This window comes from Chlorocebus sabaeus, chromosome 21, assembly GCF_047675955.1.
Source record: "Chlorocebus sabaeus isolate Y175 chromosome 21, mChlSab1.0.hap1, whole genome shotgun sequence".
Lineage (NCBI taxonomy): Eukaryota > Metazoa > Chordata > Mammalia > Primates > Cercopithecidae > Chlorocebus > Chlorocebus sabaeus.
In genome coordinates, this window is record NC_132924.1 from 60336276 (window position 1) to 60912991 (window position 576716).

Consider the following 576716-nt stretch of genomic DNA (forward strand, 5'->3'; position numbering starts at 1 on the left):
CTATAGATCACTTGCTCAATCTATCAAGACCCTTTCACATGGACCCCCTTAAAGAGTTGTAAGCCCTTAAAAGGGCCAGAACTTTTTCTTCAGGGAGCTTGGCTCTTGAGACGCAAGTCTGCCAACACTCCCGGCCAAATAAAGCCTCTTCCTTCTATAACCCAGTGTCTAAGGGGTTTTGTCTGCGGCTTGTCCTGCTACAAGTAAATTATAGCTGAAACTGAACCTTATTAACTGGTATGTTCAAATTCAATCCACTAGGCAAGAGGCCATTAAAGATAGGGAGAAATGAAAACAACATGCCATGGTATGGACCTTCTCAAGTTATTTTTACCAGTAAAGAAAATGGCCAGGCGTAGTGGGTCACACCTGTAATCCTAGTACTTTGGGAGGCCAAGGTGAGTGGATCACTTGAGCCCAGGAGTTGAGTACCTGCCTGGGCAACACAATGGGACCCTGTCTCTACTAAAAAGAAAAATGGAGACAGCCTAGATGCACTGAAATTTCCAATTATGTGACCCACTGACAGAAAAAAGTATGGATATGCCAGAAGCAGTAACAGAAGTCTAGAATTTATAAATACTGATTTATTTTTGGATTGCCACAGGTCAAGCAAATTCTTCTTAAAAGTTAATTAAAGCATATAAGATTCTAATTTCAGCTTTGTTCTAATAGTTAATCTACTTTTTACCTCACAGAATTGTCTTGATTTTGAAACCCTGGCATTCGGAAACACCCTGACCTCTAGTGTTTCAATGGCTCATTCAATACTTGTATTATAATCAGAAACAGATGCTGGTTGCCTATCTTTATTGTAGTTTCCATATTTGCTTCAATTAATTTACATATAATTACTGTACATGAGAGGTAATGTTATGACAAGAGTAGTTTCTGCAACATTAAGTATGGGTCGAAAAAAAAAGAAATGGGCCAGGCATGGTGGCTCATGCCTGTAATCCCAGCACTTTGGGAGGCCGAGGTGGGAGGATCACGAGGTCAGGAGTTTGAGACCAGCCTGACCAATATAGTGAAACCCCATCTCTACTAAAAAAGCACAAAACTTGGCCAGGAATGGTGGTGTACGCCTGTAATCCCAGCTACTCAGGAGAGGCTGAGGCAGGAGAATTGCTTGGACCCGGGAGGTGGAGGTTGCGGCAAGCTGAGATCATGCCATTGCATTCCAGCCTGGGCAAAAGAGCAAGACTCCATCTCCCCCCAAAAAAAAAGAAATGACTTTAGATAAATAGCTTGAATGAAATTATAAAGAGGAGTGCATTAAAAAATACCAGCAGTAAAATCTCTAGAAGAATTAAAATGACAGGCTAAAAATAAATAATAAATGTTCTTTTCAGGAAGTACTAATTTGCTGCTGGCACTCTATATTCTTCTTCTTTGTTTTAATGGATGACTTGTATGTACATCTTCCGGCTTGTCCTCCGGACGCTTTGGCACAGATGAAATTACCTAATTAAAAAAAAAGAACCATTAAAATTTAGTTTTTATAGCACAGGAGTAAAGCTATTAGAAGAGGTAAGACTACATCCAATAGTTCAATCCTTGATGTGGCTTTTGAGGCAGAGTTGGCTTAAGTTCAAGGTACAGCCTATGACCTAGGCACAGAGTGAAGTTTTCTGTTCAAACACTGATGAGAGTAAAATTTCTAAAGCTACTTAAAAAGAAAAAAAATTTGGAGGAAGAAAAGTGAACATATGCTCCACTTTAACATTCCTTTATAGATCTAAAGTCACTTGTTATATTACAGATTCAGATAGATATCCTGGTTTTGCATTCTTGAAACACTGATAATGTCTGATAGATTTGGGGGGATGAAAACATTTGGAGAAATGAACAGGAAGCAGTATAATCCTCAATTTCCTAGGAGAAAAAGGAAAGGCAAACACACTATCAGAGAGAGTGTACAATAAACCAAAGCAAAGAAAGAGTCTTCATTTGAAATGGAAAATTATTAGAAACTATAGTAAACTGTATTTAACATTTTTTTTTGTTGTTCTACTATTTCTGGACCTAGAATTTGGACTTCACACGTTTTTCTTTAAAATGTAATCAGCTCTGGCTGAGACAGCTGCGTATCTATGTCTATGCCTCAGTTCAGCTGCAACTGAAGGAAGGAAGGAAGGGTGGAAGCACAAACTGAAAACCTTTTTTGCTTTTTTTTTTTTTTTTTTGAGACAGGGTCTCACACTGTCACCCAGGCTGGAGTGCAGTGGTATGATCTTGGCTCACTGCAACCTCCGCCTCCTAGATTCAAGTGATCCTTCCACCTTAGCCTCCCAAGTAGCTACAAGAGTGCACCACCACGCCTGGCTAATTTTTGTATATTTATGGTAAAGATGGGGTTTCATCACATTGGTCAGGCTGGTCTCAGACTCCTGGGCTCAAGCAGTCTGCTCACCTCAGCCTCCCACCTCAGCCTCCCAAAGTGCTGAGATTATTGGTGTGAGCCACTGTCCCCAGCCTAAACTGAAAAACTAAAGGCGGCTTCAAAACTGTGCCCACGGATTTTAATTATTATTAAATAATGTCTCTTTAATCAGATGTTTTCAGGTAAAAAATGTACATATAAGAAATTAAGCTACCTGAGCCTCCCTTAATCACATTGTAAAATACGAGTAAAACTATGTAAAAAGCACTTTCTGCATCTTGGAGTAAGAATAAGAGAATGTCATAACCCTCAGTTTATGATTTGTAACAGTAGCCCCTACGCCTATCCCACAAAAAGGTGTCTTTCGAAAGCTAACTCAGATGTTAACTTTACTTGTGCTTAGGAAATGGAAAATGATTATATAAATGACATAAAAAAAAAAGACTACCTAGGCAGCACAGTCTGATCCTGATCATTTAAGAAGTCTACATTTGAGGCCGGGCGCGGTGGCTTATGCCTGTAATCCCTGTAATCCCAGCACTTTGGGAGGCTGAAGCAGGTGGATCACGAGATCAGGAGATCGAGACCATCCTGGCTAATATGGTGAAACCTCGTCTCTACTAAAAAATACAAAACACTTGCCCTGGCATGGCGGCGGGCACCTGTAGTCCCAGCTACTTGGGAGGCTGAGGCAGAAGAATGGTGTGAACCCAGGAGGCAGAGCTTGCGGCGACTGTAGATCCTGAGCAACAGAGACTCTGTCTCCAATAAATAAATAAATAAATAAAATAAAATAAAGTCTACATTTGAAATGCATACCTAGAGGCCCAATTTTTAGAAATCTCACCTTCTATTGCTCTTTATCACAAAAGCAAATTAAGCATTTTAATTTGATATAAACTGTAATAACTCTAAATTTGAGAGAAATGGAATTTTCCTTCTCAACTTTGGCTCATATTAGAACTACCTGGGGAGCTTTTAACAAAAATGGCAGGCCTGGGCACCACTCTCACAGATTGATTTAATTGGCTGAAACCACTGCTTTAATATTTTGTATCTACAGTGATATAAAATGTTTGTTCATTGTTTAAAGCAAGTATTAACAGTTCAAAGCAAATAAAATGTTAGCCAAATTCAGTTATTTCAACAGAGAACTATAGAAAAACACATCAAAAAACTAAGAAGTGAAAAAAATTACAATACTGTTGTTCCCACAAATAATTCCCCATTTAGTCCTATAACCAAATCGTCTCTTAGAACAGTTTTTAAAAATAACCTTACCTCTTTAAGTTTATTCCGAATTAAATTCGCAGTCGTATTCAATGAGTCATCGTGCATATCCACTTTAGACATGTCTGGTAACAGAGGTCCAATCATAACCTCATTACTACCTGAGTTTGTTTCAAGAAAAGTTCCAAGTTTACGATCATCTTCTCTTCTTCTTTTGCGCTCCTGCAGTTGTGTTGTCCTAGGCATAAATCTGTCAACTGCCTCTGAAGACGTAATAGCCTTTTGCGCACCAGGGTAGGCCACTGAGTTCTTAAAAGTGTTTATCTGTGTTTTCTGCAAAGAGTCATTGTGGTTATAATGCCCTATTGTTTTATGATGATTTCTACCATCCTTAGAGGAGTTTGATGCTCTGTCCACATGTCCGCCGGATGAACACATACATTTTGAGGAGAAATAACATAAAGGCAATTCACAGGAATACGGAAGATAAGGATTTGAGTTCCCTGCAGAAGTGTTCAAAGCAGCTTTACAAAATCCAGACATCTCTGAGTGGAAGTCTTGTCTAAAATCCTCTCTGTCTTTATGCTCTGTAACCAATTTCTTCTTTGTCATGTAATGGTCTTTATATTACAATTTAAAAGTTGAGGGAAAGAGAAACATAAGTGGTTAATTTATTGTTTTCATCATTGAGAATCATATAATTTTTAAAAATCACTTAAAAATGTTAACAAATTATACTCCAAAAAAATTGTTTCTTGAGAAGGGAATATATTCACATGGTTTAAAATGGATAAAAAGATATACAGCATCAAGTGTCACCCTTTCCTTGCTCTCCATGGGTCTGGTTTCATCCCCATAAGTAATCACTATTGTTTTTTATTTATCTGTTCAGTAAGTTTTACTTTGCCACCTCCTTTCTCCCATTCTTTTTCTCCCCACTAAAAAAGGTAAATGTAATATCCATTTCTCTGCACCTCTGCATTTTCCATTTCACTGTAGATCTTATATAGGTTTTCCATCATTATACAGAAAGGTTTTTTTTTGTTTGTTTTTTTGTTTTTTTTTAACGATTTCAGAGTATTCCACTATCTGGATGTATCATGCTCCTTAGCTTGTGTTTGTTAGTTACTAAAGAAAGCACTATGCTTGTCCCACTTCTAGGGCTGGCAAGGGCCTCTTCCCTGGTTTACTCTCCCAAAAGCAGTCTACAACATGGAGTGTGGAAGATGTGGTAAAGATGAAATTGGCTATGTGTTGATGATTGCTAATGTTAATATTAATACATGGGAGATGTGTTAACTTCGTCTTTCTGCCTTTGTGTTTTGAAATTTCCAAGCTGGGCACAGTGCCTCACGCCTGTAATCCCAGCACTTTGGGAGGCTGAGGCAGGTGGATCACGAGGTCAGAAGATCAAGACCATCCTGGCTAACACGGCGAAACCCTGTCTTTACTAAATATACAAGAAATTAGCTGGGCATGGTGGCAGGCGCCTGTAGTCCCAGCTACTGGGGAGGCTGAGGTAGGAGAATGGCGTGAACCTGGGAGGCGGAGCTTGCAGTGAGCAGAGATCCCGCCACTGCCCTCCAGCCTGGGGGACAGAGCTAGACTCCGTTTCAAAATAATAATAATAATAATAACAATAACTTCCATAATAAGAGTTTTTGAAAAGTAAGACCAAGTATACAAACGCATCACACAGATGCTAAAATGCTGATGAAAGAGAGCTTAACTGAAGTGTCCAAGGCCAAACAAGTCAGGTTTAATTCTGAGGTCAGCAGCACGGCAAAAAGATCTTAAGAGGAAGGGGAGCAAATAATGAAGATAACCCTAGGCTGTCACACCAACACTGAGATGATTAAAGCAGTTAAAAAGTAAGCTCTGGAGAAAGAGTCCAAAGCTTGGGTTTTAATCCTTATTTTTGTCCTTAATTCATCTCTAATAATATAGGCCGGTCACAAACTTTCTGAGACTTCGTTTCCTCACCAAGAAAAATTAGGACACAGGTCAGATAATGTCAAAGGTCTTTCTCCACATTAATATTTTATAATTTCCTTTGTCATACAAACACATTAAGTTTTCCTGGTGCTATTTATTTACTTATCTTACAAGTTAGAGTTCAATGGATACAGATGACTGGGGATTCTCAACAGCTCTCTTGCCAGATTTCTGAGTAAGTTTTCCAAGAGTTTTCCCACTTTATTTCTCTCTACCACTATCTGGTAGAAGGGGCATATGGGGGCATTTAGTCAATTGCTGGTCAAAAGTAGAACTTCTCCATGATTAGCAGTGACAACTAGTCTGCAAATCATAACTGCTTCTCACTGCATTCTGGTCAAAGCCTTAATTCCTTAGCATGGGACACAAGGCCCTTCATGATTCACTTCTTATCCACTTTTCTAAACTTATCTCTCACTAAAACCTTTGAGCTTTGGTTATACTGTATTAACTAAATTTCCTTAAATGCATGATGCTCATTTATTCCTCTAAACACTTAAACATCCTGCCTGGCTTGCCTTTCCATCTTTTCCTCTCCCTTTTAATGTCTACTTATCCTTCAAATTTCAGCCACTTGTCACACACTGTAGGAAGTCTTCCATGAACCAACATTTCTCCCTTCTCAACCCAGATTATGTAGTGTGCTGCAGAGAACCCTTACAGTTACTGAATACTGTGATGCTTTACTTGCCTCTCCTCCCACTAGACTAGGAATTGCGTGATGACACACCTGGCAGAGTACCTGACATACAGGAGGCATTTAGCAATATGCTTTCCATACCTTTATTTTCAGTAGTTTTTACTACATATGCCTTCCGTACTTGTAGTTTTTTTCTAGTTTCTTCAACTGTTTCAAATTCTGGCGCATAGCACACATGAAGCAATCCACCGAAGAAACTCTGTTCATCCATTTTTCTCTTGGCTGTCCTGAATGGCAATACAAGATAGCATGGTTTTTTAATCTAGATTTACTTGGGATGAAAGCTTAACTAGTATACAATATCTGGATCTAAAGAGCAAAGTCCAACTTTTGCTATGTGTATATATATCCTGTGGATTGGGAATTAAGATGCTCTGCTTGTGGACGGTATTCATCCCATTGTTCCAGTATGTACTTAGAGCCTCCCCTTTTCTTCCCTTCGAGCCTCTTTGTTCCCTAGTCTTTAAACAACTAAGGACCCAGCTGGTTGGCCTGAAGTATGTAAACTGTGGTCATAAAATAGAGCTTTTCTCTGTGGCCCTGAAGAGTTACTTCATACCCAATTAAGCTTTTTCAGTACAATGTATTTCTGTAATGGGATTCTTGCCTTAAAAATCAGATGAAAAATACTATAATCATAAAACGTTCAATAACTGAGGAACTATTAAACATATAACAATGAGAAAATGAGAAGAATGTTATTCAGTCAATAAATACTTACTAAACATCTATGATTGGCCAGGTACTACAATAAATTTAACTACTTCTGTATCCAGGGATAATGATAAATACTTGCTCAGATTTTACCATATGCCAGGCAATGTCGTAAGTGCTTCACTTGAATTAACACCTAACAACAACCCTGTAATGAAACGGAAGCACTGGGACATTACATAACTTAGCCATGCTCATACTCTGGTTTGAGGAGCAAGGATTCAAATCCAGATGTCTTACTTCAGAGCCTACTAGACTACATACTTTGGAAAACAGAAAAGCTCGAGAAAATATTTCTCTAACCATGGGAGCTGGCAGATTGGTTAAGAAAGTGAGATTACATATAACAGCAGCCTGAGAAAACCACACGTGACCCAGTAAAATCAAGTGCTTTTGTGGTAGATTATGAGTTCTACTGATAGCACATGAAAGAAAATATGAATTGTAACAGCCAGAAAAGGATGAGTCTCAGAGCAGATTAGTGAGGAGAACAGAGATCAACATAAAAATAGATAAGGCATTGCATACTTCAGCCTTTTTGGAGCAGAGGGTTTATGTCACATAGAAGGCCAGAAAACACTGAGTCAATCTGCAGAAAGGAGTAGCAGTAGAAACCACAATAGCTAATGCTTACTGTATTCTGACCAGGAGGCACTCTGCTAAACCCTTTATGTGGATTATCTCATTTCACCCTCATACAACCTCAAGAAGTAGATAGGTCCCTTTACCATATAGATTTTACGGAACAGGAAAAACTTAAACAGGTTAAATAACTTGTCCAAGATCACAAAACTAATAAGCAGTGGAAATGGAAAACTTACTCCAAACCCAACATTTTTTTTTCTTTTGAGACACAGTCTCACTCCATCACCCAGGATGGAGTGCAGTGGTCCATAAATGACTCACTGCAACCTCCACCTCCTGGGCTCAACTGGTTCTCCCACCTCAGCCTCCCAAGTAGCTGGGACTATAGGAATGCACTACCACGCCCACCTTGATTTTTGTATTTTTAGCAGAGATAGGGTTTTGCCATGTTGGCCAGTCGGGTCTCGAACTCCTGGGCTCAAGCTGTCTGCCCACCTTGGCCTTCCATAGTGCTGGGATCAAATTCAACTTTTTTTTCTTTTCTTTTTTTTTTTCTAGGACAGTCTCACTCTTCCCAGGCTGGAGTGCAATGGCATGATCTTGGCTCACTGCAACCTCTACTTTCTGGGTTCAAGTGATCCTTGTGCCTCAGCCTCCCCAAGAGCTGGGATTAAAGGCTTGCACCAACACAGCTGGCTAATTTTTGTATTTAGTAGAGTCAGGGTTTCACCATGTTGGCCAGACTGGTCTTGAACTCCTGACCTCAGGTGATCCGCCTACCTCCACCTCCCAAAGTGCTGGGATTACAGGTGTGAGCCACGTGCCTGGCGCCAAACCCAAATTTTTTCTGTTTTTTTTTTTTTTTTTTGAGACGGAGCCTCGCTCTGTCATCCAGGCTGGAGTGCAGTGGTGTGATTTCTGCTCACTGCAATCTCCACCTCCCGGGTTCAAGCGATTCCCATGCCTCAGCCACCTGAGTAGCTGGGACTACAGGTCCACACCACCACACCCGGCTAATTTTTGTATTTCTAGTAGAGCTGGGGTTTCCATCATGTTGGCCAGGCTGGTCTTGAACCCCTGACCTCAAGTGATCTGCCTGCCTCGGTCTCCCAAAGTGCTCTGATTACAGGCGTGAGGCGTGAGTTATTGGTGCCCAGCCCTCAACCCCATTTTTTTTTTTTCTTTGAGGCAGAGATCCCCTCTTGTTGCCCTGGCTGGAGTGCAATGGCGCAATCTCGGCTCACTGCAACCTCTGCCTCCTGGGTTCAAGCAATTCTCCTGCCTCTGCCTCCTGAGTAGCTGGGATTACAGGTATGCGCCACTAGACCCGGCTAATTTTGTATTTTTAGTAGAGACGGGGTTTCACCATGTTGGCCAGGCTGGTCTCAAACTCCTCACCTCGTGATCCGCCCGCCTCGGCCTCCCAGAGTGCTGTGATTGCAGGCGTAAGCCACCGCACCTGGCCAAACCCAACTTTTACTCTACCATGCTACAGGACATTAAATTGTTAAGCATGGGAATGATGTGATGGATACAGTGTTTCAGTAAAGTTAACCTGTAAAAAGGCTGTAGGAAGATACGCTAGATTACATTTTGGGGTAATTCAGATATGAATGAGGGAAACTTGGGGCCAAAATGACAGAAATATGAATGGAGGAAATGAAACCAGTCATTGCTTAACTTGCACCTTACCTTGCACTTTGTAAGTTCATAAATTTAATAAGATAAACTTCAGTAAAGTCTTCTGCTGGGTATTCATCTAGAGCATTGTACTGTTCAATTGCACCATATAAAGCGAATCGCTCAACTAATTCCTTCATGACTCCCACAGCAGGAACTCCTTGTATTAATAAGTACTGAGATTCCAAATTGATTGTATATACCTGAAAGAAATGCATAGTTATTAAACGTATTTCGCAAATAAGCCTAGGACGAATCTGCCTCTTTTTTTTTAAACAGAACTTTGAAAACAAGAAATAATCTGTTCAACCCAGTCAGCAAAAAACACAAAATAAAATTTCTGCCATTCCCCCTGCATAAAGAGTAACAGTCCATGTGAGAGGCTACCTAAGGCATATAACAGACTACCTTCAGTCGACATTTTTTTTCAGAAATTGAGTCGGCAGAAGTCACTGGGAACAATCACTCAACGAATATTCACTGAGCGCTTACCTGTGCCAAGTAGTACTGTAAACACTGAAGATCCAATGACTAAAACCAAGCCCTATTCTCGTGGAGTTGATGTTCTAATAGTTGACCAAAAGGGTCGTGAGAATTTTTGGTACCTGGCCCAGGGTTCTTCACGCCAGCTCTAACGAGCGACAGATCTGACGGAAGCCTTGTCGTGCCTTTATTTCCGTAGGTTAGCCATATGGCGCTAGCGCGCACAAAAAGCTACCGAGGAGAGCGAATGAAACCAAAAATCACTTTACCTTGACAGCACGAGGCCGTCGTCCCTCCCGATATTTGGCCCGCGTGTCGCACACCGCCCTCTGGACGTGGTGGTCAAATAAACTCCCTAACTCCGCACCGCTGGACGCCATCTTGCCTACTTTGATCCTCGCAGGGAGGACAACATCCGCCCTGCTGACCTCCCTTTTATCCAATAAGAGAGCGGGATGAGTTAAGGAGTGTCAGGATTGGCTGGAGAATCGACAGCGTCGGCCATCGTTTCCTGCGTGCGAGGATTTGATGAACGAGGTGCCGCCCCCGAGCGGCTTGGCGGAGAGGCGCGGTGGGTGACAGAAGCTTTCTTGTCCCACCCCACTACAGGCTTACGGCGAGACGCGCAGCGGGGAGAGGGGGCGGGGCCTCAGGGGGCGGGGCCGATCGATCTCCTCCGGTTCCGACGTCCTCGGCCTGCCGGGTCCCGTGTCCTTTGCGGCGCTAGGGTGGGCAAACCCAGAGCGACGCTTCGGGACGATGTGGGGCAGCGATCGCCTGGCGGGTGCTGGGGGAGGCGGGGCGGCAGTGACTGTGGCCTTCACCAACGCTCGCGACTGCTTCCTCCACCTGCCGCGGCGTCTCGTGGCCCAGCTGCACCTGCTGCAGGTAACGTGCTGGCCCCGGGCCACCTGATCTTCAGCCTGGGGTCGGACAAGGCCGAAGCCTCTCAGGGACGCGGCGGGACACCGGCTGCCACCCGGGCGCCCCCGAAGCGCACAGAGATCAGGGTCCCTCGACGGCAGGGCCCTTCTGGGTAGTCTCTGCATCCCGCAAGTCCAGTGCAGCCCTGGGCTCGTCTTATCCCAGGTCTTTTCACTTGGTGAAACTGGGCCTAGAAATGTCCTAATATTCTACCACTGTTTTTATAAATATTCCTCATTCCAGGCTGGAAAAGTTCCTGAGAAGTGGTTTGTTTTTATTATTTTAAAAGGTGTTTTTCTTGCCAGTCATTTCCAGTTACCTGCGCTGCTGCCGTCCGGGCCGCGAGAGGGAGGCGCAGAGTTGTTGGTGGAGCCCCTGTCGGTCCCCGGGGACTGAGCACCGCGTCCCATGAGCGGGAAAGCTTAATACAGTAATGGTTCTGCCCTGCGTCCCAGACCCTCGGAACACAGCTGTAGTGTGTCAGGAACACATAACGTAGTTAAGATCACTTGAAGCTCTGCGATCAGTCGCCCTTCTGGACGTTGTGGTTGGGATGTTTCGCAGTTCTAACCACCGGTGGAGATACAGCGTCCATATTTTCATAATTAAAAATAGAGGCACATGGTCTCACGAGTTTGAGTGTGGTTATGGGAGCAAAAGGACGGCGTATTTGAAATCTTCGTAAATCCTGGATGCATGGTACCCACCAGTGGCTAATCTATGTAATGAATAAAGAGTTTGCAATAATTTCAAGCATCCCTTTTTCCACTTGAGTTACTTCTCCATACCTAGGGGAAGATTTTTTTGGTCCATTGAAAACATGAGTTCAGCAGAATCCTCCTGTCATCGTCGTTATTATTTTTTACTACTAAGTAGACAATCTTGGTTTTTGATGGGCTTTATGGTTAGAGACAAATCAGTCACTGTCACCAAGTTCCAGGTAGAAGTTGGTTCAGTGCTCTGTCAGCTTCGATGGGATTTTTCAACATGTTTTCAAATCCGCTCATGATAGTAGGAATGCTTTCTTACAGTAACTCTAATTTGATCCTAAGATGTAGTTGTTACCTTACATTCATCACTGTTTAAGAATTTAGTGGTCTTGATCTTTGTTTTAAATTTTGAGCCTTCGAGAAGTATTTATAAGAATTAATTCATGTTACCTTACATTCGTCACTATTTAAGAATTTAGTGGTCTTGATCTTGTTTTAAATTTTGAGCCTTCAAGAAGTACTTATAAGAACTAATTCATGCATATCTTTTTGAAATGTAAATGTCTTTAGCCCCGGAACAAATTGCTGTTTCTGTTCAGCCCATATTAGAATAGGTCAACTTTGCTTTCTAATTATCAATGTAATAAGTTTATGACTTTATAGATTCTATAAATCTATACATTTATTTCTTGATGAATTATATAAATTTATATAATTTATGTTTTGTAGAAAATTTGGAAAGCATGGAAAATTGTTAACAGGAAAATAAATTACCCATAATCCCAGAACTTAGAGGTGACTAATATTGACAGTTTGGATCAAATCTTCCAGTTTTGTTTCTAATCTTCATTTTTAACAGAAATGAAGTCCTATATACACACATACAGTTTTGTGTCCTAGTGTTTTTATTTAATGTTATTATGAGTGTTTTATTTTGTTAAAAGGTCATCATTTTAAGTTGTTAATTAGTATTCTAGCACAAATTTGCCATAATTTATTTAACTGTTCACTATGATTGACTATTTAGATTGTACTTAATTTTTAGGCATTAGAAGTGATAAACTGTATTTTAATTAAACGTTGAAAATAACACATCTTTGTTTAGAAAACATCATTTTTATTTCTTGTTGTCTAGGATAGATTCCCAGAATTCTTGGGTTAGAGGCCATAGATAATTATGAAAGCCGAAAGGTTCACAAATTGGGAGTTAATACTTGAATTACTTTATTTGGGGTGAAACATTGAGTACATAATACAGATCATGCAGTAATGGGAAGAGGAGTTGGAACAATGGTTTTCTGGCCTATGTAAGACTTACCTTGAAGCTTTTAAGAATACAGATGTTCTGTTGGGAGGCCGAGACGTGCGGATCACGAGCTCAGGAGATCGAGACCATCCTGGCTAACACGGTGAAACCCCGTCTCTACTAAAACTACAAAAAAAAAAAATTAGCTGGGCGTGGTGGCGAGCGCCTCTAGTCCCAGCTACACGGGAGGCTGAGGCAGGAGAATGGCGTGAACCCAGGGGGCGGAGCTTGCAGTGAACCGAGATCCCGCCCCTGCACTCCAGCCTGGGCGACAGAGTGAGACTCCGTCTCAAAAAAAAAAAAAAAAAAAAAAAAAAAAAAGAATACAGATGTTCTGATCAACCCTCTGACCTATTATATCAAAATCTTAGGGAATAGACTTTAGGCATCTCTAATTTTAAAAAATTTATTCAGGCTACTTGGATGCACAAAAGAGTTGAGACCTACTATCCTAGAATCATAGAATGTTAATGACCATAGAGACCTTAAGCATCTAGGTTATTTCTGTACGTTTACACGTAAGGAAAATGGCATTCCTAGGCCAGTACCATTGCCATGCAGCTAATTTGCCCTCTTGTCTATAGCTCACTCTGCGTCACCCAACCTACCCTTCTCACTGTTTCTTCTATAACCAATCTCCTTCCCACTTCTGTTCTCTTACTCATGCCATTCTTCCCTCAGTCGTTTTTCTTCCTTCCATACAAATTCCATGTCTTTGAAAAGAGCATAATCCTACCTCCTCCACATAGCTTTCCAGTTCTCTGTTGCCCACGTTTGTCTCCCTTTAAATACTTCTCTGTTGTGTTACGTGACACATCACATTTGATATACTTTGTTCTGTTTCAAGTATTGTATTCTCTTGTTTACTCAAGTCATTATTTCAGGACTGACTCCCCAGTAGATGCTTTAAGTCAGGATTTCTCAACCTTGGCACTGTTGACATTTTGAGCTGGATAATTTTTTGTTTTGGGGGCTCTCCTGTACATTTTAAATGTTTAACAGCACCCTTGGTCTCTATCCAGTAGATGCCTGTACTGCCTCCCCCTATTTGTGACAACCAGAAAGGTCTTCAGACATTGTCAGATGTCTACTAAAGGACAAAATCACCTCTGGTTGAGACCACTGCTTCAGCTAAGTTACCTTCTCTGTACTCAGAACTTGATGTGATTGCAACAGAGAAAGAGGATTCATATACACAGTGAATGCAAATGAACCTAAATCACCGTTCGGATATGGCCACACAATTTTCATTTCCCTTGTGTTAGCAAGAGATACCCCAGGCTTTGGACCTGGACATTCCTAAGGCATTCTGATGGATGGTTTTACCTGCAGATTTCCTGGTAATACTGATACCTCAGTTTGGGTCAAAGAAGGTCAGTTAATTGATTGATTTGATTTGACTCCTGGAGAAGAGGCTCCTTTCTAGCTGTCTCTTTCTTCTCTTTACCTGAATAGCCAGGGCTCTGTGGTTCCAGTGAAGTATTTTGACATAAAAATTAGAACATTGGTCTGCAAAGTTTGCTAAATCTAACTGAGCACATATTATGACTTTATGGAGCTGGTTACTCCTTTTTGACCAAATAAATAATTAGAAGTATTTTTCCTCCTCAATAATGTTCATTTCTCTGTTTTTTCAGTGAGCTGGTAGAGTTTCCTTTTTTTTGATATTTCAGGGCATCTCTCATATTTCCATCTCTTAAGTTTCTTCATATGAAGTAGAATTGATCTGGATTATGTATTGCTGACTCTGATGAAAACCCACAGAAAGTATCTGGGACTTGATCACCTTCATTCTTGTAATAGCTTACACGGTTACAGCTGACATAGTAACTGAAGACTTTTGACTCCAAGGCTAGGCAAAATACACTCAGTTGAAAGAATTTGTCAGCCAGAACAGTTGGACTGTTTTGTGAAAATTGTGCGAAAAATTACACAACTAAGTGATACATGATGATGGCTTTCTTAAATATAAAACTGTAATAATGTGTTTAATTTCCAGTACGTGATATTGTCCCAGAAGTGACTCCAACATTGTTTGAAATTTGTCTCATATAAAGAAACATAAACTGGCTGCGGTGGCTCATATCTGTAATCCCAGTACTTTAGGAGGCAGAGGTGGGCAGATCACCTGAGGTCAGGAGTTTGAGACCAGCCTGGCCAACATGGTGAAACCCCGTCTACTAAAAATACAAAAATTAGTTGGGCATGGTGGTGGGGGCCTGTAATCCCAGCTACTTGGGAGGCTGAGGCAGGAGAATTGCTTAAATCTGGAAGGTGGAGGTTGCAGTGAGCCGAGATTGCACCACTGCCTTCCAGCCTGGGTGACACAGCGAGACTCCGTCTCAAAAAAGAAAACGCAAGAAACATAAAGACTGGGCGTGTTGGCTCATGCCTGTAATCCCAGCACTTTGAGAGATTGAGGACTGAGGTGGGAAGATCACTTGAGCCCAGGAGGTTGAGGCTGCAGTGAGCTGTGATTGTGCCACTGCACTCGAGCCTGGGCAACACAGTGAGATCCTGTCTCAGGAAAAAAAATTCCATGTAAATGAATGAATTTGATATTTAATATTTTAAATTAATGAAAAATGTTCTGTAGAGATGTAGATCTTGCCATGTTGCCCAGGCTGGCTTTGAACTTCTGGGGTCAAACAGTCCTCCTGTCTTAGCCTCCCAAAGTATAAAGATTACACATGTGAGCCACTGCGCCTGGCCTAATATTTTTAACTTAATGAATTTATTTTGATATAAATAAATTAATAACACTGAAGCTTCCTGATATAATAAGTCTTTTTGTGTGTGTGATGGGTTCTTACTCTGTTGCCCACGCTGGAGTGTAATGGCACTATCATGACTCACTGTAGCCTCAACCTTCCTGACTCAAGTGATCCTCCCACCTTGGCTTCCCGAGTAGATGGGACCACAGGTGTATGCCACCACACCTGGCTGGTTTTTAAAATTTATTATTGATACATATTAATAAAATTCTTTTTATTTTATAAATGATGTATGTGGCTGGGCATGGTGGCTCAAGCCCCCGACAGTTTGGGAGGCCGAGGTGGGAGGATCACTTGAGGCCAGGAGCTTAAGACCAGCCTAAGCAACATAGTGAGATCCCATCTCTATAGAAAAAAAAAATTAGCTAGGTGTGGTGGTGTATGCCTGTATTCCTAGCTACTCAGGAGCCTGAGGTGAGAGGATTGCTAGAGCCCAGGAGTTTCAAGTTACAGTGACCTATGATTGTGCCACTGCACTCCAGCCTGGGCAACAGAGCAAAATCCTGTCTCAAAAAAAAAAAAAAAAAAAAAAAAAGTTTGAAAATGCTTATGATGCAATATAAGTAGGGGGAAAGGATATTAAATTGTGCCTATATGAACACAACTATATGAAAAACTTGCACATAGAAAAAAGGATTAACAAGAAATAGACCAAATTGTTCACATGGTTGTCTTTTTTGTGGAGAGAATATCAGTAGTTCATTTGTTTCCTTCCAAGTTTATGTATTTTCCAAAGTCTCTATAATGAGTTTGTAATTGTTTAATCATAGAAAACCCTTTTTTGGTCCTTGGCCACAAACACATGTTTTATGTAATTGCTCTTTTAATGAGAATAAATGTTATATTTTGCTTTGTTTAAAACCTATATTCCCATAGTTATATGAGCCCTTATAATTATTAAGAGGCTGCATAATATAATGTTTCTGGAAGGGTACAGAAGAAACAGCAGTAATTACCTCTGAGAACAGGGACATGGCTTCACATTTTACCCTTTTGTACATTTTGTGCTTTTGCCACATGCATTTATTGTTATTCCAATAAATAAGTAAATATGGATTGCATACTCCATCTGGTTGGTGTTTCATAATTCTAAAACTATATTGCTACATTTTTAAAGATGATATATGTTTCTACTTATTAACTTATGTTAAACTAGTAAATTTATAGCTTATTTGTTTCCCTATTGATAGACATTTAAGACAGTCTCAAGTGTTTACTATTATAGAAAATACTGCACAGATAGCTTTTGCTATAGTTTCTTTTTTCTTTGAATAATTAATTGGGAATAAGTGCTCAAATAATTATATGTGGCTCAACTGCTATGTAAGTGTATTGACTGACTGCTGCCATTTTGAATTCTGAAAGGGTTGATTAAATTTATAACACTGCCATAAGAATATAAGGGTATTGGCTTCATTAGCATCACCAGCATTGGATGTTGGAAATGATTATAGATTTTTAAATGCTACAACAAATGTAGATAACAGAGAACTATCTATAGAACTCTTTTTGTATGTGTGAATTGAAATAATAGTTTATTTTCATGTGAATCCAGAAAAATGTATATGAAAACCTTTTTTCCTCTCATTTCTTATATGAATAGAATCAAGCTATAGAAGTGGTCTGGAGTCAGCAGCCTGCATTCTTGAGCTGGGTGGAAGGCAGGCATTTTAGTGATCAAGGTGAAAATGTGGCTGAAATTAACAGACAAGTTGGTCAAAAACTTGGACTCTCAAATGGGGGACAGGTAAGCACATGTGATGGCAATAACTTTCTTCTAATGTTACATAATACAGCAATAGAAATAAAATTAAAAGTTTACATTTTTTGTTAAAGGAGGTGAGATGACACCTAATTTGTATGCTATTATGTAACTAGTCTAGGCTATTGAAGTTGACTAGACTGTTTTTAGGTCATTATCTTGTATTTTACCATACTCCCTACTTCTTATTCTACTATTTAACTCATTTTCCACATTCCCTAATTTTGGTTTCATGAAATTATTTTTCCTTTTGAATTACTAGGTTCTGCTTACTATTATTGAACTTCGTTTCTGATATATTTTATAAACTTCCATGGTCTCACTTGATTAAAAAATTCAGCTGGGTGCAGTGGCGCACACCTATAATTCCAGCACTTTGGGAGGCCGAGGTGGGCGGATAACTTGAGGTCAGGAGTTGGAGACTAGCCTGGCCAACATGGTGAAGCCCCCCATCTCTACTAAAAATTCAAAAATTAGCTGGGCATGGTAGCAGGCACCTGTAGTCCCAGCTACTTGGGAGGCTGAGGCAGGAGAATTGCTTGAACCTGGGAGGCGTAGGTTGCAGTGAACTGAGATTGCACTGCTGCACTTCAGCTGAGTGACAAGAGTGAAACAATGTCTTGAAAAATAAAAATAAAAAATTCTACAACAGAGGGTTATTATTTTTCCATTTTTGTCTTCCCTTATGAGTTTAATATGCTTAGATTATAAACCTGAAAGCTTAAAACATGTCTATTTTTTGTTTTCTTATGTTTATCAAGTTATTCCTTTAAACATTTTCTAAACTGTAGGAATAATATGAGGCTGGGCTCAGTGGCTTATACCTGTAATCCCAGTGCTTTGGAAGGCCAAGGTGGGAGGACCACTTGAGGCCACGAGTTCAAGATTAGCCTGGCTAGGCAACAGAGCAAGACCCTATCTCTACAAAAAAATTAAAAAATTAGCTGGGCATGGTAGCGCATGCTTGTAGTCCCAGCTACTCAGCAGACTGAGGTAGGAGGAATGCTTGAGCCCAGGAATTTGAGTGACCTATGATTATGCACTCCAGCTGGGGGCAACAGCAAGACCCTGTCTCTTAAAAGAAGAAGATGTAGTAATAATATGTATTCATTATAACTATTTTACCATTGAAAGTAAAAAATAAGTTTTTACCTTTCTCTAGTCCCATCCTCAGAATGAATGTCTGCTGTTTTGGGGGATCTCAGTAGACCTTTAGGATTGGAAGAATGAGATCATTCATATTTTCTGCAATTATTATCCCACAAAATATTTCAGATACCTTTCCATGTATTACAAACAATGTGCATTTAACATGTCTCTCTTTGTCTCTCACTCTCTGTGTCTTTATGATCCTCTGCTGCAGCCCTGCCACTAAGACACTATCTCCTGAAGAATCACTGATAGGAACAGAAAGTGGACTGACTAGCCCAGGAGTCCTTAGCTTCTTAGGGGGCAGGACCTGCTTTGTGCTTTCTCAGAATCAGATATATATGTGGACTGAAACATTTAAAAACAGAATAGCTAAGGGTGCTATACATTTAAAACTTATATAGATGGGGCTACACTGCTCTCTATTACCAATTTCCCATGACAATACATGAGAGTGCCGTGTCTTTTTAACTTGTTTTAAGCACAGACTAATCTTGTTTATGCATGTTTTTGATGAGAAGAGACTACTCATGAGAAATCTATAAACCTAGCACTAGTCCCTTGCATACTCTAAATTGTTGCTAGAATCTTAAAATTTTAGCACCAGATGGACCTTAGAAATCATTAACGTTGGTGCTTTGTTCTACAATACAAGGAGATGGAATATTTCACCCAGGATTGCTTAGCAAGTTACAGTTCTGCCCTCTGAATACCCGGCACTTCCCTGTGGGCATCAATTTCCTGATTTTCAAGTCTTAATTAGTCTCTGAAGAATCCTACTTGTTTTTAACTCCCATTTGCTTTGAAGTGACTTTACCTGATTTTTTTAGATCCCTTATTGCAGCAATGCCACTAAGAAACTGAGTCTCTAGCTTCTTGGTGGGCAGGAGCTGCTTTGTGCTTGCTCAGAATCATCCTTTTCAGTAAGGGAGATATTGTAGAGAAATTTACTGAGGAGTGGGGGGGTGAGGCACTCAGGGAAATTCTGCTCCAGTCCACAAAAGGAGAGAGGAAGAGTTGGTTACATAGAGTATTTAACATGCAGAGGCTTTGGATTTTACTCCTTTAATCCTTGGAAATGCCTATAGAAGGGGAAAGGAAGTAAGATGGTGGCTCCAGCTTATAGACATACTAGTGTTTTATATATTTAAACTATAATGAGAGGGTATTATTTGTTTTACTTAACTTTTAGCTGTGAAGGATTATACTTCTAAATATTTGTCTCCAATGTCTATTTCAGTGTGTTTTTCACTTTTCTTGAAGCAGCATGGCTGTTGCAAGACTTCTAGAAATAATGAGAATATTTACATATTAGATCAAGCCATAACTTGATGATATAGTCATTTCTTCTTATATTTTTTACTTACATTTTTACATTTTAGTGATTACTTTCATTTTTGAAAAATGTGTCGTGCTGAGATGTATTTTTCTTCATTCTGTAATTAGTTATGAAACAGTTTTTCCTAAAATGCTGAGTATATCAAGTCCTGGATAAGAATAAGTACTCAATAAATATTTGTCACATGAAAGACTACACATATAGCCAGGCATAGTGGCTTGCACCTGTTTTCCCAGCTACTCAGGAGGCTGAGGCGGGAGGATTGCTTGAGCCCAGGGTTTCCAGGCTGCAGTGAGCTCTGATTGTACCACTGCACTCTAACATGGGTGACAGAGCCAGTCCCCATCTCAAAACAGAAAGACTACATAGACTACATACACACCCCCCTCCAAAACACACACACACATCTACTTACCTAAAATGGTAAGATGATAGCTTCTTATTTTCTAGTATATGACACAGAAAAGTTTTTTTAAAGTAGTTTTAAATTTTTAATTTTTTCTAGGTATTTCTCAAGCCATGTTCCCATGTGGTATCTTGTCAACAAGTTGAGGTGGAACCCCTCTCGGCAGATGATTGGGAGATACTGGTAAAGAAAACCAAATAAGAACTCTCTCATTTAAGGTTAAATTACTTCACAATATCAATGTCTTTAGATTTCTCTTCTCTAAGCTTTATTATATATTCTGAGTTGGTTTTGAATTATAAGAATGAATTGGGGCCAGGCACAGTAGCTCATGCCTATAATCCCAGGACTTTGGGAGGCCAGGGCAGGTGGATTGCTTGAGACCAGGAGTTCAAGACCAGGCTGGGCAACATGGTGAAACCCCATCTCTACTAAAAATACAAAAATTAGCTGGGCATGGTAGTGCGTGCCTTTAGTCCCAGCTGCTTGGGAGGCTGAGGCAGGAGGATTGCTTGAGCCCAAAAAGTCAAGGCTGCAGTGAGTCAAGATCATGCCATTGTACTCCAATTTGGACAACAGAGTGAGACCTTGTCTCAAATAAAAAAAAAATAAATTGATAGAGATCTAATGTACAACCTGACGACTATAGGTAATAAAATTGTATTGGGTATTCATGTTAAATGAGTAGATTTTAACTACTCTTACCACAAAAACAAAAAAGTGGGTAACTGTGAGATGATGTATATGTTAATTTACTTCACTATAGTAACCATTTTACTATCTATATGTAGCTCATAACATCATGTTGTATATATTAAATATGCACATTAAAATTTGTTTTTTAAAAATGAATTGAGATTTTTCCTACTAGACATGGAATGGACAAAATGTAAAGTGAGTTGATCTTTTTGTCTATTGATTCTAGGAGCTGCATGCTGTTTCCCTTGAACAGCATCTTCTAGATCAAATTCGAATAGTTTTTCCAAAAGCCATTTTTCCTGTTTGGGTTGATCAACAAACGTACATATTTATCCAAATCGGTAGGTGCTATTGTAATATTTGCTGTCATATTCTACACTATAGCATTGAGTCCAAAGTAGAAATGAATGTCCACTAATAAGCTTTATTTTCTACACAGTTGCACTAATACCAACTGTCTCTTATGGAAGGCTGGAAACTGACACCAAACTCCTTATTCAGCCAAAGACACGCCAAACCAAAGAGAATACATTTTCAAAAGCTGATGCTGAATATAAAACACTTCCTAGTTATGGAAGAGACCAGAAAGGCATGATGAAAGAGCTTGAAACCAAGCAACCTCAGTCAAATGCTGTGGGAATCACTGAATCTAACGAAAACGAGTCAGAGATTCCAGTTGACTCATCATCAATAGCAAGTTTATGGACTATGATAGGAAACATTTTTTCCTTTCGATCTGAGAAGAAACAAGAGACATCCTGGGGTTTAACTGAAATCAATGCGTTCAAAAATATGCAGTCAAAGGTTGTTCCTCTAGACAATATTTTCAGAGTATGCAAATCTCAACCTCCTAGTATATATAATGCGTCAGCAACCTCTGTTTTTCATAAACACTGTGCCATTCATGTATTTCCTTGGGACCAGGAATATTTTGATGTAGAGCCCAGCTTTACTGTGACATATGGAAAGCTAGTTAAGCTACTTTCTCCAAAGCAACAGCACAGTAAAACAAAACAAAATGTCTTATCACCTGAAAAAGAGAAGCAGATGTCAGAGCCACTAGATCCAAAAAAAACTAGGTCAGATCATAGTGAAGAAGATGAGAAGGCCTGTGTGCTACAAGTAGTCTGGAATGGACTTGAAGAATTGAAGAATGCCATCAAATACACCCAAAATGTAGAAGTTCTTCATCTTGGGAAAGTCTGGGTTAGTATACATTTTATAACTTGGGAGATATTTTATGTGGCTTAAACATCCCCAAATTATGAATTAGAATAGTATTTCATATATAAATTGAAAATCAATTAAAAAGAAACACAGTGCCTAAAGCTTTGGGGGACACATTTACACTTTGCAGTAAAGTCCTTGTATGGATAAAGATTGTGTATTTTCTGGCCAAGTAAGCTTGAATAGGTACAAGCTTAGGTAGGTTCAGGCTGAGAGGTCAAAATTACTTGCCTGAGATTGCATAGTTAGTAAGTGTCGATTCAAACCTAGGCAGATTGACTTGGGGGTTCATCAGCATGGAGTGCCCTACAAAGCCTCCCACCTTTAATGCTTGCAGATTTGTTCCCCAGTTACCAAAAGCAACTTGTTAATACTTAGGGAAAAGGGCCAGTATAGGGAGAAATCCATGGCATGAGGTAACCTTCCTGCTGCATGTGGTGGCACCTGGATTGGAATGCATCCAGAAGCTGCTTACCCTGCTGGTGTCTGCTCTTTAATTTGTGTATAACACAGAGGAAGTAGACAGGGCAACTAGTGTTCCAGCTCCTCATCCTGGCCACAAATATTAATGGTACTTTTATATGACGTAAGTCACTAGTCCATTTATTTGAACCTAAATTTGAACCATTGTAAAGTAAGACTTCATAGAGATAAAGAGAGGAACCTGTTAGGAAAGGGAATAAAATAGAAAGGGAAGGTTGTCTCCTTTTGTAGATTTTTTTTTTTTCTCCAACAGTTTTACCTGTGACCTTTATGCAAATAACTGACAAAGCATTAATCTCTTTGGCCTACATCATTTTTCTTTTCTTTTCTTTTTTTTTTTTTTTCCTTAGATGGAGTTTCATTCTTGTTGCCCAAGCTGGAGTGCAGTGGCGTGATCTGGCTCACTGCAGCCTCCGCCTCCCGGGTTCAAGTGGTTCTCCTGCCTCAGCCTCCTGAGTAGCTGGGACTACAGGCATGCACCACCATGCCTGGCTAATTTTTTGTATTTTTAGTAGAAACAGGGTTTCACCATATTAGCCAGGCTGGTCTCGAACTCTTGACCTCAGGTGATCTGCCTGCCTCAGCCTCCCAAAGTGCTGGGATTACAGGCTTGAGCCACTGCTCCTGGCCAGCCTACATCATTTTCTAAAGCTCCAGGCCATTCTTTTCTTTTCTTTTCTAGTCAGAGGCTTACTTTGTTGCCCTGGCTGGAGTACAGTGGCATCGTCTCCACTCACTGCAACCTCTACCTCCCAGGTTCAAGTGATTCTCCTGCCTCAGCCTCCGGAGTAGCTGGGACTACAAGTGTGCGCCACCACTCCTGGCTAATTTTTGTATTTTTAGTAGGGATGAGGTTTCACCGTGTTGGCCAGGCTGGTCTTGAACTCCTGGTCTCAAGTGATCCACCTGCCTCAGTCTCCCAAAGTGCTGGGATTACAGGCGTGAGCCACTGTGCCTGGCCTCAGATCATTATTTTCTGTTAGCTTTAAACTGTCCATTCAGGAGATCCCACTGCATTCTCAAATTCAAAATGTCTAACACTGAGCTTATGATTTAGCTGGTTCTGTCCTTAGATGGGAATATCCTTTTATTTCCTTGAAATTATATGGTGAGAACAGGGAGAAGTGCTGATGGTAAACTCCTGTGATTAAGATAGCAGTAAGGACTCAGCCCTTCCCGGTTCACTGAAGTTGAAGAGCCAGGGACAATGAGAAGTCACAGTAGGTGAAATCAGATACTAAAACGGACTTGGCTTGAGAGATCAAAATTGATCACTTGGTGATACAACTAACAAATTCCTGTTAACTTGAACCTTTATTACCCTGTGAAGCATAGTGATTTAAAAAAACAAAAACAGGAAACTTGATTGTTAAATTCTTTTTAAGTCAGAATATGTACCTTAGAGTTTTTATTTATGCTTTTGTCTACCATTAATATGTCTGCACATGCTCTTTAGAAGTTAATAAAGTCGTTTTTATGTCTTTCAGTGCTTACATATATTTGAGAAGTTGAGAGAAATTTTTAACATCATTATTGAGAGAGATATATATATGGGTTTTTTTTTTGTTTTGTTTTGTTTTTTGTTTTTGAGATGGAGTCTCGCTCTGTCGCCCAGGCTGGAGTGTGGTGGCGCGATCTCCACTCACTGCAAGCCCCACCTTCTAGGTTCAAGTGATTCTCCTGCCTCAGCCTCCCGAGTAGCTGGGATACAGGCTCCCACCACCACGCCCGGCTAATTTTTGTAGTTTTAGTAGAGACGAGGTCTCACCATGTTGGCCATGCTGGTCTCAAACTCCTGACCTTGTGATCCGCCCACTTCAGCCTCCCAAAGTGCTGGAATTACAGGCATGAGCCACCGTGCCCAGCTGAGATAAAATTTAAAGTGTACAATTCAGTCATTTTTAGTATATTTATGCTAGTTGTACAACCATCACCACAATCTAAGTTTAGAACATTTTCGTTAGGGGGTGGGAGAAATTTTACTCCTTGCTTTTTAGATTAAGTTTCTGTCTGGATTTAATAATTTAATCAGACAATCAGGCAGATCGTCTGTGATTAGTTTTGGCCATTCCAGCTTCTTCACTGGTTGTCAGCTTTCACAAATAAAGGCTTCTCCAAGATTAGAAATAACATTTAATTTGAATGTAAATGTAGCATAGTTTAAAAGATGGGTTTGGTGGTTACAGTCAAATACATTCATTTAAAGCTCTAATTCTGAAGATTATGTAAAGAAAAGGAAAGAAATGTAGGGAGAAGATTGAAATGTTCATGGTATGACAATATCTGAACATCCATCTGGTTACACTGTTGATATCTGAATGTTTGTGTCCTCCTCAAATTCGTATGTTTAAATCCCAACTCCCAAGGTGATGGTATTAGGAGGTGTGGTCTTTGGGAAGTGATTAGGTCATGAAGGTGAAGCCTTCATGAATGGGATTAGTGCTGTTATAAAAGAGAACTGTGAGAAATAAGTTTCTGTCATTTATTAACCACCCAGTTTAGGATATTTTGATATAGCAGCCTGCATGGACTGAGACAACTATGAGTTATTATGATAGCTTCTGTTATGTCACCTAAATTCATAGAAACTAATATATCAATATTTATGCTATGAAATATTTCTTAACCAAGCTTTGAATATATTTATATTTTTGTTTATTTTTAAATTTCAGATTCCAGATGACCTGAGGAAGAGACTAAATATAGAAATGCATGCCGTAGTCAGGATAACTCCAGTGGAAGTTACCCCTAAAATTCCAAGATCTCTAAAGTTACAACCTAGAGAGAATTTAGTGAGTTCAAATATATATGTTACATCAAAATTCTTTTACATGTTTTGTAAGATTTCTGTTTGCTTTAGCTAAGTAATAAGAATGTTGTATTCCTTTTTGATACAAGTCTTTTTTTATTATGTTAAACTATATATAACATAAAATATGCCATGTTAGCCATTTTTACGTGTATAATTCAGAGACATTAATTACATTCATAATATTGTACAACCATCATCACTATCTGTATCCAGAACTTTTCCATCACCCCAAATAGAAACTTGGTACTCATTAAACAATAATTCCCCATCCACTCCTTTCCCCAGTCCCTGGTAATCTCTAATGTATATTGTGTCTCTATGAATTTACTTATTCTAGATATTTCATATATAAGTGGAAGTATGCATTTGTCTTATGTATCTGACTTATTTCATTTAACATAATTATATTTTCAAGACTCATCTGTGTTGTATGTATCAGAACGTTATTCCTTTTCATGGCTGAATACTATTCCATTGAATGCATATACCACATTTGTTTATCCATTCATCTGTTGATGGACACTTGGGTTGTTTCCACATTTTTGGCTGCTGTGAATAATGCTACAGTGAACACTGGTGTACAAATATCTGTTTGAGTTCCTCTTTTCAGCTCCTTTGGGATATACCTAGGAATTATGTTTAACTTTTTGAGAAGCTGAGAAATCTTTAATAAATGATAACACAAATATGTATATTTGCCAGTGCAAATATGAATATTTTTTGCTTTCTTAAGAGGTTGATAATTTTGCCACATGGTCGTAATTAAAAAAAAATTGTCCCATGTTGTTTCAGTATTAATATTGTAGCCTAAAACAGTGCTAGACTGTTTTACTTTCCTGCTCAGTTAATTCTTCAGATACTGGTAGAGTCAGGAAATGAAATATTGAACTTAAAGATCTTTGTAGGTGGGGTCCAGTGGCTCACACCTGTAATCGTAGCACTTTGGGAAGCTGAGGTGGGAGGATTGCTTGAGGCCAAGAGTTTGAGAACAGCCTGGGAAACATAGCAAGACCCTATCTCTACAAAAAAATGTAAAAAAAAAATTAAGCCAGGCATGGTAGCTCACACCTGTAATCCCAGCACTTTGGGAGGCTGAGATGGGTGGATCACTTGAGGTCGGGAGTTGGAGAGCAGCCTGGCCAACATGGTGAAACCCCATCTCTACTAAAAAGATAAAAATTAGCCGGGTGTGGTGCTAATCCTGTAATCTCAGCTACTCAGGAGGCTGAGGCAGGAGAATCACTTGAACTGAGGTGGTGGAAGTTACAGTGAGCCTAGATCTCACCACTGCACTCCAGCCTGGGCGACAGAACAAGACTCTATCTCAAAAAAAGTAAAAATAAAAATTAGACACATGTGGTGGCACATGCCTGTAGTCCTAGGTACTCAGGAGGCTGACTGAGGTGGGAGGATATCTTGAGCCCAGGAGTTCAACACTGCAGTAAGCTATGATTGTGCCACTGCACTCCAGCCTACGCAATATCTCAAAACAAAATTTTTTAAAATAGATTATTAGGCCAGACGTGGCAGCTCATGCCAGTAATTCCAGCACTTTCGGAGGCCAAGGCAGGCAGATAACCTGAGACCAGGAGTTTGAGAGCAGCCTGGCCAACATGGTGAAACCCCATGTCTACTAAAAATACAAAAATTAGCTGGCAATGCCTGTAATCCCAGCTACTTGGGAGCCTGAGGCAAGAGAATCGCTTGAACCTGGGAGGCAGAGGTTGCAATGAGTGGAGACTGCGCCACTGCCCTCCAGTCTGGGCGATACAGTGAGATTCTGTCTCAAAGAAAAAGGAATTTGTTTTCCTGTCTTTATAGTAGAGGGAGGAAAGGGAGAATGGGGTTGGAATGGTTACTGAGTGAGCCGAATTATGGTAGGTGTATCACTGGGCATAGAGAAAATGAGCATTTAAAACTTTTCCACCTAGCAGATGTTTCTTCAGGCTACACTGCACTCATTGTGCTAACTGTAATGTCAAATCCCAAACCTGTGCCTATAGAATATGAACATCCTTCAGTGGATTTGTTTGGTAAGGCTTACACTTTATTAGGAAGATAAGATGTTAAAATAAGGGTGTTAAAGTTAAGTTCAGTTATGAGGATAATTCATTACTATTCCTTTTTTGGCAGCCTAAAGACGTAAGTGAAGAAGACATAAAAATTGTATTTTATTCATGGCTACAGCAGTCTACTACCACCATGCTTCCTTTGGTAATATCAGAGGAAGAATTTATTAAGCTGGAAACTAAAGATGGTGAGTACATTTGTTATTTTGACTTTTTTTTCTATTTAAATAGTTGTACATTTTTAATTGTTCTTGCAACCTGTCATACATGTGAATAGTATGTGAATAGTGAAATGTAATTATGATAATTAAACAGTAGATTTTATGTATTGAAAAATATATTTGGCTGAGTGCAGTGGCTCACACCTGTAATCCCAGCACTTTGGGAGGCCGAGGCAGGCAGATCACTTGAGGCCAGGCGTTCGAGAGCAGCCTGCCAACATGGCACAACCCCATCTATACAAAAAAATACAAAAATTAGCCAGGCGTGGTGGTGTATGCCTGTAGTCCCAGCTACTTGGGAGGCTGAGGCGGAAGGATTACTTGAGCCCAGGAGGTCCGTGTTCATGCCACTGCACTCCAGCCTGGGCAACAGAGCGAGACCCTGTTGCAAAAAAAAAAAGCCTTTAACTTAAATAAATTTGACATTTAAAATCTTAAATTATTTCATCTCTGTGTCAATACTAACTCTGTATTTATTACTTTCTTTTTAATAGGGCTGAAGGAATTTTCTCTGAGCATAGTTCATTCTTGGGAAAAAGAAAAAGATAAAAATATTTTTCTGTTGAGTCCCAATTTGCTGCAGAAGACTACAATACAAGTAATAGCATATTATTGAATATTTAATAAAATACTGTTTGTTACATATGATCGATAATAAAGTATGAATTTCCTTGTAACATCTTGCATTGTGAAGTGTATTAAAAACCAGGTAGGAGTAAGGAATAACTTGATTTAAAATATTTTATTTTATTCTGTAATCTCTTTAAAGTATCTGTACAAATTATTGACTTATCCTAAATTTAAAAATGAATGCCTTAGCACAGTTAACTTCCAAGAATAGAGTTGATCGTGTTAACTGGTAAATGGGTCATGATGTAAAATTCTTCTAGGATTGAAACAAATGAGAACGTAGTTTTAAGGGTTTGATTTTTTAAATTCCTATTTTTACATGCACTTTTATTGTACAACCCATCATATTTTGACAGTTCTTAAATTTGCAACTCTTCATAAATATTATCAGATCACTTTTCTTTGCTTCCATAAGTTTTTTTTTTGTTTTTTTGGTTTTTTTTAAAGACAGTGTCTCGCTTTGTCGCCCAGGCTGGAATGCAGTGGCACGATCATGGCTCACTGCGGCCTTGACCTCCCAGGCTCAGGTGATCCTCCCACCTCAGCATCCCAAGTAGCTAGGATCACAGGCACATGCCATAATGCCTGGCTAATTTTTGTATGTTTTGTAGAGAGAGGGTTTCACCATGTTGCCCAGACTTGTCTTGAACTGCTGGGTTCAAGCAATTGTTCTGCCTTGCCCACCCAAAGTGGTGGGATTACAAGTGTGAGCCACTGCGCCTAGCTCTTCTAGAAGTATTTTAAGAGTGGTCTTTTTTTTTGAGACGGAGTCTTGCTCTGTCACCCAGGCTGGAGTGCAGTGGCACCATCTCGCCTCACTGCAACCTCCACCGCCCGGGTTCAAGTGATTCTCCTGCCTCAGCTTCCCTAGTAGCTAGGATTATAGGCAAATGCCACCACGCCCTGCTATTTTTTGTATTTTTAGTAGAGACCAGGTTTCACCATATTGGCCAGGCTGGTCTTGAACTCCTGACCTCAAATGATCTGCCCTCCTTGGCCTCCAAAAGTGTGAGCCACCACGCCCAGCCAAGAGTGGTCTTTTTACAATATTATGTTTTGATTAGGACATTCATTCTTGTCATTATAAAACTGAAGATACTCTAGTTATTTAGAATTTCAGTGTTTTAGAACTAGACATTGTTTCTGTATTTTTGAAATATTATTGAAGGAATACCATTTGGAGAAGATACAAATGTAAGAATTGTGAAAGGATAATTGTGACACAAATCAAAATTATAAATAAAAATATATCTGTAAAATGTATTAAGGCAGTAACATTCTTTCTGCTTGTTGACCATAAATATTTATGTTCTCTGGATGGGTACATTGTTATTGTCAAGGGTGTTTAAATAATGATCTTGCATGCATAATTTATCTATTCTCTCTGGTATAACAGAATCAGCAATTTAGTTTTCTGGGACCCGAGAAAAACATGCAAAAGACATACTTTGAAATGTAAAACTGATTTTTCCTTGCAACTATAGGTCCTTCTAGATCCTATGGTAAAAGAAGAAAACAGTGAGGAAATTGACTTTATTCTTCCTTTTTTAAAGCTGAGCTCTTTGGGGTAAGAAGTTATGGCCAAACTAGCATGTTTAGAGACGTGTTTTAATATTATATCTGGCAGAGTTTTCAATGTAAATATTAAAATAGATGTTAATATCAATAAGTGATCTTACTAATGCATTAAGTAGATATTTTTTCAAGGATTGTCTCTATCTTCACGCCTAGCTTAAATTTGCCTTGTCTTCTTTTCTTTTTTCTTTATTTTTATGTTTTTATCCATCCCTGGTGGTAGGGGATAACCTTGTCTTCTTCAATAACTAGAAGTCTGAAGCTTGTTAGAAATTTTACTTTGAGAATTGATCAATGAGAAGAAAGCAACTAGATATCACCTGGATCATATATGCTTGAATAAAACAATAATTCTTAGAACAAATAAATACATTTTAAAAGTTAAAGCCAAAAACATTAGTTAAATGTTTAAAAATATTTCAAATTAAGTTATTCCTTCACTGTCTTGTATTACTGTAATAATTTGGATTATTTGTGTTTTTCTCAACTTTTAAAACAAATATTTAACAAATTCCTCTTTTGATTCAGTAGGGCTAGATTAAAATATAAAAAATATTTTAACTCCTCTTAATTTCCATATTTCTTATATGAGAATCTCTTATAAGCATTACCTCTTAGAAGTCTTCACAGAAGCTTTGGTAGATGTAATAGTAGTGCTTTGATTTCCTAGAATGGTATAATCTGTAAATGTTTTAGTAAAAGGATTAAACCATAAAGTCAAAATATTTAAATATAGCACAGTGTTTGCTAATATAAAATAAAATCTCTCTTTTTTTTTTTTTTTTGAGATGGACTCTTACTTGGTCACCCAGGCTGGAGTGCAGTGTTGCAATCTCAGCTCATTGCAACCTCCCGCCTCTTGGGTTCAAGCAATGCTTCCTCATCAGCCTCCTAAGTAGCTGGGATTACAAGCATGCACCACCACACCTGCCTAATTTTTTGTATTTTTAGTAGAGATGAGGTTTCACCATGTTGGCCAGGCTGGTCTCAAGTGATCCGCCTGCCTCAGCCTCCCAGTGTGCTGGGATTACAGGCATGAACCACTGCATCCTGCATAAAGTAAAATCTCTTCAGACTCTTGTGTGATCATATAAAGTGGCAGGCAGTCACAGTCCAGAAGTAGTTTAAAGTTCATGTTTGTATAATGTAATCTACAGATTGATACTGGATTTCATAGGTAATGTTTAAGAGGAAATAAGTTTTTAGTTATCCTCAGTACTTCAAAAGCACCCATTTATGATTATGTTGATTACTAAATTAAATCATTTGAAGGTTAGAGGTGTTTGTGTGTGTGTGTTAAGATTCCTTAAGGAGTTCTATTAGGGCACAACTTTTAGTAACTGTACATTTTTAAAGTAATAAAACTAATTTTAAGAGCTTGGAGGGTGGGCTCACACCTGTAATCCCAGCACTTTGGGAGGCCGAGGCGGGTGGATCACCTGAGGTCAGGAGTTTGAGAGCAGCCTGGCCAACATGGTGAAACCCTGTCTCTACTAAAAGTACAGAAATTAGCCAGGTGTGGTGGAGGGCAGCTGTAATCCCAGTTACTTGGGAGGCTGAGGCAGGAGAATCGGTTGAACCTGGGAGGCGGAGGTTGCAGTGAGTTGAGATCATGCCACTGTACTCCAGCCTGGGCGACAGAGCAAGACTCCGTCTCAGAAAAAAAAAAAAAAGGCCTGGATTCAGTTTCGACATTAATCAGTATACTTTCTCTCAAGTAGGGGACAATTTCTAAGATTTTAGTCTTTTAAAATTTATTAACTAGTCTGAGCATGGTGGCTCATGCCTATAATCCCAGCACTTTGTGGGGCAGAGGCAGATGGATCCCTTGAACCCAGGAGTTGGAGACTAGCCTGGACAACATGGCAAAACCCCGTCTCTACAACAAATGCACACACAAGAAAACCAATCAGCTGGGTGTGGTGTTACACGCCTGAAGTCCCAGCTCCTCGGGAGACTGAGGCAGGAGAATCACCTTTGCCAGGGAGTTTGAGGCTGCAGGGAGCTGGGTTCACGCCCCTGCACTCCAGCCTGGATGACCCAGCAAGCCCCTTTCTCAAAAAAAAAAAAAAAAAAAGATATAAAATAAATTAATTAACTATACCGGGAAGGCAAAATTCAGCATTTTTTGTAGCTAAATTTTATCCTGCTTCAGTCTTTTATCATGTAACCATGTATATCTTTTACAGAGGAGTGAATTCCTTAGGTGTATCTTCCTTGGAGCACATCACTCATAGCCTCCTGGGACGCCCTTTGTCTCGGCAGCTGATGTCTCTTGTTGCAGGACTTAGGAATGGAGCTCTTTTACTCACAGGAGGAAAGGTAAGTGGTTAAGGTGTGTTCATTTTTCTGTAACATTTAATAACTTTTCATTTACCTTTCTTTGGGTTTTGACCAGGTATTATATAGGGTTTATACAACATATGGAAAGCATTCATTTATTCACTAATATTTCTGTGTGTCTGCTTTTAGGTGTTGGGGGAGTGATGACGAATAAGAGTGATGTTCTCCATGCCCTTTTTCTGTGTCAGTTGATACAATTATATGGGTTTTCTTTTTTAGGCTATAAAGTGCTGATAGGGTTGAGTAACTTACAAATGTTGAACCAGCCTTGCATACCTGTGATAAATACCATGTAGTTGTGGTGTATCATTCTTTCTACATTGCTGAGTTTTATCTGCTAATGTTCTGCTGAGCTTTTGTCCATTTAAGTTTGAAAGTGATTAGTTTGCAGTTTTCTGTTTTTGTATTGTCTTTGTCTGGTTTTGCTATCAGTGTAAATCTGGCCTCATAAAATGAGTTGGGAAGTATTCCCTCTTCTTCTTTTATTTTTTTGGAAGAGACTGTATAAAATTGAGGCTGATAGAAACTATTTCTGTGACTGAATATATTGGGAATTCTTACAAAGCAATTATTTTCTAGGGAAGTGGAAAATCAACTTTAGCCAAAGCAATCTGTAAAGAAGCATTTGACAAACTGGATGCCCATGTGGAGAGAGTTGACTGTAAAACTTTACGAGGTATGAGTATGGTAACACTCTACATAAATCCCTTTTTCATTAGAAAGACAGGAATGTTATAATTAATGCTATCAATCTAAAAAATACACGTATCATCTAGTCTTTAACTTTTTTGTTTATCATTTAGTCATTGAAGTTTCTTAGAAATTTTAAGTCTTTGGCTTTCTAATGTTTTTGATAAAATTTCTAAAACTCTCCATATTTGATGGAGGCCTATTTTTTTTTCTAGCCAGAACTCTTTGTAGACTACATTCCTGGAAGTGCTCACTGACACCACTCTGAAAAATTAGTACTTAGAATATACTCTAATTGGTATAAATGATCTCTGAATTGCTATGGGAAACTGGGAGAATGGTTGCTTCAGGAGAGAGAAAGTAGGAGGCTGTGGACAGCAATGAGGAGAATTACAGTTTACCATAGAACACTTTTGTGCTTTTAAAGTCCTTAACATTTACATTATCTATTCAATTAAATTTTTTTTTTTTTTTTTACTTTGAACAGTCAGTTTTTCCCCCTTGGGTACCTCTGTCATATAGTTCCAACTAATCATGAACTTGTGTGTTTCCTGTTCTTTGTAAATTTAAACTTTGTAACTCACCAGGAAGTTTGAAGCCAAATTTGTGATTCAAATATAGCAACTCCAGGATCTCTAGACAGATGCATTTGCATTCGATTTTACATGAATCTTGATCCCTTACTCTCACTTATGTTTTCCCACATCCTACTTTTTTTATTTTGTTGTAGGCCATCTAAAATTTTCAATGGAGTGAAACTGGGTATAAATGAATACATGCATACAGAAATTATAGTAGCATATTCCTTTTCTTTTTTTCTTTTTTTTTTTTTCTTTTTTGAGACAGTCTTGCTCTGTCGCCCAGGCTGAAGTGCAGTGGTGTGATCTTGGCTCACTATAGCCTCCATCTCCCAGGTTCAAGCAATTCTCGTGCCTCAACCTCCTGAGTAATTGGGACTACAGGTACATGCCACCACACCTGGCTAATTTTTGTATTTTCAGTAGAGATGGGGTTTCACCATGTTGGCCAGGCTGGTCTCAAACTCCTGAGCTCAAAGTGATCTGTCCGCCTTGGCCTCCCAAAGTGCTGGGATTCCAGCATAAGCCACTGCACCTGGCCTCCTTTTCTGAGTTTTATAAAAGTTGATACTTTATTGCACCCTTTGAGACTGTATTAATTGAACCATGTTAATGATGAACACGTTTTTGTGATTGGTATATTAATAAAATATAGATCAAATTTTTATAGTTAAATCAGTATTGAGCTTTTCTAGTGCTTTCAAAAGGACAACCTGAACTTTCCCAGCACTGAAATAATATTGAAACCATTTCATATCTTCTGTATTAAGGAAAAAGGCTTGAAAACATACAAAAAACCCTAGAGGTGGCTTTCTCAGAGGCAGTGTGGATGCAGCCATCTGTTGTTCTTCTGGATGACCTTGACCACATTGCTGGACTGCCTGCTGTTCCGGAACATGAGCACAGTCCTGAGGCGGCACAGAGCCAGCGGCTTGCTCATGGTAAATGCATCCACCACTGGGTTAAGGTCTTATTCTTTTGTCAGTCAGCATTTTTAGTCTTAACAATAAATCTACTCTCTTCAGAGAATAATATATGTGTTATGTTAAGTGTTGTGTTTGACGCCCCTGATAGCATTCTACAGTTGTCCTATAGACTGTATTAGTAAATTGGTAGAGTAAAAACAGTATGAAAATTCTGCAACTTCATGCTTAGTCCTTTAGGGTTTTTCATTCTCTTTTATTTACAGATTCACTCTTTTGTTCATTTGACAAATATTTGACAAACGCTCGTGCACAGTCTGTATTCTCAAAGTCTAGGAGAAAAAGAAGGGTGAACAGTGTTAGTACAGAACAATACTAATAATGATGGCTACTGTGTATGAGTAGCCATCCCTTTCTTGGCTTTCTTGGATTGCTTTGTATTCTGCATGAAGATATTCCCTGGACTTTACAGGTCAATAAATGGAAATTCAGAGAGATTAACTTGACCAGGGTGACCAACAAGGAGGTGACAGAATACACTATGCAAGAAGTATACACAGAGTAGTGTAGGAGCATATAACCTATACTGGGGTTGAGGTGGGATAAGGAGTTATCAGGGAAAGCTTTTTAGAGGAGTTGATAACTGAGCTGAGTTTTGATGGAAGAGTAGAAATTAGCGTGAACCAATTTCATGCTAATAAAGAAGCAAAGGAAGCGGGGTCTACAGGCAAAAGCACAGAGGTGTAGGAAGTAATGATACTTTGGGGAATACCCTGTTGACTGGAGCTTAGAATGCAAGGAGAGGAGTGCTAGGGAGGTGAGGTTGGAGGGTTTGGTAGCACTGACTTGCTTCAAGGTTCTTAAGAACTGAAATAGATATAAAATGCAACCAAGAGTGGCTTGGATTATATTACCTAGTGTGTTAATCTCAAATTTTGAAATCTATAGCATCTATAGGACTGGTGTTACTAATCTTACACTCGATCTGTTACTGTTCTTATACTAGATCTATTAGTCCAGAGTTTAAGGGAGTGCTGCAAATTTCTAGGTCAGGACAGGACTCAGATGTACATTATTAATGCCGATTTCAGTTCTGACCTTCTCATATGAAACCTTACAAGACCTGGGGTAGGAAGAGATTGTTCTGGAAGTCGTAGGAATATGAACTGTATTTTAACAAACAGAATACAGTATGGAAATTTATCACCCTTCTAGAATATTTATTTCAGACAAATTTTTATCATTTGTTCATTTATTTCATAAGATCCACGAGTAGGGAACCTCATTAGACATTGCTCTGAGTATATGGTCTGAGTTTGCAGTACCTCTTGTGCCTCCATTAGATTTATTAGGTCCTTGATAGATAAATCAGGGAATAACTAGATGGATTCATTTTTTAAAGACATGAAAGAGTGATACTATACATACTCCACCTTAAAGGTCAACCTAGAGTATCATTATTTTTAATGAATGTATAATTTTTAAATTTCATGTTTATTTTTCCTAAGCTTTTACACTATATTGCTTAATTTCAGCTTTGAATGATATGATAAAAGAGTTTATCTCCATGGGAAGTTTGGTTGCACTGATTGCCACAAGTCAGTCTCAACAATCTCTACATCCTTTACTTGTTTCTGCTCAAGGAGTTCACATATTTCAGTGCATCCAACACATTCAGCCTCCTAATCAGGTAATACACTACTTGTAAGGATTATTGAATTAGGTCCCTTTTCTAGAAATTATTTTTCAATTTTATTAGTAATTTGTGGCTTTAAACTTATGCTTCTATTAATGATCTTAAGGATATGTAAGTCAACATTTGGTGCATGTTGTGCTAGAGGCATAATTATAATTTATAGCCACCTGAAATGTTAGTATGCACTTTCCAAGAAAATGACTTTTTTGAAAATGGTATTTCTTTGAATGAGAAAAAACAGAGAGAAATAGATAGATGGCTTTTAAACACTTCATTAATTAAATTTTTTTTTTCCACCATCACATAATGGCACTTAGTCCCCTTTGGGAACTCATGAGGGTTTTAGTAGCACTGAGCTGAAAGAAGTATGTTCCAGGACTGGCAAACATATTTTAAATTCTTAAAAAATTTCACCTAGCATCTACCCTAAATATTCAGACCCTATGCAAGTTAACTGCTATTGAAGAACAAAGGTATTATATCTATTATTAAGGATAATAGAATGGTATTTGAGATATTGGTCACTGAATATGTTTTTAGAAATAAGTTTTATAGGAACCAAAAAAAAATTATTAAAGGAACCATGTATTACTAAAAATGCTTCTTATTGGAGAAAGAAATGACAATCATTTATTAATGTGATTTTTTTACAACCTTATTGAGATATAATTTAAGTACAACAAATTCACATAAAGTGTATAATTTGATCAGTTTTAACATATGTAGATGCCATGAAACCATCACCACAATTAAGGAAACAAACATTTTCATCACTCCAGGCCTTTTTACTACCCATCCCTCCCCCACTCCATCCCCAGACAACTACCAATGTACTTTCTGTCACTATAGATTTGTCAACTTGATTTTCTCCAAATATACGTTCTAAAATATACAGTTGAATAAAATTGGAAATTTGAATTTTGTGCTTTTCTTTAGGAACAAAGATGTGAAATTCTGTGTAATGTAATAAAAAATAAACTGGACTGTGATATAAACAAGTTCACCGATCTTGACCTGCAGCATGTAGCTAAAGAAACTGGAGGGTTTGTGGCTAGAGATTTTACGGTACTTGTGGATCGAGCCATACATTCTCGACTCTCTCGTCAGAGTATATCCACCAGAGAAAGTATGTTTTACTATTAAAACCTGAACTTGGAATCTTCTTTCTATTATGGAGAAATGTAATTGTAGTAAGACAAGAATTAAATATATTCCATTGTAGTATTTGAATAAGCAGTTGAGTAGAAAATTAGTGTTTCCAGCTAAAATGATGGCATATTTTGAAAATTCATATAGTGAAATATAACAACTAAAAGAAATTTTGTTTATTTTTAAACAGAATTAGTTTTAACAACATTGGACTTCCAAAAGGCTCTCCATGGATTTATTCCTGCGTCTTTGCGAAGTGTCAACCTGCATAAACCTAGAGACCTGGGTTGGGACAAGATTGGTGGGTTACATGAAGTTAGGCAGATACTCATGGATACTATCCAGTTACCTGCCAAGGTATGTTTAAAAAAAAAAGAAGAAAAAGTGAATACTTACTCCCAGAAGAACCACTGTATTATTGGCTTTGGCTTTATGTGTTAGCTTGCCCAATCTCCATGTGAGTCAACAAGTGTTTACTGACACTATTTAGGTATCTAAATAAATAAATATCTGATACTATTTTAGGTACTTTAACAAATTTTTATTTTATTAATTAATTTTTTATTAGAGTTGAGACCTCACTGTCATTTAGGCTGGAGTGCAGGGGCACACTCACAGCTCACTGCAACCTTGAACTCCTGGGCTCAAGCAATCCTCCTGCCTCAGCCTGCCCAGTAGCTAGAACTACAGGCATGAACCAACATGCCCGGCTAACTCTTTAATTTTTGTAGAGGCAGAGTCTCGCTATGTTGCCCAGGCTGACAGATTTTAATGTGTATGATGCAGTCTTTGACCATAAGAAACTTATAGAAAGCTGAGGTGATAGTTACAGTAAATACATTTTGATGTATAATTCTGTTTGCTTTAATCATTCAAATTGTAGTAAAACAAGATGAACTGTCTGCTGCGATTTGAGCAGAAATGGATAGGAATAAACTAGGAGGTAGAAGAGTTATCAAGGTTAACAGGACTGATGGGCGAAGCTAGATTTCCAGACCTGGGATGAAAAGCAGAGTTGGCAGGTATAGACGAGGCAGATAGCAGGATAAAGGAGACAAATGTAGATTGTTCTTCAGAAGATCAGATGGTAGAGTCTAGGAGGTAGTGTGTTTTAATCAGAAATCTGAGAGGCAAAGATCATTGCATAAGATCAGGGACCCGTGCAAAGGAGTGAGAAAAAAAATATGGGTAAGGACCCTGGGTTTCATGTAACTGCATGGCAACTCCTGGGAACAGTGGCCACTGGAGCCTGGGACATGCTGATTGCAGCCCAGGACTATTAAAACCAGTGTGAGAGAACATGGGCATGGAAGTACTAGCTAGCAGGATCATGATCCCAATGCTGGGATTGGGTGGGCATCGAGCATTAGTACATGGAGATTCAGTACATCCAGATACAGTACATGGAGACTATATGCGTAACTGCTGTCTGGGCTTCTTTCAGATTAGAGCAGAAGTAGAGGTGAGTGGGAATATTCTCAATAGAGGGAACTAAATAGGCATACCTAATAAAGGAGACCAGGATATTGCTGACAGTAGCCTCATGTTTGGCTCACCTGTTCAAAAAGTCTCTTGTTCTCGAGCAGTGGTGCTTTAAAAGGTAATTTGAGAAGCAGTCGATTATTTGTTCAGCCTGGAGACTCTTGGGATATTTTACTATCTTTGATTGAAGAGATTTGAATGTACACAGCCCTCATAACTTGCCCCATGAAGCATATCTGTGAAAGGCACTATACTTGTTAAAAGATTGGTTTGTACTTTTAAAATGCAGTACTTTTAATAAAACAGGAAAAATAGAAAGAAGTTCTGATGCAGTTATATGCATTTTATATAGAATGTGTTCTTAATTGGAAAAAATTTGTAGTAGTTCCTTTGAGTTCATTTATAGTTTTTAGTAGGAATTTTATTTTCTACTGTTGTACTTGCTGTTACTGAAGAAAGGTGGTGGTGATTACTATCTGAATATTTTTTTCTATACATTGATCTTTAGCTGCTACTTAGTCATTTCTGTTTAGACTTGGGCTCTTTTTCATTTTTTTTTTTTGTTTTGTTTCTCAGTATCCAGAATTATTTGCAAACTTGCCCATACGACAAAGAACAGGAATACTGTTGTACGGTCCGCCTGGAACAGGAAAAACTTTACTAGCTGGGGTAATTGCACGAGAGAGTAGAATGAATTTTATAAGTGTCAAGGTATGTTGTCCACTTCTTTTTTCATTGAGGCAAAATTTACATAAATGCAGTTAGCCATTTTAAAGTGTACAATTCACTGACATTTAGTGCATTCACAATGCTATGCAACCACCACCTCTTTCTAATTTCAAAACCTTTTCATTCCATTCCTTCTTCCGCTCATCCCCTGGCAACCATTAATCTGCTTTTTGTCTCTGTGGATTTGCCTTTTCTGTATATTTCATATAAAAGGAATCATGCAGTATGTCACCTTTTGTGTCTGGCTTCTTTCACTTATGTAAAGTTTTCATGGTTCATCCAGGTAATAGCATGTATCAGTACTTCATTCCTTTGCATGACTGAATAATGTTACCATACTTTGTTTATCCACTTATCAGTGGTGAACATTTGAATTGTTTCTACCTTTTGACTATTATGAATAATGTTGCTGTAAGTATTCATGTACAGATTTCTCCATGGACATGTTTTTATTTCTCTTGGGCATAAACTGAGGAGTGGAATTGTTGGGTCTTAGGGTAATTCTCTAACTTTTCAAAGAGCCACCAAACTGTCTTTCACACCAACTGCATCATTCCCACTAGCAATGTGGGGGGTTCCTGATTCTCCACATCTTTACCAACACCATTATGTTTGTCGATTGTGGGCTAGTCTCACGTTTGGAAAGCTGGAACAGCGATCCATCTATTAAAAGTTGTGTGCGACTGGGTGTGGTGGCTCACACCTGTAATCCCAGCACTTTGGGAGGCCGAGGCGGGCGGATCACAAGGTCAGGAGATCGAGACCATCTTGGCTAACACGGTGAAACCCCGTCTCTACTAAAAATACAAAAACTTAGCCAGGCGTGGTAGCGGGTGCCTGTAGTCCCCACTACTCGGGAGGCTGAGGCAGGAGAATAGCGCGTGAACCCGGGAGGCGGAGCTTGCAGTGAGCCGAGATCGCGCCACTGTACTCCAGCCTGGGCAACAGGGCGTGACTCCGTCTCAAAAAAAAAAAAAAAAAAAAGTTGTGTGACATTGAGTAATGAGCCACCTCTCTCGTAGGGCTTATTATGGTCTTGCTTAAGGCAAATCTTCATGCATTGTAAACAGAATTATACATAAATACTCAGATAAAAGGGCAAACTATTCTTAAAGGGAGTAGACAACTAGAGGCTGGAGACCATACTGAGGTTTTCGTGGTTCTGTTACTTTTGACTATATCTCACCCTTGCTTGTGTCAAAGTGAGACTAGGTCTAAGTTTTTTTCAGGTATAAGGTGAGTGTGGTAATTAAGAGGCATGCTAGCAGATCATTTTGGGTAATGCTTCACAGTTCACCACGGGTGTGTCATTGTGGTCGCAGATCCAGTATCTTAGCTGTATAGTTTCAGTACATCAGCAATATTAGTTTAACAAAGGGCAATTAGATTCCAAGACAAAGGAATCATGTATTATTCTAGCCTTACTCAAACTTGATTTATAAATCAGTTTAGTAATTTATTTATTTTTTTCTATATTTATTTTCATTTTTTTGAGATGGAGTCTCACTCTATTGACCAGGCTGGAGTGTACTGATGCAATCTTGGCTTACTGCAACCTCCGCCTCCTGGGTTCAAGCTATTCTCCTGCCTCAGCCTCCCGAGTAGCTGGGGTTACAGGCTAATTTTTGTATTTTTAGTAGAGACAGGATTTCACCATGTTGGCCAGGCTGGTTTTGAACTCCTGACCTCAAGTGATCTGCCCGCCTTGGCCTCCCAAAGTGCTGGGATTACAGGTGTGAGTCACAGCGCCCAGCTCAGTTTTGTAATGTATAACTGGGTTTTACCCAGTTGTAAATTACTCTTTTATCATGTTTTTTTGTGAACTGGCAATGATGGAGAAACACTAAAAGTGCCAGGCTGTTGCCTTGTTCCTGTTATTTGCCTTAGTTCTTTTTTTTTTTTTTTTCTGAGACTGAGTCTTGCTGTGTTACCAGGCTGGAGTGGGGTGGCGTGATCTCGGCTCACTGCCACCTCCGCCTCCTGGGTTCAAGTGATTCCTGCCTCAGCCTCCCGACTAGCTGGGATTACAGGCTCCTGCCACCGCACCTGGTGAATTTTTTTTGTATTTTTAGTAGAGACGGGATTTTACCATGTTGGCCAGGCTGGTCTTGACCTCCTGACCTCGTGATCCACCCGCCTCGGCTTCCCAAAGTGCTGGGATTACAGGTGAGAGCCACCATACCCGGCCTTGCTTTAGTTATTTCTTGTTGCCTCCTCTAGTCCTATAGTTCTCTGACTGTACTGAGGAAATGTAATTAAATATTATTACGTTAATAGATATCTATGTGGTTGAATATTAGAAATTCCTTATTTTGGTCACATATCCTGATCAGTAGTTGGTCTTTTGGAGATAGTGATTTTTCACTACAGATTTCTTTAGGACCTATTCAGTTTTTTTTAAAAGATTCCAATTTAAGGAAAGACTATTCTTATTATTGATTTTGCTATATGCAGGGAAGTTTATTTCGAAAGGTTTTTCAGTTGGCTTTTAGGGAAGATTATATATTCTCTTTTTTTTTTTTTTTGGCCTTTTCCCACGTTCTAAAAATGATATATTCTTTAAATCCTGTGCAAATACATTGTTTCAGTAATTGAAGATGCTGATTAAAGTCATATCTCTACACATTTTTTAAATTTTAGATGGAACTTTGTCCCTTCTTCAACCATTCACTTATTCACTTGAAAAAAATTATTTATCTAATACTTACGTGGCAGACACTGTTTCTGGCACAAGGGATTCAGCAGTGAACAAAACTGCCTTTTTGGAGTTTACATTCTACTAGTGGAGAGTGACAATAAGCAGATAGACACATTCAGTATATAATCCACTGTCAGATGGTGATGGTAAGTCCTATGTAGGAAGAAAAGCAGGGTAAGGAAGCTTAGAGTAAACTGGAGTGAGTCATAGATGGACTTGTCAGAAAAGGGTTTCTGAAGAGGTGGTATTTGAGCAGAGATCTAAATAAAATGAAGCAACAAGCCATGAGAATATCTGGGGGAAAATGTTCTGGGCAGAAGAAACACCAAGCATAGAACTTGTGGTATGTTATTTATTCTAGCACACATTAATTTTAAAAATGTATAAAAGACATCTATTTAATCATATGAAAGATTTCCATGATTCATTTAGTCAGAAACCAAATTTGTATTTTCTTTTTAAATAATTTTATCTCAACTCTAATTTTATTTTACCCATAGGGGCCAGAGTTACTCAGCAAATATATTGGAGCAAGTGAACAAGCTGTTCGGGATATTTTTATTAGGTTGGTTCCCTATTAATGTTTTTAAAGTAACTGACTCTGTTATTATTTATCAATCAATGCTTTTTTTGGTCTTGTTTTTTGAAGAACTGATATTTGAAACCTGTGGTTTATGTGAATTATTAATAAGCTAGAGAACATGGATTCTCTATTTCACCAAATACTACAAAATATTTTAGATATTAAATTTTGGAAATCATTTGGTTTTGTATTTACAATAGAAATACTCCTCAAAGTGGAATCGAAATGGTTATTCAAAGAAATCTCAGAGTAGATTCTTATATGAAGCAAATAATTGCCCCTAATTTATCTCTAAATTTTCTAAGTTCTAAATTCTTTTTTCCCCCAGTCTCTAATTTATCTCTTATAAATCAAGATTCCATCTGGCCAATTTAATTTCAGTGAATGTAACTATTTTGCATATATTAAAAAAACTGCATATGAATATAGAAGATGGTATGTAAGGATTAAAATAATTATTCAAATGTGATAGCATTATGGGGAGTTTTAAAATAAAAGTTACTGTTTTATTCTTCCAAAAATTTTATTATAAAATGTACAGTTAAGAGTATATAAAATACTTATGCATCTTAAGGAAGGATAATAAAATGAATACTTCATGTATTCACCACCCAGTTTACCAGGAAAAAGCATAAACAAAATAAACCTCTTCTACGTAATTCCTGGGTTAAAGAGAGGTTATAGTGGAAAATATTTGGGAGCAAATGATAATGAAAATACTATCCATTAAAATTGTTAGTTGTTGCAAAACTGATTTCAAGGAAAATTTATAGCCTTAAATGTTTAGAAAAGAAAAAAGGTTGAAAGTTAACCACTTATGTATCTATCTCATGAAATTAGGAAAATTATAGATATACACTAAAAAATAGGTTAAAAGGGAAATAATAAAGATAAGAATGAAGTTTAATGAAACACAAAACAGAGAAGCTCACAAAGCCAAAATTTATTTTTTGAACACTGAGTACAATTGACAAATCTCTAGCAAGTTTGATTAAGAAAAAAAAAAAAGCATGAATAAGCAATTTTAGGGATAAAAAGGGAACCATAACTAAAGATATCCCAGAAATGTAAAAGATAATAAGGGAATATTATGAAAATATTTATGACAATACATTTGAAAACTTAGGTGACATAGACAAAAATAAAATTGACCAAAATTGAACCAAAAAGAAATAAAATCTGAGTAGTCCTATAACTTAGTAAAAAAATTGAGTTAGAAAAGTTAAAAAAATCTTTACACAAATCAAACATCAGACTCAGTTTTCTAGGAGAGTTCTGCCAAACATGCAAATAGCAGATAATTCTGGTCTATTTTTGGCCCCAGAAGATATATTTTACTTGCCGTGCGTTTAATGAGATAGCTGTTGGGTTTTTTAATCACCATGACAGGTGTTTTATATTAGGTGTTATTCTCCAGACATCTAGTCCACCTGTTGCCAGAGAGGGAATTAATATTCACTTCTTTAGAATTAAAATTTGTTAATAAATTAATAAAACTAAAAGTCAAAGTTCAAATTATTAGAAAAGTAAAAGAAAATATATTTTTTGGAGGCCGAGACGGGCGGATCACGAGGTCAGGAGATCGAGACCATCCTGACTAACACAGTGAAACCCTGTCTCTACTAAAAATACAAAAAAAATTACCCAGGCGCTGTGGCAGGCACCTGTAGTCCCAGCTACACGGGAGGCTGAGGCAGGAGAATGGCATGAACCCGGGAGGCGGAGCTTGCAGTGAGTGGAGATCGCGCCACTGCACTCCAGCCTGGGCGACAGAGAGACTCCGTCTCAAAGACTAAATAAATAAATAAATAAATAAATAAATAAATAAATAAGAAAATATATTTTTTTAATAGAGAGCCCTTACAAAACAGTACCAGCATAATGAGCTTTCCAAATTTTGAATGGGTAAAAGAAATGAATAGGCATTTCACAAAAGAAGTAAGGGTGGCCAATAAGTATATATTAATATAAAAATGGTTACTTGTAATAGAAATCAAACAAGTGTTTGACTTATTGACCAAGAGTCAGATTCTTGTTTTGATCCCCGTTAGTCTATCCAGAAGGCATGGGTCTTAATAAACACCTTGACCTCAGCAGTTTACTGAATACGAGGGCAATTTCATATACCTTGCCTTCTTTAAGGGTTTGTTGTAAAGATTAAAATAAGTACATAAATATATATAAATACATTTATATGTGTTTATATGTAAATACATACAACTTGCCTTCTTTAAGGGTTTGTTGTAAACATTAAAAGAAGTACATAAATATATAAATGCATAAATTCATTCATATATATATATGAAATCACTTTGCAAACTATGAAGCCTGATTCAAATATGAAATGTTGTTTGTTTTTCCCAGAGCACAGGCTGCAAAGCCCTGCATTCTTTTCTTTGATGAATTTGAATCCATTGCTCCTCGGCGGGGTCATGATAATACAGGAGTTACAGACCGAGTCGTTAACCAGTTGCTGACTCAGTTGGATGGAGTAGAAGGCTTACAGGGTAATAATTATAAATACAGAAATAGAATGTTATAACAAAATGTCATCATGTCATCAGATTTTAGTAAAAAAATGTTCTTTTTTCCTCTAGGTGTTTATGTATTGGCTGCGACTAGTCGCCCTGACTTGATTGACCCTGCCCTGCTTAGGCCTGGTCGACTAGATAAATGTGTATACTGTCCTCCTCCTGATCAGGTGACAATTTCATATTTAGAGTCCAAAACCCAACAAATGCTACACTCTTTCCTTGTGAGCTTTACTTCTGCCAGGTAATGGCAATTGTCCTTAGAAGATCAGCTTTCTTAGGGAAAAGCTTTAGCCACTGTTTGCTCAAAGCATAAAAAGATTCTGAATTAGATGCAAAGCCTTTCTTTGGCCCAGTGCAAGTCTGAAAACTTTGTAATCCTTCTGTGTTAGCTGATTGGGGGAAAAAAATGCAAGAAACCTAAAGTATTATATTTTCACATTCTCTTCTGTTCAATGATTACATCCATTATCCTGTCAAAAAAAACTCTGATACAGAATCAAGCATGTGAATCATAAGCATGTAAGCAGGTTTCATAGAGATAATTTTTCAACTCTTCCTAGTCCTGTGTTGTTCCAACTGCTATTCTCCAATTTAGAAGCAAGCAAATAAATGAATGAAAGAACAGATAGACAAATAAATAGTCAAAGGTATAAAGTATCTGAATATATGTTACATGTAGGTATTATTGAAATTATTTAGATTTTCCTTTTGAAATCCCTTCTTGGCACACTTGCCTAAATCTAGAAAATAACCACTGTGTGAATAAGAAATTACTTACACTGAATATTTTGTAGGTTTTTGCTTTTTTCTTTTTCAGACAAGGTCTCACTTTGTCACCCAGGCTGGAGTGCGGTGGTACGATCACAACTCACTGCAGCCTCTGTGTCCCAGGCTCAAGCAATCTTCCTACCTCAGCTTCCCGAGTAGCTGGGACCACAGGCGCACGCTACCATGCCCAGATAATTTTATTTTTAATTTTTGTGTAGAGATGGGGTCTCCCTGTGTTGCCCAGGCTGTTCTTGAACTCCAGGGCTCAAGTGATCCTCCCATCTCAACCTCCCAAAGTATTGGGATTACAGGTGTGAGCCACCATGCCCAGCCTTAAGAGTGGTGATTTTCATTCATTTTCCTACATACATTATTTCTGTTGGGGAAAAAGTTCCAAGGAAGATAAATAGTAGGCTGTTGGTACATTTCGCAACTTATTTATAAAGCTTTTTTAGATATAAGGTTAATTTATGAAGAAAATCATAAGACACACAATTTAATATAATATTTTTAATATTTTTTATTTGTTAAATAAATTTTTCTCCCTTCAGGTGTCACGTCTCGAAATTTTAAATGTCCTCAGTGACTCTCTACCTCTGGCAGATGATGTTGACCTTCAGCATGTAGCATCTGTAACCGACTCCTTTACTGGAGCTGATCTGAAAGCTTTACTTTACAATGCCCAATTGGAGGCCTTACATGGAATGCTGCTCTCAAGTGGACTCCAGGCAAGTTATATGAGGAAGTTGTTATGACATTTTGAGTGGTAAGAGAAGTACAATGTCAAAATTTCAACCTTAAAAAAATGCTATTTTTTAAACAACTTTGGTAAAACTGTATAGAAGTGTAAGTTTACCTTTAGTTGAATGTTCCATAGTTGGAATATGGGTTTTGCAGAGAATTTATAATTATGAAGAGTTTGGTGTCTGTTTCTTTAACATTACCTTAATATTGGCAAAAACATGTTGGTGTTTGCAAGGATATTATTTAAATTAGGATACCATGAATTAAATACTACAAACTGAAAAATAATTAGAGTTTTTAGTTTTTTTGTACTTTAACTTCTAAAAAATAATTAGTTAAAGCTGTTGTTTTGAAGCTCAAATTGTCCCAATCTGGCCAATAGGAGCCCCTTTTGTATGGCTCCTATATCTTTATGACATGTCCTCATCATTCTTGAATCACTTCCTCACTTCCAGATACAGTAAGTTATTCTTGGCCAGGTGCAGTGGCTCACATCTGTAATCCCAGCACTTTGGCAGGCCAAGGCAGGAGGATCATTTGAGCCTAGTTTGAGACCAAACTATGGTTACACAAACTACACCCATTATGGACAACAGAATGGGACTTGTCTCTATGAAAAATTTAAAAATCAGCTGGCCATGGTGGTGCACACCTGTAGTCCTAGCTACTCGGGAAAGGCTGAGGCAGGAGGATCACTTGAGGAAGTCCAGGATGCAGTGAGCCATGATTGTGCCACTACACTCCAGCATGGATGACAGAGTGAGACCCTGCCCCCCAAAAAGAAAAATATTCTTGGTTTATCTTGTGCTTTCTGTATCCCAACCTTAGCATCAGCCTTTTCTCTAAAGATAGTATTATGATTTTAATATTTACAGTAGACATTTGAACTGTTACATTATAGACTTTACCATATATTTTCTAGGAAGGATTATTCTATTACTCTTCTTTACCACATTTGGTTGGAATGTCTACAGAGCCTACAGTTTCTAAATCAGATACTCCCTAAGTTTTTGCTATTTTGGCAAGCCATTGAAGTTCTCCCCTCTCCCTTTACTACCAGAAAGGTGTGTATTTGTAGAGCTCTCTATAATGAGAAAGCACTCTATAACATGTTGATTCATCATTTTGGAGTAGAAAAGTATGAATGGAATGTCAGAGACATAAAAATAAAGCCCAGAGGTCTGAGTCTTAGCTCCATTACAGACTTTCTTGGGGGATGGTTGGTAAATTATCTCCACATTCTATGTTATCTTTATATTTTAAGAGTTAAATTTTTACCATGTGCCTCAAAACCATTAGAGAATTAATGAGTTTTTTGAAAAATGCTTCTAAGTTTCTTGTATTGCTCTGATAGAATGCTATGTTATTATTTATTTCTGAGACTAAAATTGTTTACATCTTTAAACTGGTTGTCCTTTTGTGTATTTTAGGATGGAAGTTCCAGCTCTGATAGTGACCTAAGTCTGTCTTCAATGGTCTTTCTTAACCATAGCAGTGGCTCTGACGATTCAGCTGGAGATGGAGAATGTGGCTTAGATCAGTCCCTTGTTTCCTTAGAGATGTCCGAGATCCTTCCAGATGAATCAAAATTCAATATGTACCGGCTCTACTTTGGAAGCTCTTATGAATCAGAACTTGGAAATGGAACCTCTTCTGATTTGGTATCTTGTGCAGTCGTCATTATGCAGTTCTGAAATATAAAGCTACATGTTGGTGTAAAGTTGGAGTGATTTCTCTCCTAACCAGCCCCACATATTCTTCCTGGTTGGTTGGTTCTTCAGTAAAATAGTTTTGTTTCTTGCTTACACTAATTGGTAATTTGCATTCCTTGTTAAGATTTTTAAGACAGGGCTGGGAGCAAGGAACCAAAGTCATGCGTGGTTGTGATTACCTTTGGTTTCTTTGAGGTTTCTCTCTCTTACCTAGTGATTTTAAAATATCTTTAGGAGCAGTTCCATTTTATAGTAAACTTAAATTCTATTATCATGAACAGTTGAGGATAATGAATAATTTGATACAGTAATGTAAGAAATTCCTGAAATCAAAATATTATCTGTGATACTTTTGCTGCAAAGTGTAAGCACAGTGAAGGGTGCTAATAATGTTTCAACAGGAAAGTGTTTTGATTAAATGTAGGCAGTATCACTGTTCTTCTACTAGCATTCAACATCTCTTCTCAAAAATAGTGGTTCACTGTAATTTTATTGGTACATGTAACATTTGTACATGTATTTGGTTATATGTTTCCTGGTTTTTTGTACACTTACTTTATTAATTTAGGCTTTTTTTTTTTTTTTTTTTTTTTTGAGACAGTCTCACTCTATCACCCAGACTAGAGTGCAGTGGCACAATTATGGGTCACTGCAGCCTTGACCTCCTGGGCTTAGGTGATTCTCCCACCTCAGCCCCCTGAGTAGCTGAGTATGCCACCATGCCCAGCTAATTTTTGTACTTTTTGTAGAGACGAGGTTTCACCATGTTGCCCAGGCTGGTCTCAAACTCCTGGGCTCAAGCGATCTGCCTGCCTTGACTTCCCAAAGTGCTAGGATTACAGGTGTGAGCCACTATACCTAGCCTAACTCAGACTTTAAAAATATAAAAGCAATTCATTTGTATTCCCAAGAATAGTAAAGTGGTGGTTTAATTTTAGTCTTTAATTCTGTTTATTTATTTATTCTATCTAGAAATGTCCCAGAAACTTAGTATAAATTTACTTTCTGAAAACAAAGAAACCTGTCCTTGGGCATTAGTGTGTTGGATTTAAGCAACAAAGTTAAAAAAAACCTACCCTGTGTTATGGCAATTTTCGCTCGATGGTGGTTCTATAACACAGGTATCAGTGAACCTTTATAGAAGAGGAACAACTTTTCAACTTGCTTAACTTCAGTTAATTAACATGTATACTTATCTATGTTAATGTCTTATTGCTTAAAATGTTTAATTTTTATCTTTGGTAAACACATAGTTTCTTCTCTCCCCGTCTTCCTTCCATCTTTCATTACTACAATTTACCACGCAGAGCTCACAGTGTCTCTCTGCACCAAGCTCCGTGACTCAGGATTTGCCTGGAGTTCCTGGGAAAGACCAGTTGTTTTCACAGCCTCCAGTGTTAAGGACAGCTTCACAAGAGGGTTGCCAAGAACTTACACAAGAACAAAGAGATCAACTGAGGGCAGATATCAGTATTATCAAAGGCAGATACCAGAGCCAAAGTGGAGTATGACTTTTTCCCCCTCATTATAATTGTTAAAACTTCTTAAAAATTGTTTCACCCTTTTGATATGTATTTCTTTGACTTATAAATGAGCTATATTTATAAACAAGGGACCAGAACACATTAACTCAGTCATGGTTATGTGCTTCCTTGCTTTCAGTGTTTCATTATCTTATAAGGAAGAGAATGTATGGTCTCTTGAAAAAACTGACAAAAAGAAATAACAATTGGACTACCATATTTTTTTTCACATCCCTAATTTAACTCTTTGTCAATTTCTTTTTTTACTTAAGGAGGATGAATCCATTAACCAACCAGGACCAATTAAAACCAGACTGGCTATTAGTCAGTCACATTTAATGACTGCACTTGGTCACACAAGACCATCCATTAGTGAAGACGACTGGAAGAATTTTGCTGAGCTGTAAGTAACAGATTCTGTTTTGGAAGTACAGCTACAATTATAAGTGACATAGTATTACACTTAAACCTTTAAAGTTTGTGTTTAAAATAAAAAAAATATTTTGAATATGTAAAAGCCAATTCAAAAATATGTGTCGTATTTGCATTTAAAAATACCAAAATTTCAGAAGTACAGAAGTCAAAATTGAGTTTTCATTAACCAGTTCATTTGATTATATTTGAATTATTCATAATAGACTCATTTAATTTTAGTAACTTTGGGCTGAGCGCAGTGGCTCATGCCTGTAATCCCAGCACTTTGGGAGGCCAAGGCAGGTGGATCACCTGAGGTCAGGAGTTCGAGGCCAACCTGACTAACATGGGGAAATCCCATTTCTACTAAAAATACAAAAATTAGCCGGGTGTGGTGGCATGCACCTATAGTCCCAGCTACTCAGGAGGCTGAGACAGGAGAATTGCTTGAACCCAGGAGGTGGAGGTTGCAGAGAGCCGAGATCGCACCACTGCACTCCAGCCTGGGTGACAGAGCAAGACTGTCTTGCTAAAAAAAAACAATTTAGTAACTTTGAAAAAATAAGGAAAATTAAAAGTTCAAAGTGATTCTAATGTCTAGTTTATAAAATTTTGTTATTAAAAACACCTGTTTTGCCTTCAAAATAATTTATATTAATATTTTATTGATCTCAAGAACATATAAATACATTCAAATTTATTCTTTTGTGGACCACATTTGTTACACATTGGATTTAAAGGATCCTTGCAATTGAGTTTATGACCACCTATGAATCTGAGACCCATGGACTGGGAAGCATTCTAGGTCAATGATTCAGTGTAATTCAATTTAAGAGATATTTATTCCTGGTCTTTAGAAGCTGCTGTCCTTTGTTATCTAATTTTGCAGTACTTTGGAGTATGTATGTATGTGTACATAAGTTAGTGCTATGTATTTATTAAAGAAGAATCAGAAAACAGAGGTAAGGAAAAACAAGGAAACAAATTTCCCTTAACCTCACCACCTCCCAAAGCATATCTGTTTATATGCTTATATATTTTTTCCTATTCTGATACGAACAGTCTGTACATATTGCTATATAGCAGTCCCCCTTTATCCACATACATCCTGAAAATTGTTTTACATTTTAAATGTTAATTACTTTATTGCTTTTAAATGTCATTTTATAGTGTAGCTATGCCACAATATCCAATTTTTAGACATTTAAATTGCTCCCAGTCAATGTGGTAATGAACATTCTTGCAGCTGAATATATGCACATATCTAACTGTTTCACTGGGATAGAGGTGGAATTGTTGCGTAACAGGGAGTTCACAATTTTTAAGGCTTTCGAAATGTATTGCCCAATTGCCTTCCAGAAATACTGTACAATATATATTTCAACAGCATTATGTGAGAGTGCCAGATATACTGCACCATCACAAACATTGTGTGTTGCAGTATTTTTCTAAACTTAGCCCTTTTGATTTTAAAAAAATGATATCTTAATAATTTACATTTATTTGATTAAAAGTATAGAAGTTACAATTTTTCATATTATTCATTGTCATTTGTATTTTATATTTTCTAACTTGTCTCTTCATCCCCTTTGCTCTGTTTTCTATTGGAATGCAACTTTATTTGTAAGAATTCTTTTTAATTTCTGCGACTGGCATTTTTTTTTCTAGTTTGTTATTTCCCGTTCATTTCTTTTGTGTTTGCCAACAATCCATTATCTTTTGTTTTATGATGGTAGTATTTACACATATTAAATTATCTCTTTCTTTTTTCAGATATGAAAGCTTTCAAAATCCAAAGAGGAGAAAAAATCAAAGTGGAACAATGTTTCGACCTGGACAGAAAGTAACTTTAGCATAAAATATACTTCCTTTTGGTTTTGTTTTGTTTTGTTTTTTGATGGTTTGTCCATATGTTGTAACAGGAAAAAAATGGTGTCTGTAAATTTCTTCTTAATTTAACAAATGTGGTTAATTTATAAAATCACAGATTGGTAAATGCTATAATTAGGTAATGATCAGGATTGAGATTAATACTGTAGTATAAATTAGGGCATTTATAACAGATTCCATATTTTATTTCCTATAAATAATATTAGCCAAATGGTGGAACTAATTTATTTCTTTTGAGGAAAACATAATAAAGAATGTAATTAAATTTAAATTTCTTGGAATTCCCAGTTGTATATTCATCATCTTTGTAGCATTTGACAAATTTTATGCTTAGCAGCTTCTTCACTGTTTTGAAATAAAATATTCTATTACCTACTGATACAATTATATGTTCTTTATAGATCAAAAATTGTGAAATTTACACATAATTCAAATACATTTAATTATCTGCTCAACCAGAAATGAAATCACATCCCCCTAATATACTACATCCAACTCCAAGCCCAAGATATTTAAATGACATCCATTCCTCTCCTAGTTCCAGTTATAATTTTATCTTGATATTCTCTCATATATGAACTAAATTATAAAGTTAGCCACCATCAATACAATCTGTGTATCTAATATCTAACTATATAGTAATGGGGTAAGGGAACAGCAAAAAAGAGAACATTAATCAAAATATACAGATAAGCCTGGGCAACACAGTGAGACCCCATCTCTTAAAAAAAAAAAAATTAGCCATGCATGATGGTGTGCTTCTAGTCCCAGATACTTGGGAGGCTGAGGCAGGAGGATCTCTTGATCCCAAGAGGTTCTGGTTCTAAACCAGCAAAGCTCAGAATCCCAGGGGATAGAAACAAAGACTTTGTGGATCACTAGGATAAAACTGAGAAGCACCACCCCCTAATGCACTTTGTTTCTCAGTTCTTTGATGACATCACTGAGCTGACATACCTGCCTTCTTTTCACCATAAAGTGAGTTTCATGATCAGAAGCAATGTCTATGGGATAGCATAACAATGTAAAAACCATTTAGTAAGTTCATGAAAGGTGGTGGTGGTAAAAGTTTGGAGAACATACAAAACAAATACAATTCCAAGGTGTGTCCCTTCCAGGAAGGACAAATTGCTACCTGCTCTGTGATAGAAGAGGATCAGATGTAATCAGCCTGCCATCAGACTTGGGCTGGTCTCTTCTGGGTGTGGGCTTGTCTGGTTGGTCACTGCTGCTGACAAGTAGGCTGTCAGTATAGCTGGGTTGTCATGTCAGCTGTGGTGAGGGGGAGGTCCACATTGTGGAGGCCACATCCCCGCAATCTTGGCCAATTTGACCATGAATCTTAAGCACTGGGGTGGCTGGAAAAGATGGCTGATTGACATCCATACAGAGGTCATCTTTTGACCACTTGATTAGTGTAAGTACTGAAGGCTTTTAACTGAGCATTCACACAGGACACAAATATTCTGATTCTTTGGGCCCATTCCAAGAACTCTGGGCATACTTTTCCTCCAGACCTCATACCCAGTTGTGTTCTTTCCAAATTTCTGGTCATCTGGTTACGTTATCAGCCACTATCTGTGAATCAGCATAGATTTTTATATCAGACATTTCTACCTCCTGACAGAATGGAGGAGATATGTTACTTAACAATACTGTTCCCTTGGAAGATTTCCTATCTCCACTATTTGTAAGGGCTACTCCCTCAATGTAGCAGTAATGCTTTCACTCTGATGGGTAAGTCACAGTGGAATTCTGGGTCTTCAGGAATTAGTGTTAGTGCATCCCCTGTGACCTGCACGTATACATCCAGATGGCCTGAAGTAACTGAAGTAACAAGGGAAAATGGCCTGTTCCTGCCTTAACTGATGACATTCCGCCATTGTGATTTGTTCCTGCCAAACCTTAACTGAGCAATTAACCTTGTGAAATTCCTTCTCCTGGCTCAAAACCTCCCCCACTGAGCACCTTGTGACCCCTGCCCCTGCCCGTAAGAGAAAACCCCCTTTGATTGTAATTTTCCACTACCCACCCAAATCCTATAAAATGGCCCCACACCTATCTCCCTTCATTGACTCCTTTTTCAGACTCAGCCCACCTGCACCCAGGTGAAATAAACAGCTTTGTTGCTCACACGAAGCCTGTTTGGTGGACTCTCTTCACACGGACGCATGTGACATTTGGTGCTGAAACCCGGGACAGGAGGACTCCTTTGGGAGACCAGTCCCCTGTCCTTGCCCTCACTCTGTGAGGACATCCACCTATGACCTTGGGTCCTCAGACCAACCAGCCCAAGGAACATCTCACCAGTTTCAAATCAGGTAAGTGGTCTTTTCACTCTCTTCTCCAGCCTCTCTTGCTACCCTTCATCTCCCTGTCCTTCCAATTCCACTTCTTTTTCCTCTCTAGTAGAGACAAAGGAGACACATTTTATCCATGGACCCAAAACTCCAGTGCCGATCACAGACTCGGGAAGACAGTCTTCCCTTGGTATTTAATCACTGTGGGGATGCCTGCCTGATTATTCACCCACACTCCACTGGTGTCTGATCACCGTGGGGACGCCTGCCTTGGTCATTCACCCACATTCCCTTGGTGGCAAATCAACTGCAGGAACGCCTGCTTTGGCTCCTCACCTACCCCCTTCTCCGTGTCTCTACCTTTCTCTAAACTTACCTCCTTCATTATGGGCAACCTTCCACCCTCCATTCCCCCTTCTTCACCCTTAACCTGTGTTCTTAAAAACCTAAAACCTCTTCAACTCACACCTGACCTAAAACCTAAATGCTTATTTTCTTCTGCAACACCACTTGGCCCCAATACAAACTTGATAATGGCTTAAATGGCCAGAAAATGGTACTTTCAATTTCTCCATCCTACAAGATCTAGATAATTTTTGTCAAAAAATGGGCAAATGGTCTGAGATGCCTGACGTCCAGGCATTCTTTTCCACATTGGTCCCTCCCTAGTCTTTGCTCCCAATGCGACTCATCCCAAATCTTTCTTCTTTCTCTCCTATCTGTTCCTTCAGTCTCCACCCCAAGCTCTGAGTCCTCTGAATCCTCCTTTTCTACAGACCCATCTGACCTCCCTCCTCCTCCTCAGGCTACTCTGAGCCAGACTGAGCCACGTCCCAATTCTTCCTCAGCCTTTGCTCCCCGACCCTATAATCCTTTTATCACCTCCCTTCCTCACACCCAGTCCGGCTTACAGTTTCGTTCCGTGATTAGCCCTCCCCGACCTGCCCGACAATTTCCTCTTAAAGAGGTGGCTGGAGCTGAAGGCATAGTCAAGGTTAATGTTCCTTTTTCTTTATCCGACCTCTTCCAAATCAGCATTTAGGCTCTTTTTCATCAAATATAAAAACCCAGCCCAGTTCATGGCCCTTTTGGCAACAACCCTTAGATGCTTTACAGCTGTAGACCCTGGAGGGTCAGAAGGCTGTCTTATTCTCAATATGCATTTTATTACCCAATCTGCTCCCAACATTAAATAAAGCTCCAAAAATTAAATTCCGGCCCTCAAACCCCACAACAGGACTTAATTAACCTCACCTTCAAGGTGTACAATAATAGACTAAAAGCAGCCAAGTAGCAACGTATTTGAGATGCAATTCCTTGCCTCCACTGTGAGAGAAACCCCAGCCACATCTCCAGCACACAAGAACTTAAAAATGCCTGAACCGCAGTGGCCAGGCGTTCCTCCAGGACCACCTCCCCCAGGATCTTGCTTCAAGTGCTGGAAATCTGGCCATTGGGACAAGGAATGCCTGCAGCCCGGGATTCCTCCTAAGTCATGTCCCATCTGTGCAGGACCCCACTGGAAATCAGACTGTACAACTCACCCAGCAGCCACTCCCAGAGTCCCTGGAACTCTGGTCCAAGGCTCTCTGACTCCTTCCCAGATCTTCTCGGCTTAGCGACTGAAGACTGATGCTGCCCGATTGCCTCAGAAGCCCCCTGGACAATCACGGACACCGAACTTCAGGTAATTCTCACAGTGGTGGGTAAGTCTATCCCCTGTTTAATCAAAACAGGGGCTACCCACTCCACATGACCTTCTTTTCAAGGGCCTGTTTCTCTTGTCCCCATAACTATTGTGGGTATTGATGGCCAAACTTCAAAACCCCTTAAAACTCCCCCACTCTGGTGCCAACTTGGACAACATTCTTTTATGCACTCTTTTTTAGTTGTCCCCACCTGCCCAGTTCCCTTATTAGGCCGAGACATTTTAATCAAATTATCTGCTTCCCTGACTATTCCTGGGCTACAGCCACATCTCATTGCTGCCCTTCTTCCCAACCCAAAGCCTCCTTCACATCTTCCTCTCGTATCCCCCGACCTTAACCCACAAGTATGGGACACCTCCACTCCCTCCCTGACAACCAATCACATGCCCATTACCATCCCATTAAAACCTAATCACCCTTACCCTGCTCAACGCCAGTATCCCATCCCACAACAGGCTTTAAAGGGATTGAACCCTGTTATCACTCGCCTGCTACAGCATGGGCTTCTAAAACCTATGAACTCTCCATAAAATTCCCCCATTTAACCTGTCCAAAAACCAGACAAGTCCTACAGGTTAGTTCAGGATCTGCACCTTATCAACAAATTGTTTTGCCTGTCCACCCTGTGGTGCCCAACCTGTACACTCTTTTGTCCTTGATGCCTTCCTCCACAACTCACTATTCCGTCCTTGATCTTAAAGATGCTTTTTTCACTATTCCCCTGCACCCTTCATCCCAGCCTCTCTTTGCTTTTACCTGGACTGACCCTGACACCCATGAGTCCCAGCAGCTTACCTGGGCTGTGCTGCTGCAAGGCTTCAGGGACAGCCCTCATTACTTCAGCCAAGCTTTCTCTCATGATTTACTTTCTTTCCACCCCTCTGCTTCTCACCTTATTCGATATATTGATGACCTACTTTGTAGTCCCTCCTTTAAATCTTCATAACAAGACACCCTCCTGCTCTTTCAACATTTATTCTCCAAAGGATATTGGGTATCCCCCTCCAAAGCTCAAATTTCTTCTCCATCCGTTACCTATCTCGGCATAATTCTTCATGAAAACACACGTGCTCTCCCTGACGACTGTGTCCAGCTGATCTCTCAAACCCCAACCCCTTCTATAAAAACAACAACTCCTTTCCTTCCTAGGCATGGTTGGATACTTTCACCTTTGGATACCTGGTTTTGCCATCCTAACAAAACCATTATATAAACTCACAAAAGGAAACCTTGCTGACCCCATAGATCCTAAATCCTTTCCCCACTCCTCTTTCTGTTCCTTGAAGACAGCTTCAGAGACTGCCCCCACCGTAGCTCTCCCTGACTCATCCCAACCCTTTTCATTACACACAGCCAAAGTGCAGGGCTGTGCAGTTGGAATTGTTACACAAGGACCAGGACCACACCCTGTAGCCTTTTTGTCCAAACAACTTGACCTTACTGTTTTAGACTGGCCATCATGTCTCCATGCGGCCGCTACTGCTGCCCTAATACTTTTAGAGATCCTCAAAATCACAAACTATGCTCAACTCACTCTCTACAGTTCTCAAAACTTCCAAAATCTATTTTCTTCCTCACACCTGACGCATATACTTTCTGCTCCCTGGCTCGTTCAGCTGTACTCACTCTTTGTTGAGTCTCCCACAATTACCATTGTTCCTGGCCTTTACTTCAATCTGGCCTCCCACATTATTCCGGATACCACACCTGACCCCCATGATTGTATCTCTCTGACCTACCTGACATTCACCCTATTTTCCCATATTTCCTTCTTTCCTGTTCCTCACCCTGATCACATTTGGTTTATTGATGGCAGTTCCACCAGGCCTAATTGCCATGCATCAACAAAGGCAGGGTATGCTATAGAATCTTCCACATCTATCATTGAGGCTACCACTCTGCCCCCCTCCACTCCCTCTCAGCAAGCCGAACTCATTGCCTTAACTCAGGCCCTCACTCTTGCAAAGGGACTCTGTCAATATTTATACTGACTCAATATGCCTTCCATATCCTGCACCATCATGCTGTTATATGGGCTGAAAGAGTTTTCCTCACTACGCAAGGGTCCTCCATCATTAATGCCTCTTTAATAAAAACACTTCTCAAGGCTGCTTTACTTCCAAAGGAAGCTGGAGTCATTCACTGCAAGGGCCATCAAATGGCATCAGATCCCATTGCTCTAGGCAATGCTTATGCTGATAAGGTAGTTAAAGCAGCAGCTAGCATTCCAACTTCTGTCCCTCATGGCCACTTTTTCTCCTTCTCCCACCTACTCCCTGACTGAAACTTCCACCTATTGATCTCTTCCCACACAAGGCAAATGGTTCTTAGACCAAGGAAAATATCTCCTTCCAGCCTCACAGGCCCATTCTATTCTGTCATCATTTCATAACCTCTTCCATGTAGGTTACAAGCCACTAGCCCACCTCTTAGAACCTCTCATTTCCTTCCATGGTGGAAATCTGTCCTCAAGGAAATTACTCCTCAGTGATCCATCTGCTATTCTACTACCCTTCAGGGATTGTTCGGGGCCCCTCCCTTCCATACACATCAAGTTCAGGGATTTGCCCCTGCCCAGGACTGGCAAATTGACTTTACTCACATGCCCCAAGTCAGGAACTAAAATACCTCTTGGTCTGGGCAGACACTTTCACTGGATGGGTAGAGGCCTTTCCCACAGGGTCTGAGAAGGCCACCACGGTCATTTCTTCCCTTCTGTCAGACATAATTCCTTAGAGTTTGGCCTTCCCACCTCTATAGGTCCGATAAAAGACTGGCCTCTATTAGTCAAATCACCCAAGCAGTTTTTCAGGCTCTTGGTATTCAGTGGAACCTTCATACCGCTTACCATCCTCAATCTTCAGGAAAGGTAGAATGGACTAATGGTCTTTTAAAAACACACCCCACCAAGCTCAGTCACCAACATAAAAAGGAGGACTCTGTCAAGGACAGAGCCCAAAAACTCACCAACCAAGCAATTATGCTGAACCCCCTTGGGCACTCTCTGATTGGATGTCCTGGGTCCTCCCAATTCTTAGTCCTTTAATACCTGTTTTTCTCCTCTTACTAGGACCTCGTGTCTTCCGTTTAGTTTCTCACTTCATACAAAACCGCACCCAGGCCATCACCAATCATTCCATATGACAAATGCTCCTTCTAACAGCCCCACAATATCGCCCCTGACCCCAACATCCTCCTTCAGCTTCATCTCTCCCACGCTAGGTTCCCAGGTCGCCCCTAATCCCACTCGAAGCAGCCCTGAGAAACATTGCCCGTTATCTCTCCATATCACCCCCAAAATATTTGCTGCCCCAGCACTTCAACACTATTTTATTTTTCTTATTAATATAAGAAGACAGGAATGTCAGGCCTCTGAGCCCAAGCTAAGCCATCATATCCCCTGTGACCTGAACGTATATATCCAGATGGCCTGAAATAACTGAAGGATCACAAAAGAAGGGAAAATGGCCTGTTCCTGCCTTAGCTGATGACATTCCACCACTGTGATTTGTTCCTGCCCACCTTAACTGAGCAATTAACCTTGTGAAATTCCTTCTCCTGCCTCAAAACCTCCCCCACTGAGCGCCTTTTGACCCCGGCCCTCCACTACCCACCCAAATCCTATAAAACAGCCCCACCCCTATCGCCCTTCGCTGACTCCTTTTTTGGACTCAGCCCGCCTGCACCCAGGTGAAATAAACAGCCTTGTTGACACAAAGCCTGTTAGGTGGACTCTCTTCGCAGATGCGGGTGATAACAACATGGACACACATGGAGTGGTTTTAAGGAGCAGAGAGTTTAATATGCAAAAAAGAAGGAAGATGCTCCCCTATACAGACACAGAGGCAGGGGGCTCCAAGTTGAGAGAAGGAAACCACATGTGCAGTGGAAAAGTGGTTGATTATATTGGGAGGCTGGAGAAGGCAGTGTCTGATTTGCATAGGGCCCAGGGGATTGGGTTGACCAGGTGTATCGTTCATGTACCCTGCAAAAAACCTGGTCCTCCCACCTCAGTCCTTTAATATGCAAATGTGGGTTGCCATGATGTTCTGAAAACACATGAATTATCTGGAGGGGGTCATGACACTTGGTACATGTGCTGACAAGGAGAAGAGGGTGGGAATCGCCATGGTGGCCATGTTGGGTGGACCTAGTTTTTAATGGCTGGCATTTGTATATCAAAGTTTGCTGGCGCGGCTCTTTAAGCCGCCTTTTCTATTAGAAAATAAATGGTTTGGGCGGGGCGTTGCTTCTTCTTATAAGAAAATTTCCACCAAGAACCTTTATCCTTTCTAGCTGCCAAAAAATTATTTCTTAATAACTTCTGTATTACCATAGTTAGGCAGCACCAAAGATCCCTGCAGGTCAGACCACTATAATTAATATGCTGGCTTTACTGCCAATTATGATAGCTACATCCACCTAGCCTCTCACATGGCAACTGCCTGAGCTCTGCCGCCCCACGAGCCACTTATCCCCACTATAATCAGCCCATTTCGATGGCAGCATCTCCCACTTATTCCCGACGTTGTGGTGTATCCTATAGATGAATTCATTCAACATCCATTCCAACACCACCTCTCTTGCCTTCCTATACTCTCTGGAGAGTGAATTACTAAGTCACATGATCTTCATTGCAGTCATTTGTGGCTATGTGACATAGTTCTGGACAGTGAACATAGATAGAAGTCCCTGGGGCGGGCTTCCTTTCTGGAATGAGGGCACAACGCCTGGAGATACAGCAATTATCTTGCAACTGAGAGACAGGACTAGCTGGATTTCCTAGGACAACTAAGAATCCCTAAACCTCACTGGGAAGGTGACTGCATCCACCTTTAAACAGGGGGCTTGCAACTTAGCTCACACCCAACCAATCAGAGAGCTCACTAAAATGCTAATTAGGCAAAAACAGAAGGTAAAGAAATAGCCAATCATCTATTGCCTGAGAGCACAGCACGAGGGACAAGGATTGGGATATAAACCCAGGCATTCGAGCCAGCAACAGCAACTCCCTTTGGGTCCCCTCCCTTTGTATGGGAGCTCTGTTTTCACTCTATTTCACTCTAATAAATCTTACAACTGCACCCTTTTGGTCCATGTTTGTTACAGCTAGAGCTGAGCTTTCGCTCGCCATCCACCACTGCTGTTTGCCACCATTGTAGACCCACTGCTGACTCCCATCTCTCCAGATCTGGCAGGGTATCCACTGCGCTCCTGATCCAGTGAGGCGCCCATTCTTGCTCCTGATCAGGCTAAAGGCTTGCCATTGTTCCTGCAATGGCTAAGTGCCTGGGTTCATCCTAATCTAGCTGAACACTAGTCACTGGGTTGCACAGTTCTCTTCCATGACCCATGGCTTCTAATAGAGCTATAACGCTCACCGCATGGCCCAAGATTCCATTCCTTGAAATCCGTGAGGCCAAGAACCCCAGGTCAGAGAACACGAGGCTCGCCACCATCTTGGAAGCAGCTCGCCACCATCTTGGGAGCTCTGCAAGCAAGGACCCCCCCGGTAGTATTTTGGCGACCACGAAGGGACATCCAAAGCAGTGAGTAATATTGGACCACTTTTGCTTGCTATTCTGTCCTATCCTTCCTTAGAACTGGAGAAAAATATCAGCCACCTGTCGGCCAGTTAAAATGAATAGCGTGGCTGCGGAATTTAAGACTCAGGTGTGAGGTTATCTGGGGAAGGGCTTTCTAACAACCCCCAACCCTTCTGGGTTGAGGACGTTGGCCTGCCTGGAGCAAGCTTCCACTTCCAGTTCTCTTGGGGAAGCCGAGGGTCGACTAGAGGCAGAAAGCTGTCATCCCGAACTCCCAGCAGTAGCTGGTTGAGATCATGGCGCAGCCAGAAGTCTCTACTCAACAGTCGCCCATGCGTGTGCCCCTACCTTTACTTCTGACCCATACCTCCTGGGTCCCAACCATGACTTTCTTCAAAGTGTAGCCCCAAAATTCTCCTTACCTCTGAATCTACTTCCTGTGATCCCTGCCTCCTAGGTACTAATGGCTCAGACTTTTACTTCCTCTAGCAAGTTGTATCTCCAAAGGGATCTAAGGAAGCTCTACGCTGGGTCCTTAGGCACCTAGGCTATAATCCAGGGAGTCTTATCCCTGGTATCCCTCCCAATTTAGCCATACAGCTCTCGACATGGGCAGTTATGTAGGACCCGTTCCCCACCACCCTTGCCAGGGCCCCAAATTTGTAAATGGCTAAAAGAGAGAGACAGAGGAGAGAGAGATGGAAGAGAAAGACAGACAGAGATGAGACAGACGGGGGGGGGGGGGGGGAGAGAGAGAGAGAGAGAGAGAGAGAGAGAGAGAGAGAGAGAGAGAGAGAGAGAGGAGACAGAGTCAAAGAGAGAAAGAGAAAGAAATAGTAAACGGTGTGCCCTATTCCTTTAAAACCCAGGGTACATTTAAAACCTGTAATTGATAATTGAAGGTGTTCTCCGTGACCTTATAACACTCCAATTCCACTGTTGTCAGTGTAAATAAGAGCATAGCCCAAAAGCACTGAGGCCACTGACAACCCGTAGCTTTCCTATCAAAAATCCTTAACCCAGTAACCCACAGATGGGCCAAATGCATTCAGTCGGTAGCAGCAACTGCTTTGCTAAAAGTAGAAAAACAACTTTTAGAGGAAACCTCATTGTCAGCACACCTCATCTGTTCAGAATTATTCTAATCAAAAAAGCAAAAAGGTAGCTTACTAACTCAAAAATCTTAAAGTATGGGGCTATTCTGTTAGAAAAAGGTAATGTAACTCTAGCCACTGATAATTCCCTTAACCCAGCAGATTTCCTAACAGGGGATTTAAATCTTAATTACTATACAAATGTCCGACCAGACCTAGGAAGAACTCCCTTCAGGACAGGACGATAGATGGTTCCTCCCAGGTGATTGAGGAAAAAACCATAATGGGTATTCAGTAACTGATACGGAGACTCTTGTGGAAGCAGAGTTAGAAAAATTGCCTAATAATTGGTCTCCTCAAACGTCTCACCTGTTTGCACTCAGCCAAGCCTTAAAGTACTCACAGAATCAAAAGACTATCTCAATCCTGCCTCAAAAGGTTAGCTACACCCTTTCTGAAACGAATTTGCATAAGAACTGTTGTTTATGGGAATGCATCTTGATGGGGCAGCTGGGTTGGCATGAAATACTCAGGAACCCAGCCCAGCTCTAGGACTCACCCCTGAGCACAAAGGCAATGTTGGGCATGCTGGTAAAAGACCACTAGAATCCAGCAGCCTGGACCCCTTTCTTTGTGGTCAAGAGAGGTGGGAAAACAGGTGCAGGACTGCTACATCGGTAAGCGTAACTAATCCAATAAGCAGAGGTCCATGTGTGGTTATGCACCCTGGAAAGGAACAAGCATTAGGACCATAGAGGACGCTGTAGGACTAATGCTCGTCGGAAAATGACTAGGGGTGCTAGCATCCCTATGTTCTTTTTTCAGATGGGAAATGTTACCCCCAAGACAAAAACGCCCCTAAGATGTATTCTAGAGAACTGGGACCAATTTGACCCTCAGACGCTAAGAAAGAAACGACATATTCTTCTGCAGTACTGCCTGGCCACAATAGTCTCTTGAAGGAGGAGAAACCTGGCCTCCTGAGGGAAGTATAAATAATAACACCATCTTACAGCTAGACCTCTTTTGTAGAAAAGAAGGCAAATGGAGTCAAGTGCCGTATGTACAAACTTTCTTTTCATTAAGAGACAATTTGCAATTATGTAAAAAGTGTGATTTATGCCCTACAGGAAACCCTCAGAGTCTACCTCCCTACCCTGGAGTCCTGACTCCTTCCCCAACTAATAAGGACCCCCCTTCAACCCATTTGGTCCAAAAGGAGATAGACAAAGGGGAAAACGATGAACCAAAGTGTGCCAATATTCCCCAATTATGCCCCCTCCAAGCCATGGCAGTAGGAGAATTCAGCCCAACCAGAGTGCATGTACCTTTTTCTCTCTCAGACTTGAAGCAAATTAATATAGACCTAGGTAAATTGTCAGATAACCCTGATGACTATATTGATGCTTTACAAGGGGTAGGGAAATTCTTTGATCTGACATGGAGAGATATAATGTTACTGCTAGATCAGACACCCCAAATGAGAGAAGTGTCGCCATAACTGCAGCCCGAGAATTTGGCAATCTCTGGTATTTCAGTCAGGTCAATGATAGGATGACCACAGAGGAAACAGAATGATTCCCCATAGGCCAGCAGGCAGTTCCCAGTGTAGACCCTCACTGGGACATAGAATCAGAACATGGAGATTGGTGCCGCAGACATTTGCTAACTTGCATGCTAGAAGGACTAAGGAAAACTAGGAAGAAGCCTGTGAATTATTCAATGATGTCCACTATAACACAGGGAAAGGAAGAGAATCCTACTGCCTTTCTGGAGAGACTAAGGGAGGCACTGAGGAAGCATACCTCTCTGTCACCTGATTCTGTTGAAGGCCAAATAATCTTTTTTTTTTTTTTGAGACAGAGTCTTTGCTCTGTCGCCCAGGCTGGAGTGCAGTGGCACGAACTCGGCTCACTACAAGCTCTGCCTCCCGGGTGTACGCCATTCTCCTGCCTCAGCCTCCCGAGTAGCTGGGACTACAGGCGCCCGCCACCTTGCCCGGCTAGTTTTTTGTATTTTTTAGTAGAGACGGGGTTTCACCGTGTTTGCCAGGATGGTCTCGATCTTCTGACCTTGTGATCCGCCCGTCTCGGCCTCCCAAAGTGCTGGGATTACAGGCGTGAGCCAGAAGGCCAAATAATCTTAAAGGGTAAGTTTATCACTCTGTCAGCTGCAAACATTAGAAAAAAACTTCAAAAGTCCGCCTTAGGCCCAGAGCAAAACTTAGAAACCCTATTGAACTTGGCAACCTCGGCTTTTTATGATAGAGATCAGGAGGAGCAGGTGGAATGGGACAAACAGAATTAAAAAAAGGCCACCCCTTCAGTCATGGCCCTGAGGCAAGCGGACTTTGGAGGCTCTGGAAAAGGGAAAAGCTGGGCAAACTGAATGCCTAATAGGGCTTGCTTCCAGTGCGGTCTACAAGGACACTTTAAAAAAGATTGTCCAAGTAGAAATAAGCTGCCCCCTTGTCCATGCCCCTTATGTCAAGGGAATCACTGGAAGGCCCACTGCCCCCAGGGGATGAAGGTCCTCTGAGTCAGAAGCCACTAACCAGATGATCCAGCAGCAGGACTGAGAGTGACCAGGGGCAAGCGCCAGCCCATGCCATCACCCTCACAGAGCCCTGGGTATGCTTGACCATTGAGGGCCAGAAGGTTAACTGTCTCCTGGACACTGGCATGGCCTTCTCAGTCTTACTCTCCTGTCCCGGTCAACTGTCCTCCAGATCTGTCACTATCCGAGGGGTCCTAGGACAGCCAGTCACTAGATACTTCTCCCAGCTACTAAGTTGTGACTGGGGAGCTTTACTCTTTTCACATGCTTTTCTAATTATGCCTGAAAGCCCCACTCCCTTGTTAGGGAGAGACATTCTAGCAAAAGCAGGGGCCATTATACACCTGAATATAGGAGAAGGAGCACCTGTTTGCTGTCCCCTGCTTGAGGAAGGAATTAATCCTGAAGTCTGCGCAACAGAAGGACAATATGGATGAGCAAAAAATGCCCATCCTGTTCAAGTTAAACTAAAGGATTCTGCCTCCTTTCCCTATCAAAGGCAGTACCCCCTCAGACCCAAGGCCCAACAAGGACTCCAGAAGATTAAGGACCCAAAAGCCCAAGGCCTAGTAAAACCATGCAATAGCCCCTGCAATACTCCAATTTTAGGAGTACAGAAACCCAATGGACAGTGGAGGTTAGTGCAAGATCTCAGGATTATCAGTGAGGCCACTGTCCTTCTATACCCAGCTGTACCTAACCCTTATAATCTGCTTTCCCAAATACCAGAGGAAGCAGAGTGGTTTACAGTTCTGGACCTTAAGGATGCCTTTTTCTGCATCTCTGTACATCCTGTCTCTCAATTCTTGTTTTGCCTTTGAAGATCCTTCAAACCCAACATCTCAACTCACCTGGACTATTTTACCCCAAGGGTTCAGGGATAGCCCCCATCTATTTGGCCAGGCATTAGCCCAAGACTTGAGCCAGTTCTCATACTTGGACACTCTTGTCCTTCGGTACGTGGATGATTTACTTTTAGCTGCCCATTCAGAAACCTTGTGCCATCAAGCCACCCAAGCGCTCTTAAATTTAAATTTCCTCACTACCTGTGGCGACAAGGTTTCCAAACCAAAAGCTCAGCTCTGCTCACAGCAGGTTAAATACTTAGGGCTAAAATTATCCAAAGGCACCAGGGCCCTCAGTGAGGAACGTATCCAGCCTATACTGGCTTATCCTCATCCCAAAACCCTAAAGCAACTAAGAGGGTTCCTTGGCATAACAGGTTTCTGCCGAACATGGATTCACGGGTACGGCGAAATAGCCAGACCATTATATACACTAATTAAGGAAACTCAGAGAGCCAATATCCTTTTAGTAAGATGGACACCTGAAGCAGAAGCGGCTTTCCAGGCCCTAACCCAAGCCCCCGTGTTAAGCTTGCCAACGGGGCAAGACTTTTCTTTATATGTCACAGAAAAAACAGGACTAGCTCTAGGAGTCCTTACACAGGTCCGAGGGACCAGCTTGCAACCCATGGCATCCCTGAGTAAGGAAACTGATGTAGTGGCAAAGGGTCAGCCTCATTGTTTATGGGTAGTGGCAGCAATAGCCGTCTTAGTATCTATAGCGGTTAAAATAATACAGGGAAGAGATCTTACTGTGTGGACATCTCATGATGTGAACGGCATACTCACTGCTAAAGGAGACTTGTGACTGTTAGACAACTGTTTACTTAAATATTAGGCTCTATTACTTGAAAGGCCAGTGCCACGACTGCGCACTTGTGCAACTATGAACCCAGTCACATTTCCTCCAGACAATGAAGAAAAGATAGAACATAACTGCCAACAAGTAATTGCTCAAACCTATGCTGCTTGAGGGGACCTTTTAGAGGTTCCCTTGACTGATCCCAACCTCAACTTCTATACTGATGGAAGTTCCTTTGTAGAAAAAGGACTTCAAAAAGTAGGGTATGCACTGGTCAGTGATAATGGAATACTTGAAAGTAATCCCCTCACTCCAGGAACTAGTGCTCAGCTGGCAGAACTAACAGCCCTCACTCAGGCACTAGAATTAGGAGAAGGAAGAAGGGTAAATATATATACAGACTCTAAATACGTTTACCTAGTCCTCCATGCCCATGCAGCAATACGGAGAGAAAGGGAATTCCTAATTTCCGAGGGAACACCTATCAAACATCAGGAAGCCATTAGGAAATTATTGTTGGCTATATGGAAACCTAAAGAGGTGGCAGTCTTACACTGCCAGGGTCATCAGAAAGGAAAGGAAAGGGAAATAGAAGAGAAGCGCCAAGCAGGTATTAAAGCCAAAAGAGCCGCAAGGCAGGATCCTCTAATAGAAATGCTTATAGAAGGACCCCTAGTATAGGGTAATCCCCTCCGGGAAACCAAGCCCCAGTACTCACCAGGAGAAATAGAATGGGGAACCTCACGAGGACATAGTTTTCTCACCTCAGGATGGCTAGCCACCGAAGAAGGGAAAATACTTTTGCCTGCAGCTAACCAATGGAAATTACTTAAAACCCTTCAACAAACCTTTTACTTAGGCATTGATAGCACCCATCAGATGGCCAAATCATTTTTTACTGGACCAGCCCTTTTCAAAACTATCAAGCAGGTAGTCAGGGCCTGTGAAGTGTGCCAAAGAAATAATCCCCTGCCTTATTGCCAAGCTCCTTCAGGAGAACAAAGAACAGGCCATTACCCAGGAGAAGACTGGCAACTAGATTTTACCCACATGCCCAAATCTCAGGGATTTCAGTATCTACTAGTCTGGGTAGATACTTTGGTTGGGAAGAGGCCTTCCCCTGCAGGACAGAAAAAGCCCAAGAGATAATAAAGGCACTAGTTCATGAAATAATTCCCAGATTCGGACTTCCCCGTGGCTTACAGAGTGACAACAGCCCTGGTTTCAAGGCTACAGCAAGCCAGGGAGTATCCTAGGCGTTAGGTATACAATATCACTTACACTGTGCCTAGAGGCCACCGTCCTCAGGGAAGGTCGAGAAAATGAATGAAACACTCAAACAACATCTAAAAAAGCTAATCCAGGAAACTCACCTCGCATGGCCTTCTTTGTCGCCTATAGCCTTACTAAGAATCTGAAACTCTCCCCAAAAAGCAGGACTTAGCCCATACGACATGCTGTATGGACGGCCCTTCCTAACCAATGACCTTGTGCTTGACCGAGAAACGGCCAACTTAGTTGCAGACATCACTTCCTTAGCCAAATATCAACAAGTTCTTAAAACATTACAAGGAGCCTGTCCCCAAGAAGAAGGAAAGGAACTATTCCACCCTGGTGGTATGGTATTAGTCAAGTCCCTTCCCTCTAATTCCCCATCCCTAGATACATCCTGGGAAGGATCCTACCCAGTCATTTTATCTACCCCAACTGCGGTTAAAGTGGCTGGAGTGGAGTCATGGATACATCACACTCGAGTCAAACCCTGGATACAGCCAAAGGAACCTGAAAATCTAGGAGACAACGCTAGCTATTCCTGTGAACCTCTAGAGGATTTGCGCCTGCTCTTCAAACGACAACCAGGAAGAAAGTAACTAAAATCGTAAATCCCCATGGCCCTCACTTATCATATTTTTTTCTTTACTGTTCTCTTACCCCCTTTCACTCTCACTGCACCCCCTCCATGCCGCTGTACGACCAGTAGCTCCCCTTACCAAGAGTTTCTATGGAGAATGCAGCATCCTGGAAATATTGATGCCCCATTGTATAGGAGTTTATCTAAGGGAATCACCACCTTCACTGCCCACACCCATATGCCCCGCAACTGTTATAATGCTGCCACTCTTTGCATGCAATCAAATACTCACTATTGGACAGGAAAAATGATTAATCCTAGTTGTCCTGGAGGACTTGGAGCCACTGTCTGTTGGACTTACTTCACCCATACCAGTATGTCTGATGGGGGTGGAGTTCAAGATCAGGCAAGAGAGAAACACATAAAAGAAGTAATCTCCCAACTGACCCGGGTACATAGCACCTCTAGCCCCTACAAAGGACTAGATCTCTCAAAACTACATGAAACCCTCCGTACCCATACTCGCCTGGTAAGCCTATTTAATACCACCCTCATTGGGCTCCATGAGGTCTCGGCCCAAAACCCTACTAACTGTTGGATGTGCCTCCCCCTGCACTTCAGGCCATACATTTCAATCCCTGTACCTGAACAATGGAACAACTTCAGCACAGAAATAAACACCACTTCTGTTTTAGTAGGACCTCTTGTTTCCAACCTGGAAATAACCCGTACCTCAAACCTCACCTGTGTAAATTTTAGCAGTACTATAGATACAACCAACTCCCAATGCATCAGGTGGGTAACTCCTCCCACACGAATAGTCTGCCTATCCTCAGGAATATTTTTTGTCTGTGGTACCTCAGCCTATCGTTGTTTGAATGGCTCTTCAGAATCTATGTGCTTCCTCTCATTCTTAGTGCCACCTATGACCATCTACACTGAACAAGATTTATACAATTATGTCATATATAAGCCCCACAACAAAAGAGTACCCATTCTTCCTTTTGTTATCGGAGCAGGAGTGCTAGGTGGACTAGGTACTGGCATTGGCGGTATCACAACCTCTACTCAGTTCTACTACAAACTATCTCAAGAACTAAATGGTGACATGGAACGGGTCGCCGACTCCCTGGTCACCTTGCAAGATTAACTTAACTCTCTAGCAGCAGTAGTCCTTCAAAATCGAAGAGCTTTAGACTTGCTAACTGCCGAAAGAGGGGGAACCTGTTTATTTTTAGGGGAAGAATGCTGTTATTATGTTAATCAATCTGGAATCATCAGTGAGAAAGTTAAAGAAATTAAAGATCGAATACAACGTAGAGCAAAGGAGCTTCAAAACACGGGACCCTGGGGCCTCCTCAGCCAATGGATGCCACGGATTCTCCCCTTCTTAGGACTTCTAGCAGCTATAATATTGCTACTCCTCTTTGGACCCTGTATCTTTAACCTCCTTGTTAAGTTTGTCTCTTCTAGAATCAAAGCTGTAAAACTACAAATGGAGCCCCAGATGCAGTCCATGACTTAAGTTCTACCGCAGACCCCTGGACCGGCCTGCTAGCCCATGATCCGATGTTAATGACATCAAAGGCACCCCTCCTGAGGAAATCTCAACTGCACAACCCCTACTACGCCCCAATTCAGCAGGAAGCAGTTAGAGCAGTCATCGGCCAACCTCCCCAATAGCACTTAGGTTTTCCTGTTGAGAGGGGGCACTAAGAGACAGGACTAGCTGGATTTCCTAGGACAACTAAGAATCCCTAAGGCTAGCTGGGAAGGTGACCGCATCCACCTTTAAACAGGGGGCTTGCCGGGCGCGGTGGCTCAAGCCTGTAATCCCAGCACTTTGGGAGGCCGAGACGGGCAGATCACGAGGTCAAGAGATCGAGACCATCCTGGTTAACACGGTGAAACCCCGTCTCCACTAAAAAATACAAAAAACTAGCCGGGCGTGATGGCGAGCGCCTGTAGTCCCAGCTAGTCGGGAGGCTGAGGCAGGAGAATGGCGTGAACCTGGAAGGCGGAGCTTGCAGTGAGCTGAGATCTGGCCACTGCACTCCAGCCTGGGCGACAGAGCGAGACTCTGCCTCAAAAAAAAAAAAAAAAAAAAAAACAGGGGGCTTGCAACTTAGCTCACACCCGACCAATCAGAGAGCTCACTAAAATGCTAATTAGGCAAAAACAGAAGGTAAAGAAATAGCCAATCATCTATTGCCTGAGAGCACAGCGGGAGGGACAATGATCGGGATATAAACCCAGGCATTCCAGCTGGCAACAGCAACCCCCTTTGGGTCCCCTCCCTTTGTATGGGAGCTCTGTTTTCACTCTATTTCACTCTATTAAATCTTGCAACTGCACTCTTCTGGTCCGTGTTTGTTACAGCTCAAGCTGAGCTTTCGCTCACTGTCCACCACTGCTGTTTGCCGCCATCGCAGACCTACCGCTGACTCCCATCCCTCTCCCTTACAATAGTAAGCAATTAATCTGGATTTGTGAATTGATCAGTCCAAAGTGGCTGCCAGTTTGAAAATCTCAGGAAGGTACCATATATACTAAAAGAAGCCCTGACATGAGGGCCTAAGCCAAAAGTTGGCCCACATCCTTCCTCTTCCAAATTTAGGATGGGCACTGTAAGGATAAATATAAATTCAAAAGAATAAGTTTAATTCCACCTGTTGAAAATAAGGCAAGAAATTTTCCTCCCCTCCCTTTATGTCAGGTTATTACTTGAGAAAACTTGTATGTACTTTCTCAGTCTCTTTGAGATACATATATATATATATATATATATACACACACACACACACACACATTTTTTTTTTTTTTTTTTTTTTTTTGAGACGGAGTTTTGCTCGTTTCCCAGGCTGGAGTGCAGTGGTGCAATCTCGGCTCACTGCAACCTCCGCCTCCAGATTCAAGTGATTCTCCTGCCTCAGCCACCCCAGTAGCTAGGATTACAGATGCGCGTCACTATGCCTGGCTGATTTTTTGTATTTTTAGTAGAGATGGGTTTCACCATGTTGGCCAGGCTGGTTTCCAACTCCTGACCTCAGGTGATTCACCCGCCTCGGCCTCCCAAAGTGCTGGGATTACAGGTGTGAGCCACTGTGCCCAGCCTGAAATATATACAACTGAATCAGCCTTTTGTCAGCTTTATGACCAAGGAATGTCTTTCTCAAGGACCTGGGAAATGTAAACATCACCAGATAGCATACCTATCTTCCAGTTTCTGTGGGAGGGTAACAACTTAATCTTAATGAGTGACTTGCACCAAGCTGTAAAAGTAACTCCTGTTTCCACACTCCCCCAGCCCCAAAAAGTTGATTATCTTAGATAACACAAGTGGTCACATCAATTGTCAGATAAAGTTAGGATGAACTGTGTGACCAATGGTACTGTCAAATTCTCTTAGTTGAAGACTATTTATCTTGAAAACATACATGTAATGGGCTGTACCTGCTTGGCTGTATAAAAGGGTGAAATTTCCTTCTGTCTTTATGATCTCTTAGCAAAGTGCCTGTGATGTGCATCACATTCTCATTTAATGTTTATTCATTAATAAAGCTTTTCTTTCTCTACTGCCTTCATGGAGAGGATTTCTGGGTTGAGAGAAGACTTTGTTTTTTAAAGTACATTTCCCCAATAGCACCTTCACCCTTTATTCTAAAATGGCTGGCTGAGTGTGGTGGCTCACGCCTGTAATCACAACCCTTTGGGAGGCCAAGGTGGAAGGACTGTTTGAGGCCAGGAGTTTGAGAACTAGCCTAAGCAATATAGTGAGACCCCGTCTCTTAAAAAAAAAAAAAAAAAAAAAAAGCTGGGCATGGTAGTGCACAACTGTGGTCCCAGCTACTCAGGCTGAGGCAGGAGAATCGCTTGAACCTGGGCAGCTAAGGTTGCAGTGAGCAGTGATCACACCACTGCACTCCAGCCTAGGTGACAGTGCAAGAACCTGTTTCAAAAAAATATATATAATAAAATTGCTGTCTTTTTCACTCACACCTTCACTATTCATGGGGAGAAGTGTGTAAGGTATAACAGTCTTTTTGTAATAAACCTCCCCACTTCCACTCAGCTTCTGCTAACCAGGTAGCACATCGAAGTTAAGAGTAATTAGAAGTAGAGATGATGTTATGAGAAGTTGAGGTTAAGATTGTAGCTCTTCTTTTTTCTTTTTTTTTGAGACCGAGTCTCACTCTGTCGCCCAGGCTTGAGTATAATGGCACGATCTTGGCTCACTGCAACCTCCGCTGTCCAGGTTCAAGCGATTCTCCTGCCTCAGTCTCCTGAGTAGCTGCGATTACAGGGACGTGCCACCATGCCAGGCTAATTTTTATATTTTGAGTAGAGACGAGGTTTCACCACGTTGACCAGGCTGGTCTTGAACTTCAGTCCTCAGGTGATCTGCCCGCCTCTGCCTCCCAAAGTGCTGGGATGACAGGCGTGAGCCACTATGCCTGGCAGATTGTAGCTTTTTTGTTTATAATTGGGTAATTACTTCATACCAGTCTGTCATGTTTAATAAACAACACAAGTTAGTGATTGGCTTTTTTTTTTTTTTTTTGAGATGGAGTTTCCCTCTTGTCACACAGGTTAGAGTGCAATGGTGTGATCTTGGCTCACTGCAGCCTCCACCTCCCAAGTTCAAGTGATTCTCCTGCCTCAGTCTCCGGAGTAGCTGGAATTACAGGGGCCTGCCACCACACTCAGCTAATTTTTGTATTTTTAGCAGGGACGGGGTTTCACCATGTTGGTCAGGCTGGTCTTGAACTCCTGACCTCAGGTGATCCACCTGCCTCAGCCTCCCAAAGTGCTGGGATTACAGGCGTGAGCCACTGTACCCAGCCTCTTCTTCAACAGAAAAGAAAGAAAATGAAACTATGTAAGTTCAGCTATGTGCAGGGATGCTTTAGAAATAACATTTAGATTTTTAATTTGTATTAGATTCTTTGGACCTAGTACTGTATTTCTCACAGTAGCATTTACCCAATTTCTTTTGGATCTTACGTATGGCAGTTCAGCAGTGACATTTCCATGGTATTTTCTTAACTTCTTTAGGCCTCATATTTCTTATCTGTAGAATGAGGTAGTTAGATTAGATGGTCTCTAAATCCATATGTCTACAAAGAATATGAATCTTTGAAAAATTGTTTTCTTCATCTGGATCACAAGCCACTATCAATCTATGAGAATCTGCACTGGAGTTGAAGAAACTAGCTTTATTCACAAAATCAAATTTCATTTGCCTAGAAATGTTCAGCTTATAATATCTGACATGAACTCTTTGGAAGTTCCTCTACTGCATTATTCTGATGCTTAGAGCATCAACATGCTGGGACACTCCCTTGCCTAACCCCTGTGCCCAGGGGCCCTGCCTGAGGACACTGGCAGGATTCTCTAGCTTGCTCTGAAAAACAATGCCTTTGCTGTAGCCACTCTTCTGGTTGTCCTTTTTTAGCCCGTCCCCATTTCAGTGATTCCCCTGCAAGCTGAAGCATGCAGCAATTAGAGCAGTTTTTCTATTCTTTTTCATTCTCAAGGCCCTTTCCTAGACTTTCATAATGCAAGACACAAGGACAGACAATGATTATTTCTAGGCTTCGGATATCTGTGCAGAGGACCAGAGTTGAGAAAGGGAGCCTTGACTGTGGTAGGCCTGAATGTGTTCTAATTTTGGACATGACCTCAGAGTGAGCACTGAGGCTGGCCCACAGGCCAGAGACCCACAAACAACATGGCTGCCCGTCTTGCCCACCTGCCTCACACAGTTTGTCCCATAAAAGCATTTAATTAGGAGACAGAAACCAATGGTGCAGAGTTTTGTTACTGCATTGCACATCTCCTGAGTTCTCAAATCCATATTTTCAATTATCTAATGGATACTCAAGTCCAGGAGATGCCTCACAGTCCTCACATTACAAAACAGAACAAACACCTCACATCACCTGCAAATCTCAACCTGGCCTTGTTTACTAACTGGGAGATTTTTAAATCATAAGAATCAAGTGGGATCTTTGCCCATGTATTTTGTAAGATTTTTTCACCTACCACAAAGTTGTACTCACGTCTTCCTTAATTCATCCTTCTCCCTCAGTCTCTATTTACAACTGGTTATTAAATTCTGTTGACTTTATCTCCTATATATCTATTTTTTAAGATTATGGTAAAATATGCATAACAAAACTTACAATTTTAACCTTTTTTTTGAGACGAAGTCTCACTCTGCCACCCAGGCTGGAGTACAGTGGCGCAATCTCAACTCACTGCAACCTCTGCCTCCTGGGTTCAAGCAATTCCCAGGCCTCATCCTCCTGGCAGCTGGGACTACAGGCACCCACCACCACACTCAACTAATTTTTGTATTTTTACTAGAGATGGGGTTTTGCCATGTTGGCCAGGCTGGTCTTTTTAACTCCTGACCTCAACTGATCCACCTGCCTTGGCCTCCCAAAGAGCTGGGATTACAGGCGTGAGCCACCGCACCCAGGCATTAACCTTTTTTTTGTTTTGTTTTTGAGACGGATTCTCACTCTGTTGCCCAGGCTGGAGCGCAGTGGCGCGATCTCAGCTCACCGCAAGCTCCACCTCCCGGGTTCATACCATTCTCCTGCCTCAGCCTCCCGAGTAGCTGGGACTACAGGCACCCGCCACCACACCCAGCTATTTCTTTTTTTTTTTTGTATTTTTTAGTAGAGACAGGGTTTCACTGTGTTAGCCAGAATGGTCTCAATCTCTTGACCTCATGATCTGCCCGCCTTGACCTCCCAAAGTTCTGGGATTACAGGCGTGAGCCACTGTGTCAGGCCAGCATTAACCATTTTTAAGTGTACAATTTAGTGTCATTAAGTACATTCATCATGTTGACTACTCTCACTACCCATTTCCAGGATTTTTTCAAAATCACTCCAAACAGAAACTTTGTACCCACAACACCCCTCTTCCCCCAACCCTGGTAACCTCTAATGTTCTGTCGCTATGACATAATTTGCCTATTCTAGGTAACTAACTCATATAAGTGGAATTATATAATATTTTTCTTTTTAAGTTTGGCTTATTTCCCTTAGCATGTTTTCAAGGTTCACCCTTATAGCATGTATCAGAATTTCATTCCTTCTATGGCTGAATAATATCCCACTGCACGACCTCACCACGTTTTGATCATCCACTCGTCTGCTGATGGGTCCTTGTGTTGTTTCTATCCATCTCTGTCAGCTCGGGCTGCTGTGACAAAATACCGTAGCCTGAGTGGTTTAAACAACACACATTCATTTCTCACAGTTCTAGATGCTGAGAACCCAAGACCAAGGTGCTGGCAGATTTGGGTTCTGGTGAGAGCTCTCTTCCTAGCTGTGGCCACCTTCTGGCTATCTTCTTACATAGTGAGGAGAGAAAGGAAGGCTTTGGTCTGTTTTCCTCTTCCTAACAGGACACTAATTCCACTATGGGGGCTCCACCCTCATGACTTCATCGAAATCTGATTACCTCCCAAACGCCCTACTCCCCTAATACCATTGCCTTGGGGGCCAGGGATTTAACATATGAACTTGGGGCATGGTGATCAGGCACACATTCAGCCTGTAACACCCTTTAGATTACCATCTTTGGACCTAAATAAATATTTTAAAGTTGTATTTTTTTTCTGATTATATAAGTAACGGATGCTACTAATACAAACTTCAAAATTTTTAAAAGCATAAAGAATATTAAAATGACTGTAATTCCAACTATGCTTGTTGTTGACATTTTGTTTGTTCCAGTTTTCTTTATATGCATATGTATGCATGTGTATATGTGAGTGTGTGTTTTTTTTTTTTACAAAATCAGAATCATTATGTAGCTGTGTCCAGGTTTTACACTAACCATTTTATAAACTTTTTTTGCATTATTAAAAATTATTTGTAAATGGTATTTCTGATGACTGCATAAAATTCTATTAGAAAAATATCAAAATTCATTTTCCTATTGTTGGACCTTTAGACTGTTTCTGGTTTCTCACAACTTTAAATACTGGAAACAACCTCTTTTTATACTCATTTTTGGGTCCACATTTTAAATCCTCTTAGCATGGATTCTTAGAAATGAAATTACTAGATCAAGAAGTATAAATACTTTTAAGAGTACTGATACATATTGCTATTCTAAAAAGCTATGTTAATTTATATGGGCGACCAGCTGGATAGGGTGTCCCTCTGTGCCTCTGAGATGGTCCCTAGTGGTCTCTGCCCTTGGAGTTCACACCCTTGTGTGGTCCTGTGCTCACACCATACCAGGGTTGGTCTGTGTGACCCAACAGCATATGGCAGAAGTGCTGGTATGTCCCTTCTTTCAGATTAGGTTATAGAAAAGATGGTGGCTTCCATCTTGGGTACAACTGCACTTGCGTCTTTCTGTCACGAATCATTTGCTGTGAGCAAACCTGTGGAGGCCCATAGAGAGGAATGGAAGCTTCCTGCCAACAGCCACATGTGGGAGCTGTTTCTCCCGTTTTATTCTTTGCTTTTCAATTTAGTATATAAACTTTAAAATAATGCAATCTATCTTTCCCTATGTGATCTCTTTCATTACTTTTTAAACAATGTATCAAAATACTACATATTCATAGCAAAAAGAAGACAGCCAAATAATTCTAAATAGTTTATAATGAGAAACAGTAGTTCCTTGCCTTTTCTTTCAGAGTCTCAGCAACTGTTATGAGCCTGAATTTGATTAGAGAAACAGAACCACTTAGGAGTGATACAGAATAAGGAATCTATAAAGGCAACTTTACCTTATACAATTGTGGGAGCTTGCTGAACGCTCTGTGTAAAGCTGTTGCTTCTGTGTTTGGTGTCGGGGCCTTAAGTCAGCAGGGCAGGCAGTCTGGAAGGGAAGACAGATTTCAAGTGGAGGACAGGAAAGAAAAACTTGAAGCTACATTAGTCTCTTACCCTCGCCAAACCTCCAATTCAGATGACACAGGCACTCTGCAGAAGACGCTGGTGACCTTTACCACACAGCTAAGCATGCGCCTGGCCCAGGAGTGGCTGAAGCTGAAGGAAGTCACTCCCGAGTTCTTTCCTAGAATCATGATGTGAATATAGGAAAATAACGAAATCACTGACTTTATTTCCTCAGCTGGCCATTCAGCTCCCTTTCAAGGGTTTAAGAACTACTATTTATAAAATATTCCAGATATGTATAGACTAAAAGCCAGTGGTTGTTCACCACCAGGTGGGCAGTATGCAAACAAACGTGTGTGTGTGTATATGTGTGCTTATTGTGAAAAATTTGGAAAATACTGCACGTTAGAGAAAATTTGGAAAATACTGCAAAGTATAAAGCTGAAAAGAGTAGCTGTAGAAAACCTCTGTTGACATGTTAAAATTCTGGAGGCATTTCTGTCTTTGTTTTGTTTTGAGACAAGGTCTCACTTCTATCACCCAAGCTGGAGTGGTGGCACGATCATGGGTCACTGCAGCTCAAGTGATCCTCCACCTCAGTCTCCTAAAGTGCTGGGATTACAGGCATGAGCTACTGTGCCTGGGCTCCTTCCATCTTTTATAAAAGATGCTTCTTGTTTGCAGAATTGCTATCATACAGTTCTACATTCTGTCTTTTTTTCTCTTATTTATTGTGAACCTTTCTGTTATTACTAGCAATCTTCCTCGTGGGTCACCATTAAGATGTGTTTAAATAAATTACCGTGCATTTGTGCATCTGACCCAATAATTAATGGCCCACCTCTTGTGGGTCATTTGGGTTCCTTCTCCTTGGCACAGACCTTCTCCTGGCTTATGTTTCTTGGGTGTAGGAGGTACACCCTCCTACCAAAGGTATGGCTCACACACTTGGTATGAAGTAAACAGCACAGTTCTTCAAACATGTCCAGGGCAGCCAGACAAAATTCACAAAAATGCCTCTCCCTTTTCTGGGCATGACAGAAACTTCATTCTAAGCTTATGCAATGTTTATATGTAGACACAACACACATGCATGTGTATAAAGCAAATAAATACATTTCCCTCTATTGCTCATTTGATTTCACCTACTTATGACTGAAATGGAAAACTTATTAGGCCTGGAAAAGTCTTTCACAGCTGGGAACTGGAATGGTTTGGGATAATTTCTTTCAAATGTTCATGTTAAGCTTTATTTGTCTTAAGAGAACTATTTAAAACTCATCTGAAAAACAATCTAATACTAACCCAGAATATAACAATCTAAGTTTTACTTGACTATTCACAATTTAAAAGTTTTAGCCAAAGTTAATATGAATTAATAACTAAAATATCAACAAGCATTTTAGTTAACAGTATCTAATTCAGACCCTACACTCAGCATCTCCCATAAGAACCTGGGTTAGGTTATGTGGAAGTTAGAGATGAGTAAATAAAACACAGCATCCCTGCCCTACAAGGAACAAAGGGATAGGAGTGATGATGGAAGTAGAAACTTAAATGTGATGACAATAGGATAGAGATTGATTTCAAAAAGCCATGGGAATCTGACAAGGTCTCAAAGAAAGAATCTGAAGGCATTAAGAAAGGTCTTTGGAAGGTAGAATTGGACAGAACAGTACGAACAAGGGCTCAGAGCCAGAAAAATTAGGCGGGTATACGGGGGAAACATTTTAGTGGTAATGAGGAGACAGGGCTGGGAACACAGACCAGGGCCATATCAGGTTCGGCCTCAGCAGAGAAATGTAAGCAACGGGAACCATCGCACTGGGTGAAATTCCATCTTTATTTTAAAAGATGGTACACAACCATCTACCAATTTATAAACAGATGGTCAATGTATAGATTTTTAAAAGTCTACATTTTAATATTTTACCTTGTGTTCATTTTATTAGCCATTTCTGGATTTTCCCAAAATCTATTACTTATTAATGATGAATCTATCTACTCCAAATTCTTTTTTTTTTAGATGGATTCATGTCCTGTCGCCCGGGCTGGAGTGCAGTGGCACGATCTCAGCTCACTGCAGCCTCTGCCTCCCCAGTTCCAGTGATTCTCCTGCCTCAGTCTCCCAAGTAGACTAGTTGGGATTATAGGTGCACGCCACCATGCCCGGCTAATTTTTGTATTTTTAGTAGAGACGGGGTTTCACCATGTTGACCAGGCTGGTCTCAAGCTCCTGACCTCAGGCAATCCTCCTGCCTCGGCCTTCCAAAGTGCTGGGATTACAAGTGTGAGCCACTGCGCCTGGCCTCTACTCCAAATTCTAAGTACTATACTGTTTCGGTTTTAAATACCATTTTTGGTTAAATAGCCCCATTTAAATTGTTTAAATGAAATAAATACATCCAAAGTAAATACACTGTGAAAAATACATTTTAATCCAAAAGTTTTGAATATTAGCACTTAGAAAGTCATTTACAATCAATTTTACTATAACCTTTGTGAATAAAGAGATCATTATGTATGTGTAGCTACCTACAGTTGTTTCTTTCCAACTCACAAACCATAACTATGTGGGAAAAAAGAGTTAAAGCCACTACAGTTCAAAATCATTACAATCAACTTAGATTCTGCAAATTTTCCCAGGGTTGAAAAATGTTGGTTAAATCAGGACAGAAGTGGAGGCAAGTAAGTGCACCTACTCCTCCCCCATTTTACATGTTGCTCCCTTACTTAACTGGCAAAGACCTGCACCTGAATTCTAGACAATTTCATATACAACAGGCCTCTTATTACGGGTCCACAGCAGATGGTTTAGGGTAGACGTTTTAAAGATATCAATGCTAATGGCCTACCAGTGACTTTCATGACTTCCCAATCTTCATTTTAATGGTAGTCAAGAAACCATCAAGCGGGATGCCTGATCTCAACATGTTTCCTCTGTGGCTTTGGTGAAGCTGACTATCTGCAGTATAAAATCTTATGGTTTGATTGGAAGTCTTGTTTTTGACTAGAAACAGTAAAGAGCAGCTTTATTAAGATCAATGGAATGGTTCTGGATGCCTGTTTGCTACAGAAGGATTAAATGAAAGTTTTTCTTTTTTTTTTTTTTTTTTTTGGAGACAGCGCTATCACACAGGCTGGAGTGCAGTGGCGCAATCTCGGCTTACCGCAACCTCCACCTCCCGAGTTCAAGCAATTCTCCTGCCTCAGCCTCCCGAGTAGCTGGGATTACAGGCCTGCACCATAACACCCAACTAATTTTTCTATTTTTAGTAGAGACAGGGTTTCATCATGTTGGCCAGGTTGGTCCTGAACTCCTGACCTCAAGTGATCCATCCACTCAGGCCTCCCAAAGTGCTGGGATTACAGGTGTGAGCCACTGCGCCTGGCCTAGATGAAAGTTTTTAAAAGCCTGGGCTAGTAAAATCATCCACCAATCACTTTTCTTATGGTTAAAGCAGCCAAAAAACTGTCACAGCATTTTTGAGATGAGAACATAAGGCTTGTGTGGCTTTATGATAGATACTGTTAGTCATTTTATTTGATTAAGCCCTTGGTCAGTCATCTATACCTTAATTAATATTTTGTTCTTATAGAAAAATATAAAATGTCCATTTTATGAGTTTCTAGAAATAAATAATGGAGAAAAATAGATACTACCTGTTCCTAATGGTCTCTCTGGAAAATTACAGCTTTTGCCTAGGGAGATACACATATAGAATATCATTTAAGTTCAAAACATATTTCATTACATTCTATCCCTTTTAATTTTTTGTTTTTTTGAGATGGAGTCTTGCTCTGTCACCCAGGCTGGAGTGCAGTGGCACAATCTCAGCTCATTGCAACCTCCACCTCCTGGGTTCAACCAAGTCTCCTGCCTCAGCCTCCCGAGTAGCTGGGACTACAGGTGTGCACCACCATGCCTGGCTAATTTTTATATTTTTAGTAGAGACAGGGTTTCACCATGCTGGCCAGGTTGGTCTTGAACTCCCAACCTCAGGCGATCCATCTGCCTCAGCCTCCCAAAGTGCTGGGATTAAAGGCGTGAGCCACTGTGCCCAGCTATTTTTTTTTTTTTTCGAGACAAAGTCTCACTCTGTTGCCCAGGCTGGAGCACAGCAGCACAATCTTGGCTCATTGCAACCTCCGCCTCCTGGGTTTAGGTGATTCTCCTGCCTCAGCCTCCCAAAGATCTGGGATTACAGGCAAATGCCACCACATCTGGCTAATTTTTGTATTTTTAGTAGAGACGGGGTTTCGCCATGTTGCCCAGGCTGGTCTCGAACTCCTGACCTCAGGCAATCCACTTCCCGACCTCAGGTGATCTGCCTGCCTCAGCATCCCAAAGTACTGGGATTACAGGCATAAGCCACTGTGCCTGGCCCTAACCCTTTTAATTTTCTAAGTAACCAGTAATAAATAATCTAATGATTACTAGGAAGTAGAAAAAAACTTTTTAGTCATTTTTCCAGCTAAGAATTTCATTTAAAGATACCTATGACATATCCTGTGGTACTAAGAAGATCAGAGAACTGGAAATCCAGTTTTTTTGTGATATTTTTAAGAGACAGAATCTCACTCCATTGCCCAGCCTGGAGAGCAGTGGTGCAATAGCTGGGACTACAGGCGTGAGCCACCACACCAGGCCTGGAAATCCAGTTTTAATTTGTGAACTACAAATGGTTGGCAACTGTTTCCTTAATTGTTATTGCAGGAGTAGGCCCAACATGAGTCCATATGTAGCCCTTCTCTGGTCTGGTGGGAACTGTGGGAAATGGTGATGACCGTGACTTGAAATACTCAGAAGGTGCATGACAAACAAATTCCAAGTATTCCATCTTCCTTGGAAGATCTTCCTCTGGCCCTGGAAGGCAGCCAAGGGAAAGGTTAAATACATTTTTGACCATATACATCATTTTCATAAGATGTTAAAATTTCTAGACACTGGGAGAGACCACTCTGGGAGCAACCTGGCATTAGCCCTTGAAACATGCAGTACTTTGAAATTATTCATCATTTTTTCTTCTTTAATGGCTTAAAGAATATGGAATTCTCCCAAAAACAGTGATTGAACACTTGCATCATGTTTATTTTATACCCACACTGTTGTAAGTTTACACATATCAATACCTTCATTCCTCACAGCAACCTTCTGAGGTAGGCATTATTATTATTCCCATTTTACATATGAGGAAAGTGAGGCAAGAGAAACTAAGAAATTTGCCAAAGTCACATGCCTGGTAAATGGCAGGCTATGAACCCAGACACTCTGGCTCCAGAACCGGTGTTCTGACCTCACGCCATGCTTCCTTGCTGTAGGACAAGGATGCATATCAGAATCTGGGGATTAGAAAGAGGAGGCAGTAGAGGAATCCCGAAGGTGATTCTGATACATCACTGCCTCTGCTGGGATCCTGACCCATAGATACGGTAAATAAAAGTTATATGTACTTAAAAGCAGAAGGCTAGAACTGTTTGGTAATGTATCAAACTTGACATGTAGGTGAGAATAACAGTGGTACATTATTTGTCCCTGGAGTTCTCTTCAAAAAAACATTTATGCTTGTCCTCAGGATGCAAAAGTAATGATGCATGCTCATTGCAGAAAGATTAAAAAGTCTGAAGTAACTTTAAAAATCTGAAAACTTTTAAAATTGTATTAATCAGTAAATTCTTGTGAGTCTATGTCAAAACTGTTTTGGCAGCTTTGAAATTAACAAAAGCACAGCAGCTGCCATTTCAACTATCAGCCTTTATATTATAAAGGCCTAAGATGACATGTGTAGCATGCAGAGGTATGCATACTGAGAACTTGCAAGTATGGGATAACTGGGATAGTTCTTTTCTAAATTATTTTTGAACAGGTTTGTATAAATAAGTAACCTAAATAACCAAGTTCCTGAGCAATAAATTCTTGTAGTACAGTTTAACCCTGGGTCACTCTAAAAAAAACCTTATCCGTATCACTTCTTAGTAGATGCACATTGCTCTAACTTAAAATAACTGATAGCACTCAAACTCCAGCTACATAAAATGCCTCATATTTTCTATAAAGATCTAATTTTTTTGTACTTAATTATACTCATGCTTTTTTTCTTATGGACTGAACTGCATCCCCCCCATCCTCCAAATTCGTATGTTGAAGCCCTAATCCCCATGTGATGGTACTTGGAGATCAGACCTTTAGGGAGGCAATTAAGGTTAAATGAAACCATAAGGGTGGGGCCCTCATCTGACAGAAATGGTGTCCTTATAAGAAGAGACACCAAAGAGCTCTCTCTCCATGAAAGGCCATGTGAGGACACAGCAAGAAGGTGGCTATTTACAAGACAGGAAGAAAAGCCTCCCCAGAAATCCATGTTACCAGAACCTTGATGTTGGACTTCAGCCTCCAAAACTGTGAGAAAGTGACTTTCTGGTGTTTAAGCCACTCAGTCTGTGATATTTTGTCCTGACAGCCCAAGCTGACTAACACACTTTTTTACATAATATTGGAGAGTTAACTAAGTTAAAGAACCTGTGCCATATGTCAAACTTGCCTATGATATAGGAGGCGGGATCAAATTGGTCTCTGGGGCTAGAGAGGGTAGGAATGAGCCACGTCAGTGCTGCACTCTTCTCGCAATACTGGTCCTGGATAAAACCTCTGATTTGAGCGTAGTAGGGCTTTCCATCTTGTTCATCAATCACAGAAACAACATCACCAATTTGGTAATATACTCCCTGGATGAAAGAGAAGATAATCCCACATTGAAAATAAAAACAGAACACCACAGCTATGAATGAATCTTAATAGGTAAGCAAGTTTTCAAAGTGGTCAATAAAAGGTGTTCAAGATAGTCTAATGTATCAATGTTTATATGTTTGGTGCCAATTCTAAAGTTGTTTCACTTTTGAATGAAAATTATACATACACATTCGAGGGTGCATATATGACAGTTGACATCTGGAGAAAACATTTATTCATAAAGTACTTTGATTTTATATTGCTATAATACTATCCCTACTTTTTAAAAAATAGATTTTATTTTTTATAGAGGTTTTAAGTTTACAGTAAAATTGAGCAGAAGTAGAGAGATTTTCCATAGACTCCCTGCCCCCACACATGCACATCCTCCCCTATTATCAATACCCCACCCACCACTGGAGTGGTACACTTGTTACACAGATGAACCTACACTGACACAGCACCATCAAAGACCAGAGTTCACATTAGGGTTCACTCTTGGTGCTGTGTATTCTATGGGGTTGGGCAAATGAATAATGACATGTACCCACCATTATAGTATCATACAAAGACAGTATTAATAGTTTCACTGCCCTAAAAATCCTCTGTGCTCCGTACTGTCCCTACTTTGTTAGCCACAGTCATGAAGTGGTAGTAAGATTAAACGGCTTGCTGAAAGTCATAGAGACTGCAGCCGAAGCTCCTACATCAGCTCAGTAGTCTTTCTCCATACTGTGTTGAAAATCAATGCTGATTTAATAAGAATGCATTCCACATGCCACCCTCCCCAACCATCCATTCAAAGAAAATAGATACCATGAATTCAAACCAAAACAAATTCAAACCAAAAATAATCTTTGGATTATAGTCTTCAGGATATGCTTACCTCAACCTATTGTACATCTCCTAGACTCACTGCTGCCTTTCTCTTCCACTCCCAGTTGAGTTTTATATCCTTCCACAACACAACTACTAGTACTTCTGGAATTCAAGGCTTTGTGTCTCATTCATTTCTGTTCCACTTTATACCCAACTAACTAATGTGCACATGTCCTGTGTTAAATCTTCCCTATGACTCTAGTATCCATCCTATGTCCTCTTTCCTGGGTCTTGAGCTGGAAATAATCTCTCCTCTAAACACCCATAATGGTTGATCCAAATCTTTATGACATCCAGCACCTCCTTAAGTGGGTGTAGTTTTCTCGGTGGGATATACTGTCCTTGACTATGGAAACAGTGTAATTAATTGCTGCTTCCCTTCAAACAGGGACTTGGCAGCAGGTAAACCTGCAGGAATATGTACCTCAACCATAAAAACACTTCTGAGGAAATACTTCCAGTAACGGAACTGTAACATAGCACCTGATAGGCCAGGAGTTTTTTCCTGGTGGACCCTTTTTCCAAGTGTCTGACGGTGGCTGTTTTATCTGGGTCACTATGGATGGGTCTGGTCTATGCAGGCCACAGTCTGTTACTTGCTAGTTCCTACCCATCAACAGCTGGTCCTTCCTCCCAGTCATTAGTCCAAAGTTATTTATCATATCGTTTGCATTTATGGTTTGCTTTGTCCACATGTATAATCAATATTCCCAAATTCTAAATGAGAATACTTGCTTATCATAGGCTTATCATGCATATCACAGTATACTCAAATGTATGCTGAATGAATACGAATCCAAAACATCTGCTTTCATAGTGTGAAGGCAGAAATGCAAAGACAATGTCTTAATGAAAGATTCCAGTGGTAGGCAGTGTCTGGCACATAGTAGGTATTTATTAATATGTGCTGTGTTGTGTACATATATGTAACACCAAACAGGACTAAGTCACTCATCTGAGTGGTCTCCTCATTTGCTGAGAGGATTCAAGGTTTCTGGTGGAGAAAAGGGATCCACAAGAGAACAGCACTAGCTTAGGCATCACCAGACCTGAGTTCATGGAGTTGTTCTGCCGCCACCATGCTCCAAGGAGGCCACTCAGCCGTTCTGGGTCTTGGGTTGTCACACTCTTGACCGTTGACCCCAGTGGCTCCCACTCAGGCTCCTCTTGCATGCCTGATCTGGGCTCTAGCTCAGTGGCTGGCAGTGACCTCTTGAACTTGCCACCATGGTGCTGCCTGCCAGTGGCACTGCTGTGACAGCCCCCACAATACTGGGCATTTGCAACATTGCTTGACTACTTTGTAGGATTATTGTCCTTACCATTTAATAAACATGGGTGGCAGACAACAATACGAAAGTACAGTCAGTCACAATAACAGGTCCCACACGCCTTTCCGTGGAGACACACATGGAAATCATTAGCACACTAAACCCGTAGCTCAACAAGCTGCTTCTGGCCTTAATCTGTAAACTGTGAAGGTAATGCACAAATATGAAAATATGATAACTCCTACATTCATTGAGTGCTTACTCTGCTAAGTGCTTAACACATATGAATTCACTTGACTCACTGAGGTAGAAACTATTTACAATTCCTATTTTAGAGATGAGACATCAGAGAGGTTGGTCCTCGTCACATAGCTAGTCACTTGCTAAAGCTATAGAGCCAGGAACTATGCTCTAGGCTTAAGCTCTGGTATGAGACTGCCTCACTCCATGACTTGTTGGCTATGTGATCTTGGACAAGTTAATTAACCTCGCTATGCCTCAATCTTCTCATCCAGAAAATGGGGATAGTAGTATCTACCTCATAGGGTGAACTGAATGAAATAAAGCATGCAAAATGTTCAGTCACTGATACATAGCAACTGTTTGCTAAACTTTAGATATTTTATTAACAATGTATTAAATGTTGGAAAAACAAGAGACATGTTTGCCTGTATACAGACGTCTTTTGTTGTTGGTTTTTCCCAGCCCTGCTGAGGAATGCCAGTGTAACCCTGTGGGGAGGAACAGACTTCGACTATATAGATTGCGGGCTTTAAAAAAAGTATACTTAAGGGCATAATCACTTCAGTTTCTCAGTCCACCTGGGTCAAGTATAAAGCACTAACTCACACCACTGTCCCCTAAATGATAGTTCAGATCCCAAAGCACCAAATAGCCTTCATTGGTTGCTGCCTGTGCCGTGCCAGGCCTGCCGAGCCTTGGGGGAGGTCTATGTTCTAATTCCTTTCCTAAGACTTCTGGTTTAAACACAACAATCTGTCACTTCTCTCACTGAGGTATCAGACGTCCATGGACTTTGGCCCTAGGAAACCTGACCTCCTCATTCTTTTATCAAAACATCTTGGAATTCCTCTCACCATGGATTTCTAGTAGGTGTTAATCCTCACTACTGCCCTTACTCAGCTCAACTCCACTTAATGGCATTTTAGAACCTCTGGGCCTACTCTACCCATCTGACACCACAGTCTACAACCTGTACTAGTCCAAATCCTGTCTCTGTCCTTCTTGTTCTTCAATGCCATCACACTAATGGCTCACTCTTCCATGGCTCCACACTATACAATCAGCACTCTAAGAACAATTCCTATAATCTACACTAAAAAACAATACTTAAGATCCTCATATCATATGTCAGTAGGCACCTTCTCCTCCCACTTCAGCTCTAGATGAGATGTTTGAATAACAGTCACTCATGGGGGAAAATAGTTAAGAAGGGAACAAAAAGTATAATCATACCTTAAACAAATAAAGAGGAGAGACCTTTAGACTAATCCAACATTTTAGTGGCACATTACCCACTAGGCCCAACTCTTCCTTCAGTAACTCTACAAAAGCTTACCTTGTAGAAGATTGATTCTGCAGTGATTATAGTGGAAACCGACTCAGGAGCTTTGATGGGCTATGAAAATACAAAACACGTTAGCACATTCATAGTATGTATGTGTGTACAGGTATTTTCCCAGCCCTATGAGAGTTCTGTAATTTGAGAAATACTAAAATGTACTGTTTGGTGACAAGAACTGCAATAAAAAGATAAATGATTTTCTGAATGTTGTGGCAAAGCAGTCTATTTCCACTGCAGTTTCTGCTACTGTTAGTTTAAAAATTGCTGAGACAAAGAACAAGCTTCGATTATGCTGCTGAGATCTAATGCAAAGTCCTCTCAGAGCTTCACTACACATAAACATTCCAGTTATAAAAATGTACCTGCTCTAATAGCCTGAGCATGACAGAATGCAAGTAATAAAAAAGGTACAGATGAATACAAAGTGAAAAAGTGTCTCCTTGAAGACATTTTCCAACTCAACTATTTAGCCGTAATACTCAACGTCGGTTTTCTAGCAAGCTGGAACTAAGGCTTTAGAAACTTTGACAGTTCTTAGTAATTTGCTACCATCCAACCATTTTTGAAATCCCTACTAAAGCTTTAATACATACTTTTATGCCACAACATAGAAAGTAGGCCTCCCCAGATGTGTCTTGCTTAGTAACATTGAAGAAAGGGTTGCAGACAAACGATAATGAATTAATTGCTGAGAACATGGTATACTATACTTAAAAGGAAAAAAAATGTGCATATGTGATACAAATACCAATAAGATGTTTTGCATAATCAACAAATGCCTTGCTTAACTAAATTATAAAAATCTTAATAAATTAGAAGCAACTACTCTGAAAAAGAAAATACTTTGGGGAAGGGAACATCACACACTGGGGCCCATCAGAGATGGGGGGCAAGGGGAGGGAGAGCATTAGGACAAATATCTAATGCACATGGGCCTTAAAACCTAGATGATGGGTTGACAGGTGCAGCAAAATACCATGGCACATGTATACCTATGTAACAAACCTGCACGTTCTGCACATGTATCCCAGAACTTAAAGTAAAATTTTAAAAAATTAATTACATTAAATTACATTTAAAAAAAAAAGAAAATAGTCTGCCATCTGCATAAGTCTACTGCAGGGTCCCTTTGTGTTTTAGAAATATGCCCAACTTCAAAAGTGTCTTTACAGGTAAGTGAAACATTCCTGTTCTGAAAGAAAATACCATACTGAGACTTAAAAAAATAGTCCATAATGCACTGTCCATTGTGTTTGAACATTATCCCTTGTTTATAAAAACTGATAATTTAACTGCAATAAAAATATGCTTTCAATTATTTCCAGCACAGGTCTTTCAACAATGTCTTTTCTTAGAGTAGAAGAGATAAGGCTTAGCAGAATTTTTGACTCATATTCATCAAATACATCATCATCATAAGTCAATAAGATACATTTTCTGGGGCTTTAATAACAAATAAATATGCAAATGATGAGTTCTAGTGTTAATATTTACTTAATTTTTAAAGAATGAAAAAAAAGTTTTCTTAGTGTACCTGGCCATATCAAGAACCATAATCTCTCCTCTTCCTTTCCATAGAGAACCCCAAAAAATGGGCTCAAGGCTGATGTTTCTTTTAAACTCATATTTTATATTTTCCAGGGGGAAAAAATAAAAGCTAAAAAAAAAAAAAAAGGATAGAGTATTATTACCTTTAAAAATAGTGAGCCTCCTGCAACAGAGCTCATTCCCTTTTGGGGAGTCTGGACCACTCCCCAGAATACTAAGGAAGGGCTACCAAGGGCAGAGTCCAAGTTCAATGGTGGGAAATGAAGGCAGTGGCAGGATACACACAACATCATTACAGTAAAAGGCACTGTCCACAAATATCTTACATTTTTCAATTTAAATATATGTCTTCTCCCTTTTCCTTTGGTGGAAACTTTCTTCTCAGCAGCTGGAGCAGATTTGTATTTAGTATTTCTGAGCCGAGCAGACCTCCTGTGAATTTCCTGCTTACTCTGTTACACAAACAAATTAAAGAACAGAGAAAGAAGTAAAAAGTGTATAAAGGTTGCAATACAATCATCTTACAAGGATCCCAGAGTATGTACTTTATAGGAGTATTTAACAATTAAGAGTGCGCCTTCGCTTTTCAACAGAGGTAATTTCAGCAACTGGGATAAGTAAAACCGGAAGTTCAGCACCCGAATCTTGGAGCTCGCTGCACAGGCGTCTCCCAGAGCCTCCAAAAGGTGTAAGCTGCTTGTAATAGGGCAGGAGGCGGAAGTAAGAGTCAGTCTAGGCCAAGACAAACACTATTCATTTGTTGTGTCTACAATAGAGAAAAACACTTAACTTTATAAGGCCAGATAATGTATTAGGTTATGGCCCCTCCTACAACTGAATACTTAAGCTGCCATTTACAATAATGACATAATAATCTTACTTCATAACCTGATATGACAAAACCTTTAACAAGCAATGAGGTCCAGCACCTGCACTTGTGGCATGACCCTGTTTACGACTGTGTAGACGTGTGCATATTGAGATTTTCTTAAGGGCTTTACATTTTGGTTCTTATTGCTTTGAATTTCTTATAACAGGTGCTTTGGAATGGGTCAAACCAAAGATCTCAGTAGGAGGTGGGGAGGGGCGTTCCAGCCGACAGGACCACGGCGATCCGGGAAGCCCGGGCCCGCCCGCTCCCAACCCGCCCGGCCCCTGCCGCCTAGCGCCCGGTCGGCCTCCGCCGGCGGGAGGAGCCGGAGGAGCTCACCTGCTTGCCGCCCCCGCCCCCGTTGCTCTGCGGAGGAGTGGCGGAGGTGCTGGCGAAGGTCGCCGCGCCGAAGCCGCCGCCGCCGCCACTGCTGCCCCCAGTCCCTCCAGCCGCCCCCGAGCCTGCGCCCCCGCTGCCCGCGCCGCCCCGGCCAGTGCAATGATGGCAGAGGATCTCCCCCTGCGCGCCCTTCTTCCACATGGAGGACGACGTGGTCTTGCATACGCTGCAGGTGGGCTTCAGGCCCAGCGGCATGGTGGCCGGCTCGGGCGGCCCCCGCGGGCGCAGAGACACGGGAATGGCGGACGCTAGCCCGGCCGCCCCCTGGTCGGCCCACCACTCCCGGCTATAGGAAGAGCGGTGAGGGCGACGGCACCGAGCTGCCCGTGAAGGGACCAGGCCGCTAGCGCTGCCGCGTGGAGGCGGGAAGCAGGTTCCGCCGGCTCGGCGCCCAGCACCAGCCCCGGGAGGCCCGAAGCACTGGGAAGCAGGACCGGGAACGGGATATGGCCGGCGGGGACGCGGAGGCTTCCGGCGGTGAGCTGGCCCCAGGGCCGCGCAGCCCGACCGCCTGACCGGAAGTGCAGCACCCGGAATTACTGGGAGCTTGCCGTAGTTCCGCTTGCTGTCGCCTAGGGGCGCGGTTCTCAAACTTTTTGGTGTCAGGCCTAGAATTTGCGGGGTAAAATGCAGGACGCCCAATGAAATGTGACTTTCAGGTAAACGACGAACAATTGTTTTTAGCGTGAGTGTATTCCATGCAATAATGGTTTATCTGAGAGGAGTTTAACTGGGAGTCCTGTATTTTTATGTGCTAAATCTGGCAATCCAGGTCTGGAGTGGTGGCTCACGCTTGGAATCCCAGCACTTTGGGAGACCAAGGCTGGCGGATTACTTGAGCTCAGGAGTTCGAGATCAGCCTGGCCAACATGGTGAAACCCCTTCTCTACTAAAAATACAAAAGTTAGCCAGGCTCAGTAGTGGCGGGCTCCGGGGTAATCCCAGCTACTCTGGAGGCTGCGGCAGAAGAATCTCTTGAGTGCAGGAGGTAGAGCCTGCAGTGAGCCAAGATCATGCCATTGCACTTCAGCCTGGGGGATAGAGTGAGACTCTGACTCAAGGAAAAAAAAAAAAAAGTCTGGCAATCTTTCTCAGGACCCCTTTACACTCTTAAAAATTATAATTTGGACATGCCCCTACATCTCCCCCCTACCCATACTTTTGTTTAGTTGAATTCAGAGCATGCCATTTACGGACATCGACAAGGGGTTCAGAAAATGCCATCCACTGACATTTATGTTTTAGAAATTGAAATTGAGACATTTTACAGCCTAAGATGTCAAGCGCACATTCTTCAGCCATTGGGTAATATCGTTGCAAGTCCCTTGGACTCTGAAGAGTATACCGATTAGAGAATGTGGAGAAAATTGAATAACTGGCTGTTATTCAATTCAAAACTGTTGGAAAACAGTTTTGGCTCTGAGGACCCAGCAGTTGACAAACAGCGGGCCTGGGACAAGCGCAGTATGAGAAGTCAGATCGCCTCTTTTAATGTCACTAGTCAGTACAGGCCTCGCCAAATAAGTCTCTCCTCAGCCTCACTTGGAAGAGCATGTCCTCTCTTCATGATCCTGGGTTTCCTAGACTTAGTATCCTTGGAAAAGTCTTGATGAATATATTGTGGTGGGAAGCAATGGGGAGAAACAAATGCCTATTATGTCACAAAACCACATTTAGTGCTTATGACAACCTTGGAATGAGATATTATCAGATTTTACTGTTAATTGGTGATCAACAGAGGCACTTCTATGTGAACTGGCTGTCATTATAGCTACTGCCGTTGGCACCAATTTCGAGGAGGACTTTGGAACAGCCCTCTGGGGTGTGGGTTGTGGCTCAGTCATCCCCCCTCTAAATCTGTTTCCGTAACAGTAAAAATAAGTTTCCAGGACTCTTACGGGGATTCGGGCCAACTGTAAAAGTGGTTGAGGAGACTAGGTGAAGTGTTTAGAGCCTGCCATCCCAAAATATGCCACTTTGGCATATTGATTCTTCTGAGCCAGGGGCAATGGAGCAAAAACAGATGCAGGGAAGGCTCTCTGACCACCCTCTTTCTGTTTGAAGCGGAACATAAAAGTTCCCTTATGAAAGGTGCCCTTTCTGTACCAGGAAGAGGAGAATATTGCAGAGTTGTCACTGAGATGAATCTACAAATAAAACCTTACAAAAATTTGTAACCTATATTTTCCATTAACTTTCCACATACAGTTCTTAGTCACTTTCCCACAATTTGTCAGCCTTAGCCCAAGCCCCTTTGTCGTGTCACATCCCTGCAATTTATTGTTCTTTGTTTAAAAGGACATATAAGCTTTTGGGCCTAGTAACTTCTACGGGTCTTTATTTTTCTTACAAAGGCTCCTGTGCATGTATAACAACATTAAAACTTTTATGTCTTTTCCGGTAAATCTGTCTTATGTTAGTTTAATTCCCATGCCCAGCCACAGAACCAAAGAGGTGAGAAGAGGCCAGGCATGGTGGCTCATGCCTGTAATCCCAGCACTTTGGGAGGCTGAGGCAGGTGGATCACCTGAGGTCAGAGGTTCAAGACCAGTCTGGCCAACATAGTGAAACCCCATCTCTACTAAAAATACAAAAAATTAACTGTGTGTGGTGGCAGGCACCTGTAATCCCAGCTACTCGGGAGGCTGAGGTGGGATAATCACTTGAACCCGGAAGGCACCTGGGCAACAGAGTGAGGGACTCTGCCAAAAATAAATAAAAAATACATGATGGGAAAGTTTTTCCTCACCTACAGTGTGAGGAAATCTAGGCTCTTGATTTCCATGCTCCTGAATGTCTCTCCATTTGGGAACATATACCTCTCCTTGCAGTTCATCTGCAAGAGACTCCCTCTCATTCACTGAAAACTTTGGCCCATAGCTCACCAGCTTCCTCTCCAATACAGTACACTGCCATGGATCAGGTCAATATCCACATGTACAATTGTCCCTCAGTATCCATGGAGGATTGATTCCAGGACTCCTGATGATACCAAAATCCACAATCCACAGATGTTCAAGTCCCTTATATAAAATGGCATAGAATTTGCATATAACCTATGCGCACCCTCCTGTGTGCTTTAAATCATCTCTAGATTACTCATACCAAATATGAAATAAATGCTATATAAATAGTTCCTATACTGTATTGCTTTATTTTTATTGTCATATGGTTCATATTTATATTTATCTATTTTTGAGAATATTTTTGGTCTGTGGTTGGTTGAGTTTGTGGATGTGGAACCCATGGCTGTGGAGGGCCAACTGAATAACCACCCAACAACAGGCTTCTCAATTCCTCCTCATCCCACTCATCTTCATCCTTTGTCCTTGTCAGCTCCCCAGTCCCTGGCTGCTGTATCCTCTAATCTTCTTAGATGATTAGGAAGATTTACATGTTTTTCCTTGCAAGTCTTTTTTTTTTTTGAAATCGTGCTTCCTTTTGAATACTTAATTCACACTGTTTCCTCTCTTGGATGCTACTATGGTAACAATCAGGTCCCCACCTCTCAAGAACATTGCATCTGACCAGCTGAGAGCCAGCGTGAGAGCCAGCCTGAACATGGGCCCCAAGCCAGGGTTTTTGGAATAACAAGGAACAGCAAAAACCAGCCTTTCCCTTCACTTAGAAAGGAAGTATGAATAGGAGGGCCCCCATCTCCACTGTCCAAACAGAAAACCAGGAGTTCAGTGCCAACATGGAAAACAAAATGTATCAGGAATGAAGTACAGTACCCCCTCACATACTCAAGGTCAAAATGGGTTTGGGGAAATATTTATTTGACCATCTGGCTTCTTCTAATAGGCATGGCCCCATACCAGCATTCTTAAAAGAAGATATTTTCATTCTTCTTACATTTCCTAAAGGGGTATAAAATCTACTAAAAGGGATAAAATAACTCAGAGTAAATCAGCTCACTCAAAAGAATCATTCCTGGATAATCATTTTTGGTTGCTGAGATTATTCAGCACATTACTTCAAAGTGGCAAAATTCAGGGCAATCTGAGAAAAGAGAATTAAAAAGTGGTGGCCACGTTTGCTGACATGTTTATGTAGGACACACATAACACAACTCCCATTTTTTTCAGTGTGTATGTCAAGAGCCCAAGATCCCTGATCATCAAAATAAGTTATTTTGTGCATTACAGTACACAGGACAACAGAGGGAATGACACTTTCTTGGAGGGTATTGCAGGAAGTCAGGGACCCCGAACAGAGGGACCAGCTGGAGCTGTGGCAGAAGAACATAAATTGTGAAGATTTCGGCCAGGCACAGTGGCTCACACCTGTAATCTCAGCACTTTGGGAGGCCGGATCACCTGAGGTTGGGAGTTCAAGACCAGCCTGACCAACATGGAGAAACCCCATCTCTACTAAAAATACAAAAAATTAGCCAGGCGTGGTGGTGCATGCCTGTAATCCCAGCTACTAGGGAGGCTGAGGCGAGAGAATTGCTTGAACCCTGGAGGCAGAGGTTGCAGTGAGCCAAGATTGTGGCACTGCACTCCAACCTGGGCAACAAGAAAGAGACTCCGTCTCAAAAAAAGAAAAAAATTGTGAAGATTTCATGGATATTTATCAGTTCTTAAATAATACTTTTATAATTTCTTATACCTGTCTTTACTTTAATCTCTTAATCCTATTATCTTTGTAAACTAAGGATATATGTCACCTCAGGACCACTGTGATAATTGTGTTAACTGTACAAATTGATTGTAAAACATGTGTGTTTGTACAATATGAAGTCAGTGCACCTTAAAAAAGAACAGAATAAGTGATTTTTAGGGAACAAAGGAAGACAACGATAAAGTGTGACTGCCTGCGAGGTCAGGCAAAAAGAGCCACATTTTTCTTCTTGCAGAGAGCCTATAAACAGATGTGCAAGTAGGAGAGATATCGCTAAATCCTTTTCCTAGCAAGAAATATTAATATTAATACCCTGGGAAAGGAATGCATTCCTGGGGGGAGGTCTGTAAACGGCTGCTCTGGGAGTGGCTGTCTTATACAGTTGAGATGAGGACTGAGATATGCCCTGGTCTTCTGTGGTACCTTCAGGCTTACTAGGGTGGGAAAAACTCTGCCCTGGTAAATTTATGGTCAGACTGGTCCTCTGCTCTCAAACCCTGTTTTCTGTTATTTAAGATGTTTATCAAGATAATACGTGCACCACTGAACATAGACCCTTATCAGTAGTTCTGCTTTTGCCCTTTGCCTTGTGATCTCTGTTAGACCCTTATTAGTAGTTCTGCTTTTTGCCCTTTGAAGCATGTGATCTTTGTACTTACTCCCTGTTCTTACACCCCGTCCCCTTTTTAAAACCCTTAATAAAAACTTGCTGATTTGAGGCTCAGGAGGGCATCATGGTCCTATGGATATGTGATGTCACCCCCGGTGGCACAGCTGTGAAATTCGTCTCTTTGTACTCTTTATTTCTCAGCCAGCCAACATTTATGGAAAATAGAAAGAACCTATGTTCAAATATTGGGGGTGGGTTCTCCCAATAGGAGGTGACTGAAAGGCACTGTGCAAAAGGCCTATATCACTCTGTAGTGAAAGGACTGGAGCCCAGTGCCTTGTGGCCTTCATTAACTTATCTCCACCTCTTCTTTGGTTGCAGTGGCCTCAGTGGGAGCAGTTTCTTCTATGTGTTCTGCTGACTTCTCCTCTTCCTCCTCCTCATCCTCTTGGGGATACAGATGCAGGTATTTCTACATGCATTCCTGCATGACCCAGAATTGTTCTACACAGTCTTTCCCCTTGAGATCCCCTGCACTATAGTGGAAGCAGAAAAAGGCCAACTTGAACTGTTCCCCACAGGGACCACTGGCCATGCCCCCAAGGCATGGGCAGTTCCAGTTAATGTCTTCATTTGGCAGCATCAGTCCGTACTGAGTATGGATCGTTGGGGTCATCAGCCACCAGCTCTACATTGCTTGGAGTTTTATGGTCATCTTTGGTCACAAATATGATTCCATCCTTCCCTTCCTGCTGGCAGTAGGGCATGGCTGCGGCATACAGACCAGTGCTTAGACTTTGCAGAAGTGGCCACAGCAGCTGCCTCATTTTTTTTACAACCTTTTAAAATTAAGTATGATACACATACTCTAAAGTGTACAACTCATATGTGCATAGTTTAATTATCACAAAGCAATGACACCCAGGCAACCAAATCAAGAAATAACCATTACTACCAGAAGTCCCCCTCTTGTCCTTTATGGAGAATCAACCACTGTCCTGACTTCTAACACCGTAGATTTTGTAGATTCCCTTTATGAGTTAGGGAACTTCTTTTCTATTCCTGTTTTTATCATGAATGTGTTTAATTTTATCAAATGGCTTTCTCTACAAGATGATCATTTTTTTTCCCGTTTATTAATGTGTGGATTACACAGACAGATTTCTGAATGTTAAATTAACATTGCAATTCCTGGAATAAACCCAACTTGGTTGTGATGTATTTTATCCCTTTTACATATTGCTAGGTTTGGTTTACTACTATTTTGTTTAAGATTTTTACATCTATGTTCATAAGTGACACAGACTTACAATTTTTCTTTCTTGTAATATCTTTGTTGAGTTTTAGCATCAGACTGTGATAGCCAAAGTGAGAACTTTGGATTTTATTTTCAGTGTGATAGGAAACTATTTGAGGTTTTCATATAGTGCTGATAAGAAAAAAAATCTCAGATATTAAGAGGGAAAGAAAGCAATTTAGAAAACAGCACAGAATAAGATCACTTTGTGTAAATTAGAAACGTGTGTGTGTGTGTGTGTGTTGCATTTTTTAAGTTGTTAGAACTAAAACTAAGAATTATTGACAATTGATGTTAACAGGGGTGATAAGGGAGTTTTGATTTTGTGTTGTTTGACATTTTTTCACCATATATATGCATTACTTTTATTTAAAAACATAAACAAGAAGAGAAAGTATCAAATGGAAAAGAAGAAAATAAGGGCAGTTTGTTGACCCTAAAACTCTCTCACAGCCAGAGACAGTAGTGAATAGTTGACAGTACCTGGTTTGAGGGCTGGCAACTGGACCTTGTCTCTGAAGCTCAGTTCATCTGGAAAGTGAGGATGATATTGTCCACCTTAGGACTGTGTGAAGATTTCATCAGTTACTGTGCTTGGGCCATAGTTCTGATTCAAGTAATGGGGATTCTCCAAGCAGCTGTAGCTACAGTATGACAAAATTATTGTGCGTATGTATTAGAACATAGCATAACAGTAGTGTATGTGAGGACAAATGAGGACTACTAAGTAGAGAAGAAGGTGGCTGGGGGGTCAAATGGGGAAGGGAGGGAAATGGGTAGGAGAAAAGAACTTAAGAAGGCACTGTAGTGAAGGCTGTAACTCAACACCCTGCCCCCTCAGCTGGTACCTCAGGAAGAACAGGAGCCACAGTAGGCCTGGCCAGGAGAGAGTTCACAGACTGACACAATATCTTAGTCCATTTGTGTTGCTGTAACAAAATACCTGAGAATGGGTAATTTATAAAGAACAGAAATTCCTTCCTTTCTTTCCCTTCCTTTCCCTTTCCTCCCCTTCCCTCCCCTTCCCTTCCCTTCCCTTCCCCTCCCGTAACCTCCCCTTTCCTTCCCTTCCTTTCTTTTCTTTCTTTCTTTCTGAGTTTCACTCTTGTTGCCCACGCTGGAGTACAGTGGCATGATCTTGGCTCACTGCAACCTCTGCCTCCTGGATGCAAGGGATTCTCCTGCCTCAGCCTCCCGAGTAGCTGGGATTACAGGCACCTGCCACCACACCTGGCTAATTTTTGTATTTTTAGTAGAGATGGGGTTTCACCATGTTGGCCAGGCTGGTCTCAAACTCCTGACCTCAGGTGATCCGCCCACATCGACCTCTCAAAGTATTGGGATTACAGGTGTGAGCCACTGTCCCCAGGCAGAAATTTATTTCTTACAGTCCTGGAGGATGGGAAGTCCAAGATCAAGATGTTAGCAGGTCTAGTGTCTAGAGAGAGCCCATTCTTCATAGATGGCGCCGTCTAGGTGTCTTCACATGGTAGAAGGGCAGAAATGCAAAAAGGGACAATTGCTAGTTCCTCCAGCCTTTTTATAAGGTTGTTAATCCCGTTCATGGGAGTTCCACTCCCAAAGGCTCTACCTCTTAATACTATCACATTGGTAATTTAGTTTCAACACATGAAAATTTGGGGGACACAGTTAGACCATAGGATGCAATGAGAGATACTAGCCTGGACCCAGAGCTCTTGGAGACAATTTGGTACCTATGGAATGGCTGAGAAAATTCTGGTGGTGGTCATGGTGGTGTGGGTATAAGCTGTGGACACAGAAATAAATACCTCCTGTGGCCTTAAATTTCACAGTAAGGGAAAAAGAATGCTGAATTCCCCAGGGGATTGTCAGTGCCAGCATGCAGTCTATTTTGCATGATTTAAATGTTACATGGTTCATTAATTAAAACTCTTAAGAGTTAAAAAAAAAAAAAGCAGACACATACATTATGCATGCATATTTTCTATGTTTCTGTGTTTCCAAAGAGATCACGTCCACCACGTTTTGTGTCTTGATGAGTATGGGCAGATGTGGAATTCCTTGACTGTGCACCCTTCTCCTGGATATCTCTGGGGTTGGGGGAACACTGCCACTGAGCCTCTATTTATGTAACTGTTAAATGAGGAGAGCAAGAGAACATACCCCATAGGGTTGATGTGAGGATTACATAAAGTAGTTCATGTGAAGTTATCAACAACTTTTACATCTAGTAAGTGCCTTGTTAATGTCAACTATGAGGCTGATAAGAAAGAAGGAGAAGGAGGAAGCATTTCTTTTGACTGGATCTTGGTCAAGTCATTAGTTGTACCCCTCACATGTAATCATGTAAATCATGTTAATTACATTTTGGAAAAAATTAACTCAAATCCCCTATTTACATCAGCAAACTAGACAGAGATACTGAGGACTGGACAGGGAGAAAATGAGAGGGACTTGTGAAACTGCTAGAAGGTTTGAGGGAGGAGAACCAGAGCAGATATTCCTAGAAACCTTTTGTTTTTTTAATTTCAGGAGGTGCACATGACACTTGTATCTTCTACTGCAGGCACACCTTCTGTGTTATAACCTAATGGCACTACTTGCTGTGTGGAGTGTGTGCCCCCACAGTTCTCACCTTTGTGCCTTGGCTCAGGGTGTGCCTCCTTCCAACTCTTCAACCCAACCCTAACCATCTCTCAAGAATCGGCTCAGACCCGTGACGGAAGTTACATCTCCTTTCCCAACTCCCTGACTTTACATAGCTGTTTATTTCTTTTATTTCTCTCATTTTTATTTTTTCTTCAACTTTTAAGTTCCAGGGTACATGTGCAGGATGTGCAGGTTTGTTATATAGGTAAATGTATGCCACAGTGGTTTGCTGCACAGATCAACCCACCACCTAGGTATGAAGCCCAGAATCCATTATGCCATTATGTAGCTGTTCCTTTCTATTCCTCTTCTGTCTTCCTTAGGCATTCACTTTTGTATCTCCTTCAACTGACTATAAGCATCCTGAAGACAGGAAGTATGTCCTTTTCTTGTTTCTTCCACTTCTCTGCTTCTTGCGCACAGTAGACATGCACTAATTAGCAGTTTAATGAATGGTTAATGTATTCAGTTAGGCTTTTCTCAGCAGCAGCCTCTATTCAGCACGTTTCTGCTACTACTCCCCTCCCTGCCTAGAAATCCCAGGGGGAGGAGCTCATCCCAGCTGTCCCTGCCTGGTCGTCTGACTTCTCCCACCACACTGCCTGAATTGGGCCCCTCCATGACTCCTCACTGTCCTGCAGCCCATGGGTAGCCATCTCCCTGTACCAATATCATCATCATTCACCAGAAAAAACAATGCACCCTTTATCACACACAAGTCTTACTTATTTGAAATATCAGGTTAATGCAAAAGTAATTGCAGCTCTTGTCATTAACTTTTTTTTCTTTTTTGAGACGGAGTCTCGCTCTGTCACCCAGGCTGGAGTGCAGTGGCACAATCTCGGCTCACTACAACCTCTGCCTCCCGGTTTCAAGCAATTCTCTGCCTCAGCCTCCCGAGTAGCTAGGATTACAGGCACCCTCCACCACGCCCGGCTAATTTTTTTATTTTTAGTAGAGATGGGGTTTCACCATCTTGGCCAGGCTGGTCTTCAGCTCCTGACTTCAGGTGATCCACCCGCCTCGGCCTCCCAAAGTGCTGGGATTACAGGCGTGAGCCACCGTGCCTGGCCTCGCCATTACTTTTAATGGCCAAAACCACAGTTACTTTTGTGCCAACATAATAACTGTGCAGGATCTCTGGTGGGCTCCTCTGGTGGAGTTTCATAAACATCTTCCTCCTGCTTAGGAGAAAGTGATAACATGGTTGAGACAAACCACAGCCTCCAGGAGCCTCTTGTTCTCTGAAGTGGAATCGGTTTGGAGATTTGGGTGCAGTTCTGCCTAAAACAATAAGGAGTGCGTTGGCGTGGCTCTTTGACCAGAATGAGGCTTGGCAGATAGCGCTTGACTTAGGGCCCCTCCACCTAGGTCCACCCATGCTCCAACTGCCACTCTCCTAACTGTCGCTCAGAACATTACCTCTCAGTCCCAGCGCCTGCCCAGGCTTTGGATGACTTACCACTAGCTCAGGACCTGGGAGAGCTACTTGAGGGCCAAGTGAAAGCTTCATTTTGTGATTCAGGCACCAGCCAAATATAGTTTCATGAGGAAAACTCAGTTGCCTGTGGCTTTGTTCTTGTTTTTGAGTGCTTTGAAAATCTTGCTGCCTCTCCCGCTTCTGATTTGCAAGACACTGGAGAGGAAATCAACTTGGTTATCTGAGCATCCTGTAGTGCCTCTCAGCTCTGCGTGAAGACTGCTTTCCTCGGAGGAGTCCAAACTTTATCAAAAAGAGAAATATTTCCTTTTCTCTTCACGATGTAAATATCTTTTTCTGTTATTATATAAGTAATAGATGCTCATTGTAAAAAATTCATACTATTCAGAGTGTGTTTCCCGACTCTGCTGGGTCAGAGATGATCATATGAACGGTTTATAGTATATCTTTCCAGTCTCGGGAAGTGTGTGTGTGTGTGTGTGTGTGGATGTAGGTACAACATTAATGTGATCTTGCTCAATGTTATTTTCTAATGTTAGTTTTTAAATTTAAAAGTGTGTAAAAGTGAACTCTCCACATCAATCCATATATATCTGCCTTTTCCTGTGCCAAAGTTAATTTAACCATTCCCCTGCTGATGGATATTTAAACTGTTTAAAATTTTTTTGTAGTTACAAACAATGAACGGTGTAATGAACTTCCTTATGCATGTATCTTTGTCTATTTGTATGGATAGGTTTGTGGGATACATTTCTAAAAATGTAACTGTTGGGGCTAAAGTAAGACACATTTTGAATTCTGATAGACGCTGCTAAATTGCCACCGACCCGGCAAAAGTTTATGCCCCCATGAGGGTGTCCCAGGACTGATATTAGGCAAGTGGGCACAGTGCTTAGGACTCACGATAGTTTTAGGGGCCATAAACACATTTTAATTTTTTAAAGCAGGAGAAAAAAGTGAATGTAATAATGAATATGTAATAGATAATGACTCCAGAAAGGATTATATTCATCTTTGTACCAATGCACTCATAACATATAATTTTTAGTATTTTTTTGGAGGAAGGGGCCCATGAACACAAACATGTGTAGGGTCCATGCAGGTCATTCTGTGGCCCTGGATTCTCTATTACCTATCTCTTCACAGCCTTGCAATTCTTAGACTTACCTTTTTCATCTTTGCCAGTCTTTTTGGCTTTTACTTGCAGTTCTTTGGTTATTTGTGAGGTATCATCTCCTAAGTTTATTGACCATATGAATTGCCTATTGATGTTCTTTTCTGTCTCTCTCTTTGTTTTAGAGACAAGATCTTGCTCTGTTGTCCAGGCTGGAGTGTAGTGGCACAATCTAGCTCACTGCAGCCTTGAACTTTTGGGCTACAGAAATCCTCCCATTTCAGCCATCTGAGTAGCTGGGACTACAAGCACATGTCACCATGCCTGGCTATTTTTTTTTTTTTTAGAAATGGGATCTCACTATGTTGCCCAGGCTGGTCTCAGACTCCTGGACTCAAGCAATCAATCCTCCCACCTTGGTCTCCAAAAACATTGAGATTACAGTTGTAAGTCATTGTGCCTGGGCTTTTCTCATCTTCTTACTGGGTTGCCCATTTTTCTTTGTTAAATTTCTTACAGTATAGTAAATATCACAAATATTATACTTAAAATTTAGCATTTTGGCCAGGCGCAGTGGCTCACGCCTGTAATCCCAGCGCTTTGGGAGGCCAAGGTGGGAGGATCACGAGGTCAGGAGATTGAGACTATCTTGGCTAACACGGTGAAACCCCGTCTCTACTAAAAATACGAAAAAAAAAATTAGCTGGGCATGGTGGCAGGCGCCTGTAGTCCCAGCTATTTGGGAGGCTGAGGCAGGAGAATGGCATGAACCTGGGAGGCGGAGCTTGCAGTGAACTGAGATCGCGTCACTGCACTCCAGCCTGGGCGACAGAGTGAGACTCTGTCTCAAAAAAAAAAAAAATTGTGTTTAATATTTGTAGTGGTATCTAAAGTGCTCCCGTACCCCAAATCTGCCAAGCAGTTTTTGTTTTGTTTTGTTTTGTTTTTTTGAGACAGAGTTTTGCTCTTGTTGCCCAGGCTGGAGTGCAATGATGCAATCTCGGCTCACTGCAACCTCTGCCTCCTGGGTTCAAGCGATTCTCCTGCCTCAGCCTCCCAAGTAGCTGGGATTACAGGCACCCATAACCATGCCCCGGCTAATTTTTGTGTTTTTAGTAGAGATGGGGTTTTGCCATGTTGGCCAGGCTGGTCTCCCACTCCTGACTTCAGGTGATCCGCCTGCCTTGGCCTCCCAAAGTACTGAGATTTACAAGCATGAGCCACTGGGCCCGGCCAAAGCAGTTCTTATATGGTGTCATTCTTGCAAAGACTTACACAAATATTCCTGTATTTTCTTGTAGAATATCTATGGCTATTATTACTCATGATAATATCTTTAGTTCATCTGGCATACATGTTTGTATAAGATGTGAAATAGCTATTAAATTCTATTTTGTTTTCCAAGTACATAGCTAATTTTTCCCACACCATGGGACGATAATTTGAAATTTCACCTTTATCAAATATTAAATTATCCTTTGTACATCAGTCTGTTTCTTGAATCTCTTCCAACTCATTGATCTGTTTATCTATTGGCACACTATTACCACAGTTTTAATTAAAAAGCTCTATAATCTTTTGATTTCTGATAAAAGTAAATCATCCCTTCCACCATAAACCTCCTCCTTCTAATTTTTTTCTTGATTATTCTCACACCTTTACTCTTTCTGATAAACTTTGGACTTACATTTTCAAGTACTGAAAAAAAAAAAAATCCCAATGAATTTTGTAAAATTTGGAGATTAATTTGAGGAGAAAGGACATCTTTCCCACACTGCATCTGCTTCTCCAAGACCTGGCATTTTGTTCAGACCTTCTATTTATGCCTTTCCCGCTTGGCCTTCAGCTTGCCCGAGGCTTTGCTGTCTCAGCAGTGTGCTTCTCAAGCCCCTTCGTGACTCTGTGCAACAGAACGCAGCAGCAGGGGCTTGCCTGAGACTTCATGTTACCCAGAAGGTTAATAGGGGCCTTTTGCTTTGCAGTTTTTTGTCCATTTAGTAGCAGCTTTCTTTTTTTTTTGAGACAGACTTTCACTGTGTCACCCAGGCTGGAGTGCAGTGGTGCGATCTCAGCTCACTGCAACCTCCGCCTTCCGGGTTCAAGTGATTCTTCTGCCTCAGCCGCCGGAGTAGCTGGGACTACAGGTGTGCACCATCACGCCTAGCTAATTTTTGTATTTTTAGTAGAGATGGGGTTTCACTGTGTTGGCCAGGCTGGTCTCGAACTCCTGACCTCGTGATTCACCCACCTTGGCCTCTCAGAATGTTGGAATTACAGGTGTGAGCCACCGTGCCCGACCTAGTAGTAGTTTCTTAAGAACTGTGTTCAGGCTGGAAGGCACTGTGGCAAAGCCCACTGCCATCTCATATCTGGATTTCTGGTCTCTGCCTCACTTTGGCTTAGTGTGGCCCATTCTCCACACTACCTAGAGTAACCTTTCTTTCTAGGAGATCTCCATGGGTCCCTGCTGAGAAATCTTCCTTGATTCCCCATTGTATTAGTTTCCTGTTCCTGCTGTTACAGATTGCCACAAACCGAATGACTTAAAACAACACACATTTATTATCTTACAGTTCTGGAGGTCATAAGCCTAAAACCAATCTCACTAGGCTAAAATCCAGGTTCTGGCAGGGCTGGTTCCTTCCTGGAGGCTGTAGGGGAAAAGCCATTTCTTTGCCTTTTCCAGCTTCTAGAGGCCACCTGCGTTCCTTGGCTCATGGCCCCCTTCTTCCATCTTCAAAGATAACAATTGTATCGCTCTGACCTCTGCTTCTGTTGTCACATCTCCTTCTCTGACTCTGCTCCTCCTGCTGCCTTGTTATACCTATGATCATAAAAATCCTTGTGATTTGATTGGACCAACCCAGATAATCTAGGATCATCTCCCCATCCCAAAGTCCTTAATCACATCTGCAACGTTCCTTTTGACATGCAAGGTAACATAGACAAGGGTTCCAAAAATTAGGACGTGGATATCACTGGGGGACTCCTATTCTGAAAAATCATACCCATGGCTTTCAGGATGAAGTCCAGACTCCTTAACTCGGCTTGCCAGCCTCTCAGAGGCATGCCCACTACTTCTCCATGTAACCTCATTCCACTATCCCCTTCAAACTCCCTGCTCCAGGTACGTTTCTGGAACTTGCCATCCCTGCTTTCTCTAATCCTGGTCCAGGCTGGTTCCTTGTCTGGAAAACCTCTCCCCACCTCTTCACTTGACTAATCCCTACTCACTTCCAGCCATGGCTTAACCTTCAGTTTCTCTGGAAGCTTTTGACAACCTCTTCTACTCCCTGCAAGTTCCTCCAGATTTCCTTCAGGGCTCTCAAGACTTCCTCCAATGTTCCTGGTCTGCTCATATTACCCTCTTTTCTTTTTTTTTTGAGACAGAGTCTCACTTTGTTGCCCAGGCTGGAGTGCAGTGGCGCAATCTCGGCTCACTGCAAGCTCTGCCTCCCGGGTTCAAGCGATTCTCCTGCCTCAGCTTCCCTAGTAGCTGGGATTACAGGTGCCTGCCACCACGCCTGGCTAATTTTTGTATTTTTATTAGAGACAGGTTTCACCATGTTGACCAGGCTGGTCTGAACTCCCAACCTCAGGCGATCCACCTGCCTCGTCCTCCCAAAGTTTTGGGATTACAGGCGTGAGCCACCATGCCTGGCCTGCATTGCCTTTTATATGATTGCTTGATTATATTGTCTTCCAAAATGTAAGCTCTTTGAGGGCAGAGACAGCAAGGGCATCTTTATGCTTGGCACTCATTAAGTTTTTGCTGAATAAATTTTATTTAAAAATTAATTTCAGGCCGGGCACAGTGGCTCACGCCTGTAATCCCAGCACTTTGGGAGGCCGAGGCGGGCGGATCACAAGGTCAGGAGATCGAGACCATGGTGAAACCCCGTCTCTACTAAAAAAAATAGAAAAAATTAGCCGGGCGCGGTGGCGGGCGCCTGTAGTCCCAGCTACTCGGGAGGCTGAGGCAGGAGAATGGGGTGAACCCGGGAGGCAGAGCTTGCAGTGAGCCGAGATTGCGCCACTGCACTCCAGTCTGGGCGACAGAGCGAGACTCCGTCTCAAAAAAAAAAAAAACAAAAAATTAATTTCATAATACAATCAAATTATTTTACTCTATGGGTTTCATCTTAAATGTTATCATTAATTTAACAAATATTTACTGAGCACCAACTTGGTAAGTATTGAGCCAAGGCAGTTAAAATTAAGAAGAAATCGCCTAACGACTATGAGGATGCTAAGATTGTAGAGGTGTGATCATAAGGACTTGAAAAACAATTCTCCCCCTCTAGGAAATTGGACTTGGAGGTCAGCGAACCAATAGACTTTGGTTCTGGAGATCATCAACATCTGATTCGGAAAGCAGCAGATAAAAGCATCCAGTCCGAATCTGGTGAGCGCTACACACCTTCATCTTCAGCTGGGCCACAAGAAACTCGGGAGAAGCCACGGCCAAAGGGCACCGAGCAGTTGAATACCTATGTGGTAGAAATTTCAGATGACATCACCCCAGGTGATAGCAATGCAACTTTAGGCAATCCTTTCTCAGATGCATCTGTCCGCAGAGGTGAGAATAAAGAAATTACCTTTTTAGAAGAGAAGAGCACATGTTCTCTTAAAATGTATCCACAGTGTAGATTGTCAGATATAATTTTGTTTTTAGTTTTTCTGAGTCATGCTTTCTCATAAAACATGATGTAGGACTGCTATAATTGACTGCTTCCAAGTTGTCCAGGGCATTCAGAAACTCATAAGAAACATATGGTGAATAACTTTTTTTTAAAGGAAATATGAATTAGTCATGGATCATAAAATGTTTTTACTTGTATACAAGGTGATACCATAATATTGGCTTAAGTTTTAAAGCTTCCACTCTGCCACCCTTAGGCCTTCTGAGGGCCTGGACAACTTGCAGGTGGACTGCGAGCTTTGAATCCTGTTGGTCTCCCTGTGGCCCTCACCACTCCTTTCCTGTGGCTGGAAAGCTGCCTTTTGGAGCTCTAGCCTTTGAGGTAGGAGAAGGAAAAGGCAAACAGCCAAAGGCAAAGTAGAGCCAAGAGAGGGCTGCAGGTATCCTGAGAGTTGACCAAGCCAGTCTTCTTTTCAGAGGAATTTCTAGAAACCACACCCAGAGTTTTGAATGCCACATCATTGACCCACCTGTATCACATGGCCACCTCTATCTGGAGTTGTTCAGCTGAGCCCACTGGCTGTCTCTGCGATCAATGCCAGGCTGACACAGGGTGTTGTGCAAGGGCAATGTTATTGCATTTCGTCCTTACAACAACCCTACAAACACAGAAGTTGTGTTGCCATTTTACAGGTGAGAAAATGAGGCTTAAGGAGTCCAATCGAATTAGTCTTTCAGGTCTAATTGAAAAATATGTAGAGCCTCCTTGCCAGTATAAGAGTCAGTTATTTATATCTGCCTCTCCTGGAGGGTAGAGGCTGGCCTTTGTCCAATTAAAAAAAATTATATAGTATATGAAAAGACATAAGTGCTGTGGAGAAAAGGAAAAGTATAGCAGGGTAATGGATTGAGTTATGGGGTTTGTCATTTTTTAAAGCAGCATTATGGAGATCTAATTTGCAAATCATAAAAATCCCTTTTCAGTGTACAATTCACTGGTGTTTTGTATATTTAGAGTTGATAATCATCAACATGATCAATTTTAGAACATTTTCGTCACCTCAAACAGAAACCCATATCCAGACTAGGTGCAGTGGCTCATGCCTATAATCCCAGAACTTTGGGAGGCCGAGGTAGGTAGATCACTTGAGATCAGGAAGCATGAGACCAACCTGGGAAGCATGGTGAAACACCATCTTTACCAAAGGGAAAAAAAAAAAGGAAAGAAACCCATACCCATTGGCAGTTACTCCCATCCTCCCTCTCTCAAACCCCTGCCACTACTAATCTACTTTCAGACCTCTCTATGAATCCATTTTGAACATTTCATGTAAATGGAATCATACAACATGTGGTCTTTTGTGATTTCCTTTCACTTAATGTTTTCGAGGTTCTCCCATGTTGTAGCATGTGTCAGTATTTCATTCCTTTTATGAATGGGCCATATACAATTCCATTGCCTGAATAGAAAACCTTTGTTTATACATTTATCAGTTGACAGACAATTAGATTGTTTCCACCTTTGGGTTATTTTGAATAATGCTGCAGTCAACATTCATATTCAAGTTTTTGTGTAGACATATGTTTTCATTTCTCTTGGGTGGATACCCAGGAATTGCTGAACCGTAGGATAACTCTGTTTCACATTTTGATGAACTGCCAAACTTTTCCAAAGTGGCTGCACCATTTTACATTCCAAGCAGCAATGTATGAGGGCTCCTGTTTCTCTGCATCCTTGTCAACACTTGTTATTGTCTGTCTTTTTGGTTATAGCCATTCTAGTGTCCGTGAGGTGTTATCTCATTGTACTTTTGACTTACATTTCATTAGCAAATTTTCTCTTATACTTATTGGTCATTCATATATCTTCTTTGGAGAAATGTCTGTTCAAATCCTTTGTTCACTTAAAGAAAGCAACAACCATTTTATTATCTCTCATAATTCTGTGGGTTGACTCAGTTGGTCAACTCTTATATTGGTCTTGAATTGGGAGCTCTCTTTCATTTACAGTGAGATGGTAGGTGAGCTGCTATGGCCATTATGACTCCACGTTATGGCTTGCGGTTGGTGTTAGTTGGGGATCCAAATTCATCCTTTTGTAGGTGTATATCCAGCTTCCCAGCACCATTTGTCAAAATAATTATTCTTTCTTCATTGAATTTTCCTGGCATATTTGTTAAAAATCGATTGGTCATAAATAGAAAGGTTTGTTTCTGGACTGTCACCTCGATTCCATTGATCTCTATGTCTATTCTTGTGAGCCTGGGCCACATTTAATATATTCCCCCACAGTCCCTGCTACATAGCAGATGACAAATTAATGTGAGCTAAATGAATATTTTAATGTAGGCAGCATGCACTTGGGAATATATGCTCTGCTATTTTTATTAAGATAGCTTAGATCCACTGCTTTGTTGTCATACTTCCTATGCATAGAAACTGCCCAGCAAAAGGATAGTTGACAATCCTATAAGTTAATTTTAAGCAGCATTACTTCTTTTTTTTCCTTTGAAATTGGGATAAAGCCACACAAAAGGCAAATTGTCATTGCCAGTGCCATATTCAGAGGGCCCAGGATGTAAGCAGAAAGAGGTGCCCATGTGCTGTGCCTTGTATGTTGGCCTGTCATTCCTTTGGAACTCTTTGGCCTCATGTACAGTTCACCAAGTTATCTATTTATGCATCAGGAAGCAGAAGAGAAGAGAGTTACTACAGGCAGGTAGGCTGGAGAGGAAAGTGGCAGAAAAGCCCCACAAACTCTCTGCAGCCCAAATCCATCTCCAAGGAGACATCCCCTCTCCCCACAGTCCTGAAGCGCTGCTGCTGTCCGGTGCAGGGAGGTAGTTTCGCTGGATCCCTAATGATGGGCCTGTGACACGGTGAGGCTTTCAAATCATGTTTGATCCTAAGGAGGATGGGGTGTGCATGACAAGGAATTAAATTCCTGAGTTCATCTTGAAAAATCTGAACTTTGGCCAGGCGTGATGTCTCATGCCTGTAATCCCAGCATTTTGGGAGGTTGAGGCAGGTAGATCACCTGAGATCAGGAGTTTGAGACCAGCCTGAGCAACATGGCGAAACCCCATCTCTACCTAGAAAATACACACACACACACACACACACACACACACACAAATTAGCTGGGAGTGGTGGTGATCTTAGCTATTCAGGAGGCTGAGGCAAGAGAATCGCTTGAACCCGGGAGGTGGAGGTTGCAGTGAGCTGAAATCGCGCCACTCCACTCTGGCCTGGGCAACACAGTGAAACTCTGTTCCAAATAAAAAAGAAAGAAAGAAAGAAAAAAGAGAAAATTCTGGAGCTCCCATGGATAAAACCATCAGATCTCCAATAAAACACCTCTCTCCAACCATCTGGATTAAGTGTGCTCTAAAAGTTCTATAGAGCTGCATTGTTGTTGTTATTCCATTTGCTGACTGTAAACTAGCACTGCCTTTCTCATCCTAAAAAAAAAAAGCAAAAAAAAAAAAAAAAAAAGAAAATAATAATAATCCTTTCATTAAATGTCAAAAATAAGTCATTACATTTATGTAGTTACTTTTGACTATTTTGTCATAAAAATAATGTTTCTGTCTCCTCAGCTTTCATTATCAAAGTGTTCCTCCTCCTGTCAGCTCAGCTGTTGCTCACTGCAGTAATTACCAGTGTGTTTATTTTCTGGTAAGTCTTTATGACTGATGTAGAATTAAGTGTTAGGTTGTTCACATTAATTCTTATTGAATCAGCTTAATTTAATTTTGATCATTTAAAAACAGTTTGTCTCTTTTTGTTTTTCTGAGGCAACTCCTAGACCAAGGTGGTAGTAGATTTCTAGAATTTTACTTTCACTTCCTAACCGAAGCAAAAAAGCTTTTTTTAAACTATTATTTTGGACACTGCTTTCTTTTTTATTTTCTCCTGAGCTGTTTCCACAGTTAAAACTGGATAGAGAAGAAAAGGTGAGCCGGACGTGGGGGTTCATGTCTGTAATCCCAGCAATTTGGGAGTCTGAGGTTGGTGGATCACTTGAGGTCAGAAGTTCAAGACCAGACTGGCCAAAATGGCAAAACCCTGTCTTTACTAAAAATACAAAAATTAGCCAGGCATGGTGGTGGGTGCCTGTAACCCCAGCTACTCAGGAGGCTGAGTCAGGAGAATAGCTTGAACTTAGGAGGTGGAGGTTGTAATGAGCTAAGATTGAGCCACTGCACTCCAGCCTGGGCAACAGAGTGAGACTCTCTCTCAAGGAAAAAGAAAGGTGAGATTATGGAGACCTTGGAGGCTGGAACAGTGTTAAATTCAGAAATTATTTGAGGGGGCTGGGTGCAGTGATTCACACCTGTAATCCCAGCGCTTTGGGAGGCTGAGGTGGGAGGATTGCTTGAGGCCAGGAGTTTAAGACCAACCTGGGCAACATAGTGAGAACCCCATCTCTACAAAAATAAAAATAAAAATTAGCCAGATGTGGTGGCACATGCCTGTAGTCCCAGCTATTCAGGAGGCTGAGACAAGAGGAACACTTGACCATGAGTTCAAGGCTGCAGTGAGCCACGATCATGCCACTGCACTCCAGCCTGGGCAACAGAGCAAGACCCTATCTCTAAAAACAAAAGAAATAACTTATTTGAGGGACTATGATCTGTCACTGCTTAAATATATCCTATGAAAATCTATATTTATGAAACAAACAGATGAGAAGTTGATTTCTTTTGCTTTGCACACATATCAATCTCAGCATTTTAAAAATAAAAACCTTTATTAGGACATTTGCATTCATCCAAATTTTACTTATAACTTATTATGAATATATCTATTTTAAGAAAAAGAATGTTTCACTGTTTCATCCCCATCCATCATTATTCATCACTTAGGGTTTCTTCCTTTCTTCTCATGATATTGCTTTACTTCTACTTAAATACATATTAGTTAGTGAGATATTTATTGTGTAAAACTGTGTTAAATGTTTTTTTAACCAGGGAGGCTTTAAAAGTTTGGGTGCTCAAAAACCCCTGGTTCATCTTTGCAACCTTGTAAGTATCATTGGACTTAATACAATTTGTTTTTTCTACTGTCTATTGCCTGAGGTTCTTTTACTATTCAAAATGAGGTACAAAGTATAGCATTCTTGAAACGATAAAATTATAGGGATGAAAAATAAACAAATTAATGACTGTCAGGAGGTAGGGTTGAGTGTGTGGGTGTGGGTGTTACTATTGTCAGCCTAAATTAATGACAGACAGAGAGGCTTCCTGCAGAGTGTATTTGGAAGTGGCAGGGGCATTGCAAGATGGGATACACAGGCCATGATGGATGATGGAGAGGCTGGAATAAGAGGAAGTCTTTAAAAGGCAAAGAGAAGTCTATGTAAATTATTTTGAAACAAAGATCATTGGCCACAGGGGCTTGTCACGGGAGCTGGTGCTAACTCATTGGTGGAGATAGCCATTGCCAGGCAAGTGTTTTTGTCAGAGCAGCTTGGCTGGAATGCTGCGATCTTGAGGAATTTTTTATGATATACCCTGTTATAGACATGTAGGCAGGACATGTAGGGACATGTGGGGCATATAGAAATTTCTTGTGGGTTTTTAAAAGGCCTTTGGGCTAGTTCTTATCTCGGATATACAGATCCGCTCCTTCATGGCCTCTGGCTCCATTCTGGGTGTGACCTAAGTGACTCCATCTTGGCTTCGGTGACTTTCACACTCTACAGGGCTGGGGTAGTATAAGAGAGGTCTTTGTGCGTGTTTTCTCGAAGGGATAGTTCTGAGTCTTGATTGTGATAGTGGTTACATGCATCTGCACATAGATTTGTGTCATAATTCGATGATACAGAATTATATATATATATATATATATACTGTATCAATGTCAAATTACTGGTTTTGGTACTGTATTATAAATACATAAGCTGTAACCACTGGGGGAAACTAAGTGAAGATTTCATTGGACCTCTTTATCTCTTTGCAAATTCCTGTGAATCTATAATCATTTTAAAATAAAAATATTTTAATGCCCATAAGTTATCTGTGGATGGAAATGAGAAAAGTTAACTTTAAAAGCTAAGAAAGGCCGAGTGCAGTGGCTCACACCTGTAATCACAGCACTTTGGGAGGCCAAGGTGAGCGGATCACCTGAGGTCTGGAGTTTGTAGACCAGCCTGGCCAACATGGTGAAACCCCGTCTCTACTAAAAATACAAACATTAGCCGGGCTTGGCGGCAGGTGCCTATAATCCCAGCTACATGGGAGGCTGAGGCAGGAGAATCGCTTGAACCCGGGAGGTGGAGGTGCAGTGAGCCGAGATCGCGCCATTGCACTCCAGCTTCGGGGACAAGAGCGAGACTTCGTCTCCAAAAAAAAAAAAAAAAAAAAAAAAAAAAAGTTAAGAAAAGGCAAAAATAATAATTAACATTTTTGTTTATAATACTATGAGATAAGTAAGATCATAGTAATACTATGATCTATATCTACATCTATTTATCTCTGTATAATATAATATGCTATGATATAGTCACTGAAAACAAATAACACGTGGTTTTAAATTATCCTCCAGCCCAGCATTTTTTGTGGTACTGATTATACTTGCTTGCTGTGGGAATCTCCGCCGTCAGGTGCCTGCAAATTACATCCTCCTGGGATTCTTTGTAAGTAAACCTTGTCAGCACCTGTTCTAGTTCACCTCTGAAATATATTTTTGTCGCGTTATTAAATTCTTTCATTTTATTATGGAAACTCTTCCTGTGGAATAATACAGATAGAAATTATGTGTGAAACGTTCTCGACGGAATTTTGTTTGTAATGAAGTAGTAAATTTATGAGATGGTATCACACCCTTTGAGCAGATTAGGGAATCTGGGAATCTGGGCGACTTCGTGCCGGCACATTTGCCTCTGATGAGGCCACCTGGGGGCGCGCACTCCCGAGCCTGGGTTACACTTCAGGAACAGTTAACCTGGCTATTGCCGGACCCCTCTCAGGCGCAAGTACATTTTGTTATGGAGAGTGGTTTCCACGTCTAGTTCACAAAGTCATGTGCAAGAAGTTTATATTTCTTTATTCTTGTAAAATGTATTTTATTTCTTCTTCAAATCCCACTGGGAGCAGAACCCATCTCTGAGCGAGGTTCTCCCTCATTTCCACAGCTTGCATCTCAGCTCACGAGGGCTTTTGCAGCACCACAGAGTCAGGGGCTGAGAGGGCTCTCCTGATCCGGCCTGGTTCCTGGTCCCGGGTTCCCCAGCGCCTCATTGTGGTGGCTTCCACTCACAAGGCCTCGCCACACCTGCCCATTTTCTGTCGTTGGTGCCACCCTGGACCACAGAACACTGGGTGGCTCCCTTTCTTGTAGCCAATTCCTTTCTGTGCTGCCCACAGGAACCCCAGGATCGTGCCAGCTCTCAGCAGGTACCTGAAGCTCCTAGATTTTTCTAAACCTGAATAGAACTCGAATTTCCACCAGTTTCCCCGCATTCCAACTCAGGGCTTAGCTGCCCAGAGGTCACAGGGCTCCTCCCCAGTGACATGGCATCCTTCAGGAGTCAGGCGGAACAGTCAGGCCAAACCTCTTGCCTCCCGGGGGTGTGGCCTCTCTGAAGCTCACAGATAGTAACTCCCAGAGTGTTTGGGTCCTCTTATGAAAACCCAGAACCGTCTCAGTATGATTCAGGAGGGTGTCAGCAAACAATTCTTTTTTTTTTTTTTTTTTTTTTTTTTTGGAGAAGAAGTCTCTCGCCCTTGCCGCCCAGGCTGGAGTGCAATGGCACGATCTCGGCTCACTGCAACCTCCGCCTCCCGGGTTCAAGCAATTCTCCTGCCTCAGCCTCCCGAGTAGCTGGGATTATAGGTGCACGCCACCACGCCCGGCTAATTTTTGTATTTTTAGTAAAGATGGGATTTCACCATGTTTGCCAGGCTGGTCTACGAACTCCTGACCTCAGGTTATCCGCCCGCCTTGGCCTCCCAAAGTGCTGGGATTACAGATGTGAGCCACTGCGCCTGGCCAGCAAACGATTCTTTTTTTGGGAAGGTTGGCATTTCTTCCCAAGCAGTGTTGATCTTTCTTTCATGGGAAGATTTATTTGCCAATTGATTTATTCCCCATCTGATTCCAAATCAGACTTGAGGTGGCTTACAAAAATATCAATAATATAAAGATAAGATCAATTAATGGAAAAATCTGATGAAAGGAAAAATAGGGTAGAAAAAGTTAATGGTTAGATTCGTGGACAAAATGCGTCAAGTCCTATGCTCGTGTCTGGAGCCTAGGTTTGGTTCTGCGCCCCCTGGTGGTCAAAGCGAGCGGGAACACGTGACCGTCGGTGAGACTCAGCACCAGTACGGTGTAGCGACCCTGGGGATTTACACGCTGGAAGGAATAGCTGGCTCCTGAGGCTGGAGAAGACTAGCTGCCCGCTGTTCAGGTTTGGACATTTCCTCACCTGCCAGAGCATGGAGGAGCCTTCGTTAGCTGGTGTGGGTACCCTGCTCACTGCCCAGGCCAGCAGTGGGGTGTCCCAGTTTCTGCGCTGACAGCAGAGATCACACTCAGAACGGGGCGGGGCTGGAAGCCAGACGGAGGCGGGAATCTGGGAGCCGAGACGGTGGGGAAGGGCGACAGGAGGGCGTGCTGGTTTCCCAGAAATGTTTGAGTTTTTTATTTAAACATTTTAAATGGCCTTAACGTTTATTACAAGAGACAAAAGTTACTGGTCTCCAAGGAAGCTCTCATCTCTGAGGTTTTGCTGTTTATCTCAAAGCAAGTAATGGCTTAAGAGATATTATACAGGGCAAGCATTTGTTATGTCTTCCAGACTTAACGTCATGTCCAAGGGTTAGAAGATATATAGGAAAAAGCCCATTTCAGAAAAGGAGTTGAGGGAAAAAAGGAAAACACATTCACTGACAACAGCTTTTGTCCCATAGAATTTTGGCCCCTTGAGCCCATGTTCTGAGCTCTTGAAGTCTTCAGACAGTTGTGACTTCCACGGCCTCTTCCTACTCTCCCTTCCGCTCTTTCCAAAACCGAAATCCGTTTTCCAGCTTGAAACCATTTCCTCTTCTCTCTCCCTGTCTCCTCCCAGTTGCTCCCAATTACACATACAGTCACACATCTACATACACAACACACAGTCACACATTTGCACACACAACAGTCACACACGCCCCACACCGCCTCACACCATTCACACCACACACCCTCCTCACACCACATACACACACAGTCACACACACCACACATTTACACACACCACTCATAGTACATATGCAGTCACACACACCACACATTTACACACACCACTCATAGCACATACAGTCACACACACACCACACATTTACACACACCACTCATAGCACATACACACACAGTCACACACACCACACATTTACACACACCACTCAGCACATACACACACACACCACACATTTACACACACCACTCATAGCACATACACACACACCCCACACATTTACACACACCACTCAGCACATACACACACAGTCACACACACCACACATTTACACACACTACTCAGCACATACACACACACACACACCACACATTTACATACACTACTCATACCACATACACCACACACACATGCACGCTCACACACTTACACATATTACACAGATACAGAGGCACACACACCATACACACCTCACTCACAAACTCACACATACACCACCCACACCACACACATGCATACCTCCTTTATGTGCTGCTGGAGCTGGAGAAATAGGAAGCAACTGATCCAGTGTAAGAGGAAAAAAGTCATCTGGAGAGGAAGGTTGGAAGCGAGCACATTATTAAATATCATCTGTATGGAGACTAGATACACTGTTTTCCCTATAATGGAAATAGAGACAACCTACTTCATTAAGTTGTACAAAGTAGAGAATCAGGCGATTAACCACTGGGTTTGGAAATGCCAGACAGGCGACCCAGGACTTTGGGGACTCCACTTCTTTCCCAGCCTCTGCTCCCAGCCATCCTTGGCCAGCGGGAGTTCACAGCCTTCTCTCGCAGGCCTCGTACTAGGATGTGCCTTCATTTTTACCCCTGGAGACTGGAGGAGTCTTTCCTGGCTCTGCCTGTGGACCAGTGGGTCAGCCCAGTCTCTGGATTTGCCTCTGGCAGAGCAGCCTTGGGGCTGGGCATGCCTTTAGCCCTGTGGCCACTGCTCTGTCGTCCTCACGCCTTGGCAGGTCTGTGGGCCTGGGCACAACCTCAGTGCCTTTCTTGGTCTCATCCTCCAGCCTGACTGCCCGCTGGCTCTCAGCCCCTACCCTTATCTCACCTTTCCCTGGACCCCTGGCTCTATTTGCGTGATGACAGTCCTCCTAAGCCCGGGGCTGGCACCTGCAGGTGCAGCTCCACACTCTACTCTGCCAGTATCTGCCCTCCAGCCCCATCTCGGGCACTGGGAAGACCTTGGTTCTCATCCCATGTCTGAGGTTGGAAGGCTGTCCCTCAGGTGCCGTGGAAAGTGTCTGTACCCAGAGTGTTATGAAGCTTGGATATCACATATCCTATCCTGATGAAACATTGATACTGTGTGGGTGGCCCCCTTTGATGAATGACAATATGGTCTACAAATGAACCTTTTTACCTTGGTTTCTACTTTCACAATTAATACATATTTAATTCACTGAATATGTTAAAGTTACTACAGTGTTCAAAGAAATGTTTACTAATAATTTTCTCTTGTCCATCCTAGGGAGGATGTTACGGAAATACTGAATTCTGTTTATTCCCCATAGTCGCCCTGTGGCTGTGTGTACCAGGCTGTGCATATTCCCCCTTGCTCCCTAGACCCTGCTCAGAAGCACACCCCTCAAATCACCTCTTCTGAATTCTGGGCCTTGCCCCCATGCCTCGGGAAGCAGACTTCTGATTTACTGTGAATTTTGTTTTTAGACAGCTCTTGAAGGTCTGCTGCTAGGAGCCATATCAGTGTGAGTCTTTGATACACATTTCCTTTGATTTGTGTGTGCTTTTCTTGGAATGTATGTGAACAATAATCACAGTCTCTGGTTTTAGTTTCTACAAGGCCGAGGAAGTGTTATGGGCAACAGCTGCAACCACTCTGGTGACGCTAGCACTCACTTTGTTTGCTCTACAAACAAAAGTAGGTATTATTGAAGGGAGTGTGCCAGGTATGTCCCTTTGTCCCCGAAACATTTCCCTATGCCTCCCCCTGCTCTCTCAGTCCTGGAGGTCTCACCTTCAGGGCCCTCTTGCCTTTGGGCTTTCCGTGGGCTTTGGCCAATGGGGAGTCCCAGCTGGAGACAGAGGCAGGAAGGGAGAGGTACTGATTCCCATGGCTTCCTCCCAGTGACAAGTTCCTCTTCGGCTAGCGGTGTACCTTAGCAAGATTCACTGCCTATCACAAGATGGCTAACTCAACACACCTTCTGGGCTCCTGTAACTGCCCCCTCTCCTTTCCCCTTTTGGGCCTGGGACTGGTAACAGCTCTTTGGCTGGCTGCCAGCCTAGCTTACTGCACTACCCATTCTGGTTGCCTGCAGACACTTCTGTGGATAGTTCCTTTACAAACAAACCCTCCTCAGATCATTCTATTTGAGTGTGTCATCTGTTCCTTGCTAGGGTGCTGCCTGATACAGGGAATTTAAAAATTTAAAAGTTGTACAGTTTACCAGGCTCCAAAATGCCAAGATGTCCCAGAGGACATCTCATAATTCGAGATTATTTCAGTTGAACTGTGAGATGGCTCAGCCTCTGTCCAACCATAGGGTGTTCTTGAGATCTGATGCAGCATTTCCTGTGGCCCCTCCTTTCAGTCCTGGTCAGTTTCCTTTTGTAAAGAATGGGCTGGCCTTAGTCAGGTAAATAACTTACACAGAAGTGAGTGCATTTCCCAAGCTGTTTGGCAAACATCATAAGGAAGGTCTTACACACATGCTGAATTTTAGCCTTTTCCTGCTGGAAACAGAAGTGTCAGAGAGACAGAAGGATCTACTAGATATTTAGTCAAACTACATCAAAAGTTAGAGATTCAACTTTTATTGATGATGAGATCAGTATTTGCCATCTTAAAGCTGGTCATTTGTAGATACCAGCCGATTTGTACACAGATAGGCTTCCTTGCAATGAGTAAGGTGGGCCACTGTTGAATGCACAGATTTCTTAAGCCATTTAAAATACTCTAAGATGGCTGGGTGCTGTAATCCCAGCACTTTGGGAGGCTGAGGCAGGCAGATCACAAGGTCAAGAGATCGAGACCATCCTGGCCAACATGGTGAAACCCCATCTGTACTAAAAATACAAAAATTAGCTGGGTGTGGTGGCATGCGCCTGTAGTCCCAGCTACTCAGGAGTCTGAGGCAGGAGAATCACTTGAACGCGGGAGGCGGAGGTTGCAGTAAGCCGAGATCGTGCCACTGCACTCCAGCCTGGTGACAAAGCGAGACTCTATCTCAAAAAATCCTCTAAACTGCCAGAATACTTTTTTAAAAGCCCATTAGTATTTTAAGTCACAGGTAACCTATGACCTGGATTCAGGGGAGTGAATATTACATTGCAAAGTCTTTTTTTTTATTGTTTGTTTATTTATTTTTGAGACAGGGTCTTGCTCTGTCACCCAGGCTGGAGTGCAGTGGTACAGACATGGCTCATTGCAACCTCTACCTCCAGGGCTCAAGTGATCCTCCCATCTCAGCCTCCCAAGTAGCTGGGACTACAAGCATTTGCCACCACCCCCGGCTAATTTTTAAAAATTTAATAGAGTAGAGGCCTCCCTATGTTGCCCAGGCTGGTCTTGAACTCCTAGGCTCAAGCAGTGCTCCTGCCTCACCTCCAATAGTGCTAGGATTACAGGCATGAGCCACTGTGCCCGGCCAGAAAGTATTTTAAAGATGGCATGGACGTTGATGACTTTGAAAGGCAGCTGAACCCACCATGGTCAACCACATTTTTTCCCTTTGTTAAGTTATGTGTTGGGGATGGCAAAATTCAGTCCAACCACAACCCAAGGGATGCAGAGGAAATGTAGGAACACAATGAGTCTGAGTTTTTTCATGAACCCCAACTGTCGACTTAGCAGGGAGAAAATTAACTAAACGTCCATTTGGTTTAACTGTAATTGGATCTCACAGTTGAAGCAGTTCCTTTGGGCTGGGTGATAGTATCATGTGGATACAAAATGCTCAGCTGTTCAGCCTCCCTGTCTGCCTGCCTTTCTCTCTAAAGTGGGGCTTGGGAATTTGGGATGTGGCTGTGGTTTGTGTGGGCTCTTGGCACTGGCCAAGAAGGGAATGGGGTGAGGTTGGGGTGTGGACGATATGGCCTACCATTGTTCCTGGATGACGTCACCTGGATCCCAGAGTGACTGCGTGCTCTGTGGGCCTCTGAAGCTGACAGCCCACCACAGGCGTGACTTGGAACCTGTTATCTCTTGGGCTTGGTCAGAGCTGACAGGATTCCCCACCTGAATTTACCTCACCCCAGTTATCCTGCCTTAATGATGCGGGAAATGAAAGAATTAGGAAAATACTCTTGCAAGAAAATATACTGAATTAAAGGCTCTTGTTTGTCTGCATAATTTTAAGGCCAGAAGATAAACATCCTCTTTCTTAAGAAAACCTTAATCTCCTCAGGCTGATTTGGGTCACTGATTTATAAAGACAAAAACAAAAACCACATCAATGTGTTTCCAAATTACAAAAGAATCATTAGCAGTAACTTCTGAAAGTTTAGTATATACTTTTGTTAAAATATATGCATATAAATGTGAAAAAGATAGCCAGTTAACACCTTGGTATGTTTCACTCCATTAATGTTTTCTATGTACATGCTTTTGAACATATGAATGATTATGATCATCCTACACCTTCAAATATGCATCCTACTCATTCAATGTATTTTTATTATGGGAAATTTCATATAAGTACAAAAATAGAATAATATAATGAACCCCCAGGTACCCATTACCCAGTTTCCAAATATCAACTCATGGCTACTGGCATTTCACCCATACTTCTACCTTTTTCTCCCAGTCAATATAACACTTTTTATGTAGCATTTTTTAGTGGTTGGAGCTAATGTATTTTCATGGTGCTTGGAATTGATCAGGGTAAATTATCAGCAACGGGCCAGTTTCTTCTATGGGGTATAAGATGCATCTTTAAACATCCTAAAATTTCTTATAGATGATAACTGAGTTGTTTATGCTGTTTATATTTCCTCAGTGGGATTTTACCTTGCTAAATGGAGTGCTGTTCGTTTTCTGCTTCGTGCTTTTAATCTATGGAATTATCTTAATCTTCGTGCGATCATATGTGAGTGAGATCTTACTGGGAAACCTCAGAGAATTGTTAAACATATAGATGAAGTGCTGGTTATGTTAGTCTGGGTCCTCTGAGAAGCAGACGTGGAGTTGGGGATAAGCGTGCAAAGATTTTAGTAGGAGAAATGCCCACAAGAGAAAAGGGGCAGGGAGCCAACAGCTGGGGGAGCTGTCAGACCATGAAGGCGTATTGGGCCTCGAGTGAAGGAGAGGGAGGGGAGGCTGAGTGGGAGCACACGGCATGGTCTGAGGGCGGCTCAGCAAGGCCATCAGGAAGTCCCAGAGCTACAGTCAATCATCAGGGTGGTGACGTGTCTTCCAGGGAGGGCCCTGCTGCTCCCAGCAAGGACTGAGAAGGGGGAAGCATGGCCTAAGTGCAAACTGCAGTGGGTTGCACAGCACAGCAGCTGTGCTTGTGGTCAGTTCCATTCTCCTCCTGGTAAATGAAGGTCTGTGAGACGGATCCTAGTGGCCCCCACAGTGGTTGTTAGGAGGTACCATGGGCAGAAACTCTGGCATGTGAACATTGAGCCACAACCCTAGACAGTTGTTCTTCTCCAAGAGGGTCTTGAGGTGAGCCTACCCATGAGGGCAGGCCAGATTCCTTCTCCTATATTTGGGTGCTGCTTGTTTGAAGTACCAGGAGTGGAAAAGAAAGACTTGTTTGGGCCTTTCTGATAGCAGCCTAGAGGAGGCTCCTTATTTTCCAATTCTAGCTTTTTTTTTCTTTAATGTATTCATTGAATTCTTACTAGATATTGGACATAGGCCTATGTGTTTTTCACAAAACATCACATTAAATTCTGACAACATTCCTGAAAAGTACATAGCTCATCTATTTTATAGATAAGAAAACAGACTCAGAGAAATTTAATAATTCATCTATATCCCACAGGGAGTGAGTGGCCAGGGTGGCACTGAGGCCAGGTCAGGGCGACTCGAGTGACCATGCTCTTCCCACCTCATTGCACAGTCCATGGACTGACTCTGAAGGGCTGTAGAGACCGAGAGGTGTGATCTGGCCTAGTGCTGGCAATCAGTCAGTGGCTCCTGTGTGGAGGCCAGATCCACTGAGAGCTGGTCTGGGGCCTGGGACCCTTTTGACTAAAACCTTAAGGCCAACTTGGTCCCAATGCTGAACCAAGGAGTTTCTTGGGCGACAAGTGAACTAGTTACACGATCTTTAGACATACACAGAATCAACAGTTCTTGGTGTTATGAATGACCCCATAGGCTTCGAGCTAGGAAGGTGGCACCTGCACTTTAGAGATAAACTCAAAGGAATCACAAAGATGGGCCTTAAAAGGCCCCAGTTCTCCACTTATTAATGGCAGCAGAGATATTGGTAGTAATAATGCAAATATTAGGTGGGTTCCATAAGTCTTTACAGTATAACTTAGGTGCAGTTAAAAAACTCTTTCCCACTAGATAGATAGATCTTAGTTCCTATTCTAAATTTTCTGTCATGAACATCTACAGTCTTGCGTATGTGTTTAAATGGAAGGCTTTGTTGGAGCCATTCCCTACGTCTACCTGCTTGTTGGACTTTGGCAATTTTGAAACCTTTGGATTCCAGTGATCAGGTGTTCTCTTGCTATTAGCTCAGTCTGGAAATACTGTGTCTCCCAGACTGTATCACTGGCTTCTGATCGTCTTCACCAAGAACCTATCCTTGGTGAAAGCTGCCAGTGCTTTGCCCACCCCTCTCAGAACCAGCTCTCTCATCCTGAAGAACTCTTCAGGATGCTGGTGCACTCATCACCTGCGCAGTATATACTGTATCCAATATGTAGCCTTTTTTCAGATTTTGTACTCCATTTTTTAATCCTCTTCCCCAATAGAACCAAGTCGTTTGGCATTTAGACTAGTTCCATGTTCTGACTGGGGCTGTTTGTGTTGCAAGGAACAGATACCACTCGGACTAGCTTGAGGCAAAGAGCCAGAGAAACTCGTAGACCTCCTAGGTGGGAAGAAGAACTGGGATTCCGAGGAATGAAAACCCTGCCTTCCCCTCTGTGGCTGAGTTGACTAGCCACCTCTGCTTATAGCAGTAATAGTGCCAGCACGCACTACAGATACAACAGCCTCTGCTACTTGGTTCCCTCTATCCTGAGAATTGATTTCCAGCTGGCCTAGTGCATCTGTCTAAGCCCACTGACATATCAGAAGTCCCTGATCAGTCATCAGACTCACTGTTTTTGGAGCTGGGGTCTTCCACTGCTTGTCAATCAGCTCTAGCTAGGATGTGTGAAGGTCACTATGACCCCAAAGCTTCCTGTTCCTTGAACTGAGGGGAGAGGGCAGATTCTCTAGAAGGGCTATGTATGTGGATGGGGCACAAAGTGAAATACGTCTAATACATTCTACTTGCCCTACCATGCATGAGGCATTTAGCACGTACTTGGTGAATATTATTTGGCATGTGTAAGCTTAGTTTTTATTTGCTTGCTCATTGGAATTGAGTGGGTGCTGTTGACTAAGAATGCTATCATGGACTTTGGGGACTTAGGGGAAGGGTGGGAGGAGTGTGAGGGTAAAAAGGCTACATACTGGATACAGTATACACTGCTCAGGTGACGAGTGCCCCAAAATCTCAGTAATCACCACTGAGGAACTTACCCATGTAACCAAAAAGCGCCTCTTCCCCAAAAGCTATTGAAAGAAAATAAAATTTAGTTTTAAAAAAAGAAAAGATGAATTCCCCCACAGATTCAGCTTTCTTGATATTGGTTCCTTATCTAGTAGCAGTGACCTAAGTGACCCCTTTCATTATTCCAAATCTTTTTCTTCATATACAACCGTATCCTTTCACTTTGCAGTGGCTGCATCTATTGTATGCTGGACTCGGAACTGTGCTCTTCTCATTCGTAAGTCCATTGCTCCATCTCTTTGGTAAAGAATGTGATATGTGCAATGACAAGCCCTTGTGCTAGGCCTGGAGTCACGTGGGGTTAGGAATTCACTGGAAACTCTTCAGCTCCTTTTTAAAGGATCATATTTAAAACCATTACCCTCTGGAGAGCCAGATGGTCTTCCCAATCCATGAAAACATCACTTTTGTTGAAAGAGTGAATATTTCAGAAAAGAATGAAGAATTATTTATAAGCTTTGAAACTTAGTGTAGCAGGGGTGTGGTTTCTTTTTTGTTTGTCCCTCCAGACCAGTTTCTATTCTTTCACAATAGAAACTTCTCCTAGAGAACTGGTAGAGGTCACTGCTAATGTATCTAGGAATGTCTTTCCTTCCATTTAGTCCTATCTCTTGCTGTCGTATCTTTAAAACTATTTTAAGGAATGTTTTATTTAAAAAGTAATACATGCACACATTTTAAAATTCAAACAACATAGAAGATTATAAAATGAAAATTAAAGTCCCTCTCTTATCCCCTGTCCCTAGAAGGAACAACTGTTAGCAGTTTCTTGGAATCCTTTTAGAATTTCTTTACACATAGGCACCATTTCTTCTTACACAAACGTAGCTATACTATGTATAATGTTCTGCCTTTGCTTTTTCACTTAAAAATAATGGCCTCCACATATTAGCAGACCTGGGTCCAACTAATTTTTTTTCAAGGGCTGCATGGAATTCCATTTCATGCTTTTATCATATCACATCTTTCAGGGTTTTGTTGTTTTTGTTTGTTTGCGACAGGGTCTTGCTCTGTCACCCAGGCTGGTGTGCAGTGGCATGATCATGGCTCACAGTAGCCCCATCTCCTGGGTTCAAGCAATCCTCCTAGCTCAGCCTCCCCAGTAGCTGGGCCTACAGGCATATGCCACCACATCTGGCTGGTTGCATTTTTATTTTTAGTAAAGACAAGGTCCTGCTACATTGCCCAGGCTAATCTCAAACTCCTGAGCTCAAGTAATCCTATCTGCCTTGGCACCTCCCAAAGTGCCGAAATTATAGGCATGAGCCACTGTGCCCAGCTGAGATTTTATTTTTTAATATTATTTATTTTCAAAATTTCCAAACGTATCGAGAATGTATTGATACATATTCAGAAGGATCAAGAATGGTGTAATGAACCCCACATATTATCATTAGGCTTAAAAATTATCCACATTTTGCTTCATTTTTATTTTGTTGGAATTGTGTTATATCCTTCAAATGTTAGAAAAATTCACACCAGGAAGTTAAGGTTAAGCATATATATTTCAGATGAGATTGGGTGTGTTTAGGGTGGTATGGGTGGAGACAAGGTTAAGCATATACATTTCAGTTTTCTCATTTCTTTTCCTATTTAAAGGGAACTTATTTGCATTCATTTTCCTTTATTCCTACACTCTCGGACCTTTTGTGTTGATGCTTGCTGTATTGATGCTTGCAAACAATGTTTCCATGCAAAAGTATGTTGGTGTTTCTGTTTCCCGTTCGCAGGCAGAGTAAAAACGATTGTAGACTCAAAAAGGTCTACCCTATGCCAAACAAATTGCTGGAAAAGAAAATTGAATTTTGGGGGATGCTTAACTCTCAGAATTGGGGGGCATGCGGGTGAGGCAGGGTGCCTCATTCCCAAATGCTTACAGGAGTCTGAATCCTGGCTGGGGCTTCCCTGTGGGTTGGTTGTGTCCTGGGTGGTATCCTGAGCCCTGTTCCTCCTGGATGGGCGGGGCACCACTGGATCGAGCTCATCCCATGTTCCTGTCAAGCACATAACCTCTCCCGAGAAGCTGCAGTCCTAACCATCCCATGCATGTCTGTGAAATGATTGAGAGTCATTATATCCCCTCTTATAAGAAGCAATAAATTAAAGTCAGAGATTTGGGGAGGGAATGGAAAGAAAACCACTTCTGCAGAGGAACTGGGACTCCAGGGTGATAGATGGAGGCTAAGAGCAAAGCTGCAATCTCTGCCATTGGGTTTTTCCAACCCCCCTTTTTTATAAAGATGATGAATTTATACCAGTTTGCCTGGGACTGAGGACTTTCCCAGAATATCAGAGTCTTGGGCAAATTGGAATAATTTGCCACCTTAGCTTTCCTTCCAAAGGTGCTGGAATGAGACATAGGGAGAAAGGGGGGAGAAGGGATTCACAGCTGAGGTGAGGCACCTGTTTTTATAGAGTGCAAACTTGGGGACCCAGTGACCAACTGGGGCTGTAAGAATAACATATTCAGCCCAAAACAGACTTTTGACAATATTTCTCCTGATGCTAAAATATTTTTTTTCAGATCATTTGGGACACTTATTTCATAGAAATGTACAATTTAAGTAGCTAATTCTTCCTTTTCTTCAAGTACTTGGTGATGGATGTGCAGCTCATGCTGGGAGGGCACCACCATTATTCCCTGGACCCTGAAGAATATGTTTTTGCTGCCCTGAACATCTACTTGGACATCATCAACCTTTTCATTTTTATTCTGCGTCTGATTGGACTGGGACGGTAGTCACACAACCAAGGCTGGCTCATGCGGAGAAGACGAAGGAGGGATGCTGTGAAGTGTTGCCAGGCTCGGGCATGCAGAAGTCACCATTTCAGAAGCTCTTTTATTTTAAAAAAATTTAAGAATACTTATTTTTTTGTCAAATGAAACCTAGCATTGAGTAGATGATAGCTGTAGCTGTTATATTTTCAGTTCCATTGTCACGTAGCAAGACTTTCTGGGGACATTTCTAATTTGTATAGATTCAAAAGATAAGTGTCATAATTACATACTTACAAACATTTGTAAGATGCCCATTCCTTTGTTGGAGTTTTCTGGACACTGTTTAAAGCTGTAAACAACGTATCTCCACATGAATACAACTGACTACAGAAACCTACATTTACTTCTTTCTCTTCTTTTGATTTGGACATTCTGTGGGAATATTCTGGCATCTGATATTTTTAAAGCGATAAACCAAAAGATATATCAAAGAATTCTGCCTTTCTCTTGGATTCTAGAGTCAGGCTGGAGAGAGTAATAGCATCCATCTGGTGGAGTATAGAGCGCTTTAATCAAGTTCATGTACATGAAAGGCTCAGGACAGAGCGTTAGCTGCTATTGTCACCATCCCACCCATGCTTCTGGGCTTAACTCAGAGACCACTTCCTCTGACTGTTGGAAAAATTAGCCTTCTTTGGAGTCCCAAGGTATTTTTAATTTAATTTTTATTTTTAATTGTGATAAAGTACACATAGCATAAAATTTGTCATCTTAGCCTTTTTTTTTTTTTTGCCTTGAGATGGAGTCTCACTCTGTCGCTCAGACTGGAGTGCAATGGCACGATCTTGGTTCTCGAACTCCCGACCTCAAGTGATCGCCCACCTTGGCCTCCCAAAGTGCTGGGATTACAGGCATGAGCCACCGTGCCTGGCCCATCTTAATTATTTTTAAGTGTACTGTTCAAGTGTGTTAAGGGCAACCAATATCCAGAACTGTTTTTTTTTTTTTTTTTTGAGACAGGTTCTCACTCTGTCATCTAGGCCAGAGTGCAGTGGCACAATCATAACTCACTGCCTCAATCTCCTGGGCTCAAGTGATCCTCCTGCCTCAGCCTCCCAAGTAGCTGGGACTATAGGCACACACCACTGTGCCAGGCTTTGTGTGTGTGTGTGTGTGTGTGTATGTGTGTATGCGTGTGTATGTGTGCATGTGTGTGTATGTGTGTGTGTTAGAGACAGGGTCTCACTATGTTACAGTGGGTAGCTAGTGTTGTATGAGCAGGTTGGGAGAGGGCCCCCCGCCTCACACACACCAGGAGTGCTGGATGACCATCAGGTGATGGTCAGGCGGTTGTTAACTGTCTCGCTAAAGTAATAATTGGTCACAGCCGGCACCAGGGAACGGCCAGCTTCTAATAGATAGAAAACACCTGAAACTGGTGATCAGCTGCTTCCTAACAAGATCTTAGGAGATGGGAGAAGGGATGCAAGAGACTGTAAGTATGCCAGTGCATAAAACCCCAAGTTAAAAGGTCAAATTGTGCACTTGCCTTTCCAGCCGTCTGCTTGGCCCTCTTCTAAGTATACTTTCTTTCCTTCCTGCTCTAAAGCTTTTTCATCAACTTTCACTTATGCCCTAAAACTCGCCTCCATCTCTCCTTCTACCTTATGCTTCTCAGTCGAATTCTTTCTTCTGAGGAGGTAAGAATTGAGGTTGCTGTAGACCTGTATGGATACTGATATGTTCTGCTGGTAACATACTTTGCAGACCTGTGACTTGGATACTTGCAGCTGCTAACAACTATGTTGCCCAGGCTGGTCTTAAACTCCTGAACTCAAGCAATCCTCCTGCCTCGGCCTCCCAAAGTGCTGAGATTACAGGAATGAGCCACCACTCCCAGCCCAGAACTTTTTCATCTTACAAAACTGAGGCTCTGTATCTATTAAACAACAAAAAGTTCCATAACATTTTGAATTAAATTACTTATATAATATTTGATTATATTCCTGAAGGTTACAGGTTGAATAGATTTTTGTATCCCTCCTGGAGTTTCACACCTTGAGGGTGTGAGATGTTTTATGAGAAAAAAATTTACTCAGATGTGTAAAAGCTCACACTTTCAGATCTATCCAAAGAAACCAGTGTCTACATTCCTCCCTCACCTATATATTTTTTTAATACTTTAAGTTCTAGGGTACATGTGCATAATGTGCAGGTTTGTTACATATGTATACATGTGCCATGTTCGTTTGCTGCACCCATTAACTCGTCATTTACATTAGGCATTTCTCCTAATGCTCTCTCTCCCCCATCCCCCCACTGCATGACAGGTCCCGGTGTGTGATGTTCCCCGCCCTGTGTCCAGGTGTTCTCATTGTTCAATTCCCACCTATGAGTGAGAACATGCAGTGTTTGGTTTTTTGTCCTTGTGATAGTTTGCTCAGAATGATGGTTTCCAGCTTCATCCATGTCGCTACAAAGGACATGAACTCATCCTTTTTTATGGCTGCATAGTATTCCATGGTGTATATCTGCCACATTTTCTTAATCCAGTCTATCATTGATGGGCATTTGGGTTCGTTCCAAGTCTTTGCTATAGTGCTGCAATAAACATACATGTGCATGTATCTTTATAGTAGCATGATTTATAATCCTTTGGGTATATACGTAGTAACGGGATCACTGGGTCAAATGGTATTTCTAGTTCTAGATCCTTGAGAATCGCCACAGTGTCTTCCACAATGGTTAAACTAGTTTACACTCCCACCAACAGTGTAAAAGCGTTCCTGTTTCTCCACATCGTCTCCAGCACCTGTTGTTTCCTGACATTTTAATGATCGCCATTCTTAACTGGTGTGAGATGGTTTCTCATTGCCACTTCACCTATTTCTAATTCCAAGTCCTAGGCCAGCTAGTCTTTGGTGCTTGGCCCAGCAGGAAGAATATGTCACGGCTGCAGTATGAACAAAGATGCTAAGACGGCATGTTCCTGGTATGCTTAAGGTGGTCTGGGGAGAGAGTTAGAAAGATTTATGTAGAGGAATAGTTGTGCCAGATGATGGAGGACCTAAAACATCAGGTACAGGGTTTCAGTCTTTATCTTGTGTCAAATTTTGATTGCAGTATCATGATGAAGGCACTGCTTTAGGGTAACTGGTCTGGTCGATGGCGGGTGGTTTAGGGTGGAGAAGAGAGAGATTGGAGAAAGGGTCCGTGCAAGGGTTAATGCAATAACCTAGGCTTAAGGCACTAAAGGACAGAACTAGGGTGATAAATGGGGTGGAATGAACCAATCATATGATCAAGATAATGGACAAAAGGGTTAGTGGGAGTTGAGATCTAATTGGATGGTTCTGTATAGCATGGGGAAGTTGGGGATGTCCCAGGGTTTACTGTGGGTAATGTCACTTATAAAATAAGGCCATCTTGACCGGGCGCAGTGGCTCATGCCTGTAATCCCAGCACTTTGGGAGGCCAAGGTGGGCGGATCCCCTGAGGTCAGGACCAGCCTGGCCAACATGGCAAAACCCTGTCTCTACTTTAAAATACAAAAATTAGCCGGGTGTGGTGGTGAGCATCTGTAATCCCAGCTACTCAGGAGGATAAGGCATGAGGATTGCTTGAATCTAGGAGGCAGAGGTTGCAGTGAGCCAAGGTCGTGCCATTGCACTCCAGCCTGGGCAACAAGACTGAAACTCCATCTCAAACGGAAAAAGAAAAAAAAAAAAAAAAAAGAAAGGCCATCTTAAGAAAGGAGGAAATGGCTTGGGGAGCTGTGAGACAAGGTGATAATATAGGCTTAGATATTTTCTGTATGTGGAAGCAGAGCAAATACTAATTTGGCAGAATTTTGGGCACTGGAGCTCAGAGCTAGAAAGAATTGGGGACCATCAAAATTTGGTGAGAACTGAGGTTGTGAGAACAGATGAAACTGCCAGAAATGAGAGAAAAGGAAGGAGAGCCCAAGAGTCAAACTCTGGGTATGCCCATAACTAGGAGATGAAAGAAGAAGGGCATTGGTCGCCAACATATGAGAATGATGAAAGCGTGATGTTATGGAGGCTATCAGAGACTTCCAGAACTATGTTAGTGAAGCTCAGCTACAACTGATGTAGGGCTATGGTGTCCCAGGTCCTTGAGAATACACGAGGTTGTTTCACTTAACCTACTAAAAAAAGGTCAAGGCACAATAAAACTAGGAACAAGTCCAGTAGATTTGACAAGGACCAGATCACCGACTCTTAGGGGCAGGGAGGAGTGAACCTACACTTCAATGAGGCAGGAATGGTTGTTGTGGAAGCAAAGGACAGCCCCTGCAAGAGGTCTGCCAGGTTTCCCTAAAGGAAGAGGAGAAACAGCAGGGGCTGGCAAAGGTTGTGCTTTTCCTTTCTGTTTTTTCACTTTCCAGGACAGGAGGACATTTGGGCATATTTGGAGGCAGACGGAAGTGAAGGTATAAAAACCAGCGAGTAGGGACAGGAGTGAGGATGGCCTTAGTCAGGCCAAGGGCCTTTTTCTTCCAAAACTGAAGGACAGGACTGGCCTTGTCACCTGTGGCAATCTCTTTTGAGATGGAGGTGAGAAGACGGAATAGAGGAAGCAGGGAAAAGGGTTCTGCAGAGCCCGTGCTGGGGTAATTAGGGCTTAGATAATACTGGAGGAGGTTTAATTCACCTGCTTCTGGCTGTGCATGAGGGAGTCAGCCAGAGAAGACTGTGATAACTCCTTCCTCTGTTATCAAAAGTATTGGACACGGCAATTTGGTGGAATTTACAGATCTCAAGGAAGACATTTGAATGTAAGTACAGACACTATATGCAGTCCTAGACATCTGACTTTTTGATTGCCTGTTGTTACAAATTTGCCGTATCTCCATTACTTTCTGGTTATGGTAGCTCTCAGAAGGGGACTTTATTTCAGCAGAGTTTCATATTGTGTTTATAATCTCTTACTACTACTAGCAAAGTCCTGGAAGATGGGCTTAACCTCTGCAATGTGAGCACGCAGAAGAAAAATGGTCTTTAAAGTCACTCAGCAAAAACTCCAGGAGGGCTCCCTAAAGCTCCTGGGTCTGGATATTTTAACAAACATTACTGTGTATACACCTGTCAAAGTGAAGACACAGTGAATTAATTCCATACAAAAAAGTAAATTCAGCTGGGAAGCTTAAGGTTTTGCATATTCTCCTTGGCATCAAAACCTTCATGCACATACAGTAATAGGAACATGTGACAGCCCCATTGCTTTCTGAAGTTTTCCCTTTCCCAGCAGGCATTAGGCATTTTTGTTGTCTCAGCAATGTTCCTAACCACATGCAGCCTATTGTGTGAGTTTATTGTACATGCCATTACATAGCAGTGATGACTTGATTAAAAGTCCTTACACTTCTATGATGACATTTTGACTTCTGCACTTAGTAAAGGCTCTGAGAAAAATACACATCTTAGGGTCAGTCTATCCAATGAGTAGACTGATTTGTTCTCAATATTAGAAGTTTTGAAAAGAGAGCCAACAATTTGAAAATATGTCAGGAGTGGTCCAAAATCCAACAATGGGTAGCACATTTATAAGTCAACTCAAGATGAACATAAAAGGGTAATGAAAGATTACTGGCCACGAAAAGAGAGAGAAGAATCCATTCTTCAAGCTTCTGGCTACGCTTTCTATAATGCACACAAATGTAGGGACTACCTAGAATTTACTTTTAATTGTTATTCTTTATATTATTCCAAATGAGTATTCCCTTATCTAGCTCTAGGCATAGTTGGATGAGCACATCTATGTGTACACAAGTGGACCCTGGTGAAACTACTCATGTTAAAGTTAGCCATGTTCTTTTAAAAATCAGTATACCACTTGGCATTCATAGGCTCAGATAACATCAGTGGCTAAAATGTTGTGGAATATATTTGACATTGCCATCAAGAATGAATGTTAGTAGTTTCTTACCAACATTGGTAGCACCTTAATCCAAAGATACTTGGATTAAGTACATTTGCTTAATCCAAGTTTCTGAAACAAATGAATTAGCTGTTAAAGATATCTTCAATGGCTCCCAAGTTGTAGTAATATTGACAGCTCATAATGCACTAAGATAACATTTGATTTATTGAATTGTTACTCTAAAGCAGGGGTCAGCAAACCATAACCTATTTGACAACTTTGGTCTGCCATCTGTTTTTTTTTTTTTTTTAATTTTAAAATAATTCAGTAATTGAATAGAAATAATTCAATAATTCAAACAGATTCATAGGAAGTTGCTATTATAGAGAGGCGCTGTGTATGCGTTAGCCAGTTTCCTCCAATGAGTACCTTTCACATAATGTGCAATACCAAAACCAGGAAGCTGACATTGGTAAATGTCTATGTATATTTCTATATGATTTTATCACACGTAGATTCACATAGCCACCACCAATACGACTATGCCATCATCACAAAGATGTCCCTTGTGTCACTCCTTCATAGTCGCACACACACCTCCCTGCCCCCACCATCCCTAACCCCTGGCCAACACTAATTTCCTCCCAACTCTTATTGTTTTGTCATTTCAATAATGTTATATAAGTGGAATAATATAGCATGTTATATTTTTCAGACTGCCTTTCTTTTTATTCAGCATAAGGCACTTGAGATCCATCCAAGTGGTTGAATCAATAGTTTGTTCCTTATTTTATTGCTGAGTAGTATTCCACTGCATAGATGTACCATTGTTAACCTTCTATGAGAGGACATTTTGGTGGATTTCAGGTTTGGCTATTACAGATAGTTGCTATGAACAAATGTGCACAGGTTTTTGTGTGGATATAAGTTTTCATTTCTCTGCGACAAATGCCCAGGAGTGCAAGTATTGGGTCATATGATAAGTATATGCTTAAGTTTTTGAAGAAACTACCAAATTATTTTCCAGGATGGTTGTACCATTTTATATTCCCATCAGCAATGTATGAGTATTCATTTCTCCACATCCTTACCAGCATTTGGTGTTGACATTATTTTATTTTAGCCATTCTGATAGGTGTGTAGTGTCTTACTGTGATCTTAATTTGCAATTCCCAGATGGTCAGTGATGCTGAGCAAATTCCATGTGTTAGTTATTCATCTTCTTTGGTGAAATATTTTTTCATCTCTGTTGTCCATTTTGTATTGGATTATCTTTTTGCTGTTTAGTTTTGAGACTTCCTTATGCATTCTATAAGTTGTCAGATACGTGGTTTGCAAATATTTTCTCCCAGGCTTGTCTCTTCATCTTCTTTATCAGATCTTTTGTAGAGCAAAAGTTTTACATTTTGATGAAGTCCAGCTTATCGTTTCTTTCTTTTATGGATCATGCTTTTGGTGTAAAGTCTAAACATTCTTTGCTTAGCCTACATCTTAGAAGACTTTATGTTCTTTTTTTTTTTTTTTTTTTTTTTTGAGATGCAGTCTTGTTCTGTCTCCCAGGCTGGAGTGCAGTGGTGCGATCTCGGCTCACTGCAAGCTCCACCCCCCGGGTTCATGCCATTCTCCTGCCTCAGCCTCCTGAGTAGCTGGGACTACAGGCGCCCGCCACCACGCCCGGCTAATTTTTTGTATTTTTAGTAGAGATGGGGTTTCACCGTGTTAGCCAGGATGGTCTTGATCTCCTGACCTCGTGATCCGCCCGCCTTGGCCTCCCAAAGTGCTGGGATTACAGGTATGAGCCACTGCGCCTGGCTGACTTTATGTTCTTTCTAAAAGTTTCATATTTTACATTGAAATCTATGATCAATTTTAAGTTTTATATATAAAGTATGAGTTTTAAGTAGAGGTTCTTAAGTTTTGCCTGCCTTATATCATACCGATTGTTCTGGTGCCATTTATTGAAAATACTCTCTCCTTTTGCACCTTTGCTAAAACCAGTTGACAGTATTAGTGTGAGGCTATTTCTGGTTCTCTGTTCTATTCTATTGATCTATGTGTTTATCCATCCACCAGTATTGCACTGTCTTGAAAGAGGGTAGCATGGTTCCTCTCATTTTAGTTTTCTTTTTCAAAATTGTTTTAGCTACTCTAGTTCTTTTGCCTTTCCATATACATTTTAGAATTAGCCATAGCTACAAAAAATATCACTGGGATTTGGCAGAAATTGCTGCCCAGCAATTGAACTAAGTCCAGCCATTCTGGTATCAGCTAGTGGCTGTGCTATGGCAGTTAAGTTGGGCACAAAATTTCCCCCAAAGGCACAGCTATAATTTTTCAAGTAAAATTGAGATACTGCTAGGGCCAGGCTATTGCCCTCTCAAATATATCATTTCTATGTGACTAGCAAGGCCTGTTGGAGCCTTTCTATCTGGTTAATCCTCCAATTACGAGTTGACCCACCCTAAAGTCTAGATGTCAGACCAGGAAGTCCCAAGGTTTCCATGGGTTAGGTATTCAGTTTTGAGAGCTGCACATTAATAGCTGCCTGTTTTTCAAAGTGGATGCTGTTTGGTGGTTGGGTCAGGTAGGTGGCCACACTGGGTTGGAAAAGGCCTGAGTGCTCTGACTGCCATTAAGTCAGTCAGCAATTTCCCTTTCTCCTCCTGGGATTCTGTATTGTGTCTGGAGGACCACCTAGGAGGGGTCAGAGACATGTTAGGGAGCAATTTACACAACCCATTATTACCTCTGTACATGTGGGAGCCCTCAAAAGGGAGAATCCCACTGACAATCATCAGACAGGTAAGTGTGGGCATACAACACATCAATTCCATTGTACATTTAGATTCAGAAACCACTTTACATTGAATCACCCAAAAGGCCTCACCCACAAAGCTTCCCTTCCTTACCACAGAACATGTTAAAAAGCCTTTTCCATCACAGGAACACAGACCACAGACCGACGAGTTGAAAATGTATGCAAGCCAGGCGCTACATGTGGCAAATGAGTGCCAGGTCACATTATCCCCCAGCCAGGAGGGTTGCAGAAGAGGCTGTCTGTGGGCAACAAACTTAATTTTCAGCCTTTTTTCTCCTTTAGCCTCTTGCTCCAGGATCAGTGCCGAAACACCGACAACTACCTCTCCTGTGGCAGTGGTGAGCCCCTACAACATCCAGAAAGAACTGGGGCCCTGGGCTTCTATTTTCTCCCATGCATACCACCACATTTTACCCCAAAGTCTTCGGCACCTTCCGTCACTCCTGCACCCAGCATCTTGCCCTCTGAATCGGCTGTGGTCTGCTCTGCGCTTTTAGGCATGGCATTTCATTCACTTCGGCATTTGAGCAGTGTTGCAACTGCTTGCAGCTCAACCAAATAACCTTCTGTTTTCAGTCTACCCAAGGTTCTCAATCGAACAGCAAGGTTCTTATTGGTAACACCATTTATTTTACGTTTTGGGACTTGACTCAGCCACAGGAGTTGTTGACTCCTTATCTTGAAAACATCCCTTCCTCTGCCTGCCTGCAGGAGTAACAAAGCACCATTTGCACTGTTTGTTTCAATCCTACCTCTTGTTGCTAAGCCTCTAAACACTGCCTCCTGTTCATGAATAGATAGGACAGTGGGAACTCTTAATCTCCACCAACCCTCACCCTATATCCATCATTAGGGTTAGAGCATTCACTACCAGATCTCAGGGAGTCTTGCATTCCAGAACCTGGCCCATGGTTCCTTTTTCAGAGTATCATGTCTTTGTCAGCATCCCATCCTTGTTGCCAAAACTCTCAGTTCCAGGATTTCACTTTACCCTACTGACAAACGAGTAAGTTAGCCTGTTACAATCTCAAGAATGCTGACAGAAGACATGAGACTCTTGGGTTAGAGGCAAAGGACTTTATCACTCATGGCACAGCCCTCAGAACGAACCTCAGCATATTTGCATCAGTTCCCCTTGTCTCCAGTTTCACAGGGGCAATGCAATGGGCCTGGATGGATAGCAAGCACACGGTGGGGTTCATGTTGCAGTTCAGCTAACACTGAGTGTGAGGAATCCACTTCTTAAGCAGTTAAGCCTGCTCCTTGACCACAAGTTACTAGTTACGTAAGTACTGAGATGGCTCAGGCAAAATTGTCAACAGGGCCTTGCAGTCTTGGCACACCTAGTAAGATAAGAGGCCTGACTGTATCCTCAAACAATTATCCTTTTTGTGCTTTGGCTTTGTTCACTCTCATGTATTTGTCTCTCAACCTGTTGTACACTGATGGCTCACACAGGCTAGGCACTTATGCAATAAATACTTAATGAGACAGCTGGCTAAGAGATGAAGATAGCTTGATCAAGAATATTGTCAAATTGCAGTTTCAAAGAGTGCAGAAGAATAATTCCTTCAAAAGTTTGGCCACCACTCAGTCTGTCAGCTACCTAAATGGAACTGAGGTCCAAAGGAAACTTTTCCGAATCATCTTTAAGAACTAGGTCTACTGCCAGTTCCTAATGTAAAGACTATCACGTAATATAGTCTAGAAAGAGCCACTTCTTTCTAGAAAGAAATCTCTCATTCTGGTGAGAAGGTTGTAACAACTGACAAGACAATATAATGTTGCCAAGGAGAAGACCCAGTAATTATGCCTGTAGCACAATGTTGAGATGAAACAACTTCTGGGCCAGGCACAGTGGCTCTCACCTGTAATCCCAGCACTTTCGGAGGCCCAGGCAGGCGGATTTCTAAAGCCCAGGAGTTCAAGACTAGCCTGGGCAAGATGGCAAAGCCCCGTTTCTACAAAAAATACAAAAATTAGCCGGGCGTGGTGGCATGTGCCTGTAGTCCCGTAGGAACTCACCTGAGGTAGGAAAATCACCTGAGCCTGGGAGGTTGAGGCTGCAGTGAGCTATGATCACAACACTGCACTCCAGCCTGGGCGATAGAGTAAGATCCTGTCTCAGAAGAAAATTTAAAAAAAGGAAAGAGAAAAAAAACAATAAACAAAACAAAACAAAACTACTACTCAGTCCAAGAGCTGAGTGCATGAAAAATTTTTTCCTTTGGAGTTATTTCAGACTTAAAACACCCCCGAAGTTTGTATTATCACTTAATAGTTAGTTTCCAAGGTTTTACTCTTCAGAGATATACTATCACTGCTTTTAAATTATGATCAAACTTTAATAAATTCCAGATTTTAATTAATAACATGTAAATGATAAATATTTGAGGACTCAAAGGAGATAAAAAATGAGATTAGTAGCTGTGATGAATAATAATTAAGGAATAATTCAGCCTATGAACATTAGTAGTTAAGCTTCAGATCCACACAATGAAAGGCATAAATAAAATGACACCATTTTAAACGATTATCACCGGCAGACTCCATGAAGCACCAGCTGGGGCAAGGTCAAATGTCATGGGTTGTTTTGGTAACTCATAAGGGACACAGAAAGAGAAGCAGGCATTTTTATTCATATGGCATAAAACGTTTTTCTGTCCTAAGCAATTTCACAAAACATATCTTAAAGTTATTTTTCTATGTATTTCTATTAGAGTTCAAGAAAAAATAACATTTTTCTCCTGAAAGCTATAGTGATGTCAATAAAATGAGCACTGAAGTCATAATGTTTTAACACATTGTCATGCAGTGTTTTTGTATTTATAACTGGGATACAAAATGCTCAGTAAGTGGCTAGTGTAAAAATATTAGGCACTAATCAATTACATGTAAGAACCAAATTGATCCCATCACATTGGAGGGATTTAATCTGAAGAAAATCAGCTTTCTGATTTGGTTAAAACAAAGTCTACAATGTAATGAGACAAGATGGAAGTAGTTTAAGTAATAAATGTTTAATCAAAGAATTTTACATATTATTAACAGCATTCATTTGGCCAAACATCTACACGTTTGTAGAATCCTACTGTATATAAAGTGGGAATGTATCAAGTATAGACTATGAAAGTGCAAATAACAAGTCAAGGTTAGATTAACTTTTTTTTTTTTACATTATAAAATTAACTTGTTTACAAAATAGGCTTTGCCAAACTTCATTACTGAATTGTAAAGTCAATGACTGTGTTGTTTTTAAAATATGTACCAAGGAAATACAAATTGGATAATGATCATTTTTCATGCTCAGGAGAGAACAGCACAGAAATAAAGGATACTGCACAAGGAGCAAGGAAACCAGAACCCATTGTGTACACTATCTTCACACAGAGCATTCTTTCTCACCTTAACTGCAGTTGTGCAAGATGCCTCAATGTGATGCAAAGACTCTATATTGGAAAAATTACAACTTGGTCTAAAAACTTATTGGTGTTGATATTTTTAATCCAAAATAAATTTGTAAAAAAATCCTTTAATGGACTATTTCAGTTTAATATACAGTAATACACTGTAGATAAAGTTAATATTTCCCCCCACTAACTTTAAGAGGGATTGATATCAATGTTTCTGATCACCGGAGAAATAAAAACTAATGTGGACCTTTGATATCCATGGCATAAGAGGATTTCCACTACAGTTTATCCTAAGAGGATCTGGGGAATATTAAATATTCTAATACAGTGTCCTAGCAATATGAATTTTAAGTACAAGGACATTTCAAAATCAGGGTTTAGAAAAAAAAGTAATCAAAAACCACAATCACATCTCTTGTGGATAACAATACTAATATAACTTTTTACCCAGCCCAGGATTTGCCTGTACAAACTTAGAACTGAAAGTTTGGTATCTGTAGATTTCTGGTAACAATCTGGCAAAACACTAAATTGGAGGGTTGTACTTATCTATTTTGCTTATGTAATGCTAGTTTTGATAATATTTAAGTAAAACAGCCATTCCAACAGTTTACTCTAGTTTTAATTACACACTGTACCATTGTATCTTAATTACAACTAAGACCAGTATTTTCTTCACAGTAAGACACCGATAACTAGGAAGTTGATTTTTTTCAACACTAAACAGTAATCACACAGCAAATGAGTATTGCGCAATAGAACAAACACATGTCAGCATTTGCTAATTAGGCAAACAAACTGATGGAACATTTAGTTGTTATATTTAGTGTAAAAGCAAGGCCATGGGTGGTTTTATGGAGGTCTTTGCAATTCATAGCATAGTTACTTCAGAAGAGACATTGAAATTTGAATTACTCACTTATTTAACTGGCAACTATCCATTTAGGTTAGGCAAAGGCACGGTAACATGTTGCGCAGGATGTTTTATTGAATTTCTTAATAATCGTGGGATTTACTATAACTCATGAAAACTCCACTTTTTTTCTATTTTATAAAACACCATTAAAAGTAATTGCACCCATCAGTAATTAGAATGCACTGTAAAATTGTGAAAACAAATAACTATGATTGCACTTCCAATAAAGTGTCTCTTAAAATACAGCACCGCTGTTGCTAATCAACTGTATTTTAATATTAAAATAAACTGTTTTTAACAGCAGCATTAGGTTTAGTTAACTTAAGCTACAGGCTACATTTATATAAATGCAGTCTCCATGGCAACAAAACCCCATTTAATTCTGGAATATCATTGCTACCAAGTGGCACCTTTTACTCCCGAGAACGCTGACACTGCCCTGGAGCACTCTAGGATGCTGCACACCTAAATGCCTTGTTAGTCAGCGCACAAGTCAGAGTTTGGCACAGTTGGACTGTAAATAGACATGAAAGGAAATCTCTGATTCATGTGAAATTAAAACTAATCACACTTGTGGTAGATGTGGTACTAAAGAGACTTCAATTCACATTGCTCAGACAAAAAGGAAGGAAGTTACGGAAGAGCACAAAGAGATTGAAGACATATATGTTATCGGATCTATCCAAAATAAATTTCTAGAATGAAGAAAACTTTTTTTTTTTTTTTTTTTTAAAGGAAAGCCACCCAAAGATTAGGCAGTAAGCCTTTAGTTTAAATGTTCAATTAAAGTATTGTCAAGTCTAGGCTAAACAGAGGACTGCATTTTCTTGAAGAGTGTGGAATACGACTTATTTCATTTTTGTTTCTCTTTCTCTTGCTCTTCTTTTTGTCAGCAAAAAGGGGAAAAGCTATTCAATTAAATACAAAGGAAATTCCCTGTAAGGTTAAAATAAAAAACGAAGCTACCATTCAAGGGAACTCCTTTGGATTCAACCCTAATGTCAGTGGTTTATCACGGAGTTGGAATTAAGTGAATCAAAGTCTCCATCAAGCATACTCCACCTAGCATACCATCTGTAACTGTAACTCATTCAGAGCCCAGATGTGTGCAGTTCACACTAAATGTACTTGTTCAAGCCAGTCACTTGAGGTTTGAGGTGTTTGACTTGAAACATCTGAACCATCTCCTCTGTTGGCTGCCTCATTACCACTGTCACCAGCTTGAGACACTGCTTCCTCAGCCAGAATATTTTCTTCCAAAGGATTTTCTTCTATCTGGGTTCCTCTATCTTCACTGACACTGGCATCTTCAAACACTGAATCTTCTGGCAGCACCAGTTCCACATCCTTCACACCTTCTGACCCATCTTTGATACAGGGGAGCTGGGAATCTGCACTGATTTCTGTAGTTGCTGGAGGAATCAGGGCAATACTCTGAGGGTTCATGTCATGAAACCAAGCCATGATGTTGCCAAGAAGATTGTCATTGATGTTGGGGTCCTGGCCAGCTGAGTCAGGGTCACTAGCTGAGGGACAGAAATCACTTCTTGCCTCACTGAGAGGGTGTGAACTCAGGGTGTCAGTTGAAAATGGGTCACTCTCTGCTCCTAGTCTCATGAGGCTGTCACCAAGTTCCAAAAGCTCAGAGCTGCTCAATGCAGCCCGAGGGCTATCTGTATTTCTGGGGACAGAGTCCAGCCTGGAAGGTAAAGAAGTGCCTATTGCACCTAAGGATGCTTCATTACTGAGGAAGTCTCTAGTTTCTTCATCGAGGGTCAGCCCAGACTCTTGCAGTGATAACTGTATTGCAAGAAGTATATTGGGATCATCTTCATCCAAGGAACTCAGAGCCTGAAGCAACAGAAAGCAAAACTACTTTAAAATTTGACTAAAGAAAAACTAATTTAACTTAATCAGGTTTCTCATTCTTCCTTTACCAACGGATTATTAATTTTATTTATACAGAAAAATTATTTTATCTACTAAAATCTTATATTTTTCTCCATGCCCATGCTAAAGGAAAAAAAATACCTTAAAATGAATCTAAAATATAGGAAAATCTTTTCCTGCAGCACATCTTTAAAATAAAGATTTTAGAATGGAAGGAAGAAACAGGAAAGTGATGAAAGTAACAACAGGAAACCACACTCAACAGACAAACAGTAAAAGCATAGGCAATGAGGCTGCTCAGAAAGGCTACCTGAAGAGAGTCCTGGTTTTCAGAGCGACTGGCAGGGGTGTAGTCACGCAGGGAAGAGCTGTGCAGCACACTCATAGATGCAGAACTTACCACGGATGTGCCAGGCCTGCGGCTGCTGCTGCCGCCTTCTGGAATATCTGTTTCAAAGCAATTGGTACCAAAGACAATTTAGTGACAAGACAGACTCATTTAGTTTTTTCATACACCTGGTTGTTTAGATTGGCAATTTCTCTTTCAGTGCTGGGGAAAACTTGTGTTGACATGTTCACTTAATCTTTCTGGGATTTCTCATCCATATTTGTCTTAATGAGCAATAATATATATGATACTATCACTTCAAATCCATGATTTTTTACCTTTTTTTTTCTTTTTGAGATGGAGTCTTGCTTTGTCGACGACCTAGCTGGAGTGCAGTGGTGCAATCTTGGCTCACTGCAACCTCTGCCTCCTGGGTTCAAGCGATTCTCCTGCCTCAGCCTTCTGAGTGGTTGGGACTACAGACGTGCGCCACTATGCCTGGCTAATTTTTGTATTTTTAGTAGAGATGGGGTTTCATCATGTTGGTCAGGATGGTCTCCATCTCCTGACCTTGTGATGTGCACACCTTGGCCTCCCAAAGTGCTGGGATGACGGGCATGAGCCACCGGGCCTGGCTGACTTTTACATTTTTGCTTGCAGTCTATATGGTTCTTTTCATAAATGCAAGTGCTACTATCCATTTCTCTTTTTTTGTTAAGCAATAACTAGTAAAGGTTTTTCATTTTTAGATTTCTTAAAATTAAATAATTTGGGATTTACAATAGTCTGAAGAGCAAATCTTTAGTCCCATTGATCCTGACATTATAGTCAGAAGATTTTCACTTATTAAACACTTAAAAGTTGAATAATTAAAATAATTTATCTCTAATGCCAGAAATTCTCTCTTAAATAATGTCTACAGGACAACTAAGGCTAGGAGACAAATATTCCATGAACACAAAAACAGTATCAATCAATACGACAATTAACTGAGTGCTTCACTAGGTGCTTAAATGTTTTAGAAGCATTATCTAATTTAATACTCACAATGAGCCTATAAGGTGGCACTATTATTATTGTGTCTTTAGAATGTGGAAACAACCTTAGAGAGGCTGTGACCTAAGTTACACAGCTAATATGCAGCAGAGATGGGGTCATGAATCCAAGTTTGCCTGACTCCACAGACCATGCTCCTAACTCCTCTGATTTTCTGTGTCTTGTCACAACAGAAGCATCTGCATATTTATTGCATATCTAAATGACAAACTCGTTCACAAACATTTACATCAGCCAGTTTGAAGGATAAATTCAAGAGAACTATGGGATTAAACCATACTCAACCCAAGGACTTACCTAAAGTGCTTTCACTTGGCTCATCAGGGTCTGGAGGATTACTGAGTAGACTGTGAACGTCTCCTCGACGACGCTGTCTGTGCCTCCTCCGATACTGAAATTCAGCATATTCCTGCATAAACCAAAGGTTATAAAATACAAGAGAGCATGCAATTTTTAAAATGCAAATAAAATAAACTACACACTTTTTCCAGGGGAAAAAGTTTGTGATTTTATACACATCTTATAAAATCACTTGGCTGAAACATCAGGTTTTGCCATGCCAAGGAAACACAAAAGGTAAAATGGAAAAAGAAAGTTTTCAACAGTCATTACAACTGCCTAAATTAGGAATACTTGCAAGCCCCAATGCTACATTAGAACACCCCTATTTCATATGCCGGATGATTTCAAGAATCTTGTTATCTAATTAACACTACAATCATATTACTCATTTAAGTAAGGCTTTCCCTGAAGGGAGGTTTTTTATTTTTTTATTTTTAGAGTCAGGATCTTGCTATGTTGCTTAGGCTGGTCTTGAACTCCTGGCCTCAAGCAATTCCTACTACTCGGCCTCCTAAGTAGCTGGGATTACAGGTGTGAGCCATTGCACCTGGACACGAAAGTGGTTTTAAAAAAGTGACTGGGGGCAGGTGCGGTGGCTCACGCCTGTAATCCTAGTGCTGTGGGAGGCCAAAGCAGGCAGATCACCTGATGTCAGGAGTTTGAGACCAGCCTGGCCAACATGGTGAAACCCCATCTCTACTAAAAATACAAAAAATTAGCCGGGCATGGGGGTGGCCACCTGTAATCCCAGCTACTCGGGAGGCTGAGGCGGGAAAATCACTTGAACCCAGGAGGTGGAGATTGCAGTGAGCCAAGATTGTGCCACTGCACTCCAGCCTGGGCAACAAGAGCAACACTCCATCACAAACAAACGAAAACAAAAACAAAAACAAAAACAAAACAAAAAAAGTGACTGGGATACATGTAACAGAAAAAGAAAAAAGGAACAACAGTAAAAAAGAACACACACTATTAAGTAGTTGCCAGACTGTTGGATTTTCTATTCTTTGGGACTGCTACATACCATATTCACAAATCGAATAACTAGATTAAAAGACAAATATTAGGTTAGCTTTAAAATAAGATGCTTATTTAGCTTCTTTTCTATATAAGTCAATATGTGGTGCTATTTACAACACAGGTAGGGGAAACGTTTTCTATTTAGCATATGGGATGAACACAGACTTAGGCAGATGTCTTCAGTCTATTTTACATTTGTGAAAATGTTTAAAGTGAGTTTGTTATCACCAGAGGGTACAACCTGGGACCATCTGCTATTACCTGGGTATAAATGTGACAGAAGGGAAGAGAATAAAAGAGAAAGGAAGAGAAGAGAGGAGGCCAGGGTACATGATACCAACATAAAAAGGCTAATTTAGACAATCATTATGGTGTTTTTCCATGATAAACACTAAGATACTCAACTTTATGATTATCCTGGTTACCCTAGAATATTCAATATGCTTATATTGTGAAAGTACTAGGAGTAGGTGAAGACAAATTTTGTATCACAAATAAAACTTTCACATCATACCACTCTGGTGACATTTATTTAAACTTCTTCATTTATATAAGTAGTTGGACTCCTAAGAAGTGTGAGGCATCCTGTTAGGTTAGAAACTAATAAATGAAAGATACTCCAAGTGCCCTGAAGGTTTATACAGGTTCTTTAAAATGCCTTGCTGAGGTGGGGCATAATTTCCTCTTTTCCTACAGGCCCATGATCTCAAACTGATGACTTATTAAGTGTCATCAAGGCTCAACAGACCAGTGAGGAACACCAGCTACATTTCTTAGACAAAGATGGTATGAAAACTTTATCTCAATTCAAGGTTTATATTAGGGATAATTTGCTGACTTTGTAAACTTGATAATGGTACAAAGTTATGCATTAAACTATTACTGACCATAGACTATACATATTTCCAATTTAAGAAAATGAAACCGTTTAAAAGCAACTGCAAAAGAAACTTGTATATCTAATCGTCTGACAGAAAACTCTCAGATGGCATTCTCTCATGATGCAACAGGCTTAAATATATTGTTCTCATAAAATTCATCTGAAAATTTCCAAGGATTCCTAAGATCTTCAAGAATGTATATTAAAAGGGTTTAGTCAGTATACTCCAAATGGTTTGAGAATGTTAAGGATACAGAGAAGACTAAAATGTTCTAAGATTTACAGAGGGAGAGGCTGTAAGGAGCTGTTTTAAGTAATAATTGCAACAATTTTGTCAGTGGCTTAATGAGATGCTTTAATCCTAGAACTTCCATGGGGTATCACCATCCACATTGTAAAGATGAGAAATTAAGAAAGAACATAGCCTAGGATCTAATAAGTTGCACTTAGAACTTGAATTCAGGTGTTCCTCAGACTTTATGCTATTTCCACTGAGCTCCACTGCCTTTAAAGTAGCATAAAACAAACCTTTATGCTTGCCAGACTCAAGTTAAATTGAAAAGAGTACAATGAAATTAACTTCACTGAAAAAAATATAAATTCAATGTAAGTCTACTGAAGTTGGTAACCTTGTTTTTTCCCTCACTATTAAGGCAGAGAGCTATTTTTCAAAAATATAACTCTGGCAGTTACTCGATAGTCATACATATGCAGAATTTGAAAGTCTCACAATGTGTAGTAATTCTTTATATCTGCAATAAGGTTTATGCAAAAGCCTAGTGTTTCAATGTGTCAAAGACTAAAGAAAACTAAAAGTAAATAATTTCTAAAAAATTATCAATTCATAAAAAATAAAGTAACAGTCATATTAGTAGGCCCTCAATATTCAAGGAAAAATATTTCATGATTCCTTAAGTTTCTGTCAGAGCCAGAAGCTGCAAGATGATACACATACATGCTTGTGAATACACTGATGAAGGTTTTATTTATTTTTGCTAAATAGTGTTTCTACCTTAAAACACGGAAATCATTAGTATTTTTTTTCTTTTATAATTTCAGTTTGCTTATTCTTCCTTTTATGTGGAAGTTTTCCACAATATCCCCGAAGCTGTAAATGTATTAAAACATAGAAATAATAAATGCAGGATCAGATAAAGGTTCATAATTAGTTTTAAAATAAAAATTTCATTAATATATCACAATTTTTAAAATAATGTAAGTGAATTTAAAATGTCCAGATCAGGGCTCTAAGCACAATTTTTTTCACGTCAATATTTTCTTGGATGTATCTACCACTACAAAAGCCACAGGTGATTGCAAGTATCTTCAGCAGCTGAAAAGAGAAAGTATCTGATTTAAACAAGCCACAGTCATGCCTGGATAATAATCAATTTCATTGTCTTTCAATTGCAGGTAACAAATGGGTTATACATTACAAAGTTCTCCTCATTTGTTCTGTACCCTTCCAAAAATTAAGTTGAAGGGTTATCATATTACAGGCATCAAATACTGTTTACTAAAGAGCAAAGATGGAAAGAGGGAAGTAGAGAGAATTGCTAAAACCATTTTAAAATCAGACTCAACAGTGACAGTGGCAATTTAAATCTCAGAAAACAGTTATGTGATTAAGAGTTTCACTCTGTCTTATTTTTATTTGCCACAACTGCTATCTGTAGTGTTAGTAATTTAGACCTTCTGTATTTTAAAACGGTATATTAATAATGACAACAAAAAAATAAGAGTGTGAAAGTCTTGAAGATAAGCAGAAAGCAACTAAGCAAAGCATTTCTTTATGCATACACATTATTAATGTCAAGTTTTCCACTTTAGCAACTGATTATAAATCAATTCCCTCAGGTTGTTGCATTAACCTTAAAAATGGATTGTTCTTTTATATTTTTAATAGTTTCAGACTAAAACAATATTATGACTAGAAATGCATTTCTAATAAACTGTCTCTCTATTAACAAATTAGAAGATATTTTCCAAAAATGTATATTGTAAATTTGCCTTAATTCTGACTACTCAGTAATTGAAAACAATAAAAGAGTAATGCATTTAACAATGTGATGATATACCAATACCACATAAATAGCTAAATGTAGGCTCTGTCAAGGATTTTTGTTACAAAAGAAAGACAGCACTGCTGATAATCTCAGTAGGATTTAGAATAGATAAGGATGCAAATGCAAGCACAATTGTAGTAAGAAAAAATACAAAAACAAAAACCCCATAAAACAATTACCTCTGGTGATGCAAATCCTAAATATTCCCAATCCCATGTTCCACCAGCAAAGCTACAAAGAAATTAGACACACCATTTGATTTAATATCAGTACTACAAAGTATATACAATCAGATCCTTGCCCTTTGAACATTACTTTAAATTCCTCTGTTGGAACTTGCTTAACCAAAGTAGATCAACTATTAAAACAGAATTAAAATGATAATTTCATTATTTCTTTCAAATTCTAAGTTTTTATGTTTCTGTAAAATGATCAAAAAATAAAAATTACCATGTTATAACAAAGTATTTTATAACCGCTTCTATTTTTATTTTACAAGTAAATATTTACTCATAAATATTACATAAAAATAGGATCAAAGGAATTTATGTAAAATAGTGCCAAAGGAATGTTTAATGCTTATAATTATTGTAAATAGGAAAGTATGCTTCAATTTACAGAAGTAGTATGAGTATGTAAAATAAAACAACCACAACTCAAGTGATCTTTAGTGGATGAGTTTATCACTTGAATAACTACAAATATCAAATTTCTCTTTCCTTCACAATTTCTTAATACAAAAATACAAATATGACTATAACAAGCTGGCAAAGTTTCCAAATTCTACATCACGAGATGTTTATAACTATCAAATCACTATATATATTACATATTTGAAATGATACATTAGAACTTTTAATTATGAGTTCACCTGAAATGTGAAATTAACCTAGGTTAATTTAGTCTAAGGAGCTACACAATGATAAACAAAAAATAACAAGAAAAACAGAAATAGCATGGAGGAAAAAAAAAAAAAATCACCAAAAAAAGTTAACATACTTTTATGAGCTATCCATATTTTAGGTGTAAATAATTTCCAAGAATATGAACCCTAGTTGGATAAAACATAAAACTGCTGGCATTTGTGGCTGGAGCCAGGATGATTTCCACTGTACATCCTTCTTACCTGCGCCTTGGAGCTTCTGGTGAATCTGCAGGAGCTACTCCCCGAGCCACAGATGCCAGGAATTCTTGCCTCTTCTGCTGTACAAGGCATGCTGCTTTGATGATCTTGTGGCGGGGTGTGCGAAGGTAAGGCCTATTGACTTTCTGGGCAAGGTCTTCAGTGACCATTTCTAGGTCTGTCTATAGTAAGCAGAGAAAAAAAAAAGATCACAGGCTTCATAGGTTAATCAATAGCAAATCCAGAGTCTATGTGGTTTCTCAGTTAAATCTAACTCTTTTGAAGTAAGAAACTAGTTCAAATTTTGAAATAACTTCCTATGTAATGTATTTTCTATTTTGTACATGTTTTCTAGATTATGAAAGAGAAAGAAGGATTATATATAAAATCATGTGAAATTTTTAAAAAGCACTTATTTGATAGGCATTTATAGAAATGAAATTGGTATAGATTACAAAGAAGCAGTGAGTATAGCAGCTGTTTACAAGGAATTTATAACCTGTCTATGTGAAAAAAACTAATACATTTCAATGCACCATACAAGCAAATGCACGATGCCATAGTGCAGACTATATAAAAGTGCTGAAGGAATTTGAATTAAGGCAAGACGATAGTGATGGGGGCAAGTCTGGAAGGCTGTATGGAGAAAATGAGTACTGATCCTTGATGGAAATGTAGGATATAAATTAGCAAAGGACAGTTCAAAGGATGACATGAAAACTGTAACAGGAGAAAGTTTAGTGGCTTCAAAAGAAAAGAAATGTACAATGAAGTTATTTAGCTATAGTGATGCTAACTGGCTTAGGTGTTTTTGTTTTTTAAATACTGTAACTTTTTCAGTTGTATTTAAAAAATAAACTGGTAAACAGCAACTTTCTCATCTTGTAGGTAATGTGGGTTGTTTCATCTTTGATGATAAAATTCTTAATTACATAATCAGAAATATGCCTGATTTCAAACATCAACCAGTTTAAAACAAAGACAAAAATGCTATAGGAAATGTTTGCATCACTCATAACTCATTCAGACCTGCAGAGTGACAAATTTAAACAAAGAAAATTTCAATTTATTCGTGGTAACTTTTCCTTTATTTAAAAACTATTTAAAAAATGAAAAGAAAATTGTTTTACTAATCATGTCCACATGAAATAAGTGGTTTGAAAAAGGAAAAACTCTGTATTTTGTAATAACTGCTGCTATTTAAATGTAATTAAAAAATATCTTACTTGCATTAGTTCGAAAATTTCTTTCTTTGTGCTTTTAGGTTCCAAGAAAAATCCATATGGATAAGAACACTTGAGAATGCGCCGAGTTTTTAAGAGCACATGAACTGCATCTTCAATGAAAGTGGTATCTGGACAGCCTCCTTCAGCTAAAAAGTAATTGAGGCACAGTGAATTTGTTTTTGCAAATATGCCATTTGTAATATTAATTAAACAATGATTTTTCTGAAAAAAGAAAAAAGAAGGATCATTAGGACAAAAACTGTTTTAAGTAACTGTCTGAAAATACTTATTTGAACCAAACTAAAAAACCACATAAAATACTCATGTGTGACATGTATGTGTTTATAAAAGAAGTATATGCCCCAGCAGCCCAGGAGCACTGATGGTATTCATAAAGGAATGCACATACTCATCTTGGATTCTGGTCTCACTCCATTGGTAAGCAAATCTAGCTTTAGGTCAACCAAAAGGTTCTAGGCTTTACTTTTCCAGATTATCCCTGGCAGAATTTCCCTGCGTAACAATGAGAACAAATGCCTTTTCTAAGTTGCTTATAAAAAGAGCCTAATTATGTAAAATCAATACTGTAAGGAAAAAGATACAACATTCTGGCAAACAACTAGACAACTAATCCTAGTTAATAAAGAAATCCAGAGAAAGAAAGAAGGGGAGGAAGAACGAGGAAGATGGAAGACGAAATTGCCTTAACATCTGAGACTTTTTGTTCTAAGAATATCATTATAACAGTCTAGGTTTTCACTTAACTGAAAAAAAAAAAACCAAAAAATAAAAACCAGAAATTAAGCACGAGAATCTAAGTTTGCAAATACTTTAGAAAATCATATTATTTTGGATGCCTGTAGAAAGAAATTCAGTGTGTGTACACAAACTGACATACAGACTACCCTGAGATTTCTGACGTATGTGAGAAATGTGTGAAGTTTTGCTTCTTCCCTTTCAATTGCTGTACTTTCTTGTTTTTTTCCCCTAATTTGTTATGCTGCCTGGAACTTCCAGAATGCTGAATAGAAGCAATAATTCACATCTACAAATATTGAATGTTGTTAAGTGTCAGGCACAGCTGGAAGCACTAGGGATGCATTAGTGACCAGACAAAAATCCCTGCTGAAGAGCTGTATGACTTGTGAGGATTTTTTTCCTCTCAATTTATACTGTGGACAATACTTCAAGAGTTTGATATTGCCTAATACAGTTATATCTTTAATGAAGCCTAAGAACTAATAATTAACAAGCAGGCTATACTGCTATTGACATATTCTTCCCCACTCCATTTAACTTATGGTATTGTCTTGACTAGGGAATTATCCTAATGGAAAGGATTTTAATATTCATTATTTTGATAAACTGGAGCAACCCAAGTATAACATCACATTTTTCACCTTAAAATGTACTTTTCATATGTAAGCTATTATTTTTAAAAGGTGACTTTTTAAAACAAAAATAACAGAACCTGCACTCTGTAGTCATTGTGGGTTATTATATTCTAATGATGCTATCAATACTCAATTCATATTTTGGAATATTCTTATAAAACTTATAATTTAGGACCCACATGTTAGCTCCACCTCGTGGCTTTGCTTTTTGACCCCAATGTTCATTATTTACCAGTGAAATGATTTCTCTGCAAACTGTTATTGACTTCCACATCCTTAGGCACTCTGCTAAATTTTCTCAATAATTTTTGGGTATTCAGTTACTTGACAATTGGGTAGCACATGTATCTTGCTCCTCTAAGTCAGTGATGTCCTTTAGGACCCATCCACTTTTCCCAACATTGTAGAGCATCAGCAGTGACACAGAGTAAGCAAAATCATGAAGTGTTTTTATCTCATAACAGCACAGGCTGCATCAAGAGGAGGCGGCTAGGTGCTGGGTAGAAAATCCAATCACAGAGACCTCATCTGCTAAGCTGCACTCAGGGCTTCAAAGAACTCAAAACAGTACCAGAATGAGCTAATGGACATAATGTATTCCTTTCAGGGCCTAACCTAATAGTGAAGCAACAAGCATGGAAAGATATTTTATATTAATTATCACACATACAACTTATAACTTACTTTCTTTGAGAGCTCTGCTCAATTGTTCCATCTTTTCTTTGGCTGTTTTAAGAAGGCGTTGTTCTAGCTAAAAGAATAGAAATAAAGCATGTAAACCATTCTCTTTATTTATTCACAACAGTATAGGTCAGCTCATTTGAAATTATTTGGGACATACCTGATAACTATGCTCATGGTTTTTAAATCTTGTATAATAGTGCATAAATCTGTCAAGTTCCTGAAATCGTTTGTGTTTTTTCTCAGCCTAGAAAACAAAAGTCCACAAATGACTTTTATAAAAACTAGTAGCTACTAAAATAGTTTTTTGGGGGAATCATGTAAAAGTTTTATTAGTGATAGGTATAGTACATTCAGATTTGTGAATTATTTTCTTGACAGAAAACAATATTTTCTTTTTTTTTTTTTTTTTTGTGATGGAGTCTCGCTGTGTCACCCAGGCTGGAGTGCAGTGGTGCAATCTGAGCTCACACAAACCTTGCCTCCTGGGTTCAAGTGATTTTCCCGTCTCAGCCTCCTGAGTAGCTGGGATTACAGGAGCCCACCACCATGCCTGGGTAACTTTTGTAATTTTAGTACAGATGGGGTTTTACCATGTTGGCCAGGCTGGTCTTGAATTCCTGACCTCAAATGATCTGCCAACCTCGGCCTCCCAAAAGTGCTGGGATGAAAAGCATGAAACACTGTGCTCGGCCTTCAATGTTTTATTATATGGCTTTTTGCTATGGACTAATGGTATTCCCTTTAAAATTCATATTTTGAAGCCCTACCCCCAATGTGACTGTATTTGGAGATAGGACCTGTAAGAAGGTGATAAAGGTTAAATAAGGTCATCAGGGTGGGCCCTATTCTGATAGGGCTGGTACCCTTATAAGAAGAGGAAGGGGCACCTGAGGAACTAGTGAGAGGGTGGCTGTCTGCAAACAAAGAAGAGCACCCTCATCAAGAACCAAATTGGCCAGCACCTTGACCTTGGACTTCACAACCTCTAAAACCGTGAGAAATAAATTTCTGTTAAGCCACCCAGTCTTAGTATTTTCTATGGCAGCTGAGCAGACTAAGACACTTGCTCTACAGTATAATGTAATATTGTATTATTGATATTAATGTTAAAATTGTTTTTAAGTATTTACAGAGGTAGGCTGGGATATATCACTTTTCATATGTATCTTCACCAAAATTAAAAGAAGGAAAATGTAAAAGGGAAAAAGCTCTCAAGTTTACAGAGCTATTTTGTTGAAATTAAAGGCTACTATAAAGTATATTCAATTTAATACCTTATTAAGATGAAAATGGACAAAGAAATGCAAAATAACTCCAGTAGCAAAGAGCGGCTTAGAGAGATGTCTTGGCTTAATTGGTTCTCTTTACCTCCACAGTCATTTCCTTGGATTGCTCTTCCACGTGCTGAATGACTTCATAGCGAGTACATCTATAATAACCTCCAGTGGAAGAACTATGTTTTTTCCACTCTTCAAGGCAAATCCAGCAAAAGTCATATTTGCACTTCAAAAGAAAACACAGATGAAAACATCTTCCCACATTAATATGCAAATTATTTTCTGCTTTATAGCCAACCAATCTGTAAAGATTAAATAATTGTGCTTGTGTGACCAGGAACAAATCTTCTCAAAGACATGCCCTCTGTCTCCTGTTTCCTCTAGAGACATTATCTGCATTATGGAAAGATGTGGGGATACTTTAAAATTATTGTTTATAGGGATATATTAAAATGTAAAGCATAATATTATGAAGTAATCACAAGGAATCATTAAAAATATCAATAAGATACTCTTTCCAAATAATATCAGATGCAAGTGTTTCATTTTTAAGTGCATTCTAATCTGACACTGGTATACAAAGCTCCACCAGTCTATTTGAAAAACTTCTGGCAATACTGACAAATTGGTTTTGAAACCAGAACTATGCTTAAAAGACCTCTAAGTGGAACAGCTGATATAAAAACGGTTTCCCATTTTAATGTAAATTTCACTGAATTACCATAATTATCAGACAGTGCCAAAAATATGAGCATTCAGTATGAAAACACATCCTTTTTTATGCTTATGGATTTTGAGTCAGTTAAAAAGATCTTCCCATTCTGTTGTCTTCAGGTACTCTTTATGGTTTATTTATTTATTTTTTATTTTATTTTATTTTATTATACATTAAGTTCTAGGGTACATGTGCACAACGTGCAGGTTTGTCACATATGTATACATGTGCTGTGTTGGTTTGCTGCACCCATTAACTCGTCATTTACATTAGGTATTTCTCCTAATGCTATCCTTCCCCCATCCTTCTACCCCACAACAGGACCCGGTATGTGATGTTCCCCACCCTATGTCCAAGTGTTCTCATTGTTCAGTTCCCACCTATGAGTGAGAACACGCAGTGTTTGGTTTTCTGTCCTTGCGATAGTTTGCTCAGAATGATGGTTTCCAGCTTCATCCATGTGGCTACAGAGGACATGGACTCATCCTTTTTTATGGCTGTATAGTATTCCATGGTGTATATCTGCCACATTTTCTTAATCCAGTCTATCATTGATGGGCATTTGGGTTGGCTCCAAGTATTTGCTATTGTGAATAGTGCCGCAATAAACATACAAGTGCATGTGTCTTTATAGTAGTATGATTTATAATCCTTTGGGTATATACCCAGTAATGGGATCACTGGGTCAAATGGTATTTCTAGTTCTAGATCCTTGAGAATTGCCACATTGTCTCTTCCACAATGGTTGAACTAGTTTACGCTCCCACCAACAGTGTAAAAGTGTTTCTATTTTTCCGCATTGTCTCCAGCACCTGTTGTTTCCTGACTTTTTAATGATCGCCATTCTAACTGGTGTGAGATGGTATCTCATTGTGGTTTTGATTTGCATTTCTCTGATAACCAGTGATGATGAGCATTTTTTTCATGTGTCTGCTGGCTGCATAAATGTCTTTTGAGAAGTGTCTGTTCATATCCTCTGCCCACTTTTTGATGGGGTTGTTTTTTTCTTGTGAATTTGTTTAAGTTCTTTGTAGATTCTAGATATTAGTCCCTTGTCAGATGGGTAGATTGCAAAAATTTTCTCCCATTCTGAGGGTTGCCTGTTCACTCTGATGGTACTTTCTTTTGCTGTGCAGAAGCTCTTTAGTTTAATTTGATCCCATTTGACTATTTTGGCTTTTGTTGCCATTGCTTTTGGTGTTTTAGTCATGAAGTCCTTGGGCCCATGCCTATGTCCTGAATGGTACTGCCTAGGTTTTCTTTCAGGGTTTTATGGTTTTAGGTCTAACATTTAAGTCTTTAATCCATCTTGAATTAATTTTTGTATAAGGTGTAAGGAAGGGATCCAGTTTCAGCTTTCTACATACCGCTAGCCAGCTTTCCCTGCACCATTTATTAAACAAGGAGTCCTTTCCCCATTTCTTATTTTTGTCAGTTTTGTCAAAGATCAGATGGTTGTAGATGTGTGCTGTTATTTCTGAGGCCTCTGTTCTGTTCCATTGGTCTATATCTCTGTTTTGGTACCAGTACCATGCTGTTTTGGTTACTGTAGCCTTGTAGTATAGTTTGAAGTCAGGTAGTGTGATGCCTCCAGCTTTGTTCTTTTTGCTTAGGATTTCTTGGCAATGTGGGCTCTTTTTTGGTTCCATATGAACTTTAAAGTAGTTTTTTTCCAGTTCTGTGAAGAAAGTCAGTGGTAGCCTGATGGGAATGGCATTGAATTGATAAATTACCCTGGGCAGTATGGACATTTTCACAATATTCATTCTTCCTATCCATGAGCATGGAATGTTCTTCCATTTGTTTGTGTCCTCTTTTATGTGGTTGAGCAGCGGTTTGTAGTTCTCCTTGAAGAGGTCCTTCCCATCCCTTGTAAGTTGGATTCCTAGGTATTTTACTCTCTTTGAAGCAATTGTGAATGGGGGTTCACTCATGATTTGGCTGTCTGTCTGTTATTGGTGTATAGGACTGCCTGTGATTTTTGCACATTGATTTTGTATCCTGAGACTTTGCTGCAATTGCTTATCAGCTTAAGCAGATACTGGGCTGAAAAGATGGGGTTTTCTAAATATACAATCATGTCATCTGCAAACAGGGACAGTGTGACTTCCTCTTTTCCTAATTGAATCCCCTTTATTTCTTTCTCTTGCCTGATTGCTCTGGCCAGAACTTCCAACACTATGTTGAATAGGAATGGTGAGAGACGGCATCCCTGTCTTGTGCCAGTTTTCAAAGGGAATGCTTCCAGTTTTTGCCTACTCAGTATGATACTGGCTGTGGGTTTGTCATAAACAGCTCTTATGATTTTGAGATATATTCCATCAATACCTAGTTTATTGAGTTTTTAGCATGAAGGGCTGCTGAATTTTGTCAAAGTCCTTTTCTGTATCTATTGAGATAATCATGTGGTTTTTGTCTTTGGTTCTGTTTATGTGATGGTTTACGTTTATTGATTTGCGTATGTTGAACCAGCCTTGCATCCCAGGGATGAAGCCAACTTGATCTTGCTGCATAAGTTTTTTGATGTGCTGCTGGATTTGGTTTGCCAGTATTTCATTGAGGATTTTTGCATTGATGTTCATCAGGGATATTGGTCTAACATTCTCTTTGGAGATAAGATCGCAAATAGATGAAATAATTTTGGCTGGATCCTCAGCTGAACAATAAATAACACTTTTGAATATTTTGCTCACAACACTGCCCTAGGTTTTTCTTCCTGCCTCTTAGAGAATCATTATTACTGCCTCACTAAGCCAATTCATTTATGTTAATTTTACAGTAACACAGACTTATAAAAATTATTTTGTACCTGCCATTCTTTTGCAAGTATAGTAATAATCATTAAGCTTCAAAGTTAAAAATCAAGTAATACCTAGAAGATATGATTATATTTTACTGGAATCTTAACCATTTAAATTTCCTTCATGTCCTAAATTAGGAAAAAAAAAATACATTTTCCTCTCAATAACTTTAAATAATCATTTTATAAATAGATGACATTTCCAATGGTAAAGCAAAAAAAAATCAGAATATCATTATAATTTTAAACCAAAAAAATGTTCATAAATGTAGGTAGGTTATTAATAATAAAATGTTATTAATAATATACCAGCATAGTTGTTTTAAACACACTGCTGTTTCTTCCTGTACAAGTAATTAAAGAGGGTAGTTATTCTATCCAGCCTTTTGACCTCTAACATTAATCATTTATATTAAGTATTTTTCAGCCAAGTGAATCTTTGTTGGCATTTTCATTTTCAATATAATAAAGAGTTACTTATTTTATTGCTTGTTTTTTTAGCAGTCCTAAAGTCTGGCCATTGCTTTGGGTTCTTGTATTATACAGACATCTATATACAGGTGTTCCCTGGTATCCACAGAGGACTGGTTCCAGGACCTCCTGCAAACACCAAAATCTGAGAATAATCAAGTCCCCGATATAAAATGATGTATTATTTGCATACTAACCTATGCACATCCTCTAGTATACTTTAAATAATCTCTAGATTACTTATAATAGCTTACAATGTATATGCTATGTAAATAGTTGTTATATTGCATCGTTTAGGGAATAATTACAAGAAAAAAAATCTGTACATGTTCGATACAGATGCAATTTTTTTCCCTAAGTATTTTTGATCCATGGTAGGCTGAATCCATGAATGCAGAACCCAACAATATGAAACTCATCGATACAGAGGGCCAACTGTATGCAGACAGTATATGGACTGGATTTGGGCCTAGTTTGGGCCTTGAGTCTAAGCCGTATGCTCCAAAACCAGCTTCACAAGAGATCTATATAAGGCGGCACTTTGTTAATCATTGGATAACACACACACACACACACACACACATATACATACACACACACACACAAATTCTCTCAAGACTCTCACTGGGGAAGGTGACTAGCAAGGAAGGATTCATGAATTTCTGATCTTCTGGTTGAATACCACAGATTTTTACCCTTACCTTTTGTTTTTGTTTTTGTTTCTACAGAGATGGCGTTTTTGGGGTTTTGTTACTTTGCTCAGGCTGGTCTTGAACCCCTGGCCTCAAGTGATCCTCCTGCCTCAACCTCTTGAAGTACTGGGATTATAGGCAAGAGCCACTGTAACAGGCCCCCTCAAATAATTTATCCTTTGGATTGACAATCAAACTAAATTAAGATTCCAAATGCAAAGCATGAAAAATCCTCTTTAACTTCTTACCTTAGCACACTGCATGTGATTGCAGCCTTCATTCTTCTGTATTGGAGACTTACAGTTGGCACAAGGCTTGGAGTTAGTTAATAACCAGAGACAATTGGCCGCATCCTCGTAGGCTTCACTAACTCCCACAACTTTGGGATATTAAGCACAAACACAAAAATAAATGATTTATTGTACAACTTCTGGGGGAAAAAACCCTCCAGACTTTTCTTTGCAGGCTCTCAATTTTAATAAAATATTTATTTTCCGATCAGTGTCTGTGGCAACATTTTTAAACTTCTTCATTTTGAGTAGCCTAATTACAAGATAAGGAACTCTATTCCAAAAGACCTATTCATGAAACCTGGTTTAAGGGCAATTTCTACATAAACTTGTGCCCAAATAAACTGGGACCAAAAACAACATACACAAAAAAGGTTTTTTTTTAATGCAACATATTACTCCATTTAAAATAACTATTGTATCAAAGAAAATTACAGAAAGAACAGTTACTTTAGACGATAATTTACAGAACAGGCCAGACACAAATATAATTATCAGAAACTCTTTACCATAGTAAAAAGCAAAAAATATCAACATCTTTTTTATCCATGAGTATTCTGGATAAACTTAAAATTAATTCAATGTGACATGTCTAAAACTAAGCATCTCATTTATTACACCCTCTTTCTCTATCATATCTGGTTCCTCTCCATTCCCAGTTCTTATGCTTTAAGGTAGGGTCCTTCATACCTCTTGCCTAGACAACTAAAGCATAGAAAATCAACTTATCTCCCCAGTTCCTTCAAGGGCCCACCTCCAACTACACTGCTTGCACAGTGATTTTTAAAAAAATCTCTCCATGTGTTTTTCTTTTATTGACACAAAATATTTTACATATTTATGAGGTAGATGTGACTGTAACATGCACAGAATGTGTAATAAGTCAGGACATCTGAAGTACCCATCACCTTGAGTAATTATCATTTCTATGTGTTGGTATCATTTCAAGTCCTCCCTTCTAGTTATTTTGAAATATAAGAAATATTGTCTTCTATCTAACTCTATGTTTGTCCCCATTAACAAACTTTTCTTCATCCTCCAATCCCCTGCCAGCCACCCATCCCACAGTGATCTTTTTAGAATACACATTGCTTAAAATCTTTTAATTTGCTCCCCACTGACTACAAGATAAAATTCAACTGCTTTTGCAAAGAATATAAAGCCCATTATGATATGGCCCATCTGGCAAGCTCCTCTCACCCTCCATCCCTAATCAAACTTACACTCTTCACTTTCTTAAACTCAAGTTATTTTACTATAATTTGAGATCCACAATCTTAAGGAATGTCATGGTTTTTAAAGATTCTAAATTTTACATTTTATAAACTTCCCTCTCCCCTCCATGGAGAGTTAGGGGCTACAGAGTTCCAGATGCATAATTAAAAATTTTTTTGCTGCAAGAATGTCAGCAATCAAGTTGGTTTTGTTTTCTTTTCTAACTCTAAGTGCACTGAGAAGCCTTACATTTTCTTTACTCAAAGAGATGCCAGAAAATCATTTTAGAATCACTGAAAGTGGCCCATCTAATCAAAGCTTTGTTTACATGCCAACACTTTCAGAAGGGTGGAGGGGTAAATGGTTGGCTCTACTGTCAAAGCAGGGGAGAAATCAGACCCTTTGCATTTTGAAATTCAAAAAGAAGAGTTACCCAACCCCTAGATATAAGCCCCTGGGGAGGGAAGGGGGACAGAGGTTTGGGCTCACTGACCCCTGGGAAGTGGCTCTGTGTATGGATTGGAAGGGCTGAGCACCAGAAGCAGTCCTCTGATGGAGCCTAGCAATACAGAAGTGGAGCTGTCTTGCTGCAAGGAACCCCAAGAGCTTGTCTACTTAAGTTTATATTAACAACAGAACAGCAGCTACTGTTGGACTATAAAAGCATTGGTTTTTAACTCCACACAGCAAAGAGAAACAGTGGTAATGAACTGGTCAGACTTTACTCCAGTTCTGAACACACTTGGTAGAAGATGGTTTGATTAAGCTGTTGGTGGAAAGAATTATCAGATAATTTGGTGGGTGACAGGAGTTTCAGTAGGAACTTAGTATATTTAGGGCTAACAAGGTCAAGCTGTGGAGGCAATTCCACTTACAAAGGGTATTGCTATAATACCTAATCATTTAAGTACACTTCACATTTAAACATCTAATTTTTGTTAAAAGCAGTGGCCTTTTTTCTTCCTTTAGCATCAACATTATTGTTAGCTCAGAGGCACTAACATACTCTTATGACTCTTATTGTCCATTGTTATAATAAAGAAAGCACAAAGCCATTAAAACAAAGCAGCAGTGTGGCCTGCAACATAATAGTTTTTTCTTCTACCCTTGGAGAGAATGGGATCTCCTAACTGCATTTTAGTGAACTGCATGAAGTAAATCATGTTCAGGGAATAACCAACTATTACTATGATAAAAACTCGTGCTGGAAAAGAGATCTTTATTTCCAATTCTCTGAACATGCTTATTCTACACATCTATCCCTTATACATACTTTTTTTTTTTTTTTTTTTTTTTTGCGATGTACTGTTGCCCAGGCTGGAGTGCAATGGCACGATCTCAGCTCACTGCAACCTCTGCCTCCTGGGCTCAAGTGATTCTCGTGCCTCAACCTCCCAACTAGTTGCGACTAAAGGTGCCCGCCACCACACCTGGCTAATTTTTTTTTTTTTTAAATTTTTAGCAGAGACGGGGTTTCACCATGTTGACCAGGCTGGTCTCAAACTCCTGACCTGAAGTGATCTGCCTGTGTTGGCCTCTCAAAGTAGTGGGATTACAGGCATAAGCCACTGCATCCAGCTTATACATACTGTTGTTAACATCAACAACACTGTATCTACCTTCAATCTATCGGGTGAGATTTTTCACCTCTACTGACTTTCAAACTCTTCACTTCAGTTACAGCTCTTATTATATACTGATGTTCTTTCTTAATAATCTAGTGTGCTTAGATCTCTTTCTAAAATGTATTAACTTCATAATAAAGTATTAAAATATCACAAAATCTAAGATCTATTAATAGAATCAACATGTATGCATGTGAAAACAGTTGCTTTTAAAAACTGAATTTTTATTTTATTTTTTTTTAGAAATAGAGATTCACTCTATTATCCAGACTGGAATGCAGTGGTGCAATCATAGCTCACTGTAGCCTTCAACTTCTGGGCTCAAGAGATCCTCCTACCTCAGCTTCCCAAGTAGCTAGGACTACAGGCATGTGCCACTATGCCTGGCTACGTTTTTAATTTTTTGGAGAGACAGGATCTCACTGTGTTGCCCAGGCTTGTCTTGAACTCTGAGCCTCAAGTGATCCTCTTGCCTCGGCCTCCCAAAGTGCTGGGATTACAGGCATAAACCACTGCACCTAGTCAAAGACTGAATTTTTAAATAATACAATTTGAATTCAGTTTATTGAGTATGTCCCATGAAATACTGGTCTGAAAAATTTATAAATTAACCATTTCATAAAAAATATAACCATTCCTGCTTCTTGCTCTAATTAGACACAACAGAGGCAATATCAGTGCTTAACAAACACTATTTAAATCTTTATATGAAATTAATTCCTTGAATTGATTTCAGCATATTTTCAAATGCTTTTTTCTCATTAATTAGATTTTCTCATCCTGAGTCTCATAATTCAAAGACTTTGGAAAACTGGGCATAAAGAAGAAAACTATTTCATGAAACTACAAATTTGGTTAAACATGCTTATGCCTTTTTTTTTTTTTTTTTTTTGCATAAAATCCAAAGTAAAAATGCTATGATCTAAAGTAATACATAAACTTAACATAGTACCTAATCATATTTTTCCTTTTTGAAATATCATTTTTGTATATTTAATGATGAGGTTCTACTTTAGTATTATAGTTGGCCAATTATTGTTCACTTTAATCCTTGCCCCGAATTTCATAAACATTAAGTGGCCATTACTGGTCACCATCTTTCAGTGTGGAAGACACAAATCAGTAGAGGGAGAAAATTCCTAGCCTTTTCTTAACAATAACTGGGACTTTCTCTGCAGCCTTGGCTTGGTTTCCTCTCTGGTAGAACAAACCTCAGGTGTCTTCAGTCTTTTGTCTCCTATCATGTTTTCAAACATTCTTTCATCTTTCCAAATCAAAACCCCCTTTGGGATCTCCCTATCTCTGGCCATCAGAAGTAACCATGTATATGCCATGTATACCATTTTCTAGCTTTTCTATTTCTTTCCTCCTCTTAGTATCAGGATCATTATCATGTGGAAGGTCATTTTTTCACAGTCCCACCCATAATCTGTTCTCACTAGCCAGTCCATTCTCCTTCCCCCATTCCCTAGCAAAAACTTATCTGTGGGTATGGAATGATTCATCCAATTTTAATATGGTAAGAGATAACTAAAAATAGCCATCAATTTAAAAATACTTGCTTTAAAGAGTTTTTCTGTGTTCTGATACCAGATGTGAGATGGATTTGCTGTGTGGCAGGGCATTTTTGTTTCTCTTGGCCTTGGTATCTCCCTCTGTAAAATCAGGGTAATTTGTGAATTAAAGGCAAGTAGGGAGATACATTACTCTAATTAGATCACAGGCAAAACAGAAGATTATAATGAACTTGAAGAATTGTGGGAAGAAACCCCAAAGTGGGTTTTGATTTGGAAAGAGGGAAGAATATTTGAAAACATGATAGGATACAAAAGACTGAAGACACCTGAGATTTGTTCTACCAGAAAGGACTACATAAACCTAAAAGATTATACCCATAGTTTGAGACTGCCTGAGTGAATGATCAGCAGTCACCTAGTAAGTGATCTGTTCTTACAGTTGGAACCTTTAAAGACGAACAGGTCTTTCAGGGTAATAGATCAGACTTGGGGATAAAAGACTGGGAAAGTGATGTACAAAGCCATTTGAAGCCACAGGATAGTAGCACTTTGAGAAGGTCAGTGTATCACTTAGTGCCCACAAGGAGATTAGTATTTACCTCGAGCTCCCAGGACCCAGGATCTAGACAGCTGTGGAGATGCTAACTCACCTCGGAGGCTGGGGTGGGAGGTTTGGGGGAAAATAAAAGAAAAATACTTGCTTTATATTTCAAACATTGCTGGGCATTTTCTACTCAAGAATTGAATAATATGCTAGACTAATTACTTCTTATGGTGCATTAAACCTTTTAGGCAACTAGCAGGCACACAATGCTTACTACTTAAGGCTATTTAATATATCTTATAACTCTCCTGTGTATGCCCCCTCCCACCTGAATTACCCATCTTAAGCCTTCATATCCTCTCACCTGGCCATTCTGAAGTTGTCTCAGAACTAACATTCTTACCTAGTTTCTCAATAGTCTCCATTTCATCATCCATACTTCTGCCTGAGTGATCTTTGAAAGTAAGCATCTTCATTCACCACTCTCCTACTTAAAACTCCTTTTCAGTGTCTCAAGATAAGGTCAGATTTCCTAGCATTGTGCATAACCACCTCTTTGTGCCCAATGCTTGATTTGGATTCCTGTCTGCACAGTCTCATCTCTTAGTGCACCACTAAACTGACTGTAAGAATTATTTGCAGTCCTTGAATATGCCACACTACTTCACAATGCCACTTCACCCTATGCCTGGAATGTCTTTCCTATTCTGGTTTATGTGAAGAGCATCTATCAGCTTTCAACATGCAGCTTAAGCATCAATTCTTTAGAAAGTGTTTCCTAACCCTCTCCCATAGATAATTGGCCTCCTCCTCCTTTGTCCTTCCCCTCCCCTAAAAGTTATCACATACATGAACAACGTTCTCTCACATTCAAAACACATTTTTCCTTAGTTTTGTATACAGTTGCCTCTCTAATATATAAACTTCAAGAGCATAGAAGGCATCTTATTTTTGTATTCTAACATAAAACAGCACTCAATAAACGTTAATTAAAGAGCGAAGATAACATTTAAAATCAACAATTTATTCCTAAGTTTCTTAGCATCTTTTCTGAGTTTCAGACGAACACTTATAAAATTCCACAGGACATCTCCACACATATGTTCTGTAAGTACTTCAAGTTCAGAATGTCCACACTAAAACTCATTATTTTCCCAGGAAAGTTACTTGTTTATCTGAGTTTCCTGTTTCACTAATGGCCTAATTTACCCTCTGACCCAAACTAAAAATTCATCTTCCTACCTTTAGTCTATCTTTTCTTCAATTCACCCTTCATACTCAGCAGTTATCTTGACAAAAATAACTTTTCTGATACTGCCACTTCTCTACTCTACACACTTTGTGGCTTATTCAATTAGGAGGATAAATTCAAACAATTTGGCAATAACACTCACAATCTGGCAACACCTACCTTTCTAGCCTCATCTCTTTGGGAGTTTCTCCTAGGGACCTTAACCTTAAGTTCTTAAAGAAATGTATAAAAAAATGTAGGTAGGTGGCCAATAGCAAGCCATTCATAACAGAAATATAAATATTTCTAGCTGCCAGAAGCAAGAAAATAAAGCAAATTCCAATTGTTTTGTCACATCTAAAGGTGTTGCAGGGTAATGGTATGAATCTATTTATGGAAGACAAACGCACATACACACCCATACATATCAGGAGAATAGGGTAAATCGGTGGGTATGAAGAGCAATGGCTAGTACAATGAATCTGGGGAACAAACACAATCTATAAAGGCATTTTTTTTTTTTAAATGGAGTCTTGCTCTGACACCCAGGCTGGAGTGCTGTGGGGTGATTTGGCTCAATGAAACCTCCACCTCCCGGGTTCAAGCGATTCTCCTGCCTCAGCCTCCTGAGTAGCTGGTATTACAGGTGCACACCACCATGCTGGACTAATTTTTGTATTTTTAGTAGAGATGCAGTTTCACCATGTTGGCCAGGATGGTCTTGAACTCCTGACCTCAAGTGATCCACCTGCCTCGGCCTCCCAAAATGCTGGGATTACAGATGTGAGCCATTGCGCCTGGCTTAAAAAAATCTGTTGACTAAATGATGCATGAACAGGACAAGAACGTTTAATCAGGCTTCACTATAAAATATCCAAAGATTATCCACTTCTCTTTGCTCCTGATAATGGACATGAAGCCTTCTCAACAAGTGAAAGGGATATCCCTCATTATCAACTAATAAGTGGCATTTTGGTTTATACTGTAGTCTCTTCTCCATGGGTCAGAATAACCCTGAGTCAGTGGACAAAATGAACCTTGTAGATCTAAAATGCTGAGGATCAGCCCTCAGGCAGTGGTAAATTCCCTGATATAATACAAGCCTGTAAAGTACGATGGCTGTCGGGCAGTCTCTCTCAATGCCACTTCAGTTGCTGACAGTAATTACCTGCTACGAGGCAGAAATGCTAAAATCCAATTCACAGCTCACTGCCTTCAAGAAGATTCTTTGACACCCTTTCTTACCCCAACCTGAGTTTATCATTATTGTTTCTGGACTCTCATTTTTACTCAACTGTATCAGTTATCATATGATACCGTAATGTCTGACTGCTTCCCTCTAGCCTCTGCATGCCCTGAAGTCTGGCATCATCTTTATTATGTGCTTTGCTCATATAAGTGTAGATTTTCTTTTTCTTGTTTTGAGACGGAGTCAGTCTCACTCTGTCACCAGGCTGGAGTGCAGTGGCGCAATCTTGGCTCACTGCAACCTCCACCTCCCAGGTTCAAGCAATTCTCCTGCCTCAGCCTCCCAAGTAGCTGGGACTACAGGCGCACACCACCACGCCCAGATAATTTTTTTATTTTTAGTAGAGATGGGGTTTCACTATGTTGGCCAGGATGGTCTCCATCTCTTGACCTTGTAATCCGCCTGCCCTGGCCTCCCAAAGTGCTGGGATTACAGGCGTGAGCCCCTGCACCTGGCCCCTATAAGTGTGTAGATTTATTGGGTGAATTCTTGATCCTGACTTGCGACATCTCAAGCTAATACCACTATCTCAGTCTTTTTTTTTTTTTTTTTTAAAGACCAGAACTAATTAATTTTCACTTACATTTTTTGAGAGAAAACAGTTGTCATAAAACACTTTAGAAGATGGGAAATTATTGCAAAGCAGATAGATTTATCTGTTAAATGTGGGAACTGCTATTAGGAAGGCTTTAAAAAGGAGTCCCCTCAGAGATTGAAACCCATTCTGTTCACAAGGCACATGCCCTGTGTCATTCAACCCAATCTAAGCATTAGTTTTCCTCTGTAAAACAGGATTACTATCATCACCCTTGTATCATTTCTGTGATGATTAACAGGGATAATGTATTTATAGAAGTCTCAGTGACAATACTTATCTATATGGTATTTAACATCAGTAAATCTATAGAACCACACAACAACAAGAAATTAACTTGCTGTATCCTTCATTGGAAGCTTTCAGGGATATGAGAAGCTCACTCTCACTACAGATCATATACTACTTCCCACAAAGTACAGAACAACTGGTTGGCTCACCCCAGGATAAAAGAAAAGGGCTATGGAAGGAGGATTAAATGTGACCCCCATTTACCCTGTTTATCTTCAGCTGGAAAGTAAGTCTGTTAGAAACATGGAACTTGTCCCTGATTCCTCCTTGCCAAAACTCTATTATTTCCAAAAGGAAGTTAGTCAAAGGGACCGTGATGTTAAACAGGAGAGCGCTAGCATTAACAAATGTGAAAACCTCTTAAATAAAGACTAAAAAAGATATGACCACATTATCTTTTGAATGCTATCAGGAAATATGTAGCAAAGCAATCTAAAATTCCTTACGTTCTTCTGGTTTCATTTCGGTTATTTTTTGCAGCCAATTCTTCCATGTTTGGCAGTCACAAGGCTCATGTGCTTCACCAAGGCACTCCCTAAAGAAAATGAACATAGAAAAGACAATTTTAAAATATTCTGCATCAACATCAAGGCAAAAAAAAAAAAAGTGTGTAGAGGCTGGGCGTGGTGGCTCATGCCTGTAATCCCAGTACTTTGGGAGGCCAAGGTGGGTGGATCACCTGAGGTCAGGAGTCCGAGACCAGTCTGGCCAATATGGTGAAACCCCATCTCTATTAAAAATACAAAAAATTAGTAGGGCATGGTGGCACATGCCTGTAATCCCAACTACTCAAGAGGCTGACGCAGGAGAATCGCTTGAACCTGGGAGGTGGAGGTTGCAGTGAGCTGAGATCGCACCACTGCACTCCAGCCTGGGCAACAAGAGCGAAACTCTGTCTCAAAAAAAAAAAAAAAAAAAAAAAAAGTAGAAAGTATTCTTCCAATTTTAAAGTTGAAAAAACTAAGACATGGTGATTAATGAGAGATGGAGCATTTCAATGGAGGCATTGAAAATGAGATTCCAAAGCCTGATACCATTAGACCAGTTTTTTAAAAAAAATCAGTACATTCATTTACGTATTTCAAAAGTTCTAAATAGATTAATATTTATAACTTAGATTTGCAGGCCTTCAGAGCTTTAAAACATTTGATTAAATTACGTTTTATCCTCATTAATATTTTAAATTCTTGTTATTCAAAGGTGTATTCCTGGCCATTATTGAGCAACTTTTTAGACATGCAGAAGAACAGGCCCCATGAGATTTACAGATTAGAATCTATATTTTATCAAAATTACCAAATGAACCTTCTTCATTTTAAAGTTTGAAAAACACTGTTTTAAGTCAAATTATTGTAGTTACTTTTACCTCTGCATCTCCAGGTAACAGCTAGGGTAACTCAATTTACTTTTATTGGAATTTGGGAAATTTTGATTTAAATAATTAAAAACATCAATTTATCATTTGTAACTCTATTTTATATTCTTTCCATAGCTATTTAAGAAGTCAAACACTAAAACGAGCCTAAAGCCTTGATAAACTGCCATTTTAATTCAAGATGATGCTATATTGTATAGAACAAAGGTAATTATTCCAGTCAATGATAAAATATTATTCGGAGGAGGGAACAACCCAATCTGGAAGTGATATCATCACCATCAGTGCTATTTTAAAAGATTTCATTTACAAAGGTTAAGCTTGGGCAGGGAGGGGTGGCTCACGCCTGTAGTCCCAGCTACTTGGGAGGCTGAGGTAGGAGGATCACTTGAGTCTGGCAGGCAGAGGCTGCAGTGAGCTGAGATCATGCCACTGCAGTCCAGCCTAGGCGACAGAGCAAGACCCCATTTCGAGGAAAAAGAATAAAAAAAGGTTAAGTGTATTAAGATACACCAACTGACTCATGTAGTCTTACAAACTAAGAGGTAATTAAGAATGTATTGATTATACTTCATATTTGTTAAAATGGTGATTATTAAAAAAAAAAGAAGGTTTTGGTGTGGATGTACAAAGACCGGAACTCTTGTGCACTGCTGATAGAAATGTAAATGCTGATGCAAAGTTAAACTTAGAATTACCATAGGATTCAGCAATTTCATTCTAAGGTATGAAAGAATTGAAAGCAAGGATTCAAACTTGTACACCAACATTTACGGTATTATTCACAACAGCTAAAAGGGGGAAACAACCCAAGCATCTATCAGCAGATGAATGGATAAACAAATCGTGGAGTATACACACACACAAACACACACACACGTTCACACAATACAATATTCAGCCATAAAAAGGAATAATATCTGCATACATGCTACACTATGAATGAGCTTTAAAAACATTTTGTTAAGTGAAATAAGCCAGACACAAAAGTACAGATATTCTAGAATTCCACTTATATTAAATATCTAGAATAGGCAAATTCATAGAGAAAGAAGGTAGAGTGGTTGTTACCAGCCTGGGGGAGGAGAGGATGGCGAGTAACTGCTTAATGGTCATAGAGTTTCTGTTTGGGATCACGAAAAATTTCTGAAAAGGAAAAGTGGCTATGAGACGTTATAGTTGCACTCTGAATGCAATTAATGTCACTGAATTGCATACTTAAAAATGGTTAAATGGTTAAAAAAAAAATCACCAATTGCCTTGAAAGGGTAATTTAGTTTCCTTACACTCCTGACTTGTCACCTAATCTGACATTTGGGAAATCTTTTCCATAATTGTGGTTTTACAGAACTCCTAGCAACTTAGTGGTAGCTTAACAGACATTCAAAAAATACTGGGTTGATTAAAATATGGAAGTGAGCTGGGCACAATGGCTACTCGGCAGGCTGAGGCAGAAGAATCAATGGAGCCCAGGAGTTTCAGGCTGTAGTGTGCTATTACCACTCTGTGAATAGCCACGGCACTCTAGCCTGGGCAACACAACACTACTTAATTTCTTTAAAAAAGTGGATATATAAAGTCAGGAAACAACAGATGCTGTAGAGGATGTGGAAAAATTGGAATGCTTTTACACTGCTGGTGGGAGTGTAAATTAGTTCAACCATTGTGGAAGACAGTGTGGCGATTCCTCAAGGAGCTAGAACTACAAATACCATTTGATCCAGCCATCCCATTACTGGGTATATACCCAAAGGATTATAAATCATGCTACTATAAAGACACATGCACACATGTGTTTATTGTGGCACTATTCACAATAGCAAAGACTTGGAACCAACCCAAATGTCCATCAATGATATACTGGATTAAGAAAATGTGGCACATATAGAACATGGAATACTATGCAGCCATTAAAAAGGATGAGTTCATGGCCTTTGCAGGGACGTGGATGAAGCTGGAAACCATCATTCTGAGCACACTATCACAAGAACAGAAAACCAAACACTGCATGTTCTCACTCATAAGTGGGAGTTTAACAAGGAGAACACATGGACACAAGGTGGGGAACAACACACACTGGGGCCTGTCAGGGGATGGGGTGCTAGGGGAGGGATAGCATTAGGAGAAGCACCTAATGTAGGTGATGGGTTGATAGGTGCAGCAAATCACCATGGCATGTGTATGCCTATGTAACAAAACTGTACATTCTGCACATGTACCCCAGAACTTAAAGGTATGAAAAAAAAGTGGATACATTAGATTCACTTTAGTGCATACTAACATCAACTCTGCTTTCCAGAAATGTAACGGATACCTGTGATAACTGCTAATTTTAATTTGGCACACATGCTAGCAGACATTGAAGTAGGAAATGTGCCACAGATCAGGAACAGTGTTTCCATATGGTGCCTGCAAACACAGGTGGGAATGCAGAATCAACATTTCTCATGACTCATTTAAGAAAGCTTGTTTGTCATTTGCATTTCAATAAAGCTAGAAAAATTTAAAAAAAAGAGCCCTGAAGTACAAAAAGCCCTTATATATCTGCAGTAACTAAAACAAACAAATGCAATCAATGAAATAAATTATTTCTATTAAGATTTTTTTCCCTGGAGACTTTTTTCCCCTGGAGATTAAACAGCATATTCAATATCCATTTCCTGGCAGAATCAACGCTAGTAAATACTGGTTTTGCTGTCAGAACATTTTCTGAAAACGTTCTGGGAAAAAAAAAAAAAAAAGAAAGAAATCATGGGGGAACAAAGCCCAGTGTTTTCAAATAAAGTCTGAAAAAAAAAGTGCCACTTCTTCAAAAGGCCATAATTGCTTATCAATGTGCTTGGCTCTCCAAGACTGTGTTGTCCTAGACAGCAAAAGGTTTTCTTTTCTAGAACCTCACAGGAGGACAAAGACTTGCTGCTTCCTTGGTTGTGAGCCCAATCAGTAGGACCACTTCAGGGTGTTATAACTGGTTGGCATAGTTTCTGCTAGTTTCCAGTGCAATACTAAAAAAGGATTAAAAAAAAAACCAAAACAGAAAACAGTAGCTTACTAATAAAAAAAGAAGCTACAGCATGGACTGTGAATTAAAGAGGTTGAGGTTGCCTTTTTTTTTTTTTTTTTTAAGATGAAGTCTTGCTCTGTGGCCCAGGCTGGAGTGCAATAGCATGATTGCCACTCACCACAACCTCTGCCTCCTGGGTTCAAGTGATTCTCCTGCCTCCTAAGTAGCTGCGATTACAGGTGCACACCACCATGCCCAGCTAATTTTTTGTATTTTCAGTAGAGACGGGGTTTCACCATGTTGGCCAGGCTGAACTTGAACTCCTGACCTCGTGATATGCCCGCCTCGGCCTCCCAAAGTGCTGGGATTACAGGTGTGAGCCACTGCGCCTGGCCGAGGTTGCCACTTAATACTATAAAATATATTTAAAAACTAACGCATCTGGAAAAATAAACTCAGAATTCTCCAAAGTATAGTAATAACAAACTCACTAAACATAGTAGGTAATTGACATTCTAGATGATCAACATAGGGAAGAAAGGTTATTCTGAGAAAAGCAGTGAAGATGCTAGAATGCCAACTTCCTGAAGAAAGTTTATTTTTTTCTTTTTCTTTTTTTTTTTTTGAGAGTCTTGCTCTGGCACCCAGGCTGGAGTGCAGTGGCATGATCTTGGCTCGCTGCAGCTTCCACCTCCTGAGCTTAAGCCATCCTACTGCCAGCCTCCCAAGTAGCCAGGACAAGAGGTATGCACCACCATGCCCAGCTAATTTTTGTATTTTTTGTAGAGACAAGGTTTCACTGCGTTGCCCAAGTGGTCTCAAATTCCTGGGCTCAAGAGATCCGCCAATCTCAGCCCCACAAAATGCTGGGATTACAGCTGTAAGTCCCTGAGACCGGCCTATATTCCTGAAGAAAATTTTAACCAATGACTGTTGACAAGTATTCTAAAGTCCCTGGTATCTGTTGCTGAAACTGCATCTCAAAATGTCAGTAAAACAAGAGTATGGGGAGGGGAATCTCAGGACATAGCCTGCTGAATCTCAGCCAGAGACACCAATAGGGTAGGTTTATTCAGGTAAAAAAAAATTCCTGGTAAAAGATTATAAAGAAAAAAATAGTTGCCTAATCTAAATTCCTCCACCTAGTTCAAATATGATTGGTTAACCTAACATCAAGTGATCAAGGAATGGCTCTCTTCTTGAAAATGTGCCAGTATGCACAACTGGTTGCATGACTATACAGTGGTTCTAATGGGCTCTGGAAAAGGAAAAAACCTTCTACTAACGTTTTAAAATTTATTACCTGATGGAAGAAATCCCTATCCAGAAGTTGGCAATTTCAATTAAATGCCATTTTAGAATGTTTTATTAATAAGCAATTCTGACTGAATTAAGTAGAAATCCTAATTTCTATGCTTCTCCCCTGTAGCTAACATTTTTTAGTACACCAGGTAATGTTCTAAATACTCCACGTGAATGGACTCATTTAATTCTCTTAACAATTCTTTGTAACCGGTACTATTTATCCCCATTTTAAATGCACAGAGAGGTTCAGTAACCTACCAAAGGCCACACAAGTAAAGAGTGGATAAGCTAAAATCTGAAGCTAAATAGTTTGGTTCTGGAAACTTGCACTCTATGTTGACTGCATTAGATAGGAAGGCTTTATTTATCACATTATTTTAGGAGAGGATATTTATCACCAAGCCACAGAGCTAGTTAGTGGCAGAGTTGTCTCACAGGCAGGTTCTGTCCATCTCCCAGATTATTATCACTCTGTACTCTGTTGAAATTTGATAAATTGAACTATCAAGCGGTATTTATTTATGGAGATGTGTTACTCTGCAGAGAGTATACATGATATTTAAACAAGGTCTTTTGATTGAACTACCAAATAAGTAGTATCATTCTTTTTATTTCTGGGACTGTGAAGAGCTGGAAAATGTTCTGCTAGTTGGCAGGAGTCTGATACTTAAATAGCTAGATACTGCCAATATAGAAAGATCTTTTCTTCTGTAACCAGAGCTGTTAATCTAAGGGCTTAAAACTGATTTTGTAAGAAAAGATGAGACACAATTATTAGGTCTACAAATACAGACTGCTTCATCTATTTTGTCCACAGGAATCCTGGAGAGTCCCTTGGCCTGTGAGGTGTGTGGAGGGGGAGATGATGCATGCAACTATTGCTCTGAATAAAGGAGTAGGTATTGATTAAAATCCTTACTGTAAATGTTGGAGAAAAAAGATACCCACTTTAAAACTTTTCTGCAAACTTGACAGGTCTGTATATTGTACACTCTGATCCACTGGAAACTTAAGTGGACTAGAAACCTGATACTGTGGTTTCTCAAGTTGTACATCACTATGATTCAAAAATTTGTTCCTTTTAAAACTTCTTTACACAGTTTCAGTAAATAAGTGCTCAACCGCTAGGTAATATAAACTTTATTATTATTTTTCTCTTTTTTTGAGATGGAGTCTCGCTCTGTTGCCTGGACTGGAGTGCAGTGGTTTGATCTTGGTTCACTGCAACTTCCGCCTCCCGGGTTCAAGCAATTCTCCTGCCTCAGCCTCCCGAGTAGCTGGGACTACAGGAGCGTGCCACCATGCCCAGTTAATTTTTTGTATTTTTAGTAGAGACAGGGCTTCACTGTGTTACCCAGGATGGTCTCGACCTCCTGATCTCGTGATCCCCCTGCCTCGGCCTCCCAAAGTGCTGGGATTACACGTGTAAGCCACCATGCCCAGCACCATATTATTATTTAGAATATTTCCTGCCAATCAATTTCAGTGAATAAAATAGGTTTGACTGTCTATGTGTTTAGAAGACAAAATTCCAAGTAAGGTTTTCAGTTTTCAATGCACACTGGTGATTAAAAGGGACCAGAGTAAAAAGAGAGGAAAGAAATGGCCACCATACCATCTTAAGTTTGGTGGCCAGGAAGTATTTCTGACAACAAATCTGTGAAGAGTTGTCTCAGAGAAGAGAGACACTTTGTGTCAGTTCAGAAGGCACAGAAGTTACACAGTAGCATATTTTACTTAATTAAAAAGAAAAAAAAAAAAAAACAGAGGAAAAGTCATTGGTTCAAGTCAGAACCCATCTAAGTTTTGAATATTGTCTTGAGATAATTTTGCCCAGATCACACAAATTGTAATTATAAAGGCTAGTGGGAGAAACCACGCTAGCTTCAGTTACTAAGGGCATGGAATTTGGTGCACAGCTAGAGAAGGGTATCCTGTGGTGGGAAGGGGAATGCCTATTAAAACTACTTGTCTCCCAACAATGAATATATTTAGTTATATCCATGCAGGTATCTCTTGGGTATGGCTCAACTGTTTCTGTCATATACAGTTCCTGAAAAGAAGAAATTATTATTGTCTTTTGTTGTGGTTTTTGTAGTCATCTTTAGAAAATTATTTCTGAGCTTTTCAAGAAGGAAAGAAGCAAAACCAGAATCATTTGCCTTTAATTTGTGAAGATCTCTCTTGCAAAGCGTCTTTTTACATGAACAGATTTTGCTTCTCATTGAAATAAGAGATAAAGGCAACAGAAAGCATATGACAATTTCTACTAAGATTTTAAAATTATAGACAAAGCTCTTATACTATATGAATAAGGGTATAAAGCTAAGAATGCAAAAAAAAAAAACCCCAGGACCTGTAAATTAACGCCTAGAGACATGAAGTAGGCAATGCAAAAAAATCCATCCTATAACTTAATAAATACCAAAACTGAAAGGCAAAAGATTAAGTTGAAGAACCTAAATCTGAGTTTGTCCTTCACTAAAACTTATTTTTATTTCATTTAAGTCCCCTTCTTCTCTTCCTCTCTGGTGCTATGTCCAAAAAGTGATGATTCTGGTTAGGTTCTCTACTACCCTAATGAACAGGAGAAAGAGTAAATAATTACCAAGTGTGACCTTAGTCCATGTGGCCATTCACAGATCCCTTGAACTGGGATAAAACTCAAAGTAGGGCCCGTGATCTTGGTATATAGTCTCCAATGCGTCTTGAGTATAACCAGCCTGATATTTTGGGGCATGAGAAAAAGTCAGCTGATGTATTTCTTCAAATGTTATTCTAGAAATTTACAGTTTATAGCATCATCTATGTTTATAGACATATATACATAGTTTATAGAGTCTGGCCTATATTGGCAGGTTTTTCCATTAGCTTTCTTATCTTCAGTCAAACCAAACTTATTATTACTTGCAGCATACAAAGAGAATGGGGACGAACACAAGAAATTAAAAACTAAACTACACTGAAAACTGGTAAAAGCTAGATCACAGAAACCACAGTGCTTAAGAAGACACTGCCAATCAAAGTTTCTTCTTTTCCCTTCAAAACTTAACTTTTCTCTTATCTCAGCAAAAGCTAATCTTTTTATCTTTTAGACATTTTCTTAATTTATGTTTTCTTTCTTCATAGCTTCTCCAACTAATCCTCTAAATCATCCTTTTTCAACCACAATTCCTCATGTGAACCACAGAACTCAGAAAATGATTTACGGTGTACGACAATTTTTCTCAATTTTTCCGAAGGATGGTATATAATTAGTACCATTTTTAGATGCACAGGATGTATACAATGGGTGCCGCTTCAGGACACCAGAGTTTAATTATCTCTGGAAACCACACTGGCTCAGAAAAGAAAGCTCCTTTATTACTTTTATATACTTGTTTTACAGTAAAATAGGTTCATATTCATCTACATACCATTAATTTGCTACCAATTCAGCTCATGTACATTAACTTTCCTTCTCATTTCAAGCCTTGTCTCTCATGGTGGGTTAATGAGGTGAGTTAGGAACCAAACTATTGAATAATAAAAATGTAAAACTTTAATAGAAATTTGCCTTTTAAGTGTTTTGAAAAATCACTTGAAGGCATATAGATATAACCCACTGTTCAGTATTTTGTTGCTATTTTGCTTGCTTAGTTTGATTTAGCCATGAAAGCAGTATACATGGTTTTCCTTTCATTAATCACCATAGCCAAGCACCTAGTATAGGGGTCAGGAAAATTTTTCTGTAAAGGGCCAGACAGTAAATATTTTGAGTTTTGTGGGCCATGCAGTCTCTGTCTCAGCTACTCAATTCTGCTGTTATAGCCCAAAAGCAGGCACAGACAATATATAAAGTGACATGAAATGGTATGGCTGTGTTCCAACAAAATGTTACGTTTAATAATAAGTGTAGACAATAGTTTGCTGACCCCTGACTTAGAGTCAGGGGTTTGCAGTTCAATAAATACTTTGAACTAATGACAATGGCAAAGGTAAGAAGTAGACCAGGGTAGGGACAGTTCCATAACTATACCTTCCTACTATATAGCAGTGATACAATTAGTTTCTGGTTTCTGATAAGTATAAAAGTAAAGACTAGAGTTTTATATCCACCTAAAGTATATCCATGCATTTGCGGTGATTCTGGAAATAACCAAAAGGAGAATAAATACTGTTGCTTTTTTTTTTAAATCATTTAATTAGAACAGTTAACTGAACCGTCTATGAATAAGTAGAGTGCTGATGGCTGACACATATATAGTCAAAGAGTATTCAGTTACATATGCTTTCCAATACTGATTTATCATCAATTTTTACTTATTGAGTACTACCAGGCACTAGAAACTAAACAAAACACAATAAACAACGAGACTGCAGTCATTGATTCCTGACTAGAACTGTGCATTAGAATTACCTGGGAGATTTTTAATTTTCTTTTTTTAGAGCCCCACTCAAAAACCTACTAAATCAAAATCTTACTTGTTAGGGCCCAGGATAAAATTTTGTAAAAGGGACTTTAGTAATTTTGGGAGCTCCTGGTGAAGAATCATTGCTAGAGGTTTATATCTTTAATGAAAGCTTAAACTCTAAACATTTTCTAATCTATGATCAGCAATTTGATATTATAGTTTAGGTACATGGGCTTTAAAATCAAACAGCCGGGTTCTAATCCCATTTCTGCCAATTCTTAGCTGTATAACCCTGGGGAACTTCTCTGTGCCTGAATTTCCTTATCTGTAAAATGGGCATAACAACATCAACTCAACTCAGCATTGTTGGGAAAATTCAATATGTAAAAAATAGCTGGTGTAGCGCTTGGCACACACTAAGCACACAACAAATATGAACTATTACTACTTATTACACATTTCTTAAATTAAGAATACTATCAAGTATACTACAATTTAACGGCCTGACTCAAGGTGCAAAGTCTCTTTAATAACTATTGGAAAGAAAGGTGATTAGACTGATTCCAACTTATCTTATACTAACCAGCAGAAGAGGTGTCCTTTTCCACAGTCAACAGCAGGTGCTCTCAGCAATGGGAAGCTGAGTGTATCAGATCCAGATGTATTTGACCCTTGTTTTGTTAGTCTTACTGCTCTGTCACAGCCTGGAGTAGGACACCATTTAATGGCAGGATTATTTTCAACAAAGGCCTGTTTAAACAGCAATAACAAAACACAAAAGAAAATATTTTAATGCTAAATTCTAATACAGAGTGTACCTCTATGGCCATTTACTATAAAGCAAAGAAAGAAAAAGAGTGAAATAAAATGCATGGAGTTGTTAGTCTCAAGAAATTTAAACAGTACTGGAAAGTACTGAAAAAATTATTAAAGGGAAAGTGGCAATTAACTTAGTAACAAAATTATTTTTAAAATTTATGTTTTCTTTAGTCTAAAAACCATGTAAATGATGATAAAGTAAAAATGTAATTGTTCGCACAGAAAATATGTAATTTTAAAATGTTTTCTCATACAATGTGTCACTTTCCTGATGAATATAATTATTAAGTAGAAACATGCATGTAGCTGTATTAGAAGAGTAAATTTCTAAATGGTACCCAAATAATACATAATAATCAATACTATGATACTTTCTATGTTAAAGAAGAGGGGGCTGGGCACGGTGGCTCACGCCTGTAATCCCAGCACTTTGGGAGGCCGAGGCAGGCAGATCACCTAAGGTCGAGAGTTGGAGAACAGCTTGGCCAACATGGAGAAACCGAATCTCTACCAAAAATACAAAATTTACCCAGGAATAGTGGTGGGCATCTGTAATCCCAGCTACTCGCAAGGCTGAGGCATGAGAATCGCTTGAACCTTGGAGGCAGAGGTTGCAGTGAGATGAGACCACACCACTGCACTCCAGCCTGGGAGACAGAGTGAGACTCTGTCTCCAAGAAAAAAAAAAAGTAGGACTTGTCTTTTAAAAGTTCACATATTAGACTCAGTAAAATCTGCATAAAGCAGTTAAAATGTAACTTTTAAATCTCACACACACAAAAGAAACTCACTTATAACTTCTCACACACACAAAAGAAAGTAACTCACTTATAAGTAACCTACACTTAAAACTTCTGAAAAAAAAAAGACAAAAAAAGATGAAATAAACATTATAATTCATTAAATAAACCTATTACTTGGAATAAAAATAATAAACTTCCAAGTTGAGAATCTTTATTTCCAAATATTTTAGGAGCATGAAAGATAATGTCTTTTAAAAAACTTAAAGTAGGTAAAATCTAATTTGAACATTATCTTGATCAATCAGTTACTAAAGTGCAACAGGCAAATTAATAAAAAGTTCTGATAAATGGTTTTATTTTAAATTTTGTAAATTACTAGTACTTTAGCCTTTCCCCTTTCCTTTTATTATTATGAAATAATGCTTTAGCTTCAAACTTTGTCACCATTCCTTTATGCAACTTTTCTGATAAAGTATTTCTAACAAAAGACCCATTATTTTGTTTTCAAAAATAAAACAAAAAGAAAAAATAATGTTATAAAGGTTTAATAAAATCAAAATTACGGAAATTGGACAGATAATTGGCAGCATACCTTACCTTAATATCAAACTGTAGGTATCGTTTGTCCATCTCCTTTGAAACTACACTTTCTATGATATCCACAGGCACAAGTTGGAAGCAATCATATGCAGGGCAAAAAATGTTGTGAGCTTCACCTTCTTGAATTTTCAGATTCAAAAACCTATTAAAATGATCAATGGATAGCACAGGAGCAAGGATATTACATTGCACGTACATTCTAAGAATTTTCCTTTTTCTTCCCTTTTTTTTTTTTTTTTTTTTAGAGATAGGGTCTCATTCCATCACCCAGGTTGGAGTGCAGTGGCACGATCACAGATCACTGTAGCCTCATACTCTTGGGCTGAAGCAATCCTCCCACCTCAGTCTTCTGAGTAACTAGGCCTACAGGTGCATGCTGCTATGCTAGGCTAATTTTTAAATTTTTGGTAGCGATGGGTCTTGCTATGTTGTCCAGACTGGTCTCGAACCCCTGGTCTCAAGTGATTCTCCTGCCTTAGCCTCCTAAAGCTCTGGGATTATATGCATGAACCACTGTGCCTGGCCAATTTTTCTTTATGCTGAATTTTTTGTCAGAGTATAATTAAAATAATACCAACAAGTGTGAAACAGCAACTGTAATGCATATTATCTGTTAAGCCATTCATTTTATATATCAATATATACACATACACATATATACACTCGTATGTTTTATGTTTCTATTTTGCTTTATTCCCTCTAAAAATCTGAAACAATCTGAAAAAATACTTTTATTTAAAATTAAAAATTCAGAAATGAGTGGCTCAGAAAGGTCATATTCAATTCTCAATATGCTATAGCTTTAAAGAAAAGGAGGCAATGGTATAGAAATGAGCCATAGGTAATTCAAGAATATTTTGGAGTGGCATTAAAATATACCATAGATTTTTAAGAATAGGTTTATAGGTTTCCTCTTTATACTTCATTTAGACAAATATTAAAATAAGTTTTATGTCCTACTTAGGTATACTTGAGTAGTGAGGAAAAAAATGCCCTGTAAAGAAAGAAGCAGGAATCCAGCCCAAGGTTAGATTAAAAGCAGGGTTCTTTTTTTCTTTCCTTTACTTTCTTTCTTTCTTTCTTTCTTTTTAAAGGTGGGGTCTCTCTCTTTGCCCAGGTTGGTCTCAAACTCCTGGGCTTAAGTGATCCTCACACCTCAGCCTCCTGGGTGAGTAGCTGGGATTACACGCATGTACTACCATGTCCAGCTAAAAGCAGTGTTTTGAGTTAGAAAATTCCAGGTCTGTCACCAACAAGGCATATGATCTTAAGCAATTTATTTAACTGCTCTAAGCCTCTGTTTCACCATACATAAAGTGGAGATAATAATGTGAACTTCCCAGGGTTGTTATACAGATTATATATGTGAAAAATCTACATGGTGCATGACATAGAGTAAGAATTCATAAATTTTAGTAAGGATTATTATTTGTTTTGTTTTTTTTTAGATGGAGTTTCACTCTTGTTGCCCAGGCTGGAGTGCAGTGGTGCAATCTCCGGCTCACCGCAACCTCCGCCTCCTGGATTCAAGCAATTCTCCTGCCTCAGTCTCCCAAGTAGCTGGGATTGTAGGCATGTGCCACCACACCCAGCTAATTTTGTATTTTTAGTAGAGACGGGGTTTCTCCATGTTGGTCAGGGGTCTTGAACTCCCAACCTCAGGTGATCTGCCCGCCTCGGCCTCCCAAAGGGATTATTATTGTTGTTATCATTTAACACTGCCCTTAGAAAAGCAAGAAACAAACTTTTGAAGTACAGATTATTGTATATTGAATTTAACACTTAAATCTAGAGAAAACAAATGGAAAACCAGGAAATTAAATCACAACTGCTTAGTCCTCACCATCAACATTTTGTTTATTTCACCAACTATAGTATCTTTTTACTTTAGTTCTCTTATTCTCTTAATTCCACTGCACTTAACAACAACAACAACAATAACAACAACAACAACAACAACAACAACAACAACAAAAACCTTATTGAGACCTTGGCAGGCCCATTCCCTTTGCTCCATCTTCTCTTTCATATCCTCGTCTGGGCAATTCATAGAAAAGAGAGTCCCCACCAGGCAGTTCTCTCACTCCAAGTGCTCTCTACCACACCTCAAACCTAGCAGTATCTTTAGCGTTCTTTCCTTTTTATCCCACTCACTTCTGTGAAAGAGAGAGCTTTCTCTTTTACTCCCAGGCTAATCCTCAAATCCTCTGGCCAGCTCTGGGACTTGCACTATCCAATAACCTATTCTTTCTTTTACTTTCTAATGTCTCTTACCTTGGGCACAATAAACATGCTCAAGTTTTTCCCATTTTAAAAACCCTTACTAACCACACGACTCTCTTTTGTTTCATTTTCTTTTTCTTTCACATCAAAGTTTCTTGACAAAATAGTTTATGATGATCTGTTATTCCTTCCTGAAGCCCATGTCATTCACTTCTCAATCCGCAGCATCTGGCTGCTATCACCTCTTCACCGGGCCACAATGACTACCTATTAGCCTAATTTATTAAAGAATTCACAGTTTTTATCTTCCTTGATTTCTCTAGAGCATGAGACACTGTGAACACTTCCTTCTTTCAAATCCTCTTTGGCTTCCAGGAATTATTTTTTTTTTTCCCTTGGCATTCTTCCTACCTCTGGTAGATCCTTATCCATTTTTTCACAAGTAGTGTTTTCACTCCTGTGCTAAGGAGTGATATATAAGGTATATTGTGGCCTGACATGGTGGCTCACGCCTGTAATCCCAGCACTTTGGGAGGCCAAGGTAGGCAGATCACAAGGTCAGGGGTTCGAGACCACCCTGACCAACATGGTGAAACCCTGTCTCTACTAAAAATACAAAAATTAGCTGGGCGTGGTGCCAGGCGTCTGTAATCCCAGCTACTCAGGAGGCTGAGGCAGGAGATCCACTTGAACCCGGGAGGCAGAAGTTGCAGTGAGCTGAGAGGGTGCCACTGCACTCCTGCCTGGGTGACAGAGCGAGACTCCATTTCAAAAAAAAAAAAAAAGAAGTCTTAAGACTAAAAGTAGAGAACTGTTAACTGTAGAGTTCTTTTTTCACATAACAAGATTCTCTTCTTTTTAGCTATGAATAGATTCCCTGGGAAGTTGTATAGTCTCTTGTCAAAGTTCACAGTTTGCTTAGACATAGTTACTACATGATGATGTTTTGAATTTTACATATTTTAAATATATCAGAGAAGATTTCATCATCTCTGGGGAATTAAATTACAGAACTGAGAAGACCTCATTGAAGACAGGATCAGTTCTGTTGGCCATGTTATTATTTCTCATCAAGACACAATTCAATAAAAATGTATGAGCAGAACATGGAGTTGATGAGTGTCAGTAAAAGAGATAAATGTGGGGCAAACTTTACCTATATTTTTATCTTGCAGGTAAGATTCACAGATGATATCATAGGTATCTCTCTGCTTATTACAATGCTTAGGAATATCATAATAAGTAATACTTATTGAGTGATTACTACATGCAAGATCCTGTTTTAAGCACTTTACATATATTAAGAAATTTAAAAAACTGACGATAATCCTATGAAGTACATACTATCATCACCACTTTATAGATTAGGAAACTGAGGAATAGGCAGGCTACCACTTACCTAAATCAATAACTAATAAATAGCAGAGTTGGAATTCACAACCCAGTGGCCTATTGTATCTAGAACCTGAGCTCTTATATTCTCAATATTAGCAAAGAAATTCTATTCTGGCTAGAAAATAATAATTTCTATCTAATCTGCTGATTGATCGATCAATCAATTGATAGGATCTTCTTCTGTTACCCAGGCTGGAGTGCAGTGGTGTGGTCATAGCTCACTGTAGTCTTGAACTCCTGGGCTCAAGTGATCCTTCTGCCTCAGCTGCCCAAGTAGCTAGGACTACAGACATGCACCACTATGCCTGGCTATTCCCTTTTATTTCAGCCCTTGGCATCACTACTTTAAAGCAGGGGTGTCCAATGTTTTGGCTTTTCTGGGCCATACTGGAAGAAGAACTGTCTTGGGCTACACAAAAAATATACTAACAATAATGACAGCTGATGAGCTTAAAACAAAAACAGCAAAACAAACAAACAAAAAACCTCAATGTTTTAAGGAAGTTTATGAATTTGTGTTGGGCCACATTCAAAGCTGTCCTGGGCCACATGCAGCCTGTGGGCCACAGTTGGACAAGCCTGCACTAAAGCATCTAGCTGTACTAATAAAAAGGTTGGGAAGAGTAAGATAGATTGAGGGACTTTCAAACTATCTGAGGACCTATAAAAATGCTTCCTTGGTTTTAGATAGGAGTTTCTTTTCCTATATGCCTATTTAAAAAAACTGTGATAATTTAAAAATGATTTCATCAACATATGAATCACCCAACATGGACCTTCTTTTATTGGTGCTTGATTTGACAAACTTGGAAGGGATGGAAAGGAGAATCCTAGGTAGGCTAGAAGGTACTAATGAAATCAATAATTAGATCTTTCAAATTTAAATCTTACCATACATTTCTTATGGCTAGTTTGTGATGAGTTTGGGAGATAGTTCCCGTGATACAAATCAGGTGAGGAAGGTCAATGAAGCTCAAAAAAAAAAAAAAAAAAAAAATTCAAGAAAATCCCTGGGGGACTCAATTTTCATAAACATACCAAGACCAACAGCTAACTTGGTAGAGCTCAGGTAATACTTCCTAATTCAGTACAGTTAACAACTAAGATAAATAAAATTTTACCTGGGAAGTATTTTCTACCTCCACAACTGGGTTAAGGATAGCTTTGGATTGTGAGCTCTGACCTTTGTCAATTAGTTTACCTGTAACAGGTGTACTGATCTGATCCTATTTAAGTAGACTCTGAGTAGAATCTAGTCTATGTCTTAAAAGGAACAACCAGATATTCTGACTTAAAAAGCAGTAGTTTTTTTCCCCCTCCAAATGAAATCTTACTTCTGACTCCAATTTGGAAAACAGATAAAGAAATGTACTCAAAATCAAACCAGACACGTTGGGGGACTGAGGTGAGTGGACCACTTGAGGTCAGGAATTTGAGACCAGCTTGACCAACATGGCAAAACCCCATCTCTACTAAAAATACAAATATTAGCAGGGTGTGGTGGTGGGCACCTATAGTCCCAGCTCCCTGGGAAGGCAGAGGCGTGAGAATCTTTTAAACCCGGGAAGGAAGATGCTGCAGTGAGCCGAGATCACGCCACTGCACTTCAGCCTGGGTGACAGAGTGAGACCCTGTCTCAGAAAAGAAAAAAAAAAATCAGAATGACAGCTCAGTGGTTGCCTACAAATGGGGGTGATAAAAGGAAGGCAGAAAGAGAAAAGTAGCAGGGATTCAATGGGAAATGAGGAATTGGGAATAATAGATTCTAGGGGTTGTAGTGATGGTTTCAAGGTTGTATAGAGATATCAAAGCTTATCAAATTATTTATTTTAAATGTGTGGCTTTATGTATGTCAACTGTACCTCAACAAAGCTGTTTAAAAAGAAGAACTCAGAAAATCTGCTCAGGTTCTTGTCTCTCACCCACATAGTACTCCCTGGTTCCCTATATTTGCTAACTAATATTCCACAAAAAAAAAAAAAAAAGGTTAAAAACTTCTGATTTCTAAGATTTTTTTAAATACCAACGATATACCTCACTTAGGTCATCGAATAACACTTTGTCTCCAGAGATAACATGATATTACAGTGCTCATTATAGCAATCTTTGTTTAGAAACTTCTCTCGAAAAGTGCAACATGAGAGCTAAGTTAATGGATGGTGAAAAAGTACAAATCTTGAAAGGTAATGGGAAGGGTAAACAGAGATAAACACAAGAAGCAAAACAAATTTTCTACTGGTAAAACATACCCAACTATGTCTAGCTGAAACATTTAACCTTGCATTCACTAAAAAGGAATCTTAAACATCCATATTCTTACAGATTTTCAAGGCAATTTGATTGTCACAAAAAATTGAGACAGCACAAAAACAAATGCTTAAGATTCTTGGGATATAAGACAAACTGATTCTTGCCTGAAATTTACATTAGATGTAATATAAATTAAAATACTGAGAAAAATTATTTGTATAACTGCTTTGTTTCTAAAGGTACCTTACATTAAGCTAAATAGCATTAATTAAAATAGCTGGGGAAGATGTAAAAATAAAAACAAAAATATTTTTCCTTACTAGTAAAGTCTAAATTCATTTCTGTGTAACTCAGAAGTCAATATAAACAATTTGTATAATTAAATACTGAAAGTAAACAATTTTATTAACAAATCAGAACGCTATCATGCAGTAAGAAATGCTAAGGTGCTCATATACTCACGACTCCCAACATCCTCTACAAAAGTCATGTCCACAGGGCATATCCACGGGGTCTTCAAATACAGAGATACTGCACATACAAATGTCACACTGGAGATGAAGAAGAACAATGATTTAAACAGAACTATACTTTTGAAAGAGAACAATACATTCATTTTGTTCACTTTTTTAAAAGGCAAAAATACTAGTACAGTAAATAAAAGTTTTTGGAAGTTACCTTTTTCAAAGTTTTAAGGACAGTTAGTGTGCCTTTCAGTAACAAATACTATGACTACCTCACTATAAACAACAGTGGGATTTAAATTTTTAATGCAGACATCAAACCCTTAAATTCCAAATTTATGTATTAATCAGCAACTGTGCATTTGGAAAAGGAAGTACAAGAAATAAATCATTCGGGTCAACATCAAATTGCATGTTGCAAAAAACCACTTCAGTATCATGCTCTTCACATTACATTTACCCTTCAAAATCTATAAAAACAGAGTAACTTTGTATTTTTAATGCAGCAACTCAAGATATCCAGACTTTCCAGGCAGAGAACCCTGCTATAAAACTAAGTATTAGGCCGGGCGTGGTGACTCACACCTGTAATCCCAGCACTTTGGGAGGCAGAGCTGGGCAGATCACTTGAGGTCGGGACAGCCTGACCAACATGGTGAAACTCTGTCTCTATTAAAAATACAAAAATTAGCTGGGTGTGGTGGCACGTGCCTGTAATCCCAGCTACTCAGGAGGCTGAGGTAGGAGAATCACTTGAACCCGAGAGGCAGAGGTTGCAGGGAGCCGAGATTGTGCCATTACACCCCAGCCTGGGCAAGAAGAGTAAAACTTCATCTCAAAAAAACCCCAAAAAACAACAAAACTCCACCTATGTATTACAACTATGCCATTTTAACAGCCAAAGCTGCAATCACTTTTTCACCTACCTAATATCTTCTAAACAATAGCTCTCTAGAAGCAAAATTTATCATGTTACATACGCAAATTACAGGATTCTGTTTTTCAAAAAGGCACAGATAAAATGAGAAGCACTTTCATATTTATCACATATTTCGAGTGGCTGAGTCATTCAAGAAATATTAAAATCTCCTATAACAGCACACCAATGATATGCCAATTAAAAATGCTGACAATGGCAGTACTGTTTTGTAAAATAATGAAACACTTATTTTGGAAATGCATCTAGATAACAAACTACAGAAGCTTTACTGAAACAAATACATAACTATCAATATATTGTAAATGCTTAAAAATTAGCTTTCAAGAAATTATAAAAAATGTTTTTGTATTTTTGGTTTTCAGTGCCTATCACAAACTTAACTTTTTATATTTCAATATATTGTATACATGTGTGTGCATATTTTGAGATGTGGTCTTGCTATGTTGCCCAGGCTGGTCTCGAACTCCTGAGCTCAGGCAATTCACCCACCTCGGCCTTCCAAAGTGCTAGGATTACAGGCATGAGCCACCAGGCCTGGCCTGTATTTAAATCTTCAAGCAATTGAAGTTTTAAGGGAAAATAAAATAGATGGTTTCCCTAAACTGTTTTAAGTTCTCTGTTTAGAAATGAGGAAAGAAAACCTTTTTTTTTTTTTCAATCTATAATTCAGAGATCACAAAAATAGTCTGTAACAACAAATATTTACTGAAGCCATGGAAATAACTGAACCTTTCAAGAAAGGGACAGGATTCAATTATAAGAACACAACCAGACACTCCACGGAACAATATTAAATCATTTAAATGTTAAAAGACTAAAAACAAAGCTATGAGAAGTACAGTGAATACCAAACCATACCAAACTAGTGTCTAAGTCCCCAGGAGATAAGCTGATTTCATCTGGGGAGGTGACAGAAGAGCGTGTAGTCCTTGGAGTTCTTGGAGATGGGAGCGTGTCCCAGGCATTATACCCACTTGGTGGTGGAGTTGGCATTTGAACACCTGATCGTTGGCAGCAGTTCTCCGGGTTGGACATCCAAGCTTCAAGTAATTTCTCCCTGTCCCAGTCTTAAAGAAAAATGGAATGGATAGCTCTCAAAAAAGAAAATATGGTAATGTTTTAAAAGATAAATAATAACAAAAAATCTGAATGAATTACAAATTTTGGTCATCTAAAGAAAAAAGTATTTATATAAACGTAGTAACTACAAATGAATGTCTAGGTATGTTCATGTTATTAGCATTTTTACACAAAATTTAAGCTTTCATAATTGATCATGGCTTACAACCATGTCAAGATCTAGCAGTATGGTCAAAATTTCCAGTACTTTCTACTAACAATCAAAACAGGTCACTCACATATCACTCTTGGAATTCACTACATTTTCGCTGGTATAGGTTTAATTTAGCTTCTTTACTCTTCCAAATATATACATATATATATATATATATAATTTTTAAACTGTCCTCACTGGCATCAGGTTATAATATGATTTCATAGTTCACTATAGATATATCAAAATGCCAATAGCAGGTCCTAAAAACCATTTAATAAATAGCATGAAAGCAAAAGAAACTTCTGAAGACATGAGAGTTATAAACAAAGTTTTAGTGAATTAGGCATAAATTCTATATTAAGTGATCTTGAACCTGGCTTAACTAAAAAATATTATCTTCCTACTGTGAACATTTTAAAAATTGCCAAGTAAAACATATTATAATGTCTAGAGCCATAAAAACCTAACCCTTTAAAAACAACAAACTAATACATTTGATTACTTTGCTAGGTGTTTTACATAATTTCATTTATTCCTCCCAGCAAACTTTTCAATTATTATTTAGGTGAAGAAATCAAGACTGAAGGAAGTTACATAACTTGTCCAAGCTCACAAAGAGATTTGAAACCAATTTCTGTGATTCCAAAGCCTGTGTTCGTCCCGTGATCACACACTATTTCTGAGAAGACTAAAGGGTAAATTATTCACTGTAGGCACATTCCACAAAATTTTATAGCTTAAACACAAATAACTGGAAATTTTCTACATTTTTTTTTTTTTAACCGTATTAAGCCAATGGATTTGGCAGTTTAACAGGATAAATATGACTTTGACATGTAATGAAAACAGGGGTGTATTTCCAGCTAAGGAAAATAAACAAGTACATACATAAATACAGATGCTTCTTGACTTACGATGGGGTTAAGTCCTGATAAACCCATTGTAAACTGAAAATATAAGTTGAAAATGTGTGGTTGACTAGGAGCTACAGCTCACTACAGTGGCCCAGCATCTCAAGAGTAGTATGGTTTCTACTGAATGCATATTGAGTTAGCACTATTATAAGTCAAAAAATCGTAAGTCAAACCATCCTAAGTCAGGGACTATCTGTATATACAGAGTTTTTCTGGTGATTATTTTACATAAATAGAATATCATATAAACTTTATCTCCTTTTCCCATTTAATCAACCTGAAAATCTCTCCAAGTAAACTAGTTTAACATTATTTCCTTCTTTTTAATGACTACATATTAATCCACTGTGTTTCACTGTGTGAAACAATTTGTGTATCATAATTTAGTCAAATATCCCCCTACTTTGTTTACAGTTATTTTTTTGCCACAACAATGAGGCTGCAATCTACATCAGTGCAGTTAAAAGTATATATTCCTGTTTATATTGGTATTTCATTGGTAAAAATTCCCTGGAATGAGACTAATGAGTCTAAGGCCCATTGTGTTTTTAAAAGAAAATGTTAGATGGCTTTCCAAAAAGGTTATAACAATATATATATATATATATTTTTTAGAGAGTCTTGCTCTGTGACCCAGGCTGGAGTGCAACAGCACAATCTTGGCTCACTGAAGCCTCTGCCTCCCGGGTTCAAGAGATTCTCGTGCCTTAGCCTCTCAAGTAGCTGGGACTACAGGCAAGTGCCACCACTCCAGGCTAACTTTTACATATATTTTTAGTAGAGACAGGGTTTCACTGTGTTGCCCAGGCTGGTCTCAAACTCCTGACCTCAAGTGATCCGCCCACCTCGGCCTCACAAAGTGCTGGGATTACGGGCATGAGCCACCATGCCAAGGAGGTTATAACAGTTTTTACTTCTGTCAGCAATGAGGAAACTTACCAGTTTCTTCTACAGCAATGGGTGTTAACAGTTCTTTTAAACATTTATAAACTGACAGTTCACTGTTATTTTAATTTGCATTTTCTTGACAACGGATATATTCAAATATCTTTTGATGTGTTTGTTGGCCATCTGGATGTGCTCTTCTGTGAATTACCTATCCCTATCTTTTTGCCATTTTGGCACTGGGGTATTTACCAATTTCTTGTCAATTTAAAGAAGGTTTTTATATACAATAAACATTAGCTAATATTGTTTCCAAATCAAAATTATGTTTCTTGACTTTGTTTATGGTATACTTACAACAAAAATTTAAAGATTCAATATATTTTAATATGTCTATCTCTTCTTTAGCTTGTTTTCTTGTCTTAGCAACTCAGAAGTTTTCCTCTGTCCTTAGATTTACATGTAAGTCTCCTAGACAAATTGATGAACTGACTTTATAGCCCTCATCCTTTTTTTTTCTTGGTATTCCAATGGCCAGTCATATTAGGGCCATTTAATGAATTATATATCCTTTTCCCACTGATCTATAATGTCATCTTTACATAAATTATATTCCCAAATACTGTAAATTGGATTTACTATTCTGTTTCACTGGTCTATTTGTCTAGAGTTGAACAAGTGCCATACTGACTGAATTACAGTGGCTTATAGTGTGTTCTCTTTTCTGGTAAGGCTAATTCCTTTCACTGGAACCGAATGAGCACACCTGATCTCTGTGACCCTGAGGAAACTGAGGAAGAGCTGAACAGGTAGGTGGAGGCTTCTTGTTTAGACCCAAGGTTGGGCTCAGAGTTCAGAGAGACAGTTGCAGAGAGACAGCTGCATTACAGAGAATCAGGATTAGCACAAAAGATTTCTTGGGACAAAAAATGCCATCATTAAAAAAAAAAAAAATTCAGTGGCCAAATAAAGAGAATGGTCCCATTTGAGACACAAATTAATGTTAAGGCCAAGGGAGAAGAAACACTTCAAAGGAAAAGTAAAGAAAACACTTACCAAAAAAACTAGAATTTTCTGATTAAGATAATACATGTCATTGAGCCCTCATCATTAAAAAAACAAACAAAAACACCCTATAAGCAATCAAACCCAAGAAAAGTGGAAGAAGGTGATAAAGGCAAAGTAGAAATCATATGTGAGAAACTATTGATAGAAAAAATGATAGACAACCTATAAACTGCAGGAAAAAAAAGACAAACATCTAAGAACTAAAAATAAAAACTAAGGCAATCGGGAAAACTCAGCATATACACATTAAAACTGAAAATAAGATACAGCTATATGTAGAGAGAAAATTAAAAGAACTGTGACAAAATGCAATGTCTTTCAAACTGTAAACTTATTTAAGGGCAGAGCTTGTACCTATATTACAATCGATTTTATCTCCATTATTCAGCCTAGAGCCTAGTTCAAAGTGTATATTCAATAGATCTGTTGAATGAACAAATTAATGTAAAACCACATGCCCCTATTATTAAAATCTAACTGAAGAAGATAACATTCCAAGAAGTTGTAAATGATTACAGCTGAAGAACTCAAGAAAAGGTAGTAATTCTAAGCAGACTAATAACATTGGGAGAAACTGAAAAATACAGTAATTATTTATTTAAAAAGTATAGGGTTCACATGGTTTCATACGCAAATTTTTAAAAATTTTTGGCAGGTCACAGTGGCTCACGCCTGTAATCCCAGCACTTTGTGAGGCCGAGGTGGGCGGATCATGAGGTCAGATCAAGACCATCCTGGCTAACATGGTGAAACCCCATTGCTACTAAAAATACAAAAAAATTAGCCAAGTGTGGTGGCGGGCACCTGCAGTCCCAGCTACTCGGGAGGCTGAGGCAGGAGAATGGCGTGAACCCAGGAGGTGCAGCTTGCAGGAGCCGAGATCGTGCCACTGCACTGCAGCCTGGGCGACAGAGCAAGACTCAGTTTGGAAAAAAAAAAATTCAAGTAGAAATTAATTCTTGTGTCCTTGCACAAGCATAAAGAAAAAGGAAAGATTCATATATATATGTATATACACACACACACACACACACACATATATATATATTTTCTTTTTTTTGAGATGGAGTCTCACTCTGTCGCCCAGGCTTGAGTGCAGTGGTGCGATCTCAGCTCACTGCAACCTCTACCTCCCAGGTTCAAGCAATTCTCCTGCCTCAGCCTCCCAAGTAGCTGGGATTACAAGCACCCACCACCACGCCCAGCCAATTTTTGTACTTTTAGTAGAGATGGGGTTTCACCATGTTGGCCAGGCTGGTCTTGAACTCCTGACCTCAGGTGATCTGCCCGTCTTGGCCTCCCAAGTGCTGGGATTATAGGTGTGAGCCACCACGCCCGGCCAAGTCACACAGATATTTTTAAAAAGCTATTATAAAAACCTGAAATGCCAAAACCCAACCTTATTTATAAAACAAATCTTGACATTATCAGCACAAATAACTGGACATGTAAAATGCAGAATTATAAAATGTAGAATTATTAAAAACAATTATATACACATAACTCAAAAATTTAATAAAACATATATATTAACTTACTAATTTTTTAATTTTTATTTTGTTTGAGGCAAGGTCTAGCTCTGTCACCCAACCTAGAGTGCAGGGGTGCGATCATGGCTCACTGCAGCCTTGGCTTCCTGGGTTCAAGTGATCCTCCTACCTCAGACTCCTGAGTAGCTGAGACTTACAGGCATGTGCCACCAAGCCCAGATTTTTTTTTTTTTTTTTGAGACAGAGTCTTGCTCTGTCGCCCAGGCTGGAGTGCAGTGGCCGGATCTCAGCTCACTGCAAGTTCCGCCTCCCGGGTTTACGCCATTCTCCTGCCTCAGCCTCCCAAGTAGCTGGGACTACAGGCGCCTGCTACCTCGCCCGGCTAGTTTTTTGTATTTTTTTTAGTAGAGATGGGGTTTCACCGTGTTAGCCAGGATGGTCTCGATCTCCTGACCTCGTGATCCGCCCGTCTCGGCCTCCCAAACTGCTGGGATTACAGTCTTGAGTCACCACGCTCGGCCTTTTTTTTTTTTTTTTTTTTTTTAACTTTTGTAGAGACAAGGTCTCACACTGTGTTGCCCAAGTATGTCTTGAACTCCTGAGCTCAGGTGATTTTCCCGCCTTGGCTCCCCAAGTGCTAAAATTACAGACATGAGCCACTACATCTATAATCTTTTTTATGTAGGGCCAAGCCCTTTTCTTTGACTTATCACTCTCCTTCTATTTCCTATTTCTTGCCTAAACTATACCTACAAAAGATTGTCCATTTCTCATTGTTATTTTCTTAGATTAAGATTTAAAACACATTCAGATAGAAATATGAATGTAAAGGCCTAGATTTTTATGACCTCTCCCCTTTTTTTCAGTTATTTTACTAACGCGTAATTTAGAGAAATTTTAAAACGAATTTGCCTTTATCAAGGCTTTCCAAAGCCTCCAACTTAGATTTCAATAAATAAATATTTACTCATGTTTTATCAGTATCATTCCATTATATCATGTAATTACTACAACAAGGTGTACAACTGAGATAATTAAGTTTGTTACTGGCATGCAATTCAAGCCAGGTGCATGGCAATTCTGAAAAGGAGCCCCCTAGACAGAAGCATTCAGTCTATTTGACAAAGGGAATCCTGAAAGTTAAGTTGATGTGGGCTAAGACAGCATTTACTGTATTATAATGTCAAAATCTACATAAAATATTATCAATAGGAAACTAAATATGTATAACATATACCCCAAGCCCAAGTATGCCTTATTCCTGGAATATAAGAACAACTGAACATTAGGAAAGAAATTTATGATACCAATGTATCAAAGAAGAAAATCAGTATTAACATTTTTAAAAAAGATCTGGAAAAAGTAAGACAATCTGAAAAATTACTCCTGAATTTTTAAAAAGAGAGCTCTTAAATAGTAAGAAAAAGATACTGTTTTAACATGATAAGCAGAATCTCTTTCAAACCAATAGCCTAATTCTTAATTTAAAACAAAAGCCATTCTCAGAATTTCAATTATCTATTCACTGATGCATTACAAGAATCTATTTCCTGCTTAAATGATTCTGAGCTCTAGACAACTTCTTCATTTGGAATTTTCGAAGTTTACTGCCTAGTACACAGTAAAGGACAAACTGGTGACTGAATGAATTTCCACTTAAGCCAAGAAAATAATAAGCATCACTTACAATGTTACATAGGAGTGCTAGCCAATGTAATTACACCAGATAAAAGATAAGGGAAAGCTGCAGGCACAATTATCATTATTCACAAACGATAGGATAGCCCTCCTGGTAATCTTAAGAAAACCATAAGGGATACTCTGAATACAACAGAGAGAGTTCTACTTCTGGTAATGTTAAAGTAGCTACTATCAGACCAAGTCTCCTACAGATAATAGCTATAAATAGTGGACAAAATATAAACTACAACTATTTGAGGACACTAGAGAGCAACCAAAAGCAGGCAGAAATTGGAGGGGAATGAATGTCTGACAAAATGAAAAAGCACTATATGAGTTTCTATTTCTACAAGTTTTTCTCTGTGGGCAGACAACATTTGGCATGAGGACAGAAATTTGAAATTTTACTAGCTTAAAAACCTGAGATTAGATTCAGGGTGACCAGAACACTTCGGACACGAGGGAGGATATCCTAGAAAGGAGAGAGGCACAGGAAGCACAGATTTTGGATACAGACTCTCCAAATCTCAAACTGAAGCCTACAAATATAATGCCTACAGCGATATACTCTAAATGTCTAAGATACAATTCCAAATTACTAGACATGTGGAAAAACTGGAAAGTGTCAGAAAATGCAACAGTGGAAACCAACCTTGAGGTAATCCATATGTTGGAATTAGTAATCACCATGGATTTAAATAACTTTATGATCAAGAACATAAAGAAAAACAGTTTGTAAAGTACAAAAGGCCAGGAAAACTAAGTAAATAAATGAAAGCCATAAAAAAGAACTAAGTGTAAATTCTAGAACTGAAAAAAAACTCTAAAAAAAATTTTTACTGTGTTGGCTTAACAGCAGTTTAGAGGAGATAAAAAAGAGATCAGAGGGAAAATTTGGTGAACTTGGTGACAGAAATGATCCAATCTGAATAATAGAGAAAAAAAACAGATTAGTTTATTTAAAACACATATGGCTGTTTAAAGCAAAAATTATGACACTACATTGTGATATTTGTGATTATGTACTATAATAATAATAGCATAAGGGATGAGTCGATGTACCCATATATAGTTGCAAGATTCTTACATTTTGGGCAGGGCGCGGTGGCTCACGCCTGTAATCTCAGCACTTTGGGAGGCCAAAGAGGGCGGATCATCTGAGGTCTAAAGTTCGAGACCAGCCTGACCAAGATGGAGAAACCCCACCTCTACTAAAAATACAAAATTAGCCGGCATGGTGGCACATGCCTGTAATCCCAGCTACTCAGGAAGGCTGAGGCAGGAGAATCGCCTTAATTCCGGGAGGCGGAGGTTGCAGTGAGCCGAGATCACTCCATTACTCCAGCCTGGGCAACAAAAGCGAAACTCCATCTCAAGAAAAAAAAAAAAAGATTCTTACATTTTATGGGAAGTGGTACTACACTAATTCTAAATAGACTATAAAATGATAAGAATGTATACAACATCCCAGAAAGCAGTATGTTAAAGAATAAAGTGCAAAGAAGAATTAGCTAAAAATCCAACAGATAATTACAATCAAATGCCAAGATTATTCAACTAATTTAAAAGACAGCAGAACAGAAACAGAGAACAAAAAATAAGAGACAAACAGAAAACAAACAGTGAAATGGAAGACCTAAATCCAACCACAGCAATATTACATTAAATGTAAATGGACTAAACAGTCTATTAGAATGGATAAAGAAAGAACTCAACCATATGCTATTTATAAGACATGCAAATAGCATAAAAAAGTTGAAGTGCTATATTAATATAAGATAAAGAAAAAATAGTAAAAAAAGATAAGGGACATTTCATGGTGAGAAGAGTCAGAAAGACATAATTATAAATGTATATGAGCCTAATATCAGAGTTTCAAAATAGATTAAGCAAACTGATACCATTAAGGAGGAGCTATATGCAAATCCACATTCATAAACAGAAATTTTAACATCCCCCTCTCAACTGATGGAACTTTAATTTTTGTTAGTAAAAACAATGAAAATTTAGAGAACACCACTGACCTTAATTAACATTTATAGAACACTATGATGAACAACTTCACAATTACATCCTTGTCAAATGCACATGGTATAGAGTCATCAAGACAGACTGCATGCTTAAACCAGTCTCAACAAACGTCAAAACACTGAAATCTTTTTTTTTTTTTGAGATGGAGTCTCGCTCTGTCGCCGAGGCTGGAGTGCAGTGGCGCCATCTCGGCTCACTGCAAACTCCGCCTCCCGGGTTCACGCCTTTCTCCTGCCTCCGCCTCCTGAGTAGCTGGGACTACAGGCACCCGCCACCACACCTGGCTAATTTTTTTTTTTTTTTGTATTTTTTAGTAGAGACAAGGTTTCACTGTGTTAGCCAGGATGGTCTCGATCTCCTGACCTCGTGATCCGCCCCCCTCGGCCTCCCCAAGTGCTGGGATTACAGGCGTGAGTCACCGTGCCCGGCCAAAAGACTGAAAGTCTTAACCAGTAAAACTGAAGTGAAAACAATAAGACATCCAGAAAAATCTCAAATATTTGAAAATTAGACTATAATATTCTAAATAACTGATGGGGCAATGCAGAAAGGGAAATTTTGAAATATTTAAAAATGAATGATAAAGAAAATACAACATATAAATTTTTGGCCTCAACAGGAAAAAAAAGTAAAAAAGATATGAATGACAAATCACAAAAGAAATACAAATGTACAGGAACCATGAAAATACACTGGACTTTAAATGAGAAATGTACAGTTTTAATTAAGAGCTTATTGTTTGAACCTGTAATTTTATTGCTAAAAATTCATCCTAAGTAAATTAATGGATAGGCACATAAGGGCATATTTGAAGGATGCTAATCACAGCACTGTTTACAATAGCAAAAAGAAAAAAATGGTGCAAATAGCAAGAGAGTATGGTATGTTTATACAATGAGATTATGTAGTCATATATGAAAAGCTTTATATCATGCATTAATTTTAAAAAGCATATTATAAAATATATGTAGATTAAGCATACTAGTGTTATAAACATTTTCTCTGTGCCCTACTGGATTTTCATTCACATAGATGATATATTTATTACTTTTAGAGTCATATAAAAATCATGAGAGCCATTTTTGTTTTGAAAATAACAACTATAGAAAAGTTCATTTTTATTTATTTTACTTCGTTCTTCTCTTATTTTACTATTTCAAAATTATTTTCAAAAAATATTTCTTCATACCTAAATCAGGAAACAATTCTTTGTAAGATAATTTTCTAGAATCTGTCTGATAGTATACTACATCTGGAACACATGCCCCATATAGTTCCTCAGATTTTCTCATTGCTGCCATTCAAAATGTTAGCAATGGGGCATAGTACAAAGATTATCCTTTGGAACCAGGAAGTCCTGAGTTCAAATTCCAGATGTTACTTATTTAACTGAGCAAAATACAGGATAATTATACCCACTTTGATTCTAACTGTTTTAAGTCTCTGTAATGCATTACAACACACAAGGAATTCAATAATAACAGCATTAAGGACTATTACCTCTTAAAAATTTATCCTTGGAATAAAGTAATCACAAATAAATGCAAGAATGAGTGCCATCTCCCAAATTTGCTTTAGCTTAGCACATCCAAACAATTTTCTTATATACAGTCATTAAAAGTGGTCATTATAATAACTGTTGAAAAATGTTTAGGATGTTATGTGAAGACTTTTAATAAGAATAATATTGGTTACTGTGTTAAAATGTGTCACATATAAAAAATGTGAGGCATACAAAGTAAAAATAACTGTCTTAGGATAGTATTATTTTTTAAAAATTTCCATTATGTTACTTTTTAATAAAAGTAAAAACAACTAATATAACTAATACAGAGAGACATTAAATATGCTACATTTTAGTCTTTCCTACCACAAATATTTTTCAACAAAATTTGTTTGATTCTATCATATCAGACTCCTTAGCAAATATTTCTTGAATACCTTTTATGTCCCATCCACTATGTCAGGTAGTGGGGATACAATGATAGGAAAACCAGACATAATTCCTTTCCTGTCTCCATGGAACTTAACAGTCTAGTAAGGAGAAAGACATGAGTAAAATAAACACATAAACAACACCAAAAAATCACCACTGTCAGAAACACCGTAAAGAGAGGTAGAAAACTAGAGTCAGGGAGGTCAGAGAGGGCATCCCTAGGGAAATGGCATGGAGTAAACATCTAAAGATGAGCGGGAGTTAACCAGATGAAAGGGGGAGGGAAAGACATTCTAGAAAGATAGAATACAGCATGTTCAAAGGCCTGTGGCAGGAGGGAGGGTAACACCCTTGTGAAATTAAAAAGGTCAATGTAGCTAGAGCATGGGACTAGAGAAGAAGCACTGTAAGAGATAAGGGTAGAGAAACAGAGCAGGGGCTCAGTCATGCAGGATTTAAAAAAAAAAAAAACACTTCCATTTTCAGTTTAGGAATGATAGGCAGTCAATGAAAACTCAGGACTAGAGATAGGAAGAATAGGCTGTCATGATTAGATTTGATAAGATTATTTTTGACTTTCTTTTTTCTGTAATGTAGTTGAGAGATGATGGCAGTGGAAATGAAGAAAAAGGGCGAAGTTTAAAATTGGGGAGGTGAAACTGACAATTAAGTGATGACAGGATGGGAGAGGAAATGTCAAAATTGGTGTTTCAGGTTTCTGCCTAGAATACCCAGTTGGTTGGCTGATGCTGCCATCTATGGAGTTAGGGAACACTAGAGAACCAGGTTCAGTTGCAAGAACATGATCTTAGTTTTAAACACAATGAGTTTAAGGTAGCTTTGAGATAGATTGGAGGGGCTTTCATATAGGCAATTATATACAGTATGAAATATGGAGCTCAGAAGAGAGGCCTACTCCAGGGTGGAGAAATGTATTACTTCCAAAAAGTCTTGGGAAAAGGTAACATTTCCCAGGAAAAGAACAGAATGAGAAGAGAGGATGTGGGAACACAAATGTTTAATTGCTTGGAAGATGATGAACCTCCAAAGGAGTTAAAAATAAAGCTTCAATATAAATTTATTCTAAGCACAAGCAAATTAGCCTCCGTCACGTATTTTGTAAATTATATTCAATTTCTCATTAGGTAATATTCAATTACATAAGTTACTTTTATTACTGGGGAAATACTCAGAGAATGACCTTTGTATTCCTAATATAGTCCTTCTTAAAATTCAACTCCATTTAATAAATACTGCTAAATATTTATGTCGTCGGCTTAATCTACATCAACTTCATTACCTTGGGATTATATTTGACAAGATAGTATAATACTCAAAACTATTTTCCTGTATAAAAATGAATGAATGTTACCAAGGATACAATCTATATATCTTCCTAATGGTTCAGTTTAATAGCGCTAAAACACAACCTGTCCTGGCTTTAAGAGCAACTACAGTAAACTATAGTTAATATGCACTGTCTAACTCACAAGCATCACTTACCTTGGTAAATCTTATTTGCTAATCAAATGTCACTGATACTACCTAAACAACAGAGAAGAGATGCTCACTTGAAAACCTAAATTAGCCTCTATTTTATGCCCTAATAGAGGAATGAAATATAGAACAATGCTTTAGTAAGTTATCAATGCCAAGTACGAAAATTTAGTTGGGTTTCATCTTATTGTAAAACAATTAATTTAGGGAAATATCAATAGAGTAAAAATGGAGTTGATCATTTCATAATATTTAATGATACAATGTGTTAAAAAATAGGGATAAAATGTTTCTTTTAATTTTGGTGAAATTACAGGTAAAGTTAGATTCTATATGATACTATAGCTTAAGAGTTATGACACAGTATATGATTTGGCTGAATGTAGAGATCTTTGGCAAAGATGGCTATCTGTACACAAAAATGCTATGGTGTAGAAACATTTTTTTTGTTTGCAGTTAGGTATGGCCACGTGACAGTGAGGTGTGGCCACATGACCGAATTCTGCTCAATGAATGAAACATGTGCAGGAGTGACATATGTCACTTCCAGGAGTGGCTCATAAAACTTCCCACAATTGTTCCTTCATGCTCTTTTCTCTTTCTGACTAGCTGGCTGTAACTAGTAGGCCTCGATAACCCCCAGGACAACCTCAGAAGTGATGTTGTTGGCCAGGCACAGTAGCTCATGCCTGTAATCCCAACACTCTGGGAGGCTGAGGCGGGCAGATCACTTGAGGTCAGGAGTTCCAGACCAGCCTGGCCAAACCCCATCTAGTGAAACCCCATCTCTACTAAAAATATAAAAATTAGCCAGGCATTGTGGTGTGCACCTGTAGTCCCAGCTATTCGGGAGGCTGAGGCAAGAGAATCGCTTGAACCCAGGAGGCGGAGGTTGCAGTAAGCCAAGATCGCACCACTGCACTCAGCCTGGGTTGACAGAGTTAGACTGTCTCAAAAAAAAAAAAAAAAAAAAAAAAAAGAAGTGATATTGTTTAAGATGACAACGTTCCAGTCAGTCAGAGTCCCTGACCAGAGTCCACATCCTACCTAATCTAAATGAAAATGCTTTGGACTATTACATGATTAAGAAACTTTTACTGTATTTAATCCTACATTTTTGTTTCAGCAGCAGCCTACCCTAACCAGTAACTATGATGCGGTGGCTCCCCGCTGATGTACAGCTTCTAATTTTCTGCCAGCTCTACATTATATTTAAATGCATACCTTGCATTTTAAAAATTTCAAGCAAAGGACAGAGTATACCTTCTGGTGCTATGAACCCTAACATAGGTATTTTGTGTTTCTGTACAAGTTTTTTACATTATGACTATTAAGCATTATTACGGGCTAAAATGAAAATATTTTGTTTTTAAAAACTATACAGAATTTCTAAATTTAATTTTTTTACTCAGGTCTAAAATTTTTTCTATAGAATTTACTTTGAAGTTTATAAACATGGCAATAAAAACATAATTTTATAACAAAAACACTGATTTTCAAAAAATATAAAAATAACATTTTGGGCATATTATCTATTCATTCCAAAACTATTTTCTGAGTGATTAATATATATTAGGTACTATGGAAACAAAAAAAAAATTAAAAGCTGCCATTTCAAGGAGCTTCAAGGATAATATAAAAGAAGCAAATAAAGAGATTACAATATTCCATTCTAAGTGTATGACATATACATGCATGGGATAAAATGGGAATAGACCCATTATATGGGTCCCAGTTGAGACTTTGGAAGACACACTTAGGAAAGGTTTCCTAGAAGAAAAGATTTCTAAGGACAAGTTGGAGTGGGAAAGGCAAAGAAATGGGAAGACTGAGAGTCCAGGTAAAGAACTTTATATGTCATAAAGTCTACTAAAAATTTTGGATGAGTTTAAGTCTGTAGCGAGCCAGTGAAGGGTTTTCAGCAGGGGAATGACATGCTCAGGTTTCCATTTTAAAAGAACACAATAGTGGTGGTATGAGAAATCAGTTGGGTGAAAGAAGAATGGTAAAACTGGAGACTAGGACTCTGGGCACCTGAATTTAGATGAAAAGTAATGAAAGCCTTAAGTCAGCGGCAGAGGGAATTGAAAGAGCTAGGGAGGGTGAGAGAAGGCTGAAAGATATTTAGAAAGAGAAATAATGGGACTGTGGCCAAATATGATAGAGACAGAGGACTAAAATATGACTTTCAAGTTTCTGGCTAGGAAAATTAGGTGAATATTGCTGCCCACTAATCAACACAATGGGAGAAATGATGAGTCCAGCTGTGATCATCCGTAGATTGCAAGAAATAATAAATAGGCTTTTAGAAATACAGTAGAATACTTGATTAAAGTCAGATTGTAGACATAATCTTTATTGTTTAGGTGGTTTTTGAAGCCACAGATTTTATGAGATAAACGTGCACAGCAATGTTTCCACTTGGTAGGCTTGTTCACAACACATATTTTTAGGCCTTACACTAGACCTTATGACTTAGATTCTCTGGGGTTATTCCTAGGAATCTACGTTTATTTTCCCAGGCAATTCTTATTTACATTAAAATTTAAGAGCTACAGGTATGTAAGGTGGGAAAAGAATAGCAATTGTAGAACTGTGGGAAACATCAATATTGAAGGTAGGCTGGGTGTGGTGTCTCACGCCTGTAATCCCAGCACTTTGGGAGGGCGAGGCAGGTAGATCACCTGGATTGGGAGTTCAAGAGCTACAGGTATGTAAGGTGGGAAAAGAATAGCAATTGTAGAACTGTGGGAAACATCAATATTGAAGGTAGGCTGGGTGTGGTGTCTCACGCCTGTAATCCCAGTACTTTGGGAGGGCGAGGCAGGTAGATCACCTGGATTGGGAGTTCAAGACCAGCCTGGCCAACATGATGGAACCTTGTCTCTACTAAAAATACAAAAATTAGCCGGGCATGGTGGTATGCACCTGTAATCCCAGCTACTCAGGAGGCTGAGGCATGAGAATTGCTTGAACCTGGATGGCAGAGGTTGCAGTGAGCCAAGATCACATCACTGCACTCCAGCCTGGGCAACAGAGCAAGACTCTGTCTCAAAAAAAAAAAAAGTGTGTTTGTGTGTGTGTGTCTATATATACATATTATATATAAAATATATAATACATATATTCCATATTTTTTTTTGGTAGTGATTCTGGAGAGTTATATACCACATTATTAACAGTGGTGATCAATGAATGATAAAATAGGGAGTTTAAAATTTTCTTCCGATCAAAAGATTATATAAAAATTTTGGAAGGTGGCATTCTATTTTGGTATAGATGATAAAGATTTATAGTTATTTTAACTATAAATCTGTAACTATAAATCTTTAACTGTAAAGATTTATAACTATAAAGCTTTATCAGGGCCTCAAAATGACTAGAATAGAAATTTATCTAGGGCCTCAAAATGACTGGAATATAATAGCCATTTACTTTTCTTTTTAAATGTATTTTTAGTTTTTATTTTTTAAATTCTGCATTTACTTTTATCTTTTTAAGAATATTTTTAAACCAGAAAATATTTTTCTTTGAAACCAGCCAAAATGTCAAATATCATGTGGGCAATGACAGGAGCCAACCCAGCATGTGAGAGTGCCCAGAATGCCTGTCATAAAGATTACAGAGAACTTAAAACAAACTAAGTACTTAGGAAAATTTTGTTATACAAAGTTAGTTATGTCTAAAAAAAACAAAACAAAGCAAAATAAAACAAAAAACAAGAAAACCACCCTTAAAAGGGACAATATATTTTCTTTTTTTTTTTTTTTTTTTTTTTTTTTTTTTTTTTTTTTTCTTTTTTTGAGACGGAGTCTCGCTCTGTCGCCCAGGCTGGAGTACAGTGGCGCAATCTCGGCTCACTGCAAGCTCCGCCTCCTGGGTTCCCGCCATTCTCCTGGCTCAGCCTCCCGAGTAGCTGGGACTACAGGCGCCCACAACCGCGCCCGGCTAATTTTTTGTATTTTTAGTAGAGACGGGGTTTCACCGTGGTCTCGATCTCCTGACCTTGTGATCCGCCCGCCTCGGCCTCCCAAAGTGCTGGGATTACAGGCGTGAGCCACCGCGCCCGGCCTAGGGACAATATATTTTCAAGGTGACCCTTTAACTTCACTTTGTGACTTCATGGGAGAAACAGCTACTACATAAAATAAATACAACTGACAATACAAATAGCACAATTCTTAGGTATTTAATTGAACTACCATAATTTTATACTTGAATGACTTCAGCAAAAATTAATATCAAAACCAGGGCTAGGACTATGGATTTCAATGCTCAATCTCACTCAAATTAGACATATTTCTAAAATTAGACAATCTATAATTTGCTTTAGTAGCTCAATTTCTAAAAGGAATTTTCCAATTTTTCCTCTTAGATATATGCCAGTTTATACTTCAGCATACAAGATATTATGAAGAACTGAGTATAGAAGTAACAACTGCACAAAACACAACTTAGACTTTTTTAACCAACCATTTTGTTCTGTATTCATATACAAAAATAGCCCTTTTAAAAACTCAGAAGTTTCAAAAGTTACTTATGCTATCAGAAGCATAAGACATTTCTTTCATTACCATGAGCTCGAAGTAAAGCTTCAGCAGTAAAGAGAGGAGCCTGAAGCATGTCTGCAGTTTCCACAATAAGCATATCTTTTAGTCTACGAAGATCCTGAGGCCTTAATCCTTCATATGGCTTTGAAAAGAAAAAAAAATAAAGTTAAATGGGCATTATACTCATAGGAAGTATCAAAATGCCTATAAACAATATATAGTCAGTACTATGTATCCACAGTTCTGCATTCCATGGATTGGATCAACTGTGGATTGAAAACATTTGGGGGAAAAAAAAAATAAATGGTTGTGTCTATACTAAACATGCACAGACTTTTTTTTGGTCATTATTCCTTAAATAACACAGTATAACAACTAATTACATATTATTTGCATTGTATTAGTTATTATAACTAACCTAGAGATGATTTAAAGTATATGGGAGGATGGGCATACATTACATGCAAATACTACCCATTTTATATAAGGGACTTGAGTATCTGTGGGTTTTGGTATCCATGAGGGTCCTGAAACCAATCCCCACGGATACTGAGGGATGACTGTACATGACTATCATTTAAAATCTTTCTATTTAAATTTGTTTATTAAACTTCAAAAGGCTTTTTTAATGCTCCACTATCATGGACTTCAAACTGCCCTTTCACAAGTCTCTTTTATGCTATAAAACAGATGCTGGGACTCATGTACCTTATCATTCTAAAAATAAAATATCATAGTATAAGGGCAAGACCATCTTATCTTACAGTGTTAAAAAATTTTGGATTATACAAGAAGTATGAGAAATAAAACCCTACAATTCCACCATTGAGCAATAATTATTCAAGTTCTTGGGTATTATTGTCCAGTCTGTTCTTTCTGCAAATCAACTGAGTATGAATATATATGTTCATTTAGGCACAGTTTTGGGTATCCTATCAACATAAGAGAAATGGAGCAGAACTTGGCGAACGCCCACAGTCTCAGCTACTAGGGAGGCTGAGAAGTGGGAGGATCACTTGAGCCCAGGAGTTTGATGCTGTAGTGTGCTACAAGCATGCCGGTGAATAGCCACTGCAGTCTAGCCTGGGCAACATAGTAAGACCTTTTTTTTTTTTTAAAGGAAAGTTAACCAAAACTTTTCTATATAGGAATACTATTAAGTAAGAGAGAAAGAAGCACTGTAATTTCATCCAAATTATCCTTAAAAAAGCCCCAAACTATCACATACAATTCGCTTCTAAGCTAATTTATGAAACATGAGTTCCTCTACAAAAACTTAGTAAATTCTTTAATGGTTAAATTAGTACTACTCATTCCAGTACAGAAGTCATACATTGCTTCTAGAAAATGTATTCCAAATCCAGACTTGGGATTCTAGGTACCTCTCCTAGCCTCAGCAATGACAGTGAATACTTCCTGATATTCCCAATGATGGCAATTGCGTACTTCCTGGTCTTATATTGTAAATGTTCTTTTTCAGGTTAGCCATCATTCGACTTCATTTACGTTGAACCAAATAGAGAGAGAGAAAATGGTGAATTTAATCATGATTCTCCAGATCAGTGTTATCTAGAGAATGACAGTGCAAGTAACGTATAGGAGAAAAATTAGCTTTGCTTGCAGTTCTGACATAATGTATCTGAAGATTTAATTTTAGGTAAACTAAGAAAGAAGGGATAATATGAAACAATCTGCCTAGATCCAGTTTTTTAAAATGCATGTAGTTTTAAACTTCAATAGGTAACAGTGGAAGAAAAATAATTCTTAAAGGATAAAGACATACCGCCTTCATGAACATATAACATATGCACTCTGAATCTTCACAACAGAACTGTAATTAGGTCATGTGAAGCATTTCAATACATTGCTTAGTCCCAAGTGGGCACTACTTCTCTCTTCCGCAAGACAGATTAAAATGAAGGTGCCTTTCTCTTTCCTGTTGCAAAGATAAACTGCTTCTATTTTCAGACTAAACAAACCAGCAATAACCTTCAAAGCAGTCAGTACTGACATAAAGAAAAAGAAAAACTAAATTTAAAAGAAACATGAATAAAATTACCTCTTTCGCATCAGTGCATACTACTGCTACCAAAGACCACTGAAAAATTGTGAAACAGCCTATTATACAAACTGCACTACCTTCATATTATAATAGTTCTCTTCAAAAATTATTTCAGAAAGGTTGTCACGTAAAGGAGTTATGAAAGTATTTGTTCTTATTTTTTTCACAAGGAAAACAGCCTCCCCTCCCTATCGGTAAAACATGTTTATTGTTAAAAAGAAAAAAAAGAATAGGCACTTATTTACCCAAAAGTATCTGTAACTGTTAAAAATTTAAAAGATGTTTAGATGCTCAGGGAGAAAGGATATTTCTAATTCCCCTTAATAGCAATCTCTCATTAGCTGATCCATGAGCTTAACTTGGGAGGGAGGGAGGAAAAAATAGCCAGGAAAGTTTTTAGGATTATTTGACCCTTCCCTTCATTTCCGCTTCCTCTCTCCTTATTCAGCAGTTCTTGCTTGTGCATGAAGACCTAGGCTACCCTGAACCGTACTCTGAAATGACAGGAAGCCAGCAGCTTCTGCAGAGCAGAGTAGGTTAAACCTGCTAACTAATATAGTCAGCAATGTCCAGCATGAGTTTCTTGCCAGAAAAAGAACGTTGAGCCTTTTAAAGTTATATAGACTAAGAGAGGGGAAGGGAAGGATGATTCTTTAGATGGGCTTTCATAGCAGCATATTGCCCACTTTTTCCCTTCATATACTCGGATGTAGCTGCACAGTCCTACTCCTACAGAATCTGACCCCAACCTACGTCTAATACTCGCTAATTTTTCTGTTCTCCCTTTAGTGTTTAAATAAATTGAACACACTCTTCCTAGCCATCACTTAAATATCTCATGTAAGAAATCTCTTTACAGCAGTGCCCACTCTCCAAAATTACATGTTCACTTACTTTTAAACTTATTTGTGTGTTTCTCTCTCCCTGTTGGAACGTAAACACCTAGAATGTAGTCACTTATCTTTGTTCCTCCAAGCATCTAAAACAGCGTCTAGCAGTCACTCAGTTTTGTTGAATGATGGGAATAAGAAGTGGATTTTACCAATTTATAATTTAATTATTTGGAGGAAAAGACTAAATTAAGAAGTTATAGAAATATATTATACACTGTCCAGATCATTAACTAAATTAAAACTCAGCTGAAATATACATTTCACCTTCAGAACATAAATTTTTAAAAGTACCTAAATATATGACTTAATACAATCACACAGCAGGCCATGTAAAATCACTAGCATAAGCAAAATAATCCAGAAGTCAACCAAGGTCAAAGTAGAAGGTACAAATACAAGTTTTAAAGAAAGCACTGACGTTTTTAAAAATTCAAGGGGGCTTGGTGTGGTGGCTCACACCTGTAATCCCAGCACTTTGGGAGGCTGAGGTGGGTGGATCATTTGAGGTCAGGAGTTCAAGACCAGCATGGTCAACACGGTAAAACCCTGTCTCTACTAAAAATACAAAAATTACCCAGGTGTGGCAGTGGGTGCCTGTAATCCCAGCTACCTGGGAGGCTGAGGCAGGAGAATCACTTGAACCCGGGAGGCGGAGGTTGCAGTGAGCTGAGATCGCACTACTGTACTACAGCCTGGGCAACAGAGTGAGACTCTTTCTCAAACAAAAAATAATTTTAAAAAAATTCAGGTAAAACTCATAACATAAAATTAACCATTTTAAGGCGTACAATTCAGCAACATCTAGAACACTTTCAGTGTTGTACAATCACCTTTATCTAGTTTCAAAACATTTCCATCATTCCAAAAGAACATCCTATAAACATTAAGCAGTCACTCCTTATCTTCCCTGCTCCCAGTTCTTGGCATTTTAGTTTTCTCTCTCCTTATTCAGCTGTTCTTGCCTGAGCATCACAGGACGCCAGCAGCTTCTGCAGAACAGAGTAGGTTAAACCTGCTAACCAGGTAGCCAGCTAAGGCAATGTCCAGATTATGAGTTCTGTTTCTATGGCTTTTATCTGTTTGGATCTTTCATATAAATGGAATCATCCAAATGTGACCTTTTGTGTCTGGCTTCTTACACTTAGCATACTGTTTTTGAGGTTGATCTATATTATATACAGAATGTATTAATAGTTCATTCCTTTTTATGGCTGAGCTATATTCTATTGCGTGTATATCTCACATTTTGTTTACTCATTCATTAGGTGATAAACATTTGAGTTGTTTTCACCTTTTGGCTATTATAAATAGTACTGCTGTAAACATCCAGGTAATATAGGCATTTATTTGAGTATGAAAGTATTACTCTTTACATTGTGAAAATAGTAGACAAAACAAATCCAATATGCGTTGAAAAAATCTACCAAACTAGAAAAATACAGGGACATGTGATCATAGTATTAGCAAGTCACAAATTCAGAAGACAAAAAGGAAAAAAATTTATACCTCTGAATACCATGTATGTAAAAAACTTAGGATATGGAAAAATACACAAAGTTCTCTTAGAAAGCATTAAGAAAACATACTTCATAGAAAATGCACAACTGAACAGTCAATTTACACAATAATCAGAGAAATAAACAAGGTACCATTTATTTGCCCAAATTGGGTAAATAATAATAACAATGATAATATTCAATGCTAGCAAGAATGTGGAGAAAAAGATTCTCTAATATACTAATGAAATAAAAGTAAATCAATATAATCTTTCTGTAATCTTTCTGGACAGTTTAAGAGCATCTGACAAAGTTTAAAATCTTATGACCCATCAAACCAATTTCTAAAGACACATAGGAACTACACTTTTAAAATGTGTATACAATGCAATAATGATGACTATGAAGTAATAATCATGATTACAGTAGCAGACAATTAGCTAATGTTGAAAATGAGTCAGGCACTGGTCGAAGCATATACATATATTAACTCATTAAGGATCACTATAACCCTATGAGGTAGGGACTGTTAACTTCATTTTAAGAAGAGACTGAGACAGAGAGTTTAAGTAATCTGCTCAAGGTCACATAGTAAGTTAATCATCGGGCAAAGATATGAACTCAGACAGTCTGGCTCTAGAATCCGTATTTTTAACTACACTAATGGCACAACTGGATAAAGAAGATATATATCAGGCAAATATTCACTGTAGCCTTGTTTTTAAAGGTAAAAATATATAAATTAGACGTTTGGCAATAAGTAAATGTTTAAAATATGTACATTATATGTTCTGACTTAGGAGAGATGTTCATGATATATTGTTAAGTTGAAAAAATATAGAATACAATATATGACATGATCTTACTTTTGCATTAAAAATTCAATATACATATATGTTTGCTTAACTCTGGTAGTATACATAAGAAATTGTTACCACTTGGGATACAGTCAGGATGAAGAAATTATTTTACATTTTTAGCAATAAATACTCATTATAAATGTCAGGAAATGCATGAAAATAGACAAAATAATAATTGTAAAGGAGATTACCTATAATCAAAATGATCGTTTTGGTATATTTCAATATTCTTCTTGTACATAGTCATTTTTTCCCATAGAATTAGTATCAAACTATTCTGTAACTTTTTTCTTAACATAATAATAGTTATATTAAGTCCATTTAGATCTTAAATCTACTGATAATGCCTACTGTTATTCCCTGATTCAATTATAAATTAAAATAAGACGGTATTTTGGGGAAAAAACTAAATGTCTTACAATTTAATTACATCAATATTATTTCTGGAAATTACTATAATAATTTAGTCTTCTGACTAAATTACTATACTAATTATTACAGTAAAAATTTCTGTTTGACTCAAGATAATGGATTGTCAAAAAGAAGGCAATATGGCAAGTGGAAGTTGCTTGGACCTGAAGTCAGAAGAATCAAGTTCAGCTCACTTTGATTCTGGCAAGTTACTCAGTTATTTTCCAGTTTTTCTTCCTCATTAAAAAAAGGTGGGGAGGAGAGGACAACTGTCATTCAAGGTTCCCATGTGGATTAAATAACCATGTGAAGGGTCAGCAAAATGCTTAGGGCACAGGCCCTCTTTCTTTCTATATGTACTTAATATGAATAAGCTTGTCTATAAAATAACCTAACTACAGAAACAAAAGATTTTTTAAAAAGTAAATTTTAATCCTAACAAACTCAGTTCTTTTGGCCATATGGAGAGTATAAAGCTCTGAAATTGTTGGGAATCCATAGAGAAAATAAACAACACGATCATATGATTATTTTTCTAAACATGTACAAACCAATAGTTACATAATACCTTTTAGAATCAAGTTAGCACTAAAAACTGAGGAATCAGAATCCTTTTGGGAGGAAAAAATTTACTGGGTTATAATTTCTTTAAGAAATATCTATGGATGCCTATTTTGTGCAAGCAGTGTTTCAAACACTGAAAATAGTCTGCTGAATAGGCAGATATGGCTCTACCCTTCACGGAGTTGACAGTCTAATAGGAGAGAAAGGCAATAAACAAGTAAACAAATACATAAAATAACATAGCATGTGATAGGTCCTATGAAAAATAAACAGGGGGTATAAAGTTTCAGATAAGACAGCAAGAATAGGTTTTGAGATCTATTACACAATGGTGACTATAGTCAATAACAATGTATTGTATTTCAAAATAAGAGTACATTTCAAATGTCTCATCTTAAAAAATGATAGGTTAGGGATAGATATGTTAATTAGCTTGATTTAATCATTCCACATTGTATATACGTACCAAAACACAACACTGTACTCCCAAATGTATACAATTATTATTTTTCAATCAAAAATACTACTAATAAAAAAGAATTAAAAACTTAAAATAAAAAGGGCATATAGTAAAGAATATTGGGAAGAGAGGAGACCTATTTTAGAAAGAATGGCAAAAAATAGCTGGGAGATTTCAGACGCAGGAAAGAGCAACTGCAAATGCCTTGGTGTAGTCTAGGCATTACAATGAGAGCAAGGTGTTCTGGGGAAAAATTAGGTCTGAGGTAATGCTGGAAAGGTATAGTGGTCAGATCACATAAAGGCTTACATCCGAGCAAACAGTTTGGATTTTATTCTAAGTACAATGAAAAATCATTAAATGATTTAAATGATATGTATAACATTTAAAATGTCATTCTGAATCCTGTGTACAATATGGATTCTAAAGATACAAGAATAGAAAGAAGAAGACCAGTAAGGAAACTATTACAGTAGCTCAGATAAGAAGTGAAGGTGGTGAGCGCCTAGAGAGGTAGGAGTACAGGTTGGGAAGAACAAATTAATTTACGTTGCATTTTTGGAGGTAAAATTGACAGGATTCCCCAACTGTTTGGATGTGATGATTAAGAAAATGTGAGGAATCAAGAATGCTTCCCCCATTTATGCTTGAGCAACTCAGTGGACAGAGGTAATATTTATTGAGACCGGGAAGACATAAAGGAAAATCAGAAGAGAATGTTGTCCTCAAAGCCTAGAGAGAAGTGTTTCATTAAGAAGGGATTGGTCAATTGCGTCAAGTGCCACTGAGGAATTCAAGTAAGATGAAGGCAGAAAAGTAAAACTATTACATTTGGCAACATGTCACTCCATGACGGGGGGCAGTTCCATCAGAGTAGAAGGGAAGAAAGTCATACTGCAGTGGGTTAAAGAGTGAATGGAAGGTGAGGAAGCGGTTCTCTCCTAAGAAGATAAGAGATATGGGGCTACAACTAAAGGGGAAGAGAGACAGGGCTAGGGAAGGGTTGAGTCAAGGGCTGCTTTTATGTTTTTTGTTTGGTTTTTAAGATGGGATCTACCAAAGCAAATCTGTTGATATGATCAATCCAAAGGAGAAGGTGAGACTGATGAACAGGAGGACTGGAGTCTGGTAGTACGAGGAGTGAATAGGATTCATACCTCACATCAGCACCTTATTTATAAGTAAACACACTCATATATGACAGACAGACAAAAGACCCATAGCTCCAGGTTTCCTAGATGTTATTATTTATTTTTAAAGTTCGAGACAGGGTCTCACTTTGTCACCAGGCTGGAGTGCCCTGGCATGATCATAGCTCATGGCAGCCTTGAACTCTTGGGCTCAAGCGATCCTCTTGCCTCAGCCTCCGAGTAGTTAGGACAATGAGTGTTGGCCACCATTCCTGGCAAATTTTTAAGATTTTCTGTAGAGGTAAAGTCTTGCTATAGCCCAGGCTAGTCTCAGAACTCCAGTGCCTTGGCCTCCCAAAGCACTAGAACTACAGGCATGAGCCACCATGGTTGGCCTAGATGTATTTTTATACTTTATGGCTATGAAGATGACAGGATATTTAGAATACTGTAAAGAAGAACACACAAACTGAGTTTTAAAGAAGAAAAAAAATACAAAACAACATACAATCTAAAATTACATGTAATTTTTTTACTGAGAAAAAAAAAATAAACTGACCTCTCGTTTGTCTAATGCAGCATATTCAGCTTCTATTTCTTCAGCCTCAGGATCCCGTGAGAATACCATTTGAGATTCCAGATTGAGGGCCAAATCTTTGTGGTGTTGCTTTTCAGCACAATCACAAGGAGTATCTTTATTTTCATTCTCAGCAAACAAGTCTCCTCCATGTTTTACTAAAAGCTAAAAAAGTTTTTTTCAAAAACTTGCAACCACAGGTTTAAATAAGTTATTTCACGCTATTTTTAAAACATTAAAAATATAATAAAATTAACACAACAAAAATGCAACAGTATGTACAGTATGCATTTGAAATGACAAAAAAAAAAAGGTATTTAGATACCAGTGGCTTCTGATTTTAAGATGAGTAATTCTTGTTTTTCAGTAATGAGTTCCTCTCGTTAAAAAAAAATTTTTAAAAACCCAAACCCAATTTTTTAAACTTCAGAAATTCTTAAGCATTTTGCTTAGTCCAAAAATAAAATTTGAAAAAGTTTATAGTTATTCAGTACTTTAAATTTGTTAATTTCTAATTTCTATAAATCTTTCTTAAACAAGGACACTGCTGATACTGTTAATTTAACTACTAATGTCTGGATGTCCTGGCATGGCAGACAAAAGTTTCATTCATTATCCAGTGAAACACTGAAATGAAATTAGGACGAGCAAGTCACTGAGGTAAAGCTGTTTTCAATATTCTTCAAAGGGACTAGCTACTGATAGCCACATTGGGAAGCTAAGTCTATCCATCTCTCTTTGACCCAAAGAAATCCCACCTTTAAAGACACATGGAATAGTGATTTGACTTGTTTAGTAATGAGGTTTCTGCTAGCTTTGCAGAAGTTAAGTATGTTGTTATTAAGGGCTATAGGTACAAGTTTCCCATTATGTCTGCAAAGACATTAAGAAGGGCATGAATGCCAGGAGAGCCATATCTAAGACAACTCTAATGGACAGCCTGACAGTCACAGGATTATTTTTGTTTTTGTTTTTGAGACAGAGTTTCGATCTGTCACCCAGACTGGAGTGCAACGGCATGATCGCGGTTCACTGCAACCTGGGTTCAAGTGATTCTCCTGCCTCAGCCTCCCGAGTAGCAGGGATTACAGGTGCCCGCCACCACGCCCAGCTAATTTTTGTATTTTTAGTAGAGATTGGGTTTCACCATGTTGCTTAGGCTAGTCTTGAACTCTTGACCTCAGGTGATCCACCCACCTTGGCCTCTCAAAATACTAGGATTACAGGCGTGGGCCACTGTGCCCGGCCATAGGATTCTTTTATAGGATTCAGTCATACTCATAATAATATAGTAGGTCACTATTTATTGTTTTCTAAACACTTTAAAGCACACACTCTCATTTAATATTAACAACTCCATATAACAGGGGTATTATTGTATCTCAGAATAGTTAAGTAGCTTGACTAACTAAAGTTACCCAGCCAGTAAGCAGTAGAACTGGGATTTGGACATGAGTTTGATCAAGTTTTTAACCATGACTGGAAAGTATACTGACTCGTAAGTAGGTAGGCTAATCATATAAATCGAAGTTAAATGCATTCTGGGTCCATCTTGAAGTTCTGCCCAGACTCTTACTTATGATCTAAATATTAACACTTTTTAGAGATTTTCATTTTGCATGAGTTAATCAAAATGGTAGTTTCTTTTTATTTTCTTCCAAATAATTTTATCTTCTTTCCCTCTTCAACAAATACACAACCTTCCTATAAAGTTCTTTGGAACTGGAATCCTCACGGTTCTCCTACAGTCCTAAGAATCCTCACAAAACAAGGGGCTTATATCAATGCCAGATCTGGAAGCCATGGGCTAACTTGACAAGCCCCCTGGATTTGACTTTAGCTTCTTGCTCTAGCCAGAGGTATGCCTTAGAGCTAAGGTAGTTTCTAAGTTGTAAAAATAAGCAAACCACCCGAGACTATGAAATATAGACCTATGGCCACAAAGCTTAAAATATTTACGATCTGGTCCTTTACAGAAAAACGTTTGCTAAGAATGGCTCTAAATTGTCATTCTGGCAGCCACCTTCTAGATTCCAAGGGCAAGGTCTTATCAGCTGCTACTTACCACCTAGACCCTTTTTAGTGCAAGTGTGGTCTGGGGACCAGTAGTATCTCCTGGGAATTTGTTAGAAATGAAGAATCTCAGCCTCATCCCCCAAACCCCTCCAAGCCCAGGCCTCTGAATCAAAATGTCATTCTGATCTCCAAGAGATTCTTTTTGCACATAAATGTTTGAGAAGCAATGAGCCTAAAGTACAACCGTACTAACGTACCAACCGTACCAACTAAAGTTGCCGTGTAAACTGATAAATTTATATTACCTAATTTATTCAATTCTGGGAACTTGTAGTAAATCCAGAAACTTATCATATCCATAGCAGGATCTATTACTGTTTTTACCCTCTCTGTTTCACAGGTTACCAACACCTAAATACAAAATATACTATCTGTTCCTGACTGCTACAGAACTAAAGAGCTGACTTTATTCTTGAGTTCTCTATTTAGAGTCATAGAAAATTGTTTCTAAAATGCATGCTTGCATAACTTTCAAAATCAGGATTTGGTTTACTTTGCAACAGATATCACTATCACTGCACAAAAAAATAATAAATTTTAGAAAACAAGACAAATCATCTTTAACTTAATGCCCTAGTCTTCCTTAACAAAAGCAAAGACAACAAAATTTAAGAAGTTGTACCCTAACAGAATCTTGGTAAGGGGAACCTTATTAAAAGGATATGCCAGAATGTGGACTTCACTCATTGGGGGGTTAAAAAATGTGTTTGAAGAGGGGATGTGTGAGAAGTCATTGTTGAAGGTAACTGCTGACCATTCTTAGAACTTGAGTGAGAATGACTGGTAAACTATCTTTGCAAGGTGTTCCCTAATGAGTTTGACTGCAGTTGGGGTGAGGGAACCATAAAGACCTGTATCTCATTGCTGCAATTTGGCACCTGTAGAGAAACTCATAATCAATTATGAAATGGGAGGATCCATGTTTGTAGCATTAGACTTGGCTATGAAAATCCACCTGTATGTTACCTTGGCATGGAAGATAGCTGACAGCAATAATGCCCAACATTGAGGAGAATGTGTTAAAAAGTACTTCAGCTTGCTGAGTTTTAGGGCATAAAGTCAGGAACACCAGTAAGTAAAAAGATGCATTCAGGGGAGATAGCTGCCAAAGTGTTGTGGAATAAACTTAGGTGTCTTAATTTGACAAAATAGAAAGTTATGTCTGGTTCTGAAGAATACTTTTTAAATGCTTCAACCAAAGCATCCAACTAAGTATCTGCTTTCCCAGTCTCAAATTAGCTAAGGAGGACTTAATAGGAGGACTGAATGTTTTACTTAAATATGGTTGTAAGCCTATCTTGGTGCACATAAAATGTTCTACCTTAAAAGAAACCAAATTATCATGATCGCAATATATCTGTTCTTCTATTCTGCCTTTCTTTCCATTCACAGTTCCAGAGGAAGAGGGGGAGGGGGCTTTAAGAGAGGTAACCCCTACTATTCAAGACAAATCCTACCCCATCCCTTTGATCACCCTCTAAATGGGTGGTGACTCTGAATTGACTTACTCAGGATCATAACTTAATCCTGCTATCCTTCTAGTTACTTTCCTAAAAATTTTCTATCTTTCTTGGCCTACATATTTCTCAAATTACTTATTGATACCAACTGTCTCTCAATTTCCTCAGCCAATGACTCAATTATGCGCAGGAATCTGACTTCTGCCTGGATTACGTTACTGAAACAATATTCCAGAAAGTCATTAATACCTCTTAACTCTCAAACCCATCAGCGTTTCTCAGTCCCCCAATTCCTTTACTTTTCTGCAGCACATCACATGATTGACCAGCTCCTCTCCTTGAAATTCTCTTGCATCTTTGACATTGTATCATCTTGGTTCTTTTATTTCTCTATTTTTTTGTGTTTCCCTCATAGGCACTACTTCTTGTTCTCATCTCTTTGAACACGGGCATTCTTCAAATTGATGCTGTGACTTTAACTCTGTTATTTTATCTATAACCTAAAGTCTTTCCCTTGCTTCTCTCCTCTATACATTATCCTGCTTTTAATTGTTAACTTTATGTAGGTAAACTCAATTCTAAATTCTAAATGAGTGTCTATATTCTTTATTCCCTAACACTTTCATCATAATTGTCAACAGCCTGCCTATCATTTCATGTGGATAAGCTAGGATGTCAATATCCAGCCTTCTAAATGAAAACTCAATATATTCTCCCTTCCTTTCAACCAATTCCTACATTTCACCTCACTTTCCAATGTCTGTTCATTGCTAGCAGGCTTTGAGGTCGCTCGGGCTCAAAACCATGTCCATGTTATTTAAAAATAAAGTTAATTAATTTTACTCTAATTATAGATGTGACAGCAGGTATAGAGAATGTACACAAATAAAAAAGAGAATTATATCATCTAAAGAGAGCTCACTATTGTCAATATTAAACATTATAGAGCCTCCATCCTTTTTTTTTTTAACCTTTCTTTCCTTTGCTTTCTTATTATCAACTGACTGAGTCACCAAAGGCTAACAGTTTTCACAATGTCCCTGGCATCTGTCTCATTCTTTCCATCTCCAGTACCACCACACAAACCCAGATGCTTTGTCAGTTCACATCAGAATTAGCGCATTAATCTTTTAACTCCTATCACTCCTTCTAATACATTGGTTCTCAACTTACCAATGTCTGGGGTCCCCTCTCACAAATTTAAATTTTATAAGTCTGAGATTTGTGTAGTCACGCTTAGAACTACTGTTCTAGCACAAACGTTTTCAAACTGTGTAAGAATTATCTGGGTAGCCCGACAGTCACATTAGGTGGATCTGGAGAAGGGACTGTAAGATGTATGTATACTTTTTACAGGTGATTCCAAAATAGGCAGCCCACAAATTATGCCCCAAGCCAGGGTTCTCAAGCTTTAAATAAGAATCCCTTTGGGATTTTGTTAAACTAGATTCAAATTTGGTTGGTCTTGGATGGAGCTGAGATTTTTGCATTTCCAACAAGTTCCCAGGTGATTGATGCCAATGCCAGTCTGAGGACGATTCTTTTGAGTAGCAAGGCTTTAAGAAATACTGATTTGGAAGTATGCCATTCAAATCTATTGTACATTACAACCAATATGCTTTCATAATATCACTCTCCGATTAAAAATTCTTTTTTTCTTTTTTTTTTTTTGGAGACAGGATCTCGTTCTGTCACCCAGGCTGGAGTACAGTAGCATGAGCACGGCTCAATCTGCATATGTCTGAGACCTAGAACAGTGCTTCTCAAACTCTGCCATGCAAATAATCACCAGGAGAACTGGCTAAACATTTCTGCAATCTATTCCCAGAGATACAAGTTCAGAATGTGAAGGTCTGGTTGGGCCAATAATTTGTTAATTATAACAAGTTGTCAGAACTGATGCTGCAGGTCTGAGAGCCACATTTTGAATAGCCTCCTCCAAATACTTAAACTGAAATATTACCCACTCCAATCTTACTACTACCCATGAAATCTTCCAGGATATGTAAAACTAAAATTATCTCTCCTTCCCTTCAATACCTGTAACAGTCACTGCCTAGTTAATATAGGCCTTAGCATCATAACATTTGAGGGACAATAATGAGATCACAACTATCTTGATTAAAAATTCGAAAACAGAGGCCCAGACAGGCAAAGTTACTCAGCTGCTGAACCGGGAATATAATTCCTGTATTCTTTATACAGTTTTAAAACTCTAGGTGCTAAAAACACACTATAATTAGGTAATATTCTTCAGTCTGACCTGTGAATGGTTTTTATGACTTTTCAATGAAATGTGAAATGCTCTGATAGCTGCCAAACTGTCAAACAGGCCCTGTAGCTGTAAAGGAAAATGTGTGACTTACCACCTTTGGTTTTATAGTGACCTCTATTTGATCTGACATGAAGCAGCTACACTTAAAACTCTGAATAAGCAAGTAGGGCACAGGTGAGTAGGAAATATCTAAGATAACACTCATTTAAAAAAAATTCTTTTCACAAAGAGTAAAGCACCATTAAAAACAACCCCTGTCGCATTCACCATTTACTGAATCACTACTACAGGTTAAGCACTAATGGAAACATAATGAGGCCTAATGACTAGGGTTGCTCTATGGAAGTCTACCAAAGGAAGAAATATCACTGGATGTTTTACTAAGCCATGCTAATAGACCTAACCCACCACCCCTCTCAAGTCCATTCCTGTTCCCAAGTAGAAAACAAAAACTCTCAGCAACTAAGAACAGTATATTATTTATTAAATTTTTGTCAGACTTATGTTTTAATGGAGCTTTATTTTTGTGTACTGAGTATCCATTACATGGTACTTTTTAAGTCCTTCGTATAACTGAAGCTTATAGGACCTGTTAAATATTGATAATGTCATTTTATATATTTAAAATAAGCTTCAAGTATGGAGTCATCTTAGGCCAAATCAAGCCTGCTGCCTGTTTCTGTACAGCCCACAAACTAAGAACAGTTTTTACATTTTCAAATGGTTGAAAAGAACAAATAGAATTATTTCATGACATATGAAAATTATAAGCAATTCAAATGGTGATGTCCATAAATAAAGATTTATTAGAACACTGCCATTCTCTTTTGTTTCTGTATTGTCTGTGGCTGCTTTCAGGGTACAATGTCAGAGTTGCCTAAAATATTTACTTTCTGGGCTTTCACAGAAAAAAGTTTGCTGACCTGTAAATAATTTTTAGACTATTAAATAAAATTAGAATTTTAGGTGCTTTATTTATAGTCTGTCCTTAATAAATGTTTATCATATAAGCATTTCCAATTTCCAAACAATTGTAGACTATTCCTCTGTGTTATTTTTATCTCACAAATAATTTAGAATAATTAATTTATGAAACTCCAGGATTTTCTGTGTAAGGGAGTTCTGAAAAATATGCCAAAGTGAGGATTCAACACAAAGCACTTGATGTTAGAAAGTGGCCACAGAAGTAAACAGAGGAACTGGTCCAAAGAGACAGAGTCATACTACTATTGTCTCTTTGGTCATACTACTCTGCCATGGGTAGTATGAGTTTGATGTAATTAAAAAAAAAGAGGGAGACCCAAGGTAAGTGCAGGTATCAATACTGGATAAGGAGATAATGGCAGCATCATTAATAGAATCTAGAGTCAAGAATCAAGCACTAGTGAAGTCTCTACTGGGTAGAAAAGAAGATAGTACACTTTTTAAAATGCTGAATTTGACAGATTGTTGGATACCCATATGAGGAAGTCAACCAGGCAACAATACAGCATGAAGAAGTTCAGAGAAGTCAGGTCTAAGCATCAGTGACACAGATAACCAATGCAACTCTCTACATACCGTGTGATACCTTCACACCTGGAGGTTCCCTGAAGAACTCTATAATTAAGGGGTTTTAATTTTATGTTCTCTCTGTGTATGTGTGTGGGGGCACTTATTACAGAACATAATTATTACAGGGAGATGGGGAAGTTTTAAAATAAATATTTTATTTCTATGGTACAAAATAATGAGCTATAAGAAACTGTTTAAATTATTAAATGCCAATGATGACTTCATCATCTCTATCCTTAAATAAATATACCAGGGAGAAAAACATTTTCAACAACTAGAGAAGATATATTTCCACAGATGTAGTTAAGAAACAGGTTGGCCCTAACAATGGGAAAAAAGATAATCTCTTTGATCTTAAAGGCTAGACACTAAAAATGGGATATATTTTACTGCAATAACAGGCTAATAGAGAATTTGTGTTAAAAGGAATCTTCCAAATAAATCTGAGATCATCTATTCCAACCACCCAAGAGGAAACTATTACAGTAGCTGAGTGACACATGCAAGGTTCCACAGACTGTTACTCTGAGGACCAAGACTACAAATCAATGCTCCCTCCACCATATAATCTCTTAGTCTCATGAAACATTAATAAATATCTGATGACACTCTTTCATTCAACCCAAACCTTTATATCATGCTAAGTACCAATGACCACTATAAACATTAGAAAGCAGCATACAAATGTTAGTTATTATAACTATTATTCTTACAGCCAATGACTAAAAGTAATGATATAAAGAAATAAGGCTAGAAAAAAAAATTTTAAATTAACCATGATAGTAAACTTTGTAAGAGACATCTAAGCCTTTCCTGTTCATCATAGTAGTATGATACCACCTGAAAATAACTAGAGACTCATACTAAGAATTAAGTTGTACACTTAAACAGGTCACATATTTTAATGTATAGTCAGCCCTCTCTATCTGTGGTTTCCACATCCTTAGATTCCACATCCCTGGATTCAACCAAAAGCAGGTAAAAAATATTTGGAAAACAAATAGGGATGGTTGTGTCTATACTGAACATCCACCTTTTTTTCTTGTCATTATTCCCTAATGACACTTATGTTGTACTAAGTATTATACGTAATCTAGAGACAATTTAAAGTATAAGGAGGATGTGTGTAGGTTATATGCAAATACTGTGCCATTTTCTATAAGGGATTTGAGCATCTGTGGATTTTCGTATCTGCAGAGAGTCCTGGAACAAATCTCCCTTGGATACCAAGTGACAACTGTATTTATTGTATGCACTTGCACAAGAAAAAAAAATAGGGCTTCTGGAGATAGTTAATATATGCTTCCCTGAGAAACTCTTCTGGTTTAATTAGCAGTATGCATAATAAAAAATAATTAAGGGCCTAAGGCTGGACAACAGTATATATAATCAACTATATGTAAGAGATTAAAGATAAGCTTTATCTGAATAAAATATGCTAAAATGTTATAAAAACTAGAATAAATATAAGGTATTGATAGGGCTCCTTTTAGAATGTTTTATATTTAATATTAAGTCAAAGAGCTCTTCTAAATACAGAAAATGAAAACAGTCATCAAATGTTGTGGTATATGTGATGTGATATGCTGATAGGTCAAAAAGTTAAAGCACACACACACATTCACATGCTCACGCATACATAAGCAAATTGTCAGGCCTGCCAGATAGTACAGTATAAACCTGGCACTAATTTCTTTCACTGGGCAAAAAATAACGCTGGTAAAAACACCACTCTCAATTTTTTGAACAATTTAATAAGTATGTCACTGTCAACATACTTCAAAATCAACAACTACTAAAGCAATGCTTACAAAGTTGGAAGCAAGATATTAAAGAATTTAAGATGGAGTCTCGCTCTGTTGCCCAGGCTGGAGTGCAGTGGTGCCATCTTGGCTCACTGTAACCTCTGCCTCCCATGTTCAGGCAATTCTCCTGCCTCAGCCTCCCAAGCAGCTGGGACTACAGGCGCCTGCCACTACGCCTAGCTAATTTTTGTATATTTAGTAGAGATGGGGTTTCACTGCATTGGCCAGGCTGGTCTTGAACTCCTGACCTTGTGATCTGCCAGACTTGGCCTCCCAAAGTGTTGGAATTACAGGCATGAGCCACCACACCCGGCCTATTTAAAATATTTAAGAGCATTATTGCTACCATCCAGAAAAATCTACTTTCTACTCCAGTCCATTTGAGAAATATGATGCAGTCCCATCAATAATGGTGAGTCATTATAGCAGGAATTCTTCCACAATAGGTAAACATAGGACAATGTACAGAGAAGCTTGTGTAAAAAGCCTTAGGAATTCTGCTATTAGTCCCCTACCCTCCAAATCCTAGGAGATTCCTCCACCACAGTGAATCAATGTTAGAAAACATCATGGCCAGGTTTGGTGGCATGTGGGTGCCTGTAGTTCTAGCTACTCCAGAAGATGAGGCAGGGAGATCGCTGAACCCCAGGAGTTTGAGACCAGCCTGGACAACATAGAGAGACCCTGTCTCTTAAAACAAACAAACAAAAAGCATTGCTTGAAAAATAGTTTCAAGTTAATGACCATCACTAACTAAAGGGTAAAGGTTATACAAACTCAATGAAATGACTAAGACTCTAAAAGATTAACAAGTATCACAAACATTAGCAATAAACAAAAGATAAGATCACAAGCATATTAGAAATGCAAGAACTGACACTTCAGATATCCTGAAGAAAATATAAATGATGGTAATCTTCTAATATAAGAAAATGAATATTCATATTTTTGGCACACTGATCTACTTAGAAGTCTAAAGTATACATGAACAACATTAAGGAAACAAGAAATTTTCAGGTATATTTTAATCTGATTATGATAATTGCTTTTCCAATAAAGGGATATACTTTTAGTAATAAAGATACTCTGTAATCCAGTCTAATACGCTTCTCACACATACTTACACACATCTATGCAAAAGAACTTCTATGAGATATGTAAGGATGGATGGTAGCTGAGAAAAACCTATTCTGTTTTATGTATGGTAGTGACAATACTATATAATGATTTCTTAACTTAGTTAAGATCTCATAAGCGTGATTTTATCTAATTTGTTGTTAAATATTTTGTATATATAATGTTATATATTTATACACGAAATATATATGGAAAAATTACAACATAATATAGTATGTATTCAGGAGCACTTTAACGCAAATTAAACAGAAAAATACATGTTTTAAAATTCCCAGTGATTTTAAAAAGACTCCAATAAATGTATTCGTTAATATTTATCCTTTGCTTAGTGAGCTCTTCAATTCTACATAAACTATAGGTCTCACTTGCCAAAAATTTGCTATACTCAACATGTATAAATTTTATAAATTGGTGACCAAAAAAATCAGCAAAAAAGCAGAATATATTTCTACTATGACTCTCAATATGATAGTGCTTAATTGATGACCAATATCTTAAGAGATATTAACAAATTTTTAATTGCTCTTGACTCCACTTCATTACAAAGGTGATTGTTCACCTGTGGGGCTTTCTCCCTCACTAAAACGACGAAATAATTTTATTTAAAAGAGGCCCTTGGCCGGGCGCAGTGACTCCCACCTGTAATCTCAGCACTTTGGGAGGCTGAGGTGGGCGGATGATTGAGACCATCCTGGCCAACATGATGAAACCCCGTCTCTACTAAAAATACAAAAATTAGCTGGGTGTGGTGCGTGCCTGTAGTCCCAGCTACTGGGGAGGCTGAGGCAGGAGAAACTCTTGAACCGGGAGGCAGAGGTTGCAGTGAGCCAAGATCACTCCACTGCACTCCAGCCTGGCAACAGAGCAAGACTCCAACTCAAAAAAAAAAAAAAAAAAAAAGAGACCCTTTATTTAAGAGTCTTTTAGAAGACAAAAGAGAAAAAAAATGACCAAATTATTAAGACAATCAAAAAAAAAAAAAAAAATACTGACAATTACATATTACCTGGATACAAATTTTACAATGCAGAATATTAAAAAAAAAAAAAGAAAAGAAAAGGTTTACCTCTACACAGGCTTTCATCCCTGAGGCAGCAGCATAGTGCAAGGGTGTGTTTTTTTTGTTATCAACAGCATCAATAGCTGCTCTCTCATATTCACCCTGGTCAAGTTTTGCTCCTTTCCATTTTAAGATCATCTGCAGACAATCTGCTCTTCTGAAATCATCTTCTATGGGGCGTGCCAAGCGAGGATGAAGGGCTCCTTCAGATATCATAATTTGAGGTCCCATACACAACAAATGCATAGATGTTTCATTGTGCACATTCCGTTTATTTGGATTTCCATCTCTACCAAGAAAAGTCCTAAAATGGAAAGGAAGGGAAAAATAAAGGATGAAAATCACTTATTTTCTACCTTGAAATACATTGAAGATAACACATTTAAAAGATAAACTCTACTTCTAAGCTAATAATACAATTTATACTGAAGGCCTGGTTTACAACAGCTTGAATGATTAATTCTTAGTTTTAAAAAACTCTATTCTAGAACAACAATACTGAGAAAAATAAACATAAATATCTTTATACTACTTGCTAATTAAAGGGGAGGGAAAGGAAGGGAAAAGGAAGAAAAAAGGAAGATGAGAAATGTAAGGGGTGAGGAATGGACAGGAAAAGAAAACACTGGTAATTTGCAGATTAATGTCAATTATATAGATGCCTAAGGGTGTATTAAGCATTGCACACTAATTTTTAATTCTTCCTTTATTGCTCTGATCTATTTGTTGCATACATAGTTATTTAATAGTGACAACTACTATATCAGTGGCAACTAATTTAAGGACAGAAAGTAATATGTAAACCTGAGACTAAATCTAGAGAAAATTTTCTCCACCAAGGTCATCAGCTAACCTTTAAAATAATAAGGATTATATTTACAGTGTCTTAATCTGCTTGAGTTATTACAAAAATACCATAAACTGAATGGCTTATAAACAAGAAACACTTATTTCTCACAGTTCTGCACACTGCTAAGTCCAATATTAAGGTGCCAGGCGATTCAATGTCTGGTAAGGGCTCATTCCTCAGATGCCTTCTCATTGTGTTCTCTCACATGGTGGGAGGGGCAACTACTCCCACCATGTCACTGTGCACTACTCCCATTCCTGAGGGTTCCAACCTCATGATCTGATTACCCTCCAATGCCCCATTCAGACCACAGCACACAGTATAATACCTTCTGAGGGGAGTTGTGGTTAGATCTAGAAGACTAAGATCTAATTCCACGGTGAGTGTTTATCTCAAAGACAGGTCTAGGTGAGTTGCCTTTACTACTGCCAAACCCAGATCTAAGAGTTGTGCCTAGCTCCTAAAATGAGTCACAGGATTAATAGTTGAGTTAGAAAAGGCAAGGGAAGGGATTCAACCCTGGAGCCTCCAAAAATAATGCAGCCTTGCTAACACCTAGAGTAGTTCAGTAGAACGATTATAGTCTTCTGAACTCCAGAACTGTAAGAATTGTATTGTTTTAAGCCACTAATTTGTGGCATTTTGAGACAGCAGCAATAGGAAATTAACTCAGCAAGGAACCCTGAAAATATCAATCTGGGATGTTATATAGTAAGCCTTGTATTAACAGACCTCTTCCTCTCTGGACACCAGAAGGTGGGGTGGGCTGGGGCAGGGTGGTGGATGGGAGGAAGAATCTATCCCTGAATAAAAGCAAATTTTCCTAGGGAAAAGATAAGACTAGTGTGTCTGAGTTTTACAACTTAGGGAATACTTCCGTGGTCTAGAGGATCATCCACTCCTCACTCCCTTCAAATGTAAATACATATCTCATAGGCAGTAAGTCTCTCTGGAGTCCTCAACGTCTATTCAGCCATAATTTAATTTCCAGAGTTAATTTTTTAGTCCAGGTTCCAAGTTTTAGTAAACTTTGCTCAGGTTTTCTCTACATGCTTATTTTCTCTACAGCTCCACGTAGCCTTTATGGTCTTCTGATGCCGGCAGTACACTCCAATACTTGCTCAATTTGGTTTCCCAGGAACTGATTCAGGCCACTTAAGCAAACCCAACACTACTTAGAAGCCTCTTTACACTAGGCTCCCCTCATTCAGTCTGCCACTCTTTTCTTTGTCTTCATACAGCATCCTAATTCTATAACTCATTACATTTTACCATACTTTCTTACCTTTCTGTTCCCTTCTCCCAAATAGTTTATAGGCTTTTAAGGCAGGGCTTATAAATTCTGTTCTTTCTTGAATCCCCAACAGTGTCTCATACACAGCAAATTCATGCCATAATTTTGATAAATGAATTGGATGCATATTAAACTTTCATGATCCAGATCAGTGACATGGGATTGGGGATCTCTTGAGCCAGTAGTGCAGCACATTGGTTAAGAACGTGGTCCCAGACTGCTAGGTTCTAATCCTAGTTCTGTCATTTTCTAGCTGTGTCACCTTGGGCAAATTACATAATAGCTCATAACAACTAATATATGATTTCAAATCCTTTGACTGAGTAAAACTACTCCTGAGAGTTTACCTTAAGGGAAATAAATAAAAATTTATAGAAACAAAGAAAATCAATACAGTGTTACTTTGAACAGAAAAATTTGGAAATCACTTAAGCGTTTAATAATAGAAATGGGAAACATAAATCTGATATACAATAGAAAATTATGGTCATTTAAAGTCTATCCACAAGTGTTATAGCTAAGTGGAAATATAAGAACAGAATTCCCTTTCCCTTCTCAATCTTCTGAATATATATGGATAAAAACTAGAAGGGAAGATGGAATAATTCTAACATTTGTTTAGGGGAGGCAAGAATATGGGTAATTTTTTTATACAGCCATAATGTTGCTTAATAGTTAAAATATATATTTTCCCTATGTCAACTGCTGATAATAAAATTCCCAATCATATTTCCTTGTATTTATGATTGAATTACAGTGGATAGCCAAAATTAAAACCATACTCTAAAACGTATTCAAGATTAATACCTCTTCTACGAGGCATGATTGACAAAAAAAGATTTCACTTTCTTAAAAATTTAATTAAGAAAGAAATTATTAAAGTTAATTCCGATTCTGTAAATACCCTGTACATAATCACATTTATCTAGCCTTTCTTACCCCATTTCCAATATATCAATTATTCTCTTATTTAGCTCAGGAGAGTTCAGGTTCTTATCACAAAGAAATTTAAGGTAAATTGAGAGGATATCAGTTGATATGGAAGGACCAATCTCACTCTCTCTGGTATTAAATGTCTCTAGATCCTCCCCATATAGAGAAGAGAATGAGACACTCTCTTGCCAATCTGCCAGGCTCATTAATCAAACCAAACACACAGAGTGTATTATTCTGAAGTAAAAGTATTAAAATAACTTCTTTATACATATTTACTCAAGAAAGAGTCTCAAATTATTAGACACAGTAGCGTATCTGCATAAATATTTCATGCTAAAACTATTTAATAAATTGAATACTCTAATTTTATTGATTCCTCTCATCTGTTTAAATTCAAAGGAGACTCTTCTTAAATTTACATAAATGTATAAATAGAATAATGAGTACAAAATTGATATGTATGTTTTAGACCCCTTTCTGTAACTATGTTAGTAGTTAAGAATTTTTTTTTTTTAACTACTAGCATATGAAGTTAATTCTGGAACAGGGATAGGAGATAATTAACAGGAAAGTGGGGTAGGGAAAACATTAACCTGGGGAAAAAAATCCATCTCTCTCATGTGACCCTAATAACCCATCCAGGAGCCACGTGTTTTTTCTAGATTCTTTCACTATTAATTCTCAAGCAGTCAGTTTATAGCTGTTACCTCTATTTCTTCTACATTCATTCTCCACTTCAATATGACCCTATTCTTATTACTACATGGAAGTTTCACTCTCTCATGTAACCAGCAATTTCCTAAGAGCTAAATTATTCATCATTGTCCTTAATTTTTGTTCTACACTTTAAATTGTCAACTGCTTCATTTATCTCTTGACCTTTCTATTACCTTGGCTTCCATAATCACACTTTTTCAATAATCCTCTTAATTTTTTTCAGTACAACTTCTCTTTTACCCATGATGATGGCTCTAATTCCTACCCCATTACTGGAAGTAAGTTTCAGTTCTTAACCCCCATGTTCTTCTCCACACACATTCTCTTCTTTCAGAGAGTCCATCCACTCTGAAAGCCATTTCTCTTTCAATGGTTTATGTGATACACTTTGTAAATTAGGAAGTATGACCAGAACCCAAATGACAGGCAGTAGTGGCAGAATCACAGATTTCCCTCAAAGGGTTTCTACTATAGATTGAGTATCCCTAATCCAGAAATCTGAAACGCTTCAAAATCTGAAATGTTTTGAGTGCCAATGTGACTCTCAAAGAAAATGCTCATTTGAGCGTTTAGATTTCAAATTTTTGCATGTGGGATGCTCAACTAGGTAAGTGTAATGCAAATATTCAAAATCCAAAGAAATCTGAAATCTGAAACAATCTAGTCCCACTCATTTTGAATAAGAAATGCTCGATTTGTGTTACTTCCGTGATAATTCTTAATGCTCTATCATGACTTCTCATCTGACCCCATACCATATTCTCACATCTTATAGGCCTCTTTCTCTTGCACTCATACTCAACTGAACTCTCTCTGAAGTAACTGTCTATTCTCCCAGAACCTCAATTTCTTGCAATAACTCTTTTTATTCCACCAGTCATATATACTTAAACTTTCAGTTCCTCTGAAATATCCTCTTTCATGCAACATTGACTGAGCACTCATTATTTGCCAGGTACTATTCTAGAAGTTAGGGATATTGTAAAGAAAACAGATAAAATCTCTGCTCTTATGGGGTTTGCATGCAAGATAAGGGGAGTTGGGGAGAGGAGACCTGTATTTCAACTTACTGAAAATAACTTAGCTCCTAAAATATAAAACGGTCAAAAAGTAGAAATCAATAACTGGAAACTCTATGTTAACTAATCCTCAAAGCTACAGACTTTGATATTAACATGTGCTCTAATAAAGACAGGCTCTAATAAATATTTTCTATTTTATTTATACCAAAAGACAAGCCCCTTTTATTTCCAAATAAGCAAAAGAGGCTGTTTTGTAGAAGATACAACTAACGAATTATATATCCAAATTAGAACACACTAACTCCAAGTCCATGGCTTTTTTATATGTTAAGCAGTAGCTACGAGTATGGATTTAGTTTCCCGCAAAAGAGGCAGTGTGATTGTGATGTAATATAATATAAACACATAGCATGTGGGTTCAGAGAGAGAGATGCAAAGGGGCATCTATTACCATATTATTCTACCTAAGAAAGGAAGAAAGTGATGCCTGCTATTGCAGATACCATATAGCTAAAGGAAATAGGAATAAAATCAAGGTCTTACTCCAAATGGGTGCTTTGCTTTATAGCTAAAAGGTCCGTGACTAGGAATATCTACCTTTGCTTACATATATATGTCCTATATTAGGAATCTAGGCTGGATGCAGTGGCTCATGCCTGTAATCCCAACACTTTGGGAGGCTGAGGTGAGTGGATCACTTGAGGTCAGGAGTTCCAGACCAGCCTGGCCAACATAGTGAAACTCCATCTCTATTAAAAATACAAAAATTAGCCAGGCGTGGTGGCAGGCGCCTGTAATCCCAGCTACTCGGGAGGCTGGGGCAGGAGAACTGCTTGAACCTAGGAGGCAGAAGTTGCAGTGAGTCAAGATCATGCCACTGCACTCCAGCCTGGGTGACAGAGTGAGACTCCGTCTCAAAACAAAACAAAAAAGGAATCTAGCCAAGTTCAGCTAGTGTCTACACTGAAGTCTCAGAAAGGCATCCCAGATTATATGAGGCAGCATGAGAAAGTAATAGTCATCAACTTGTGAGACAGTAAAGTAGGATTAAATATAGCACCACATTTTAACCTACCTAAAACAAAAATAATTAAATAAAAGTTATTTTACTTAATGCTGATAAGTAAATGCTATTTATCCTTATTTGACATGATGTAAAAGTATAAAAGAGTTAATTTCTTATAACAAAATCAATTAATTATTTAAAATAATAATCTGGCAAAATGAAAAGGCAACCTGTAGAACTGGAGAACATATTTGCAAACCATACACCTGAAAAATGAATAAAAACTAAAGAACTCATAAAATGCAATAACACAAAACAAATAACTCAATTAAAAAATGGGCAAAGGACCTAAATAATTTTCCAAACAAGATATACAAATGACAAACAGTCATATAAAAAATGTTCAACATCACTAATAATCACGGAAATGCGAATCAAAATCACAGTGAAATATCACCTCATACCTGTTCGCATGGCAATTATCAAAAAGGCAAAAGGTAAGTGATGGCAAAATGTGCAAAGAAGGGAAACCTGGTACACTGCTCATGAAAATGTAAATTGGTACAACCATATGGAAAACAGTATGGAAGTTGAGCAAAACATTAAAAACAGAACTACCATATGATCCAGGAATCTTACTTCTGGGTATATATTCAAGAAAATAAAATCACAAACTTGGAAGAGGTATCAGTACTCCCATGTTCACTACAGCATTATTTATAATAGATAAGATACAGAAACAACCTAAATATCCATAAATGGGTGAATGGATAAAGAGTATGTGGCATATACACAATGATATATTATTCAGTCTTAAAAAAGAAGGAAATCCTGCCATTTTTGACATAGATGAACCTGGAGGACATTTTGCTAAGTGAAATGCACTATACACAGAAACACAAATGAGTGCAAGATCTCACTTCAATGCAGAATTTTAAAAAGTTGAACTCAGGAACAGCGGCTAGAATGGTGGTTGACCAGGGTCAGGGGTAAAGAAAACGGGGAGATGTTTGTCAAAGCCTACACATTTTCAGATAGAAGATGAATTAAGTTCTGGAGACCTAATAAACAGCATGGTAACTATAGTTAATAATTACATATTATACACTTGAAATTTGCTACAAAAGTATAATTTAAGTATTTTCACCACACAGAAAAACTATTTGAGATAAATATGTTAAGTAGCTTGACTGTGGTAATCAGTTCACAATGTATACATATATATTCAAAACATCATATTGTATACCTTAAATGTATCAATTATACCTAAATAAACCTGGAAAAAAATTGATTTGAGATTCTCTCTGTACTATCTAAATACATTTCCAAAGACAAAGAATATATGATTAAAGAATTAGGGTTGTTTATTCTCAGGAAATGAGAATAATAAGGTAATTTCTATTTCTAGATTAATATGTTAAAAGCTTTAATTAAAAAATTATGAGCCATTGTTCTTCAAACCAGAAAACGAAAAAGAAAATATCCGAAAACTTTTGGTAGAAGTTGTAAAAACATAAGTATAAAGTTAAGTATCATAAAAGTAACCCAAACTGGTAAGTAAAAGAGAATATACAATCGCATTTCCTGTAGGTCTTTAAATACTCATTCAATAAAATGATAACCTTATGACAGGGATAGACAGATATATTTCTGCTTGGAGGAACCAGATCAGCAGTCCTTAAAATATTTTAGGTTACAAGACCCTTATACAATTTTTAAAATTACTGGCCAGGCGTGGTGGCTCATGCCTGCAGTCCCAGCACTTTGGGAGGCCGAGGAAGGGCGGACTACTCAAGCTCAAGAGTTCAAGATCTGCCTGCCAACATGGCAAAATTCCATCTCTACAAAAAAAAAAAAAAAAAAAAAAAAATTGGCCAGACATAGTGGTACACGCCTGTAGTCCCAGCTACTTGGGAGGCTGAGGCAGGAAAATTGCTTGAGCCTGAGGTCTGGGCTGCAGTGAGCTGTGATTGTGTCACTGCACTCCAGCCTGGGCAACAGAGCAAGACCCTGTCTCAGAAAAAAAAAAAAAAAAAATTACTGTAGGTTCCTAAGAGTTTTTGTTTGTATGGGTTATACATTAATTTTAAAAATAAACCCATTACACATTAACACAACATTTTAAAATAAAAATAACTATATTTTTAAAAATTAAGTGAAAAGAGTGGCATTGTTTTACATATTTACAAATCTCTTTTAATGTCTAGTCTAATGGAAGACAGCTGGATTTTCATAGGATTCCATCTGTTGTAATGTATTGTTTTGGTTTAACTATATAAAGAAAATCCAGCCTTTATATAGTTAGGAAAGGGAGAAATGTTTTAAAATATCTGTCTCAGATAATAGTGAATATTCATATTTGATACTATATCAAAAATTCAACATCAGTAATTTCTCAAAGATTAGTTGCAATGTAGTATCTGAAATGATATCAATGTCCTTTTTGTACTGTTACATTAAAGTCCATTGGTCTATCTTACATTTTGAATGTATTTTTCAACCATACATAATTTTAAAAAATCATACACTGATCTTCTCAAAAATATTGATTCAGTGGGTTATGCAGATCTTCCAGATGTCACATTTCATTAAATAATATAAAAAGCTATAATCGTCAATTTTATCAGAAAGTCTGTGTTGAGAAGTTGTTGAGCTGAGGGTAGTGAATACAAGTTTTCCTGGATTTTAATAATCACTTGAAAGCTCAAATTTTATCATTAGCAACAAATAACGGGCAGTAGTTGTCCCTGAATTGACAGACTCAATTCATTTTCAAGAAAATGTTAGCTAAGTACCCAAGTCTGAACAACCATTGTTTTCTTGTTGTTGCTAGTTGTAAAATGGTGTTCCATTTAAAAAGTACGCTGTTCAACTCACAAATCAAACAACAGCACAGGTGCGTTTCCTCAGAGTCATTGTCGTATTTTGGTATGTAGCAGAAATGCTTTATGCATACTTTGAAGTTGTCACAGAATATTAAAAAGATGTGTTACTTAAGGATGGAGATTAATTAAAACTAATTTGACTGTTTTAATTGAAGTTTTTTTAGGGGAAACTGCCTTTTTTTTTTTTTAAACTGCAAGTGCCTAACAGTGATGAATACAATGATTACTAATACAGTTTGGCGCAACTACCTTCATTCACCTTAAAGGTGCCAGCATTTTTATCCTCTATTCTTTGCACTACCACTACAAATGCCAACACACTAAAAAAGGCAAATAATATCTTGGTATAATTATAAAAATAGTTTTGACTTCATGTACTCTTTGAAAGAATCTCAGGATCCAGGAGTCCTCAGAACATATTTTAAGAATCACTGGACTAAATGACTTTCTTATATAATGTTTTCCACTTACATAAAGTTATTTGTAAACTCTACTATAAAGGGTTAAAAAGTATTTTACTATTTGGTTTATGTTAAAATACACACATTACCTTAGTAATAACAATATTTAAATACATTTTATATTGGTATTATAAATAAGTTTTAATCAATCATATATAATATTTGATATTAAATATTACTGAAGTATCCAATATTAGGAGTTTTGTAATATATCAACAGTTTTATAATTTCACTTAAAATGTTCAACTTAAATAAAACAATACAAAAAGGTCATGTTAAAAAGCCTTAATAGATTAGTAATCCACAATCTATTGAGAACAAACTAGGTGTCTAGCACTGTATTTATAACATTTACATTCTAGCAGAGATGAGTTTAGTAATAATAATAATATGATTTTAAATGTAAATTGTAGGAATTTCAGAGAACAGAAATACTGCAGGTCAGAGTAGTTGGGGATGAATTCACAAATATGGCAGAAACTGAATGAGGACTTAAAGGACAGGTAATTAGAGAAGAGAGAAGCCATTTGAGAATCCAGAAACAACTGGAATGAAGCTAAGTGGGTAGCATTCTTAAAAAGGGGAAAAGCAAGGGGGAAGTCAATCAACCAGTTTGAATGGCAAGATCATGTTAGAAAGTAACAAGAGAACAGGCTTACTGAGTAGAATGAAGGCAGAAGTAAAGAGAGTTTTGAAAGCCAAATAGAATATAATGTAGAAAACAAGGTATTATAACTTTCTCAAGACAAAAAGAACACTGAAAGCATACGCTTTAGTAAAATTAATCTGGACATTAGACTATAAGAGGAAAAGACTTGTAAAAAATACCATTTAGAGGCCAGATACTTTTAAGTATTAGGAGCAGGGCATGATTAAGAGTGAAGTAAGTTTAGGGTAAAAGGAATGAAAAGAAGTAAATCCAAGAGTGAGACTTAGTGAACTTAGTAGCATGGTAGTAAAGGAGAAGAGTAAATCAAGGATGATTTAAAGATAGTAAGGATTATAGCGGTGAGAAGTAATAAACATTAGCAAGTATATATTGTATATTAGGCAGCATAATAGACATATAACACACTAACTGCTTAATTGTCCTGCAAGTTCTGTGAGGTAAGTATCCATTATACGGATAAGAAAACTGCAGTCCAGAGTGACTAAGTAATTTGTTTTGCTAATAAGTGACGGGCAGCCCTGACACATAGCTGATATGACTATAGAAATAAGAGGCTGACAGTACAGTGGTTAAGAGCCCAAAGCTTACAGTCGTCTACCTGGGCAACAAGCTTTGCCAGTTACAAGTTGTGAGACCTTACTGTGCTTCAGTTTTCTTACCTACAAAGTACAGACAATAAACTACCTCATAAAATTGTAATGAGGATTCAGATAATGCATGTACAGCACTGTTAATAGCTCCATTAAACAGTAAGCCCTCAATAAACATTTGCCATTATTACATCAGCATAATATGCTGGTGTCATTAACAGGGGGAAGGCCCAGTTTTGGGAGGGAAAATATAAAATTTGAAACAAGCTAAGCTGGAGGTGGCTTCTAAGTATCTATTTTTAGAGAAATAAAAATGAAAGATAAAAGCAAAAAAATGAGATAAAAGAAATACCTATAAAAATCAAGATAAACCTAATAAAGTCATAAGCCTGGATGATCTAAATTATTTATGAAATTTTTCTCATTCATAAATCCTAATAAAAATATTTCTTTGTGTAATGATTTTATAGAACTTCTATTTACTCTGTGTAAAATACTATGCTAGATGCTAGAAGTACAAAGAAGATACCTTAAAAGAAGTTGTTAATATAGGTAGGCAGAGAGAAGCTATACAAAATTGTAAAACATAATAGGTAATGTACAGCAAATATGTGAGGCAGACAAACAAATGATAAAGAGCCATAAAAGTTTTTTTAAAAAGACAGAGGTTCCTATGGGTTATGACAACCTAGGTAGATAGATGAGGCACACACAAGATCTTGAAAAGCAAAATTTAGATAAAAAAGACCCTTTGGGAGGCCAAGTGAGAGGACGGCTTGAGGCTAGGAGTACAAGACTAGACTGGGCAACACAGCAAGATCCCAGATCTACAAAAAATACACAAAATATTAGCTGGCTATGGTGGCCCATGCCTGTAGTCCTAGCTACTTGGGAAGCTGAGGTAGGAGGATAGCTTGAGTCTAGAAGTTTGAGGTTACAGCAAATTATGATCACACCACTACACTCCAGCCTGAGTGATATATAGAGCAAGACCCTGTTTCTATTACAAAAAAAAAAAAAAAAAATAGGTAAGAAAGGAAAAAGTGAGAGGAGTGAGACAGAGGGGGCTACTCCTGGCCAAGAGAGCAGTATGAACATGGCAGACAGAAACCTCATGGCATGTTTTGCAGATAGCAAAAAAAGCAGCTTAATTGGAGCAATAATTTGTACATGGAAGAAATACGAAAAAGGCTGAATATTAAGGTTTTTTTTAATTAAGTTCAAAAAAGCTTTGAATACTAGTTCTAGAATTACATTTCACTCCATAAGAAAATAAGCATTTTTTTCCGTTCCCTTCTAGCATCAGACTTCTATACCTGCATAATCTACTTCTAAAAAAATTAACCTTGCTTTGTAATTACTGTTCTATTCTTTGTTCCTTTTATTTTATAAGCTAGTAAATATCAAATGTAATTCCCATGTGATCAGGTAAGAATCTTCATATAAATAGATTTGCTATGTCACTAAAGCTTTCTTGTTGAATAGATATTTTTTAAAGTTTCTTAGTATTTTCAGTTTTAAGAAAACGTTTGGATATTAGAAACGTCTTTTCAAATAACTGAATCCCATTAAAAGAAAGGAAATTCAAACTGATCACGACTAGAAAAGGCAAATGCACCCATGTTTTTAACTAAAAATAGCTAATCAGAGTTTAGAACTTTGCCTTTGGCACCATTCCCTGCATTTCTTTGACAGCTGACAAGTACTGTTCTAGAATTGAAATGTTATAAATTAAATACATTATTACCAAGAATTCATACTATGAAACATTGAGGATCAAAATATATTTATAGTAACAAGAACACATGAACCTACCTCACTATTAAAAGCTTTGGACTAATTCAGATATAATAAAGAAAATTTTACTAAATCATAATAAAATCATATCAAACATTTAGGTATATTTGGTTTTAGAAAGTTTAATTCACTACAAGACCATATTACATGCATGTGTTTGTATATATATCATGTCTGTGTATGTCTGTATTTTCAAAAATCATAGTTCTTTTTTCTTTCACCACTTTGTTACCAATTAGTTTACGGTAATACCCTAATACCAATTAGTTTATAGTAATACTTACCCTAAAATTTTATTCATTCCATGTCTAGCAGCATAATGTAATGGAGTATTGTGCTGGTAGGGCTCCCCATAAGATGTATTTGGATCAAGAGATTCTTTTAGCTGAGGATTGTTTTCATATATTTGGCAGGCCAGGTTTTCATCACCATTGATGAGTGCTTTACGGAATTTGGTGGTTGTATTTCCCATGTTTTGTTTTGTTTTGTTTTTTCTGATAGGCAGTGGCACTTCTTTCCTTCTATCTTTAGCCACTTCTGGAACACTTCTGCAACATCTTTCACATTCTAATGAAGGAAAAGTTATTCAAATTAGATGTAAAACAATAATCACAAAAGAAACAATAACACAATTAAGAACACTAAAAAAAATCTGGGAATCATCAATAAGGGAACCAACTATATTACATTTTACCAAATTTATCTTAACAGCCAAAAAAATCTCAAAGTTTTAACACTGTCCAAATTAACTTCTTGTTAAACTGTAACACTTTCCCACACAGAGACTGTTAAGGTTTCACAGGCTGTCCTTTGAATTACAAAAATTATCCACATATGTAACTTTTCAATTTTCCTCTTCACATGGGCAGAAAATGAGCTTGACTGAATTTTATGGTTGAAAACACTTTAATTTCTGTATAAATTATGTATAAATCTTACTCAGCCAATTTGTGGGATAGTGAAAAATGTAGGAAATTTTGCCCAAACAAGAACTGCAGAAGAGGCGTTAAAATGCAGTAAAGGAAAAGTGAAAGTGCTCAGTACTTTATGAGGACATCACAGAAAAGACTTAAAATGTAAACATACAGGAATACACAATTCAATGATACTCAGATCATCACAAAAAAGTACTAAAACTGATTATACACAGAACAATACTGTGATTATTCTACCATTTAAGACCATTAAATTTATTTCTTTCTGCGATACAGAATTCAAAACAAGTATGAAAACATCAAATGTTTATGCATACTATGTTTGGAAAGAGGTTATGATAATCATCACATGGGCAATGTGATTGCTAATTTACTACTGAAGCAATGTGAAGTGGGTGGGGGAAGGCCATAGAAACAAACGTTGGACATGAAGTTCAAAATACCATATTTGCCTACAACTAGTTGTGTAATTTTAAGCAAGTTATTCATCCCCTAAAAGCCTCAGATTCCCATCTGTACAGCATGGAAAATGACCATTTCTTAGGTATGGCTATGAGGATTATAAGAGTTACTTAAAGTACCTAGTACAGTCCTTAGTTAATGAGTCCAATAAATGCTAGTTTCATTCTATTCCAATAAATGTTGTTTCTGGATCTATTCCTGAGCTATGATGAAAACGAGTGACAAAGGAAACAGCATATGCAAACGCATGTATGAAAAAAAGGAACAGAGTTCTGCATCTCTAGCATTAGACTAACAAGAGATAAAACAAAAAATAGGTTGGGACCAGATAAGGAACTTACACTTTAACCTGAAAAGAACAGATAATTAAAGGCTTTCATGCAGGGCAATGATACAATTATTTCATGCTTTAGAAAATTATTGTGACAATGTAGAAGAAAGAATAGAGGGAGGAAAACTTAGAGGCAGAGAATACAACAGTCTTTCATGTTACTCTATTAATTCAGTGGGACGCTGGACACTAAAACATAGCTTTAAAAAACAGGTGAAGGGTGTGGTGGCACATGCCTATAATCCCAGTTACTCAAGAGGGTGAGGCAGTTCGAAACCAGTTTGGGGAACATAGCGAGATCTCATCTCAAAACAAACAACAACAATAATAACAACAAACACAGGTGAAAATAACATGCACAGTGTTCAACATAGGCTTTGTATAGGGTAGTTCTCAACCTTGGTTGTATCTTATAATAACCTGGGGAACTTCAGAGTCCTACTGACCAAAACTACATCTCATAACAAAAATCAGAGTCTCTAGGGAAAGCACCCAGGCACAGGTATTTAAGCTCTTCATATGATTTTCAACATGCAGACACCACTCTATAAAAGGCTTCTGGAGCCCTGAAGCTAAATACCAGGGCAAGATGTCTGTCAAGCCTATTCTGGAGGTAGGCATTAACTACCTACTTACTAGAGCAGCACAGTTTCTGGCCCACTACTACATGTAATGAGATCACCATTTGGGTTTTTTAAGGGTTCTTTACTATTGATTTTTAAATTTTAAATATGCAAATACATACATACAGTAGAACTTTTTGAATATATGAACAAAGAATTTAAAAGCTCACGGTTTACTGCAAGAAAACCACTGGTAGCATTCTGATACACAACCACGCTATTTAAATGTGTATGTGTGTGTTTGTGTGCATAAAATACATATGCATATACACAACATAAACGTGTATACATTAATTGGATCATATGACATAATTAAGTTTTTATTTAATTTTTCAGAGGGTTGCTAAACCTTTAGCCTAAAATACTACACTTTTATTGTTTCATCTTGAATAAGAGGAGCAAATCGTTCTCTCCTACACTATACACAATATAATACAGCTACTATTTGGAAACTTTCAGTTGTTTTGGTCCTTGATAGAATACAACTCAAATTATAAACATTTTCAGAGTTCTGGATTAGATTAATAAATAGCACATTTTCTGAGATTTACATTAGCACTTTAGTGAAATATTCTATAAGAAAAATAATTTGTATTTAAGAAGTAAAAAAATAAATATCTAAGAAAGTAATGTTATGGGGTACTCATTTAAAGTAACAAGTTTTAAAAAAAATCAATAATACTCTAAATGCGCATTAAATATTACTGTTAGTTGAAAAGGATAATGGCATTGAGAAGTCATTTTGTGGCTTTCAGTTATTTTCATATCTGTTTCATTTTAAAATTTTGATCGATGAGCCTGAAAGTCACTAAGAAATGCATCATTTAAATGGTCACAGCTCAATTCCCCTCAGATTTATCTTCACAAACCTTGCCTAGAAATTTGCCACGTGTATCCTTTTCCCTAGCCACAGCTATTATTGCCTGAGGTGATTGTTCTCTCTTTGTTTGAATCAAAACCTCAAGTAATATTTCTGGAACTCCAAAATATGTCTATGTATAGAGCTTCATGAGGCAAGCATTGGAGTACCAAAGAGGCAAAAAGAATTCCTTATTTTGGGCTTCTAATTCTTTACAGGAAAACTGGGGCAAAGTTTCATCATCTTTGAGTAGTAAAGCACAGCACTTGGTAAGTATTTAATGAGAAGAAGAAAAATGTAGCCTGGGTTGGGCGGGGTGGCTCATGCCTATAATCCCAGCACTTTGGGAGCCTGAGGCAGGTGGATCACAAGGTCAAGGCATTCCAGACCAGCCTGGCCAACATAGTAAAACCCTGTCTCTACTAAAAATACAAAAATTAGCCGGGCGTGGTGGCGGGTGCCTGTAATACCCGCTACTCAGGAAGCTGCGGCAGGAGAATCAGTTGAACTTGGGAGGTGGAGCTTGCAGTGAGCTGAGATCATGCCACTGCACTCCAGCCCGGGCCACAGTGTGAGACTCAGTCTCAAAAAAAAAAAAAAAAAAGAAAAAAATGTAGCCTGTTGATGAACTCCAGAAAGTTTTACTTAATTTCTGATTAACTTTTAATTGTGAATGCCTTTATAACTCTAGCTTTCTTTTTTAAAATTTTTACTTTTGTGGATACATAGTAGGTGTATATATTTAAGGAGTACATGAGATATTTTGAAACAGGCATGCAATGCATAATAATCACACCAGGGTAAATGGGGTATCTACCACCTCAAGCATTTGTCCTTTGTGTTACAAACAAAACAAACTGATTATACTCTTTTTTTTTTTTTTTTGAGACAGGATCTTGCTCTGTTGCCCAAATTGAAATGGAGCAGTGCAATCCCAGCTCACTGCAACCTCCGCCTTCCAAGTTCAAGCGATTCTCATGCCTCAGACTCCCGAGTAGCTGGAACTACAGGCATACACCACCACAACCGACTAATTTTTGTATTTTTAGTGGAGACAGGGTTTTGCCATTTTGGCCAGGCTGGTCTTGAACTCCTGACTTCAGGTGATCTACCACCTCGGCCTCCCAAAATGCTGAGATTACAGGTGTGAGCCACTGCACCTAGCCCAATTATATTCTTACAGTTATTTTTAAATGTACAATAAATTCTATAATCACTCTACTGTGATAGCAAGATCTTAGTCACTCTATTTTTTTTTGTACCCATCAACCATCCCCAGTTCCCCTTCACCGCGCAACAACCCTTCCTAGCCTCTGGTAACCATTCTTTACTTTCTATCTCCATGGCTTCAATTATTTTGACTTTCAACTCCCACAAATAAGTGTATATTCTAGCTTCAAATCTCTGTCTCCCAACTGCACCACTGATAGGTTAATAATCTGTAACAAAAACTCAACAGTACTTAAATTAACAAACTACTTCTAGAAATCTTTTACAGAAGATGAAGTTCTTCAGAAATAACCAAATCCTAATTCAACTGTTCCCATAAAAATATTTTTAGTAAAAATAGTAACTATATAGAAGTATATAACTGACTCCCATTCTTCATTTTAACTGGATATGGGTCACACACACACTCATACTCAATTTAGTCTTCTGCAGTTATCTGCACTATTGATAATAACAACCTTAAATCTACAACTAAACTCTTTAGCCAGTAGAGAAACAAGCAGAAAGTTCATTCAGGCAGCAGGTCCCAATACACACACACACACACACACACACACACACACACTCACACACACTTTCATACACATACACAATTTAGTCTTCTGCAATTATCTGCACTACTGATAACAACAACCTTAAATCTATAACTAAACTCTTTAGCCAGTAGAGAAACAGGCAGGAAGTTCAGGCAGCAGGTCCCCACACAACCCCATCCCACTGCAGGCTGAAATCAAACAGATGAGTTTCTAAGATTCCAGGAAGCTCAAATTCCAGAGAAATGCTCTAATGGTTACTGTAATAATACTTCAAGAAAAGGAGAGGATGGGCTGGGCACAGTGGCTTACGCCTGTAATTCCAGAACTTCGGGAGGCTGAGGCAGGAGGATTGCTTGAGCCCAGGAGTTCAAGACAGCCTGGCCAACATGGCAAAACTCTGTTTCTACAAAAAATACAAAAATTAGCCAGGTGTGGTGGTGTGCCCCTGTAGCCCCAGCTACTTGAGAGGCTGAGGTGGAAGAATGGCTTGAGCCCAGGAGGCGGAAGTTGCAGTGAGCCGAGATAGTGCTACTGTACTCCAGCCTGGGTGATAGAGCCAGACTTAACTTTCAAAGGGTAAGGTAAAGAAAGAAAACAAGACAGCAGAAAAAAGAAAAGTCAGTGGACAAAAAGCATGTGGGCAGATAAAATACTAAGCTCTCAACCTGTTCATTCACCCAGTCAACATGCATTTATTGACCAATGGTAATTTTGTCACTGTGCATCAGAATCACCTGAGGAGATGATTTCAACTGGTCTTAAGGGGGACGAGGCCAGAGTGGGAAATTTAAAAGCTTCTCAGTTGATTATAATGCATGTCAGAGTTTAGAACCATGGACTAATTTTGAAACTATGCTAAGCCAAAAGTAGCAGCCAGAAATGTGATGGTGAGAAGCAGTGTGGTAGGAGTCAGCTTGTTATCTAGTTTACCAAATAACTTAACCTCTTTGAGATGTTTCCTCAAATGTAAACCAGCAGTATTAATATCTACTTTCTTCAGTCAACAAATACAAATGAACAAACGGATAAAAATCACTACATTCATGAAGTTTATATTTCAGTGGGGATACACATATGAACACTGTAAGGCTTTGATTTATTCTGTGTGCAGGTTTTTGAGCTTGATCTTTCTTGGCTCTTAATATTTTCAGCAAAAGGCATTTAAGATTTATCCATGTTGATACATAAATCAATAGTTCAACCCTTATTATTACTGAATAGTATTCCACTGTATGGGTATACCACTAGTGGTTTAATCATTCACTTATTGAAGGATAACTTGGTTGTTTCCAACTGGGGCAATTATTAAGGCTGCCATAACATTCATATATAGGCTTTAAATGAACATAAGTTTTAATTTCTCTTGAGTAAATATCCAAGAGTGGAACTGCTGGGATATGTACTAAGTCACATGTTTAACTTTATAAGAAACCGCCAAATTGGTTTTCAGAGCAAATGTACCAGGATTCAGAGCATTCAGAGTTATTCTGAACCCTGGTCAGCATTTAGAATTGTCAGTTTCTAGTTAGTGGGATTTTTTTTTCTTTTTTGGTAGCCATGACAATGGATGTGCAGCAGTATCGTACAGTGGTATCCATTTTCATTTCCCTAATGATGAATGATGTTGAACATGCTTTCATGCTTATCTGCCATGCATACATCTTGATTTGTAAAGTGTCTGTTTAAATAATCTTTTGCCCATTTTTAAGATGAAATATTATTGAATTTGAGATCCAAATAGATGCTATAAAAAGTCCTTTGTTAGAAACGTAATTTGCAAATATTTCACTTTGAGCAAATTTGTATGTAAGGTGTTTTGCATATAGACATCCAATAGTTCCAGCACCATTTGTTGAAAAGATTTTCCCTTCTCCATTGAGTTCCCTTTGTATCTTCGTAAAAAGCCAATTGACTGTGTTCTATTTTTCTGTGTGTCTCTCTTTTTAGCAATACTATATTGTCTTGATTACTGGGAGAACAAACATTTTAACAATACTAAGTCTTCTAATCCATGAACATGGTATTTCTATTTATGTCTTCTGTAATTGATTTTCAATGACAGTTCTGTAGTTTGTATCATACAAATGGTACACATATTTGTTAGACTTATACCTAAGTATTTCTTTTTTGGGGGTGCTATCATGAATAATACTTTAGAAAATGTCAAATGCCAAGAGTTCATATCTAGAACACAGAAATACAATTGAATTTGTATATTGACCCCATATTCTGAAAATGTAATAAATTCACTTATTAGTTCTAGGTTTTGTTTTTCTTTTTCACGGATTTTTTGGGATTGTCTAAAGTAGATTTGTATTATCCATGAATGGTGGCAGTTTCCCCCCCTCCCTTTTTTTTTTTTTGAGACGGAGTCTTGCTCTGTCGCCCAGTCTGGAGTGCAGTAAGGCAATCTCGGCTCACTGCAAGCTCCATCTCCCAGGTTCAGGCCATTCTCCTGCTTCAGCCTCCCGAGTAGCTGGGACTAAAGGCGCATGCCGCCACGCCTGGCTAATTTTTTTGTATTTTTCGTAGAGACGGGCTTTCACCGTGTTAGCCAGGATGGTCTCGGTCTCCTAACCTCATGATCTGCCCGCCTTGGCCTCCCAAAGTGCTGGGATTACAGGTGTGAGCCACTGCGCCTGGCCTTTTTTTTTCCTTTTATATCTGCATGTCTTCAGTTTATTTTTCTTGCCTTACTGCACTAGATGAATTTAAAAATTCGTGGACAGAAGTTTGAGAAGAAACATGATATTTGCATGGATTCAAAGCATCTCCCCCAAGATATTTCAAAATTAGAATGTAAAAAGCAGCAATTCACAGTGGAGAAGCACAGGAGATAATACTCTGACCAGAAAACACCACCTGTAACCTATTGACATCCTGTACCCCAACCTGATGCACTAAAAAAGGCACATAAGTTCCGTAGTACTCTTGTGAAAAAATTTGTAACATCCACCCAATATGAGAAAATATCACAGAAACTCAAGTTGAGAGATGTTCTACAAATAACTGGCTAGTACTCTTCAAAAGCGTCAAGGACATCAAAACACGACAGCACAACTGTTCACAGTTTAAAGGAGGCTAAGGAGAAAGAAAACTAAATGCCATATAGGGCCCCAGACTGGATTCTGAAATGGATAAAATGACATTAATGGAAAACTGGTGAAATCTAAACACAGTAAACAGTTTAGTTAGTAGTATTGTACCAATGTTAATTCCTTATTTTTGATAACTACGGTTAATGCAAGGTGTTAACATGAGGGTGAAGGGCATACAGAAACTCTCTGTACTATTTTTGCAACCTTTCCATAAGTCTAAAAGTACTTAAAAATAAAAAGGTGAAAACAATTCTAGCTCCTGTGTTTTGGGAAGAGACTGTAGGAAAGCATGAATAGAAACAGGAAGGCCAATTTGCAGGTTACTAGGGTAAACCAGGCAACAGCTGACAGGTTCTTGTACCAGGACTGTAGCAACACAGGTGTTGAGAAGTTGTTTGGACTCTGGATATATTTTAAATAGTGTTTTCTCAAAGAAACCCTTAAAGATGTACACACAGCGGTATGGGTTATTAATCACCCAAAAAAATAAAGCAACAAATGGAATAAAATAAGGATAATATCCTAAATTCACAAACCCTTGAAAGACCAGTTGTCCTGTAGAAAATAAATAGAAAGGCCACTCCAAGAAAAATCAATGTTATTTACTATGATTTTTGGCAACAAACATCGAACCTCTATGCAATCTCTTAACTCAAATTATTAAGCTGGGCCACATGTAAATCACAATGTCCACTGGTCCCTCTACACTAGATTTCCCTGATGGTGAAAAGAGACAAAGGAAGTGGAGGAAAGGTTTAAAACAGTTGCTGGAATCTAGGTACAATATGCACACCTTCTACTAAAAGGTACACATGCTGGTAATCAGGTCCAACATTAAAATATCTCATTTGGAGAGAAATAAGGCAAATGGCCTCTTTCTGTTAGGGCATGGGGTATTACAGTCAGCTTCAGGGATACCAGGGTTCAAGATTTGACCATATTTAACTTATAGGTGAAGGGGTAGTAGTAGTCATTAAATTACCTTTCTATAAAATCTCCAATGGTTTCCTATAGGTGATAGGATAAAGGCAAACTTAGGAATTGCATAACTAAGGCTATATCATCAAAGTGTTTTTAAGCACAATGAGTTTGCCTGAAGCTGGGGATTTGCACAGGGAATAAGCAGAGGTAAAGCTGTATAGCTAGGTAGGGCTGAACCCTTTGATTCCTACCCTAAGAGTTTGGCTTCAGCTTTAACATTCTCAACTTAATTTTAGGTCATCATAGTTTTTAGTGGTATTTCCTATTTCTGAAATGATAGCTCATTTATTATTTTGTCTACTCTGAACTTGGCCAGTGTAATTCAGTGTTATGTATAGATCTTGTTTCCTATGCCAGAACAATTAATGCAATATAGTTTAGTGAGTTGAAAAAGCATTTAAGATAGAGCTAGTCTAGAACTTGGCAAGTATTTTAATAACAACTGAGGGTTTCTCATCTAGAAAATAATACTCATTTTAGAAGGCTATTGTAAAGATTAAGTTTGATAATACACACAGAGCTTCACAATTCATAATAAATTATCTAACATAACTTATCTTCCATTTAAGACTACGAAGTCCACCAATATAAAAACATGCCTTATACTTTTCTATATGAAAAAGTTTATAGTATAAAATTTGTATTAATTTAAAAAATTACAGGACTAGAAAGAACTACATTTAAATCCACTCAGCCTAGGCCGGATGCAGTGGCTCACGCCTGTAATCCTAACACTTTGGGAGGCCGAGGTGGGTGGATCACTTGAGGTCAGGAGTTTGAGATCAGCCTGGCCAACATGGTGAAAGCCATCTACTAAAAATACAAAAGTTTGCGGGAAATCGCTTGAACCCGGGAGGTAGAGGTTGCAGTGAGCCGAGATAGTGCCACTGCACTCCAGTTTGGGCAACAGAGAGAGGCTCTATCTCAAAAAAAAAAAAAAAAAAAATTCTACCCAGCCTCTACTCCAAGATTTAACCATGAAAGCTCCACTCATAAAACCTCCAAACATTCACGGCTTGTTCTAAGTAAATAATTACCTTCTGCGCTAGATACCTAAAAAGCTTATCCTAAATTTGGCTACAGAATGTCACTGAATAAAATAAAAACAATGTCCTAAATTCACAAACCCTTGAAGGACCAGTTGTTCACTGGAAAATAAGTAGAAAGGCCACTCCAAGAAAAATCAATGCTATTCACTACTATTTTGGGTACCAAATATCTAATCTATATGCAATCACTTACAAATTCTTAAGCTGGGCCATGAGTAAATAACAAGTTCCATTTAGGACGATACATTACGTACTTCTCTATGTGAAAAAAGAAAAGAAAGAAAGAAGGAACAAACGAATGAATGAAGAAAGCTAAAAGAAGGAACAAATGAAAAAAGAAAAGAAAATGCTAAGAAAATATGGATTTTTAAAAATTAAAATGACTTAATGCTAATTTCCCCCATTTATTCTTTTAAGAACTGAGATGTCAAATACTGGCAAACTAGTTTTTAAGTCCATAAAGATTTAGGAAACAAACAATAACAATAAAAGCATTAGAAAGTATTACAGTAAGATGAAACTGGTGTAGTCCACTCAGAAAATGACTTGCAATAAAAAGGCTGAATCTGATTGACCAACTGAAAATAAAGAAGGCCTTTAGAAATATAACGGCAATCAGGGCAGAGTCAACTGAGAAATTTTATGTTCCCCATAGGTAACACACTATAGCCTCTGTTCCTTATGTGTCCTGACTCCCCAATATATGCCTCTTTATCTTCGTCCTATTACTAGATTGTTAAAATCTAAGGTATTCTATGCGCTGTTATAAACAAAAAAACTGTGCTGAGTGCAAACATTAATGAACATAACTTAAGGTGTAGTTTAAATGTCACAAATATTATATTGAAAAGTTAACTTGTATTCATCTAAAGTAAAGAATAAGGAAAGTGGCCGGACACAGTGGCTCATGCCTGTAATCCCAGCACTTTGGGAGGCTGAGGCGGGGGGATCACGAGGTCAGGAGATGGAGACCAGCCTGGCCAACATGATGAAACCCCGTCTCTACTAAAAATATAAAAATTAGCTGGGCCTGGTGGCACATGCCTATAGTCTCAGCTACTCAGGAAGCGGAGGCAGGAGGGTCACCTGAGCCAGGGAGACGGAGGTTGCAGTGAGCCGAGACTGCGTCACTGCACTCCAGCCTGGGAAACAGAGTGAGACCCAGTCTCAAAATAAAATAAAATAAAAATAAAATATAAACACTCTACACTTAGGCCACATTAAATTTATTTAAAAAATAAAATAATTATACAGTGATGTTACGAGGTCATTAGGAATTTTTTCAGTTCCATTTATAATCTTACGGGACCACTGTGGTAGATCAAAATATTGTTATGTGGCACATGACTGTACTAACTGAAGGGGACACAGAATTCCTAAGTACAAAACCAGGAGCAGGAAACAGACCTTATACTGGGAGTACGTGCAAAACATACACACCTTTGGCAGGGAGCAAAGAGGTCTTAGTCTGAAATGCTGCTAAAAATGAAGTCTCATTTAGGAGATTTGGGGCTTAGCTTAACAAACTGCATATTAAGTTGAAGTCCAATGTGGCTTTACTCTGGAAGAAGTTCATGAATACCCCGTTTGCAGGAAAACTTCCAAGTATTAGAGGGTACTAAAAATTACCTGAGCTGAGAAAAATCTTTAACCGAGAAAGCAACTTCCCTATAATATAAATTACAGAATTAAAATTCACTTTTCTGTTATTCCAGTATCTTAACATGGCAGCATTCCAAATAAAATGGCTACATAAACACAAAAGTATTATGAGAGTAATAAAAATATCTATGGCAGTTTGGCTGTCTGAGGTTTCTCAGTAAGCAAGGAGATAATACAACATATTCTGGCTCCTCTTAGATATCTTTTAGATCTACATAGCTTTCACAGTGTAAAAAAAGATACTGTAGTTAGAGAAGCAATGAAAATAGCTGCAAAAGCTATATTCAAAAGCCTGCATCTTTTTGCCAAACTGGCAAATGAACACTGAAAATAGCTAGCATGAGGTCTACAAGCAGAAAACTGTTGAAACTTGGAATACAACTCCTGTATGAAACATCACTCTTTTTTATTTCCCATGAAAACACAATTACCTATAATGATCACAGCTCTCTAAATAAGTAAATTTTCAGATAGCTGAAAATTTTCATAGGTAGTATTCAGCTTTTATACATTTGACTTTCTCACTACTCAAAATGTTGTGTTATACTTTAACTTTCCCTTCACAACTATTTTTCAAACTTTGAATTTAGGATTTTATACACTGACTGAAAAATAAATATTTCAAGCTCTTACACTATAGTGCTGTCGGCAAAGAGTTTAATTTTAGCAACTTCAGCATCTCTATTCAGTGTTGGCTTTCATAATTTTTGAATAATTTATTGTCCTTAATGCAAAAATACAAGTGAAAATGTTAAACTGGAATGGTTTATCTTGGAATTAGGAAGCCAAGGTCTCAAAGCTGATGCATCTAAGACAGACACAAAAATTACTTATGTTGGCCGGGTATGGTGGCTCGTGCCTGTAATCTCAGCACTTTGGGAGGCAGAGGTAGGTGGATTGCTTGGCAAGACCAGCCTGGGCAACAGGGCAAAACCCTGTCTCTACTAAAAATACAAAAAAATAGCCAAGCATGGTGGCATGTGTCCGTAATGTCAGCTACTTGGGAGGCTGAGGTGAGAGGATCACTTGAGCCTGGGGAGCAGAGGGTGTGGTGCAACGAGATGGCGCCACTGAACTCCAGCCTGGGTGACAGAGACCCTGTCTTAAAAAAGAGAGAAAGAAAAAAAATACTTATGCCCCAAAAGGTGAACTTTTAGCCTCAACTGAGGCCCCATAAACCTAAATCAATCATATTTTCTATTAAAGAAAAAAGATAAAAATTACACACAATTATGGAAGTTTAGAAATCTATAGTCAAATATCTTTTGAAGTAATTTTTACTGCTTTTAAGCAGTGTTAAATGCTTGAAATTTTTTTAAAAAGTGAATTCTATGTTTACACTTTGGGGAACTGATTTCTCTCTCATATACCTTTAATAATTATGTACATATAAAATTGGTACAAGTTCACAAAATATTAAAAGACAACAATTCCCTTTCTCAAACTAACTACAAAAAACAACTACAAATTGCTACAGTACAAAACTGTTTAGATTATATTCACTGGAAAAGAACTTGTTCCACCACCCACTGTTGCAAAGTCACTAAGTCTTCCTAATTTTGCTGTGTCCTCCACCATTAGGTACTGTTTATTACCCATTATTATCACTACAGGGGAAAATCTAGAGGTATTATATTGTGTCAGAGTACAAAACTATTTCACTCCTAGGAGCTCTCCTTTTTAATTCTTCATTGTCCTGCTGAACCTAAATGAATTTATTAAGTTAAATTTATTCAGCATTACAATTTCAGCCCCATTTGTCTGAGGACGTCCTACTTTATTATTTGGAAAAGAGTTAGCATAGCAGGCTTCAGAAGGCTATCCTTAGAAAAGCCTCTTGCCAGACCTAATAGACATCTACAGAACTCTCCACCCCAAATCAACAGAATATACATTCTTCTCAGCACCACATCACACTTATTCCAAAATTGACCACATAATTGGAAGTAAAGCACTCCTCAGCAAATGTACAAGAAGAGAAATTATAACAAACTGTCTCTCAGACCACAGTGCAATCAAACTAGAACTCAGGACTAAGAAACTCAATCAAAACTGCTCAACTACATGGAAAGTGAATAACCTGCTCCTGAATGACTACTGGGTACACAACGAAATGAAGGCAGAAATAAAGATGTTCTTTGAAACCAATGAGAACAAAGATACAACATACCAGAATCTCTGGGACACATTTAAAGCAGTGTGTAGAGGGAAATTTATAGCACTAAATGCCCACAAGAGAAAGCTGGAAAGATCTAAAATTGACACTCTAACATCACAATTAAAAGAACTAGAGAAGCAAGAGCAAACACATTCACAAGCTAGCAGAAGGCAAGAAATAACTAAGATCAGAGCAGAACTGAAGGAGATAGAGACACAAAAAACCCTCCAAAAAATCAATGAATCCAGGAGTTGGTTTTTTGAAAAGATCAACAAAATTCATAGACCACTAGCAAGACTAATAAAGAAGAAAAGAGAGAAGAATCAAATAGACGCAATAAAAAATGATAAGGGGGATATCACCAACGACCCCACAGAAATACAAACTACCATCAGAGAATACTATAAACACCTCTATGCAAATAAACTAGAAAATCTAGAAGAAATGGATAATTTCCTGGACACTTACACTCTCCCAAGACTAAACCAGGAAGAAGTTGAATCCCTGAATAGACCAAGAGCAGGCTCTGAAATTGAGGCAATAATTAATAGCCTACCAACCAAAAAAAAGTCCAGGACCAGATGGATTCACAGCTGAATTCTACCAGAAGTACAAGGAGGAGCTGGTACCATTCCTTCTGAAACTATTCCAATCAACAGAAAAAGAGGGAATCCTCCCTAACTCATTTTATGAGGCCGACATCATCCTGATACCAAAGCCTGGCAGAGACACAACAAAAAAAGAGAATTTTAGACCAACATCCCTGATGAACATCGATGCAAAAATCCTCAATAAAATACTGGCAAACCAGATCTAGCAGCACATCAAGAAGCTTATCCACCATGATCAAGTTGGCTTCATCCCTGGGAGGCAAGGCTGGTTCAACATACGCAAATCAATAAACGTAATCCAGCATATAAACAGAACCAAAGACAAAAACTACATGATTATCTCAATAGATGCAGAAAAGGACTTTGACAAAATTCAACAGCCCTTCATGCTAAAAACTCTCAATAAATTCGGTATTGATGGAACGTATCTCAAAATCATAAGAGCTATTTATGACAGACCCACAGCCAATATCATACTGAATGGGCAAAAACTGGAAAAATTCCCTTTGAAAACTGGCACAAGACAGGGATGCCCTCTCTCACCACTCCTATTCAACATAGTGTTGGAAGTTCTGGCTAGGGCAATCAGGCAAGAGAAAGAAAGGGTATTCAGTTAGGAAAAGAAGAAGTCAAATTGTTCCTGTTTGCAGATGACATGATTGTATATTTAGAAAACCCCATTGTCTCAGCCCAAAATCTCCTTAAGCTGATAAGAAACTTCAGCAAAGTCTCAGGATACAAAATTAATGTGCAAAAATCACAAACATTCTTATACACCAGTAACAGACAAACAGAGAGCCAAATCATGAGTGAACTTCCATTCACAATTGCTTCAAAGAAAATAAAATACCTAGGAATCCAACTTACAAGGGATGTAAAGGACCTCTTCAAGGAGAACTACAAACCACTGCTCAGTGAAATAAAAGAGGACATAAACAAATGGAAGAACATACCATGCTCATGGATAGGAAGAATCAATATCATGAAAATGACCATACTGCCCAAGGTAATTTATAGATTCAATGCCATCCCCATCAAGCTACTAATGACTTTCTTCACAGAATTGGAAAAAAACTGCTTTAAAGTTCATATGGAACCAAAAAAGAGCCCGCATCTCCAAGACAATCCTAAGTCAAAAGAACAGAGCTGGAGGCATCATGCTACCTGACTTCAAACTATACTACAAGGCTACAGTAACCAAAACAGCATGATACTGGTACCAAAACAGAGATATAGACCAATGGAACAGAACAGAGCTCTCAGAAATAATACCACACATCTACAGCCATCTGATCTTCGATAAACCTGAGAAAAACAAGAAATGGGGAAAGGATTCCCCATTTAATAAATGGTGCTGGGATAAGTGGCTAGCCATAAGCAGAAAGCTGAAACTGGATCCTTTCCTTACTCCTTATACGAAAATTAATTCAAGATGGATTAGAGACTTAAATGTTACACCTAATACCATAAAAACCCTAGAAGAAAACCTAGGTAATACGATTCAGGACATAGGCATGGGCAAGGACTTCATGTCTAAAACACCAAAAGCAATGGCAACAAAAGCCAAAATTGACAAATGGGATCTAATTAAACTAAAGAGCTTCTGCACAGCAAAAGAAACTACCATCAGAGTGAACAGGCAACCTAAAGAATGGGAGAAAATTTTTGCAATCTACTCATCGACAAAGGGCTAATATCCAGAACCTACAAAGAACTCAAACAAATTTACAAGAAAAAAACAAACAACCCCATCAAAAAGTGGGCAAAAGACATGAACAGACATTTCTCAAAAGAGGACATTCATACAGCCAACAGACACATGAAAAAATGCTCATCATCACTGGCCATCAGAGAAATGCAAATCAAAACCACAATGAGATACCATCTCACACCAGTTAGAATGGCAATCATTAAAAAGTCAGGAAACAACAGGTGCTGGAGAGGATGTGGAGAAATAGGAACACTTTTACACTGTTGGTAGGATTGTAAACTAGTTCAACTATTATGGAAAACAGTATGGCGATTCCTCAAGGATCTAGAACTAGAAGTACCATAAGACCCAGCCATCCCATTACTGGCTATATACCCAAAGGATTATAAATCATGCTGCTATAAAGACACATGCACACGTATGTTTATTGCGGCACTATTCACAATAGCAAAGACTTGGAATCAACCCAAATGTCCATCAGTGACAGACTGGATTAAAAAAATGTGGCACATATACACCATGGAATACTATGCAGCCATAAAAAAGGATGAGTTTGTGTCCTTTGTAGGGACATGGATGCAGCTGGAAACCATCATTCTCAGCAAACTATCACAAGAACAGAAAACCAAACACCACATGTTCTCACTCATACGTGGGAACTGAACAATGAGATGACTTGGACTCGGGAAGGGGAACATCACACACCAGGGTCTATCACGGGGAGGGGGGAGAGGGGAGGGATTGCACTGGGAGTTATACCTGATGTAAATGACGAGTTCATGGGTGCTGACGAGTTGATGGGTGCAGCACACCAACATGGCACAAGTATACATATGTAACAAACCTGCACGTTATGCACATGTACCCTAGAACTTAAAGTATAATAAAAAAATAAAATAAAATAGTCTGAGGTTAAGTTAAAAAAAAAAAAAAAAAAAGAAAAAGAAAAGTCTCTTGCAAGGTTGATCCAAGGCTGGTGTCTGGGAACTTGGATTTCAGGAGGGTTCCCACCACTCTAACTGATAGGAATCCTTCAAAGTGCCAAAATTGTTTGTATAAATAATATGGTACATGCTAATCACTGCTTTTCTTTGGAAAGTCTGGAATATCGGTACATGCTAGTCAGAAGGTGCCTATGTGACCAGCTGTCAAGCAAAACCTTGGACACTGAGTCTTTAAAGAACTTCTTTGGCAGATTACATTTCATACACATTGTCATAATTTAATGCTGGAGAAATTATGTAAATTACATACATATTGTATGATTCCATGGGAAGAAGACTCTTGGAAGCTTGCGCCTGGTTTCCTCTGGGCTTCACTCCATGAACCTTTTCCCTTTGCTGATTTTGCTTCAAATCCTTTTCCCGTTAAGTTTAGCTTTGAACTATATGCTGAGTCCTGTGAGCTCTCTAAGAGAATCACTGAACCTGGCGGTGGTCTTGAGGACCCCTGAAAAAGGTGGTGTCAGAACTGGGATTTACCAGACCATCTCACTAAAATACGGCAAATGCATTGTTTGGGAAAAGAAAGGATGAATATCACAAACCTTTGATGCCTGGGCAGCTATGGAATTATTCATAATATGAAATAGTAGGTAAGCTGCTTTTTGTTATGAGAGATAAAAGTTGACAGCGAGATTTGAGAATGACAGATCCAATGCTGGGAGAGTTCACCTGCTGATCCCCTGGCTGCTTTGGCAATTTTGGCTAAAGTTGGGGGTTGGGGGATACATCCAAGGTGATGTCTTTTGTTTCTGTTCTTTCCTGAGATAGGAGGAGAAAGAGTCCAAATATTACTAAAAGTAAGCACTGAGTGGGCAAAAAATTTAAAAGTTTACACTGTTCTCTCCTCCAAGTGCCAGAGATAGAGGTTAAATCAACTACCAAGGCTGGAGTAAAGCTTTAGATAAACTCAGAGGAAAAAAAGAGGGAGGGGGTGCCCTCCAAACGTTTCTTAAGCCTAGCTGCTGCTGCACCAACCCCATCACCCTTGCGTTCCATCCAAGATCTACACAAATCCTCCCACCCCCACCACTGTAATATGAACCTATAAATGAGAAATTTACTGCTATGAGTTTAAATAAAAGTGTAATTAAATAGGAAAAAGGAAATTTTCACAAAATCATTTTGTATTTTGTGGGCATTGCATCCAGATGTATGATGAAAGTGATGTAAAATGTTATATGTTTGTAATTTCATAAATGCTAGAGGGATCATCCCAATCAGGAAAGCTGAAAAGAAGAACCGTTAATGGGACAAAACTCCCTTGCTTTCTGCTGCTGGTGAGCAGAACACTTTTTGAATATCAGAAACAGTAAGTCACCATAGCTGATGATTTTTGCCTGCTAGAATGTCTGCAGTTAACGGGAAGCAATTTCTAGATGCAGATACACATTTAGTTTTAAAAACCAGTTTTTATTTACTAATGAGCTTTTATCAAATCAGATTCTGACCCTTAGAGGCTGACAATTTTTCATCCTGATGTGTATGTGTGTGTGTGTGTGTGTGTGTGTTTTTTTTTTTTGAGTGGGTCAATTTGGACTCTAAGGTTGTCATGATAAAAAAGGCTTAAGAAAAAGCCTTGCTTGTCACTTGGACATGGAACACAGCTGTCTGGTTTTGCAGAGTCTCAGCTTTCTTGCTGCAAAGACTAACTGCAAGCTTTTTGGGAATGTTAAATTCACAGATCCTAATTACCTGGGCCTATTAGCTAAAACTGTCTGATATGGGTTGTTCCAGCCTTTCAGCATGAGCTCTGCTGAACGAAAAGCAGGAACAGGCTCAATGAACAGAACTCTGACTCTGGGACTGCTGCAAATTTAGGACACCCCTCTGTGGGCCCTAAACTATGAAAAATATCAATAGATGCCAGCTGGATTGTCTGGGTCACATCCAAATGCCCACAGGAAACGACTTATTCTTTGATGGGACAATCTAAAATTGAGCTGCTGATCGACTCTATATTTCGATGAAGTGGCTAATTGCATTCTTAATTAGTGATTCCTGCCAAAACCTACAAGTTGGGGCACATCACAAGGAGTATGACCCCTCCACACCTATTCCTGACAGACTGGACTCTGGACTCCCCTTAGGGCAGGGGTCCCCAATCCCCGGGCTGTAGCCTGGTACCTGTCCATGGCCTGTTAGGAACCAGGCAACACAGCAGGAGGAGAGCAGCGGGCAAGTGAGCATTACGCCGAGTTCTGCCTCCTGTCAGATCAGTGCAGCATTAGATTCTCATAGGAGCGCAAACTCTATTGTGAACTGCACACACAAGGGATCTAGGCTGTGTGCTCATTATGCCTGATGATCCGAGGTAGAAGAGTTTCATCCCGACACCATCCCCACTCTGCTGTACGTGGAAAAACTGTCTTCACATAATCGGTCCCTAGTACAAAAAAGTTTGGGGACCACTGCTCTAGGTGATGTCTCACCGTCTTTGCCTTGTGCTCGGGTTTCTTGATTCGTTGCAACTTACAACAATAGACTGATAAACCTGAGTCTACTTCCCTTACCTTTCTCCTCGCACACACATCTTGGTGAGACAGTTTGATTATTAAAGGAAGCTTTCCCCAAAAAGGGATTTTTTCCTAGGCTGCTTACCAGGTAACTGGTTAGGAAAAAAAGAGTGGGGAAGTTATATAAATTCATTATGAAAATTTTTGAAAATTCAGAGTTCATCCTGACCAATTCCTGAATATAATGTGTCTTTCTGGTCAAAATACATAAATATATCGTTCTAAGAAAATGCTTTTGTCCCTCTTGCACTCAACCTTTTGGGATAAAAACTCTGGATGAGAACAAGAGATAGCTGAAAAATTATGAAGTTAAGATTGTTAAATGGGACACATTTTGTAACAAGACATAAAACAAAAACCTGGCACCTACGGAGGCATAGGAAATGATTTGTTTTTCAGAACTGTTTTTGGAAGTGTTCCTCTTTTCCTGAAGGAAAACTGCCCATGCTGCCTTCCTAAGTGTCTTCAGCACTTTGAACTCAAACTGACTGCTGAGCCTATGATTACACCTAACAGCCCTGACTACGAGACAGCAGAGGCTGGCCCAGCTTCTGCACTTTCTTTTTCCTTTTTAAAAAAACTATTTTATTATTTATTTATTTTGAGATAGGGTCTCATTCTGTAGCCCAGGCTGGAGTACAGTGGTATGATCATAGCTCATTGAAACCTTGAACTCCTGGGCTCAAGCAATCTTTCCACCTTAGCCTCCTGAGTAGCTAGGACCACAGACACGCATCATCATGCCTGGGTAATTTTTTTTTTTTTTTTTTTGACACACAGTTTCACTCTTGCTGCTCAGGCTGGAATGCAGTGGCATGATCTCTGCTCACTGCAACCTCCGCCTCCCAGGTTCCAGCGATTCTCCTGCCTCAGCTTTCTGAGTAGCTAGGACTATAAACAGCTGCTATCATGCTGGGCTAATTTTTGTATTTTGAGTAGGGACAGGGTTTTACCATGTTGGCCTGGCTGGCCTCGAACTCCTGACCTCAGGTGATCCACCTGCCTCGGCCTCCCAAAGTGCTGGGATTACAAGCGTGAGCTACTACGCCTGCCTAATTTTTTTATTTTTAGTAGAGAAGAGGTCTCCCTATGTTGCCCAGGCTGGTCTTGAACTCCTGCCTTCAAGCGATCCTCTGGCACTGGCCTCCCAAACTGCTGGGATTACAGGTGTGAGCCTCCACACCCACTCCCTGCACTTTCACACAGAACATCCATAAATATTGTCATCCATAGATGTGAGGCAAATGAACTGGTATGGACAAGCAAATCTGTTTGGAACTGACTGTATCTAGCCATTCTTGAAACCAAATACCAAACTGAATTAACTGGACTGGAAACCCTTGGGCAGGAGACCCAATGGTGAGAGTTCATACTGGGGACTGCCTGACTAATACAGATGCTCCTCGACTTATGATGGGGTTATATCTGAATAAAGCCACTGTTAAGTCAAAACCATAAGTCAAAAATGCATTTAATACCCCTGTAAACCAATCATAAAGTTAAAAAACTGTAATTCAAATAATCATTAAGTCAAGGACTGTCTGCATATGTCCTGTTTGGAGTATCCTAACAATTGTGAATTCTCTGTTTCCAGGAGTACTGTATATTAGTCCATTTTCACAGTGCTATAAATACCTGAGACTGGTTTATAAAGAAAAGAGGTTAAATTGGCTCATGGTTCTGCAGGCTGTACAGGAAGCATGATGACCGCATCTGCTCCACTTCTGGGGAGGCCTCAGGAAACTTACAATCACGGCAAAAGGGAAAGGAGGAGCAGACACTTCAAACGGTGGGAGCAGGAGCAAGAGAAAGAGCAAGGGGGGAGGTGCCAAGCACTTTTACACAACCAGATCTCACAAAAACTCACTTATTATCACAGCAAGGGGATGGTGCTAAACCATTCATGAGAAATTCGCCCCCATGATCCAATCACTTCCCACCAGGCCCAACTTCAACATTACGGATTACAATTCAACAAGAGATTTGGTAGAGACACAGATCCAAACCATATCAGGTACTATGAGTGTCCTCTGGAAATGCACTCCTTTCATGTCTACCCTGATTATCAGGACACTGTTGAAAAGCCTGAAGAACTTACATGATTCAACTTAACCAGATACGTGCTGTCCAAACTGATGCTTCAGGCCAGATAAAAAAGAAACTAAAATGCAAAAACTGAAGGCGGAAGTCACCTGGCTTTCTATGATAGACCTTTATAATCTATGAAATTTGTTTTAACTGGCTGAATTCTGGACCTCTAAAGAGCTTAGCTGTCAAGGTACCTTGGCTAAATGCCAAGGCAGTGGACCATGCAGAAAAAAATTAGCATATCAGGCTTGAGATGGCTATCCTTACAAAGGCCTGCTTCCAAGACTGGCCCATGACTGGTATCTGGAAACTTGGATTCCTCTCCTAGGGAATAAACTTTTGACCTTTTAAGGTTTCCATAGTGGAGACAGGAATTTTTAAAGTTTTAGAAATAAAGATGGCGTCAGTATAAATACAGTGTCTGTGTCTGTCACAGATGCCATTTCTACCTATTAAATTGGTAAATGAGTTTGGAAACACAAATTGAAGCCATTACTCATTGCTGGTGGACGTACAATTTGGAACAATTGTTCTGTAGAATAATTTTACAGTATTTGTTCATGTTGAAGACAAATATGCCTTGGACCTAGAATCCAGACTTTACATATATTCACCTCTATATATTACCTAATATATGTATTTTCTGTATCTAAATGAGATGTAATGAGACCAACTTTTAACAAGCTAAAAATATCAGTGTACATCTATGTACTAAGTATAGTTTTGCAAAACTTTTTATATGTAGATGTAGATATCACACACAAAGACATACGGCATGTTTATGTGTACATAAGGTTATGATATAAAATTACTTATTGTGGGTTATAATTTTGAAAAAGTAATGGATATTATCCTAGGATAATTCCTGTAACAGGTACACAGAGAGACATGTACAATGATGCTTATTTTGGCATTATTTATAATAGCAGGGGTTAGGCAACCAGCAAGGGCTACTGTAGGATGAAACTGACTTGGTGGTTTTATTATGTATCCCAACTGTCAAAATCTTTAGGTCTATTCCTTTAGGCTAAGTGGAGGAAAGAAGCTGGGGGAGGTCTCGCCATTTAGTTTGTACACTTTTACTTAATCCCAATTCCAAAATGGTGCATTACCCCCCGCTCTATGTCCCTGTCCTTCTGGCACACTTTTTCCAGGTTAATATACCTCCTGTCTTCTTCCTGCCATTTGGGATTGAATTAATTTTTCATTGTGTAGGACTATCCCTCACATTTTGCAATGTTAATCATCCGTGACCTCTGCCAATTAAATATCTGTAGTGTTTTCCAGACACTGTTACAATTTTTTCCAGGTATTTTCAAATACTCTCCTGAATTGGTGATAGGCAGCACCACCCCAACTCACAGGAAGAAATCATTAAAACAATTGGGAACAATACTTTTTAAACATCTGCTCATTTGATTCAGAGTAGACTTACATCAGTAATATCTAAGCACAGAGATGTCTATGTCATACTCCCCAGTAATCAAGTAAAAATGAAAACTTAATATGCTCCTTAAATCCCATTAAATGAGAATAAATTAAGAAAAAAGGATAAATCTACAAGGTCGAAAAGAATGAGAGGAAACAACAGCAGATGAAAACTTTCAAAAAAGCTGGAATTTTTTTCGTTTTTTTAATTTCAAAGAAGCTGGAATTTTGAAAGCTGGAAAACAAATACACAAAAGGCAACAAGTTTAGCAAAGCTAAATTGAGAAAGCAAAGGTCAAACCTAATTCTATAACCAAGAAAGAAAAAAAGGCTGCCTACTTTTTGTTAAAGAACACCAAGAACACCAAAAAGTCTCAGAAATTGGAGGTATAGGTAGCTTTGAAGTATGGGATATGGCTAAAAACTGCAGAGACTGAAAAAATATATTTTGAGACAGGGTCTCATTCTGTTGCCCAGGCGGGAGTGCAGTGTGCTATCACAGCTCACTGTATCTTCACCTCCTGGGCTCGGACTATCCTTCTGCCTCAGCCTCCCATGTAGATAATTTTTTGTATTTTTTTTTTTTAGTGACAGGGTTTTGCAGGCTGGGTATGTTGCCCAGACTGGTCTCAAACTCCTGGCATCAAGTGATCTTCCCTCCTTGGCCTCCTAAAGTGCTGGGATTACAGGCATGTGCCACCACACTTGGCCAAAAAATCTTATAAGGAGTTAAGAATGACCAGATTCTCTGTTCCAGCTAATGCAGCTGAGCTAGTGCTCCTGTTATGAAACACTGATTTATTTTTTTTAAATGACCACAAAGAAAATTACTAGATTTACAAAAGTATGTATGATAAATGTACATGGCAAACATCCTTATGCATCTAAAATGCAATTTCCATACTTAAAACCCTTCAATATAGTAGTTACTGTAAATTTTTTTAAAGGCACACTCATATAACTTATTACAGTGGAATTTACAATCTTAGGTTCTTTATTACAAACTAATTTTGACCTAAGCATAAATTATCTTTTATTACTGATATTTTGTGTAAATTTCCTACTGCTCTAAGGTGAGTTTAGCTTCCTTAAAGTTAGGGACTACATCTACACTCTTGTTTTTGTTTTTTCAAATCTGCAGTGCCCAGTAGTGTTTTGTATATTATCAATACAAACTTTAAAAATTGTTTGTAGGTACTCGAACTTTAGGAATAAATAATAATACCAGTAGTTCAGAGGAGGGAGGTAAAACAAATTCTTGATTGGAAACAGAAAAGTTTAACTATTAAAAAGCTGTCTGAGACCACAGGTGGTGGCTCACACCTGTAATCCCAATATATTCAGGAAGTTGAGGTGGGACGAATGCTTGAGCCCAAAAGTTCAAGACCAGCCTGGGCAATATAGTGGGACTTCATCTCTACAAAAAATTGAAAAATTAGCCAGCCATGGTGGCACACACTTGTAGTACCTGCTACTCAGGAGGCTGAGGTGGGAGGATCGCTTGAGCCCAGGAGGTCAAGGCTGCAGTGAGCTTTGATCATGTCACTGCACTCCAGCCTTGGTGACAGAGTGATTTTCCATCTCAAAAAAAAAAAAAAAAAAAGAGTTGTCTGAAACATTAACCAATCTTAAGTAGTGAATCTTTAATGCAGTCATTTCCCAAGTGCTACAAACCTCCACTCCCTCTGTATTAGTTCTTGCCTGCCATCCTCTCCTGCCTGGCAGACTATAATCACCCATCTTCCATCTGTTTTCCCTTCTATAATCATCCACTTATTTTCCCTACATTTACTTCATCTTCATCAATGATTCTAGTAGTTATTTCTGTAACAATGATTCTCACTATTTAGGCAACGCAATCTTGATTGTGAGGCACAGAGGAACTCTACTGGGTGATCTAGGAGAGGTTTCTGGATCACAAAATGAACCCCATAGTAATAAATCATTTTTTCTGTTTATGGATGTTGTCTAGAGACAGAAAGGACAAAGCTGAAAGTGGAAGACCAGAATATGCAAAGAATCCTAATTCTTTTTTTTTTTTTTTTTTTTTGAGACGGAGTCTCGCTCTGTCGCCCAGGCTGGGGTGCAGTGGCCGGATCTCAGCTCACTGCAAGCTCCACCTCCCAGGTTCACGCCATTCTCCTGCCTCAGCCTCCCGAGTAGCTGGGACTACAGACGCCCGCCACCTCGCCCGGCTAGTGTTTTGTAATTTTCAGTAGACACGGGGTTTCACCGTGTTAGCCAGGATGGTCTCGATCTCCTGACCTCGTGATCCGCCCGTCTCGGCCTCCCAAAGTGCTGGGATTACAGGCTTGAGCCACCGCGCCCGGCCAAGAATCCTAATTCTTTACGATGTCATTCAATCACTGAATTAACCAGTCCTTGATCCATCCTATCTGAGCTCTGCTGAATAAGATTATAAATCATTTTGTTTATGCCATTTTGTGTGACAAAATAAATTTACCATTGTTCATGCTCAAATAAGTTTTCTATTTCTTGAATTTGAAGGCATTCTAACTCATACATAAATTTTCTTTCTTGACTTTCCTGGAATTGATAACTGTTACCTTTTTTGCACTTACGGGGGCCACCATAATATATGCAGTCCATTGTTGACCAAAATGTTATATGGCAAATACTGTACTTATATAGAGTACTATATCAATCCAATAATACTGTATTTTCACTATACTTTTTCTATGTTTTGATATGTTTCAATACACAAATACTTACCATTTGGTTACAATACAACTGCCTACAGCATTCAGTATAGTAACATGCTGTACAGGTTTATAGCCTAGGAGAAATAGGCTTTTACATATAACCTGGGTGTATAGTAGGCTATACCATCTAGGTTGGTGTAAGTATACTCTATGATGTTCACATGACAAAATCATCTAATGATGTATTTCTCAAAATGTATCCCCATTTTAAGTGACACATGACTATATTCTTATTTTTTCCAAAATGTTCCATCAGATTCATCATTATCTATCCATATTATTCTCCATATGCAAAATAATCTATCATAATCCCTATTGCACTCCCTACTCCGAGATCCCCTCCTACACCAATCTGGGCCAGATACTCTATGGGCCTGCTGCACAACTGTCATCCTAGGGCTTTTCATTCTGGATCTGGTTCTGCTGTACAGTCTCAGGCTAAATCTTCCTCCCTCTTGAACTATGCCTTCATTTTGCTAGAGCACATGCTCTAGTAGCCTACTGAGAAAGAAAACAATTAAAGGTAAAGTTTTTGTCCTTTTCTTCTACTCTCTCTTTCTACAAGGTTGCTGACAATTTTGACGTAATTACTTTATCATCATCTAGCATACAATATTACTGCTAGGTATCTTAATTCTCAGTACATTTAAATGTCACTCGTTTTGTTCTCTGTGGAATTTTCAGAATCTTCTCTTTGTCTCCCCATGGATCTCCATAGATATAAAATTTCGCTGATATGCCTTGGTGCGGTTCTGTTTTTTTAATTGTGGTAAAATATACATAATATAAAATTTACCATTTTAATCATTTTTAGGCATACAATTCAGTGGCAAAGTATATGCACATTGTTGTGCAACCATCACCATCACTCAAGTCCAAAATTTTTTCATTTTCTAAAACTGAAAGTCCATACCCACTAAGCACTAGCTCTTCATTTCCCCTTCCCCTAGTAACTACCATTCTGTTTTCTATCTCCATGAAATCATGTGGTTCTTTTTAAAATTCACTTTTCTAATACGGAGATCCAGCTCCTTCATTCAGATCTTGGATAAATTATTTGATTAATTCTGCCTGTCCATTTCATTTCCCTGCTCTACCTTTTTGGAACTCCAATATTTGGATGATGGACCTCCTAGCTAGAGCCTTTAATTTTCCAATCTTTGTCTCATCTTTAATTTCTTTACCTTTTGTTCTACTTTAAGGGAAATCTCTCTAACTTTATTTTCCAACTATTCTACTCAATCTAGATTCCTGCTATCATATTTTAATTTCCATAGCTCTTTCTTGTCATCTTGTTGCTCCTTTTCCTATAATATCCTATATTTGCAGCACGGACTTAACGTCTCAGCTATACAAAAGGCATTAAATATTCTTTTAAAAAAGTTTTCCAGGCTCAACATAGTTAGAGGTGTCAATTCTCCCCAAACTGGTCTATAGACTTGATGCAATTACAATCAAACTCCTGGCAAGAATTTTTATAGATACAGCTGATTCCAAAATTTGTATGGAAAGGCAAAGGAACTAGAATAACTAAAAAATTTTTAACAAGAAGAATAAGGTTCAAGGAAATACACTAACTGATCTTAAATCTTAGTCTAAAGCATAACAATTAAGACAGAGTCATATTGGCAGAGGGATAGACACAGATTCATGCAACAGAAAAGAATTCAGAAATAGGTGTATACAAATATGGTCAACTTATTTTTGACAATAGAGCAAAAGACCTCGATGGAGGAAGGGTACTTTTTTCAACAAACGCTGTTGGAACTATTACACAACCACATGGAGAAAAAAAAAGTGCCATCACCTAAGATACAAGGACAACTTATACAAAAATTAACTAAAAATGGATCATAGATTGAAAAGTAAGACTTAAAACTATAAAACTTTTAGAAGTAAAAACACAGGAGAAAATCTTCATGACCCGGGATTAGGGAGAATTCTTAACATAACAATAAAAACATTATCTATAAAGGAAAAAAATTGACAAATTGGACTTGATCAAAATTATAAACCTGTACTCTGCAAAAGAGACTGTTATTAAGAGAATGAAAAGAAAAACTACAGACTGGGAGAAAATATTTGCAAATCACACATCCAGCAAAGAAAATGCTACAACCTAGATGAATCTCAAAGGTATTATGCTGAATGCAAGAAACCAAGTCTCAAAGGGCTATATACTATATGATTCTATTGATATGACATTCTCAAAAAAAAAAAAAAAAAAAAAAAAACTACAGCAATGGAAAACAGACCAGTGGTTGCTAAAGGCTAGCGAGTGGGAGAGGGTATGACTATACAGGGATACGACAAGGGAGTTTTCTTGGGGTGACAGAACTGTCTGAATCCTGATTATGATGGTGGTTATACTAATCTACACATGTGTTAAAATTCATAGAACTGTATATCCAAATATGTCCATTTTACTGTATGAGAATTTAAAAAGAAAAAGTTTTCTTCTACTACCTGAATTACTGAAAATCATCCAGGTCCCCCCTACCCCAACTTACTTGTTTCAGCCTCTCTATGTCATGGTACAGAAGTTACTCAAGTGTCTTTTTGGCTCATTATTCAGTTAAGAGTACTTCAAAATGACACCACCAGGTGTGGTGGCTCATGCTTATAATCCCAGCACTTTGGGAGGCTGAGGCAGGAGGATCGCTTGAGTCTAGGAGAGAGACCAGCCTAGGCAGCATAGCGAGACCCTGTCTCTACAAAAAATTTAAAAATTAGCCAGGCATGGTGGCATGCGCCTACAGTCCCAGCTACTCGGGTGGCTGAGGTGGGAGGATCATTTGAGCCCAGGAAGTCGAGGCTGTAGTAAGCCGTGATGACACCACTGCACTCCAGCTTGGGTAACAAGGGTGAGACCCTATCTCCAAAAAAAAATTTTTTAAAAGACCAGAAACTGTTCTCATTCATAGATGGGAATTGAACAATGAGATCACTTGGACACAGGGCAGGGAACATCACACCCTGGGGCCTGTCGGGGGTGCGGGGGGCTTGGGGAGGGACAGCATTAGGAGAAATACCTAATGTAAATGATGAGTTGATGGGTGCAGCAAACCAACATGGCACATGTATACCTATGTATCAAACCTGCATGCTGTACTCATCTACCTTAGAACTTAAAGTATAATTAAAAAAAAAAAAAGACCAGAAACTGTATTATAGATAGTTATAGAAGAGATAGTTGAATACTTTCAGTTATAGGAAAGAAAGAAGACACAATACCAAGGTAGCCAATATATTTTAGGTGATGCCTGCTAACCCCTTGGAAGGTATCAATGAATCAAGTTACTACAAGCTTATACAGAATAAAGTCAGAATAATTCTAGTCTATACTAGGGCAACAGGGTCCTATAAAATGTTTGTTAACAGTAAATGGGTTTTCCTTACAGAGCTTTCTCAAAAAATCACAAACTTACATATTCTTCACAAATTCAGATGCTGTTACTGAGTAATCAGTATGTGAATGAAAGCACAAGATAACACAAAGACACTTTTCTAGTGGGTCTACGTACCTTCTCTTACCAAAAGAACAAATCACAAGATAATACAGAGACATTTACTTTTCTGTTGGATTCTACTTGCTTTTTAAAATTTAAGTGAAAGATTATTTCTGAATCATAGGCTTACCTGATAATAGCCAAACTCGTATTGCTGAACAACTATAGCCCTCACCTAAGGAAACTGGTTTAGAATCAGGGAATATTTTATTATTTTCCTGTCCCTCAATGCTATCCCACTGATTCAATTGAAGAAACAGGGTAAGACATGCTATTACAAAAGAGATTTCAGGAGAAAGTGAACCTATGCTATAGGTACTGCATAATACTTTCAGTTGTATTATAAAATGAAAGATATTTCTAATGCTCTTCCTGTTTAAAGTCAAACATCAAGAAGAGTCTGGAAAACACTGTGGCCTACTGCCACATTTGCAAAAGTATCTTCTTGTGATGAATAATTTATACTTTAGAGTAATGCTTTCCCCAAACACTCTACCACAAGCTGTTCTAAAAATGAAGGGTATTTCTCCCTTAAATCCCTTAAACTTACTAAACAAAAACTTAATGTAAGGTACAGCTAGATGAGATGCAAGCCGAAAGGAAACAGCTAGTCCATTGTGGTAGTGTTACTATTAAGTCAAAGGACACCAATTAAGACAGGCCAAGTGTAGTGGCTCACAGCTGTATTTCCAGCACTTGGGAGAGGTCCAGGTAGGAGGATCGCTTGGGTCCAGGAGTTAGAGACAAGCCTGGGGAACATGGTAAAACCCAGTCTCTAGTAAAAATACAAAAATTAGTCAGGTGTGCTGGTGCACGCCTCTAATCCCAGCTACAGGGAGCCTGAGGTGGGAGGATCACTTGCACTCAGAAGACGGAGGTTGCAGTGAGCCAAGATTGCACCACTGCCCTCCAGTCTGGGCGACAGAGTGAGGCCCTGTACTCTCCTCCACCAAAAGGAGTAAAGACAAATTCTAAAAGAAGATAATGCCTTTTATAATATGATCGCTTTAGTTTTTAATTCGCTAATTTTGCAAAAATACAATCATATGCCTTTAAACATCAAGGGGCTACAAATACTTTCTTCCGTTATATTCCAAATACATTTACCTGACAGCAGTTCCATCACTTCTCTATTAAGAACAATCCAATTTTTCACCACAGTCAAGGCATAGTTTAGTAGGGCTGGCTCTACTCCAGGTACAAAGTAACTCAATGGAGAAATAATAGGTTTTTCAACAAATGGTACTGAAACAAGTAAATATCCACGTGCAAAGAAATCTTTCCTTCTTGACGTATCTTCTCAGGACCCATCTTTATCTCATAAACAAAACAAAAGTATACAGAAAGAATTTTTTCCTCTCCTCATAGTCAAATTTACAAACCAATCTGTACTTGAACTCGTTTTTCTCTTCTACCTGTCACAATGAAAGCGCACATCTTTAGAAGCAAAGGCATATGTTCTATTTATGCAACAAATTCCCTTCCTTTTCAAAAACCTTTCCTTCCTTTCCAAAAATTATGTTATCTCATTTCTCTTAACCCATTCCTATACCACCATTTCCCTAGAATCTAGAGAATGATAAAGGCCTAGATCACCTATCAACATGTAAACATGTTTTGTTATTTTCTATCATTAAAAAATCTTCTGGCTTAAACGATGGTCTTCTCAATAGATGCATGGTCAACTGCATATCCACACGGAAAAAATCCTGAACTCTACCCAAAACCCCACACCAAAGTCAAATTCCAGATAAACTGCAGATGTATATGTGAAAAGTAAAACAATAACGCTTTCAGAAGAAAACATGAAGGAACATCTTCATGACCCCAGCGTAAACAAAGATACACAAGACAAAAATCTCTATGGAGATTTTTAGGAGTATATACATCATTTAGGAGTAGAATGAATGAAAACACATAGATTAGCATATACTACATGATTCCACTTATATGAAGAACCACAATGGTAAAACTGTGTTGTTGAAGTCATGATAATAGTTACTCTTGGGAGGCATAATTTTCACTGGATGGATGAGGGAAGGCTTCTGGGGTACTAGTTATATTCTATATCTAGATATGGATGCTAATGAAACCTTAGTGAATATTTATTGAGCGGTACTCTTGATTTGTATGTTTTTATGTATGTATATTCAAAAAGTTTCTTACATTCTAAAAAATTAAATGAAACAAATACTCCGCAAATATCCCACACAATAGCTACTACACCTTAACTCTGCTCTACCTAACAGTAAATCTTCTTCTTGAAAGAGTTGTTTACATACCTGTTCCATTCATCATTTCCCATTTGCTCTTCAACTCACTGCAATCTGGCTTCTAGTCTCACCACTCCCTGACTGTTTATCAAGATCAACAGCAATATCCTATGTGTGCCAACTGTCAACGTATTGCCTCTCAACTCAAAATTCATCCTCCATTACCTGCTGTGCTATAATGAAGGTGGGCATTGGAAACTACTTTCCTTTGCTGGCTGTCATGCTGTTAAACTTTGTCAGTAGAGGATATGGGAGGGACATTACAGGAGAAAGGATTCTTTTCCCGGTTTTGCTCTGTTCCTCTCAGTAGGCTTCTGCAGTGTATGGATGCTAATAGTGAATGGTACTTCCCTGTCGGCAACTTCTCCTGGGATCCTGGAGGATGGCTTCTAAGCACATATCACCCCCATGAGTGGACTCCCAGAGAGATCTACAGTTTTTTCCCCCAGCACCATACAAGATAGCTTTCCAGCAGCACACAGCGCCCCCAGTGAGTTTCGCTGGTGGAGCACTTCCCATGAGCTATTTTCCCTGGCCCCTCAGAGGAAGATTTTCTACAGGTGAGTTGAGTGCAGCACCCTAGAGAACTTCTCTGCCATTCCAAGGGCCATAGTTATGCCCTTTCCAATGATTTCTGAATCTCAGTCCAGGGGTGCTGGAGGGAGGGCTCTTTCAATTTGTTCCTTCCTTGGGCACACTACCTCAGGCCTAGTAGTAACGGTTGCTCCCTATATCTGCTACATATATATACATATTCTTTAAAGTTCTCTTTTCCCCTCAGTAGGTAATCTCCTGTTATAGTAAATAATTCTTTATATTAAACTTTCCCTTTTCAAATTACTTTGTGGTTTCTGTCACTTAACTGGATGCTGATCGTATCACAGAATCCAGTATATTTTCTCCTACTCTCATCCTATCTGAACTCTTAGCAGCCCTCTGAACAAATGTTCTCTCCTCCTTTCTCAAATACTTCCCTGTTTCAGCTACCAAGATACCAGGACCTCCTGTCTTTCCTCCAACCTCACTGGACACCTGGTTCTCAGATTCCTGATGGAATTTATCTAAATGTTGGAGGTCCTCTGAGCTTGCTCCTAAGCCTCACACCTACTTCTTCAACTATATTTTCCCCTGGTTGATCTCATTCTGTTTTAGGAGTTTAAATACCACATATACTTACATATACAGATGATTCCTAACTTCTGAACTATTGACCTCTGTTCTGAAATCCAGACTCCTGTAACAGTGCCTACTTGACATCTTGTACTAGAGGTGTAACTGGTTACCTCAATTCTTTTGATCCTTTCCACCAACCTATTCTTCCTCCAATCTTAACGCATCTCATAAATGACATTGTCACCTGCTCCCTCAGGCCAATAACAGAAAACTCATCCTTGAGTCCTTTCTTAGTCTGAAAATATATTATGAATATGACCAAACCTTCCCATCTCTTGGATAATCCCAGCTCAGGTCACCTTCACCTCTTACCTTAACAACTTCAATAGCCTCATTCATTTGTCCATTTCTACTTTTGCCCTTTCATCACTACAATCTATTTTCCACAAAGCAGTCAGAGAATAGTTATGTTTTGCTTTACAGTATAATTAAATGGCTTGAAGCTGCATTTGAATAGTATTCAAATTCCTCCCACATCGTGCTTAGTATGCTCCAGCTACACTGGCCCCTTTTTTGCTCCACGAATATATCAACTCTTTTTCCTTTTTTTTTTTTTTTTTTACTTTTAACCCTTAGGGCTTTTCATACGCACTTCCTTCTGCCTGAAATATTCTTATCATTACTCCCTCCTCAATTCTTAGGCTTTAACATCTTCTAATCCTTCCAACTTTGTCTTAAATATCATGTCCTTCACTGGGAGTAGTGGCTTATACCTGTAATTCCAGTGCTTTGGGATGGTAAGATCGCTTGAGGCCACGAGTTCAAGACCAGCCTGGGTAACACAGCAAGCCTCCATCTCTACAAAATGTGAAAAAAATGAGCCAAGTATGGTAATGCATGCACACATGCAGTCCTAGCAACTTGGGAAGGTGGAAGGCAGGAAGATAGATTCAGCCCAGGATTTTGAAGTTATAGTGAGATATGATAGCACCACTGCACTCTCTCCTGGGCAGCAGAACAAGACCATCTCCAAAATAAAATAAAAAATATCATGTTCTCAGAGATACTTTCTTTGAACACCCTATAAATTGGTCTTTAATCCTGTTATCACATTATTCTCTATCATTGGATCTATGTATCCCTTCAAATAATCTGCTATAAATTTGATTTATTTATATGTTTAGTGTTTGTCTATCCTACTAGGTTATAAGTTTGCTAAGGGCAGAGACCATAATTGTTTTATTCACAGGTGTAACAACAGCACCTAGCATTTTGGCACATTAAAAAATTTAATAAATATTTATTGACAAATGAGGCCGGGCACAGTGGCTCATGCCTGTAATCCCAGCACTTTGGGAGGCCAAGGTAGGCAGTTCACTTGAGGCCAGGAGTTCAAGACCAACCTGGTCAAGTGGAAAAACCCTGCCTGTACTAAAAATACAAAAAAAAAAATTAGCCAGGCATGGTGGCATGCACCTATAGTCCCAGCTACTCAGGAGGCTGAGGCACAAGAATCGCTTGAACTCGAGAGGTGAGCCAAGAGAGGAGAGCCAAGAACACGCCACTGCACTCCAGCCTGGGTGATAGGGCAAGACTCTGTCTCAAAATTTAAAAAAAAAAAAAAAAAAAAAAAAATGACAAATGAAAGATTCCTGAAAATATTGTCCTCCTCCTCTGAATTGTTACTATGATTAACGTTAATTTATTTCATGTCCATGATGCCATTGCCTCTTCCCCCATAACTGTAAAATTTCTTATTTTTTTAAACATGAAACTTAGGTTTTCCCTCTGCTACAATCCCTTTCCCTCCTTTTCGCTTCCAGGGGGAAAAAAAACACTATCCTGAAGTTTGTTTCTTAAAATGCAGAATAATCTAGGTGTTCATCACTAGGATAGATAAAGTAAGTGATGATTAATCATACAATGGAACACTGTTCAATAGATATAACACATGAAAAAAATTTTTACATGTTCACTGTCTTAAGGAATATTTTATTTGCCCAGTCAAATTGTAAACTTGTGGGCAATGGTTTTATACTTCTTTATATTTCCCACAGATAATACTGTCCATATTTTCCAAATCCCAAATTAAGACACATAATTAAAAGAGGGACCAACTATATTAAATAATACTTGAAATCATACTTGTCCTGGATATTCTGGAAAGTATGTTCATTATACCCATAAGCAACAGCATAACAATGAAAATAAGAGTAAGTAATCTACATCTATACATGTATGTATGTATGTATTTTGGTGACTATAATGGTAACTATCAGCCAGAACCCAATCTATCATACTTTGCTGTTTCAGCAACTTTTTTACACTAACTTCTAAACAAAAGTATGAAACTTGAGAGAGGTATTGACAGTAATACTTCTTTTCCATTTGCAATAATATTCCTGACCTTTAGCTAACCCAGGGATATTAACAAATCTGGGAAGAAAAAACTGGATATGCTTACTGTTTTGGCTATTCACATGGTTCAGAACTCAAGTAAGGAACAGAGGTCCCTTCAAATCCCAGCAAAATATCAGGTTTGTTAAGACATGTTTCAAGGAAAGTGAGAAATATGAGCTTTACCTCTTTTAACACAGTATCATTTATCTTTATGTAATCCAAGCTTTCAAAAAATGACTGTAAAACTGTACTGTGTAAACACAAAAACAGGACAAAATGTTAACCAATGGACTAACATTGCTCTTCTTTGAAGAAATGCAACTTACAAGTTTAATATTACAGAATTAAATCTTAGATAATGTTGTTAAATGAACATATTTAATAATAAAGCTTGAAGAATACATGTGTAAAAACCTAATCCTGTGGTTTATGTACCTCCTGTCATTTAATTTCCATACAATCTGGCCTGCATTTTACAATAAGAAATCACAGGTTTTGGAAGTTCAATCATTTTGGAAAGACCTTATAGTATACTAAGAAAATTATGAACACAAATCTTGGTTTGAATCCTGGCTCTACAATTTACTAGCTTACAAGCTACTTAAAGTTTTTGAGTCTTTCTTCCAGTATGTAAAGCCAGACAATTAGGCCTCCCTTGCTTGGCCATTATAAGGGTGATAAAATGTGCAAAATACACACAATGTAAGTTAAATAGTAGGTACTCAGTATAATGTAGCCATTATCACTGTCATCACTAATTAATTAACTTGCCTAGAATCACACAGCTGTATCTGTTTCTAAAATTTTTTTTCTTTTAAAAATAATAAAATTATAGTTAGTTATCTAAACTGGAAAATATATGGAAAAGTATAAAGAAGTAAATAAAAAGATCATTATAATCTCCAAATCCTGAATTAATCAGTGTCAACATACTGGTATATTTTCTTCTTTTATGTATGTATATAGCCTTCTTTTAATTGCAGAACCAGATCATGCTATATACTTGGAATCTTTTCTTTTGTACTTACCTTCTCATGAACATTTCTCCATTTGGTTAACTACCCCTTGAACACATTTTAATAATAATCAAATTCTGCTATACAGATAATTCAGTTTTTGGTTTACATTTAAGTTGGTTCTAATTTATCACTATTTTGGGTAAAGTTGTATTTATCTTTGAACCTAGGCTTTTTTTCCTACAGAGTGTCTTAAGTCATGTAGCAGTATCTGTTTTCTCAGCAAAGCCCCTATTACTATGCATGTTGACATTCGAGTCCTGGCTTGGATATGAGAAAAAGAATTAATTTATACTGTATACATCGTCAGCTATAGATATGGAATCTTAGCATTAAGCACATTCTATTGCCATAGCAACAAAATATAACAGTTACATTTAAGAGGGAGTTAAGAGCTCCCATGTCTACTGTCTGTTGCCAAGGTCATAGATCCAGTCTGAGACTAGAACCTCTCCAACATCAGAAATAAGAACCTGAATCCTATGTATTTGACTTAATGTCTTTGAATTCACTTATTTTCTGTATATCTTAATGAAGTAATGAAGGGCAAAGTATAACAGCCTGTAACACCTCTTTTAAGGTATGAAGAAGTGAGACTAGAGTCACTGTGCTTCCCTACGTCCTGAAGAAATGGCAGCAGGATGAACATTAAGTGCTACAATGACTCTTTCAAATAGAAAAGTTAGAACAAGATTCAAAACATGATCTGACAATAGTGCAAAATACCTGAAATGGAAAATCTGAAGCATATGACGACTTCCATAGCAAGTATATAAAATCCAAGTTTGAGTAAGAGAGCAAGATGCTTCCACGGAACCTAACTCCTCCAATTCAGGCAGTTATTAAGCACTAGCTACACAAAAATACTAAAATGAACAAAATCCTCAAAAATCAAAACAGGAACAATACTCTCAATCTAGGCTTAAAGGAAGAAATAGGTATTAACATTTCTTGGAGAATCTGAAAAAAAGCTATGGCTTTAAAGTTATAAATCATGACATAAAGTCATCTAAAAGCAAAATGCATACCAAAATATCTCTACCAGTATTAGGAATCATCACAGTCAATGACAGCAATTAATAATTCATATACCTTAGAGAGAATGAAAGGATTTATGCCAGGGGTAGTATGTTGCCAAACAAAACAAAACAAAACAAAACAAACAGAGTAATTTCAAATCCAAACAAGAGAGGTGTAGGACTTTTATCAATTTTAGAAAAAAGAAAGCAGAGTAAATGTTGGAAGTCAATAACTGGTAGCCTACGTTAGAGTTACAGGATTTTTTTCAAGTGTACTTCTCAGAGGAAAGGAATACGCTTCTTGACAGCTAAAATAATAAACTGCAACAACTATTTATCAACCACCTATCATGTGCTAGGCATTATTGCAGGTGAAGGGGAATGCAGCAGGAACAAAATAAACTAAACTCACTGCTTTTTATTTTTTTCTCAAATAAAGCCAGCAAGGAGAGTTTTGTGGTGCTGTAATGTCTAAAAGGGTAGTCAGCAAAGCCCTTACCAAAATGACTTTTCTTTTTCTTTTGAGACAGGGTCTCACTCTGTGACTCATTATGGAGTAAAGTGGCACAATCATGACTCGGCACCCTCAGCCTCCCGGGCTCAAGTGATTCTCCTACTTCAGCCTCCTCCTGAGTAGCTGGGACTACCGCCATGTACCACCACGCCCAGCTAATTTTGTTTACCTTTTGTAGAGGGGAGGTCTCACCATGTTGCCCAGGCTAGTCTTGAATTCCTGGACTCAAGTGAATTCTCCTGCTTCAGCCTCCCAAAGTGTTGCGATTACAGGTGAGCCACCGACCAAGCCCAAAGTGATGTTTCATCAACGAGCTAAAGAAGGTGATGTAGTGAGCCATGTGGTATCTAGGGGAAAGAATATTGCAGATAGAGGAAATAGCCAGTGCATACACAGGACCATACCCTAAGTGTTCAAGGAACAAAAAGGAGGCCAGTGTTACTGTAGCATAGAGAGTAAGGAAGAAACTAGTAGGATATGAACTCTAGAGAAGTAACAGGGGCAGGCAATTGTTTAGGTAAGGTCTTGAAGGTCACTGTAAATCACTACCCTTTCATTCCCGGTAAAAGGGGAAGTCACTGGAAGGTTTTTAGCAGAGAAGTGAAATGACCAGACTTAAACAGGACCAGCCTAGCTGTCTGTTAAGAAGACTAATGGGGGTGAGAAGAAAGGCTAGAAGCAGATCATTTAGGAAGCAGCTGCACCAATCCAAGTACAAGGTGATGGTAGCTTAAAGGCAGGAGGTAGCAGTGATGGTGGTGAATTCTTAAGTCGGATTCTTGATGTACTCTGAAGGTAAGAACCAAAAAATCTACTGACAGATTGGAAGCAGAAGTGAGAGAGAAGGCAAAAATAAGAATGACTCCAAGGTCCTGGCATGAGCACCTGGAAGCAAGGGATTACCACTACTGAGAGAGGAAGACTGCGGGAGGTGAGGTTTGAGCATGTGGGGTACAATATGCTTATATTTGAACAAGTTACATTTGAGAAGCTTATTAGATACTAGGTAGGCAAAAGGATATACTAGTCTGAAGCTGAAATGTGAGATCTGGGTTAGAGATACGACTTGGAAGTTGACAATGTATACATGGTATGAAATTGCTGTATAAAAAATTTACAAAGATATAAATCCCCTGATAATTTCCTTATATATTTTTCCAGATTTAAAATGCAGAGATTTTCATCCTGCCCATGTAGACTTCGAAATCATAAATTATTTAATATACAGATATCAAATCGAATACCAAAAAAAGCCAGAAATCCAATTAGGGAGACAGAAGTATACAGAAACTACAACAAGTAGTAAAGAGTATTGATAAGGAAGGTGGTAAGAACCATGGAGAAAGGCAAATACTATACAACTTTTAGGTTACGACCTAGCACATGGACATTATGGCATGTGCTATATTTAAAACTGGTCCTTGGCCAGGTGCAGCAGCTCACGCCTGTAATCCCAGCACTTTGGAAGGCTGAGGCAGGTGGCTCGCTTGAGCTCAGGAGTCCAAGACCAGCCTGGGCAACATGGCAAAACCCATCTCCACCAAAAATACACAAAAATTAGCCAGATGTGGTGGCAAGCATCTGTGGTCCCAGCTACTCAGGAGGCTGAGACCGGAGGATCAGAGGAGCCCGGGAGCCAGAAGTTGCAGTGAGCCAAGATCGTACCACTGTACTCCAACCTGGGTAATAAAACAAGACTCTGTCTCAAAAAATGAAAACTCCAAAAAACAAAAAACCTGGCCTTTGATGTGTGGTTGATGCTACTTCCATCTAAGGGCCAAAAATTCCAGATGGAGAGATCTCTTTTATGATTATTTAAATCATAATCTAGATAGTAGATGGATGAGAGAACCTACACTCTGTCTTTTCCCATTCCAGTCCATCCTGCAAATGGCTGCCAGATTAATTTTTCTATGTCTATTCAATTTTGTTTTTACCTTCTCTTATGAGCTGAGGTTTGGAATTATAATTAATTTCATCAATTAAAAAAAATTATCTAAGTTTCTCCGTCAGTGTTTCTCATCTAAAGCACAGAATACAGAAAAATGATTTGAGGAACGATTTCTAAAATTTTTCCAATGATTGTATATAACCAGTACCATTTTAAGGCATAGGAGAGAAACAAAATAATTTCATACAACAGACAACAGCAATTAGCAACAGCACTTGGGAACTTGTCCAAAATGAACACTCTCAGACCTCATTCAGACCTACTGAATTAGAAACTTGGGGGGTGAGGCCCAGCAATGTGCATTTTAACAAGCATTCTAAGTGCGTGTGATACACATTAACTTTGAGAACCTCTGGCTTAGCACATTAACACTCAATTCTCTCAAGGATTATCAGTAGAAAAGACTACTAGACTATAAAACCCCTGAATTGGAACCTTATTATTTTTCATTTTCTCTTGCCTTATGCATCTGACGTTTAATCCACATTCAGAGTTTTTGAGTAGTTAAAAGATAAGTATCCCCTCCGAGTTTCCCTGTTTCTCCTCATCCTGTAATACCAAATTATCAGCCCAACCTTTATCCTTCCTTTCTACCTCTTCCTATTTTATAAGTAATGTTTTTCCCATCAGAATATCACATCCTAATTTTTTAAGTAATTCTGTAAATATCATGTCAAGTCACATTTCAGAGCAAGAAAGACTCTCAGAAGATTACTCAAATGCATCAACATACAGGTAAGAAAATGTCACCACAAGGCAAACACACGTCTTACAGAAATAGAAAGAGATCAAAGGATAAATTAGCCATCTTTATAAGGCCTGAGTCTCAATAGTTGGTTTAACAGATTTAAGAGTTAGAATGGTTGAAAGACAGATGTCCTGTCCTATCCTGTCCTGTCCTGTCCTGTCCTGTCCTATCCTATCTTATGTATTCTGACGGAGTTTTGCTCTTGTTGCCCAGGCTGGAGCACAATGGCACGATCTCTACTCACGGCAACCTCCACCTCCCAGGTTCAAGTGATTATCCTGCCTCAGTCTCCTGAGTAGCCAGGATTACAGGCACGTGCCACCACGTCCAACTATTTTTGTATTTTTACTGGAGACGGGATTTCTCCATATTGGTCGAGCTGGTCTTGAACTCCCAATCTCAGGTGATCCACCCACCTCAGCTTCCCAAAGTGTTGGGATTACAGGCGTGAGCCACAGCATCTGGCTAGAATAATCTTTATTTGTACAATTGCTTTCTGGAAATAAAAGCAAATACATAATCAAAAACCACCAATTCTTTATTTACTGGCAAAAGTGCATGCCCTTTTTTCATTCCTTGCTCTACTTACAGAAAGAAGAACCTTAACATTAATAAGTATGCTATCTAGTTATCTAATGACATAACACATCTTGTCCCCCACTGTACTATCAGTTCAATACTAAGTTTCACAGAAACTAATCTCAAGATTGTTCATAACAACTTCTTCATTGTAACAATTTTTCTTTTCTTTTTTCTTTTTTTTTTGAGACAGAGTCTCACTCTGTCTCCCAGGCTGGACTGCAGTGGGGCTATCTTCTCGACTCACTGCAACCTCCACCTCTCAGGTTCAAGCAATTCTCCTGTCTCAGACTCCTGAGTAGCTAGAATTACAGGCACACACCACCATGTCCGGCTAATTTTTGTATTTTTAGTAGAGACAGGGATTCACTATGTTGGCCAGGCTGGTCTCGAACTCTTGACCTCGGGTGATCCACACGCCTCGGCCTCCCAAAGTGCTGGGATTACAGGTGTGAGCCACAGAGCCTGGCCAGCCACTTGTGACAATTTTTCTAACCAACATTTATTTTTCTGGTTATATTCCATCCAACAGAAACCACCTGGAGAAAGCCAGAGTGGAGATCATATGATACTTGGTATTCCAAGTTGAAAATCATTTTAATTGTACTCTAATCTTATGTCACAAGCATTCTGAGGTAACATACAGGTAATAAATCAAGTGGTAATAAGCGCCATGGGAAGCAGTGTAGCATACCTAGAAAGAATATGGGCTTTGTAGCCGTGAAGATCTTTTGGCTTCAAGTCTTAATTTTAGCTTTATCTGCTCTCATTTTATAAGATAGAAGCCATAACATTAGTATACTGCCTCATATTGTTGTTACCAAGTTCTCAGTTATTTTAAAGTACAAACTCCTTGAAAATAGGAATTATATGTTTTACATACCTCTGTATTCCCCCACATTATATTTACACAGGTGCTCAAGAGATATTTGACTACTACTGGAATAGATTTTAACATACTAGATAAACTCCTTAACAGGCGGCCCTTGCTTCCAGAGCCCACCCCCAACTGAATTTTCCCTACTATAACCAAATTAACTTTATTAAAAGGCAAATCTGGAAGTGGCGCCCAAGATGGCTGAATAGGAACAGCTCAAGCCTCCAGCTCCCAGTGTGAGCGACACAGAAGACGGGTGATTTCTGCATTTTCAACTGAGGTACCGGGTTCATCTCACTGGGATGTGTTGGACAGTCGATGCTGGTCCGTGGGTGCAGCCTGACCAGCGAGAGCTGAAGCAGAGTGAGGCATCGCCTCACCTGGGAAGCGCAAGGGGGAAGGGAATTACTTTTCCTAGCCAAGGGAAATTGAGACACACAACACCTGGAAAATCGGGTAACTCCCACCCTAATACTGTGCTTTACCAAGGGTCTTAGCAAACTGCACACCAGGAGATTATATCCCACACCTGGCCCGGAGGGTCCCAAGCCCACGGAGCCTCCTTCATTGCTAGCACAGCAGTCAGAGATCTAACTGCAAGGCGGCAGCAAGGCTGGGGGAGGGGCGCCCGCCATTGCTGAGGCTTAAGTAGATAAACAAAGCCGCCAGGAAGCTCGAATTGGGTAGAGCCCACTGCAGCTCAAGGAGGCCTGCCTGCCTTTATAGACTCCACCTCTGGGGACAGGGCATAGCTAAACAAGAAGCAGCAGAAACCTCTGCAGATGTAAAAGTCCCTGTCTGACAGCTTTGAAGAGAGCAGTGGCTCTCCCACCATGGAAGTTGAGACCTGAGAACGGACACACTGACTGCTCAAGTGGGTCCCTGACCCCTGAGTAGCCTAACTGGGAGACATCCTCCACTAGGTGAAGACTAACACATCACACCTCACACAGCTGGGTAAACCCTGAGACGAAGCTTCTGGAGCAAGAATCAGACAGCATCACTCGCTGTTCAGCAATATTCTATCTTCTGCAGCCTCCGCTGCTGATACCCGGGCAAACGGTCTGGAGTGGACCTCAAGCAAACTCCAACAGACCTGCAGCTGAGGGTCCTGACTGTTGGAAGGAAAACTAACAAACAGAAAGGAAACCCACACCAAAACCCCATCAGTACGTCACCATCATCAAAGACCAAAGACAGATAAAACCACAAAGATGGGGAAAAAGCAGTGCAGAAAGCTGGAAATTCAAAAAATCAGAGCGCATCTCCCCCTAGAAAGGAACGCAGCTCATCGCCAGCAATGCAACAAAGCTGGACGGAGAAAGACTTGGACAAATTGAAAGAAGAAGGCTTCAGTTGATCAAACTTCTCAGAGCTAAAGGAGGAACTACGTAACCAGCACAAAGAAACTAAAAACCTTGAAAAAAGAATGGATGAATGGATAACTAGAATAATTCAATGCAGAGAAGACCTTAAAAGAACTGATAGAGATGAAAACCATGACACGGGAACTACCTGACAAATGCACAAGCTTCAGTAACTGACTCGATCAACTGGAAGAAAGATTATCAGCAATTTAAGATCAAATGAATGAAATGAAGTGAGAACTGTAGAGAAAAAAGAGTAAAAAGAAATGAACAAAGCCTCCAAGAAATATGGGATTATGTGAAAAGACCAAATCTACGTCTGATTGGGGTGCCTGAAAGTGAGGGGGAAAATGGAACCAAGTTGGAAAACACTCTGCAGGATATCACCCAGGAGAACCTCCCCAACCTAGTAAGGTAGGCCAACAATCAAATTCAGGAAATACAGAGAACGCCACAGATACTCCTCGAGAAGAGCAACTCCAAGACACATAATTGTCAGATTCACCAAACTTGAAATGAAGGAAAAAATGTTAAGGGCAGCCAGAGAGAAAAGTCGGGTGACACACAAAGGGAAGCCCCTCAGACTAACAGCAGATCTCTCAGCAGAAACTCTACAAGCCAGAAGAGAGTGGGGGCCAATATTCAACATTCTTTTTTTTTTTTTTTTTTTTTTTGAGACGGAGTCTCGCTCTGTCACCCGGGCTGGAGTGCAGTGGCCGGATCTCAGCTCACTGCAAGCTCCCCCTCCCGGGTTTATGCCATTCTCCTGCCTCAGCCTCCCAAGTAGCTGGGACTACAGGCGCACGCCACCTCACCCGGCTAGTTTTTTGTATTTTTTAGTAGAGACGGGGTTTCACCGTGTTAGCCAGGATGGTCTCGATCTCCTGACCTCGTGATCCGCCCGTCTCAGCCTCCCAAAGTGCTGGGATTACAGGCTTGAGCCACCCCGCCCGGCCTAACATTCTTAAAGAAAAGAATTTTCAACCCAGAATTTCATATCCAGCCAAACTAAGTTTCATAAGTGAAGGAGAAATAAAATCCTTTATAGACAAGCAAATGCTGACAGATTTGGTCACCACCAGGCCTGCCCTACAAGAGATCCTGAAGGAAGCAATAAACGTGGAAAGGAATAACCGGTACCAGCCATTTAAAAAACATGCAAAAATGTAAAGTCCATCAATGCTAGGAAGAAACTGCATCAACTAACGAGCAAAATAACCAGCTAACATCATAATGACAGGATCAAGTTCACACATAACAATATTAACCTTAAATATAAAAGGACTAAAAGGTCCAATTAAAAGACACAGAATGGCAAATTGGATAAAGAGTCAAGACCCATCAGTTTGTTGTATTCAGGAGACCCATCTCACATGCAGAGACACACATAGGCTCAAAATAAAGCGATGGAGGAAGATCTACCAAGAAAATGAAAAAACAAAAAAAAGCAGGGGTTGCAATCCTAGTCTCTGATAAAACAGACTTTAAACCATCAAAGATCAAAAGTGACAAAGAAGGCCATTACATAATGGTAAAGGGATCAATTCATCAGGAAGAGCTAACTATCCTAAATATATATGCAACCAATACAGGAGCACCCAGATTCATAAAATAAGTCCTTAGAGACTTACAAAGAGACTCAGACTCCCATACAATAATAATGGGAGACTTCAACACCCCACTGTCAACATCAAACAGATCAACGAGACAGAAAGTTAACAAGGATATCCAGGAATTGAACTCATCTCTGCACCAAGCGGACCTAATAGACATCTACAGAACTCTCCACCCCAAATCAACAGAATATACATTCTTCTCAGCACCACATCACACTTATTCCAAAATTGACCACATAGTTGGAAGTAAAGCACTTCTTAGCAAATGTAAAAGAACAGAAATTATACCAAACTGTCTCTCAGACCACAGTGCAATCAAACGAGAACTCAGGACTAAGAAACTCAATCAAAACCGCTCAACTACATGGAAACTGAATAACCTGCTCCTGAATGACTACTGGGTACATAACGAAATGAAGGCAGAAATAAAGATGTTCTTTGAAACCAATGAGAACAAAGATACAACATACCAGAATCTCTGGGACACATTTAAAGCAGTGTGTAGAGGGAAATTTATAGCACTAAATGCCCACAAGAGAAAGCAGGAAAGATCTAAAATTGACACCCTAATATCACAATTAAAAGAACTAGAGAAGCAAGAGCAAATACATTCAAAAGCTAGCAGAAGGCAAGAAATAACTAAGATCAGAGCAGAACTGAAGGAGATAGAGACACAAAAAACCCTCCAAAAAAATCAATGAATTCAGAAGCTGGTTTTTTGAAAAGATCAACAAAATTCATAGACCACTAGCAAGACTAATAAAGAAGAAAAGAGAGAAGAATCAAACAGATGCAATAAAAAATGATAAAGGGGATATCACCAACGACCCCACAGAAATATAAACTACCATCAGAGAATACTATAAACATCTCTATGCAAATAAACTAGAAAATCTAGAAGAAATGGATAATTTCCTGGACACTTACACTCTCCCAAGACTAAACCAGGAAGAAGTTGAATCCCTGAATAGACCAATAGCAGGCTCTGAAATTGAGGCAATAATTAATAGCCTACCAACCAAAAAAGGCCCAGGACCAGACGGATTTACAGCCAAATTCTACCAGAGGTACAAGCAGGAGCTGGTACCATTCCTTCTGAAACTATTCCAATCAACAGAAAAAAAGGGAATCCTCCCTAACTCATTTTAGGAGGCCAGCATCATCCTGATACCAAAGCCTGGCAGAGACACAACAAAAAAAAGAGAATTTTAGACCAACATCCCTGATGAACATCGATGCAAAAATCCTCAATAAAATACTGGCAAACCGAATCCAGCAGCACATCAAAAAGCTTATCCACCATGATCAAGTGGGTTTCATCCCTGCAATGCAAGGCTGGTTCAACGTACACAAATCAATAAATGTAATCCAGCATATAAACAGAACCAAAGACAAAAACTACATGATTATCTCAATAGACGCAGAAAAGGACTTTGACAAAATTCAACAGCCCTTCATGCTAAAAACTCTCAATAAATTCGGTATTGATGGAACGTATCTCAAAATCATAAGAGCTATTTATGACAAACCCACAGCCAATATCATACTGAATGGGCAAAAACTGGAAGCATTCCCTTTGAAAACTGGCACAAGAAAGGGATGCCCTCTCTCACCACTCCTATTCAACATAGTGTTGGAAGTTCTGGCTAGGGCAATCAGGCAAGAGAAAGAAAGGGTATTCAGTTAGGAAAAGAAGAAGTCAAATTGTTCTTGTTTGCAGATGACATGATTGTATATTTAGAAAACCCCATTGTCTCAGCCCAAAATCTCCTTAGGCTGATAAGAAACTTCAGCAAAGTCTCAGGATACAAAATTAATGTGCAAAAATCACAAGCATTCTTATACACCAGTAACAGACAAACAGAGAGCCAAATCATGAATGAGCTCCCATTCACAAGATCTTCAAAGAGAATAAAATACCTGGGAATCCAACCGAAAAGGGCTGTAAAGGACCTCTTCAAGGAAAACTACAAACCACTGCTCAGTGAAATAAAAGAGGACACAAACAAATGGGAGAACATACCATGCTCATGGACAAGAAGAATTAATATCGTGAAAATGGCCATACTGCCCAAGGTAATTTACAGATTCAGTGCTCCCATTAAGCTACCAATGACTTTCTTCACAGAATTGGAAAAAACTGCTTTAAAGTTCATATGGAACCAAAAAAGACCCTGCATTGCCAAGACAATTCTAAGCCAAAGAACAAAGCTGGAGGCATCACGCTACCTGACTTCAAACTATACTACAAGGCTACAGTAACCAAAACAGCATATGGTACCAAAACAGAGATATAGACCAATGGAACATAACAGAGCTCTCAGAAATAATACCACACGTCTACAGCCATCTGATCTTTGACAAACCTGACAAAAACAAAAAATGGGGAAAGGATTCCCCATTTAATAAATGGTGCTGGGAAAACTGGCTAGCCATAAGTAGAAAGCTGAAACTGGATCCTTTCCTTACTCCTTATACGAAAATTAATTCAAGATGGATTAGAGACTTAAATGTTACACCTAATACCATAAAAACCCTAGAAGAAAACCTAGGTAATACCATTCAGGACATAGGCATGGGCAAGGACTTCATGTCTAAAACACCAAAAGCAACAGCAACAAAAGCCAAAACTGACAAATGGGATCTAATTAAACTTAAGAGCTTCTGCACAGCAAAAGAAACTACCATCAGAGTGAATAGGCAACCTACAGAATGGGAGAAAATTTTTGCAATCTACTCATCTGACAAAGGGCTAATATCCAGAACCTACAGAGAACTCAAACAAATTTACAAGAAAAAAACAAATAACCCCATCAAAAAGTGGGCAAAGGATATGAACAGACACTTCTCAAAAGAAGACACAGCCAATAGACACATGAAAAAATGCTCATCATCACTCGCCATCAGAGAAATGCAAATCAAAACCACAATGAGATACCATCTCACACCAGTTAGAATGGCAATCATTAAAAAATCAGGAAACAACAGGTGCTGGAGAGGATGTGGAGAAATAGGAACACTTTTACACTGTTGGTGGGACTGTAAACTAGTTCAACCATTGTGGAAAACAGTGTAGCAATTCCTCAAGGATCTAGAACTAGAAATACCATTTGACCCAGCCATCCCATTACTGGGGATATACCCAAAGGATTGTAAATCATGCTGCTATAAAGACACATGTACACGTATGTTTACTGCAGCACTATTCACAATAGCAAAGACTTGGAATCAACCCAAATGTCCATCAGTGACAGACTGGATTAAGAAAATGTGGCACATATACACCATGGAATATTATGCAGTCATAAAAAAGGATGAATTTGTGTCCTTTGTAGGGACATGGATGCAGCTGGAAACCATCATTCTCAGCGAACTATCTCAAGAACAGAAAACCAAACACTGCATGTTCTCACTCATAGGTGGGAATTGGAACAATGAGGTCACTTGGACACAGGAAGGGGAACATCACACACCGGGGCCTATTGTGGGGAGGGGACGGGGGGAGGGATAGCATTAGGAGATATACCTAATGTAAATGACGAGTTTATGGGTGCAGCACACCAAGATGGCACATGTATACATATGTAACAAACCTGCACGTTGTGCACACGTACCCTAGAACTTAAAGTATAATAATTTAAAAAAATTTTTTTAAAAAAGGCAAATCTGATCTTGTCCAATTCCATTTTAAAACCTTCTTAAAGTTCCCAGCTGTTATGAAAAGTCCCCGCTAAGACCAGCATTCATCTCTTCACAGCCTATGACTTATAACTCAGTTCCGCCCACTAAACTACTAAAGCACGTGGAATTTGCTTCCTCCTCCCTACCAGCTCCTCCTGAAAAGGGTAACTCCTACTAGTCATTCAAGTATCAGCTTAAAAGTTGTTTTTGCTATCAAATTCCATGATAATAGCTCCCCATCCCTCAACTAACTTCAAAGTCCTTCCTCCATAACTTGATACTACACTCAACTCACCATCTAAAACTATAATTAAATGTTTATCTGCTTCCTGAGTTATCTGGTAAACTCTTTGAGGATAAGGATCATACCATATTCAGTTTTATACCCATTGTTTAACATAGTTACTGACACACAGAACACCCTGAATAAATATTACTTATTGAACATAATGCTGAAGTCCCATGTTCCCAACATTTCCAATTTGAGAATGTAATCACGTTTATTTCCCTGTTTGCTTATAAATAACTTTAAAACATGACAGCCCAATAGGTTAAAGAAAAAAAATTCTGGGGCTTTATCCTGAAGACACATTTATTATGGCACAGAAAGCAAAATCAGCACTATTTTTTTTCAAAGAACAGAAAAAAAAATATTTCATAAGAACTTGTTATTCTGGGGGAGGGAAGGGAGCTGCTTTATCTTGGCCCCATCCCCAGAAGTTACAGTCACCAAACTGGATATGATTCTCAGTTAAAACAAGCAGAGCCACGGATAGCAAAAGAATATAAAGAAACTACTGCTTAGTCTGGAATGCCATCTGAAGACCACGAGGTGACAAGCTTGGATGACTAAACAGAAAGACAAATGAACCTGCATTCCTGATAGCACTGTGGAACCACTATACCAGCTCTGGACAGTCTACCTCTAATTTCTCATTACTTGAGGAAAATAATCCCCCTTGTTTATTTATACGACCCTTTTTTGGATTTCTGTGGCTGCTGAACATGATTCCTATTTGATGAGAAAGTTAGAAGAAAGTTTAGGAAAAAGTTTGTTTAACCTAGAGAGGAGAGAGAGATTCTCAAGACAGAAACATCAAAAAGTCTTAAAAAGACGGATATAGATGATTGTATTAGTCCATTTTCACGCTGGTGATAAAGACATACCCAAGACAGGGAAGAAAAGGAGATTTAATTGACCTACAGTTCCACATGGCTGGGGCCTCACAATCATGGCAGAAGACAAGGAGGAGCAAGTCACATCTTACATGGATGGCAGCAGGCAAAGAGAAGAGAGCTTGTGAAGGAAAACTCCCCTTTTTAAAACCATCAGATCTTGTGCAACTTATTCACTACCATGAGAACAGCACGGGAAAGACCTGCCCCCATGCTATGATTCAATTACCTCCCACTGGGTCCCTCCTACAACATGTGGGAATTTAAGATGAGATTTGGGTGGGGACATAGCCAAACCGTATCAATGATTACGTGAAATGACAAAAGAAAAATTTACAATAAGTGATACCATAAACTAAAACAAACGCAAACTAACAAAACTTATTTGTAAATTAAGTTAAAGGATGATATCCATAATAAGGATATCGAAGAACACCAACATATTAGTAAGGGAAAAAAATCCAACAGGAAAAAATGAGTAAAGATATGAATAAGCAATTCACAGAACTGAAAATCAAAATGCCCAACAAATACATTGAAAGATGGCTAGCCTCATAAGTAGTTAGGGAAATGTAGCACAGGAAACTTTTTTTAAAAACTCATTTTATTATAAAAGAAAAGCATTCAGTGACAGTCAGTTGATAGAGGAAATAATTACTCTCAGACATTAATAGTGACAATACGAATTGTGTCAATATTTCTGAAAAATAATTTAGCATTAAGTATTAAAATTAAATTGGTGTATACTATGCACAAAGATATTAATTACATATTATTCATAATAGAATACTAGAGACAATCCATATGTCCAAAATGAACACAGTTAAGGTTTCAGGTATCTACTGTTACAGAACAAACCATCCCAAACTTAGTATCTCAAAACAGTATGTTATTTTTCACAACTCTGTAGGTTGGCTAGCAGTTTCTCTGCTGTTTTCATCTCTGGTTCCTGTGCGTTCAGCTAAAGGGTCAGCTGGGCTACTAGGTGCTAGATAACCCACTTTCACACCTGCTGGTTGGTGCTTGCTGTTAGCTGGGGTATCTCAGTTCTCCGGCAAGACACATCTACTGCTTCCATACACTAAACCAGCTTCCTCACTCTCAGCTGCAAGGAAGTATTCCTTGAAGCCTCGTTAGGAGTTGGTTCCAGAACTCATAGATCACTTCTATCATATTCGTTCATCAAAGTAAGTCATGAGGCCAGCCAAGACTCAAGAAAGAGATGGAGAAATAGATTCCTTTTTTTTTTTTTTTTTTTTAAGATGGAGTCTTGCTCTGTCGCCCAGGCTGGAGTGCAGTGGTGCGATCTCGGCTCACTAAAACAGATTCTACCTCTAGACAGAAAAAGCAAAGGCACACTGTAAAGAAGAATGACTACCAAAACAGGAGAAATTTATGACTGTTAAACATTCTACCACTGGTAGGCAGGTGTAGGTGTGTGTATGCGTGTCTGGATGTATATACATACTCACATGCACAATGAAATACTACGTAAGTTGTTAAGAATGGAAAGGTATTCAAGATAAGTAAAAAAACAAAAGGTGTAGAATATTTAATATAGTATGTTACCATTTGTGTGTGGGGAAACTATGTGTATATATTCTATCACATATATGTATGTTATAATTGTAAATTCTTGAAATAGATTTAAAAATTAACTATTAGAACATATAAAGGTGTCCACAAGCTAGCTGAAGATGCACGGCAGTGAGGTCACGTTGGGAAGACTACCAAAAGTGCAAGCTAATTAGCCTAGAGGCGAGGACAATGGGTGTTGTGTGGAAACAGAGAGCTGCACAGTCATAGGCTCAGTGAAGGGTGTGGATCCACAGACGCAAAAGCCAGCAGGCCCAGCAGTTAATGATGCATGTTAGTAGGGGTAGATGAAGGTGGGAGATGGTCTACGTGGCAGGGAGAATGGTAGCCTACTGGGCAAATAAGTAAAACAACTGGGAAAATGATAAATATATTGAGGCTAATGCGAAGCCTAGTTTCTTATTGCCACAGAAGGCATTCACAAACACTTAAAGGGAGAAAGCTAGGAAAAACCCTGGGGTGTTGGACTAGAATTGGAACTACAGGAACAACTTTATGATTCTGTAATATGTACACACAGATACAGAACTAATTACATATGTATATGAGTGTGTGTTTTGTATATGTGTGTATATAAACCATATACAAGTGTCCTAATTCTGTCTTCTATGACGGCTTGGAAGCAATGACATTCCAGTAGCAATGAGCAAACTAAGCCCCCAAATCTTTGCTTTAAATACCATCTTTCAAGAAAAAAAAAAAAACCCCAACCAACCAACCCACAAAAAAACAAAAACAGAGCTCCTTGGAGAAATGGCTGATTCCAGGGCTCTGGAATCTACTTTGTCTACTCTAGTAGACAAAGCACAAGATGAACCAGGAACAGCTTGTTCTGCCAGAAAGTCCTAAGAAAATGCACAATGAATGAGATAGGGGCATGATATACGGGCAGAGGAGCCAGCTTGAAGAGGCTACCACTGGCTAAATCAGGACTACCTTAAAAAGCAAAATAAATAATAATAGCAGCAAATCAGAACACATTTAACAAAATCGAAATCCATGAGTCTTTACTGCTCTAAGTTTAATAAGTGAGAGAGAAAGAGGTGAAACCCCGTATCTACTAAAAACACAAAAATCAGCCGGGAGTGGTGACGGGTGCCCGTAATCTCAGCTACCCGGGAGGCTGAGGCAGGAGAATTGCTTGAACCTGGGAGGTGGAGGTTGCAGTGAGCCAAGATCACACCACTGCACTCCAGCCTGGGCAGCAGAGCAAGACTCTGTCTCAAAAAAAAAAAAAAAGTAGTACCTTATGACATAATACCAACTAATATGTATAGAAGAAATAACAGAAATAAAAAAAAATTATTTGGCAATCATCATAAAAGTGGTTAATTCAGGTGGGAGTCACCAATGACACCCACCAAAGCTAATGAGTGGAGGGTTGACGAGAAACGCGATACTAGCATAATTTTGGAATGTACCTCCACAAACACTAATCAATCACAAAGGGCACAAATATAATCTTGCCAATATCACTATTAGTGGCATGGTTTTACATAGTATGCCTCAAGATGCAACACACCGAGAAGGGCACAGCAGCATTTCTGTGGTATTACTGCCAGGAATGCATGACCTGATTGGAGTCATGAGGAAATATCATATAGATCTAGGATGAGGGTCACCACACAGAATAGAGGGCATATACTTATTAAAACTATCAAGGACATGAAAGATGGAAAACTGAGGCTGAAGAACTATGAACACACATAATAACTAACTGTAACACGTATTCCTGGATAGGATCCTGTGCCAGAAAAGAGAGAGAGACTGTTGGAATAGTAGATGAAATTTGTATAGATTCTTTGGACTAGATAGCAGTGTTGTACCTATGTTGATTTTCTTCTTTGGACGGTAGTATGTTGGCTGTATAAGAGAGCGCTTATTTTTAAGAAACAGACGCTGTAGTGTTTAGGGGTGATATGTGATACCATGTTGGCAGTTTGCTCCAAAAGGTTCAGAAAAAGACTGTAATAAGTATGTATGTATGTATGGAGACACACAGAGAGAGGGCAGGCAATGGAAGTAAGCAAAACATTAACAATAGGAGAAATCTGGGTGAAGGGGATATAAGAGTTCTTTGTGGCCTGGCGCAGTGGCTCACGCCTGTAATCCCAGCACTTTGGGAGGCTGAGGCGGGCAGATCACGAGATCAGGAGATCGAGACCATCCTGGCTAACCCGGTGAAACCCCATCTCTACCAAAAACACAAAAAATTAGCCGGGCGTTGTGGCGGGCACCTGTAGTCCCAGCTACTCGGCAGGAGAATGGAGTGAACCCAGGAGGCGAAGGTTGCAGTGAGTCGAGATCGCACCACTGCACTCCAGCCTGGGCGACAGATACAGGCTCCGTCTCAAAAAAAAAAAAAAAAAAAAGAGTTCTTTGTACTGTTCTGGCATTTTTTCTTTAAATTTGAAATTGTTTCAAAATGATTTTTTCATCTGAAAATAAAGATGTGATATAGAACATCTAGTGATAGAGCAAATGTGAATCACCTATTGCCTAAGGCCAAGAAACAGAATGAAAACCCTGACTGAATATGTTGATTTACATACTTTCCTTTACTATACTCTGAAGGGATGCATTAACAAGAAGGGCAAAGTTTTGATGCCTATTTGGAGAAATAAGAGCATCTCAATGAACTCTCCCTTCTCTTCATGGATTTTAAATGAGTGTTTTACAGCTCAGTGAGGAAAGGAATCTTGACTTACTCATCTTTGTAGTCCCAGCACCTAGCCCATTTATAACTTAGTCATTGTTAATGTCCTTGAACAGGAATTCTACCTCCAGTACTGTTTCAACGAGAAAAATATAGTGACTTGAGTAGCAAGGACTTTGCTACACTGAAAGGGAAGGACTGTCTATGTTAAGTTAAAATTGTATGTCAGACTGAAGACAGAAAAATATCAAGGATTAACTTTCTTAGGAACTCAAGTATTAAATATCTGCTCTAAAGTCCTAAAAACAGAAGAGCGCATAACCAGTAGTAAAAATCACTATCCTAAGAATAGTAAACTGCTAACAGTTTTTGGTTAAAAAGTAATGATAGAATCAAATGTTTAGGATAAAAATAAGACTTTTGGAGAAAAGAGTTGACAGTGGAAAACCATGTTTTAAAAAATGCTGAGTGTCTGAAAAATTATTAGACTGAACCATATAAACTGCTGATAAAGCATATATCCTACCAATAATGAGTATGATAATTTTCAAATCTGAAAGAATATACTTTCATTGCAGAAACTAAAACTCTCCAAGGCCCTTAGTTGCCAAAATTACACTAAAAAATTTTTAAAGCTGAATAGATTTCACATGGCTCACTACTCTACCCTTCCTGGAGAATACACACATTTCTAGCACATCTTAAAAGCTTGTGGTCCCATTGCTGAACTAGAGGGAAAAAAAGGTAAACATGCCTGAAGATCTGTTACAGTTAACCATAATGAACTTTAGAATTATGTCTTTTCAAAAGTTTAAACGACTGAAAATTAATTTTGATAGTACATAATTATCTGCTTTATTTATTTATTTTTAGGTGGAGTTTTGTTCTTGTTGCCCAGGCTGGAGTGCAGTGGCATGATCTCGGCTCATTGCAACCTCCGCCTCCCAGGTTCAAGCGATTCTCCTGCCTCAGCCTTCCGAGTAGCTGGGATTACAGGCATGCGCCACCATGCTCGGCCAATTTTGCATTTTTGGTAGATATGGGGATTCTCTATGTTGGTCAGGCTGGTACTGAACTCCTGACCTCAGGTGATCCGCCTGCCTCAGCCTCCCAAAGTTATGGGATTACAGGCATGAGCCACCGAGCTCAGCCAAATTATCTGCTTTAGAACGCAAAATACACTAGCACCTTATGAAATTAGGATTTTTCTATTCAAAGCAATATTAGAGAATTAAAATCTGTTAATGACTATATGACAGCTTCTCCCCTGTAAGGACTGTAAGTCAAATCTTTTCGAGAATATTACAAGGAAAACAAAAATCCAGTAATACTATACACCAGATTCTGTATCGCTTTTTATTATTATTATTAGTTTAGTTTATTTGTGTGTGTGGGAGGGGTCTTTAAATGGAGATAAAATATATTTTGGGACTGTTCTAAGGATTAAATGAGATAATGTACATAAAGCACTTAGCACGGTGACTGGCACAAATTAGGCACTCAGTAAATGGCATCTATTGTGCTTATTCTTATTTATTTATTTACTTTTTGAGACAGAGTCTCACCCTGTCACCCAGGCTGGAGTGTAATGGCGAGATCTCAGTTCACAGCAACCTCCGCCTCCCAGGTTCAAGTGATTCTCCTGCCTCCGCCTCCCAAGTAGCTGGGATTACAGGGGCGTGCCACCAAGCCCAGCTAGTTTTTTGTATCTTTAGTAGAGACAGGGTTTCACCATGTTGGCCAGGCTGGTCTCGATCTCCTGACCTCATGATCTGCCCACCTCAGCCTCCCAAAGTGCTGGGATTACAGGCGTGCGCCACAGTGCCTGGCTGCATATTCTTACACAGAGAATATGAAACAATCTAGAAACAGGGTCAAGCGGCTTAAAAACCTGTAAGAGAAGCCAATAAAGGCAAGTGAATAGAAATCACAGTCAAATATCTAGACTGGTAACCTCAATGAGGAAAGGAACCTTGAATAATTTACCCTTGTAGTTTCAGAACCTAATGAAGTGCTTGGCACACACAGTAGATGCTCAGTAAAGGTTTATGGAAATGAAATGGACATGAAAGTATCTGGAAGACCAGGTGCAGTGGTTGACGCCTGTAATCCCAACACTCTGGGAGGCCAAGGCAGGGGGATCACCTGAGTTCAAGAGTTCGAGACCAGTCTGGCCAACATGGTGAAACCTCGTCTCTACTAAAAATAATACAAAAAGTCACTGGGTGTGGTGGCAGGCGCCTGTAGTCCCAGCTACTCGGGAGGCTGAGGCAGGAGAATCACTTGACCCTGGGAGGCGGAGGTTGCACTGAACTAAGATCACACCACTGTACTCCAGCCTTAGCGACAGAGCGAGACTGCAAAGGCAAGGAAAGGCAAGGCACGGCAGGGGCAGGGGGCAGGGGGCAGGGGGCAGGGGGCAGGGGGCAGGGGGCAGGGGCAGGGGCAGGGGAGGGAAGGGAAGGGAAGGGAAGGGAAGGGAAGGGAAGGGAAGGGAGAGGAAGTCTGAGGTTGTCTGAAAAATAAACTGAGAATCCAAAAATTACCATTCCCCCTAAGGAAGCCACTTTGAAAAGTAAATTAAAAACCTAAGCATTTTTAGATCAATGTATAAAAAGTCCCCCCAGACTGGTCTCTTTAATAGTGACTTAGTCCACTCCCAAATCCTTTTTGGCAAATGTGTCAAATATTTGAAGGAAATATTTTAAAACTTAATCTAAATAAATGTTATATGCATCCTCAAAGGGGGAAAAATTACCTAAAGCACTGAGGAATCTTTTCCAACTTCATTTCAAGGACGTTCAGATTAACTTAATTCATAGTTCTTCCATTTACTTATATATGAAAATGAGCTTGTACTTTTATCTACAAGCAAGCTGTAAAGACACATATTTCACTTTCACAAGTTTGAGTGCATACCCCAGAAAAGAAAGAGGAAAGAAAACTCACTCTTTGAGAAGTGGGCAGTGCCACAGGAGTACAAAAGAGTGGCTAACAAAACTTCCCTCCCATGTTTCAGGAGTCACCTACCTGTTAGAGCCCTTGTTTACAGCACAGTCTGCACAGTTTCAGACTCCTTACATATTGAAAACTCAAAATTCTCGGTGTAGTGGTCAAGGGAACAGTGCAATAGGAAAATATGGTCCTATCTTCCCCATCCTACCCCAAGTAAAAGAAAGAATCAACAACATTTTTTCTAAGACTTCTCCAAGATAGCGCCCATCGCCTCACTAGAGCACCCTACTCTTCTTCAGAAACTGAACAATTTTACAGAAAGCAAAAGCCACACCCTTAATAATACACTCAACTCTGTACAGTGCTTGGCTTCTGTGCTAAGTACATTTCCAGAGAGAGAGTTGGAACTACATCTCCTGAGCCTACTTCAAATTAAAATCTGTGAACAGTGAGAGGTTACAAATCAGATAATAGCCCAAAATTAACTGCTGAAAGGAGGTTGGGGGGAAAAATCATTAAATACATCCATCTTTCTTAATGAAATAACAATGTTTTTCAGCAATACAAAACACCAAAGCTACCAGCCTACACTACACAGTAGTTTGCAGAATAACAACCTGCAGTACACAGTAAAATTATTCTTAAATCATCGTTTGTTTCCTATAGTGCTCTAAAAAGTAGCAAATGCATAAAGTCATATAAGAGCTATTGTCCAATCACTGACAGCATTAAAATTATTTTTAAATCTAATTTCTGGAAAGTTCTGCAGTAGCAGTTTAAAAAGCAAATCAAATTCTAATGAGAAAAAACGTCTAGTTCCAAACTCTGAAAATACACTGAAGACATTCACAGTTTAAGCAGGAAGGTCATAGGCACCAATGTGAGTAACATCTGTGAGTGGTTGATACAAAAAAAGATTTCTCTGGAATTAAGAATTCAAAATAATTATCAAATACAATCTAATATGATCTTTAAAAGTCTCCTGTCTCAAAAGCAACAAAGCAAAAGCTTGTAACAAAGCAAAAGCTTCCAATACAAAGATTTTTACACCTTACACATACCCACATACTTCACAAATTAAAAAATAGATGAAAATTAAAACAATAAAATTTAAAGGTATCTAAAATACACTACTTGAAACAGCAGACTCTTATCTTTACATTTATCTATCAGCTCTACCAGTAAAGCTCTTCTGAAATGGATGGTCATTTCAATACAAGATTGTTCGATATGCCATTCCGCGTGAATCAAGCTTCGGAGACTAATTCTCAAAATCTCCTCAGGAGATGCTTTATTACAGCTCTAGTTTCAATTTCCTGCGACTCAAACAGCTACGTACAGAAAACAGCTCATACATAGGCAGAACAATCAGAATACAGGGGAGCGCTCCATTCTTTTGTTTTGATGGCAGAAGCTGCAAAAATAAAGGTTCATTGGAGCCATCTGCACCTATCCCCACCCATCACAGACCTGCAGAGCACTTTTACCCATCCGTTTCTCAGGACTGTCTCTAACCCCCGAGGTCGGCAGAACCCGAGGCCTTCCACGTCTCAAAGGATGGGGGGATGGGGGGTGGGGGGGGTGGGAGGGAGGCTGCGAGGAAGGACACAGATCCTTTGAGGACAGAGGGACAAGGAGACGCATCCAGATGGGGAGGATGGGACGCGACACGAAAACCCGAGGCTTGCAAATTCGCTGGGAGAAAAGCCCTGTGGGCGGAGAATGCTGCCTGTTCAGGGATGGGGACAGACAGAGGGACAATGCTCCAAAACAGGAGACAGGCACACTCCTAGTAGATCCAGGAGGGTGTGAACTAGATAGCTCTGAACTCGGAGCCACAAATGGGTAGAGGCAGCCTCAAACAGATTCGTACCGCGAAGCTGAGACTTACGGTTACTTCTCCCGCTGAGGGTAAGGGTCGGTGGACCCAGCAACTCTGCACTTCCGCCTCGGCCGCCCCTGGCTCTACAGCCGAGCTGGTGACCTTAGGTACCCTGCCCGCCCCACCCACTCGGACGGGTGCCCCTTCCTCGCCGGCCCGGGTGCACCCGTCAGGAGGAGGCTGATGTGGCCCAGGGTGCGCAGTGGCGGCCCGCGGGAAGCGCTGCGTGAGCCGAAGGCGCCGGCGGCGAGGCTCAGACTGGGCGGGCGCCCCCCATCCCTCTCCGGCCGCTGCGCTGCCTCACTCCGGGGAGGGGAAGAGGGGGCGGTGGCTCTTGCCTCCGCCTCGCGGTCAAGTCCGGCTCATGTTCCAGCCTTGCGCGCGCGCAGCCCCGGCCGCCCTCTTCCCCTCCCCCGCCTCCGGCTCCTACTCAGCCGCTGGCACCCCCGCCGCCACCACCCTAGTCTCCTAGTCGCCTGCCACCAGCCCCTGAGAGACTGCAGGTCCAGAGAAAAGCAGCAGGAACGGCAGCAGCCCGGCGGCCGACCCGGAAGCTCTTCCACCGCCAACCGCGGGGCTGCAAAGGGTGTGAACCCGGAAGCGATTTCGTAGCTACGGTTGCGGCTGGGTGGAAAGCTAAGGCCTTTGAAGACCTGGGACCCCATAGTTTCGGGAGAGGGTGAAGGGTGAATGGTGCTGAGGTGCGAGGAGAGGGAAGGACAGTAAAGAGCAGGTGGGCAAGAGGGTCGCCGATTCCAGAGACCTCAGCTTTTGGGGTGCCGGGTGGGGAGCGCGCGGGAACCCTCAGGACGGCTTGCTTTTGGCGACTGAGGGTTTTTCTGTCACAGGAAGCTGGGCCGGGCTGCTGTGCCTGGGAGGAGGGAAGGAGGAATGAGAAAGCGGTGACGGTCCCTGTCCCCCCTCGCCAGGTGACTGTCCCACCCATTTAGTTGAATGTAGCGGCCGGAAAGGCACTCGCGGCAGGCCGTACGGGTGGGACCTCTCGGTGTCCTTCGGGAAACAGGAGGAGCAAGTTCGACTCCAGCGAGGGAAAACAGAGGTGGGAGACTGAACTATCTCCACATCTAGTTGCCCCAGGCAAGGAGTTTATTTTTCACACGTAGTTACAGAGAAACCAAAGCCACTTTTTGGGTGGAAACTCTTTGAACAAAGAGGCTTACATTTTTCCCCGGTAATGGACGTTGATGGGTGGTGGCGCAGGAAGAAACCGCCCAGGCAGAGTGATTACGTATTTTTGTCATTGCAGGGAAAGGGATTCACAGCTTGTCATTCTAACTCACTTCTCCCCCTCTAACTCATTTCTCGCCTCTACACCTTTCTCCACCTTTTAAGGTTTTTGGCTTTCATCGCTTTTTCTACATGTTGTTTTTAGCCTCACCAGAAGTATTTCATCTCGCTGGTCTAACCCAAGATCTCAGCCTCATTATTTTCTTACTCTTCTGGAGTGCTTATGTGCCTTTACAGTTTCTGTTTGCAAATGCTGTCTAGCATACTAAGAGGATATTAGCAAACCTGTTCCATGGACACTAAATGGCAGTTGTACATCTCCCCTCATCAGTCATAGTGACAACCAGAAATGCCCTCCATATTTTCCAGTGATCCCAGGTAGGTGCCACTCCCCAATTAAGGACCACTTCCACTAGTTTATACGGTCTTATTACTTAGGCAGCATATTATCATTTGTGCCTAACATTTTCCAGAATAGAGTGAGCCATATAACAAAATGCCATGTTTCCTGTGCTTATTCACTTGAACCCTCTTCTCAGACTCAGTCTAAACATACTGCAAACTCTAGTTACACCTTTCTCGTATTTTAGTTCAAGCTACTCATTTTCTAGAAACTCCGTCTCTATCAATTTGTATGTGTTTCTACCTTAGCAGTTTTACCTTCCTATGTTAGTTACTTTTGTTATTTTCCTGACTTAAGCCTTTGTTTCCTTCTTTCATGTCACTGGAAGAATGTAGATTTTTAGTAGTCAAGTACGAATAGTTCTTGAAAATGAATTTTAAGACTATTTTGGGGTTATGGTAAAAAAAAAAAAAAAAGTGTTTAAGAAAACCAGATACTGTTACTTTCATAGTTATGTCTTTTTAAAATCACATTTGTTTACCTTTTAAAAGTTCAGGGTTCTGTGCAGTATTAATTAAATATTCTAGAGAAGTGATGAGTATTGACAAAGTACTTTTCTAGTAAATGTTTTCTTAACATGAGTTGACCAAGATAGGAATTGATTTGCTTTAAATTGTGTTTAGAAAACTAAGAATTACTTGATTTCTCTTTTAGGTCCTTAATAGAAAAAATGGTTTCTGTAATTGTGCCCTATATCACAATACAATGTCTTTCTTTTTGGGGCTTGCAGCCTTCAATGCGTCTGTCTCATAATTTGTAAAAGTTTATTATCTCCAAGTCATTGTTAATCTGTGGTGAAAAGTAATTGCTAAATAGAAATTCTGAGAAGAAAAAGGCCTCATCCTTTTCACATGATGTAGGAAGGTCTGGTGCATGAGGTGGGTTTTAAGAATGATCTTATGAAAAAAATTGGACTGAAAAAAATTTCATGAAGTATATAATGATAAAGAATGAAATGTCCTCAAAACTTTTCACACAATGAAATGTCTCTATCCTAATGTTTTACTGTATTTTTTCTAGTGAAAGATCCATAGGGTTTTTTGGATCTAAATCAATGGAAAGTTTTAGAATCTAAGATAAATTTGAAAATTACTTAAATTATTTTATGTAAAATTTTCGTATTTTAATGGTTGTTTTAATCTTAGGCTAAAGTTTGTGTAAAATGCCAAAAGCTACTGTATTTTAACAGAACTTCTTCTTAAGGTAATTTTACAATCATAAGGCACTTTTTAATTGTTATTTAGGGAAGTGAATTAAAAGTTACAGAGTGATATTTTCAGCTGCAGTGGAAAAAACAGGATAATTACTCTATCTCCTCTCAAATAACATTCAAAACCCTTTCTTCAAAATGGTCTATCTTGAGAGTTGCAGCGGTAGGGAACTCATTAAATATGAACAGATAATTTTAATGCCTAGTGGTTTTTTAAAAACTGAAGAAGTTCATCTCAACATAGCCGAGAAAGAAGCTCTTTCTTTAATGTTCTTTTAGAAATTTGCTGACAAATAAATGGCGAGAAGCTTTTAAAAAAAAAAAAAGAGAAAATAATCAGTACAGAAAGATGCACTTTACCATAGCCATTAAAGAAATTTACTCAATGATGATAACTATTATACAACCAAGATTGTAGTTGAAATTCAGTCACTTGTTGGAAATTGCGCAATGGAGTCTTAAGATTTAGGGGGACAAAGTATATGCATGTACACACACATATACCCAGACACATATACACACACCCACAGTGAATATATTTGGAATAAAAAATTGGGATTATTGACAGGTGTGGTGGCTCACGCCTGTAATCCCAGCACTGTGGGAGGCTGAGGTGGGCGGATCACCTGAGGTCAGGAGTTTGAGACCAGCCCGGCCAACATGGTGAAACTCCATCTCTACTAAAAAATACGAAAGTTAACCGAACTTGCTGGCACACGCCTGTTAATTCCGGCTACTCAGGAGGCTGAGCCAGGAAAATCACCTGAACCCAAGAGGCGAGGGTTGCAGTGAGGCGAGATTGTGCACTGCACTCTAGCCTAAGCGAAAGAGCAAGACTCTGTTTAAAAAAAAAAAAAAATTGGATTATCAAGGAATTTGATAAGGGAAATGGAAGATTCTTAAATCACTGTCATAAAGCTTTTATTAACTGACCAAATAGTTTTGGTTCTGTGATAAGCAACTCGAAAGAAAATTATATACTATGCTTTAGCTCATCCAAATGTCTAATATCAAAGTTCTCCTTGCTAAAAGTTCGGGAATAAATGTCAATGGATGTAAAACATCTACCATTTCCAACTTCCAAACTGTTAACAGTATAACTAACATTCACTTTTGTAATTTATGAAAAAAGTGTATATTATTTTGAATCACTATTTCAAGTCATTATTTACAAGATATTTTATAATCATAATCACTTTTTTTTGGCCCCAAAGGCAGATTCTTACTATGCAGTTAACACCTATGAAAATGTATAACCCTATTTTAAAAGGAAAAAAATACAAAGGAAATCTTAAATTATCAGCTAAGGTTTTGAGTAGTTGAACAGTAAAGATGCAGTCAAAGTCATTCCTGGCTTGCCTTTTAGGCACTATATATTCTAGGATAGAGAACATTTTATTTTTTAAAAAATTTTTTCAACATGATTATGTGGAAATAAAATTTTTCAATTTAAGATGTGTTACTTTTTTTATGTTGCCATCAAATGTGTCATTTAATCTTTCAAGGGATTTTTTATTTGTTTTATAAAGCAATGGGAAATCTGGAAAACATAGAAGATGCATATGTTGCTGTTATTCGTCCAAAGAATACTGCCAGTCTCAATTCTCGGGAATACAGAGCTAAGTCATATGAAGTAAGAACATTTAATAATAATTTATTTCTACCATTGAATGTCATTCTGTATTATCATTCACATATAAAGCCTTATTATATCTTGTAAATTCGTATTAAGCCAATTATTTTAGGTCTCTGCCCATTATTTTGTCTTTTTTCTGCTGTGTGCCTTTTGACCATTTGCTGTTTATTGACCCGTAGGTTATTAGTAGTAAACATGTAATTAAGACTATATGTACATACGTATACATGTATATAACTGAATTGTTACCTTTTTTATGCAACAGATTTCAAGCAATATGAAATACTTATAATTTAACCTAAGTTATCTAGCATTTCCTTTAAACTAATTTTTTAAGGTTGTCTGAAACCTGTTAAAGGGTACCGTGGGGTTTCTCAGTAGGCTACTGCTTCAGCAGTGCTGTAGCTTACCATTTCTCACTCCTGGCTGCACTGTAGAATCACCTGGGGAACTTTTAAAACTGTAAGAACCAGACCCCAGACATTCCCATCCGTGTGGGATGGGGCTGGGCATTGCTATTGTTTTAAAGCTTCCCAAATTATTCTAATATGCAGCTAGAGTTGAGAAAGACTACTAGCTTATTGTAGTTTTCTAGGGCAGGTAGACTTTATTTTAAGCTTTCTCTTAATGTTGTTTTTCTCATCTAAGATTTTGTTGCATGAGGTTCCCATTGAAGGACAGAAAAAAAAGAGAAAGAAAGTTTTATTGGAAACGAAACTTCAAGGCAACAGTGAAATAACACAAGGCATTTTGGATTATGTAGTAGAAACCACTAAACCAATTTCTCCAGCAAACCAGGGTATCAGAGGTAGGAGACTTCTTTTTAAAAAAATACATTGTTTAAAAATACTTGTGGAGATAGATTCTTTTAAAAATATACACATATTAAACCAATTTCTTTTTATATTCCTTTATATTTAACAAACTTGCAAAAAAAACTTAAGTGTTTTTTAAGGTACACCCCAGCCCCTTCAGGATGTAACTTGACAAATTTTTTAGAAGTTGAAAAGTATTTAAAGAATTCACAGTGTTGGTGTGAAGTATAGTTCCCTAGGTAAGTATCTTTTAACTACTATTCCTATTTCTCTACTTAATGACAGAGGAAACTATACTCATCTCTCCAAAACTAAGTAAAAGTTAATATTCGTGGATTAGGGAAAGTCCTGTAAATTACTAGGTAGCAGAGGTTTTCTTCCTATTTGGTCATAGAAAGAAGACCCTTTTCAGAAAGTCAGACTGAATTGTGGAAGTATTAACCCTGAAAGATTGAGGCCCCCTTTAAAATATTACATAATAGCCTTTGAACGTGATTAGAAAGTAATGATCCATTTTCTCAGGCTATAGAAACAGATAGCAGTCAAATGTTACAGAAACTACAAACTACATCTAGGATTCAGTTACTACAATTTAAAAAGTAAAGCCAATTCAGTCAAGCAGCAGTAGAAAACAGTTGTTAGTGAAGTAAAGAATACCTCTCTATGCCTACTTTTTTGCTTTTTCAAAGCTTATTCAGTGTACATTTTTATAGGGATTAGTTGTCTGATTCATCTGTTTCAGTAAAGAGATTATTTTTGTTGCAGAGATACAGCCAAATCCTGTGGTTTGACTTATTATTTAGGATATTTGTTTTCTAGAGATACATAACTGAGCTATAAGCCTGTGTTTCTTAACTTTTGGAGGTACCATTCACTGTATTTTAGCTCCCTGATAGGTTACTTCCCCTAATAGAGCCTGAAGAGTTTTTGTGGGTTGGGACTGTAAGGATTTTAACTCAGGATTATAAGTAGTTCCTGTGGCCAGGCGCAGTGGCTCACATCTGTAATCCCAGCACTTTGGGAGGCTGAGGTGGGTGTTTCACGAGGTCAGGAGTTCAAGACCAGCCTGGCCAATATGGTTAAACCCCATCTGTACCAAAAATACAAAAATTAGCCCAGTGTGGTAGTGCACGCCTTGTAGTCCCAGCTACTCAGGAGGCTGAGGCAGAAGAATTGCCTCAATACGGGAGATGGAGGTTACAGTGAGCCAAGATTGTGCCACTGCACTCTAGCCTGGGCAACAGAGTAAGACTCCATCTCAAAAAAATAAAAAAAAGTTCCTGCATATGATCTCTGATAAATACTCTGAGTCTCACAAAGAGAATTCCTTTTCTCTAATTACCAGATTCACTGTATAATAAGAAGATCAAGAAAGCAATCTTAGCTTATTAAAAAGGTGGAGGGAGCTATCCTTTTTTGGGAATCAAGGCATGTGAAGACTGTCTTTGGATGCCACAGATTGGTCAGTCTCATCTACCTCAGTCTTGGACTTCTCTGATAACTTTTCATCTGAACTTATTCTACTATTGCCAGATCGTTATAGTAATCAGCATCTATCCTGACACCAAATCCCCGAGACAGAAATCTGATTATCTAAATCACATATTTGAGCTGACAAATCATTATAGACATAAATTATAGACAAGTCATAATTTGTTATGCATTAACTAAGCTCTGCCACTAGGTCCTTTTACCCAGAGGAATATGGAAGAGATCTCACTGTTAACAAAAACTTGCCCTGATCCAGAGGGCTGGGTAGTTTCCCTTAGGAGGAGTTACGAGTGGACAGTCACCGAGAAACGTATCTAGCACCATTTTGCCCTGTATACTCAGACATAAAATGTACTAATATATTTTCAGGGAGCTTTTATCAAGAAATTAAAGTAGAAAAGCATAATATATTAATGAGCCATACTCTATCCTAAGTATCCTATTTGTTTTTCTAAATCTATAAAATATTTTTGAAGTAATATGATTCCTTATGTAAACATCACATGAAAATCACAAATGACTATTAGCAGTGGTTAGGCTTAATATTTTTGTACTGTGTTGTATGTCATTTACAAAGCACTACTACACTTATACATGAAATTCTTAAATTGATCCCGTTGATAGGTAGTGATTTTCACATCTGTAAAATGGGAATGCAGGCATAGGCTGTCTCCTCCTATAAGCATTTCCATTGGTAGAGGAATTAGGACTAGAACTTTCATCTCCTAACTTGTCAGTGCTTCCTTGCCCCACTGACAGATCTCATAGTTACATATATAATTTGCAAAATAGGCATTTAAATAATAGATCATAACTGGATTTGGGGAAACAGCAAGGCAGGAAAGATTAAGTAGAGACAAGACTTCAAGCCAGGCAAAAGAAATAGTGCCTCTGAAGTATATTAGAATGTTCTGTATCTAACACTTATATTTTGTACAAGTGTTCATTTCATGAAATAATTGGGGGCTATAATATAGAAGGTCTTAATAATCACAAATATTGACTCTGATATTTTGTGAATAAATGAATCTGTTTGAAGTCTTGCATCATTTACCTGCCCACAGAAGGCATCCCACCTGCCTACTAGGCATTTCTACCTCGGTCAGGAACGAGGTTCTGTTTCTTAGGGTGAGGAAATTGGAAGCATTGAAAGTATGACAAAGGTCTAGAGGATGAGGGGTTTTAGAATACAAGACTTGTAGGTTATTATTCATTAATAACTTACTGCCAATTCAGGAAAAACATTAAGAATGGTAGTTACAATTCAGAACAATAGTTTGTAGCCCAATCAGATTTTAATAAAACCTGAAATTGAGGATGGAGGTTAAATATTAAATGAAGAGCCACTAACCATTAAGACTTTGAAACTTACATATGCCAGAATATAATAAAATTCTTACTGTCTCTATCCTAGTTGAGTGAGGTGGTATATGCCTATTGACCCTGCAGAGTACATTGCTGTTCTGCCTTCTCAGCTCTTAGCAGAACAGTTTTCCTAGCTTTGCTTAGGAAGCTTCTCTTCTAGGGGGTCAAGACTAGGACCCTAAATCTACAAGGATTGTCCACAGAATGATTTTGCATTTATCAGTTTTTTTAGTACATATAATAAAGTTGACTTAGTATATTTCAGTTCCTCTTAATGCTGCCTTTTGAAGTATCTGTTTTCTAATTCTCAAGGTAATTTATAAGATTTAAAAGTGTATTATTTTTGTTTTGCTAACTTTTTAAAAATGATTAGGAAAACGAGTTGTACTAATGAAAAAATTTCCTCTGGATGGAGAGAAGATGGGCAGAGAAGCGTCATTATTTATTGTTCCATCAGTTGTCAAAGGTAAAGTCTAAGTATATCTTACAAATCTTCATATACTTTAGATGCTAAGTAAAGGTCTACTGAGGAACTTAGGAATTTGCATTCATAGTTACTACTATAATATTATAAAACACATTTTAAAATTAATAGAAGAAGGGAAATATGTTAGTTAAAGACATTTTGATTTCAAAATAATATACAGGCTTCTTGACTCAACAGTAATGTTTTTGTTTTAGTTTTTAAAAGGATGAAGAAATGAGGAGGGAAGGCATCATTGAAATTTAAAGTGCTCAGGTTACAATAAAGGATTTTTCTAAAGATATGCCATAGATAAAATAAAAATTGATCCTGAAGTATTCTGGAAAATTAACAGATTATGATCAGAACCTATCTTGTATTTGGGACAAGAATCAATAATAGTTCTAATATAATCTGCCTAATAGTATCAGTAATATTTTTAAAAAGGAAACCTAATGTGAAAATGTAGTATTTTATTCCTTTGACACCCTGGCATGATAAACACATTGAGTTTCAGTACAGACCTTGCAGCCCTATAATTTTGTGACCTTGGGCAAATCTCCTCTTTAGCTCTTTATTTGTAAAATAGGGACAATATTGCTACCTGCTTCCACTTGTTTCATGGTGCTGGAAAATTCAATGAGGTATTAGATACGAAATAACCTTGGAAACTACAGAGCACTAGCATCATGTAAGATAGTAGTAATACTGATGATATACTGTATTAATCACCTACTGTGGACATCCCATCAGCCTGCTGCTACACAGTGCTCACATGTATTTTATTAGGCAGCTGCAGCATTCCAGATATATTTTTCCAGGCATACTTAGGTTAAAAAGTTCAGTATCTTAAGTAGCGTTGGAAATCTTATTAATGAGTTTTACAACATTGTTGAGGAAGATAAAGAGGAAACAGTTTCTGCAGTCTTCCAAAATTCTAAATGTTGCATTTGCCTGAGTGGACAAGGTCACAGAGCTAGTCATCACTTGAATCCAGGCCTTCTAATTCCAAATCTAGAACAATTTATTTTATGCTTAACAAGTGTTAATTTTGTAACATATATTTTTAGATGAAAATATACAGATGTAAACCTTTTTATGGTAACATAATTCTTCATTTTTCTTTTTCAGATAATACTAAATATACATATACCCCAGGATGCCCAATTTTTTACTGCTTTCAAGATATCATGCGAGTCTGTAGTGAATCCAGTACTCACTTTGCTACACTTACAGCGAGGATGTTAATAGCCTTGGATAAGTAAGAAATGCCATTAGAAGTATTTTTTAATTAATCAAATATATGTTTATAGTAGAAGTTAGTTCTGATAGATACAGACACTTTGAGAAGAAAATAATGAAAATAATATATGTATTTAAAAAATGGTAAGTTTTTCAATTCTAATATAAAAATGAAAAACCCCAAGATAAGGTTGTCCTGGCCTGGGTACAGCATGTTAATTTTATTTTTCAGAAATGGCAAACACTGCCATGGCTTAAGAATTGAGATTCTCCTGTTATGAAAGTATACATTTAATATGGAGTTACTCTTATCAGTGAATAAGTCATTCAACCTCTTATGCCTTTGTCTTTCTGTAAGAAGAGGGCTAATGTCACCTACATCTCAGTAGTTTGAATTTTAACAGTACTTTTATGTTTTTTGAAAGGAGTTTTTATTACTATAATGGCATATACATTTAAAAAATTTATTTGCTGTATCCATTAAGGAAACTTTTATTAATAATAAATGAAGTATTTGTATACTGACTTGATCTTTACATATCATATGAACGTATTATCACATGTGCCCCGAAAGTATGTACAGTATTATGCATGTTTTCTTAATTGTTAAAATCAATTTGCAATATAAATAAATTTTAAAAATAATAAAGTACTTAACTAACACCGAATTAAAATTTTAAAAATCTGAAAGTAATATTCACAAGTGTCTTATATCAGAGTTAGATAGTACTCTACCTTTTTGATCTTCACTTTTGAATGGCTACTTCTACCTCTATTTTTATTTTGCCAGGTGGTTAGATGAACGTCATGCACAATCTCACTTTATTCCAGCTTTATTCCGACCTTCTCCTCTTGAGCGGATAAAAACTAATGTCATAAATCCTGCATATGCTACTGAATCAGGTCAGACAGAAAACTCACTACATATGGGCTATAGTGCACTAGAAATAAAGAGTAAAATGTTAGCCCTAGAGAAAGCAGATACCTGTATTTACAACCCTTTGTTTGGATCAGATCTTCAATATACAAATCGGGTAAGAGTTGAATGAATTTTAGCTCTGATTTAAAAGACGTTTTATCTCAAGTGTAATTTTTTTTTCCTGAGATATATACATATATTACTAATTATAAACATGAAGGCCTGGTGCAGTGGCTCACACCTATAATCCCAGCACTTTGGGAGGCCAAGGTAGGCGGATTGCCTGAGGTCAGGAGTTTAGAACCAGCCTGGCCAATATGGTGAAATCTCATCTCTACTAAAAATACAAAAATTAGCTAGATGTGGTGGCGTACCCCTGTAGTCTTAGTTATTCCAGAGGCTGAGGCAAGAAAATCGCTTGACCCTGGGAGGCAGAGGTTGCAGTGAGCTGAGATCGCAGCACTGAACTCCAGCCTGGGCAACAGAGCAAGACTCATTCTCAGTAAATAAATAAATAAATAAATAAATAAATAAATAAATTTAAAATATAAACATGTAAACATTAAGAGGACAAAGCTCTTAATGGGTTTTTGTTATTGTTTTCCCTTTCTAGGTAGATAAAGTGGTAATAAATCCATACTTTGGTCTAGGAGCTCCAGACTACTCAAAAATCCAAATACCTAAACAGGAAAAATGGCAGAGAAGCATGAGCAGTGTCACAGAAGACAAGTACTGTTTCAGTTTTACTCCACATTGCTTTTATAAAAACTTACATTCTAATTTAAACTGTTGTTTAAAATTATATATGCAATTTGTATGCATTGTAGTCACTACTGAGTTTACAGCTGCTCGGTGATACAGAGCTTTCATAGATGTGTCACATTTCTTTTGAAACAATTTTAACAGTCCTGTTTGTATTTTTCAAAATTTCTTTTTAATGATTAGGGAACGACAGTGGGTAGATGATTTTCCTCTCCACCGAAGCGCCTGTGAAGGAGATTCAGAATTACTAAGCCGTCTTCTCAGTGAAAGATTTTCAGTCAACCAATTAGACAGTGACCACTGGGCACCCATTCATTATGCCTGCTGGTAAATGGAATATTTATTCTTTTCTATTTAGAAAGAATACATTTTTAATTATAAATGTTAGTACTTCTTTTCAAAACTGTTCTCATTCCAGATACTTTTTCTCTACCCGTTTGCCTTAGGAGTTTTCTGTTTTGATCTTAGATAATTGTATATGTGCTAGTGTTAAGAATTGTAAGGTCTGCCCCATAGGGAATGTACTGTTAGTGTTCTTAGGCATTGCCAGATGATATAGTAGGATACTTAAAGACTAGTAAATGTCATCGTAGAGTACACAGTCACGTATTCACCTTGCAGTTTCTCTTGTTTTGTATTGGGATTATGTTATGCTTATCCTTTCTGTGAAGTTTGCATATGTTAACTACTTACAGTTTGACCTTGCAGCTTGTTATAAAAGTATCCTTTTAGTGCTTTGAGAAACTTTGGTTATCAAGAAGCCCTCAAAAACCTTCATTAGAACCACAGCTTTCCATTATGTTAGATACTAGTGTTGGGACAGGATTGGGGTTAGCTCTTTCCACTAGTTTCCCAGTGTAGCTCTTGGTCTCCTTCTCCTCTCACATAATTATTTTTCCCTTCAGTTGGGCTGAGTTGTTAGTGTTTAGAGTAGTAGTTAACTGTTTACTTTAAGTCATCTTCTAGAAAGGATATAATAAAGTTTTTTACATTATTTCTGTGGGAAAGTTGCTCTTCACCTATTATTTAAGTTTCTTTGGCTAATTTAAGAGGTACTAGCCAGGTGCAGTGGCTTATGCCTGTAATCCCAGCACTTTGGGAGGCCGAGGCGGGTGGATCACAAGGTCAGGAGATCGAGATCAACCTGGCCAACATGGTGAAACCCCATCTCGACTAAAAATACAAAAATTAGCGGGGCGTGGTGGTGCATGCCTGTAATCCCAGCTACTCGGGAGACTGAGGCAGGAGAATCGCTTGAACCCGGGAGGCAGAGATTGCAGTGAGCCGAGATTGTGCCACTGCACTCCAGCCTGGCGACAGAGTGAGATTCCATCTCAAAAAAAAAAAAAAAAAAAGAAGTACCACATTATTTATTGCCTTGTTAAATGTCCACAGTGTCTTAGTTGTATTAGATTGAGCAAGGTAATTCACTTTACCTCTCTGCATCCAGTTTATTTATCCATATATAAAATGTAATAATTAGATCATTTCTAGAGTTTCTTCCAACTGAAAATTCTTTTATCAGATTTTAACATTTGTAATCAAGCAGTTAACTATGGTTGCTTTATGTGTGTGTATATATAAAGATCTTTTTCTGTTTCCTTAAAAATATGCTCTTATGTTTCTTATTACATGAAGTTTTTATATTAAGAGTTACCCTAATCATCTTTAACTGAGTTAATAGTTGTTTCTTCAGTTTACCAGAAAATACTGGCAGCAAAAACAATACTAAAAGAAATGACATGCAGCCGGGCGTGGTGGCTCATACCTGTAATACCAGCACTTTGGGAGGCCAAGGCGGGCAGATCACGAGGTCAGGAGGTCGAGACCATCCTGGCTAACACCGTGAAACCCCATCTCTAGTAAATATACAAAAAATTAGCCAGGCGTGGTAGCGGGCACCCGTAGTCCCAGCTACTCGGGAGGCTGAGGCAAGAGAATGGTGTGAAACCGGGAGGCGGAGCTTGCAGTGAGCTGAGATCACGCCACTGCACTCCAGCCTGGGCAACATAGCGAGACTCCGTCTCAAAAAAAAAAAAAAAAAAAAAGGAAAAAAGAAATCACATGCTTTACCAGGAGCTAAATAAAAAGAGGTAGAGAATATAGTTCAGATTCCAACAAAGTGTACTGTAGATTTGGAAAAGGCAAAGGCAATGAATTTTAGTTGAGGAATCCCAAGATTATATTTGACTGTATGGTTGCCCCTTTTTGTGGCAGGGGTGTTTTTTTTCTCTCTCTAATGAAAGAATGGTAATATTTTCAACTATTACATAAAAACAGAAGCACGGGCATTGTACTTACTATGCTTTGGAATGTACCTATGTTTCAGTACCATTTTTGTTCCTAAAATATGATCTTTGGTGTTACTTTATGTCTCTAAGGTTCTGTTTCTTTATCTATACAAGATGGGCTTAAAAATGGTACCTTCCCTAATATTAAAAGAAAAATTACAAGTAATGTGCTTTGAGAGCACATAATGAGCACTCAATAAATCTTGGCTTTTAAGAGTAAGTTTTGGCCGGACATAGTGGCCCACACCTGTAATCCCAGCACTTTGGGAGGCCAAGAAGGGCAGATGACTTGAGGTCAGGAGTTTGAGACCAGCCTTCCCAACATGGTGAAACTCTGTCTTACTAAAAATACAAAAATTAGCTTGGCGTGGTGGCAGGCACCTGTAATCCCAGCTACTTGGGAGGCTAAGGCGGAAGAATCGCTTGAGCCCAGGAGGTAGAGATTGCGGTGTGCTGAGGTCCTGCCACCACACTCCAGCCTGGGTGACAGAGCAAGACTACATCTTGGGGAAAAAAAAAAGGAATAAATATTGTAAAAATGTAAAGATTTTGATGTCTAAATCTAAAATTTATTAATCTGTAATATTTTCATTTGCAAATGTTTGTTACTTGAGTATGCCAAGGAAAAGAGTTTTATACTTGGATAAATTAATTTTGTGTCAGCTGGATAATCAACTTTCATGTAACAGGAGTAGTATGGGTCACCTTGCAATACTGTTAGATGCCTCATTTAATTGACGTGAATTCAAATAAAGAATGATTTGACTATTTAGTAAGGAATTTGAATTTATCTTGGAAATATACTCTTGTTCACTAATTGGTACAAAGACTGAGGAGGGGACACTGGGCTCTTGACTGTGATACAGTGAAGAGGCTAGGGTTTAGTCCTATTTTTGTAAGGTTAGATAAGATATTTTACCTCACTTGGTCTCTTTTCTCATCTTTTAAAGTGAGGATTTTAATTAGATTAGTGGTTCTCAAACTTTTGGGTCTTAGGATACTTTTTCACTCTTAACAGTTACAGGATTCCGAAGAGTTTTTGTTTATGTGGATTAAAGCCAGTGTTAAGATATTAGAAATAGAAACTGAAAAATATTTCGTGTGTGTTAAAAATAATACCTATATATGTTAACATAACACAATTTAATGAAAAAAATAAGAGTTTAAAATTCAAGATTGGTAGCCAGACACGTAAAAACCATTCCTTACTTTCTAGAATCATCGTTTTCCCGAAATATTTAAAATGGCTTTTACCCCATGTGGAGAACTTAACAGCCACTCAGTAAATGTCTCAATGACATTTCTATTCTCTCACTTCTTTATTCTTCCTGTACCCCTTTGCCAGACCCTCTATTTTGAATCAAATCAGTGTCTTCTTTCTCTGATAGTACTTTCAGACTTCAGATCATTGTTAGTGCTTTTCAAACTATGATGATTTGGCTTCCTACAAATTATTTCATCCAATTTCTTTTGGAGCTTCCCTGTATATTAGCTATCTGTACTCTTTGTTTCATTCAGCCTTTTAGTCCTCCCCTTCCAAGCTATTCTAAATATTTCTACTCCTAAATACTTAAACTTTCACTACTTTCTGTTTCTACTTTCATAATCCCTATACTATTTTTTGCCCCCTATTTTCAAAGAAAATTTAATGCTTCAGAAATGTTCTTCTCCATCCCTGATGATCACTTTTTGTCCCCATCTCTCTCCTGTATCGTAGGGTATACATGTAAAAATTCTTCTTATTCCCCTTAAATTCACTTTTCTTTTTCCGCACCTACTTTCTTCTTGCCCTCAAACATGCATGATTCTCTTCCTTCTTGAAAGTTACCTTCACCCTACTTCTTTTAGCTACCATCCTGTTTCTTTCCTTCCTTTCACAGCCAGATTTCAAAGGTGAGTGGGCGACACACTCTGCTTTCTCTTTTTCACTCTTCATAAACCTTAACTTTTTCTGAGTTTTTTTTTTTTTTGGTTTTTTTTTGTGTGTGTGTGTGTGTGTGTTTTTTTTGAGACGGAGTCTTGCTCTGTCGCCCAGGCTGGAGTGCAATGGCCGGATCTCAGCTCACTGCAAGCTCCGCCTCTTGGGTTCACGCCATTCTCCTGCCTCAGCCTCCTGAGTAGCTGGGACTACAGGCGCCTGCCACCTCGCCTGGCTAGTTTTTTGTATTTTTAGTAGAGACGGGGTTTCACCGTGTTAGCCAGGATGGTCTTGATCTCCTGACCTCGTGATCCGCCTGTCTCGGCCTCCCAAAGTGCTGGGATTACAGGCTTGAGCCACCACGCCTGGCCCTTTTTCTGAGTTTTTGATCTCTTTCCTTGCTCTGCAGCATTTAATTCTTGCCCACTCTTCATTCTAAGAACAAATTGGAGTTGAAAGGGCATAATGAAGCTATAATGAAGGTCAGTACAAATGCACGGTATTATTGCTATCTTATCATTGCTATTGAAACACTCACTGGCCTCCATTCTGTGATCCAAACCTGTGTCTTAGTAGTAGTACTACTAAGATTCAGAAAACTGGCTTCTAACTCTGGCTAGTCACCGTGAGACTTTGGGCAAGTTATTTAACTGCATCAAGCTCCATTTTTCTCATCTGTGCAATAAAAAAGTACCTCCACCTACTTTATAAATTTCTATGATTATATTAAATAATTATACAAGAAGGTAGCTGGGAAATTTTAAGGCGTCATACAAAATGTATGTTTGTATTATTTTTATTATTACTTCTCGAATTGCTCCCTCACTATCTTTTCCTGTCTTCCCTTTTAGATGTATTTCATTGTTCTAAGGTGATCATATTACTTGTTCTCAGAAAGATTTCATCCATTCTTTCAGACCATTTAATTCTTTTCAGTGAGATGATTTTACATATTCTCAGATAGATAGTCTAACCTTTTGCCTTCCACCTAAGTAGTTTCAAGTTGCCTACTAAACATTTCAGTCACTTATCTTTTGTATATAAGGCACTTTGGAGAATATAAAGACACTGTCTCTACCCTCAAGGAGCTTCCAACCTGATAGAGAAGACATGTGGATAAACAAGGAAAAAATTAGGTAAAATAAGTCGCAAAAAAAAAAAAGCAAAAATAAAATGCTAAAACGTAGTGGGAATATAGAGAGGATAGATTTTAAGCTGTTCCAGAGGCATAATGGAATTTAACTGGAACAAAATCAGGAAGGGGGAAAGGATGTCTTAAGAATAGCAAAGAACATTGTGGCTTTGATTTGCGTTTCTCTAATGATCAGTGATATTGAGCTTTTTTTCATATGTGTCTTGGCTACATGTATGTCTTCTTTAGAAAAGTATCCATGTATTACCCACTTTTTAATGGCGTGGTTTTTTTCTTATGAATTTGTTAAGTTTCTTATAGATACTAGATATTAGACTTCTGTCAGATGCATAGTTTGCAAATATTGTCTCCCATTCTGTAGGTTGTCTGTTTACTCTGTTGATAGTTTCTTTTGCTGTGCAGAGCAGCTCTTTAGTTTAAGTACCATCTCACACCAGTCAGAATGGCTATGATTAAAAAGTCTTAAAAATAACAGATACTGGCAAGGTTGCCGAGAAAGGGAGCACTGTTGGTGGGAGTGTAAATTCGTTCAACTATTGTGGAAAGCAGTATGGCAATTCCTCAGAGAGCTAAAAACAGAATTTTCATTTGACTTAGCAATCCCATTACTGTGTATATACCTAGAAGAATATAAATCATTTTGCCATAAAGACACATGCACACACATGCGATATTCATTCCAGCACTATTCACAATAGCAAAGACATACAATCAACCTAAATGCCCATGATAACAGAGTGGTTAAAGAAAATGTGGTACATATACACACACACACACATATATATATATATAATAGAATATTATGCAGCCAGAAAAAAGAACAAGATCATGTCCTTGCAAGACCATGGATGGAGCTGGAGGCCATTATTTTTAGCAAACTGACATAGGAACAGAAAATACCGCGTGTTCCTACTTATACGTCGGAGCTAAATGATGAGAACTCATGAGCATAAAGAAGGGAACAGCAGACACTGGGGCCTCCTTGAGGGTGGAAGCCGGGAGGAGGGAGAGGAGCTGAAAAAATAACTATTGGGTACTAGGCTTAGTACCTGGGTGGTGGAATAATCTGTATGACACACCCTCATGACACGAGTTTACCTGTATAACAAACCTGCACATGTACCCCAGAGTCTAAAAAAAAAAAAGAATAGCAAAACCTGAGCGAAACAAATCACCTGAATAAGGTGTAGGATGAAAGTATCTTATTTGGAATATAGAAAAGGCATAGTATTTGTGAAGGGGAAGAAAGGAGAAACAGATGGAAAATCAGTTCTAAAGATGGGCTGTTTTCCCCTCAGATGTTCCATATCTAAAACCAAAACCAAGTTTCCATTCCTCCTCCCACCTCACCCTCTTATTTCCACATGATAAATTAGTTTCTACCCTTGCTTCAGATTGCAGCCTTACGTAAGTCTTTGGCTATAACCAAGAGGTTGACTCACTCACTGTGTGCGTATGCTTTGTACTCTTCTGAGACCTTTGCTTACTCCTTTACTGTCTACCTAAAATATTTTACCTCTCTTCAACATCTCTTCAGTTCTTTCCTATTTAAAAATCCAGTTTAGGCCAGGCGTGGTGGCCCATGCCTGTAATCCCAGCACTTTGGGAGGCTGAGGCAGGTGGATTGTTTGAGCCCAGGAGTTAGAGGCCAGGCTGGGTAACATGGCGAAGCCCTGTCTTCCCACCCTACCCACCGAGACGGAGTCTTGCTCTGTCACCCAGGCTGGAGTGCAGTGGCGCAATCTCAGCTCACTGCAACCTCCACCTCCTGGGTTCAAGTGATTCTCCTGCCTCAGCCTCCCAAGTAGCTGGGATTATAGGCATCTGCTACCACACCCGGCTAATTTTTGTATTTTTAGTAGAGACAGGGTTTCACCATGTTGGCCAGGCTGGTCTCGAACTCCTAGCCTTGTGATCCGCCCACCTCAGCCTCCCAAAATGTTGAGATCACAGGCGTGAGCCACCACATCTGGCCAAAACCCCATCTTTACTAAAAGCACAAAAATTAGCTGGGCATGGTGGCGCGTGCCTGTAATCCCAGCTACTTGGGAAGCTAAGACACAAGAACCTCTTGAACCCAGGTGGCAGACATTACAGTGAGCTGAGATTGCACCACTGCAGTCCAGCCTGGGCATAGAGTGAGACTCAGCCTCAAAAATAGTAAGATTCAGTTCAATTTGTTCTTCTATCAGAGCATTTTACAGGACCATCTAGACTGAATCATATCTCGTTTTCTGGGATTATATCTCTGGAGCTGAGATTACAGGCACGCGCCACAATGCCTGCCTAATTTTTGTATTTTTGGTAGAGATGGGGTTTCACCATGTTAGTCAGGCTGGTCTCAAACTCCTGACCTTGTGATCCACCTGCCTCTGCCTCCCAAAGTGCTGGGATTACAGGTGTGAGCCACTGTGCCCAGCCTCTGATATTTTTTAAAGCATTGACAAACAATACCATACTTAAATTTTACAACATTATGTAACTTATCCATGTTTATGTTTTGCCTCAAATTACACTGTAAACCTTTTAGGGTAGAGACCACATATTTTATATATCTTTGTCTCTCTCACATTGTCTAATATAGCAACTATATATAGAATTACGTCTTTGGGCCTATTTTGTAGACAGCCAGGCCTAAGTGAAAAGCATTCTTACTAAGTTACTTTCTGTTTCTGAAACTATATTTGGCTAAAAATTTTATCTAACTTTTGTATTTCACATGGGATGTTTCTCTGTCATCTGCTCTATCTTGTATTTGAGGTTATATTTTCTTCCAGTTTATCAGAAATAGAAACAGTTTAATTAAACCAGAATAATTAATAAGAAACCGCTAATCATTGAAAACATTATGTCAGTATCTTAATAATCCTTTGCTCTCTGTTCTAGAAAATTCTTAGATTTTTTTGAGATATGATCTAAAATTTGGATTTTTAAAAACATTTCAGATGACTTTTGTAGGTAAGTTTTTTTTGTTTGTTTTTTCATACAGGTATGGAAAAGTTGAGGCCACTCGCATATTGTTAGAGAAAGGAAAGTGCAATCCGAACCTTTTAAATGGACAACTTAGTTCTCCTCTTCATTTTGCTGCTGGAGGAGGACATGCTGAAATAGTACAGATTCTCCTAAACCATCCAGAAATTGATAGAGTAAGTTATTTTCCAGGTTTTTAAAAGTAATATTCAAGCAGTGAATAACAAGTAATGACACTAAAATGTTCAATTGTATGCTTGAGAGTTCATCTGAAAAATAAAAATAAGTTCCATTACTTTATAGAATAACAGAATATATGAGTTGTGCTTTATAGAATAAGTAATGGAATATATGAGTTGTGCTTGTGAACGTACTTTTTTTTTAGATTTTTTTAGATTTTTTAAATCTAAAATTTATGCCTAAATTTTACATTAACCATTTTTAGGCATTAAGTACATTTGCATTATTGTACAACCATCACCACAGTCTGTCTTCAGAATGTATGTAGAATTTAACCTCTTTTCATTTTGTATGGTATGTCTCCAAAAACATCTTGAAAAAGGAAAAAGATTTTCCAGAATTTCATAAAAGAAATTCATAAAAAGTATATCATAAAGAGGAAAATAGTATTAACAAAACCTTTGTTATGTCTTTATCAGAACTTTTAAAAAACAGTAATCACATTGATTAGTGCTTTGAGTTTTTTATCTTGGCAACTCTTGTTTATTCTAAACATAATACATACTAAGTGTGGTTAATATTTACTTAGTACTTGACAAGAGTCTCTTTTTCATGAAACTTTGATTAATTGGATGACATTTTCCTTTAGAATACCGTAATATGTAATGCCTTTTTGTCCCCTCCCCATCCACATTTCTAGCATATAACAGACCAGCAAGGAAGATCTCCATTAAATATTTGTGAAGAAAACAAACAAAATAACTGGGAAGAAGCTGCAAAATTGTTGAAGGAAGCCATTAACAAGCCAGTAAGAATTATCTTCATAGTTAGAACCAAGCATAGTATTTAAATTAATAAGATTTAAATTTGAGGATCTGTGGCAAGAGTGGAAAGACAAACGATTAGATGGCTTCTTTACTGCTATAAAACCTCATTGTAGTCTGGGCATGGTGGCTCACACCTGTAATCCCAGCAGGTGGATCACAAGGTCAAGAGATTAAGACCATCCTGGCCAACGTGGTGAAACCCCATCTCTATGAAAAATACAAAAATCAGCTGGGCATGGTGGCATGCGCCTGTAATCCCAGCTACTCAGAAGGCTGAGACAGGAGAATTGCTTGAACCCAGGAGGCGGAGGTTGCAGTGAGCCGAGATTGTACCACTGCACTCCAGCCTGGGCGACAGAGCAAGACTCCGTCTCAAACAAACAAACAAAAAAAGTTCATTGTAGACTAGATAGGTATCACATTTGTTATTATCCCTAACATTTGGATGTTTATTCTTGCATAACAAAATAAGACTTGCAAAAATAAGTAAATAAAACTTTCAGAACTCTTAAATTTTTCATATAATTTCGTCGCTTGATGTGTTGATTACACTTTTTTTTTTTTTTTGAGATGGAGTCACCCAGACTGGAATGCTTTTGGCTCCCTGCAACCTTTACTTCCTGGGTTCAAGCAGTTCTCCTCAGCCTCCCAAGTAGCTGGGACTACAGGCGCCTGCCACTACGCCTGGCTAATTTTTTGTAATTTTAGTAGAGATGGGGTTTCACTATGTTAGCCAGGATGGTCTCGATCACCTGATCTCGTGATCTGCCTGCCTCGGCCTTCCAAAGTGCTGGGATTACAGACGTGAGCCACCACGCCTGGCCTGATTACACATAATTTTAATCTATTCATTGACGTATATCCCTCTACTTAGGCCTTTTAAGCAACGTTTTGTATTTTTAAATAAAAGCATTGCACATCATTCATTCATTTAGTCTCAGCAAGTTAGTTTATATATAACAGACTCATTTTCCTCCTCATAAAAGTAAAATAGGTGTTTCCAAGCTTTTTTATTCTGCTAACTCAACCTGGCCTTTCCATCTAATTACAACTGGAAATAAACTCAGAAATCGAATGCTGGCACACATAGCTATTAAAATAATAATTGTATTTAGAGGCATAAAGCTTAATTTGTAATTGTAGTGACATTAAAATACAGAAGGTTAACAATGAGAAGAAACTCAATTATGCCTAAGAGTTATAATGATTATAAAAATCATTAATTATTTTTATTTTTATGAGACAGGGTCTCACTATGTTGCCCAGGCTGGAGTACAGTGGCTATTCACAGACAATCATAATGCACTGCAGCCTCAACCTTCTAGGCGTGGGCAGTCCTCCCATCTTGGCCTCTTGAGTAGCTGGGACTGCAGACATGTGCCACCACTCCTGGCTATCATTAGTTTAAAAACTGTTTGAAATAAAAGATTTATACCAACAAATAAAGGATAAAGGGTTTATACTAACAGATATAACCCATTTACCTAAGCCTCTCCAGGCATTAACCAACAACTATACAATAAGTATTTGTTGAGTATCTCTGTGGATTTAACATGACAAAATGCTGAAAATTATAAGGAATATATGGTCTCTGCCTTTAATGTTACACGCATACCGCACACTTATGCATTTTGTCAAAACACTTACTCCAAGAGCATAAGACAGAGTCAAGGAAATAGACAAGCAGTACAGGTACCCTTATGTTATACTTCATTGCAATTTATTTTCTAACTATGTAGTTTTAACTCATTTTTATCCCTGATATAGTCTTTATATTGTGAATGAATAAAGTAGGAGGGTTGAAGTTCTTTTATCGAAAGTGCACTGACCTGGAAGTTATTTGGGGACATCAGTTACTTCCTATAACAATAAAAATCCATTGAAAAAGCTACTACTCTGTGCAGTTTTCTAAACTGGGGGAAGGAAACTGGCTCAAAGTTCATTGATAACTTTTACCTGCAAAGTGTTCCATCACAAATTCCTCTTAGGACAAGTTGGTGGTGGTATACATTTCTTTTGTATTATTTGTGACCCACTAGACTCATGAAGTACTCAGCTAACACTAGATTCAGTAACCAAGTTTGTGTCTCTCGTATGATATTTACATTGTACATTAAAGGGGCTAAAACATCATGTCAAAAGAATTTGACTTTTTTAAGTATTTTTAATTTTAAGTAATTTTAAGTATTTTGGGTATTTTTTTAAGTCATTCTCCTTAGTTTCCCAAACTAATTTCTGGAACATCCATAAGAAAATATTTTAGAAAATACAACTAATGGAAGTAAAATGTTTTGTTTTTTGTTTTTTGAGATGGAGTCTTGCTCTGTTGCCCAGGCTGGAGTGCAGTGGCATGATCTCGGCTCACTGCAAGCTCTGCCTCCTGGGGTTCACGCCATTCTCCCGCCTCAGCCTTCTGAGTAGCTGGGACTACAGGCACCCACCAGCATGCCCGGCTGATTTTGTGTGTGTGTGTGTGTGTTTTTAGTAGAGACGGGGTTTCACTGTATTAGCCAAGATGGGCTCTTATCTCCTGACCTCATGATCCACCCGCCTCGGCCTCCCGAAGTGCTGGCATTACAGGCGTGAGCCACCGTGCCTGGCCAGTAAAATGTTTTTAAAACATCACCAACAGATTCTCACTTGCAACAGTGTTTCTGATATTTTTCATGTTAGAAATCTATAATAAAGCACATGAAGTTGAAGGAAAGTATCTTGTTAGATTGTGATGTATAATTTTTTAAGCTGCTTATGTAAGTTATCATTTCTTGTAGTATGAAAAAGTTCGAATATACAGAATGGATGGGTCATATCGTTCTGTTGAATTGAAGCATGGAAATAATACCACAGTGCAGCAGATAATGGAAGGAATGCGTCTCTCTCAAGAAACTCAGCAATATTTCACTATATGGATTTGTTCAGAAAACCTCAGTAAGTTTTTATTATGTTTTAGTAAACCTCATTATTCCTTTTTGGTAGTGGGTTGGTAAAAAATATAACTTCTTTTTATTCTTGACTCTTAAATTTTGAATAAATACAATGTTCTTCTCTTTTATATAAATATAGAGGTAAGTCCCTGCCCACCCCCTTCCCTGCTTCATTCAAAGCATTTTTTAATAATTAAAAAAGAAAACTTTTCTTCTATGGCAATAGCATTTGATTTGAATGCCATTAAATGTTGTGCTCATGCGACTTGCCTTTATTCTTTGTGCTCGTTTTGAAATAATACAAATGTTCTTTTGTCTTACATGAGTTTTCTATTTAAAATCAACCTTCTTATTTAAAATCAACCTAATGACACTATATATTTGTTCTTCAAAGTATTACACATACATACAGAATTTAATTGATGGATATGATTGGATATTTAATGGCTTAGTTGTATCTTTTTAACTAGGAATTCTACTTATGTCATAATTGAATAGGCTATAATGGAATTAAGGATTTCATATACATTTGATAAATTTTATGTAAGAATTATTTTTAATAATTCTTATGTTCTTGATAATAAGCAGTTAACCACAAATTGGGTAGTAATATTGATTAAAATGTCAATTTTAGATTTAAATTTAATTTGTGAGTATTCAGTACAGAAGTGCAGATAGTTTAATACAGAGTTTCTATGCATTGATATAATTGAGTTTTTTACATTATCATTTATAAAAGGAAAGATGTTTTTCAGGCCTTCAACTCAAACCATATCATAAACCCTTGCAACATGTTCGTGACTGGCCAGAAATACTTGCTGAATTGACTAATCTGGATCCTCAAAGGGAAACATCTCAGCTTTTTCTAAGAAGAGATGTGAGACTTCCTTTGGAGGTTGAAAAACAGGTTTGCTTGAAATCTTATTTACAGTTATTTAAATGCACAAAATCTATTGAGTTTCTATTGTAAGTACTAGAGGCAGAAATTGTGCTTACATCCTTATATCGATCCTTACATCCTTATATCGATCCTTATATCCCTGAAATAATTGGTGGAATTTCGGTTGATCTACTTACAAAGCCAACTTACAAAGTTGGGATGTTTCATTTCCACTCCCATTGTCTTAAGAATACAAAAGAAATAGGCTATCTTAAAGAAAATTAGCAATCAGATGTGGAGCCAAATTATACTGGAAAAAAATTGTTTAGACTAGTTAGGAAGTACACTGTCAAGGATAAACTTAATAAAGGGCTAATCAGTTGTATACATTTTGAAGGAAGAAAGAGAAACACTGGTATGGGAGAGAACAGAAAAAACATCCTGGTATACTTGCAAAGGGAACAATGCGAACGTCATTCTTAACAGTCCGTAAGGGGCTCATTTTTTTTTTCTTTTTTTTTTTTTTTTGAGACTGAGTCTTGCTCTGTCTCCCAGGCTGGAGTGGCACTATCTCAGCTCTCTACAATCTCCACCTCCCAGGTTTAAGCAGTTCTCGTGCCTCAACCTCCCCCAAGTAGTTGGGATTATAGACGTGTGCCACCACACCCAGCTAACTTTTTTTGTATTTTTAGCAGAGACAGGGTTTTGCCATGTTGGCCAGGCTGGTCTTGAACCCTTGGCTTCAAGTGATCTGCCAACCTTGGCCTCCCAAAGTGCTGGGATTACAAGCGTGAGCCACCGTGCCTAGCCTAAGTAGCTCATCTTAACTCAAACAGGGAACTCTGTACATAGTAAAAAATGAGAATAGTATTTACATTTGATAAAAAGAAGTCTGTCCAGACAAGTATATTTCTATTTGAACTACTGTGGATTTTAGAGAGGAAGAAGTGACATAATGCCATAAGAAGGATGAATGGGCCAGGCACAGTGACTCATGCCGGTAATCCCAGCACTTTGGGAAGCCAAGGCGGGTGGATCACGAGGTCAGGAATTTAAGACCTGCCTGGCCAAGATGGTGAAACCCCGTCTCTACTAAAAATACAAAAATTAGCCAGGCATGGTGGCGGCCGCCTGTAATCTCAGCTACTTGGGAGGCCGAGGCAGAGAATTGCTTGAACCTGGGAGGCGGAGGTTGCAGTGAGCCGAGATCGTGCTATTGCACTCCAGCCTGGATGACAGAACGAGACTCCATCTCAAAAAAAAAAAAAAAAAAACAAAGGGAAGGATGAATGGACAAGGGAGAGATTGATTATAACAGCTTAAATTAGGCATGATAATCTAAATATGGTGAAATTGTTTCATGGTCTTACAGTGTTAGTGAAGAAAAAAATAGAATACATTTCTCAATTCTTTATTCTCAGGGAATATTAAACAAACACAGTTAAACAAATTTTAGTACAAGAAAATTTCAACAGCCTTGTCCAAACTTGTTTAACATTTTATACATAACTATGTATATTGCTCCTTTTATATTATCAAGCCAAAGATAGAATTGATCCTTTCAGCCAGATACACTAGGAGTCACGTAAAAATTGCTATGAAATTTACCAAAAACTAAGGGCTTCACTATTTGTTAAAAATGTGTTAGAATCATATTAATAGAATGAAAGGGAGGGAAGAAAACACGAGATCCAGAAAGGCATATGACAAAATCCAACACCCTTTCATGATTTAAAAAACTCAGAAAACTAGGAATTCAAGCGAACTTCTCAGCATGATAAAGGGTGTTGACAAAAAACCCACAGCTAACATCATATTCAATGGTAAAAGACTGAAAACTGTCCTCCTAAGATAAGGTACAAAATTAAGATACCCACTTTCACCAATAATCAAGACCTTAGTTTTTGGCAAATGACGTATACATAGGAATTCCCAAAGAATCCACAAGAACACTAGAGCTAATAAATTAATTCAACGAAGTTTCAAGGTATAAGCTCAACACACAAAATCTGTTGTCTATACACCAGCAAAGAATAATACAAGAAAGAGATTAAGAAGTCCATTAAAATAGCATCTAAAAATATAATACCCAGGAATAAATTTAACAGAAGAAGTTCAAGACTTGTACACTAAAACTAAAACATTGCTGAAAAATAAGACCTAATAACTGGAAAGACATCTCTGTGTTCAATGATAGGAATAGTTAGTGTCATTAAGATGTCACTACTAGCAAAGTGATCTACAGGTTTAATGCAATCCCTAACAATATTCCAATAGCCTTTTTTGTTAAAGTGTAATGGACAGTCCTCAAATCCACATTAATTGCAAGCGGCCTCAAATAGCCAAAGCAATCTTGAATAAAGCAGAATCAAGTTGAGAGACTGACATTACTCAATTTCAAAGCACAGCACAAAGTTAAGTAATCAAAAGCATTGTGGTACTCTAGCATAAGGATAAACATACAGACCAATGGAACAGAACTGAGTTTTCAGAAATAAACCCATACATGTACAGCCAGTAGATTTTTGACAAAGCTGCTAGGTTCATCTAATGGAGAAAGAATAGTCTCTTCAACAGATGGTGCTGGTATAACTGTAAGTTCACATTGCAAAAGTAGGAAATTGGACCCCAACCTCATGCCATATAAAAAGTTAAAATGGCTGGGCGTGGTAGCTCACAACTGTAATCCCAGCACTTTGGGAGGCCGAGGCGGGTGGATCACTTGAGGACAGGAGTTCTAGACCAGCCTGGCCAACATGGCAAAACCCCATCTCTACTAAAAATACAAAAAATTAGCCAGCCGTGGTGGTACACCTTTGTAGTCGCAGCTACTCAGGAGGTTGAGGGACGAGAATTGCATGAACCCGGGAGGCGGAGGTTGCAGTGAGCCAAGATCGTGCCACTGTACTCCAGCCTGGGTGACAAAGTGAGACTCCGTCTCAAATACGATAATAATAAAATGCATCAGTGACCTAAATATAAGTGCTAAAACCATAAAACTCATAGAAGAAAACATAGGGATAAATCTTCATGACCTTGGGATTAGGCAGTGGAGTCAGATATGACAACAAAAGCATGAACAACAAAAGAAATATTGGATAAGTTAAACATCAAAATCAGAAACTTTTGTGCATTAAAGGACATTATTAAGAAAATGAAAAGCAACAGAATGGGAGAAAATATTAGGAAATCATAGATAAGGGTTTACTATCCAGAATATACAAAGAACTCCTACAACTCAACAATAAAAAGGCCAACAACCCGATTAAAAATGGTCAGGGTTCGGTGCAGTAGCTCACTCCTGTAATCCTAGCACTTTGGGAGGCTGAGATGGGAGGATCATGGGAGCCCAGGAATTTGAGACCTGCCTGGGCAACATAGTGAGATTTCATCTCTATAAAAAACTTAAAAAATTAGCCAGGCATGATGGCACACACCTGTAGTACCAGCTACTCAGGAGACAGAGGTGGGAGGGTCGCTTGAGTCTGGGAGGGAGAGGTTACAATGAGCCAATGTCGCATGACTGCACACTAGCCTGGGTAATAGAGCAAGACTGTCTCAAAAAAAAAAAAGTAGGCCAGGTGTGCTGATTCACTTCTGTAATCCCAGTGCTTTGGAATGATGAGGTGGGAGGCTTACTTGAGGCCAGGAATTTGAGACCAGCCTGGCTGCATAGTGAGACCCTGTCTCTACAAAAAAGTTTCTTTTTTTGTTTTAAATAGCCTGGCATGGTGGCACACACCTGTAGTCCTAGCTACTCGAGAGTGAGACGGGAGGATCACTTGAACCCAGGAGTTCAGGGTTACAGTTAGTTATGATCATCCACTGCACTCTAGGCTGGATGAAAGAGCAAGACCCTGTCTGTAAATAAAATAGGTCGAAGGACTTGAATATATAAGTAGTGAACAAACACATGAAAAGATATTCAGCATCATTAGTTATTAGGGAAATGCAAATTAAAACCTCAATGAGAAACCACACCCACTAGGATGACTATAAAAAACAGAAAATGAGTTGGTAAAAATGTAGAGAAATTGGAACCCTGGTACATTGCAGGTGGGAATGTAAAATTGTGCAGCCACTGTGGAAAACAGTGGTTCTTCAAAAATCTAAAACTGGAATTACCATATGATCCAGCAATTCCACTCCTAGATATATGCCTGAAATAATTGAAAACAAGAATTCAAACATATTTTTATGTCACTGCAGCATTATTCATAATAACCAAAAAGGTAGAGGCACCCTAAGTGCCCATTAACAGATGAGTGGACAAACAAAATGTGGTCTATATGTACAAATAGAGTAATTAAGGAATGAAGTTGTGATATATGTGACAACATGAGTGAACCTTGAAAACATACTGAATAAGCCAGACACAAAAGAACAAATATTTAACTCTACTTTAGTAATCTAGAATAGGCAAAGGCATAAAGGGGAAAAATAGATTGGAGGTTATCAGAGGTGCTGGGCTGGGGGAGGGGAGGGAAGTTCTTACCAGTTAACAGACTTTCTCTTTGGGGTGATATAAACTACATGGAACTAGATAGTAGTGACGGTAGCACAACGTTGTGAACATAATTAATGCCACTGAATCTCACACTTAAAAATGGTTCAAATGACAAATGTTATATCTGTTTTACCCTATAACTTAAAAAAAGTATGATATCTATAAAATTGCACATAATCTAAGTATACTCAGTCTGCCTTCTCGTCCCAAGTAATATTTTAATAGTTCACTGGTAGAGAAAAGGAGCACTAATGATAATACTTGGATGATAAATAAATTGCATAATTTTAAAATAAAGGAGACTCAAGTAAAAAGGAAGCAAGGTTTAGTAAGTTCTTATGGTAAACCAGAATGTCATGATAATCTGGTAAAGCAGTTGTGTTCTTTCACTTATTAGTTAAGAAATTCCTGTTTGTACCATCTGAAAAACAGAATTACACGTATTGTTTAGCATCATCCTTTTAGGATGAAAACATCCTGATTTCATTAGAAATGAAAAAATGGAGACTAAAACTCCTTGAACATGGTATTGGGAATTGTAACTGTTATTATCTACTCATATTCTTCAAATATACGATGTCAGTTTTTATTAGAAAACATGCTTTCATTCAGTATTTTTCCATTTTATTTTGAGAAATTTGAAAAGCCATAGGCATATTAAAAAGTAATACAGTTTACACCATTTACCATTCATTAGATCACTAGTTGTTAACAATTTGCTTTACTGTATTTACTTTCTTTGTGAATAATTTTAAAGTGAGTTGCAGGTGTCATTCCTACATATTTTGGCATGCATCTTCTAAGAATAAGGACATCTCTACCTATCACAATAACATTTCCAACCTAATAAAATTAATAATTCCATAATTACATAATATCTGATTCAAATTCAGATTTTTCCCAGTTGTTTCAAAATACTTGTATACCTCCCCACCCCAGGATCTAGTCAAGGCTCATGCTTTATATTTGGATGTCTTTTTAGTCTCTTTTAATCTAAAACAGTCCCCTTCATTTTTTTCCCATGAAATGTTTTTTTACTATTGCATACAGTGTTTTGAGATAGAAAAATAGTATTATTTCAGGTAATGTTGTAAAAATAATTTATTTTATTTTATTATTATTTTTTTAGACAGAGTCTCTCTCTGTCACCCAGGCTGGAGTGCAGTGGCGCAATTTCGGCTCACTGCAAGCACTACCTCCCAGGTTCAGACCATTCTCCTGCCTCAGCCTCCCCAGTAGCTGGGACTACAGGTGCCTGCCACCACGCCTGGCTGATTTTTTGTATTTTTAGTAGAGACGGGGTTTCACCGTGTTAGCCAGGATGGTCTCAATCTCCTGGCCTCATGATCCGCCCGCCTCAGCCTCCCGAAGCGCTAGGATTGCGGGCATGAGCCACTGCGCCTGGCCGCAAAAATCATTTTTATTCAAGCTTGGGATCATTGTGAATTGTATTTGGAAATACTTTAAGTATTTATTCAGAAACTTTATAACTGGTGACTGTGTACAAGTAGGAATGCATTCTGTAGGCCAGGAGTTCTCAATCTTTATTAATCTTATTGGATAAACTTTAAAGTTTTTAAAATTAAAAAAAAAAAAAAAAAAAAGATCTAGGCCAGGCACAGTGGCTAACACCTGTAATCCCAACACTTTGGGAGGCTAGGGTGAGAGCACTGCTTGAGCCCAGCCTAGGCAACATGGCAAGACCTTCTGTCTTCAAAAAATTTAAAAATTAGCCAGGTGTGGTGGTGCACACCTCTTGTCCCAGCTACTCGGGAGGCTAAGGCAGGTAGATAGCTTGAGCCCAGGAGGTCGAGGCTGCAGTAGGCCATGTTCACGCCACTGCACTCCAGCCTGGCTGGCAGAGCAAGACCCTATCTCAAAAAACAAAACAAACATTTACTCTTCTTGAATATTATTAATATTTGAAAGTACATAGTCTTTTTAGTCAAAATTTAAAATGTCTTACAACAAAAAATGCATTTGTCCTTTTGAAATTAAGATACTTCCTTTTATCTTCTTTGAAGTCCACTACTGTATTGTTTGAAGCACAGTTAATAGAAAAATGTTTCAGTAATACAAAAATTTAGGTAAAATTTTGCTAAAAATTATCCATATTTATAAACTGATGATATTTCTTAGACAACCAGGTTAGCAAACTATAGCTTATAGCCATATTTTGCCAGTTTTTGTATACCTCACAAGCTAAGTTTTTTTGTTTTTTGATTGTTAAAAAAATCAAAAGAACAGTATTTCCTGTCATGCGAAATTGTTCGAAATTGGTATTTCAGTGTTCCTACATAAAGTTTTATTAGAACACTGCTATACCCATTTGTTGATGTATCACCTGTGGCTTTCTTTGTGCTACAGTGCCAGAGTTGATTAGTTGCAACAGCAATTATATAGCTTCCAAAGCTTAAAATACTACTCTCTGGGCCTTAACAAAAAAATGTTTGCCAACCTTTGCTTAACAGCTCATTTATATACAAATGTGTAGTTTTTGCTTTTGCCATATTAAATTGTTCATTTGTAAAAAGAAATTGTAGCCTAATAACCAAATTATACTTTTTTCTCTCAAGATTGAAGACCCGCTAGCTATTCTTATTCTCTTTGATGAAGCCAGATATAATTTATTGAAGGGCTTTTATACAGCTCCTGATGCTAAGTTGATAACATTGGCAAGTCTGCTTTTGCAAATAGTCTATGGAAATTATGAGAGTAAAAAACACAAGCAAGGTTTCCTAAAGTAAGTATTTAATATTATGCATGGTCTTGTGCTATGGTCAAGATTCTGTTTAACCAAGAAAGTTTAAAAATGTTATTAGAAAATATTTATACATTACATTGGTTTGGAATTAAATAATATAAGATGTAGAATGAGAAAAGAAAACATTATAGTAAAGCATTCTTAAAGTTACATTCTCCAAATGTACTTTTCTTATATTTGACTATAGTTTGATACACTTTATATTTTATCTTTTTTTATGCTTAAATAAGTTCACTAAAACCTGACTTGAATAAGTAGTAAAAAATTTTATAAGCCAGATGTACTTAAGAATCCCACCATAAAAACTGGTTTTATGTTCAGTCTTTGAGAGAAAACACTGAGGTTTTAAGCATATCTGAATTTGGTTATTGTGGTTTTCAATTTTCAAAAATAGTTTCTGGTTATTGAAAGAAGAAACATTTATCTAAATTGATAATATGAGATTTGTGGCTTTTTGCTTAACATTTTTAGAGTTTTCTGATATTTTACAGCAAAGTATTTTTCAGCTTAAAAATTACGTTACTGAAAGCCAGTTGTAACAGAATGATTACTATACTTTAGCTACTAAAGATGATTTATTTAAAGGATGTTGGTATGTGTGCTTACAGTGAAGAAAATCTAAAATCTATCGTACCTGTTACCAAACTGAAAAGTAAGGCACCTCACTGGACAAATCGCATACTTCATGAATACAAGGTAAGCTGTTTAATAGAAATGAAGATGCTTTATAGGCTAGTTGAAACTTTGTTAGTGTTATTAATATTTTAAACATAGGTAGATTAAATTTATAGTTCTGAAATTAAAAATGTATCTTCTAGTTCACAATGCTTGAAATTGAAAGTAGCAAGGTATTTTTATTTTTAGTAATATATAATCTTTTACTGAATTCCTTCTGCATGCCGAATACTGTGGTAAGGACTAAAGATAAAAATTTGAAATAATACACTATCCATGCCCGTGAAGCAATTAAAACCCAATAGCGTAGACAATATTTTTAGACCTCGATTTTTTTTTAATATTAACATTGCAAGAGAAAAAGTATTCCTGATATAATGTGCCATAATTTTATTCTTTAGGGGCAGTCTTGATTTTAGAAACTGCTTAGTTGATCTATTTGGATTATCAATGGTACATTTTCCTTTCATATCTCTTATTTTTAATTTACTTTGTTTTTAGAATCTCAGTACAAGTGAAGGTGTCAGTAAAGAAATGCATCACCTTCAGCGCATGTTCTTACAGAATTGCTGGGAAATTCCTACTTATGGAGCAGCATTTTTCACAGGACAGATATTTACAAAGGCAAGCCCCAGCAATCATAAAGTCATCCCTGTGTATGTAGGAGTGAATATAAAAGGACTTCATCTCCTCAACATGGAAACTAAGGTAGATTTTCAGCTTTTTTTTCACAAATCATGTCATATAATACCTGAAACAACAGTACTAACCTACATGAAGAATTTAGAAATGGCATATATACAAGACTGTTCATCGCAACTCATTCATTACATAAGATGAAGGGGGACACTAAATCACTGTTAGTAAGGGGTAATATTATATTACATTTCTGCTTTGGAATACCCTTCAGCCATAAAAAGGAATAAAGAGTATTTTTGTGTAGAATAATCTGCAATAGATATATTTAGTGAAAAAACAAGGTGCTGAACAATATGTAATATGCTGCCTACTCTTGGTATTAAAATGGGAGGAAATGAGGCTGATCTTTACATAAATACATATTGCTTGTGTATGCATAAAATATTTCTTGAAGCCTTTAGAGAAGGGAACCAGTTAACTAGGAATAAAAGTAAGGAGGGAAACTTTTCATTACATACCTATCTAGTTCAGGCCACTATAACAAAGCCCGATAGACTGATTGGCTTATGAATAACAGAAGTTTATTTCTCACAGTTCTGGAAACTGGAAGTCTGAGATCAGTGCGCTAGTGGGGTTGGATTCTAGTGAGAGGGTTTTTCTGGGTTGGAGACTGCTGACATCTCCTTGTAGCCTCATATGGCAGAAAGAATGAGGGAGTTGTCTTGGGGTCCCTTTTATAAAGGCGTGAATCCCATTCATGAGGGCCCTGCTCTCGTAAATTATGACATAATTACTTCTCAAAGGCTCTACCTCCCGATACCATCACACTAGGGGTTAGGATTTCAACATACCGATTTTGGGAGGCAGGGCACAAACATTCAGTCCATAACAAGGCCATTTTGCAACTTCACTCTGTGATTATGTTGCCTGTTTAAAACATTTGTTAGGTTAATTGAAAAAGACATGAAAAAAATATTATATGTGACACAAGGGCTTCACTTTGAAGAATTATAATTAGTACAAGAACCTTTTGGGGAGCAGGATGAAGTATGGAAGGGATTGAATATCCACTGGAATACTTCAGAGCTTCTTTATTGTTTTTTACATTTAAAAATTTTTTGATTTGTGTATTTATTTTTTGAGAGAGGGTCTCACTCTCTTCCCTAGGCTGGGGTTCAGTGGTGCAGTCATAGCTCACTGCAGCTTTGAACTCATGGACTCAAGCAGTCCTCCTACCTCAGCCTCCTGAGTAGCTGGGACTACAGGCACATAACACCATGCCTGGCTTTTTTTTTTTTTTTTTTTTCCCCCAGAGACGGGATCTTGTTATGTTGCCCAGTTTGGTCTCAAACTCCTGGCCTCAAGTGATCCTCTTGCCTCAGCTTCCCAAAGTGCTGGGATTACAAGCATGAACCACTGGGCCCCACTCATTTTTTAAATTGATACATAGTAGTTGTACATATTTATGAGGTACATTTCATATTTTGATGCATGCATACAATAAATAAATAATGATCAAATCAGGGTAATTAGGAAATTCACCTCAAATATTTATCATTTCTTTGTATTGGGAACATTTCAACTCATCTCTTGTAGCTATTTTGAAATATACAATAGATTATTAACTATAGTCACACTACTGTACTATGAAACACCACAGCTTATTCATTCTATCTAACTGTATGTTTGTACCCATTAACTGACCCTCTCCCTATTCCTTCCTACGCTACCCTTCCCAGCTCTGGTAATCGTCATTCTACTCTCTACCTCCGTGACATCAACGTTTCACGTATATGAGAACATAGGATATTTGACTTTCTGTGCCTGGCTTATTTCACTTAACAAAATGACCCCCAGTTCCATTCATGTTGTTGCAAATGACAGGATTTCATTCTTTTTTATGGCTGAATAATATTTCATTGTGCACACATACCACATTTTCTTTATTCATTCATCTGCTGGTAGACACTTAGGTTGATTCCATATATTTCCTATTGTGAATAGTGCTGCGGTCAACATGGGGTTGCAGGATCCCACTGATTTCCTTTCCTTTGGAAGAATACTCAGTAGTGAGATTGCTAGTTCATATGGTAGTTTTATTTTAGTTTTTGAGAAACCTCTACACTGTTTTCCATAATGGCTCTATACTAGTTTATATTCCCACTAACTCCATATAAAAGTTCCCTTCTCTCTGCATCCTCACCAGCATTTGTTATGTTTTTGTCATTTTGATAATAGTCATTCTAACTGGGGTGGGATGAAATGTCATTATGGTTTTGACTTGAACTTCCCTGATGATTACTCATGGTGAGCATTTTTAAATATACTTCTTGGCCATTTGTATGTCTTCTTTTGAGAAATGTTTATTCTAATCATTGCCCACTTTATAATGGGATATGTTCTTTTGCTGTTGAATTGTTTGATTTCCTTGTAAATTTTGGATATTAGTCCCTAGTCTAATGAACACTTTGAAAATATTTTCTTCCATTCACCACATTGTCTCTTCGCTCTGTTGATTGTTAACATTAACTGTGCAGAAGCTTAATAGTTTAAATAGCCCCATTTGTCTGTTTTTGTTTTTGTTGCCTATGCTTTTGAAGTCTTTGCCTAGACCAATGTCCAAAAGCATTTGCCTTATGTTTTCTTCTACTAGTTTTATAGGTTCAGGTCTTACATTTAGGTTTTTTATCCATATTGACTTGATTTCTGTATATGGTGAGAGATGAGTCTAGTTTTATTCTTGTGCATGTGGGTATCCAATTTTTCCAGCACCATTTATTGAATAGGGTGTTTTTTCCCCAATGTTTGTTCCTGGTACCTTTGTTGAAAATGAGTTGGCTGTAAATACATGGATTTATTTCTGGGTTCTCTGTTCCATTGGGATCTGTATTTACAATAATATCATGCTGTTTGGTTACTGTAGGTTTGTGTAGTTTATTTTTTGAAATTAGGTAGTGTGATGCCTCCAGCTTTGTTCTCTTTTTCTCACGATTGGTTTGGCTATTTGGAATATTTTGTTATTCCAAATGAATTTTAGAATTTTGTTTTATTTCTGTAAAGCATGTCATTGGTATTTCAATAAAGATTGCATTGAATTACTTGATTGCTTTGGGTAATACTGCTGTTTTATTTTTTATTTATTTATTTTGAGACAGAGTCTTGCTTCATCGCCCAGGCTGGAGTGCAGTGGCATGATCTCAGCTCACTGCAACCTCCATCTCCTGGGTTCAAGCAATTTTCCTGCCTAAGCCTCCCAAGTAGCTAGGATTACAGGCTTGCACCACCATGCCCAGCTAAGTTTTTTGTTTGTTTGTTTGTTTTGTTTTGGTTTTTTTGGTATTTTTAGTAGAGACAGGGCTTCACCATGTTGGCTAAGCTGGTCTTGAATTTCTGACCTCAGGTGATCCATCCACCTCGGCCTCCCAGAGTGGTGGGATTACAGGCATGAGCCACCGCGCCTGGTCTATATTGCTATTTTAACAATATTAACTCTTCCAATCCATGAGCATGGATATCTTTCCAATTTTTGGTGTCCTCTTGAATTTCTTTCATCAGTGTTTTGTAGTTTTAGTTACAGAGGTCTTCCACTTTTTTAGTTAGATTTATTCTCAGGTATTTAATTTTTTTTAGTAGCTATAGTAAATGAGAGTGCTTTCTTGATTTCTTTTTCAGCTGGTTCATTATTGGTGTATAGAAATGCTAGTCATTTCTGTATGTGAATTTTGTGTCCTGCAACTTTATTGAATTTGTTTTATCAGTTCCATTAGCTTTTTGGTAGAGTCTAGGTCTTTCTGTATATAAGATCATGTCATCTGCAGAGAGGGACAGTTTGACTTCCTGTTTACCAATTTATATGGCTTTTATTTCTTTCTCTTGCCTGATGCTCTGTCTAGGACTTCCAGTACTTCCAGTACTGCATTGATTATGAGTAGTTGAGGCCGGGTGCGGTGGCTGATGCCTGTAATCCCAGCACTTTGGGAGGCCGAGGTGGGTGGATCACGAGGTCAGGAGATCGAGACCATCCTGGCTAACACGGTGAAACCCCGTCTCTACTAAAAATACAAAAAAATTAGCCGGGCGTGGTGGCGGGCGCCTGTCCCAGCTACTTGGGAGGCTGAGGCAGGAGAATGGTGTGAACCTGGGAGGCAGAGCTTGCAGTGAGCCGAGATTGTGCCACTGCACTCCAGCCTGGGCGACAGAGCAAGGCTCTGAGTAGTTGAAAGTGGGGTATCCTTGTCTTATTCTAGTTCTTATAAGAAAGGCTTTCAGCTTTTCCCCTTTCAGTATGATATTAGCTGTGGGTTTGTCATATATGGCCTTTATTGATAGAAGTATGTTCCTTCTATGTGAATTCGCTGAGAGTTTTTTTTTTCATCATGAAAGGATCTTGAACTTCATGAAGTTCTTTTTTTGCACTTATTGAAACTATTGTATGGTTTTTGTCCTTCATTCTATTGATTGTATCACATTTATTAATTTGCATATGTTGAATCATCCTTGCCTCCCAGGCATAAATCCCATTTGATCATGGTGTGTTATCTTTTTGATGTGTTGTTGGACTCAGTTTGGTAGTATTTTGTGGATGATTTTTGCATCTGTGTTTATCATGACTGCTGGACTCTTGTTTTCTTTTTTTTGTTGTGTCCTTGTCTGGTTTTGTTGTTGAAATGATGCTGGCCTCATTGAATGAGTTAGGAAGAATCCTCTTCAGTTTTTTGGGCCATTTTGAGAAAATTGGTATTAGTTCTTCATTATAGGTTTGGTAGAATTTAGCGGTGAAGTTACCTGGTTTCTGTTTGTTGAGAGACTTTTTGTTTCCAATTCAACCTCATTACCAAGAATTTATCTGTTGAGGTTTTCTTTTCCTTACTGGTTCAATATCGGTAGGTTGTCTGTGTCGAGGAATTTGTCTTTTTCCTCTAGGTTTTCTAATTTGTTAGCCTATCATTCATTGGTCCTAACGATACTTTATTATTTCTGTGGTCTCAGTTATAATGTCTCTTTTATCATTTATGATTTTGTGTATTTGGATTTTCTTTTCCTCTTGGTTAGTCTACCTAACAGTTTACTCATTTTGTCTTTTTGAAGAACCAACTTTTCATTTTGTTGATCCTTTGTAATTTTTTTTTCTTTTTTCTTTTTTAGTCTTTCTTCCTTTTAGTTCTGGTCTGATCTTATTTCTTTCCTTCTGCTAATTTCAGGGTTGGTTTTTTTCTTGCTTTTCTAGTTCCTTGAGGTGCATCGTTAAGTGTTTGAGATCTTCCTACTTTTTTGCCATAGATGTTTATTGCAGTAAACTTCCCTCTTACACTGCTTTTGCTATATCCCTTAGGTTTTGGTATATGGTGTTTCATTTTCATTGCATTTGAGAAATTTATTTCCTTCTTAATTTTTTAAATGACCCAATGGTCATTCAGTAGCGTGTTGTTTAATTTCCATTTATTTGTACAGTTTCCAAAATTTCTTTTGTCGTTGATTTATAGTTTTATTTCATTGTGATCTAAGATACTTTTACAAAATTTATTGGGACTTGTTTTTTGGCCTAACAGATGGTCTGTCCTGGAGAATGTGTGTTCTGCAGCTGATGGATGAAATGTTTTGTAAATGTCTGTTAGATCCATTTATTTATTTGTTTGTTTGTTTATATTTTTTTAGAGACAGAGTCCTGCTCTGTCACCTAGGCTGGAGTACAGGGAGCAATCTCAGCTCACTGTAAAACCTATGTCTCCTGGGTTCAAGCTATTCCCCTGCCTTAGCCTCTTGAGTAGCTGGGATTACAGGCATGTGCCACTACACCTGGCTAATTTTTGTATTTTTAGTAGAGATGGGGTTGTTGCCCAGGCTGGTCTCAAACTCCTGGCCTCAGGTGATCCATCCACTTTGGCCTCCCAAAGTGCTGGGATTACAGGCGTGAGTCACTGCACCTGGCTGTTAGATCCATTTAGTCTAAAGTGCAGTTTAAATCCAGTGTTTCTTTGTTAATGTCTTTTGATCCATTCAGTGTTGAGAGTAGGGTGTTGAATTCCCCAACTATTATTGTATTGGAGTCTGTCTTTCCCTTTAGATCTAATAACAATGGCAAAAATCGCAGTTACTTTTGCACCAACCTAATATAAAGCCTTTTTTTTTTAACTTTTGGCATTTTAAATATATCATGCTAGGCTCTTCTGGCCTGTAGTTTCTTCTGAGAAATCTGTTGTTTGTTTGATGGCAATGTCCTTATATGTGACCTGATGCATTTCTTTTATGGTTTTTAGAATTCTCTTGTTGTCTTTGAGTTTTGACAGTTTGACTATAACATGCCTTGGGAAAGACCTTTTTAGGTCAGATCTGCTTGGGTATATTTGATGTCTACATCTCTTATAAGACTTAGGGGTTTTCAGCTATTGTCTTTCTCCATTTCTTCTCCTTCTAAAATCTCAGAATTCAAATGTTTGGTCACTTTATGGTGCCCTCACATGTCACATTGGCTTTCTTCATTTTTTTTATTTCTTTTCTTTTCTTTTCTTTTCTTTTCTTTTCTTTCTTGTCTGCCTGGGTTAAGATACCTTCAGGTTTACAAATTCTTTATTCTGCTTGATCTAGTGTATTGTTGAAGCTCTCAGTTGTGCTTTTTATTTCATTTATTGAGTTCTTCCATTCTAGGATTATATACTTTTGTTATCTTATATATCTTAGATCACACTGAGTTTCTTTAATATTATTTTGATTTTTTTATTAGGCTTTTAAAAATTTTGGGGGAGGATCTGTTACTGAAGAATTATTGTTTTCCTTTGAAGGTGTCATGTTTTCTTGCTTCTCAATGTTTTTTGTATCCTTATGTTTATATCTGTACATCTGATGTCACTTCTTCCTATTTTATGCCTTGGCTTTTGTAAGGAAAGACTTTTTCCTATAGATGTAGCTATAGAGTTGGTTGGATACGGTGCTTTGGCTTTGATTCTGGGTGAGTGCAGTAGTATAGTCTCCATATGATTTCTTCAGCTTTAATGAGCATTAGTTGTGTCTGTGAGTCCCTCAGTGGCTTAGACTGTGGTTGTTAATGAAGGCTGTAGTAGGCTTTTCTGGGGACTGTGACTCCAGGCAGGCCAGTGCCTCAGGCACTAGTAGTTGTGCCAGTCAGCAGGGGATGCCTTTCCTCAGGCCCCTAGATAGTGCATGTAGGCACCAGCAGGCATAGGCAGAGCATAACAATCCTTAAGCCCCCAGATGACATGTACAGACACCAACAGCAGGCGGAACAGGCCTGTCATCAGGCCCTCTGATGGTGTGTGCAGACAATGGCAGCAGCATGCTAGTTGAGTCAGTCCTCAGGCCCTTAGATGCTTAGGCACAGTTGACAGTGGCAGTGGGCAGGGCTTATCCTCAGGACCCTAGACAATGTGTGCTGGTGGCAGTGGTGGGCATGGCAGGCTTGTCTCCAAGCCCACCTCTGGTGTTTGCAGGTGCTGGTGGCAGGCAGGTGGGTTGACCTCCTGGCACTATGTGCACAGGTGACAGCAGCGGTAGGTGGGTCAGACCCTTTTCAATCCCACTTTAGAGCTCTTCAGTTAGAAGTTAGTGTATGGTGCTCCTTTGTCTAACCATAAGTCATTATAAAATACAGGTTTATCAATTATTTTTTAGCATATTTAACACATTTAAATGGGATGAACAGCTTTTTAGTTTATAATAGGAAGCTAATAAAAATCAAATCTAATTTGTTTTGTTTTTTGAGACAGAGTCTTGCTCTGTCACCCAGGCTGGACTGCAGTGGTGTGATCTTGGCTCACTACAACCTCTGCCTCCTAGGTTCAAGCAGTCCTCCCACCTTAGCCTCTCAAGTAGCTGGGCTTACAAGCATGAACTACCATGCCCACCTAATTTTTGTGTTTTTAGTAGAGACAGGGTTTCATCATGTTTACCAGGCTGGTCTCAAACTTCTGACCTCAAGTGATCCACCTTCCTCGTAATTTGTTAATTAAGATTTGTTAAGAATAGACCAAATCGGTTAAAGTAATAAGCTTATGCATTTTTTAAAGGCATTTAGATTAGGAAATTTCATCGTAGTTGTTATTTTCCTCATGTTTATGTGTCCTTTTGTTTTTTTGTTTTTTGTTTTTTTTTGAGATGAGTTTCGCTCTTGTTGCTCAAGCTGGAATGCAATGGTGCGATCTTGGCTCACTGCAACCTCTGCCTCTGGGGTTCAAGTGATTCTCCTGCCTCAGCCTCCCAACTAGATGGGATTACAGGCATGTGCTACCATGCCTGGCTGATTTTGTATTTTAAGTAGAGAGGGGGGTTTCTCCATGTTGGTCAGGCTGGTCTTGAACTCCTGACCTCAGGGTATCCGACCATCTCGGCCTCCCAAAGTGCTAGGATTACAGGCATGAGCCACCGTGCTCACCCCTTTATGTGTCTTAATAGGTCTTTATAATCACATAACTTCCTGAAATATCCCAGTCATAGTTTAGTCATTTTATATTAATTTTCAGGGTCATCTTTAAGGGCAACAGTTACTTTGATAGATATATGTGTGAATGGAGATAAACTATCTAGGAACATAGGGTGGAATAGGGTCTGAGTTTAGTAATTGACCTGGAGCTTAATTGCTTGAAGTCTCTTCTAGCAGGGGTCCCCAACCCCCAGACCATGGACTGGTACTGGTCCATGGCCTGTAAGGAACTGTGCCACACAGCAGGAGATGAACAGCAAGCGAAGCTTCATCTATATTTACAGCCACTCCCTATCACTTGCATTACCATCTGAGCTTTGCCTCCTGTCAGATCATTGGTGGCATTACATTCTCATAGGAACATGAACCCTCTTGTGAATTGCGCATGCAAGGGATCTCGGTTGCATGCCCGTTAGGAGAGTGTAATGCCTGATGATCTGTCACTGTCTTCCATCACTCCCAGATGGGACCATCTAGTTGCAGGAAAACAAGCTCAGGGCTCCCAGTGATGTTACGTTATGGTGAGTTGTATATTTCATTACATATTACAATATAATAGTAATAGAAATAAAGCATACTATAAATGAAATGCGCTTGAATCATCCCAAAACCATCCCCCACACCCCTGTCTGTGAAAAAATTGTCTTCCACGAAACCGATCCCTGGCACCAAAAAGGTTGGTGACGGCTCTCTTACAGTCACCTTGCTTTTAGGTCATTTACTTACCATTTTCTTTTTCTTTCCTTTTTTTTTTTTTCCCTCAGGACACAGTCTCACTCTGTTGCCCAGGCTGGAGTGCAGTGGCACCATCATAGCTCACTGCAGCTGCAAACTTCTAGGCTTAGGCAATCCTCCTGCCTCAGCCTCCCAAGTAGTTGGGACTATAGGCATGTGCCACCACACCCTACTAATTTATTATTTGTAGAGATAGGGTCTCACTTTGTTGCCCAGGCTGGTCTCAAACTCCTGGTCTGGGCAACAAATTGAGACCCTATCTCTACAGGGTGATTCTCCCACCTTGGCCTCACAAAGTGCTGGGATTACAGGTGTGAGCCACCACACCATCCTCATTTTCTGTTAAAACTATTTTGCCCACACAAAATAGGCTACTGTTTATTAGCTTGTAACCACTTTTCTATATCTCTTGTACTAAGTTCATTAAAGGAAATGAAGAAGAAATGCCCCCCACCATTTCAAGAAATTTTTCCTCTGCTGTTTAAGAGCATTTTATACCAACATCTGCAAATCGTTCTTCGTAGAACTGGATGGTGATGCTGTGCCATTTCTCTAAACTATATTTTATGTTTGTTAGCTTTCCAATTTTTGGCAGTAATACAAAGTTTTATATAGTATTCAAATGAAGGTTTAGCAATATTATTTAACACTTAAATACACCATTTCATATTATATATAATACTCTGAGCCAGGAGTCAAATAAATGAGATAGCAGTAACAGACAGAAGGATGACAGTAATATTCTTAATTAACAGTCTGCTTTTTTCTTAGATAAGAGATTCAGTTTCTTGAACTATATACATAGGAATGCTATTCTTGGGTATCTAAAAAGGTGATTGAACCAAGGAGTAAAGATATTTTCTATCCATCTAGTCATTACCTTGTTCTCTGTAAACCACTGATAAATTTATGGCACCTTTGAAAGGTTTAAGATAATTACATATTTCAGCCATCAAATGTGGGAACAACCAGCTCGTCCTCAGTTGTCTTAGATTCACCAAGATCTATTAGGATTGCATTCAACAATCTTTGCAAAAATAGAGCAAACACCTTCATCTGCAAAAATACCTTCATTTGCATTTAAAACACTACATGGGATACATTAGCATCAGAGATTCTCAGGACACAGTTGTGTTTTTTATATCAATTATTTCTACCTTCTATAACTATAGGCTCAGTACTTTTGTTGGAAATTTGACTTCCATAATTGAGAAGTAACTATACTACAGTTGTTTTTCTGTATGTTGAGCTGTTTTGAAGCCATATTAATGGACTGTTTTGTGGCTTTTGAATAAAGAAATTTCAGTTGATTGATTTAAAAGAAAAGGCAGTTTAAGGTAGTATGATATCTTGACTCTTTCAGTCTGTACCTTGATAAGTAGCTATTTTAGTGTATCCTATGTATAAGGTTATATTTTACAATATAAATGTAGATAGCCATTTTTAAAAGATACTATTAGTTTTTCCTTATACTTAATGTATACTCACGTAAATTATCTGTGTTTCATTCACAGAACCTCACTTTATTTTATTTATTTATTTATTTATTTAGACAGAGTCTCACTGCTGCCCAGGCAGGAGTGCAGTAGGGCAATCTCGGCTCACTGCAACCTCCACCTCCCAGACAGAACCTTACTTTAAAAATCCCCTAACCCATTATCTTTCTGGCATAGTCTTAGTTTAGTATTTGTGGTCAATATTATAAGAATTGCTATTTATAGAAAATGTTTCTAAACATAGGTATCTTAAAAATGCCATGAACCACTTCTTTGTTTATATGTACACAAAGAATATACGTTTAGGGCAAGAAAATGGAAGTTACTGCTAGGAGAGAATTGTTATTAACAAGGATATATTGAATGCTTATATACAATATTATAATAGGAAAGTATAGGAATCATTAATATTGCTTTATAAATAGTTCTGTTGTTGGCTGGTCCTTGTGCAGTAGTGTTTACAACTATTTGATTACAACCAATTACAGTTCTCCACTCCCATTGCTTCACTTGACTGTCCTTAAAAAAAAGCTCTGTTGAATTTATGAAAGGTATGTTAGTAATTTTTTAAATTATGCATACTTTTACAATAAATATATCAGTGTACTTATTTTCAGTGGGATAAGATTGTCTAAGTCAACATGTTAACCCAGTTGCATAAACTACAGATCTGAAAGTACTATGTAAATATCCAAAAGAAAGATACTGAATAAAGAGATAGTTTTTAACCTGCAGAAAGGAAACAAAGGTGGTACCTTTCATTATCCTGAAAGCCATGGATAGAATTGACATCTTTAAAAATTTTTGTCAATCTTATACAACAAATATTGCTCACGGCAGTCTCCTGAGAGTCTACTAATCTATATGATTCTGTGCTGCAGGCTGTGTGAGGTTAGTGCAGGGTGCTTTGAAAAGGCTTCATTAAAACATTCTGGGAAACCATCATTCTCCGCAAACTATCACAAGAACAGAAAATCAAACACCGCATGTTCTCACTCATAGGTGGGAGTTGAACAATGAGGAATATGTGGACACAGGGAGGGGGTTGGGGGCTAGGGGAGGGATAACATTAGGAGAAATACCTAATGTAGGTGACGGGTTGATGAGTGCAGCAAACCACCATGGCACGTGTGTATATCTATGTAACAAAACTGCACATTCTGCACATGTACCCCAGAACTTAAAAGTATAATAATTTTTTTAAAAAAGCATTCTGAACCATTATATTTAGACCAGACTGCATCAGTGTAGATAGTAAGAAAAAATAGGTGATGTTTTTAATATATATTTTAATATAATTATTTCCAATTATGTTGCAGGCTTTACTCATCAGTCTTAACTATGGTTGTTTTATGTGGCAATTGGGAGATGCTGATACTTGTTTTCAGATCCATAGCATGGAAAATAAAATGAGCTTTATAGTACATACAAAACAGGTAAGTATCATTTATTTTGGACTTGTAATAATGAAGTATTGTGTTAGTAAAGTTACTTCTTTTTTTTAAAGTGGCATCCATTTAACTTCAAGGAAAACCTGTAATATTCCATGAAATTAAAATATTTAAGACCAAGGAAAAAAGCCAGGCCTTCTGAGCAAGGAAGAATCAGAAACTTATCTGAATAGTTTGTTTCAGTTTTATAACAAACTCTTTTGCCATGTCTTTTCATTCTGGTCAGTATTACCTGTCTCTTTTATCAAGTTATTAGGTAGTCTTCCATCTCCTTGACCTACCTGCGCCTCCTAGCTGTATCCAGCAGATTGCGTCTTAAGTCCCTTCAAAAAGCCTGAGTAAATATCCCCTCTATACTCTTTCTTAACAAGCTGTCTCATGATAAGAAAGTTCCCTTTCAAATAGATAGGGAACTGCCCAGTGTCATGAATGTCCTTTAAACATTCTTACATGTTTTATATTTATTATTGACATGTTTTACTTTGTAGGCTGGTCTCGTGGTAAAACTGTTAATGAAGCTAAATGGACAGTTAATGCCCACTGAAAGAAATTCATAAAAGAGAAGTAACTGTTATGCAAGCCACCACATTTTGTAATGCAGAATTTTTTTCCGTGAAAGACTTCTTAAAAGATTACCTTGGCCAAGCATGGTAGCTCGCCCCTGTAATCCCAGCACTTCGAGAGGCTGGGGCAGGCAGATCACCTGAAGTCAGGAGTTCAAGACCAGCCTAGCCAACACGGTGAAACCCTGTCTCTACAAAAATACAAAAATTAGCTGGGCGTGGTGGCGGGCGCCTATAATCCTAGCTACTAGGGAGGCTGAGGTGGGAGAATCGCTTAAACCCAGGAGGTGGAGGTTGTAGTGAGCCAAAATTGCGCCGCTGCACTCCAGCCTGGGGGACAGAGCAAGACTCCATCTCAAAAAAAAAAAAAAAAATTACTTTCAACAAGGCATTTAGTTTCTTGTAATATATATGTACACTATTACATTGTACAGAATCTGTACTTATGTTTGGTGTGTAATATACCAATTAGTTTTATATAATATCCTCATAAGCTATTATAATTTTTGAGAGAAACACAAAAAGTTATAGATTGATAGTCTGTATAATAGACAAAATAGTAAGCTTTATAAAAAGTTATTTTTGGTAAATGGTAAAGAATTTGGAGTGGAATGTGATGAGATTAAAATGTAGCTTTGGTATAACTTCATGTGTATTTCAAAATATACTGAACGTCAACATGATTTGAATAAAGAAAATGTATTTTCTACTTGAACCATATGACACTTATTTAAAACAGTTTTCTGCAGTCTATAAACATTTCTCAACATTTTTTTAAAAGTCTTAAAATGTAAATCTGATATATGGTAATGTTTCTCAAAGTATAGTACATGAACTTGCATCATAATTACCTACGTGCCTTTTAAAATTGAAGATTTCAGAGACCCACTCCAAACAAGGGCATTCACTCTGGAAGTAGCATGGCCTTGTGAACTTAACTTTGGTTTTGTTTTTGCTTTTTTGCTGTTAAAATAAGTCCAGACCCAATAAGGAATTTCGATATTAAAGCTGAGAAATTTCACAAAACTGCCTGGCACACAAGCACACACACACACAGACATATTTTAAGTGATCATCTCTTGATATCAGAAGTTGCATTTGTTAAATACGTGCTGTATTTTTTGTGAGTTGACTTAATAGTTTATGTATATTGACTTTACTTTGTAGGAAGTAAATCACGTAGGAAGTAAATCACCAAGTATCTGTTTCATTTAGGGAAGTAGTGATATAGATGAGGAGGCAACTTGATAAATGTGCTATTCATAAGCTAGAAACTACAGTATTTCCAAACTAATAGACTGAAGAATTCTAAATAAGTTCAGAGATATAGTTATATTTAAAGTTGTCCTACAGTTTGCAGATAATTTTTATGTTACTACTCTTCACATTAACTTCTGTTTATTTTTAATGGTACTATGTGTAGTCCTTATTAAAATTAAGATTGTATGGTTAAGTAAACAGGAAAACCTGATTTATCTTTAATTCTGTGCTAGATACTTTTAATTCTACATGAACAATACCCTGTTCAGTTCCCTTCATTCTAATGTCCTCGACTGTTACCAAAAACCCTGTTGATTCCCAAACCTAAGATTTTAGCTTCAATTTCTTTTCTGAACTCCAAATCTTAATTTCCAAGTTATTCTTGTTCTAGGTCCATCTAAATGGTCTACAAAGAACTTCAGTTGAATCGTAACTGGAAATAGAATTTATTTCCTCTATTTGCTCCATTCTATCCTTCCACTATATTCCCTATTTTGTTAATGACATCATCAAACTGCATTCAGTTGCTTAGCCTGGAAATACTGTTATGGTGTTCAGCCTTTCCCCAACTTACATATTTTGTGGATCAAAGTCCTGTCTGATGTTTTGGGAGTCCTTTCTCATTTCCTTCCTCCCTGCTTGCACTGCAGCCAGTCTAGTTCAAGTCCTCACCATCCATTCCTTAGCTTGTAGTAGCTTCCTACCCCTGACTCAGGCTCTATATGCTTCCTGCCTATCTGCCACACTGATGCCAAGTTAAGCTTTCTCGTCAGTCTGATTATTTCATTACACTGTGAAAATCATTAGTGGTTACCACTATATGTAGAATTAAATTCCGAATTATTTAGTATTGAAACCAAGGCCCTTAGTACACTGTTGCTAAGCTGCCTATCAAGATTATTGTCTGACCACTTCTCCCATACTCATCGTACGCTCCCATTGTTTCCTAACTCCTCAGTTGTGTGGGGGAATTCAGTACTTTCTGATTCAATAATTTTAGGGTGAGGCCCAAGCATTTCTGTTCTTAAAGTAGTCTATATACTTAGATGTACAGCTAGGGATTAGAACTGTAATTATAAGCAACTTTAGGAGATAGCCTAATGAGTTTCCTTTCACAGAGAGAAGTGAGGATGCAGTGATACCACATCAAACAACCTCCTGCTCTGTGGAATACAGTTTACCCTCCTGGGGATGTACAGTGTAACAGCCCTAATAAGAAAGGAATAGGAGACTATTAGAGTAGCATAGCTATTAAAGGCTTAAAAATATATAGCATTAAAAATTCAATTTTAAAAATTAGTATTGAGAAAAAAAAATCGATCATTATCTTTCAGACCATAACAATCCAGAAATAAAAATAGGGAAATCTAAACAGCTTTTAATGAATGCCTAGTATTGATCAGGCATTATATGTGCTCTAGGGATCAAGATAAGATACCATTTTCTTTTCATCATTCTTTCAGTAAATTTGAATGCTTTTTATGTGCCAGGGACCCAGTGGTAAGGAAAACAAAATCCCTGCTTTCAGAGAACAAAGTCTGAGGGAGACAGTAAATTATCATGGAAATATATAATTGTAACTCTAATTATTGTGATGAAAGAAAAAAAAATCTCAGCCTAACAGGAACCCTTGATCTAGTAGGGATCAGGAGAGGCTTTCCTGAGCAGGAGATGCTTGAGTTGGCATCTGACATGTGAGCTGGAATTAGTTATGTGAACACAGTACAGCTGGAAGGGAAATGAGGTGAGATGTTTTGACCCCAAAAGACAGACCTGGAGAACTGATAAGGGGGTTTACAATTACTCATTTTCAGTTGTGATCCAAATTCAAGTAATTGTTTATCCAAATCACAACAAATTAATTTTTATTATACAAATAAAACCAGAATAGTTAATACTGCACATGATAAATGTATTAGAGAAAACTTACCGAAGAACCACAAGATTAAAAATTGCCAAAATTTAGCCAATGATGGGCAAAAAAAGAAAAAAAAACAAAAAAGTTGTCAAAATTGACCCTAGAAAAATTAGACTTGATGGAAATATTCAACAAAGTAAAACATCCCAGTTATTGACCAAATTTAATAGAAGAATTGCATTAATAAAATTTAGATTTTTTATTTGATCCTTAGAAATCAATGGCAAAAACTCTAAAAGAAGATTGATTGATTGAGACGGAGTCTCGTTCTGTTGCCCAGACCGGAGTGCAGTGGCATGATCTCAGCTCACTGCAACCTCCAACCCACCAGGTTCAACCAATTCTCCTGCCTCATCAGCCTCCTGAGTAGCTGGGATTACAGACGTACACCACCATGCCCAGCTAATTTTTGTATTTTTAGTAGAGACAGGGTTTCACCATGTTGGCCAGACTGGCCTCAAACTCCTAACCTCAGGTGATACACCCTCCTCGGCCTCCCAGAGTGCTAGGATACAGGCATGAGCCACTGTGTCTGGCCCTCCAAAATAATTTATATATGCAAAAAACAGATTGGGGACGCAATATGTTGCCCTATCATTAACATAGAAAATGGTATTCTCAGTGAAAATAATTTATGTCGAAGCATAATTTGTTTTTGCTGCAATGTATAGAAAACTGGTAAGGCACTTAATTGGCTTGAGGCTGGGCATGGTTACTTACACTATAATCCCAGCGCTTTGGAAGGCCAAAGTGGTAGAATCACTTGAGACCAAGAGTTCAAGACCGCACCAGCCTGGGCAACATAGCAAGATCTCCATCTCTACAAAAATAAAAAATAGCCAGGAGTCGTGGTGTACACCTGTAGTCCCAGCTACTCAGGAGGCTGAGGTGGGAGGATTTCTTGGGCACAGGGGTTTGTGGTTGCAGTGAGCTATAATTTCACCGTTGTACTCCAGGCTGCGTGACTGAGCAAGCCCCTGACTCTAGGTAGGTAGGTAGGTAGGTAAGTAGGTAGGTAGGTAATAGATTAGATAGACTTGTGTGCATGCAAGGATTAGATGATAGACAAGATAGGCTTGAGTGCGTGTGAGAATAGATAGATGGATAGAGACAGAGAGAGAGAGAGAGAGAGAGAGGCTTGAGTGCATGCAAGAAAATATTTTCTCACCAAAAATCCATTTATGATGGTATGATTCTCATTTAATGTTTGTATTCATAAGCATGTCAGAAAGCCTCTAGTGTTATTTATGGTATTTGGAGAGGGAGGCATAGGCAGACTGTAAAATCCCTAAAGCAGAGGCATCAAGCTCTTGGGGATCTTAGAGGCCAGAGTATTTAAGACAAAGAAATATCTTTCAGACATCTTAGGGTGTAGATGAGAAAAACAGTTTCAATACATTGTGCTAATTTCTGTAATAAAAGGAAGCACTAGGTTGTTCAGGATTCATTAGAAGGTTACCCACGTGGGTGGGAAATTAGGAACTTATGTCCCAATTATTTAAATTATAATAATAGCTACTACTTTAAATGATGCTTACTACACTATTGGCATTATTTGAAGCACTTTTGGGATACTAATTCATTTATTCCTGACAACAATCACTATGAGGCAGATACTGTTATTCCCATTTTACAGATAAGAAAATTGAAGTTGGGTTAAATTACTTTCTAAAGCTAATGAGTGGTGGAGCTCAGATTCATACCTAGGCAGCCAAACTCCAGAGCATAAGTCAATTAGATACGTGATGTATGGTTATAATAAAAACATAAAATAATACTTGTTTTCTATCTTTAAAATCTTAGGAGCCATAGTTTCTAACAAAGTGATGTAAATGTTTTCATTTTTGTATATTGTATAACTTTGAACACAGCTGTATAGAGAGAGGCTATGTTATTTGTGTAAGGTCAAAAACTAGTAAGTTGGAGTGTCAGAATTCAACATCTGGCAGTCTGGCTTTTGAATTCAGACATTCGTCAGATAAAAGAGATAGGTGGAGTGGTTAAAAAAAAAAGGATCAAGTTTTGAAGGGTGTTGTGTTTCCTGTTAATAAGGAGTCATTGGAGCCTTTAGGACTTGATTAGCTCAGATGTGTGTGTCGAAAGATCACCCTGGATCAGTGTACAGAAGGGCTCAAAGAGGTAGTTCTGAGCAAGAAGGTATAATGCAATCTGGCCTTAAGCTGAGATAATGGCAATGGGAGAAAAGAATATTTTGACAAAGCCCAGTGACCTTTTAGATTGGGAAATAAGGAAGAGGTAGAAGTAATGAGTAATTATCCTCTTTCTGTCCTGGACATCTGGGAAAATGGTACCATATACTGCCTAAAATAGGGAATAGAGGAGGAAGTTTTGAAGAAATGTGTTGAGTTCCTGACTCCCAAGGGACACATAGATGGAGATGGTCAGTAGACAATAGGGTTCCCAGGTTCAAAAGGCTCTCAGGAGATGACAATTGAAACTCCACGAATAGATTTGAAGCCACCCAGGAAGAGAGCACAGTGAGAAGCAAGCAAAAGAATGAAAACACTTGAGAAATGGACAAACTTAGGACAATCTACAAAGCATCCTGTTAAGTGAATATCAGTATAGAAAAGAAATAGCTTGGCACTATTCTCCATACTGTGTGTCCAATACATTTTATATGGGCAAAAATTAAATATTAAAAGAACATTTAATATTGCTAGGGAAAAGCAGACCAGCATATTTTAGTGTCAGAGCACATTCGCTTATGTATATTTCTTAAATGAGTATGAGGGATAGGTGAATAAAATGCTTTTTAAATGTACATGAACAAACATCAAAAGCAAAACAAAAGAATGAGGATCTGGAGCAACTGGAACTCATAGATGGCTAGTAGGAATGCAAAATGGAACAAAGATTTTGGAAAACAGTTTAGTTTCTTGTAAGTTAAATATACTGTAGGACCCAGCATTCGGCTCCCAGTTATTTATCCAAGCAGCTAAAACTTATATTCACACAATTCGTATGCAGATGTTTGTAGAATACATTAATTTTTTCATAATTAAACTGGAAACAACCCAAATGTCCTTCACTGAATGAATGAATAAACTCAGGTACATCCATATAATGGCATACCATACTCAACAATGAAAAACTATTGATGAACAACATGGATAAAGCTCAAATGCATTATGCTAACTGAAAGAAGCCAGACTCAAAAGGTTATACTGTATACCGTAACATTCCATTTGGATGACATTCTGGAAAAGGCAAAACTACAGGATCAGAAAGCAGATAGTGGTTACCAAAGGTTAAGGATAGGTGTGGGGGGAATGTGGAAATATAAAGGGGCAGCATGGAGAAATTTGGTGGTAGGGGAGAGGATGTTCTGATTGTGATTGACATACTCAGTATATTTGTCAAAAATCACAGAACTGATTATCAAAGGAAATTTTACTGGACAGATTTCAAAATACACTTAAAGAATCAGCACTTGCTAACCAAGTTCTGAAAATTCAAAAATATAAAGTTGGGTTTTTTTTTGTTTTGTTTTTTTGTTTTTTTTTTTGAGACAGAGTTTCACTGTTGTTGCCCAGGCTGGAGTGCATTGGCACAATCTCGGCTCACTGCAACCTCTGCCTTCCGGGTTTAAGCGATTTGCCTGCCTCAGCCTCCAGAGTAGCTGGGATTACAGGTATGGGCCACCATGCCCAGCTAATTTTTGTATTTTTAGTAGAGACAGGATTTCACCACGTTGGTCAGCCTGGTCTCGAACTGCTGACTTCAGGTGATTCACCCACCTTGGCCTCCCAAAGTGCTGGAATTACAGGCATGAGCTACCGTGCCCAGCCAAAAATATATAAAGATTTAACTGGAAATATGTCTGTACCCAAAATCCATTTAGTGAGTGGTCAAAGAAGATTAACAGAGAAGTTGTATGCTTGGAAATGCAAATGAATTTTAGAAATGGGGAAATACAAATTTTCCTAACAAATATGGAAAACAGAAGCTTATTAGTTAAAATTATATGGAATAATAAAAACTGATTGCATTAATAAAATTCAATGATAGCACAAGACTGAGACAACATACGGGAATATATTTTGGCCAGCCCTGAAAAGCAGTCTCAAAAATGTTTCTGTTTTTGAGAGAGTCTCGCTCCGTCACCCAGGCTGGGGTGCCGTGGCGCTATCTCGGCTCACTGCAACTTTCACCTCCTGGATTCCAGTGATTCTCCCATCTCCCTAGCAGCTGGAATTACAAGCGTGCACCACCACACCTGGCTAATTTTTGTATTTTTAGTAGAGGCAGGGTTTCACAATGTTGGCCAGACTGGTCTCAAACTCCTTCCTCAAGTGATCTGCCCACCTCAGCCTCCCAAAGTGCTGGGATTACAAGCGTGAACCACTGCGCCCAGCCTCAAAAAGGTTTACTGCCACTCTTTTGATGATCCCACATTGAGGAGACCACCTAAGAATGAGCTTGCTGCCCCCACTTTCTTATTTGCTGTGCTTTACTGGTATTTTTCCCTACTTGCCTGGGGAGTAAATTGTATGCATTACAATTCAACAAGGAAAAAATTACAGTTTTCTAAAAGTACCCTAAAAAAATGGAACAAAATTATGTAGTTTAAAATAATATAGCTGGATGCAGGGGCTCATACACGTTATACCAGCACTTTGGGAGGCTGACGCTGGCAGATCACATGAGACCAGGAGTTCAAGACCATCCTAGCTAACATAGTGAAACCCCATTTCTATTAAAAATATAAAAATTAGCCAGGCGTAATGGTGCACATCTGTAATCCCAGCTACTCATGAGGCTGAGGCATGAGAATCACGTGAACCTGGGAGGCAGAGGTTGCAGTGAGCCAAGATCATGCCACTGCACTCCAGCCTGAGTGACAGAATGAGACTCTGTCTCAATAATAGTAATGATATATCCTGCCAAACTAAGCTTCATAAGTGAAGGATAGATAAAATCTTCCAGATAAGCAAGCGTGAAGGGAATTCTTTACCACTATACCAGCCTTACAAGAGATCCTCGAGGGAGTTCTAAACATAGAAGTGAAAGAACAATACATGCTACCAAAAAACACATTTAAGTACATAGCCCATAGACCTATTAAGCAACCACCCAATAGAAGCTACAGAGCAACCTGCTAACAGCTTTGCAATAGGATCAAAACCACACATAACAATATTAACCTGGAATGTAAATAGTCTAAACACCCGCACTTAAAAGTCCACAGAGTGAGGCCAGGCACAGTGACTTATGCCTTGTAATCCCAGCACTTTGGGAGGTGGGCAGATCACCTGAGGTCAGGAGTTTAAGACCAGCCTGGCCAATATGGTGAAACCCCATCTCTACTAAAAATACAAAAATTAGCTGGGTGTGGTGGCCTGCACCTATAATCTCAGCTACTCGGGAGGCTGAAGGAGGAGAATCTCTTGAACCCGGGAGGCAGAGGTTGTGGTGAGCCAAGATCGCACTGCTGCACTCCAACCTGAGCGACAGAGCAAAACTCCATCTTAGAAAAAAAAAAAAGTTACAGAGTGGCAAGTTAGATTAAAAAAAAGAAGACCCATCCATCTGCTCTCTTCAAGAGACCTTTCTCAAACATGAAAACACCCATAGGCTCAAAGTAAAAGGTTGGAGAAAGATCTGACACACAAACAGAAAACAAAAAACAGAGGTCGCTATTTTTATATCAGATAAAAGACTTTAAACCAACTACAGTAAAAAAGGATGAAGAAGGGCACTACATAATAGCAAAGGATTCAGTTCAACAAGAAGACTGAACTATTGTAAATATATACACACCCAATATTTGAGCACCCAGGTTCATAAAACAAGTACTTCTAGACCTACAAAGAGTGAGTCACACAATAATAGTGGGGGACTTCACCCCATTGAGAGCACTGGACAGATCATCAAGGCAGAAAACAAAGAAATTCTGGACTTAAATTTAACACTTGACCAATTAGACCTACTGGATATCTACAGAGTAATTCACCCATCAACCACAGAATATGTATTTTTCTCATGTGGACATGGAACATACTCCAAAGTCAACCACATGCTCAACTATAAAGTCTCAATAAATTCAAAAAGTCAAAACCGTACTAAACCATACTCTCATGGGAATAAAAATAGAAATCACTACCAAGAAGATCTCTCAATACCATATGACAACATGGAAATAAAACAACTTGCTCTTGAATGATTTTGGGTAAACGACAAATTTTAAAATTCTTTGAAATAAATGAAAACAAAGAACATGCCAAAATCTCTGGGATGCAGCCAAAACAGTTTAAGAGGAAATTTTATAGCACCAAACTCCTACCTCCAAAAGTTAGAAAGATCTCATATTAACCATCTAACCATCTTGTTCCTAGAGGAACAAGAAAAACAACAAATGAACCCCAAAGATAGCAGAAGAGAAGAAATAACTAAAATCAGAGCCAAACGGAATGAAATTGAGACCCAAAAATCTATGCAAAGGATCAGTGAAAAACAAAACAATTTTTTTATCTTTTCAAAAAAACTTTTTTTGAAAGGATAAGCAAGATTGGTAGACCGTTAGCTATATTAACAAAGAAAAAGAAGATCTAAATAAACAGAAATGACAAGGATGACATTACAACCATTCCCACAGAAATACAAAAGGTCTTCAGGGACTATTATTAAATCTGTATGCACACAATTTAGGAAATCTAGAGGAAATGGTTAAGTTCCAGGAAACACAATTTCCTAAGATTGAATCAGGAAGAAATTGAAACCCTGAACAGACCAGTATTGCGTTCCAAAATTGAATCAGTAATTTAAAAAAAAAAAATCTTTAAAAAGTCCCAAACCAGATGGAAATCTTTAAAAAGCCCCAAACCAACCCCAATTCACAGCTGAATTCTACCAGACATAAACAAAGAAGAGCTGGTACTAATTCTACTGAAACTATTCTTAAAAAAAAAAAAAAAACAAAAATGAGGAAGAGAGATTCCTCCCTAACTCATTCTGCAAAGCCAGCATTACATTGGTATCAAAACCTGACAAAGACATAATGAGAGAAACTACAGGCCAATATCCCTGATGAACATAGACACAAAAATCCTCAGCAAAAATAGCAAATTGAATCCAGCATCCCATTCAAAAATTAATTCACCATAACCACAGGTTTCATTCCTGGGATGCAAGGTTGGTTCAACATACAGAAATCAGTAAATGGGATTCACCACGTAAACATAATTAAAAACAAAAACTGTATGATCATATCAATAGATGCAGAAAAAGCTTTTGATAAACTCCAACATCTCTTTATGATAAAAACCCTCCAGAAACTAGGCTTCGAAGGAACATACCTCAAAATAAGAGCCATCTATGACAAACCCACAGCCAACATCATACTGAGTGGGCAAAAACTGGAAACATTCCCATTGAGAACTGAAAACTGATGCCCACTCTCACCACTCCTATTCAACATAGAACTAGAAGTCCTAGCCAGAGTAATCAGGTAAGAGAAAGAAAGAAAAAGCATCCAAATATAAAAAGAAGTCAAACTTTCTTTGTTGAAGATACGATTCTATACCTAGAAAACCCTGAAAACTCCACCAAAAGGCTTCTGGAACTGATAACTTCAGTAATTTTTCAGGATACAAAAATCAGTGTACAAAAGTCAGTAGCATTTCTGTACACCAAAAATGTTAAAGCTGAGAACCAAATCAAGAACATAATCTCATTTACAATAGCCATAAACAAAAATAAAATACCTAGGAATGTATCTAATCAAAGAGGCGAAAGATCACTACAAGGAGAACTACAAAACACTGCTGAAGGAAATCATAGATGATGTAAAGAAATGGGAAAACATTCCATGCTCATGGATTGGAAGAATCAATATTGTTAAAATGGCCACACCACCCAAAGCACTCAACAGGTTGAACACCTTTTTTTTTTTTTTTTTGAGATGGAGTTTTGCTCTGTCACCCAGGCCAGAGTGCAGTGGCACGATCTCAGCTCATTGCAACCTCCGTCTCCTGGGTTCAAGTGATTCCGCTGCCTCAGCCTCCCTTGTAGCTGTGATTACAGGCCCAAGCCACCACACTCAGCTAATTTTTGTATTTTTAATAGAGACGGGGTTTCCCATGTAGAGATGGGATTTCACCATGTTGGCCAGGCTGATCTCAAACTCCTGACCTCAAGTGAGCCACCCACCTTGGCCTCCCAAAGTGGTGGGATTATAGGTGTGACCCACCTTGCCTGGCCCAGATTGAACACTTTCTATCAAGCTACTAATGTGGTTTTTCACAGGGCTAGAAAAAAAACATTCTAAAATTTATGTGCAACCAAAAAAGAGCCTGCATAGCTAAAGCAATCTTAATCAAAAAGAACAGAGCTAGAGGATCACACTACCTGAATTCAAATTATAAGGCTACAGTAACCAAAAGAGCATGGTACTGGTACAAAAGCAGACACATAGACGGATGGAATTGAATAGAGAACCCAGAAATAAATCCACACACCTACAGCTATCAGATCTTCAACAAAGTTGACAAAAATAAGCATCGGGGCAAGAACTCCCTACTCAATAAATGGTGCTGGGATAGCTGACTAGCCATATGTGGAAGAATGATACTTGATCCTTACTATCACCGTATACAAAAATTAATTCAACATGGATTAAAGATTTAAATATAAGACCTCAAACTATAAGAGTCCTAGAAGAAAACCTAGGAAACACAATTCTGGACATCAGCCTTTGGAAATAATTTTGACTAGGTCCTCAAAAGCAATTGAAACAGAACTAAAAATTGACAAGTGGAACCTAGTTAAACTAAAAAGCTTATACACAGCAAAAGAAATCATCAACAGAGTAAACAGCTTACAGAATGGGAGAAAATATTTGCAAACCATGCATCTGACAAAAGTCTAAAATTCTAAAGAATCTATGCAGAACTTAATTGAACAAGCAAAAAAAAAAAAAAACCCTATTAAATGAGCGAAAGACATGAACAGATCTTATCAAAAGAAAACACACAAGCGGCCAACAAACATGGAAAAATGTTCAACATCAATAATAGAGAAACGCAAATCAAAAACACAATGAGATACCGCCTCACACCAGTCAGAATGACTATTACTAAAATGTCAAAAAACAGATGCTGGCAAAGCTTTGGAGAAAAGGAAATGCTTATACACTATGAGTGGGACTGTAAATTAGTTCAGCCACTGTAGAAAGCAGTTTGGAGACTTCTCAAAGAACTTAGAACTACCCTTTGATCATTAATCCCATCACTTGGTATATATCCAAAAGAAAATAAATTATTCTCCCCAAAAGACACATACTCCTGTATGTTCATCACAGTACTATTCACAATAGCAAAGACATGAAATCAACGTAGGTGCCCATCAGCGGTGGATTTGATAAAGGAAATGTGGTACATACACACTATAGAATACTACACAGCCACAAAAAAGAATGAAACAATGTCCTTTGCAACAACATGCATGCAACTGGAGGGCATTATCCTGAGTGAATTCGTTCAGGAACAGAAAACCAAATACCGCATGCCCTCACTTACAAGTGGGAGCTAAACACTGGGTAATTATGTACATAAAGATGGCAACAATAGACGCTGGGGACTACTGGAGGTGGGAGGGAAGGATGGGGGTAAGGGTTGAAAAACTATTGGGCACTATGCTCAGTACCTGGATGATGGGATCAATCATACCCCAAACTGCAGCATCATGCAATATGCCCATGTAACAAATGTGCACATGTCCCTGAATTAAAAATAAAATTTGAAATTATTTTTAAAATTTAAAAAATCCAAGGCAATTGTTTTTAAAACATGTCTCCCCTAGAGCATACCAAATGCTTTGCCACAGAATTATATAATTATGCCATGAACTCAATTTTATGAGCAAATAAGGTAAGTATAATTTCAGTCCAGTAACCAGCAAATCATTTGTTGACTTTTGGAATATGCTATGTTATGCTTTTGTAGCATGCCTTCCTAGTTATATTTTACAGATGTTGGTATTTTTGTTTGTATTTACTGATTATATACCAGTTGGACAGTGGAAAGGAAAGAACCAAAAATGATAAATCACCTGCAGATAGAAAAATGAGCGAATAATTTTCACCTAAATCAAATGTGTGCCATTTTCCCTTTCTGAGTTTTTTGCTTTAAATTAATACTAAATTTAGTTTTGTACACATAACCATTAGGAGGAAGAAAAGCCAACCTATATCTTTATTTTAGCCAGTTCACTAACAATTAATTATATATATATATTTAAAAGTTGTATTTTATCTGAGCTTTGGTTTACCTGTTATTTACTATTTTAAAATACATGGGTGTTCATACACCATATATTTTCTTTTGTATAACAGTTTGAAAGAGTTTTCCTGATTGCAGTAAAGTTAATGTTTCCCCCTTTTTTAGTCATTAACAGTCAAATGGATAGTTAAATATATCAAAGATACAGAAATAGAAAATCTCCAAGATTGATTAAATAAACACTATTATAGGAGTTACTATGACTAAATGTTTTGAAACTTAAAACTTTTGAGTTGTAAATAAAATTATTAAAGATAAAATTCCAACCTGTTATCTCATGTGGAGTTTAAATCACAAGTCGGAAACTTAGGATTTAAGCTCTCTAAAGAACAGGAATGTAAAGGGGAAGAAAACTGTATTCCAAAAACAAAAGGTTACATAAATTGCCAAATTAAGCTTAAGAAGGTTTTTTCACCTCTACCCTATGCGGAGTAAAGAAGGTAAGTATACTAAGCAGCTGCTTTTAATGCCTTTTATATAAACAAAACAACAAAATCCATAGACTTCTGGAATACCAGCAAATTGTATGTGTTTTCAATTAGTCATCATGTTATATTTACAGTTCATTAAACAAATGACAATTTGTAAATTCAGTCCACAAAATAGCATGCTGAAAGGCTACACATGTAGAAGTATTAGATAAAAAGGAACATCACTGCCCTTCATAAATTCTAGAACGTTCATTGCATTCATTATTCACCTTTAAATTCAAAATTGGAATTTGATGATGATTGCAACTGCAGCTGAGGTCCATAAACTAAAACAATTTACTGGGTGTGGAAAATGGGGCTGGGAAAAGCCGTGGGCTAACTATCCTGTTAACAAGGAGTGTCTCCTCATCAAGGTGGCAGCCACCAGAACGAGGTGCACCCTCCTACCCTCCAAATAGCAAGGGCTCATGCAAATGAAAAGTGAATCTTTGAGATGAGTCTGGATAATAATGCTTTGGAGATTTCCTGTTAAACTAGCACTCTTAAGAACATAGTGGCATTTTATTTCAATCATAGTATAAAACTCATTGGTTTATTCCATTTTGTTATATTTTAGATGTTGGTATCAATAAACCAAGCAAGATTCTTTTTAAGTTTTCTATTTCCCCTTTCTAAAAGCTCTATATCGAGTTCTTCAATTACATTCTCAAATTATACAGATACTACATGTTTTCTGACAAATACCGTATTTTGGTAATGTTAAAGCTGGAAGTAAACTAGAGTCTTTCTGTAACTTTGACTTCTGCTGCAATGTTTGGATGATGGGACACATCACCCCGGGAACTGTCTCAAAGCACAACCACCTCTTAGGGCCCTACGCTCACTCCCCAAAGGCAGATCCGCCTCCAAAACTCCAAATCCTCATGGTCTCACGCATCCCTTTTAAAGGGGCACAATCGTCACCTCCTTGCAATGAGAGCGTGCTTGATTATTCCTGGCCTCCAGTTACTGGCCTTCATTCCGGGCGTGGGGTGGGGTAGCCTGTCGGCTCCTGAAGATAGCTCGGGGATAACCAAGACGAAAGAACCTGAGGAGAGCTGCCTCAATGGTGGCAAGCTGGGTCCTCCACGTCACCAAATGCCATTTTCACCGTGCCTGTATGGTCCGCTGTTTATCCTGTTAGCGGACCCCTAAATCAGGCAGGAAAATAAAGCTCAGTGGAAGGGCCTCGGAGCAAGACAATGCCACGACGCGGGTTGATTAACGTGAGTGAACTTCTGAGGACCAGAATCCAGACGTAATTCTCCATCCCGGCTGCTCGTTAGATGCCTGGACCGACCCCCAGACCAATTCAATCAGAACATTGGAGGGGCTTGTAAAATCTCCCAGGGAGATTCTGGTACGAAAGCCAAAGACTCACACGCGCGTTCTCCACCCGCCTGCAGTGGCCAGCGCGGGTCCCTCTTAGGGAATTGAATGGAGGCCCCGCGCCTCCTCCTCGAGTATCCCAGTGTGACCGATGGCGAGCTCACAAACGCGCAGTGGGTGCGGCCGAGCTGGGGCGCAGCGGAGCGGAGGGCTTTCCGCCTGGGAAAGAGGAGCCACGGTCCAGAGAGGCATCAGTGCCGGGCCGCTGAGGTCCTCGCAATTGCTGGACTCAACCGCGCGCGCCCTCTACCGGTCCCGCAAAGGAGCCGCAGCCGCCGCGGGAGGCCACAGGTGAAGCGAAGGGTTTGTCTTACTTTAGTGGCCCTGTAAGCCACGCCCAGATTCTCTCCCATTTTCCCACTTCCCATGGCTTTGCATGTTGTCCCACGTTGTGTTAGCCTGTACTGTCTCTTTTTCTACATTTAGAAAACAATTTATTGATGCTGCACGACATGAAAAAGTGCTGTAACTCCCTGAATGTGCTTGTCTTTCAGATAGGTAACAAATTACATTGGGTCATTGTTCAACTTTATTAATATTTGTTAAAACAGAATTTGCATATATTTTTGCCTACCAAATTGGCAATATTTGTATGTATGTATGTATGTATATATGTATTTTTGCAACGGAGTTTTGCGCTTGTTGCCCAGGCTGGAGTGCAGTGGTGCAATCTCAGCTCACAGCAATCTCTGCCTCCTGGGTTCAAGTGATTCTCCTGTCTCAGCCTCCCGAGTCCCTGGGATTACAGGCGCGCGCCACCACGACCGGCTAATTCTTGTATTTTTAGTAGAGATGGGGTTTCACCCTGTTGGCCAGGCTGGTCTCGAACTCCTGACCTCAAGTGATCTGCCCGCCTCGTCTTCCCAAAGTGCTGGGATTACAGGCGTGAATCACCGCGCCCAGCCATGTTTTTAAATGAGACTCTTAGTGCTTGTGAAAACAATGAGAGAAAGACTTTTTCATATAGTTTTTTTGTTTTGTTTTGTTTTGTTTTGAGACGGAGTTTTGCTCTTACTGCCCAGGCTGGAGTGCAATGGCGTGATCTCGGCTCACCGCAACCTCCGACGCCCGGGTTGAAGCGATTCTCCTGCCTCAGCCTCCCGAGTAGCTGAGACTTACAGGCGCCCGCCACCACGTCCGGTTAATTTTTTGTATTTTTAGTAGAGACGTGGTTTCACCCTGTCATCCAGCCAAGATGGTCTGGATCTTCTGACCGCGTGATCCACCCGCCTCGGCCTCCCAAAGTGCTGGGATTACAGGAGTGAGCCACTGCACCCAGCCAAGCAGAATAACTTCTTAACTACCCCAGATGAAAAACAGTTTAGAACATTTTAGCTCAGATCACTTTAAAAATGTTTCTATTTTGAAATAATTTTAGACTTACAGAAAAATTGCAATAATAGTAAAGAAAGTTCCTTTCTACCCTTCATCTATCTTCCCCTAATATCAACATTTTTCATAATCATAGTGCAATTACCAAAACTAAAAAGTTTACAGGCTCACGCCTGTAATCCCAGCACTTTGGGAGGCTGAGGCGGGTGGATCACGAGGTCAGGAGATCGAGACCATCCTGACCAACATGGTGAAACCTCATCTCTACTAAAAATGCAAAAATTAGCTGGGCGTGGTGGCACGCACCTGTAGTCCCAGCTACTCGGGAGGCTGAGGCAGGAGAATCACTTGAACCAGGGAGTCAGAGGTTGCAGTGAGCCAAGATAGCACCAGTGCACTGTAGCCTGGAGACAGAGTGAGACTGTCTGTCCCCACAAAAAAAAAAAAAAGAAAAGAAAATTGACTTGTGTATGTTGACTTTGTATTTAGCAATATTACTTAATGTTCTTATTTATTCTAATAGTTTACTTGTAGATGAACTTGGATTTTCTACATATATAATTATATTATCTGTGACTAATGACCATTTTATTTCTTCCTTTTTAATCCATATACCTTTTCTTTTTGCCTTATGCCACTGGCTAATTACTATCTCAGTACAATGTTAAATAGAAGTAATGATGAGCATAACCTTTTCTAGCTTCCAATCTCAAAAGTTTTCAGTGTTTCACCACTAGATATGATATTTACTGCAGATTTTTATGGATACCCTTTAGCAGATTAAATAAATTCCCATCTACTCCTACTTTGTAAATTATGAAAAATGTTACAACTTATCAAGTACTTCTACATCTATTGCAATGTTTACATGAGTTTTTCTTCTTTAATCTCTTAATGTGGCAAATTACATTAGTTTTCTATTGTTAAATCCAAACTTGCATTCCTAGGACAAATGCAACTGACTCATGAAGTAGTATGCTTTTTATATATTGATGGCTTTATAATATTTAGAATAATTTCCTAATGTTTAGAATTTTTACATTTTTGTTCTTGAGTAAATTTGGCCTGTAATTTTCTTTTTCATATTGTCCTTGTTAGGTGTTGATATTGAGGTTAGTGCTAGCCTCATCAAACAAGTTGGAAGATGTTCCCTCTTTTTCTACTCTCTGGGAGAGTAGAAATACTGAATACCCAAACCATGCCAGTTTGACAGGATTTAATGTAAGAAATTGCTTAGACAAGTACTGGAGAACTAAAAAGGTAAAGATGGAACTGCAGCAACACAGAGATAGTAAACATAGGAAGTAGTTACCATCCCTAAGGCTGAAGGGACAAAGGGAATATACTGGGTCTTTAGAAACTGCAAGCTTGGAGGAGGGACTTACAGAGCTGGGACCCAGACTTCTGAGGAGTTGTGCTACCCAGCTGGTGCTGGTACCACGGGAGTCACTCAGAAGTCTCAGGTAGGTTGCAATCCATGCAAGGACTGTTTGATGTCTAGTTTACTCTTACAGAAAGCGCACCCTTTCTTAAGACGTTTCACTTCTACCCCTAAGAAAATTGTCATAATGCACTGAATTTGTTACAGCAAGACACTAGTACCATATGTAAACATCCAGTGTTCACAATGAGAATGGTACTCTTTACCTGTGGCATGGTAGGCCACTGGCTCTCCCTGTTATGTTATGTTATGTTATGTTATGTTATGTTATGTTATGTTATGTATTTATTTATTTATTTATTTTGAGATAGAGTTTTGCTCTTGTTGTCCAGGCTGGAGTGCAATGGTGCAATCTCAGCTCACTGCAACCTCTGCCTCCCAGGTTCAAGCAATTCTCCTGCCTCAACCTCCCCAGTAGCTGGGATTACAGACACGCACTACCACGCCCAGCTAATTTTTGTATTTTTAGAAGAGACAGGGTTTCGCCATGTAGGCCAGGCTGGTCTCCAACTCCTGACCTGAAGTGATCCACCCACTTCGGCCTCCCAAAGTGCTGGGATTACAGGTGTGAGCCACCGTGCCTGGCCCCCTTTTATGTTTTCCATGAAATTTACTGAATCCTCTCATTCCCTTGGGCTTTTTTCTCATTTTCTTTGATCTTTTTTGTTTCTTTCTGTAATTTTAAAGTGATTTCAAGAGTAACATGTGATAAGTACATGCAATCAATAAACCATCCTTAACCAGGAATTATATATAAAATTAGTTTGTTATAAATGTATTATTTGTATTTGTATTAAATTATTTCTTATAAAATAAAATAGTTGTATTAAGATTTATTTGTAATTTTGACATCTCTATTACATCTTTTCTTTTAATTTCAATGTTTGCTTTGTAGATTCAAAGGAAATAACATGAAAATTAAAATCAAGTTACAATTTTGTATTGGCATAAAACATATCAGCAAATAAGATGTCTGAAAAGGAGAGTATGTCAGAGGAGCTAGAGGATACTATTAGTCAATTTAGGAAAGAATCTAGATCACAGTCAGTGAAGGAGCCTGGCTTTATTAAAGAAACATCAAATTTGATAAACAAAGCTTCTGATTACCTGGAAGGGAAATCTTCTAACCAGATTTATGAAACACATCCTAGACAGATTACATTAGAGTCAACATCTTCCTCTGGAAGCAAGTCTAAGAGAAATGAAGAACAAAAGAAAAATCTTCAATTTTCTGAAACAAGCACTAGAACAGAAACTTCACAGAGTTTATCATCACTAACTGGGAGGATTGCAGAATATCAGGCTTTGGTTAACTTCCTATCTCATGAAACAGTAGAAGTTAGTCCACAAGTCTCTGAAGAAAATCAGAAACATCTTGGCTTAGAAACAACTTGTAAAGATAACTTTACAGTTAACCTTGAGGCCAAGGGTTTACAGGAATTTCCTAAGGACATTTTAAAAATCAAATATGTAAAACATCTATATTTAGACAAGAATCAAATCAAAACTTTTCAAGGGGCAGACTCAGGTGATCTGCTAGGACTTGAAATTCTATCCCTGCAAGAAAATGGATTATCATCACTTCCATCTGAAATTCAGTTACTTCATAATTTAAGGATATTAAACGTCAGTCACAACCACATATCACATGTACCTAAAGAAATATCTCAGCTTGGGAATATCAGACAACTCTTTTTTTATAACAATTACATTGAAAATTTTCCTTCTGACTTAGAATGTCTTGGAAACTTGGAAATTTTAAGTTTGGGTAAAAATAAGTTAAGGCATATACCAGATACTCTGCCTAGTTTAAAATACTTGCGGGTTCTCAATTTGGAATATAATCAATTAACAATATTTCCTAAAGCTCTGTGCTTCCTTCCAAAGTTAATTTCACTAGACCTTACTGGAAACCTGATCAGCAGTTTGCCAAAAGAAATTAGGGAGCTTAAAAATTTAGAAACACTTTTACTGGATCATAATAAGCTTACCTTTCTGGCTGTAGAAATTTTTCAGTTACTCAAAATAAAAGAACTCCAACTGGCCGACAATAAATTGGAAGTTATTTCACACAAAATTGAGAATTTCAGGGAACTTAGGATTCTTATACTTGATAAAAATTTATTGAAAAATATACCAGAGAAAATATGTTGCTGTGCAATGTTGGAATGCCTTACTCTCAGTGATAATAAATTAACAGAACTTCCTAAGAACATCCATAAGCTTAACAATTTAAGAAAACTTCATGTAAACAGAAATAATATGGTAAAAATAACTGACAGTATCTCACATCTTAATAATATATGCAGTCTAGAATTTTCAGGAAACATAATCGCAGGTGTTCCCATTGAAATAAAAAACTGCCAAAAAATAATTAAAATTGAATTGAATTATAACAAAATAATGTATTTTCCATTGGGACTGTGTGCTTTAGATTCTCTTTATTATTTGAGTGTTAATGGAAATTATATTTCAGAAATACCTGCGGATATATCTTTCAGTAAACAACTGCTTCATTTAGAATTGAGTGAAAACAAACTCCTCATATTTTCTGAGCACTTTTGTTCTCTTATTAATCTTAAATACCTGGATCTTGGTAAAAACCAAATAAAGAAAATTCCAGCATCTATTTCTAATATGATATCACTCCATGTACTTATTTTATGCTGTAATAAATTTGAAACTTTCCCTAGAGAATTGTGTACTTTAGAAAATTTGCGAGTACTTGATCTTTCAGAAAACCAATTACAGAAAATCTCTTCAGACATCTGTAATTTAAAAGGAATCCAGAAATTAAACTTCTCAAGCAATCAATTTATACATTTTCCTATTGAACTGTGCCAACTTCAATCACTGGAACAGCTGAATATAAGTCAGATAAAAGGGAGAAAGGTAAGAGACTGTGGGCTTTGTGGGGAAGGAGAGACTGGAGAGGATCAGAATTTAAGCTGTGGTGTATCTGTGTGTACCATATGTGTGTTTTAAATTGAGCTGGAATAGTTTATTTTTTAAATGAAAGGCTTCCCTCTCCCCACCAAACATGGCTTATAAATACACTTCACAACACAAAAGCTGTACAGGAAAATATTTCATTAAAATGAAATATGAAGGAATGAAAGCTGACAATTCTATAGATTCCTTTTTGTTTCGGTGTAATTGTAAAAGGAGTTTTAAAGTTGTAAATGTCATATAAACACATTACTGAAAGTTTGGAAAGTGATAAAATTAAAACAAAAATCATTCCACAAGCATATCATTGTATTTTAACTACTGACATACGCTGACACAACTTTTAGTCTTTTTTTCCCGTTATGCATATGGTTTTATAAGAAATTATAAAAGACTACACACTCAGTTTTAAATTCTTCTTTTTTTAACCAATAAGCATTTCTCTTTGATATAATCATCTTCCCAATAAATTGTTATAACCAGTACATGATTTATAGATCTAATCCTCTTGTTATGCATTTATGGATGTTATAATTTTTCTTCATAATAATCCTGTGATGAATTTTTCCATAAATATAGCCTTTTTCATATTTTAGACTATTTCCTTAGGAAATTTTCCCTGAAGAATTACTAGATCAATAAGAATTAACATTTTTAGAGTTTAGCATTTTATCTTACTGAAACTCTAGGAGTAACTTTTATGGAAATAATTTTTTAAAAACTAAAACATTACTGATTTATATGAAGATGTTAGTAAACAAATGAAAAGAACACAGCTGTTATCTAAGTCAGGACTTCCCAAAGTCTACTCCTAAAAGCCCTAGTTCCATGAGAGTCTGCTCAAAAAAAAAAAAAAAAGGGAGGAGGGGAGCAGTGTCTGTGATCAAATAGCTTTATGAAGCACTGGGTTCTTCTCTTAAAGAATAATAATGAATACTGATCTATTAAAAGCTTTGAAGAGTCTTGCACTAATTTTCCCAAAATATTCCCATATTTCCCAAACTTGTTTGACCATTTTTAACATAACAGCTATCATATAATACATTTCCAGAAAAGCTACTCCAGGGAATACTTGCTTAAGCAGATGGAATGAATAATGATACACCTTGCATTTAGAAAGTTGATTTTGTACTAACAGACAATTTTTAGTTCTGCAATATAATAATCAGTTAATTCATTGACTGATTCATAATCATCTCACTCATTTTCTCCTCTTGTAAGATAACTGTTGGTATCTCCAATGATGTCCCTAACTCTCTCTTTTTTATTAACTCCTTTCTCACCACACCTGCTGTCACTTACATGCACATTATCCCAAAGTCTACATGACTAAAGCTGATCTCACACCAGTGCTGTAGTTCCATAGTTCCCATTTTTTTCCTGGAAATTATACATGTTCTATTCTTTTGTTGTCACACACTCAACATCACTTCAAAGTCAGCTCATTTTTCTTCCATCTCCTTTCAAAACTTCTCCATTTCTGTTTGTGATGCCAGTTTTTGTTTTAAACCTGCCAGGCTAAAACTCATGAAATCATTCTTGTTCCTTTTCCATCATCAGTTATACCTCATCTTACACCAAAATTGTATCATTTTTCCTCTAAAAAAGCTTTCGGATTGTCTCCCTCATTTTCCACTGTCACTGTCTACAACCTGGTCCTTGGTTATCACTCACTTCATGCATAGATTTATGCCAGGAGTTTCTTCCTTTTAGCAAGCCTTATCAAAGCTGTCAGACTTCATTGCAGAGGACTGTTCTCCATGTATCATACTTGCCTGTCAGGAATCCAAACTGCATATCTGTTGCCTACTCAAAGTGAGTGGCTGCCCAAAGCAACAGTCCACATATTTGCAACATCATTGCAAAGGTCATCAAATGGAAAAAATGATTTACAAGAACTCCTGTCAAAAAGAATATCCCATGTAGTTGAAAATATCATTGATAACCCCCTTGGGGTGGAAATGAAATGCCCAAATAATTAACTTATGTAATAGCAGATGGTCAATTACTGAAGAAGGGTCAGATTAATCACAGGGCTTTTATTTTACTAAAGGAAGGATGCCCAACAGGAACCTTCCTTCTATATGAACCCTATCATCATACAACTCTCAGACACCACCTCTAGTAAATGTTGAGAAGGTAATTAAAGAATATTTCCTTCATTGAATGTCAAATAATGAACCCACCTACCTGTTTGGATCTGACTCCTACTTCACAGGCCCGTCTCTCCAGTCTTGCCATAGCCTGGTTCCATGCTCCTTATCCAAACAAATCTCCCTCTGCTTTGCATCACCTTTCTTTACTGGTCAGCTTCTCACTAGCCATGACTATGCATGATATTCTGTCACTCAGGCTGGAGGACAGTGGTGCGATCTCAGCTTACTGCAACCTCTGCCTCCTGGGTTCAAGTGATTCTCCTGCCTCAGGCTCCTGAGTAGCTGGGATTACAGGCACTCACCTCCACGTCCAGCTAATTTTTCTATTTTTAGTAGAGACGGAGTTTCACCATGTTGGCCAGGTTGGTCTCGAATTCCTGTGATCCACCCGCCTTGGCCTCCCAAAGTGCTGGGATTACAGGTGTGAGCCACCGAGCCCAGCCCCCATTCATTCTTAAGAGGCTATTCAAGTTCTCCTTTTTACATGAAGCTTTACTTTAGTTATCTGATTTGTAGTAATGAACCTTTTCTAAACTTTTATTCATCAGTTATTAATTGTATTATTTTGGCATTGGATTACCTATTGCTTCATTCCATTTCCTGATTTTTTCATATGGATATATCCTGTTCTCTAAAATAAATTTTAATCTCTGTGAAGTTGGAAACTATTTCTTATGCTTCCTTTATACCTAGAAGAACATATAGCACAACATCCAGAATGTACCTTGTTGTTTAGTTATTTCAGAGGTGCCTACACATTCAAAATTGTTTAGTTCATAGAACATCCTTTATTTCAAAAGCCACTCATAAAGGCCCTATTTTCTCTAAATATGCGTATTCTTCATCTTAACAGAATATTTTAATTCCTGCAATTTTGCAACACTTTTTGTAGTAGGAATTTTTATTTAAGGTCACATTGCCAAACTTTTATTTAAGGTCACATTGCCAAACTATTATTAAACATTTGGTCAAAATGCATTTCGTGCTTGAGAACACATACAAAAAGTATAAAACGTGTATCATGTCATTTTAAAAATCTAAAAAAAGCACACAAAAGATGAATAAAAAGCAATGGGGCCTGGCGAGGTGACTCACGCCCTTAATCCCAGCACTTTGGGAGGCCGAGGTGGGAGGATGACCTGAAGTCAGGAGTTCAAAATCAGCCTGGCCAACATGGCAAAACTCCGTTCTACTAAAAATACAAAAATTAGCCGGGCGTGGTGCTGGGCACCTGTGATCCCAGGTACTCTAGAGGCTGAGGCAGGAGAATCGCTTGAACCCGGGAGGTGGAGGTTGCAGTGAGCTGAGATCACGCCATTGCCCTCCAGCCTGGTGACAGATGGAGATCTCCATCTCAAAAAAAAAAAAAAAAAAAAAAAAAAGCAATGTTGATAGGACTAGGAATAAGGAGATCAAATGTGGAATGGAGTAGTTGGAAAAGACAGGAAAGAAGTCAAAACACGGTTAGATTTAGGGAGCGGGGAAAGGGATAAGGAGACAATGAACACTGAGCGATGGGAATGTGAGCAAAGTGGGTAGCAAGCCACAGGGTTGAATTAGAAGCATTGGTCAGATTGGGGAGGTACTTGGATGTCGCACAATATCTTGTGGGTTTTAGCCAGAAGGGAGAGTCAGTTACAAAGAATTTGTGACATAATAAAAATATGTCCTTTTTAAGACAAAAACAAAAACAGACAAAACTCTTTCATTTGATTTTAGAAAAAGTTTTAGTCATGCAAAGATGTATTTATAAAAGTATAATTTTTTAATCTTTGTTACAGTTAACAAGACTTCCAGGAGAGCTATCTAATATGACTCAACTTAAAGAACTTGATATCTCAAATAATGCAATCAGAGAGATTCCAAGAAATATAGGAGAATTGAGAAATTTGGTTAGTTTACATGCATACAATAATCAAATAAGTTATATTCCACCATCTTTGCTATCTTTAAATGATCTCCAGCAGCTAAACCTGAGTGGTGAGTGTCAAGCATAATCAGTAAGCATAACCAATAAGTAGAGTATTAATGTCTGAGTTGCAAATTTTGTTGACAAGATACAGAATGGCAAAGAGTCAACATAATGTATTAAGTCACTATTAGAAGGAAATGACTGTCCTAGGTACAGAAAATGAAAGCAAAGTATAAGGTCCAGTTCCTGCCTTGAAAGAGTAGAGGAGCCTGAACATATTTTCATTTCTTTTCTCTCTTCTCTGCCTATACCCAGTCATTTAGTATTTCTTCCCTTTCTGAACCCAACCTCACCTCTTCCTCTACACATACCTACACAACCTCAGGTCAGCATTTTTTCTGCATTTCCTTCTCTGTTGGGAAGGAAGAAGAAAAAACTATCTCTGTTGTTTGGATAAGGAGCATGGAACCTATGTCTATGGCAAGACTTGGGAGCCAGGCCTATGAAGTAGGAGTCAGATCAAAACAGGTAGGCAGGTTCATTATTTGACATTCATTGAAGCAAATATTCTGAAGTATAAATATATATATTTATTTTGAGACAAGGTCTTACTCTGTTGCCCAAGCTGGAGCACAGTAGCAGGATCATGGCTCACTGCAGCCTTGACCTCTCTAGGCTCAGGTGATCCACCAGCCTCAGCCTTCCAAAGTGCTGGGATTACAGGCGTGAGCCACTATGCCCAGTCAGCAGTGTCTTTAAAAGCCTAATCTTGGAAGTGACATAACACCACTTCTGCTCTATTCTATTGATCACACAGACCAACCTTGGTATAATGTGGGAAGGGACTATACAAGGGGGTGAGTAACAGGAGGTAGATATCATTGTGGGCTAACAGATAGCCCTAAATCTATTTGAGTAATTGAATTTGTGGTTAGAATCTCTCATACAAAGAAAATTTCTAGCTCAGATAACTTCACTGGTGAATTCTATCAAGTATTTTATAGAAGAAACAATGCAAATTTCAAAAAGGTGCACTGGTGAATTCTTTCAAGTATTTTCAAGAAGAAATCACTAAGTTAGGGTGGGCACGGTGGCTCATGCCTGTAATTCCAGCACTTTGGGAGGCTGAGGTGGGCGGATCACTTGAGGTCAGGAGTTTGATGCCAGCCTGGCCAATGTGGTGAAACCCCGTCTATACTTAAAAAAAAAAAAAAATTAGTTGGGTATGGTGGGGCACACCTGTAATCAAAATCAAAACTACTCAGGAGGCTGAGGCAGGAGAATCGCTTAGACCCAGGAGGTGGAGGTTGCAGTGAGCTGAGATTGTGCCACTGCACTCTAGGCTGGGTGACAGAGTGAGACTCTGTCTGAAAGAATGAAGGAGAGAGAGAGAGAGAGAAAGAGAGAAAGAGGAAATAATGCCAATTTTAAAAATTCTGTCATAAAATTGAGGCTAAAACATGTCTCAGTTCATTCTATGAGGCCAGCATTATCCTAATACTATAATAAAACAAATACATTACTTGGAAACTTACAAAATAATATCCTGCTTGAACATTGATGCAAAATTCCTTAATGAATTAAAGCAAATCAAATCCATCAATATAAAAAATGATATCATATTGTGACCAAGAGCGATTTACTCTGGGAATACAAGGTTGAGTCAATATTCAAAAACTAATCCATGTAATTCACCATCTGAACAGGCTTATGAAAAGCCATATGAACTTCTCACTGTAAGTATAAAAAGCAAAGCAAGCAGATGTGGTGGTTCATGCCTATAATCCCAGCTACTTGGAAGACTTAGGCAGGAGGATTGCTTGAGCCTGGGAGTTTGAGGCTGCAGTGAGTTATGATTGTGCCACTGCGTTCCAGCCTGGGCAACAGAACAAGACCTCATCTCAAAAAAAAAAAAAAAAAAAAAAGCAAATATCATATGAAAAAATAAAATTTCCATTCAAGATTTTCAAAAACAAACAACAACAACAAAAAAATCTCACTAAGCTAGAAATAGAAGAGAATTTCCTCAACCTGAAAAAGTGCATCTGCAAAACTCCTATAGCTAATATCACACCCCATGGTAAACAATTTCTTTTCCACTATGATCAGGATTAAAGTAAAGTTCTCCTTTCTCATCACTTCTTTTTTTTTTTTTTTTTTTTTTTTTTTTTTTTTTTTTTTTTTTTTGAGACGGAGTCTCGCTCTGTCGCCCAGGCTGGAGTGCAATGGTGCGATCTCGGCTCACTGCAAGCTCCGCCTCCCGGGTTCACGCCATTCTCCTGCCTCAGCCTCCCGAGTAGCTGGGACCACAGGCGCCGCCACCTCGCCCGGCTAGTTTTTTGTATTTCTTAGTAGAGACGGGGTTTCACCGTGTTAGCCAGGATGGTCTCGATCTCCTGACCTCGTGATCCGCCCGTCTCGGCCTCCCAAAGTGCTGGGATTACAGGCGTGAGCCACCGCGCCCGGCGTTCTCATCACTTCTTTTTGATGTTATAACTGGAAGTCCCAACTAGCACAAAAACACAAGAAAAAGAAATAAAAAGTAAACAGATTGGGAAGGAAGAAGAAAAAACTATTTCTCATAATAGAGACACATTGTCTAGGTCAAAAATCCCAAAGGATCTACAGAACAAGTAAGTTTGGCAAGATTGCTATATACAGAGTTAATAAACAAAAATCAATCATATTTCTACAGACTAGCAATAAATGATTGGAAATTTATTTCTTTAAAAGTATAATTTAAAATTGTACCAAAACCATAAATAAATCTAACAAATTACATATAAGATCTATATGGTGAAAACTGTAACATAGATAAAACTAAATAAGACCTAAATAAGTAGAGAGATAAATAGTGTTCATAAATTGGAAGACAATATTGTTAATATGTCAGTTTCCCAAAACTTATCTTTAAATTCAACTCAATTCCAGTAAAAATCCTAGCAAAGTTTTTTGTTTCAGAAAACGATGAGGTAATTATAAAATGTATATAAAAAGTCAAAGGAACTAGAATAGCTGAAACAATTTTGAAGAAGAAAAACAAAGTTGGATGATTCACAAACCTGATTTCAAGACTTATGTAAAACTATAGTCATGAAGACAGTGATAGTATTGGCAAAACAACAGACATAAGGATCAATGGGACAGAATAGAGAGTCTAGAAATAGATCCACTATGATGGTTAACATTGAGTGTCAACTTGATTGGATTGCAGAATGCAAAGTATTGTTCCTGGGTGTGTCTGTGAGGGTGTTCCCAAAGGAGATTAACATCTGAGTCAGTGGACTGGGCGAGGCAAACCCACCCTCAATCTGGGTGGGCACAATCAGCTGCCAGCTCTGCTAGAATGAAGCAGGCAGAAGAACGTGGAAGGACTAGACTGGCTATGTCTTCTGGCCTCCATCTTTCTCCCATGCTGGATGCTTCCTGCCCTCAAACACTGGACTCCAAGTTCTTCAGCTTTTGCACTCTTGGACTTACACCCCTGGTTTGCCAGGGGCTCTAGGGCCTTTGGCCACAGACTGAAGGCTGCACTATCGGCTTCCCTACTTTTGAGGTTTCAGGACTTGGACTTGCTTCTTTGTGCCTCAGCTTGCAGATGGCAGACTTCACCTCGTGGTTGTGTGAGTCAATACTCCTTAATAAACTCCCTTTTATAATTAGTCCTGTCCCTCTAGAGAACCCTGACTGATATACCCACTATGTGGTCAACTGATTTTTTGCCATGGTAGTTCCCCCTTATCCACAGTTTCAGTTCCCATAGTTTTACTCATGGTCAACAGTGGTCTGAAAATATTAACTGGGAAATTCCAGAAATAAACAATTCATAAGTTTAAAATGGTGCACTTTTCTGAGTAGCGTGATGAAATCTCACACTGTCCTACCTGGGATGTGAATCCATTCAGTGGATGTGCTCCCTGCCTGTCAGTCACTTAGTAGCAGTCTCAGTTATCAGATCCACTGTCACAGTATCGCAGTGCTTGTGTTCATGTAACCCTTATTTTACTTATTAATGGCCCTAAAGCACAAGAGTAGTGATGCTGGCAATTCGGATACACCAAAGAGAAGCCTTAAAGTGCTTCTCTTAAGTGAAAAGGTGAAAGTTCTCAACTTGGAAGGAAAAGAATCATATGATGAAGTCGCTAAGATGTACGCTAAGGACAAATATTCTATCAATGAAATTGTGAAGACAGAAAAAGAAATTTGTGCTAATTTTGCTGTTGCACCTCAAACTACACAAATTACAGCCACAGTGCATGATAAGTGCTTAGTTAAGAAGGAAAAGGCATTAAATTTGTGGGTGAAAGACATGAACAGATGTGTTCTGATTGACAGCAATCATGTTTGATACTGTATTAGGTTTGTAGGCATCAGCTGGGGGGTCTTGGAAGGTATCTCCCATGGATAAGGAGGAACTACTGTAATCCAACAGAGAAAGAACATTATTTTCAACAAATATTGCTGGATCAACTGGATGTCCAAAAGCCAAAACAAAACAAAATAAAACAAAAACAAACAACCGCAATATAATTTTGATCCTACACACCAAATAAAAATATTACCTCACAATGAATCACAGACCTAAATGTAAAAGCTAAAACTACAAAACTTCTAGATAAGAACATAGAAAAATATCATTTTGCAAAAAAAAAAAAAAAAAAAAAATTGAAAAAATATTAAAAGGCTGGGTGTCATGGCTCATGCCTATAGTCCCATAATTTTGGGAGGCTGAGATGTGAGGATTGCTTGAGACTCAGGAGTTTGGGACCATCCTGGGCAACACGGGGAAACCCCATCTCTACAAACAAAATATGAAAAGATTAGCTGGGTATGGTGGTGCACTCCTGTAGTCCCAGCTACTTGAGAGGCTGAGGTGGGAGGATCACTTGAACCCATCAGGCTGAGGCTGCAGTGAGCCAAGATCGTGCCACTGCACTCTAGCCTGGGTGACAAAGCCAGACCCTGTCTCAAAAAAACAAGGTGAAAAAGAATCAAAACCTTGGCAAGGATTTCTTATATACAACACTGAAATTGCAATCCACAAACGAAAATAATTGATAAGTTGGTTTTCATCAAAATTGGAAACTTCTCAGCTGGGCACGATAGCTCATGCCTGTAATCCCAGCACTTTGGAAAGCTGAGGCGGGCGGATCTCCTGACGTCAGGAGTTTGAGACCAGCTTGGCCAACATGGGGAAACTCCCTCTCTACTAAAAATACAAAAAAATTAGCCAGGCATGGTGGCGGGTGCCTGTAATCCCAACTACTTGGGAGGCTGAAGCAGGAGAATCACTTGAACCCAGGAAGCGGAGGTTACAGTGAGCCAAGATGGTGCCACTGCACTCCAGCTTGGGCAACAAGAGCCAGACTAAAGGCGTCTTTAAATTTTTTAATTTTTTAATTTTTTATTTTTATTTTTATTTTTTTTTTTAACAACAGAGTCTTGCTGTGTCACCCAGCCTGGAGTGCAGTGATGCGATGTAGGCTCACTGCAGCTTCTGCCTCTGGGGTTTCCTGCCTCAGCCTCCTGAGTAGCTGGGATTACAGGCACCTGCTACCATGCCCGGCTAATTTTTGTATACTTTTAGTAGAGATGGAGTTTCACTATGTTGCCCAGACTTGTCTCGAATTCCTGACCTCAAGTTAACTACCTGCCTTGGCCTCCCAAAGTGCTGAGATTATAGGCATGAGTCACTGTGCCCGGCTCAGACATTTTTTAAAAGAATGAAAAGCAAAGTCATGGATTGGAAGAAAATATTTGCTTAATACAAAAAAACAAAAAAACAAAAAAAAACAAAAAAAAAACTAAAAACAAAATTAAGAAGTCAAACCACTTAATAAAAATTGGTATAAATTTTGAACAGATAATTTACTAAGAAGCTATATGAATAAAAAATAAGCATAAGAGGCTGGGCGTGGTGGCTCATGCCTATAATCCCAGCACTTTGGGAGGCTGAGGCAGGTGGATCACTTGAGGTCAGTAGTTCAAGACCAGCCTGGCCAACATAGTGAAACTCCATCGCTACTAAAAATACAAAAATTAGCTGGGCATGGGGCTTGCACCTATGGTCCCTGTTACTTGGGAGGCTGAGGCACAAGAATAGTGTGAACCCTGGAGGTGGAAGCTGCAATGAGCTGAAATCACACCACTACACTCCAGACTGGGTGACAGAGCTAGACTCTGTCTCAAAATAAAAAAGAAAGAAAGGAAGAAAAGAAGCATACCAAAATATTATGCTTATTAGTCATATTAGAGAAATGCAAATTAACTATACAATGAAATATTGCTATTAGAATAGTTAAAATTAGGCTGGTCACGGTGGCTCACGCCTGTAATCCCAGCACTTTGGGAGGCCCAGGTGGGCAAATCACGGGGTCAGGAGTTTGAGATCAGCCTGGCCAATATGGTGAAACCCCCTCTCTATTAAAACTACAAAAATTAGCCCGTGTGGTGGCACGCGCTTATAGTCCCAGCTACTCAGGAGACTGAGGCAGAAGAATTGCTTGAACCCGGGAGGTGGAGGTTGCAGTGAGCCGAGATCATCCCACTGCATTCCAGCTTGGGCGACAGAGTGAGACTCCACCCAAAAAAAAAAAAGGATAGTTAAAATTAAAATCTAGTAATACCAAAAGCTATCAAAATACAAGTAACTGAAACTCTGATACACTGATGAAAGAAATACAAAATGGTACAACCCTTTAGAAAAGTTTGGTAGTTTCTTATATAGTTATACATACACTTAACCATACAAACCATCAATCTCACTTTGACTCCTCTTTTACATGAAATTAAAACGTATTCAACAAAAAACTGAGTGCAAATTTATAGAGAAGCTTCCTTTGTAATTGCCAAAACTGGAAGCTCTTCAAATGTCTTTTATGTATTAAATGGATAAATTATTTACATCTATATAATGGAATACTTCTCATTACTAAAAAGAAAAAAAAACTATTGATACACACAACAACACTGATGTTGTTGTAATGCTAAGTGAAAGAAGCCAGACCCTAAAGACTATGTGCTGTGATTTATAACATATATGTTATACATGTATGTGTGTGCATATATACATATATAAAATTCTAGGTTTATAATAAATATATTTTACACACATACACTCCCAGAAACACTGTATCCAGATCTTGGTTTCTAAATATGATTATTCACTAAAAGGAACCAGGTTCCTTTATCTATGTTTATAAATAACATAACTATAAAATATATAAATAATATAAAGGCAAATTTTAGGCCTCTCTAAATGATTACAAATTCATTTTTACGACAGTTTTACGTCTTTTTTTTTTTTTTTTTTTTGAGATGGAGTTCCGTTCTTGTCTCCCAGGCTGGAGTGCAATGGCACTATCTCGGCTCCCTGCAACCAGTAGCTGGGATTACAGGTGCCCACCACCATGCTCGGCTAATTTTTGTATCTTTAGTAGAGATGGGGTTTTGCCATGTTGGCCAGGCTGATCTCGAACTCCTGACCTCAGATGATCCACCCACCTTGGCCTCCTGAAGTGCTGGGATTACAGGCATGAACCACTGTGCCCACCCCAGTTTTACATTTTATGTTAGGTTTATATTGGATTACGATGGTACTGAAAAAATTACATTTAGGAAGTAGAGTTTAATTCCCACTCCCCCTTGAGGGTAGCCTAGATTTAGTGACTTACTCCCAAAGAATAGAGTATGGAAAGGAAAAAAATTATAACATTATCTTGGAGAATGCTGGCAGAGACTGTGTTATCCAAGAGATAAAATTTAACATCATTAGTGATGTCATGTGGATCTGAGGTATCTCTGATATAATGTGATAAGTGCACTTCACCTCTGTGATATTCTTTTCAAAAACCCATAACCCCAGTCTAATAATGAGAACATATCAGATAAATTCAAGTTATGGTACATTCTACAAAATTCATAACCAGTACTTCTTAAAACTATCAAGGTCATGAAAAACAAGGGAAGATTGAGAAACTATCACAAACCAGAGACGACTAATGAGATATAACTGTATGCAATGAGATTTCCTGAGACAGAAAAAGGACACTGATGGAAAAACTAATGAATCCAAAGAAGTCTGAAGTGCATTTAGTAGTAATGTACCAATACTGGTTTCTTAGATTAAACTAATGTAATATGATAATGTGAGATAACCTTAGGAGAAACTAAAGCTAGATGACGAATGCAGAAGAACTTGCTACAATCTCTGCAACATTTCTATGAATCTAAAATTATGCTAAATAAACAGTTTAGTTTAAAAATTACCATCACATCCACTCTATAAAGTTCTTTGCTGTATTAAAAGAGGATAGTCTCTGTCTCATTTTGCCACCCCTAGGAGAGAAAGCAACCACAGCTGTCTTTCTATAAACACTCTTTTTTGCTCTTAGCATGTGGACATCTGAAATAATTTATGACCTGCTGCATTGTGAGGGTCCTCTGGTACTTTGTCAGCAAGACATAATAGATATTATTTGTCTCCATAGTTATCTTTCATAGAAAGATGTAATTCAATTCTAATTTTTTTCTACTAGGAAATAATCTGACAGCTCTACCCAGTGCTATCTACAATCTTTTTTCACTGAAGGAGATAAATTTTGATGACAACCCTTTGCTGAGACCTCCAATGGAAATCTGTAAAGGAAAACAGTTGTACACTATTGCACGCTATCTACAGAGGGCAGATGAAAGAGATGGTAGGTGGTGAGTGATTGACTATCTAAGAAGTCATTTCTCTTTTATTTTATTTTAATTTAATTTTTTTGGAGACAGGGTCTCACTCTGACACCCAGGCTAGACTATAGTGGCATGATCACGACTCCCTGCGGCCTCGGACTCCTGGGCTCTAGTGATCCTCCCACCTCAGCCTCCTGAGTAGCAGGGACTGCAGGTGTGCATCACCGCACCTGGCTGATTTTTTAATCTTCTAGTAGAGGTGGGTCTCACTATGTTGCCCAGGCTAGTCTTGAACTCCTGAGCTCAAGCAATCCTCCTGTCTTGGCCTCCCAGTGTTGGGATTACAGGTGTGAGCCACCACACCCAGCCACAAGACACTATCTCATATGAATTAAAAGATGGTTTGCTTTAATTGGAGGCTTTCAATCTGGCAGAGATATGAAAAAATTGATCATCTTTCTTTTCTGAAGGTTAGGAGTTTGATAATTCAGATTATTTAATCCAGGTCCATACAAATTGAGGCACTGAAAATAGGCAAATCCAAGTGGAGGAGGGGTGGGCCATTTCCTACCCTATTGACCTTAATGCCCTTCAATAGGTGTTTCATTGAGATTGTGGCCAGACTCAAAATCCACACAGAAATCTGTCAGTTTCAATCTGTTCTAACAAATGGAGTTGTTCTAAAAGACATTTGGAGTTGGGTGTGGTGGCTCACGCCTGTAATCCGAACACTTTGGGAGGCCAAGGCAGGAGAATCACTTGAGCTCAGAAGTTCGAGACCAGCCTGGGCCACATAGTGTGACCTTGTCTCTATTTTTAAGATAGATAGATAGAGAAATAAATAAATAAATAAATAAATAAATAAATAAAATACATTTGGCCTTGAGGGAAGTCCACGGAGCCATTCCACTGATGGCATTCAGTCTTTGGCCCACTATGACTATTGTCTGAAATCTTTTGACAGTCTTTATCCCATCTGTCCTTGAGCTCTCTCTTGTGTGTCTGATTATTTCTGAGAACAGGCCCATTTTCCTTAAAATGGACTAGATGAAGATTGGTTTCAAGTGTCTGGGAGGGAACCTTCACTGTCCAATTCTTTCCCTGGGGCTGGGCTCCCAACAGTTAGGCTTTTCCCTATAGGACTCTGATTTGCCACTTTTCATCACTAGTCAGAAAGAATTCAGATTTTGGTCCTCTAATTTAATGCAAGAGAACAATCAGTTATGATCCAGATTTGGGGAAATGGAATATCCAAAACTGTCCCCTCAGATCATTCTATCATGTACCTTGTCTACGTAATCAGGAGCTTGTACTAATGTAATTTCATAGTGAGATAGTCACAAAAAATTGCTTAGTCCTCAAAGTCACAATATACATCCATATACACGGCTATCATTTAGAGGCTTTTCCAAGACTTGGGCTTTATTGATAAAGGAACGTAAAATATAAAATTAAAAGCCACAGTAGCTGCCTTCTTTAACTTACTGTGCAAGCTGATTGTCCTACTTGTTACTATAAAAAGGGATCTTTTGGCCAGGTGCGGTGGCTCATGCCTGTAATTCCAGCACTTTGGGAGGCCAAGATGGGTGAATCATGAGGTCAGTAGTTCGAGAGCAGCCTGGCCAACATGGTGAAATCCCATCTCTACTAGAAATGCAAAAAATTAGCTGGGCGTGGTGGTGGGCACCTGCAATCCATTACTTGGGAGGCTGAAGCAGGAGAATCGCTTGAACCCGGGAGGCAGAGGTTGCAGTGAGCCGAGATCGCACCACTGCACTCCAGCTGGGGCGACAGTGCGAGACTGTCTAAAAAAAAGAAAGGATCTTTTATGATAATTATATTTCTATAAAATAAAGATTTTAGGAGTTTTCTACGATCCATAAAGTATTTCTGTTAGGTACATTACTTTAGAGAAAGGTTTAGAATCTCAGCCATTTATCTCCTTTCCCTACGCCCAAGGAGCCTTCATATTGCAGGCTTGGCATCCAATGAGGGCAAAGAGAAATCAGCTTGGGAGATGTATTTATTCTGCAATTAACAAATGGAGCATTTTTCTTTTTTTTTTTCTTTTCTTTTCTTTTTTTTTTTTTTGAGATGGAGTCTTGCTCTGTGGCCCAGGCTGGAGTGCAGTGGCCCCATCTCTGCTCACTGCAAGCTCCGCCTCCCAGGTTCACACCATTCTCCTGCCTTAGCCTCCCCGGTAACTGGGACTACAGGCGCCCGCCACCTCGCCCGGCTAATTTTTTTGTATTTTTAATAGAGATGGGGTTTCACCATGTTGGCCAGGATGGTCTCGATCTTTTGACCTCGTAATCTGCCCACCTCGGCCTCCCAAAGTGCTGGGATTACAGGCCTGAGTCACCGCACCCGGCCGAACCTTTTTCTTAAACTTTTACTTAGAAGATTGGAATTTTATATATATCATAGCATGAAATATAGCCTGAGAGAGTATATATAAAACTTTTTAAAATAGAACATATTTGATCATGGGGGATGGTACATCTCGAGTTCCAAAAATTCTCACAGGCTGGGGGTAGTGGCTCACACCTGTAATTCCAGGACTTTGGGAGGCCAAGGCAGGAGGATTGCTTGAGCCCAGGAGTTTGAGACTAGCTTGGGCAATATAGTGAGACCCTATTGCTTCTCAGCCTTTTGGCTAAGATGAAGTATAGTGAGACCCTATTTCTACAAAAAAATTTAAAAACTGAGGTGAGCAGAGAACTTGAGGCCAGGAGTTTGAGACTGGCCTGGCCAACATGCCAAAACCCCATCTCTACTAAAAATACAAAAATTAGCTGGACATGGTGGTACGTGCCTGTAGTTCCAACTACTCAGGAGGCTGAGGCAGGAGAATTGCTAATCTGGAGGCGCCTGTAGTTCCAGCTAATCAGGAGGCAGAGGTTGCAGTGAGACGAGATCCCGCCACGGTACTCTAGCCTGGGTGACAGAGCCAGACTTTGTCTCAAAATAAGTAAATAAATAAAAATTAAAAATAATAAATTAGCCAGGCATGGTGGCACACACCCGTGGTCCCAGCTACTTGTGGGGGTGAAGTGGGAGAGTCATTTGAGCCTGGGAGGTCGAGGTTGTGGTGACCTGTGATTATGCAACTGCACTCCAGTCTGAGTAACAGAGTGAGACCCTGTCTAAAAAAAAGAAAAGAAAAAACTCACAGTACCTTTGACCAGAAAAAATGGGTCTTGTTCAAATTAGCTGGAAGTTTTAATTAAAAACACTAAAATCACTAATTGTTCAGCCAACTTATTAAATAATTGACTTGAATATAAAATATGCACATATACACCATATTTATAGTAGATGTGAACTTAGTTTCTCAAGTTGGTACATGATGAAGCACATACAATTGTTGTCCATATTCTCTACCAAACAAAACAAAACAAAACAAAACATTCCCACACACATTAAAAAGCCAGAATTGAAGGAAGGAGTCAAATGCATTTCAAATCCTGGAGAAATAAATGGCTTGGAAATCACTTTAAAGTTGCTTATAAATAGGCCGGGTGCGGTGACTCGTGCCTGTAATCCTAGCACTTTGGGAGGCTGAGGCGGGCAGATCACCTGAGGTCAGGAGTTTGAGACCAGCGTGACAAACATGAGAAACCCCATCTCTATTAAAAATACAAAAAATTAGCCAGGTGTGGTGGCGCATCCCAGCTACTCGAGAGGCTGAGGCAGGAGAATCACTTGAACCCCGGAGGCAGAGGTTGTGGTGAGCTGAGATCACACCATTGCACTCCAGCCTGGGCAACAAGAGTGAAACTCTGTCTCAAAAAAAAGATAAAAAGTTGCTTATAAATATTCTTTTCAATGGCCATTTTAAGTGTTGGATTTTTTTGATTTTAGAAAAAAATGGAACAAATGTTTCAAATTTCAGTTTATATTTTAGATCCGCATTGTCATTGTCATTTTTTTTTTTTCATGAGACGGAGTTTTGCTCTTGTTGCCCAGGCTGGAGTGCAGTGGCGCAATCTTGGCTCATGGCAACCTCTGCCTCCTGGGTTCAAGCTCTTCTCCTGCCTGAGCCTCCCGAGTAGCTGGGATTACAGGCATGCGCCACCACACCCGGCTAATTTTTTGTGTTTTTAGTAGGGATGGGGTTTCTCCATGTTGGTCAGACTGATCTTGAACTCGTGACCTCAGGTGATCCACCCGCCTTGGCCTCCCAAAGTGCTGGGATTACAGGCATGAGCCACCAAGCCTGGCCACCATTGTCTTTTTTTTTTTTTTTTTTTTTTTTGAGGCAGAGTCTTGCTCTGTTGCCCAGGCTGGAGTACAGTGGTGAGGTCTCAGCTCACTGCAACCTCTGCCTTCCCGGTTCAAGTGAGTCTCCTGCCTCAGCCTCCTGAGTAGCTGGGACTATAGGCACACACCACCACACCCGGCTAATTTTTATATTTTTATTAGAGATGGGGTTTTGCCATGTTGGCCAGGCTGGTCTTGAACTCTTGACCTCAGGTGATCCACCTGCCTCGGCTTCCCAAGGTGCTGGGATTACAGGCGTGAGCCACTGTGCCCAGCCAGCATTGTCATTTTCAGTTTTACTTAACATATACAATTCACAGAAGCACAGAAATAAGAAAACTAGATATGAACTCAAAATAGATTATCTTTTTCAAAAGATATACGTTTTCTTTTATCTTCAAACATAGAGAAAATCTTAGAGAAGATATTCCAGATAGTTGCCAACAACATCACTGAAACCAATTTTGAATTTTTGTGTCAAAAACTAAACCTGGCAAACTCAGAAACTGATATGCCTACAAAGAGGTATGTATAAATGACAGCTTTTAGTACAAATTTATTCTCATTCTGATATATATCATGTTGATATTGAATGGTTTTAAACATTCATATTAACACAATCTTTACTTTGCTATAGAAAGCTGATTTTAGTATTACATGTTTGTGATCCATGTTGGAAGGCTATATAACATAATGAAGAACAAGGGCTATGAGGACAGACTGTTTGACTTTTACTCACAACTGGTTTTGTGACCTTGGGCAAGTCCTTTAACTTCTTGATGACTTGGTTTCTTCACTGGTAAAATGGATATACTCATGTAAGAGAATTGTCATGAGAATCAAGTGAGATCAAGCTATAAAGCATATAGTAACCGGGCGTGGTGGCTCACGCCTGTAATCCTAGCACTTTGGGAGGCTGAGGCGGGTGGGTCATGAGGTCAGGAGATCAAGACCATCCTGGCTAACATGGTGAAAACCCGTCTCTCCTAAAAATACAAAAAATTAGCTAGGGGTGGTGGGCGCCTGTAGTCCCAGCTACTTGGGAGGCTGAGGCAGAAGAATGGCATGAACCCGGGAGGCGCCACTGCACTCCAGCCTGGGAGACAGTGAGACTCCATCTCAAAAAAAAAAAAAAAAAAAAAAAAAAGGATAGAGTATAGTAGCAGTAATATACTGGTTTATTAGAAATAACCCACAATTATGATTTTGAGGTCTTGAGAACTGAATGTAAATTGAATTGTTGATTTTCTATAAGGGAACAAGGGATGGGCTGGAGCTAACATTCACTTTCTATGTCCCCAGCTCCATGCTATTTTTTTTTTTTGAGACGGAATCTCGCTCTGTCGCCCAGGCTGGAGTGCAGTGGCACGATCTCTGCTCACTGCAAGCTCTGCCCCCCGGGTTCACGCCATGCTTCTGCCTCAGCCTCCCATGTAGCTGGGACTACAGGCGCCCGCCACCATGCCCGGCTAATTTTGTGTTGTATTTTTAGTAGAGACGGGGTTTCACCGTGTTAGCCAGGATGGTCTCGATCTCCTGACCTCGTGATCCGCCCATCTCGGCCTCCCAAAGTGCTGGGATTACAGGCGTGAGCCACGGTGCCCGGCCCATGCTAAATTTTTATAGAGATTCTCTTCACCAATTAATTTCATCTTCACTTTGGTAAAATTGGTTTGAAAACCTAGATATACAATATTACAGGAGTTTAAAGCAATGTTCTTAATTGACATTTCAAATAATTATTAGTAATTTTAATATATTAAACATTAATAAATATTTAACTATTATATTACTGTTTTTCAGCACTGTTTCATTAAGTGAGAGAGCCCACCAAGCACTTGTTATATGGAAAACACAGAGTAACAAGTTATCACTAACTGCTGCTGCTTTAAGAGATCAACTAATTCGAGCACTAACTATGATAGGAGCATATGAAATTATGGACAAAATAACAGCTTTAAACCTTTTTACACGTGCAATTAAATTCTAACCAGTGGATCAATAATAAAAACTGAAAACTTTTGATGCACTTATAATTGAAACTGTGTTTTTGAACCATTTCACTTCACTTTATCATACAAGAGAATTACATCTCTTGCATTCTTAAGAGATGATGACAACTTATAACTACCACTCTAATGTTATCATAATAAAATATTACAGACACTGTGTTGTGTGTTTGCTCTGTTGTCTTACTACAGTGATGCTGAATTTGAAAATAATTGCTTTTTTTTTTTCCCCCTGAGATGAAGTTTTGCTCTTGTTGGCCAGGCTGGAGTGCAGTGGCGTGAATTTGAAAATAATTCCTTTTATTTTTGAGATGGAGTTTTTGCTCTTGTTGCCCAGGCTGGAGTGCAGTGGCGTGATCTCGGCTCACTGCAACCTCTGCCTCCTGGGTTCAAGTGATTCTCCTGCCTCAGCCTCCCGAGTAGCTGGGACTGCAGGTGCCCACCACCACGCTGGGCTAATTTTTGTATTTTTAGTAGAGACGGGATTTCACCATGTTGGGCAGGATGGTCTCCATCTCCTGACCTTGTGATCTGCCTGCCTGGGCCTCCCAAAGTGCTGAGATTACAGGCGTGAGCCACCATGCCCAGCCTGAAAATAATTATGTTAAAATTTTTCTGTTATATAGTGCTTTTATACAACCCACGATTTATAGGTAGCAACATTACTAGTGATTTTCACTGGAGTTAGAAAGCAGAACAGTTTCTTTTTAGATGCTGGCTTAAAAACAGAAATAAATACACCATTCCTACTTTTTCTTCATTAGGAAGGGGATAGCTTTGTTAAACACAAACTGGGGCCAGGGCCAGTAATCCTTTAGTTGAGTGTCCAGACAGGATTGACAGAGTGGCCATCTGTTGTCTTGTCTGTCATGTGAGCCTCTCCCCTTCTTCCACTATCAGAAAACCTCTTTCATAGGGGGAATGCATTGCACTTATTTCAATGTGGAGCTGACCTTGTCGTGTAAATCTCTTCCCCGACTCCAGCACTAACATCAATGTCTTCTACTCATGTAACCACAATGATTGATTTTGACTCAGGGAAAGTCATTTGACTCAAGCCAGGCCATTAACAGTTGCCCTTGGATCTTTTTGCAGAGCTACCAGGGAAGATGCACTCTTCCTGCGGGTAGGTTATGAGTCTTGGAGTCTTGATATATCATGCACAGTGTGTAGTAGTCTGCCGAGAGCTGGATGGCGTGAGAGAGACAGAACCTTGTTTATATTGTCTGATCCTCAATCCCCATATCTGAAGCTTATTTTACTTCTGCACTTTTTACTTTTCACCCACTTAAGGAGTGTGACCTGGGTTTCCATAACTTTGAATGGAAAGAGACCTAATACAAGTGGTTAAGAATATTGTGGAGGCCAGGCATGGTGGCTCATGCCTGTAATCCCAGCACTTTGGGAGGCCGAGACGGGTGGATCATGAGGTCAGGAGATCGACCATCCTGGCTAACACGGTGAAACCCCGTCTCTACTAAAAATACAAAAAAATAGCCAGGTGTGGTGGTGGGTGCTTGTAGTCCCAGCTACTCGGGAGGCTGAGGCAGGAGAATGGCGTGAACCCAGGAGGTGGAGCTTGCAGTGAGCCGAGATGGCACCACTGCACTCCAGCCTGGGCAACAGAGCAAGACTCTGTCTCAAAAAAAAAAAAAAAAAAAAAAAAAGAATATTGTGGACATAGTGCAGTTTTTGTTACCTTAAAAAGTAATTTTCTATGTGAGACCATGTTAAAGAAATAAATTTATTTTGCAGGTTAAAATTTAAAGTGTATATTTTGTTGCCATTTTGGAAGTGCAACATATCATATTGGTTTAACAACTATACAGCCTGTGTCTCTAATCCTTCCTATTTTAAAACTTCTTGCAGTAGGGATAAGAGTACCTGTGGGTTTATGTTGGCTTAATGATGGTTGTTGTTAATGTTTTCCACTGGAGGCAAGGTACTTCCATAGAACATTAAAGTGTGAAGGACCTTGGAAATTGTCTAGTGAAGTCTATCTTCTCATTTAACAAATGAGCAAACTTAAGACCTAAAAAAATTTAAGTGACATGAACTGGTTTCTCTACTATTCCTTCAAAAATGAAGTTATAAAAACTAGAAAATGTTCTGGGTGAAGCTTTGATATGAAGTAAGAGAGAGAGACAGAGAGAAAAGAAGAAAGCTGGGTAACATCAGAACCATCAAAGTGTCAGTTCTTATCAAGTCTTGCTAAATTGCTACAATTCTACACCTTTTTAACAAATATCCTAGCCTATAGTCTCACCCAGACCACACTGTACATTGCTACGAGACTTACCTTCTAAAAACATTGATCTAATTGTATCACCCTCTGATCCAATTTTTTTTTTTTTTGAGATGGGCTTTGCTCTTATTGCCCAGGCTGGAGTGCAATGGCGTGATCTCGGCTCACTGCAACCTCTGCCTCCCGGGTTCAAGCAATTCTCCTGCCTCAGCCTCCAGAGTAACTGGGATTACAGGCAACTGTCACCATGCCCAGCTAATTTTTTGTATTTTTAGTAGAGTTGGAGTTTCACTATGTTGGCCAGACTGACCTCAGGCGATCCACACGCCTTGGCCTCCCAAAGTGCTGGGATTACAGGCATGAGCCACCGCGCCCAGCCCAAAAATCTTTTTAAAAATATTGGAAAATAGGCCAGGTGCGGTAGCTTACTCCTGTAATCCCAGCACTTTGGGAGGCTAAGGTGGGTGGATCATCTGAGGTCAGGAGTTTGAGACCAGACTGGCCAACATGGTGAGATCCCATCTCTACTAAAAATACAAAAATTAGCCAGGCATGGTGGCGCATGCCTGTAGTCCTAGCTACTTGGGAAGCTGAGGCAGGAGGATCTCTTGAACCCAGGAGGTGGAAGTTGCAGTGAGCCAAGATTGTGCCACTGCACTCCGGCCTGGGCGACAGAGTGAGATCTCTGTCTGAAAAACAAACAAAATAAAACAACAAGAAAAAGAAACAGAAAGAAAAAAGTGTCCAGCTGACTTCATTGCAGAAATTGACAAACTGATCCTAAAATGAAATAAACCTAAAGGGACCCAAAATAGTCAAAACAATCTTGAAAATGATTAACAAAGTTGGAGAACTCATACTTCTCACTTTCTGTCTTTTTTTTTTTTTTTTTTTTTTTTAAATGAGACAGGGCCTCACTCTGCTGCCCAAGCGGGAGTGCAGTGGCACAATCACAGCTCACTGCAGCCTCAACCTCTGGGGCTCAGGCAATCTTCCCACCTCAGCCTCCCAGGTAGCTGGGACTATATGCCCACACCACCATGCCTGGCTAATGTTTTGGTATTTTTTTAGAGATGGGGTTTCACCGTGTTGCCCAAGCTGGTCTCGAACTCCTGGGCTCACGTGTTCTGCCTGCACTGGCCTCCCAAAGTGCTGGGATCTCACTTTCAAACTTAACACAAATCTGCAGTAATCAAGACAGTGTAGTTCTGGCATAAGGATAGACATATAGATCAACAGAATAGAATTGAGAGGCCAAAAATAAACCCTATATCATATACAGTTCATCAATTTTTTTTTTTTTTAGATGGAGTCTTGCTCTGTCACCCAGGCTGGAGTGCAGTCATGTGATCTCAGCTCACTGTAAGCTTCACCTCCCAGGTTCACGCCATTCTCCTGACTCAGCCTCCCGAGTAGTTGGGACTCCAGGCGCCCACCACCATGCCTGGCATTTTTTTTTTTTTTTTTTGTATTTTTAGTAGAGATGGGGTATCACCATGTTAGCCAAGGTGGTCTCAATCTCCTGATCTTGTGATCTGCCTGCCTCAGCCTCCCAAAGTGCTGGGATAACAGGTGTGAGATACCACACCTGGCCCAGTTAATCAATTTTTAACAAGGTGTCAGATGATTCATTAGGGGAAAAACAGTATTTTCAATAAATGGTGCTGGAACGACTAGATCCACCAGCAAAATAATAAATTTGGACCCCTACCTCACACCACATACAAAACTCAAAATGGATAAAAGTCCTAAATACAAAAGCTAAAGTCATAAAACTTTTAGAAGAAAACATAGGTATAAATTTTGGGTTAGGCAGTGGTTCTTAGATATGACACAAATTATAAGCAATTAATTAAAAAATAGTGATAATTTACTCTGACCTATTGTAAAGAAAAGCAATAATTTCAAAGCTACTGCCAGATCTTTTGTGTCACTGAAAAGTATCCACCAGCAGTAGACGGTCCCATTGTTCATGTTGTTTCAAATGCTCTAGCTGGCATAGTCTGAAATCCAGAGAATGAATAATAGGAAAACTGACTCTCTCAGCATAATCCTGTACAGTCCCATTGTTTTTTGTTTGTTTGTTTTTTGAGACAGAGTCTCACTCTGTTGCCCAGGCTGGAGTGCAGTAGCACAATCTCAGCTCACTGCAACCTCCACCTCCTGGCTTCAAGTAATTCTCCTGCCTTACCTTCCCAAGTAGCTGGGACTACAGGCACACGCTACCATGCCCGGTTAATTTTTTTTTTTGTAGTTTTAGTGGAGACGGGGTTTCACCATTCTGGCCAGGCTGGTCTCGAACTCCTGACCTCGTCATCCACTGCCTTGGCCTCCTGAAGTGCTGGGATTAAAGGCGTGAGCTACCATGCCTGGCCCATTCTGTTAAGAATAGGAAAATCTGTGTAGATGTATCTGTGCTTAGGAAAATGTTTGTCTTCCCTTACCTGAATTTGCATTGTCCCAGCACTGAGATATATTTGTCCTTGGAAAGTGTGTGTGTGCTTGGTTCAGTAGGTTACCAGAAAACTATAAAAAGAATTAAGATGAAAATTTTCTTTGCATACTGTTGTAGAGACTTGAGGGACCTAGACTTGAGGTGCCAAATGGGACACTTTTCCTGAACCTGATTTTTTCCTACGGAAAAAAAAATCAATTTATTATGTTTTGCATAATTGTGTCTTATGAATTGCTCTGCTGGTGAAAGGTAGAGTTGGGGTTTGGAGGGTTGTGGGGTGAGCTGTGGATGCCAGAGGGAGACCAATCCCTGTGGGTAGGAATTACAGTTTTCCTAAAGTGGAATGGGGCTTTTTTTTTTTTTTTTTTTAAGTGGGAGGGATTAAAGAAAGCCCATTCACTGAGGAGCAGCAGAGAGGTAAACTTCAGACAGGACAACTGCTCTGTGTCTATGAAGGGAACCTGAAACCGCCTTTGCAGAATTATGACTGAGACAGTGAAAGAGATTTAACTTAACCAACTCCATCTTGCTTCTTTTTTTATTTTTATTTTTTTTTGAGGCACAGTCTCACTCTGTCACCCAGGCTGGAGTGCAGTGGCGCTATCTCAGCTCACTGCAACCTCCGCCTCCCAGGTTCAAGTGATTTTCCTGCCTCAGCCTCTTCAGTAGCTGGGATTACAGGTGCCCATCACCACGCTCGGCTAATTTTTGTATTTTTAGAAGAGATGGGGTTTCCCCATGTTGACCAGACTGGTTTCAAACTCCTGACCTTAGGTGATCCACCCACCTTGGCCTCCCAAAGTGCTGAAATTACAGGTGTGAATCACCATGCCCAGCCAGACTCCGACTCCATCTTGTTCTAACCTCCAAGCTGCCTTTGTTCATTCCTGGGTGTAGGCTGAATGAACTTTGGGAGAAACTAACTTATTAGTTTGTAGTTTATAGTTTAAACAAAGATGGTAACAGCCCTTTCTCAAAACAGACCTCCAACTATACTAACATTAGCCACAGGATTAAAAATTATGATTTAGGAGTCATGCAGCTGGAGGCTGTAAGATTTTTTTTTTTTCTTTTTTCTTTTTTTGAGATGGAGTCTAGCTCTGTCGCCCAGGCTGGAGTGCAGTGGCAAGATCTTGGCTCACTGCCAGCTCCTCCTCCTGGGTTCAGGCCATTCTCCTACCTCTGGAGGCTGTAAGATTCTGACCCTCCCTAAACTGCTCCTAAGATCAGTGTTTGAGATATTATGCAGACTCTGCACTTGATGGATCACCTGGCACCACCCAGACTAATAAACTGGCTTATCCGATCTTGTGGCCTCCTCTTAGGAACTGAGGGCAAGAAGACAGCTTCAACTCCCTATGATTTCATCCCTGACCAATCACCACACGTGTGTCACTGGCTACCCCCTATCCCTGCCCAGCAAGTTATACTTAAAAACTCTGCTCTCTGAATGCTCAGGGAGACTGATTTGAGTAATAATAAAACTCCAGTCTCCCACACAGCTGGCTCTGCGTGAATTACTTTCTCTATTGCAATTTCCCTGCCTTGATGAATCGGCTCTCTTTAGGCAGCGGGCAAGGTGAACCCCTTGGGTGGTTACATTAGGACTTAAAATAATAAATTATTAAGAACCCTAGAGAGCCATTTTTTAAAATGGATTATGTCTATCAATACAGTATTACAAACTAAAATCAATAAAAATATAAATTTATTGAAAATAATCTATGTTTACATAAATAATGTCATTTCACGAATACAGCTATATTTTCTTTTCTTTTTTTTGAGACAGTCTTGCTCTGTCGCTCAGGCTGGAGTGCAGTGGTGTAATCTCAGCTCACTGCAACCTCCACCTCTTGAGTTCAAGCAATTCTCCTGCCTCAGCCTCCTGAGTAGCTGGCATCACAGGCACGTGCCACCACGCCTATCTAATTTTTGTATTTTTAGTAGAGATGGGGTTTCACCATGTTAGTCAGGCTGGTCTCAAACTCCTAACCTTGTGATCTGCCCACCTGGGCCTCCCAAAGTAGTGGGATTACAGAAGTCAGCCACCGCACCTGGCCTATAGCTGTATTTTCAAAAACAAAAGATTAGTGAGAAGAATGGCATTGTTTTAGATTGTTGTAAATCTCTTTTACACCTGGCTTAATATAAAACTGTTGAGTTTTTTTTTAATTTAATTTTTTATTTCCATAGGCTTTTAGGAAACGTGGTATTTGGTTACATGAGTAAGTTCTTTAGTGGTGATTTGTGAGATTTTGGTGCAACCATCACCAAGTAGTATACACTTGTAGTCTTTTTATCCCTCACCCCCTTCCACCCTTTCCCTGAGTCCCCATAGTCCATTGGGTCATTCGCGTCCTCATAGCTTAGCTCCCACTTATGAGTGAGAACATACGATGTTTTGTTTTCCATTCCTGAGTTACTTCACTTAGGATAATAGTCTTCAATCCCATCCAGGTTGCTGAAAATGCCAATAATTCATTCCTTTTTGTGACTGTGTAGCATTCCATTCTATATATATATCACAGTTTTTTTTTTTTTTTTTTTTTTTTGATACAGAGTTTGCTCTTGGTGCCCAGGCTGGAGTACAGTGAGGTGATCTCAGCTCACTGCAACCTTTGCCTCGCGGGTTCAAGCGATTCTCCTGCCTCAGCCTCCTGAGTAGCTGGGATGAACGGCGCCCACCACCATGCCTGGCTAATATTTTGTATTTTTAGTAGAGAGGAGGTTTCATCATGTTGGCCAGGCTGGTCTCGAACTCCTGACCTCGCCTCAGCCCCCCAAAGTGCAGGGATTACAGGCGTGAATCACCGCGCCCGCCCATAAGGGTGCAACTTTTAAGACGGTAGAATTATATGATCTGATGACTAATTAGATGAAGCATGGAGGAGGGCAACAGTGTGCACAGTGATGCCTTTTTTTTTTCTTTTTTTTTTTTTCGACGGAGTCTTGCTCTGTCGCCCAGGCTGGAGTGCAGTGGCGCAATCTCGGCTCACTGCAAGCTCCGCCTCCGCGTTCACGCCATTCTCCTGCCTCAGCCTCCTGAGTAGCTGGGATTACTACAGGCACCCGCCACCGCGCCCGGCTAATTTTTTTGTATTTTTAGTAGAGACGGGATTTCACCGTGGTCTCGATCTCCTGACCTCGTGATCCGCCCGCCTCGGCCTCCCAAAGTGCTGGGATTACAGGCGTGAGCCACCGCCCAGCCACATCACCGCCTGTGATGCCTTTTAATCACAGGCATTATAGGAGGGACAGGTTGGTAGGAGGAGACAACGGGTTTAGTTTTGCATTTACTGACCGGAGATGAGTGTTAGCTCTCTAGGTAGAGGTGTTCCGCAGGCAACTAGTGTTGCGGGATAAATCATAGACGGGAGAGACCGAGCAGAGTTCAGGAGAGCCTTTATTATTAAGGTGATCACCGGCTCAGTCGGACTAGGGTCCAGAAAGTCTGAGCCCCAAATAAAGGGATCAATCACCTTTTAAGCAGTTTGTGGCGGGAGTTACGTGCTGCAGGAAGCGTAGTTGCAGAAGCAAGAACAAAGGCAGTTACTGTTTTACATTTGTTACACCTTACATCCTTGGGAATACCTGCTTTTGTAACACTTACCAGTTTTGTGACTTTACAGCAGCGCTAGGGAGGGAAGCAAGAACTCGCTGTGCCTCAAGGAATGTGAAACGATGGAACACAGATAAGACTCTCCGTGCATAGAGGAGAAATAAGCAGTTAATGTTCTCACTTAACCCAGGCTTCGGGGGTGGGGGGGTGGGGGGGTGATATATTACATTCTACCTCAAGGGAAAGGATATACTTCTTGATTAATATGCTTATACAATTCATTAATTTCCCTTTCACTGGCTATTCCTAATCATTCCCCCAGGGCCTTGCAGGTTTGTCTCATTCGCTGCTCTATCCCGTAGCTGAGCACAAAACCTAGTTCTTAACATTGATTAAATAAATCTGGTCAGGTGCTCCCATGGGTGATCTGGAAGGAGTTAAATTTGGTAGTCATGGGAGACGCTTCTGTGAAGCCATAGGAGCGAAGGTTGTGACGGCAGGACAGAACGCAGCTTCAGAATCTTTCTGGCCGCTAAACCTTCAAAGTACCGTCCTTGGGGAATGCTGCCTCAAATGGCTCGAGAGGGCCTACAACATCTACATTCATTTTGGAAAATCTGTTTCCGTAAAACCCAGCATACTTAATCACCAACTTTTGTTAACTTTATGTTGGCATATTAATACCTGTCAGGTTGATTTTAGTAGGAGTGGGACGGGGCTGACCTCACCGTCCCACCCTTCGGTATAAGGCCGGCGTCTTCACGATCTCGCTTTTCACAACCCCAGTCCCTGAGGGCTTATTTGGAGCTGTCGGAGTCCCCAGGACGTGGCCCCGGAGCAGGGTGAGGTGCCACAGTTCGAGGTGTCACAGTTCCCGGCGCCCGGACAGGGGGCGGTGCTCACGCCCCAGGCCCCGCTGACGCGATGTAGGCCGAGATCACCTCAGGCGCTCGCGGTGCAATCACAGAGCGCGCCGTAGACGGTCGAACTCGCCCTGAGATCCCTCCGCTCAGTGCCTTCAACGCCGTGCCCTGGTACCCCGCACCCGGGCATACAAAAGTGGGTCGCCCGCGATTCTCAGGGATTGAGCGCCTCTTCAGCTAAGTTCTCTTCCGTTCCCGTACCACTGTGCCACAGGCACAGCCCGCTTCCTCAGGTCCCCTATCCCGCGCAAGAAGACCACGGCTTCGCAGAGTGTTATTTAAGAGGCGTGGCCAGCGGAACATCCCGCCCCATTCTGTGACGCACAAGGTGGCGCGCGTGGAACCCGAGGGGTGGGGCTGGGTTTAGTAGGAAACCTGGGGGCCGGGGCCGCCTGTGGACGACCATCTGCCAGCTTCTCTCGCTCCGTCGACTAGGAGGAGCGGTGGCGACCTCGGCCTTCAGTGTCTTCGGCAGAGTGAAATGGCGGCGGCGGCCGGGATGATGTTGCTGGGCTTGCTGCAGGCGGGTGGGTCGGTGCTGGGCCAGGCGATGGAGAAGGTGACAGGCGGCAACCTCCTGTCCATGCTGCTGATCGCCTGCGCCTTCACCCTCAGCTTAGTCTACCTGTTCCGTCTCGCCGCCGGCCACCTGGTCCAGCTGCCCGCAGGGGCGGTACGTACATTCTTTAGGGTCCGAGTGGGGCGCGCGCCGCAGCTGAGGCGGCCGAAGGGCTGGCGTGGGCGGCTCCGTGGCCCCGACCGGCTCAGTGCTCTGGCTGGAAGGCAGCTGGGGGCGACTGCAGCCATACTTGGCGTGGCTGTGGTGGCAGGCGCGCTGGGGGCTGGAGTAGTGGCTGCGGCTGCGGCACTGCCGCTGGTGGCGCTGGCTGTAGCGCCCGCCGTTACCTTGTGATGGGAGGCGTTGCTGGCCTCCCCGGCTGTGTATCTGATCCTGGACGGGGTCGTGGTTGCGGCATTTGTGGTTGTAGCGGTGGCTGTACTGACCACGGCAGTGGTGCTCCTAGTGGCGGTGGCTGGATTGGCGGCTGTGGGTTTGAACGACCCTGTGGTCGTTGGGGCCCTTGGTGGGGGTCCTGATGGCGATGCTGTTGGCAGCTGGCCCGTCATCCTGGAGGCTGCCCTGTGTGGTTCAGGGTTTTGTGGGCTGTAGTAGTGCCCCTAATGGCAGTTTATACCCATATTAAGGAGGATGTGTAGAGTGTGATAGTGGGAGTGACTGGAGTATGGTAAGGGCCTTCCTCCGATGCTGATAATATAAGTTTCTCGGCCGGACGCGGTGGCTCATGCCTGTAATCCCAGCACTTTGGGAGGCCGAGGCGGGTGGATCACCTGAAGTCAGGAGTTCCAGACGAGCCTGGCCAATATGGTGAAACCCTATCTCTACTAAAATACAAAAAACAAAACAAAACAAAACAAAACAAAAATTAGCTGGATGCGGTGGCGCACTCCTGTGGTCCCAGCTACTTGGGAAGCTGAGGCCCGAGAATCGCCTGAACCCAGGAGGCGGAGGTTGCAGTAAGCCGAGATCGCGCCACTGGACTCCAGCATTGGCGATAGCGTGAGACTCCATCTCAGAAAAAAAAAAAAAAAAAAAAAAAAAAAAATCATGTTCTCCAATTTAACAGCTTTATTAACCTAGCTTTCAACCTCCTAAATGTTATTTGACGGATGCACCCTTTACAGTCAGCAATAAGTAGTAGCTTTTGAAAAATATCCTTTTATTGACAATGCAATGTACAAACTTTTGACCAAGTAGCTTTTAAAATAATTTTTGTTTGAACCATACCAGGCATAAGACAGAGTTATTTATTTATTTATTTATTTATTTCCTACACATGGGATTTTTAAGGAAGTGATATTTGTCTCTGGGAAGACAAAGTTACTTTTACTGTTCAAAGATAGTTCTATTAGCTGAGGAGTACTGTGAGGTTGTGGGGCTCCTTTCTATTTGAGACCACCAGAGAATTGAGGAGTATTACCCTTTCTCATTATTGTAAGTTTGATTTTCAGGATACTTAATGTTGTAATCTGCACGTCTCATTTTGTGGCATCTAAAGAACCTTTTATGAAGAATGCTAGAGTTCTTGCTAGAGCTGATCTACTCTCTGAAATCAGTGGCTCTAGTTCACTTGCAGTGAGAGAAGCATGAGATGGATTGTTTACTGAGAAATAAATGTAGCTTCTTAAACATTTCCCTTCTTTCTATACCACAAGTTACTGTTTGTTTTTTTGATACCTTCTTTAAGCGAGTATCTCGGACTAAAATTGTGAGTAGTAGTAGAAGTAAGTAGTGAAGAAACTATATAGTGGACCCTCCGGGGACACGAATTCCACATTTGGGAATTCAACCAAGTGTAGATCTAAAATACTTGGGGGAAAACCCCAATACAAAATAACACAACAATAAAAAATAATACAAATAAAAAAACACAGTTTAACAACTATTTACATAGCCATTACATTGTATTGTAAATAATATAGAAATGGTTTAAGGTATATGAGAGGATGTGCAGAGGTTATACGCAAATACCTTGCCATTTTATAAAAGGGACTTGAGGATCCCTGGATACAAATCTGTGAGGGGGTCCTGGAACCAGTTCCTCACAAATGGCAAAGGACAACTGTAGTTTGACCTTTTTGGTTTTTTGCTATTAATGGTTAGAAAAGTTGCCTGGAGACACCAATAATAAATGGCCACTTTCTGGACAGTGTCCATCATTTAAAGTTACAGTGCCTTAGTGTTTATCTAGTTGTTTATTTTACACCTTGTTTTGAGTTTCTGTTCTTTTCTACAATAGCTACTCTCTTAAGGTATTTGCGATTTGGCTGTTCTCAAGTTACTTCTGATGCTTCCTTTTTTTTTTGGTAACTTTTTTTTAAGTCTTAATAGCTATTTTGTTTAATAGTTTGGTCATGAAATGAAACTGGATTTCTCTCTTGAAATGAAGAGAGAACTGAATTTATTATTTTTTTCTCTTGTAGAAAAGTCCTCCATACATTTTCTCCCCGATTCCATTCCTTGGGCATGCCATAGCATTTGGGAAAAGTCCAGTTGAATTTCTAGAAAATGCATATGAGAAGGTAAGTCTTCCAAATATTTAGAGGAGAAAAAGAAAAAAAAAAAAAAACTAGAGAAGTGCTTTTTAAACTTTTTTTAAAAAAAGTGGCAGAACATTTAAAAATATTGTAATTGTATATGTATCTTCAGTATGGGAAACAAAATGGAAACTGCTCTGGTTTAAGAGATGGTATCTTATACAGATACCTATCCTTTTAGCTTTTCCCATGTCCTGGGGTCATCTTTGAGACACCATTGAGGAACCCTGTAGTTCTGGCAACTATGGTTTAAAAGCCACTGTTCTGAGTTTTCTATTCACTTACTGTTGTTAAAATTGATATTAATTAACCCTCATTTTTCTTTACCATGCATCTGTGGGATTTTCTAACCTGCTCTATACATCTTCTGTGATTTCACTGTCCACTTGGATGACTCACATGACAGCATAGCTACTCAATTCTTTGCCCGTCTTCTCTCTAATGAGCTTTCCTGTGCCAGTTAAACCATTTACTTAACAGTCTCACTTTGGACTTCTCACTCTTAACTCTTTCACCTTCACAGTATTAATTTAGATATCCTATTCTTAGACCATACCTTCTCCTGGTTTGCTTGTGCAACTCCTTAAATTATAACTATTCTTTGACCTTGTTGAATCTTGCATTCCATTTACTTTCTCCTGATCCATCAGCCTTCATTCTTCACTTTCCTTTTTCCACTTTGGGTTCATGGCATGTCGTTTCCATTACACTCTTGCCAATACTGTACTTTAAATTTCCTAAACCCTGCATCTTTTCATTGTGTTCAGCTGGCAGAAGTCATCCTCGGAGGCAGCCAGTTATTGTCTCCCTCAGCACCAGATTAGTTTCTTCTTGATTTTATGATTGCCTACCTTAATGATATTTGAACACTGCTCCACAGTCCTGTTATGTTCTCGTGATTGGGCCTACTTTTCTGCTCATTACAATGACTAATTCAAACCTTCACTTTTCTAAACTTTTGAATCTTTCTACCTCTCCATCAAAGCAGATGATTTTTTCTCCTGTTTAGGAGACAATGATTAAAAACCATTTAAAGGAAACTTCCTCATTTTCTCAGTTTCAAATATGCAAACCTATTTGTATTTATATAGTAATCCTATTCTCTTTTCTTCCTATCACAGTAATAATTATAAAACACTTACTTTATGCCAGTACTTAGTGCTTTACAAAGATCATCTCACTGAAGCTGCACAGAAACCCTTTCAGGTATATTTGTTTTATAGATGACGAAACTGAGAAGCAGAGAGGATATATAATTTCTTCTTGGATTCACTGCTAGACAGTGGCCAGCCAGGATTTACACCTGGTCTGATTTCTGAGCCTATACTTTTATTAACGATAACAATAATGGAAAACAAGTCATTAAGGTGCTAAGTAAGCCAAGGTACTCTTCTCTGCCCTGTATATAAAATTTGTATATAATTTTATATACAAATATATACAAGTATATAAAATTTGGCAGCAACTCTGTGAAGAACTGCTATTATTATTATTACCATTGTATAGGTGAGAGAAGCTAAACACAGAGATAGTAAGTTATCTGACTATAGGACCAAAGTCATACAGCAAATAGGTGGAGGAGCTGGGATTTGAACACAGACAGTCTGGTTCACTGTGTTCTACCACTTTGATTTTATTACAACTATATTTTGCCTCTTGTTGGAGGCTGAACTCTCCATTCCTCTTTTGTCTCAGGAACTTTTTACTTTTATTTGTTTTCTCAGTGTATTGTTGACTTCTCTTTCAACGGCATCTTTCCTTTTTCTCTGAAAAATTCTTGTCACCCATTTAAAAACTTCCTTAAAGTGGCTTGTGAGGCTCTGTAAGGTTTAACGCTGCCTCGTGCTCAGCTCTCATCTTCTCCTTTCTCTTTCTCTTACCTTTAGGGCCTTTGTGTATGTTTAGCTACCAAACTAACTCCTCATTCTTCTGGTCTGAACCCAGTTGTCTTTTCCTCTGTTAGGTCTCCCTTTTTTATATTCTCTCATCACAGAGTTGCTTTCCTTTCTGAATACTTGTCACATTTGCAGTTTTACATTTGTTAATGTGATTATTTGATTAATTTGTATTTTTTCCAATAGGCTAAGCTTGGTGAGTTGGGGACAGTATTTTTGTTCATGATTATACCCCCAGAGTCTAGTCTTCAATAATAATCAGAAAACTGCAAGGGGAAGCTTTTAACATCTAACCAAATTAATGTAAAATAAAAAATGAAGTCATTTAGTATAGGTGAGATAGTGCTAAAATAGATAAATAAACATTTAGTTCTTCACATAGCAGGTACTATAGAAAAGGTCAAAATCTTTGGTTAGTCTTGTAAAATTTGTTTTTAAACAAAGGGAGAAGAAAAGTCTATATTTTCAGAGGTGTTCATCACAGAATTAGCTGTAGTAACTAAAGAAAACCCTGATGTCCAATAATTAAAGAGTAGTCAGTAAATTAACATTGTGATATTTATATAGACAATAGAAAATATTGTCAATATAAACTGAAAAAAGCATAATTAACAGTTATATTTGTACTACATTTGCAACTAAATGAACATAATTATAAATTTGGACAAAGGAAGGAGGAGTATGGCAAGATGAAAAGAATTGCTTTAAGGTTTATATATGTTTTTATTTTTTCAGTAATGCATTCTTTTGTGATTTTAAAGTTATTGTCTTAGTGTTGCATGTTTTTTGTAACATCACCATGTGTACTTTTCTCTTTTTAGTATGGACCTGTATTTAGTTTTACCATGGTAGGCAAGACATTTACTTACCTTCTGGGGAGTGATGCTGCTGCACTGCTTTTTAATAGTAAAAATGAAGACCTGAATGCAGAAGATGTCTACAGTCGCCTGACAACACCTGTGTTTGGGAAGGGAGTTGCATACGATGTGCCTAATCCAGTAGGTGACACTGTTATACCATGAACAAAGACAAATCTATACTTCAGTAGTTATAGCTAATAGTGAAACATTATACATTTAAAATGTAGAAACAGCCAGGCATGGTGGCTTATGCCTGTAATCCCAGCACTTTGGGAGGCCGAGGTGAGTGGATCACTTGAGGTCAGGAGTTCGAGACCAGCCTGGTCAACATGGCGAAACCCCGTCTCTACTAAAAATACAAAAATTAGCTGGAGCTGGTGGTGCACACCAGTAATCCCAGCTACTTGGGAGGCTGAGGCATGAGAATCGCTTGAACTCGGGAGGTGGAGGTTGCAGTGAGCTGAGATCACATCACTGCACTTTAGCCTTGGCAACAGAGTGAGACTCTGTCTCAAAAACAAAAAACCACACCTACCCACCCACCCACCCACACACACACACACCCATCCACCCACAAAGAAACCAACCAAACAAAAATATAATACAATGTAGAACCGGTTTATTCACTTGGTTCAAAAGTCTGAAGAATCGTGAGAAGAAGGGCCATGGATAACTGATAAGTAATGGGTATTTTGTTTTATAGTTGCTGTCATGGCTAAACAATATTAAAGGGCTTCCTGTATAAATAATGGAATCAGTGATAACTTAGCATATTGGGATTTAATATGAAAGGGTTATAAGACAATCCTGTTATTTCATCAAAAGGACTTCCCTACCTACCCATTCCTGCCTGAAATTCTAACGTAAGAGCTGTTTAGAGATTGCTGACTTTAGAAGTCCTCTTTTAATGCAGCTACTTCAGGTGTGGGGTGCATCTATGTGTATGTGTTACCCTCAAAAGCCAAATATGAAATTGTTTTAAGTTGATAATAGAACACAAATCAGACAATTGGCCCCAAAGCTTGGTGTGGGCTCTGGCTGTGAATGTAACACACATTAGTCAGTATCCTACTATAGCAGTTAAGAGTTAACATTAAATCTTGTTTGTAGTGATGGCGAATGAGGGAATGAATGGTTCTCCCTAAGGCCAAAAAAGAGGGCCCTGCAAAATCCCTCTGCTCAGATATTCATTTAGACTCCATTCATTTAGAGTCATATATATTTATTCTTTTAGACTCTTAAAATGTAAATGCCCAAAGGGTTAAAACCACTAATTGTGTCAGTGTTACATAGGTATAATAATCTAAATGGATTTCATGATAAAACAAAAATGTGTTTTAGTGCTGTATCCCCTTTTTGAATTTTTTTGAAGGTTTTCTTGGAGCAGAAGAAAATGTTAAAAAGTGGCCTTAACATTGCCCACTTTAAACAGCATGTTTCTATAATTGAAAAAGAAACAAAGGAATACTTTCAGAGTTGGGGAGAAAGTGGAGAAAAAAGTAAGCAAAGTGTTTTTTGTTTATCTTCACATTTCTACATCTCTGTGAATAGAAAAGTAGAGTATATATGTGTGTAGTATATAAAAAGCAAATTACAGTGTATGTAAAACTACCTTGGATTTATGGGAGGGATATGTAATGATTACCATGAAGTTGTAACTGAGAATCCAGCTTTTATACTGGGCTGCAGTTAAGTATTGCCTTCAGAGACAATTGCTGTGCCCATAGTAGGAAGCAACATCTGCCCACAGGGCGGCAAGACCCAGGGCAGCAGGTCACTACATTCTGGGTCTGGCCTTCGGCCTCTATAAGAGGTCCAGAATCTTTGTTTTTGGTGTGCTTAAGTTGATATGATATATCTTCTAATCATATAAGAAACTGATGTATAAATTAGAATGCCAATGTAATAATGCATGTGAGACTTATAATTACAGCACCAAGAAATCCAGAATATTTACTGATATTCTCTTTATTGACAAATATAATTGGAAAGCCAAATGATCATTGGAAGTTCATTTAGTGAATATGGAATTAACAGGAAATTAATTGGATAATTTTTGTGAGTTGAGTGTCATCAAATTATGCTTGCTTGGTGCATTTGTCTCCAGTGTTGGGATATACTAATTGGTGATTATAGTTTTCTTTTGTATATGGCTAGTAATTCCATTTTAGTCCTGATCTTCCTACTTTTAACCTGGGAAATAATCTGATCTTTGGCTGCTATTCCTTGGGAAGTACCTTATTATTGTCATATGCACTATAAGTAACATTTTTCTGCTTTTGTTATTGTGACCTGAAAATCAAATAACCACATTTATTCTTTTTATGATGAAGTGCTCATGAGTGAGGTTTTGAGATGTGTTTCTGGGATCTGCTTTGCCTGTTCAGAGGGACAGGGTACTTCCTATTGTTTGGTTTATTGCCCCTCTTTATTGTTGTACATAGTCACATGTCTGTCTACGGACTTTTTTTGATGATATCAATAGGATCTTGTTTGTTATTGAGCTCTGTTTTTATTCTCAATTTTCTTTCAGTTTTTGGAAATAGTAATGAGAATAATCTTTTTTTCTCCCTAGATGTGTTTGAAGCTCTTTCTGAGCTCATAATTTTAACAGCTAGCCATTGTTTGCATGGAAAGGAAATCAGAAGTCAACTCAATGAAAAGGTGGCACAGCTGTATGCAGATTTGGATGGAGGTTTCAGCCATGCAGCCTGGCTGTTACCAGGTTGGCTGCCTTTGCCTAGTTTCAGGTATGGATAAAGAAGATACTACACTTGGTTATTTAACTTTGTATAATTATTGTAGTGTTGGTATGCTTTGCCTTAACAAAGATAAAAATTAAACAAGAAAAACATACAAAATGGGTAAGATTATGAACCCCCTTTATTCTATAAGAATTCAAGACAAGTTTTCTTTATATAGTGAGCTCATTTAAAGTAAGTTTCAGTTTATTACAAAGGTGACTTACTGTCTGTCTAGTCTAATATTTATGTTTTTGTTTTTGAGATGGGGTCTTGCTCCGTTGCCCTGGCTGTAGTGCAGTAGTGTGATCTCGGCTCACTGCAGTCTCTGCCTCCTGTGTTCAAGCCATTCTCCTGCCTCATCCTCCTGAGGAGTTGGGACTACAGGCATGCGCCACCATGCCCAACTGATTTTTGTATTTTTAGTAGAGACAGGGTTTCATCATGTTGGCTAGGCTGGTTTCGAACTCCTGACCTCAGGTGATCCATCTGCCTCAGCCTCCCAAAGTGTTGGGATTACAGGCATGAGTCACTGAGCCCAGCCTAGTTTAAAACCTGCTTACCTCACATATTCCTTATCCTCAGGAAAGTCTCTGAACTATACCTAAAAGTGATACAGCCCTTCTCTAAGCACTTGTTTGACATCTTTGGTGGCTTTTTATTTTATTGTGAAGTTTCTTTGTTTTGAATATTTGTGCCTTTATTTAATTTTCTGTTTCTTAAGGACAAGGACTGCCTCTGATATAAAGAAATATTGCTTTTAGGATGTGATCTATAGCTTAGTGCTTAGTGTTTTGCGTATTAGTAGGCTTTCTATACTTTCGTTGATTCATTTGTGTTTAGGTGTTTAGGTGACAGATGGGAGGAGATAGATTGCTAGTCCCTTTTCCTTCTATTTCTGTCCCCTCTATCTAGTTATAGATTAGAAGAAGGGTGGGAGTAAAAGGAAGAGCCAGGAGAGATTCTCTAAAGTTCTCTGGAACTCATCATACCTTATATTTGCAAGTAGCTTTGCAGTTTCAAAATGTTTTAATATATATTATATTAGAACACCCAGCACAGCCCTGGGCCCATAGTGGGTTCTCTATAAATGTGCATTTCTTTTTTTTTTTTTTTGAAATGGAATCTCACTCTGTCGTCCAGGCTGGAGTGCACTGGTGCCATCTCGGCTCACTGCAAGCTCCGCCTCCTGGGTTCACGCCATTCTCCTGGCTCAGCTTCCCGAGTAGCTGGGACTACAGGCGCCCGCCACCACACTTGGCTAATTTTTTTGTATTATTAATAGAGATGGGGTTTCACTGTGTTGGCCAGGATGGTCTCGATCTCCTGAGCTCGTGATCCACCTGCCTCGGCCTCCCAAAGTGTTGGGATTACAGGCATGAGCCACAGTGCCTGGCCCATAAATGTGCATTTCTACCTGCCTGTTTCTACCTGCTGTGTCTCTTGGATGAAGTCAGAGCTTGTTATGTTAAGCCCTTTACATTCTGGCCCAGTCTTTCTTTTACTCATACCGACTAATTTAACCAAATTATTCCATTCACCTTCTTAAACAGGCCTATGTTTTACTGGTTTGACTGTATTCATACAGTTAAGCTCTAACATCATCTCTTCTGTACACATGGTCTCAGTCGATTCTCAATAACAGAATAACAATCTTGTAAATGAAACAGTGTAGGAGTTTTTATTAGAAGGCTTGATTTAAGAGGGGGCTTGGGAGTCAGATTGCCTAGTTTTAAATTCAAGCTCCAATGTTTGCTTTCTGTGTGATCTTATGCAGCTAGCTATATAACTTGAGGTTAATGTATGTACCTCACAGGAAGATAAAAGTGAGTAATTCATGTAAAATACTTAACATGGTACCTGCTACATAATGAACATATTATTTAAAGGTAAAATTTAGGAGTTGAAGTTTGTTTTCTGAATCTGCTAGTATTTTCACCCCCTACAAAAAACTGTTGTATTAGAAAGTGAAAAGTAGAATCAGATTCCACAGAAGAACCAGAGTGACTCTCCTACTTTAAGACTTGATTTGGTATTAAAATTGGAATTTTATGTTAATTTAAGAGTATTCTACTTTCTGTTGAACTGGAAAATACTCCTAAAGGAATTTCTTCCTTGTTTTAGGCCTTTAGTTTGAACATAGGTAATATGTTAAGAATCTGAGATATATATGTTAAATAAAGCACAGTTCTTGCCCTTAGGGACTATGGACATTTTTAACAATGTAAGATTTTCATGACTTCCAATATGTTCCTGGTTCTGATTTTTTTGTCAATTATTTTAGAGTCATTAAAGTTGGTTAAATAAGGTGCTTTATGCTAGGTCCTGGTTTTCAAAATGAATTTGATCCTAGAAGGTTATTTCTTTATTTAAAAAAAATCATCTTTGTCTTTTAATCACAGACGCAGGGACAGAGCTCATCGGGAAATCAAGAATATTTTCTATAAGGCAATCCAGAAACGCAGACAGTCTCAAGAAAAAATTGATGACATTCTGCAAACTTTACTAGATGCTACATACAAGTAAGTGCTATTCAGATAACATATTAAGCTGAAGCAGGAAATTACACATTAAAACACAATTAAGTAATATTTCCAGTTAAAAAACAGTGTTGCTGGCAAAATAAGTTGGTAACTATGATCCTTGGACTTTTTAAATTGTTGAGACATAAACTATCGGCATCTGTATCTTACTGTAATCCCAGTAGCTGGGTATGGTAAAAGTTTGCTAATGAACTGTAATGGAGTCTTTTGTAATCAAAATCGTTTTGTGCTGGTCTGTCTCTTCCCTAAGAGAAAAAAACTCTGACTTGTGATAGTCAAATATAAGAGACTATTATACCTGAAAAATGTATTCATTATGACACTTTATTTAAGGGTTGAGGCATGAAATGTATCTGCCAAAATGTTAAATTTGTGTGTTTGGTTCATTCCTTAGGGATGGGCGTCCTTTGACTGACGATGAAGTAGCAGGGATGCTTATTGGACTACTCTTGGCAGGGCAGCATACATCCTCAACTACTAGTGCTTGGATGGGCTTCTTTTTGGCCAGAGACAAAACACTTCAAGAAAAATGTTATTTAGAACAGAAAACAGTCTGTGGAGAGAATCTGCCTCCTTTAACTTATGACCAGGTTTGTTGGATTTTTCAGTTTCATTGCTGCCTTATGACTTTGAGTATCTGTGGCTAATTTTTAAAAGGGACAATGTGGGATTTTCTATGTACTATAGCTTAAACTGATCAGCTTCTCTATTTTTAGCAAATTCTCCGTAACCTTACCTAAAATATCTTAATGTTATTGCTTCTTGCCATAACATGAGCAGAGACTTCTAAAAGTAGTAGTAGTAATGAGGACTAGATATTTACAAACACTATGTGCAGCTTGCTGGGGTGGAAAAGAAGAGAGGACAACTCACTGCACAACCTGACATTCCATCTTGGAAGCAAACCTTGTTGATATCATCTTCCTGTTAATCTTTTGTGTTTTTGGTCGTATATTAATATGGTGTATTACACTGATTTTCAGGTGTTAATTGTATTCCTGGGATAAATCCTACTTTGTCATGGTGCATAGTTCTTTTTGTATGTTACTGCATTCAATTTGCTGGTGTTTTGTTGAGGATTTTTGCATCCATATTCGTAAGGGATATTGATCTCTAGTTTCACTGTGATGTCTTTGGCTGGTTTTGATATCAGGATCATACTGGTCTCATAGAATGAATTTGGAAGTATTCTTTTTTTCTTCTAATTTTTGGAAGAGTTTGTGGATGATTAGTGTTAATCCTTTTTTTTTTTTTTTACATATTTGCTAAAATTCAACAGTGAAATCATCTAGATCTGTGCTTTTCTTTCTGGGAAGACTTTACTTACTAATTCAATTTATTTGTTACAGGTTTATTCAGATATTCCATTTCTTCTTATGTCAGTTTCAGTAGTTTATATCTCTAGGAATCTGTCCATTTCATCTAGGTTACCTAATTTGTTGGCATACAATTGTTTATAGTATTCTCATGATCCCTTTTATTTCTGTAAGCTCAGTATTGATATCTCAATACTCATTCTTGTTTTTAGTAACTTTTAAAATAACAGCTTAATTGATATATTTACATACCATAAATCCATCCATTTAAAATCTACACTTTGTGGTTTTTAGCATATTCAGAGTTGGGAAACCATCATCATAATTTAATTTTAGAACATTTACATCACTCCCAAAAGACAGCCAGTACCCATTAGCAGTCATGCTTCATTCTCCCTGACTCCTGCCCTTGGCAACCATTAATCTCTTTTTGCCTCTATGAGTTTGCCTATTCTGGATATTTCATATAAATGGGATCATACAGTATGTAGTCTTTTGTGACTAGCTTGTTTCACTTAGCATGTTACCAGGGTTCATCCATGTTGTAGCATGTATCATTACTTCAGTCTTTGTTATTACCAATAATACTCCGTTATATGGATATACCACATTTTGTTTATTCATCAGTTGATGGACATTTGGGTTGTTTTCACCTTTTAAATTATTATGAATAATGCTGCTCTAAACATTTTTTGTATATTGTATATTTGTATTTGTATACTGATTTTATGTGGACATGTGTTTTCAATTTTGTGGGGGTCATACCTAGAAGTAGAATTGCTGGGTCATAAGATAACTTTGAAGAACTGCCACACTATTTTCAAAAGTGGCTGCACCACTTTTAAATCTCAATAAACAGTGTATGTTGGTCCTGACTTCACCCCCTCACCAAACTTGTTAACTTGATTTTTTTGTTATAGTAGGTGTCAAGTGGTACTTTTTTTTTTTTTTTTTTTTGAGACAGAGTCTTGGTGAGATGCCCAGGCTTCAGTGTAATGGCGCCATCTTGGCTCACTGCAACCTCAGCTTCCCGGGTTCAAGCTATTCTCCTGCCTCAGCCTCCCAAGTAGCTGGGTGCACACCACCACACCTGGCTAATTTTTGTATTTTTAGTAGAGATGAGGTTTCACCATATTGGCCAGGCTGGTCTCGAACTCCTGACCTCAAGTCATGCGCCTGCCTTGGCCTCCCAAAGTGCTGGGATTACAGGCGTGAACCACTGTGCCCAGTTGGTATTTTGTTTTGATTTTTCATTTTCCTGGTGACTAGTGATGTTGAATGTCTTATGATGTGCTCTTTGGCTTTGGTATATCTTCTTTGGGAGAAATGTCTGCTCACATCCTGTTCCCATTTTTAAAATGAGTTGTCTTTTTATTATTGAGTTGTAAGAGTTCATGTATTTTTTTTATTTTTTTTATTTTTTTTATTTTTTTATTTTGAGACAAAGTCTCCCTCTATTGCCCAGGCTGGAGTGCAGTGGCGCGATCTCGGCTCACTGCAAGCTCCGCCTCCCGGGTTCACGCCATTCTCCTGCCTCAGCCTCCCGAGCAGCTGGGACTACAGGTACCTGCCACCTCGCCCGGCTAGTTTTTTGTATTTTTTTTAGTAGAGACGGGGTTTCGCTGTGTTAGCCAGGATGGTCTCGATCTCCTGACCTCGTGATCCGCCCGTCTCGGCCTCCCAAAGTGCTAGGATTACAGGCCTGAGCCACCGCGCCCGGCCGTATTTTTTTTTTTTTAATGTGCTTTTGGTGTCGGAGAAACCAGTACCTAATCAAAGTGTATGAAGATTTATTTCTGTGTATTCTTCTTAGTGTTTTGTAGTTTCATATCTTACATTTAGGTCTTTGATCTGTTTTGAATTAATTTATGTATATGGTGTGAGGTTATCATTCTTTTGCTTGTGGTTATCCAGTTGTCCCACACTGTTTGTTGAAAAGACTATTTTTTCTGCGTTGAATTGTCTTTGTAAAAAAATCTATTATAGCCAGGCGCAGTGGCACATGCCTGTATTCTCAGCTACTGAGAAGCTGAGATAGGAAGGTCGCTTGAGCCCAGGACTTGGGGTCCAGCCTGGGCAACATAGTGAGACCCTGTCTGTAAAAAAAAAAAAAAGTTTTAAAAAGCCTCTTGACCATAAATTTAAGGCTTTATTTCTGGACTCAGTTCTATTCCATTGATATGTTTAATCTGGTGCCATTACAGTAGTTTTGTAATAAGTTTTGAATTCGGGAGTGTGAGTCCTCTGACTTTGTCCTTTTCAAGGCTCTTTATCTACTCCTAGTCCCTTTAATTTCCATGTGAATTTGGAGTCAGTGTGTCAATTTCTGCAAAGAAGCTAACTGAGATTTTTGACAGTGTTTGCATTGTATTGCTATATTAATTTGGGATCATTGCTATCTTAACAATTTCAGTCTTTACATCTATGGACATGGGATATCTTTCTATTATTTTAGTTCTTTAATTTCTTTCAACAGTGTTTTGCAGTTTTTGGTGCACAATGTTTAAACTTCTCTTATTAAATGTATTCTTAAATATTTTATTATTATTATTATTTTGATGTTATTCTTTCTTCTGCCAGTTCAAATCTGCTGTTGATTCCCTCGGGTGAATTTTTCATTTCAGTTCTCATACTTCTTAGTTCTTGAATTTCTATTTGGTTTTCTAAAAAAAAAATTTGTTGATATTCTCTATTTTACTAGCGATAACTAGGCATATTTTGCTATAATTCTTTGAACCTATTTATAATAGCCGATTTAAATCATTATCTAGTAAGTCCAATGTCTGGGCTTCTTCATCGATAGTTTCTATTAAACTGCTTTCTTTTTCTATGCACTGGCCATACTTTCCTGTTTTGGCGTGTTTTTTGTAAGTTTTTGTTGAAAACTGTACATTTAAAATAATGTGGTAACTGTGGAAATCAGATGCCCTCCTCCCTGGGTTTATTGTTGCTGGCTTTTTGTTATTGTTACTGCTGCTGCTGTTTGTTTACTGCCTTTCCTGGATTAATTATGTCATTCTTTGTTTAGTGAAGTCTTTGAAATCTCTGCTTATTTACTTTAGTGGGCATCTGATATTTGGACAGAGATTTACTGAGGTGCTTTGAACAGCCAGCTAGCTTTTGCTAAAAGGCTCTGTGTGTGTGTGTGTGTTAGGGGATGTTATTAACACTCCAACAGGCAGTTACAAGTCTGCCTTCACTACCTGTGTATACAGGTCAGCCAGAGGTAAAAGATTACAGCCTCTTAGATCTTACCTGGGCATGTGCATGGTCTTATACATGTGTGTGGCCTTCAAGATCCTCTTATGTTGGAACTTTTCAAAGTCTCCTGTGGACATCTTATTCTCCAGTTTTCCCTTTTAAACTTCTTGTTCTGTCTCTTAGCACCAATTGATATCACCATCTCTGGTGCCTTCAGTGTTAAACAATTTTTGCTAATTATTTTTGGAAAATTTGCTCTGGCTCCTCTAATACTTGTTAGGCTTCTGGCTTTCACAGCTGCTATAGTTGCCATGCTATTGGTTTCCGGGGCTACCATGGATTTGGGGAGAGGAGGATGAGAGAAATACAACTTCCACTACCACAAAGCTTACTCTTCTTACCAAGATTCAGATTTATTTTTCTTGAATTAACTCTCCTTACATTGTTGCAAGCCTTTGATTAATCTTCCAGAATTTTGAAAAAGTTGACATTGAGATTTTTGCTACCGTTTTCATTTTTTGGAGGAGTGAATTTTGTAGGTTCTTATTTCATTCTTCAGGGCGGATCACCTTTCTTTCTGTTACCTTGCCCTCCTTTTTCACGTTGGACAGTGGTAGAGCATGATAATCCCAGCCACCTTGAACCAGTTACCTCTACTTTTAGCTGGAATGCAAGCTGTCTTGTACTAACCAAGACGTTAAACTAATTTTTTATACTGTTGAAGTATGTTATTTATAACAATCAGGAAATGCTTTCTCATTTTAGCTCAAGGATCTAAATTTACTTGATCGTTGTATAAAAGAAACATTAAGACTTAGACCTCCTATAATGATCATGATGAGAATGGCCAGAACTCCTCAGGTGAGTATCTTGGCTACATCTTCCCCTCTATACCCCCAGTTTTTATTTATCAAAAAGAGGAAATAGCTGGGTGTGGTGGTTCACACCTGTAATCTCAATACGTTGGGAGGCTGAGGTGGGAGGATCACTTGAGGCCAGAATTTGAGACCAGCCTGGTTTGAGACCAACATAGTGAGACCGACCTCATCTCTACAAATTTTTTTCTAAAAATTAGCTGGCCAGAATTGCACATGCTTGTGGTCCCAGCTACTCAGGAGGCTGATGTCAGTAGATTGCTTGAGCCTGGGAGGTTGAAACTGCAGTGATCCATGATCACACCACTGCACTGCTGCCTGGGCAACAGAGCAAGACCTTGTCTAAAAAAAAGGAAAAGAGGAAGTAGAGTAGCATAAAGTAGATTTTTTTTTTTAAATTAAAAAAGTAGAATAATCATTTTTACCTAACTTCAGTTTTATATATTCTAAAAACATATTTTTAACATAATTGTAGATAGTATACATGCTAATCTTTTTTTTTTTTTTTTTTAAAGATGGGATTTCTCTCGCCCAGGCCGGAGTGCGATGGCGCAATCTCGGCTCACCACAACCTGTGCCTCCTGGGTTCAAGTGATTCTCCTGCCTCAGCCTCCTGAGTAGCTGAGATTACAGGGGCATGCCACCACACCTGGCTAATTTTTTGTATTTTCAGTAGAGACAGGATTTTCTCCATGTTGGTCAGGCTGGTCTCAAACTCCTGACCTCAGGTGATCTACCCGCCTTGGCCTCCCAAAGTGCTGGGATTACAGGCGTGAGCCACCGCGCCCGGCCTACATGCTAATCTTTAATGCTAATCATGCTCTGCATTTTTCTTTAACAATTGGGGTTTTAAAAATGAAAGTACATATTTTTCTTGGTTTTAAAAATAACATTTTGTTGTAAAAAATTGTTAGTATGAAGTGTACAAATTGGATAGTGAAAGTCTTTCTGAAATTCAAACCCTACCTCCAAGGCATTATGGGTTTGATTTGTGTACTGTGTACTTCCAACCTAACGCTGGCTCACTGGAAATCATCTTGAGTTAAAATAATTTTTAGTTTGCCTATTATCTAGCCAGTTTTTAAATGTATGTACAGATGGTTCTTGATTTATGGTGATTCAACTTACAATTTTTTGACTTTATGATGGATTTATCAGGATGTAAACCTATCATAAGTCAAGGAGCATCTGAGTATCCATGTATATTCATGCTTTATTACACAATTATCTGATTATTTGGCAGCACATTTTAAAATTCTCTAATGAAATGTGTGGCTTTTGTTTATAGACTGTGGCAGGGTATACCATTCCTCCAGGACATCAGGTGTGTGTTTCTCCCACTGTCAATCAAAGACTTAAAGACTCATGGGTAGAACGCCTGGACTTTAATCCTGATCGCTACTTACAGGATAACCCAGCATCAGGGGAAAAGTTTGCCTATGTGCCGTTTGGAGCTGGTAAGATGATTATATTTTATATTGGAAATGTTTGTTCTGATAACATACTTGTCTCTGTCAAAATATTCTATATGAATTGTTTACAAATTATCTCTCCCTTTCCTCATTAGGGACATTTTTGCAAACTTTTATAGGAGGAGAATCTTTATAAGTTGGAGAAAAATATTTCCTTTGTACTAAATGGAATTGTTCAATGAATCCTTATATAGTGCTTCATTACTTCCTAACCTGTCTGGTTTTATTAGGTCTAATTTTTATAGTCCACCCTTGTTTTCCCTTACAATAGTATTTAAAGCTATTTGTGGATTTCTCTTTTAAAGAACCATTGGAGTCAGCACACCATTCAGGGAATTAATTTAAGTTAAATATAAGAGATTACTAGTATTTCACAAAAAAGCAAAGGCAGTCTTTTAAAATTAAAGTTTTTCTGGATTTGCTCTCTGTGAATATCCTTATGAGAAAATGGTCTTTGAATCTGGGCAGGTTGTGTGTAGGCTTGCAAATTTCATTTTCAATAAGATCCTAAAATAATTTAGGTATACCCTTGTTTCTCCAGTAATTTCTTTATCCATTGGTTCTCTGTACTGATTAAACTATGTTCTATGACTTGAGTCTTTCCAAAGGGATCATTTAAATGACAGATGACTTGTCATTGGTCACACTTTTTCCATGTATAAAGGAAAGTATAAAGTCCTTTGGGAACTTCATATCTTAACTTTATGTAATAAATTCAATACTGTGGTATATAACACAATATATAAAAGAATCATAGTTTTTTTTGTTTGTTTGAGAGAGTCTTGCTTTGTCACCCAGGCTAGAGTGCAGTGGTGCAATCTCTCAGCTCACTACAACCTCCACCTCTGGGTTCAAGTAATTCTCGTGCCTTAGCCTCCTGGTAGTTGGGATTACAGTTGTGTAACCACCATGCTCAGCTAATTTTTGTACTTTTAGTAGAGACTGGGTTTCACCATGTTGGCCAGGCTGGTCTCGAATTCCTGGCCTGAAGCGATCTGCCCACCCCAGCCTCCCAAAGTGCTGGGATTACAGGCGTGAGCCACGCCACCTGGCCAAAGAATCAGATTGTTACACAGATGGGAAGAGTGTTAGTTCTGTAGCCCAAATTCTGCCCCAAAGATGAATCATTTCTAAACTAGTAATTATCTGGTTTCTACTTGAACTTTACTAGAAATGGGTTGTGGGTTATTCAGTTACCTTGTATGATAGCTCAATCCATTTTTGGACAGCTGTCATTTTTAGAGCCTTATATTAAAGCTGAAATCTGTTTCCTTTTAACATCCCATTTATAGTTGGTCCTAACCATAGTCTCTGAACTATATTGTATGGGAGATTTGAGTACAGATATAATGTCTCCTCAATCTTTTTTTCAATCTTTGTGTTAGTTTCCTAGGGCTTCTGTAACTAATTACCACAATATGGGTGGCTTAAAACAATAGAAATTTATTCTCTCACAGTTTTGGAGGCTGAAAGTGTGAAATCAAGATATTGGCAGGACCATGCTCCTCCTCAAGGTTCTACAGGAGAATCCTTCCTTGCATCCTCCTAGCTTCTAGTGGCTCTTGGCAATCCTTGGCTTGTAACTACATCGTTCCAATTACTACCCATCTTCAACAGGCTTTCTTCTTGTTCATGTCTCTGTATCTTCACGTGGCATTCTTATAAGTACACCAGTCATTGGATCTAAGGCCTACCCTAAGTCAGGGTGATCTCATCTTAAATAATTACATATATAAAGATCCTATTTTCCAGTTAAGATCACATTCTAAGGTTCTGGATGGACTTGAATTTGTGGGGGGATATATGATCTCACATTAATCTTGTTAAATATCACATTACATGTCTCTAATTTCTTTACTCATTCTTTTACTTTGTAATTGTGCTGTTTATTTATGTTGGTGCATATAGTTCATTTTCATAATATTACATTTTGTGAATCATCAGAATTTATCTACTCTTTTGTTGATTCAGTTTTAGGATACTTCTTGCTTGTTGTGATTAAATCCTTTGACTATTCTTCCTGTAAGCCAAGCTTCTCTTTAGTTGTTATATTTGAAATATGGACTAACTTGTAAATGCTCATCTTAAATGTCACTCCTAGAAATAAGTACAGTTATGGGCCAAGCAAGCACTGTGCTAAGCACTCAGTATCAGTTTAGGTTTTTTCTTTTGATGAAAAATCTTGCAATGAAATGCCCAAATCTTAAGTCAACATTCATCGAGTTTTGACAAATGAATAATCTTAGTTAAGTCTAATTTATCAGTTTTTTAAATGGTTATTGCTTTCTGGCCCTGTCTTGAAATTTTTGCTTAGCCCGTGTCATGAAGATATTATCTTGCTCTTCTCTACTGAACTTTATGCTGTTAGCATCATGGTTTGTGACCCTTCTTGAATTAATATTTGATTATGGTGTGACATAGGAGTTGAATTTCATTTTTCCCCCATGTAATATCTAGTTATTCCTGGACCTTATGTTGAAAAGACTTTCTTTTCCTCATTGGCTTGGTGTCTTTATTGAGAATCAAATAACCATAAAAATACTCTGTTCTGGGCTCTGTGCTCTGTTCCATTTATCTATTTGTTGATCCTTACCTAGTACCACTCTGTGTTTTACCTTTAGTCTTGAAGTCAGATTTGAAATCGGTTTTATGTCTTCCAACTCAGTTCTTTTTCCAAGATTGCTTTGGATATCCTAGGTCCTTTGTATTTGCATATACATTTTAGAATTAGCTTGTCAGTTTCTACGTGGATGTGACTTTTTAGTATATGTATTATTTTGGGTTCATTAAATCTCATTTTCTTCCATAATCATTTATAATGACATTTGAGGTTTTGACTGGAAGGTTTTCATATTGACTTTTAACTAGGGCTTTCTTGGGACAGAAACAGAATATTCTACTATATTCCCAAACTCGATTACCATCTTATCATTCAAACTTTCCCATATATTTAACCCAGATATATGTTTTCAGAAAAAGTAATTGGAAAAGTTATGTGATTAGTCAAGTACTGTTTTCCTAAAATGTGATATTGAAAATCTCCTGGAATTTTTAATAATTCAGTTTTATGTGAAAAGAATGTCATTTTTTTATTATACTATCTGTACATTTGCTGTTCGTCTAAAATGTAAATAAAAATATAACCTCAGAGTAAAAAGGATGAGAAAGAATTTAAACCGATTCTTGTAACTTTTTCTTTTTTTTAGGGCGTCATCGTTGTATTGGGGAAAATTTTGCCTATGTTCAAATTAAGACAATTTGGTCCACTATGCTTCGTTTATATGAATTTGATCTCATTGATGGATACTTTCCCACCGTGAATTATACAACTATGATTCACACCCCTGAAAACCCAGTTATTCGTTACAAACGAAGATCAAAATGAGAAGACTGCCAGGAACTAATATATGTGATCGTCACTGTAAGCCATAAAGGCGTTCGAAGAGAATGAAGTGTACAAAACAACTCTTGTAGTGTACTGTTTTTTTGAGTGTGTAATTCTAAAAGCCAGTTTAACTTATGATTTAGTATTTTGTTAACTGAATGGTTCTATCAAATATAAGAGCATTTGAAACATTTTCTAATAGTTATGATACTTATACATGTGCTTTCAGGAAGTTCATTAGTAAAACAACTGTTCAGGGGGGGATCTAGGTAATTGGCAGATTCTAAATAATATAATTTCCATGTAGTAATTTTAAGAGCATAGCTCTTGCCAAGTAAGTTCAGGGTATTCAAACCTTGGACTAGTCCTGCAAGGTATAAAGAATAAAAATCCCAGTGAGATACTTGGAAACCACAGGTTATTATTTATCTGGGCAATTATTGTGTGTGTGAGGACGGAAGAGGGAATAATCGAACATCTAAAGCCTTGAATAAGAGAATACTAACTGTTTTAGTATGATGATATTCAGAAATGGAGATGTTATAGAAAAATAAATCCTTTGGAATTTTAACTAAAATCACTGCATATAGGAAATTAAGAGATCTAGGACCATATTTTATAAGATTTCTTAAAAATAATGTAATTATTAATGCTAAAGACTGCTCGTGTATCTTGATCTAATTACTAAATAATTACATATTTACCTGATAAGTATGTATCTAGTTCTACAAGGTCACATTTATGTGGAAGTCCAAAGTCAAGTCCTTAGGGGATAATTTTGTTTTGGCTCACATGTTCCCTGCTTCCTCTCTTTTTTTTTTTTTTGAGATGGAGTCTAGCTCTGTTGCCCAGGCTGGAGTGCAGTGGCACGATCTCGGCTCATTGGATCCTCCGCCTCCCGGGTTCAAGCAAATCTCTGCCTCAGCCTCCCAAGTAGTTGGGATTACAGGCGCCTACCACCATGCCTGGCTAATTTTTTGTATTTTTAGTAGAGACGGAGGTTTCACTATGTTGGCCAGGCTAGTCTTGAACTCCTGACCTCGTGATCCACCTGCCTCAGCCTCCCGAAGTGCTGGGGTTACAGGCATGAGCCACCGGGCCTGGCCTTCCCTGCTTCCTCTCTAGAATCCAGTTAGGGATGTTTGTTACTACTTGTGTTAAAACAGTTAAACTAACTTTTTTCTTTTAAAAATGTGAGATCAGTGAACTCTGACTTTAAGATAATCTGAAACAAGGTCCTTGGGAGTAATATAATTGGTCACATTCTGTAAAGCACGTTCTGTTTAGGAATCAACTGATCTTAAATTATAACTCCGGGCCTAACTATATGAGATGGCTGAAAAAATACCACATCATCTGTTTTCACTAGATGATGCCAAAATATTTTGCTTTATGTATATTACAGTTATTTTTAAAAGGCTGGAAGACTCATGTTAAACTCTAATTGTGAAGGCAGAATCTCTGCTAATTTTTCACATTAAAATTCTCTTTGAAAAAATATAGTCTGTATTCATGAATTATAAAGTATGTGCTTCAGTGAGCAGAGTTAGGGAATCCAGGAACTTGAGTGAGGGAAAAATTACATCTTTATTTGCACTAATTTCTAACTGCAATTTAGTATTTATTTCATTTATGAATTTGGGCAACATTAGCAGTATCCATGATTTTGTCAATAGAAATCTCAGATATTTTCATATTACAGATGTTACAGATTTCTTGAAGTATCTAGTTATGAACCCGAGATAAGGATAGTCTAATGTTTAGTGAATAGTTTTAGACTTAACAGATTTCATTTTTAATCACAGACTAATTATTGAGGTGCATCAACAAGTCTGACTGCAGAGGCCTAATATCATAAGGAGGCTTGGTGGTCAAACAATGGCAGTCAACTCAGCTTGATCAGATCATTTGTCCATGTTTTTTTCCTCCACTGTCTCCTAGAGCAGAATGGCCTTGAATGGCAAGCCACGCTTAGCTGAAAAAGGTTTTTACTCACAATCTGCCCCTTCAACTAACTGCTTTAGAGTATGTTTGCTATTTCTAGAATTCCTCTTATTGGAACCCAGCTTCTAATGTGGAAAATTTAAGTATAGTTGGCCCCTTGTATTTGTGGGTTCTGCATACTCTGATTCAACCAACTGCAGGTTTAAAATATTAAAAATAAAACCCCACAACAATAAAAAAAATACAGTAGTAGCAACTATTTACATAATGTTCACATTGTATTAGGTATCAAATAATCTGGAGATTATGTGAAGTACACAGGAGGATATGTGTAGATTATTTGCAAACAGCACATTGTTTTATAAGAGACTTAAGCATTCGCGGACTGTAGTATCCAAGGGGGATCCTGAAACGAATCCCCCACACATGCTGAGGGATGACTGAAATTAGAAATGTTCAAGACTGTACAACCTTCTCCCATGCCTGTTTGTGTTGGTATAAATCATGGAACATCAAATAATAAGACAAAATCCTCCGGATGTAAGCATCAAATACTAGTCCTCTTGCTGTTTTTAGTGAGTTGCCATGTTATTGGGGAGGACTCCAGATGAGAAATAACATTGCGATTTGTATTATCTCTGTGACAGCCTCCCAGTCTGAATTTGGCTTGGACAACAGGGATACTGTTTATAATTCTGCTGCAATGTGATTAAGATCTTTTGAGTTAATGATTTCTTCATCTTTTTAGTAGGCCATGGATTTGTGAGAACACTTCTTTGGAATCAAGTAACACTAACTGTAATGCAGTAAATATTGATCAATCATGAAATACCAATATAGCTTTTAAAAAACATTATGTAGATGTAAAGTTGATACAAAGACACATGGAAAACTTTTAACAGTATTAACTCTAAGATTAGGACAACTTTCTCTGAATCTCTCACTCCTACATATTTGACATAAGTAATGAGATGCTATGTACCAAGAACTATAGCTCAGTTAAAAATGAAGAAGGTTCAAATACAGTGTGGTGAAAATGGTGAGATCATTTTTATTTCAGTACTTGACAAAATACCCCATAAAATTCGAAACTTCTACCATTATACAAAAATAGGTCTCTACAAGTGATATTATCTGTTTTCATCACCAGTAGAATATATTAGGCAAAACATGTAACTTCAGTAGCCTTATAAGGAAAGTGCAGGACACCTTGAGCTACACATTCAGCAGTATTGTAATGCGTAAAAGTTTAATCTTTTCACCCATTTGATAAATACACAAGGTTCATAATTTAATGTTTTAAATTAGCATTCCACAAATATACAGGTAATTCAATGATTATTGTGCATGAATACATACACAATGCTTATATATACAAATTCCAGTTTGTTTTCATGTGCTGGCAAGGGATTTGTATACAATCATAAGCTGTGTTCATATTGGTCCCATTGAATATTCACAATACAAAAGCACAAAAGAACCAATGATTTACAAAATGAAATCTGTTTAAAATCACTTCAACTAATGATGTTTCAAAGGATTATCTTCTCATGCCAGCATGAAATTGATTAGTTGAACCTATGAGAGAAAAACAGGAAATTCAACTGATTTCAAATTACATTGCTACCTGTATCAGACCCACTAGAGTTCACACAAAGGAAATTATTATTCTCCATTTTTTTAAAAGCCCTTTTTTCCTTAAAATGTCTTCATACTTAAACTGATAAACTGAGTCCCCCCTTCCCCCCCCCCGCCCCCACCCTCCGCCGAGATGGAGTCTTACTCTGTTGCCCAGGCTGGAATGCAGTGGTGTGATCTTGGTGCACTGCAACCCCCACCTCCTGGGTTCAAGCGATTCTCCTGCCTCAGCCTCCCGAGTAGCTGGGACTATACATACGTGCCACCATGCCCAGCTATTTTTTTATTTTTAGTAGAGATGGGGTTTCACCATGTTGGCCAGGCTAGTCTTGAACTGGCTGGTCTTGAACTCCTGACCTTGTGATCCGCCCGCCTCGGCCTCCCAAAGTGCTGGGATTACAGGCATGAGCCACCGTGCCAAGCCCATATACTTAAGCTGATTTTTAAGAGATTTTGAATATATATTTAAAAATCACCATGACTGACTCTATAGCAAAGTAGGTGAGACTAATGTATAGAGTTTTTTTTAAAGTGCTCTCAAAGTTGAATGTTCTATACCTCATACATTTTTGAAAAATCTTTTGGTCTTCAAAATCTGGGTTTTGTGAAATTTGGATGCTCAAAACAAAACAAGCCATGGCAAACCAACAAGCAAACTCAGCTATGATAATAAAAGTTTCCTATTACTACAAGATGCTTGGGTTTAAACAAATGCTTTCTTGAAGGAAGAGATAAACTACTAAATGATTCAAAGTCTTTGAATCAGGAGTGAACTGAAGTGAGAAAGGGAAAAGAGGTTTTCCTTCCATGAACAGGGAATCTACCTTTATTTTAAAGTATGAATTGCTTTTTGTTTTTGAACAAAGAAAAAGAATCCTTACGAAGTATTTTAAAATGGGGTAATTTTTTTGGATGATACATAAAGGCACAATATAGTAGCAGGGAAAATGGTTACATTAAGTGCTTAAAGCAAGTGCTTCCTCCTTAACTCCACCCGATTTGTATGCCTTACCACTTTTTTTTTTCCTTTGAGACAGGGTCTCACTTTGCTGCCCACACTGGAGTGCTGTGGCACGGCCTTACCACTTTCTGCCATGCACTACTTAGGAATACGTTCTCCAGTAAGGCTCTGTAGACTCAGAGTACCTTGCACATTGGTGCTCATTGTGCATTTGTGTCATCAGTCCGCTGAATGAAGATAGTAGGAAATCATTTTTGGGAGGAGTGGGATCTGGGGTGATAAATCATATTTTCACTTAAATTATTTAAAGTCAGTTTCTCTGCTGGTTACAAGAGTTTAAGCTTTGGCTAACTTAATAGCTCATGCGCTAAACTGGAAGCTTTGATTATCCTAATGATGAGTGTGAAAGAATTTCAAAAAAAGGGGAGCTGTGGGTCTAGCACTGTGTTGCTGCCAAGATGTGGTTAAACTTAGAGCACCTGACTGTACAGTTCCAAGTCGTCTTTGCAGTGCCTCCAGCCGAGTGATATAATCTGTTAGGGCTCTGTCAGGATCGTAATTCTGAAGCTGAGAACATGCCAAAGAACCAGGAATGAAATCAGCTGGAGTGCCTGGGTACCTAAAGGATTAAAAATATGTACATGAATCAAGTTATCCAGAAATATGCATACAAGTTACCAACCTGCCTCTACTCCCTTCCCCAAAAAGGTGGGTCACTTGTACACACATAATGTATATCCCCTAAGCTTCAGCTTTGGAGTTTGGGATGAGAAAGAGACGACTCTTCAATAAATTCAAAGATGCTACTAAGCCAACATAAGAATGTCCAATACAATGCTTGTGGCAGAGGTCTCAATAAATTAGGTATGTATAAATGCATCTTGTCATGAAGATTGTTAAGCTTTTTATAATGGTCAGAGACTATCAATTTTAATCAATACTTTTCCCAATATCTAATCACAGCATATACTAAATAACACTTGGTCAGCTTTGTTTGCTATACCCTTGGAAATCAGTTACAAATTTAAACACTGGTGTTTACATTTTTACATTGAGCCTTAGATTATGTGCATTATTATTATTATTTTTTTGGAAACCAAGTCTTGCTTTTTGCCCAGGCTAGAGTGCAGTGGTGCAATCTCGGCTCACTGCAACCTTTGCCTCCTGAGTTCAAGCGATTCTCCTGCCTCAGCCTCCCCAGTAGCTGGGATAACAAGCACCCACCACCATGCTCGGCTAATTTTTTTGTATTTTAAGTAGAGACAGGGTTTCACCATGTTGGCCAGGCTGGTCTCGAACCAGCTGGTCTTGAACTCCTGACCTCATGATCCACTCACCTCAGCCTCCCAAAGTGCTGGGATTATAGGTGTGAGCCACCATGCCTGGTCAGATTATGTAAATTACATATAACAAAGATGTCTGTCTCAATGCAAAGAAGTCAAAGCCCTAAAAATGTCCATTTTTCTCTGTTAAATATGAATAAATTTAACAATTCCAGGCAGGTTTTCTCAAATTCTTACCTATTCTGAAATGGTAAAGGGGACCTAATATAGTCCAGATCTGATCTTGAGCGATACGTTGTGTGTCTTGGTTCTCCATATAGCTCCAGCCCACCAGAAGAATGATAAAATGAGTCAGTCTTTTCTGCACCTAAAGTAACCCAAAATATTCCTTGTAAAGAAAAATAAAATCCCAAGCCCTTAAAAAATTTCTACAAAATAGGTAACTGCTCAAAAGACTATTATACTATATTATACCATCTCCTATTTATAGTCATTTCTTATTATTCTTGCTAAAGGAGAAACAGTGCAAACAGAAATTTGGCTTTCAAATGTTATTTTGTTTACTTTTGAATATGAGTATTTCTGATACCTGGAATTATGTCTCAAAGAAAATTATTTAATTGGCATACTTTCTTTTTTAAAGACCTTAGCTCTAAGTAGATGAGAGGTGAGGGGTGTCTGAGTATGTGTGGTTTGTGGGAAATGATGTGGATAAAAAATATTAGACTAATGTAAACATTCTATTTATTGACTTAAAATCAAGATTTGCTAACTTTTAATAAAACACAACTTATTATGGTACAAATTTCAGCTGTTTCAGTGTAATGATATTTCAAAATACTTTGTGTAGGGTACCAAATCTATTTCCCCTCTCTCGGATGCTCAGCTCCTGGTAGAGTATGTGAAGGTGGTTTACTATGAATACACAGCACAGGGATGCTGTGTCCTCTGTACCTCTGTGTGCTCCCCAGATTTGGACCTCATCTTTATTGCCAGAAATGTTCAAGCCCTAGTTTGTTTCCACTTCTAGGTGTAGAGAGAAGGAATTTTAGCTGTTACCATTATTATACAACCTCTTGGTAAACTCAGAAACCTGTTTGAATATTGTTAAATTATGAAAACTTCATAATTATTCCATATGACTAACAGCAATCCTGTCTTGAACCAGTGCCTTAAATGCAGTTATGAAGAGTATGGGCTCTGGAGCCAGACTGCCAGTGTTTCGTCCTGATTCCATCACTTCCCTACTGGCCATTCTGGGGCAAATGACATGTGTTTTCCATGCCTCAGTTTTTCATCTAAAAGTGAGAATAGTAACAACTGTACTTCTATCACAGGATTGGGAGAATACATGAAAAGAGCATGGCCTGGTGCAGACTAAGTTCTCCATGAAAATCAGCTATTATTACCCTCTTTAAAAAACAGTGAAGTTACCTAGTTTTGGCAGTTATAAGGGCTTTGTCTTTGGAAAACATTGTTTCCAGAATTCATTATTTGGTAAGTATTACACATGCAGTAATTCAGAGCAGCAGTCCCTAACCTTTTTGGCACCAGGGATGCATTTCATGGAAGACAATTTTTCCATGGACCCAGAGGGGCCGGAATGGTTTCTGGATGAAACTGCTCCACCCCAGATCATCAGGCATTAGTTAGATTCTCATAAGGAGCATGCAACCTAGATTCCTCACATGTGCAGTTCACAATAAGGTCTGTGCTCCTATGAGAATCTAATGCCACGGCTGATCTGCCAGGAGGTGGAGCTCGGGCAGTAGTGCCCGCCATTCACCTGCTGCTGTGCGGCCTGGTTCCTAACAGGCCACAGACAAGTATGGGTCCATAGCCTGGGGGTGGGGGACCTCTGATTTAGAGAGTCATAAACATAAGAAAATATGCTATTTTGACTTCACCTTGATTCAGTCCAAAGCCATCTCTGTTAATATTGATGGAACCAGAACCTGTGACTCGATGCCACCGTCGAACCAAAAATTTCATTCTAAAAAAGATTCCAAGATAAAATTTCATAGCACATCTATAATGTAAACAGTATGTATACTTCCTATAAAAATCACATCATACATTTAAATATGAGCATAGAACATATGTCAATTTCACGATTGCCCAATTAAACTATGTCAATGCCCACTGTGACAAAATCAACTGGAACAGAGGAATAGGGATTCAAGATCCCCTTATCCCCTTCCCAAGAGGCATTAGAGGTCTCTTATATTGTCAGCATCAGGTTCTGGCTTGAGGGATAAATGGGATATGAGGAGATGGAAGGCAAAAGTAGATGGGAAAAGTAGGCAAAGAAAGGGTGAGAAGTAATGAAAAGAGAATAGAGAATAAAGGGCAGATGAAATAAGAAGAGAACAAAAAGACCCTTAAATTGGTAATAAGAATGTGCTGGGAATGCTGCAAGGTGGGTGAGGCTCTTGTCCCTTTGATTAGGGACAAAAAATGTTGGTTTCAAAAGGAATGGGAGTGTTAGCTTCATGAACCAGGTGCAGCAAGTTACCACCTGCCCCATTATGGCCCAAGGAGCTTTTGGAGCACCAGTTTTGATTTATTTTGCATCAGTTCCAAGGCTCCGTCTTAGGAGGGTCAAAATATGATAAACATAATCTTGGATAAGAAAAAGCAGGGCAGAGTGAAGTTTGTCAATAACAACTTCTACATTGCTTTCATGAAGCCTCTCTAGATCCCTCTAATCAAAATTACTAGCTAGCTAACTCCTGTGACCTCCCATTTATTTATTATATTCTAAGTTCTGTGCATATTAGTCTTTACCACTAGAAAGTGAGCTGCCTTTAGGTATTTAGGCAGGAATTACATATTTTTTCATCAATGCATCTACCAGCACTTACCCTGGTTTAACTCTATACAAGGTGATGAAGGAAATGAAAGGTGAGAAAGAGTAAATGAAACCAGGAGACTACAATATGGAATATCAGAAGCAAGGAGGGTCTGAGGCCCACACTAAGATAAAACTTGTGTTGCTGTTTCCAGAGCCAGCATGAATGAGACTGGGGAGACTGAGCTGGTCGTCCCAGCTCTATCACTACTGGCTTTGTAACCTCTCCCTGCCTCAGTTTCCTCAAGTGTGAAATGAGATTCTGGACCAGGTGATCTCAGACAGCTTCCAATTACAAAATTGTGCCATATTTTTAGAGAAAAATAAATAAGAAAAAAAGGGTAAAACTCCTTAAAGAAGCATCAGATGTGACCTGACAGAAAAAACTTTAAAAAGCAAAATTCCTTTAAGATCTGTCTGCCTCCTAAAAGGGAGGGGGATGCATGGAGAAGCCTTGGTGTTTGTATGCATATAACCAGGTCAGAAGACTGTAGTGGGCCAGGTCCTCAAAGTAGTTTGAGTCTTGGCTGCATGTCAATCACAGACAGAATGAATACCAGAGTTCTTTGCTTGGGATTACTAGAGAAAGAACAAGAAAAGCACTAGCAAAAATCCAATGCCCTAAAGCCTAACCTCTGACTTGAATGCAGTTAGGAAAGGACCTTCCATAGCTGGGCACCAAAACTGGGTTATCTTAGCAATGAAGAAAATGAATGTACGCCAGCCTAAGAAGTAATTTGTCAAGCACATTTTTAAATGTTATAATCTTTTATTTACATGTGTGAGCTTGTTCATGGGCTTATTCAGATTTTTTTTTTTTTGAGATGGAGTCTCCTTCTGTTGCTCAGGTTGGAGTGCAGTGGTGCGATCTTGGCTCACTGCAAGCTCCGCCTCCTGGGTTCACGCCATTGTCCTGCCTCAGCCTCCCAAGTAGCTGGGACTAGAGGCGCCCGCCACCATGCCTGGCTAATTTTTTTTGTATTTTTAGTAGAGATGGGGTTTCAGCATAGCCACAATGGTCTCGATCTCCTGACCTTGTGATCCGCCTGCCTTGGCCTCCCAAAGTGCTGGAATTACAGATGTGAGCCACCACACCCGGCCTTTTTCTTTTTCTTTTTCTTGACAGAGTCTCACTCTGAGTAGTTGGGACTACAGGCACCTGCCACTACGCCCAGCTAATTTTTTGTTTTTTTAGTAGAGACAGGGTTTTACCACATTGGCCAGGCTGGTCTTGATCTTCTGACCTTGTGATTTGCCCGCCTTGGCTTCCCAAAGTGCTGGGATTACAGGCATGAGGCACTGTGCCTGGTCCAGATTGTTTTCTAAAAGGCAACCCTGACTGGATAGGCCAGCTCTGAGTCACCAGCTTCCTGGACCTAGGAAGGCCCTTTTCATAGTCTACACATACCCTGCCACTATTCCTGCTAAATGAAAACCTAGAAAAACAAAGCAAACATGCTTCGGTGATGGCACATACCGCCTACTATACAAATATACAGTATAACCAGAAAAGAATAGAGGGAGAATTAAAAAGAACTAATCCTTTTAGAGAGTCTATTAGTAAAATGCATTTTCCTTGAAGTTCTTCACCTGGAAATTGCAATGGATACTCTGACGGCCGACCGAAACCTGGTGAAGCCCTTTGGGCGATTGGTGATCACCTCTAGATCCGTGAAAGCCGGCTGCCCCCCCATCCGGGCAAGCAGGGCCAAAGTGGCATCTTCACATTCCTGGAACCCACCCAGTAACAGCAGCAGATATTTCTTCTGGTAAATGAGAGCCTTTCGAAAACTTTCTGCCCTCAAGTATTTGCCATAAATTCTCTATATTTAAGGAAGAGAAGAACATAAAGACATTAAGAAAACATTCGACCTGCTCTCCAGGGGAAAATAACCTAGATTTTAACAAGTAGTAGTAGTAGTAGTAGTAGTAGTAGTAGTAGTAGTAGTAGTAATAATAGTAGTAATAAAATGGCAGGTATCCTATCACTGTTTTCTACTTTATCAGCAAAGGTGAAATTTAAGATAAATTAACTAAGTTTTACACTTTTGCCTCTTTTAGTCAATGGAGTCTGAATAGTAATAGACTTCTTCTTTTAGGATTTAGCCCTCATTAATAATATTAATTGCAAATATTTTTGTCATCCCAATTTCATTTTTTTTTTTTTTTTTTAAATTGTACAGAGCTATTTTCATTAGGGTCACTAATCTATTTATTTATTTATTTATTTATTTATTTATGAGATGGAGTCTCACTCTCTCACCCAGGCTGGAGTGCAGTGGCGTGATCTCGGCTCACTGCAACCTCCGTCTCCCAGGTTCAAGCAATTCTCCTACCTCAGCCTCCTAAGTAGGTGGGATTACAGGCACCCACCACCATGCCTGGCTAGTTTTTGTATTTCTAGTAGAGATGGGATTTCACCATGTTGGCCAGGCTGATCTCAAACTCCTGACCTCAGTAATCCACCCACCTCGGCCTCCCAAAGTGCTGGGATTACAGGTGTGAGCCACCGTGCCTGGCCTAATCTAACTTTTTAAATGTTAATGTTTTCTATCCCTTCAGAGTCATAAACTGGAATAAATGTTCCAAAAGTTTTTATGTTTTGAATTTTATGTTGACTGATTAAGGTAGTTTTAACAACATTCATTATTAGTCACTAGGGAGGCTTTCAGAGGGCTTACCATTTTACAGAGTATGATGCTCTTACATATAACATTCTTTTGGTCTATTAGGGATGAAACCAGGGAAAGTGGAACCACGAGCCCAGGATGCTGTCACTGTGACCATTAATAGAGGTTAATCTGGTCCCAGTCCTGGGCATGCCTTTCCACAAACCTCTGTGACCTGCATTCATGACAAAGACTGAATAAAGAGACCTAGAGACAAAACCTGAATACCATCTATTTTTTTTTTTTGAGACGGAGTCTCGCTCTGTCACCCAGGCTGGAGTGCAGCGGCGCAATCTCGGCTCACTGCAAGCTCTGCCTCCCAGGTTCATGTCATTCTCCTGCCTCAGCCTCCTGAGTAGCTGGGACTACAGGCACCCACCACCACACCCGGCTAATTTTTTTTGTTTTTGTATTTTTAGTAGAGGCGGGGTTTCACCATGTTAGCCAGGATAGTTTTAATCTCCTGACCCCGTGATCCGCGCATCTTGGCCTTCCAAAGTGCTGAGATTACAGGTGTGAGCCACTGTGCCCGGCCCTAAATTTCTTTAGTCTATTTATTTAAGGTCAGTGAGAGATGAAAGAAGGCAAAAACATAGAACAAACTGTGATGTTTAGATAGGAGATGTCTCCTACCTTTAAAGTGACATGTTCAGAATCAGGGCTTAGAGTTTGAAGTAAAGAGTCATTTCTTAGTTCAGCTTTCAGTTTGTATACTTCAGCCTCTGCCCTTTTCAAAGATTTCTGGAGAGTCAATTTTTCTCTGTTCCATACCTCTTTTTCAGAGGCAATGATGGCTTCAATGTTGGCACCAGCATTCAATGAAAACCTGGAAGACTGCAAAGACCACAGACTACTTACATGGTTTTTAAGAACAAGTCTCTGAAGAAAAGTCTGAGCTAAACATATTAAAGATAGCTCAATGATGATGCAGTCTCAACTTTCTGACCCCACCTAGACAAAGTTCAAAGCCAATCTCAATTGACATTATGCATATACACTAACTCTAAGTACATGGTCCTTTGCTAAATACATTAGTTTTACAACTAAAAGTCCTTGAGAAAGCCTGGCCACAGGGAAGGTTTAGCAGATTAGCAGAGCTTTGAACTAAAAACATCAAGAGACCTAACAGACCATTTGGGTCCAAATTTTGAGCCTGTGCCTGAAATAGTGTATTGGAGAAGTGGGAAAAAAACAAGCCAGTATGTACATAATAAGTGGATTTCTATAAAAGGCACGTAAATGTGTTATGTATTTAACCATACAGTTGTCTTACAGGTCTTTTCTATCTTTATATTGGGTGATTATGGAAACTAGCAATTAGTTTTATACCTGTTTTTAAATGGAAAAATTTTAAGTAAATTTTCAGCATAATTTATCAGACTGAAAGACATAATTTAACAGCACCTTCTATTTAAGTCATGAACACAACGACTGATAAGTAACCCAAGAGAACAGTCAGGATTCACATTTGAACATTTTGTGTATCTGTTGTTGGTGCCTAGGTAGCAAAGTATCTGGCTTTGGAGATACAAGTATCTTGGTTTGACTACGACTTCAGTTCAGTTTTCTCAGGTATAAGGTGGATGTGGATTAGACATTCTTTATGTATACAACCCAGAGTCAAGTACAGAGATGGTTTCCAATAAATAACAGTAATTATTAGTAACTTAGTAGTAATAGTAATATTATTATTGTCATCCCTATAAAATTTTCTACAGATCCTACTAAGAATCAGGTATGTGATAGTTTTACATTAACAGGATTAAAACTTGAACTAGATAGCAGAAATGATAAGCATGCACTAATTCTCATATATGGAGATGCTAAAAATAGACATACATTATCTCTACCAGCTCCTGTCTGTCGATACCACCTGATCTGCTCTTCCAGCTTCATAACCATGTTCCTTAAGTCATTCTTCTCTTCAGTCAGTTGACTGATATGCCCTGTCAGCTCAGCATTTTGTTTCAGTAGTCTTTCGGTCAAGGAGCCACAAGAAGTACTTGGGGACACCAAGCTGGGCTGGAAAAATAAAATGGTGTAAGGTCACTTAAGCACAAATGGATGTGAATAATGCATATAAAGTGTGAATAGGCACCGAGAGCAACAAAGTTCATGAATTGGTGCTTGAGTTGAGTCTTCAGTAATAGGTAGATATTTACCAGGCAGAAAAGATAAGGGCACATTAAGCAAAAGGCACACGGCTTGAGCGAGTGTGTCTTTCTTTCGGGGTGTTGTAGGTTGCCTGTTAAGTCTAGATTGCTTTGCTTTATGAATAACAGACCTAAATGTAGGCAATGGAGAGTCATGAAAGGCTTGATGCAAAAATATGACACAAAATTTATGTGTTGGAAAAATTCCTTTGGTAGTAATGTACAAAGCAGGGGAAATTAGGGAAGATATAATCTTCGTGTGAGGTAGACCTATCAGCAAGTTGTTTCAACAGCCAGGTAAGAAATGCTGAAAGCCTGAATGGAGGCAATGCCTAAGGGACAGAAAGTAAAGGGTGTGTGGGAGAGGTATTTAGAAGATAAGAAGGACAGGACTTAGTGACTATCTAGACGTGCAAGGAAGGGTGAACGGAAGTGGTCTATGGTGACTTCCAGCTTTCTAAACTGGGCGGTATCATGACTAGAAATGAGGGTCTGGAGCAGGAAGGAGAAAGGGAAGATGGTGTTCAGTTTGGAATGTGCCTGTGAGGTTCCTATAGGGTCACTATGGGGTACATTTCCCTAAGGAAAAATGTCTAGTAACTAACTGAAAATATAAGCCTGGGCCGGGCGCATCTGTAATCCCAGGATTACACGTCTGTAATCCCAGCACTTTAGGAGGCCGAGGCGGGCGGATTATGAGGTCAGGAGATCGAGACCATCTTGGCTAACACAGTGAAACCCCATCTCTACTAAAGAATACAAAAAATTAGCCGGGCCTACTGGCGAGTGCCTATAGTCCCAGCTATTCGGGAGGCTGAGGCAGGAGAATGGCATGAACCCAGGAAGGGGAGGTTGCAGTGAGTTGAGACTGCGCCACTGCACTCCAGCCTGGGTGACAGAGTAAGACTCCATCTCAAAAAACAAAACAAAAAAGAAAATATAAGCCTGGAACACAGGACAGAGGTCTAGACTAGAACTACAGTCCACTAAAGATAAGCTCCATAAGGGTGAGGTTTCAGTCAGATTTGTTCACTGTATCTCCAGAACCTATCTGGCACTTATCTGGCACAGAGTAAGTGTTCAATATAAGTATTTGTTTAATAATAAGTCTAGTGAGAGCTCAGGGTGTTGGACTGTGTGAGTTTTCATAGTTATAGGTTACAGAAAAGAAGGAAGAGGGTAGGAAGAGGAACCATAAAGGTAACTGATGAAAGAAGCAGAAGAAATGTTAGAATACTGACATGACACGCAAGGAAAGAGAAGGTCTTAAGAAAATAAAAGAGATCAAAAGTATCAAATGCTACAAAAAAGTCAAGAAAAAGACTGAAAAGATTCACTAGATTAGTCAATTGTTTAGACACTGGTAGGCGTCTAAGGGTGTTTCATGGAGTAGAGAGGATAGAAGCCAGATCACTCTTTCAGGAAGCTTGTCTCCATACGGTAAAAGGTCAACATAATTATTCAATAACAATAATGAAAGCTAACTTCCCCCACAAGCCTTCATTATCTTCTCTTGGGGGAAAGCAAGCATTATTACTCATATTTAAAATAAATGAAAAGATACAAATAAAACTCTATAAAGAGTATAAACAATATGCTGCAAGTTTCAAATGATTCAGTTTCTATTAAATCTTTGCTCTCAATGCTTCCGAAATAACTTTTAAAAAGTATTACCTCTTCACCTTGTTGGCCAGTTAATTTCTGTAGTTGTAAAATAATTTCATCAATATTTTCCTGAACCCAAATGAAATCTTCATCATCTGCTATTTCAAACTGTAGTCTTCAAGAAAAAGACAAAAAGTCAAAACACACCTTCTCAATTGGGGGTGTTTACTACCACAAACATTAGAGAGCAGGCGACGTTCTACTTCACCTATCACTTCTCCCTTATATACTGTGCTCTCTTCCCTGGGTCAAAGTGTTAGATAGTTATTTTCAGACATTTGAGTTCTGTTAAAGAATATCACCTCCTAATGCAAACATGCATTACCTTTAAAATTTCAATTCCCCACCCTTGGCTAGCTGTCAAAGAGGCATGGGGTCTACCCAGCCTAAGAATGCTGCTTTCCCAAAGATCAGGCAGAAAAGTCTAACCTCTTAGAGGCTTTCTGGGCTAGAACCTGTAGTTTTGAAGCTACACATTGAAGCTTTTGTCTGATCATTTCTAATTCATGATTACAGCCGGTTCCTCCTCCATTCATTTCAATCAATTTAGCGTAGTTTGATTCCTTTGTTTCTCCTTCTATTTTCTGTTGAAGAACCCAATTTCTAGTTCGATCACTGGTTAAGCTCCACGTGGCTGGCTGGCAATTTTGGACAGAATAAGAAAACAATAATTATAAGTGAAGAGCATATCACAGTCTATCTTAAGGGAACACAATTATTGTTTATATCCAATAAACGTCTACATATTTCATTTTTAGGTGATTTACAAACAGTTATTTAAGTAATTTAATCCAATATCAAAATTTAATGATCAAAGGGCTGCAGTACTATCCTTACAAATATCTAAAAGGAAACTGTCAGTTTACCTCATTAAGGTTCTGATACAGAATTCTTCTACTTTCTTGTTTTTCTTCTCGTTCTAGTTCTTGCTTCTGGAATTCCTGCATGATTCCTTGTAGTCTCTGTCCTTCAAGGTCTAACTTATAAACTTGTTGTCTTTTCTCTTCCAGCTGGCGCTGAAGATCTTCCACTTTGGACTGGAGCTCATGCATTTTTTTCTGTCCTTCAGTGTTGGCCTCTTGTTCTGTCTGCAGTGTTTTCCTATGAACCTGCCTATCTTTTTCCATTTGCTGTCGTGTTTGCAAAGAATCCAGTTTATATTTTTCAGTCTCATTTAACAGTTCTACTATGCGACTGTGTTTTTCCTCTAGCTGTTTCTGCAGCTCTTTCAGTAGGTCCTCTGAGGGCAAGGATGGCCGAGACTGCCCAGTACCATCATTGCTCTGCAGCTGTGCGTGCAATTCCCGCTCCCTATCTAGGGTACTACTCATTTCCCAAATTCGAACTTTCTCAGATTCAAGAAGTACTTGAAGCTCTAAGTTTCGACCATGTTCTTCTGACAACTGGGCATCATATAGCATTCTCTGTGATTCTATTTTTTGCTGGGATTCGTCCAGTAGTTGTTTCTGTTGTTCCAAAAGTAGATTTAGCTGAAGATTCCTTTGTTTCTGACTCTCAAGTGAAAACTTCAGATCCTGGTATGAGAAAGTCAAATTTAAGAACTTGTTAGTATTATTACAAATACTTGGCCAGGCACGGTGGCTCACACCTGTAATCCCAGCACTTTGGGAGGCCGAGGCGGGCAGATCACCTGAGGTCAAGAGTTCAAGACCAGCCTGGCCAACATGGTGAAACCCTGTCTCTACGTCTCTACTAAAAATACAAAAAATTAACTGGGTGCAGTGGCACATGCCTGTAGTCCCAGCTACTTGGGAGGCTGAGGCAGGAGAATCGCTTGAACCTGGGAGGTGGAGGTTGCAGTGAGCCTAGATTGCGCCACACTGCCCTCCAGGGTGGGCAACAGAGCAAGACTTAGACTCAAAACAAAACAAAACAAAACAAAAAAAACCTTTATAAGTATACAACCATGCCTTTATTAATACTATGCTGATAGTATCTGTATTAGAAAATAGAACTGATTTAGTTTATTAACTTAAATGTTCAGTAGTTAGTGCAAAATCATGAAATATAAACAAAAGAAGGGTAAAATACTTTTCTCAAAAAATCTTAACCTCACTAAGTAATGAAGCAGCATACATTTAAGTGGCTAGAAGAGCTCTGAGCCAGTGAGACAACTCCATCTCTATTAAAAGTAGATACTGCATGTAGTAGTACAACCTGCCTTGAGCTGAGAGCCTTGCAAAGCAGGGGTGTGTCTCTCTGAAAGGGGCCAATGTTCACTTTAAATGTTCTTAAGCAGTGAGGGATCCAGAAAAGTATCCCTGTTCCTCTTCCCTAGGAGAAAACAGGAACCAAAACTACTTCTGTATTAAACTGACAGGATTGCCATGTTTATCTCTGTGTACCAATTCACATGACCAAAACATGTTGCAGCAGAGCAGTCTATATGCATCCTTGGATGTAGCAAAACAAACTAACAAACAAACCAATCACCATTCCATTAGCATTTCCTCATAATATTGTTTAGATAACATTATATAGTATTGAATGCCTAAGTGAACAACTTACCGCATCTTACTAAGAAGTCTAAGGTTGACATTTTAGATGGAGGAAAGTCTCAAGACTCTCTTCTATCATTCTGGATTTTCCAGAGACATTTAAAGACAAAGATAACAGTACCTCAAGTTCTTCTTTATCCCGTTCTTCACTGTGTCCCAACTTTGCTTTCTCTTTCTCCAAAGCCCATTGGAGCTCTCTTGATTTTTTCTGTTCACTTGCTAATGTGTCGTTAAGCAAATGTACTTCATCTGTCTTATCTTTAACTTCCAACCTAAGTCAGAAAGACAAATGAACTTCCATAAAGCTATGTTGATGAAGCATATAACGAGAGAGAGAAAAACAGCTTCCACTGATAAGCTGAGCCATATTATACGCTAGCTAAGAGGAAAATATAAACTATTAAAGATTCTTGACTGGGGTTCATTTCAAATTAACTCTTTCTCTTTTTGTTGTTTTGTTTTGAGACTGAGTCTTGCTCCGTCGTCAGGATGGAGTGCAGTAGTGTCATCTTGGCTCACTGCAACCTCCACCTCCCGGGTTAAACCAATTTTCCTCCCTCAGCCTCCCAAGTAGCTGGGACTACACTCGCACACCACCATGCCCAGCTAATTTTTGTATTTTCAGTAGAGATGGAGTTTCATCATGTTGGCCAGGATGGTCTCAATCTCTTGACCTCATGATCTGCCTGCCTGGGCCTCTCAAAGTGCTGGATTTACAGGCGTGAGCCACCGCGTCCAGCCCTGTTTTTTTTTGAGACAGAGTTTCCCTCTTGTCACCCAGGATGGCGTGCAATAGCGCAATCTTGACTCACTGCAACCTCTGCCTCCTGGGTTCAAGCGGTCCTCCTGCCTCACCCTCCCAAGTAGCTGGGATTACAGATGTACGACAGCATACCCGGTTAATTTTTTGTATTTTTAGTAGAGATGGGGTTTCACTATGTTGGCCAGGCTGGTCTCAAATTCCTGACCTCAGGTGATTCACCCGCCTCGGCCTCCCAAAGTGCTGGGATTACAGGCATTAGTCACCACACCTGGCTTCAAATTAACTGTTTCTAGTACTACAATTATTAGTTATTAATTATCAATGCAAACAACTATGCAATTTATTGTTACAAAATAGTATTAATAAAAATTTTGGCTGGGCATGGCAGCTCACACCTGTAATCCCTGCACTTTGGAAGGCTGAGGTGGGTGGGTTACCTGAGGTCAGGAGTTCGAGACCAGCTTGGCCAACATGGTGAAACTCAATTTCTATTGAAAATACAAAAATTAGCCGGGCATACTGGTGGGTGCCTATAATCCCAGCCACTCAGGAGGCTGAGGCAGGAGAATCGCTTGAACCCGGGTAGTGGAACTTGCAGTGAGCTGGAATCACACCATCGCACTCCAGTCTGGGCGACAGAGTGAGACTCCGTCTCAAGACAATTAAATAAATAAAAAATAGAATAAATAAATAAAAAGTAAATAAATTTTTTGTCTTTTACTGAACATGGTAATCACCATATCAATTTGTGTGTGAAGCTAATGTTCAATATAAAAACGACTAGTTGTAACGTGTCTTTGGCAACAGAATATCGCAGTATTTGTATCAACAAATATATTCTTTTAACAAGCACTGTCTCTTCAAATATTTTGCATATTTCAGCTCACTCAATCATGAATTCTACTGCATTCATAAATATCACTTCAAATTGGCTGATGGTAAAAGAAAGATCAAAGTCAAAATCATATCTCATACAAGTCTCACACAGAACTGAAGTCACAGTAGAGAATATAAGTTCATCATTTGGAAAAATTTAGCTTTTTTTCTATTATAGTTTTTCCTTGAAAAAAACAGTTGCATGCTATTTAAGCATCATGCATGTTATATTGCATGGTATTTAAATATCATGTGTGTTATATTTTTCTATATTTGCACAGTGTTTATGACAAATTACTCCCATTCCTTGTAACATGTTTATAATAAGGAAGCCTGGCACACCTGAAAGCCTCCAATTCCTTTAGGTGTTTATGCTGTGCCTTGAGTGTTGTTTCTAGTTCCAGTTTAGTTTGTGCAAGCTCACTCCTCAGTTCAGCCACCACCATTTTCTCAGAACTCAGCTGCTCCTGCAGTTCCGTTGCTCTGTCTTTCATACTGCTGAGCTCCACTTGCATCTCCAGCATTTGAGACTGTTTCTGCTGTATATTATATTCCAAGAGTTCTACACAGAACATGATTAATATTTAAAACATAATCAAGCAACTCATATTTTGTTTATAAATATTTGTTGATAAGAACTGATTTGTAGTTTAGGAGATTACTTCAAAGGAAACATGAAAAATTATAATCCCAAGAGTTGGTAATGCAGTACAGGCATGGTGGCTTATACCTGTAATCCCAGCACTTTGTGAGGCTGAGGTGGGAGGGAGGACTGCTTAAGGCCAGGAGTTCAAGACCAGCCTGGGCAACATGGTGAAATTCTGTCTCTACTAAAAATACAAAAATCAGCTGGGTGTGCTGGCATGTGCCTGTAATCCCATCTACTCAGAAGGCTGAGGTGGGAGGACTGCTTGAGCTCGGGAGGTGGAGGTTGCAAGGAGCTGAGACCATGCCACTGTACTCCAGCCTCGGTGACAGAGTAAGACCCTGTCTCAAAAAAACAAACAAAAAGAGTTGGTAATATATAAAAATAAATTTCAGGCATGTTTTCCTCACAGTGCTATTGGCCAAGATTTCAGAACTATAAATACACAAGGATAAAAGTTTAACACAATACATTAATGGATGCAAGATTTAAAATTAAAAAAAAACTTTAAATGGAACCCATATTTGTACATTCAGAATTTCAACAACGTACTTTAAAAAATTCCAAAGATTTTTTGATACCCACACAAAGTACTTGCCACACAAAGTACCTGCAGGAATTTCCCAAGTAACTGACTACAATGATGAGCACTGCTTATTTCTTTTGTTCATCACCCCTTTGCAGAGAGTCCCTCGGAACTTAAATATGACTCTGTTCCCAGAAGTGGGAAATCCAAACCCCACTTTGGATACTGTCCTTTTATCCATTAAAGGCCAACCAAACTCTTGCTACATGTTTGCTACAATAAAAACAAACTAAAAATTTAAATCCCTCAGCATGTTAAATGAAAAAAAAAAAAAGGCATGTTATAAAATATGTATCAGGATTCTTTTTTTATGAAAAATATAAACTTATGTACACAGGCACATTGAAAAGGTCTGGAGACATATTTACCCAGCTGTTAGGTAGTCATTATAGGATTTAGGTGATTCGAGGAATGATTTTCACTCTATTCTTTTCTGTATTCCACCATAAATATGTAATACTATACTACTCTAAGAAGAAAAGGATTTTTAACTTAAAAAATACTATCAAAGTTCAACAATTCACATTACAATTCATATTAGTGATGTTAGGAGACAGAAATAACATTAGCTTTAGATGATAATCAATCATGTTTAATTAAGGCTTCTAAAAACTTTAGAGGTAAAGGATTTACATAAATGTGAATCTGTGACATTAATTAAGCTTTCAATGGTGTTCTATTTAACCTAAGTAAAACAATATTAATTTATCTCTAAAAGGCATCTTCAATTAAGCCTACATTTAAAGTGATATGTTTATCTCATTATGACTCTTTTTTCTGAAGTAATTTTAACTTGCTTTCGTTTTTTTTTCCTTCTTAAACTCAGTGATAAGAATGCTTCAGCTTTTATTTTTTTGAGACACTCTTGCCCTGTAGCCCAGGCTGGAGTGCAATGGCGCAATCCCGACTCACTGCAACCTCCACCTCCCGGGTTCAAATGATTCTCCTGCCTCAACCTCCCCAGTATCTGGGATTACAGGCACCCACCACCATGCCCAGCTAATTTTTGTATTTTCAGAAGAGACAGGGTTTCACCATGTTGGACAGGCTGCTCTCGAACTCCTGACCTGGTGATCCTTCCGCCTTGGCTTCCCAAAGTGCTGGGATTACAGGCGTGAACCACTGTGCCCAGCCTGTTTCAGCTTTTTAATGACCAATGTGAGACCATGCTGTGACTTTCAAAATTTTCAAAAGGATACATGTTTCTACCAGTACATGAAACAAAATTACTGAACACACAGCCATGTGTCCTCAGTGGAGATGATGAAAATTAGATTTCACTTTACTTTCTAATGATTTCCATTTGTAGCTCAATTTAAAAGACCAGATACTCTTATCAGAAAGTACCTAAACGAGCATATCACAAAAATAAAAATCAAACTAGCCAATTACCATATGAAAAAGGACTAAACACTTCAGAAATTAGAGAACAGCCAATTAAAACCACAATAAAAATCCACTGCACACCCAGCAGATTGGCAACAGTAGTCTGACTATACCAGCTGTTGGCAAAGATGTGAAGCAACGTAACTCTCATATACTGCTAGTAAGTGTATAAACTAATATGACCATAAAGGAAAATCGTTTGAAGTTATCTAAGATAGGCATTCCATGACCCAGCAATTCTACTCTTAGTTATATACTGAGAAGAAGAATGCACATATGTAGCAGAAACACTATACAACAATGTTTATAATAGCATGGATAGTTAAACAGCTAAAAAGTAGAAACAATCCAAATGCTCAATCATATTAACAGAATGGATATATAAATTTTGGAATATCTATACAGGGAATTCTTTTTTTTTTTTTTTTGAGATGGAGTCTTGCTCTGTCACCCAGGCTGGAGTGCAGTGGAGCAATTGCAGCTCACTGCAACCTCCACTTTCTGGGTTCAAGCAATTCTCTGCCTCAGCCTCCTGAGTGACTGGTATTACAGGCGCCTGCCACTATGCCTGGCTAATTTTTGTATTTTTAGTAGAGACGGGGTTTCACCACCTTGGCCAGGCAGGTCTTGAACTCCTGACCTCGTGATCCACCCATGTCGGCCTCCCAAAGTGCTGGGATTACAGGTGTGAGCCACTGCGCCTGGCCCTACACAGGGTTACAGAGTTACGGAGTAACAAGGATGAATGAACTAGAGATAAATGCAGTAACTTGGAAGAATGTTCTACTACTAATTTGGAAGAATGCAGTAACTTGAAAAATGCAGTAACTTGGAGGAATGTTGGAAGAATGTTACAGAGAGGTGAAAGAAACAAGATAAAAAATACATACAGATTGATAAAGTTCAAGAACAGGAAAAACTTGAAACTTATATGTTTTAGGAATATATAAATAGGTAGTAAAACTAAAGAAAAATCAGAACTATGATTACCTCTAAGTTACTCAGAGGAGCATATGCTTGGGAGAAGGGGCTTTCGGGATACTAGCTATATTCACATGGGTGATGTTTCCATAGATACTCATTTAATAATGCGTCATAATGCATATTTGCAATTTGTAATTTTCTGTATGTTATGGCTCACAATTTTTAAAAAAGGATTAAAAAAGAATTAGTTACATGCACGGTGGATTTTCCTCAAAAGAGTATTTTCTATTTTATGACTGGAAAGACTGTTTTCTTAACATACAGCTCTAAAATAAAGAAAAAGAATGAACCCAATGGGCTTAACCTGATTAGGGGAATAGCAGTTTATTTTAAAGTCAACATAGCTGTCTACAACCAATTAGATCCTAGAGTAATTAATATAGGCTGTATCCTTAACATTATGAGAATGAGAAGAAAATGTGACTGAGAAAATATGTTTTAACTTAATAATAAGAAGAAAGAAAACAAAGTGAAATCTTTTTACCTATTTGTGTAACCATATGAGCTTGTCATACAACATACCTTGGCTTGATTTCTCATTCTCTTGTTCTCTTTTCAGAGTAATTTTCCTGCCATTCATTTGTGCATGCAGTGCCTGAATTTCAGATAACAAACTCCTTCTATCTGCTTTCTGCAGGTATTCCATAGCTGCTTGATATTCAACACCCTGTAACAAAGGAAGGTAAAAATCAAGTGACGAGAGATGTAAAGGCAATACAATTAACAACCAAGAAATCTGAAGAAGAATGAATGGAACACACATACTAAAATTTTCTTTTTAAAAAATTTTTCTGGCCGGGCGCGGTGGCTCAAGCCTGTAATCCCAGCACTTTGGGAGGCCGAGACGGGCGGATCACGAGGTCAAGAGATCGAGACCATCCTGGTTAACACGGTGAAACCCCGTCTCTACTAAAAAATACAAAAAACTAGCCGGGCGAGGAGGCGGGCGCCTGTAGTCCCAGCTACTCGGGAGGCTGAGGCCGGAGAATGGCGTGAACCCGGGAGGTGGAGCTTGCAGTGAGCTGAGATCCGGCCACTGCACTCCAGCCTGGGCGACAGAGCTACACTCCGCCTCAAAAAAAAAAAAAAAAAAATTTTCTTATTTTTCCTTTCCAAAATGTATGAGGATATGCTGCAGATAAATGCTCCTTTACCTCTAAATACGAGAGTGTATTTCCTTAAAACAAGAACATTCTTTACATACGTAACTACAATTAGCGAAAGTAGAATTAACATTACTACTATACTATTATGTGATGTACACAGCCCATTCAAATTTTGTGAAATGTGCTTCACAGCAAAAAGAAAAAAAGTGATATTCCTAAGTCTTTCTTTGTCTTTCATGACTTTGAATTTTTGAAGACTACAGGCTATTTTGTTGTACGTTCCTCAATTTTAAAACACTTTTTATTTTGATTAATTTAAGCTAAAGTTCCCATGTATCTGTTAGCCAGCTTTTCCCAGTGATACCATCTTGCATTACCATAGTATATTATCAAAACCAGGAAAATGGTATTAGTACAATACTAAACTATACGGCTTATTCAGATTTCATTAGTGTTCACATGCAGTCATCAATTTTCCTTGTGTGTAATTCTACAAAATTTGATCACATGTACAGACAGGTTCGTGTAACCATCACTACCATCAGAATACCAACTGTTTTATCACCACAAAGAAACCCCTCTATAGTCATACTCTCTCCCTAACCCTAACCCCTGTCAACCACTGATCTTTATTACTATAATTTTGTCATTTTAAGAGCATTATATAGCATACAAGTGGTTGCAGGCATAAATAGTTTGTTTCTTTTTAATTGCTGAGTAATATTTCATTGTATGGATGTACCACAGTTTGTCCATCCATTCCTCTGTCAAAGGACATTTAGGATGTTTCCAGTTTTTGGCTATTGCCCTCCCATTTTACAATCCTACCAGCAATGTATGAGACAGTTTCTTTTCTTCCTCACCAGTACTTGGTGTCACTATTTTTTATTTTGATAGATGTAGTGTTCTCAATTTGTTTTGGTCTGATATTTCCCCAAGAGTGGACTATGAATATTCATTTGACAAAAATACTGTGAAAGTGGCACTGTGCCCTTCATATTAGGAACTGTATCATGTCTATTCCGTTACTGGTAATAGTCATTCTGATCACTTGGTTAAGGTGGTATCTGCAAGGTTTCTCCACTGCAAAGTTACTGGTTTTCCCTGGTAATTAAAGAATATTTTCTGGGGATTTACTTTGAGATTATGTAAATACAGTTTCTTATCAAACCTTTTCACAATAATTTTAGCACCCATTGCAAACTATTACTTGAATAGTGTTTAATAAAGAGTGATTTAATAATATAGTGTTTAATAAAGGGTAATTTCCTTTCATTGTTCCTTCTACATTTACTAGCTGTCATTCCATGGTAATACTATTTATTTATATATTTATATATTTATTTATTTATATCAGTATGGTCTCATGAGTTCTTATTTCACTCTTTGGCTTATAATTTGTTACTATCGTTTAGTATAATGTTTAAATTTTTCTAGAATTTGGCCAGTTGGAGCTCCTTCAAGCTGGCTTCTGTGACCTTTCGACATGTTCCCTTTATTCTTTGAACAATTCCTTACTTGCCAGCAAAACAAGATGTTCCAGGCTCACCTTGTACTTTCCCTGATCCACCCCTAAAATCACCAGTTCTGCAGGAAGTCCTAGTTCTTTTCAGTGGAGAATATATTAAAAAACAAGATCTAGGTGTTAAGTATTATAGTAGATTTTTAACTATTGATTTGATTCTGTTACTAGTAATAGGTCTTTGGAGGTTTTCTGTTTCTTAATGAAAGAGTTTTCATAAGTGATTTTTTTTTTTTTTTAGAAAATCTGTCCATTTCACCCAGGCATTTGTTTATTCTCATGAAATTATTCATAATATTCTATCATTTTTATATCTCAACTATATCTTCAGTTCACTCCTAACTTTAAAAATGTATGCTTTATCATTTTGCTTAACCAATTCTTCAGAAAAGTTCAAATGTCCAACTTTTAACATTTTATCTTATTGTAACAATGTATCTATTGATGTCTTTTTCTTCATTAAAGGGAATCCTCATTATTCTGATTCCATATTTGCAGATTTGCCTTCTCACTAAAATTTATTTGTAACTCCCAAATCCATTGTTGTGTTGCTTTCATGGTCTTTCACAGAAATGCATAGAGCGCCAGAAAATTTAAATGGTCCAATGTGGATGTCCCCAGCTAAAGTCAAATGCCCTTTTTACAGAGTATTTAGTGATGTTTCAAATTTTTGTGCTTTTTATTTGTGATTTCACTGTTTAGAATGGCCCCCAAAAGTAGTGCTGAAGTGCTTTATGGTGTTCCTAAGTACGAGAAGGCTGTGATGTGCCTTAAGGAGAAAATATATGTGTCAGACAAGTTTTTTTCAGGCATGAGTTATAGTGCTGTTGGTGGTGTTTAAGGTTAATCAATCAATAATATACAGTAAATAAGATGTCTTAAAATAGAATCACATATAGACAAAGTTATGTACTGATTGATGAAAATGTTGTGACCAAAGGCTTACAGGAACCTAACCTTGTATTTCCCTTAGAAGCAATGACTGTTCAATGTTCAGAGCAACTTTATAGAACATAACCAGTGCAAATAATGAGAATTTACTCTCTCAAATTAGTTTGGGATTATTTTGTTGCTCTTTTTCTAATTTCCTAGGTTAGAAAATCAGCTCATTAACTTTCAGTCTTTCTTACTTTCTAACATGTTAAAACAGTTACAATAATTTTTTAAAAAATATTCATAGTGGATCCTATTAAAATCTTAACCTTCATACTTAAATTAAGACTCTAAAATTAATAGTCATTTCCTTATTTCTATTAAAGTGTTGTTTAAAATGAAGTTTCATTATACCTGTTCTTGTATTCTCTGTTCCAAACAGTTTAGTAAGCCAACTGCATCTGTAGTACCTAGAGCTGTCAGCTCCGTCCGAAATGCCGCTAGTAAAACACTACGCTCTTCTAAGAAAACTTGTTGAAGGGCAAGCAGTAGTTCACCTCGCCAGTCTGAGAAGCTCTCATGAGATTGAGAACTATCATAAACCTAGCAAAGTACATATAACCAAAGTTAGTTTTCAAATAAGCATATTTTAAAAACATTCTAAAAATATTAATCTACAAAGAAAAATAATTAAAAGTCTAGGAGCATGTGTACTTTTTTTTTTCTTTTTGAGACAGAGTCTCACTCTGTTGCTCAGGCTGGAGTACAGTGGCACGATCTCGGCTCACTGCAACCTCCACCTCCCAGATTTAAGTGATTCTCCTGCCTCAGTCTCCCGAGTAGCTGGGATTACAGGCACCCACCACCACGTCTGGCTAATTTTTGTATTTTCAGTAGAGATGGGTTTCAACACGTTAGCCAAGCTGGTCTTGAACTCCTGACCTCAAGTGATCCGCCCACCTCGGCCTCCCAAAGTGCTGGGATTACAGGCGTGAGGCACTGTTCCTGGCAGAGTTTCAAGTGTGAAAATATATATAGTTATTCATGCAAAATATGTATAAAAGATAATTTATAATGTATTATTATTGTTCAAATAATACATAAAACGATTTAGATGTGTAGTATTCTTTGGGTACCTCAGCTTCTCTTTGCAGCTGCATTTTGGTAATTAAATCCTTTAGAGATGAGATTGTACTGAGGTAAGCTTTTCTCTCTTCTAGCCAAGATTCTGAAATCTGCTGAATAGAATGGTCCTCTCCATCATTATAGGGAGACTCAGTGAGAGAAAGAACCTGCATGCCTTCATTATGGACAGCTCTCAGTAATCCCTAGAAACCAAAACCCAAAAGCCAGAATTATGACAACTTCTTCACAGACTGAAAAATTAGACATACAAAGAGAAATAAATTTTAAGCAAGATAGCTTACAGAGAGAAAACTCCAGCTCAACATTACTGAATGCCTTCTTCCTGTGGAGAGGTAAGCCAACTCCAGCAGACGGCCTATGACTTTCCATAGCTCTCATCTCTAAGTTCCTTCTGTTTGGCTAATGTACTCTTCCTAGGGTTACTGATAAGCCACTGATTTGACCAAAATAAATACATGGGATATAACTTCTACTCTTTAAGGCTACTTTAAAAATTCTGGCAAACGAAAACATAAGGAATAAGAATTATTAAGAAAAAAGTCTTCATACATATCATCATTAAGTCTCTTACTTTATTATCTGTGAAATATGGAAATAAAATAGATCTCTCAGGTTCCTTCTAGCTATGCAATTCTCTCTTCAGAAACGATCCCACCACATAACTTCTAATGAAGTGCTATGTTCAACATAGAAACAATACTGGCTGAGTTAATAAAAGGTATCTATCTTTTAGTACCTTTATTTTCTTTGGAAAGGAATCTGTTGCACTTTCACTTTCTTCTCCTCGGCCTTCTGATGCTGTGTCAAATCTTTGACTGTGTGTAAGATAAATTCCCTGACCCCAGTCTGATCCAGAATCTAAAATAAAGAAAATCATTTGCTGTTTAAAAAAAAAAATCAACCCCCATGTCCCCAAAAAACCAATATTTCTTAAACAAATACTACAAACATTACAGATATTTATAAAACTTACCACTGGAGCATATTTCTCTAGTCTGGTAAGCATCAGAATGTGTTAACTCAGGAATTGCGGATCCCTAATTAGAGAAAACAAAAAAAATACATATATTTTTTGCTTTAATAAAAATAGAATACGCTGAATTATTTTGCTGGTTTCTCATGCTGTAATCAAATCTGTCACACCTTTCATAATAAATGAAACTATTTATGGTTTTTTAAAACAAGTCTGTTTCTTCATGAATATTACCATAAGAAGAGATATTTGTGAATTAAGGAATGATAACATGTTCCAAATCCATAAAGGAACATCATATATTATTTAACTCTACACAATGGAAAGATTTAAAAAATTTTAAAACTAAAACCTCTTTAAATTTAAAAAAGTTCAAAACTATTAAAATTGTGATAGTATCGTAAGGAAGAGACTGCCCTAAGTTTTCTCATTTTCTTTTAAAAGCACACAATGTTGGAACCAACCCAAATGCCCATCAGTGATAAACTAGATAAAGAAAATGTAGCACATATACACCATGGAATACTATGCAGCCATAAAAAAGGATGAGTTCATGTCATTTGCAGGGACATGGTTGAAGCTGGAAACCATCATTCTCAGCAGACTAACACAAGAACAGAAAACCAAACACCACATGTTCTCACTCATAAGTGGGAGTTAAACAATGAGAACACATGGACACAGGGAGGGGAACATCACACACCAGGGCCTGTCGGGGCATGGGGGCTAGGGGAGGGATAGCATTAGGAGAAATACTTAATGTAGACGACGGGTTGATGGGTGCAGCAAACCACCATGGCACGTGTATACCTATGTAACAAACCTGCACATCCTGCACGTGTATCTCAGAACTTAAAGTATAATAAAAGAAAAATAAATAAATAAAAATTTTAAAAAAGGAATACTGTACTAGGAGTTAAAAACTTGCCTTGATAATACACCTACTTAGAAAGATCAAGTGCCTTAATGAGTTGCATTTTGGTTTGTCATCTACAAAATGAATTAATTTAAATGATTTTTTTTTTTTCTAAAAAAGCACACAATGTTGAAGAACAATATTATAGAAACCAAATACCTCTTTACTTCTCAGACGCTGTATCACTGCCTTCAAGGTACCACATTCCTCTTTCAGTAACTGAACAGCAACATAGTGTTCCCTCTTTAAGGTTTCAGTTTCTGAAATATGTCTGGATTCCATGTCCAAAATTTCAGCAGCATGTAGTTCTTGCATCTTCTCAATTTTTTCAGTAAACTGACTGATTATTTCAGTAACTTCTTCTGAGGAACATTCACTCTGTAAATCAATTTGTATTCCTGCATTTTTAACAAGAATTTGTGGAGTCTGATTGCTGCTATTGACCTTCAGAGTCCCATCTGTCTGGGATGCAATGCTTTTACTCAGTTTTACAGGAAGTGGCTCGAACATGTAGGCCTTTTTGTTTTCTTGTACCGCAGTCTTATCTTCTTTTTCTAAAATGGACAATTTCTCTTTTGCCTCTGCGAGGTGATCCCTAACTTGGCTTAAGTCTTTTTGAAGAGATGCCATATTTGTTTCTTTTATCTAAAACGTAATGAATAGAACACAGTAGGGCATTCAGTTCAAATCTTTCCATATTAAATGCAGAATTTAAAGGGGGTGGGAGGAATGTAATTCATGATTATATGTTCATTTTCCTCAGAGTAGTAGGAAAAACATTTTAGAAACACTCATAGTTTACATATATATATTTGTATGTATGTATGGTCATAGATTACTATAAAAGTGAAATAATTTTATCAGCTTCTACTTTTGGTTCTCATGGGATACACAGTCCTCTTTAACAACTTTCTACTCCTTCATTAACAGAATGGAAATAAAAAGTATCCTCCTAACAAAGATTTCCAGGAAAACCAAGCAAGAAGATGTTGGTAAAGAAATTTACAACAATGAAAATTTTCATCAAATCCACAAAATACGTTTTATCTAGTTTTTAAGTTATGCAGCTTGATTTGCTACAGATGAGTATGTACTTTGAAATGCAATTAAGATAGGTAGAAATGAGTGAATTAGGAGGTATGTTACTTATCTTACCAAAAGCTCTCCTTGAAGTTTTTCAGTCTTTTCTTTATAACCGGTAAGTTCTGCTTTAGTAGCCACCGATTCAGCTCTAAGAGCCTCGAGTTCATTTAAAAATCCACTTTCCTCATTGCTATGAAATACCTCAATAGTTGTCTGAATGACAGCGGAAAACATAAGAAACACATACTTTTAAAAAAATACAGCTAAATTCAAGGCACTTATACATTCTAATAAAACTACCCAAGGAATGACTGCCTACAGATAAAAGGAGTTGCAACAAATCAATGCTCTTTCCAAAAACACAGAAGCTTTTTCAGAACCATCATCTTATATTCTTGAGATAATGATTTTCTTCTTGAGAAAAGAATGATTTTCTGGGAATAAAAGGCAAATAATGTCATTCATATACATCCGAAAAATTTATAAATTATTAGTGAAAATATTATTACCATTCAAAAAGTTCTTCATATTTATAGCACTTTCGTCAAAAGAAACCAAGTGTAACTAAGATATTTCTTAGAACTCATACATGGAAAGTATTAGTATTTTAGGCCAGGCATGATGGCTCATGCCTGTAATCCCAGCACTTTGAGAGGCTGAGACAGGTAGATCACTTGAGGTCAGGAGTTCGAGGCCAGTCTACTGGCCTTAACATGGCAAAACTGTCTCTACAAAAAATACAAAAATTAGCCAGGTATGGTAGTGCATGCCTGTAGTCCCAGCTGCTCAGGAGGGAGAGGTTGCAGTGAGTCAAACCATGCCACTACACTTCAGCCAGGGCAACAGAGTAAGACTCTGTCTCCAAAAAAAAAAGAAAGTTATATTACTATTTTAATTATTTATAACTTAGAGTAACTTAGTTCCAACGAAGGAGGAAAAAGCCAGGTAATTATTATTCTTTGCAAAATACATTATATAATTAAATAATTGTGATTTATCAGTTAATATCCTGGTGTTAAACTCTGTCTCAAAAAAAAAAAAAAAAAAGAGAAGACTGAAGTTCTGCTACTCAAAGTTATAAATTTATAAGGTGAGAATTTGGAGGGGAAAAAAGCTCTTATCCTATCTATCATAGAGAACTATGATTTCAGATCTTCACATAAGTAAACTTACAGAGGTCAACTATGCATTTTTACTTAAAACAGATGAAATCTATTATCAGGTATACAATTTGTAAAAGTTGGCAGGGCGTGGTGGCTAACACCTGTAATCCTAGCACTTTGGGAGGCTGAGGCAGGCGGATCAGTTGAGGCCAGGAATTTGAGACCAGCCTGGCTAACATGCAGAAACTTCGTCTCTACCAAAAAAAAAAAAAAAAAAAATACAAAAAAAATTTAGCCTGGTGTGGTGTGGCATGTCTGTAATCCCAGCCACCTGGGAGGCTGAGGCAGGAGAATCGTTGGAAACCCAGGAGGTGGAGGCTGCAGTGACCTGACGTCACACCATTGCACTCCAGCCTGGGCAACAGAGCAAGACTCTGTCTCAAGAAAAAAAAAAAAAAATTTGTAAAATATGTCACCCACACATTAATTCAGTAGATGTTATTAAATAATAGATTTTTCCTGTAAAGTCTGCATTCTTTGTCAATCCTAATATATTTTCATACTTATTATTACTTAAAAGGAATGATAACATAACATGCATATTAGAAGGAAATTAAGAAAAAAATCCCCACAAGTCCTAGAGGACATTTGCTAAATAGTTAATGTTTCTTAGTTTCTTCTGACTGCTCCATTTAATGATGATGTTCATGAAATAAACATCACATTTGAAGACTACAAAATACAGTCTGTATCCACTATTTTAGTGATAATAATATGACTACACAATGTTAAGCTAAATTTGGCCTGAGGCTGTCTCTGTATCTTGAGTTCCTATGTAAGGAATTGCAACCTAACTTAGGAGTACGTAAACCTCACTTAGGAGTACGTAAATGGAAAACATTATCTTAGGAGTATAATAAACAGCTACTCTTAGCGAATGACAAGCAGTCAACTGAGCAGACCGGGTCCAAATAAGGCAAACACCTAGCTGTAACTGTACTTTATTTGGTAGTTCTGTCTATAAATATTCACTGGCCACTGTTGCACAAAAGAGATTCGTGAAACTCCTCTGGTTCTGAGTGCTACCCAATTCATGAATCCTTTTTTGTTCAAATAAACTCTCGTAAATTTAGTTTGTCTAGTTTTTCTTTTCTTTTCTTTTTTTTTTTTTTTGAGATGGAGTCTCGCTGTCACCCAGGCTGGAGTGCAGTGGCGCGATCTTGGCTCACTGCAAGCTCTGCCTCCTGGGTTCACGCCATTCTCCTGCCTCAGCATCCCGAGTAACTGTGACTACAGGTGCCCATCACGACGCCCGGCTAATTTTTTGTATTTTTAGTAGAGATGGGGTTTCACCATGTTAGCCAGGATGGTCTCGATCTCCTGACCTGGTGATCCACCCACCTCTGCCTCCCAAAGTGCTGGGATTACAGGCGTGAGCCACCGCACCCAGCCTAGTTTTTCTTTTAACAACAGCGTATTTTTTATAAGTGGTATATTTTTATAAAAATCCTTTTGTATAAATTGCTAGATGTAAACAGAACACCATATTTAGTAAATTAGCAATTAACTTAGGAGTACTTAAGTGAAAATAATCAAATGCAAAACTAACCTTGAGAACTTCAAAATCTTGAGGGCTTCTTTTCCTTTCTTTCCCTCCCTGTTTTTTCTCATTGCCCTCCAATAGCTTCTGTAGTTCTAGCAGCTTCTTTTCTTTTTCTAAAACATTTTTTTCTGCAATTTCTACTTGTTCTTTTCCTAAAATCAAACTAGTATGCATTTCAACAAGCTGGCTTTCTAATTCTGATATTCTCAAGGTTAATGCTGATATATTTGACCCTGACTCATCTTCTCTTAGTTGATTTAAATTCTGAATATGTGTTCTTTCAGGTTCTGATGAAATTGTTTGATTATCTTGACAGAACTTTGCATATTCCTGAACTGCCTCAAGTTGGATTTGACTCACAAGAGCAGCAGCCACTTTTTCTTCAAGTATTTTCTGTAGATTTAGAATCTTCTTTTGAAGCATTTCTATTTCAGACTGGCCTTGTTCTTGCATGTCTTTTATTTGTTTATAACACTGGGTAAGTTCTAAGTCCTTTGCACTAACAGTGCTCTCAAGTTGTAGCAGCCTTGTTTCCAAATTAATTATGGAACCTTTGCCATTTTCTTCAAATGATTTGAGGTATGTCTGATTTTCTAAGGATTTAAGAGCATCCTCTGTAAGGACTTCTTCCAGTTCAGGTTTGTCTTTGCTCAGATCATCTATGGCCATGTTAACACTTTTCCCTGGTATACTTTGAATCTTTTCCATACTTTCACGTTCTCTCTTTAAGCTGAATAATTCCTGTGTTAGCTGATTCATTTTAAAATTGGTTTCTTTAAGTATCTTTTTTGTGAAGGTCATTTCTTCATTAGTGGTTTCTACTTGCTGTTCCAAGGCCAGCTTTTCAGCTATAACCATATCCAATTGATGTTTTAAACTGTCTGCTTCTTCTGGGAGGGAATGAGCATCCACTAGCGTCTTCTGTCCAATATTTGCCAATTCCTGTTGAAGTTTTTCAATCACTTCATTGAGCTGCTCTATTTCTTCTTCTCTATTTCTCTTCACACATTCTTGATCACTCATCAAACATTCTATTTGGGTTTCAAGATCCCTTATCAGTTCATTTTTTTCTTCAATAACCTATTAATGAAAAAGGTAACATACATAATATATATGTATTTATATTTTGAAAATTTTACTTTATTTTAGGGCAGTACCTCAAAGAGATGATCACACACAAAAATAATATACTACTTCTCAGACATACTACCTTAATTTCATTATAGACCAATATCTCCCCCATCATATCAAACAAGGCCCAGAAAGTTCTGTTAAGTATAAAGTAATATAAGCTTTTAGTTGCTGATTCCCTATTAGGAAAATAGTCAATATCAATACTTCTTAATGGAAAAGGATGAAGGAAGGAAATAAAGTCTACAACCGATGGGACCAAAGGTAATTACCTTACTTAACTCATATTAAATATTAGAATTTATAATAGATTTGGTTAGAATAATATGATAAAATCTAAGTCACAGAGCCTTTCTGAAAAACATTAAAATCCTATGACAATATTAGGAGGGGAGAAAAATACATATAAATTATTAAGCTAATGTGTCTTTGCTTTTTTTTTTTTTTTTTTCTTTTTGAGACAGGGTCTCACTCTGTCACTCAGGCTGGAGTGCAGTGGCATGATCATGGCTCACGGCAGCTGGGACTACAGGTGGTATGCCACCATGTCCAGTTAGTTTTCATATTTTTTGTAGAGACAAAGTTTTACCATGTTGCCCAGGCTGGTCTTGAACTCCTGGGCCCAAGCAATCCGCCCACCTAGGCTTCCTAAAGTATAAAGATTACAGGTGTGAGCCACTGTGCCTGGCCACCAATGTATCTTAATAAATTAAAATTAATGAATTAAAAGAGAAGTGGGCCAGGTGTGGTGGCTCATGCCTGTAATCCCAGCACTTTGGGAGGCTGAGGTGGGTGGATCACCTGACATCAGGAGTTAGAGATCAGCCTGGTCAACATGGTGAAACCCCATCTCTATTAAAAATACAAAAATTAGCCAGGTGGGGTGGTGGGTGCCTGTAATCCCAGCTACTCGGGAGGCTGAGGCAGGAGAACCGCTTGAACCTAGGAGGCGGAGGTTGTAGTGAGTCGAGGTTGTGCCATTGGACTTCAGCCTGGGCGACAGAGTGAGACTCCGTCTCAAAATAAATGAAATAAAATAAAATAAAATTGGTTTGTTTTTTAAATTCAATGGGAAGCAACATTATAACCATTTAGCCCTTTAAAACTCTGGCTCATATTAATTTCATAATCAATTTTAAATGAGTATACCTTGTTATCTGTCGTAATTTTAAGTTGCTGCTGGAGTTTCATAATTTGTTCATTTAATTGGTCAATTTCTACCTCTTTTTCCTGTATTATTTGGGCAAATTTCCCAAATAGTACATGTTGGTCTTGAGTAGACACAGCATCAGATTCCTTTATGGCAAGTCCCAGTTTCTCCATGTCATCCTAGGAACAAAAATAATTATCACAGTTGGAATAATCATTACACATCATTTTCAGAACATAATTACAAAAGAAAACAGAGCCTATAACGTACAAATGAATACAATCAGAGATACCATATGGTTATTGTAAATCAATAATTCTTAAACTGTTTTGATAAATGATCCCAAAATTTTCACTTATGATGAATTCAAATGTTCAGGTTGGGCTGAAAATAAGTTCTATGCAAATGTGTCTGCCTGTTAATGTCCATCTGTTGAGTATTATTTAACAGCTGCTGGCCGGGCGCGGTGGCTCAAGCCTGTAATCCCAGCACTTTGGGAGGCCAAGACAGGCGGATCACGAGGTCAGGAGATCGAGACCATCCTGGCTAACACGGTGAAACCCCATCTCTACTAAGAAATACAAAAAACTAGCCGGGCGAGGTGGCGGGCGCCTGTAGTCCCAGCTACTCGGGAGGCTGAGGCCGGAGAATGGCGTGAACCCAGGAGGCGGAGCTTGCAGTGAGCCGAGATCCGGCCACTGCACTCCAGCTTGGGCTACAGAGCGAGACTCCGTCTCAAAAAAAAAAAAAAAAAAAAAAAAAAACAGCTGGATTTACCGAATGCTTAATAAAGCAATATAGGGACCAGGTGTGGTGGCTCACGCCTGTAATCCCAGCACTTCGGGAGGCCAAGGCAGGCAGATTATGAGGTCAGGAGATCAAGAGTGTCCTGGCTAACACGGAGAAACCCCATCTCTACTGAAAATACAAAAATTAGCCGGGCATGGTGGCACACGCCTGTAGTTACTCGGGAGGCTGAGGCAGGAGAATCGCTTGAACCTGGGAGCACTCCAGCCTGGGTAACAGAGTGAGACTCAGTCTCAAAAAAAAAAAAAAATAAAATAAAATAAAAAATAATAATAATAAAGCAATATAGGACTGAAACTATGACTTATTTAGAGATAAAAGTTTTTCTAAACTAATTACCTTAAATAATTTGTTTTCTTGTTCAAGTTCTTGTAGGCGGGTAGTAGATTCCTTTTTCTGTATTTCTAATTGCATATGTAATTGTTGAACTTCTTCATTCTTATTTTCCAGTTCTTCTCTAAACTGTTCTAATTGCTCTTCTAAGTTTGTAATCTTTAATATCAAAATTATCAAAAGAGAAAAGATGTTTATACAAATGTTTATTTATCAAGATAAAATGAAGAGTGTTATATTTGCTTTACAAAGTATGCATGCTTAAAACATGAGTCATAAGAATAAAAGAATGTGGTTTTTCTAAGCCAGGTATAACCTGTGTTACCTGTGTGGTTCCTAGACATGCTCAAACTGGCCACCCTTAAACTATCCTATGTAAAGCAGAGAGGAAACCTTCTGAGAAAGGATAAAAGGAGCCATTTCCTACGTAAGTATCTTCTCCTGAAGCAGAAAGGAGTCATAGGAGGAAGGGAAAGAATCCACATATTAAATCTTAGTTTATGTTACATTTATTTGCTATCAAAAGGCCTAGAAAAGCTGTAGAATTGTTTTGTTAGCCACCGTATAAGACTAACTGAATTTAGTCCAAAAATATCTAATTAACTCACTAAAAGGCCTGGCTGCCAAGTGGCTTGTTAAGCAGAAGGAAGCCAAGATAGAAACTAAGACCAAGAGATCCTTAGGTCTGATTTACAAAAACCTTAGTGAAAATGAATTACATAATTCAGGAGAAAATTAGATAGCTCCTATAGGTAGGACAACAGAAATTTAATCATTTTGAGGATGGATTATCAATAATGGTAAAGCAACTGCTTTTTGATGGTTAGAGACTGAAATGAATGATGAATATTAAGAATCAGTTATTTGTGGGGGAAAGAGAGAGATCAGACTGTTACTGTGTCTATGTAGAAAGAAGACATAAGAAACTCCATTTTGTTCTGTACTAAGAAAAATTCTTCTGCCTTGAGATGCTGTTAATCTGTAACGCTAGCCCCAACCCTGTGCTTGCAGAAGCATGTGCTGTGTTGACTCAAGGTTTAATGGATTTAGGGCTGTGCAGGATGTGCTTTGTTAAAAATGTGTTTGCAGGCAGTATGCTTGGTAAAACTCATCGCTATTCTCCAGTCTCGAGTACCCAGGGACACAATGCACTGCGGAAAGCTGCAGGGACCTCTGCCCAAGAAAGCCTGGGTATTGTCCAAGGTTTCTCCCCACTGAGACAGCCTGAGATATGGCCTTGTGGGAAGGGAAAGACCTGATGGTTCCCCAGCCCGACACCCATGAAGGGTCTGTGCTGAAGAGGATTAGTGAAAGAGGAAGGCCTCTTTGCAGTTGAGATAAGAGGAAGGCATCTGTCTCCTGCTTGTCCCTGGGAATGGAATGTCTTGGTATAAAATCCAATCATACATGCTATTTACTGAGATAGGAGAAAACCGCCTTATGGCGGGACGTGAGACATGCTGGCGGCAATACTGCTCTTTACTGCACTGAGACGTTTGTGTAAAGTCAAACATAAATCTGGCCTACATGCACATCAAGGCACAGCACCTTTCCTTAAACTTATTTATGACACAGAGACCTTTGCTCACACGTTTTCCTGCTGACCATCTCCCCACCATTACCCTATAGTCCTGCCACATCCCTCTCATCGAGATAGTAGAGACAGTGATCAATAAATACTAAGGGAACTCAGAGACCAGTGCCGGCGTGGGTCCTCTGTATGCTGAGCGCTGGTCCCCTGGGCCCATTGTTGTTTCTCTATACTTTGTCTCTGTGTCTTATTTCTTTTCTCAGTCTCTCGTCCCACCTGATGAGAAATACCCACAGGTGTGGAGGGGCTGGCCCCCTTCAGTTATTTTTATGTTTAAAAATTGGTTTTGATTGAGGACAGTAATATTCATTTAGCTCACTGGTTTGTTGCTACTTAATACAAAGTGAATGAATGATTTCCAAATGTGTATTTACCTCATGATCAAAACTGCTGATCAAAAAGCAAACTAAGATGCAGGAGCATCTCTGTTATCTAAGGCAACAGAGCCTGTCCTCAGCAGCACTTAGTGACAAGTGGCTCAGAAAGCAGCCTATAAATCATTTACTGCCTTAGAAACTGAAAGAGGGCATCGCTGATTACACACTAACAAATCACATACTGAGAACCATATCTGAACACTGACAAATCCTTAAAAACCAGTTAGCTTAGTATTTCCTAAACAGTATCAATACTAATCAATTACTAGTAGTAATAGCCATCACTTGTAAAGAGTTTACTGCTAAGCACTGTACAAAGTGCTTTATATGTATTATTTCTTAAAACCCTGTAACAACCTTATGAGATCTGTTCTGAGTATCCCCATTTTAGAGATGAGGATGGACGTCACAGAGAGGAGTAATTTGCTTTGAGGCCACATGGTAAGTATGTGGAGAAGCCAGCTTTTGAACCTGGGAATTTATCTCTGAATCTTCCACTCTAAACTATCACTTACCCTGCTTCTAATAACTAATGTCTAAGACTTACACTTAAACATTTTTCTGTAACACTGGTTATTAAACTCAGTAGACACTGAAATACATTTAATGACTGAACATAAATAATTATCAGGTTGTTGGAAACTGTAATGATTATATCTTCTTCAAAGTGATCTCACATAGTACTTACAACTATTCCTACATTTCTATAACTACTCTGATGACAAGGTATTATTTTAAAATCAACACATAAATAGTTATTTAAGTTCAAATTGCTGCCCTACCTCATATGAAATTTCCTTTTTTTATACAACAGTTTATGACCAAACTGTTAACTTTGTGACATGAAGCCTTGCTATTCAAAGTGTGGTCTCAAGAGCAGTAGAGTTGGCATCATGTGGGAGCATGTTGGGTGTGCCATGTCACACCCCAGACTTGTGTTTTATTTTATTTTTTTAACTTTTGACTCATTTTATTGTTTTACAGTAATCAGATAGGAAATGAACTCTATTATATATTCCTTTTTAATCTTTTTAAAAAAATTATACTTTAAGTTCTGGGATACATGTGCAGAATGCACAGGTTTATTACATAGGTATACATGTGCCATCGTGGTTTCCTGCACCCATCAATCTGTCATCTACATTAGGTATTTCTCCTAATGCTATCCCCTCCTTAGCCCCTCACCACCTGAAAGGCCCCAGTGTCTGATGTTCCTCTCTCTCTGTCCATGTGTTCTCATTGTTCAGCTCCCACTTATGAGTGAGAACATGTGGTGTTTGGTTTTCTGTTCTCATGTTAGTTTGCTGGGAATGATGGTTTCCAGCTTCATCCATGTCCCTGCAAAGGACATGAACCCATCCTTTTTTATGGCTGCATAGTATTCCATGGTGTATATGTGCCACACTTTCTTTATCCAGTCTATCATTGATGGGCATTTGAGTTGGTTCCAAGTCTTTGCTATCGTGAACAGTGCTGCAGTAAACATATGTGTGCATGTGTCTTTATAGTAGAATGATTTATAATCCTTTGGGTATATACCCAGTAATGGGATTGCTGGGTCAAAAGGTATTTCTGGTTCTAGATCCTTGAGGAATTGCCACACTGTCTTCTACAATGGTTGAACTAATTTACACTCCCACCAACAGTGTAAAGGCGTTCCTATTTCTCCACATCCTCTCCAGCATCTGTTGTTTCCTCTTTAATGATCACCATTCTAACTGGCATGAGATGGTATCTCATTGTGGTTTTGATTTGCATTTCTTTAATGACCAGTGATGATGAACTTTTCTTCATATGTTTGTCGGTCACACAAACGTCTTCTTTTGAGAAGTATCTGTTCATATCCTTTGTCCACTTTTTGATGGGGTTTTTTTTTTCTTGTAAATTTGTTTAAGTTCTTTATAGATTCTGGATATTAGCCCTTTGTCAGACGGATAGACTGCAAAAATTCTCTCCCATTCGGTAGGTTGCCTGTTCATTCTGATGATAGTTTCTTTTGCTGTGCAGAAGCTCTTTCATTTAATTAGATCCCATTTGTCAATTTTGGCTTTTGTTGTCATTGCTTTGGTTTTTAAGTCATGAAGTCTTTGCCCATGCCTATGTCCTGAATGGTATTGTCTAGGTTTTCTTCTAGGGTTTTTATGGTTTTAGGTCTTAGTCTTTAATCCGCCTGGAGTTAATTTTTGTATAAGACTTGTGTTTTAACAAGATCCCTGGGTGATTCGCATGTGCATTGAAGTTTGAAATGCACTGGTCTAAAGCACTAACTTTCCTATTCTAAGTAGCTGAAGTTCAGGCATCATATCAGAGACTTCAAGTCCCCCAAATGACACTATGGGACATTCTTTCCTCTTGTTCAGTCAGCCTCTAGTTTAGCACCAGGAGGCTCTCTTATTATTGAGCCTACAACCACCCACAACCAGAAGAACATTAAGATTTAAAAACAGAGGCTGGTAAATATTTGTTTTAATCTTGTTTAATTTATCTAATAATTGAAATTGATATTTGGATTAATTTGCATCTATTTTTGTTTTCTTTTTTTTTTTTGAGACGGAGTCTTGCTCTGTCACCCAGGCTGGAGTGCAGTGACAGGATCTTGGCTCACTGCAAGCTCTACCTCCCGGGTTCACACCATTCTCCTGCTTTGGCCTCCCGAGTAGCTGGGACTATAGGCGCCCACCACCACGCCTGGCTTTGTTTGTTTGTTCGTTTGTATTTTTAGTAGAGATGGGCTTTCACTGTGTTAGCCAGGATGGTCTCGATCTCCTGACCTAGTGATCTGCCTGCCTCAGCCTCGCAAAGTGCTGGGATTACAGACGTGAGCCACCGCGCCTGGCCTGTTTTCTTTTTTAAAAAGTATTTTTATCTCTTTCAAATGTACATATGTCTCCTTAATTACACAGTAGATTCCTTGATGTCCAGTGCTGGTTTTACAATTGGATACTGGTGCTACAGGTATTAAGCAGTCTTTAATACTTCTCACCAACAAGACAAAACAGGCCCCAATGCTTTGGCAGTATAGTATCACAAGGGCTTCAGACTCACAGAAATCTGAGAGGAACTCCTTTTCAACCACTTAAGGTGTGACCATGATCAAGTTATTTAACCTCTCTTAAGGCTCAGTTTACACATCTGTAAAATGGAGATAACAGAGCCTGTCCTGGGGAAGAGTGTAAGTATTAATGGTAAAAGGGCATTTAAAATACTTAGTACTGTCTAATTACAGAGGCCAACAAAATTAACTATTATTATGTATTATTGCAAACTGTAAGCTAGATCTCATTACCTCTACAGAGAGCTAAAACCTATTGAATGTATCTTTTTCTAAAATCCTTCTAATCCTTTCCCCATTTACTACCTCCTCCTATAATTCTAAAACTCCTTTCTTTTGCAGTTTTCTTCTCTTTTTATTCATCCTGCATTTCTAAATTTCTAATAAACTTAAAAAGTGTTTTATACAAATTTAGGCTCTGAGAGTAAAGTATCTCAAATACCATGATACATAGGGACATCTTATTTTTATACTCCATCAGATATCTAAAAGCATTTGCCTAGTTTCTGGGGAAAAAATGCTTAAGAGGTTATTTTCAATAAAAGACATTTTAACTCTATATTCCTGTCTCTCAGTCTCCAGTTACCGGCAGGTGAATGGGTTTTGATAAAGTACTTGTTACTGTTATTAGGGTCAGCTGTCAGTTTAACCACTTACTCATTGACTGCTTCTCTCCTTATCTGTAAAAAACATTAGTCAGTTGACAGATGCCCTCTAAAGTTTCTAATAGTTTTGAACAACTCTGATTCTGAGTAAAAGGTAGACAGTTATTAGATACTTAATTCAAGATAGCAGTGCTATATTATATTCAAAAGATAATAAAAATACAAAATCAGTAAGGTTAATCAACTATCCACAGTCAACTATCATTGCTTTGGGTACAGTTTAGAAGGTCTGTCTTTTTAGGTGACATATAATTACTTTACTCAGTTTAAGGGAAATCTTTAAATGTTAACTCTTTGAAACACAGAAATAGATACATATAAACAAAAGTGCTCCCCACCTCCCACAAAAAAATCAAAAATCAAAATAAATAAGAGCCTCTCAGATAAACATTACTCAGTATTATGTGATAGTGAGAAAATAATCCTTCCTATGGAAATGATTTCAACTATAGTCACTTACATAGATGCCTTTTTTCTCCTCTAATCTACAAGTTTTTCTGAGCTACAGTTTTAGCTGATACCGAAATCATTCTTATATTTTTCAAAGCAGCTTAACTTCATAACTATTTGTTAAAATACAGTAAGTGTCCTGAGAATATTAGAGACAAAAATGTAATTTAAAAAATTTAAAACATTTCAAATGATAAGATATAGCTAGACAACGTAGAGTAGGATATGTTTTTAAAAAACTATTTGTAGACAAAGGCTTAAATAAGTTATACATTAGGAAGCTGAAGTTACCACTGTTCTGAAAGTAAAGTTTTAGTTTTTTGGAAGAAGGGGCAGAGAAACAAAGGAGAATTTTATATAATTGTTTTACTATTAAAGCAATTTACTATTACCAAGAACATATTCTGTATATTGTAAAATAGCACTATAATCTCCCGGGGCAATACAATTATAATAAAAAAAAACCACACAGCAAAGCAGCAATAATTCAGTATCTATTCTATGGTTATGAGAAAACGGATATTGCCTTTTGTCCTAACACTACTATGTCTCTCCACCCTCTACACGCCTGCTAAGTTGGCCTTCTTCCTGTTCCTCCGAACTTCGTCCTGCTTGGAGGCCTTTACACTGGCTATTCCATCTGGAGCACTCTTCTTTCCCATCAGCTTACTCACATGTTTACTGCCTTGTTCAAGGTCAATTTTGGCACTGAGCTGACAAACAGCCTCGACTGTGGTTTTAGATCATATACTCCATTCAGTTCAAATAATATTTTCAAGGTAACTGATTTAAAATAATTCAAACCACACTGTGTCATTTAAAAATAAACTCCTTACCTCTTTTTCCTTTCTGTCTATGGCATCTCGCTCAGCCTGCAGTTGTACTTCTAGGGACAATTCTGGTTTAGCTTCTACAGCTCCAAACTGTTTTCGGTCCTCTACCTTTAAATATGTAAAAATTTTCTCAAAATTTCATAAACTAAATCCTGATTATCTAGTTTTTTTGTTTTTGTTTTTTTGTTTTGTTTTGTTTTTTTTGAGAAGCAGCAATCCTGTTTCTCCAATTAGAAGTAGAAAGTGTACTTTTAATTAGCGAATAATTAAAAAGTTGGTCAGGCACAGTGGCTCAAGTCTGTAATCCTGGCACTTGGGAAGCTGAGGCAGGTGGATCACCTGAGGCTGGGAGTTTGAAGCCAGCCTGACCAAAATGGAGAAACCCCATCTCGACTAAAAATACAAACTCAGCTGGGTGTGGTGGCTCATGCCTGTAATCGCAGCAACTTGGGAGGCTGAGGCAGAACAATCGCTTGAACTGAGGAGGCGGAGGTAGTGGTGAGCTGAGGTTGCACCAATGCACTCCACACTCGGCAACAAGAGCGAAACTAGGTCTCAAAAAAACAAAACAACAACAACAACAAAAAACTCTTCCCTTCTCAGGACTAAGACATGCAAGCAACATTTGGAAATAAGAACAAACAGAAATGGTTATGATGTCAACAGAGACATAAACATATTATGTAATAATACCTACAAGAAGTTGACAATTTAAGAGCATTCTTCATTAAAACACTTAATAAAGTTAGCCCAAATAAAATGCCACACCTTTTGAAAAGTATCTGCACTCACAAGTAGCGCCTGCTCCAGTTCTCTTACTCTGAACTCCAGTTTCTCTATTTCTTCATTCCTTTCCTGTATATCCCTTTGAAGCTGCTCTTTAGAGAGCAAAAGCTCACTGCATTTGTCTGTTTTTTCCTTCAGATGATTTGTTAACTGTTCAACCTGAAATATAAGAGGCAAAAAATTTAATTAAAAAAAATTTCAGCAAGCTAGTTAGTATACGTTGAGTTACCTCTCATTTTGGATATCTACAATCCAAAATGCTACAAAATCTGAAACTTTTTTGTTTGTCTGTTTAACAAATGGAGTCTTATTATGTTGCCCAGGCTGGAATGCAGTGGCTATTTACAGGCATGATCATCATGCACTACAGCCTCAAACTCCTGGGCTCAAGCAATCTTGCATCAGCCTCCTGAGTAGCTGGGACTACAGATGCACACCAACAAGCCTAGGTCAAAATCTGAAACATTTTGAGCACTGATATCATGCTCAAAGGAAATGCTCATTGGAGCATTTCACATTTCAAATTAGGCTGCTGGATAGGTAAGTATAATGCAAATATTACAAAATTCAAAATATCTGAAATCTGAAACACTTCTCTCAAACATTTTAAAGAATACTCAATGCATATAAAACATATCTTCATTTCAAAAATTTTCTTTCCAAAAAGCATTTTTTAATGTTATGCTAATTTCACTTTGTATAAAGATAGCAACTGTTGTCTTCAACAAAGGTGACATTTTACAAGTTGAAAATATTAAGCAACGCTAGTAGATCACAAATAATATTGCTTTCAAGTAATCCTTTAAAAAAAGTTCTTTCTCTTAAGACTAAGACTTTCTCCACCTAGGAAGAGGGGAAAAATGCATTTTTCATAAGGCTGAATTATCTAATGGCACAACCACACTAAATCCTAATAAAGATGACAAATTTGCAGAGTACTGATTTACTCTTGTATGAGATAAAATGACCTAAATAAATCTTTTATGGACTATATTTTGAAAATAGTCATTGGGAAAGCTTTTTCAATCTATACATTCCATCAGCCCAGGAAAGAGACAAGGATGAAGGGGAGTGAGAGGGATCTGCGCACCTTGAGGGTTTCCCTAAGTGTCTCTAGTCTTCGTTTCTCCTTTAACCAAAATAATGATGTGTGCCAAGACCTATTCCCTAAGAATAATATGGAGATCCCTTCAAGTGAATGGTTCTGTGATAGAAGAATACAGGAAGGATTAGTAGTACTGTAAGGAAAGTGAGGAAGGAAAGCTTACTTTAAAAAAAGCAACATGTGATGGTAAGAAATAAAGTAATTCTACCTTTTCTTTTCAGTGAAATATTCTGAGGAAATTATCTAAAAAACGACAGTTATTTCTCAGAACACTAAAGGAATGTAAGCTTAACTATAATTTCAGGTTCAAGGATGATAGCAATAAAGGCACTGATACGTGCAGTTGGTTTTAAAGAGAAAAAGAAAAAAAGGAAAAAAAAAAGTTGCTGAGGAGAAACTTTAATAAGTTGATTAAGATTTGGAGTAAGGTAAAAAAAAAAAAAAAAAGGCAACAATGTAGGTACAATAAAATGGTGTAACAGTTAGAAAAAAAAAAATCAAACATGCACATCTTTGTTAGTTTCTTAAAAGTTTCATGAGTGAAGCAGGCCAACCTTTCAAGTAAAAGAAAACGACATAATAGGAAATGACAGGTTAAATATTCTTTGAACTACAATAAATGACTACTTTTTTTTTTTTTTTTGAGACGCAGTCTCGCTCTGTCGCCCAGGCTGGAGTGCAGTGGCTCGATCTCGGCTCACTGCAAGCTCCGCCTCCCGGGTTCACGCCACTCTCCTGCCTCAGCCTCCCGAGTAGCTGGGACTACAGGCGCCTGCCACCGTGCCCGGCTTATTTTTTGTATTTTTTTATTAGAGACGGGGTTTCACCGTGTTAGCCAGGATGGTCTCGATCTCCTGAACTTGTGATCCGCCCGCCTCAGCCTTCCAAAGTGTTGGGATTACAGGCTTGAGCCACCACGCCCGGTCCCTAAATGACTACTTTTTAAAAGCCGAAAATATGTTTGTCAGAAATGGGGCAATAACTAGAAACTGTGGAGACTGATAACTTTTGTACTACTCTACTAGATAACATTTTATTACAAGGAGTTTATAGGCACTCTGTACTTCTTTGGTTTTCTTTTAAGAGAAACGAAATCCACTAAACTGTTCAGAAATTACATTCAAAATAAAAATTGTTTTCAGAAATAATACTAAAGTCTTCACTATGTGCCAGCTCAACACTCCTATGATGTGCGTGCTATTACGATCTCTATTTTAGAAATGAATTAACAGAGATTTCAGAGGCTAACTGACTTAGTTATTGTCATTACCTAGTAAATGGCAGAGCCATGATACAAACTGGGATTGCCTTACCCTAAACACAATGTCTTTATCACCATGACAAGCCATCTTTAGGTATTCATACAATGAATCCTCTCTCATTTATGTAGCATTCATTTGGTAAATGTGGAGTTTTGACTATGTTTCTATGAGGAAAACAGGTAGTTGGGGTGAAAAAGGAGAAGCAGGAGACTGGTTAAGAGGCTACCACAGGGATCCAGGCAAACAAATGACAACTGGTATTTAGGAAGATGAACAAAAGTGCAAAGAACAGAAAGATGTAGTGCAATCTGACCCATCAATGGGTTGGAAGTAGGGGTTGAGAAAAAGAGGGGAATCAAGGCTGATTCTAGTTCTCAGCAATGGGGCAGGTTAGAAGAAACAGAATTTACTGAGATGAAGAAGGAAAATGTTTTATGCTTGTCTTTCTCTGGTTGTGGCTAATCAGGAATCAAGACTCTCTTTTGGACATGTTAATTTTGAGACATCTAAGCAGAGACAGAGTAGGCACTGGATATCCAATTCTGGAGCTTAACAGAGATGTCACATATGAAAATACAGACGTGGAGTCATTTATATATGACTGCCTGGGAAGAGGCTACAAATAGGAAATAAGAAGAGGCCCAAGTGTAAGTTTTGGGGCACTCCATCATTTATGTTGGGTAGGAAAAGGAGAAACAAAGACTAGAGGAGAAAGACCAGCAGAGTAGGTGTGTCACAGAAACCAAGAGAAGGAAGTATTTATGGCAGAAGGCTGCAATAAATGCCTCCGAATGGTTGAGTAGGATGGAGACAGAGTTGGATATTAGCTATAGCCGTCAGGCTCTGGGTCACCTTCACAAGAACAATTTAAATGGAGTAGAAAGTATAACCCTACTGAGAAACAAGGGTTGGATACTTCACTGCAGTGGACTAATAACAGAATAGGAAATGGGAAAGTAAAGAGTGAACAGAGATAACTCTTTTGGTCACTTTTGTTAGGAATGGGAATAAAGAAATTGTAAAACAGAGTTTATTTAATTGGGAAAGACATAAGCAGATGGAAATTATTCCAAATTTCAATACCAACAATTTTTAGGGTTAATTACCTTCTCTTGCTTAAGTAATATTAAGTTTTCTGATTTTGAAGATTTACATACAAAAGAAAGAATCCACTTTTAAGTTTTTAATGATATGCATCTTATTTTACACTTGATACAAGTTACTGTAAAGTGAGCAATGTCAGTAAAGTTCTTACCTCTCTAGTTTGATGTTCACTGATAGGCTGGAATCGAGGAACAACCTTAAGTTGCTGTTCTAGTTTCTGTATTTCCTGTTGGAATACGTCTCTCTCATGTTCTCTATCAATGGCTTGCTCCTAAAAGTTTAATAATAATAATAATGACAGTAGCTGAACAAACAGTATTTAGTGAAGCTATTATTTGTTACTTCCCCTTTAGATACATGTTAGTTTTGTTTGAAGACAAAGGACTGATGACCATGGAATATCCCAAACCACAAAAATTTTAAAAGATAACATTTAATTTTAATTTTAATTAATTTATTTATTTTTTGAGACGGAGTCTCGCTCTGCCGCCCAGGCTGGAGTGCAGTGGTGCAAACTTGGCTCACTGAAAGCTCCGCCTCCCGGGTTCACGCCATTCTCCTGCCTCAGCCTCCCGATGGCACCCGCCATCACGGCCGGCTAATTTTTTTTTGTATTTTTTAGTAGAGACGGGGTTTCACCGTGTTAGACAGGATGGTCTCAATCTCCTGACCTCATGATTCACCTGCCTCGGCCTCCCAAAGTGCTGGGATTACAGATGTGAGCCACCGCACCCAGCCAACATTTTATTTTTTATATGCCATATAACCTATTTGGGCTCCTCAACAAAACTTCAAGTATTAATATCTAAATATTATTTGAAGTACATTTCTTTTTTTATTCAAGTAATATTAAATATAGGATGAAAAAATATTCATCTTAAAATGAATTTCCTTTTTTGGAACAAAGGAGGAATTCCACTGTTAGTTTAGCCATTAAACAAAATAAATAAAACAAATTGTTTGGTAAATCAGTTTCTTGAATCCTAATCTAGGTTTTATGCCTAAAGTTATAAAATGAGTAAGTATCTGATTCTCTGATCTATGAAGAGAATATCAGGTTTAAGTGAAATCTCAAAGGAAAAAAAAATGTGAAATTAGAGATTTAACATCTTTTTGGAAGAGAGTAATGGCAGCATGACCACTGTCACAGGCCCATTTCCAAGAACACACTGTTACCTGTGTGTATCTTTTACAGGTGAAACAGTGGTGGCCCATTATCTCTTTGCCTATCTTACCCTGTGGTTAAATAAAAAACTAGAATAAGCTTCTGATCTGAATTTGGAAACGTAAACTAGTGGGGCTTATTCATAATTTTTATTATGTATAATTCAATACATAATAAAATGTACTGATTTTAATTCTGAGTGCCGTACAATAAAAATTAATGATTGGAATAGTACTTTTTGATCAATTAGCAGAATCGACACCTAATAAAACATTGAAAAACTAATTCAACAGTCTTTTCATGACTTAAAATTCATAGCCTAGTATACTAGCAAAGAACATTCCACTGAGAAAAATCAACATTCAACTTGAGAATACTTACATCTAAAAATTTTCTCATTTTTTCTAACTGCTTTTCCAATGCTTGGTTTTGCTGTCTTAAATCCATTAGTTCAGCATTTTTTTCTTGTTCCAGCTCGATAAACCTACTGACTTGTTCTTCCACGTCTATTTCTAGAGCTTTCACTTGTTTTTGAAGGTCATCACGTACTTTTTCAGCTTGACATTGTACTTCTAGTTTTTCCTTCATTAATTTTTCTGTCTCCTGTAGTAATTCTGTACATTAATACAAAGTATACTGAATTAAATCATAATTAATGATGTTATGATAATGAAATCCCTGATAACTATGTCCAAATTTTACCTTCATGAAATAAAAGGCTGAGAATAATTTTAAATACACATGAAAGTAAATATTCTCTTATGAAAATATCAAAATTATATTAAAATACTTCTATATAAGTAAACAAGCTATTAATAAAATTATGCAGAATTAACAAAAATATGTCCTGTCACTAAAAATAATATTTTTTGTGAAAACAACATAGCAAATGACCAAAAAACATCTATTTTTACTATTGGGCAAAGAACAAAGTCCAATTAAATTCAAGCACAGAAAAAAACTCACCTCTTTCTTCACCTCAGGCAAAAAGCAATTCATTCCAAACCCATAAAGTCAATTTTATTTGCATACACAAAAAACATGAAGATCAAACACTGTAAATCTTTAACCAAGGCAAGTCTAAGAGTTACAGAAATACAAATACAGCTATAATTGAAATTTCCTGTTAGTCTTACTCCTTATTAGATCCATATTCCTGAGTTGCTTTTGCATGGTCACATGTATGTGGATCAAGGGAAAACTGACATTTATGAGAGGCAGTATGGTGTAGTGCTTAAGAACAGACTGCAGGCTCAACCTAGCTCAGCAACTTAACTCCCATTTGACAATTATGATGACGTCCTTTAGTTTCCTTATATGTAAACTGAGAATAATATTATTACTGATTTCTTAGAGTTATTTTGGCATTAAATGAGTGAATATATGTAAAGAAGAGTGTCTGAGGTATGGTAAGCACTATGTGTTAGCTATTATTATTAATATAACAGTGTATATAGTAAAAATAAAACAATCTTCTAATGAAGAAAATGGAAAGAACATATCCCTAGGGTCTTTAAATTAACTGGTATGCCAACATTGTACTCAGGACTAGGAATCTCTAGAAAACAGCTTTCCTTTTAAAACAATACTAATATTAGATGTTAATACAAAAATAAATCAACCAAAAAGTCACTTATTAAATTTTATTGATCTTTTGCTACCATCATCTTACATACTTCCTGATTTAGAAGGAACATTTTAAAAACTCATAGATTGAAAGAGTTTAATATATTTATTAAATGTTTTCTTAAAAAAATCAAACTGGCTGGGTACGGTGGCTCACGCCTGTCATCCCAGCACTTTGGTAGGCTGAGGTGGGCGGATCACCTGAGGCCAGGAGATCAAGACCAGCCTGGCCAACATGGTGAAACCCTGTCTCTACTAAAAGTACAAAAAATTAGCCAGGTGTGGTGGCTCCCGCCTGTAGTCTCAGTTACTCAGGAGGCTGAGGTGGAAGTGAGCTGAGATCACACCACTGCACTCTAGCCTGGGCGACTGAGCAAGACTCCATCTCAAAAACAAACAAACAAACAAACAAACAAAATCAAAATGGTTTTAAGCTCTATGCAAAAACAGACATCATAAGATGATGGTCAGTATGAATCTCAGATGTTAATTTCAATGAAAATTTGTACTTTTATCGTAAGAAAAGTTTTTTTTTGTTGTTGTTAAAAACTGTAAGTATGAAACAACAGCAACATTGCAAAACTAGAGATGTTAGTTGGTTGAAAATCCAGAGGTCACCCACATTTTGGAGTTTCAAGTCTACCACCCAAACACTGGCCATGCAATTGTATACACACACCTGCTCCCGCTGCTGCATCGACTGCAGCATCTACTAGTCCTAGGAGAATAGAGAAAAACAACAAAAAAAGATACAACAAAAGTATAATTTATATGTCTCCCACTTCCTAAAATGGGATAATGCACATGCACACACACGTATCAAAAGCAAGAGTTGAAGACACTGATTATCACTGGTAATATTTTGAGAAGTTCCAGTATTTCTTGAATATTTTGCATGACATATACTTTCCACATTAAAAATTCCAAACTAAACCCGTTTAATTAATTTGAGCAGCCGGAAGAAATTTAACTATATTACAAAAATGTATGCTGTATTTCTAAACCGATAAAATGAAATAAGTGAAAAATTAAAACATTTAAAAATCCAACTGCATGTGTAACATAAAAGAGGACATGGTAAACAGGATTTAAAGTTCCATCGTTACAAAGACTGACATTTACTGCTAAACAAACTTTCACTTCAAGATATTACTTAATTTCTTATTTAATGAAAAATGAAAGGTTACTTATACATTTAAGTATTATTTGAATTCCTACTTAAACTAGATGTCAGCCTACCAGCCACTGACCTTTTTAAATCTACTCTGCTTGCAAGTCAAAAATCCCTTCCACCTGCTCATTACTAGTGCCAGATCAGTGCTTTTAGATATTTAATCCAAGTATACATTTTTGCTGCTTCTCTGCTATTAGAACTAAACCTTATACAATTTTAAAAATATCCTGCCTCATTATTTGCAGCTTTCTCTTGAAGCAGAAGTCTGAGGATAAATGAAGAACTATCTTTTCCTGTTAACATCTGCCTAAGGAAAAAGAAAAAGACAAAGAAAAAAAAAAAAAAACCTAATTCCACATGATTGGTTAATGAGACATTTATCTATAAGGTAGATTTTCTTATAATTTTTCAAATCTCTCTATAAAATATATGAATAATGGCACTGAAAGAGGAAAAAAGCCACTTTAAGCCTTTGAAGAATATAAATAAAATCAGTGGAATGTTTCATACAAATTCAGAAAATACATACGTTGTTCAACTGGGCCTGCCTCTGCTTTCATAGCTTCCTTTTGTCTGGACAGTAATTCTCTTTCTTCTTGGATCTGCTGTTGCTCTGCCTCCAATTCTTGCAATCTGTTACTTGCACATAACAACTCCTGCTCAAGACGATCTATTATATCAGTTTTTTCCTGAATTTGCCTTTCAAAAAGAGTTTTTTCATCTGCATAGCCATCAATGACACCTATAAAATAAAATTAACAGAAAATAGAACTATTATTCATTTCAGATTCATCCACTAGGTTTTAATATACACAACAAAAGGTGTACTGTTAGCAAAACTTTCTATCATTCCAACCTATTAAAAGTCTTGAATGAATTTGCTGCTCATCACAACTACTACCAACCTTTAATAGGGTATGGTCAATGCAGACATTTCATTGTTTACCATTGTGCATAAACATGAAATTTCTCTGAATTTTCTAATACTTTGCCATACTAAAGTATCACATCACGTAGGTGTAACTCACTTTATTAAACAGATATAAACAATAAGTTTCTGAAAAGCTTAATACAAATTAGATGCTTGTGAACTGAATCACATTTTGAAAATTAGAAAGTTGGTATTTTAAGTAATTTTAGAAGGCCAACACCCGTAACAGCAGAGAAGAATTAAAAAGAGCATAGGGCTTTAGAGATTCAAAGCCTGGAATCACCATTTAATGGTAATGGTGCCCTTTAACAATTTAATAACATCTTTTAGCTTCAGTTTCCTCATCTTTAAATTACAAAGGTTGTCTTAGGATGGTGTGATTATGGTAACAAGTCACCACCATCCTTTTTGGTATTTTCTGAAATTATTAATATTTTCTGTAATTCTATAAATTCTTTTTATAATTAAATATATATATATATAGTTTTAAAAATTGCTTGGAGGAACTTTGAAGATAAACCACAAGTACTTTTTAATAGTCACTCTAAATTGGATTGACGGCTTCCAAACCTGGCTGTGCATCAAAAGTCTCTATTTTAAGAGTGAAATTTCTGTACCCTTAGTTGTCAATGGCAAATTGCTCACCCTCAGCCTTACTGAGCTCCACAGCTAGCTGTTCTCTGGCCCTGGACTCCTCATGAAGGCGCTCTCGAAGGTCCTCTTGGCACTTAAGGGACTCTGTTGCCTCTTGTTTCTGTCTAAATGACTCACGCATCAACTCTGTCTGTGTAACTTTCGCATGTTCAAGCTAAACAAAGAGGGAAACAATACATAAAAGAAAACAAAGTGTGGAAATACTAGTTTCGTTCCCCATTAAAGCTGGAAAAAAGGGGGATTTTAAAATAAAGATACACTACTGAATTGTAGTCATTTAGATATTACCAGTGCATGCTAAGATTAGCAGGCAGGATAAATCAGAGGAGACATTTATATTGGCTGTGCACAACTTTCTGTAAAGTGACATATTCTAGCTTTACTGAACAAAAGAATATGCTTCTTTTGGATATAAGCCACTTTAAATCAATGGCTGTGTAGTTTATCATATAAAAGAAGATATAAAATTAACAAAGCACAGGCATTTATTGTATTTGCCAAAGAATTTTATGTAGCTATATGGTCTATGATAAACTTTCTTTTACATTTAGTATTTATGGATTGTGACTCCTACAGTATCTGTTGTATACTGTAGGGGACTAATAATACATGATTAATACAGTGGCATCAATTAACAAAACCATAGTGGCACAACAAAATGAAATTATATTTATAATCCATGTACTTAACTAAAAGCTTTGTATTTCTGTCCATTTGTGAAACATCTAAAGCTCATGAATATTCAGCTTATTTTCAAAACCTTACAATACACAGACATTAACCATAAACACAGATTCCTTAAAATACTACCAATAGCACATACTGACTATATTCTTAAACAATTTTTTAAGATGATAGGAGGCTTAAGGCCAAAGCTCTCTTGATCACTGCTACTAAATGAGCTCTATGAAACTGCAGAAAACTACTGTCTCTGCCTTAGTTTTCTGAGCTTTTGAATATTAGTACCTGCTTATCTGTTATTACTGAAACAATTACATGGGAAAAAATTGAACTCAAATGTTTCTAGTATTTAGTCCAAAAATTTTAACAAAAAATCATCACATATATTAATAACAGGCTCACAGTAAAGTCATAAGAATTTGTAAATTTATATATAAAGTACTTTGTGCATTAAAAAGATATTACTCCATTTTAAGCTTAAAATATGATCAAATGTAGTGGTTTCTAATTTATAGACACATATCGAAAATGTATTACAAAATCATGATAATATTAAATAATACTTTATTGTTAAAGACTTCTGCTTTTCACATCCGAGCAGCATTTGTCATGGCGAATGGATTTGAGTAACTATAGTTTTTGATGGCCGCTCTAAATCAATTTCCAAAATATCCAGTATGCGATTATTCTTGTTTTAATAGGATATTTCAAGTATCACTTATAACATACTTAAAATTAATATGAATACACATATAAGACTCATAATAGAAAATTAATCCTACATTCTAAATTATAAATTATTTCCTAAAATACCCATAATATGTTATCTCAAAAGGAGTATTTTTACTTTTAGTTGGCAAGAGTTTTTCCTTTAAGTGTGGATAATTAATATCATTAATTTTTATTATAAAGACACATAATAAAGTATGAACTATTTTATATACAACTACTTCCTGAATTTACAGTCACAATCCATATTTTAAAAACATATCAATTGCTTTTATATACACATATGTCATTTTTTTCTGTTCATTACATAATGACTATCTAGTAAATACACATGACTAAAAAGGATATGCATTTTTTTTCCTTTTTCAAATTTACTATAGGGATACAACAAAGGATTTACAATAAAATAAATGCTTGCTTTAGGTAAGTAAATTAAATAAGTCTTTGTTTCCATGTTCTACTTCTTGACAAGATTTAACCAGGCTTATAATCCATTTAAATATTTATCATAAAACCACAAGAAAAAACTTCAGTTTTATAAAACAAAAAAGTTGGAACAATCAAATATAGTAAATCTAGCAAAAAAATTTCATTCATTACAGCAGATGAGATTCATACTTTATCGGGAGATAAGAGACACCCTTCAAATGTTCATCCAAATACTTAATAAAGAATCTTCTTCCATTCAGAGTATGTTTATTTCTAATATCTATAACAATATGAAGTATATAAAATTTAATATTCAATATTTCCAAAATATTTAAGAAACTTATAATTACATTAAAAGTACATGTAAAGTATCAGTTAATATTCTGTCACTTTAATATAAAAGTTGCAAAAGAAGTAACAAAACTATTCTGAAAACCATTTGGCTTGTTAAATATTAACTAGTACAGGATAAAGCTATGAAAGTCATAAAAAGTGCCGAATAACTTTTAGTTATACTGAATAACTTGTAGTGAACCTGAAATACTAAATATTCAAGCCTCTTTATGCTAAACACTTATCCTTAACAATGTTTATAAAATACATTTCATATAAAAAGCAGAAAGGGGTCTTGTTCCACAAGATTAGGAGGCATATTAAAAACAAAAAGTAAGTTCCTTAGGTTGTTAAGAATATTAAAATAGAACCCAAGCTTCCTTTTTTCCTTGTCTGGAACATCCAATATATCATGATTGTAAATATTTCCTAATTGCTCAATGACAATTCACTTAGCTGTTTTATGAGTATCACAATACCCAGTCTCTCAAATATAATAATTATTCCATTCTTATTCAGGATGGGCATCACAAACATACAAAAGCAAGAATCTTAAGGAAAAGCAAGATATTTTTAAACAACCTGCCTGGCATTGGAGAAATGTAATATTATCTCATTCTGCTTTCTGTAATTAAAAACATAGCCAAGTTGGAACTCAGACCAAATTTAGCCCTTAAATACATCTAGGATGAATGAATAGTAACACATCAAACAAGGTTCTATCCCATTTAGAATTAATATAGACACTGAAAATTTAATTTCTCATTATAGTGTTTAAATGAATATTTTTTATACTTACTGAATAAGGAGGGGTAGGCAGTGAAATTTTAGAAATAAGCTTTAATATATGTCCGTTTCTTTTATGAATAAAATGGAAAATAGAAGTATTAACAATTACTGAGTTATTTTCATCCAAATGTTCACATAGAGGAAAAGGATGTGGTAAAGGCACACGAGACTCAACCTCATAAATGTCTTCATCTTGCTCTTCTAACCAGGAGCCACTGAGTTTGACAGTTGCCAAATAGGTGCTATAAGAATCCATCTCAGAAGATATAGCTGCCAAGCTTCCTAATTTGCTTTATCAGTTTTCTAGTACATTAAAAAGTTCTTTTTAGTTTATCAAGATCTATCATAGTAGTATAAAAATTTCCTTTTTTAGCACCACCAAATAAACATTATAAAATTAATTCATACAACTGCACAATAAAAGGAAGGGAAAGTCCAGGAAAAAAACTAAAAATCTAAAAAAACTTAGGTCTCTTATCAATCTTCATCCCCCCCTCAAAAAAACCCAAACTAAAACAAAAACCAAAAAACAACAAAAAACAAAAAGCAAGCAAACAAAAACACCTTTTAAACTAGCATAACTAAGTCCTTGAAGAATAAAAATATAAACATCTAATTAGATGAGCAATAAAACTGCTTTTAGTATCAACGATGTCTATAGTAATAAGTAAGCCTTCAAAGTAGAACCTGGCAGGGAAGGTCAAGTTTGAAATCTCCATAGAAGCAGTCTTGAGAAATCCAGTTGCAACATTATTTCCCTTGCTCTTGCTGCTTCATTCTATTCAAAAGGAAAAGCTCTTTTGAACTGAGCTATTCAAGTAGCCTCTCATGCTGAGCCAAAGGATTCTAGTCAGTGTCCCCTGAGGAAAAGGTCAGAACAGAGGGTGTGGTTTAATGTCTTTACCTATAGGTACACTGACAGGTGGAATGTGAATTAATACGCCCACAAAAAAGCCTGCCAGACAGGATCCAAGTTCCACGTCACGACTTTGAAAGGGCATTTAGACAAGTTTATAATGTCTGTAAGATAAGCTGGTGTTTTTCCATTCCATTAAAAAATTGCTTTAATTTAAAAATGTGAAATTAATTATGTTGGAGTCCACATTAGTAGTAATAAGTTATTCAAGTATATAAAGTAACCATAATTATTTCTGGAAAATTAAAAACTTACTTTTGCTATTTCCTTAGAAATATTACTCATCTTTCAAGCAGCCACTAAAACTAAATATAGACATTTCAGTTATAACCTATTTTCATATTGTTTATGGAGTACATGTTAAGGAAAAAATTCTTTTTAAAGCTGCACTGTATATAATAGTTGAAAACTATACCACTTAAGGTATCCTATGAACCCTGACTAAACTTTAAAAGCCCAAGTTATATATAATAGCCTCTGGGTAGCTCCAGAAACCTGGGCAATGGTGAATAAGTAAGCCACTCAGAATTTTAGATCAACAACTTACTTTTTAATATTAAAAGATTTTCAATAATGAAAGTTGTTTTAAAGAAAGGAAAAAGCCCTCATTTTGGTGTTTTCCTATCCAGTAACTAAATATCCTAAATCCACAAAGCCTTTATTTAAATGGGAAAATGCATGCTAAAGAAGGCAGGTAATACCAACACAAATCCATTCTACAGTGACTCACACTATAAAGTTGTGTAAGCCAGTACTCAAACCATTTCACGGTAGGTAGGCTAATAATTAAGGCAGAGAAAATTACATTTTCTACAGAAAGCCAGAATTTACAGGGAAATGGATTGTATTTCCTGTGGAGGGGCAGTTGCCTCTTACAAGTCTGGACTAGGCAATAAAAATTTTTTATTAGGCTTTCTTATGCGACCCTCCGGTTAGTCTGTGAAGGTGTCTTAACAAAGCACGTTCACAGGCTAACTGGAGGGTTGCATAAGAAACCCTAATAAACACCTATACAAGATAGAGGACTAATCTTATCACTGCTGCAGCTAAATGTTACTTTAGTGGGGCTTTGGCAGATAGAAGTTGTCAATATCCCAGCTGCTCAGCTTTATGAACTGTGGGGACCCACGCTTAGCCTATCAAATACCTCTTAAAATACTCTTTCCCTGCTCCCTCTGCAAACTACAGTTTGTTTTGATAATCTGATATCCAAATTCTGTTATTTGAAGCAAAAACAAAATCTGTAAGTAAGAAACAGCCCTTTATAAACAGTAACATTTAGGTCAGGATAAGAACTAACTACAAAGATACGAGAGAGAAATTACTGAGAAAAATGGACCAAAAAAAGTAACAGATTAAGATGATTACACTATAGGGCAAAGAGTCCTCATAACAATATATTAACTGATGGAATATTATATTAATTCATGTTCATAAAGATGACCTGGAATTAAAATAATTGAAATTACAGTCTATTGCTTCACCCATTTTTGGAAGCATGTAAAACTTGCTTTCATCCATGTAAAACAAAAACCTGTAAGTAAGTAGTTATATTAGGAACACAGGTCAAGGTAAGAAGCTTACACAAAGAAAATAGAGTAAAATTAGGGCAAAAAAGACTCAAAAAAGCAGTATTAAAGAAAGATGATTCAGGATAGTGGCATACAGCCCTTGTAACAACAGTAATATTAGCTGATGATATATTAATTGATGTTCAGAAAGGTGACTGAATTAGAATAATTCAAATTATATTCTATCTTGCTTCCCCTGTTTTAGAAAGCAAATAAAACTTCTTGCAATCAAAAATAGTTAAAATATGACTTAGAAGAACACACTTTTAATTATCCAGACTAGCTTATTATCCCTGGGTTTCAGATAATCGAGATTTTAATGTATATTTGAAGGCTATTAATTTGCAGCATAGAGTTGTTTCCTAAACAAAATAGCTTTACTTAAATCAAATAATGTCAAACCATTTAACCACCTTTCTTCATAAATTATTTTCTTCAAACTGTAAAACACTTTTGTTGCTCTCTTTTGGACTTTGATTTGTTCACCTATTTTTCTAAGTTATTTCACAGAGGGCCTATAACCTGTAAACATTACCCAGATGGAGCCTGGACCAATGCTGAGCATACTGGGGACAATACTTGAAGGCAAAATGTGTTTCAGTATATTGATTACAGTTATGTTTCAAACACAACAATGACAAAACAAAATCTTAAGTCATACTACTGTTTCATCCTCAGATTCCTTTTCTTGAGAAAATATAGAAGCAGGTAGCTTTGATGTTGTAATTCTTAAAAACAAGTATTAGGAAGCCCATGAAAATTTCTTATAGTGAAAATCACACCATGGGAATAAATTACATATCCATTAATTTCTTCCAAGGCCTAGGGGAACCTCTTGGTAAATAACCTCCTATGGCTCTAAATAATACTTCTGGATTCTGGAAAACTTTAATTGCTGAAAAACTATTCCCAAAGAAGAGAATGGTTTTGATTTCTACCTGATCCAGGAGTCTAGAATCTGTGAAACCATACTCTCAAAGATAACATTTCTGCAGAACCACAAAGAGACTACTGAATAAGGATTGTGTTGAAGAGATTACCTCTCTAAGGGCCTTACGGCAGTCTCTTAAGCATTCTTTTTAATGCTATCATGAAAGCTATCCCAACCAGTAGGAACCTAACAATAAAGTAAATATAAGCCTGATTGTATGGTAGCCTGTCCAAGCAAAAGAGAGGTAAAACCATTGCAATAAATGTATTATAATATGGACTTGGACATATCACTGGGCAAGTTACCCCTCAAATAAAATATCTAAAGTAAATAACTCCTATAATACACATACGAAATCAGCCAATCAGCCTGTAAGGCAGATTCTTGTCCAGTGCCCTAATATTCAAAAATTTTGCCACTGAATGACTCATCTTAAGCATCAAGTCCCACAGTAAACTTTACTTGGTCCCCAGTACGCTCTAATATGTCAGATGCTGCTCTCTTCTCTGGTCTCAGAGTATTCTGTACAAAGCTATTTTCCTGAATTTCTCTTTTACTGAAAACACAAAGATATCACAGCATGCCTCCCAGCTGTTTTACATTTTGTTATAAGTGGAAAAAAAAAAGAAAGTTAAAGGGAAGTATACTGTTATAAAGTAGAACCAAATAATGACATGTTGAAGAGGAAAGTGGAATATAAGTTATTTCACAAAGATATTACACATTATTCTGTGTCAATCCGTTAAAAATATTCATCAGGTTTAAGATAATTTTAGTTATTAATTAATGAGACTATTCTGAAGAAATCAATGGCTTTAAGCATCTATCCATGGAAGATTAAAAACCGAACTGAAATTAGTTTAAAAGAAAGTTTTTAAAAACTCCTATTCGAAATGCTGAAAAATGTTATTTACTTAAGAAATACCTGATTTTTATAACTTATTATACCTAATATCAACAATTAGCTTAACATTTTATATAAAAGATGTTAGTACAGTACTTCAAAATTAAGCCAGAGAACAACGTGAACATTATACTAATAATCCACAGATTAGTGGTTCTCAAACTTTAGTGTGAATCAGAATCATGTAAAGGACTTATTAAAAACACAGGTTGCTGGGCCCCCAATTTCAGTAGGTCTGGGGTGGGGCCTAAGAATTTATATATTGAACATATCACCAGGTGATGTTGATATTGCTGGTTAAGGGCTGCACTTTGAAAAGTCTCTGCCGTAGGGTTACTGCTCTACACAAAGTTTTTGTGATCCATTCAGTGATATTTAAATTACAACAATATAGTAGAAGCTAAATAACACAGTGTGGATTTAGTATTTAACAAATTGGGAAGAATCTGGAAAATGCCATGGTCAGACTCCTACCGTACTTCACTACCTGGTCACATAAGCAGACAGCTGCTATGAGCTGTGGTCTTGGCCTGGGGAAGTGAATGTTTCAGGCGGAGCCCACATGCTTGACTATTGGCAGCATTAACAAATTTTGGAGAAGTTTCTCTCTAATAGCCTGTTAAAAACAAGTAGCCTATTGGAACCACTGACCATTTTTGATTTATTTAATATTTTTCACGTTGCTCCTCAAAAGACAAATACTATGTTGCATTAACTAAACTGTTCATAATTTACAATGGTATCAAGTAGTAGCAACAGCATTAATACTGGCCAAGATCCAGGTCAAAAGTACTTAATAGTGGTTAAGAAACAAAAAGTATTAACAGTTGTTTTCATATATAAAAGTACAAATCACAAAAATTAAATACTAATATACCCGAAATAAGCAAAAAACAAAACAAAACAAAAGCAGGACCATGTAGGAATTCAGTGTAGAATCATTTCTACTATACAACTTTCATACAACCAAAGGGATAATTAAGATGCATATGCATTCAAGCTTTGAAAATGCCAAACAGAAATCCATGAAAATATCGAAATTAGCTCAGTCGAGAGAGTGGGATAGCATATTGTACTTCAGACTCAGTACATATTAGCAATATAAGGAGGTTACCTGACTGCTAGTTTCACTTATGGCTTCTAGGAGTTTTTCAACTGCTGCTTGTAGTCGAGAGCTAATGTTCAGCACAAGTTCTTCATTTTCAGGGTCTATTTCAGTTCCAGCAAAACCACTCCTCACGAGTCGTTGTGACAGCTCTGTTCCTTCCTCAGTTACTTTTGACCATATATTAATGTCATTTCTTGGCGTATCACTTCCAGAATAAGAGGGAATGGATTCATCTGTAACTAGAATAACAGTATTTTAAAGGCATAAATTAATTATAATAATCATACTTTTTTAAAGTTATAAAACAAAATCAAAGTAACACTGGAAATCATGGAAATTGTAAGGTCTTTTAAAACAGCATTGCAATCAAACAAATAAAATATGCAAATATAGGATATAATATTATTCAATAACCAAGCAAAAGAATGAGAAATGTTATGCTAATAGGAATTTGCAGAAATTATTTGGGTAATTCAGTATTTTTTTCTTTGATAAAAATTTCTGAGATACCTATCAACAGAAATTTACTACATGCCCACCGTGCAGAGTTGGCTAAGTTATAGGGACATATAGGTGACGAGATCTGGCTCCAACCCTTGACGACTTTACAATGTAATGAGGAAACACATAAACAATCACAAGAAAAGAGAAGCATTGTGCAGTAGGCCGTTCCAAGTGTACAGAGGGATAGAAATAAGTGCTTGAATTTGTCGGGAGCAGACTGACTTTTGAGCCTACATTGGGATTACAGGATAGAAATAAGTGCTTGAATTTGTCTGGTGATGACTAACTTTTGAGCCGACACTGGGCAATATAATCTGCTCTGGCTACACAGTAAAAGGAACTAAGATCATTTTGTTGCTTGCTACTTTTTCAAGAGGAATACTGGGATAAGATTAGGCTGACAAGCAGTTCTAATTTAATTATGGACATTGTTATCTACATTACCCACACTATTCTTATTTCTTATGTAAAAAAAATGAGTTTGCATGGGTAGAAGATAAGCTTTCCAAGTGTTTTCTCTAAGCTATAATAAAAGCACAGGCTATTCACCACTGACATTAAATACTCATTTGTGGCAGATGTTACAACCCAACAGTGAAGTTTCCTGAAGAGGCATTACCTATTCTTTTATTACATGTAGTACATATTTGTTATCAGTAAGTGTACAAAGTTAACAAATTAAAGCAGAGGAAATCTTCAGGTACCAAGTGCTTGGAATAAGCACTCAGTTTGACACAGCTCTCAACTACAAGCAGCAGTCAAAAAACTCCTAGAAGCCATAAGTGAAACTAGCAGTCCAGTAACCTCCTTATATTGCTAATATGTACTGAGTCTGAAGTACAATATGCTATCCCACTCTCTCAACTGAGCTAATTTCGATATTTTCATGGGTTGCTGTTTGGCATTTTCAAACCTTGAATGCATATGCATCTTAATTATCCCTTTGGTTGTATGCAAGTTGTATAGTAGAAATGATTCTACACTGAATTCCTACATGATCCTGCTTTTGTTTTGTTTTGTTTTTTGCTTATTTCGGGTATATTAGTATTTAATTTTTGTGATTTGTACTTTTATATATGAAAACAACTGTTAATATTTTTGTTTCTTAACCACTATTAAGTACTTTTGACCTGTTCTACTTACTAGAACTTGTCTTGCTAAAGTAGCTAGTGCCATATTGAGTTCTCTTAATCTATGTAGTAATGACATCAGATACAGCTTCAGATGCAAGATCTGAATTCAGCACGATTCAATATTCACTAAGCACGTCTTCTTTGTAAGTCACTGGCTGTAGAGCCCAAAATTGCATTTTAGGGCATGATTTTAAATGTTTGCCATTATATATAGGTTTATCTAATTTTTAAGGTAACAGTAAATACAACTTTCACTTTGTGTTTTTATTCCCCAAAGTAAAAAACACATCAGCTACACTGTTACTTATTTATAGTACTCCATGTGCTCAAAATTGAATGCCTTGAAAATATTTAGAAGTGCAAGATAATCTTGGAATTTATAGCATCTTTATGGGAAAAATTAAATGCATTCTAGTAACATTTTCTTTCTCATGGGTACAGAAATGTGAGGCAAAGGGAACAGTGCGATATGATGGGAACTCTAGGCTTTTTAGGGCAAAGGGACATGGTGAAGTGGTGGTGAGGTAGGTGAGAGAGCTAAACGAAGGTAGCTGGAAAGTAAGCTGGATTCAAGTTGTAAATGGTCTTAAATTTTATAGGAACCTTAGGGGTTTTGCTATAAACAAATGGAAAGAGTAAATCATATTTTGAACAAGAAAATAATATCAAATATGTGAATCAGGAAGCAAACTGTAGCAATACAGAGGTAAGTTAAAGAAGGAGAAAAAATTGGTTACAGGTTATTTCAATTGTCTAGATGAGAAGGGATAACGACATGGACTAAGATGATGGGTGGTGGGGGGTGGTGTTGAGAAAGAGCACAGGTTGGAGAAGACAATGTAGAAGAAGACAAGGAAAGATTATTATGTATAAGATGACTCTGGGCTTCCAGCTTAGATGATTCTTAGGTGACAGAGAAATCATTAAGAAAAATACTAAGAAATCAGGAGAAAGTATACAGAGTAGGGATGAAAAATGATTAGTCTGAAGTGTTAATGGGATTTGTGGAGATGAGTCAACTGTTGGAATTTTGGGTCTGCAATGACTTAGGAGTCATTTGTAGAAAGGTGAGAGTTGAAACCTTGGAAGTAGATACATCTGTCTTAGGAGTAATATTTAGTGAGAGAAGGAAGGCAAAGTTGAAGCCTCTGTATATCATAATCTAACAAAAGAACCTGTGTTAAAAAATATCAGAGAGAGGCAGGAGAGACATGTTCCAGCAGACAAAAAAGGACAGCTTCAAGACACTTTAGTAACATTATTTGTCTAGAAAGATAAACAGGACAAGGACTGAGAAAATGCTATGGAGACTCCTGTGTTCACCAGCCTTGATTTCTATTCCTGCAGTACCAAAGCTGCTCTCTCAAAGGACAACACTGACCTCCCAGTTGTCAAATCATCTGGGTGCGGTGGCTCACGCCTATAATCCCAGCACTTTAAGAGGCCGAGGCAGGCAGATAACGAGGTCAGGAGTTCAACACCAGCCTGACCAATATGACCAAACTCCATCTCTACTAAAAAATACAAAAATTAGCTGTGCATGGTGGCACGTGAGGTGGAGGTTGCAGTAAGCCAAGATTGCACCACTGCACTCCCGCCTGGGCAACAGAGCAAAACTCTGTCTCAAAAAAAAAAAAAAAAAGAAAAATGAAAAGTTTGCTTAAATTTACCTTGAGCAGGGAAAAAAGGTGAGAAAAATCCAACACTTCTTACAGTTTTAAGGCAGTATGAAGATAGTCTAATGTTCTGGGCTATACAGAAGGAATCAACATGAAGAAAAGACTGAAGGTATTGTGTATTAGATGGGAGCAAATCTCAACCACAAAATACAGAGGGTGCATGAGAGCAACTTATAAAAGGTCTCTGAATGCTAGTTTCTTGAAATGGCTAATTTTTAAAAATAGACATTAAAGTACCTAGAAAAGGTGAAGATGTCAACTAGCTTAAGGTATTTTCTTAATAACATTTTGAAGGTATAAACCATCTGAAATAATCTGAATATGTTCCAAGAAAAAAGTGAATTTAAAAAAAAATCCTATAAAATAGAAAAATGAGAAAGACTTTAACAACTAGTCTTGGAGGGAAAAATTCAGAGGATAATATAGATTAGCAGGGGAATGTCACAAGATGCCAATAATAATCTTAGAATGTCCACTTTGGTAAACAGAATCATTTCAAAGTGGTGAACCTCTTGGATTTATGTCTTAAACATAGTAAATGATGGTTATTAAAGTCCTTTAGTTATCAACTTTATGAATTATATCATATTAATTCCCTGACAGATAACAATAAATTCCTCAGGTTAAAGCAGGATAGGCAATTTAATAAAGCCTTCCCTGCCCCAAAGGCTCTCTTCTATGGCTCCAATGGAAACCACTAGGCTCCAGTCTGACCCTGGTATCTGACAGTTGAGAAAACTGTACTGAAGCCCTGGGAGACTTAACAGGTTTGCCCAGTATCACAGTGGGCTAGAAAAGAAACAAGGCCTTCTGATTAGTTGCAGTGGTGCGATCTTGGCTCACTGCAGCCTCCACCCCTGGGTTCAAGCATTCTCCTGTTTCAGCCTCACGAGTAGTTGGGATTACAGGTGTGTGCCGCCACACCTGGCTAATTTTCATATTTTAAGCAGAGATGCGGTTTCACCCTGTTGGCCAGGCTGGTCTTGAACTCCTGACTTCAGGTCATCTGCCCGCCTTGGCCTCCCAAAGTGTTGGGATTACAGGCGTGAGCCATGACTCTCAGCCCCTAGCATTCTTTCTGTAAGAACTCATTTCTCCAAAAGGAGGCAGCAGCAGGTAAGATTCCATCCCTGGCCTCCTATGGGAGAGGTGAGCATAAAACCACTGAATCATCACAGTGAACACCTGAAAGAAATTTTTTTTCAACACGACCTGGGGAATTCATTTTTATGAACTGATCTAATATTCATTCAGGTTTAAGTGATTTTATGTTAGCTCAAAATTTCCCTTTAATTTCATAAAGTAGGTTACTCTTATGAGGAAGCAAATATTAGCAACTTTATCTTTAATTTTTTGAGTGTTAACAAGTCCATACACGTTTAAAATCAAAACATGTTCAGACTTGAAGGCTGAAAATACATCACAAGTGTTACAACAAAAAGTCATATATGAAAACTGAAAAGCAAAAGTTGCTTCACAATTAGATTGATTTAAATTTTTGTTATAGTAAAAAACATAAATCTTTCAAAAGTGTATTTCATTTTAAAAAATAATGCTTCCATTATATTTATGAAGGAATATCAGAAAAAATTCTTACATATGGAGCACAGTGATAATATTTTAAAGCCAGTATTTTCTTTCAAGTTTATATAAAAAGTTTTAAATTATAAATTCTAATAACTCAATATATCCTCAAAGATGCAAGATGGATCCATTAAGTGTCCCCCAGTGATATCAGTGGTTACTCTAATTTTATTAGTAAGACACTGCTGCTAAACATAAAAACAGTAAGATGGAGTTAACTACATGGAAAGTAAATATAACCAATGATACTAATCCTAGCAAAATTATATCTGCTACAATATTCTATACACTATATTTCTTATCTCTGGATTTAGTTTTTCCTCTTATCTCAATATTATTCTTTCAGAATCGGTCAACAGTTAACTAAAATTTTAAAAGGTGTAGTTAATTCAAATATATGTAGTGGTTTTAGGCAAAATATATGACTCTATTTTGCTTTGAATCAGAATAGCAATGACTTCTTCATTAGACTATGAATTGCTGTAAAGCTAAAAGCATAGAGAAATAGTTCAGCAAATGTCTGTAGAATTAAACTCATAAAATTGCTTATAATTGAAAACTATGGTCAGTTGCAGTGGCTCACGCCTGTAATTCTAGCACTCTGGGAGGTCGAGGCTGGTGGATCACTTGAGGTCAGGAGTTTGAAACCAGCCTGGCCAACACAGTAAAACCCTGTCTCTACTAAAAATACAAAAATATTAGCCAGGCATGGTGGCAGGCACCTGTAATCCCAGCTACTTGGGAGGCTGCGGCAGGAGAATCACTCGAACCCGGAGGTGGAGGTTGCAGTGAGCAGAGATTGAGCCACTGCTCTCCAGCCTAGGCGACACAGAGAGACTCAAAAGAAAAAAGAAAAAAAGAAAGAAAACCATTACTGTATCTTAAAATAGGATATACATATTTCACCTGTGTTGGAAGATTGAGATACACTTATGCAAGAAAATAGGCTAGTTGATCAGAAGTCTTTTTAGGTCTGCTTTCTCATGGAAAATGAACATAAATATAATCCTCTGTGCTTGAGTTAAATTATCAGTTTATTCCTTTTTATGGAGACAGTGCTCTGGAAGTAAGTTCACTGTCTTTCAAGGCATGTTGTCTGCTGAATACTTTGGCAGCCATGTTGAGAAGTATCTAAGAGAACTACTAACAACAACAACAAAAGCACAAAATACATCTGTAATGCACAGAACATTCTCAGAGTATCTTTTGAATATGGCAGTCAACCTGGTCTCTAGGTCTTACCAGTAGAACTGCAAAATCCCTCCCTAAATGGTTAAGTGAAATAAGCTTGTGAAATAATTGTTTTTTAAAAAGCATAATTTGATAAACACTTTTACTAGACTAAGAAAATGTTACCTAATTCTTCTCTATAAAGATCCATACGCAGAAATAAAATAGCCGTGATTGAGAGCTTAACCAAGAGTGAAGTTAATTTGAAAAATTCTACCAAGTTTGAAAAGAGTGAATTTGAAAGCAAGGTTTAAAATTCAGTATTATTTCAGCTTTTAATTTACCAAAAGCAATTTTTAAAACTATCTTTGAACTCAACTGAGGTGTTTAAAAATCAGTTTTATTTGCAATTCCAAATCAAGTTTTTCTCTGTACTTAGAAACACACTACTGGCTAACTTATAATTAGGCAAAGCTTCCATAAATGGGATAATTTCTTCTCATTTCTCCACCTGAAATTTAACAAACAGAATGCTCTTCAAAAGTTACAAAAACTGGCATCTTAGGTCTGCCTCTAACTGGGAGAGATGCTTGAGTGTGGAATGGTAGTGAACTGCGAGCTTGATGTGAGCCAGGAGTCCAGATCCTATGTTTCTCCATCTCACAAAACTTTTCCCCGCTTCTGATTTCCTCATTTCCCTCTCCTGCAAGGAAAAAGAAATTGAAAAAACAAGAGACAATGGAGTTCAGGAATGTGATGGGAAGAAATGCAAAGAAGAGGCCAGGCATGGTGGCTCACGCCTGTAATCCCAGCACTTTGGGAGGCCAAGCCAGGCAGATCAGCCTGGCTAACATGATAAAATCCCGTCTCTACTAAAAATACAAAAATTAGCTGGGTGTGGTGGCATGTACCTGTAGTCCCAGCTACTTGACAGGCCGAGGCAGGAGAATTGCTTGAACCCAGGAGGCAGAGGTTGCAGTGAGCCTAGAATGCGCCACTGCACTCCAGCCTGGGCGACAGAGCGAGACACTGTCTTTAAAAAAAAAACGAAACGGAAAGAAGAGCCGAATCCACACAGCTGAAGGAAGACAGAGTTACAAAGATAGCTCTGGCATATCAGGACCTAATCTCTGGATCCATATACACTGCATAATATTTCAATCCACTTTTTCAAAAGGAAGAAAGAATCTAGCAGAGAACAGTCCAAAGATAAGACCAAACCTTGGGTTTCTTATCAAGGCTTTCTTCCAACCATTTCAACAGGTATGTGAAACTGGTGCTAGGTTCCTAAAAAGTCTTTATTTCTAATCTTTCCTTAATTTATAGGATGGTTTCAGGATGTCATCCATACCTCACAGATACTGGTAAGAGTCCTGAGTGCTGATGCAGAAATTTTTTTATTGGTGGAGAAATGTAACAGCATTCTGGTTTATGTAGGCACCGTGGCAACCCTGGGTAAATATAATGACAACTCTATGATACCCACTTGCAAATGCTATACAATAATGGTGTTTGAGAAGAGTCGCTCTAATTATTTCTGTTTGAAGGTCCATTTGCTGGAAAATACTTATTTTCTCTTCTATATTTTCCACACATGGCAAAATGCCTTGAACTCAGCAAGATTTGTTGAAATGACTGTTTCAACAACATAGAAAACTAGTACCTCTTGTATGTTCCTCATGGACACATGACTTTACAGATGCCTCTGCTTCTGACCTCCAAATTAGGCTGGCAGATGACTGGCTTTTACTAGATCTATCTAGAATCCCAAGGACATGGCGACCAATTGTTTCTTCAACAGCTGCTGTTGTCTTTACAACTTCTAAAAGGATCTTCAAAAGTCTGTTATTAGCTTTCTGGAGTGCATACCTGTATAGATAAAGAAGCATTGATTAAAATGTTTAATATTTTTGAAGCAAACACTTTGCTTATGTCCACTAAAAAGTACACTGCAAAATATTTGATTTGAAAAATAACAGATGATCCTCTTTGTTAAAATACCCAATACAATATTATTTAAATATAATTTATTTATCTACAATAAAGTGCTTCTTGTTTTTTATTTGTGACTATATTATAAAATGATTTGTTTTGTCTGAAAAATTTTGGCCAATCAGCTTAATCATACCATTTTTCAAAATGTACAATATTTAATTGACTTGAAAAAAATAACTAAAGTCTTAAGCTAGTAACTAGGTTAAGAGAAAATTTTGGGAGACAAAATTTAAGTTTTAAAAAGTATGGCAGTGCCAAAGCATATGCAAGTTATTGAGCTTGCTGCTCATAGTTATACATATGTATTTTGTACATTTAATCTTTCTATATGTTAAACGTAAAAACATATTTTAAAACATAATTTCAAAATCACACCAGAAAAAATTATGTGGCAGTATTTGTACAAGTTAATGGTAATGAGCTGAATATTTAAATTACAAAAAGTAATACTTAGGCAGAGATCCGTTTTTAAAAAGGTCTGTAATGAAATTTCACTATCTGTCAACACCAGAGGGAGTATCACAGGCTGTTTTTATTACATCTGCTCCAGAGACAGAAATTTCTCAAGTTACACTCACCACTCATTTCAGTCAGTAGAAGAACCCTGTTTTCAACTAAATAGAATGAATTTGGTGTCTCTCTTTTTAAAAAGTAATCCTTATTTTAAAAAATCTGGAAAATACTGCTAACCACCCACCAAAAAACCTCAGCAATAACTATGACAATTTTAATACCTATATTTCTAGACTTTTCCTCCTGCCTCTCTTATAAATATATACATATTTTAAAAACAAAAATGAGATCATCCTGAACAAAGTGTTTTTGTACACTCTCTTTTTTGCTTAACATGAACATTCTACCACGTGAAGCAAGGTATTTCCATAAGTGGTGATTCAGAAGGTTGCCTGATTAATTTTCTTAAAAACTAAACAACTCTCTTGTCCTAGCAACTCAGTTCACAAAGGCACACTTTATACATGCAGACTAAATAAAAGATTTTCACGGTAAAAGTCTTCTGCCTTAAGATAGTTTTATCTTTTAGCTTCACACTGTAGGAGATTGCCAACAATCAGGCTAAAGGATATCTGTTTTCACAGGCACATGACATATCTATTTTAAGACAAGATAATAAATGGAGAAGTTTTCCATTAGTATTTGTCAAGTGAAAGAGACAGTTCTATTTTTGCACCTAGATCAAGTTCTCTGCTTATATAATCAAGAATACTAAAAATAAAACTAAAATAATTTAGTAGGAAGCCAAGGGTTTTATTTCCTTAACTTGTTCTGAGGTTTTGTTTAAGCGCCGAACCCCAGGACTAGAATAATGTGAAAATATTTCTACTTAAATGATTAATATGATGGTTAAAAAAAAAGAATACTCATTTTATTGGCACTTACTGTAAAAATTCCTAAAAATTAAATACTGCATAGTCTTCAAAATTTACCAATTAGAGATAAATAATATAAAATAAACAAAGTGTTTATTTTATATTGCCATGGTAACTCTAATTTTCATACACTGTCTTTCTTGTTTGAGTTCCATACTGACTGCGTTCCATACTGATGATCCAATGGGGAAGCCAAAATCTTAGGGGCCAAATTCCTCCATGCAAGCTGAGGAAGGAGGTTAGGAGGACACAAGAGGGTTGACAGTCACAGAAATTGGAAAAGGAGGAAATTAAGTTAGTAAATATTAGTTTTAATTTAAAATTAAAGAAATTATTTTCATTTGAACAAAGTTTAAAATATTGTGCTTAAAGTCTTTAATACTAATGTAGGATAACTATTCTTACCTAATATTTTACATTTTTATATTAACCTCTACAAAATCAAAGTAAGGAAAAGTTTTGCTAACATCAGGTGATTAATTTATCCCTCTACAGGACTGGGATATGGATTAAAAGTTGTCATCTGTTACATAGCAAATGCATGAAAGAAGTTTAGAATATTTACACTAACGGTAATTTTTTTCTCAGAATAAACAAGGCAGGGGATGGCTTACACTGAATACATGTCCATACAGTGAAAGAATACAGTTCACAAGTAGAACTGTGTTTTTAGGAAACAAAATGGCATATAAGTATAAAATTAATCAAGAAAGTTTCAATATCCAAATACCTTAATATTAACAGTTAAGTATGTGATTAATATCCAATCAAAATTTATATAGAAATGATTTTTTAAAAATTGTATCTATTTAATGAGAAAAAACTGAAAATCCTTTACATACTACACATATATGGACATGTTTCATACACAGATAGTATGATGATTTTTAAGACAAAGTATCAATGTACAAGATAAAAATAAGGACAAAGTCTATTACATTGAAACAACCATTTTAATCTACTTTGCACTGGAAAAGTACACATTTTGTATACCTTTCATTAGACAAAATCTCAGGAGGCACATGTTCAGGTTTTCTGTCCAATTCCTTTTCTTTAAATGTCTGTTCTTCAGCTTCTCCTTGGTTTTCATTTCCATTCTGTTTAAATTTGAGTAAAGGAAGAGAGGAGAAGACAGAAAGAAAACCTGTCATCTTGGAAATAGCATGTCATTCTTCTATATGGGTATGAGATAAAATAGAAATCTCTGTGCACAAAATTGATACTGTTTGGTATAATATTTAACTATATTTGAGACTAGTGTCATCAAAAGAGGATAAAACATTCTCGTACATAAATAAAAAAGTTTAATGGGTTCAAATTATGCATGCTATAGTGCAACAATAAAGTTTGTTAGGTTCTCTTGTTAACAGCAATGTCACATTCAAATTACCCTAAATGAAATATAAAGCATTTTGACTCCACCTACCTTACACGTATGCAGTCACAAATATGTTAAGCTCAGTACCTATAAAAGAGTACATCTCATACCAACAACAAAGATAAACAAATCCTACTGAATTGTTGATCCATTGCTCCTAGGTGGGCCAAAGTCCATACTACCTGTGTTTGCGTACTGCTGTTGCGCAGCTCACAACACAGCTTCTCTCTTCCAGCTAAAGACAGCTGCTTTAGTGCTTCCAGCTCCTCTAAAAGCACCCTCTCTCTCTCTGAAACCAGGTTTTCATTATCTATGGAGGATCTCTAAATAAGAAAAAAGGTCATGAGAGAATATTGTTTGCGACAGAGAAAAAGGGTAGAAATATTAAGCAGATTTCTTTTAACCCCCGGGACCAACAGGTCCTGGTTCAACTTATGATTCGTATTGCATCATAAGGGGTTAAAAGTATATACAAAGATCAATGCAAAATTTAAAATATTTTTTAAAAGCCAATTAAGCCTAAATATTCAGGAATTTGTGCAGTTCACTTAGTTTTTGTCAATTTTGCATTGAAAATTAAGAAGTCTGAATTCACAAAATGCAATGAAGAAAAGCAAAGTTAATTTTCCAAATTATGTCTTATGCTCAGCTCCCAATCTTCCTATTATTTTATATTTGAAAGAATACATGTTAATAGTTATCTCTAGTTATTTCTTATCTCCTTTTTAGCTTCAGTTTTCAAAATTAAATTCAATAAATCTGTTTTCATAAGAACTTCTACATAAATATTTCTTGCTTTTCTGCAATGATTTTGTGAGTATATTTTATATAGCAGTTGACAAGAATCCAGCTCCCAAATACCAAGAAGTATTTAAATTTAGTCAAGAAAGGGATAAGAATGTTAAATAAATTTGCATTTCTCAAATCAAGAAGAGATGTTTCCCTGGAAAGAGTTCCAGAAGCATACTACTTCCGATTTCCATTCATGATTAAAAAGATGGATTAAAGACAGATAAAGGTAAAACTTCGAGATGCTAATTGGTGGACTCACAAAACTATAAATGAATATAGTAAAACTGAACGATAGTAACTGCATAATGGAGCACCTCAGCACAATGTTATTTCCAAAATGTCAAACTGCGTTTGCTATATATGGTTAATGGATTTAAAAAAAAAAAAGCCCAACAACCGTGTAGCCACTTTTCCAGTGCTTGAAAAAGGAGTTAAATAAAATGACAGAAAGACAATGCCCACTCCAAGGTTGAGAGAGGTGTCCCTAACAAGATCTAAAGCTGCTGTGTTAGTATAGAGTGTGTTCCTGATGCTAAATATATGTAGTTTATTCAGATTTTGGCAAAAAAAAAATATGGCTACATAAAAAATACTGTTGTTTTTACTGGGGATCTGGTTCAAGTTGGTGTTTGGAAAAAAAAAATTGGGGAGAGAATAGGGACTACAAGACCCTTACCTGGGCTAATTGTTTATTAAGTCTCTTAATCTCTTCTTGTAGCTGTTCCTGGTCTTCTCGCTGTCTCTCCATTTGTCGCATATGTGCCTGCCTTAACAATTCTGTTGCCTGTTGATGTTCTTGGTATTGTCGTACAAGTTCCTGCCTCATATCTTCCAATTGTTCTTCATTCAACATTAGTTGTCTAGAAGCATCCATGCTCGACACCGAAATCTCATCATGAATCTTCAAGAGTAAAGAAAAAAAAAAAAATTCAGCCATAACACATTTTGTAAAAATCTGTCAGCATTAATATTTTAAACAAATATGAAAGCAATTCTATTACTTATGCCATAAAGCATGTGATTTTATTATTAAACAAAAACATACTTTTAAAAATAGTGTTTTTCTTCATTACAATTCAAAACAACATAAAGCTACTTTATTATCATTATATATATTATTTTCCAAAAGCAAAACAATTATTTATCAATTAGTTTAGACTTAATCTAATTCTAATAGAAAACAAAAAGAACTAAGATACTTAAGATTCCTTCTACCCTTAATGAAGCTATAATGCCATTATTCCTCTTGACATTTTATGACGGGTAAATAATATCAATGGAATATTTATATTTTAAAATTAAATGTATGAAACATGAGAAACTATCCATTTAATTTACACAGTGGTTATCATAGTACTACAGAGAACTACTGATAAAAAATAATTTTCAATACATTTTATTTGAAAATAAAAGCTTTACATTCCAGAGTCTCACGCTCATAAGAAGTCAATTCCTTAATACATTCTATGAGTACATCATTTCCTGGAGAGATGTTACTTAAATCATTTTGCTTTGAATAGTTGATGGTAAATTAAAGAGGTCTTCAAGAACACCTAACAAGTTTCACATTCCACAAAGAGATGGTAATTTTATTTTATTTATTTTTGAGACGGAGTCTTGGTGTCACCCAGGCTGCAGTGCAGTGGCACCATCTTGGCTACTACAATCTACACCTCCCCAGTTCAAGTGATTCCTCTGCCTCAGCCTCCCAAATAGCTGGGATTACAGACATGCACTGCCATGCCCAGCTAATTTTTTGCATTTTTAGTAGAAATGGGGTTTTACCATGTTGGCTAGGCTGGTCTCGAACTCCTGACCTCAAGTGATCCACCTGCCTCAGCCTCCCAAAGTGCTCGGATTACAGGCATGAGCCACCACACTTGGCCTGGAGTTGGCAATTTTACTTGAATATTAGTCTGAACAAAACATAACCTATCCTGAATATTAATTAAAAAATTTAATTCAGATAATGTTAAAAGAAGTAGGATTTATTACTTTCTGTTAAACAGTTGAGGTATAGATACAGAACAGATCTTCTATTAATAAATAAGTAAAGAAATCAATAATTAGGATATAGATAGTAAAATCTTTTAGTCATCCTAAATAGGTAGCTATTTCCTTGTAATGCTGTTATATTTAATTAAGCAAATCTTTTATTCACAGATATTACCAAATTGTAGTATAATTAATCTCGAATTGGTTGAAACAGAATTAATGTGCATACAACTTACAATGGGATTTTACCAGGTACAACGTCTTTAAGATAAACAAGAATATTATGAACCAGACTTGTTTTATTTGATACTAATATTAAGTCACTTATCCATATATCTTACAATTAATAAAACACATTAACAGTGTGAATCGGCCGGGCACGGTGGCTCATGCCTGTAATCCCAGCACTTTGGGAGGCCGAGGAGGGTGGATCACAAGGTCAAGAGATTGAGACCATCCTGGCCAACATGGTAAAATCCTGTCTCTACTAAAAATACAAAAATTAGCTGGATGTGGTGGCACGCGCCTGTAGTCCCAATTACTCAGGAGGCTGAGGCAGAAGAATCCCTTGAACCTGGGAGGCGGAGGTTGCAGTGAGCCGAGATGGTGCTACTGCACTCCACCCTGGCGACAGAGTGAGACTCCGCCTCAAAAACAAAACAAAACAAAACAACAATGTGAGTCATAAGACTGAGTTTGATATTTTCCTCCTCCAAATATTATGTAGCATTATTGCTAATATTTTCATAGTGAAGGAATTCACAATTTTTAAATAAGTTTTTTATGTTCAAGGAGGCATACTTACAGACTGTCTGACTATAAATGTCTTATCTTTGGAGAACATTTCTTCTGAAATAGTCAGCACACAGTCCTTTGATTCTCGTATATCATCGGGATCATTATTTGATAATAAAATTTCCTTTCCATGTTCTCCTAACTCTTTACTAAGTGGTTTAAATTCTTCTTTAAATTTCACATCCACTGTCTCAAAAGTCTGAAAACCAGTTTGATCCTGTGATAATTTCATTTCATTAAAATAATGTTGTTTTTCTTGCTGACACACAGCATGTGCTTGCTTTGATGATGTAGTATTTTCTTTTCCCCCAGATATTCTAGACAGTTCAGTTTGTTGAGCAAATGCTATACTCATTGACACAATAACCTAAAGAAATAAAAGCAAACAATAAAGGATTTAGAAATATCAGCAGGAATTTAAAAAGCAAGTTACTACTCAAAATTGTATGAACAGAAAAAAGCATGGTCTCACGGTTCTAAACAAAAAGAAATCCTATAATAAAGTAATACCGAGATAGATTCTCTATTTTACAATAAATCTAATGTCAAAGTATTTATTTTACTGCCTGCCATTTTAAATAAAAAGTAAAATGTTTTCTTACTGTAACAGCCATAAATTTTCAGTAAAAATTAGAAAATAAAAGCCCTTATATTTCTCTCTTCCAAGAAAAATCACTGTAAACATTTTAGTAAATACTTTCCCAAATCTTCTTATTCTTCTTTACAGAGATAGATATGAATAGATACAGATATCATTTTCCTATAAAGATGTGATCATATTCTAATACTGTAACCAGTTTTTATAGCTTAACTATAGTAAATATATCTTCAAGTTAAGAAACAGAAATACATTTCTATATAATTTCTGATGGGTTCAAAGTTTCGTATTACATACATGTAGTATAAGTTTATTAAATCAATTCTCTATGTTGGACATTTAGAGTGATTCCACTCCTTTACTATTTTAAACACCAATGTGATGAAATATTTGTAATTATATAATTGTGCATATATTTTCTTATTTCCTCAAAACAAATTCCCAGAAGCGGAACACTTAGTTTGTATGACTAGTAAATATGAGTAGACATTTCATTATAATCCAACTTGACTTTTCACTACCACTATGATCCTGAATCCCTGCTTATTCTAGCCTCCCATCCCACCCCATGACAGGTACTTAGGAATTCTGACTAGCAGTTTTGGCTCTGACAAGTCCCTACACCTTTGAGAACCAATTGTATCAATAACTTTATGTCCTTTTTCCACAGATAATTTGTAATGAAGGAAGGCTGGTTGTAATAAACCCAGAATAAAGTATGCCTGGGATTAGAAATATTTGTACTTACAGACCTGCAGCCTTCTTTGTTTTCCTTGCTGGTCCAGGAAATATAACTGAACTTTTGTTTTAATTTCCTGTCTTGAATCTTATTCACCTATATGGGGTCCTGATTCCCACCTGGTTCCTGTGCTAGCCTCCTTTGGAGTAATTTGACTCAAAAACACAAAGCAAATAAATCATTAAAGCTGGGGTTCAAAATCCTATAGTCTTGCCTAAGCTAACTTTCCAAAAGGTAACATTATACTATTCCACATCTAAATGAGTCTGTCTAGAAGTATAATGCACAATTACCTTAAGAGGAATAATTATAATACCAGTAGCCAATGTAGAGAAAATGCAAGTTCTGCAACATTAGGAATGACATCACATATTTAATAAATGTTAGGGCAGAAATTTGAATCAAAATGTGTCTATACAGAGCTCAAGCACCTTAAACACTACATATCATCCTGCTTCTTCCCAGATAATCCTGCTACTATATCTCACCTACCAAATGGGACCTCTGGGTGGTGCCTATGCTATCTCAGAAAGAACTAGGGTTTGGTAACAACAATGTCATCTGGAACACATACCCATTACAGCAAAATGTCAAAAGACAAAGATAATTAAAAATAATTAACTAGATCATACAACTTAACAAAACATATCTTTAGCCTTCTGTAACTAGTGATCAAAACCTTATGACTGCGTTTTGTTTTAATTTCCTGTCTTGAACCTGATTTGCCTCTGTCTCTTCATACTGAATATATTGAAAATGTAACATGGAAAAAAAAGATTAAAAATATGAAAGAGAACAGAGATATGAAAGATAGAGAATGGTCAATCAACATCTAATTAGAGTTCCAGGTAGATATAATAGAGAACAATGGAAATGAACTATTTCACGAGATAATGGCTGAGAATATTTACAGAAGACACCACTGCCAAGATTCAAGATGATCAATGAATTATAATAAAAACAAGTATCTTATCTCTACAAAAACATCTGTAGCTGGGTGTGGTGAGCTACTCCAGGGACTAAGGTGAGAGGATTGCGTGAGCTCAGGAGTGCAAGGCTATAGTGAGCTATGATCACACCACTGCACTCCAGCCTTGCTGACAGAACCCATCTCTTAAAAAAAAGAAAAAGGAAAAAAGAGAACACCAAAATCAAAAAGATCTTAAATGTTTCCAAAGAAAAAAAGATGTATTAACCACAAGGGAACAACAAAGTAACAAGGACCTTGTCGGCAGAAACAAGAAATCAGAAAACACTGGAATATTACCTTCAAAGTTCTGGCATAAAAATAACTGTTAACCAGGTTCAAATAGTCAACAAAACAAACTTTTATGGATAAAAACAAAATAAAGAAATAAAATAAAGACAACCAAAAAACATAGCTTACTCCTAACAGATAATCAGTAAAAAAAAAAAAAACAACCTCTAAAAAATTTTCTTCAAAAAGAAATAAGATTCTAAAATGATGGCTTAAGATGCAAAAAGGATTAGAGCATAAACAACCTTCTTAAAAAAATATGTGGGTGGCCGGGCGCGGTGGTTCAAGCCTGTAATCCCAGCACTTTGGGAGGCCAAGACAGGCGGATCACGAGGTCAGGAGATCGAGACCATCCTGGCTCACCCGGTGAAACCCCGTCTCTACTAAAAAAACACAAAAAACTAGCCAGGCAAGGTGGCGGGCGCCTGTAGTCCCAGCTACTTGGGAGGCTGAGGCAGGAGAATGGCGTAAACCCGGGAGGCCGAGCTTGCAGTGAGCTGAGATCTGGCCACTGCACTCCAGCCTGGGCGACAGAGCGAGACTCTGTCTCCAAAAAAAAAAAAAAAAAAAAATATGTGGGTAAATTGAAATACTGATGCTACAAGGCAATAATTGCATCTGAATTATGGAATAAGAAAACACAAAGACTGTGCTTCCGGGCAACATAAAATAAGCCCACTACGGCCTGCTTCTCCCACTGATTACCTAAAAACTCTGAGCAAAATACAAAACAACTAAAGAATTCTGAAGAGTAAACAGTGGCGAGGAGACTGCAGAGGGAAGTCAACACTTAGGTGATTTGTATGGGAAAGATGAAACAGGAGTTTTAGTCTGAACCTAACTAGGTGGACTGCCTATTTAAAAAAAAAAAAATTCACATTCTTCAAAGAATTATAATGACATCCAGAGCACATAAAACATAAAATACAAAACATTTAATGTACAATTCAAAATTAGGCAACATAAAATTCGTTGTATGTTGAACTCATTGTCAGCACACCTGTTCTAAAATAAATGCTAAGGGAAGGTTTTCAGGCTAAAGAAAAATGGCACCAGAGGGAAATCTGAAATTTAAATAACAGCAGAACACATACTCTTCTCAAGTACACATGGAGCATTCACCCAGAAAAGTCCACATTTTAGGCATCAAATTTAAAAGAATTGAAATTAAATGAGGCATTTTGCCAGACCACAAAGAAACTTAAAAATTAATCAATCAACCATGGGAAGCTATCTGAAAATCACAAAAATGTGAAAATCAGTGCATTTCTAAATAACCCATGAATCAAAGAGGAAGTCACAGGGGAAATAATATATTTGGATTGAATGAAAATTTGCAGAGTGCAGCTTTAAACATTGCTTATAAGGAAACATTGCTATACTGACAAGCTATAATGTTTAAAGGTATAACGCTATGCTTTCGAGTATAGCATTAAATGCACACATTAGAAAAGAAGAAATTCCCTTTAGAAAAGCAGAAGAAGAGCAAATTAAATCCAAAGCAAGCAGAAAAAGGGTATCAAAAAGATATGGGTAGCATTTGAAAATAAAAACAAAACCAATAAAAACAAGGAAACAAAAAGCTGAATCCGTAATATACTAATACAATCAATAAACCTCTAACCAATCTGACAAAAAGGTGAGAAATAGGGATAACACTACAGATTCCACAGACATTAAATAATAAAAGAATACTACAGGCAGGGCATGGTGGCTAACACCCATGATCCCAGTACTTTGGGAGGCCGAGGTAGGTGGATCACCTGAGGTCAGGAGTTAGAGCCAACATGGTGAAACCTTGTCTCTACTGAAGAAAAAAAAAAACCCACAAAAATTAGCTGGGTGTGGTGGTGCATGCCTGTAATCCCAGCTACTTGAGAGGCTGAGGCAGGAGAATCACTTGAATCCAGAGGCAGAGGTTGTAGTGAGCCGAAATTGTGCTACTGCACCCCAGCCTGGGCGACAAGAGCGAAACTCCATCTCAAAAAAAAAGAAAAAAAAAAGAATACTACAATACAACTTTACCTATATAAATTCAACAGCTTAAAGGAAATGGACCAATTCTTTGAGTTATACAAACTACCAACACTCATTCAAAAATAGATAGATAACTAACATAAAACTAAATCTATTAGATAAACTGGATTCATAGCTTAAACACATATTTCAACAAAGAAAACTCCAGGCCCAGTAGCATTCACCAGCATATCTAAAATATATTTAAGGATGAAATAATACCAATTCTATGTAAATTACTCCAGAAAATAAAAGAGGCAATATATTTCAACATTGTATGGAGGCCAGCATTATTCTGATATGAAAACCAAGACATTACAAGAAAACCAAACTTGAAATATTATTTCTCATGAACACAGACATAAGTATCTTTGCCACAATATTAGCAAACAGAATCTAGCAACGTATAAAGGGAGGGGGTTGTCTCCCAGAGGGCATGAGAAAACTTCTAGGGATGATTGAAATGTTTTATACCTTGATTGTGGTATTAGTTTCCCAACTTTTTTTTTTTTTTTTTTTTTTTTTTTTTAACTTTTTTATTTTTTGAGACAGAGTCTCGCTCTGTCGCCCAGGCTGGAATGCAGTGGCCTGATCTCAGCTCACTGCAAGCTCCGCCTCCCGGGTTTATGCCATTCTCCTGCCTCAGCCTCCCAAGTAGCTGAGACTACAGGCGCCCGCCACCTTGCCCGGCTAGTTTTTTGTATTTTTTTAGTAGAGATGGGGTTTCACCGGGTTAGCCAGGATGGTCTCGATCTCCTGACCTCGTGATCCGCCTGTCTTGGCCTCCCAAAGTGCTGGGATTACAGGCTTGAGCCACTGCGCCCGGCCAGTTTCCCAACTTTTAACACTTGCTAAAACTCACCAAATTTTGCAGTTATAATTGGTGAATTTCATATTATGTAAATTATACCTCAGCAGAGATGATTACAAACAAAGAACAACAAAAAACACAAAGGAAGCTGTTGAAATTTTGAAAAATTGGTATCATAAAGATCACTTTCTTTTGTATATGCATTCAGATTAGAAAGAAATGACAGATAAAAGAATTCTAGTTTGGGGCCGGGTGCAGTGGCTCACACCTGTAATCCAAGCACTTTGGGAGGCTGAGGCAGGTGGATCTCGAGGTCAGGAGTTCAAGACCAGTCTGGCCAACATAGTGAAACCCCATCTCTACTGAAAATACAAAACTTAGCCAGGTGTGGTGATGTGTGCCTATAATCCCAGCTACTTGAGAGGCTGAGGAAAGAGAATCACAAAAACCTGGGAGGGAGAGGTTGCAGTGAGCAGAGATCTGCCATTGCACTACAGCCTGGGTGACAGTATGAGACTCTGTCTCAAAACAAAAACAAAAACAAAAACAAAAACAAAAAAAAACCAGGATTCTGGTTTGGAAACTTAAAAAAAACAGACTTAACTACCCTGTTACTCTTTCCTTTCCCTTCGCTATACTGTCTAAAAAATCCAACCAACCTGATTGGTCTCATTTTAAATTCATAACCACTACCTTTAAAATGGGCCCTTGGTAGAATCAGGCAATTTAACTCAACTTCCCTAGTTTACTCCATTTCTGATTCCTTCCCCTAGACAGAACTTTTCCCTCCTCTTAAACTTCCAACATCTTCTCTTTCTTTGTCTCTCTCAGGTGTTGACCTTGCTTCTTGTTTTAGTGAGAAAATGTAAGCAATTACTAGAAGAGAACTTTCACAGGCTCTGAATACTACATCTCAAAAGATACCTGAATAACAAACCAAATATTCTTTGCCTTCCTTCCTGTTATTATAAACTGCCATGCTCCTATCTAATGGCAACCATCCAGGGTATGGAATCCCCTCTCATCTAATCAAGAACACTACTCCAGCAACTGCTCCTCTGTATCCTAAATTAGCTATTTCCCTCCCTCTCTCTTCAATCATTTCCATGAGCACAAAAGTAGATGTAATACCTATTATCGTAAATAAAAACAAAACAGCAACAAGAAAAACTCACCACTTGACCCCCTACATCACTCTTTACCACTCTATTTCTCTGCTCCCCTTTTAAGTAAAACTCCTCAATACAGTTCATCTCCTCATTCTTCTCCTTCATTCTCTCTCAAACCCAGTCTAATCAGTTTGTCTACACCGTGCCATCAAATGTGTTCTCGTGAAAGTCACCAATGATTTCATCTTGTAAAATCAAATGATTTGCAGTAATAATCTTTCTTGACCTATTAGAAACATCTGATACAGTTTAATACATTCTCTGCTTGATAACAGTTTTACTTGGTTTCTGCAATGCCCATTCTTTTGTTCTTCCCATATCTAACTTACTGCTCCTTCTCCATCTCCTTTGTTTTTCCTTATTTATCTGGTCTCTGAACACTGGCATGCTTCAGGTCCGTTCCCAGATATCTTCTCTATCTATACTTATTCCCTATATTAGTTTTTCAATTTTTTTCACTGCAATCCATGGCAAACATACACACACATAAAACAACAAAACCACATGTTATATTATGACCCAAAGCATACACAGGTACATATGTGTCTATATAATTAAAACTTTCCATTAATATTAAAATCCTACTCCCAACCCCCTAAATGGATTTCATGCCTTAAAAATGAGTTACAACTCACAGTTTAAAAAACACTGCACTATATGCTAACTCCCAAATTTATATTTCTTACCTTATTTCCTAAAATCTAGATTTATATATCCCAAACACTGACTTTACTCAACATTTCCTTGGCTGTTCCTCAACATTTATATTTAGACATTTAGTAAATATTTTTGCATTTAATGAGTCAAAAGCTGAATTCTGAGTCTCCTCATTCCTCTTCAAAACTACTCCTTTGCAGTCTTTTCCATCCTACTAAAGAACTCTAAGCAAATACCAACTCCATTCTTCAAGTTGCTCAGGTCAAATAACCTAGAGTAATATATTCCCCTGAAGTGTGAGCCCTTGCCCTCTTTCCCTGTATTTCTTCCTCCCGTATCCAGGAAAAGGAAAATTCTCCTCCTGTACATCTGCAGAAAAGACAAATCTGTGCCAAGATTTCACAATATTTCACCATGAATGTGGGAGTTGCAGGATTAAACTAAATTGTCCTCCAACTCAGCAGAGGTAGCAGCTGGGCAAGCAACCTTCACAAACTCTAGTCAAGTCTCCTGATCACGTCTTAAAGACACCTGTTAGAGTAATTTTTGACCTTTCTTTTTGTCTTGTCTCTCTTGACTTTCCCTTTCATATTTCTTTAAAAGGTCCTTAACCTGGTATCTTCCTGATTCACTCCCTCACTTCCTTTAGGATTTTCCTCTAATGTCACTTCATAAAGTCAGGCCTTCCATGACAACCCTATATAAAATAACACCATCTCACTCCCCATGGATTTTCCTAGTCCCGTTTTTTTTTTTTTCTTTATAGTACTTACCATCGTCTGTATGTTGTCTATCTGTACCAACTAGAATGTAAGGTCTATGGAAGCAAAGATTTCATCCTCTTTTATTCTGTCATACCTCAGCACCCAGAACACTGCCTAACAGTGAAATGTAAATGAATGTCTAATTTCAGTAGTATGTGCTCAAATCACAGGAGGACTCTAATGTGATATATACTGGGAATCACTACTCTTACTGGGCTTCTTCTATATAGCCTTGTGCTTTTAGAAAAATGATTCTCAGCCAGGCATGGTGGCTCACGCCTGCCATTCCAGCACTTTGGTAGGCCAAGACGAGTAGACTGCTTGAGATCAGGAGTTCAAGACCAGCCTGGCCAACATGGCAAAACCCTATCTCCACAAAAAAAATACAAAAAAATTAGTTGGGGTGGTGGTGCACACCTATAGTACCAGCTACTTGGGAGGCTTAGGTGGGAGGATGGCTTGAGCCCAGAAGTTGGAGGTTGCAGTGAGCAGAGATTGCGCCACTGCACTCCAGCCTGGGTGACAGAGCCAGACCCTGTCTCAAAAAAAAAAAGAAAAAAAAAGAAAAAGAAAAAAGAAAAATGGTCTTCAATCTTCTTCTACCATATCTGAGGGGTACAGAGTACAGCATAATCCCATCAGTACTGGTGACTAATGTCGACAATCTGTATTATTCTAGGACCAAGCTGGGCCATCAAATGTAGTCTCTTGGATCACAGTAGCTTGGCTGCATTTAGAAGAGTCTTCACTGACCGGTACTTTAGTGCTTTGCTATCAGCTTGAGTGAGTAATGCTTTATAAAACATCTTCATATTACCACCATTATCACAGTAATAAGACTACTTCTAAGATAATATTTGAGTCTTTACTATGTATCAACTCATTTGCTAACTGCTCTGTAGGCATTAGCTCATTGAATCCTTATAAAAATTACTACTATGCCAATTTCCTCTTTCAACATATAAAACGCTGAGATTCACAAGTAACTTTCCTAAGGTCACAAATCTAGTAAACCAAAAGAACAAGAATTTAAAATATGGTATATCCAATACCAAACCTCACATTATTACTATACCCTGACACACCATTCCATTTGATAAATTTGTATAAGAGCTACATGCAAGAGAAAACTTGCATTCCTCCAAGAACTAGACATTGAAAGCTATAAAAAAAAAAATGATAGTGTTTCACTTTTCACTTTAGTCATAAGTGAACAAGTCCTTATGGCCCAGATATTTCCTTGGGTCTTGAATTCCTCATCTAATTTATGTTTTTCCTAATTCCTTATATATTTCCTTTATATCCTATCAATCAATCCCACCCCTTTAAAATCCATATATTCCACTGGGATTGTTATATTAAGAAAGTTGAAATATTATTTTAAAAAAAGCAAACTCATAATTCAATAGTTCGTGTGTGTGTGTGTGTATATATATATGTGTGTGTGTGTATATATATATATATATATTTTTTTTTTTTTAGATGGAATTTCGCTCTTGTTGGCCAGGCTGGAGTGCAATGCCATGACCTCAGCTCACCACAACCTCTGCCTTCCAGGTTCAAGTGATTCTCCTGCCTCAGCCTCCTGAATGGCTGGGATTACAGACATGAGCCACCACACCTGGCTAATTTTGTATTTTTAGTAGAGCTGGGGTTTCTCCATTTTGGTCAGGCTGGTCTCAAACTCCCAACCTCAGGTGATCTGCCTGCCTTGGCCTCCCAAAGTGGTGGGATTACAGGCATGAGCCACCGCACCCGGCCAGTTCCAATATTAAAAGCCAACCAGGTATACACATTTTGAAAAGGAATACAAAGACAAAACAAATAGAACCATAACGTTACACTAGGTTATATGGCTAATATTAAAGAACGACTCTGGACACAGCAGATAAGCATACAGAGATGAGCAAAACTCCCATTGATAAACTCCTTCACTTAGCCAGGAGCTAATTAATACTCACTGATAATCCTCCCTTAGTATCTGTAGTCATTACCTAACAAAGCTTTTCTGATTGGAAATAGATACAGATAATATACACAGAGGACCAACCACTTTCTCCTTCTTTTCCTATCTTCTTCCCAACTTTTAAGGAAGACCAAACTCCTTCACAAGGCAACAAATATATAGACTTGTTTTGGCATTCTGAAAAGCTTCTAATTACTAGTCTACATTAAGAAGAATGTTCTTCTCAAATAAAAGTTCACAAGATATTTTGTTTAAAGGCAACTATAATTGATATCATTATCCAACCACTTAAAGATGAACTATATATGAAACTTATAAAAATAAAGTACATACCATCGATAAAATCCATGCTATTTTTGAAGGCTCAAAGGGAATATAAACTAAGATAATCTTCCAGATAAGCTATAAGCTTACCTTAGCTACTTCTTCTTCTAATTGTTCTTGGTATTGTTTTTCAAGCAACTTAACGATATTTGTTTCCTCTTTCACTCCAAATTCACCAGAAAACTATATTTAAAAGCAAAATATGACATTTATTTACATTAATTATACACCACTTATTTTTAAACTTCTACCTCAAAATCTCCCCAAAGTATCAGTATTTTTAGAAAAGTTCTACACACTTTCAGCAAAAAATCTATTTTAATTCTCTCAATTAAAAACAATTTTAGTAAATAATTCTACTAAATAATTATACTTACTACTGTGAACTTAACAATCAAATATGCAAACAGGAATATGTTTACATATTTATAAATGCTAACATACAGTTCTAGAGTGGGAAAAGGATACTTAAATATAACTAATACAATATATATATGTGTGTATATATTTCCTTTTAAGTAAAATGTTAAACAGTGGCATTGTTTGCTCATAAAATTACAAGCAAATTTTCTTTTCTTCTTGGTACTTATTAATACTATCTAATTTTCTACAAATACAAAGTTACAGTTATCAATAGAAAAAACTATAAACTTTAAAAAATATAAACATGTTCTCAGTATGAAAGTATTTATTTAGCAATTATCATGATATGGGATGAGTATAGCAGAATCAAGGAAATGTCTAACATCTTTCCTCTGTATACTGAGCCAGGAAGAACGATGATCTTTATTTTTTCTGTGACTTAAGAGCTAAAAATCTACTGAGTGAAGACCAGGGTTCAGCAGTTGCAGGTTTGAGAAAGTTGCAGGTGTGAGAAATTGAGAATAATACAATGTTGAGCAGAGGCAGGGGGTGGTTTAGTTAGATGGCATGTGCTGTAAAAGATGTGGAACTTTTATATACCATATGGACCTTACTGGAGTAGGCCTAATCTATTATCCCAGCCCTGCTGTCTTGGATTCTGGGGATTCCTAAACACTTTTTTCTTTTTTCTTTTTTTTTTTTTTTGTGATGTCTCATTCTATTACCCAGGCTGGAGTGCAGGGGCGCAATCTCAGCTCACTGCAACCTCCGCATCCTGGGTTCAAGCGATTCTCCTGTCTCAGCCTCCTGAGCCACTGGGACTACAGGCAAGTGCTACCACGCCCAGCTAATTTTTTGTATTTTTGGTAGAGATGGGGTTTCACTATGTTAGCCAGGCTGGTCTTGATCTCTTGACCTTGTGATCCACATGCCTCGGCCTCCCAAAGTGCTGGGATTACAGGTGTGAGCCATCGCGCCTGGCCCCTAAGCACTTTTCTAGAGATGGCCTGGTCCAAATTCCCTTGCTGGAAAGACAAAGCTATGTTGACCAGGGCACTGAAACTAATTTGTACATAGCCCACATGTCACAAAAAACAAGATAAATCTTAAACTATAACATATTTAAAGGAAATATAACCCCTCAAACTTCCTCTGTGTTTTTCCTATGCTATAAAAATAGACTAAATTTCTTTACATATGTATTCTGAGTTTTCTATATAAGGTATTATCCTCATATTTATTATGCTTACTTCTCAGCAACTATAGTAAACCAGACATAAAAATGATAGTAGAAAAATCAGTGTATATAACAGTTAAAAGATAAAAATTAAAAATATAATACCTCTATTGTACCATCAATATTCTTTTTCACACAACTTCCAGGGTACATTGTTCTCTGTGCATCAGATTCTGTAATTACCACCGAATCAACGGGGAAGCTGAATATAAATAAAAAAGGTTAAAGAATTAGAGTTGTATATGTGCTTTAGTGTTCATCCAAAATCTATAACACACATAAAATGTGTACCGGGGCATGGGAGACAAAAATGAGTCAAGGGTTGTAGGTATTGTAACTTAAATCATATTTTTGACTAATATTTCCACTTAAAAGAACACAATTGAGTAACAGTATTTTAACAGATGATCAACTGAATTTTATGTCATCTTACACGACAAATGTATGATATGGAACTATACATACTGACTTTTTTTTGGAGAGATGGGGACTCACTATGTTACACAGGTTGATCTCAAACTCCTGGCCTCAAGTGATTCTCCCACCTCAGCCTCCAAATGTGCTGGGATTACAGGCATGAGCCACTGTGCTTGGCCAGTATTTACTTTTTTTAAAAAGTTATCTAAGATATATTAGTGACTTTTAAAAAGTTTGTAAAATCTCACTTTTATGAGAAACTTCTTTTAATGTACATATGTATATTTGGATACAAAAAGTTTGATTTTTTTCCTATGTGTCCACATCAAAAGTAACAACGTTTACCTCTAGTGGAACTCAGGAGCAGTGGTGGTACAGAGAAGAATCTTAATTTACAAATACTCCTTTTGGACTTTTTTGTTTAATTTTTTGGTATTCACATTTGTACTGTGTAGTTTTTACATGCATTCATTATTTAAAATTTTTTTTTTTCTTAAAATGCTTAACTTAGGTCATAAAAACTAAGATCAGTATTTAGGAACCATGGGAAAAAAATAAAAGGAGGAAATTATAATTTTCATTTCTGGCAAATACAATTTTCCACACCCATTTTCATGTACAACTATGTTGCTTTCTTAGTTTGACCCTCCTCTTATCCACATACCTTTCTTTCTCCTATTCTTTTCTATCCTAAATTCCGTCCAAAATTGGGCAGATAAAAGTTGTCATCATCCCATTTCATAACTTATATAACTAAACCCCTAATGATGGCCATTTGATTGCTTCCAATTGTTCACCATTACGAACAATGCTATAATACAGATCTTCACAAATGTATCTTGGCACACTTCCATGGATGTTTCTATATGATAAAATCTTGTAAGTAATTGTTAAGCTTAATATTTCATGTTTTAATTCAGGGCTATATTCCAAAAAGTTTTATTAATTTTATTATCATAATTGTATCATTTAAGTACTTTCTCAAAACTTTAGCAATCGGGGGTCATAACAATTGTAAAACTTTGCTAGAACATGTATGTCTTTATTTTTGAGAAGACATTTTCTTTCAAACATTATTGGCCATTTAGGTTTTTCCTGCTGTGAACTACCTTCTCATGTTCTATGATCATCCCATGCTTCTAAAAACTTGTTCTTCTTGTCTTTCTTCTCTGCCCTTTCCTGCTTCTTCTTTATTACTATTTTGTCTCTGTTTTCCTCACTGTCCCTTGTATATACTCCTCTGATCCTTGGCTTTATGTCTTGGATCTTATTTTCACAGCCTAGAAAATCCTCCTGATTATCTATCCAGCCACTGTGATCTAAACTCCAAAAAGTACTACTTAGTCCACAATGACTTCATTCTTTAAGCTTTACAGTATTTGAAAGTGTTTACTCCAAACTGAAAAAATAGTCCGGCATAAACTTAATTCACTGTTCCCCTCTTGCAATTAAGCTTCTACTATCTGCAACCCCTGTTGAATTTCCTATTTATGTGATGTACTTTCATTTTCTATATTCCCCAGGCTCAAGCAACACAGAGTTATCTTTGTTTTTTCCCCTCTGCTTTGTTTCCAACATTCCTTCCATTGCAATGTCTTAATACTCATCCTTCATTTCCATTTTGCTGTTATTACTCTAACAGGCAGTATTACAGATGTGCAGTAAAAAGTGCCACAAAGAGACGGGTTTAAATTCCAGCGTTTTAGTTATATCACTATGTTATATTCCCCAACCATTACCTTCAAAAATTATTGCAAGTAATTATTATTTCAGTGATTACACTGAAGTCCCTGGAAGGAAATAGCCACTTTACATAAACATCTAATTCTACCTCCAGGATATCTAGCTAAGGCTCTTTTCAGTTACTGTTTCATTTAATCCTCACAATCTTAAGGGTAATTATTATTATCCCTATTATGATTTAGAGATGTTTAAATAATCTGTCCAAGATCATATAGTCAGTAAAAGGTCAAATCAGGGTTAAATGCAGATCTGTCTGACTAAAACCCATGATCTTTCCAACCTCAGAGTGTTTCTCTTAGAGGTTTCTAGTATGAAACACCCAATATTTGTTAAAAGAATGACTCAATTATTTTTCTTAACTAATTCAAGTCTACCCACAGGGAACAGTATACTCTATTCAAAATGTGTTACAGTTGTGTCCAAAATATGTGATGCTATTTACAAAAAAATAATTTTGACTCATTACTATTAGTAAGAATGAGGATGGTGGTAAGTAAAACTCTTTTTGGTAGGGGTGCAGGGAGCAAATGAATGGTTTTGGTTCAAAGGCACTGTCAACACATTTCCACGGAGTATTACAGAAACTCTGAGAGAGGGTGGTGAGCTGGCAGAAGCCCAAATGCAGGAATAACAATGTAAGCCTACGTTTCCAGAAGCCTCTTTTTTCTTCATGCTTTGGAGAGAAAGCATCATTAATTAAAGGAAGATTACTTGAAATACTGACTGGTTATTAGAAAGTTCTTCCTAATTACCTATTTTGTTTCATATCAGAAAGCAGTGGTTTCCAAATGTCAATCTATGGGTTCCAAGCCTCTGAATTATATTGTTAAAAACACAAATTTCCACATTCCATCTCAAAGTTATTGAGTATGACTCTCCAAATTATCATTCAGTGATCTTTCATTGTAAGTATTAAAAAAATTATATTAAAGTTCAAAAACTTCCACTATTTCTGATGTACGGTCATGTTTAGAAACCACCAATCTCAAAGAAAATGGGAGCTTTATAAGGCTAAGCCAATACCAAGCAAACAATTCCAAAGCCCTTATGTAGGTTCCAAATACAGAAGAGTAACAACTAGTTCCAAACAAGTAGACATTCAATTTTCATTCACTATCCAAAAAAACTGTGTTGAGGTTTTACTAGCAAGTGCCTATGAAGACAGTGCTAGAATAGCAGAGCCAGCCAAAGTTAGAATAAATCTCTGAGGGTTTTATAGAGCTAGTTATATATTATATCATACTTCCCAACTAAATTATAAACTGTTTATTCATTAAACAAATAACTTATTGAGTACCTATTATGCGCAGAGAATTATCTTAGGTGTTTGGGACATATCACTGACCTAAATGGAAAAAGAGCCCCACCCTTATAAAGTTTAAAGTCTTTGACCAGAGACGAACAATAAACAAAATAAAAATGAATCCACTCCCTCCAAATTTACATATATTTGGTGTTTATATATATATATACACACATATATATATATATATATATTTTTTTTTTTTTTTTCAGGCAGAGTCTTGCTCTGTTACCCAGGCTGGAGTGCAGTGGTGCGAATTCAGCTCACCGCAACCTCTGCTTCCTAGGTTCAAGTGATTCTTATGCCTTAGCCTCCTGAGTAGCTGGGATTACAGGTGCATGCCACCATGCTTGGCTAATTTTTGTATTTTTAGTAGAGATGGAGTTTTGCCATATTGGCCAGGCCAGTCTCGAACTCCTAACCTCAGGTAATTTGACTGCCTCCGCCTCTCAAAATGCTGGGATTACAGGCATGAGCCACCACAACCAGCCTAGTTATATATGTAATATATACTATATAAAATGTGTATAATGTATACATATATATAATTAGACAATATTAAGTAATATAGAAAAAGTAAAGTAGGGAAATAGGAATCAGTGTTCTAGGAGACAATTTTAATTTACACAGAGTGATTAAGAAAAGCCTCATGAGAACATGACACTTGAGTAATGATCCAAAGGAGGTGAGGGTGTTGGCCAGGCACATATCTGGAGGAAGACCATTCTAGGTAGAAGGAACAGCCAATGAGAAGTCCCTAAAGCAGAAGCATACTGATAATGCTTGTTACTGGTGACAGCATCTTGGGGTCAGAAGACAGTGACAGACAAGTCAGTTGGAGATTAAAAGTCAGAAAAGTAATGGGTACTCATCATGTAGGACAGAAGAGCTTTGGAATGATATAATCTATTTTAAATTTTCAAAGCAAGATTCTGGCACCTGCTCTGTGTTGAGAACAGACTTTAGGGAGGAGTTAGGGTAATCCAGGTGAGACAAAAGGATGGCAGAGACCAGCAAGGTTTTAAGGAGTGGTACAGTTTGGATATATTTTTGAAGGCAGAGAAAACAGGATGTCTTGATAGACTAGAAAAGAGGTATAAGAGAAAGAGGAGTAACGACAGATGGATATAACTGCAGAAGGAGTAAATTTTAAGAAGATCCAGAGTTCTACTTTGGACGTGGTTAATTTGAACATGAGACAAAGTGGAGGAAATCCTGCCATGACTGGAATGATCCTATCTTATATTCCTTAAGTATTCACCATATCAAAGTACCAAAGACTAGGTACAGAATAAACTGCAAATACATGCACATTGCCGATTTAATTAAGGAGATTAACAACAACCAACATCTTTATAATGTAAAAATTTAAGTAGAATTCCTATAATGTCTTTGATTTACATCAACATTTATTTCAGGCATTTCAAAGATATAGAATGATCTCCTGCCCTTCTTTCTTTTTTTTTTTTTTTTTTTTTTTTGAGACGGAGTCTCGCTTTGTCGCCCAGGCTGGAGTGCAGTGGCGCGATCTCAGCTCACTGCAAGCTCCGCCTCCCGGGTTCCCGCCATTCTCCTGCCTCAGCCTCCTGAGTAGCTGGGACTACAGGCGCCTGCCACCATGCCCGGCTAATTTTTTGTATTTTTAGTAGAGACGGGGTTTCACTGGGTTAGCCAGGATGGTCTCGATCTCCTGACCTCGTGATCCGCCCGTCTCGGCCTCCCAAAGTGCTGGGATTACAGGCTTGAGCCACCGCGCCCGGCCTGCCCTTCTTTCTTAAAAATGCTGCATCCTATCTCTTTTCAGCAACTTTGCTTAAGTTACTTTTTGTAAATAGCCATTCTAGATGATACTATAATTGTTACAAAGCTACAAATACTGTTGAATGAAGCTATAAGCAGATGAATACCTTGGCGGAACTGTGGACTCACTAACAGCTTGAAGCCTCTTCCGTAAACAGTGGATCTCTGCCTCATAGCTTTGTTCAGTTTCTTTCAATTGTTGCTGCAAAGAGGATATGAGGCTTTCTAATTCTTGAACTTGTTCTTCAAGTTGTTCAGTTTTTTCAAGATGTTGCAGAGAAGATAACTTGCATTTATGATTGACATCTATGTTATATAAAGAGACAAAAAATGCACATTTCAACAGAAGTTTCTTAGTGAAATAGCACAATCACTGTGAAAGAGTATGTTTTTAGTGGTAAAAACTCTGGTTTCAATTTAAACTCATTCTGATGAAAACAAGAAAATATAAATAGTACAACTCAAGATCATCTTTTTGATCCTCATGCTGCAGTACTCCTAAATCCAACATTTTATATCTTTAAAATTTAAAACAATTTACAATTATAGAACATAAGAAGTGAAAAAGGACCAAATAGATAAGTAACCCAAATCTTTCATTTTAAGGATGAAAACATTGAGATCAGAGAGGCTACAGTGAAATGCCCAACGTCACTATGTTAGCTCAAATTTTAAAGTAAAAAAGCAAATTACTCAATATTTGGTATAAAAACACCACATTGTGGTATATGATCAAAATTTACCACTGTCTTCCAAACTGGTCATCTGAGAATGGATTGATAAAAACTTTGTTTCCTCTTTTGGAAGGTTTTCTTCTCCAAATTCAAGTTTCATACCATCTGTTTGCTGTCCCCAAATCTATTGAAAACCACAGAATAAAAGCAGTAACATAAATACATAATCCAGCAATTAGAAAGCTGTATTAAAGCAACTCTGCATTAAGATGCTTTTTTAAAACCACCCAAAATTGTGGCACTCTAATACAAGTGTTTTCCCTTCTAAGTTGTTCCCTGTTCTCTTCGGTAACAGTAATTCATATTCCATACCTTTCATAGCACTGAAATTATGTTAGTAATGTTCTTTGATATCTAAAAGGAAGTTCATTTTACTACAAAAACAAGTGCTTCTGAGAATTTTGGTAGAAAGCTGATAACAATATTTATAGTATAACCTGGTCTTTGAAATTTCAATTTGTACATAATAAATTTTATATTACCAATACTTGATTAATACAGCTTATGTATCTCTAGATATGTCCTATGTACAACCAGGTAACTGACAAATGGTATGCTGCTCTGTACAGTAAACAAAAGAAAAGAATGAAAATAGATAAATCTCAGCTCATTTCCTTAACTATTATTAAAAAGCAGCAAGCCTGTAATCCAAGCACTTTGGGAAAGCGAGGTGGGTGGATCACCTGAGGTCAGGAGTTCAGGACCAGCCTGGTCAACATAGTGAAACTTCATCTTTACTAAAAATAGAAAAATTAGCCAGGTGTGGTGGCGCAAACCTGTAATCCCAGCTATTTGGGAGGCTAAGGAAGGTGAATTTCTTGAACCTGGGAAGGGGAGGTTGCAGTGAGCCAAGATTGAGTCATTGAACTCTAGCATGGGAGACAGAGCAAGACTCTGCCTCAAAAAAATAAGTAAATAAACAAATAAAATTAAGCAGCAATATGTCAGATACCTGTGTGTACTAATTTATTCATTCATCAAATACTTAATAATCAATGTGACCAGCACTGTGACAAGAGATAGTAAAAATATAAAATCCGTTTAAAAAATAACAATATATCTGCCTGCATGGAATTCATCAATCAGATGGGAAAATACACAATTAGAGAATGGCTAAACTATAAAATTTGACTATAACTACAATGATACAGAAGACTGATATGGATCTGAATAATTATGGAAGTCAATTTTGATTTAGGCTCATATATTTTTGGCAATGATTTGGGAAGGCTGTAAGGAAGAAAGAGTAAGAAAATTTATGAAAGAATGACATATGCCATAATTGACAATGATCTTCTTGAGGAGAGTTTAATTTGGATACGGAGGGGGAAATAAAGCTAAATAAGATAGATCCAAATTACGTAAGACTTTAAAAGCAAGGGGAAAGAGTTTGGACTTGCAAGACTAGATGAACAAAGGATACTGTAGAAGCAGGTGAGCAAAAGAAAAAAAGCTATTTGCCAAGAAGGTTGTTTTAACTGACCACTACTCTTAAAAATCCTCTAACCAACTCCTACCCCATGAGTACGTTTCAACAGAGATCTTGCCTCTTAGTTCCCGGGGAAAATAAAGATCATCGGGTAAATTATTAAGTTTCTAGTCCAACCTTTCTAACTCATTCAGCAAACATTTATTAAGCCTTTACTGTATGCTAACACTCAGATAAGAGGAGGAAACAAAAATAAACAGAAGATTCCCTGATTCCAAAGGGTTTAAAATAATAGTGAAAGAGGCAGAATGGTAAACAAACAATTATATAATATGAAAAGTAATGTGATACAAATGCAAATGCGTATAAGAAGCTATAGGAACATGGAAGAAGGACAGAAGGGTAATCAACTATTTAAAGTAACGAAAAAAGGCCAGGCGCGGTGGCTCATGCCTGTAATCCCAGCACTTTGGGAGGCCAAGGCGGGTGGATCACGAGGTCAGGAGATCAAGACCATCCTGGCTAACATGGTGAAACCCCGTCTATACTAAAAATACAAAAAAATTAGCTGGGCGTGGTGGTGGGCGCCTGTAGTCCCAGCTACTCGGGAGGCTGAGGCAGGAGAATGGCGTGAACCCGGGAGGCAGAGCTTGCAGTGAGCCTAGATCGCGCCATTGCACTCCGGCCTGGGCGAGGGAGCGAGACTCCATCTCAAAAAAAATAAAAAATAAAAATAAATAAAGTAACGAAAAAAGAGAAGCACGATAAGCAAGGCCTGTACTGTTGCTAAGGAAACAGAGGAATAAATGCCTAAGCCTAGGAAGACAGGTAAAGCAGATGACACAGAGGGAGTAAACATTTGAACCAACTGGAACAAGTGGGAACAAACCAAAAAGGCTGGGAGGGGATGGGCAGTATTATGCAGAAAGGGCAGCATGCAAAAAAGCCCAGGGTGCATTTGGGAAACTAAGTATTTCAGTGTGGCTGAAATGAGGAGGAAGATTAGAAGATGAAGCCAAAAAGTTAGGCAGTGATGTATTGCAGTGCTGATCCTGATCCCAAAGTAACTCTGAAATGCCTCTCTAATTGCAGCTAATTTACAGAATTCAAATACGATATCTTCTTATTACCCCTTGTGCAGAAAAGACATCTACCTGTTTGCTATATTCATCTACCTGTTAAGCAAACGTATTTACTTACATTTCTTTTCTTTTCTCTTTTTTTTTTGAGATGGAGTCTCACTCTGTTGCCCAGGCTGGAGTGCAGCGGCGCAGTCTTGGCTCACTGCAACCTCCACCTTCTGGTTTCAAGCGATTCTCCTGTGTCAGCCTCCCAAGTAGCTGGGATTATAGGCACATGTCACCACACCCAGCTAATTATTTTTGTGTTTTTTTAAGTAGAGATGGGGTTTCACTATGTTGGCCAGGCTGGTCCCCAACTCCTGACCTCAGGTGATTGGCCCACCTTGGCCTCCTAAAGTGCTGGGATTGCAGGTATGAGCCACCATGCTCGGCCTTACATTTCTCTTCTAAACACCTACTAGAATGTTGCCATGGAAAACTATTTTATATATGTGTGTGTGTGTGTATATATATATGTAAAATAGTATATATGTATATGACATTCCTTAAACTAGTTCATAAATCCCATTAATTTATACATTTCTTCAGTCCGGCGACTTCATTACTTTATTCCCAGTACATAGAACAACCTGGCATTTAATTAGCAAATAATAAATATTGGCTGTCCAGTCTGTCCTCAGATCTAAGGAATAAATAAATAAATACATACATACATAAGTAAGTAGGCTGGGTGCGGTGGCTCACGTCTGTAATCTTAGCACTTTGGGAGGCCAAGGCAGGCAGATCATGAGGTTAAGAGTTCGAAACCAGCCTGGCCAACATGGTGAAAGCCCGTCTCTACTAAGAATACAAAAATTAGCTGGGTGTGGTGGAGCTTGCCTGTAATTCCAGCTACTCAGGAGGCTGAGGCAGGAGAATCGCTTGAACCTGGGAGGCAGAGGTTGCAGTGAGCCGAGATCGTGTCACTGTACTCCAGCCTGGGAGATAGAGCAAGACTCTGTCTCAGAGAAAAAAAAAAAACAGTACAGTAAAATAAAAATAAAAATAAAAATTGACTGGATAACTGAATGAGAACAAAGTATAAGTTTTTCTTTCATATTCTTTATACTTCCTTCAGTGTATATATCAGTATGGTAGAAGACCAGGAGTGAAAAGAGAAGACTATGTAAGACAAATCCCCAAGTTTCTGGTTGAATGTTGTTCCTTGAAACTGAGACGAGAGGAGAAGCTGGTTTAAGCAGCAGAAGTTAATAAATTCATATTTCAATATGCTGATTGAACATACCTACAAGAGTTTTGAGTAGAGATAACTGATGAGATATATGACTCTGCAGCTCAGAAGGACTGACCTAAACATAGAGATCTAGAAGCAATGAAAGGAGATGAAAAAAGCATTCAGATTAAGAGGATCAAATAAAGACCCCTGGTAAAATAGACAGGGTAGCTAAAGTCCAAAATGGACGCTTGAAAAGCTACAGAAGCTAAGGGAAGAAAATATTATCAGAAAGCAGCAAATACTACAGTCGAGAAATAATAGATTAAAGTAAAAAGAAAACTAGTTCAAGATAGTACACTGAGCATGTGTTTATATCTGAGGTTACAAAGTGAAGGCTTGAACTTTAAATCCAGTCTATACTTTTATAGTGCTCTTTTGGGGACAAAACAGTTTTTGTTGTTGTCTGGCTGCTTTCTGTTTCCCAACCTTAAAATAGAATCCGTTTATTTTTGAATATTTCTGTGTGTGTGTGTGTGTGTGATATTTTCAGAGATGAGGTCTTAAGCTCTGTTGCCCAGGTAGGAGTGCAGTGGCACAATCATAGCTCATGCAGCCGCAAAGTCCTAGGTTCAAGTGATCCTCCCACCTCAGCTTCTCAAGTAGCAGGGAGGACAGGTATGTGCCACCATGCCCGGTTTATATTTCCCAATATTTTTAAAAGGAAAAAAACCATATAAAATTAATAGATTAAAAGTACTAGCAACACTGGGCCCTGATTCCTACTTAATGGCAACAAGATGCATAAGCTGGGCAGCTGCAGCCCCTTTTGGATGAGGCATGTTTTCTCCAGGTTTCAGTTGGCCTTGGCCTTCTTCATTTATTTTATTAACTAAATTAATGTAGGCATTTACATTTGTGATTAGTGACGTAAACCTCTTCCCTTTTGATTACGCAATTAAAATGATAGTAAAGAATATTTAAAAGGCAAAAATCCATAATGAACAAGAAAATAAGAGATGAAACCAAAATAGATTCTACTCATATAAATCTACTGGAGTAGGTTTATAGATTTTTGGAAAGGCTAGATAAGGTTGTACTTAATTGCACAGAAACAGAGTGGGGAAGAAGAAACAGGAGGGAAAGAAAGAAGGGCAGAGAGATGGAGAGGAAGAATTTCAGCCAAAACATAACTCATCAACATTATAACTTGCACTATCAATTAAATCTTTCAAATCTGCCTAAACATTTTAATAATTAACTGAACATCAAAAAGCACCCCCCCAAAATACACATAGACATCTTTCTGGATTTCTTTCTACATGAGAATTACATTTATCCTTGCCAATATATGCCTTAAGTTGTTCTACTGATAGAGTTAATAAATTACACTGTGCCATGTATACTATCTTACCTAGTTTTCTACAGATATTTTAAAAAATTGCTTGAACATAAAATTGACATATATAATGCTGTGTGAAACTAATTACCTATGTACTAAGCAACTAAACTCATTACCAATTTTCTCTAAAACAGAAGGCCCACTGCTTTACGTTATAAGTAAAATTAAATGCAATTGTTTCACACAGTTTACCAGTTGATACATTATATATATTTTAAATTATCATAATTCTAAAAACTCTCTAAAGGGGTTATTATTTGACTTGCAGAAATTCTTTTAGCTTACCAATATAAATTATCTACTACAAATATATATTGCTTTTCCCAATCTCCTTTTTCACGTTCTCTTATTTTAGAAATTCTTGGTTGATAAAAGCAGCTTATAAAAAAGCAGGTAATACAATAAATGCAAATATTACAATACATTTTCCATTTCACAGACCTTGCTTAGTCGTGTTTGAAGTACCAAGAGTTTGTTGTATTCTTCTGTTACTTTGTTGAGAAGAGTGTGCATATTTTCTTGAAAGTCTGGATGGTAAACAATTATAATAATTTCACTTCACAGTAAAAGTCTGCATCTTCCAAAAAATATTATTCACCTATTTATAACTTAAAAAAATTGCCTGCTAGAAGTAAACCTCAGATATTTAGTAACTAAAAATTGAAATTTCATTCATGTGAAATGCCTGCTACGAAGATAACTTGAAAATTTCATATTAAAATATGTTAATTTCTTTTGGTAGTCATTAATTTATACACATTTTGTTCATTATCTATACAAATGGACAGGGCTAGGAAACATTTTATCTGTGAAAGAACATCAAAAAAGTGTGAGGTTACTATTTGCTAAAACAAACTTATAGCAGATCTATATTAAGAAAGATACTAATATATTTCTTATTTCTTAATGTTAATCTTACTCATTTTAAAGCAAAAACCACTGACATGAACTTATTCAATAAATACAATAACTTTTAAAAATTTGGATCTATGGTATAAAAAGTTAAAAGAAAGAATTAGGATAAGGAAAAAGGAGTAGAGAGATAGAGGATAGACAATAGTGGACAGCTCCAATTATCTTCATATCATCATTATCGCACTACAAAAATTTTAAATGTATATTAAATATAAGATTTCATGAACGTGAAAGGAGGATAAGATGTTAAGATGATAAACAACTTGGCTGGGTGATTAAATCATAATAAAAAGTAAAGATCTGTCATCAATTAATTTAAAAGGATTAAATACTGTTTAATAGTATGGTAAGCTTTTATTACCTTGAACTTCATATCTATAATCTTGTAATTCTGGATCTTCATTTTCAGAAGTGTAATCACCAGAATTCTCTCTATCTTCTGCATTTACTTCACATTTTAAAGCAGGAGTATAATATTCACCAAGGACACTGCATAAAGTCTGTCGACAACAAAATTGGGTATTTTAAGGAATTTAAATTTTGATTTCTACTTCTAAAGATCATTAAACATTATTCTCCTTGATGTAAGGCAGTCAAAATGGCACACAAAAATAATTAAGAAAACCTTCTCTCCATACCCTTATCAATCTGCAAAAGAAACAAGTCTAAATTTCTCTGTCTCTCTGGCATGAAATCTTCTTATATCAGGAAGATAATAATCTTCATTGCAAAAAACCATAATTTTTTTTGCTTCCTTATAATAATAAAATTTATCTTATACTTTAATCATCTACTTCCTAGCTTGGATCCTATTTCTGATGTTATCTCTGTAATCTCAAATACCTTTGAAAAAACACCACAGGACAAGGATGGAAGTTCAGAAATGCTGATCAGAAAGAAATCTATAAATTCTAAAGAAATTATATCAAGCAAGAGAATTACATTCATATACTTAAGATAATATTCATAACACATGAGGCCAGGCGTAGTGGCTCACGCCTGTAATCCCAGCACTTTGGGAGGTCGAGGCAGGTGGGTCACCTGAGGTCAGGAGTTTGAGACCAGCCTGGCCAACATGGCAAAACCTCATCTCTACTAAAAATACAAAAACTAGCCGGGCGTGGTGGCCTGCATGTGTCATCCCAGCTACTCAGTAGATGAGGCACAAGAATAGCTTAAACCTGGGAGGCAGAGGTCACAGTGAACCGAGACTGTGCCACTGCACTCCAGCCTGGGCAACAGAGCAAGACTCTCTGTCTCAAATAAAAAAAGAAAAACAAAAAAGATTCCTAACACACGAGAATAGTTTTATGTAATTTATATACACACACAAAAATTGAAAATACGTGACACATTGTTTTCGTTCTTCTCCTGGGCAACAGACAATTCTATCATCATTTAAAACAATACATTCCCCATAATCATTTGATAAGCTTTCAAATAACTTTTACCTTTGTTCCTCATATAACTAAAAAATTACCACCAACTTCTAGACTTAAAAATCAAATTGTTCACTGCTATTTCTTCAGATTTCTTGAGATTTGCTTAAACTATACTGTCAATTAATAATTAAGTTTATTAAATTTTCAGCATAGCCCCTAAGATGCAGTTTTCTCACATTAGAGTTGATTTTAGAAACCGTAAACAATCACCCAATTTACAGACAAAGAAACTGGGACCCAGAAAGATGGGTGCCATCTTAGTGTTTTGGCTCACTCTACACAGTCTCCCAGGATGTCTCCATCTTGTCGTTGTAACTCATCGATGGCAACACCAACAATTACTGTCTGTTCTACAGGTGAGATAATTTACCAGAATTTCTTTTGTTTCAAACAGATTATCAGGAAAATTTTTAATGCTCATTTTAACTTAAAAACTCAGGAATACTTTCTAAGTACACTTCTGAAGTAAGGTAGTGGAGAAAACTAGGCTGGGTGATCATCAAATTAGTAGCAACTTATAATTTAGCACTCCTTGTGTAAAAGTACTTTTTATTTATTTTTTAAAATCTATTATTATTATTTTTTTTTTGAGACAGACTCCCACTCTGTCACCCAGGCTGGAGTGCAGTAGCATGATCTCCACTCATCAATGCAACCTCTGCCTTTCAAGCCCAAGCGATTCCAATGCCTCAGTCTCCCAAGTAACTGGGACTATAGGCACACATCACCACGCCGGACTCATTTTTGTATTTTTTGGTAGAGACCAGGTTTCACCATGTTGGCCAGGCTGGTCTCGAACTCAAGTGATCCGCCCACCTCAGCCTCCCAAAGTGCTGGGATTACAAGTGTCAGCCACCACACCTGGCCATAAAAGTACTTTTAAACATCTTACCTGTAAAAAATAAGAACATTCTTCAGACACTGCCTTTCGAAGTTTTCCAATGAGCAGATGTAAAGGCTTTCCTTCATCACCTAATAGAACAGATAATGGATTAAGAGATTCAATTTACATACTTAAGAACTATGATAATATTTAACTTATGTTTCAACTGGAAACTCCCATGCAATAAGAATCATTTTAAATTCTTTATTTCTTTGAGTTATTTTCCATTGCTCAACATTGTCTCAGAAAATTTGTGAGATTTTCCACTTCTATCCACAAAATGGTACAAAGCAGTGACTTCTTTTTACTAAAACCCAACAGAAAAAAACGCATCATATATCATAACCTATTACATACATCTATGTAAAACTGAAATAAAAATCTCAGAAATCAATATTTATTCTTCTACTATAGTGCCATGTACTCCAATGTTTTCTGTTCTACTCTACCTTGTTTTTTTTTTTTTTAAATGTTGATCATTACTCACTAAACTGACTTCACCACCCATTAATAGACCTATTAATTAGCCTCTAGTTTGAAAAACACTAACCTGTTTGAAGAGGACATCAATAAAAATATTACATGCTTAAAATCTTATTAAATTAAAACCCAAAGCACTCCTGAATTTTAAAAGTTGTAATCTTATTTAAGCCATTCTCAAATTTCTACTTTTGAATGCAAACTTCTTTTCCATACTCATTAACATTTAGTTAATACTCACTGTTTATGGAAACGATAGCCTTAGTTGCTTACCTGGTGTTCTAATCACTAATCTCACCTCCTCCAACTCACCCCAGTGGTGTCATCATAAAATAAAAACCATATTGTGTTACTCTATTTAAAACCCTGTAGTAGGTCTTATCACCAACAGCATAAGGCTTATACATGCTTCTTTCAGAACAAAACTTTTTCTAATCAAGCTCTTGCCAATCTCTCCAGCTATAACCCCAACTACTTTCTCACACACCTTGAACTCTCAATTTTTCAAAATGGGTGTACCTTTACACCTCAATTCTAAGGACTCTAGAGCCTCCCTTAAAATTCCAACCCCACTACTCTGTCTCCCACCTCACCCTACTCATCCTGCCAGGAAGCACTAGATATTTCTCCTTTCTCCTCCCATTCTTTCTATTCATTCTTCTGCTGGATAAATTGTTCATTTTATATATACTTTCTCAATGGATTGTGACTTCCTATTGGAAAATGATTTCAGCTTTCTCAAGCACTTAAATGAATGCCTAGTGATTATATCAACAACTGGAAATCACCTTCCTCTGTGGGTTCTGACAAGGAAAAAATTATAGAATGGCGGGTTCTATCCAATACTTATTTGGATCATGGTACTTATAAGTCAGAAACCATTTTACCTGTTTCTTGAGTTTTCGTATTCTGTAGCTCTAACTGGTGTATTTTCTGAAGTTCCTTGATCTTTTCCTCTTGAGCAGAAATAAGCTCCTCTTTAAGACTGCAAAGAGCTTTATCTTTTTCATTTTCCATATATTCACGGACCTGATCCACATGAGTTGAATAAACCAGAGAGAGGCAAATGCGTTGGGCTTCCATCTGTAGCCTTAAATCATTCTTAAAGTAAACATATGTAAACATTATAATATTTTTAAATGAAAAATCAAATAATTCAACTTCTATTTTTTGCATATACTGACTACAAGAGTTTAAAAATTCATAAGAGAACTGAAGTCTAATTTTTTTTCTGTCTTCATTCTGTTGCATTGATCTACTTTTCTCTTTCAAGGAAAGTAGCACAATGTTTTCATTGCCTCAGTTTTATACTAAATTGTGATTTTTTGGTATAGCTGGCATGACTCATCTTTAATTTTTTGTTCTAAAATATTTTAAATGTACAGAAATGGAAATAATGAAGTAACCAACATTTATGTACTCACACCCCAAATTAATAAATGCTTTTTTTTTTTTTTTTTTTTTGAGACAGGGTCTTATTCTGTCACCCAGGCTGGAGTACAGTGGTGCAGTCATGGCTCACTGCAGCCTTGACCTCCTGGGTTCAAGCGCTCCTCCCACCTCAGCCTCCTAAGTAGTTAGGACTACTGGTGCATGCCACCATGTCCAGCTAACTTTCTATTTTTAGGTAAAGATGGGGTCTCACTCTGTTGCCCAGGCTGGCCTGAAACTCCTGGGCTCAAGCCATCCTTCCAAAGTGCTGAGATTACAGGCATGAGCTACTACACCCCACCTACTACTTGTTTTTATTCACTGTTATATCACCAGGGAATAAAACTATGTAGAATGCAGCAGAGGGTCACTAAGTATTATTAAATAAAAGTTGACTTGTAGGGTCTCTTTCCTATATACTAAAATTTCACAAGGATCTCAATGAGTTTCGGGCTTTCCATTACGCTCCACTGATCTATTTGTCCATTCTAGCATCAAACCATACTGTCTATCATGATTTTGTAGTAAATCTTGTTATCAGATGCAATACATTTTTCTAGGACTCTATTGATTATTCTTGAGTATTTACTTGTCTATATCAATTTTACAGTTTCTCAAGATCCATGAAAAATTTCCTTGTAATTATAACTGGAAATACACTGAATACAGAGATTAATTTGGAGAGAACTGACATTTTTCTTTACATCTTTCCACTATGAATATAGTACATATTGCCATATAGTGAGGTATTTACATGCTTCAGTGTTTTATAATTTTCTTGACAAAAGTTCAAAACATCTTGTGTAGGGTTTATTTTGTTATTCATAAAGAAGTTTTCATATTCTTTATCTCATTTCTTATTCTTGTCAAATCGCATTGGCTAGGAACTACAAACCAATGTTGAAATAGTAATGTTGAAAGTAGGTATCCTACACTTGATTCTATATTCAATTTTAATGGGAATGCTTCTATCATATTTTATTCTATACTTACTTGATATTAAGGAGAATGCTTCTAAATTTCACTATTAGAAATGTTATCTGCTAAATGTTTTAATGAAAACAATTACTGCGGTTAAGAAATTTCCCTTCTATTCCAGATTTTCTCCATTGAAAAAAAATTATGAGTTATTAGTTTTTTTATGGATTCTTTTCCAATATATATTAAAATGATTATATGGGTTGGACAAAGTAACTTGTACTTATAATCCCAGCTACTCAGGAGGCTCAGGTGGGAGCATCGCTTGAGTCCAGGAATTCAAAACCAGCCTGGGCAACATAAAAAGACCCCATCTCTAAAAAAAATAATAATAAATTAGCCAGGAGTGGTAATATGTGCCTGTAGTCCCAGCTACTTAGGAGGCTGAGATGGGAAGACTGCCTGAGTCCAGGAGTTCAAGGTTGCAGTGAGCTATAATTATGCCACTGCACTCCAGCCTGGCAAGAGCAAGAACTTGTCTCTAAAAAAATAAAATAAGGCCAGGCATGATGGCTCACTCCTGTAATCCCAGCACTTAGGGAGGTCAATGTGGAATAACTGCTTGACCCCAGGAGTTAAAGTGCCAGGGTCTGACCCGCAGACTCAGGCTGCACAACGGATGAATAACGTACTCAGACACCAGTATTCAGTAAAAGAGTGGTTAGGGGGCCAGGCTGCTCACAGAAAGAACTGCAGCAGCCGCATGCCCTGACTAGCTGGTCCTGTGGGCATTTATTCAGCATAGATTTAATGACAAAGGCTTTGAGTCAACACACTTGTGGGTAATCTGGTCATCCTCCCCAGAGAGAGCAGTCCTGCAAATGATCAAAGGTCTGTCTTAGGACCACATGAGTAAACAAGCTCTTTAGATAAACTCCCTTACATTACTATGTATCTACGGCCTAAGCTTTTAATAGAATTCAGCTGCCTTAAATCAAATCTTTCACTGAAGCTATGCAAACCTCCCAGCCTTCCAAGAAGGTTTGTGTCTATTTCCTATAACTTTATCCCCCACCGCCCTGACTGATCCCCTACATTTCAGACCTGCCTGGGCAACACAGCGAGATCCTCCTGTCTGTACAAAAATGTTTTAAAAAATCTTAGCTGGGCATGGTGCTATGTGCCTGTGGTCCCAGCTAGTTGGGAGGCTGAATCGGGAGGATCACTTGAGCCTGGGAGGTTGTAGCCACAATGAAATATGACTGTCCCACTGCACTCCAGCCTGGGTGACAGAGCAAGATCCCATCTCAAAAACAAAACAAAATAAAAAATAAAATTGATCACATGGATTTTTTTCCTGCTATCTATGAATGTGAAGTTAACATTAATAGATTTTTCAGATACTGAATTATTCTTCCATTCTTAGAATAATTTTCTAATATTTTATTTAGGATTTCTACAACCACTCATAAGTAAGATTCATCTATGATTTTATTTGTTTGTACTGTTCTTATCAGGTCTTCTTATCAGTCTCATAAGATAACTGGGTTTTTCTTTTGTCTATCTTACCTTTCTTCTTCTTTTCTTCCCTCTAGTTCTCTCTCTTTAATCCTATTTTATTAAGCAATTACATACCGGTTGAGTTGGTAAGACCCACTTGTAAAATGGTCTCAGTCTAATATTTTTGGTTGGAGGAGAGGAGAGAGGGAAAACCTCTATGATTTCAAATTATTTAATGGTTATTGGTTTATTCAGGTTTTGTATTTCTATTTGAGTTGATTGAGGTAGTTTATATTCTTCCAGAAAACCATCCAGTTCATCTCTATTTTCAAAATTATTGATGGACATTTACTTATAGTATTCCTTTATGAATCTCTATGGTATCTATACTTATGTTTTTATTTTCATTCATTTGATTTTGTTTGTTTTAGAGACAGGGTCTCACTCTGTCGCCCAGGCTGAAGTACAATGGTGCAATCATAGCTCACTGCAGCCTCTAATTCCTGGGGTGAAGCAATTCTCCTACCTCAGCCTCTCAAATAGCTGAGACTACAGGCACATGCCATCATACCTGGCTGATTTTTAAATTTTTTGTGGAGACAGGCACCTTCCTATGTTGTCCAGGTTGGTCTTGAACTCCTGGGCTCAAGCAATCCTCCTGTCTCAGCCATCCAAAGCACTGGGATTATAGGTGTGAGCAACTGCACCAAGCCTCATTTGGTTTGTGTTTTTTTCCCTGATCATACTCTTCTTTTTTTTTTTTTTTTTTTTGACAGAGTCTCGCTCTGTTGCTAGGCTGGAGTGCAGTAGCGCGATCTCAGCTCACTGCAACCTCCGTCTCTGGGGTTCAAGCAATTCTCCTGCCTCAACTTCCCAAGTAGCTGAGACTACAGGTGCGCACCACCACGCCCAGCTAATTTTTTGTATTTTTAGTAGAGACAGGGTTTCACCATGTTGGCCAGGATGGTCTTGATCTCCTGACCTCGTGATCCACCTGCCTCAGCCTCCCAAAGAGCTGGGATTACAGGCGTGAGCCACCATGCCTGGCCCATATTCTTTTTTTTTTTTTTTGAGATGGAGTCTCCCTTTGTCACCCAGGCTGGAGTGCAGTGGCGCGACCTTGGCTCACTGCAACCTCCACCTCCTGGGTTCAAGCAATTCTCCTGCCTCAGCCCCCTGAGTAGCTGGGATTACAGGTACATGCCACCAGGCCCAGCTAATTTTTTGTATTTTTAGTAGAGATGGGGTTTCACCATGTTAGTCAGGATAGTCTCGATCTCCTGGTCTCACCTTGGGATCCACCCACCTTGGCCTACCAAAGTGCTGGGATTACAGGTGTGAGCCACCCCACCCACTGGCCCATATTCTTGAAAGTCCAACACTTTACTAGTGGTTTATTTTATTTATTTTTGAGACACAGTCTTTCTTGCTCTGTCACCTACGCTGGAGTGCAGTGGCGCAATCTCAGCTCACTACAACCTCTGTCTCCTGGGTTCAAGAAATTCTCCTGCCTCAGCCTTCTGAACAGCTGGGATTACAGGCACACGCTCCCACGCCCAGCTAATTTTTCTATTTTTATTAGAGACGGGGTTTCACCATGTTGGTCAGGCCAGTCTTGAACTCCTAACCTCGTGATCTGTCCACCTCAGCCTCCCAAAAGTGCTGGGATTACAGGTGTGAGCCACCATGCCCAGCCACTAGTGTTTACAAATAATAAACTTTCAAAATCCTTGAAAACTCTTCTTCCTGTTTTGGTTATTCTAACTTTGCATATTTTGTTCTTAACTTTATTATTTCCTTCTTTCTACTTTTCTTAAGTCTACATGCTCTGATATTCTAGCTTCTAGAACTAATAGCTTAACTCATTTTCGATATTTATAAAATCAGTACATTTAAGGCTAAAGTTATTCAACATATCATGTTAAATGCATTCTGCATTTTTCAAAAATATTCTTGACTCTTTTTGTGTATTTCTTCTTCCAGATCAACTATACAGCAATTACTATTATGTGTTTTTCAAAAATATTCTTGACTCTTGTGCATTTCTTCTTCCAGATAAACTATACACCAATTACTAAGCTGAATTTCAGTAACTTTTCATTGTGAGTTGGAATGGAACTACATAAGGATTACAGATTAATCTAGAGATAACCTGGATTTTTACAATATTCAAATCTTCCCACTCAGAAATGAGACTTTTCATTTATTCAAGTCTCTTATCCCTCATTAAAGTGTTACAATTTTATTTACATTGGCTTATTCATATTTATTTTACATTAAAGATGTAAATCACTTGAGGTCAGTAGTTCAAGACCAGCCTGGCCAACACGGTGAAACCCCATCTGTACTAAAAATACAAAAATTAGCCAGGCGTGGTGGTGGCCACCTGTAATCCCAGCTACTCGATAGGCTGAATTTGTAAGCTGAGATCCACCCTAGCCTGGGTGACAGAGTGAGACTCTGTCTTAAAAAAAAAAAAAAAAAAAGAATTTCATTTCTGTTTTTTTAATTTAATTATACATGTGAATTATGACAAGTATCTTTCTCTCCAATCATACCACGTATCTTTTTGTCTCTGCAATGGTTAGGACCTACACAACAGAACAGCAAGTGACAAAAGCTATTCTGATCTTCCTGACTCTAACGTGAAGGCCTGTGCTATTTCACTGTTGGTTCTTGATAAGTGGGCTTTATTTATTCCCCCCCTTTTATTCATGCATTCATTCATTCATTTAAAAAAATTATTTACTGCCTATCATGTGTTAGACATTATTCTAGGCACTAGAGATACAGGAGACTGGGTCCCTGCTCTCAAGGAGCTGATATTCTAGTGGTTCCTGCTGTAGTTTCTAAGCTCCGGTATCTCTTTTGATTCTAATAATTATCTTCGAGTTTAAACACATACACTTCAATCTATGACCTCTCCCAGTATCAATAATTAATCAGTATCTATAAAATTCCTGTCACTCTTCCTTCTTCCTTGCATCCCAACCCTGAAAAGACTTCTATCATGTTTTTATTTTTCTCCTTCTGCCCAAACTTCCTAAGTATATTAGAGATATTTTTGTGGCATCCACATTATTTCAAGCATATTTAGGCTGCTCTTAGGTGTTACCATTGTGTAAGTCACTGCTCGATTCCTTCTGTGAACTTCCCTTTCCATCAATAAGAGGTCTGTCTTGGTAATGATGAATGGGCAGGAAGTTTACAGGCTTGCTCCCCTTTACTTTATATAGTCAATGTCACATAGAGGGTATCTGAATGCCATCAAAAGTATCTTTTTAGTAACTCTTTATTAGAGAAAACAGAATTCTGGGTGGGGACAAAGACTCATGCCTATAATCCCAGCACTTTAGGAGGCCAAGTCAAGAAGATCGTTTAATTTAAGCCCAGGAGTTTGAGACCAGCCTGGGCAACATGGCAAATCCCTGCCTCTACAAAAAATACAAAAAACTAGCTGGGTGTGTGGTGCATGCCTGTAATCCCAGCTATTTAGGAGGCTGAAGTGAGAGGATCACCTGAGTCCAGGAGGTCAAGGTTGCAGGATGCTGTGATTGCACCATGAGATTCTAGTCTGGAGAGCAGTGAGAGCCTGTCTCAAAAAAAAAAAAAAAAAGAAAATTAGAATTCTTACTAAGAAAATTTGACCATTTTGACAGCTCAGGGTCAAATGCAGGTCTTCTTCCAAAAATGCTTTCTAAAAAAAATTAAAAGATGTGTGACATTTTCACAAGTAACTGCCACACATTATGGTTTTGAAAACAATTCCAGACATTTAACAGAACACTAATAGTTAAGCAATTTGGCCAGGCACAGTGGCTCGCGCCTGTAATCCCAGCACTTTGGGAGGCCGAGGCTGTTGGATCACCTAAGGTCAGAAGTTTGAGACCAATCTGGCCAACATGGTGAAACCTTGTCTCTACTAAAAGTACAAAAATTACCCAGGCGTGATGGCGCATGCCTGTAATCCCAGCTACTCAGGAGGCTGAGGCAGGAGAATTGATTGCACCTGGGAGGTGGAGGTTGCAGTGAGCTGAGATCATGCCACTGCATTCCAGCCTGGGTGACAGAGTGAGACTCGGTCTCAAAAAAAAAAAAAAAAAAAAAAAAAAAAAAAAAAAAAAAAACTGTTAAGCAATTTGAATTTCTTGACGCTATTTAGGCAATTAAATATATAAAATATCTCTACATTTGACATAAATCATAAATATAAAATATCTCAACATTTGATATAAGATCACAAATATGATATATTTAGGAATAAAAAGAGAAAATTTTCCAATGACTTCCAAAGTCTGTAAGATTCTCCAAGGTCTGGTCTCTTTCTCCTTCAAACTCTTCTTCCACTCTCTTGCTCTCTCAAACTCAACTACACAGGCCTTCATTTTGTTCTTTAAACTTACCTATGTCTTTACAATTGCTCTAATTAGAGCTTCAATGTCATTCAGATCTCAGTTCAAATGTCAATTCCTCCTAGAGACCTTTCCTGACCACCATATTTAATGTTGTTATTACCCTCTCTCTCCATCATTCTCTATCACATTATCCTATTTCTTCATAGATGTTATCACTATTTCTAACTATCCTACTTGTTTCATTTATCACCTGCCTCCCTGACTAAAATACATGTTCTTTGAGACCAGAAACCTCTCTCTTGTTGGCCACTATATTCGTACTTGCCAAGAGAGTCAATAAACATTTGTTAGATAAATGAAGAAACACATAAAACTTTAGTTAGCATCATTACACTGTAGATAGCAGAATTTTCCTGTTATTTTAATATCAGTATCTGGCAAATATAAATTATCAGGAGTGATCTGTTATTATATACATATAATTCTTTAACTATATTTGGAGTTAATACTGTTTTTTTCCCTTCAGGTATAACAAAGATTCTGAAAAAACTCTAGGACTTAAATCAAGGGGTTTTCTTTCTTCCAGGAAAATATAATTTCATAACCACCTAACAACTATAAAGACTACTAAAAAGCTTAGGAGTTCATTTTCAGTTGTGGAGACTTGAAAACATTACTATGAAATAAAAACTGAAACAAATCTTTGAGATTATAACAAAAATTATAAAATGAAATTAGTAACTTTTCTAATGCTGAGATTCTCCACAAAGTTATACAAAGTCTTGTCTTTCCCAAGAAAATCTGAATCCATTAGTGTGTTTTATTTCCTAAGCAGAATATGCAACATAGATTGAAAGAAAGTCAACAATGGTTTAAAAAAAATACTTAAATGATAAATAAATGATGGGCTCAATTTAAAATTACATTAGAGGGTTCATTTTCATTCTCTTCTAAGGATATGAATTTATGTTTTATGAAGGTGAAACCTTAGTGTGAAATGTACATTTTCTTTTTTTCTCTTTTTTTTTTTTTTTTTTGAGACAGAGTCTCTCTCTTGCCCAGGCTGGAGCGCAGTGGCACGATCTTGGCTCACTGCAAGCTCTGCCTTCTGGGTTCACGCCATTTTCCTGCCTCAGTCTCCCCAGCAGCTGGGACTACAGGCACCTGCCACCATGCCCAGCTAATTTTTTGTGTTTACTATTTAGTAGAGACAGGGTTTCACCATGTTAGCCAGGATGGTCTTGATCTCCTGACCTTGTGATCCGCCAGCCTTGGCCTCCCAAAGTGCTACGATTACAGGCGTGAGCCACTGCGCCTGGCCGAAACGTACATTTTTATTGTGCTTTACCATATGTAAATAAGTAAACATACCTGTTCTGATTTAAGTACATTGAGTTCTTTCTGAAGTTTATCATTTTCACTTGGTTGAGCTGCTCTAAGTGATGATTCCTTTGTTACAGATGGTAAGGTATCCAAAATCAACTGTTCTTGCTTACTTTCTTTTCCAGTAGTCATATTTTCAAAAGAAACTTTATCTTCCACCATTATTTTTGATTCTTCACCAAAACTTTTATTTACTTTAGAAACTGATCCTTCAGCATCCCTGCTTGTCATGGTCACAACTCCATCTGATAAGGAGCTTACTTGAGTATCATATGACTGTACATTTTCTGCCCTGTTGTGGTTAATAATGATTTCTAGCTCTCTACATCTCAATAAAACTTGTTCTTTCTCTTGCTTTAAAGATTTAACTTCTTCATTTAGAAAACTAATCTCACCATGTTTCTGTTTCAATTGTTCAGAAAGATCAGCTAGTCTCTGTGACAGCTCTAATTTCTCTCGCTTGGTTACCTCAAGTTTTTCCATGAGTTCTGTTGTATCCTTCTCAACAACCTCACCCATTTCCAATGTTTCTGCTACAAAAGTTTTGTCTTCATCAAAGACAGAACTTTTTGTTTTCACTGTAGTTGGATTTATTCTTTGCAAATGAAGCTCTTCATTAAGTGCTTTAAGCTTACTTTTATACTCTAATTCCTGTTTATTTTTACTGTCTTCTAAATCATCTTTTACTTTGAGAAGGCAAGCATATTCCTCTTGTAACTCTTGATAGTTAACTTCAAAGTTTTTTTCAGCAAATGAAAAAGTGTTCCTTTGCTTTTCAATCTCTTCATTTAGCTGAATACATTGCTGTTTGAGGTCCTCATTTTCCTCTGTAAGTATTTCTATTTCTTTTTCCCAGACAGAGTCTTTGGATTTGGACTTAATGGAGTCTATGAAAATCAATCTTTCTTCTTGGTTATCAGGAGTATGTATTTTCAACATGTCTTCAAGAGCTTTCTTTTCATCTTTAAGAATGCTATTCTCTGCTTCAAGTTGTGTGAATTTTTCTTGAAGATCATTCTCTTTTTCCTTCATCTGTTTTTCTAATAGTTCTGTTTTAAGTTGTAATTCTTGAACTTCTTGTTCAAGTGTACCCTTTTCCTTTTCTTCTTGTCTGAGTATTTCAATTTCTTTTTGAAGTTCATTGATTTGAAGAGTCATTTCTTCTGACTTTGAATTTACAAGAGACTGCTGTAAATCTTTTAGTTTCGAAATTTCCAAAATTAATTGATTCTGCTTAGTTATCAAATTGTCTTTTTCAAACTGCATGGTTTCTATCTTTTGACTCATTTCATTCTGTAAACCATCTATCTGCTGTTTATAGTGAATGCCTAAATTATCTTTAAGTTTTTCAATATTTATTCGATGTTCAATTTCTAAATCTTCCTTCAGTTTGGAAAGTTCTTCTTCATGACTAAATAGAAGCTGTGTTCTCAGCCTCTCTAATTCAGCTTCTTGTGATTCAGCCATTCTGTCTAACACAGCATTCTTTTCTTTTTCTAACATTTCAAGTTTTATCTTATAATTTGTAACTTCTGCTTCATGTTTTAATTCTAGTTCCTTTCGGGATTCAGATGCAGAAACAATCTCAGCTTTCAAATCGTCCACAGTACTAAGGGACTTTTGTGCTTCAGTCAGTTTACTTTCTTGTTCAGCTATTGTCTGTCTAGCTCTCTGAATTTGTTCCCTTGAAAAGCTCAATTCTTCAAAAAGGTCTTCAAGCTGTCTCTGCAGAGCACACTTTTCTTCTAAAATTACTCCTAGTTCTTCCTTGAGTTTTTCCTTTTGAGAGTTAGTATCTTGCAATTTTATATTCAGTTCATTTATTGCCACATTCATTAACTTTATCTGATCTTCATTAACTGTAATATTTGGATACGACCTTAAAGCATTCTCCATTTCTCCCTTATGCCGTGTTTTAAGTTCCTCCATCTGTGACACGTGTTGTCTTATTAATTCTTGTTTCATTTGCACTATCTGCTGCCCATACATCTCATCCAGCTCTGCTCGGAGTTGTTCTAACTTTCTTTGTGTTTCTTGTTCCATTCGTTGTACTATATCAGTTTCGAACTGGCTGTCTTTATGATTTCTCTTCTGAAGTTCTTCAACTGTCCCCATTAACTGTTTTATTTCTTCAGAAGATTGTCTTTCTTTTTGCTTAGAATTAGTCAGCTCTAATTTCATATTTTTTATTTCTTGGTTCTTTTGCACAACCTGTTCTTGTAATTCTCCTAGTAATTTATCAGCAGCTGTTAATTTATCCTTTAGCTCAAGAGTTTTCTTTTCTTCTTCTATTATTTTTGTGTTTAATTCTTCAATGATTGTCTCCTTTTCCTGTATTTCTTCTTTATTTGAGTTTTCTACTTTTTTCTCTTGTTCCTTTAGGGAAAAAAATGAAAATGTAAGAATGGCATTTTTAGCTTCTGGCAAGTTATACCGCTTCATCTCATTACCAAAAGATTGATAGAAGTTTCCTTTTTAAAAAATTCTACAAAAAGTAAATGTTGGTCCTGCCCCTCAATTTTTTCCACAATAATGAGACCTAAAACTCGTGTACCCAACACTACTTGTGAGCAAACACTACAGTAATTATGGCCTTCTTAGAAGAAATTTCTCTTAACATTTCTGTGATTAAAATTTTTAGTTTAAAAACCCAGTCTGATCTTAGATGTCTCCAAACTGTTATATTCCCATTTTTCTTATTAACTGATCAACATACTAAATATTTAGTATTCTCTATAGCTAAAGTACTGCATATACTCTAAACACATTCAGAAAGATAAAAACAAATCAAAGTTCCTCACATGTATTCTGGTGACTTCAATGTGTGTCATGGGCAAGGGCTATGGAAAAGAAAAACAACAAAAACAGATTCCTAACAGTCTGTCTTAACTTCAGTCCTGGGCTCTTAAGTCAGTCAGAAATTTAGAGATATGCAATGCTTAAAAGGTTGAACCTCAAGTGACATCTAAGACAACTATACCATTTATGGCAAATCAACTTTTGGTTTAAACAGAATTTTGAAAGCAAAGCAGATACTCTCCCCCAGTTCTTATTTGGGATTCTATTCTGGAACGGAGACAAGGCTAAGTGCAGACACAGGCCAAAGCATATTTGTTATCGCGATTACTTCAGCATGACAAAGTCAAGTAGAGGCCCTCGGTCAAAGTTTTGCTTCAGTAACTTAGTTGCTTCTGTAAGTAACAGAGGGCTATAGTCTCAAAAACAAATAAATATATGAAATCTACAGAATGGATCAGAACATAAGTAGGTAAGTAAAATTATTTTAAGGAGACAGGAGTCCCAGGCAAACAGGACTCAAAGGTGCCTTGAATGAATGTATTAACTTATCTAAAGAAGAAACGTCAAGGCTGAGAAAAAGAAAAGCCTCAGAGGGAAATGTTGGCAGTGCCCATTCAAATACGGCCTTTGAGAATTCTGGTCGCTCTAGAAAAAACATTACCTAACGTAGAAAGAAATGTCAGGGCTTGTAGCAAACAGCATTTAAGAATTCCCATCTATAGGCATGATCATTCCTACTGTGAGAGAGACAGATCAGGTTATCTCAGCCTAATGCCCCTGAACATGTGATTCCTCTAAAACCTTTTGATCTCATGGTCACTAACTAACTTCATAATTATTATTTGGCTTTTAAAATTCATTTGCCCATGGAAATAATATAAAAATCCAATGAACTTGAAATATTTAGGTCCCTGTGATAATGATTTCTCATTGTAAATTAATAATCTTATTCAAGCTTTAAACATTAGCCTCATGGTGAAACCCCGTCTCTACTAAAAATACAAAAATTAGCCAGGTGTGAGGGTGGGCAACTGTGATCCCAGCTACTCAGGAGGCTAAGGCAGGAGAATCACATGAACCTGGAGGACAGAGGTTGCAGTGAGCTGAGATCTCACCATTGGACTCCAGCCTGTGAGACAGAGCGAGACTCTGTCTCAAAACAAACAAAAAAAATTAGCCTCGTGAACTTGGAAAATCTGAGTTCACTTCTGAGGTAGCTCATCTCAGCTGACAGGGGCAAAAAAAAAAAAAATCAGACTTCTGAACCTACAAGTTGAAGGCCAGATTCTGTACTATACAAATTAACCAAGGCAATGAATGTTATCCTGTGCAGCCTCTTGGGCAAAATTCTATCAGCTTTTGTCTTAGTATCACATATCCCACCCAATATTACCATGTTATTACCAAGTCCTGAGCCTTCTTCAAACTCTGCACTACAACAGGATATTAGTAAATCAGTTTAATCTCCTTTAATCCCAGTGTTTTCATCCGTACAATAAAGATAATATTATTTCCTCTATCTCACAGAATATGCTAAAATAAAATATCATCTATTAAGGCATTTTATTCTTACTGCACTATTAATATATACAAGTATAATATATTTACATACTAGAAAGAAATCTATAACATGGAGCCTATGAGAAAGTAAAATCGGTTCATGGTGGTGAATTCCAGTTAAACTGTTAAATAAGTAACTAAGTTTGAAAAATGTTAATGTTATAAAATCTAACTTTTCTGTTTCCTGATTTCGGTAAGGGAGGGGGTCTTCATAAAACAGTATCATTTAATTCAAAATTGTCCAACACCTGATATAATAACAACCAACAATAATTCTTCATTCAACCATTAAACAACACAAACTTATGGTTTATTTTTCTTAGTGTCACTCATTTCAAAGTACATGGTTTTAAACCACTTATATTTTGTGGTCTTAAAAAAAAAAAAAAAAAAAAAGCCTTGTAGTTGAATACACTATCTTTTGGAAATACACCTGAGATGGTGGGGAATAATATGCTATGGCACGATAGGAAGTTTGCAGGACAATGAGAATGAGCTTTTGATCACTGACACAGTTGTGTAAGGAAGGGGTCCCCAACCTCCAGGCTGCGGACCCAGTACCGGTTGGGGCCTGTTAAGGACTGGGCTCCACAGCAGGAGGTAAGAGAGCAGTAAGCTCGCCTCTGTCAGATCAGCTGCAGCATTAGATTCTCATAGGAGCTCAAACCTTATTGTGAACTGTCCATGTGAAGGATCTAGGTTGCAAGCTCCTTATACGAATCTAACTAATGCCTGATGTCATCCCCAAACCATTCCTCCCCCAAGTCTGTGGAAAAAGTGTCTTCCACGAAACTGGTCCTTGGTGCCAAAAAGGTTGGGGACCACTGGTCTAGGGAACAAAGACCATTTCATTTGTGACCCTAATGCCTTAGCTGACCCTAATGCCTCAGCTGCCAATAGAACTATTACTCAGGGGGATTCATTTTCTTAAGAATAAAAATTTTAAAAATATGTATATAGTGAAAAACAGATTGATAAAAGTATTATTGTTACATTCAAATAAACAAAGGTTATTCCCCCTACAAAAATGAATTACTTGAATTTTAGATAATCTCAATTTACATGGCCCACAGAGTAAATATAATACAATCCAATCTCCAGGCTCTTCTCACTGAGCCCTAGATTATCCTTCTACTCTTACCTCCTGGAAAGATTAACCTTCAAAGACTACTGTTTCTAGATAAATTACACCATTTTTTGATCCTTACTGATTTTTAACATGTTTCGTCCTAAGTCTTTATGCCTACTCCACACTCTGTCTAAAATGTTCTCCCCATTTCTATCAGTTGAGATCCTTAATTTATCCACTTGTTTACGAAGTAAGTATTGAGTAGCTACTATGTTCTATGCATTAGACCAACTGCTGGGGAAACAAAATACAATTAAAAAGGAGTTGTTCCAACTTACAAACTTAACTGAAATAGAAACCCTCCACTAAAGCCTACCCTGAATCTCTTCCCTCATGAAGCCAGACCTATTCAGAACTTTCAAAGCACTTTTGGCCCACATTTATCCTGGTTTTGTGGTGTCCTTTGTACATGCCATAGCTCTCCTACTAATCTATGAGTTCCAGTGAAGAAAAGGGCACACTTTAAGCCTCACTGTATTTCTTTCAAGGGCCTACTACAAAAATAGGTGTTCTGTAAACACTTACCTAATTACTTTTAAATTACCTTATGGTTGTAAAGCACGTATTTTTCATAATATCATTGTCTCCAATTTGTACACTCCCTATTATTTAAAAGCAGTCTCTGGAGTCAGACAACCTAGATTTGAAATCTGGCTCTATCAACTTATTACCTGTGTATACCAGAGCAATTTACCTCATCTTGCTTTGTCTTGGTGTCCTCATTTAGAAAATAGGAGTGATAATGGTACTTCTATTGCACAGGCCTACGGTGATGATTCAATGAGTTAATATGTGTAAGATGCTTTGAATACTGTGTATTACACAGTAAGCACTTAATAAATGCTAATTACTACTATTATTATTATCCAAACAATATTCTTGTCTTGGTAATTTCTCAACATCTTGCAGAAGAACCTCCTAAGTTTATAAAAAGTATTATATTGCATGTACAATCCATCCTCATTCTTTGCAGATTCCATATTTGTGAGTTCTTGCTAAAATTTATTTGTAACACCCAAATCAATGCTCATGGTGCTTTCAGTCATTTGTAGGTGTGCACAGAGTGACAAAAAATTTGAGTTACTGGACATACACTTTTAGCTGAGGTCACAAGGTGACCACACTGCCTTGTTCATCCCTTATAGAGAGGACCAGAGGGATGGAGAGGACCCGAGGCAGTGCAGTATAATATAGGAAGCTCCAGCTCTGGGGCAACTGACAGGATCTGAATCCCAGTCTGACACCTGTTAGTGGGGCAGCCTCAAGCAAGTCACTTCTGAACCTTGATTTCTCTTTTAAAAAATAAAAAAACAATCTTCCAGGATAAGTAGTTTTTATGATTTAAGATTATAATCAATGTGATATACATATATGTAAAATATACACACCCATACACAGACACATACTTCCTCCACCAACCCCCTACCAGAGAACTTATTTGCTAAATAAGTGTTCCCAGAAACTTAAGTCTATGGAAAATAACTTATGTAAATAAAGAGAACTGACTATATTCGATTTTTTTTCTCATTAAAATCCATAAAATTTCTTTCTGTTGTGAAAATATTTTCTGAATTTCACAACCATGGCTAAAATAAGTGGAAATAATTATAAATGACAAAAAAAACTATAGTTATAAATACAGATTTTCCTGCTAATTCAGTTTAACATAGGTTGATCACTTTTAGGGAACTCAGTAATGACTATTATCTTAAAAACTCTATTACTGAGATTCCCATTTGCTTTTGAAATAAATTACACAAAGAGCTTAATTATGAAATTTTGTGATTCATGTGCCTAACAAAAAAAGCCACTTGCATAAAAAACTTTAAACTGTAAAGCTTCTACAAGTTAGCTGACTTCCTTAAAATAAACATACCATTTCATATACTTTAATTTTTTCTTGCAGGAAACTAATTTGCATTGTGAAGTCTTCTTTCTTTTTCTGATAATCTTCTAGTAAGTGGTCTTGTTCTTCAAGCTGCTGTTGATGAGTGAGGATCTGTTGTTTGGCTTGTAGTAAGTCTGCAGCTGTGCTACTATGAGTGCTGTTTCTCAGAGTTTCACTAGCCTGCAACTGAAAATAGAAACCTCAAAATGTTAAATTCTGAAGTGACTGTATTAGGGAATAGACACCTTTGGGGTGTGCTTGCAATAGCTCTCTGGGAACTTTGCAGGCTTGAGACCCTAGCAAACATGCTACCTTGGCTAACTAGATAGGTATACCCAAGCCGAGCCAATAAAATTATCTTTTCCATGATACAGCAGAGAAGCTAGGTCTCCTGAGACTGAGGTAGATATGGGAAGAAAAGTGGGGCTCAAAGACAGTACTTCCCAAATTCTCCGTAGCTTTCCAGTTTGTAGTTCCAGTCCCTTTCAGAGGCCTGGTTGTATTTCTGCCCTTGGATTCTGGAAACAGCCTGAATCCTTACACTAAATACCTCCCTTTTGCTTCAGCTATTTCAAATTGTTTTGCTACTTGCCATCAGAAATTCTGATTAACGCAATTAGATTCCTGTGGCTCTAATTAAAAGAAAATGGAATATATTTAGTCTTCTTATCATTTAGAACCTAACTAAAATAAACCATACCAGAATTGGCAAAGGTAGGATGTGACTACAGGTTAATTTTTGCAGAAATACCCTCAATCAACCTTATAAGATTTGTAAGATTTCAAAATAGAGACAGGGAGGAAATACAAAAGAAATATTAGTAGAAAACCATTTAAGAAATATGAATTAAATTCCTGGTTAACATAGCAACACATATTCACTAATTTTTCATACATGATATAATAAGAAATGGCTTTTCAACAAATTTAGATTTGTTCTTGAATTTTTAAAATTCATTACTAAAAACCTAATGAATTTTGTTGCATTAGTAACACTTACTTGCTGAAACTGAATCTGTAATTTTTGACTCTGTTCTGTCAACTCTAAAAATTCTCTCATTGTCTCATCCTTTTCTCTTCTTGCTTGTTGTAAATTAGCAGTGAGCTGGGTTATAATGCCATCTCTTTGTTTAATGGCAGCTTCAAATTCTTGTAACTAAAAGAAAATAGTAAGTGCTAGATTTATTTTTTTAAAAAATTGACTATTATTACAGGCAACTTTTTCAAAATAAGAATTCAAAACACATTGGCAGAATTCTTACATTTTGTAAGCAGTCTTTTCCACATTTGAAAACTATTAACTTATAGAAATTGGTGCTTCCAAATCAACTTCAAAAAATTTATCTGAACTAAGGAAAAAATTATATTTGATCTGACTAATCCATATATTTACTTATAGAAAGACAAGTGCCTTTATATTTAGGGGTGCCCCTAATCTGTTCCCAGGCAACACCACCCTAGACATGTTTAATTCCAACTTGTTTCTGAAGAGGATGACACTGAAATGTATTTTGTCATCCTCATCAACGTCCTATTTCACCTTGTTTTCATAACTGACTGCCATAGATAGTTATGGCAGTCTAACCACAGATGTTAGTCTAACCACAAGAGGTTACTTACAAGGACCCACTGACATTGTTTTTCTGTTCTTTTTTGAGACAGGGTCTCCCTCTGTTGCACAGGTTAGAGTGCAGTGGTGTGATTTTGGCTCACTACTGCCTCAATCTCCTGGGCTGAACTGATCTTCCCATTTCAGCCTCCCAAGTAACTAGGACTACAGGCATACACCACTATGCCTGGCTAATTTTTAAATTTTTTGTAGAAGCGGGGTCTTGCTATTTTCACCAGGCCAGTCTCAAACTACTAGACTCAAGTTATCCTCTTGCCTCAGCCTCATGAAGTACTAGGATTACAGGCATGAGCCACCATGCCCAACTTGCTGACATTCTTAATGGACTTAAGTTATAATATTTTGATGTGGTTTGCACCATAATTTTCTCTCAGGCTGATTACAAAAACATCCGTCTTACTAAAGTGATTTATCATAAAGTTAAAAAAGAGTCTGTGTTATATCAACCCTGTTAATGAAATCCTACTTTTAAACAGGGTTGTTTATGCTGTGTATAAGAACAAAAATTGTAAGTGATATCGTTACCATTTAGTTTTCTGTTTGATTTTTTAAGAGACAGGGACTCTCAATGTTGCCCAGGTTGGACTTGAACTCATGGGTCAAGTGATCCTCCCACCTCAGCCTCCTGAGTAACTAGAACTACAGGGGCATGCCACTGTGTCCCACTAAGTTACCATTTGAAAACCCCCTTCTTTAAGCCAGGCACGGTAGCTCACGCCTGTAATCCTAGCACTTTGGGAGGCCAAGGGGAGTCCAGGAACTTGAGGTGACACCCCGTCTCTACAAAAAATTAGCTGGGTGTGTGAGTGCATGCCTATAGTCCCAGTTACTCAGAAGGCTGAGGTGGGAGGATCACTTGAGCCCAGAAGGCAGAGGATGCAGTGGGCTGAGACTGCACCACTACACTCCAGCCTGGGAGACAGAGCAAGACCCTGTATGAAAAAAAAAAAAAAAGCAAAAAGTTAAAAAAAAAAAAAAAAAGAAAAAAAATCTTTAAAGACCACTATTATTCACAGTTCCTGTTTCTGTTTTTGTGAGTAGCAAATCAAAAGCCACAGAAAATAAACATACCTGCTGCAGTCCTTCAGTCCCATAGGTAACCCTCATTTCTTCCAGCTCTCTGTTTAGCTCTTCAATCTCATGCTGCTTCCCAGCCAACTCACTTTCCATCATCTCTAGGTGAGTCAGACTGTACTGGGCTCCTTGTTCAGAATAAGAATCATCAACACCAAATTCTTCTTCCTAAATCAATCCAAGATTTTAAAGAATTCAGTACTAGCAATATTCCTTAGGGAGAGAGATTAAAATACTGAAATCCACAGCAAGGTCCACTTTAAAACATCACTCACCACCTGGAAGATTACAGTATGGCAACCTACTTTGTTAACATGACATTTACCTCAAGAATATAAACAGGCTATCCGCAAATTCTGTTACAATTGAGTTTTTTCTTTTTTCTTTTTGACATGGTCTTGCTCCGTCACCCAGGTTGGAGTGCAGTGGCGCAATCTCAGCTCACTGCAACTTCTGCTTCCCAGGTTCAAGCAATTCTCTTGTCTCACCCTCCCGAGTAGCTTAGGACTACAGGCAGCTGCCACCACGCCTGGCTAATTTTTGTACTTATAGTAGAGATGGGGTTTCACCTTGTTGGTCAGGCTGGTCTCGAACTCCTGATCTCAGTGATCCACCTGCCTCAGCCTCCCAAAGTGCTGGGATTAAAGATGTGAGCCACCATGCCTGGTCTACAATTGAGTTTTATAATAAATGGTAGATAACTTTGTTTTAGTAAACGTTAAAATTAATTTGAAATCACACACAGAAAGAAGTACATGCAGGAAAAAGTTTTGTTAGTAAGCCAGATGATTTTAAATAGTATACAACATTAGTATCACGAGTAGTTTTAAATACCGTACCCTTAATAAATTTGTAGGTTTTCCTGTTTTCATCACAAAACTGCAACCATTTACCTGTATAAAAACAATTTCCTGATATATTATGATCTTAAGACATAATTTTATTTAGCTAACAATATTTCTGTTAACTGTATTCATGTGTATGTCTTTTATTCCCAGGGAAAATGCATCATTGGCAAAAACAGATACAGAGATTAATTTAAAATATCTAAGAGACATAATGACCATTTCAAATGTCAATCATTCCTCACACATCTGAGTGCTTACAATGCAAAAGACACTGAACTACATATATACATTTTCACTTAAGTGAATTAAAGTTCTAAGTGCAGTTTCTGTTGCTCTTCAGAAGTATAAACCTCAATAAATCCTCTTCTATGAAAGGCTTCCTTAAAATAGTTTAAATAATTTTTTTTATTAAGCCCTATTCATTTTCAAGTAAAACAATTTACTAGTAGAAATGTCTTGAAAGTGGATGAGCAAGGTAAGTGGCAGGAGGAGATAAACAGGTAAGAACACTCCCTTCAAGAACGTTCCTCTGGGGCTAGTACTATGACAGCTATGCCAACACTGACCCATGTGGAGATTTTCTTTTTTTTTTTTTTTTTTTTTGAGATGGAGTCTCGCTCTGTCGCCCAGTCTGGACTGCAGTGGCCGGATCTCGGATCTCAGCTCACTGCAAGCTCCACCTCCCAGGTTCACGCCATTCTCCTGCCTCAGCCTCCCGAGTAGCTGGGACTACAGGCACCCGCCACCTCGCCCGGCTAGTTTTTGGTATTGTTTAGTAGAGACGGGGTTTCACCGGGTTAGCCAGGATGGTCTCGATCTCATGACCTCGTGATCCGCCCGTCTCGGCCTCCCAAAGTGCTGGGATTACAGGCTTGAGCCACCGCGCCCGGCCGTGGAGATTTTCTATAACATATGACTGCCCATCTCTGGTAGTAATCTCTAGCACAGATATTTTTTGGTAGGAGAAAGGAAAATAACAGAATATGTCTTCAGGGTTGACCTAGTGAGAAATTAAAGATCAACTAATCCACTCAGTAATCCTCTTTCCCCCTTAACAGTGCCAAAACCAACTATGTATCTCCCAAATCTTAATTATTCACACTTCTATGTTAAAGGAATCCAAGATAATGGATTTATTGCTGTTGAAAAGCATAGGATAGACAGGCCCAGAAATAGGTTTAGATCCACATGGGCCACAACACTTTGAAAAGTAATCCTAACCAAGTGTTCTTTATCAGAGTTTGATTATTTTGCCTTTATCATAAGGATGATGTTTTTTGTTTGTTTGTTTGTTTTTGAGAAAAAGTCTTGTTCTGTTGCCCCGGCTGGAGTGCAGTGGTGTGATCTCGGCTCACTGCAACCTCCACTTCCCAGGCTCAAGTGATTCTCCTGCCTGAGGAGAATCAGCCTCCCATGTAGCTGGGACTATAGGTGAACATCACCATGCCCAAGTTGGTCTCAAACTCCTGACCTCAGGTGATCCACCTGCCTTGGCCTCCCAAAGTGCTGGGATTACAGGCATGAGCCACTGCACCCAGCCAAGGACAATTTCCGAAAAGCAAAGCTAAAATTAAAAAAAAAAAAAAATTCTATGGTAAAACAATATTGCAATTGGTGAAAACTATTAGAAGGCAGGGGTACTAACTCTATTAAGATTATTAATATCAATAAGACAGGTGCAGTTGTGCATGCCTGTAGCCCCAGTTACAAGGGAGGCTAAGGCAGGAGGATTGCTTGAGCCCAGGAGTTTGAGGATATAGGGCACTACTGGCACACCCATTAATTGCCACCACACTCCACTGTGGGCAACATACTGAGAACCATGTCTCTAAAAAAATTTATTTTTAATTGGAAGAAAAGATTAGTAATATCAAGTCATTTGCAGTAACTTTCAAATTAAATACTTCTAAATTGCAATTAGCTTTCCTTGATCCTGAAATGAAGCATTCTGATGTGTCCTCTAAAATATTTTACTGTAGCCTACTGGTGTAATGAAATGGATGTTTATGAATACAGTAGTCTTCCTTAATCCACAGGGGATATGTTCCAAGAACCCCAGTGGATGCCTGAAATCATAAATAGTATTGAACCCCATGTACACTATGTTTTTTTGATCTGATAAGATAGACAAAGTGAATACGAGATGGACAGAGTATATGGTGTGGATCTACTGTATGTTCAAAGGGATGATCCACATCTTGGGTGGGATGAATGGGATGTAGCAAGACTTCCCCATGCTACCCAGAACAAGGCACAATTTAAAACTTACGAATTGTTTATTCTAGAATTTTCCATTTAATATTTTCAGATAATGGTTGACTACAGAAAGTAAAAACAGGGATGGGGGACTACTGCTTCTTCAAATATGATATAAAGCAATGAATATTCCTTTAAGGAGTGATGATGTCAGTATTACATGAATCAGTTATCAGTTTGTAATAATTATGTTTATAAAATTTCATCTAATACTTTAGCCACTGTTGTTTCATTTTTCTCTAACTCAGACAAGCAAATGTTATACTTGAACTCATATATATTGAATTCTTAAAATACTATTAATACACGACTGTTTTTCAAAATATATCTATGCTATAATAAATGTAAAACTTATCAATATTAATAAATTTGAAAAGTTTAACATCATATAAATTGGTTATAAAAGATTATTCACCAGAACTAAACTAAAACACACTATATTCCAAAGTTAGAATAGGAACACTTAACAGAATATCAGGATCATTAATAGTTAACAATAAATTATTCTATTTTTAATTTAATAATTATTTTATTGATATCTAAAGGGTAGAGTATTTATCTCTTCTGCTAAAATTAGGCTTCTAACACTATACTTACTTCTAACACTATACATACTTCATGTGAAAGTAAATAAATGATCTGACACATGAAGATTAGATTAACAGACTCCTTCAGCAGAAAAAAGCTCAACTTCTCTCAATGTCCTTTTTTACTGTGGTATTTGTTGAAGTTATTTAACCTATAGGCTATGTTAATATATTCCTTCCGCATTCACAGAAAAATTTACTCTATTTGCACAGACGACTCAAAGATCTGGGAAAGTACAAGTGAGGTACATTTCAAATTCTAAAATGTTTTATAGAGGTATCACCTCATAACAACATTGTTATTCAGAAAGAATCAGAGGAAAGGTAACTTTCATTGTGTGACTATAAAATGGCCTTCACACAAAAACTCATCCTTATGGTGAACACTAGGCTGATGAAACAAAAAAGAACAACTCATCCTTACTTATGATTAATGCCTTATTCTTATACCTAATTTGGAAATATATACATTAAAAACATTACTACTGAATATTTTCACAAAAAATAAAAATCTGATGGCTCATAAAAGTTCATGAAAATTATAAGAGTTCAATTGTGCCTAAATGGCTCATGGAGTTGGAATCAAGTAATTAATGAGATTAAAATAAATGTCATAAACCATACAAGCACTTCGTTAAAAAGTATTCAATAATCAGATGAAATCTATAATAAAGTGAATACCCAATTACTATCATTTCATCTTTCTATACAAGACAAGTATATTTATTTACTTGTCTTAACTCTATATTGCCTGTATTCCCAACTTCCTCCAAATAACCCTGCTCAAAGGGTATCAAAAACAATTCATGTAAATATGGCATTCTGGACATGAAATGTCCCTTCATTAATGATTGAAGATGATTGCATATAATTTAATTTGTAAGAAGATTATTTAATTTAATTTGAAATCATTAAATTAAATCATATAAATTTAATTTAATTTGAAATCATTTAGTCTGATTTCTCTAGTGTACATAAGAGGATACATATTTCTACAAAAGGTATCTTGGAATAGAATTATTTGACTAATTCTAAGATGAAACCAGTTTTCCAACCCAATGAGTGTACTAGTCACAGCAGTCAAGAACATTAAACCCACAACATACCTAAATAAATACAATTTACAAACTAAGTTCTAATCAAATATTATCAGAACCTGAAATCCCTCTGAGAACAATTTATTAAGGGAATCCTCATCACTCATTTCATAAAAACATAGTGTAAAGAAAAGTATACTTCAAGTGATGAGCAATTTTAAAAACCACGCTTTGCTGAATGTCTAATGTACACCAACCACATAATAAACATTCTCAAGGTTATTTTTGTGAACTAGTTTGTGAGGTACGCAACTATCCTGTCAGGTAGATATTATTATCGTCCCCCATTTTACAGTTCAAAAAATGGCATTTCACCTAATGTAAATGACTAGTTGATGGGTGCAACAAACCAACATGGCACATGTATACCTATATAACAAACCTGAACATTGTGTACATGTACCCTAGAACTTAAAGTACAATAATAATAATAATAATAAAACAAACTGTATTTCAGAGTTTAAGTTATGTGCCCAGGTTCATAGAGCTGAAAGGTGAGGAAGTATGTAAACAGGACTTTCTGGCTCCAAAGTCCCCCTGCTCTTTTCTTACATTTTATTGCCCTATTTACTAGAAAAATGACAGTCATATTTAGGCAAAATACAAGATAATTATGTGGTCTATGATTAAAACTACTTGATTTCAAAATTTTAGAATACTCAAATACAATCTAGATCTGCCAAGATTATTAAACTTTGCAAATATGTCATTGCAGTGAAGTTATGATGTTACATGCTGCCCAGAAATCTTTCTCTCTCTCTTTCTCTTTTTGAGACAAAGTCTCACTGTGTCACCCAGGCTAGAGTGCAGTGGTGTGATCATTAGGTCATTGCAACCTCAAACTCCTGGGTGCAAGGGATCCTCCTACTTCATTTTCTAGAGCAGCTGGGAGTACAGACACACACTATCGCCTAATTTTTTTTTTTTTTTTTTTTTTTTCAGATGGGGTCTTGCTCTGTCACCGAGGCTGGAGTGCCAGTGGTGCCACCTCAGCCTCCCAAGTAGCTGGGACTACATGTGCTCGCCACTATGCCTGGCTAATTTTATTTTATTATTTTAATTTGTAGAGATGACATCTCCCTATGTTGCCAAGGCTGGTCTCGAACTCCTGGGCTCCAGTGATCTTCCCACCTCGGCCTCCCAAAGTGCAGAGATTACAGGTGTGAGCTACTATGCCCAGCCAATAAATCTCATTTTTTAGGTGTGCTATTGAGAGATAATTCCACAAAAGTTCCAATATAAAAACTATTACAGTATGAGATTTTTCTCAGGTTATAAATTTGGTCCACTGATGATTCTTCCGCCTCCTGAATATGTGGATATGGCTTAGAAGTTTCCTGTAATTCTAGTTCAGTCAAGCCAGTCTCATATTATTAAATGGAGGAATTAAAGCCTCAAAACTAGCCTACAGCATCATAGATCCAAGTAGTATCCATCTTAGCAATTTTGACGACACATATCAAACATTTCACCAACGATCAACTTTACTTCTATGTTTTCTCCAGACATAGTGAATCTATAAATTTCTCAAAGTATAATCCATTGTGAATCTATACATAACACATATAATATTACTAGGGTTATAATTCAAACCAGGTCAAATCTGTCAAAAATTATTTCATAATTATCTTTTTTCTTTTTTTTTTTTTGAGATGGAATTTCATCCTTGTTGCCCAGGCTGGAGTGCTATGGCGCTATCTCGGCTCACTGTAACCTCCACTTCCTGGATTCAAACAATTTTCCTGCCTCAGCCTCCCGAGTAGCTGGGACTTCGGGCATGCACCATTATGTTCAGCTAATTTTTGTTATTTTTAGTAGACATGGGGTTGCACCATGTTGGTCAAACTGGTCTTGAACTCTGACTTTGGCCTCCCAAAGTGCTGGGATTACAGGCATGAATGAGCCACCATGCCAGGCCCATAATTATCTTTTTTCAATGTAATCTTCTAAGTTACTGTTTATTCCACACGGTAAGACAGCTTATCAATTTAGTTTTTTTGACCAACATTAACAAGAAACAGTATTATCACAAGCTATGTCATACTGTGTAAGAATAAGTATCTTTCCAAGAACTTGTTTGAAAAAAAGTATGCACATGTACATATTTATTCATATATAATTATTCATGTATATAACTATAAACATATGTAACTATATATATATGAAATTACAAACATGTATGTAAAATATATTTCTCACCACGAGCTATGGTCAACAAGAATGATAAATACTGTTCTAAGTTTTATTGGTCATGCTTATATTTAAATACTATTTGTACCTTACCTTAAAACACATCGTATTTACTAGGTATCACAGATAAATAGTTTCAGTACATTTTTCGGAACCTGATAATCTTCACCAGTTTTTTAATTTAAAAAATTTAGCTGAAGACTGTCTTATTATAACAAGAATTTCCCATATTATTAATTCACATTTTTCTAAAGAAAACCTGAAAATCACCATCTTTTGATCTCTTTAGCCTTTCAAATCAATATTCAAAATTAAAATTTGTGAGGATCCGTTCCAAGAAGGCCAAATAGGAACAGCTCCGGTCTGCAGCTCCCAGCGTGATCGACACAGAAGACGGGAGATTTCTGCATTTCCAACTGAGGTATCTGGTTCATCTCACTGGGACTGGTTGGACAGTGGGTGCAGCCCATGGAGGGCGAGCTGAAGCAGGGTGGGACGTTGCCTCGCCCCGGAAGTGTAAAGGGTCAGAGAATTTCCCTTTCCTAGCCAAGGGAATCCATGACAGACTGTACCTGGAAAAACAGGACACTCTTGCCCAGTACTGCGCTTTTCCAATGGTCCTAGAAACCGGCAGACCAAGAGATTCTCTCCCGTGCCTGGCTCAGCAGGTCCCATTTTTTCCATCTAGAAGAAATGGATGAATTCCTGGATATGTACACCCTCCCAAGACTAAACCAGGAAGAAGTTGAATCTGTGATTAGACCAATAACAGGCTCTGAAATTCAGGCAATAATTCATAGCCTACCAACCAAAAAAAGTCCAGGACCAGATGGATTCAAAGTCAAATTCTACCAGAGGTACAAAGAGGAGCTGGTACCACTCCTCCCGAAACTATTCCAATCAACAATAAAAGGGGCAATCAGCTGGGCGAGGTGGCTCATGCCTGTAAATCCAACACTTTGGGAGGCTGAGGTGGAGAGATCATGAGGTCAGGAGTTCGAGACCAGCTTGACCAGCATAGTGAAACCCCATCTCCAATAAAAATACAAAAAATTAGCCAGGCATGGTGGTGCACACCTGTAGTCCCAGGTACTCAGCAGGCTGAGGCAGGAGAATTGCTCGAACCTTGCAGGCTAAGATTGCAGCGAGCTGAGATCGCACCACTGCACTCCAGCCTGGGTGACAGAGTGAGACTCTGCCACAAAAAAAAGCCGGGGGGGGGGGGGGGGGGAGGGAATCCTCCCTAATTCATTTTATGAGGCCAGCATCATCCTGATACCAAAGCCTGGCAGAGACACAACAAAAAAGAATTTTAGACCAGTATCCCTGATGAACATCGATGCAAAAATCCTCAATAAAATACTGGCAAACCGAATTCAGCAGCACACCAAAAACCTTATCCACCACGATCAAGTGGGCTTTATCACTGGGATGCAAGGCTGGTTCAACATACACAAATCAATAAATGTAATCCATCACATAAACAGAACCAATGACAAAAACCACTTGATTATCTCAATAGATGCAGAAAAGGCCTTCAACAAAATTCAACGGCCTTTCGTGCTAAAAAATCTCAATAAACTAGGTATTGATGGAATGTATCTCAAAATAATGAGAGCTATTTATGACAAACCCACAGCCAATATCATACTCAATGGGCAAAAACTGGAAGCATTCCCCTTGAAAACTGGCACAAGACACGGATGCCCTCTCTCACCACTCCTATTCAACATAGTGTTGGAAGTTCTGGCTAGGGCAATCAGGCAAGAAGAAAAAATAAAGGGTATTCAATTAGGAAAAGAGGAAGTCAAACTGTCCCTGTTTGCAGATGACATGATTGTATATTTAGAAAACCCCACTGTCTCAGCCCAAAGTCTCCGTAAGCTGATAAGCAACTTCAGCAAAGTCTCAGGATACAAAATCAATGTGCAAAAATCACAAGCATTCTTATACACCAATAACAGACAGAGAGCCAAATCATGAGTGAACTCCCATTCACAACTGCTTCAAAGAGAATAAAATACCTAGGAATCCAACTTACAAGAGATGTGAAGGATCTCTTCAAGGAGAACTACAAACCACTGCTCAATGAAATAAAAGAGGACACAAACAAATGGAAAAACATTCCATGCTCATGGATAGGAAGAATTAATATCATGAAAATGGCCACATTGCCCAAGGTAATGTATAGATTCCATGCCATCCCCATCAAGGTACCAATGATTTTCTTCACAGAATTGGAAAAAACTACTTTAAACTTCATATGGAACCAAAAAAGAGCCCGCATTGCCAAGACAATCCTAAGCAAAAGGAACAAAGCTGGGGACATCATGCTACCTGACTTCAAACTATACTACAAGGCTACAGTAACCAAAACAGCATGGTACTGGTACCAAAACAGAGATACAGACCAATGGAACAGAACAGAGGCCTCAGAAATAACACCACACATTGACAACCATTTGATCTTTCACAAACCTAACAAAAACAAGCAATGGCAAAAGGATTTCCTATTTAATAAATGGCACTGGGATAACTGGCTAGCCATATGTAGGAAGCTGAAACTTGATCCCTTCCACACACCTTATACAAAAATTAATTCAAGATGGATTAAAGACTTAAATGTTAGACCTAAAACCATAAAAACCCTAGAAGAAAACCTAGCCTGTACCACTCAGTACACAGGCATGGGCAAGGACTTCATGAAAGCAATGGCACCAAATGACACCAAAAGCAATGGCAACAAAAGCCAAAATAGACAAATGGGATCTAATGAAACTAAAGAGCTTCTGCACAGCAAAAGAAACCACCATCAGAGTGAACAGGCAACCTACAGAATGGGAGAAAATTTTTGCAATCTACCCATCTGACAAAGGGCTAATATCTAGAATCTATAAAGAACTTAAACAAATTTACAAGAAAAAAAACAATCAAAAATTGGGCAAATTATATGAACAGACACTTCACAAAAGAAGACAGTTACGCAGCCAAAAGACACATGAAAAAATGGGCTCATCATCACTGGTCATCAGAGAAATGCAAATCAAAACCACAATGAGATACCATCTCACACCAGTTAGAATGGCGATCATTAAAAAGTCAGGAAACAACAGGTGCTGGAGAGGATATGGAGAAATAGGAATGCTTTTACACCATTGGTGGGACTGTAAACTAGTTCAATTATTGTGGAAGACAGGGGGCGATTCCTCAAGGATCTAGAACTAGAAATACCATGTGACCCAGTGATCCCATTACTGGGCTATACTCAAAGGATTATAAATCATGCTACTATAAAGACACATGCACACATATGTTTATTGTGGCACTATTCACAATAGCAAAAACTTAGAACCAACCCAAATGTCCATCAATGATAGACTGGATTAAGAAAATGTGGCACATATACACCATGGAATACTATGCAGTCATAAAAAAGGATGAGTTCATGTCCTTTGTAGGGACATGGATGAAGCTGGAAACCATCATTCTCAGCAAACTATCACAAGGACAGAAAACCAAACACCATATATTCTCACTCATAGGAGGGAAATGAACAATGAGAACACTTGGACACAGGGCGGGGAACATCACACACAAGGGCCTGTCATGGGTGGCAGGGAGGGGGAGGGATAGCATTAGGAGAAACATCAAACGTAAATGACGAGTTAATGGGTGCAGCAAACCAATATGGCACATGTGTACCTATGTAACAAACCTGCATATTGTGCACATGTACCCTAGAAGTTAAAGTATAATAATAATAATAATAGAAAAAAAAGCAAACAACTGCATCAAAAAGTGGGCAAAGGATATGAACAGACACTTCTCAAAAGAAGATATTTATGCCAGAAAAAAAAAAACCATGAAAAAATGATCATCACTGGTCATCAGAGAAATGCAAATCAAAACCACAATGAGATACCATCTCACACCAGTTAGAATGGCGATCATTAAAAAATCAGGAAACAACAGATACTGGAGAGGATGTGGAGAAATAGGAATGCTTTTACACCGTTGGTGGGAGTGTAAATTAGTTCAACCACTGTGGAAGACAGTGTGGCAATTCCTCAAGGATCTAGAACTAGAGATACCATTTGACCCAGTGATCACATTACTGGGTATATGCCCAAAGGATTATAAATCATGCTACTATAAAGACATATGCACACATGTATTTACTGTGGCACTATTCATAATAGCAAAGACTTGGAACCAACCCAAATGCTCATCAATGATAAACTGGATAAAGAAAATGTGGCACACATACACCATGGAATAGTATGAAGCCATAAAAAAGGATGAGTTCATGTCCTTTGCAGAGACATGGATAAAGCTGGAAGCCATCATTCTGAGCAAACTATCACAACGACAGAAAACCAAACACCACATGTTCTCACTCATAGGTGGAAATTGAACAATGAGAACACTTGGACACAGAGCATGGAACATCACACATGGGGGCCTGTCGGGTTGGAGGGATAGCATAGGAGAAATACCCAATGTAAATGACAAGTTGATGGGTGCAGCAAACCAGCATGGCACAAGTATACCTATGTAACAAACCTGCATGTTGTGCACAGGTACCCTAGAACCTAAAGTATAATAAATACATACATACATACATACATAAAATAATACTTAGAATGACAAAAAAATTAAATTAAAATTTGCTCTATTATCTCAATGTGAGAAAACAGCTACACAAATTTAACCAAATTTCATGGGCATATATGGGATGGTCTGACCTACAGTCACTAGCATATAAAAAAACATTCACTTTAGTGTAAAGATAAAAATGCACTTTGTGGAACTCTGGGGTGCTACCAAAGATACAGGCAGTTTAAGCACCAAAGCATCTACGACTTTCAATCAAGAAATACAAGCTATAGCCAGGCGCTGTGGCTTACACCTGTAATCCCAGCACTTTGGGAGGCGGAGGCAGTTAGCTCACGAGGTCAGGAGTTCAAAACCAGCCTGGCGAAGATGGTGAAACCTCGTCTCTACTAAAAATACAAAAATTAGCCAGGTGTGGTGGCGCATGCCTGTAGTCCCACCTTGGGAGGCTGAGGCAGAGAAATGCTTGAACCCAGAAGGCGGAAGTTTCAGTGAGCCAACATCACGCCACTGCACTCTAGCCTGGGCGACAGAGCGAGACTCCATCTCGGGGGAAAAAAAAAAAAAAGAAATACAAGCTATTAAAAATTACAGCATTATGGAGGAAAAAAAGGTTTTCAAATGCAATAATCCCTTGGTGTCTTCAAGGGAATTAGTTCTAGGAACTCCCCTAAGGATACTAAAATCACGGATGCCTAAGACCCTTAATGGCATAGTATTTGCATACAACCTGTGGACATCTGCCCATATACTTTAAATCACCTCTAAGATTACTATGTACTTAGTTGTTATACTGTATTTTTAAATGTTATATATTTTTTATGGTTGTACTGCTATTTTTTTATTTTTTTTCTGAATATTTTCTATCTGTGGTTGGTCATATCCTCAAATGCAGAACCCAGGGATATGGGCCAACTATATGTGCCCCAAATTTAAAGTCACAAAAGCAGACTCTGAATTGTAAGCAGTGATTTTAAATCAAGATACTTCCCATAAGGCAACTTCAGCCTAAATCAGGTGCCAATGTATTTATTTAATGTTGGCTAATTATTTTCCTGGCCAGATTACTAGTAAGTATATTCCAACTTTTAAACACATTAACTTCTAAAGTAGCAGTTTTTATTGCTATAAGCAACCTAAAACAGTAATATGTTCATTTGAGAACATGGAGGGTTTTTTTTTCCTATTAGAAACCTACGATAAATTGAGACTTACTGAATACACAGAGTTGCTAAACCATTCAGAGAACAGAATAGTTTATAGTCTCCTCAAATTCTGGAGTAAAGAAATGACAATCACATCTAAAAGAATAAGAAAAAGATAACAAAATGACATACACTTTTGCCAACACATAAAGAAGGTATTTCCTAAAGTGGAAAAATACCTTGATCACCTAAAGTAAAAACTACTACTGAAACATTAATTCCAATAAACAAGTTCATATGACTAACTAGAATTCAAGCATTTATAAAAAAGCATTACTCAAAATGAAATATCCTATCCAAAGTCTCAAAAAAATTTTGATATTTTTACTGTGCTAAATATGGATGCCTTGTAATAGTCACATGTCTAAGAAACCCAGTATCAAATACTTTCCAGAAACTAAAACAGACACCAAGCTATTCAACCAGACTTAAGACCTTAGCTAACAATCCGAAAAAAAAAAAAGTCAGTAATACATAATCCTCAGGTGCTAGTCACTTAACATTACATTTATAAAAATACAAGAGAAGTATGAGTGACAAGAAATCAAGTAGCAACAATCAATAATTTCAATAATAATGTAAAATAAGTTTATTTATTATATTAGAAATCAATATAATTCAGTCTTACCTCTGAACTGTAGTCATCTGCTGTGGATGAAATTTCACTTTCCAGCTAAAACAAAAATAAAAACCAAATATAATTATGACTTTTTGTGCTAAATATCATACTTTACTAAGTCATTGCTATTGGTAACATATGATAGAAAAGTCATATAAAATACCCCTGAAAAACTAGTACAAATTATTCAAATCTTTAAAATTTTCATTTAATTATAAATAACAATGGCAAAATAATGCAACTAAAATGTACCAGTAGGCATTTTTCTAAATATAAAAGTATCAAGAGGTACTTTCATACAGGGTCTCATATACATATCATTTGTAAGCCAAAAGTACCAAGTAAGACAAAATTCTTCAATCCTCATACAGTAGCCCCCTCTGTATAGTATGGCTTCCTATAATTTCATTTACCCATGGTTAACTGTGGTTAGAAAATATTAAAATGGAAAATTCCAAAAAATAAACAATTCATAAGTTTTAAATTGTGTACTGTTCTAAGTGGCATGATGAAATCTTACTCTGTCCCATCCAGGACATGAATCGTCCCTTTGTACACCATATCCACACAGTATATGCTACCTGCCCAATAGTTACTTGGTAACCACCTCCATTATCAGATGCACTGTCATACAGTATGGCAGTATGCAGTATTGCAGTGCTTGTGTTCAAGTAATGGCCCCAAAGCATAAGAGTACTATGCCTAATTTATCAATTAAACTTTATCATAAATATATGAGTATAGAAAAAAACATAGTATATATAGAGTTCAGTACTATCTGTGGTTTCAGGTCTCCACTGTGGGTGCTGGACTATACTCTCAATATGGTTTGGCTGAGTTCCCCATCCAAATGTCATTTTGAATTGTAGCTCCCATAATTCCCATGTGTTTTAGGAGGGACCTGCTGAGACATAACTGAATCATGAGAGCAGTTTCCCCCATACTGTTCTTGTGGTAACGAGTAAGTCTCATGAGATCTGATGGTTTTATAAGGGGTTTCCCTTTTCCCTTGGCTCTCATTTCTCTCATGTCTGCTGCCATGTAAGACATGCCTTTTGCCTTCCACCATGATTGTGAGGCCTCTCCAGCCATGTGGAACTGTGAGTCCATTAAACCTCTTTTTCTTTATAAATGACCTAGTCTCTGGTATGTCTTTATCAGCAGCATGAAAATGGAATAATACAACTATCCACAAATGAGGAGGAACTACTGTACCTCTTTAAAATGAAACAAAATCCTAAAATGCTACTGTTAGAAAAGTTCGGCCAGGAGTGGTGGCTCACGCCTGTAATCCCAGCACTTTAGGAGGCTGAGGTGGGTGGATCATTTAAGGTCAGGAGTTCAAGACCAGCCTGGCCAAAATGGTGAAACCTCGTCTCTGCTTAAAAAAAAAAAAATACAAAAACTAGCTCGGCAGTAGTGGTGCACGCCTGTAATCCCAGCTACCTGGGAGGCTGAGGCAGCAGAATTGCTTGAGCCTGGGAGGGAGAGCTTGTGGTGAACCAAGATCATGCCATTGCACTCTGGTCTGGGTGACAGAGTGAGACACTGTCTTAAAAAATAATAATAATAATTAAAATGAATCAATAAAAAAGAAAAGGTCAATTTATCTGAAAGAAAAATTATAACATCTTGATGCTAAAAAAAGTAATAACTAAAGAAAAAATAACCACCTTTGTTGTTGTAACACCTTTATAGTTTACAAAAGCACTTTTAAAGTCATTCATGTTTCACTATCACATCCCTGGATTTGGGTATGAAGTGAGCAGCTTTTTCAAGCTTCCCTAAAAGAAGTAGTGGAAAGAGTCAAGAACAAATCCAAATTTTCTGACTCCAAAAGTACTATTTTCACTATTGACCTTCTCATCTAACCTAAGAATCTCATTTTAATGGTTAGAAAGGTGAGACCCAGAGAGTTTCACCCCTTCATTCAACAAATATTAACTGTCACTGTCTCCTTTCTCATCTACACCTATGGAAATTCTATTCAACATTCAAGTCTAAGTTCTAAAACTACCTTCTCCATGAAGTAGTAACCAAGGTCAAGAACAAAAATAAGCTTGCCTGTAATCTAAAATGCTATTAACAGTGGTTCCTAACTCACAAGATTCTCTTTTTTTTCTTTTCAGACAGAGTCTTGCTCTGTCGCCCAGGCTGGAGTGCAGTGGTATGATCTTGGTTCACTGCAACCTCCACCTCCCAGGTTCAAGCAAATCTCCTGCCTCAGCCTCCCGAGCAGCTAGGATTACAGGCACACACCACCATGCCTAGCTAATTTTTGTATTTTTAGTAGAGACAAGGTTTCACCATGTTGGCCAGACTGGTCTTGAACTCCTAACCTCTAGTGATCTGCCCACCTCAGCCTCCCCAAATGTTGGGATTACAGGCGCAAGCCACCGCACTCAGCCGAGATTATTTTTTAAATCTGAAACACTTTCATGATACAACCCCTCATATTCATTAAGTGCATATTGTGTACTAGAAACGGTAGTACTGAGAATTAAATGATGAATAAGACAGTTGTTGCATTCAAAATGCTGAAACTATAGAACAGATAACCCAAATATTGATTTGTTATATTAAAAAAAGATAATACACCTTTGGGCCAAATCAAGCAGTACAGTTGCCATGCTGCATTATTTTTAAAATTCCAGTTTTAATAAAACAAAAATTATAAGACATACAAAAAAAAAAAAAAAGGGAAAGGATAGCCTATGCACAAGAAAAACAATGGCCAACAGAAACTATCCCTGAGGAACACAGTTATTGTACTTAATAGACAAAGTTATTTTCAGTTTTGTCTTGTTTTTTGAGACAGGATCTCACTCTGTCACCCAGGCTGAAATGCAGTGGTATGATCACAGCTTGCTGCAGCCTCTACCTCTTGGGCTCAAGCGATTCTCCCACCTTAGCCTCTGGAGTAGCTGGGACCACAGGTGTGTACAACCATGCCCGGCTAATTTTTTTTACTTTTTGTAAAGACAGGATCTCCCTTTGTTGCCCAGGCTGGTCTCCAACTCTTGGGCTCAAGTAATCCTCTTGCCTCCACCTCCCAAAGTGCTGGGATTACAGGTATAAGCCACCACGCCTGGCCAACAAAGATTTTAACTTAGCTATTTTAAATACAGTCAAATAGCTAAAGGAAATAAAATCTAAAAATGAGACCAAAAAAAAAATTTAAATTGTAAGAACAACACCTCACCAAATGAAGAATATCAATAAAACAAAGAAATTATACAAGAATCAAATAAAAATTCTGGAGTTGAAAAGGAAAATAAATGAAAAAGCCACTGGAAGGACTCAGTAGTAGATCTAAGTAGGAGGGAGAGAGAATCAGCAAACTTCAAGATAGATCAATTGCAATTATCCACTCTGAAAAATAGAAAGATGACTATATGTTAGACCATTTAAATACTCAAAATATTTTAAAAGACTGAATTTATATAATATAAAATGTGTGCTATAACATCTTTTGTCCCCGGTAATGGTTTTCATATTAAAGTCATTGCAAATAGACACAAAAAAAGCATTTAACAAAACTCAACACTCAGTTTGGGAGCACTGCCTCATGCCTATAATCCTAGCACTTTGGGAGGCTGAAGCAGGCAATCACTTGAATCCAGGAGTTCAAGACCAGCCTGGGCAACATGGCAAAACTCTGTCTCTACAAAAAAATACGCAAATTAGCTGGGTGTGGTGGCATGGGCCTGTACTTCCAGCTACTTGTGGGGGCTAAGGTGGGAGGATCACTGGAGCCTAGGAGGTTGAGGCTGCAGTGAGCCTGAGTGCGCCACTGCATGCCAGCCTGGACAACAGAGTGAGATCCTGTCTCAAAAAACAATAAAATAGGCCGGGCGCGGTGGCTCAAGCCTGTAATCCCAGCACTTTGGGAGGCTGAGACGGGCGGATCACGAGGTCAGGAGATCGAGACCATCCTGGCTAACACGGTGAAACCCCGTCTCTATTAAAATATACAAAAAACTAGCCGGGCGAGGTGGCGGGCGCCTGTAGTCCCAGCTACTCGGGAGGCTGAGGCAGGAGAATGGCATGAACCCGGAAGGCGGAGCTTGCAGTGGGCTGAGATCCGGCCACTGCACTCCAGCCTGGGCGACAGAGCGAGACTCCGTCTCAAAAAACAACAACAACAACAACAACAACAAAAAACAATAAAATAAATGGCTGGGCACGGTGGCTAACGCCTGTAGTCCCGGCACTTTGGGAGGCTGAGGTGGACGTTATCACTTGGGGTCAGGAGTTCAAGACCACCTTGGCCAACATGGTGAAACCCCATGTCTACTAAAAATACAAAAATCAGTTGGGTGTGATGGCTCACAATCCCAACTACTCAGGAGGCTGAGGCAGGAGAATTGCTTGAACCTGGGAGGTGGAGGCTGCAGTGAGCTGAGATCACCCCACTGCACTCCAGCTTAGGCGACAAAGTGAGACTTTGTCTCAAAAAAAATAAATAAATAAGAATACAAAATAAAAACCAAACAAAAAAACCCTCAACATTTCTTCATAATGAAAACACTTAATGAACTAGGAATAAAAGGGAACCTCCTCAATCCGATAAAGGATAGTTACCAAAAAGAAAAAAAAAAGCTAATATAAAACTCAATGGTTAAAAAAAAACCTGAATGCTTTCCCCTTATTATGAGAAACAATACAAGGATGTCTGCTTTCACCACTTGTTTTCAACATTGTCCTATATCTTCCAGCTATGGCAATTAGAAACAAGAAAAAAAGAGCATCAACATTGGAAAGGAAGAAGTTAAACATTTCTAGTTTAGTTGCAGATAACATGATCTTGTACACAGGGAAAATCCAAGGAATTCACACACACACACACACACACACACACACACACACACACACACACAAACCTATTAGAACTTACAGATGAGTTAGTTCTGCAAGGGTACAGGATACAAGATCAATATACAAATGTAGTTGTATTTCTATACATGGATAATGAACAATCAGAAAATAAAGTTAAGAATACAATTATATTTAAAATCACAGTAAAAAGCAGTAAAATGCTTAGAAATAAAACAGCAATAAAATGCTTGGTGGCCAGGCATAGTGGCTCATGCCTATAAATAATACTTCACAGGCATAAGCACTTTGGAGCCAGAGCAGGAGGATCGCTTGAATCTCGGAATTCGAGACCAGCCCGGGCACAGAGTGAGGCCACGTTTCCACAAAAAAAATAAAAATAAAATAACCAAAACAAGGCCAAGTACGGTGGCTCATGCCTGTAATCCCAGGACTTTGGGAGGCCAAGGTGGGTGGATCTCCTGAGCTCAGGAGTTTGAGACCAGCCTGGGCAACATGGCGAAATCCCATCTCTACCAAAAATACAAAACGTTAGCCAGGTGTGGTAGCATGCACCTGTGGTCCCCGCTAGTCAGGAGGCTGAGGTGGGAGGATGGCTTGGACCTGGGTGTCAGAGGTTGCAGTGAGCCAAGATGGTGCCACTGCACTCCAACCTGGGTGACAGAGTGAGACCCCATCTCAAAAAGTAAATAAATAAAAATTTTTTTAAAATGCTTGAGAGTATATTTAACAAAACAAATGTAAGACATTTACACTGAAAACTAACTACAAGATAACATTAAAAAAAAACTAAAAACCTAAATAAATAAAAAATCCTGCATTCATAGGTTGAAAATTTAATATTGTTAAGATGACAAAACAGATTCAATGCAATCCCTGTCAAAATCCTTGGTGTTTTTAATGCAGAAACAGAAAAACCTGACCCTAAAATTGATACAGAAATGCAAGGCAATGACCAAAACAATCCAAAAAAGAAGAAAGTTGGAAGACTCACACTTACTGATTTCAAAACTTGTTATAAAGCTACATTAATCAAGACTTGGGGGCATAGTAGCAACGGCTAAACATACAGATCTACAGAATATAACTGAGGGAATAAATATAAACCCTCACCTTTATATTCACTGTCAGTTCATTGGGAAAAGAATAATCTTTTCAACAAATGGTGTTGGTACAACTGGATAGTCACAAACAAACAAAAATGAAGTTGGACACCTATCTCCCATACTAGCAAAGGCCTAATCATAGCACACTGCATATCTTTAAATCTGCCTTCTCCACTAGAATACTTTTCCTAAAGGGCAGCGACAATCATATCCATCTTTGTAACACTGGTGCTCAATCTTTGGTGTACTGCAGTTGTTCAACAATGTTAAATTAAACTCACAAAACTCCCTCTTTGAGGTGACAAAATATTTTAGCTACGACTGTTTAGTTACCATACTACTAAAACGTTCAAAATGATATAAAAATCAAGATCAAATTGTGCATAGTTGCTAATGACTGTTGTTATTATGACTGCTTTACATTGAGAACCATAAATGATTAAAAATCTGGGAGAATACTTACTTCCACAGAGAAGACCTGCTCATGACTGGTTATTTCTCCACTAGGTAGAGTTCTCATTACTGTAGATTCAGGAGTCACAGTTGATTCTACTCTCTGAGAACTATTTATGTACATTTCATCACACTGTGATTGATCAACATTCAAATCATGGTGTGCTGACACATCATGTTTACCGCTTGTCGTTTTTCTCTTTTTTTTCTGCTTCTTAGAAGGATTCTGCCCATCCGATTGAGCTTTTCTTTGTCGAAACTGGGCAAGCTAAGAAAAAAAATTACCATTATTGTCAAAGATAATTTTTCTTTATTGCCACCAAGAAAAAAGCAGCTTTGGGAGTCTCTCTTTTAAAGACCAAACTATCACTAAAAAAAAATGATGACAAAATGAAGAACAATTATTACAGTCTTTAATGTAACTACTGGAATGCAAAGAAACATTTCTGAATAAACCTACTGAAATATTGAGGGGTAAGAATTGAAAACGTCATGTCTAAATAAAAGAAAATTCGCCCAGAATTAGGCAGAATGAGGGAAATCAGGCACTGTCATTCACTGCTTGGTGAGAATATAATCTTACCAAGATTTTATTTTATTTTTACTTTTTGAGACAGGGTCTTACTCTGTCACCCAGCCTAGAGTACAGCAGCACCATCACAGCTCACCTCAACCTTCTGGGCTCAACGGGTCCTCCCACCTCAGCCCCCAAGTAGCTGGAACTACAGGAACATGTCATCACACCTGGCTAATTTAATTCTTGTATTTTTTTGTACAGACAGGTTTCTGCCATGTTGCCCAGGCTGGGCTTCAACTCCCAGACTCAAGCAATCCATCTGCCTCAGCCTCCCCATAATGCTGGGATTATAGACGTGAGCCACTGTGCTAGCCAATTTCTGGATTTTAGATTATATGAAGACACACACACATACACACACGCACACACAGAGCACTAAATGAATTTGCTTTCTGGAATTTCTGGGTCTTCTATTACTGTACACTAAAAACATTTAGTTCATGCAAAAAGATGTAGCTATATAAAGTGGTCACTGCAGCCTTATTTATAATGGGAAAAAAACTGGAAATAAATATCAAACAGCAGTGCTTTCTGGCCCTTAATCGTTTACATATCATCATCAGGATTTTTGTCCTATCCTAGAGCCACCTTTATGTATCATTTACTTAACATGTTTTAACCAATGTAGTTTTCTTATTTAAATTTATTTTAAGAACAGAGGCTTCTATTAGGTCAGTACAAAAACTGCAATTGCTTTTGCACTGACCTAATAGCCCCAAAATGGCGGCATAGAAGCAAGTTGCCTTCACTCCCCCTCACAGAAAACCAAAAACAAATATACAGCGCCTAGATTATTACTGGCAATATCCCAGAACTCAAATATGAGGAAAAAAAATAGTATTCAAGACCACAGAGAAGTGAAAAAACTCTGAGCAGAAGTGAAAAGAATTAGACTTTGATTTTCCTGATTCCCATTCTCCTAATCTGCCCAGCACCAAACATGGAAAATATCCCCTGACTCACGGTTTCTACACTGGAAAAAGTAAGATCAAGGTGGACAACCAGCTTCCCCATCAACTTGGGCTCCTTGACAGGAGATCTGTTCCTGGCTCAACTCATGGGAAGTACTGGGAATATCTGAAGGGAGAAATATGCCTAACAGCCAGAGGCAAAGTGGGAATGCAAGACTACCATTCCCAGCCCTGAAAAACCCTGCTTTGTAACTTGGCCAAAGGAGACGCCAAATTAGACTGGCTGTTCAGCAGCATCACACTGTAAGAGGTTCATGCCACATGTCCTCTGGGCACGAGCCCCTAGCCAGCCTAGGGGCCTTTGGGACCTTACCATCAAGGATGGATAACACTGATTGTTTACTAGAACTGAGGCAAACTGGGGCTACAGGCATCATATGCATTATATTATGGAGTACTGAAATGGAGGCAGTGACATACTGCAAAAATAAAAGACAGCAAAACATGAAAGATTCTCTAAGCAAACACATCCAGTAAAAGCTAAAACAAGCCAGACAGAGAAGACTAGAATAAATAACAAAATCTTCACTTTAAAAACATAGACATATATCCACAAGAAACAACAACAAATGGGAAACCTTGACTTAGTCAAATGGACAATGCAAAGAACTAGTGAATGACCCTAACAAGAGAGAAATATGTGAAGTCTGTGAACAAGAATTCAAAATAGCAGTTTAAAGGAAACTTAGTGATCTCCATAACACAGAAAAGCAATTCAGAAATTTATTAGAAAAATTTAACAAAGATTAAAATTTTTTAATGAATCAAACAGAAATTCTGGAACTAAGAAACAGATTTGCTGAACAGAAAGAATCATTAGAGGCTTTCAACAGGAGAATGGATCAAACAGAAAAAAGAATCAGTGAGCTCAAAGACAGGCTACTTAAAAATACACAGAGGAGAAAAAAGAAAGAATGAAAAGGAACAAAGATCACCTACAAGATACAGAAAATTACCTCGAAAGATCAAATCTAAGAATTATCAGTGTTCAAAGGGAGTTCTAGTCTTCACTGTCTGGCTTGTTTTGTTTTTTACTGAATGTGATCACTCAGAGAGTCTTTGTAATTTATGTATTGTTTTTGTATCTTTTTTTTGTACTATGTCACTGCCTGTTCTTCGGCACTACATAATATAATGCCTAACTATAATGCAAGGGGAGAGAAATCTTATTCAACAAATAATAAAAACTTTCCAAAACCGGAGAAAGAGATAAAATATCCAGGTATAGGGACATAGAGAACAAGGCAGATTTGACCCAAAAAAGATTACTCCAAAGCATGTAATAATCAAACTCTCAATGGTCAAGGACAAAGAGAGGATCCTAGAAGTGGCAAAAGAAAAGAAGCAAACAAGGCATTAAAGAGCTGTACAAAAGAGTTACAATTTGTCTGGCAACAGACTTCTAAACAGATACCAGAGAGGTCGTACAGGAGGAAGAAACCATATAGGAGGATGTGGGACAACACGTTCAAAGTGCTGAAGGAAAAAAATAGCCACCCAAAGATACTGTATTCAGCAAAGTTATCCTTCAAATACAAAGAAGAGGAATAAAGTCTTTCACAGACAAACAAAAGCTGAGAGAATTCACTAACACAGACCTGTCTGACAAGAAAAGCTAAAGAGAGTTCTTCAACCTGAAAGAAAAAAACACTAATGTGAAAAAACAAAACATGTAAAGGTATACAACCCACGAGTAAAATTAAGTACATGGACAAACCCACAATACTCTAGTACTGTAATTGTGGTGTAGCGCCCACTCATAACTCTAGGATGAAGTCCAAAAGACAAACCTGCCAAAAACATTAATAGCTATAGCATCTTATTAAGAAATGGGCAATATAAAAACATGTAAATTGAGACAAAATAAAGTCAAAATGTGGAGGGAATGGAGTTAGAGTATAGAGGGGTTTTTTTTCTTTTTTTCTTTTGTTTCTATTCTTTTCTTTGTGATCCAAGGTAAGCTGTCATCTCGTTAAAATAACTTCTTGAACCTATGTCTTTTTAAGTCTCATGGTAACCACAATGCCAAAAACTGTACTATATTCACTACAAATAAAAATCAACAAATTAAAACATACTACCAGAAAAAAAAGATCACTTAACTTCAAAGAAAGAGAGTAAGAAAGGAAGAGAGGAATTAAAAAACAATCAGAAAACAAGCAACAAAATAGCACTAGTAAGACCTCACTTATTAATAATAATACTGAATGTAAATACACTCAATTCTTCAGTTAAAATGGTGAAAGTGGCTGAATTAATACAGAAGTAAGACCTAACCATAAGCTGCCCACAAAAAACCCACTTCGCCTATTAAGAACATGCACAGACTGAAAGTGAAGGGGTGGAAAAGGATATTCCATGCAACTGGACACCAAAAAAGAACGGGAGTAGCTATACTTATATCAGATAAAATAGGCTACCAGTCAAGACTATAAAAAGAGACAAAGAAGGTCATTATATAATGATAAAGGGTCAATTCAGCAAGAGTATATAACTATTATAAATATCTATGCACCCAGCACCACAGCTCCCAAGCATAAAATGCAAGTATTAATAGATCTAAAGGGAGAGACAGACTGCAATACAATAATAGTAGGAAACTTAAATACCCCAATCCCGGTATTGGACAGATCATCCCAAGAGAAAATTAAAGAAAACATCAGAATTAAAATATACACTATGCCAAATAGGCCAGACTGATATTTACAGAACATTTCACCCAACTCCTGAAGAGTATTCTTTTCATCAGTATATGGAACATTCTCCAGAATAGACCATATATTAGGTCATAAAACAAGTCTCAACAAATTCCAAAGGTAGAAATCATATCAAGTATCGTTTCTGACCATAATGGAATAAAACTAAAAATCAGTCACAAGAAGAACCTCAGAAAACACAAACAAATAATAATTAAGCAAGTTCCTGCTGGGCATGGTGGCTCATGTCTGTAATCCCAGTACTTTGAGTGGCTGAGGTGGGATGACTGCTTGAGCCCAGGAGTTCAAAACAAACCTGGACAACAAGATTTCACTTTGTTGCCCAGGTTGGTCTCAAACCTACAAAAATTCAAAACATTGGCTAGGCATGGTGTCCCACGCCTGTGGTCCCAGCTACTTCAGAGGCTCAGACAGGAGGATCGCTTGAGCCCAGGAGGTCCATTGCACTCCAGCCTGGGCAACAGAGAAAGGCCCTGTCTCAAAAAACAAAACAAACAAACAAACAAAAAACCAACATATTCCTGCAGGGCAAATGGGTTCATGACAAAATTAAAAGGGCAATTTTTAAATTTCCTGAAAGAAACGAAAATGGAAATACAACATACCAAAATCTAGGTGATAAAGCAAAAGCAGTACTGAGAGGGAAATTTATACCAATAAAACAATACGAGAAAGACTTCAAACAAACAACCAAACAATGCACTGCAAGGAACTAGAAAACCAAGAACAAACCAAACCCAAAATTAGTAGAAGAAAAGAAATAATAAAAATCAGAGCAGAGACAAATGAAATTGAGGCCAAAACAGTCAATACAGAAGTCAATGAAACAAAAAGTTGCTTTTCTGAAAACATAAACAAAATCAACAAACCTTTAGTTATACTAATTGTCACAAAAGGAGAAAGGTCAAATAAAATCAGAAATGAAAAAGAAGATATAAAAACTGAGACCACAGAAATACAAAAATCATTACAGACTATTACAAACAACTATATGCTAACAAATTCAAAAACCTAGAAGAAAAAGATAAATAAATTCCTGGACACATAGAACCCACCAAAATTGAACCATGAAGAAATAGAAAACCTCAACAAACCAATAATGAAATCGAAGCCTCAATAAAAAGTCTCTCATCAAGCTGGGAGTGGTGGCTCACACCTGTAATCTCAGCACTTTCAGAGGCCGAAGTAAGCAGATTGCTTGAGCATGACTCAGGAGTTTGAGACCAGCCTGGGCAACATGGCAAAATCTCGTCTCTACCAAAATACAAAAAAATTAACCAGGCATGGTGGCACATGCCTGTGGTCCCAGCTACTTGGGAGGCTGACATGGGAAGACGGCTTGAGCCCAGGAGGCAGAGGTTGCAGTAACCTGTGAACACACCACTGCACTCCAGCCTCACAACAGAATGAGACCCAATCTCACACACACACACACACACACACACACACACACACAGAGTCTCCCATCAAAGAAAAGCCCAGGACTTGATGGCTTCACTTCTGAATTCTACCAAACATTTGAAGAAAGAATAACAATTCTCCACAAACCATTATGGAAAACAGTATGGCAATTCCTCAAGGATCTAGAACTAGATGTACCATATGACCCAGCCATCCCATTACTGGGTATATACCCAAAGGATTATAAATCATGCTGCTATAAAGACACATGCACACGTGTGTTTATTGTGGCACTATGCACAATAGCAAAGACTTGGAATCAACCCAAATGTCCATCAGTGACAGACTGGATTAAGAAAATGTGGCACATATACACCATGGAATACTATGCAGCCATAAAAAAGGATGAGTTTGTGTCCTTTGTAGGGACATGGATGCAGCTGGAAACCATCATTCTTAGCAAACTATCACAAGAACAGAAAACCAAACACCGCATGTTCTCACTCATAGGTGGGAACTGAATAATGAGATCACTTGGACTCGGGAAGGGGAACATCACACACTGGGGCCTATCACGGGGAGGGGGGAGGGGGGAGGGATTGCATTGGGAGTTATACCTGATGTAAATGACGAGTTGATGGGTGCTGACGAGTTGATTGGTGCAGCACACCAACATGGCACAAGTATACATACGTAACAAACCTGCACGTTATGCACATGTACCCTAGAACTTAACGTATTAAAAAAAAAAAAAAAAAAAAAAAAAAAAAAAACTGAAGAGAAGGGAGTACTTTCCAACTCATTCTATGAAACCAACATTACCCTGATACCAAAACCAGACAAGAACACAACAGAAAAAGAAAACCACAGGCCAATATCACTGATGAACACAGATGCAAAAATCCTCAACAAAATACTAGCAAACTGAATTCAACAACACATTAAAAAGATCATTCACCATGATCAAGTGGGATTCATCCCAAAGATACAAGGATAGTTAAACATGTGCAACTCAACAAATGTGATACATTACATTGAAAGAATCAAGAACAACACCCTATGACCATTTCAATTAATGCTGAAAAAGCATTTAATACAATTCAACATTCCTCAACAAACTGGATACAGAATACCTCAAAATAATAAAGGCCATATATGGCAAACCCATAGCTCATATCACACTGAATGGGGAAAAATTAAAAGCCTTTCTTCTAAATCTGGAACAAGACCAGCAGGTCCACTTTCACGCAACATAATATTGGAAGTCCTGGCCATAGCAACTAAGCAAGAGAAAAAAATAAAGGACAACCAAATTGGAAAAGAAAAGGTCAATTTAGCCTTATTTGCATACAATATGATCATATACTTAGAAAAACCTAAAGACTCCATCAAAAGCTGTTAGAACTGATAAACAAATTCAGTAATAGCAGGATACACAATCAACATACAAAAATCAGTAGCAATTATGTATACCAACAGCAAACAATCTGAAAAAGAAATCAAGAAAATAATCCCATTTACTATAGCTACAAAGAATATAAAATACCCAGAAATCAATTTAATTAAAGAAGTAAAAAATCTATACAAGGAAAACTATAAAACAGTGATGAAAGAAATGAACAGGACATTGAAAAATGGAAAGAAATCCATGTTTGTGGATTAGAAGAATATTGTAAAAATGATACTACCCAAAGCAACTTATAGATTCAATATGATCCCTATTGAAATACCAATGCCATTACTCACAGAAATAGAAAAAACAATCTTAAAATGTTGATAGAAACCACAAAAGATCACAGACAGCCAAAGCAAAAAGCCAAAGCAAAGCTGGAAGCATCACACTACCTGACTTCAAAATATACTACAAAGCCATACTAACAAATCAGCATGGTCTTGGCATAAAAACAGACACACAGACAAATGGAACAAAACAGAGAACCCAGATATAAATTCACACATTTACAGTCAACTCATTTTCTACAAAGGTGCCAAGAATATACAACGTCTAGAAAATAAACATCAGAGTTAAACTACACACTAGACTAAATAGGCTAAACTGATATTTACAAAACATTTCACCCAACTGCTGAAGAATACACATTCTTTTACTCAGCACATGGAACATTCTCCAGAACAGACCATATAGTCTGAGAAAAGGACAATCTCTTCAATAAATGATGCTGGGAAAATTGGATAACCATATGTAGAAGAATGAAACTACATACGTATCTCTTACCACATACAAAAATATCCTATCAAAATGGACTAAAAAATCTAAAACCTGAAACTACTAAAAGAAAACAGTAGAGAAATACTCTAGAACATTGGTATGGGGAAAGTTTTTTTTGTCTCAGATCCCAAGAGCACAGACAACCAAAGCAAAAACAAATGGAACCAGGCTAAAAAGTTTCAGAAGCGTGGTGGCTCACACCTGTAAGCCCAGCACCATGGGCGGCCAAGGCAGGAGAATCACGTGAGCCTGAGAGTTTGAGACTGGCCTGGATAACATAGTGAGACATAGATCTATCACTATAAAAAATAAATAATTAAAAAAATGCTTTCAAACCAAAAAAGCTAAAAAGTTTCTGTACAGCAAAGGAAACAATCAAAACAAAGTGAAGAGACAACTCACAGAATGGGAGAAAATAGCTACAAACTACTCATCTGACAGGGAGTTAACAACAACCAGAATATATAAGAAGTTCAGGCCGGGCGCGGTGGCTCAAGCCTGTAATCCCAGCACTTTGGGAGGCCGAGACGGGCGGATCACGAGGTCAGGAGTTCGAGACCATCCTGGCTAACATGGTGAAACGCCGTCTCTATTAAAAAATACAAAAAGCTAGCCGGGCGAGGTGGCTGGTGCCTGTAGTCCCAGCTACTCGGGAGGCTGAGGCAGGAGAATGGTGTAAACCCGGGAGGCGGAGCTTGCAGTGAGCTGAGATCCGGCCACTGCACTCTAGCTCGGGCGACAGAGCAAGACTCCGTCCCAAAAAAAAAAAAAAAAAAAAAAAAAGAAGTTCAAACAGCTGGACAGCAAAAGAGCAAATAATCTGACTAAAACATGGGCAAAAGGTCTGAATAGACATTTCTCAAAAGAATACAAGTGGCCAACAAGTATATGAAACAATGCTCAATGTTACTAATCATCGGAGAATTGCAAATCAAAACCACCATGATGTATTATCTCACTGCAGTTAAACTGACTTTTATCAAAAAGACAGGGAATAACAGATGCAGGGGAGGATGTGGAAGGAGATGAACCCTTGTATACTGTTAACAGAAATGTAAATCAGCACAGCCACTATGGAAAACTGTATGGAGGATTTCTAAAAAACTAAAAATAGAACTATCATAGGATCCAGCAATTCCCCTACTGGGTATATATTCAAAAGAAAGGAAATCAACATATAAAGGAGATATCTGCATTCCCATTTTTTTTTTGTAGTAGTAGTAGTCACAATAGCTAAAATATGAAATTAGCCTAAGTGCAAATCAATTGATAAACCGATAAAGAAAATGTGGTATGTATACAATGGAATATTATTCAGTCACAAAAAAAAACAAATTGTCATTTGCAGCACCACGGACACAACTGGAGGACATTATGTTAAGTGAATTAAGCACAGAAAGACAAATATCACATGTTCTCACTCATATATGGGAGGTGAAAAAGTAGACGAAAATAGTGAGTAGACTGGTGGTTACCAGAGACTGGGAAGGGTAGGAGGGTGGAGAAGATAAAGAGGGGCTGACAATGGGTACAAAGAAGAGTTTCACAGAAGAAATAAAACCTAGTATTTGATAGATTGGTAGGGTGACTACAGTTTACAAAAATCTACTGAATATTTCAAAATACCTAGAAGAAAATAATTTGAATATTTCTAAAAAATATTTGAATATCCAATTAAAGGTAACGGACATCCCAATTACACTGATTTGATCTTTACAAACTATATGAGTGCATTAAATTATCACATGCATTCCCAAAATACATACATTACACATCAATAAAAATTTTAAAGTAAATTTATTTTAAAAGGAGACTTTCTATCCCTGGCACAAATTAAATGTCAGTATCACTGTCCTTTCTTTTTTAGAAAAGTAAACAAAAACAAATACAATGTAAAAATTATTAAAATTTTAGTTAGATTTTGTTGAAGGGTATGAGAGAAATGGGCAAGTGTTAAAAGGATGTTAAAGATATACGAGTATCAAACAGACTCTTGGCTATCATAAGCAGATGAACTAAGAAAACTGGCAAACCTCATAGTAACTTTCTTACAATACTATCTAATGTTTTTCTCTATTTTTCTATTTTTTTATTGTTATAGATTTAGAGGGTACAAATCCAGTTTTATTACATAGTGGTGAAGTCTGGGCTTTTAGGGTAGGCATTACCCAAATAGTGTACATTGTACCCATTTATCCAATGTTTTTAATACTGGATCAGGATAGACCTAAAATATCAACACCTAACATCGGATGTATCACATGCTTTAGGCAACACTAGATTAACTATTATGATTCCATATTAAAATATTAATGTAAACCATTATTGCTAACAAAAATGTTCATGACACAGTAGTAGGTATATTACTGCTGTATAATCTATTTTTATGAAAAAATATGTACACCTCTTTATAATTTATTTATTTATTTTATTATTATTATTATTATTTTTGAGACAGAGTCTCGCTGTCGCCCGGGCTGGAGTGCAGTGGCGCGATCTCCCCTCGCTGCAAGCTCCGCCTCCCGGGTTCATGCCGTCCTCTTGCCTCAGCCTCCTAAGTAGCTGGGACTACAGGCGCACGCAGCCACACCAGGCTAATATTTTTTGGGGTTTTTTTGGGGTTTTTTGTGTGTTTTTTTTTTTGAGACGGAGTCTCGCTCTGTCGCCCAGGCTGGAGTGCAGTGGCCGGATCTCAGCTCACTGCAAGCTCCGCCTTCCGGGTTTACGCCATTCTCCTGCCTCAGCCTCCCGAGTAGCTGGGACTACAGGCGCCCGCCACCTCGCCCTGCTAGTTTTTTGTATTTTTAGTAGAGACGGGGTTTCACAGTGTTAGCCAGGATGGTCTCGATCTCCTGACCTCACGATCCACCGGTCTTGGTCTCCCAAAGTGCTGGGATTACAGGCGTGAGCCACCGCGCCCGGCCTGTACACCTCTTTTAACAGAGAAGGCAGGACTCAAACTCACATCCTTCAACAATTATATCTAGCTTGAATTTTAATAACATTGTACTTGTAGGCATAGAGAAACTCTGGAAGAATATAACTAATAACTTCGGTGTATCTCTGGACTTGAGATTACAGGTATTTTTCCTTTTGCTCATGTGAAATTTCCTTTTTTATGCAATAGATTTTCTAATTTTTCTAAGAAGCAACTATTAGCCACCTATTCTTAAATTGAATTTGAGCTGTTTGGTCATTCTGAGAGGAGAGAAACAAAAGAATAAGAAAAAGTGTAAGTTTCTTTGTGCCTTAAAAAAAAGAAATACACCACTAGTATTAATAGATTACTAGTATTAATTAGACCAATTACAACAATGGCCAGAAAACTTATAAAAAATAAAGCAATTTTTAATGATGCTCATATTACTATCAAAATATGTGACAAATATGTTATCTACAGAATAACACACAACATATTTTATACTTATTTTGTCTGCTGTGGATGAAGGAAAGTATATGTATTGTTTACTTAATGAAGACATCTAATTTGTAAATCAGAAATAGCTAATCACTAGCCCAGTAGAATATAAAAATAGATTATATTTAAATTTTTTCCCAGTTATTCAGCAACTACACAGTTATTTCACCTCATGTCTCCTTGAGGAACAGGTGCAAGACCAGTTGCCTCTATCTGTACATTAAGCAACTGGAATGCACTTAAACTACTTTGGAGAACAGCAAATTCATTCTTAAAAATAAACCAACTGGAATACTGCTAAATATATTATCTGTAAATGGAATCAGAATTCTAGGCGCATTGTTTAAAAAGAAAAGATTCCTAAGAGAGAATGCAAAACCAAAAGAAATTAATAGTATTATTGATATTTATGCTCAATTTCAGAAACTTAAAATTCTACATTGTCTGCATTAGAAAATACATTGAGACAGCAAAATATATCAGGGCAAAGATGAAAATTTGGTTTGAGATTGCAACTGTAATTAGGGTATACATAATTTATATTTATTATTTATTCAGATTTGCAAACACATAATATATGAGAAAAAAAAACTTTGCATTATAAAAAGTTCAATTAAAAATCTGAGACAATAATATTCATTATTAAATGAACTTAAAAAGACAATGGATAGATATGGAATAAAAAGAGGAATTTTTCTATTATAGTGCTTAGAATGAATCACTTTTAAGGACATTAAATTACCATGGCATTGTTTTAGGCCTATGTTACTGATTATATGAAGTCATATTATTTTTCAGATTAACCGGAAGGTAAGTTCAATGAGGGTAAGGGCTTTTCTTTTGTTCACTGCTATACATACAAAGCCTAAAATAATATTCAATAAATACATGTTAAGAAAAAATAATTTATCTTTTACAGAAAAGTCACCATTAGGCAATAATTTTAAGCACCACTTCATAGGACTTGAGAACCAAAACAGTCTAACAGGTATATTTAATTCTACTATCTTAAAAACTCATGGTTTCAAAATTAACAAATTTCTAGTTACTTATTAAATGAATTAAAACACAAAAAATTATAATCTCTCTCCTCCACCAAAAGAAAAAAAGCAAAACAGAATTTAAATTCTCAGAAAAATAATACCTACAATAACTTCTTAGCAAGAGTTCTGTTTGGTAAAAATGTGAGAGAGGGAACAAGATTATATATATCCAATTTCTTACATTAATAGATATTTAAGCTATTTACTTTCAATCTGAAAAATGGCAAGCTAGCAGATAAGGAAAAAATTCTACTCAATTAGGTAATCATCTTATACTGAAATGATGTACTTTAAATTTCTGAGAAAACATTTATTCTAAAACATGATGAAAATTCAGACTACAGCCATCTGTGTTTGTTATTTGGAAGCCAATTATAAAAATGTTAACATATGTAGTCACAGAAATAGTTGCAAGATTTACTGGAAAGATATTATGTCCATATATAATTGTCTTTCAAAACTGGTTCGAATCTCAAGCAAATGTCTTACTCTGATCAGAACATGAATAAATGACTTAATACAAATAATAACTGATTCCTTAAACTCAAGATTTTTAACTTAATAAATGATCATTCTGAATAAAACAATGAATTTTCAAAATGCTGTATAAAATATGCCAAGTTCTGGCCGGGTGCGGTGGCTCACACCTATAATCCCTGCAGTTGGGGAGGCTGAGGTGGGCAGATCGTCTGAGGTCAGGAGATGTAGACCAGCCTGACCAACGTGGTGAAACCTCGTCTCTACTAAAAACACAAAAATTAGCCCGGTGTGGTGGTAGGCACCGTAATCCCAGCTACTCTGGAGGCTGAGGCAGGAGAATCACTTAAACCTGGGAGGTGGAGGTTGCAGCGAGCCGAGATGGCACCACTGCACTCCAGCCTGGGCAAAAGAGTGAGACTGTCTCAAAAAAAAAAAGCCAAGTTTTAATAATGTCACTTCAAAAATTCAACTATTTGGAATCTCTTCAGTTTCTTGAGTGTTCATTGTTCATTATGTGCCAGGCACTGTGCTAGACATGTGTCAAAATAATAGTCTACTATTATTTAATAACAGTCCCTCATTTCATCAAGTTATGAGAAATATATGAGAAAAAAGCTAATACACAAATTCATAAACTCAGCAGTCCTATATATATTTAAGGAGGTGGTATGGGAACCTCTCTTGTCCTGATTTCTTCATAGAACGCTTTCCAAAAAGAGATGTGGTTGTAGAGTTTTACCTGTGAAGAAAATAACTTGGCATATGTCAGGTAGTAAGTAGTTTATTTATTCAACAGATATTTATTGACTGTCCACCATGTATGCAACTTTGTGCTAAGGTAAGACATGTAGTGAGGAATAAAAGAGATATAAACCCTACTCTCATGAAATGTAATACAGGTGGGAAAAACAAATTAAATGTAGATAAACACAGAAATGTATCATCTCAAGTGATAAAAAGTGCTTTGAAGAAAAAGGAGAGCCTCAGACAGAAAAGATTTAATTTAGATGGGGTCATGTGGGGAGAAGTCAGGAAATATTGAAAGAATGTGGAAACTGAGATTTAAAGATGAATATGGGTTATCTGTCCAAGATCATAAGCAGTAAGCAGCAAAATAAAATGGAACAACAATATCTGACTCAAAATCCAACTTTCCATTATACCATTTGCTTTCCATGCATTCTCATCTCGCTTTTCATTCATCTGTCATTACAGTACAATCCTAGAACACTAACTTGAACATGAGCAAGTGATATTACCAAACAGACAAGTGCTTTTTTGACAAGACTGGAGAGAAAATAAAAACAAACACGATGACACAAATATACTCTAGAGAGAATGGTACAAAATATTACTTAAATGTGTTACCTAGTTTCTCCAGTATTCAACAATAGCGGTAAATAGAGCTGTTTTTTTTGTTTTTGCTGTAGAAAACTTAAAAAATACTAATTAATTCTAATTATGATGACTATATATACTTGTCAATGCTGCCTTTAAACGTTTTTAATATTCCTTAATGAATGATAAACAAGAATGCTATACAAACAACTACAACAAAACTCCAGTAGCCTAACTAGGGAAATAAAAAGATTATAACAGTTGTCCCAAAGACCATTTGTAAATGAAGTTGAAGTAAGGCAACTGAAAGCAAAGAAGATAAAAGCAACATTTTAAGGATGCTCTAAAGTATTATTAAATACCACAAAGATACAAACTGTTGGAAAATAACAGTGCCAAATAGGCCTGAGGGAATCAGGAATGGAAAAGACCACAGGATTTTATACTATTGAGTGACCAGTTCAGTCCTACTTATAGCCTATAATCTCATTTAATATAATGATATAATTTTTTTTTAATAAAGGTTTTGGACCACCATCATATCTAAAAAGAAAACAAATTCTGCAGCTTAAGGAACCATCTAAATATTGCATATTTTAACACAATTTCATTGCCTGCCACATAAACACAAATGTTTATTTGTTGAAAGAAAATAATGTTTCAAAAAGAGTATGTGCTTTGGGAAGCTAAAGTGGGAAGATCACTTGAGGCTAGGAGTTTGAGGCCAGCCAGAACAGCATAAGAAGATCCATCTCTTAAAAAAGTAAATTAAAAAAAAAGAATTAGCCAGGAGTGGTGGCCCACACCTTTGGTCCCAGCTACTTGAAAGGCTGAGGTGGAAGGACTGCTTGAGTCCAGGAGCGAGGCTGCACTGAGCTAGGATCACATCACTGCACTCCACTCCAGGCTGGGCAACAGAATGAGACCCTATCTCAAAAATAGTAATAATAATAAAATTTAAATTATTTTAAAAACCAAGGTGATATATCAGGTCCATGGTTACACTATTGCACAACCATGCAATGTAACAACATGCAGCTGTCAAAAATAATGTTTTCTTTCTTTTCTTTTTTTTTTTTTTTTGAGACGGAGTCTCACTCTGTCGCCCAGGCTGGAGTGCTGTGGCCGGATCTCAGCTCACTGCAAGCTCCGCCTCTCGGGTTCACGCCATTCTCCTGCCTCAGCCTCCCGAGTAGCTGGGACTACAGGCGCCCGCCAACTCGCCCGGCTAATTTTTTGTATTTTTTAGTAGAGACGGGGTTTCACCGTGTTAGCCTACATGGTCTCGATCTCCTGACCTCGTAATCCGCCCATCTCGGCCTCCCAAAGTGCTGGGATTACAGGCTTGAGCCACCGCGCCCGGCCCAAAAAATGTTTTCAAGTCAACGTGGTGGCTCATGCCTGTAATCCTAGCACTTTGAGAGGCTGAGGTGGGCATATTGCTTAAGCCCAGGAATTCGAGACAAACCTGGGCAACATAATGAAACCTTATCTCTACAAAAAATACAAAAATTAGCCGGGCATGGTGGCGCAGGCTTGTGGTCCTAGCCACTTGGCAGGCTGAGGTGGGAGGGTCACTTGAGCCTGAGAGGTGGAGAATGGAGTCAGCTACTACATTCCGGCCTGGCTGACAGAGACCCTGTCTCAAATAATAATAATAATAATAAATAATAATAATAATGATGATGATGATGTTTTCAAAAAAAATCTTAATGAGGGAAAATGCTCTCAACATAAACTTGGGTAAAAAAGAACAAAACTGCATATATAAAGATTTAAGTAACGTTTTACTTATGCATAGAAACAAAGAATAGACAATAACAAACTATTCAAAATCATTACTTGTAGGTTATAACACAACAGGTAATTGTTTTTCTCTTTGAATGATCTTTACTGCCTGACTCCCTCACACAACTCTAAAGAATATTCACTAATAAAATTATCATGGACCCATATGCTAACATCACTATTTTTTAAAGGATATATACAACTACATACCTACTAGAAATCTTATCCCTAAAGAGAAAGAAAGTGCTGTTTAGATGCCACCTATCTCTGCAGCATTTTATAGTCATCTCGGTTACTGCTAACAATGAACAGTGAGAAGAATGGCATTTTGCCCCAACGTTATCTACCCTAAGCATATTATTAAGTTTAATCCCATTAAAAATAAACAACAAATTAACACCGCACAGTTTATGTAAAGAAGAATGCCCAAAGCAAGGTATATTTGTAACAGACACTCTCTAACAGCATAAAATGCATGCCAGTTTACCATCTGAGGTTAACTCATTTATAAACCTATATTATACATTATTCCCTTTTATATGGATATATTTTTGCAGGAAATATTTGCTAAAAAATAAAAGAACTGCTGCATCTAGTCAGTATAGTGGTCCATGTTGATGGACATCGGGTATCCAGCATCCATCATCAACTCCCATGGACATCTGTGAGATATCATTTATGTGATGAAACCAGGCATGTAATAAACACATGAATATCAGTTTGCTTTTGACTTCACTCCCTCTTCTTACTCTATTCCTGAACATAGTCACTACCCCAAGGACTGAAGGACCTTGGGATCATGATCTCTGCATATCTCTAAACCCTTGGCACGTGCTGTACATCGTAACAGAAAAAAAATAGCACAGTGGCAGTATTTATAACAGTAAAAACTGGAAACAACCCAAATACTTACTGACCTCACAATGGATACCGATGTAAATTTCTATAATGGAATACTATGCGGAAGTGAACATGCTCTACATGATACTGAACAAAAGGCAAATCACTGATGACTTCATATACCATTAAGTTCAAGCACAGGAAAACGAATATGTTGTATGTGTACATAGATGTGGTATAGAAAAGCAAGGAAATAAACAAATTCAGAACTATAGGTACCTCAAGTGAAGGGTTGGGATGATATGAGGAAAGGTTTCAAATATATTCATATGTGTATGCTTCTTCAGCAGGGTGATAGGTATAGAGGTGTTCTTTTTATCATCAGTCTTTATTTTATACATGCATTTCACATATATTCTTTTGTAGAAGAAACATTTAAGTATAAAGTATGTAGAACTTCCTTCTGAGGGAACTAGCCAGTGCTCATAGCTTCTCCCATCCATGACACCCCTGCCTCTCCTCCCACCCTAAGTTTGATAAGGAAAGAAAGGTCAATCAGTTAGATTCTTCTCTTAGAATTAGGGAACAAGGAGGTAATAAAGTTGTCCAGAAAGATAACATGAGGAGATTCATCTTATATAAAGGATTCTAAAAGGAGTGCATCATGAAATAATCATATCAATCTACAGATACTCCTAAAATCATCTATAAAGTACAGTTTACATAATCAACCTACTAAACATGTTACAGACTATAAAACGCTTCTCTTCGTATCCAACACAGTCAATTTTCCTTCTGGCATTGAATCATCCCTATTCCTTCAGTTCCACACCAAGTAAAGTAGCTGGCTTAGAAGAGGTCATGAGGCATAATCACAGTGTTGTAGAATCAAGTAAAGTGGCTGTGTTAGTGGGTCCTAAAGTTTACTGCTCACCGGGGATCTTTACAAAAAATAGTGAGGGTTGACACCCCAGATTTTCTGATTTTGGTATGGGATGTAATGTAGGCATCAAAAATTTGTAAAGCTTCCCTGGTGTTTCCTATATGCAGCAAAATTTGGGAGCCTCTAGGCTCGATGATTACTCTGTAAGTAGATGTGTTTCTATATTTATATAATTTTTATATTCCCCTTCTTTGTTCTTTTTAAAGTATATTTAGTAGAGCTGGGCAGTGGCTCACGCCCATAACCCCAGCACTTCAGGAGGCTGAGGTGGGAGGATCACTCAAGCCCAGGACCAACCTAGGCAACACAGTGAGACCCTGCCTCTATAAAAAATAATTGGGCGGCCGGGCGCGGTGGCTCAAGCCTGTAATCCCAGCACTTTGGGAGGCCGAGGCGGGCGGATCATGAGGTCAGGAGATCGAGACCATCCTGGCTAACACAGTGAAACCCCGTCTCTACTAAAAATACAAGAAAATTAGCCGGGCGTGGTGGCGGGCGCCTGTAGTCCCAGCTACCCGGGAGGCTGAGGCAGGAGAATGGCGTAAACCCGGGAGGCGGAGCTTGCAGTGAGCCGAGATCGTGCCACTGCACTCCAGCCTGGGGCACAGAGCGAGACTCTGTCTCAAAAAAAAAATAATAATAATAATAATAATAATTGGGCATGGTGGCACGTACCTGTAGTCCCAGTTACTTGGGAGGCTGAGGTGGAAGGATTACTAGAATCCAGGAGGTTGAGGCTGCAGTGAGTCATGATCATGCCACTGCACTCCAGCTTAAGTGACAGAGTGAGACCCTGTCTCAAAATAAATAAATAAAGGTATATTTAGTAGGAAACAATTCCATTTGCTAGAACAGATTTGGAGACTCATCCCATAATTTTGGTCATGTGCAAACTGATATGTAGGCAAGGAAGCTGATCTACAAAGAGAGGAGTATAACATATTGTGAAAGTGAGAGAAAAAAAATGATGGAGAGAATGGCACCAGTTTCCAATGGCTTTTCAGTTTCCATGAGGCCCAGCTATACTCTGAACTTCCTCTGAAACCTCCACATCTTTACAATTACCCTCTCTTTTCTCTCCTTTACTTAACTGGGTTTTTTTTGTTGTTGTTTTGGAACAAAAGAGCCCTACTAGAATTAGATTGCTTACACTTGACTATTTTAATCAAGTAAATATTTTATGTTAAAAAAGAAACATAGTGGTTTTCATTACTTCATTTGTACAGCAATAACATATAACTGCCACCTGGTGGCAGCATACCTATCTTAAGATGAGATTTTGTGTGTGTGTGGGGGTGGGGGGTAAAGAAATAACATTAGAGGTTAACCATGACAAACACACATTCTTTAACAGTTTTCCACTACTTTTAGGATAACATCCACAACATTTTAAATGTCATATGTGGCTCCTCATTATCTGATCCCTAGTTCTCCAATCCCATTTTCTGTTATATAGCTTAATCCTCTATACTCCAGAATGACAATAATGATGATAATGACTGACACTTCTTGAACACTTCTTACAAACTGACGATGTTCTAAATGTTTTATACTTATCAGTGAATCCTCACAACAACCCCAAGTACCAAGGCAGGTACTATTATTGTTCTCATTTTCTAGAGGAGGAACAGAGGAAGAGAGAGGTTAAGTAAATTCCTGATGTCAAAAAACTAGTAAACGGCAGAGTCAGGACTTGAGCCTAGATGGTCTGGTTCAGTCCAACCTCATAACCACTACAATTATCAATTCAAAATCTTTGAAAAATTCCATTTAGATGTATAATAAGGAACTTATAATATAAAATGTACAAAACTGATTTCACAATCTTGCCTAAGTCAACAACTGAAACCCTGACCACATTTTTCATAGTAGTAAATATTTGTTCTCCATGCTCACTATCCTTTACCTTTCAGATCCAGCCAGTCACCAAGTTCTGCTGATTTTACCTTCTATATATTTACTGATGTATCCCCTCTGTTCCTGCCTCACTGTCTGTCATTTGTACTTTCAACAGTCTCGTAAATGGTTTTATCCTCCTCAACCTATCCTCCACACAGTTGCCGAATATGTCTATCAAAAATGCAAATCTAGCTAACCATATTATTCCCCAGCTTAAACACTCATCAATAAGCCAGGTGGGGTGGCTTATGCCTGTAGTTCCAGTTACTCTGGAGGTTGAGGCAGGAGGATTGCTTCAGCCTGGGAGTTCAAGGCTGCAATGATCTATGATCACGCCACTGCACTCAAGCCTGGATGAAAGAGTGAGACCCTGCCTCTAAAAAAATACATAAAACACAAAAACACCCCTCATTAATAGATTCTCACAAAATACGGGATAAAATTCAATCTCCTTAACATAGATTCAAGGATCTTCAAGATGGAGCCCTAGCCTATAGTCTAATTTCTTGCCACATCTTGCTAATAGCTTTATACTCCAATAATACCAAACAAGGTAGGTAATACAATGCCTTCTCCAAAACAAGTCAAATGATTCCACATCTCTGTGCTTTTTCTATTTTGTCTCATTCTTCTGAAAGCTTCTACTCACCTTCCACTCCCTTCTCACCTGGGCAGTTCCTCCCCATCCTTTAAGGCTTCATTCAGTGTTTATCCATCCAGAAAGCCTTTCCTAACTGCTAAGATGGAATCAGATATCCCTCCTCTGTGTTTTTCATGGACCCAGAATTATATTACCCATCGTGTATTTATAATTATCTCTTTACATCTCTGCCTACTAACTAAATAAAGCTTATGCTTAGCAGGGTCCATGTCTCTAACATCCTATAGTCTTAGCAAAGTGTCTAGCAAGTAGTAAGTGCTCAATCATATTTACTGAGTGAGTAAATAACTCCCTGTACTTCACTCTGAATACTTAACTTACTATATTGTGATTGACTTTCTACTCTACTCGAATGTGAAAGTATCAGAGGCAGGCTTGTGACTTTATCTCTGAATTCCCACTGACTTGCATAAAGTAGAGGCTTGAGTAAATATTAAGTTATCTAGGATTTGATCTGAAAGACTGAAAAGAATGGAGTAGAGGATTAACAAAAGGAAAAGGGTGTTTTAAGATGAACCCAGTGACAATATATAGGATGAACCAGAGAAGATGAAGTAGAGGCAAGGAAACCAAATAGATGAGGGAATGTGGGCCTGAATCTATTCAACTGCAATATTAGAATTGAAAGAAAAAGGTTAAGTGTGAGACAACTTTTTTATTTTTTATTTATTTTATTTTTTATTTTTTATTTTTTGAGACAGAGTCTCACTCTGTTGCCCAGGATGGAGTGCAGTGGCGCGATCTCAGCTCACCGCCAAGTGTGTGAAACAAATTTTTAATTTAAAAAGTAGGATTTGGTTATGAGTGTATAGAATAAAGGGACATAATCACAGAATAATTCAAAGGATTTTTTAACCAAGATGCTTTCTGAATATATTAGTAAGTATAAACTAAACTACTGAGCCTAGAAAATATCATGGTGCATGAGACAGAAAAGAGAACATTAGCTGGGAGTGGTGACTCACACCTATAATCCCAGCATACTGGCCGGCCAAGGGGGGAGAACCGCTTGAGCCCAGGAGCTCAAGACCAGCCTGAGCAACATGGCAAAACCCTGTCTCTACAAAAATTTTAAAAATTAGCCAGGCATGGTGGTGAGCCCCTGTAGCCCCAGCTACTCAGGAGCCTGAAGTGAGAGGATCAACTGAGTTCAGGAGGTCGAGGCTGCAATGAGCCATGATCATGCCACTACACTCTAGCCGGGGCAACAGAGTGAGATCCTGTCTCAAAAATGAAAGAAAAGAAAAAAAAGGGTGAAAAAGAAAATAGAGAGAAAGAGAGTGAGATAGAGAAAGAAAGAAGAGAAAGCATAGAACAATAAAAAAATTTAAGTACAAATCCTAGAGAAAAAGTAGACAGACTTTCCTGCCATACAATTAAAATCCTGAGGCCTATTAAAATTACCTACCTTATCTCACCCTTTGAATTTATTAAAAAACTACATATGCTTTTCACTAAAAAAGAACTCTAATTTTCTTTTTCTCAAATTTTATTATAAAAATTATGAATGGTTGTTTAAAGTGGAAAAGTGAGAGTTCTCTTGTTATACGAGTCATTAGAAATGCTCAGATATGAATTTTCATTGTGAAAGGAATTTATACAAATTAAAATTAAATATTATTTTGGCAAGTATAAAAAAATTCACACCAAAAGTATTTCCAATATTTTTAAGTTGTATATGAATAGATAAGAGAGCTTCTGTAACTTTCAGCCAAAACTCATTACTTCATACATAAACTCCCAGTAGATATTTGCTAATGCAGTTTTAACATAGTTTCTTTTCTAATAACTTGCCATTTAGAAGAAGATCTACTAATTTATTTGGCTCTCAAGAAACCAATATATATATAGTCAAGAGAATATAAATGGCATAAGAATTAACTGAGATCTCTGCCTCATGCCCACTGCAATCCTTACAAGGTCTCCTTCACACACAAAATTTGATTCATGATACATACGGAGAACTACTATTCTAGTTATAATTGATCCCTGTCACTATCTTCTCTGGGGAAACAACTAATAAGGCAATACTAACTTGAATAAAAGTGAGACCCTGGGCCGGGCGCGGTGGCTCATGCCTGTAATCCCAGCACTTTGGGAGGCCAAGGTGGGTGGATCATGAGGTCAGGCGGTCAAGACCAGCCTGGCCAATATGGTAAAATCCCGTCTCTACTAAAAATACAAAGAAATTAGCCAGGTGTGGTGACGTGCACCTGTAGTCCCAGCTGCTGGGGAGGCTGAGGCAGGAGAATGGTGTGAACCCGGCAGGCAGAGCTTGCAGTGAGCTGAGATCACGCCATTGCACTCCAGCCTGGGTGACAGAGCAAGACTCCGTCTCAAAAAAAAAAAAAAAAAGTGGGATCTTGGAGGAATAAATACAGCCTAATCACAGAGCCCACAATGAGCAATCCTATTAAACAACAAATTCTGTAGTGTGTTCAGTACTAATAGGGGAGCCTAGATTTTATATCCTATTAGTTTTTCAGAGATCTGTAAATCAGAGAACCTATGAAAACAATCTTTATAGATTAGAACTTTGTATGGTAAAGTTGAGTATAGTTCTGAATCATCAAAACAATAATCTTGGGGGCTTTAAGAAATGATTTCTTAAAAGGGGGAAAAACCCTTAGACTTACGGAGAAACGTTCAGACCACACAAAAATCTCGGAGAACAGTAAACCACAATAAGAATCATAACTCTGATGGTAACTGAAAACAAACACTACATTGTTCATG

The 576716-nt window shown here is 38.2% G+C and overlaps 8 protein-coding genes, 2 long non-coding RNA genes and 2 pseudogenes across 39 annotated transcripts in view; 6 read left to right on the top strand and 6 right to left on the bottom strand.

The window, feature by feature from the left end:
- Positions 1-793: 793 nt before the first annotated feature.
- On the bottom strand, positions 794-10277 carry RBM48 (RNA binding motif protein 48). Its single transcript, XM_007982173.3, has 5 exons — positions 10040-10277; positions 9300-9490; positions 6390-6535; positions 3665-4233; positions 794-1464 (listed from the first exon to the last, which is right to left on the bottom strand). The coding sequence occupies exons 1-5, from the start codon at positions 10148-10150 to the stop codon at positions 1378-1380; spliced, it is 1104 nt and encodes a 367-aa protein (XP_007980364.3). The 5' UTR covers positions 10151-10277; the 3' UTR covers positions 794-1377.
- Positions 10278-10437: 160 nt separating this feature from the next.
- PEX1 (peroxisomal biogenesis factor 1) lies at positions 10438-52691 on the top strand. Of its 5 annotated transcripts, none has more exons than XM_007982165.3 (24): positions 10439-10658; positions 17088-17231; positions 20240-20323; positions 21066-21180; positions 21279-22045; positions 25222-25341; positions 27495-27618; positions 28146-28249; positions 29766-29848; positions 32046-32178; positions 32779-32875; positions 34238-34408; positions 35926-36080; positions 37023-37212; positions 37426-37592; positions 39294-39428; positions 42645-42709; positions 45092-45234; positions 45325-45428; positions 46581-46757; positions 48204-48434; positions 49793-49990; positions 50281-50411; positions 52196-52691. In XM_007982165.3, exons 1-24 carry the CDS (start codon positions 10530-10532, stop codon positions 52278-52280), a joined length of 3852 nt encoding a protein of 1283 aa, XP_007980356.3. In that variant the 5' UTR covers positions 10439-10529; the 3' UTR covers positions 52281-52691. The 5 variants fall into 5 exon arrangements, 4 of the variants coding, with proteins under 4 accessions (XP_037860548.2, XP_007980356.3, XP_007980362.1 ...); XM_007982168.3 differs by having other exon boundaries at positions 10443-10658; positions 20240-20358; XM_038004620.2 differs by lacking the exon at positions 52196-52691 and having other exon boundaries at positions 10438-10658; positions 49793-49985; positions 50281-50389.
- LOC119626244 (uncharacterized) lies at positions 46538-54613 on the bottom strand. Its single transcript, XR_005242412.2, has 2 exons — positions 53448-54613; positions 46538-48463 (listed from the first exon to the last, which is right to left on the bottom strand). It is a non-coding gene; the product is annotated as an uncharacterized lncRNA (long non-coding RNA).
- ERVW-1 (endogenous retrovirus group W member 1) lies at positions 69054-70671 on the top strand (annotated as a pseudogene).
- GATAD1 (GATA zinc finger domain containing 1) lies at positions 80308-91685 on the bottom strand. Its single transcript, XM_007982175.3, has 5 exons — positions 91116-91685; positions 90232-90357; positions 88352-88411; positions 84435-84618; positions 80308-82759 (listed from the first exon to the last, which is right to left on the bottom strand). Exons 1-5 carry the CDS (start codon positions 91368-91370, stop codon positions 82569-82571), a joined length of 816 nt encoding a protein of 271 aa, XP_007980366.1. The 5' UTR covers positions 91371-91685; the 3' UTR covers positions 80308-82568.
- Positions 91686-96451: 4766 nt separating this feature from the next.
- On the bottom strand, positions 96452-98361 carry LOC103226562 (mitochondrial intermembrane space import and assembly protein 40 pseudogene; annotated as a pseudogene).
- A 19115-nt stretch (positions 98362-117476) lies between these two features.
- Positions 117477-127650, top strand: LOC103226561 (uncharacterized). Its single transcript, XR_012090366.1, has 4 exons — positions 117477-118661; positions 121741-121830; positions 124658-124705; positions 127079-127650. It is a non-coding gene; the product is annotated as an uncharacterized lncRNA (long non-coding RNA).
- An 11259-nt stretch (positions 127651-138909) lies between these two features.
- ANKIB1 (ankyrin repeat and IBR domain containing 1) lies at positions 138910-294913 on the bottom strand. Of its 4 annotated transcripts, XM_038004592.2 has the most exons (22): positions 294585-294690; positions 253438-253654; positions 253146-253340; positions 235930-236212; positions 223424-223721; positions 212033-212215; positions 203622-203739; positions 187129-187337; positions 185329-185417; positions 178996-179140; positions 177420-177586; positions 167205-167293; positions 158450-158580; positions 153615-153749; positions 152404-152490; positions 152247-152313; positions 150169-150314; positions 148946-149124; positions 147999-148050; positions 143809-143920; positions 142438-142574; positions 138910-142088 (listed from the first exon to the last, which is right to left on the bottom strand). In XM_038004592.2, the coding sequence occupies exons 4-22, from the start codon at positions 236115-236117 to the stop codon at positions 141351-141353; spliced, it is 3270 nt and encodes a 1089-aa protein (XP_037860520.1). In that variant the 5' UTR covers positions 236118-236212; positions 253146-253340; positions 253438-253654; positions 294585-294690; the 3' UTR covers positions 138910-141350. The 4 variants fall into 4 exon arrangements, with proteins under 4 accessions (XP_037860520.1, XP_007980374.1, XP_007980377.1 ...); XM_007982183.3 differs by lacking the exons at positions 253146-253340; positions 253438-253654 and having other exon boundaries at positions 294585-294913; XM_007982186.3 differs by lacking the exons at positions 253146-253340; positions 253438-253654 and having other exon boundaries at positions 143809-143902; positions 294585-294693.
- A 160-nt stretch (positions 294914-295073) lies between these two features.
- KRIT1 (KRIT1 ankyrin repeat containing) lies at positions 295074-341251 on the top strand. 17 transcript variants are annotated; one of them, XM_038004600.2, is made up of 20 exons: positions 295108-295308; positions 295424-295635; positions 295969-296201; positions 296957-297104; positions 298966-299069; positions 299721-299880; positions 303117-303209; positions 304338-304467; positions 305239-305482; positions 305981-306096; positions 306313-306456; positions 314481-314637; positions 315342-315449; positions 318240-318396; positions 319148-319299; positions 326356-326522; positions 327152-327239; positions 327720-327926; positions 339842-339958; positions 340462-341251. In XM_038004600.2, exons 5-20 carry the CDS (start codon positions 298968-298970, stop codon positions 340528-340530), a joined length of 2211 nt encoding a protein of 736 aa, XP_037860528.1. In that variant the 5' UTR covers positions 295108-295308; positions 295424-295635; positions 295969-296201; positions 296957-297104; positions 298966-298967; the 3' UTR covers positions 340531-341251. The 17 variants fall into 17 exon arrangements, with proteins under 17 accessions (XP_072865232.1, XP_037860528.1, XP_037860538.1 ...); XM_038004610.2 differs by lacking the exon at positions 295969-296201; XM_073009128.1 differs by lacking the exon at positions 295424-295635 and having other exon boundaries at positions 295843-296201.
- Positions 341252-342402: 1151 nt separating this feature from the next.
- LRRD1 (leucine rich repeats and death domain containing 1) lies at positions 342403-380769 on the top strand. Its single transcript, XM_007982187.3, has 5 exons — positions 342403-361539; positions 365534-365732; positions 374202-374363; positions 379014-379131; positions 380410-380769. The coding sequence occupies exons 1-5, from the start codon at positions 359617-359619 to the stop codon at positions 380594-380596; spliced, it is 2589 nt and encodes an 862-aa protein (XP_007980378.1). The 5' UTR covers positions 342403-359616; the 3' UTR covers positions 380597-380769.
- Positions 380770-390000: 9231 nt separating this feature from the next.
- CYP51A1 (cytochrome P450 family 51 subfamily A member 1) lies at positions 390001-412531 on the top strand. Of its 2 annotated transcripts, none has more exons than XM_007982192.3 (10): positions 390001-390125; positions 392801-392899; positions 395631-395807; positions 397042-397168; positions 398245-398419; positions 400813-400932; positions 401348-401543; positions 406236-406331; positions 407634-407802; positions 411024-411309. In XM_007982192.3, exons 3-10 carry the CDS (start codon positions 395655-395657, stop codon positions 411200-411202), a joined length of 1215 nt encoding a protein of 404 aa, XP_007980383.1. In that variant the 5' UTR covers positions 390001-390125; positions 392801-392899; positions 395631-395654; the 3' UTR covers positions 411203-411309. The 2 variants fall into 2 exon arrangements, with proteins under 2 accessions (XP_007980383.1, XP_007980382.1); XM_007982191.3 differs by lacking the exon at positions 390001-390125 and adding an exon at positions 390129-390470 and having other exon boundaries at positions 411024-412531.
- A 1641-nt stretch (positions 412532-414172) lies between these two features.
- The window catches only part of AKAP9 (A-kinase anchoring protein 9), a 171501-nt gene continuing 8957 nt past the window's right edge, over positions 414173-576716 (bottom strand). Inside the window, exons 2-50 of one of the 6 annotated variants that reach the window (XM_073009134.1) lie at positions 553685-553942; positions 547289-547333; positions 534703-534756; positions 533861-534031; positions 532160-532315; positions 531148-531345; positions 523772-526159; positions 515084-515297; positions 513726-513805; positions 511753-511891; positions 510918-511003; positions 505360-505474; positions 504724-504922; positions 499459-499555; positions 497844-497936; positions 487462-487818; positions 485338-485562; positions 484052-484192; positions 483485-483588; positions 480772-480977; positions 473045-473277; positions 464639-464801; positions 463592-463804; positions 460644-460876; positions 459249-459368; positions 455633-455785; positions 454844-454948; positions 447879-448031; positions 446732-446911; positions 444458-445531; positions 441818-441958; positions 440822-441307; positions 439747-439810; positions 439510-439631; positions 438764-438955; positions 438042-438230; positions 434649-434793; positions 430867-431086; positions 429007-429157; positions 427233-427901; positions 426796-427004; positions 426376-426481; positions 424388-424570; positions 423182-423382; positions 421470-421702; positions 418936-419021; positions 417266-417395; positions 416225-416364; positions 414173-414724 (exon numbers count right to left, since the gene is read on the bottom strand). In XM_073009134.1, the coding sequence (XP_072865235.1) occupies positions 414687-414724; positions 416225-416364; positions 417266-417395; positions 418936-419021; positions 421470-421702; positions 423182-423382; positions 424388-424570; positions 426376-426481; positions 426796-427004; positions 427233-427901; positions 429007-429157; positions 430867-431086; positions 434649-434793; positions 438042-438230; positions 438764-438955; positions 439510-439631; positions 439747-439810; positions 440822-441307; positions 441818-441958; positions 444458-445531; positions 446732-446911; positions 447879-448031; positions 454844-454948; positions 455633-455785; positions 459249-459368; positions 460644-460876; positions 463592-463804; positions 464639-464801; positions 473045-473277; positions 480772-480977; positions 483485-483588; positions 484052-484192; positions 485338-485562; positions 487462-487818; positions 497844-497936; positions 499459-499555; positions 504724-504922; positions 505360-505474; positions 510918-511003; positions 511753-511891; positions 513726-513805; positions 515084-515297; positions 523772-526159; positions 531148-531345; positions 532160-532315; positions 533861-534031; positions 534703-534756; positions 547289-547333; positions 553685-553942 (11658 nt within the window). In that variant the 3' untranslated portion in view covers positions 414173-414686. Of the gene's footprint in view, positions 414725-416224; positions 416365-417265; positions 417396-418935; positions 419022-421469; positions 421703-423181; positions 423383-424387; positions 424571-426375; positions 426482-426795; positions 427005-427232; positions 427902-429006; positions 429158-430866; positions 431087-434648; positions 434794-438041; positions 438231-438763; positions 438956-439509; positions 439632-439746; positions 439811-440821; positions 441308-441817; positions 441959-444457; positions 445532-446731; positions 446912-447878; positions 448032-454843; positions 454949-455608; positions 455786-459248; positions 459369-460643; positions 460877-463591; positions 463805-464638; positions 464802-467618; positions 467936-473044; positions 473278-480771; positions 480978-483484; positions 483589-484051; positions 484193-485337; positions 485563-487461; positions 487819-497843; positions 497937-499458; positions 499556-504723; positions 504923-505359; positions 505475-510917; positions 511004-511752; positions 511892-513725; positions 513806-515083; positions 515298-523771; positions 526160-531147; positions 531346-532159; positions 532316-533860; positions 534032-534702; positions 534757-547288; positions 547334-553684; positions 553943-576716 lie in introns of those variants that run through there. The other 5 variants (XM_073009133.1, XR_012090367.1, XM_073009135.1 and 2 more) reach the window with 5 other exon arrangements.

Excerpts from the sequence above, each read along its gene's own strand:
- RBM48 (XM_007982173.3), bottom strand. The coding sequence starts at position 10,150 with ATGGCGTCCAGCGGTGCGGAGTTAGGGAGTTTATTTGACCACCACGTC. Across the intron at positions 4,234-6,389 it reads AAAAACTACTGAAAATAAAG|ACCATTACATGACAAAGAAG; the intron begins GTATGGAAAGCA and ends TGTAATATAAAG. Across the intron at positions 1,465-3,664 it reads TTCGGAATAAACTTAAAGAG|GTAATTTCATCTGTGCCAAA; the intron begins GTAAGGTTATTT and ends TTTTTTAATTAG.
- PEX1 (XM_007982165.3), top strand. The coding sequence starts at position 10,530 with ATGTGGGGCAGCGATCGCCTGGCGGGTGCTGGGGGAGGCGGGGCGGCA. Across the intron at positions 39,429-42,644 it reads TGAATTTTATAAGTGTCAAG|GGGCCAGAGTTACTCAGCAA; the intron begins GTATGTTGTCCA and ends TTTTACCCATAG. Across the intron at positions 45,429-46,580 it reads ACTGTCCTCCTCCTGATCAG|GTGTCACGTCTCGAAATTTT; the intron begins GTGACAATTTCA and ends TTCTCCCTTCAG.
- GATAD1 (XM_007982175.3), bottom strand. The coding sequence starts at position 91,370 with ATGCCGCTGGGCCTGAAGCCCACCTGCAGCGTATGCAAGACCACGTCG. Across the intron at positions 90,358-91,115 it reads GGGGCGGGGGCGGCAAGCAG|AGTAAGCAGGAAATTCACAG; the intron begins GTGAGCTCCTCC and ends TTTGTGTAACAG. Across the intron at positions 84,619-88,351 it reads CAGAATCAATCTTCTACAAG|GGAGTATATTACCAAATTGG; the intron begins GTAAGCTTTTGT and ends TCTTTCATCCAG.
- ANKIB1 (XM_007982183.3), bottom strand. The coding sequence starts at position 236,117 with ATGGGAAATACAACCACCAAATTCCGTAAAGCACTCATCAATGGTGAT. Across the intron at positions 158,581-167,204 it reads CGAAATGAAACCAGAAGAAC|TTGTGGGAGTTAGTGAAGCC; the intron begins GTAAGGAATTTT and ends AATATCCCAAAG. Across the intron at positions 152,491-153,614 it reads CCAAGGAAATGACTGTGGAG|GCTGAGAAAAAACACAAACG; the intron begins GTAAAGAGAACC and ends TTTGTTTTCTAG.
- KRIT1 (XM_073009131.1), top strand. The coding sequence starts at position 298,968 with ATGGGAAATCTGGAAAACATAGAAGATGCATATGTTGCTGTTATTCGT. Across the intron at positions 299,881-303,116 it reads AGCAAACCAGGGTATCAGAG|GAAAACGAGTTGTACTAATG; the intron begins GTAGGAGACTTC and ends AAAAATGATTAG. Across the intron at positions 326,523-327,151 it reads CACAAGCAAGGTTTCCTAAA|TGAAGAAAATCTAAAATCTA; the intron begins GTAAGTATTTAA and ends GTGTGCTTACAG.
- LRRD1 (XM_007982187.3), top strand. The coding sequence starts at position 359,617 with ATGTCTGAAAAGGAGAGTATGTCAGAGGAGCTAGAGGATACTATTAGT. Across the intron at positions 374,364-379,013 it reads GAGGGCAGATGAAAGAGATG|AGAAAATCTTAGAGAAGATA; the intron begins GTAGGTGGTGAG and ends CTTCAAACATAG. Across the intron at positions 379,132-380,409 it reads ACTGATATGCCTACAAAGAG|CACTGTTTCATTAAGTGAGA; the intron begins GTATGTATAAAT and ends ACTGTTTTTCAG.
- CYP51A1 (XM_007982191.3), top strand. The coding sequence starts at position 390,279 with ATGGCGGCGGCGGCCGGGATGATGTTGCTGGGCTTGCTGCAGGCGGGT. Across the intron at positions 398,420-400,812 it reads CTGCCTTTGCCTAGTTTCAG|ACGCAGGGACAGAGCTCATC; the intron begins GTATGGATAAAG and ends TTTTAATCACAG. Across the intron at positions 407,803-411,023 it reads CTATGTGCCGTTTGGAGCTG|GGCGTCATCGTTGTATTGGG; the intron begins GTAAGATGATTA and ends TCTTTTTTTTAG.